This window comes from Rousettus aegyptiacus, unplaced genomic scaffold (assembly GCF_014176215.1).
Source record: "Rousettus aegyptiacus isolate mRouAeg1 unplaced genomic scaffold, mRouAeg1.p scaffold_m13_p_13, whole genome shotgun sequence".
Classification (NCBI taxonomy): Eukaryota; Metazoa; Chordata; class Mammalia; order Chiroptera; family Pteropodidae; genus Rousettus; species Rousettus aegyptiacus.
This window is the reverse complement of record NW_023416288.1, coordinates 60,262,685-60,839,400: the sequence shown is the minus strand read 5'-3', so window position 1 is coordinate 60,839,400 and position 576,716 is coordinate 60,262,685. Positions and strand designations below refer to the sequence as shown.

The 576,716-nt window shown below is 49.8% G+C and overlaps 2 protein-coding genes, 2 long non-coding RNA genes and 1 pseudogene across 7 annotated transcripts; 3 read left to right on the top strand and 2 right to left on the bottom strand.

The window, feature by feature from the left end:
* Positions 1-126,180: 126,180 nt before the first annotated feature.
* LOC118610776 lies at positions 126,181-127,508 on the top strand. Its single transcript, XR_004954055.1, has 2 exons — positions 126,181-126,272; positions 126,648-127,508. It is a non-coding gene; the product is annotated as an uncharacterized LOC118610776 (long non-coding RNA).
* A 21,401-nt stretch (positions 127,509-148,909) lies between these two features.
* PLXNA4 (plexin A4) lies at positions 148,910-573,777 on the bottom strand. Of its 3 annotated transcripts, none has more exons than XM_016148741.2 (32): positions 573,672-573,777; positions 494,178-495,442; positions 476,151-476,333; positions 294,930-295,061; positions 248,121-248,221; positions 236,570-236,693; positions 235,685-235,838; positions 234,359-234,458; positions 231,893-232,007; positions 221,840-222,040; positions 215,949-216,045; positions 215,429-215,619; positions 212,396-212,547; positions 208,851-208,968; positions 203,482-203,618; positions 202,185-202,349; positions 199,016-199,109; positions 198,266-198,505; positions 197,479-197,625; positions 196,580-196,814; positions 193,292-193,434; positions 187,069-187,337; positions 184,650-184,716; positions 183,739-183,885; positions 179,303-179,462; positions 167,596-167,699; positions 166,889-166,988; positions 165,557-165,747; positions 164,473-164,642; positions 160,490-160,702; positions 153,480-153,630; positions 148,910-151,582 (listed from the first exon to the last, which is right to left on the bottom strand). In XM_016148741.2, exons 2-32 carry the CDS (start codon positions 495,360-495,362, stop codon positions 151,487-151,489), a joined length of 5,682 nt encoding a protein of 1,893 aa, XP_016004227.2. In that variant the 5' UTR covers positions 495,363-495,442; positions 573,672-573,777; the 3' UTR covers positions 148,910-151,486. The 3 variants fall into 3 exon arrangements, with proteins under 3 accessions (XP_016004227.2, XP_016004225.2, XP_016004226.2); XM_016148739.2 differs by lacking the exon at positions 573,672-573,777 and adding an exon at positions 559,564-559,983; XM_016148740.2 differs by lacking the exon at positions 573,672-573,777 and adding an exon at positions 545,674-547,543.
* On the top strand, positions 169,883-172,440 carry LOC118610775. 2 transcript variants are annotated; one of them, XR_004954053.1, is made up of 2 exons: positions 169,883-170,030; positions 170,177-172,440. It is a non-coding gene; the product is annotated as an uncharacterized LOC118610775 (long non-coding RNA). The 2 variants fall into 2 exon arrangements; XR_004954054.1 differs by having other exon boundaries at positions 170,131-172,440.
* Positions 296,272-296,390, bottom strand: LOC118610922 (annotated as a pseudogene).
* LOC107512829 lies at positions 386,149-403,175 on the top strand. The gene is given in 4 exon segments (XM_016148744.2): positions 386,149-388,749; positions 388,752-389,332; positions 400,371-400,505; positions 401,943-403,175. Coding segments are annotated over 3 exon segments (729 nt in total). The 5' UTR covers positions 386,149-388,700; the 3' UTR covers positions 400,470-400,505; positions 401,943-403,175.
* Positions 573,778-576,716: the final 2,939 nt, after the last annotated feature.

The following is a 576,716-nucleotide window of genomic DNA, read 5'->3' as shown; positions in this document are numbered from 1 at the left end:
CTTTTCTTCAGCATAAAATAGAGTATATAGAAAACGGGGCAGAGAACAATTACCTGGGACGAACTTGTCATGAAAAAGTTGAACAGGTATATACAGAAGAATCTTGGTGTACCATAGATAAATTTCTCTTCTGTCCCAGTTTTATTTGGGACCAGTTCCAAATAGGCAATCTTGATTAGGTTTCTTTAGTTTGTGATGCAAACAAGGTCAAGGCTTTTCTCCTTAGTGCTTTAGTTTTTTGTATTCCATCCTGTCAAAGTCATAGTCAGGGACAAAATGCAAACTGGACCTTAGAAACATCAAGGTGCCAATATTCGTCTGTCAGGCCGCTCACATTTCTTACAAGGCATCCAGTAAACTCACTTCTAAGGGTGTCTGCCTGCTTGTCTGCCCTATGCCCAGCATTTAGTCAGAGAAAACCCGTAAGGCCTACTAGCTGTTGTAGGCAAAACCCTGTTCGTCATTTAGGATGTGTTCAGCTACAAAAATATCTGTGTGTGTGTGTGTGTTAAAGAAAACATTTTAAGGCACATATTTAAGTCACATAGAAAGAATCCTATAAGTAGATAGGGTGGTTCCAGGTTGGTTAGTATCTGCTCAGCCATGTAATCAAGGATTCAGTTTTTCTCCATCATGGTTTGCTGTCATCCTCAATGTGTTGGTCTTGTCCCCCATGGTCACAAGATAGCTGCCATAGTTTTAGGAATCCCATGGAGAAGCGACGTGATCCAACTGAAGAAAAGGGATCATTTACTCCTAGGCGCCTCTCTTTATCAATTGAACATCTGTTTTTTAGAGGCCACCCCATCATTCCTCTCCTATCTCATTGGACAAGATTAGGTCACATGACTCTTCTTAACCCAATGATGGAAGAAGAACGGGATCATCATAGACCGACCAAGATGTATGCCTCACCTTCCTGGAGCAGAAGGAAGGAAGATAGAGATAAGGTCACCTTTCCCAAGAAAGTAGCCCCAGGTAAATAGTAACTGTGGAAACAAAATTGGGATCCACTGGCCATGAAGAAGAGGGCAGCAAACAGTACCTGCTACAACAGGGGAACACGGACTCTAGGTTTTTGTTTGAATTTCTTATCAATAGCTTGTTATGGGCTGGCAGAGAGAGGACCAGGCATTCCAGGTGGACTAACAACAGGCTCTAAGGCAGGAGTGTGTGAATTAGTCCTTTCTCCATGAGTGTGCATGGGATGTGTGTGGCATTTGGTTCTCATTTGTGATGAGACCATAAGATCCATGAAGGGATAGATGGATTCTCTGTTTACGCTGGGATCCCCAGTGCCTCGGACGGCCTGGGCTGGTCTAGTCATGCTTTGTTGTAGAAATAGTCTAACAGCATTTATCTGGAGCGGTGGAGCAGGCGGGAGAGAGCAGCAGAGGTAGGGCAGTCCCAAGCTTCTTTAATGAGACCAGTAGAGACCCCAGGACCAAGGAAATCACTCTCAACTCACTCAGGGCTTCTGCAATAATGGGAGTGGCCTCAACTATTAAGAGCCCTATCTAAACAAAAATCTTCACTTCGTTGTGTCTTTTTATGAATGAGCCACACTAGGTTTTAGCTGAGCTCAGGAAGTTCGGCATCAGATTGTGTCCTGGCTAATAGAATTTGTCTCCTATTCGATGAGTCATGGCTATTGAGGGTGCTGGGGGGAGCTATGTGAACACGGGAGGAGGAGGAGGCAGAGATGGTGCGATAGGTTGGCTCTTGGGGGGCTTTGTCACGTGATATCCACTTTGCCATTAAAGTCAGGACACATCCTGGCCAAGCCTGACTCAGAGAGCGAAGCATACCTAATTTGCAAGGCCATGTACTAAACGAAGAATGTGGCTCTCCTTTATCAAAAATTACTGAGAAATCCTAGACAATGACCACAAAGTGGTAAAGCAGGCATAGGGCTTTTCTGACCACGGGGCCCTTTCTAAGCATGGGCACCTGCAGAGGTGCCATGCCTGGGAAGCCAGATCTGGAGAAAAGCCCCCACAAGCCACTTCCTAAAGGGGCAGGCGAGGCTCCTGGTGCTGCCTCGATCAAGAGTTTCGTCTCCTTTTAAATTCTCCAATTTATAAATATACGACAGCATTGTGCTGGCGAAAGTTACCATGTTACAGATCACCGGAGCTGGTTCTTCTCAGAAGGGAGAAGAAATAACAGGGTGCTTAAACACAATTAGTCAGAGAAACAAAAGCCAAAGGAAAACAAGAATGCTGTTATGCGCATGCGTGGCTCATTCACGGCAGTTCTGCCTCCGGGAGCCTTGCGGTCGATTCAGAAGTTTCTGCCTGTCTAAATTGTTAGTCCCCCTTATACTTAATATCAAGCCTCAGTACAATTATTTTATTTAATTAATTTTTTTATTCTCAGCGTGTTAGTAATTAGCCTCTCCCTTCTCCTGGTCTCATGTGGGGCTTAACAGCTAAGCTACCTTGACTAAAACAAGCAAAGAAAGGCAAAGATAGCTTGGATCCAGCAGGAGGATCCAGCAGGAGGCTCAGCCAGACAAAAACATCCAAGACGTAAGCCAGTTCTGCTCTGTAAGGACCTTGGGAAAGAAGAAGCTGAGAAGTGCTTTCTAGAGGCTCCTGGGCAGCAGGATTCAGGGTGTATGTAGCAGGTGGAGACGGCCCCCAAGTAGCTGTCCTTGGTCCTGAACCATGATGTTTGCTAGCTTCTTTCAGTTATGACCTAGCCAGACGTTGTGGAACTCGGTGTCACAAACAACCAAACTGCCACACACTCAACAAACACATCTGAGATAATGTTAGTGCCTACATCAAAAACAATGAGTTGCATTTAAAATACATCTTCCCGCTTTTTTATGTAAGGGATGCAGGTTTCAATTAAAGGATCAAAGGGGACAAGTTTTGTTTCTGGCCTCTTCTTGGGGAGCTCAAGCCACAAAATGTGTGGCTCTGGGGGCCTGACCAACCATACATCACTTCAGCAGCTCCATGGTCATGGCTCTCCATGGCCCGACTTAAACTAGGGCTCAGCTGGTGAGCCGTTCCACCACTGGGCGAGCCCTGTCAGCAAGGGTGTGGCATGTAAATGTCAAGATCGTAGAGTTAATTTCTTATCAACTTTGAAATATTTTCTGAATTAGTGAATGAATGAGTGAAGCGTTTAAAGTTATAAGGAGGGGGACTGGATTATGAAGATACGGATGACTTGGCTGTTTCTTAGAGGATACGAACAGGTCTCATGTATTAAAGTACTGGGATTTCTGCTGAAAATAGGGCTCGGTTTGGTCAGGATTCTGCTCCTTACTAGCTGAGTGACCATAGCATGACACTCAGCATCTCTGAACCTGTCTTCTGGTGGGAAGATGGAGGTAAACGTTGCTACCAGCCCCTCGAGGAGGAAGCTGGCCGTGGATGGCACAGGACCCTGCTGCAGTTCAGAAATCATTGTTCTGAGCTCTTCTGCACACCTGGACCGCGGATGCTGTGCGGTCCGTCTCCACTGCCCTAGAGGGAGGGGCTGCCAGGGCAGGACAACTAGCCTGTTGTTGGGGGTTCTGAGGGCTTCCGGTGATGGATGCTGATTGACGATTGGGAGACCCCCTCTTCAGTTACGACCTTGTACACAGAGGCTGTGAGCGGGGACGTGTGGCCACAGGTCCTCTCCGGGACTGGCCGAATATCCCGGGCTGACTAACTGCTCCTGTTCTTTCTCCAGCCGAGTCAGTCTTGGCTTCAGGAGATAGGGGGACATGGACCATGATTCCCCTCCAGGGGGCGTTTCTCACATTTTACCCCTTTGTCTGTGCTTCACACGTCACCAGCTGCCATTGCCCATCCCCCCTCCCTCTATTTTTTTCTGATCTGATCCAAGTAGAAAAAGAAATCCAAGTCTGGCTTTGAGCTTTCCTGTTCTCTCAGGGAGGCAGCCAGTCTGACAAATTAATCAGGAAGAAGGTGCTTGACGAGACTGCTGTGAGGTTAATTTGTAACCCTCTCCTGAGAAGCACATTGCCTTCTGGCAGGGCCTTCTGGGGACAGTGCCACGAGAGCTACTCAGGCACCGAGGGCGCCACCTTCTCTGCTGTTGCAAAGCCTGGCCCTGGTTGGGCCACGTGAGGAAGCTGCCCAAAGCAGCCTTGGTTGCAAAGTTTGGGTTCATAAGCTGAGGCCTTGGCTCAGGGACAAGCCCCTTCTTGAGATCCTGTTGGGGGTCCTGTTTCCCCTTCTCTGCTCCCTGCCTCCTCTGCTGGAATGTGGCCTGTGGTCCCTTTACTCAAATCCCAGCCTCTCTGTCCTCGAGATGTTCATTTTTCCCACCACTGCCTTAGCCTCCCCTGGAGCTCATGAGTGGGAGGCAGGGAGAGCAAGTTAGGAAGCAGACTCAGCGTGGCTGATGGCCCCATTTAGATAGAAAGGGCTGGGGAATGAACGATCCCCCCTGCAGCCCAGCCTCATCTCCTTAATGGATCCTAATTACCCCTGTCCTGCTTGTGGTATCTCTCTAGGGCCCACCTGTCCAGATGATGGATGAGATGAATGAGAGATGTGGCCAGCTGAGGCTGGAGGAATCCTCACCTTCGCTAGTAGGAGTGAGGTGTGTGTGTGAGGGGGTGGGCAGGATTTTAAATCAGGCCCAGGGATTCTAAGGAAGGGAAGGCCCCATCACAGGATGAGCTCTTATCTCCTGAAGTCTGGGCCAGGTGAGTTTTAGCTTGGTTTTAGGTGATAGGGAATGGGATGGGGGAAGATCGGCTCTTTTGGTGCGAAGCCCTGGGAATGCACAGTGAGGGAGGAGAGGAAGGCTGGCAGCCCTGCGGAGGACTGACTCCAGGGAAGGCTTGAGGACTGTGTTTTATGACCCCAGAATGAGGTCAGCAATAAGCCCGCGTCCACTTCGAGAAGGCCGGCAGTCATCTGAGCTGAGCAGCCCCTTCTAAGTCACAGTTGTGCTGGGACTCAGTCTCAAGCAGATTGCATATCTTCATGGACACACACCCAGTGAGGTAAATGAACTTCCAATCATCCAGGGTTCCAGACACAGATCTTAAGTGCTCAACAGTAGCAGATGTTAGGTGGCAGGGATTCTGGTTGTCTGCAGAATAACTGGATAAGAGAGAAGGAATAACTCCCAATTCTGCTTTTAGCTTGTCTTTTTACATCTTTAAGTCACACCTACTCAGGACAAAGGAGTGGCACCTCCCCTCTTGGCCACGAGGTAGTTCAGTGTGCTCCGGGAATGAACAACCGTGGTCACACTTGTGAGTTTTTATTTTGTCCAGATGATGCTGCCCAAAACAAAGCAGAAGGGACAAACCAGGGACCAGAGTTGAACCTCTCTTGACAACTGGGATGTTAACTCTAGGTTTCTATGGAGAGAATGAAACTTTTAGTCCTCAAGTGGTAATAGTCTGAGAGGAACGCTTCTAGTCCCTTCTCTGTGCTCCTCCTCTTGACCCACCCTCCTGACCGTTGAGAATGAGGAGCCTTTGGACAGAGTGACTTGTCCCTTCCGTGTGCGCCATCAGGGGAGTTCTCATGCATGGCTTCTCTTCTGCCGTGTGCTTCACCTGGGACCAAGCCTTTACTCGCACGGCTGTGGTGGCTACGCTCCAAGCTGGCCCCACAGGTCCTGGCCTCCTGGAAGTCATGCTTTTAAGCAGCATCCTCCCGCACTGATCCGTGCGACCTATAGGAGAGTACAGGTGATGTCGTGTGTCTCCTGAGACGAGGTCATAGGAGACATTGCAGCTTTCGGCCTGGTCTCTGGGACCGCTCATTCTGCTAGAAGCCAGCTGCCGTCTTACAAGGATACTTATTATGGGCTCAGTTGTGTCCTCTCCCTCCAATTCATATGTTGACGTCCTAACTGCCAGGGCCTCAAAATGTGACTCTATTTGGAGAGAGAGTCTTAAAAAAGGGAGTTGAGACGATTTGTTATGCAGCATTATGTCAGTAATGCACCAGGTCTGCTGTGACTGAGACGTTTGATTTGGGTGGGGTGCGGGGTGCCGTTTTGAGGAGATCTAAGCTGTGCAGCAGCAGAGCGGTGCGTCCCAGGTGATGTGACCAAGCCTTCCTTGAGAAGGACACAGGCTAAGGACAGTGGCCTCAGAAGTCTACACAGGCAGGTGTGCGTTGTGGCAAGGAGGTTGGCAGGGTAGCAGGGGCCAGCAGGGCCAGAGGAGGGCAGTGGCTAAAGCCCCACTCTCGAAGAGGGCTGGGGAGGATCAGGAAGAACCTGGAAACAATGAGCGGAGATGGAGAGGCTGTGATACCAAGCCAGGGAGGTGACACCAGGACCTCAAACGCGGCTGGGGCTTTGGTGTCCCAGATCGGAAGGGTTAAGGGACTCCAGCCCCTCGATCAGGAAAATTCGACCTGCTGAACACTTCTCTGTGCTTCATTTCGTTTTCATTTTTACAACAGCCCTTCGAGATAAAAATTACCTCTATTTTTCCACGTAAGGAAGGGGAGACTCAGAGAAATGAGGAGACTGAGAATGTGCCCATCACATTCATTCATAAGTAGCTGCTGGGTTCGGGCACGAACACCTCACCTGGCTGCCTCCAGAACCTCCGTTCCTGCCCAGGGGGCGGAGTGTCGGGGAAGACGGTTTGGTATAGTGGTCCAGACGCACTCTGGGACTAGACCGCCCGTGTTCGGTCTCCGGCTCCACTGCCTGCTGCCTCGTGACCCCCGGCAAGTCGCTCAACCTCTCTGTGCTTCAGTTTCCCCATCTCTGGAGGACACACCTCGCGGGGGATATGAGGGCTCAGTTATAAGCCAAGGGCTTTGTTGGGCGTTGGCTGTTGTGGTTCCTTCGACTCCGGAACATGACCTCTTAAGGACAAAAGGGTGTGATTCTCAGAGCTAGCTGGACCTGAGTGCCCAGACTAGACACAGTGCACAACCAAGTTGGTTGAACTGACCGCCAGCGTGCAAAGGCTTCCTCTTCCCTCTTCCACCCTAATCTCAAACACAGCAGCTCAAAGTTAAGAGGCAGCTGATGGCTCCCAACACATTCAGAACACTCTTCCCTCTTAGCTGCTAGAGCTGCTCAAGCCAGAGCTCCCAGGACAAGAGTCTTTTCCTGGAGATGGAGCCGAACAGTCCCATTGTAATGGGACTTGGGCTGAGGATGGAGTGCTCATCAGACGTTTGAGGACACAGTGCTTTCACTCTGCGCCCACACCCTGTGGAGGGGTTGGGGATCAGCGCGCGCCTGTGAGGGTATGCTTGGGGCCATCAGAGCAGCGTCTCCCTGAGGGAAAGGCCCAGGCTGAGTTTCCTGCTGCCTGCCTTCCACACTGAAAGGGAGCAGCTAAGTGTTATTGATCCAAGCTCCAGGGGGAAGATTATCTAGGAGTTCGCTGGCACCAGCCCATCACTTAGCTGGTATTCATTATTCAGTGATGGGGATGGAGAGCAGAGGAGGGCTGGCATTTTGCCACCAAGCTTGGCCTCCCAGGAGAGGAGGTGATGGGGGAACCGGAGAGGCAGTCGGCAGGAAAGGATCAAGGGCAGCTTACTCTCGTCCTGGGAGAAGAGGTGCCCGAGGAGTGGAGAAATCTAACTTCTGGGCCACCCAGGGCCTCCCACAGGGCCTGGAGCCTGTAGCCGTTGGCCGGAGAAGGGGAGAAGAAACTTTGGGAAGGTACCAGGCCTGGCTGCTCTCCGATACCCTCTATTTATGCCTCAGTGTCCTCAGATGCCCACTGACATAAAATGTCCCACCCATTTTTAACGGTGTATTGCAATGAAACTAGTCCTTACAATGACAGAAATGATAATTAAGTCCTGAGACCCTAACATGGATCAGAACAAGATCCAGAGGCCACGGAGTTGGCCACTTCCCAACCCTGTGATGGGCCGGCCTGTGCCTAGAGTTGTCAAATTAGATCATGTTAATAAAAGTGCTTTGTTAACAGGTAACACATCAGACAAATGTCAGCTGTCACTATCACATTGTCATTAGTATCACCTTTTACAGAAATGCATGTCCGGAGATGTAACTTAGTCTTAACAATAGCTGTGCGAAACGATGGGTATTAGGACATGAATGAAAGTGTTCGTAGCAGCACTGTTTTGAAACAACTCAAAACCCCACAGAATGAAGAAAGGATAAAGAAACTGTGATATCTTTACAAAATGCAGCATTTTACAGCAGTGAAAATGAATGAACTGCACGTGACAACATGGGTGAGTCTTAGTACCATATAATGAGTAGAAAAAAGCAAGTCCTCGAAGGCTCCGTACGGTACAGTACCTGTTATCTGAGCTTCAACAAAAAAGTGAGAAACTATATAAGGCATAAAAATATAGGCAATAAAACTGGAAAATAAAGCAAAGGAATGATAAGCTCATGCGTTAGTTAGTATCATGGTTGCCCCTGGCAGAGGCAGGGAGCTGTGAGCGAGGGAGCCAGGCTGCGTGAGGGACACACAGATATATTATTTATATTATTCTAGATTTGGAGTTGAATGGTGAACAAAAACGAATGAATGCACGCATAATGAATGAATGGCTGAACAGGCGGGCACGCCTGGAACAATGTTGGCGTGGGGTCATCGGCATAGATTGTGACTAGTTTGAGTTGAGTACCTAGAATCCAGAAAACGAATTAAAAAAAAAATTAAAGAAAAGACTGATGTTGAATGAAGAGACCCACACCGATATTCTTAAAAAGGCTTTTTTCATAAGGGGGTGGGGGATTCTTCTCTGCAGCCCACTGTGCTCAGAAATACCCTGGTCACACACCTGTTTGGGGAGAGGCGTGTTCCAGTCTCTGTTACATATTGTTGTAAGAGTGCTGAAGGATGTGTAAAGTACAGATGCCATTGAGGTGGAGTTTACATCTGTAACTGGCACTGGACTATGATGGATTGTGTTTCGGTAAACATCCTGGTACCCGTCTTTCGGTGTACGTGCGCATAGACTCCCTTTGGCTCTCTATCTCACAGTGACAGTGCTGAGTCATGGAGTATCTCTGTGCCCCACTTTGGTAGATGATGCCAGTGTCCTGAAGCAGTTGTACCGATCTGTGCTCGCACCGGCAGGTTGGAGAGCTCCAGCTTCTCTACGCGCTCACCAACACTTAGTGTCGTCGGTCATTCAAATTTTCATCCTTGTGTTGGGCGTGAGGTTGTATCTCGATATGGTTTCAGTTTGCATTTCTGTGACGATTAATGAGGTTGATCATCTCTTCATGTATTTTTGGTCACTTGGATTTTTTCCCCCCATGAATTTCTTGAGTCTTTTGCCCATTTTTACTGGTTGATTTGTCATGTTCTTGTTGAATTTTTATATTCTTTATATATTCTGTATATGAGCCCTTTTGGAGAAAAAAAAAATATGCGTTCGTATATGTTCAAGACTGTCTTGCCTATTCTTGGATATTTGCATTTCCACTTAGATTTTAAAATAAATTTTAACTTTATCTAGCAGTTGAAAACAACACAAATGCCCATGAACAGGAGAGTGGATGAATAAACCATGGTCTAGCTACACAAAGGAATATTATGCAGCAGTCAAAATGAATGAACCTGTGTCACATGAAACAATATGGATGAATCTTAGCTAGGTAATATTAAATGGGGGAATGAAAGGTTCAGAAGGTTACATATAGCACAATCCCCCCCCCCTTTTTTTAAAAAAAAAATAATGGTAAAAGCAACTAAAAAACTTTCCTTTTAAGGAATGCATATGGTCGAGTTACTACTATATTAAAATGAAGGAAGGAACAATGGACCTGTGCTTCAGGGCGGTGGCTGTCTTTGTGGGGACGGCAGGGGGTGGGATGGGGAGTGACTGCATAGCGAGGTGGAACTCATTGCCAAGGTCTTAGCTCTCCTGCCAGGCGGTGGATTTATGGGTGCTTATCGCGTTGTTAAAAAATATAAACGCATGAACGAGTGTCTGACTAATGGTGACACATTATATGAGTCAAGGATTATGATTGATCTAGTTTAGTGCAGCTTAAATGGATTATACAGTAAAAAAAAAAAAAGATGAAAATGAAGGCCATCGTCAACTCTTTGGTCGTGGGGGCCTCCTTTTCCCTTGCTTGCTTTACCCCTGGACTCAGCAGGGCTGCCAGTATCAGGATGCATATTCTATATGAGTAAAGCTGAATTTATTTTAATTTGTTTTTTAGAAGAATAAATACAAATAGAAGCTTAATGTTCCTTCTGGCTGTACCCCAGAGTGTCTTGCGTATTCCCCAGTGTGTCCATGCCTCCGCCCTAGGCAAATGGAGTTTTAAACCCACTTTCGTTTCAGATGGCTCACCTGGCTGGCACGTGGAAGTCAGGTAGTCTCTAGAGTATTTAGGAGGCTGTCGATGAACCCCCAGTCAGAGAGAGCCAGAGCCTTGGGAGAAGGAAGGAAGCAAAGGACTTGAAAAGAGGCAAGGTGTTTAAAAGAAGGAGTTTATAGTAGGACTTAGTTTCCTTAATAACAATATCCAGGGGATAAAGAACCATGTTTTCTCTGTTAGCAGCTGCCATGTCTCTTAGAGCAAAAACCTCTATTTGTTCCAAATTCTTGGGGCTGTCGCCCTCCCATAGAACGTTTATGTTTTTTTTTTTTTTATGGGTCCCAGGGCATTTACAGCCATATATCTGATTCTCACTCACTGATGGACTAATGGGTGGCACCCTGCCTGCCGACAGCCTTCAGACGTTAGAGGGAAACCAAGCAGCCCTTGATGGGCACTGATGCTACCAAATCCTGGAGGCCGGTGTGCCTTGGGGGTGGGGTTTGCATTTCAGGGAAGCATGATACAGCTGCTTTTGAGAGCCCTGAGCTTGGTCTGTTCTGCTTCCTCTGATTGATGCAGTCCATTATTCAATTGCCTTGAATGCTTCTCCAGGCTGACTTTTAATCGAGAGCTTTGGTTGGATTATGGAGTGGGCTTAGAGGAACCATGGTCCCGGAGGGTAATTTGGCAAGGGACAGGTTCTCGAGCCTTAGAATTTTGGGGAAGAAGACCACATGTGAGGCCGCAGAGGCTTAACGTGTTTTGGGCTACAAGGTCACATGCTCCCTCAGGGAAAACAAAGGCTTGCCTCGTTGGGACACCACGTCAACGACTCGCTCCTCCTTCCTGAGCCTTCTTTCCCTAAATTGTTTTAAACTAAGTGAGTCTTAAAGCATGGGCGAAAATGCTACTGGGAAAAAAGCATGTGACATTACAGCCGGGCACCCCGTCACCAGCACTGGGGAGCTGTGTGACCCCGCGTGAGTTATGAGCTGCCAGGAGCAGCAGCGTCCTGATCTCTAATGGTCCTGAGAGCCTGCAGTTCTGATGTGCACCCCGTGTGCCGTGCACCCCGCGTGGCCGTGCACCCTGCTGGGGTTGCTCGTCTGCAGCTTTTCCTTGGCGTTGGCCCGAGCTGGGGAAGACGCGCACTAACAAGGAGGTCGCATGGCGTCAAGGAACGGACCTGGGCTCCAGGGTCAGACACCGAGGATGAATTTCCCTACACATAAAACTGAGGATTCCCAGCTGTGCACTCGTGAACGGTGACCTGAGATAGTGTACGTAAGGCTCCCAGTACACAGTAGATGATCTCTGGATGTGAGATGACTTCCTATCCACCTCATCAGCCTTCCCGTTAGAATAGACTCTTGGGACGCCCTGAATTTTTTTTTTTTTCTTTTTGGTGGTGGGGAAGAGCAATGATTCTCTGGGTGTGCTTCTGGGCACAAGTGCCCCGAGAGAATTCATCAAAAATCAATTCACAAAAAGTCAGTTCATCACTTTCATTTTGCCAAATGGTGATTTGGCTTCCCATCCATTGAGTATTGGGAAAATTACTTTTGGCAAGTGAGCCTGCCTCCCAGGGGAACGCTCGAGGTGAACTGGGCTGATCCGAATGCAAGTTCAGTGAATCCTCAGCTCAGAAGCAGGAAGCAATTTGCTGTCAGCATTAGATGTTGGGAGCCGAGCCTTGCAGTTTGTGGCTGATGTCAGAGCTGTCCTCTTTTGCTTCTGCCTCAGCCTTGAATACTGTGGTCGCCATGAGGAGGTTCTTGATTGGGTGGGGGAGGGGAGGGGAATCTGCTGACTGGGAGACCAAGCTGGGTGGGGTTGGCCCACAAGCCCCCCTAGAAAGAAAGACTGTTTGACATTTCCGGTGTTTCTCCCCAGACCCCTTGGGGACTCTCTTCTCTAACTTCTCTTGGCTGAAGAACAAAAGAGAAGGGGTCGGGTGGCAGATGGAGTCAGACGGGGAAGATAATGGCTGTGGGGGGTGGTGGGATAGACGCCCTTTGGTGAAGAGGCTTCTGAACCCCGAATTCCTCTTGTTTGAGTCAGGATTCCTGGACTGCAAGCCAAAGAAGCATAAACTAGGTAATTCACCTCATGGGCGCACCCAGGCTGGAGGCGGCCAGAGAGCTGGGCTTGGAGATAGGCAAGAATCGAGACAGCGCCCGGGGGCCCGGAAGCAGTACCCCAAGGTCAGGATGCAACTGCAGCCAAGTGTTTTCAGTCTCTTTGTCTGATACTCAAGATCCAAATTCCAGAGAGGGACTCCTGTGGGCAAAGTTTGCTTCCTTGCCCTTTCAACGATCTGGAAGGGTGGAGTTTCTAACTACCTAGCCCCCAGGCTGTACCTAATGCCGGAGAGGTAATTCTAATTCAGGAACTGAGCTGAACAGAAAGTAGACAGTAGGAAGCTAGAAAATACAGATCATGGCAAACAGAGAGCGCCTGCTAGCCACTAACTCCTTTAGTTCTCCTACGTAGGCCGTGAAGACATCGTTATCATGCTGTTGGACCGATAAGGAACCTGAGACCCAGAGAAGTTATGGCATACAGCTAGTTCGTGGTGGAGCTGGGATTTGAATCAGAATCTGATTCTTAATGCCTGTGGAACACTCTTTACTTCCCTACTGCTCACCTGAAAACCAAATTTGGAAAAATGAAGGAACTTAGTGATACAAAAGAAGGCTAGTTTGCTTGGGGTTCCCAAGAGTAGAAGGAAAACTGGAGATGTCTGGTGGCCCCACCATCCTGGTCTCCTAATCCCCAAGGGCCTGACTGTCAACCTCCACTTGAGCATCTCTGCCTTTGCTCAGGGAAGGTGGCCCTGTGAGAAGGTGGGGAAACAGAGGGGGGAGGTAAACGTGAGCTTTAACAAACCAAGGAATGGAGAGGTACTACGCAGGTTTAAGATTTAACAAAAGGAGGAGTAAATTGACATTTTATTGACTTGCAATGGAGTTGTTAAAGACAGATTACTGCACCAAGGGTAGAGTTTGAATGAGAGGCTGGGGAGATCTTGGCCATCAAAGACATCACACCTGAAGGCCAGTGATACCCCGAGGGGAAAGGCGAGTACATAAATTCGAGCTCGCACATGGATACTTGCCAACACACATGTGCGCAGGGACACACACCACCGCCAGCAGCGCCACCAAAATAAAACCTGAGCTTCTTCCTTATCTCCCAGGGGCACTACTAGGTGAACGCAGTAAACGGAAACCCAGTATACTAGGCTGGACTCTGGCCCACCGCAACCTGGTCAATCCCCAGGTCCACTGATAGCTTCAAAGACAGAATTCCTCACACTTTAAGGTAGAAATAGGTTCACGAGAAATACCCATTGCTTTCAGTGAGAAAATGATCCTATTTCGAAGTTGTCTGCTCAGGGAATCGTCCCATGCTGGAAGGCTCTGTGCGGAGAGAGACACAGCTCGCTAGGGGAGCATGTGGGTGGTCCACAAAGGCTTGCGTGGGAGAGCATGGTGCTCTGTGACTTGCATCCGCAGAGGGATGAGTGGGGGTCACCCAGGGAACATTGAGAGGGCAGAATGGAGAGACGTGTGGCGAGGGTAAGAATGACAGGAACAGCCCGGAGAGCAAAGAGCAGCCTGGCTTAGCTTGTGCATCAGGGATGACGCCCCCCTGGTCCTGCCCTTGGCAAAAGCGGTGGCATGTGGGTCTGGATTCTAGCGTGGGCGATGATGACTCTCGTCCCGGGAAGCCTTTTCTCTGGGGTCCCGTCATTCCTTCAAGGGTCGCGTCCACCCCTCTTCCTTCCAAAAGGATGGGGACCGAGTCAGTGTTTGAACTGCCTCTGTTGCTGCAATATCACGTCTCTGAGAATTCTTCTGGTGGTTCTCTTCCTTTCCTGAGCCCCTGCCTCTGGGGCAGCGACTGTGTCCAGTGGAAGATCTGTGACTCATCTGTAACCCTTCCTTCCCGTGAGCCCATGGTTCCCCTGGGGACAGCCAGTGCACCTAAGGGAATTATTATTAAAAACGACTTCTCAGTCTGATTCCTCCCAGACGTGTATAATATCAAAATGCTTCTCCTCCTAGTTCCTTCTCCTCCTCCCTCTCTCCCCCACTGAGGACTGGGTTCTTCTCGTAGCTCTTAGGGTGTCTCTTGCACAGCACCTCCCCACCCCCACCCCATCCCCTCTTAATCCCTCACTGGTCATGGGCCCAGGTTATACCCGGACTGAACACTAGGGGGAAAGGAGCATCTGGTTTAGCAAAACAATTCGAAGGTGACCTTCATTGAGCCCTAAGAGAGATAACAATCTCTGCAATCAACAAGCCTGGCTCCTCCAGGTTTTAAAATAGCAACTGTGGAATAAATCGGCCCCATCTCTCATCTCCTTCCCCTCTCTTTTTCTTCAGGACAATGCAGAGAAACTCTAGGGGCGAGCTAGGAAATCACAGCGTCTTCTAACGGCCTGGGAGCCTGAAAAGAGTGTCCCCCGGCTCGTCAGGACAGAAAAGCTCACTGTTTCCCCTCCTCCCCTTGCCTCTACCTGCGTCCAGCAAACTCTGTTCTTTCAATTCTGATCTTGCTCATTCTACCCATAACCCTGAGTTCATGGCAAGTCCAGAAATGGTGCACCCCAGTTTAGATAGGAGGGAACCAGGTTCCAGAGAAGGAAGGTGCCTGCCCGGGGTCCTCCAGAGATGGAGTTGCCAGAGCCAGAAGACAGCTATGTGCTTCCTGAGGCTTCCTGCACGAGCTTTCCATCCAGAATGGAATGTGTCCTCAGGGCTTGACTGCAGGATATTGGGATGGTTATTTTATAGCAATCTTAGCAAACCCTTGAGGGCACCCATCCCTTTCCCCTACTCCCTGCCTTGGGCCCTGAGCTACTGGGGAGTGACTGTTGGAGACCATGTGACTCTGGGGAGGGGAGTGAAGACCAGATTTGTCAGGATTGGGGTCAGCAGGGATGTGGGTGTGTTTATAGATGGCGGTCAATTGGTGATGGGAAACAAGAAAGTGGCAAATGGAAGGAGACATCTAGAGACAGAAAACACAATATCCGAAATGAAATATATCCTGGATGGAATTACAGCGAGTAAGATGCTACAGAGGTGTAAACAAGTACACTGGAAGAATAAACGTGACCCACAATTACTTAATGAAACTCGAAGAGCAATTCATCAAGAAGACATAAAAATCCTCAACGCGCACGCGCCAAAAAATACAGCTTCGAAATATGTTAAGCGAAAGGGATAGAACTGAAAGGAGAAATAGGAAACTCCACAATTACAGCTGGAGACGTCAATGGTCCTTTCTCAAGAATTTAAAAAACAGTTGGATGACAAGTCTGTAAGGATCCGGAAGTCCCGGCTCACATCTGGGATGCCTGAGTTAACTCTGCCAGCTGCATGTGAGCCCTGGGAGTGCCAATCACGGCGTCTTCGCCAGGGCAGGAGGCCTCTACTATAGCCTGTTGTTATCGTTTCTAGATGTCTGGGAAACTAGTGGCAGAGGGCTTTTAAAAGCCAAGTTTCAAATGCAAAGGGCCATAGCTAGAGCTTGCAGTCCTGTGACAGTCTCTTGTAAAGTCTACACACCTTAGCTTGTGTGACGTGTTGAATTGTGTGCTCCCAAATCTCACGTGTTGCAGTCCTAACCCCCAGTACTGCAGAATGTGGCTTATTTGGAAATAGGGTCATTGAAGATGTGATTAGTTGAGATGAGGTCCTCCTGGAGTAGAGTGAGCCCCTAGTCCAGTACGACTGATGTCCTTATGGAAAGGTGACATTTGGACACAGATATGCACTCCGGGAGAATGCTACACAGTGACTGGAGTCACACTGCCACAAAGCAAGGAGCTACTAGAAGTCGGAGAGGCCTGGAAATGACCCCTCCCTAGTGCTTTCAGAGGGAGCACGGTCCTGCCAACGACACCTTTATTTCAGAGTTCCCGCCTCCGGAACCGCGAGACGATGCGTTTTGCAGTTCTAAGCCACCCAGGTTGTTTCGGCCGCCCTCACAGACCAGTACGACTCGGCTCGGGCCCCGATCTCCCTTTCCAGTGTTATCACCCACCCCTCCCCTGCAGGAACTCTTTGCCCCCAAAACATTGGTGCCCAAGAAGTTATTTGTGGACTAACGTTTTGCATGGTTGATACTGGTCAGACTTTTCAGATTGCAAGTTGGAGACACACCAGAAATCACAAGGCTATCCGGGAATGTGGGGAGGCCAAGAAAGTCACCCGTTCAGCAGCCCAGCGACCTGGATCCTAGTCTGTCCCACAGCAGGATGTACAGAGGCTCTGCAGGGGGCCTGGAGTGTGGCCACCTTAGGGAATACCCTGAGCTTAAGTGATCTTTCGCCATGAGAGCTTCCAGAAGGAGAGTGTGATGTGTCAGTGGCTTTCAGTGGCACTCGGGGTGATGATCATCTCCTGGGCTCGTTGAGTGAATTAATATTCATGAGGCCCTCAGGACCGGGCTCGCACGTCGGTAGTGCAGTGTGTCACCCCCGACCCACCTGAGGGATGGCTCTTCCCTTGAATTCCAGCTCTTAGGTGATTGAGTTCTGTTCACACACTGAACCCTGGTCCAGTCCTCAAGTTCGGTGTCTCCTCTTTAGCAAGCACCTTCTACAAATGCCAGCAGAAGAAAAGGTGGGAAAGCCACTTGGATCGCTTTCCTAATCAGAAACTATGTATGTGGCTGGCAGTTCAGGCTGATGGATTCCTCAGGACACCGACCAAAAATGAGTAAATAAATGAAGGAAACTGGAAGGATAGATGGATGGACGGACGAATAGACCGATGGATGGATGTGAGAGTTTGCCTTAACTCAGGTAAGAAGGTAAAGAAAAGGGTATGCTGCATGGAGGGTGTGTGTATGTCTGGAGAGAGGAAATTCTGGAGCATGTAAGTTTATGCTTGTGTGTCCTTTGGCCCTTCTCAAAGAAGAACAGCATGATAAATTGACGTTTTATAGGTTTAATATTCCCTCCCAAGACTGTGTGCTTTACATCTGGATAAAAGGAGCTATAAATCTCTCCAGGCAGAACGTGGCTGGGCGCTGCCTTTCTACCCTTCTCACGGAGATCTTACGTGGAAATAGAGCTGAATACTCGATGATGAATCATAGGATCTGTGGGGCAGCCCAGATAAGGACCAATTTGCATTTTCATGTGATAATTCGCCACTCTTGTCGCTTTCAAATTACCTTCAGAGCCGCATTAATCCTGTTGCCGTAAACTACCACTCTGTGCCCAAGTCATTGGGAGATGGGGACCCCAGGGACAGGTTTGTTTGGCTTTACAGGTGGGAAGCACTCCCTTTCTGTAACACGCAGCGCATGAAACTGAGCTGGCCTGTGCAGAGCGCTTCTTGCTTCTGTGGGCAAGACCACAGCTCCAAACCTATCTCATTCTTGTCTGCTTAAAAATAAATTAAACAGAAGTCACCGCCCCGCACACACACCCTGTCTCACAGTGCAGAGGAGATGCCCCTCGGGTGGCTCTTTCTCCCTCTCTGTTTCGGGAAGTACAGAGTCGAGGCGCTTGTGGTGGCAGACACACATGGCTGCTGCAAACAGGGTCTTCTTGGGGAAGCGTGGTTTGGGGGAGCTCTCTGGAGGGCTGGAAATGCTCCGCAACTCTGCAGACTTAGCCACAGTCTGATGCTTGTCTGCCTGCCTCCCGATGGCCACGGCTACTTTAACAGGTGCTCCGTGGCAAAGGGGACCAGTCTGTCTGTCATCCAGCCACCCCAGGGACTCCAGCAGAAGGGCAGAGTCAACCCCGGGGTGTCTGCAGTAACTCCTCCAGACAGAGACATTCCACACGCCGATGCCGCCTCCACTCCCCAGTTCCCTTGGACCTTCGCAGTCCAGGAAGTTCTTCGTACTCCTCAGAAACCCCTCTTGTGACAGCACAAATCCATTTCCTCGCCCGGAAGCGGAGAAGAGTCATTCTCACACTCTCGAGTCTACACTTCTCTGCGTTGCGTAAAGTCTCAGAGTGCTATCGAACGAGTTAATGAGGAGCCTTGTAAAAACGAGAATGATTTCTGTTTCTCGGTCCTAATTTACGTTTGTCCATTTCCTGAGATTCCATTCTATTAAACTTTAATTTGCTCCTCTCTCATCCCAGGCCTTTGAGAAGCCTTATGTTGGAGTCTTTCTTTACACAGTTGGAGTTCTCTTGGGCTCTGATGGATCCCACTCATGGGCAGGAGGAATATGTTTTGCCCCTGGAGTGATTTTGAGATTGCCCAACAACCCGCTCGGGGCAAATTGCTCTAAAGGTGAAGGCATGAGTTTGCATGACGGGAAAGTGGCAGAGATAGTTTTTTTTAAAGTTCTGTTTATTTTTGCTTCAGTACGCCTTCCATCCCAGTTTGCGGCAGTTGCGTTTTGAATGACTTTCTCATGTTAAATTTCCTAGTTTCTGTACTTTTGTGGACTGAGGGACTGGGACGTTCAGTCTCTCTCGCACTTGTGTCTTTAAAATGTGTGAAGAAAGCATGGGAATGTGGACTGCTTTTGGTTCCTTGGAAAAGAGTACCAGAAAAGAACGGAACCACATAAAATGGCCATTTTTAAAGGCAAAAAAAAAAAAAAAAAAAAAATGGTCGGATATCATTGATTTCACACGGTTCAATCTAGTGCAATCAAACCTCAATAATTCAGACTAACTTGGGGAAGCTTGGTCTGAATTTGCTGGAGTGTGGCAAAAAACAACAAACAAAAAACAAAAAACAACAAAAAAACCCAACCACCTGAGTTATGAGATCATTTTAAAGAGACGCAACTTCAATACACTTGAGCGTCACCAGTCACAGGAGCTAGGTCGACAAAGTTGGCCCTCCTGCAAGTCTGTAGAGTGGTGTCTTGGGTTAATAAAGACAATTTATAATGAACTTACAAAATATGTTGCATAAAGGGTGCTTTAAAGTGTGTTTGCGAGTGCTTGAGAAGTTTGTCCTTTTAAGTAGCTTTAAATAGTTTCCTTCTGATTGACACATATGATCGATTTGCTTAACAGAGAACAATTGTACGGCCGAAGTTTACTTAGGTCTGAGTTATTTCTTATCCCCATACACTGGATTCCAAATTAATAATGCTTGGTTGCTCTATTCCTGACCTTGAGGTTGGACATGAGGTTAATGAAAATCAAGGGAGACCAGCCCTCAAGTACTAGGGAGTGAAAAACCTGCTTGACAAAAACATATGTAACTTGAAGAATGAGGCTCGTTTTTGTGTGTGGCTCATATACTGAATCCAGAAGTGGCGTTCCGGCAGCGCTCAGGGCGATGACAGGTAACTTAGAAGGGGTCAGCGCCCCCCACGAAACTTCTTCAAAGAGTGACGTAATGTGAACGTACAGACTCCAACCTTTTATGGTTTTAAAAAGCGCTCTCACATTTGCGTATTCTCCTAGGAAGATCTTTATCCCTCTAAAAATATTTAAAAAGCTTCCTTCTAAATAATAGCAATTTCTCTATTATATTTAAGTTTATTTGCAAGTGATTTTATCAATTTTCTCCTCACTCAAAACCCCATAGGAGGGACACGGGGCCGAGGGTCTGGTGACCGGCAAAAGCAGAGATGGACAGATTGCCTGATAAAATTGGGATTGGGTGTAACTTTTCAGGAGCGCACCTGGGCTGTATGGCCAAGTCTGTCCTCATAGGTTCCTTCTCTGGCCTGTGAATCCTGATTAAAGGGAGAATTTAAGAGAAAAATACCTTTTCTTTCTTGGGGTGAGTTGGTGAAAATCCCACCGTATTTCCTCTTTCCTGTGTTATCTTCTCTTGCTTTGAAATGTCAAATAGGACTCAAAGGAGGGACGAGTCTGATTCAGCTACTGGAAGGAACGGACTGAGTTTTCAGTTACACATCGCCAAAGTGGATGTGAAATAAAAATGGGCCAGATAACATATGGACAGTTACTTAACAAAACGAAACAACAAAACAATTCTGTGTCTTTTATCATAGTGACACAATTCAGTACATTTGTCAAAAAGAGAAATCCGCACACCAAAAAGGGTGGCTGAACTCTAAGCAAATGGCAAAGAACTAAATCAATGTTTAGTAATAAGATGGTCCTTTCCTCGATCGCCTGCCAGGCGGGCGGGCTGGTGGAGAGGTCTTCTGACTGCGCATATCAAACCCGTCTCTGCTGCTGTGTGCCTGTCACCGGGGAGGGAGGGCCGCTGTCTGCTTGTCCCCTTCAGCGGGTGTGAGCGTCACGGTGCCGAGGCTGCATTAAGGTGCTGAGCCCCAGAGTAGCGAGAGCACCGTGGCTGCGGCTTGAATTGAGCCTCAATCTTGTAGGCGGCTATTTTAAGTCCGAACCCCCAGTCTTGTCCTCGGCTGAAATTCACTGAGTCAGGAGATACTTCCCGGGCACCTGCTATGTGCCCGGGATGGTGCCGGGAATCGGGGCCATAAAAACGTGATGTGGTCCCTGGGCTTGAGCCGCTCTCCTGGGGGAGCCGGACGCAGAATCAGATGATCCGTGCTCATAGAGGCGCCTGCAAAGTGCCGCATCCAGGGAGGAGAGGGACGAGCTCGGCCCCAAGTCGTCACCTTCCAGCTGCTCTGAGAGCTAATGTCGCTGTTTTGCCTAAAAGGAAGGAGGCCTGAGGGGACGTGTCAGTTCAGCATGGCATGACACACATAAACCCACACAAACGCCCAGCACACATCAGACACAGATACACACACCACACATCGCATGTAGACACACATTAAACACAGATATACACATCATATACTTACACACACATCGTACATGTATCGCATATCAGACATAGATACAGCACACATATCACACACAGACACACACATGCACATTATACACATACAACACACATCACACGCATGTGCACACATGCGCACACACCTCTCTGCCCCCGAAGGCCTCATGTGGTCCCTACTTCCTCCTGGACCACATGGAAACAGCTCAGGTGCCGCTCGGCTTGGTGGGTTGGGTGGTGTCATGGGCGACTTCCTGTGTCTCGCTGTGAGCCTTCCCTGTGCCTTTTCCTCAGTCTGCAGGCAGCCTAGGCTGCCCGACAGTCACCATGGCAACAGGTCTCTCTTTCCATCTTGTATCTACAAGTGCTTCCTTGCCAGTGTCAGCCCTGACCAGCACCCAGCCAGGCCTCAGGCTCTGCGTCCGCCTCTCTGGGTGGTTTCAAGGCCTTAATTTTTTTCTGCCGAGTATCGACAGTGGGCTGGGAGCACGTGGACTTCTATGTGTCCAGGCCTCACCCCTGGCTTACTGCTGAATTGAAAAAGCTGCTGACAGTAGCTGTTGAGAATAAAAGTGACTGACTGAAAAGGCCTGAATATCTGGAATGTCAGCTGCCAAGGACAAGATGACCACGCCGGAGAGAGAAGCTGGGAGCTAGTTCTGGACGGATCAGAGCATGTCGATTGCAGGGTGACCAGGATGGCAAAGGGACCCATGTGAGGGGTGAACAAATAAGCCAGAGAAGCATAGAGCAGGGAGAGAAGTAGACAATGGCCGAAAATTGTGCAGAAAAGGCAACGAGTACGTCTATGGGGTATTTTCGGTACCACTTGGACCACAGAAACGTCTTCCCTTTCCTCATGCTTCTGAGATGTCTTCTAAGACTTTCAAAGGCGGAATGCGCTGTCTTTGAGGAAGTAAGCTCCCCATCAACGCAGATAATCAAATAGAGGCTAGATGGCCATTCAAATATGGAATGGGTCTGTATCGTCTTATCCTGGCTCTGCCACTCTCCTCTGAGTAGACATAACCCCCCTCTCGGTGCCCACTTTCTTTCCTATAAAATGAAGGCTTCTTTGTAACTCTGTGTTGAAGACGCCATTTTCTGAACCTGACACTTGCTTTCTAGATTTAAGGACTTCCTATTTTTCTGAGCACTTTCGTATCCGTGATCTCATTAGCTGTTCTTCATTACTCTGTGAGTTAAATAGAACGGGTATGATCACAGAGGCAAGGAAGGTCAAGGGGATTTTCCAGAGGCTACCAGTAACTTAGCAGCAGAGCCAATATGGAGGTCAGGTCTTGGGTCCACCGCTCCAGGCCACCGTCCTCTCTTGCCCATGTACAGTCACTGGCATTTCCACCTTGGGCAAAAGGAACCACGGAGAGGGCTTGCGAGTGAGCAGTACCATTGCAACACATTATGTGGCAGACAGAGTACGTAAGAAAATTAATATTAATTTCCAGAAATAAGAAAATGGCTGGCTGTCAGTCGTTCTCAACTTTGGGCTTTGCAGCTAGACAAACTCCAAACGCAAAGTTGCTAACTATGAATGACGCGAATACGTGGGTTCCGTGAAAGTGATTTGTGCCAGTGGATCTGGGTGGGGCGTAAATCGAGTCATATAAATGGACTGGTCTTCCTTAAAACCTGCAGTGGGGTTGTCGAGAAGGGAAGGACTGGCCACTGGGTCAGCCTGAGATTGCATCCAAGCTGAGAATCTAACGGGCGTAATGTCGCTTGGGAAATTGAAACGTCAAACGTCAAATAAGATCTCGCTGCTCTAATTCTTTCTTCAAGCCCCTGAGGAGTAATGTATGCAATGTGACAACCCAATAAGCTCTAACATTGTCATCATGGGCTATCGAAAGTCCCTGTCCTTTGCCTTCTTAAAGTCATTGTGGCTCCTTTGAATCAATTCCACTGAAGCAATGAATGCACATTGGAAGCCGTGTCGTATCTATGTGTATGCTGGACCATGGCTGACAATTTTTCACATGGAAAACTTTTCTTGCTGGCCTCACCTTTGTCTCCAAGTGATCTGTGGTGATGATGAGACTCATAGCACCCCACTGTTTTTCCCAGGGGCTCAGATGTCCTCTCGTTACGGCGAGGTGGGAGGAAGAGGACAGCTCTCTTGTTCTACTCGGGAGTTGCAACCTGAAGCCTGGGTCTTGTTCGCCTGTGTGATGCCAAAGGGGCAGTGGGTCAAGGGTCAAGGGTCAAAGACAAGTTGATGATGAAAGGATGAGGCCATCAGGCAGGGGACCCGTCTTGCCTTTTGGAGAGGCCAGATGCCTTTGGGAACAAGTGGGCCTGTGGTTCAAGCTGGACTTTTTAGAGAGCAACCTTAGAGTGCCGGTGAGGAAGCCACACATCTGGGAGGCCACAGAGTCCCAGCTGTAATGCACTAGAAGGTGCCATGAATTCCAGAAAAGCTAGGTGGCAGAGGGTGTGCTGCTGGTGAGAGAGAGGTCCTGGCTTGGTGAGACTTAAGCAAAGCCCGGGAATGGCCATCTGCAGTCTGCTTGCTGAAACTTGGGGTCTTTTTCTGCTCTGAGCCATGTCCAGATAATCTGGTCTTCCCTGGAATCATAACATTGCTACAGCTTCCCAAAGATGGTGTTGCAATGTCCGCTTGATACTCCCAGGGTTTCAGACTGTAGAGCAGACCTGGCCGTGTTGGGTAGATCCACTACTAGAATGTTCCTTCCTCATGTGGAGCTGAACCCCACCTTCTTTCATCTTCTACCCCTGATTCTAGTTTCCAGTCTGGAGCTGTACAGGGTTAGTTCGATCCATCCCCTGGGCCACTTCCTCAACTATTTAAAGGCAGATGCCCATTCTCTGCTGAGTCTTCTCATGCTTGACAGTTTCAGACCTCTTGCTAGCTGCTCACCTCGTCCAGGTGTGAATCAGGTCATTAGTCTTTGCTGTGTTCATCCCGGGTGCACAGGTGAGAACTCAAGTCTGCCCTGTAAGAGGCTTCTTGACCTTGTCATGCATAAAGCCAGAGCCCTGAGAGGGACATGTCAGCTTTCCAGTATATGCCTCGGCATATATATTCCTGCCCTGCCAGCCTTCCATGAGGAGGAGGCAGAGCCTCTCAGGGTAGACCCCCAGAAAGTAGCACGTGAGGACCAGACAGGGGACTGGAAGCCAGGACACAGCTCTCCTGCCCAAAGACCCTGTGCTCATGGTCCGACATCAGTGCAGGGGTCCGGGAGGACATAGAACCCACCCATCTCCCCCCAACCCACTCTTCCACTCAGGATATTTAGAATGGTGGGCACGACTCTGATGATCTCACCGCCGTGGTGTGAGGCTGACTCACTCACGGTCCCCAGGCAGACTGAGCTCATCGGGAGCGTGAGCAGACAATGTTGGCTGAAGGACACAAGTTTTTTGCTGTCGTCGTTGCTATAGCTTCTTGAATGGTTTATCGGAAACAGTCTCTCTCATAGAAAGGCTGCAGGTACAGTACAAACACTTTTTTCTTGAACTGTTACCGAGTATGTTGCTGACCTGATGCCTGTCACCTATGAATACTTTTGTTTATATGTCCTGCAAACAAGACCGTGCTCCTTCGTGACCATCAACAATCATCGAAGGCAGGAGGTGAGCTGACTCAGCACTAACACTTCATCCTCAGGCTTCAGTTGGGTTCCGCCAGCCGTGCCAGTCATGGTCCTTGTGGCTAAAGGACCCAGCCTGGGATCACACCCTGCATTCTGTCGCTGTGTCTCCACAGGGCCCAGTCTGGGACAGATCGTCACTCCTCGCTAAACTGTCGAGAAATGGCACTTCCGAAGATGCCAGGATGACTGCTTTGATCAGTGTCCTCACGCGGGGTTTATCTGCTGTTTCCTCGTGATTCGGTGCAGCCTGTGCAGGTTCAGCAGGAGTTTCACCGAAGCGATGCTATGTTCTCATTGCATCTTATCAGGCAGCACCTGATTCTGATCCGATCCAGCCCTATTGATAGTAGCCTTCATCACTTGCATGAGGCGGGCCTGCCAGCCTTCTTTACCACAAAATGCTCCTCCTCCTCTTTGTGAACAGCTGTGTGTGGCGATACTTCGAGATTAGGCCAATATCCCATTCTTGATTAAACTTCAATTCGTTCCTTTACTTACAACAGTATGAACTTGCGGCTTCATGTTTTAGTCAATGGAGTGTAACTTGTTATTATGATTTATTTTGATGCTCAGATTATCTCAGAGTTGCCCAGCAGTCCTTTCGAGCTGGTTTCTGTGTCCTGTTCACATGTGCCCACCGTTCTTTGAAGACTCCCCTACTGTGGTACGATTTTCCCTGCCCCCCATCCCCCAATCTGGAATCGGCGCATTTTCCCAAAGAGCCTGGTTCCTATCGGTGCAGAGTGATGTTTAGAAACCACAACCCGGAGGCCTGATGTGCTCACTGATATTGGGGCGGCTCCCAGGCCTTCTTGGAGGGCAGAGTAGAGAAGTACCTACATGCATACTTACATATAGGTGTGTGTGCACATACAGTTGCTTCTGTATTTATATACTTGTCTATATATTAAAAACCCTGAGTTCACATAGATACTATAAATTACAAACCAACACCTTAGGATTCACTTCAGTTTCCTTCCTTTTTATATTTGTAGCTTCCTTCTGTAACACTGGGAAATCTGGGTCCGGCTATCTTTAATGTATTTTTTTATTTGATCAGTTCCGCGGTACGTAATCAAGCTTCCATTGCTACCGGCACGAATGCCCTCCCCATCCAACTTGACCTTTTAGCCTGTGCCAAGCTGTCCCCCCAATCTGGTACAGAAGCCCCTCGCAATCCTCTCAGGGCTGTCCCCTGCAGAGACCCCCTCCATACCTCGATGGAGCTCCAACAGGCCATGGCACAAACCCCCTGTGGCACCCCTCTTCTACAGAAACCTCCCATGGTGCTTAGGCTCCAGACCCCACGCTGAGCTGCCCCTTGGCGGGGGCCCCTCCCTCCCCACGGGGGCTCCAGCGCTCCATCCTGGGCTGCTGCCATCTCCTCCGCCCTGGCACAGGTGCCTGATTTTCTCTCCCGCCCCACGATGGTTTGTGGACCAAAAAGTCCAGGAAGAGAAGGGATAGGAAGGAGCAAGAAGAGAGGGTGCGTCTTGGGTTCTTAACTGCTGTCGCGAAAACGTCCTTCCTGCTCTGTCCAAACGGAGGGGCGGGGACCGTGGCCTGGAAAACGCTGGGATTTGCAAAGACCCGCCAGCAGGGCAATCTGTAGGTTGGCACACGAAGGCAAAGTGCAGTGGGCACTGAGGCTGCCTTTGGGTAATATGTAGATTATTCCATTCGGAGGCACATTAACGAAGTGCTAATTGTGCTTTCTGAATGCAATTTGGTGCCAGTTGCAGGAATAACTCTGGCACCTGCTTGGACTTTAGACTTGCAGATTAACTCAAATGGAAAGAGTAGCAAAACAGGGAATAATTTGTTCTCTAATAAGCCACTTGGAAGCCAACTCGTTCCTACAGTTGGTGTCAGGAAAGTGCAGCTCAGTGATGGGAACAGGAAGCCGGGCATCCGGTACACGGGGTTCTGTGCCGTCGCTGCCAGAACTTGCTGAACGGCTCACCTCGCTTTGCATCCCGTTGGCCTCGATTTACCTTCCCATCGTTAGGGATGAGAATCCTTTCATTCTCGTTGGGCCACGTGGATCCGAAGAGCCCAGTTACCTTCTTGTGTCACTCGTGCTCCTGTGGTAAAGCTCTGATAAATCTGACCGGAAGGCGGAAAAGCAGGAAACGGGTGTCTGCACTTCTCGTGGGACTCCAAGTGGGGTCCCTGGCCTCGCGGCATGGCCATCACCCGAGAGCTTGTCGTAAGTGCCAGTCCACAGCCCCCTCTCCCAACCGACTGAATCTGAAACGGGGTGGGGCCCAGTACCTATGGGTTCGCAGACCTTCTCGGTGATTCTCACGCACCGTAAAGTTGGAGACATGCTGACTGCTCCAGGAGACGCGGCTCAGTTCGGCCGAGCGGGGTTCGCTGAGCGTTTACTACTAAGGTGCTGGGCAGGTGTCCCTGAGGTCTCGCTGTGTGCCAGGCAATGTGCTAGGTAGGCCCTGCGGGTTGGTTGACGGCCATGGTTCCTACCCTAGCAGAGCACCTTGTGTCATGAGTGATACACTGAACGCACAAACAGGTAGAATGCTGAGAGTGGCGATGAGCAGACCGTGGAGGGTACTCGGGTTGGACAGGGACATCAGGGAAGGCTACTTTGAGTGACAGATGCTCATGCAGCAGCCATGCTCTCAAGGAAGCCACGGGAAGTTGGCCGCTGGGTACGAGGTCGGCAAGCTTGAGAACCCTTCCCCGCAGTTATCTGCAGAGGCAGCTGGAAGGGTGCAGGCATTCAGCCCGAGACCAGGAAGGCACAGTGAGTTGGGTCTCCCCTTTTTCTTTTCCTCGCCTTTGCTCGGAGATGGCTCTGGAGAAGGGCCTTTGCCTCCTTGGCATGGGAGAGAGTGTTGTTTGCCATCAGCCAGAGAGAGATAGCATCATTATTTTCCAGGGGCCAGATAAGTGCAATATTAAAAACGAAGTCACGTGATTTGCTGACAGCACTTAAGGGGTAGTTCAAGAGGCCTTATTATGCCCATACATCATGTCTGGCTTGTGACAGGCACTGGGATTTCTGGCACAGAGGGGACACTCACATGCCTTCGGTTTGATTTTTTTCCTTCCTTCCCGAGGTGACAACTTGCAGCCAAGGCCCTGCTTGCATGGCTGGTCCCCGAGGCTTCATCAGGGGCCACTAGGTGCTGAGGTGGGTATTAAGGATAGAGTGGAGGGGCTTTCTGAAGGTAGGTGCTGGCCCACTGCTCTGTTGCTGGTCAAATAATGTTGATTAACCCCAAGCGTCTGACAGATGCACTCCCAAACCTCCGACTGCTGACCCACTGTGAGCAGAGGATGATGCGCGGGCATCCTCCTACTGGACGTGGGTCAGAGGCTCTGTGTTTGTTTTGAGATGAGGGCATGTCTTCATCACTGAGCAATATTTCTCATGATGTTTACAAGGGGTTGCTCTTCCCCACTGGGCCATGCAGCCTTCACCTGAGCTTCCCCGGCACAGAACTTGGCAATGGAAAGACGGCTGTGGACTCACTGGATGGGCAAATGCATGGGCCAGAGGAACTGGGAACATAACTGGTCTTTAGGGCAGGGACAGAATCTACCTCCCAGAGAGGACGGGATACTGGGGCACTTTCCGGCACGTGGCTGGATTATTCTGCCCCCGTTATATTAGGAGACCCGTTAGATCTTGGAAGGGTGGTCTCAATGGTGCAGCGGCCTAGCACTGTGCCTGGTACACATGGGGCATTCAAACAATCGTTGTTGAAGTAATGCGTTCGATCATTTTTTCTTAAGGTCAGGGGTTATTATTTTTAATATCAGTTTTCCTGGGGCTCTCCCTGGATGTGTAGGTCGGGGGCGCTGGTCTAGGCAAACTGCAGAGCGGAGAACCCCTTGTTTACCTCTCGTATGATTCCACTCATATGAGGTCCCTAGAGTGGTCAGACTCATGGAGACGCAAAGTGGAATGATGGTTCCTGGGGGAGCAGGAAACGGGGAGTTAGTGTGTAATGGGGACAGAGTTCCAGTTGGGGAAGATGAAAAAGTTTCAAAGATGACAGTGGTAATGGCTGCACAACGGAATACTTAATGTCACTGAACTGCATGCTTAAAAGTGGTCAAAATGGCAGCTTATCTGTTACGTGTGTTTTACCACAAACGTCTGCAGAGGAGCGAGTTGGTGAGGCAGATGCTGGGGTGGAGGTTGGGCTGCGAGGTGAATTTTAGCGATTGACACCTCTGAAGGCAGAGGAAGAAGCAGGACTGGGTGGAGGATGACGTTGAACCGAATCTGTGATAGGGGCCCCCAGAGCCTTGGGGTTCTGGAGTGAGAATCGCTCATCAGGACCAGATGCCTCAGGCTTTGGTCCCATGCCTTGCTCAGCCCCAGTGACGTGGCCTTAGTCCCTTCAGCAGAAACAGACCCCGAAGGAGCTGTCAGCGGGAGACAAGGGGTGGGGGGAATGAGATTCTCTGCTCACCTCACCACCTGGGCGACACTTGTTTTTGGTCTGCCACAGTTGGGAATTGGAGATCAAAGAGTCATCTGTGGAATGTTCAAGGAGTAAATGCCTTCATTGAACGGGCTGGCGACCCTGGCAGTCGGGGATGGTGAAGCCATAGTGCTCTGTCAGCGAGCAGGTCTCGGACCTCCTTCTCCCCCCTGGCGACTCCCCTTCCAGCTTTCTCACTGTCCAGTGCTCAGATCCCACAGCTGTCTGGTCTCTGACCTGAGGGTTGGTCACTCCCACTAGTCCAACCTGGTGAAGTGTTCAGGAAAATAAAGTCAGGTACATGATGTGAACATCCCCTGAGTTAGTTCAAAGGAAAAACTACGTTTATTCCCCACATTGAATGGGGTGCTGATAATACAGCAGTCGTAACAATTCAGAAACAAATGGGTCTGAGAGCTAATTCCGCTGGAGACTGGTTAGGAGTTTTTGTATAAATCATGATTTTTATATTTTTATGCCTCCCCTGTTGATTCGCCACATACTTACTGAGCACCCGTTAAGTGCACGGTGCTCTGTGGGATCCAGTGAAGGACGTGGAATGCAGACCCTGGATGATGATCTCTCCCCTGGGGCAAGGGCAGGACAAGATACGTAAGGGCGCCAGGTAGCATCCGAGAAGTGCCCGGTGAGTGGGACAGACAGGTCTGAGGACGGCGAGGGCAAGGACCTGAAAAGCACAGCTCCCCCACAGGACACTCGAGGGCCCCGGATCATCTACTGACCAAACTTTTAATGAAAAATAATAATTTAGCCCAGAAGTCAAGGTCCGTGTCTCTGCCCCAGGTCGCAAAGGTTTTCAAAGCCTTGACCTCCACGCCAGCATCTGCGTCCAGGAGGCTCAAGCTTTGCCCCGTGCAGACTCGTTTCTGCGCCGCACTGGGCTGTCGCTCTCGGCCAATGGAACCGTCCCCTTCAGCAGAACAACACAAAGCAAACTGTATTACTTCCTAGGGCTGCAAACTGGGCGGCTCCGAACAACAGTTCTGGAGACTTAAAGTCCAAAATCAAGGATTAAGCAGGGCGGCGCTCTCTGGGACACCTGCTGGGGACAGTCCGTTCTAGCCTTTTCTGGTTTCTGGTGGTGCGTCAGCTGACCCTGCCTCCGTCTTCCTGCGGCCATCCCATCTTCTTAAAGGGGCATTAGTCGTACTGGACCCTGTATTTCAGTGCGACCTCATCTCAACTAATGACATCTGCCATGTGACCCTGTTTACAAGTAAGGTCACATGCTGAGGTGCTGGCGGCTGGGACTTCAACACATCTTGCTTTTGGAGTGGGGGGGGGGCATGATTCAACCTGTAACAGGAACCCAGAAAATACATTAGCTGAGTGTTTTCACAGAGGCACAGGGGAGAGGTGGGTGTGTCTGATGGAGGAGGATCTGTCCGTGAGGGTATGTCATGCCGGTCTGTGCGGACTTAGCCAAACAGACACATGTGGCTACTATTTACTTTTTTTTTTATTTATTCTCAAGGCCAATGACTGAAGTAAAAGCGTATACCTTGATTATTTGGGGGGTTCTTTCCGTTCAGACTAGGATGCTGAGCATAGCAAAGGCTTTGTTGAGGCACCACCAACCCCGACCGAGGTAGAAGGCCGTAGTCACACACGTTCTATCCCGGAGAACTGGGGTCTCAGTGGGGGCGCGTGGGATGGGTTTGCTCTCCTTGTGGCCCGCTGTGGGTACTTGCAGGTGGTTTGTTTTGAACCGCATGAGCACGTGCCCGTTTACGCGTGTGATTGCGTGTGCGCGATGTGTGTGTGAGTGTGCGGCATCGTTCATTCCCGTCTCCACCCACCCACCGTTTTCGTATGTGAGGTGTGCGGGACACACGGCATAGTCTGAGAACAATCTCTAAACCAGTGGGACGTTAAAAGTCCCGCGGGAATTCTGCATGTCAGAAGACGCACTAATGACAGTGGTCCGTGCCGTACTCCCCGACCCCGCCGTGACCTGAGCAGGGCTCGTCCCTGGGTCCCTGGCCGTCTCCTCTCTCTGAGCTGCTTCCTCTCTTTCCCCGTGAGATGCCCCGGGTCAAGGACACTCCGCGGAGTGGAACTTTCGGCAGCTTCATGAAGTCCTCACGGGCGGCCGAGTTGCTAGGCGATGGCCGTGTGCGCTAGGGGGGGCCGGCTCCCCACCCCATCTGCAATTTAAATCCCTGACAGGCAGAAGCAGCCAAGCTGTTCACTTGAGATTGCAAAAAAAAAGTTAGATTGAAATACAAGGAATATTCAATGCCTCGAGCCCTTCGTAAATTTTGCTCTGATAGTCACCGGGAGGGAGCGGGGGAGACGGGGAGCGGTGGATGGAATGGGGAGAGTGTTGCGGTGTAGACCTAGGCGGTCGCTCTACCTTCGGCCATGCGATCCGTGCTTTCCCGTGCCCCGTGAGGTGTGCGCCTCTCTCTTGGTCCTCCGGCTCTTTCCACACACGACCCTTGTCACCCGCTTTGGGTGAGCGAGCTTCCGAGTGCCTCTTCCGTCTTTCCCATGGCCGTCTGGACGAGGAGAAGCAGGGATGTAGCCGCTGACTAGTGAAGTGGGCCACTCAGGTCCCGCTGTGGCCCCCGACTCCACGCCCTTCCTCCAAGGGCCTGCAGTGGCACTGCTTGGCAGTGCCCAGAGCCACAGCTGTATTGAAAAAACCTGTACTCTCCAGTTTGCCAAGGTTCAGACTGGTGTTCCTGGGGCCACTTGAGGCCACCTCCGGCTTCGGCGCAAGCCTCAGGAAGAGCTGCACCCCCTCAGCTTACTGAAGGTGATGTGGGGCTAAGGTGGCAGGGAGTTTGGCAGCAAAATCTGTAATTTTCCAGCTCAGATCCGTGAGGCGTAGGAATCAGGTGCTGAGGAGGTGCGTGAGTAGAATCTGCCTCCGGAGGTCGAATGCGGGATCGGCTCCCTCCTCCAAGCTCGCTTCTTCTCTCCCCGTTCTCACTCCCGGGTCCTGCCCTGGTAGTCTCAGAGGAGCCCAGCTTTCTTCACGTTTAATCCTGTTTTATTCCCTTTTCATCAAGACCTCTCCTCGAGCATTCTGGCATTCCAGGTTCTCTCAATGGGAAGGGCTGGTACTGTCGGACTCTGGGACTTCGCAGTCCAAGGCAGACAGCTGTGACCAAAACGGTCATCCCACCGCAAGCCACTCTTGCTCACCACCCAGTGGTCTGCGGACATAAAAAAAAAAAAAAAAAAAATGGCCCTCGAGAGAGAGCCATATGTACTTACTGCGTCCCGTCTCAGACTGCGTTAGTTACACCTAATGTGCTATAAGATTAAGACCCTTATCAGACGAAAGCGCAAGTACTGAAGGGCATTCAGAGCAAAATGAGACCGTTTACCATCGACTAGAACAGCTGTAATCAAAAAAGAAAGCAGAAAGCAACACGGCGTCGGTGAGGACTCAGAGAAGTCGGAGCCCTCGAGCATCGCCGGTGGGAGTGAGGAATGGTTCCGCCACCGGGGCGAACGGGTGTGGCGGCTGCTCAGGAAGTTGAGGAGAGAATTGCCACGTGGCCCAGCAGCTCCACTCTGAGGTACGCGTGCACTCACGAGGGCTGAAATCAGGCGTCGTGCGCCCACGTGGCTAGCGGCGGCCCTCACCGTAGCCGGCAGGTGGGGACAAGCCAGCGGTGTCCATGGACGGATGCGCGGATACAGGAAAGGCGCTGTGTCCGTCTAATGCAACGTCGTTCAGCTGTAGAAGGAAGGAAACTCTGACACCCGTTGCAACGTGGACGGTCCCCCGAAGTCGTGCGCTGAGTGAAACAAGCCCGACACACGAGGGCAAATACTACACGATCCCACCTGTGCGATGGACCTAAAACAGACGAATTCGTAGAGCTAGAAAGCAGAATAGCGGTTACTGGGCAGAGGGAGGAGGCTTTGCTGTTTAATGGGGGTAGAGTTTATCTTGGGGATGACGACTAGCTTCTGGATACGGCTAGTGATGATCGAAAACACTGGGAATGTGCTTAACGCCACTGAATTGTACACATACCAGCGGCTGAAATGATAAACATCGTGTGTATTTTGCCACGATAAAAGAGTAACCATAAGCGGTACCTGTGGCGAGGATGGGTCGGGAGGAAGCTCCTAGCGTTGGGGGGGGGGGCGGGGGGGGAGGGGAGTCGGGTGAGGGAAGAAGGAGGCAACCATCGGAATCTTAGCCTGAAAGACACAGGCCTTGCTCGCCGGGAGGGCGATGGGAGATGAAGCTTAGAGCGTGTGTGTAGCTACGTGCGCCGTGCGGTGTTGAGATGGGCAGCATCGTCGAGGACATTAGGATGGAGCATGAATCGCCAACAGCTCCTGCTCTGCAGATGACCAGACCAAGGCCCAGAGAGTCTCTCAGGGTCTGGAAGGAAAGAGGAAAGGGGCGTGAATGTTTGCTCATGCCGTGCGGAGTTAGATTTAGGCCGGATGATGTTCTTCTCAGCCCCTCTGCCAAGGGAAAGCTGATCGGGAAAGCTGGGAGGACCCCCCGGACCACGTATGAAGGGACCATTGGGCGGGAGAGTGCTCGACTCAGCTAAAAGGCAGCCCTGGCCTCGAGGGGACATCACAAGGGTCTCGACATGTATCTGCCCTGCCTGCCTTGTTTCTGCGTCCTGCCATCTCGCAAGCCCAGTCGAGAACATCACGCCACCCCAAGCTGGACCTTGGAGACCTGCTGCCTCGGGGTCCTGTGTCTCTGTGGATGAGAGAGCAGGGAGAGCCGTGGCTGGGAGCTGCTCCTAGGAACAGCATGAAACCAAGCCCGAGGACCTCAGCCCAGATCTGAGGATGTCTGGAAAGCTTCGCGGAGGGCGGATGGTGTTCCCGGAGCAACAGGTGGAAGACAAGCCTTCCGGCGCCCACAGTGGCACTGCACTGGGAATGACAGCCGGGTCCCTTCTCCCTCCTGGAGTCCCATCGAGGCGCGCGCTCTGCTCGCCTCGGTCTCTCTCCCCGCCCCCGCCCTCCGCCCCCCATGCCCCACCCCCGCCCCACGCCCTGGGTGGGCCGCGGTGTCTGAGGCAGGTGGCTGCGGATCGATTCCAGTCGTGTTCAAAGCAAATAGCCCTGTTCTCCCAGGTAAGCCAGACGCGCTTCCCTCCTCTGTTTGATCTTTATGCTGCTCATGCGTCTCGCGGTTACAAATAGCTCAACCTTCCCAGTGCTGACTGCAGTGCTGGGACATTACGGTAATGTGCCCACTCGCGTCAAGTGGATGCAAAGATTGCTACAGCAGCTTTTTGCCACGGAACATTTAGTCTTCAATAATAGCACTTCGGGTCCCTCTGGAACCTTCCTCCGCAGATCCACCTGGGGTACTGATCTCCCTCTCCCCCACTGCAACCCTGCAGCTGAGGAGGGACAAAGAGCCTTCCTGCTTTTTTGTTGATGAGGGAACTGAAATTCAAATAAGGGGACGTCATGCAAAAAATAGAGGGGCTAGGACTAGACACGAGGATGACCACGACGATCATAATAGCACCATAGGTTTTGTGCACTTACTGGCTGCCGCTTACTGGGGAAGCAGTTACCTGCATCGGGGTAATGTAATATGGCTCCAACAGAAGGTTGAGGTTGGTGAGGTTCAGTAGATGCCCCAGGCACAAAGGACAGAGGGAACACGACCTTAGACTTTTCGCCAAAGCTCATGCTCTCGACCTCTCTGCTAGGTCGTCACCTCGGGGCTGGCCCCAGAAACCTCTGAGCTCAGAGGAAGCTGTCCTTTCCCTCCCTCCCTCCCCGCCCCTGTCACAAGGCTCTCCTGTCGTCCCTCGGACCTTGACCCGGCTCCCTGCCGCCTTCCTGGAGCAGCGTTTCCCTGCCCTAGTCCTTCTGGGTCCTCTGGAGCGAGCTCCGGGCAGGGTCCCTGCCTCACAGGCCCGCTTGCTGGAAGGCTGTTGGCTGAGGCACTCTCCTGGTTTTTATGGACTGAGTTTTTGCTTGTATAACCTTAAGACTGTCTTGCCTTAAGGTGGTCATCCACTGACATTGTCAGGAGCTAAGGTGGACTCATCCAGCGACCTCTCAAAGTTAGAGTCCAGGCAGGAAAGAGGAGTAGGGGAGTTGGCCTTGGCTCTGTCCACTCCTGCCCGCCACGACTGCCCATTTCCTGCGACAGAAAGGTAAGCAGGATAACAGTGCCCGTGGTCGCTAATGCTGCAGTGCGTCTGTGACCTAAGTGAATTTTCCAGGACGTATCTCTAAGTCGGAAGACAGAGCGTCAAGAGACCCAGACTGAGGCACAGAGACGTAGTAGCTTCGTCCAAGATAAACAATAAGTGGTCGAAATAGACCCGAGTCCCATGTTTCCCACTCCTGTGCTCTTCCTGCTGCGGCTCTATGCTTTGACACAAGCTCAACTTTGCCCAAGTGAACATTTTTTAATATTTAGGCTGGAGGGGTGACCAAGTAAAATCTTCACAGATGCTGTGGCTCCCCGAGATCCTTTCGGGACCATTCACTCCATCAGCACAGTTTGGTCTTTAAGGTGAGAGGAGCTTCTGGAAATACATAGAGAAGACAAAGAGGACTTGACCTTGGTCCTAAACCCAAAAGGAGAGGATTCCTCCTCAAGAATTAAGTCAGCCCTTCTTCTTTCTCCTCCTAGATTCCCACACCCTCCCCGTCTGAGTCTGCAGGGGTTTGACACAGGTCTGACCCCTGGGAACAGGATGGGCTTCTGGCTTTTGGCCCCTTTCTGTAAGTCCTTCCTCTCCGGTGGACTCAGGCAAGCTCCTGATGGATTCAAAGCACAAGCTCTAACTTGGGCTGGGGCTCTGCAATTCACCATGTGAACAGCAGAGGGCACTCCTGACTTTGGAGAAAGAATCATCTGCTGCAGCCCCTTCGTCAGTCATCAGTCTGGCTTGCTGGGTGCCCGCGGGTTAGGGAGGCAGGAAAGGGCAGCGCTTGGTGTGGGGGTGGGGGTGGGGTGCGAGGAGCCCCAGGCAAACTGGAGAGCCTGGGCACACCTGTGTGTCCCCAACCCCTACTTCCTTCCTCTGTCCTTCCGTGAGACGCAGTCATCTGCTCTGTCTCTAGTTTGGCAGAGGAATGACGGGTGTGGCAGTAAGGGGAGAGGCAGCTGAGCTGGGCTTGTGGGGTCGCCGCTGGCCACATGCGTGAGTCATCTAGAATGAGTGTCCTCCTCGGAGGGCAGGTCAAACCTATGGCCTTGCCCAGCGCTGTTCTCAGTGAAGTGTCATAGGGCCGACTCCCGGTGGGAAAATGGATGGAAAGGTTTGTAAACACGGGGCGCTCTAGGAATGCAAAGCTTGGGACCTACCTGCGTGACCTTGGGCGGGTCACCGAGCCTCTGTGTGCAGAGTTCCTGCGAAATTAGAGGACCCTCTCTTCAACGCCACCCTGGGCTCAAAGCTGGGGTTCCCTGCCGGCATCCTTCCGTCATTTCTTCCCTTGGGTTATGCTGGTTGGCACCAGCACTCCGGTGGCCGGACCTGGGGCTGTGTGGGGACCCTGAGTCTCGGCTCCCCTTCTTTCCTTCCTTTGGAGAAAGAATCCTTGCCAAGTCTTCACATCCTAGAGAGCAGTTGATTGACTGTTAGCCAAGGTAGGGTGTTAGACGCATTTCACTCACTAGTGATTTTCACAGCTGCGCTCATGTTAGCCTGATGCTCTGATGTGGGTGGGGCTTGAGGCGGGGGTCGGGGGGGCGGGGGAAGGGAGGGAGCCTGCAAAATGGTTTTCCTCCACCAAGGGCACGGTTGCGGAAAGGGCCAGGAAAATCCGGGGTCTGGGTCTGGCTCTCCCGTGACCTCCTTGGGCGTGTGGGGGAACTCTCGCAGTGTCTCGGAGCCTCAGTTTGCTCATCCGTGAAATGAGTCTGTGGGCGATTCCCACGGGCCCCTCCCACTCCGATGACTGTGCTCCGTGGGTCCCTGTCAAGCACGTCTAACGTAACACCTGGCCCTTTGGAGAACAGAAAATGAAGGAGGAGAGAGACAGAGTTTAGGAGGAGGGCAGGAGAGGAAGGTAGGAAGGAAGGTAGGACGGAAGGAAGGAAGGAAGGGAGGGAGGGAGTGAGGGAGGGAGGGAGGAAGGAAGGAGGGAAGGAAAGAAGGAAGGGAGGGAGGGAGGGAGAGAGAAAGGAAGGAAGGGAGGAAGGAAGGAAGGAAGGAAGGGTGGGTGCACCGGATTCGTCTGCGCCTGCTCAGGAAGTGGGGTGGCTGGCCCTGGAAGACCTGACCTCCTGGCTGCAAGGCCTGAGGTGTGTGGGTGGGACATCTGGTCGATTAGAACAGTACGTCTTGGTAGCCACCTGAGTGTCCTCTTTGACTGCGCACGCACCCAGACAGAACGTAGCCTCTCAGGACATCCGGAAGCTGAAAATAGAGTCATGAAGCTCTCGAGGCTGGGTGTGCGTGTGCGTGCGTGTGTGCGTGTGATGTATGAAGACACATGCACCAAAAATGCTATGTAGTGACACTACCCGTATGGGTAGGCATCACCAATAAATGCACATTTAGCACTTACATACACAGGGATGCGCTCGGAAACTCAGCCACATGGACAGGTCAACACACTCTGCCGTACGAAAAGATCACATTGACCCCTAAGGCAAAGAACCATTTACTTGAAGAAGCGTCTCTTGCACCATCTTAATAAAATACTTAGGCAGATTTTAACTTTAAAAATTCTGGAGAAGGAGAGACGGAGGGTGGAGAGTAGGGGCCGGGGAGGGGAGAGTGTAAAGGCAGGCCCGATCACAGAGCACTTAGCCCACACGTCTGGGCTTCAGCGTAAGCACATATTTCATGATACATTCAACCTGATTTTCCAACTCATTGAAAACATTCACCAGCTGCTGCCAAGTGACTCCATTTATTGTGTACGTGAGCTTGCTCTAACAGGGCCCGCTGGAAGCAGTCCCCAAGGAAAGCTCCAGATGAAAGCCGAGCCCGGGAACTTCGAGCTGGACGATATCGGCACTTTGTTGGGAAGTGGGGAGAACTCAGAGCTGGGGCCGACCTGGGAGTGTGGGAGCAGGCCAGGAGGGAAGGTGGAGGGTTCGGGAAACTTCCATGGACAGACACATCCTGGATACGACTTCTGTAGCGGGCAGTGCGAACTCTCTTCCCCTTGCGTCACCCCACATGCGGGCCTGTATGTACAGTCGTGTGAAATGACACACTTGATCTATGGCATCTCTCAGGTGGCTCCCAGGAGCAGGGTCCTCTTGCAGATCCCAGAACTGTTTGACTTTCTGCATCTGAGGAGTACAGGTACCACTCCCCAAATCCCCATCTGTCCCAAGCGCCACCTCCTCTGGTTGGCCACGAATCCCTCTCCTCTCGTCTCCCAACTAGCTCAACGCTGGCTCCCTAGTGGTACAAGCTCCCTCTCCTGTCCTCTGACAGAAGCTTCTGGAAGGAAGGGGAGGCTTTCCTGTTGGCACATCCATGTGGTCTTGAGGACTGCTGGCATGTTGGGAACTGAGACTCTGAGCAGCGAAGCTATTATCAGAAAGTGGGGAAGAATTCGCCAGAAGGTGGAGGCAGTTCTGGTTGAGGCCATAGGGGGACCTGGTCATCCATACTGACATACCTGGTCATAGATTGACCTTCTCGATAGGTCAGTTTGGCCATTTACATTTTAGCCCACAATCATCCCAGTGCCTGGGATGAAAATCTAGCAGGTTCTCCAAAACTTTCCTAGAGACAAAGGGGACCAGAGAGACCCCACCCCACTATCGGAGACCCCTTGACCTTTGCTTTTAAGTTCAAAGCCAGGCCTGGCTCTGTGGAGGCCGACGGCAAAGCCTTAGCCATGGTGATGGTCTCGTCCAAGTCTGGACAGGAGATTGGGTCCTTGCACAACTCCGTGGGGATCTGAGCATCGGATTCATCAGTATTAAGCAGATTAGGGGGCTGCAGATCGGGCAGATGGCGTGGAGGAGGCCTGGCCCCCCCGCGGGGCAGCTGCTGTGCCGAGGTTAGCTCTGCTGCGAGCATCTCCTCACTTCCAGTCACTCGAAGCTCGCCTTATCCGCCTGTCTCTGGCATGTCTCCATCAGATGGGAGGCGAGGATGATGGATTCCACTCACGGCGTGTGCTGGGGAAAGGACTTGGCCCACAGCCCCACGGCGAATCAGCTTGGACCTCTGTGTCTCCTCTCCCGGGACCCTTGGGTGACCTCCCAGGACACTCAATTCTGGTGACTGCTGTGAGAGAATTATTACTATTAGTGTTTACGTAGTGCCTGCACATTCAGTTGAAATGTTTTGAAATATTTTAATCCACAACCGTGGAGGACGACGTCTGTAAAACTGTGTAGTTTTGATTCTCCAGACTACACAGAGTGGCTAACAGACGGGCCGGCGAGATCTCAACGTAGAGGCCACGGTCCAGAGAGGGACCGGAGCTTGGTCATCCTCGCACTAAGTGGCTGCATTGTTTCCCATCACAAATTCCTTCTAGAAAGTCCCCAACCTCTGAGTTTTGGAATTTCCCTGGTTCTCATTTCTATCTCGCTAGATAACCTTGATATCAACTTCTTTGGGGGAAAAAAGTCAAATGTCCTCATAGTGTTGTGCCTGTCTTTGAAGGGCAATTCGAGCCCTTCCCAGGTGGGTGGTTGTCTGGACTCTTGGCTGCGGAGAAAGCCCGCTGGGCTTAGCAAGACCCTTAAGGCACCTGGACCATCTGACCCTAAAGAGCCAGACCGAAGGAAATGGAGAGATTTTTCCTGCCTCCTCAGGGGACAGTCTTCTAGGACAATGACCCACCACCTGGAACTTACTGTGCTCATGACGCTGGGCATTAGTTGCAGGATTTTTAAAGCAGTAAGGCTTTAAGTTAGATCTAAGGAAGGACTTTCAGCTCTTGGTGCTGATAGAATAAGAACTGAGCTTTCTTCTCATAATCTTTACTTATGTTTTCTTCTTTCTTTTTTTTTTTTTTTTTTACTTTTTTACTTCTTTTGAGAGCGTGTAGCATGGAGGAAGGATGAGATCATTTTGGTGTACATTTTAAGTAAAGGCTTAGAGGTACTGAATGTTTTAACATCCTGGTAACATTTTTTTACCAGCTCTTCTGCTTTCCAGGATTGTACTGATGTATGATTTTTATGTAAAGGTTCCCCGTACCCCCAAAACACACCTGGAGCCTGGCGGGCCGGGGCGTCAGTGCTGGGAGAATCTGGGTGACTTGTGTTGGGGTTCTGTGGTCTGTGAGTCTGCACTAAGCCTCCTGTCCCGGGCAGGACCCCTTTGCTGCCGCTGGAGTCAGGTTTCCCAGCACAAGTAAATTCTGGAGGGGATCGATCTAATTTCCAGCATCTAAAGGACAACAAAGGCCCCCGTCAGAACTCCTGTAAGTGGGTGATAAACAGCGTCTGTTAGAAAAAATAAATAACGTCTGCAAAGCAGAGCAAGCTTCCTGCATCCTTCCCGCCTCTCGAGGAGACGGCTCTGTCCTGGGAGGGGCTCCATGAGCTTTAGCTTCGCTCTTCCTGCCCTTTGCTTGCAGCGCTGACCAGACGCTCTGCTGGACCATCCCGCTCACTAGGTCCTCCTGGACCCCAGGGAAGCGGGAGACTTCAGGAGGGGCCTCAGCCAAACCTGGGGTGGGGGCTGGGCGATCACGGCTGTTCAGAGTCGAACTTTATTGGCTGAGAGCCCTGACACACACACACCTGAGGTAGCTTCGATCCCTAATTTACAGATCAGGGAAACTGAAGCTCAGAGCGGTTAAATAACTTGCCTGTGTTTGCCCAGCTAGTAAATAAATGGATAGAACTGAAACCCAGTTGCCTGGATTTCTCAAATCAAGTTCTCTTTCCCCTTCTCTGGGGCTTTTCCGACTGGAATCACTTAGGGATCCTGTTCCAATGCAGGTTCTGATTCCGTAGGTCTGGGGTGAGGCCAGAGAACCTGTATTTCTGATAAGTTCCCGGGTAATGTCATTGCTGCCCTTTAAGTAGACATACTACGGACACCTCAAAAGGGACAGCCCTGCGGGCACTGCCCAGAGAATGAGGCGTGCATCATTCTGGAAAAGGGGGAGGTGTAAACACCAAGATTAGCTTAGGCCTCAGGGGGGCAGAGAGGTCACGGTGGGAGGAAGGGGCAGCTGTACGACCTGCCTCTCCTTGCGCCCAGAAGACGCTTGGTTAGGACTTTGCCACAGACCAGGTTTCCTAATATGGGTGCAGTTCGTACTGGCCTCGGTGGACACCTGGAGCCAGGAATGCCCAGGAATAGAGGCGTACGACATCTGCCAAGTCCCACCCCTGGTTCGGAATTTTGACTTGCCAGCTCGTTCACTCATCCAGCCACTCAGACCCTCTGGCGGTTGGACTTTTCCAAAAACGGCTGCGATAGTGTCTTCCATCCCACGACACCGTTCTCACACTGGGGCTTCCCACCTGGAGGTGGTGACCTGCATTCCTTCCCCAGGAATCCGAGTGGAGGTGTGATTGCAGCGGAAGTGATGCTATGTGTCTCCCAGGGCGAGGTCATAGAAGGCAACACATCTTCCGCCTGGTTCCCTCGAGAGGCTTGCTGGTAGAACCCAGCCGCCATGCTGCGAGGAAGCCCAAGCAGCCCCCTAGAGAGGCCACGTGGAGGTGTTTTGGCCACTCGGCCGGGTGAACCCAGCCAATAGCTGAATGTGTGAGGGAACAGGTCCTCAGACGATTCTAGTGCCCAGTCGTTGAGTCACTCCAGCCGAGGCCTCGGACAGCATGGGACAGAGGAAGCCATTCTGAATTACCAGCAGGATCCTCGAGCATAATAAAATTTCTTTCTTGCTTTAGGGAGGGCGGAGGGAGGGAGGGGAGGAGGGAGGGGAGGACGGAGGGGAAGGAAGGAAGGAGGAGGAAGAAGGGAAGGGAAGGAAGGAGAAAGGACGGAAGGAAGGAAGGAGGAGGGAGGAGGAGGGAGGGAGTGAGGTAGGGAGGAGGGAGGGGGGATTTTGTACAGTGTTATTACGGGCATGTCAGGACATGACCTCCATTACTTCCTTCTCTTCCTTCCTTCCTTCCTTCCTTCCTTCCTTCCTTCCTTCCTTCCTTCCTTCCTTTCTTTCAATGGCAGTGCCTTCATGGTAGGATGCACATAGCAATACTATCCAGAACAGACCCCAAAGCAGGGGCTGCCTGAGGCAGTGTGGGTGACAAGGCTCAGAAGGGATTTGGGACAGTCGGGGTGCAAAGTGGCTCAGCTGGGTTCATGGAGCACTTTGTACTTTAAGGTGCTTTTCCCTACTGTCGCCCTCTCGACAATTCTCATTTTGTAGGTGGGGAGACCCTCTTTTCAGGCGATCTTCATGCTGAGGCCCCTGGGAGTGCCATAGCTGCTCGAGGCCACGCAGAGGCCGAGGCCGTGCCAGGGCGTCCCCAGGTGTGACTCCAGACCTCTTGCCGTTACAGCTGTGCCGCCTCGCTCGGCCCGTGACAAATAAGATGTCACTGCCTGGTGCGCAGCCACGGATGGCTGGAGACCTCCTCCCGGCGTGATTAGTTTGAATTTTGTGCCTTTAGTACCTACCGATCACGGGAGAAGAAAAATCTCGAACGTTGTTAATAAACAGTGAGAGGAAAGCGCTAGAACAGGGCATGTGTTATTTATCAAATGCGGGAAAGTTAATCAAGAAAATCAATCCTGGGTGGCTGTGGTGAGGGAGGGAGAGAGTGAGTATGGGGACTTTGCTCGCTGGTGCTCCAGGATTTGAAGGTGACTAGACGGTGAGCATATTAGGATGTCTGAGCCTGGTCGGGGGCAGATTTCCTCCCATTGTCTCTGTATCTGCCTTGAGGGTGGCCACGGGAGGGTGCAGGGGCCGTTTTTATCCAGACTGATAAGGGGAGTTATAGCGAGGGGAGTTTTATGCAGACCGCCCTTCCCGGTAGGAACCCATTTGTCAGATTCTTGGCACGATGGGGCAGAAGTAGTCACTGTCCCTTGAGTCACAGAAAGGGGATCTTCTCTCTTTGTATTCCATCTCTGGGTTTCTGGTGAGAAGAGGCACTTTTCTCCCCAAAGCCTGTCTATCTCACACCTTCTAGGTGGTAGAGATAGCATTTTAGACAATGTGATAGTCTCTGCCTTGTCTTGACCAGGCTCTTGTGCCCAGTCATTTGGTGAAACACTAGCCAGGGTGTTGCTGTGAAGGTATTTTGTAAATATGGTTAATACCTACAATCCTTTGACTTTACACGAAAGAGATTACCCTAGATAATGTGGGTGGGCCTCGTCTAATCAGTTGAAGACCCAATGAGTCTTCAGGGGAGTAGAAATTCTGCTTCAAGACTACAGCATCAAATCCTGCCTGAATTTCCAGGCTATTTAACAGATTTTTATATTTACTGGCCTTACGATTCCATTAGCCAATTCCTTAACACACACACACACACACACACACGCACGCACGCACACACACTTCCTATTGGTTCTTTTTCTCTGCAGAACAACTCTTTGATCCAGGGGCTCACACTGGTGTGGTGACGGTGGTGGTGGGAATGGGTGCAAAGTGAGGCCGACGCGTACGCACGCATTTTCCGAGCTCACTATCCGTTGCAGGGAGTGAGGCGGGTACGACGTGATCGGAAGACCACGGGGTCGAGAGCGCAGGCCTCGGTCGCGTGACTGCTGTCCCGTAGCGTGGGGAGAGCTGCAAGAATGAGGAGAGGGATCAAACAGGGTCGTGGAGAGACAGGCAAATCCCGTACGGTATCACTCATCTGTGGAATCTAAAAGACATAGAGTCGGTGCCACAGAAACAGAGAGCGGAATGGTGGTTGCCAGGGTCGGGGGGAGGGAGAAGTGGGGTGAGGCAGGTCAAAAGCCATCGGCTTCCAGTTCTAAGAAGAGCGGGTTCTGAGGATCCGGTTCAGAGCATGGCGACTAAAGCTAATAACACAGAATTGTGTACTTGGCCGTGGCTGAGAGTAGACCCTGGCCATTTTCACCATGCACGCGAAATGGTTATCCACGCGAGGTGATGGATGTTTAAATTACTTGTTCTTGGTAATCCTTCCATAATGCATATACTTATCAGATCATCATGTTGTACACAATTATATTCATCAGTGATTCCCCAATAAAGTTAAAAATTAAAAGTAATTTAAAACAATAAAAAAGGTAATGGAATTTAAAGCATTTTGTGAAGCAATATATACACGTGTAATTTGGTACCTCTTAATTTTTAAAACCCGGATTCGGTCCACAAATTATCTGAGATAATTACATTTTTTTTTTTGCAGAGAGTATGACCAATGGGCGGAAGTGAGCTCGGTTCTCCTTCCTCTGAATGATAGCTCAGCACCATTCGAACAGGAAGAGAAAAAATTAGGCACCTTTTGTCAAAACCAATTAAGTATTTTAAGCGAGGTCAATTGGGGATGCGAAGGTGAGGCCACCAAACCCTCAGCGTTGAGAAGTAATTGAGAAGTAAAGGCCTCGCGGGAAAGGGGTCCGGTCAACGCCGTGGCAGGGGCGGTGAAGGGCAGAGGGGCAGAGCCGACGCCGAGGCGGAGGCGCCTCGCCATCTCCGGCTGCTTCGTTTGCTCTGCTCGCCTCGACTTTTCAGAGTCAACGATCCCGAGGCTCCGAAGTCAGACAGGGCTCAGGAGAATGACCTTGAAGAGTGACCCGTTTGTGTCCTGAGCAGGGAGCGGAAGCCGTGGGCAGACGGCAGGGCTAAGGTCTGTACTGAGAAGGGAGAAGGGTCCACGTTGTAAGTTGGGGCGCGTGTAGTACTTCTCAGCTGGCAGACCCTGGTCTGCAGAGTGCCCTCTGCCTCACCACCCTGCATACCAGCCGTTAGGACCATAGGGCACAGCTTCTTGTTTTTCTGTTTTGCTTTGTTTTTGACTTCTTGCTTTCCTCTCTCTTAGACTAGGCTGTGAGTTTTATGTGGTCAGAGGCCATCGTGACCTCTATCCTGGCAATACCATTTAATGAACAAATAAATGAAGTCCCAAGGATGCTCACTCCACTGGTTACCGTTTATCACGGTCATTCTCCTGTGCGCACCATATCAGGGGCTCCCTGGGAAAGTAGTAGAGGAAGAGTGGGAAGGGGGCGGGGGGAAAGGGGCAGATGGAAAGGACGGGGAGATGAGTAACTAAAGAAATAGGGAAAATAAAATTCCTCCTCTTCAGGGATTCACAGCTTCCAGTGAGGAGGTCAGATTATGACTCAGAACGCGAACGGTTTCCTCCTCTAAAATCTGAGCTTTGTCCATCCTGCAGTATCTCGTTGCTGGGGAGTCAGCGGCCTGTGCACAAGCCCAAGGCGGTCTCCTGAGGAGCAAATCTGGATGTGCAAGGGCATTGGGAGACCAAGTCCATTCTGGATGGGGTTGAGTTGGGTTAATCAGAGCTAAATCTGGAGGGAGTGACATTGGAGAGGGCCTCTGAGTGGGACGCTGGCCATTTTCTGAACTCAGAGTATCCCGGCACACTGGGAAGAAGTCCTGTCTGCATCTAGCTGAGATCGATGTCTCAGATCCTGCCCATCTCGAGCTGTCAGGGACCCTCTTCCTTAGAGCACGTTCGGGCAGCATAGTCTTGCATTAATTTAGAGCTAATTGTCAGGTAATGAATTCGATTTGGCTCACCATATTGAAATCCCTTCTGCTCCCAGCTGAACACCAGTAAATCATTTGCATCACAAATCTCTTCGCTGGATGCTCAGCTTGCCCAAGCTGTTCAGACCCTCTCCTGCCTCCCCACGCTCCCTGGTCTTTGAAAGTAGCTGAAATCATCACATCTTAAGTTAGAGATGCAAAGCTGAGACCCACCTAAGAAAACTGAATTGGGTAAGTACCTAGAACAATGATTCCCAATATGTGGTCCCCTGAACCAGCAACATCAGTATCCTAGTAACTCGTTAGACAAGCAGATTTTTAGGCCCCAACTTCCAAATCAACTGAATCAGAAGCTCTGGAGGTGGGCCCACCGATGTGTTTTAAGAAGCTCTCCAGGCGATTCTGATACAGTCAAGTTTGAGGCCACTGGTCTCTCTAGAACATCCACTGGGTCCACCAGAATGCCAGTGACAGAATTCGTCTCAATTCACTTTAACTCTCTGCAAGGCGAACTCTCTGTTTAAGTCTCTAGATTTTATTAGGGGCTTCTGAATTTATTTGTCTCCTATTTCTGTATTAGCTAGAATTAGATTCAGTAGGGTGTGTGTGTGGAGCGGGGGAGGACAAATATAAGTTGCCTTAAATAAGATAGAAGTCCTAATATAAAAAGTTGGGGGTAGATAGCCCCAGACTAGCTCTCTGCTATCAATTCGCTTGCACCTCATGGTCCAGGATGTCTGCTCAGGATCTAACCATCATATCTGCACCAGAGTTGGCAGAAAGAGGATGGAAGAGAGAAGGGCATGGTCATTCCTTGACAGGTGCTTTCACGAAGTTGTATACAATTCTGTCTCATATCTCATTGGTCAAAGCTTAGTCACTCGGCCATACCTGTCTGCACAGGGGGCTGGGAAATGTAGTTTTTATTGTGGGTGTTTATGTGCCTGGCGGAAAATCAGGAGATCTATTTCTAAGTAAGAAGAGGAGCTTAGGTATTGGCAGAGACACCGGGCCACAAACAGTGGTCTGTGCCACAGCCTCTGGGATGTATTTCTGCTTCAGTCTTCGAGCGAGTTCTTCTTCATGTTCCTCACACACTTGAATGCCTGTTTCACAACACGTTTATTTCATGAAGCATTCTTCAGTCACTCTGAGCATTTCTTTTCCTGACAGCCCCCATGCCTGTGGCCCACTGCATTCGATTCCTGCTGCCTGTCGATCCCTCTAATTTCCGTGAAATCATGATCCACGGTTAGTCTGTAAATGCCTATGAGCAAGGATTAGGGTGGCGTCTTTGCTGGTGGAGCCGCGGCGAGTCTAGCTCCTCCGGTAAAATGACTCCCCACCTGTAAAATGAGAGGATTGAAGATGGTCCCTGAGGTGCCTCCCAACTCGAACGTGCCCCGGTGCTCTCTTTTTCGATTCCTTTCCTGATGATGTTCATGACTGTCCTCAGGGTGGGAAAGCAGTGAGCCCTGACCAGCTAACTACTAGACGAACTTGGGCAGCATTGGTTATAAATGAAGGCAAGGGCTGAAAAGCCAGGAAACACAGCTCAGGGCTTGATTTGGATGATAGCTCTCGAGAAACTGGTTCTAGAGATGAGAAATGTGATTGGTATAAAAATTAGAGGAACTCTTATAGAGAATCCTGTGTGGTTGGTGTTGATAGGGAGACCGTTTATCTGGTCTTACCCCTTCTTGCCCCAAGTTTCACTCCATGTATCTCTACCATTTTATGGATTTAAAAAACACACAAACAAATACGCAACAACAAGAAACAACACCGAGGCCCACAGAGAGGGGAGAGAATTTGTCTAAAGTCTTACAAGGAACCAGCGAAATGACGGGATTGAAGATGAGTTCCGGTGTGTAACCTATAGGTAAAAGGACACTTATTACAGACATACACGTGTGTGCGCTCTCTCTCTCTCTCTCTCTCTCTCTCTATCTTTCTCTCTTCTCCTCTCCCCCAACTGAGCCTGGCTGGAAGTGATGACTTATATGAGACACGCTTGATCACTATAAACCTCGTTTCCTCATCCGTTAAATGGGGGTAATAACCATTTCCACAATTCTTAGGAAGATTAAACAAAATATTTACATAAAGTTCTTAATACTTTTGCAGGTCGGCCGTAACTTTTCTCTCCTTTCTGGAGATATGTTTTTAAGTGGAGTGTTTGTTAGGCATTACAGTCCATGAGCGGACCTACCTCAGTTTACTTGAACAAGTGCTGAGCTGGGAGATTGCTCTTAGGACATCCTGTTCACAAAAACTGAGCGCAGATCCAAGGTAAACAAGCCCGGCCCCCTGAACCTCACATCTGTGACGTGAGCAGGGAAGGGTAAAGGAACCAATAATGAATGACACTTCTTATGTCTCGAGTGTGGCATATACTTACAATGGCTCGATCATCACAGAATTCCGATAATTTCATCACCTTGCCCAGAGCAAAGTCAGGGCCAAGGCTAGGGACGCACTTTAGGTTAGGGTTAGGTGTGTTATAATCATTTCATAAATGACACCATGAGGCCCAGAGACATGAGCGGCTTGCCCGAACCCAGCAGGCCACACTAGGGCACGACCCTGTGGGGTGGGCAATGATGGGTTTTGACCTGGGCGAAGGAGGGAGGGAGAGATGAGGATCTGAGCCGGAGGCGAGTGGTGTGAGGGCATCCAGAGGTCTTGTAAGAGCTGCTGGCCGCTTCCCACTTCCGGTCGGGCCAATCTCGGTATAAAAAAAAACACCGCCTTTCATAAAGCTTGTTCTTTGAAATTAAAAGTTAATCTCGGGTATTGAGGGGAAAATCCTTTCCTTGAGCGCAGAATGCTCGGAGACAGTTTTCTGGATTTCCTTTGACAGACCTGTGACTTATCCTGCTGACCCGAAGGAGGTGTGTTTCTTTCGAGGTTGTAGGTAAATCAAGTGTCCGCCAATGAGTTCATTTCTCTCATTAATATCCCGTAAGCTTCAAGATAAAGCTCAAAGTCCGAGGCAGGACGCGTGAGGGTTCCGACAGCTGCATCAGCTGGCCGCACACCTCGTTTGCGGCCTCCGACCCCATCGCCGTCCTCCGTAAAAGCGGTGGCCTTCCCTGTAGACAGCATACCGTGCTAACTCCAGCTTAGTCCCCTTAGCTGTCACCTCCTGTGGGAGACTGGGCTCTTCAGCCTCTGCATGGTGATCTGGGTGGCTCTTCTAGGTCCCCACCCCACCTGAGCTTTGACTCCTCTGCATTGGAATTGGCCCTTGGTGTCTGCTCTCTCTCCCAAGGGAGCCTGTGTCTTCCACACCTGCACATCCGTGTCCCGGAGCCTACGGGGGCTTGTTAAACTGAATGTAATTATCTTACAAACTCAAACATGATTTTTCAGTTCATTTCAAACTAAGTATGAGAGCAGGGACGTAGAAGAGGTGTGACATATTTCCCTCTCCTGGGAATCTAGTCTCCGTGATGAAGTAGGATGAACCCAGAGAGTAAGGACAGACAATCAGCCAGTGGTAGACCATACCGCCCAGGCCGCCGATGCCTGGAGGTTTCAGAGCTGAGGCCTGCCTGCTCCTGGCAGCTGGAGCCATTAGGCAGGTAGAGTCTTGGGGAACGTTTGGGTCGGGTTGGCAAGCCAGGAAGGAGGTGCAGGGGTGACGGCGGTGAGTGGGAGGGGCTGGCTGCAATGAGTGACCCGGGGCACAGCAAAGAGGGGCGCGGAGGATGCAAAGGCTTAAACACCAGTGAAGGATTCTAGTGCCGTGAGGAATAGGGAGCCGCGGGCGGTTCTCAGAAGGGAGACAGAGGTCGGAGTCATGTCGTAGGCACATGAGAGCTGAGAATGGTGAGCAGAAAAAATTGAGGCCCGGGAGGAGGGAAAGCGAGGCTGGAGGCAGAGAGGGAGGCTGGGGGGGCCAGTGGGCGGCCTTTCGTTTGCCCTTCCTCCACATTCGCTCCGCCCCGAACCCCTCCCAAGCCGTTAGTGGCTCGGACCTGTAAATGGAGTATCGGAGCTCCTTCCATTCATTCACTCGTTCTTCCAGGAATTGTTCTATCGATGCCTGCTGTGTTCCAGCCGCTGGGGCGGGCGCTGGGGCTGCGGAGAGGAGTAAGGCAAGAGTCTCGCCCCCCAAAGACGCCTGCGAATGAGGACAGACGCTGCCTGAACGCCCCCACGCCGTTGCCCCGTCATTTACAGAAATGATTTTGTCGTGTGCATAGGCTCTAGTCAGTCCTTTGCCCCCGCCTTCCCCCTCTCGCCTCCCCACGCCTGTTGATTTGCACATTTTCTCAAAGGGGCAACTTTACAAACGTTATGCGTTGTGCCACGGGAGGTGAAGGTACTGTGAGACGCGGAGGGTGGGGTCCCCGAGACGCTGGCACGGATTCCTCCCCTCGATGTCTCTGCCCTGGCCTTTCTGTGCTTGCCCAAGGATTCCCCTCCACCGTCCCCAGCTGGGGCTGTCTGCACGTGGCACAGTTAGGGCAGAGACTCTGCCTCGTCCCCTGCTGAGCCCCTTGAGATCCCAAACTCTAGATGCTTGACGCCAGTCTCCGGTGGGCCCCAGAGCCCACCCTGCCCTCCTGGTCCTTCTCCATCTCCCCTTCAGGCCTCATTTCCTGAGACTAAGGAAAGGTCCAAAGCATAGGGAAGGATGCTCAGGGCTTCATGGACCGTGTCCTTCGCATGCCTGCCTCTTGGCAGCGCTCCCGTGGGGCTGAGGTTCTCCAGAGGGGCCCTCACTGGCACACGCCCCTCCCGCTCTGCAGTGTTTCTCCTTCCCTGAAGTCGGACCATTGGTTATTGGTCAGAATCATCTGTGATAGAACTTGGCGGCGTGGGCAGGGACGGGCTCAGGAACCAGGAACGACTGAACACACCCTAGGTGCTAGGCTGCAGCGCACACGTTATATGCTCGGTCATCTCGTAACCCGTCATGCAGTCCCGAGGGAAGTCGGAATCTGGTGGGGCACTGGGACACTCTCTTTTCTGTACATAGCGTCAAAAAATATTGCAGAGCAAAGACGGACCTCTGCAGAGCCGCAGAGGAGGTTCGGTACAGTTGGCGTCAATTTTCTAACCTCCCGCTGAGACAGGTGCCAGTCTGGGCCAGTCTGGGCCCAGGATCTCCTCGTCAATGTAACACTGTCCTTGAATGAGACAGAACTGCTGGAGGTTGCAGAGGCTCCATTAAGTGGCTTTGAACTCAAGGATCCAAGAAAGGTGGTCTTCCACGCGGCCCATGCCTCGCTTATGGGGTTGCTCCCCTGTTCTGTCTTGGAAGCTTAAGCCTTGCTTGCTAAGCCGTGGTCTGGCGGGCAGAAATGCTGTGCCTCAGGGTCCAGGCACCGGGGACCTGGCCTGCCTCTTGGTCAGCGTCTCCCCTGGGCTCCCGGATGCTGTTTACAAAGTTTGCGTCTCAGTTGTTGCTTGCGGCTCCTGTGTGCCAGGCCGGGAATTATAATGTTTAGTTTGTGGGACAGGAGCTCTGTCCTCGGTGCTTCCCGCAGAGTGGCCCAAGCCCCACGACTCAGCCTCCGCGCTTTCTGCCAGCTCTTGTCATGAGGCGTGGAGATGGTGTTTCTAAGATCGGAGGGAGACAGGACCCAAACGGTGACACAGGCTGCCTCCATCCTCCTCCTCTTCACCGACACCCCTTGCGTTTCACACAGGACTTCTCCAGACCACAGAGCTGCCCACCGACGGGCATACTGGGGACCCCTGCCTGGGCTACTGCGTGTCCACGCCTTCGGTCAGACCTTCCCCTCATGAAATCTGGCCAACCCTATCTCTCTATCCTCTCAGATTCTGCTGGTGACTGGATAAACAAATGTAGGAATCAGAGGTCAATTATCCTGAATGATTGACTCTCTTGAGGGGGACAGTGGATTGGGGGGCAGTGGGCTCCTGTATTCGCCAGCCTCACTCCTCAATGACTTATCCACACACCTTCCCCCACCCTCTTTCTCCATCTCGGTTACTTCCGGTTAAAACTGGCCGTTTTCGTAACCGCTTAAGAACATCCTTGCGGTGCCCTAAAGAGATGCCTGGCCCAGTGGTTGAAAAGCAGAGGGCCAGAGAGTTGAGCCGACTGTTCAGGCCCATGGGCCAGTTGTCACCTCCAGCTTCAGGGATGAGGTGGTGTGCAGCAGGCTGAGCGTGGACCCTAGATCCAGGACATCTGGATTTAAACTCGGGCTCTGCCGCTCCCTGGTTCTGTGATCTTGGCCAAGATACTCCTCCTCCTTGTAGCTGCTGGACAAAATAGGGACAGGCGAGCACCTACTTCAAAGGGATGCTGTGGGGGTTGGATGAGTTAATGCATACGAAACACTTCGACCAGTGCCCGTCACATGATACATCCTCAAAACCTCCTGGAAAATGCGAATTATTGTTATAATTCTTATTCTGCAGCTATCTGGCTGTTCATTCTTGGCCATTTTAATAATCATAATACATAAGTATGCACAGTGCTTTTTGGTTTAAAAGGTCTCAATTACACTGTCTCAATTACTCCTTCACCGTGGGCGGAGGTCACAGGCTATGCTCAAGGTCACAAGGTCATGGAGGAGGCAACGCCTGGTATTGAACTTAGTTCCGAGTTCTCCTTCTCCTTCTCCTCCTCATTCTTCTTCTTTTTAAATATCTTGATACTACTGAATGCCACCTCCTGTAGAATGGGGGGAAAAGCTGTGGGTGACTCAGTAAAACCACTCCTAATTACTGAGAGAAGAAAAACACCTCTGAAGATATCTCATTTTGAGGATAGTACATTTGAAAAAAAAAAAAGAATAATAATTACAAATGAAATCTGCAGCCCATCCCAGAGCCAGCTGCAATTCTTTGCCAGACACTGGAGTTCAAAGAGGGAGACTTAAGGGAAGGTCTTGAGGAGAATTACTTAATTTAGAGCATTGGAAACCCAACAATTATTTGCTTAAAAATAGAATTTGCTGAAACAACTTCAGGCTTCTTATTCTTCTCACTGCATAATAAAGTAATTAGTAATTTGTGTCACTCGGTAATTTTTCTCCTCGTAATCACCAACAGTGACACCGTTGTCATGCTGGGGTTCCAATGCACACGCTCACACACAGACACACTCACTTACTCACTCACTCACTCATACCTGATCCCTTTGAGAAGGTGAATGTGATAGTTTCTGTTGTTTTGTTGTGGCTGCAAGGATGAAAATTTCGTGGCCCCTATAATTTTTCCATTATTGTATATATAAGACATTCTGGGTGTGGTTGTCATGAGAAGTAGAAAAAAGGGCAGAGAACTGTCAAAATAATCCCAAATATCATACAGAAGCTATTATGAGCATGGAGAATACTATATATGCGCAACTAAAAAATTAGGAGCTTTATCTGATGAAAAGATTTGTTCTGAAGTATGGGGTTGTATTGTTACTTAATATTATGGATCTCACGAAGGTACAAAAAGCCGGTCACATTTATTCTTACATTTGTTAGGTTGAAAAGAATGAAACTATATAAAAATGCGGCCAGTCCGAGAAAATCCAGAGTGTAATTATAAGGGAAACGTACATATGTTTTAATAACTACTAAGAGCTAGATGTATAATCAGCTGTTATAAATAAAGCAAATACTATTTAAAATAAAGCAACAAGAGTCAAAGTTTTATCCCTAAGTTTATCTGACTGAATTTATAAGAGGCTTCAGGTGACCATGGGAAACTAGAGAAAGGAAGGTCAAAGTATTGCTCCCTTTTCCCGTTTATCACATAATAATCTATTACACTCAAATTGTTATATTATAATAAATAATAGTATTGTTAACATTTCTTCAATGTTCACTGCATACCAGACACTATGTTAAGAGGTTTACCTCCATTTTATCTTTTAATCTTCATATCAATTTTATAAGTTAAGTATCAATTATTGTTTCCACCTTATAGATGAGGACTGTGGCAGATACTTTGTTGCTTACTCAATATCCAGTCTTCTTTTTTCGTAGTAATAAAACCCAAATTTTATTTAGGATGGTAATATGTCATACTGATGGCTTACATTTTCCACCCTTCCTTTAAATCAGGTGTGGCCATGTGACTAACTTCTGGCCAATGAGACAGAAACAGCTATTGTATGGACCGTCCAGGCAGATTCACTAAAAGTAGCTGACTCAGCTGGGAGATGGTCTCCTTCTTGTTATCTTTCTCGCTTTATGCATCCTTCAGATATGATAGCTGACATGGTGCTGTTTCAAGTTGTAGCCTAATTGAAAGGTCAGACCCAGGGGTGGGAGGCTCTGATAAAACCCCATGATTTGACCACATCATAGGAATAAGATGAACCCGAAATAGTCTGTCCCTGGAAGGGACTGAAGCCAGCTTCAAATCACCTCAATCCATGATCTGGGGCTGATGGCGTCCATGCCTCCTGCCAGAAGCAAATGGAAATTCTCTCTGGAGAAGATACATTATCAGGAGCCTCAGTTTATCTCAATTAAACAAAGAAGGGGGAAATATGGATGAAAACTTGACTTCCAAAATGCAGAGTAAGACCTTTAAAAATCTGATCCTCCATGAAAGTGATTGGAATACTGACAAAACTGTCTTATAGTTTACCAATTGAGGGCCATAGCCCTCAATCAGTTGTCTTGATTGGACCATTAAATCAATGAGGGCCTTAAGTCAATGATCAATAGATGGTCTGTTGAGGGCCATATCCTAAAGGAAGGCACTTCATCCTTGCGGGGTGATGTCTCCTAGCTGGGCCTCACATCATTTAAAGCTGAACTTTAAACAGGCTGCCTTTCTCTCAGGCCTTGCAACTTGTGTGAGATACAGTTTCTTCCCTTAGTGCAACCAACACTTTACGGGCTGGGTTATGTTGTGGCTTGTCCCTAGCTATTGGTCTTGTGCCAGAAGGAATACTGTGTGCAGATCCTGAAGGGAGCCTGTGCTATATTCCAAGAAAGAAATCTGCACACCATCTTCAAACTATACTGTGTAGATCCATGCAAGATTGCCCTGGCCTTTAAGAAATGAATTACGATGAGAAAATACATGGGTAAATGAATTAAGCACTAAGTAAGAGTGAGTTGGAAGCACTCTGTTTAGCTCCATCTTGGAGAATGGTCTAGTGAAGACTCTGTGTGAGACAACAGCAAGAATAAAAATAAGAACAACAAAATGTCATGAAGAGGAAAAATACAGCTAGGTATAAAAATGTCATGTAGGATCCATATAGTCCAGGCAGTGTTTTGAGGAGTGCTAATCTGTTTCTTGAGGTTCGGTAGATGTTATTGTTCTTAACATATATAAAGGCTCTGTGTGTGTGTGTGTGTGTGTGTGTGTGTGTGTGTGTGTTCCCATTGTATTTCCGCGTATTGCTGCTTGTAAGGAAGCCCCAGGTACTTAGGAACTCAGGATGAGGGAAAGCCATGTGCTCGCTACTCTGGTGCTCTGTTCATGGGTTCGTGTTGACCCGCCGCTCTCTCTAGCCTTATTATTTCCTCAGAGTGTTGAGGCCATCCGGAAGTGTGGAGTAGAACAGGGACACAATGGTATAAGGCATTTTTTCATAAAAATGATGTGAGTCTGCCTTAATGGCTTAACCCTGGATATTTGAGATGCTTGCTCATTCACATTTATTCCTGTACTTCTGCTTTCCTTTCTAAGATAGGCGCTAAAGAGAGAGAGTGTCGAAGGGATGGGAACTTAAATGACCCCGTACTCTGCTGGAAGAGAGCCTTCCCAGCCTTATTCTGATCTCTGGGAGCGTGCTGGAAATGTTTAAAAATATATAGTGTTGGAGCGTAAATAAAAATCAATAGATCGATAAAAGCAGACATTGTTAGGCCATATTCCCTTACCTTAATGAAATAACCTTAGAGATCACGCAAACCCTTTAAGCGCTTGGACATTAGAAATAAAAATAAGTAAAAGAGGACATGTTAAGTATTCAAAAGTGCAAAAATAAAAACACCATCTCAATTTTTGGAATATAGCCAAAGCTGTTAATTGAAGGCAAATGAAAAGCTTTAAAATGCTTTTTAAAAATTAAACAAGAAAAAATAAAATAAGTAATAATCTCAAGAAGCTAAAAAAATAACAGTGAATCAAACATAAGGAAATGAGTACGTAGGAAATTATTTTTTAAATTAATTTATTTTTTTAAACAAAGGTAGTATAGACAAATCTAAGAATTAATTTTTATAAATAAATTATAAAATAAACAACTTATGGCTAGTATTATTATGGCAAGAGACAATGCAGATATAAAAATACACGAGAAAGGAAATGTGTTAGTAGATTCAATAATTTCAAATGATAATTAAACAAAAAAAACTTTATGCTAATTTGTTTAAAAATCTACCTGAAACTAATAAGACTGATTCAAGAAAATTTAGATAATCTGATTAGATTCACGATTAAGAAGAAAAGGATTGACATCTAAGCATGCTCCATTTTCAGATAATTAAGCTTTTAATTTTTAAGGAGCAAATAATTCCTCTGCCATTTAAACTGTTCTAGGGTAAAGAAAAATATAAAACCTTAATAACTTATCCAAAAACAAGTTTAATTTACAAATTAAATATAATCTTCTAACAGACTTTGAGAAAGATTACATAAAATAGAAAAATACCAACCATTCTCTCCACACACACATACACACACGCACACACACAGAATTTCTAAATGAAGTGCTGACAAACCAGTTCAATAGTAAAGAAGAACAATTCGTGATTATTTTACTGGGTTATTCTGGGGATATAAGTATCAATTAATATTATGAAATATAATATACCAGTAAGTCTAAAGAGAAAATCCTCATGTTCTCAATAAGAGACATTTCAGAAACAACTTTACCATTCTGAATAAATACAATTTAATAAACTAGAAATATGATTTTTAAAATGATAAATGATATTATGTTAAACAATAGCATATATAATATTTAAAGGGAAGATACCAGATATATTCTCGTTAAAATCAGGAATAAGATAAAAATTTCTGGTTTTACTATATTAATTTTACTATCCTGGATATCCTAGCCAACAGAAAAAGATAGGAAACAGAAATAAAATGGACTACTGGAAAGCAAATCAAAAGTACCACCACTTGTGGCTATATGATTGGCTACCCAGAAAACCTAAGAGAATCCACTGACAAACTATTAGAACTAATAAAAAATTAGAAAGATGGCTGAATATGAATGAATATACAAATAATATATGTAAAGCCTATTGAATATCAAGAATCAGTTAAAATATTTAATAGGGAAAGTGATCCTAGTTAAAACAATTACAAAAGTGTAATGTGCTAGGAATAACTCGATAATGAATGTTATAAGTTTCTCCTGATCCATATAAAGGAAGATGAGAGTAAAAGACTTCTAGATCAGAAGAGTCAATATTGAAGAGCGAGACCAGTTTATCCCAGGTTCATTTATAGGTTTAATGAAACTCCAATAAAAGTTACAGTGGGAATTACTTTTGCATCTGGAAAATATCTGGGAAAAAATAGACGAAAATAGTCAACTGTATTTTTAAAGAAGATTACTGATGGGACTTTTTTTTTTAGAGAGTAAAATATTTTTCAGTGACATCTATCTAAATGAAAATTTTTCTGGAAATTAATTTAGCTGTCTATGTCAAGTCCACCTTTAAATATTTTATCCTAATGAAAATTTTCAGAGGTACAGATAAAGTTTAATGTACAGGAATTTCATCATGGAGGTGTTTATGATAGTGTTTCTAAAATTCACAAAACTCGAAATTCATTAAATCAGTGATGATGTGTTTAAAAATAAATCCTGTTCAGCCATTATGGTAATGAAGAAAAATCTTTAATACCATCTGTAGCACCTCGTATTTACCAAAGATGGCTATAAAAATATCTTCCATTCTACATATTCTTTTGCAGTGTGACCTTGCAGCTTTCTTTCAAGGGGTAGAGACCGTTTCTCCATGTCCTGGAACGTGATCGGGCCCTGATCCACAAAATCATGAGTGAAATAAAATTATTGTTTTAAACCATTAAGTTTTGATGTAGTTTGTTACGCAGCAACAGACAAGTGGAAAAATATGTAAAGGTGTCTTGGATACATTAAATGCAAAACATGTTACAAAACAGTATGTACTGCGTAATTCAGTTAGAAAATGTATACGTATGCACGGAAAAAAGATTAGAAGGATTTATGACACAACGTGGTTATTTTGAATGGCGGAGTTACTGTGCTTCTCATTTTCTCCTTGTAGCTTGTCTGATTTCTCAGATTTCTACAGTGACTACGTATTGTTTTATAATAAGAAAAAGAAGTGTAAAATATTTTCGAAGATATTTTGATGACAGATAGATGCTCACAAATCCACATTTCCTGGAAAGAATGGGATATAAACAGTGTCTATGAAGGTTTTACTATTCCTTGGACCTCGTTTTTCCAAGGGGGAACTTTGGCAAGAAAACACATTCGGCTTTTCTTTACATTTTCTTCTCACTCCCTCCTCTGCAAATGAGAAGAATGACTTTCTTAGCTGGTGAGATAATGGGCTTGAATTCCCACAGCTCTTCATCCCTCCTTTGGGGGAGAGAAGTGTAGTGGCTGCTCCCCAGTGGACAGACCTGGATGCTGGGGAGAGGTCTGCCTCCCTCCCCGCGCCCCCCTCCCCACACATGCAGGGATGTGCTCTGCTCCTGCCTGCAGGTGTGGGTGCAGCAGGTAGGGCCAGGCTTACCTTCTGAGGTCTGCTGTGCCTCTGCTCTGAGGATCCAGCGTATAAAGTAGCACATCACCCCGCTCACAGCTGATGGGTGAAGGTGACTGCCTTGAGAATCCCATTCCGAAGATCAGGGCGGGAATGAGATGAGAACTAGAAAGTCTATTTGGCCACAAGCCCCAGCCATGTTCTCTGAGCTTCTTCTGCCAGAATTCTTTATCGAAAGCCTATGTTTATTCATCAAAGGGAAGAAGAGTGATTGATAATTATCTTAAAAAATGTAGTAGCATCTATAAATGAACCCAGTTTCACTTTACATATTTAAGAGCACAGATATATAGACAGATACGAATTGTTTATGGTATGCATAATTTCTTCCACAGAATTATGGGAGAAAATACATCAAAATATTAATAATGATATCGTCTCTCTGGTTATCTCTCTCTGGGATTAAGTGTCTATTAACATCTTTGTAATGTATTAGCCAAGCATAGATTACCTTTATAATAAGAAAGGAAATTATTATTAATATTTTAGAACGACTGTTGTCTGAGATTGCTCCAGCTGTTGGCCTGTGCTACCTTCCAGGCCGATGCAAACTCTGTTTCCCAGCATCCTTTGGGATCCAGTTTTCCAGAATAAAGTCCTACTGTGATAATCAGAAGAAGGATATAGGTCTGGGCCTTTTGTAGTTTTGGGGGTTGAAGACGCTTTCTCTTCTCTCGTCATGTGAACCATTTGCATCTTTTGGAGAGCGTTTGTGTTGACTGGTTCTATCCGTCGGGAGAACAGAAGCCTAATTGAACAGAGAGGATTTAATATCAGGATTTACTCCGGTAGGTGTTAGAGAACTGAGAAGCAGAGAGGGAACGTGGCGGTAGCACAGAGATGGTAACTGTGGGACACAGCGGCCGTCCCTGGGGCCGGAAGACCAAGGGGAGAAGCCGGGACCTCGGGAGCAGAGATGATAGTGAAAGGCAGGTGACGAGTTTGGGATGCTAATTACCTTTGTTGCTCTGTGTTTTTGTAACTTTATTTATTTATTTTTTAAATAATTATAGACTTAGAAGGTACTGTTTTTGCAAGTACCCATCACCAGCTTCCTCTCACAGTGACATCTGTTCATCGTCAAAACAGGAAGTGGAATGGTATAGTACAATTAATTTGATTGCAGACCTGGATCTTACTGGTTTTGGCATTTACCCAATTTTTTTAAATGTTTTTGTGTATAATTCTATGACATTTTATCGCATAGACAGATTTGTGTAGCCACCAGCATCGCGATCTAGATACGATACTCTCCCGTCACCACAGAGGAGCGCCCTCCTGTTGCCCCTTTATAGTGTTTATAATCGCATCTTCCTCCTCTTCCCTAATCCCTGGTAATCATCGCTTGGTCTCCCTCTCGATTATTTTTAAATTATTTTATTTAATTTTAAGCATTATGGATTAGATTGTGTCCCCCAAAAAGGTTCGTTGGGAGTCCTCATCTCCAGGACCTCAGAATGTGACCTTACTTGGAGATAGGGTCATTATAGAGATAATCGAGTTAAAATGCGGTCTTAGTGTGAGCCCTAATCCAATATGACTGGTGTCCTTATAAAAAGGGAGATTCAGGGACAGACTTGACCACACAGAGAATGGCATGTGAACCTGAAGACAGAGATCTGAGTGGTTCTTCCGCAAGCCAGAGAATGCCAGGATCATCAGCAAACCATCAGAGACCAGGATTGAGGCATGAACAGAGTCACCCTCACAGCCTTTAAAAGGCACCAACCCTGCAGACACCTTGATCTTAGACTTCTGGCCTGTAGAACTATGAGACAATACATTTCTGCTATTTAAGCTGCCCAGTTTGGGGTGCTTTGTTACTGCAGCCCTAACAAACAAACATAGTGAGCTTATATAATTTCATTTACAATTGTAACTGTGATTAAAATGAGCTCGCAAAATTCCCGAAATTCTCTTGCTCCAGTCACAGTAAGGAGGCACAATGACGCTAATTCCAGGAGGGGGCGGAAAACTGGAAATTGGAACCAGCTGCCATTTCCAGAGTGGAGAAGCGTTGCTGGGGTGACACTGTGAGGGACAGGAAACAAATATGTGGGATCCAGTCCCTACCTGCTCCTTTGGCCACCGAGGCTTCCTCTGGTGGCCCCTACCATCTGGCATAATGGAGATCTAGCTGGCAAAGCAGAAAGGTATCTTCAAAGCCCCAGTTCTCCTATCATAAAGCACGGACTAGAAGGGTTCATTTGGAGCTGAGAGACAATAGCTTGATATTCGAACACACTGGATATTTTAGAAGACTATTCTAGAGATCTTTCGGTTTCTTTCACTCAGCTCGGCTACCATTCCAAGATTTCCTCGGGACCATGAAGCTGCTAGCCAAGGAGACAGATATTTCTGTCTACTTATATTCATATTTTATAACTTATTTCAGAAACTTATCGCTAGTGCCTTATTTCGAGAGTCTCATCATTGAAAAAAAAAATGCATGTCAAAAAAAAAAAAAAAAAGTGTGCCGCCTCTTGCTCACGTCATGTCCCCAAGAATGGATTGATTGATTGTATTCTCTCGGGAAGGGTCCTCAATTTGAAATAAATAAGTATGGCAAAGTAGGGTTTAGTATCTGAAAATTTAATTTATAAAAAACACCTTTTCGGGAATATAGAGATCTATAAAATAAAGCAAGACTCCCCCACGATGCCTGGAAACCCACCACTCCCTTCGAAAAGAAAAGCAGCTTCTTGAAGAAGCTTTGAGAGCCAGGAAAGAACTAATTCACACCTTCCCAGGCTGCCTCACTGAGTGGGTAAATTCTCTCCCTGCTAAGTGTTCTGAGATGAATGGAATTGCTCTTCCCAGCTCACAGGACCAGCCCAATATATTTCCTGCAAGCTCTGAGCAAAGCGTGGTCCACCCCCGCCCCTCCGCCCCCCCCCCCCCCACACACACACATTCCCACTAATGATCCCACTGCCAACCCCGGCATCTGCTCTTATGACCTTCAGACTCACAGGCCAGAGGGATTCCAGCCTGGGAGAACCATCTCCGCCAGAGGCAACGTCTTTCTTACAACCATTTTATTATCTTCTCAATCATCTTATTTTCAGCTTGTCTCTGAGAAACAAATAAAAGTTCACCTCCCCCCCCCCATTATAAACGTAATATATGCTCTTGCAAAAATTTTTCAGAAATATGGAAAATGGTGGGAAGTAAAATATAATTCGAGATCGTGTGGCTCAAGTTTAATAGGAAAAGGAATGAAGTGTATATGTTTATTTAAAAGATGATGTGATTCCCTGCCCCCATGGAAATGTATATTGGGAGGAAGTAAGCAAAATTTGATTTTAGTAGCCCCTTTCCTCTCTGCCACGGTCCCTGGGGGAGCCAGGACCTGCCTTCACGGCGCCCCACTGGGGCCCACCACAGTCCTGCCACTGAGGCTTACCTCCCCTTCGTCCTTTTTGCCACTGTCCTTTGACAGGTCACTCTTGAATAGTAGCCCATTCTGAGAAGAATGATCTGGGCGGCTATCATGCCATGATAATACCAGTCAGAGGAATGGTCATGACCAAGAAGAACCCAGCTGGAATTGCAAACAGTAAATAAATTACTACGGCGGGTAGCAAATACTAGACGTTTGGGGAAATACAGTGATGGGGAGCTCACTGGAGAAAGAGACTTCGAGGGCATCCTTTCCCTCTCAGAGATTCTAGTTCCCGTTTTCCACTTACTTCACTTTGGTCCCGGTCCTGGACCACGATGGTGGTACCTAACTTCCCTCTTCCCTCCTCTCTCTTCCACTTCTTCCTAAGTGGCAGGAATTAGCATTTCAGTACATTATCTCCCGCTGGAACCTGCCATTCACAAGCAGCTCTTTTCTCCTGTCAAGCCTGGATTGAGATGTCACCTGAGAGAAAACTGGCTCTGTGGTAATTTCCGTGAGGGGAGGAGATGATAATTAATGTGAGTTTTTAAACTGAAGTCTTCCTGTTCTGCTCTTCATAGCAATTGAAGCAAGGACTTTGGATCCAGGCTTGGGTTCCCGTCTCAGGCCTGCTGGTTATTTGCCGTGTGACCCTGACAAGTTATAACTTCCCCATGCTTCAGTTTCTTCATGTGTAAAAATGGCACGAGAATTCTCTGTTTTTACTGTAAAAGTTGTAATACGTGTGGTACCTAATACAGTGCCCCCCGCCCCCGACACACACACACGATAACCACACAGTAAAGAGGAAGAAGTATCTAGACTGTGATTCCAGGAAAACAATGGATGTCATTAGCCATCCACAGCCTGGGATGGGGAGGTGGGGAGTTAGAGCAAGGTGAGCCAGGCTGCAGGACATCCAGTCTCGTGTTACCTGAGAGTGCCTCAGTTTCCAAATTATCCCTCCCACATCTCCATCCTACTCCATGGGAAAATTCACATTGATCAGGGACAGTCCATCTTAGCTGGTGGTTAAAAGAAAAGTATCCAAGGAAACTAATTATACTTTGAAGGTGTTAGATGTCATAAGGATGTTTTGCTTTTGGAAAGTGTAGCTTAGTAACTCACGGGGGTGGATATCATAAAGGAATTTTAAAAGAGGATTTTCCCCGCTTCTCTCAGGTTTTATGTACTCCCTCAGCCAACATTTTTAAAGTTCCTTCTCTATGTCAGAGCCGCATTAGGTGTTCGCGTTATAAATATTATCCCTTTACAGAAAACCTCTGTCAGGGTAGGGGATAGATAAATAGACCATGATGATTCATTTTGATCAAGGCTGTAATAATGGCATGACTGATGATTAAGGCTGTAATAATGGCAACTGTGAACATTTATCTAGACTTTCATTACAGGAGCTAGTACATGTCCTTGTCTTTTGAGTCGGTTGAACCTAGGATTCTCAGTTACCCCCACAAGCGCACCCCAGGAGCATGCCACCTGCAAGAGAGCAGAGAGCATTGGACTTGTTCGTGCTGGGTAACCCCAGCGCTTGGAACCAAACCAGGCGAAAATGCACTGAATAAAGGAATGAATGAATGAATGAATAAGTTTGAGCAGAGTACAGCGTCCCTAGCATAGTGAGTACGGAGGGGTGCTAGAGTCCAGGGGTGCGGGGTGAGGACGTTCCGCGGCCCATCCACGCGGGCACCAGTTCCGTCCCATCTCCTCTGCTCTATCAAAAATGTCCCCCTCTGTCGCGGCATCAGAATTTCGGTCTCCATTAACCATTAGCCCATTCTCATCCACACGCCCTCATTTCCGGCGGATGTCCCATATCTTTGCCCCGCTTTGCAGCGAGCCTTCTCGGAAGTGTTGCCTGTACCCACTGTCTCCGATTTCCCTTACTCTCTCAAATTCACGTCAGTCAGCTCTCGCCCCAGGCCCTCCACCAGGCCTGTTCTCGTAAAGCCACCTTCATCCTGCTACGTTAGACGGGGGGGGGGGGGGGTGGGGGGGGGAATCTCTCTCCTTCCTCCTTGACACGGCCTCTGCAGCTGGCTCCCACGCTGGCCTCGTGCCTACCTGCTGTTTTCTTCCTGTCTCCTCTGAGTTCTGAAAGCTCACCTGGCCAAGGCTCAATCCTGAGTCCTTCTCTCTCTTTTTCTATGTACTTCCTCGGAGATCGCATTTACTCCCAAGATCACTTTGTATGCTTACGATTTCCAAATTTCTCTCTCCTTCCAGACTCATATCCAGCCGACACCGAGCATAGCCAGGGGGCTTGTCTAGTAGATGCTTCAAACCCAACCTGGCTACAGTGGACCCGTGAGGCTCCCCCACGGACCCGCCCACCTTCCCGTTACTCGCACCAGAAATTTCGAGTCCGCCTTCATCTCTCTTTTTCTCACATCCCACTTACGACCCATCGGGAAATCCTGTTGACTTGAGGTCCAGAACATATGCACGATTGGACCACGTCTCATCACCTCCATGCAGTGTGCACGCCCCGGTCTGGGCCAGTACCCTTCCTCACCTGAAGAAATGCAGTATCCCACTAAGATAATGGTCTATTTTCAATAGAGCCGCCAAAGCCATCCTCTTGAAACATAAACCAGACTCTGTGGCTCTTCTAATCAGAATCCTTCAGTGGCTCCCCATTGCCCAAGTCAAAACCAAATGGCCTAACAGCTTGCGAGATGCGTGGTCCTTCCCCCGCCTGTCCCCCTGTGCATCGCTCCCCACCCCCCCACTCCAGCCACGCCCGCCGCCTTTCCATTCCTGCTCCTGCCCCAGGGCCTTGGCCTTAACTCAGGGGTCGGTATGCTTTTCCTGCAAAGGGTGAGATAGTAAATATTTTAGGCTTTGAGGGTCTCTGTCAAGCTGCTAATGACTCTGCCACCGCAGCATAAAAGCAGCCGCAGACAGTTCATAAACGAACGAGGGTTTCCGTGTTCCACTACCGCTTTATTTATGAACACTGAAGTCTGCATTTCATCTAGTTTTCACGTGTTGTGACCTTTTACTCTTCTTTTAACTTTTTCCACCCATTTAGAAATGCTGGAAACGTCCTTAGCTGGTGGGCCATCTGAAAGCAGGTAGCAGGTTCGATCGGCCATCGAGTCCAGTTGGCCGGGAACATTCTTCCTACGGAAACCTGCTTGGTCACCCCTTTCTCTCGTTCGGTCTCTGGTCGCTGAGTGTGACCAGAAGGACGAGGCCTCTTCAGTGCGACTCCCTCACTAAACCCCACCCCGCCCTCTCTCTGGTCACCTTCAGCATTCTCTCTTTTCTTCACCCTTCTTTACTTTTTCTTTTATGCACATGCTCGTCAGCCTCTCACATGCTACATCATTTACTTATTATTGTGTTGTGTATTGATGTTCTGCCCCACCCCCACCCTTGCTAGAAGGGTGGACATAGTCACCTGTCTTATTTATCACTTTATCCAAGTGCAGAGATTAGGGCCTAGCCCAAGACGGGCATGCAACACATAGTTGTTATTTACCGGGAGTGGCTGTTTATTAGTGAGTGTTTTCAGATATGGTGATTTTTGCCTTTCTATATATCAGATAATGAATACTGGGAAAACAAGGAAGCCCTGAATCTACTAGAGGCATCAGGGAGGGCTTCACAGAGGAGGTGACACCTGAGCTGAGTCCAAAAGCATGGAGGAGGAAATCACAGGGTGGAGAAAGGCCAAGAGGAAGGTCGTCCAGGAAGAAGAAACTGTGTTGGATGCAGGGGGTAGTATGAGGCATGAGGGCTTGTGTTAGTTCAGTGCAGATCTGAGGACAGTGATGGGCAGAGGCTGGAAGAGTCGTTAGCCATGGAGGATGGCAATGCCATGAACGAATATAGGCTCTGTTCACAGATTTTTGGGGATTTGAGACACAGGCTTTCTTTAACACTGAGGAAAGCCAGACTTGCATCTGCTGTATCATGCCCAATGGCTTTTCAGGAAAGTAATCTAGGATCTTTCTTGAATACTCCTTTCAAAACTCCTCTACTGTAAAATTAAGTGAGCAGAGGGAGTCTTGGGTGTTTGACCAAGATGTTCTGGGCAGCGGTGACTTACAGGCCCCGCAGGACGGCACATCACACCAAAGCCGCAAAGCCCCAAAGCCCCCTGCGTGGAGAACAACATGGCGTGATTCAGACTGGCAGAACCCCACCCCAAGCAACACCAGTGTCCTGCTGACCCCTGCAGGCCTCTGAGACCCTCCTTCCCCTTGCTGCCGGAGGGGACAGCTGAGACCAGAGCACACACAGGCTTTCACATTTCGTAGGGACCATGCGTAGTTTTGTGGGGCTTGAGTAACAGTGTGTATAAGGTGCTTCAAGTCCAGGGAGGGAAGGCACAGGCTGGTAGAACTGCACCAAGCAGCTTGTGGCAAGACCTTAGAACAGGGAAAGGAGTCTGGAGGCAAGAGTGATCACATCGCTCTTGGCGGAGAGAAATCAGGGACTACTTCATGGAGGCAGTGGCATTTCGCATCGCTCTTAGTCAAAAATCAGGGGGGAGATGGGGAAGGAAACCACAATGGGGGTGTGTGGACATGAGTGTGCAGACAGCCTCTTGATGAGCACCAATGCAAGCAATCTACTAATTACGTAAATAATGATTATTTCCCAGGCTGCCAAAACACCCAACCCTAGCAGATGTTGTCAAATGTATCTATTTTGTTCTATAATCTTTAATCTTTTCATAAAGTACCATCTGAAGTAAAGACCTAATCCATCCTCCCCGGTAGGAGGGGAATTATCTTTCTGATGGTATAAAATAATCCTTTTAGATGACATGGAACCAACTCGCAGCCTAAATCCCTTCCTCTTCCTCCCCCACAGGTGTCATCATTACTGTTAAGAACTGCATTTAAGAAATAAGCGGGAAGACTGGAGGGGTTATTTTGAGCCTCAAATAGTATTAAGTTGGAACCCGAATCTCCTAAAATGACAGCGATGATGACTTCTGAGTGGCTGTGCCGAGGGTCTTGCTGCTCCCTGCTGGAAGCAAGCCTCCAACTCCCGGGCGAGGAGCTGGGGGTCCTAGCCTGCTCCCTGGAGGCTTGGCCCTGGTGTGGGCTCCAGACTGTGAGGGTTTAGGTGAGAAAAGTAATTCAAGACAGCCTCGGGGGAAGGAAGTCCTGGAATGAAAGTGTTTTAGAGGTGATGGCAAGGAGAGGTAATCTACTGTACGAATTCTCTCCCTGGAGTGGAGGACAGCCCAGCCAGGTGGATGGGGCGGACATGGAGTTTAGAAGCAAAGACCCTGAGTTCAAGTTCCAACGTTGCTGCTTACGCTTCGCGTGGTTTGGGGACGTCCCTCGATTTCTCTTTCGGAGTCTGTAACATGGGAGGAGCCGATGTTAGTAAAGCTTTCTGTCGTAGTATACACGTGGGAGAAAGCTCTGGAGGTGATAAATGAGAACCCCTGGGACCGAGGGTTTACGTGTCATGCCTGAGGTGAATGCGCTGGTGAGGTCTGGAGCTAAAATGAGTACACACGGCGCCTTAGCTCCCGTGAGCATCTTCCTGTGATGCTGGGTGAGTCTCCATGTTGTAGGGTAGCTTTATTAGGGCAGAGTTGAAACCAAGAGTTGACCTCGCTGTCAGCTGCCTTCTTTCTCCTTTCTCCAGGTCATATTGTGCAGATAAGTGCTCTAGCATGTAACGGAATGAGTCCATTATTCTCTCTCTTCATACTTAACATCACCTCTTTTTTTTTTCATCTATTTACCGGAACAAGATTTCTTGAGGACATGCTCTGTGTCGGTTGGGCGCTGTGTGAATTACTGGGGGCCCAAACAAGAAAGGTCACGTGTCGGGCCTTGAAGGAACACACAGACAGACCTGTACCCCAAAAGCATAGGATGCCGTGTGATGTCTTGTAATAGAGATTTGCATAAAGTGTTAAAGGAGGGAAAAGGATAGAGCTCATAATTAGAGCTATTTTTGCTGATGGCAGTGTGTGTGTGTGTGTGTGTGCGCGCGCGTGTATGTGTGTGCGCGTGTGCGCGCACGTGCGCGTTTTGGGGGGCAAAGGGTGGATGGGGGAAGAGCATTCCAGGGAAAGGGAGCGGTGAGGGCACAGGCTGGATGGGGTCGGGGTCTGGCGGTGAGTGGAAGTTGAGGCACCGGGCACTCGCCTGGATCCGGAATGCAAAGCTATCTCATAGTCTCTAAGGAGTTAAGATTTATCCTATAGCTCCTTCGAAATCCTTCTAAACAGGGGAGCGACATTATCAGATGTTAGAAAGATAATTCTGGTGGCGATGTGCAGCACAGATGGGAGGGGAGAAAATTGGAAACAGGGAACCCTGTTCCGCGAAGATTGTGATAATCCAGGCAACGGATGATGAGGGCCCAGCGAGGGCGGGAGGGTGGGAATGAAGATGAAGTGGATTAGAGAGATTTAAAGAAGAGAATCAGCCCCGTTACTGATTGGGAATGGGGGAGGGGTGAGAGGGAGCGGTGGAAAACGACCCTGAGGTGTTCGGTATGGGTGACAGAGTGAAGATGGGGTCATTAACAGGACGAGGAGGGGATCGGGGTCAGGGAAATAGAGGACGGAAGTATGAATTCTTTCTTGGGTCTATTGAGTTTGAAGGTTAGGAAGAAGAGGCATCTAGTTGGCAATTGAAAATGGGTTTAAAGTTTAGGAGATATATTCATTTATTCATGACACAAGTACTGAGTTTCTACTCTGCGTCAGATGACCTCGTGACTCTGATGGACACAGTCTCTACCTTCATGGAGCATTCAGTCCAAGATGGGAAAACAAGTGACAAGCTAATGAACAGAGGCAAAATAAGGCAGGACAATGTGGTAGAGAGTAGCTGAGGGTTTGCATTAGGTATGGGATTTCAAAAAAGCATTTCTTAAGAAGGTAGCATTTGAACCAAGATCTAAATAATGGAGAAGAGCCATGCATGTGAAAACCTCAGGAAAGAACAATCCTGGCAGAGGGAGCAGCGTATACAAAGGCTCTGAGTTGAGAACGAGCTTGGCATGTTCGAGAAAGAGAAAGAAGTCCAGGTGTTTGGAGTACAGTGGGCGAGGGGGTGGGAGGGAGGACATAAGGCTGGAGAAGTGGTCAGGGGTCAGATCGCATTGCAGACTGTATCGGTCAGATTAGGCCAAAGGGCATGGTAACAAATGGCCCTCAAATCTCAAGGACATGCAATAAAGAAGGATATTGCTCACTCATCCTGCATGTCCACTGTGGATTGGCAGCACATCTTCTCCATTCCAGGGCCCAGGTCGATGGGGCAACTCTTATCTGGAACATTTCTGGCCTCCTGGCAGAGAGAAAAGCGAAGGTAGAGAGCCACGGGATGGCCTTAAGGCTGCCGTGTGAGAGCGGATGTGCCACTTCATTGGCCAGAACAAACTGCAGGGCCAAATGCGATGTCATTGCGGGTGGGGATGTACAATTCTCCAACAGGAAGAGCAAGAGATGTTGAGGTCAACAGTCCAACCTACCACATAGGCTGTGGTCAAGAGACTGGATTTTATTCTAAGCAATGTAGGAAGCCATCAAGACATATTTTCAAATAGAGGGATATTAATGTTGGTTGCCAAGATAGGTTAAAAAATAGATCAGAATGACAATAGAAGTTACAAGAAGTAGAGAAATCTAGAAAAGCATGTCTCAGACACTGAGCACAAGGTAAGGGAGCACCTTTAGGGTCGATCTCTGAAAATACTGTCAGGACAGCGCCCTCTGCAGGAGGAGCACTGGGAGACCATTTAGCTTAGCCTGGTTTCTATTCGTAGAGCTGTCAGTACTTGGATGGTTTTTTGGACAGGGGACCCAGGAATAACAAGATCCTGCCCAAGATCACAGCATTCTCTCCATGAGTCTCCGAGAGAAAGATGTATATGATGAAAATTACAGACGGACGCTAAAACAGCTCCTCATGGCTCGTGAGGGTGGACCTGAAACCCCAGTCCAGAAGGTTTTTGTGAGTTAGATTGGAGGAACCAGGAACACCAACTATCGTTAGAGAGGAATAAATTAATCCTTGGTCATGAATTGCTTTTCTTTTGTACATGGGAGAGAGAGAGGAAGAGAAAGAGAAGACGAGAGGAGAGGAGAGGAAAGAGATGGGAGAGAGAGAGAGAGAGAGAGAGAGAGAGAGAGAGGAAAAGAAGCAGAAGAAGAAGAGGAAGAGGAAGAAGGAGAAGGAGGAGGAGGAGAAGAAGAGGAGGAGGAGGAGGGAAGGAGGGAGGGAAGGAAGGGGACAGTCTTCCTCCTCCATGCGATGGGGGGAGGAAGGCGTGGAATGAAAGCTTATTTTTCCTTATACGCCTTGTTCAGCCACCTCATCCCTCATTCTAGGAGACAGAATGGAGAAAGCCAGACAAGAGAAAAGAACTATGAGTTTTTTACTTTTCCCACCAAAGCTCTACCCAGTGGTGGCTCTATTATGATTTCTCACTATATGTTTGAAATTTTCCCGAGGGTGCCAGAAGTGGGGAGTGGACACATGGCCAAAATATCCAGGACAATTGACTTTACCTACCTGGAGATTTCCTTTGAACACCAAATCTTGGCTTCTGTTTTTATAAGAGAACATCACATCTCTTCAACTTAAAATTATACACATCTTTGCACCTGGGGCACGTAGGCCAATCAAAAACAAGTAAAATACCTCTATGAATGAAGGAGTGAGTGAGCAAAAGATTTTCCAGGAGGCGTATCCAGAAACATCACTTGAGATCCACCTCTCCCCTGGCTGGCGTCTGTGATGGACTTTAGACAGCCACAAGAACGCAGAGATGAGGAAAAGATGCCGTAAGATAGGAGAGCAACACTCAAGGCCTCTGCTGCTCTTCCTGTTGGCTGGGCCCCGTAGCCAGTGGTCAGAGAATGACAGTGTGTCTCTGTCTCCTCACGGGACCAGATGGGCTCAGGCCAGTGCCCAGGGAACTGGCCAGGGAGAGCCTACCTGTCAAACTGACTGGACCGTAGAGAGATAAACTCCTGGTGAGTCTTTCTGTGGTTCCCTGGGGCTTTGGTGACAGAGTTAATTAATCAAGACACTAGCGTCAAAATTAAAGTGAGGGGAAAAAAGTCAATTAGTGATTGAATAGCTATGAGGAGACATATTTTAATGAGGTTCTCCCTAGTTCGAGCTGTTCGTTGACCCTCCTTATAGGGCGTGGCTGCCCTTTTTCTAAGAAGGGTAGGGGTCAGCAGGCAGGAGGGACAAGGAGGTCACATCTCTAATTTATATTCAGGGGTGGATGAGGAAGAGAGGATCTTCTGCTGTCTGCAGTACGTCAGGGCCCCATAAAGCTATTTAGCACCACTCAGAATTCTTTTCAGCAGGATGCTCATTTCAATTTGCAGCCACTTCTCTGCCTCCCTTCATCAGGCTTGGCCAGGCTCCTGAGAGGAGCTCTGAGCTGAGAGAGGAAGTCACGCAGAGGCCAGGAAGGCTGGTGCTGGGCTCCCCTGGGATGCATCTGCCACCATTTTACCCTCCACAGCCTTCTTCAACTCTATTTGCTTCTCCAGGGACACAGGAGATTATTATGATGTTTTGCGGGTGTTCCAAACCCTTGTCATGGTTAATAAAGGTCTGGCAGGGACGAGAGCTAGGGTGGCTCAGCGGGCGCTGGGGCTGGGAATTTGGGGAGCGAAGACAAGTGTAGTCATTGCTCCAGCCGCCTGTGTGACACCAAGGAGCCTGGGGACCTGGAGGAACTGAGGACCCCTGTTTCCTGCACTTAACTCAACAGGTTCACTGATCCCATGGTGTGTGTGTGTGTGTGTGTGTGTGTGTGGGGACATGGGACTGGTAGGAGCAAGGCTGAAGGCCAGAAAAGGAAGCTCCAGAGCATCAGATTATCAAGGTCAATAGAGAAACGCAGGAAGAGGAAGTTCAAGGTCAAGTGAAGCATTAACAAGCATTAACAAGATGAAATGCACGAAGGGGAAATTTCTAGCCTGGGGAGCTCTGCATTTCCCTGACCCTGACTTGAATTGGGATTGCCAAGGCTTTAAGGGGAGGGTTTGAGCCTGAAATTGGGATTTAAGTTTTACTTTTTTTTTTTTTTTTATCACAAAATTGACTATAGGAAAAGGAGACAAGGAAAAAGGAGTTTAACCTTATTCACTACTCAGAGACTGAACATTTTCAGATGCTTTCAAAGTAAACGTATTTAATGTTTTACGTTAATAACAATATTTAGCTGTATATCATGATTCCGTCTGCTGGGCATGAGTATTTTGGGTCATTGAAAAGGCTTATCTCATTTGTTATATTCACCAATTAAATTCCAATTAAAAAACTTATCCTCTTTAAATAAAAAGCTATTGGAGATATGAAAAACAATAAAAAATAACCATGGATTTCTTCTGCAGTAAAAAAGAATTTAAATAAAGAATTTAAATAAAGAAAAAGACAGAAAATGATATAAGGATAGCACAAAATGATATAAGAATAACTAGAGAAAAAGGCCTTGTTCTTGAATGCAAAAATACAATATTGCAAAAATATCAAGAAGAAAAGTTTTTTTTTTAAAGAAAGAAAAAATATAGAAATTCAGATAATTAAGATAAAAAGAAAAAAGTGCTCCCACAAGTTCAACACTAGAACAATTTATCCTTCTGGTTTATCTCCTTCTAGTGCTTTTTCACATGTATATTTTTACAGAAACGTAAAGCTTTTTGTCCTGTTCCCAGTCTCCAGCATGTCTTGCGCTTGGGGAAGATTCTGCATACCTCAAAGGGATGCTCTCAGCCCTCCCCGGTCTTGCCCTTAGCCTTCGGCTTATCACTCCTTTGTACTTGATGAAGACCTATACGAAAGTGTTGGCATAGGGGCGGGTGTAGACTCACTCTGTGGCTGGGCTTTTTGGGATTCTAACCTGTTACATGAAGTCACACACACCAGTAAGTGTTGTTACAAGTCTGGCAGGTCTCTCTTTACCTGAGTTTACAGCAGATCCCTCCCCTTCCTGCCACCTTTTCGTGGATGGAAGCAGCCATGGATCCCTTTTGTCTTAAGAAGCACTTGTCACTTCAGGAATTTAGTTTATTCTGGTTTCTTAGCATCATCTTGAGCACTCTGATGGATTTAAAAACTGTGATACAAAATCATGGTTTACTCAGCTAGTTCTCGTTGCTAGGGCAGGTTCAACAGTCACTCGTGGCTTTCTACATCCTAACCAGGAACAGAAACCCAAGAGGTATGATTTTAAAATTTATGCTAATTTAACAGAGGAAAATGGGTACTTGGTGTTTTAATTTACATTTTTTATTCTCTGGGAACTGAGCATCTCAGATCTTTGTTTGCTAGTTATATCCCTTCTTTTGCGAATATCTTTTTCCCATCTATCTACTAGAGCCTTAAGTTCTTTTCTGACCAATATATATGAGGTGTTAAATACAAAATATAGCACATCTTTGTTACATTTGCTGCAAGATTCAGAGGTTGCCATTTGCTTTTATGCTTTACATTTTTCCGAATCACTTATAGCTCTTACTCTTTTTCAAAATGCTTATATTGTTTCTAAGTCGATCAAGTTATCTTTATTCCAGAGGTTTGGAAAATATTCACTTCTATTTGCTGGAGATTTTGATGTTTTTTAAAAAAGTTTAACTCTTCCACTCAATCTGAATTCATTTTAGTACATAGCATAAAGTGAGATTCCAAAATTACTGTTTCTCCAAATTGCTAGTTAATTATCCCAACACCATTTATCGAGTAATCCTTTCTTTCCCTCATTGAGCTATAATGAATCTTACATCTTTGTGCATAATTGGGTCCGTTTCAGTGCCATCTGTTCTGTTACAATGATCTCTCAGTCTGGTCCTGGGCAGATCCAGATGAATTTTTGAAACTGCAAAGCTCAGGAGGTAACTGCGGACTTGCCGTGGCCTCCACGGAGACCAGAAATCACCCGACAGCATTTATACAACTTTCATTTATTTACTTGATTGTTTAATTTTTAAATCCCCAAGAATGGACTGTGGTCGTCCCGACCATGTTAAAATTTACCAGAGTCCTGCTCTGCTGAAAACTAGCAGTGGTTATGAAATTCTCCGCCCTTTTGTGCTCCTGGAAATGACTGACTGCAAAGAACCACTCTACCCTATATGACTTAGGTAAGACTCAAGGGTGACCTCCTTGCTTACCTAGGTCAACGCCAGACACAGACCCTCCAAATTCCCTTTCTTTGTCTCATTAATGATTAGCTGAACTCTTTGTTTCCATTGATGTATCTGGACAAAATACCCAGCTAACTTGTCTTTGCTGAGCTTTAGTTAGGCTAGCCCTGACGCCTGAGCTTTGACCCATGTTCAGTGTGAGCCAACACTGAAATGGGAAAAGTCTCTCTTTTACAACCCCTCCTGAAAAGAGGCCGACCACAAAGAAAAAAGCCCCTAATCCACTGTCTGACTGCGCCCCCTGCTCGTTCCATCCCCCCCATACCCAGTTCTTGCTTACATCTCCCTGTGAAATCACAGCCCTTTCTGCTTGATTTATAGATGTTAAGGTTTTACATATCTTAATGTCAAAGCATTCTTCCTGTTACGACAGACGCCATTCTCTACTGTAATAGTCTCTTTTATTTCATGCTATTGTCTTCTACTTGAGAAGAGATAATCTAGTCTCTCGACTATCTCTTCACTAGAGATAACTACTCACCACTGTAGCCTCAGTGCCTGGAACGGAGCAGGTGATTGATAATGGTTCGATTAATGGTTCAATCTAGTTTTTAAAATTATTAGAGAATAATGCCTAATCATTGAAAGGAAGAAACAGTTTTGAATTAGGTGAAATAAAATATGAAATGTTCCTTTCCCTCAAGTTCTGTTCTTTAGACGTTGCCGCTATTTATATTTCTTCCATATCTTTCAAGAAATTCTCTATTCTTGTATGAGAAAATATATGTATATATCACAAATAAGATTATTTATACTTAATATTCTTCAACTTTGTGTATTTACTTATCATTCGGTATATCAGTATCTCTTGGGTGTTGTTTTCTCTATCAGTCTATATAAAATTATTTCATTTTGCCTAACAGCAGCATGGTATTTTATTATAGATGCACTATAATTTATTTTTGTTCCAAGTATTTGATATTACAAACAACACTGCTAGAAATACCCATATATATATATATATATATATATATATATATATATATATACCTGTACAAGTATATATATATATATATATATATATATATATATACCTGTACAGGTATATATACAAGGATAAATTCCTGTAGTAGAAATATTTAAGAATTTAAAATTTTGGTAGATTATCAAATTGTCCTTCGAATTTATACTTCCACCAAAACAGAATGAGAATTTTTTTTTTCTAATTCCTGGCTATTATTGGATTTTGCTTATAATATATATGAAAAATTAAATCTAGCTACTCAAAGAGTGTACATTTCTTTAATTGTGTGACATTGGACATCTTTTCATATGGTTTTTGGCCTTTTAAAAAAATTGGGTTGTTCTTTTCTAATTGATTTTAAAGAGTCTTTTTATATCGAGTAATTTAGCTTGCATGTCAAATAGGCGGCAAATAATTGACCCATTTCTCTTTTGACATTGTAAATATTATTTTTTTTGCCATAGAAAATACTCATATTTTTATATAGTCTATTTTATTCGACTTTTCTTGTATAGCTTCTACATCATCAAGTCAATGTCAAGATGTGTTATAGTTTACATAAAGCCAACATTTATGGAGATCTGAGTTTTCAAATTTTATATTATTTTAAACAATACTTGCAGATACATATTTCAACTCATTGTTGACTGTTTCTTTTGGGTAAATTTATAAAAGTGTTATTTTGGAGTCAGAAGGTGTGAACATTTTAAACATTTAGTAGATGTTAGCAAATCAAGGACGCCAATTTCTACCCCTTTTTTGGTCTGCAGATCTTAGCACGTCAGTCGAAATGCCTCTTCTCCCAGGAGAGTTAGATATTGGAAATAAACAGATGAGGATCAGGAACACAAGGGCCCAGAATAGAAGAGTGTTTTAAGAAGACATTGTAAGGAAGTACAAATTCAAGTGAGCATTTTTATCACTTAATTTTTACTCAGGCAGAGAGGTTTTTCAGAGAGGTTCTTTTGATATTCCTGAAACTTTAGGGGTGGGGTGGGCACTAATTAGGAACTTGCCATATAGCTGGATTTGTTCACAATAATGGTGACTTTTGTGTCAGCAAGCAAGGAGGGACCCTTTTCTCTCCAATATTTTGCTACATGTGAGCTCATGGTTAGTACAGTTTAAATATCTCCTCTATGCTCTCCTATAACCTTTACGACTAGATTGAAGCAAGGGTCAAATTCTATCTACTCGTGGATAATGAATTTAGAATAAATCGGATTTCTCTCTTCTAAATACAAATGAACAGAGAATTTACTAATCCTGACCATTGCTGCTGAGTTTACCAAAGGTAATTGGATGCTGCCTTGCATACTTACAGAACAGCGTGAAGCTAGAATTTCTCTCTCTGCAGGACTAGAACTGGTTTGAGTACTAGTTAAGATGACGAGGTGGCTGATTTGTCTGATAGTTTCTTTTTATGCGCTCCAAAGGACTATATAACCTTATGCTCAGAAACTTGTTTTAACTGATCAAGCTTTTACGTTGATTTCAAAGTTCACATTTCTGTTTATGCCTCTGTCATCTTCCCAACGAGTCGTGAGCTCCTTGAGAGCGGGCTTGCTGTGTGACTGGGCACAGTGCACTGCTCAGATAGGTGTGGAGGAGACCTTCGTCAAATCACCACGTGAAACCGCACATGATTTCTTCTGCAAGTGTTACAGCCGCTGGTTGCTTAAAGCAGAGAGTTCTGATCTGATCAAACATTGCAGAACCTTCTCCTTCAAAATAAGAACATTCATTTTACAGGAACTTGCTGCAGGGCGATGTAGCAGAGGCCGCGGACTTGTGTACGCAACCATTTGCTGCTGGCGGAAACCTGGAGTTGGTGCTTCCTCTGCTTAGTTCCTGTGTGTCTTTGGCGGTTTATTAACTTCCCAGTCTCACCATGCATTTTGTTCTTGGTTTCCCTAAAGTTCCTGGCAGGATCTCAGTCCCATGCGGGGACAGGAAGTGCCCCCCACCCTAACCTTCCTTTAAGTTTTTGCTGACTTTCTCAAGAGACATGCCAGTCTTGCTTTTGGAGCCTGTGTGGGTATGAATGGACCCTCGCCAAGAGAGCAGGACGGAAGGCTAATGGGAGTCTGTGGGGGGAAGGGGGCGTTAATGATGAGATAACTGGGTATAAAGGAGGTTCTCGGTCATCTGGGAAGGGGAAGCACTCAGGCATAGACCATGAGGAGACCCCGGGTAGGGGCAGACCCGAATCACGGTCTTACCTAAATCAGGGCTTGGTGAGTGCCAGGCTCTGTGTCCATGCCCACCTCCCTTACCACGTTTGGTGCCCTCACTGCTGATGAAAAGCATTTGCAGCCAAAGAGTTGGCCTTAAAAAAAATTCCTGACCTTCCTAAGCCTCGAGGCCTGGTCTGAGGCCGAGAGGGCAGCAGGCTGGGGATTTGGACCACTCACGTCTGGTTTCCGTTCTCTGAGCTGCTCCAGACTTCCCCAGTGGTGGGGCAGAGTCCTGTGGCCTCAGTGTCCCTGAGATGAGCAGATGAGAGCATAAAGATCTCAGGTGAGTTGATACCTGTGCCAGGTCAGCGATGGCAGATTAAAAATGGGCACTGGGGGGGGGGGGGAGGAAGCCAGAAAGCACAAAATTAGAGTTGGCGCATGAGAGAAAGAGATTAAAGAGAAAAAGAAAAATCTCCAGCAGCTTTGGATTTACCCAGCCGGAGTTTCTCCGCTGGGCAAGGAAAGCTTAAGTAATCCAAATTAATTTCCAGTTAAAAGCAGAGCTCAGAGAGCAATCAAACAGGTGACCACAGCTGGCACGAAACTTCACTGGGAGATAAACTACTAATGCTAAAAATAAGCCCTGTGCCCTGAGACAGGGTGGTTTGGAGTGAGCCAGCCCCAGGCACAAGGCGGAAGTTACAATGTTTCAATCATTCATTCAGCACATCGGCAGCAAGCGCCTACTCTGTGCCAGGCACTGGGCTTCCAGGGTCGGTCCCTGCCTTAGAGTCGCTTGCAGTTGTACAAGGAGAGCGTTGCTAGGTCACAGGATAAGTCACTTGATGACAGTATTCAATGTCATCCTGGAAGGAAGGAAGCGGGGGAAGGTGGATGGGGGTCAGGAGTTAGGAAAGACCTGCTGCGGAATTAGACACCTTCCCTGAGTCTGGAAAGGCAAATAGGCACTATTGTACTGACTAAGAGGGAAGCAAGGGGCTTTGGAGGCGATTTGAATAGCAGGTGGGATGGCCCGGAGGAGAGAGGGCGCTCGGGCTTGCTCTGGGGAGATGGCAGCGGTCCAGCAAGGCTGCTGCGCACAGTGCGCCTGGGGACCGGCTGGGGCTGAGACCTCCCGGGGCAGCATGGGGCTGGGCCGTGCTGAGGAGTTTGGATTATATTTGAGAGATGATGGAGAGTCCTTGGAAGGTTTTAAGCCGGAGATTGACATGATCAGATTCATGTTTTTGGAAGATCGCTCGGACGGCATCACGGGGGATGAATCGTGGGTACGACTGGAGAAAGTGAGGTCATCGGCGAGATGACGGCGGTCATCCGGGTAAAGGGGCTGTGGTCTGCACTGTGGCTCTGGACATGAGGATGGAGGAAAAGGAGATGGATTTGGAAGATATCAAAGGATGGAATCCGTAGATTCGGTGATCGGGCGGCTGTTTCAATGCAGCATGTCAAAAGAGTCAGACTTGGTGCCGTGCTCGTTGATGGGGAGGAGAGGAGGAGGACAGGGGAGGGGTCAGGATGCACAGAGGGACAGACTGAGACCTGCGGGGCTTGAGGTGCCTGTAAGCCATCCAGTTCTCAGGCGTTCGGAGCCTCACCCCTCTCCCTTTTGCTGGTAATGCCCCATCCTGGAGTGGGCACCATCTGGGTCTTGCCCAAGACTCCCCTCTGGACTTCTGCTCAGCCCTCTTCCAAGCAGTGGTACCCTACCAGGGGGTTAGAGGATACCCGGATGTTGGCATTTGAGGACATCCAGGTTCACAGTGTCCGGGGTCTCGTTTCTCCTGAAGTGGTCTTTGAGAGCTATTTCCGAGAGAGATTCCTTGGGGGATGAACGAACCAGCAGTTTTCAGACCGTGTTCCTTCGAGTCCCAGGTTTGCGGCTTGCAGGGACTGTCGGTGGGGGAACGGGGAGTGGAACAGAGAGGGCGAGGCCAAGCGGAGAGCCACGGTGGGCCTCCGTCCCCTCAGAGCACCCCTCCCTTATGCAGTCTCCTATAAAACAGTCGTTTTGAGGAAAAACGTGTTTGTGGATAAATAGATGGCGTGGATCCAAGAGACCGTTATGTCATGGTAAGGAGGCTAGCGTGAAATTTGTCCGAGTGTGGGGGGAGGTGGGGGGAACCAGGGAGGGATAATCTGCCGAGGACTGAGTTAGAGAGCTGCCGGCAGTCCGACCAGCAGCCAGAGCAGGTCTGGTTTATGTGACCTCTGTGCAGCAGTGGGAGAGGAATTCACATGAGGCCGTGAGGGGCCGGGCAGGGACAACAGAGAGACCCTCCTGCAGAGCTGACACCCTCGTCTGCCTGCATAAACCAGAACATGGATACATTGTGTTTGCCTCGCTCCTTGATTTTACAGTTTCTGAATTAGTTGCCAGCATTTAAAAATCAAGCGAGTTTGGACTTCTCTTGAAAAATAAGGCAAGACCCGACCCAGGGGCCGGAGCTGCCTGCCCCTCAGGCAGGAATGTGCTTTTCAGTTTGCACCAGCCCCACCCCGCTCTGGTCCTGCGGCCTGCTTTGCTCACTGAGGGGACTGACACTCTGAGCACTTAAACTCACGACTTCTGAGTCCCTTAAGGTCCCTCCCAGAAGCAGGCCAGGGCTCATTTCTTTCAGTCCCGGGGCTCCTTTCTTTCTTAACGCCAAAGACTTTCGCAGCACAGAATGACTGTTTTCTCTCTCCTTCTCTTTGCAAAAGACTTGCTTAAACCAAGTTTCTACAATGGAAACTGCCTCCCTTCTGCCATTCTGCTTGTTACCAGACACATGAATCCAGTTACAGTTGGCCACTCTGGGTTAGGAAGACACAAACTGGCCTCTCGACAGTGGACTGTAGAATTGCAACTGCGGCAAGCGTCGGGAGAGAGAAGTCTGTTAGAGCTCACAGCAGAGGCATTGCTCTAGCCCAAAAGGTGCCTTCGAGGTCAGATGGACCAGAAGGAAGTGACCATGTGGAGACAGGAAGAAAAGGTGTTGCAGGTAGAGGAAAGAAAGTGGAGAGATGCCAGGGAGGGACAACATGGATGGATGAGGAAGGAGACAAGAGTGCTAGCCTGGGAGAAGGATGCTAGCTTGGCGCAGAGTGATAGCAGGGGATGAATTTGTGGGGATTTTAGGAAGTAAATAGCACCGAAGGATGGATTGATTGGTGATGAGCGAGGAGAACACTGTGAGATGATGCATCCTTAGTTTCCGGGTTAGGTAACTCGGCAGAAAGTGGTGGCATTCACTGAGATGTAGAGCCCTAAGAAAGCAAATGCAAAGAAAGATCACCGATTCCCTCCTTCTGAGTTGGAGGGGACTTTGAGACACCTCCAAGGAGGTGACAGACAGTTGGGTACACAGGTCCAGACCTCAGAGAAGTTTGGACTCTCTTAAAAGATCTGCCTGCTGCCAATCCACTGTTCCAATGGTTAGCTGCACACTGGGCACTTTGCATTTTTGTATCTGGACAATTGCAATGTTCATTCATTCATTCATTCATTCATTCGACAAATGTTTATTAGAGACCAGTGACTGTGGAGGCAGTCTGCTAGATGCTGTCTACATAGTGATAAACAGACAGATGCCATCTCTTCCCCCAAGGAACCAAGTCGTGAGTTTTGTAGAATGTGTGGACGTGATTATTGGGATTTCCTCATCTCCTCACATTATTGGGGTTATTAAAGGTGGGTTTGGGGTTCTCTTCACAGCTACCTTTAGTCAAGAGTTTTAATGCTGCCTGCCATTTCCACTTTGATAGTGGTCTGCTCAATGTATTTGTCTCGAGACTTAAGGTCTGAATGCTCTGAGCTAGGACACCAGACCTCGAATACCTTCCTGCTTCAAGTAGTAGAGCCGATCTCCTTGGCCCTGAATGACGTACTTCAAATACTGTGAAACTTAGCCTTTTCCAAGACTCATAGCCAGAAGAAAGTGAATTAATCATGAACATTGACATGCTCATCTGTCCTCCCCTAGGCTTTAAATATCTTGAGGGAGGGACTATATTATTTAACCTCATATCTTTTGTTTCTAGCACAGTTCACGGCACACCACGGGCAATTATGTGTGCCGAATGAATGTATACTGAATGAATAAATGAACATGGAGCATCTTTTGACGATTGTCTTATTTTAGTTAATTATGTCACTTGTATGTTTTTGCCTCATCTCCTCCACTAAAATTTGAGTTGCTATAAGTAAGAACCTCAGTTGCTTAGTGATGCTGGACTCATGTCACAGCAGAAGCTTACTCCATATTTGTTGATTGATGGCTTAGAACTAGGAAGAGTTTGGCCCTCTAACCACTATCCTTCACCTGTAATGATCTCATCAGTGAGTTTTTTTCATTTTTCATGGTTTGCAAGAGCAAATCCAAGTCATTTCTTGAAAAGTTACCATGTCTAGGCACTCTATTCAAATTTTGGGTGGAAGGACTTCGAGGCAAGTAAACTTAGAAGAGTTTTTTAGCTGTCACAGACTTAGCACTTTCTCTCTGTCTCGTCCTCATTTCTTAGGAGGCAGGTACTGTTGCTATTCTTATCTTATAATAGAAGAGAATTAAAGCTCAAGGTTAGGCAACTGGCCCAGAGTTAGGATTTGAATCTACTTGGTTCTGATTCCAGGACAATTTCCCAGACTGACCGGGGAACCTGGGAATATTCCTGGCCTCCACTGCAGAGTGTGTCGTGATACGGAGGGTGGGCTGGGCCCCCGGATCTCCGTTTTAACAAGTCGGCACCCAGTGGGATTCTGACTCAGGTGCCTCTATGGTCCCTGTACCATCATTGACACAGGACATAGTCACACAGAGGCTTAGAATGACCGTGTCTCATGGCCACATACCTGTTACTATCCCCGGGGAACAAGTGATATGACATAGTCCTGCCTATCAGCCTGGAACGAAGACCTGCTGAAGGTTCTTCCAGCAGGGGCTTTGACACGAGTCCCTCCTATATGTTAGGGAGCAGTTCCACTCCTGGTAATCAAGAGCTCCAATCACCCCACATCAGCCCAGTCAATGAGATTACCTTTTCTTGCCCATATCACCCGGCCGTATCACCACCTCGGAAATAAAATCAACGAGACCCAACGAGGGACAGGTGTGGAGGCTAGAATCCACGAGGGACCATTCGGGAGGAGAGTGAAGCCCTTCCTGGAGCTCAGGGAGGAGAGGCAAGGTCCAGGGTCTCCTGGGCGGAAGAGCTCGGGCACCGATGCTCGACAGAGCTGGGTCGAATCCTGGCTCCTCCGCTTGCTGCCTCTGTCCCCTCAAGCCAGCTACTGCCCTTCCTTAGCCTCAGTTTCCTTATCTGTAAAATGAGAGAACTAACACCTACCTGCAGTGTGCTGTACAAAGACACCTCCTCCACAGAAGGTTCCCATTAGTCCGGGTCTGAGGTTGGCACGAGCATGGCTGGGAAGTTGGCATTCAGCATTGCCCTCAACCTGCACTAAAAATTCTCCATGGGAAGCCCCGGGGACAGCCCTGGCTCCAGCCCTGACTCATCAAGTGGGTATAAATATTTATCGAGAGTCAGGCAACCTCACCGAATGTCTCCCCTACCCTTTGGCCCTGCTTCCTTCTTTTAATAGCGGATACCTACAGTATTCTGCAGAGAGGGCTCGGCGTTTAAAAAAGATGAGATGGAGGAGTCCGGGAGCCTGGAACTTGGAAGAACATTTTAGCTGATGTGAAAGGTGCAAGACTGAAAACGCTTTAGAGCCTGAAATTGAGTAACTATTGAGATTTGCTTCAGAGCTTTTGATTTGCTGTTGGCATATTTATAGGAGACCCTGGACTATTAAAGGATGTGCAGGCTGGGCCGCCGGCCAAGGAAACCCTGGCTTGGTTCCTTCTGGAGCTTGCCAAAATTTTGTTGCCCTAGGTTATATAGCCTTGAAGCCAGGGGACATTCAGAGGCCCCAAGATAGCCCTAGGAAAATAATGGCAAAAGCAATAGCGACTGATATTTAGAAAGGCACTGTGATGAGTGAATTATTTTATCTTCATAGCAATCCTGTGAATTAGATAGTGATGCTAGGGTAGTGTCCTATAATGATGAAACGGAATAACTCTGGGAAGCGACGTGCAGAAGATTGAGTACTGACTTTTACTCACTGTGTGAACTTGGCACGTTCTCAGCTTCCTTACCTGAAAATGGGGGAATAAATGTGTCTATCCCGTAGGGTTATTTCTTTGAGCTCTTTCCAGACAAAGCAAATAGCCAATATCTAACATATAATGTAACGTTTAGTAACTATTAGGTATTGTTACATTCAGTCTGTAGAGGCAGACACTGAGGCCTCCATAGAGTAAGTGATGTGGCCAAAGTCACATGGGTAGGGAATGGAGGAGCCAGAACTCAAGTTCAAGTATGTCTGACTACAATGTCTTTGTTGTTAATCACTGAGTATCCTGCCTGAGCTGAAAAATTTCCTCAGGAAGCCTTGCTCACTTTGAATGGTAGAAAGGGGCTTAGGTTCTGGTCTCCCCATATTCTTTAAGAGGCGAGGACCTCCTGTCTAGAAGGGTAGGGTTGACAAGGTGCCGGGGAAGCCAGGCCACGTAGGGAGGGAGAGAGCGTGGCTGCTGCAGAGGATGTGCGTTTTCAGACAGTGCTGGTGCATCGCCTTGCTTTGGGCTTTCTGGGTAAGCCACCCAGAGAAGCCACACCTACAGCACATGGCCTTCGTTTTGACTTGCTCCATAGCTGTCATCTCAGGAAAGTGTGCCAGAAAGGACTGGGTTTATCGTGTCACTTTATCGGACCACTGGCGGTCCAGTTTCAGGTGGGGCAGGCTACATTGGAAGGAGGCGTGTTCTTTTTGTCTGCTAGTTTAGCTCTCTCTTTCCTCTCTTTTTCTTTCTTGGGTTCTCACTCTTGCTCTTTCTCAGAATTCCTATGAAAAGAACAGTTCGCAGCCTGGAGGCTTCAATGCCATATTCTTGGAGCAGGAGACTGTGACTAGATCTGTATTTCTCAAGCTATCTGGGATGAAGGTTTCTGGAGGACAATTTCTTGCAGAATGATATTTTTATTATATCTATATATATACATTTAGAAATCTATTCTTCAGAATAGGTTTCTGGGAAAATGAAATAAAATTATAGAAAAATACAAGTCCCTTTTTAATTATTAAAATAAATACATTAAATTACCCTGCCAGATTGCTGTAAAAGTTTCATAATGCTTACTCTCAACTTCTTTCCTTACCTCACTATAGACCAGTAACAAACAATTTGCGACCCATCCCCGAATACACACTTTGAGAAGCCCTAGTTTAGATGACCCGGGGCGGGAGTGTAGACCCTTTAGTTTGAAGGGCCTAAGGGTTCCCCATTCACAGACGGCAGGTCTGTCTCACATGGCCCATTCAGTGGCTGCCATTGTCAAGTGATGGTCACCAGCATGATGCAAGGGGTGTGCGTAAGAGCCGCCTCTGCCCCTGCAGGGTGCTGTCCACGCTGCGGTGGCAGCTTCCACATGCTTCTGCGGCAGGCAGCACCGCCTGGAAAGGAGGCCCCAGACTTGGGGTTGATAGACGCTGCAGGGCTCCCGTAAATAATTGCCTTGAGGTTTCGGCTCTGGGAAGAGGACTCAGAGTCAGCTTCTTATCTTCGTCTCTGATTGGCAGGTCGGTGGGTTCTTTGGGGAGGGGAGCAAAGGCAAGCCATGGGCCCACTCCACACAAGCCTGCCTGTCATGGACCCGAGAAGCATGATAGCATATCAGATCTTCTCTCCCCTTAACCTTGTCAGCCTGCCTTGCAGCTCAGACAGTGCCAGCAGTTGACAAAAGAAAGGGAGGATGATGGGAAATTCCTCTCCTCGCAACGGGGAATCTGTTAGGGGTCCCTGAAGGAGGAGAGCTTGCTCTAGAGTTCTATCTGCCAGCACCTTGAATCAAACACCCCCCACCCCCAAGAACAGGTCCCCACCCATCTGCCCATCCGGCACCCACCCCTAACTATATCCGCTCTTGCATACTCTGTCGCCTTATCCTAGTGTTTAAAGTAGCTGCAGCCTGATTTCTGAAAAATTTGGTTCCAAGACAGGAGAGGAGACGGGAGGAGAAAGGAAAGGAGGAGAGAGGGGAGGAGAGAGGGCAGGAGAGAGAGGAGAGAGACCCCAGTGTCATGGGTGGGTGTGTCTGCCTGTCTAGAGGTCCCTGGGCACCTGCTGCTCTAACCTATAGCCTCTCTTTTCCTCTTCTGTCTCGAAACCCCAGATGCACTTTTGCACAGCCTTTTTTTTTTTTTTTTCCTCCTCTATCAGCAAAGTTTCTTCTAGCTTTCAGAGTATTTATAGCATAACTGGTGACTGACAGGTCCTAACTCAATTAGTCAAACAGCAGCTTATGACTCACTCCTGAGGGGCCCCAGGTAGGGCCATTCGGAGCCCTGTCATTATCATTCGGCATTCCAAAATGCCTTAAGCTCTCAGGAACAAAAGACACAGCTCCCACCCAGTGGAGGGAGTCTTTTATAAGCCAAAGGTGGAATGTGATAATCAGTGTCTGCTTTGTGTTCCGGCTAATGCTAGAAGGCAAGCAGGGCCCGACACCAGAGAACGGCTGTCACCAGCTCCCCTGTAGCCCTGCTCCCAACGTCCCCCCTCTCTTCCACCTTTATCCCCAAGCAGCATCCCTTGCCACTCTCTCCCTGAAATCAACTGACAAGGATCAGCAAGTAAGGGTTAAAGGTCTTGAGTGGGGATGGCACAGAAAGGGACACTTTGGCCTTGCAAGGTATTTAAAGCGGAGAAAGTCAAGGCTTCAGCTATAATGCAGTCATTCCAATTGGAGTCCCCAGGGATGGGTCAGCCTTCTCAGGCTGCAAGCCACATTTATTTCCGAAATGGTAAAATGCAGTAGTTAATAGCCAGGCTTTGCAGGCAGTCAGAATTGAGCCTCAAACCTCTCTCTGTGTAGGGGGCGGGGGCGTTAAGTCTCTGGGTCCATTCCACTCACCCATCACCAATAGTCCTGTGGTGTTTGCAAGTCAGCAAATATCACTATCATTTTTGTTTGGTAGACAGGGGAGAAAAACTTTCTCTTATCTCCTATTTAGCATCACCCCAAATTACAGTTGCTTAAGTATAGCCAATCGAGGGTTAACCTTTCTAGAAAAACCTCCTCTGACAACCACCCCAAGTGTGCAAACACCCAAGAGAGAGCTGGAGAGTAATGGCAGGTGGCTGGGAAGCCACTGAAGGTCCACAAATACCTTTCAAAGGTGATTGGAGGGCGCTCTGTGGGTGTAGCTGCAATATAAATGCTAAGTAATGACAGGCAGAGCCTGTGGAAATGAGTGGGACTCTCTGCCCACACCATGGCTTCCAGTCTTAAAAAACAACCCACCCCCCAATTTACTTCTGTGTGCATTCCATATCTATGTGGTCCTCACCTCTGTGTGCTCTTGGAAAACCTTTGTTTACTGGGGGGTGGGAGGTGGGTGCAGGGAGAGGAGCGGAGGCCAATCGCCTTCATTTCAGAAGGTCCCCAAACCCACCTTCTCTTTCCTTTGCCCAGTGCCAAAGCTGTGCCCACCATCTTCTTGCCCCTTTTTCTTTCCTTCTGTCTGGCTCTGCCCTGGCCTGACCTGGAAGGGGCATGGCCAGAAAATGGTCATTCCTGCCCCAGAACTGTATACTAGGGCCAATTTGGCTTTGGGCAAATTCTGGGGTCTTTGCACTCCCCTGGAAAAATCCAATGGTCAAGAAAAATACATGAAAACTTTACACGGTAGGGAAAAGGTGGATGCTGGGCAAGTTGGATAAATAACGGCAGCAGTCGGAGAGGATGGCAAGGCCCTGGGAAGGGCGCGTGGAAAACTCCTCCACGCCACCCAGAGGTTTGTGGGAAATTCCGCCCCCCCATCCATCCCTTCCCCTCCACCTGTTTTCTCAGCCCCTTTACTCCCTTTCCTTTGTCTGCATTTGTGCTGTTAGTGGGTTGGTGCCGGGGTAGTCAGTGGCACCCACAGACCCAGGTGAGTCCCCTCAGGATGGGTTCACAGCCTGGGGAAACTGCCACACTCTGTGTTAGGAGCTTTCCCTAGCTCTTTCCCTGAAGGACATGGAGCAGCGACACTTGGCTGGGAATTTCGTAAGACACCGTTCTCTACCCCCATCTTCTACAGTGTCTTTCTAGATAAAAGGAGTTATTGTTCCATCTGTATCATAAAAAAGTGAATAGCAAGCAAGGTCACATTACCGATGACACTCTCTTTTTACCTCCCATTTGAGAAAAAGTTGGCAAATATAGAAAAGCCCAAATAAGAGAACAAAAACCTTTTATCATCGCATCACTCATAACTACGGTCGGCTGTGAATTACCTCACTCTTTTTTCCCTCTGAAAAATATTTTTAACAAAAATAGATATCGTGCAATAATATAACCTGCTTCTCGCACTTAACAATATCCATAAACATTTCCCAGCATCATTAGATAGTTTTCTACAGCATCTTGTTTTATGTTTGCAATGAATTTCGTCATATGGTTATAGCATAATTTATTTAATAATAGCAAATATTTATAAAATGCTTCCTATGGGCTATGCTTTCCGCGTTTCATCTAATTTATTCCTCACCACAGCTCTGTGAGCTAAATACTATCCCTGTTCACCTTTAATGCATAAGGAAACAGGTTTAGAGGCAGTATTTTGCCTGAGGTTGCACAAGGAGTGAAGGGGAGAGCTGGAGTTTCAATCCCGCTCGACTTTCTGGATCCCACGCCCACGGGCTGCCATGCCGAGCTGTCCCCACAGCCAAGCACCCATGGCTGGCATTTAGATGATTTCCAGCTTTTAAATATTACTAACGGAGCTGTGAAAAATGTCTTTATAGCTATATGTTTTGCACATGACATCGTTATTTTCAAGGATAAATTTCTAGGAATGAAGCAGCTAGGTTAAAGTGAGCACACAGTTTCATAGATTTGGAAGATTCGTTTGGGGGCTGGAGCTGGCGGCACCCAGGCGGCGCTGAGCCAGAAGCTTGTGGGCGAGGACACCTGCTCCACTCCACCCGACGGCTCCTTGTACCTTCTCTTCCTGCTCACTGGGAAGATGACATCAAACTGGATTCCTAGCCCCAACCTTGAGAGTGACCATTTTCTAGCACTCCTAAATCGCTGGGTTGAAAAATGGTATTATTTTTATTTACCAATGTTCAATTGCCAATGAGGCTTAATTAATTTTAAATTTGTTCATAGGCCATCTGTTTTTCTTCTTTGTCGACTTTCCTGTCCATGTCCTTTGAGATGGTTTTAACATCCAGGAACTCCCGGCGTTGGTGTGGTCTTGTTCCCATTCCATTCCTGGAATGAGTGAATGAATGCATGGATGAGTGAATGGTGGATGGATGGATGGGTGGGTGGATGGATGGATGGATGGATGGATGGACGAATGAATGAATGAATGGGCTGATGGATGGGCAGCATGTCCTGGAGTTGCCACCAGGGGATGTTTCACAAGGAAACTGATGGTAGCTTTTCTCTCAGCCTTACTGGCCTGGCAAGACCTCCATTATCCGAAGCCTCATTTTTATGTACTCTGGAATGTAATCTTCTCTAGGGTTCGTCTGTACTACAGTTCTGGCTTAGAAATTATACTCCGAAATGGTAGAAGCAGGAGCTCTCTTCATGCCCCTGAGTTCTCAGGAATACTAATACTGACTGTCATTTATCAAGCACCTCCTGAATTCAGATCATTTCTCTTACGCATGGCTACCGGGAGGCTCAAGTGGCAAAGGGCAATGGAGTTGAAGGGCCATTCTTGTTTTCTTTGAGGAAATGACATCTCTGAGAGGAATGGATGGATGGATGGATGGATGGGTGGAGGGTTGGATGGAATGTAGCCTGTTTGGCGCCTTTAGGGTTTTGAAGCTGCAGCACTGTGGGGAAATGACCCCCGGCCAGGACAGCAAGTCTTCTAGGATAGACCATAAGCTGTGACAGGGGACCACTTCCATGTTTTTTAGGGTACAGGGAAGAAGAACATCCACAAGAAGAAAACCTTTTAGCTTGAGACCCATGTATAGACCTGTGAAGAATCCCCCAAATATCCGGGCCATAATTTTTAGACTGGGAGCTGTGGTATGGCAAATTTGGTTATCGGTGTTAATGGTACCCTAGCAGAATCCATAGGTTGGCAGAGCCTGGAGACAAGGTTTACATCCCAACTGCTAGTCAGACAAGAGCATGAATCGTCTTTACAGCTGTATTTTAGCACTGAGAAACCATTTCTCATTTAGATATAGTCAAAATATCTCAGATTCATGTTCTACTATGAGCTTTTAAATACATTAACTTAGGGGTTTTTAAAGTGTGATCCTGGGACCAGCAGCACCAGCATGCCCTGGGAAGGTGATAGAAACAAAGTTTTGTCCTCTACTCCAGGCCTGATTAGTAAAAAATACTCAGAGTAGGGCTCTGTAACCTGTGTTTCAATAAGCAACTCCATGTGATTTTGTAAGCAAGGTCGATTTTGAAAAACACTCATTAGTCTACTTATCTTAGTAACAATCCTTTAGGGCAGGAGTCCCCAAACCCAGGCCACAGGCTGGTACCAGTTCATGGCCTGTTAGGGACCGGGCCACACAGCAGAAGCTGAGCAGTGAGTGAGCAAGCAAAGCTTCTTCTGTATTTGCAGCTGCTCCCTAGCGCTAGCATCACCGCCTCGGGTCCACCTCAGATAATCGGGCATTAGCTTCTCATAGGAGCACCGGTCCCCGGTGCCAAAAAGGTTGGGGACCGCTGCTCTAAGGGTATCTTCTTCCTGTATTAGAGAAAAGGAAACTGAGGATCAAAGATATGACAAAGTATCCCATTTTCAGTCAAGACTTCACCTCAGGTTTCCTGTTTCTAAGTCCCGTGCTCAAATCAGGGCTTAGAATCCTTTCGCACACCGAGATTTGAACGCCGGTATTTTAGGTCACAAGTCTGGCATGAAAAGGATGAATAGAAAAATCTTTCAAATTTCTCACTTTACAGATGAAGAAAGCAAGGCCCAGAGAGGTTAGAACAGATACTTAATGGCAGAGCCAATAACTGGAACAGTTTCCTGAAGCCTGGAGCATTGAACTTTCCACAAGGGCATGAAGAAACCATAATTTAATTTGGTCTGAGGCCATGTTTCTGCTTAACTGATCTGATTAAGGGAACAGGGACAGGCCACCTGCGTTTTCTGCATTTCCTCCCCCACTTGCCTTCCCTTGCTCTGGCCTTGGGAGGAGTCTGAAACATGATGACTCAGCTGTGGTTCCAGCTGGAGGGATCCCTGTGGTCTGAGGACAGAAGACCCCCAAAATGCATTTCCAGTGTTCCACAAGGGGTCGGTCCCTGATAACTCAGGACCTTCCAGGCCCTGGGAGCACCTGGGCTCTGTTCTGATGGCCAAGGTCTCTGTGGGGTCATGGACTCCAGGTTTTTAGCCTGGAGAAGGTCTAAATTCAGCTCTTCTCCTTTCTTGGGTTTTGGGGGTATATCTTTGTTCTCTATATTGTAAATATTTAGTGAAAACTTGAGTCTAGAATTCGAGTCTGGGAGACCCAAATTGGATCAGACTCACAAGCCATGTCATACCACATAATTTCTCAGTGCTTCTTCTTCTTTCACTGAAAATATGGAAAATACACCACATACTACACATGGTTGTGAGGAGAATTAAATGGCAGAAACCTGCGGCAGCCCTGGGAGCAGGAGTAAGAAGTGCCTAGTTACTACCTTCCTCTTATTCTCAAATTTTTATTGAAGTATGACGTATACAAGACAGTGCACAAATCATAAATGTACAACTCAATGCATCCTCACAAATTGAGTACGCCCAAGGAACCAGCACTTAGATTAAGAAACAGAACATCATCGGCATCCCAGAAGCCCCATGTGTCACCCATCCCAAAGGACAACCGTTATCCTGGCTTTTTTTAACACCATGAATGAGTTTGTTTTAAAATGTTATAAAAATCGATTAATGCGAAAATTCTTCTGTGTCTGGGTTTTTCACTCAACGTTATGTTTCTAAGGTCCATATTCTTTGCTCTTTGCATTTTAGTGCTCAATTATAGCCATCTGAATAGTTCGTAGCGTCTCGTACGGCTCACTTTCTGCCTCGTGTCTTGTGCCCACAAAGGATTTATCTTTACCTTAGAAGGCTAGATGGATGACAGACTGAGTTACTGGGGTGCACGAGGATCCCGTCCCCTCTACCTCTGCCTTTAATGAAGTCACAGCTGTGGCTCTTCAGAAGACAACGGCCACTGTGCTTGGGCGACTGGACACCTGCTGAACTGATGTCCTCCGTTGTGAGATAGACCTCCCGTGCAGGTATCAGGGGAGCCAGCTCGGCGCTCCCGTTCTGGCCGACTGCTTCCTCTCAAAGTGAACCAGCCCAAAGAGGCCTGCTTCCGTCTCTGCCTCTTAGCATGAGCGAGATACTGCCTCCCTCAGAGTCACAGGATAAATAATGACTAGATCGCGGCATTTGAATAAAACAGCTCCGGGGACCTCAGAACGTTTTACCGAGGTGTTAAAGGAAACTTCTCTTCTCCACAGCCCACGGAGGCGAAGAGGGGACAGGACATCCCTGTGCTCAGTGCTTTGGTGTCTGCAGAAGCAGGATGAAAATGAGACCCTGGGGTTCTGGGGCCACTTTTTGCCCTTGTTGTTTGAGGAAATACCCCTGTGTACCCCAGGGTACCTCGAGCCTGCCTAAAATTTTAAACAAAAAATACGACTCTGTGGGGATCTATTAAATTTCTCTTTGCTCTACATCTTGCAGCCCAGCCCTAGCCCTGTACCCACCACCTCACAGATAAAGAAAAAGTGAATCACAGCTTCTAAGTTTTCAAAAGCCAGTGGCGTAGGTGTATGGCTTTAGGGATCACTCAGTGCTAGACCTTAGTGGTTGAGGCTTGACGTCGGTAGAATTATGCCATTTTCTTTTAGGGTAATAAGATTGTAGATGCCAGAATTTTAGGGATCGGATGTCCTTCCCATAGCTCAGCCTTTATTTGTTGTAGATGTCCCTTTCACTGCATTGTTCACAAATTAGTTACCTACTTCTTTATTTTTCAGTGAAGAGTAGCCAACTCCTCTGACCCACACTCCTCTGAGGCAGCCTGTTCGCCTGCTGAACACCTGTGGTTGTTAGGGAAAGTCCCTTGCTGAGCCAAAAGTTTTCTTTAGTAATTTCCACCTCTTAGTCCTAGTTCTTTCCTCTAGAGTCACCTGGATCTATTCCAATCCATATAACGGATCCTTAACTTTTTAAAACATAACTGTGATATAATCCCCTTAGGTTATTTATTGAATTTTTACTTTGGTAGGAATTGAATTCTTTCTTCTCAAAGTTAAACATTCTTAGTTTTTAAAATATTTATTGTATGAAGTGGTTTTCTAACTCCACTTTTAAGTGCTTTCTGGTTTGTCAGTGTTTTCAAAATGTAATGCTCCATGTAAAAATGTATTATTCATCTATAAAAAGTAGAGAATTGTAATTCTGACGTAATAAACAGATCGATGGATTTCAATGACAACCCAGAAACAGTCCCAAATATATGAATATGACTTTAGTGTAAGATAAGATTTCTATCATATATAATTTATCATAATACATTTCAGAGGGATTAAAGATTTTAATGTAAAGTAAATGCTCTAAGAGGGAACAGTGGTATGATTAAATAATCTTAAGGTGTGGAATGACTTTCTAAGTATAATTCTAAAGGCAGAAACCTAATAGATTTGATGACATAAATGTATTGTGTATGTGAAAATATCAAATGGTAAACGAAGGATATCAAACAAAGAATGACTATGCTTACTATAAGAAGATCTCTTAAAATTAATTTTTAAATAAAAGATGAATCATCTTAATAGAAAAAGGAAAAGAAATAAATAGGGAATTTCAAGAGATTCAATATAGTAAATTTATGAAAAATGTTCAGTTCTATGAGTAAAGGAAGATATTCTCATTAAACCAATTTATTGTTATTTATCAATAAAACTTCTTTAAAGACAGGGGAAAAAAACAACTCCAACTATAGTGAGTGTTAGTAGGATGTGGGGAAAAGTACTATATTCTAATATTCTGATGCTTTGAGAGTGAATTAGTACAGTCTTTCTGGAGGACTTTTTTACGGTATTGACAGAATGAGTCAAAAAACCTAAATATGTGCATACCATTTAATTCAGCAATTCTACTCTCAGGTAATCATCTTATGTAAATAATCAGTATTATGCCTACATATTTTATATAAAATATTTATATTTATATATGTATTTATGTACATGAACATGTTATATATATATATATATACACACACACATTCTTTAAAGCATTATTTGTAACTTTACCTTCTAAACTTTTAAAATCTTATACTTCATCTGTAAAAAGAATTAAGTAAAATCGAACACAACCCCCAATATATCTATACATGTTTTATAAATTATGTACTTTTAGTATCATAATAATATATCACATAGATTATGAAACATGTAAAATCGATGTATTAAAGGATCGGTTAAATTGAAACAAAAAGAAGTACCAACAGACATCTCTTCCTGCTAACGAAATGAATTATCCTGTGCAACTTGGGTGGTGGGAACTCGTGACTATAGAGAACGCAACTTTCATTATATCAGAAGGTGGAAACATCATAAATGTCTACGGATAGCTAAGTGTTATGTAAGTTTTGTTTACTAGGATGGTCAATATGATGGAGCGGCGTATAGCATTTAAAAAGTGTAGCATGAGCAGGTTATAAAACAGTTGCGTAGTGGTTCCACTTCCCTGTAATGGGAAAGTAGCTTGTAGTAGACTAACCTCCCCGCAGATTATTATTATAAAGTCTGTACAAAGCATTAATGACAGCAGTCGGACGGTACTGGAGCGTGACCAAAGGAGGGCATGCCTAGATGGGGGTCAATCCTTGACAGCAGGGACCTGCACTTGGGTGAGATTCACATTCATATGTTTTTGCCCTGGAGGCACTTCCAAGCTTTCCACCTGGGAGAGCTGGAATTTTAGCAGAAAACTGCTAGCTGGAAGCCAGGGCAACTAGAAAGTGAGGGTGGAAATCTCAGAACGGAGGGCGCCAGAGAGGAAGGAGCCCCAAATCTGTATATAAACTTTAACCGAATCCTCAGATGACCCCTGAATTGGGCATGTGCAGGGAGACTCAAAGGAGCCCAATAAAAAGCAAAGTTGGGAGGTTAAAGAACTGAGCAAGGACTTCAGGTGCTGGCCGTCCCAGGAGAGACAGAATTCAGAGTTTGAATCCAGTCAAATTAACTGCCTGCTAGAAAGAGAATCAATACTCCTCTGAGGAAGAGAGATGAATCCAGAGTCTGGACAGCACATCGTTCACAATGCCCAGCATAGAATAAAAAACAGTCAGACATGGAAGAAACGGTCAAGAGAAAAAGCAGTCCCTAGAAAAATAACCCAAGATGACCTAGGTGTTGGAATTAGCCACAAAGTTTTAACAAAATTATGTGTAATGCCTTGAAGTAAAATATGACTAAAATGAACTTGTGGGGGATCTCAGAAGAGAAGTGAAAGAGGAAGGAAGAAAAAGAACCAAATGAAAACAATTAAAAAGTATACCATCTGATTTAGAAAAATCACTGGATGGGCTTAACGGTAGATTGGAGTCGAGAAGAAAGGACAATTGAACTTGAAGATAGATCAACAGAAATCATTTAATCTGAAGAATAGAGAGGGTAAAAAATGAACAGAGCCTCAGGGATCTGTGGGACCATATAGAGTGATCTAGTACATATGCCCCATGATCAAATGTAACCCTTGAAAGGTTTATCTGACCTTTCCTTACTGATGTTTCCTGGTTATTGACACAAATGGTAAACACTTCACCTGTCGGTCAATGTTTGGCTTTATATTTGCATATCCAGATTCTGCATCTGCTCAGACTGTCAGTTTCCCAATAGTATGTATTGGTTTCACTGCTATTGATTTTCCCTGAAATCAAGCACCATGTAACGTGAGAGACAGTTCTCACGGTTCCCTTGTGTTTCTGTACATCTTGTGAGCAGAAGCACCAATTGCTTTCGTTCTGGGCTCTTTTTAATGATCTTTGTATAGCAAACCTCTTTGGAAGATAGAGATAGATTTTTCCTTCTACAACAGAAGGCAGGTTTATTTACGGTCCAGTATAAATAAAGACTGTGTTCACTCCAGGACAAAGCACTGCAGGCTTCCCACCCATTATTATAGATTCGAGTTCCCTAAGCTTCCGGGCTCTTCTGTAACTCAGCCCTCGGAGTGTGCAGGTAGCACATACCTGTCCCGCCCTGCAGGCATCTGTCTCCTCCCGTTCCTTATTCTATAACTATGCTCCTCACACAGCAGCTGGGGGTTCGATTTCTGGGCGCGACTCTGTGAAGTCAATGAGGAGAGATGAGTGGGTTAGGTTCAGGGCCCCCGTGGGTGGGGCTGATGAGCTGGGCAGCACAGCTAGTGGGACTTCCCCAGGGTTACTGCATATGGCTTTTCATTTCCATGATTATTATTCTAGGCTCTGTGCCTGGGAAAGGAAGAAGGCAGAAACAGAGAAGACACTGGCTATTTATTGTATAGAAGAGAGGAAGGAGGGATACTGTTTCCGAGATTCGAATCCTTCTCCCTCCACAAACGGAGACGTGAACCTAATCATAGATAAAGTGAAACTTCCTGACAGTAGGAAATTAAGATCCAGTAAAGAGCAGAATGGCAACTGATCGATTTCTGGATGGCTGGAGGGAGATCTCGGACAGCCTGGCTGGGGCTGGGTGCGGGGCGCCCCAGGGAAGGAGGAGAGGCAAGAGGCTATGTTATCTCCCAGCTGAAAAATTTAGTCCCAGCATTCATAGAAGCTTTTCTGTGATACTTAGGAAATAACTGTGTGCTACAAAAGGAAACACAGAGACAAGATTTTCTAGAGACCAGGTGGTAAGAAGTAGAAAAAGATTTTTTTTTTTTTCGGGGGTGGGATAGTGGGGGAGAGATTCAGCCAAACTAGATACTGAATCTTTTACATCCATCCAGGCATGTTTTCATCCTTCTTGGAATTTCAAGGAAATGAATGGAGGCAGGTATTTTCTCCCTGCCCATTCTCATCCTTCATTAGGCCCAAACTGCCTGCAAGGTAGGGGACTTTCTTCCGCCCCTTGCCAACGGCCCTGCTAGCAAGTGATGTCAAGTGACAACAGCATGGAGATCAGGAGGTGCTTTTCCCGTTGACTTGATTCTGTCTCCGACTACCTGGATCTCATTGATAATCCGGGTCTCAGTCGAAGTTTCCTCTTACAGGATGTTCACCATTATCTCTGCCCAGCCGGAGTCCCTGCCAAGGTCAAGGCAGGTGCTCCACTCTGACCCCCTGGCTGAGGGCGTAAGGACCTCACTTAATAAAGCTTGTCCAGGCTGGGCTCAGACAACTAGGCTCCCTCTCTTGGGAGCCTAGTAAACTAAGGGATGCAGAAGAACTTTCTAGTTGGTGGGCATTTGGGTCAAAATGTCATGAAAATTGAAGGGTTAGGTAACCTTACTTATTTGGGAATATCAGCAGGAACATAAATTATGTTTTTTTTTTCTAAAACTCTTCCGAGGCCCATAGAACTCTGCAAGATCCAGCCCACTGCCTCTGGATTCCCCTCCCACCGCTCACCCCTGCTCCCTCTGTCAAGCTGCCCTGGTCTCCTGGCTCTTCCTCAACCACGCCAGGCACAGTCCCCCTCAGGCCCTCAGCGCCTCGATTCTTCACCCCAGCCCTTTTAACGTGAAGTTAGCTGTATGGGAAGAACCTCCCAGCAGGAAGACTGACGTGGACACTCTGCCGCTCCCTCACACAGGCCGATGACAGACGGGCCTGGGCTGAAATCTAGCTTTGCCGGTTTCCTTTTGTGTCACTTTGGACAAACTAATTAGCTTCCTGAGCCTCGGTTTCTTCATCTGGACAAAGAGTACAATCAACGTCACGGGACGCTTGTGACGGTCAAATCAAATAACAGACCAAGGTGGACCCTAGATTCTGCCACATGGTAGGTTCTGGAAACACCAGTCCACGGGCGTTCCCCTTTTATGAATCAATGTCACCTTCGCCTGTGCTTCTAAGTAGCTTTTTAAAGTTGTAAAACAGCACATGCACATCATTAAAACATGAAAAATACCAAAAGAATATAAAGAAAGAGGAAAAACAGTCACCTACAGCCCCATCACCCAGGGGCACCGCCGTGAACCCTGGATACTTCTTTCTGTGCTGTTTTTAAGACTCCGAAACCGCTCTCATTCCCTGCATGTTGATCCATGTTTAAGTTCAGCCATTGTGCTTCCTGCAGCTCGAATCATTTAAATGTGAGTGTGAGGGTCTTTGCGAGCATCTTCTAGAGAGGGCGAAAATGTGTGTTGGTGGTTTTCTCTTGTTTTCAGCTCTGCAAGTTGGGAAAAGCAAAAGCTCCCTACTGAGAATCGCGTTTTACTTTTAAAAGAAATAAAAGAGAGATCACTGTGCAGACGCGGGCAACCCAGTCCCCGAGCCTCCCTTCCCATGCTCCCCCACTGGCAGCTTTCCCTTATTTCTTATCGCTGGAAAGTTCCCTGGCTGAAATTACCAACCCTGTTGCTTAGCAGTTCATCTGCTCCTGCCTGTTCCCCTCATGTCCCCAGGAACTCGGGGCCATGTGTTCCCTTGGCCCATATGGTGACAAGCATCTTCCTGCCCAACCTGCCACCAGCCCAGGCACCAGCCAGGGCCACCTGCTCAGTGTCTCCCTGACTTCCAGAGGCAAGAGTTAAGAGTGGGAAGAGAATGGAGAGAGGTAAGGAAAAATGATTCCTCAGACAAGGGACTCCAGGGCCTTTCATCCACCTCTGTCCCCGGTCGTTCCTGTGTTCTTTCTCCTACTTTTAATTGATCTCTGCTTGGAGGATGCTTCAGGGTGCAGAACAACCAAAAGTGGAGCTTGGAATAAAAAAAAAGGATGTTGCCACAGGGAGAATCTAAACTAGCGATTTTCACATAGCTCATTAGCCTCCACTGAGTAAGTGGGTGATGCAGAAGGTGTGGTGGGGGTGATCCTAGGGCAGAACCCCACCTCTGCTGTACAAATCCTTATGCTGGTTAGCCGATTTACAGTAGCACGTGGCTAGATGAGTTACTGTCTGATGGGCAATTGCATGGATAATAGGAGGCCATCTTTCTGTAGTCGGGGTAGGAAAACACCTCATTTGACCCAAGCAAAGATGCCTCTACTGGGATTGGAAAAGCTGGTCACTGGAGGAGTTGACTTAGTTTCCCAAAGGAGCACAGAGGGCCTTCTGGGAAGGATGATAGACACTCCTGTCCCGGCTCCCTGAAATTCAAAGCCAGGGACACCTGTTAAAGATCAAGTAGAGAGCTTCCCATCAAGGGCTGGTGGAAGGGAAGAGCGATGAAGATCCAGAAAAGAACTTGAAGGAAGAAAAGACACAGGCTAATGAGAGCCCGGGGTGGCAGAGGAGTGCGGGTTTGTATACAACAGATAACTGCTGTCCGAAGCACTCCAGACCCGGAGCTTGGCACGGCACGTGTGTGCCCGGGGAGCATGTGGGAATGCAATATAAGTAGGGTGGGAGAAGACACAGAGAAGGGACTCTGGGCATGGGGTGCCCTTGGGTCATGCCCTTGGAGGGCTGCCATGGGAACGTGGGCCAAGGAGGCAGCATGATGAGGGACCGCCGGGCAGCTGCTAGCGTTGGGAGGCCCAGTGCTTGAGCGCGCCCTCCAGGGGCAGGGAGGAGTGGGGCCACCGCGAACTGCTCAGAAGGCAGCAGCCTCCCCAGCTGCGTATGGCTGTCAAATGGACACTCCTTTGAGACAGTGTAAGCTGGCAAAGGTTCTGGGGAGGGAGGAGCTCAAGGAGAACATCTCAGATTTTCTACTTATTTGGCTTTTGGCGTGTTACCAGATTTTAACTTAAATTCATACTTGTCACACTTATTGTAAGAGAAATAAATGTTAGCTATGGGAAAAACACATCAAAAGAAGAAAACAGAAGTGGCCCATGCTCTCATTGTCCAGGGACTGAATGGTGTTAATGTTTTGGTATATTTTCTTTCAGTCTGTTTTCTATACGATGGGACTGTGTATAATATTTTCTAACCTGTCTTTTGCACTTAATAATGATGTCAACATCACCTCTCTATATCATTTAACATTTTCCATATCTTTTAAAGTGGCTGCACCACACTCCACTGCATCGCATTGTTACGCATGGTCCAATTAGCAAAGCACCTATTGTTAGACCCTGAGATTGTTACAAACCCCTTTAGAGCTTTAACTTTGTGTATGATTCTGGGGCAGGCTCTGCAGTAGAGGCCTGTACTCATACAGAAGGATGAGACATGGCTCCTGCTCTCAGTTACAATTTAACCAAGGGTTTACAGTCGATAAGTCAGACAGTGGCTATGGAAATGTGTATCTTCCATTCACACATACATAAGTCTACATACAATCCAACAAAAGTAAATTCGAATATACACAAAGCTCCAAAGGAAGAGAACTTCCCGTTGTCAGTGACGATACAAAAACAGATTTGAAAAGCAGACAAATATTGCTTCTAGAAATAAAAACTATCGTTACAATAAAAAATAACTAGCTATGTAAAGTAGTACATTAGACATAACTGAAGAAAAAACTTACTGACCTGGATGATGCTGTGAGACTATCATCCAGAATTTTAAATGGGAAATATAAAAGAGAGTTAACAGACACGTAATCAAAATACAGCTCATCGAACACCAGAAAGCGAGAACAGAATATGTGAGAGAGGCACTATTTGGAAAGACATTGGCTGAGAATTTTCCAGAATTCAAGAAACATTTAAGTGTTTACATTGAAGAATTTCAGGTTCCATGAATAATAAATAAAAATGAATGTGTATCTAGATACTTTGTAGATACAGTATAGAAAATAAAAAAAAAAATAAAGAGACAATCTTAAAAGCTTCCATGAATAAAAGTCAAATTACACGAAGGACTGACAATTCGACCAAAAGCAGACTTATCGCCGGCAAAAATAATGATAGGAAATGTCTTAAAATTACTGTAAGACCGTAACTTGTACCTGAAAAATCAAATCCTAGGTAAATCATCATTAAAAAATGAGGGGGAAATGCGTTTTTAATGTAAACGAAGCCTCACAGAATTTATTACTCACAGATCCTCCTTGAAAAAACAACTAAAGGATGTAACTCAGGGAGATGACAACTGAACCAGACGAAAGGGGTAGAAAGCTAGAAGCAACGGTGAGAAAAATAACAACAATGAAAGGATAAACCTTTCGGCAAATCTCAATAAGTGGTGACTGTAATGACAAAAAAAAAAAAAGTAGATTTGAAACAAGGTGAAATAAAGTGTCGGATAGCAATAAGTCGAATGGAAGATGGGAGTCGGCGTGGGGTGGAGATGCAACTTATTGTCCTGGGGGGGACGGAGATATTAGTTGGCTATAAACATTGTTAAACTTAAGATTTTAAAAAAGTAGTTATTTAGGGAAAATCATTCAAAGAAGAGAAATACAATGCATAACTTTTAAAAGCGGTAGAGGCTGAAAAGGAAATAAAGCAGAATCAGTCCAATAGGAAGCATGATACGAGGAAATATGGAAAAAGTAACCATGGTGATTATCATCAGGTAATTACTATTATTTGATTTATCTACTTACAAGCCAGTAAGTTAACCTGTCACCGTTTCATGGATGCTGTCAGAAGACACGAGGCCCCCAGGGCAGAGACGAGGGACTTTAATACTCATGCACAGCAACCGCCGTGAGCATCATGTGCGCACCGGTTCCTCTCTGCCCCTCAGTCCCGCGGAGGGTGACACAGAGGGTCCCCGATGGGTGTCGCACATGCGGAGAGTTCGTGTTGCAGCTGAGGAACGCTGCGCTTGGGGAAATCCCCCTCTCGGCAGGCGGTGCACCTGCCTGTTCTACGTCCCTGTCGTTTACGCGTAAAAACAACTTCAGCAAGGGAGACATGACCTTATTCGGCAAGATTTCCTGATGCAAACGCAGCCCTGAGGAAGGACCCGGATAACGAGCAGTCAGAACCTCACGTTCGTAGCCTGCCCAGAAGGACGTGGAGAAACGTGAGCAATCCGTCGAGGAGTTCCTCTCCAAACAATCATCCAACACGACACAAGACGATGGAAATGAATTCAAACGCATCGACAATCGCAATAAAGGGAAGTCGATGAAACGCGCCTTTTTCAGAGACAGAATTGCTAAGCTTGGGTCTAGATAATATATAATTGATAAGAATCACCCAAAACATAGCTCGCTCTTTCTGGCTTAGTGTTTGGCCATATTCTATTTCGGCAGATGCCTGGCCGCCTTCATAATGAGTGTGTGTGTGTGCATGTGTGTGTGTGTGTGTGTGTGTGTGTGTGTGTGTTGGCGGTGGTGATGGTGATATGTTAGTGGGAGGGGCAGTTAATCTCTCTCCCTTTTTCCTCCTTCCCTATCTTTTGTCAAATCCATTTGCACCTCTACAAGACAGAGACAAGTTCGAAAGTAGTGGGAATGAAGGCAGGCATACTGTGAAAACACTAACCAAAACGAAACTGGTACTTTCAAATAAATAGCAGATAATATGTATTTAAGGTAAAAAACAAAAACAAAAACAAAAACCCACTCCTCATGAATTCAGAAGGAAATACTTCATTACTTTGTGACGAACAGAACAATCTAGCTGAGAGGAAACATAAAAAGCCAAATATCCGTCTCGGGGAGCTTAAGGTGGATGCTAAGTCAGACACTCAAATGGCAAATGCTGTAAATCCAGAGGAGGGAGCGATGGATATGGTGGGAAGTGATCCGGAAACGGGTTCTAGTGTTGGATAGATGCCACAGGAGGGTGGCCCACGAAGTATGTAATCAATAACCCGCTGCTTGTACGCGACATCGATATATGTATCTTGGAACTTCATGAACAAAGGGAGGAGATAAATGTAGCACGGCCCCCAGGGACCGGGCACCACGTTCTTGGTCTTGGGTGGCCAAGGTCAGAAATCTCGTCCTTTCCTCTGCTCCCCAAGTCGGTAGCACGTCCCAACTCTATCCTGCCTCCTGTGACGAGATGGTCTTGGCGTGGGCCTGGGTGATAAGTTATAGGTGGTCTGGAACAATCATAGTGCTCCTCCAGAAAAGCACGGGCCACTAACAGAGGGGCAGAAGGACACAAGTCCGGAGAAGTGAAGTGTCTCCCCTAAGGTCACGAGCATGTGACAAATCCCAGTCTCCTCGCTCTTTACAGATATATGGCCTGCCCTTTCGGTCTCAGTGCATTGGCCGTGGTCTGCGTTGGCAGATGTCTGGCTGCGTGTGTTTGAGTGAGCGAGTATGAATGAGTGTGTGTGTGTGTGTGTGGGGGGGGTGATGTGGCAGTAAGAGGGTGCAGTTATTTTTTTTCTCTCTTTCCCTCCCTCCTCATCCTTTGTCAAATCCATTCACACCTTTGCAAGACAGATGGGAAAAGAAACTTAGGGTGTGTGCGAAGGGGCGGGCTTTAAAACCTGGTTCCTTGGACAGGGACCAGGGGTTACTGGGGCCCATGTGACAGTGACTGACGGGGAGGCTCTAGAGCATCTGTCTGGGGACATTGTGGACAGGTGTCCTGAGAATACACCCCCGAGGGACTGAGGCAGGGCTTCATACCATCTTGTGAGCCTAAACCCTTCTCACTCACCAAAGCCGTGTGCTAACAAGCTGTGGGCAGAGCACTAGAGAAAGACACGTTCAAAACAACAGCAACGGAAAATGGCAAGCCACTCCATGGGGGCTGCAGACCCCCCCCCCTGCATCTCATTAGCACCTGGGAGAGGAGAGGGGCTGGCAGGCACTGCCGCCACCTACGCGATCTGGAAGCCAGTGCCGGCCCCGCAGAGGCGGGCGGGATGGGCAGTGCCCAGCTCGCAGCTTATGTAAGGCCTCTCAGATGCCACGCTCCTTTAATTGTTCCCTCGTGTGCGAATTTTCATTAAAAGTCTCAGATTCCTAAACTTTTTCACGCAGGGCACAGATTTCAGTCCTGTCTTTCCCAAACCAGCCAGTGCTCAAAAGATCTCTTCGAACCTCGGGTTTTTAATATGATTGCCATGAAGAAAGGTGCGTCTCCACGGTCTCGTCTGCAGCTGACCCTACAGCTTGGACTTTCATCACTGGCCACTGCTAACTGGAAGTCAGGGTGCTCTTCATAAACGCCCCTTTTCACCACACGGTTAGGACCCCACTCACCTTTAGAGGACAAGCTACATTGTCCATGTTGGAAATTAGACAAAAAAAAAAAAAATCCTCATTAGTTTTCCCATTTTTCCCCCTGTTTTCTCTTCCCTTCGTGCATGTTTTCCCAAGTTCCCAGGCTTCTGAGAAAGCTTATCTTGGCCTGGAAGTTGGGGGCGAGTTGTGCCGAAGCTGTGGTCTCCGCTGTCCTCTCAGCCGCTTTTGGTGACGGCGGTAGCCCCACCCGGCCCCCAGTGTCGGGGGCACGGTGCCCTCTCACGGTCTCTCAGGTGTCCCCTTTCAGTCAGCTTGATGTCAGCAGGAACGAATGCACGTGGTCATACTGCATTTGAGTCAAATGACTTCCCATATGTTTCTCTCTTCATTAAATCGGGATGGGGTGATGGAGGGACTTTCACAGACAGGGATTGCAACCGCGCAGGGAAGATCTAGAAATGACTTCTCCTGGTGACTCTTTCTTTCCCCCCCAGCAAAACCAAGTGGCATTGCCAGCATGTATGGCTGTATTCCGAGGCCCTGCCCATCTGGGATGCAGGCTGAGCTGGGGGCCAGCCCTCTTGGTGTGGCAAATAGTTCAGTTTCATAGTGATGTTTTTAGACTTAGGTTCCCTGGAATGGCGATGAACTCACATGCAATTGTTGTCAAACCAAAAAGTGCTTTGTTACCTTTGTTTACTCGGGGTAACAAATTAACAAGTTAATTGAGCTGGGAGTGGTGAACAGGCCATGGAGAGGTTGCAGCTCCTGGGGTTCAAGACCCTCTCCAGGCCGCTGGCTGCAGAGAGTCATTCTGAACACCCACTGTCTGCTCAACACATAGGAAGGCATTCAGGTGGTTGGGCTTCCAGAACAAGAATCCACAGGACATCTTCCCCACACCAGGGCCATAGGGCTCCACCTGCCGGGATCCGGGGTGGGGGGGAGGAGGGGAGACAAAAAGCTGACTGCCCCCTGAACCATAGCGAGGTGATTGTTGTGCCCGCTCCCGGCCCATTGTGACATGATGCAAACCATCTCCCATAAGATGCTAAGGCAAATCTGAGAAAACCAAACAGAAATTGCTTCCCCATCGGTCTCTTGAGTAAGCTAACATGCTCAGGAGTACGGGGCCAGGTTGCCTTTGGGTGGGTCTCCAGAAAGCTCAGTTTGGATTGGGGGGGCAGGCGTGGAAAAAATCACCAAGTTTTAGTGTTTCTCGTGAGCATCCGAGACAGAAGGGACTGTACCACCACATCCTCCCCTCTCCTGGTGCTTTACCTTCTCATTTCCGATCTCCCATACAGGACTGGGGGATGGAGGAGTGAGAAAAGGCTCTGTTACGCGGATGCCCAGGACTCATCAGTCAGGACGGCCTCCTTGAAGACGCCTCTCCTGCTGGCTGAGCTTTCTGTCTCCCTCTCTCATTTCACCCTAGACTTCCCTTCTCCCCTTTCTGGTCCTTTGCATCAGAACGAAGTAATATAAGGCCAATTCGGATAGATTGCGCCCTTGTTTCTATTAGGGGATCAGATCCATAATGTCAGGGTGAGAATTCGCGCTCTGGAGTCTGAAGACAAAGGATTCGAATCATGGTTCTGGGACCCACTAGGTGTGGCTTTGGGAGGGCACTTCACTTCTCCGAGTCCCGATTTCCTTGGTCGTAAAATGGGGAAATAGTAGAACCTGCCTCTCAGGGTTTCTGTGAGATAAACGGAAATAATGTGAGTTGTCATTGTCTGCCACATGTGGCACATGCCACGAGCCAGGCGCGATGCTGCTCAGACTTGAATTTGCTCCAGTGTGGCACGGGCAGGCCCGGTGACAAATGGAGAGAAGAGGAATAAGCCAGCCTTGTGTGCCATCGAAGGAACACCCAGCTCCTCTGTCCCTTTCCTCTGCCTCCTGCCAAGCAAATGGTTAATACCATTTGCATCAGCCAGGGGACAGATGTCTTCCTACGGAAAAGCCAGATCTCCCGGTAGCCAGGGACCAGGCCACGCTGGGAGGCACAATTGAATTTTTCCTTTCCATCTGACAGTTCAGGACTGGATGTTACTTTCCAAATGAAAGCAGTTCTGGAAGGTCGTTGGGAACAGTGAATTGTGATTATGCTGGCTCATTTTTAATTCTGTCTCATTACAGCTGCTGTTAAGGCTGCATTATAATAATTGCTTTAGTTCTGCTTTGGTATTTTTGGGCTCCTTTAATGTAGCTGTAATCTATGTGTATATTAAAGGAAGCGGAGCCAAAGAACAGGGGCAGCGCTCTGAGCCCAGCAGAACAAACGTCGGTGCAGGGCGAGAAGCAGACAGGCAGGCCGAGAGGGGCCGTGGCTGCGAACCTGGCCGGGCGCCGCGGGTTCTGGCCCCAGGCCCGACGCAGACTCATGCTGCCTCTGAGCAGGTCGAAGCTGCCTGTTTCCGCTCCCTCACCCGTTGTGTGAGCTGCAAAGTCTATCTTGTTGGTGCTTCAAAGTTCTCGATCGCTGGTGAGGAGCCCCAGGGGATGACCACTTGGGGCTGAGGGGGAGCCTGGCTGCAGGAGGCCCCCTGGCAGTCCCCAGCGGCAGGCCCGTGTGACCTCCGGGGCATGGACAGCGGTGGAAGAAACTGTCTGTGGATAAATCTCCCCGTCCCCAGGGCACATTTTGCTCTGGTCTTCTGATCTGTTTGGTTTAGTCCTTCTCCTTCGAAGTGTGGTCTGTCGGAATCCCTTTATACACCACGTCTTAGCCAATTGATGGAAGCCGTTCCGGAATTCAAGACTGTAACTGCAGGACCCGCTAAACACGGTTCGATTCTGTTTGACGAGATACGGAGGTGCTTTTCAGAGACAACGGCCGGACCATGCCCAGAGGAGGGGACTTTGGCCTCTAGTAGTTGCACCCAGAACCAAAGTCTCACCTTCTCCCCCGCCCCGAACCAAGGATCGTGACAGGACCAGAACCTTGAACACCAGAACCCTTTCTGAAGCCAAGGATCTGCTGTCCAGGCAGATTCGGCGTTGATGCCCCATTATCAGAAGTGGCCAAGTTTTAAAACTTGCCCGCCAGCACTTCCGCGCCCCTGTTTCCCCCATTCCCTGAACACCCTCGGCCTTGCCCATCGAGAAGGGTAGATTTGAGGGACCACCAGGCCTCCCGTCTTCTCAGCTGGTGACGTCTCAAGTCTCTCCTTACTCCAAACCCCGATGCCCCGAATTTTGGCCTAGTGGGATACAAGGACTCGGTTTGGTGACGGGACCTCCGGTAGCTGCGGCCTCTCTGTTTTATCCCCTCGAAGGGCAGTGGCGTCCGTCTGGAGGACATGCCATCCCAGACCGGGCCACTCACATAGCGCTTACGGTGCGCCTTGTCCTCTTAGGGTTTACCCGCCATACGACCGAGTTCCTGTCACGCCTCCCCTTTTATAGAGCGAGGGCCAGAAAGGCCGGCGATTCGCCCACATATCCAGGGAGTGGCAGAGCCGGAGTTCAGATCCGTCTTGGGTGGGGTCCGCCCCTGAGCCCTGCGTCTGGCTGCCGTCCCCCACCTCGTCCCAGCTCCCCCTCCGCAAGCAGCAGCGTCAGTCCTATACACCGCTCAGCGGAAGAATGGTCGGAAGTGGTTTTGACGGCAGAGACCACAGGCCGCAGCTGCTGGGTGGGCGTGACCGTGACCTTTCAGAGGTCGGGTCAGGACGGCTGACTGATAGAGCGATCGGGGGTCTGAACGCCAGCGGAATAAATGTGTCTCTCAGTTCCTCAGTTCTCCCCCAGGTGTGCCTTCCCTGGTGCTGTGGGTGCTGCAGAGGATGTGGGAACATGAACCCCTGCAGTCATGTCGCTGCACACCTGTACCCTCACCTTGTGCCTGGGCCACGCGGCACCCAGATAGTCGCAGAAGGATTCCTGTTTATCCTCCCCATTTTTAAAGTCTTCCCCATGAATAGGGTTTCAAGGCCTCTGTTCAGAGACTCGCCCTCTCACGTCCTCAGGGAAAGGAGTCTTCATGGTGCACACGTGGAGCACAGCCCGCCTCAGGGCAGATCCACAGGGCCCCGGAATCTCTAAGTCAGTGCCCCCCTGCGGGAGTCCCTTTCACAAGTCTCTGACCGATGTCCCCCGGCCTTGGCTCAGACACACAGGAACGTGGGTGCCGCGGCTGTCACCGGGCAGCCGGTTTCATTTTTTGAATAGTTTAACGAGTTCTAATCATTAAACAGTTCTTCCTTATTTTGGATTAAAGTCCCCGTCCTGTTAACTTCTACCAATTCGTCCTAGTTTGACCTCCTGGAATTAACGAATTCCCTTTTTCGCATGACGGTATTTTGAATTTAGGAAAGCAGCGAAAAGCTCCCGCTGAATCTTTTCGTCTTCAAATTCAGCATCCTCGGGGGTCTGATTCCGCTGCTTCTAGTCAGATATTCCTCGATGAGAAAAAAAATACCAAAAAGATCTCAGATTGTCTTCAGCACACAACAGGCTTCCATAAACGTTTCCTCCTTTCTTCCACCGCATTCCAGCCAAAATTTTGGGGGTAACTACCGAACCACATATTGTTCTGAGAGGTGGGAGAATATAAAGAAACTGAGACGCGTTCTCTGCTCTGGGCCGTGTTAACAGTAGCATTAACAACTGCTAAGTACCAACTTTGGACGAACTGCCTCCTCCTTCCTGTGGTAACCACTATTATAATTTTTTTGATGCGGTTAGAGCATTTTTTGCTTGTGTGCAAACAGTGTCCTATTTTGACTGTAAGAAGAGCTTTGGAACCGGCTGCCCCCCCTCTCCCGCCCCAGGTCAACTCAGTCCCATTCCTCCCTCTCTCCCACATCACCTTCTGGGTCTCCCTGCTGTCACCGTGCCTTTCATCTCTATTCTTAGTTTTCCATAATCAGCCCATCCAGGAAGCCTCTTCATTCCTCCCAATGCGCTTTCCCACAGGAACATGACACTCTCCCCTGAAAACTGTCCTTAATTAGTTAACAAAATTTCCCTCCACGACACAGGCTGCTCTCCCCCAGAAAAACCAGTGACAGAAACGAACACCATTTGGTCTAATTAGTTCTGATATTTCACACAACATATTTGTGAGGTTTTTTGGAGGGAGGGGAGGAAGGCCGGGAAAAAGCTTCTATTAAAAGAACAGCAGGGAGGCCTCGGCGATGGGAGGAGCAGAGTTTGGTTCTTCTCGCTGCAAATGGAGCCTTTGTTACCTCAGTGCCACCTGGCCCGGGGATACTTCCTGGCCATCTATTCTCCTCGCTCCTCTATCTGCCTGTATGAAACGTCCCAGGAGATGAGACACATGCGTTTCCCTTATTCCAGTGACTTATGAGGTTCCTGATTGAGTGACCTTTTCTCCTCTGATGAAAAATCTATGCGGGGTGAGGTAACGTGAGAGGGGCTTCAGCACTGGAGACCTGGGAAATTGGGACCTGGTGTTCTCTATCCATCCTGCCCTTGGCTTACTCTGTGACCTTGGAAAGACGGTGGAACTCTCCAAGGCCCCTTCGCAGGTCTAAGAGCTGTGTATTAGGATAGAGGAGGGAGAAGGGAGGGAAAATCATGCCTCGAGCTGTTAGAATAGATACCTCTCGAGATAGAGACTATTGGCAATTACAGAGTGTATAAATTAGGAGCAGCTCTTGACATAGAAAATCGATCCTATATTTCTCTGTTACATTTGCTGTCATCTGTTTTCATCCTGTGAGGTTTAAGAGGTCTGTTTACCAGGCTAAAGAGCCGAGGGTGCACTTGGGGCACCCCACAACACGGCGGCAATCTCATGAAGCACACTAGGAGTCTGTTGCTGGGACTGGACCTCAACGCTGGGTTTCTCGCACCTTCAGGCCGATCGCTGTGACCGACCCGAAGTGGATGTTTCAGAAATGAGCCTAGGAGCAGAAACGAGCAGAACCCCGAGCTGCATGATGTCATGTTATTAAAATACCCTGTTCCTTACCCTGTGTCATGGAAAGAACACAGGGTAAGGAACAGGGTATTTTAATAACCCGGTTGGCATAGGGACCGGGCACAGCCAGTAGGCTGAACCTAAGCTTCGAGCTTGTGGGATGCTGAGCGATTCCTGCAAACTCCTTGCAAGGGGCTGCCCCGTGCCCTCCTCTTGGTACCGTGTCTCAGACCTGCTCTGCTCACAGACCACGCTGAACTTGGCCCCAGGTTATTTGGCTAGTGGGACACATGTCCTGGTCCTTATTTATCCTGCTCCTGCCCCGTTGCACCTTCTGCCTCTGGTCTGGCATCGCTCCCTCGTGATCTCCACCTGTACCGCTGTCTCTCCCGGCCACTCCCGGGAGGCGGACTGACGGCCCCCTCACGAGGCAGGAGGACAAGGGTGAAGTCACCTGGTGCTTAAGAGTGTGGCCTGTGAAGTCAGCCCAGGTGTGAATCCGGCTCCGCCGTCAGCCACCCTCATTCTGGCATCTTTATCTCAGGTCTCACCTGGAAAGTTGCGGTGAGAATCAGATGAGAAAACCAATAAACAAACACAACCCCTGTATAAAGTACTTAGCACAGTGCCCGGCCTCTTGCAAACGCTCAATAATAAACGTTGGCTGCCATTGTGTTGAAGTTATTTGTGATAAGTCTTTATAAGCATTTTCTTCCACTCAGAAGCTTTCTTGTTAACCTACTTGAATGGTATTGTTTTTTGTTTTCGTTTTCGTTTTTTTCCTTTTGAGGGACTAGAAATATGGCATTTAATCACATCCCTCCTTCCCTCTCTCGGTGAGTTCTGAATCCTTTCTTTCAGAAATAGACTGGAAGTCAAACAAATATTTAAATAAAAATCAGTTTCGTCATTGGTAAACCTGGGTTTGGGAAAAAAAAAAAAAACTGGGCCCAAAGATCTCGCTTCCAAGTACTTCCCCCGGCTCTAGACCATGAGCGTCTCTGGGGGAGAGTTAGGTGGGCGAGGGCAAAGGTACTGCGGGCAGAGAGGCCCAGGTGTGCGGCAGCTTTTACACACACGCTCTGCTGGCTGGGAAGAAGTAGCTCCTGGAGATTCGAAGCCGCCAGTCCAGTCATCAATCAGTCTTCCTTCAGGGTACGAGGGTCCCGTTCAAGGGCAGAATAGAACAGGGCCGGAGGTATCTTCCCCACAGCTCAGCAAGGGTGTGAATGCCTAATTCCTGGGGTGAGGCGGAGAGACGGGCAGCGGGCAAGGGGGGGAGGTTCCCACATTTCCAAGACACACCGATTACACCAACTGTGCCAAGTCACCAGAAACTCTTGTAAACTGACCCTGACAGAACCGTTCCAGAAAGTTATTTCAAAAAGCCCTATCTGTCTTCCCATAACGCGATCTACTTTAATATATCTTTTTATTATAAAGATGATTATTTTATTATATATTTTATTTTACCGACTATATGCTATATGTTATATATCATATAATAAATAATATACATTATTATATTGCCCTATTGTGGCCTACCCCCATACTGGCTGTCTCTCTCTGCAACTCCCGGGAGGTAGAATCGACGTTAAATAATATATATTATATTTTATTATAAATGTGACGATTGTTGTGAAAAATTAAAACCTGAAAGAAATATGTACTATCCCAGGGGAAAGTCCCCTGTACTCTGTAATAAATGTCTGTCACCTCACCCTCAACCAGAAGTCCGGTGACAGTTTTACTTTTACAGAACATTTCAAAACAATTTATATCAGCGGGGTCTGGGGGTCCGGGGGTAAGCTGATGAGTCACGCTCTCTCGCTAAGTCGTTGTGGTACAGACGAGCCCCTCTCCAGGTCATAGCTTGTGGCTCGGACAGGTCCCCTGCCTGTATTCCTCTGCCTGCTTCCTCCTGTGACATCAGGAAGGTTTGGCTTGAGCTGGACTTCTGCACCTCCGGGGCGACCTACTCGTTTCTAAAACACTCGTTTCTAAGGCCTGTGTCCCCGGAGACAGGCCTTAAGCTATGACGATGGCTCCATAGCATGCCTCTGCGAACGTTGGGTGGAAGCTCCAAGGATCAAGGTTCCATCACTGCATCTGACAGGCTCTCTCTGTCCCCATCTGTCCCCAGCTACCCCAGCCCTGTTCATTCCGCCCTTCCCCCACTGCCTGGGGGTCTGGAATCATTCTCCCGCCCCTCCCCTAGTGTCCCTTGGGCTGGATGCAGTCCCCCTGAGAATGGCGGCCCCTTACTAAGGCCTCCTGTTTGTTCTTCTATTTGGGTCCCTTGTGCCCAGACTCTATCCTTTCTCCCAATGAGGGGGGGGGGTGGGTTGGGCTCTACCCCTCGAACCCTAGCGCCTGAGCCTTAGGCTGATTCCTTTGCCAGGGCTAACTGGTTTCTGGGATTCCTTCCCATCAGCCCCACTAAGCGGCCTGAATGTCAACCAGATACGAACACCGTCAATCCCCAGGATTCTTATGGAAGTGTTGTGCCTCCTCACACAAGTCAACTTCTGGCTCAGCTACACCAGGCTGGAGAGACTTAGGATCTGTCTCCAAGACCCCCAGGCCTGGGCCTTCCCCTGCGTCCCCACCTGGACCCAGAGATTCAGGCTGCCCTCACGGTGAACAGTCCAGTTTTACTGCCTGGATCTCTACCACCCTAATTGTCATCAGATCCAGCTTGGGAACCTTCCCGCCTCCCCGCAGGGCCCCTCCTCCCTTATGCAATTGAGGCCATGTCATCGGTGACATATTCAACTGTCACTGCTATTTCCCATGAGACATTAACTGTCACTCAAATATTGAGCAGGGCCGCTAGTTTGCAGCCCTATTTGGCAATTTATTTATTGTTACTAATACTCTGTCAGAAAAATATTGGTGTGCCTTTAAATATGTGATTCACACAGGCGTTCTCTAGGTAGCTTCTTGTATTTGGGGGCACATTTTCTCCCGAAGGGACACAACCCTAATTTTATCTTGAAATTGAATAAGAAGATAAGATGCATATCATAGGACCTGGTTCCACAGACAGCAGCCTAAGGTCGCAGAGGACAGCTGTGCACACATTATAGGAATCGAGGGACATGAGGACGTAATGTCAGTCACCGCGTGGCTGCAATGTGCCCGCCCCTCACTCCCAGTTTTACCTACAGAGAAATTCCTGATTGTGAAACATTTCTGCCTATCGTTTCGGGGCTTAGTTTTCTTGGTTCACCTGAGATGAATTTATTTCATTTAACATTCCTGTAGCTCTTACCATTGCCAGATTCTGTTCCACGCGCTGGCAAGTAATAATAATCTATGAAATCCTTACATAGCCTTACAAGGTGAGTGCAGTTATTCTCCCCATGTTACAGATGGGAACACCGAGGCAGAGAGAGGTTAATGACATTGATCGAGGTGACGCATGCAGCCAGCAGCAGGGCAGGGATTAAAACTCAGGCCGCCTGGTGCCGGGGTTGGCGTGTCTGGTCGCTACGCCACGCTGCCTCCCAGACCTGGGGACCCTGCTCCTCTGCCGTGGGCCACCTGCCCTGGGACTTAGGCCCTTGGGCGATTCTTGCCTGCCTCTCATGCCACAGGAAGTTGCATGTGTCAGGCTACGCACAAGCCTCTTTGCTGCTGGACGTGTGGGACTTTTTCCTTCTGGCATCGTTTTCTTCACCTGGAGGATGAGTTGAACCCCTGAGTCGATGCTGTGTAAATGCGGCGACCGATTTATCCTCGCGTGAACTCGCGACGAAAATCAGCCCCGTGCCAGGCCGCTTGGCTGCCGCACATTGTTTCCAGTTGCGGTCAAGGACTTCCCCCGATCGTTCTATTCATCTTGTCCTCGGTCCACCTCGTCGCTATTTTGTGGTTCTGGGCATTCAGGCAGGGACCTCGTCAGCCCGTTTACTGCCTTGGCATCCAGCGACGTTGCTGCCGCCCTCCTTCGGGCACTGGGAACTGCTCGTCCAGTCCCCACAGTGTGTGTCCTTGTTTCTCAGTTCGGTGGTACCGGGGGTCCGTGTGACATGAAAAGCGAGATGTGGAGCAGGAGGCCGAGGGGAGAGCGCTCTGCGTCCTCGCCAACGCTGCGGTCGCCCGTGACCGAGATGCGGAGGGTTACACCTTGGTCGTCAGTGACGATGGCCGTTAGTGACTCGGGCTCCCTTGCACTTGCCAGACTTGACCCTGGAGGGGCAGCAGGGCGTGGAGGGCCGGGAACAAGAACAGGGTTCTAGTCTGACTCAGGTGGTACCTGAAGGGCTCAGGTCAGGCATTCTCTGGCCCTTCTGGCTCCGGGGCCTGAGGGTCGTACGTGGCAGGGGTCGGCGGTGTGATAGGGAGGCCAGAAAGGCACCGCATTCCTAGAATCACACTGCATCGGGCTGATCGGTTTGCTAAGCCAGACACTGCGCCCAGAGGCAAGGGGAGGATGCGGGAGAAAGAAGCGGCATTTCAGGTGGCCGGCTCCGGCGTCCGTTAACGGGGCTCCTGGTGAGGAACACCACTCGAATGGCATTCCCGTACTTCTGCTCGTGTGTCCCATTCCCGCCAATCCCTGGATCCCCGCTCCTCAGCTTCAAGGTGCTTCTGAGACACTTCGTCAACCACAAGTGTGGCTCGAAAGATGGAGGGGAAAGTCCTGACGGGTGACGGGGACAACAGGACTATTCTCGCCATCGCCTCGGGGCCTCCAGCCTAGTGGCCAACGCACAGGCATGCAATTAAAAGTCCCTCGCTGGATCAGGAGTGGTGGATTAGCGTGTCTTCAGAAGGACACAGGTAGAGGGAACCTCTGAGCTTTTAATTTAGGAGTCTGAGTAACCGCAGAGCTGATGGGGGATTCGCCAGGCCCTTCTGAATAATCTGGGGACATGTCTTGGACACGGGCACCCCACAACACCAACGGGTCCCTTCCCATTCTTCCTCTCCTGCCCAGCCACGCCAGCCCCTACTTCCTTCCCCTGACCAGGTCCCTGGCGGGCTCCTTGCCCATGATGGATTTTTCAGGTTTCATGTAGTGATATAATGGTCCCAATAAAATACACAAATGGCCCCACCATGGATCCTAATGTGCAGTAAGCGATTCTTCACCTCATACCATATTTTTATGGGGAGAAATTGGCCGTGTGCTTCTCCTGCAGCTCCCAACCCCCGCCTGCAGGTGGACCGTGCTGAGGGTGCAGGGGGCACAGTCTCCACTCCTTCATCTGTGGGGCTGTCAGCTCTGCTCCGAGCACTGCTCACTCACGGGGGTAGGGCGACAGTTCGGCTTTGATGAACTGTCCCGTGCAATATTAATTTCCGACCGGAGGCTCGCTCTGTTGCTTCTGCAGGAGGTGGCGGGGGGGGGGGGGGCGGGGTGGAGGCAGAGTGCCTGGCTCCTGATTGGATTAAGTTGTTAACGTATTTCTTCTGTTCATTTTCGGAAGGCACCGCCTTCTGCAGTGCGCCTTGCATCCTTGTCTCTGGCTTGGTGTCCTCTGCCCTTTACTCGGTCTCTCCTGTGTTTTCTCATCCAAGAAATGGAAGCCTCAATGCTTGTCTCTCTCCGCCACGTGGCACGACTGGAGGAGATCTCAGAGCTTTCCAGTTAAGGAGATAAAATAACCTCCGTATGGATTAGGAGACTCTCCGAACTCTAAGAGAGAGGGCTCAGTGATGCTAAAGTCAATTACTTCCAACCCAAGCTCAATCCCTGGATCCCGGCAAGGTCTGTTAACCCACGTCTCTGGGCTGGCTATTCCTCAGGATTGCCCCTTGGCCCAGTCCTTCCAATGGCTTAATTAACTCTGTGCATTTCTGACCTGGGGACCATCTCCTATGACCCCAGCCTGGGCCATCTGCTCTTTCCTATGCGCATTTGCAGTGGACGCTTCTAGAAGCACGTCCAAGGTGCTAGTGATTTGGGAGAGGGCAGGCTGTTTGCTGAAAAGGAGTAGTCCCTTCCACAGTGAGGAATCGCCCTGTTCTTTTAGGCAGCAAGTTCCTGACTTCCCCGCCTCTCCTCCCGCCTGCCTTCCTGCCCGCCGCCTCCCGCGCGCCCAGGAAGTCATGGGACACAGTGGGCCTGGGATGCTGCTGCAGCTTGCTTCCTCTTCTTGCTGTTGCTGCCGGTTCTGCCTCCACGGCCAAAGAGGCAGCTGGTCCTCGATGAAGCGCCGCAGGCAGGCAGAGCTGGGAGAATGTGTCTCTGCCTGTGCCTCTTCCAGTCTGTGGACAGAGCCACCTCTGCTGTGCTCTGGATTGTCGCGTGCCCCTTTGGTGGGGCTGGATGCCACCTCGCCACCTGGCTAGCACTGGGGTGAGGATCGTTGCACGCCCCGCCCAGAAGAAGGCATGCGTGTTTGCGTGCCCGAGCATGAATCCATGCATGCGCTCGTCTTGGACCCGTATCTGCACGTTTGGCTCAAAGGCACGGAATAACTTTACCTAGCACGTAAGGGGTACTCTGATATCGTGATGCTGTTTTGGGAGGATATTTTGTGCCCGAACAAAGAGAAAGTCCTTTGAAATGTTAAGAAGTTCTGCAGAAATGTCAGAGTTGATGATGATGATGACGACGATGATGATCACTCCTTTGAGACTCTGTTCCTGACGGTATCATCAGACCGCACCTCCACGGGGAGCCTTGAAACGCAGGAAAAGAAGCTCAGTTGCTGTTTCCAGCCAGCTCAGACATGGAGATGGCTCCATTTCCAGATGAATGCAGACAAGCCGGCAAGTACTCGGGGACAGTGGCCAGGGCGGAGGGGGCCAGGTGCAACAAGGACTGCTCTGACGTGGTGAGGTTTGGCCTGCAGATGGGATGGATCCTGTTGAACAGGATCTAAAGGATTTTCACGTGGCAAAGTGATCAGTCAGCTCCAAGCTGCTCCAGAGGTCAAAAGTAGGATGAATGAAGTGCAGGATCAGAAGGCAGATTCCCTCCCAGCGTTTGATTCTCCCCACAGTCATACAGGGTGCTTTGCTCCTCCTGCCGTCAGTGATATTGGAGGATTCTTGCACTGGGAAGAAAGCATAATGAAATGACTCATTTCCTGTTTTCAGGAGCCTTGGGTTCTAACCAATTATCCTCCAAAGAGAAAAGTTGAACCACAGACCGCAGGAGGCGTTTGGGTAACTTCTAGAAGTCGAGACCCTCCCCCCAAATCTTTACTGCCTCAAGGCCTCATGACCTCTTGGACCCTGGAAAACCAAAGCTAAAAACATTGTATGTGGCCCAGAGTCTCCATCACCTACTCACAGCTCTTGAGGATGACGATCCAATTGGAGATTTGGGTTCCAGACACAGAAATACAGGAATGAAGACAGTGGCTCTTTGAGGGGCTCTCTGGGGGTTAGAAGAGTTAAGGTGGCTTCCTCCTGTCACCTAGCCCCATCCAATATCCCGAAATGTCTTGCCTCTGCAACTGTAGCTCTTAGTGCCTTGGCCTCACTCTCTACCTACCTCACAGGGGACAGGACCAAGAAGTGGGCGAAGCTGAAAGGGGTGGGGGCGCGACTAAGCCCCTCATTTGGGAGACAAAAAGCACGGCAGTGAAAACAAATCTATTTAGAAGCCTCCAGCAGATTTTAGACACCTTGATTAATCATAACTTGCTACACATTATTTCCCTATAAACAAACTACAATGTTACTCATATAAACAGCTTTATCTTGACAGCTGCAAAATGTCAGGATTTAATGTAGAATGAGCAGAGATACACCATATGTTACCACTCCAGGCCTGGAACACACTAATTCACAGCATATTGCCTCATACCGAAGAGGTGATTACAAAGGAGGGCTAGGTTTTTTGCCTTGCCACGACCGTGCACGCTGTCTCCAAGTTCCCAGCCCCTCTCCTTGGCAGAGCTGTAATGACTGAAATGCTACAGAGAGGAAGGCTCTGAGGGTTGCCAGCTGTGAGCAAGATGGCAGCCCATAAAGCATGGAGGTGGTTGTGTGGTGGTGTATTTTTAAAACCTGACTCAAATAAGTACAGGTGTACCACACTGGGAAACCCGTGGTTCCAGGACAATAATAAGGGGGAAAAGTCAGTACATTGTCGATATCCCGCTGAGGAGAATTGCTGCTACTTTTTGCCAGAATGAAAAGCCTATGAAAGATACCAAACAAATCAAACCCCCTATGGGAACAAACAACTAAGAAACAAGTTAAATGCAAGAGGAAACAGAACTTAATGGTCATAAAAATAAAGTTTGTAAAAGGACTCTTTGCCTCCGGGTAGTTTTATCCGGGAAAGTAGGGGGAAAAAAAAGCCCAACGAGCTATGTTTAGCTAGAAAACCCATAGGACTGTTTATTATTTGTTCTCTTTGCGTTCTTTCTTTCCTTCTCTTCTACCCTAACATGGCTGTACACCAGGGGTCAGGGCAATCAAGAGCGCCAACCTGGCCCACGGCTTCCTTCTGTAAATACCGTCCTGTTGGAGCGCGGCCACGCCCCTTCCTGTCCGCATTGTTCGCTTGCTCTTGTGCTCAGCAGCAGAGCTGAGTGGATGCCCCAGACACCACGTGGCCCACGAGGCTGAATATATTTACTATCTGGCCCACTGCAGAAAAAGTTTGCTGACCCGTGCTCTGAACTATAGATGTGTTTATGTCGCTCTCCAACCTAAACACTCGAGGCATGTTATCAATTAATTTTTGACCACCCCGGAGTCAGTCTTTTTGGCTCTAGAACCCTGATTTCCTTTGGGGGAAGTACCACCCGCACTGCCTGGCCTTGTGGGGCTGCCAACCAAGGGGCAGGCCTGTGGTCCCAACCTGGTGTCAGACTCCCTCCATGGACGGTGACTGGCCTGTGGAGTGGGGTGCCGTTGATTTGTCCTGTTGGGAGGCAGCTCCCTAAATAAAGCTCTGGGTCTCAGTCTCTTCCCTAGACTCCTGGTTGTACTTCAGATGAGCAAGCCACCTTCATCCTTCCATTACATAGGTTTTGTTGCTTAAGTGAGAGCTGGTTCTGCTGCCTACGACCAAAGAACCTGAACTGATGTCAAGAGCCTCTCAGTGGCCCCCACCATCTGCGAGTCAGCTTCAGAGTGAGACCTGCTATACGGATACACCTTTCTCTCCTAAGTGCCGATGCTCTGGGGATGTTTCACATGCCAGCTACTCTGTCGAAATGCTTGGTTCACAGCAAGCATTTCCCCACCTTGTTATGAGCTCCTTGGGGAGCAGGGAATGGTCTTATTTAATTGCGTCTCCAAAGCATAGCAAGGATGTCGCGTGGTAGGAGAATGAACCCTGTTCTCACTACTGGCTCTGTATTCAGCTAAGTTGTAATCTTGCCTTTATACCAGTAGTTCCCCAGCCCAACTCGGCATCAAGTCACCCTTTCTGTTCTCACTCTGACTTTATTCCCTGGCCCCAGTTACTGGCCCCTAGTCATGATGCATTCAAACCCTGACTTTGTGCCCTGCTCCTGGGCTGGGCTTCCAGCCTTCTTTCCCTAGGACTGTTCTTCTGTCTGCAGTCACTAACCTCCTGTCTTGCTCTTCTCAATGCTGCTGTGGCTGACAGTTCTGCACCAGGTCCTTGTAACTTATGGCTGGAGCACTTCTCCTGGGCAACCAGACAGGAGAACCTCATCCTTGAAGCCCTGGAGGGAGGCATGAACCTTCCAGATGCTTCTCATTCTCCTGGATTGCCTCTCTTGGCCTTCTTGGGTCTACACCTTAAACTTGATCCCAGTAATCGTGATCGGGTTCATCTGTTGCTGGCAGGAGGGTGGGTTTGCCTCAGTGGCACAAGCGGCCAGGGCAGAGAGTGTGTGAAGGGCCTCTGTGATCCTTTTTGCTGGAAGAAGGGTCTTTAATTCTTTCCCTTTGCAGAGAGGAAATCAATCCTCTGGGCAGCACACAGCTGACAGGTTTAGCAGGCCAATTAAAGCTAAAAACCCCAGTGCTCCTGGAGCGGCTCCTCTGGGCCAGATGCTAGGGGCCACCTTGGAATCCGGAACTTTAGTGCCCAGGTCCCCCCAGAGGGGATGAGCCCTGTGAGGCTTTGCTGGGTCCTGGCAGGGAGAGAAATCACTCTCTCTGATCCACTTCCCCCTTGCCAATATGCTTTCATGGGAGGCCAGAGCTTTCTGAGTGCAAGATCCTGTCTGGATATCAGAGTCTTAAACATTAATACGAATAATTCTCTTTTTCTAATGTTCTTGTGCCAGAAGGACTTCTAAGATGTGCAAAACAGCCCACTTCCCAGCCCTGCTGCCTGGGGTCAGGAAAGGCACTTGGTTCCCCTCCAGTTGGTAAAGTCATCAAAAGAAGCAGATTGTCCCGTATCCAGCTCTGCAAGTCCAAATCTAGTGTACTAATTATGCCCAAAGAAGGCATAATCATCAAGAGGAAGGCTCCTTCTTGGCTTCTGAGCTCACTTCTGAAGGTAATTGGCAGACACTGGTCCCTACTGCCAGGAACTCCTCCAAACACTGTGAGGTCAAATAAGACTCTGGTGAGTGAGAAGCGAATTCAGTGTAGAGAATGAACAAACATCCAGAAGCATCCGGGACAGGCCGGCACTGTCAAACAGGCTGTGCGTCCGTTTCCGCAAACCTTTCGAGTGTCCTGCTAGTTCTGAAGTTTCTGGTCCACATTTTATATCTCCAAGACTGCCTTCGACTCTCAGAAGGCAGAAAATCTTGCCTGACCGCAAGCCGTGTACTTCACTTGGAGTCTGGTTCTGGTGCCCTTGAAAGACAGCAAAGGGCAGCTGCCCTCTCCTTTCCTCTGCCCCGGGCTGCCAAGGCCTGGGGCCAGCTCGCTCGCCTTGCCTTGTGAGGCTGCCATGATGAGATTAGAAAATATGGCCAGTGAGTTAGACGCTGTCCCCAGTCCAGCTGCTGGTTCCCAGCTCTGAGCTCCTGGCAGAAACGGATGCGTTGGTTATCTTTTCTGTCACTGGCATTTTTCTCCTGTTTTAAGGACTTGACTCTGGAGCTCAAAAGACTCCAGAGACCTAAAACAGAAGTGTCTAAAGGAGCAAAGAGCAGCATGTAATCATTACCAAGCACACTGGCTTGCCCTTTTTGTGGGTCCAAGGCCCAGAGATGCTGTAACACATAGTCTTAGATTTCAAGAGAGTAATTCCATCATTAACATCAGTACTCAGCAATGATGTTAACCTGGGTTTCTCTACAGTTGCTGTGTGTGTGTGTGTGTGTGTGTGTGTGTGTGAGTGAGAGAGAGAGAGAGAGAGAGAGAGAGAGAGAGAGAGAGAGAGAGAGAGAGAGAGAGTTTCAGAGCAAAATATCCCCAGATTCTGATTCCCTGTTGGCAAATGCTAACTCTGACATTCTTCTCCTCTGAGTACAGACACGTAATCTCAGCCTAAATTCAGTCCCATGGGGGATGCGGGGGGCTAGACTTTGGGTGATCTCTGGGAGTTCTGCATGTGCTTTAAAGGATTTTATGGATTCCACAGTCACCCTGTGGTTAGAGCAGTGCTGATGGAGGTGAGCAATAAACGGGCAGTCCAAAACCAATGGACAACCCCCAAATCATTACCATCTGTTTTCGAAATGTACCATTGGATCGTGCTGTAGAGCCAATTTGCCTTCCTAATCATGCTCTGCTTCGACTAATGTTAAAACTAACATTTCTGTCCAAAGAAAAATAGAAAAGCAACTCTCGATACATTGCATGTGATGCAAAGGACCTAAAATAAAACAGGAAGGGGAAAAAAACCTTAAAGACAAAGGAGAAGTTGAAGGAGGAGCCTTATCTTTGCCTCAGACTGATTTTTCTTACCACAACTAGATAAGAAATAAAAAGTACAGTTAGTGCTCAGGACCTAAGCTGACTGTACATTTTCTGCTCAGAGGAAAAAACCCTTTTCCATATATAGTTTTACAGCTCCTGATTCCAGCTCGATGCAGCTTCGTGCAGAGGCTGATGGTGATGTTGATGGCTCCCACCTGTTCTTTCTGGAGCTCACTGACTCTTTTCAGCCCCCGTTCTTGGTCCTAATCAGTGTTTCTTACCATTTTTTTATTATTTTTAATGCTTAATTTGTTCGAATGGGTAATAACTGTACACAGCATGAAATTCAAGACACACAACACAGTGGCAATTCAGTGCCCCTCGCTCCTCGTTTTCCTACCCCTTTCTCTTCCGGGGTAGCCACTGTCACCATGGAAGTGCTTCCGGGATGAGAGCTGGGAGACGGTCTCTTCTTGCTGCTCCTTGAGCCACCTGCTCGGTTCGTTTGTAGTCGCCCTGCTCACACTCACTCAAGCTCTGATGTTGTCGCTCGTTCTCTTGGCATCTGAACAACGGCTTTTAACAAACCTGTCCTCCTGAGCCTTCAGTGCCTGAGAAAAGTCATGCTCTTCCTGTGCTGCGGGCCCTCCACCCCAGACACTGCTCCCCACTCCCAAGCCAGCTGCCTCTCCATTCTTTCTCCCTTCCACGGTTCCCATTTCATGTTAAAGGACTCCGAAGGCCCTTTCTGCATTTTCGTCGCGGCTGGTCTCACGGCAATGTGGCATCTGACAGTTTGGTCTCACTCTTCCTCCTGCAGCTCTGCGAATCCTGGACTCTGACCCCTCTGCCCTAGTGATTCTTCTGCCCCCTCCCCGAGTGTCCCTCTGATGTCTCTGCGGAGATGCCCTCCTTCCTCCATGCATGGCCCAGTCATTTCTCCTTCCTTCTCTCTCTCCATCCTTCACGCTCATCGCTAGTGTGCAATCAACTCTCAAATCCGTAACTCTAGCCCCAACCCCTTCACTGAACTTCAGGCTTTATTTCCAACTCTCTGCCAGACAGACGATGCCATCTGATCAGCTGGAATCTGCGCTTGTGTCTTCCGCCGACACTGCCCTCTCCTCTAAGCTTAGTCTTTCTCAACATAGTTCCATCGTTGTTCTCAACGCCTCCAAACATCTTCATCCCCAAGACTGGGCAATTCTCCTTTCACATTTTCTGCCGTAACCATCCTTCTATTTCAATTCGTAGAGCTGCCATTTCACGTCCAAACCTTTCTGGCCCAGCACCTAAGTGAGGTCAGTAAACTTCTAACTGGTTCTCTTTCAGCTCTCTGTCTTTCTCTCCAATCTACTTGATGTATCATTTTTAGGATATCTCAAATAGTCCTCAATTTACCTTTTCCAATTTATCTGCTATCTTCTTTTGGTTTTATTTTGGAAGAGTTATACTGTAGTCCCTGAGTCAAAAGGTTCTGGACTCACTCTGCCCAAGTTTGTATCTCAGACCCTCGAAATAGCAATTGTGTTGCTTTGGAGTTTTTAAAAAACCTTCCAAGCTTTAATTTGCATGCCTTTCATTACAAATGGTAATAATGCACCTCTGTTACAGATCGTTTAGTGCATTGAATGACATAACCTATGTAAAATATTTAGCAATTGCCTGGTGCATAATAGAGCCAAATAAATATTCATTTTTGTTGTTGTTTTCTTTCCAAATATGAGCCCTCTGCTTACGACAGGCTGACCTACCCACTATGTCTTGAGTAATGCCTTGTGCATTCCTTCCTCTGAATTTGTTCATGGTTCTTGGTCCATCTGAAAATCTTATCCACTTTGAAAGTTCCATCCATTCCGCTCCTTCCATGAAACTTTTCCCTGATTCTCACTCCAGTAAAATTATTTTGTACCATACTGTCATGACAGGTACATATATATGTCATTACACATTTGTTAAAACCCATAGGACTACATAACACAAAGAATGAACCCTGATGTAAACTATGGACTTTAGTTAATAATAATATATCAATATTTGGCTTATCACATGTAACAAATGTACCGTACCAATATAAGTTGTTAATAATAAGGTGGGCAAGAGGAAGTACTCCCTGTACTTTCAGTAACTTTTCCTGTAAACTTGGAAATGCTCTAAAAAATAAATTCTATTAATTAAAAAAAAAAATCCTATCTATCTACACATGCATGAGCTCCTGCAAGGTTCGTTTTGTTATCTTTAGCCAAAGATTTGTCTGGCTTGAAGATACACAAAGGAGACCCTCCCTTACATTATGTTGTTAATTCTTCTACTTTATGTTAATGATAAAATCAAGAAACAATATAGCTATGAAAAAAAGAGCATGAATTAGAAAGGTCTGGGTTTACATCCTGGCTCCTCTTTCAACCCAATTGTTATTTACCTTCTTTGGATCTCCATATCCTCATCTGTAAAATGGGGATAATAATATCAATCTGGTAGGTTATTGGGAAGATTAGAGTAAGAGATGATGTGCTAAACCAGCAGTTGCCATCTCATTATTATATGAGGTTAAAACTTATTTCTTTATTGCCAAGTGATCTGTCAGAGGCATAAGCTCTTGGTGAGGTTTTATAAAAAAAAAAAAAAAAAAAAAACAAAGAAAAGGTGATCACTTTCTTGACTGGAAAGTGTGATCAGAGTTGGAAAGATCACATTATTTAGTGGTGAGAAAAGGCACAAAGAGCATTTTACCCTCAGATATTATCTACACCAGGGAAGAAGCTCTGTAAATGTTAAGTTAGTCTGAAATACCGTAGTGTGATTGTTAATTAGTGTTTGACCCAACAAAGAGTCTCACTTAGGCCTTCATCTTGCAGATACAACCCCTGGAAGACATGACCTCTGAGGTCGGTGTGGCAGAGGGTCAGGCCTAGAAGTGGCTTACATCACATCTGTTCACATCCCGTGGGCCAGACCTCAGTCACATAGCCCCTGCCTGACCGCAAGGGAGCCTGGGAGATGGAGCCATCCTGGCGTTTAGACACAGGAAACAGTGATGAGCACAGAGTATGGTTTGCAGAGTCATCGTAATAGAAGTTTGTGGGTTCAGAAATAATTCTTTCAATGCCATCCAATTCTGTGCAGTAAAAATGAAACTGAGTGCTTCTGTTTGGAAAGAAAATACTGATTATTTCGAGTAGTGATTGAATTGAAAGTAAGGAGAGAGAGGATGATCTCCCAATAATTGAGAGAGAGAAGACTGGGTTCTTCTGTAATAAATTATGTGAAGTAGGGCTCCAACATTTTAATGATGGTGAAAGAAAGCCATCTTGTTCACTCCAGCCAATCCCAACAGAAAATGTTCTCTCAAACTATGGGTAAAAACGTCAAAAATGAAATTCATCTCTGTCCACAAGTTGCAAGTAGAGAATGGCATAATTTTGCCAAAGAACCTAGGCCTGACATCTCTGAAATGTGGAACTGCAGAGTGACTTCTTTCGTTTACCTGCCTGCACCCCACATTAGATATGTAGATTCATCTCATTCCTAGGGAGAATTTCATTAAAACAACAGGATTGACAGATGACCAGATCAATTTTCATCTCCAACCCACATGGTCCAAAGCAAATACATAAATCAACAAGAACATCTTGAGGAACCAAGTGGGCTGGAAGCCTTTGGTCTATTATCATCTCAATTACTCTTATTATTTGTTTGATTTAGCCAAGGTGGCCTAATTTAATTTGTAGTAGTTACGATAATAGTCTTTTGGTGCTAGACAACAATCTTGTAGCTCATTAGGTAATTCCCATAACAAATATCCATTCTCAAACATGCGTAATCACAGCCCTGCTCTGGAGCGAGCCTCGCTGTCCCCATCCTCTGCTCACACAGGGCCCAGGGACATGGCGGGTGCTGAGCAGCCCTTCCTCTCCCCTTGCGCACCTCCCTTTTCTTCCTCATGGTGGAAAGCAGGGCATTAGCTCCCCTGCTTCCTATAAACCTTTGAGCGTGCTGCCTGGGCATGTTGTAAATGTTACTTGCCCCTCGCTCCTTCCTCATTATGTCTTAGCTTGGGACAGGGACTCCCAAGAGCAAATGCCAAGTCTTCTGTGGGTCATCGAAAGAAGACAAAAGGAAAGGGAGCCCTCACTGAGCCCCTTTCCTGGGCCAAGGCTCACTTGTACATCTGTTTCACTGTTTCCTTTTATCCTCACAAGGAGCCTGAGAGAGGAGGTGTTATTTCCCTCGTACAGATGAAAATACTGAGGCTTAAGGAGCTCGGGTTCCCTGTTTACGGCCTCACAGCCGGTAGGCATAAAGCTGGGGCTAGAGCTCATGTCCACAGAATTTCAAGTCCAGTGCTCCTTCTGCTACACCTTGCTGTGTCCGCTGAGAGTGGAAGGGGAAATGGGTGGAAGCATGAAAAGACAGACGCCACACCTATCCCTGTAGATCAGGATCACAGAGGAGAGAGACATACCCTGACGACCAGCCTGCAGGAGTCCGCTCACCTTGTGCACACCTCATGGGCCCTTCGGGAGCCTCTGCCCCGCCACCGGAGTCCTGTCTGCTCCCCTACTGAGTGTAGCTGGTCATGCTCGAGGGCTCTAAGGTGGGGTTTTTATTGTCTGCTGTGATCCCGGAATCTGGCAAGGTGTGGATGGAGCCGTGCCAACAAGGCTGGAGGTCAGTAGCTGCGTCTTCCCCCTGGCCACATGTCCGCCGACTCGCCACCCAGCCCTTGCGGGCTGTACCCCGAGGAAGAGCGAGGGGCGGGGCTTCTGTCCTGCGGCCAGGCAGGAGGAGGCAGTGACGGGCTCTGAAGGTGAAGGTTCCAGCTCAAGGACCCCTTCTTGTTCTGTTTTACCCCAGCGCTTGCTGGTGACACAGCTTTCCGAGGGACCTCTCACGTGGGCCACTTCCTTCTCGCGTAGTCTGTCCCTGAGCCCAGTGTGTTTTCCTCTCGGTTCTTTGTTTGCGTAGAGGAGTGGAGAGTGTGGCAGCGAGCTAGAGGAATCAGGAGGAGGTGTCGGGGGCGAAAAAAAGGAGAGCGCTGGGCTGTTGCAGTTCTCGTGCTCTCCTTTCGAAGTGTGGCTCGAGTTCTGTGGTTTACCGTCTCAAGCTCTGGGGGCAAACCTCCGCAGACTTCATCCCCGAGCCCTGTGATCGCAAGAGCTCGGTCGCTGCGCCTCGTCCCGGGAGCCTTTCCTTACACGGCAGCCCGGGGCTAGCTGCTGCGGGAGGGGCAGAGTGCCACGCCGCAGCCCCTGCACATACTTGATGCAGGCCTCACGAGCCTCCACGTTCTGGTAATGCATCTCGCAGCACACGGGCCAGTGGGTAACCGGTGAGTTCCTGTGGACATTTTAATTTGCGTTTCCTTTGAATGGACATTGTTCCTCAAGTGAGGCCCCCGCCCCCCGCTATTGCTTCAGCCCTCTAAGGTCTTCTGCATCCCTGTAGCTTGGCTGTCCATCCACTTCTGCTGCCGCCAACGATGCTTCCAGGTTACCGCACAGCCAGCTGCTGTTCACCTGCTAATCCAGTCCAGCTCGATTTAATCTGGATCGAGCACCTGCATGCGGAACTCTCTGGATTGGTCCCCGGAGTTATCACAGAGCGGACCGTCATCCTCGACTTGAGCTGCTCACAGGCTGGTGGGGGGCGGGCGGTGGCAGTGGTGAGAGGTGGTTGGGGACTCGCTTTTCCACCATTTCTATAGGTCACGGTCCTACTGGCCAGGCCGGCTGTGGAGATGGATCTTCCGGAGACAGAGAAGATGTGCAGATTGTGACCACCAAGACCCTCCGTCCAGAGGAGGATGGAGCAGCCTATGCGTTGTCCCGGGGTTGAAGTCATGAGTCGTCTCCCTTTTCCACGCACCACGTTGAGGGAGGCTTCGGCCAAACGTATTTTGCGGGGGCAGAGCCGTGCACTGTGGCATGTCTGTGTGCCCTGGGGGGAGTCCAGAGGCCAGTCCCAGCCCCTCGTCACCTTCGTCCAGTCCTAACCTCTTGGGCTCGGAGTCCTCCTCTGCGTGCAGAGTGATCAGAAAAGCTCGTTTCTGAGGTCTCCTTTGGATCAGCTGCTTTGCTTCCCTAAACTTCACCCTTGGGCGCTCCCGTCCTCACACGCCAGGGGAGAGCCCTCCCGACCTCCTGGGAGACCGTTCACCTGGGTGTCCTCCTGCCCCCAGGCTGGCCTTGTTCCCTCCTCCTGGCCGGCCGTGGACTTGCCCACTTTCCCATGCACCGCGTCCCACGGGCTGCTGGGTACTCAGGGGAGTGAAGCCCATTTTTGTAAGGAGCAAAGCATCTGCCACAAAATCCCATCACACCTTTACAATCCAATTAGCGTGATTTGGAGATGTTCTTTTCAGGGCCAGATCCCCGTTCGTTTCATTAGGGAAACAGCCTTGGTTTGCACAGACACCAAGCTCCCCAATGTGAAGCACTGCTCGGCCCTTTAGAAACATCCCTCATGAGACAGATGACATTGACTCGCACGGGCAAACAGACACGTTCATTGTAACCCAGACATGGTCGCCCCCTGAGAAATTATAATAAGTTACTTTGTAGCTTTTTATTGGGCAGTTGTCTTGTTATGAATTGCCTCGGTTAGGGAAGCATGATGGGCTAATAGTACCCAGTACCTAATAGGACAGTGGAGAATGGTGTGTGTGTGTGTGTGCATGTGTGTGTGTGAATGCATATGTGTACATGTGCATGTATGTGTATGTGCATGTGGGGGTTAGAAAGGAATGGTTGGTTAGGGGTTCAAATGCCTGGAGGAAGGGGGGCACTACATTATCCCATGTTTCTAGAAAGGCTCAAGAGAAAACATCAGCTTCCCTAGCACCCCTTCTTTAGAGCTAGGCCCTCAGCATGCTCACATGGTGGGGAGGGCTTGTTTTCAGCCCCAGAGACTGAGCGCCCCTGTGAGGGGCTCTCAGAAGATGCGCTCTCCCTGGAGACTTAATTGGCAATGTGTCACTGAGCACAGAAACTTGGGATAGGACAGTTCTTGCTCTTTAATTTGGCGGGGAAGACCAGGTGCTTTGAACGGCAGCTGCTGGGAGGGCAGGTGGACCCCACTTAGAGTCACCTCTCCCTCTGTGAATGTTCGGGGGCCACAGAATAGTGACAGAGATGGGGCGGGGAGACTAGCGTGGGTTCGACAGGCCGTTTCGCGGTCAGGCCACGAGGCTCCCGGGAAGGCAAGCCTGGCTGTGTCGGCCCGGGCTGAGCGGATGCGGCAGACGCCCTGCGGGCACAGCAGAGCCCGAGCCCTGCTTAGGTCATTTCTCCAGGACTCTGCCGCTTGGGGCATGTGGCTGTGCCACCTGGTGAGCCAAGCATCGATCATTCTGGGCTCTCGCTGGGGCGGGACTACACCTGGACAGCTACCCAGCTGGCCCAAGGCTGGACTTTCAGAAAGCTAGGAGGTGCCCCCTATAAAACGACTGACCGGGGGCACAACTGTGGGGACCTCTGTAGGCTCTCCCTGGGCTTGGTGAAGAGGTGGCCTGGGAGGAAGGAGAGTCCTGGACAAGCTTGGGGAGGGGAAGGAGTGTGATGGGGGCAGACGAGGTAGTAGAGGCAGCACGAGACGGGGACTTAGGTGAAGAAATGTGGGAACAGGTGGAGGTAATGGAGGGTCAGTCTTCGAGAACGTTTCTCCTGGAGGTTTCTTCACTTCGATGTACACCATGGAGCTCTGGGACCAGTTCTTGACTTCGGCCTTTGCAGTTGGTCCCTCCATCCCCAACTAAGATGCCCCATCTGAAACTTTTGAGTTGTATACTTTGTTTCTTAGCCTGATCTGATAGTAAGTTCCTTGAGGAACTGTAGCCATGTGTGCTTCGTTATCCAGCCAGGGTGTGGAGGCAGGTGATGCTCATTCTGCTCTCCCCTCCCGTTGCCTTTGTTTTTAAATGTTCAGGCCTCTTTTCTTGTGCTAACAGGGGAGGAGGGGAAAAAAGCCAGTGGGGAAGTAGAAAGAGAGTAAATTGCTGTCCCTGAGTTAGATTGTGAGCTTCAGGGACCAAGTCCTTTCTGCGACAGAGTTCAGGGTCATTGTATATTTTTTGAATGAAGCCTCCAAGGTGACCCAGGGCCTAAATTGGGAATTTAGAATGGAGAACCTAGAAAAAAGATTTTTTGTGTTTTCCCACTGGCTTGCCCTTAGCCTCCTGATAAAGTCGCTGGTGCTTCCTCAACTGTCGCCTGCTGTGGATTTGCTTCCCTCGCTGGCTGGGCGTGCAAGACTCGGAGCCTCATGACCCTATCTTGAGAAGCTGCGATGTCACGGTCTGGCTCGTGCTTCTAGGACACGCGGTGCACGAGATTTAATGCACGCTGACCCATGACACTCCTCAATTCGTCCCTGATAATCAATTGGTCTCTAATGACCTCCATTAACATCCTCATTAGGTCCAAACCAGAAAATCTGATCCCGGTGACTTCCCTTTAGCAATCTCTGGACTTTTGCCCTTAATGAGGCAGGATCTGGGTCTTAATATTTATGAATATTAGGCTAATTTTATTAGCCGTGCAAGGGACAGGAGATCCATTTATCTGTCTGTCCATCCATCCCCCCATCCATCCCTCCCTCCCTCCCTTCTCCTCCTCCCTTTGATTGACTATGTGGATTAGCATTTACCCTCCTCTAGGATAGCTCTGCAGAATTCTGCTGTTGGTACCCAGCCTCGTCAACCTCCGAGATACAAGCAAGAATCCTCACTTTAAATCATCATCATCATTGCCACCACCACCACCACCACCACCACCACCACCACCACCACCACCACCATCATCCTGTTTCCCATTTGTTCAGCACCAGGCACGCGGCAGCACCCTGCCGGCCCTCAACACAGTAATGACTGGTGGAGGAGACCTCCCCGTGCGGGGAAGCCATGTGACTCTCCAAAGCCGACAGCCCTCTGCCTCCACGGCAGAGAGCGCCCTGCCCTGACACTGCCGTCTGGATGGCTCTTCTCCCTCTCTAATGCTGTCATCGAGGCTAGCTGATTAGTTCCTTCCGCTTGGCTGCACCCTGACTATCTCTCTCCGCAAACGCATTCAGAGGACAGATTGCACTGATGAGCGCGTTTCAGACTTTGGTCTGTTTACTTCCCTCCGCTTCCTATTTTGTGCTGGCGGGTGGTCTTGCACCACAGGCAGTGCAGACGGCTCCTTCCTTTGGCTGCTCCCTCCCATAGAGAGCACGGGGGAAACAAGACATTTCTCCCTCGTCACGGATTCTGCAGAGTCCTCCCAGTCTGGCTCAGATTTTACTACCGAGAATCCGAGATAGGATGCCTGAAATCCTCCGTGTCAGAGATGAAGCGAGTGGGGGGACCCAGGCCTGGATTATGTGAGGCCAGGTGTTTTATACCCAGTTCTCAACCCTGAGCACAACTGCTACCCAGCAAGTCCCCTGAAGCTCTGGAAGATCCAGATGCTAATGAAGCCTCATGAAACATTTAAACATTTCCTACAAATCAGTGAAGGGTGGCAGGAACTCACCACCAGGCTCATTCGACCCAGAGATCGCCTGCGTTCACTGGCTTCTCCCGTTCCGAGCGGTTCACTAAACCACGTCAGCCCACCCGCAGCGTCCAGGCAGCATGTGGACTGATGATGAGCCACAGAACCCTGCTCTTCATGGGGCGCGAGCTAACTCCCCGTTTTCTAGATCCATGCAAAGAAAAATGCCCAAGTAGTCCTTACACTGAAGGGGGCAAGGAGTTAGTTTATCTTGCGACTAAAATAGAATGGAGAATATTGTCTGGTTCTATTTACAAGAAGTTCTAAAACAGACTCAGCTAACCTGTGGCAGAAAAAATCAGTATGGTTGTTGCCTTGAGAGTGGGAATAATAGAATTGATGAGGAATGAGGCATTAGAAAATTTCCTATCATGAAGGCAAAATTCTGTAGACATTGATATGAATTTGAGTTGCAACAGGTATCTGCATTTGTCAAAACTTAGCGAATGTACACTTAAGATTTGCGCATTTTATTGTATGTAAATTTGACCTCCAAATAAATCTGTAGCAAATCTCGAAATCTAGTTAATGACATCCAGGCTGAAGTATTTAGAGAGAATTGTACTAAGTCTGCGATGTATCAAAAATAAGGTGAATTAGAGAAGTTATTTTACGTTTCCACATGCGAAATAAGATTTATAGCATCAGGTCTTAGGTGTAAGTCTAGTCCATTTCAAGCTAAGTTTTTGCGAGTGGCGTAAAATAGGGGTCCGATTTCATTTTCCTGCACGTGGTTATCCAGTTTTCCCAGCACCGTTCGTTGAAGAGACTATCCCTTCTCCACTGAGGGTTCTTGCTTTTCTCGTGCACTGTTGGTGGGAATGTAAATTGGTGCGGCCGCTATGGAAAACAGTATGGAGTTTCCTCAGTTAAAAATAGAAGTACCATATGACTCGGAAATTCCACATCTGGGTATGTATCTAAAGGAAATTGAAACAGGATATTGAAGAGATATCTGTGCTCCCGTGTTCATTGGAGCCTTATTCACAATAGCCAAGATATGAGAACAACCTAAGTGTCCATCAACAGATGAATGGGTAAGGAAAATGTGTTATATGTATATACCCGCACAATGAAATATTATTTGGCCATCAGAAAGGAGGAAATCCTGTCATTTGTGACAACGTGGATAGACATTGAGGACATTATGCTAAGTGAGATAAGTCAGACAGAGAAAGACAAATACAGTATGATAGCACTTATATGTGGAGTCCAAAAAAGTTGAACTCATAAAAGTAGAGTAGAATAGTGGTTACCAGGGGCTGGGGGGTGGGAGGTTGAGGCTATCTTATTTAAGGGTACAAACTTGGAACTAGTAGATCAATAAGTCCTGGAGATCTAATGCATAGCATAATGATCATAGTCAACGATGCTATGTTGTGAACTTCAAAGCTGCCAAGAGGCTAGATCTTAATTGTCCCACCATAGAAAAGAAAAGATGGTCACGTGATGTGACAAGAGGTGCCAGCCGATGTCACGGTGGCAACCGTACTGCAATATCTAAATGTGTTAAATCAACACATTGTTTATCTTAAACTTACACCATGTTATATGTCAATTATAGCTCAATAAAAAGATAAATGGTAAATTAAAAAAAAGGACGAGTTGATGGATGGTTAGAGGAATGACTGGATGGACAGAAACACGACAATGCAAGTATGGCAAAATACCAATGGAAAAATTTAGCCAGTATGTGTATGTTCACTCTAAAAATCTGCCTCCTTTGCATTATGTGTGATCTTTTTTCATAAAAAATGTTTTTTTTTTTTTAAAAAATTTTGTATATCACAGCTAGAACTGTTTTTTAATTCATAATCATCCTAGCTTCACTGGATCGAAAAGGGTCGGAGGTCACAATTTGCTCTTAAAGCATCAAGTACCATTAATAGATTCTGAAGACAAAACTGCTTCTTCATCTCACTGAAAGAGAAATGTATCCGTAACCAAAATAAACCCCAAGGCCCCATGTGTCTCATTTGTTGCAACCTCAAAGTCAGAGAAATCAGAGAAATGATGATGAAGCCACCATTACAATTTGCAGGAAATGGAGGGTTTGGAACAGGATGTTCCAGGTGGCATTAAGTGAGATTGCTGAGTCAAGATACAGAAAGAAAGAGAGACAGAGAGGAAGGGAGAAAGGGGGGAAGGGAGGGAGGAAGGAAGGAAGGAAGCCGATGAATTCGCTTTTATCTCTACCTCCATAAATTGGCTTTCCTAAGAAACTGGAATCCTTGAGAGGCAGTGAGAGAATGTCCATACCTGACCAATTCAGATTCATTCAAGGCCACTACCCTGCCCCTCTGGCTAACACCTGACCTACCTACCACTCTTTTCAGGGTGACTCCGGTAGCTGAGTAGCTGGGAAAAGGGCTCTTTGTTCTTATTTTGAGGCTAGGATAAAGTTTGTAATTTGAGGCGCAGTTGAATTTTGTACCTTAGGTTCAAAATGAACTTGGATATGTAAGCTGAATAAATCTTGTGTCCCCTCGGAGCTCAGTCTTTGTATAGAGTTGCATATAAAGATGTTTGGGCAGGAATTGGCCAAATAGCCATTGAAAAAAGGGATTGCAAACTTAAAGAACATTAAAGAGAATACAGAAAAATGCAAATTAAAAGCACAATGAGATGGTACCTGACACCTGTCAGAATGGCTGTCACCAATAAATCAGAGAACAAGAAGTGTTGGTGAGGATGAGGAGGAAAGGGAACCCTCATGCATTGTTGGTTGGGATCGCAAATTGGTATAGTTGCTATGGAAAACAGTCCGGAGGTTTCTCAAAAAATTAAAAATGAATAGAACTTTCGACCCAGCAATTGCACTTCTGGCTCTTTATCCAAAGAAAACCAAAGCAATAATTCGTAAAGATCTATACAATATTCATGGCAGCACAATTTACAATAAATAGCCAAGATATGGAAGCAACCTAAATGCCCATCAACAGACGATTGGATAAAGAAGTTATGGTTCATATATACAATGGAATATTACTCAGCCATTAAAAAAATGAAATCCTATCATTTGCAATGACATGGATGGACCCAGAGGTTATTATGCTGAGTGAAATAAGTCAGAGAAAGATAAATACCATGTGATTTCACTTATACGCGGAATCTAAGGAACAAAAAGAACGAACTAATCAAAAACAGACTCGCAAATATAGAGGACAATCTGGTGACGGACAGAGAGGAGGGGTGTTGGGAGGCTGGGAAAATGGGGTGGAGGGTTAAAGAAGTACAAATTAGTAGCTGATAGAGGGTCAGGGGGATGGGGAGCACGGCACAGGGAATGCAGTCAGCATTAATACGTTGGCTAGGTGGAGGGCCAGAGGAGAGAAAGAGCAATTAGGGGGATCATTTTATAAACTATATAAATGTCTAACCAATGTACCGTATACTTGAAACTGATAAAATAAAATTTAAAAAAAGAGAGAATACAATCCCAAACCCACAGTCACTCTCGAGAGATCTTCCGGGGCCCCATTCTCCTCTACCTCATACCTCTCCAGAATCTCATCTCCCAGACTCTTTAAGACTATACTCCTTTTGGCTTTTATCACACTCTCTGGCTTTCTCTCCTCTTTTTTTAGTTGTATTATTATTAGTAGTAGTAGTATTAGTGTTATTAGTATTGTGCACAGTATCTTAGCCTTTCTGGTTAAGCCCTACTTCTTTCCTCCCGCCTCTAGCCTCTTTGATTCTGCCCATCCATCCTCTCAATTACATCAAAAGACCTGAGAATCTGGCTGGGAACTTCTCCTTCAGAGTTTATGTGTGTGCATGGGGCGGGGGTGTGGGGATGGGGGGAATAAACAGGTAGGTCTGGATGACCAGAAGGGTCAGGGGCAAGACAGCACTGGTAAATCGAAATGTTAATACATTTTCTATTATATGCATAATTGCCTTTTCTGGTACTTCACACAATGCGAAGCACTCAGTTACTTACCTTCTCCCAGCATCTTTCTTCGCCTGCACTTGTTTTCTGGCGATTGTCCTGGCGTGTTTTAACTTCTGCTTCCAGAAATCTTTTTGTTCGGTGGCTTCCCCAGGACTGTACCGTTAGAACTCCAGAAGCCAAGACAGAATGACCACACGCCGTTGGGGTCTTGCCTCCTTTTTCTCAGAAACCCAAATCAAGAGCACAGAAGTGGCCTTAGGAGAAAGGCATCTTTCTCCGCCAGCTGTGAGTGGATCAGAGTGAGCGTAAATTTGTTACAGAAAAGGCAGAATTGATTCGGCTGTCAAAGAGTGAGCAAGATAAAAAGCCACTGATTTGAGAGCCTGATGTTCTTTTGATCAGGGCTGAAATTTCCTCCATGGACACCAGCTCCCAGACTCAGCATTCAGCATCTTACGGGTGATGAATGGGGAAGGGGTAGGTGGTGGCGATGGGCAAGGCCTCTCCTTGTTTGTTGCGTGAGTCAAGCCGTGAGTCTGAGTGACAGTTTTCAATCTTTTAGTGAGGAAAACAAAAGCCCCCGGCAGCCTGGAGAAGACCAGGCATTGAATAGGAATCGTGGGAGCTCTGTGTTCATTGTACCGTGTGCCTTGCTCGCTTTCCTCTTGATGTCTGCCTGCAGTCCACCCCCTTGCAACTCGGAGCCATTTCTCTTTTCTTACAGCAGAAGCGACTCATGGCTTGCCACTGCAATCAGGTAGTTTGGTGCCAGAGAGGCCAAGGTGGTAGGGGCGGCAAAAAATTGTTCTGCCTGCCGAGCATCTTTAAATTGAGGCAGCCTGAGTGTGTACAGGGAAAAGCGCCCAGACCGCTATAGGTTATGTCACGAAGACCATGGAAGCTGGAAGACAGACACTGGCAGGTTGGCAACGCCCAAAATGAGACTGCAGATACTTCAGAAAATACCAAGGCGAAGGGAAAGACAGATCGCGCTAACTGGGATCCAGTCTGTTGGCACTGTCCAGAGGGGGTCACCAGTTTGGATCAGAAGGGTGAGGGTAAAAAAACAAAACAAAACAAAACAAAACAAAACGGGCTGGAGGGGGCAGACCTGGAATCCAGACAGAAAGGATCTGTCTTCCTCCAGAAATAGAAGAATTTTGAGAGAGAGAGAGAGAGAGAGAGAGAGAGCTTCGCTGGGGCAGAAGGAAGTAGAAAAGGTAAATTAGGAAGAGGAAACTGGAAATGGCAGTAAAATCCAATTTATATGGTAATCTACGCACCGCTAATGTGGGCTCAAGATTGGGCTGGGCCCGCTGATTTATTGGCGGATAGTGCATGTCCTGACAGCTCCACACCTGCCCTCAAAGGATGGACTGCCACCTACCACAGCTAGGCTTGGGAGCACCTCGGCGGAGGGCCTGGGGAGGGCTTTGAGTTTTTGGAGCAGAAAATCCAGCTGCATGAATGGTAGGACTGTAAAGTTGTGTCACTCTGTTGGGAGGCTCGTGGGGGCACAGCGTCCTGGTTCCGTTAGTCTGCCTGTTCCCATCTCATCTTTACATACGGGGCGAGCGTAGCCACTAACGGCCCCCTCCTGCTTTGGACTGACTCTCTGGGTCTGTAAGTTAAGGAGGCTCGAGGGGCAAGCGAGTTGGCACCCCGATTCTCCAGGTCTCGGGGTGTCCTCTCTTAGGGATTTAGAACAGCAGAGTTCATCAGCACCTCCCAAGTCCTTCCGCTTTATCTCGGAATCTCATGGGTAAATCTGTGAGAGGGGCGGAGGGTGTGAGCAAGTTTTTTTTTTTTTCCCCTCTATATTACGGCCTTTTGATTTTAGTAACTTCTTTCCCAAAATGTCCTCCAGGAAACTTCAGTTCCCTTTCAAGGCCCTTGACCCCTGTCCTCTACCTCCCTGAGGTCAGGCTCAGGGCCATAGCCTCTTCTGACCACCTGCCTCTGGGCCCCCAGCTACTGCTACCCCAACGGGACGAGGCTGTCCTGCCCCATCTGCGTCCAGCTCTCAGGCAGAGTCCTTCCCTGCCCCTCCAGGGAGGGGTTGCCTTGGGAGAGGGAGGAGGGGCGTGGACAGCCACCAGACAATGGTGCTCACAGCTTGGCGGAGCTTGGTCCTTCAATATTTATGAGCGCCAGCTCTAACGGAGGGAGGGGGGGAATATTAGTGGCAATTTTCTTCTGTGTCTTTTATTTTTTCCTGGAAGCAATAGGGCACAAGAAGAAAAAAAAGAGCAGCAAAAACAGTTTATGCCACTTAACTGGGAGTGAGGGACATGAGGGGGTGGGCTCAGGTGCCATGCAACTGCAAAGAGGAACTCAGGGAGGTCCTCGGACGCTCGCAGAGGGCTGCTGACGCCCCCTTCTGCTGCCGCTGCCTACAGGAAGGCGGCCTGCCTGCCGCTGCCATTCAGGCTCCCGTGGGGGGTAGGTGACGGCATCGTGGGAAAAGGGGAGAGAGAAAGGCTCCAGGGGACATAATCAGGGCCAACACAGGAAATTGGAAGTTCTACCAGCTGACCTGTCCCAACTGCTGACCTTGGGCAAGGTCTCGACTTCACTCGGATGTCAAGAGGACGTGGGTGGGCTGCGGATGCGTACTCTGAGCTCTGGGGTGACTGCCGGTTTTCTGTGATGTGGCTTAATCACCTTCCTTTCTTCTGTTTACAACTTAGGCACCCTCCAAGGTACATCTCACATCTCAGGTTCCCTGAAAAACCTTTGCTATCTGCTCCATCCATGAGCTTCCTACGGCAATTACACTTTGACTGCTCATTTAGCGATTAATTATAGACTGCCTTGTAGCATTTCTTTCTGTCATCATCAAAGCATGGTTAAGTCATCTGTTTAACCCTCACCCTGTTTATGGCCTATTTAGTTATTCTGTGAGCTCCGAAGGGCAAGGACCAGGCCTCCTATGGTCTAGAATTCCACTCTACGCCCCAGATGGTAAAGACGTTACATTTGGTGTGAAGGTACAGCAAACGCTGACTCTATCTGTGACACAGCCTTCTCATAAAAGTCTTGTTCCAGGCAGGGGAGTGCAGGTGCACAGGCAAACTTCCTCCACACTGGGTTGACCACCGGAAGTTAGCGTTGGGAGCAAGATTGCCTTTTGTGGTTGTCTCTAAGGCGTAGCCTTTGTTAGGAGAGTGCTTGGGGCTGGCAGCTGGGGCAGGACTGGCCTGAAGGAACCTATGCACTACGTGTACCTCTTATACCCTGTCCTGCATTCCCACGTCCCAGCGAGAAGGGCCAGGTTGGTTGCCTCTCCCAGCAGCCTTGCTCACAAATGTCTCTTTGTTTCCACATATCCATGATTGGTAAGTTGGCTTTATTTTGTACTTCCTTCCATCCTCCACTGCTTGCGTAGGCTGTTATCTTGGTCCCAGAAGGCAGAGTTAGCTTCTCGATGAATTTGTGTGGGAAGAAATTCCAGGTATACAAAATTATATTTAAAAATGGAGACGAAGAAACGATCAGACAAATCCAAGATTTCACAGGGTGCACTAGTAAGCTCCCCACACAGCAGCGGGAGAGCCACTGATGCAGTAGAGGAGGCCCGGGCCTGAGCCCATGGAAGGATGGCTTCCACGCACGACGGCTCACGTCCTCTTGATCCCTGAGAACCAGCCGAGTGTTCACAATTTGGAACCTGGCTTTGGGAGGGAGCTGGGAGGATGGATATCGCTTTAATTCAGAAAAGTCTCTCTCCTCCTTTCATTCCCACTCTCTTGTCTTATTGATCTCTTTTCCCATGGCACTATCATTCTTTCTTTTGAGAAAATACCCCCAAGAAACTGCACAAAAATCTCTGCTTCTGGAGCTTTGACATGTAGCTAGATAGGCTTTGGATACTCACGCCATTGCTTCCTGAGGTCAAGCCTGTGTTCCCTGCAAACTTCGAGCTGCATAACTGCAGCGCAGAGTATGCAGGGGCTGCCTCTGCGAAAGGGGAGATGGACAGAGGCAGTGGCTGCTCCTGGGGAACCTCTGTTCTATTAGAAGACATGGAGAAAGGGGCGGGGTTACTTACTGAATCATGGGCCAGCGCAAGCTCTGTCGGATGCCTTCCTAGTCACCCCTGTTTATGCCATCAGATCCCACCCCAGGGTGCCCAGTGTAGGCGGAAAACTTCTCATGGTTGGATGACCAGGTCCCAGATTCCTGGCTTGTGGGGAGCCCTTCTGAGCGTGGCAAGGACTCTGCAGCTGCCTCTCTCACACACATTTGCTCAAGTTCATGGGCAGACATTTCCATGGGTTGTCGGTGTCCCCCAGCGAAGCCCCTACTTCGATCCTGAGGCAAGCTGAACTGGGTCAGCAGACTTGGGCACATCTAGACTGGCGCCAGCCCTTGGGTGGCATCCCAGGTCATCTTCCTGGGGTTCCTGGGCAGAGCTACCCAAAGTGTGGTCCAGGACTGAGCCTGTCCTCAAACTGATATGGACCCGCGAAGACATAGTATGGAAATAGAGAGTAAACGTTGAGGAACTTTTATACTATTATACTTTTGAATTTATCATTATAAAATTGGGATTTGTATGTTGTATATCTTTTTTTTCTTTTCATTTTTCTAATTTACTTTTATTATAGTTTATGAAAACATGGGAACTGTGATGGATGGGGATGTTTACAATGAGAAACCGATCTTTCATCACAGGTAGCTTGAGGAGCATTTTCTTAAATGTCCTAGAAAAACATATGGAAGAGCTCGGGTTGGCTATCCAATAAGTCAGGGGCGGCTGCTGCCTGCACTTGGCAATTTTTCGAGACATTGAGCAAAACAGCCTAATTGTAGTTTCCATAGTTACCAGCCACCACTGAGGAGAACATGAGCAGATCTTAAAGGGAAAAGCCAGGCGCAGGCAGAAGTCAGGTAGGGAGGTTGCTGGGTCCCAGGGGAGTCTGAGCCACAGAGGGTGGCCACTGCTACATAGCTGGAGACATTAGTTGTTGTCTCAAACCCAGGGGCGGAGGCCCTGAGGACCCAGTAATGGCACATCGTCATAGTGGCTTCCTAAGAAGGACACCGAGATGGGCCGAAAATAGGCCTCCGACACAGCAGGCAGGATGAATTACCCTTCAAGGGGTGCCACTCTCTGGCCCTGCCCCAGCACCAGCCCCAGGGGAGTCATCCTTTTTCTCCACCATGCCACCCACTATCTATGGGCCTCCACCCAAAGCAAAGTTGGTAATAAGGGAAGGGTGACAGGCAGGTACCTGTACCAGCCCCACCGTCCTGCTCAAGCTTAAGGCTCGGGCTTGAGGCAAGCCTCTCTCCCATCGCCATGGATCGGGGTCAGTGCTGTAGATCACCCAGCCACCTCACATGTTCAACCCTGTGCTCATTCCTTCGTGCATTCTTCACTCGACAAACATTCCCAGAGCTTTGCTTGGGACCAGACGCTGCTCCGGATGCTGAAGATACAGCAGAGCCCAACGCGAGAAAGTCCCTGCCTTCACAAAGTGTACATTCTAACGGGAGAGACAGATAATAAAAGCGGAAACGTAAACCATCATGTCAGGTGATGGGACTTTCCCTTGGCCTCAGGGCGGTGTGTTGGGCGGGGAGGAACTGTGGCGAGGGCAGCGACATTTACACATCGCCTTTAGTATTTGAAGGGGTGCGAAGGGCAAAAACATGGCCACGGGAAGAAGACCCGGCTAGGCAATGAGACTCACAGAATCTGAAGCGAGCGCCACACCAGCCGGGGCTCAATGAATGCGTGTCCGCTGACTCTGTGGAGCCCTGGAAATCATCGCTTCGCAAGGCCTTCCCGGCCCACATCTGCATATTTCTGGACCTCCAGAGCGGCCTTTCTTACTCACTTGGTTTCAGGCATGACTTGGGTTTCCACACGCCAGCTCAGGGCAGATGTCACCCTCCTTTTACAAAGAGGCTGGAGGGGTACAGTCTGTAATTCCACCCAGCAGCCCTCCTGGGCCTCCAGCCACTAGAGGGCGCTGCTGCAGCTCCTTAGCTCTGAGCGGGGCCTCTGGAAGCCAAGAGAAGGACCCGTGTTGCTTTAGGAAAATATTTGGATTATGTGAAATAAGAAGCAGTCCCACTTCAGAATTATAGGCTCATAAATCACTCTGGGGGGGGAAAAAAAGGGCCAGGGGAACGGGGAGACTTGGGGCATGAGTTTATGATCTCTCCAGAAGCCCTTGATGGAATTACAGCCTCGTAAGTCACCGGGGCCTGCTCTTTCCTCCAGCTCTGAGTCAGCCCCCAACTTCCCCACCCCCCATCTCCACCACCACCACGGACGGCCAGTGGGGTGCCAGCGGTGAGACACGCGCTGGGCACAGGCCTTGAGTAGGCCCTTTTAGGCCGTCAGGGGGACAGAAAGGAGGCCGCAGTCACGATTGTTTATGTGTTGGGTGCTGGCAGCTGGGCCTCAGTTTTAGAGATTCTGTGAGGCTCTGTCAAAGGAGTTCCAAGGGACCGAAAGTTAAGAGGCCAGCTGAGCTATGGGAAGACCCATCCCGATGGAAGGGGTTCTGTGTGGTTCCCTGTGGTGGGGGGCGGGGCAGTCACATTCTGCAAGGTGCTATGAAACCACACGGCAAGCACACCGAAGGAATCTTTCTGGATAAGATGGTGTGGCACGAGGGTGCCCTGCTGTTCCCTCGTCTGGGCCATGTCTACAGCGGGCCCTTTTACAAAATGGTGACTGACCATCAGCTTCTCATTAGGGAACAAATACACAGCAGGGCCGCAGAAGGGCTCACAGACTGAGAGCAGACCATTTGCCGGGGGAGCTGGCGCCGTCCTTCCTCCCGCTGGGAAGATGCGCCTGTGGGAGAAGGGCGGGGGGCGGGGCGGGGGGAGCTGTCAACATGCCTACCCTGCCCCTCACTCTAGCTGTGGCCTCTGTCACATCCAGCGCTTTAAAAAGGGGCCACAGGAAGCATGCTTCCAATGGCAAGTCTGAGGTGCTGTCAGAAATAGCTACCTTTCTTGAGGTAGCTATGCTCAGACCTTGTGCACATAATCACGCTTCGTTGTCACACTTTCTCACAAATTATTTCCATTCCACAGATGAGGGGGTGAGGAATAGACATGTAAATGAGCTTGTCTGAGGTCTTGCAAACAGCCAAGATCTGAACCCTCTTCCTCTGTAACCCTTCACATGCCACCAGGAAGCCTGCCGGTGTCTCACCCCTATGAATGGCAGTCCCTAAATTTTCCTAATAAATTCCTAATTCTATGTTTTTCTCTCTGCTTTAATTCACAACGGCAACCCAATGCCTTCCTTTGCTCAGTTTCTCTGCAATGTCCTTTGCATTTCCAGTGCTGTGGTGACAATCAATCACCCATCAATGAGAAAGAGAGACAGTGTGAGAGAGAGAACTTGTTTAGTGTGTGTTGTAATAGAGCGCATTCAAAAGCATAAATTTCGGAGTCAGAGAAACCGAGGCTTACATCCCAGCTCTGTCACCTCTATCATTCACCATTTGTGGGACTAAAGTCATTATTGCTTTGAGCTTCAATGTCCTCGTTCATAAGATGGTTATAGTAAGGACGATTACTGAATATGGCTGCTAGATCTTGAAAATTGGATGAGCAAATGGATATGAGATTTTATATATATATATATATAAAGCCATATCTCTCTATATATCTATATCTATATCATCTATCTATATCTATATATATCTATATATATATATATCTTTATGAATCTCTGAGGAAATCCTGTGGCCTGGGAGGTGATGACCTTCTGTCACAGGGCATTGAATCGGGGTCACAGTCCTGCCCGACACTTGTGTTCTCTTTTTTATTTCCTTCAAGTATCTTATCAATACTGCATTTTCTGAAGGGAACTAATAATTTTAATCGATAGGATACAGACAGCTAACATCACTTAGAAAACCTCATCTTCAGGATTAGTTGGGTTTTATTGCACAATCTTCTTCGGGTACACAATCTTATATCACAGTGCTTTAGAGAGAACAATGGATGTTTGTCTTGTATCCAGCATTGAGCTCAGAATAAAAGAAAAGTAAGACCTGGTCTAATACTGAGTTGAGAAGACAGGACATTAAAAAAAGCTGAAATTATTAGGGAATAAAATTATCACATACATATCAGCATTGATTCCATCGAGATAAAGTGCTGAGTGGTGTGTTACAGGCAATTAGAGGCTACAGGCCCCCAGGAGGAGGTGCTGATTGTGTGGCACAGAGGAGAGAGGCAGAAGGGGACGAGGACGGCTCCACAGCAACAAGTCCCTGTGAGATGTCATCTGGGAATCTGATGAGTCGCAGAGCCGGCGGGCGAATCCAACCTCTCCAACATCCGAGTCTAGGTGTTGCTCTGATGTTCTTTCCTTATCTCGTGTATGTCACAACTTTCGAGTTGGCATAAAAACTTCATTTCCTTATGAGTAACGAAAAGTAGGAGAAAAGGCCATGACCGCAGCCGGGGATGGACGGAATGGAAAAGCGAAGAGGTGGAAGGAAATCGAGGGCTCTTAGCAAGAAAACACTTCTTGAAACGTCTCTAATCTTGCCATCACGGAATGACTAAGGTTTTAAAGGAGTCCATATTGTGCTGTAGATTTCCCCGGTGTCCTACCTCAGACTCTCTTGACCCGCCTTCCATCCCCGGCTGTTGCCATAGCAACCAAGTGGCACGCAGTGTAGCCCGACAGCATTTGCTTTAGGGACAGATGCTGCACCCCTTGCCTTCTGCCCCAGGAGCCCTCTGCTTCTACTACTAGAGTCACTGTGAGGAACAACTTCGTCACTCCTGAGGGAACGAATGGCCCCTGGCAACTTTGAGCAGCGGGTAATAGGAGCCGGGGGACACATTCTGAGGTGCGTTCCAATGTTCCTAGAGGCCAAGGGGGACCGAATCTGCTGCTCACGGTGGGGACCAGCTTGATGGTCCACCCTTGAATTGGCTCGTCCTCATACCCCTACTCCACTCCTGTTTCTCAGGACCGTGTCCCAGAACAAACCGGCGGCTCCCAAGCCCTTGTCTCAGGCACTCCCCATTTTTTGTTGCCCATTTTGTTATCCATTTCTGTATTTTGTTCGGAAGCTAAATGCTATACTTGCCTTTCAGGATTTGGACTGTTGAGAGATTCCCGCAGCAACTACTTCATTCATTTATGGGACATTTTTAGAGAAACTTCTGTGTGCTTGGTGCCATCCTCCAAGGAGGCTGTCGTGTGCTGCTAGGAGCCACCTACCGTCCATTAAAAACTTACAAGACGTCAGGACCTGCTCTCGGTGCTTTACAATCCGTATCTCACTCGATCCTCTCAGTAACTGTGAGAAAGTCGTTATATTCTCATCCTCACAGAGGGGGAAACCAGATTTGGAGACGGTGAGGAACTTGCCCCAGGTAACAGGGCAGGACCGTGACGGGCGGGGTCCTCGCCATTACTCTGTGTAGAGAACATATTCAGGCACAAAACAGGGGGAGGTGGGGAGTGGGAAACTGGATTTGGGGATCGAAGCCGTTGCAGTCTGGACAGTGAGGGGCTCCCCCAGTTCGGAGTCCATGGCGTATCCAGCCTGTGCCGCCCATGGGAATTACAAAGTAGAGGCAACTTACAGTGGAGGAGGAGCGAGAGGGGTTCTGTGGAGTTGGGGGCGGTGCTTACTGAAGGGAGACGTCATGATGTGGTCCTCGTGGTTGAGGACACAGGATGTGCCCCTAGAGAATGGGGCCGAGAGCACATCCCCAGTGACCTGCCAGTCTCCCCTCCCGGTCCCCTCTGCTCCCTGGTGGCACGTTTGCTGCCGCCATCTCGAAGCGTTATCGCTTCCAGAGACATCTGCTTTGTGACTCAGGGCAGAGCCTTAAGTAAAAGAAGGCGTCTCTGATATCACGCAGCCGGAGCGAGCAGGTACCACCGCTCACTTAGGGTCAAGCTTCTCGCCCGCCCCCCTCCATCCGGTCACACCAAGACCCAAAACCACATTTTTATTATTTTTTAATAAACTTTATTCTATATTACAAATAGGTTTTTTTTTTTTTGTTCTGAACTGCAAAATAGGAATGCCTTATATTTACATACACAGGTATACAATTAATTATAACAAAGGTACAGAAGCTTGCCTTTACCAAGTTACAACTGGTCTCCAATTTAAATAGCATAGGTTTCCTTTTTAAAAACTTATTAAAATCTTTTTTTTTTAAATCTTACTAGGATACTCTTCTTTAAAAATCAAAACCAGAAGACCCTCTTCCTCTAATAGATTTTTTCCCACCTATCTCTGAGGCTCATCATAACACTGTTGTCTAAAGATATGTTTTGCTTGGTTTTAACAAAGGGTCAGGGTTCAAGGTGAGGGCTTTATGGAAACAGAAGTGGGGTGGGGCTGGAGGGGGTGACGAGAGCAGGGGTGACCTGCCCTCTCTCCTTCAGTGGCCTCTCTCTGAGACTCAAGGGCCCCTGTTCCTTAAACTACCCATTATTCTCTCTTGTTCCTCCTCTTCCCGCTAGTGCTGGAGACTTAGCCCTGGGTCATCTGACCAGGCCGGACTCCTCTCCCCCAGCCGACTCCTCCTCTCCTCCTTGGCTCACTGAGCCATTGTCTGTCGTGGTACCCTGGAGTTGCTGGTTGCTATGGTAACTTGGCAGGACCCTGCTGGAAGAGATAGGCTGGTCCCTACAAGCTAAAGTGGGGAAGGGGGCGGCTGCATCCGATCCTTCCTTCCCATCTCAGGGCCTGGCTTCTTGTCCTTGGTTGGCACAGCCAACGCAGGGCCAAGCCAGGGCCTCAGTCCTCAAGGCCGCCAGGCCCACTCCGAAACACAAAGTCATTGGTTTCCAAATGGAAACAAGATTCTTTGAGGTAAACTAGCTTTTCTTTTTAAAGAACAGAAGGTTTGACGAGCCAACAAGCTGACAGGAACATTAGGGAAGGGACGGGGGAAACACACGAGGGCATGCACCCCGCCTCGGCCACGGGCCGGAACTGCGCGCGCCAGTCCCGCTGGGTAAAGCGGCCTCAGTGTCTCGGTGTCCTCTGCATCGTTCTTGAACTGAATCTTCTGTTCTGGATTCTACCCTTGTAAGGAAGCCCCTCCCACATGTGCTTGAGTTGTAAGATCGAAGAGACTACAAGAAGTTCCAACTCCGCATAGAGAAACCCGCGGAAGATGAGCTGCACAGACCTACTTGCCAAGAGCATTCGCATTCTCTCAGTGGGCGCGGGGAGGAGGGGGCAGGCGTCTCCATGGCCGATCCCTAATGGGGTCTCCCTGCAGTTTGGGGGACGCTGACAAGAACCGGGTGGGGTTCAGCAACATCAGGGGCGGTCTGGAGCCGAGGCTGGTCAGAGTGAGGGGGGGTGTTGGACTGACTGATGCGGGACCCCCACCCACCCCCCGGCCCACCTCACTGTCTCTGCTGATGCAAAAGAAAGCTCTTTTTATTCGTTAGGGCTTTTGTTTTGTTTTGTTTAGATTCGCTTTGGGGTAGTCACGGGTCTACGCGAGGAATTTAACTGGGACTCTAAGAAGTATGTATTACTTTTACAACCAAAGAGATTCTATATAGTTTATAAAGCTGGATACTCCCCCTAATAAAAAATAATTTTATTGGGGAGCAAAAATTTCTAATAAAAAAAAAGAAAAACCACCAAAAAAAAAAAAAAAAAAAAAAAAGAAAAGGTCTCTCGAATGTCTGAAACTTTTCCTGCAGAGATTCTTTTCCGCTTAGCTTTCCGGTCAGGGTCTCGCCAGCCTCCAAGCGCCATGGGCCGGAGGGGCCGGCGGTGGGCTACGGGCGGGCCTCTCTCGGGAGCCGCCTGGGCAGTGTCCCCTGTGGCTGGACCGCAGCTTCCCATCCATGCATAAAGTCAGGCCCTCGTTTGCTACACCCGGGGGGTGGGGCAGGGGCGAGGTGCAGCGCGCGGGAGGACAAGGGGTGGCACCGTGGGCTCCAGCCATCCGCGTGGCAGGCGAAGCGCCAAGCGCGCGTGCGCAGCCGCGGATGACGCCTGCCCTGGCGTCTCCACACTCGGGGGCGGGGGGTGTCCTGGCCTATGTCTGTGACCACAGGGCGGAGGCTGCCCCCCTCCCCCGCCTCCCCGCCGAAGCTCTCCTCATCCCCTCGGAAGTCACAGGTAAACAGTTCCTATTCTCCTTCCTAGCGATTTAGACTTAGCTCCACACCTGGTCTCCCTCCTTAATCTCGAACTCTTAAAATACATAAATAAAAAATAAACAGCTACAAATCCCCAAAGAAACAGCCCACATACAGTGTAAAGGAAAAGGGAAGGACTGAGGGGTCAGGGGCCCTCGGTCGCTGTCCTGAGACAGGGTCCTTGACACGAACTAGGAGCAAGGAAAAGGCCAGGAAGGAGCCAGGGTCCATGCGTGCGTGTGCGTGTGTGTCTGTGTGTTTGTGTGTGTGTGTGTGTGTGTGTGGTGGGGGAGGGTGTCCCTCCTGGGGGCATGTGGGGCTTCAGTACCTGGAGGTCACTCATTCACAGAAATGCCTCTCAGAGACTGGAGCTCAGCCTGCTCCTGACCGGGAGCATTCCGGGAAAGGCTGAGAAAGGGGTGTCCAAGGCCTTCTGCCTGCAGGGTGCCTCCCTCTCTCCCTCTCTCCTTGGCTCTCTGAGACTGGGACATTTGCTCTTGATTAATAAGTATTGGGCTTTGCCTCCTGTGAAGCCACTGGAAGTGCCCCCCTCAGTCCTGAGAAAGGAGACAGATGGGTAACGGGGCTTTCCCTTTAGGTCAGAGCGAGTGGTTCTTTAGGGTTCCAGAAACATCAGCAGGACTTGCCTCTGACCTAGGGTGGAGGCCGTTCAGGGAGTCGTTGATGTGGTTCCTCCGACGGGTCCCACCGGGCCCCGGCTGGGTGACGGAGCCCAACTCTGCAGGGAGGCAGCCTGGGGAGGGCCGGACGGGCCAAGCGGTCCCAGAGGCTGGGCGGTGAGGGCGGAGCTGCCCGCAGAGGGGCTCGGCGACTCCAGTGCTGGAGGGGACATGTGGCATTGGGGAGAGGCTGCACGTGCAGGAGGCAGGCAGGAGAGACAAGGGGCAGCACACTTAGAAGCCAGACATGCGAGGGGGGCGTGAGCACGCGGACCTGGGTACGGGAAAGGGGTGGGGTTCCGGGGTAGGACACGGACATTAACCCCGGGCTGGGCGGCCAGAGCTGGGGCACGAGGTTGGAGACCTCGCCTGCCGACAACTCCCGCGCCGGCCCGGGCACGGTCCTGGACAGTCTGCCTCAAACTTTAGGGTTTATTTGAAATGACCTCTCTCTCTCTCAGGCATCTCGGGCCTCGCTCACTGGCCCGCAGGGTCACAAGAGGGAGACTCTGAGGGTTGCCTATGGGTGTGCATGTCATTCTGGGGGTGTGAACGTACCTTGGCCTGTGGGGACACTCAGCTGGTCCTCAAACTTAAAACCACATTGAAAGAAGAAGGCAAGAAAAAGGATTTTCCTGAGGAAGTTACTGACACAATAGCCAACTTCACTTAATGGCACTATTTGTCGTTACCAACAAAGGTCAGGGTCTCTCCATTCGAGGAAGAACAAAGAGGGGCCGAGCCCACACCTGGGGACACTTGTGACTCCCGGGAGAAGAGGCCAGCCTGCGGCTGTCTTTCTCAGCTTCTATTTACCCATTCTTTCATGTTCAGGACCCCACGAATCTCCCTCCACACCCCGCCCCTCCCAGCTTTCAGCCCGTCTCCTTCCCATTTGAACCCCCTGCCTAACCTAGGCTGGTTATTTTGACAACGTCTCCTTCTGGTACCATTCTGATCTTGGTGGTCTCCTGGGGAGGAGGGTGTGGGCGGAGGCGAGGGGAGGGTGGCCTTTTCTTCCCTGCTCTCTGCCCAAGACTCAAGGAGTCAGATAACGTTTCTGCCTTAAACAGAACTGCGACCCTGCCGATGGACGGGACAGAGAGGAGAAAGGCTTGAGGAGACCCCGTTCCGCTGGCCCGAGTGTGCCCCACTCCTGGCACTTGCCGGCCCCCATGCCGCCGGACAGCTCTCTGGCCTGCCGAGGGGACATGGGGGATTCCACGGGGGAGTTTTGGAAGGAAGACTCGGGGAAAAGGACAGCTCTTGAGAATGCTGCCCTGTCTTTACTTTGAAACCTATCACACGTGCATCAAGAATCCAAATGAAAGGAATGGAAAATAAACAAACAGCAAAGGGAAAGAATTTTTACGGGCAAGACGGGTTGTTGGCTCTGCGTGACCGTCTTATTTCTCCGTCCCCAAGTAGGCCACAGAGACGTCAAGCAAACAAAGCACCAGCGACAACCCACCCCACCAATTAAAGTAAAATCTGCCCAAACTCCTCCCTCAGGAGAAACGAGGAGAGCAAGGAAACTTGTCCGTCCTTCTCTCCTCTTTCTTCCTGACATTTATGTTTCTCTGAGGTGTTCGAAGTTTCTCTCATAACAAAAACATGGAAGAAAAAGTCCTGTACCGGCAAAGGAACAATAACAATAATAATAATCCAGTAAAAAATAAAAGCTTCAGCAGAACCGTGAGTCTTTCTTTTCTGCTTGTTCATTTTTTTTTTTCTCTATCTGTGCAAAACTTAAAAAATAAATCAAAACACACTCAGTCATGGACACGCTCACACACACACACACACACACACACAGCTTTCATTCAGTAAATCTGTGTTAAATATGTTTGTGTCTCTCTCCTCCCCAACCTTTCACATGTGCAAAAATATTTGTGTCTGAACTGCCTCCTTAGCCCATTTCCCACATGCTTCCTTCCTGGCCTGCCAGGGCCCCTGGATTTTGGGGAGGAAATCAAGCGATCGGGGGTAGAAATTCCATGCTTCTTCACCTGGCACTTCGTTTGCCCAAACTTTGGTTATTTTCCCCCCCTCCACATGCATTTTCTCCCATCGATTAAGGAGAAACCTCTCTCTGTTGGTTAAGTTGCTTGCATTTTGTCCGCCGTGTGTCCTCCTTGATGCGACGTGATGCCCTGCTCTGGGCCACCACTGCCCGGCCTCTAGTCAAGTCCAGCGACTTGGCCAGTGACCACCCTGATTTCCTACAGACAGGTGAGCTCTCCTTCCACCCGCCGGCACTCAGTGTAGAAAGCAGGTGTTGAAATGTCCCAGAGCTGCGGAATGAACTGATGAGCAGAGAAGGGAAACACTTCAGAACCCCCCTACATAGGAAAAGAAATCTTTCTAAGCTCTCCGCCTACTCCTGGGGCAAACACACACACACACACACACACACACACACACACACACACACACACACAGTCATAGCCAACGGGGCAAGCGTTCCCGAAAGCACAGGATGCTCCACAGACTCTGCTGGAAATGGTGTGGTCCCGTCCCCTCTCCAAGTGGGGCTCCTCTGAGTGGCTGCCGGAAATGATGTCTGGTGCTGGGGGTGTGAAGGCAAAACTCATCCCAATCCCACTTTAAAGGATGCTTCTCGTCTCCCGGAGCCGTGCAGAACTTGACCCCAGGGCTGCCAGGAGATATTTTTGCTTACGGTGGGAGACTGGACCAGATGGCATCTAAGGCCCCTTCAGGATTCCAGGTCTCCATGACCCTCATTAGACCATCTCTCACTACAGCCCCCGCTCACCTAGGACCCATGTCTGCACACACCTCTACCTGGATGGCTAGAATGTGTCCGTAGATGGAAGGACAGATGGAGAGACATATGCCAGGGGAGATCAGTTGTTTGTCTCGCTTCCCATCTCTGGCCATGTCCTTCGGCTTGACTCCTCGGCCCTCCCGGACATGACAAGCTGAGGGCTGAGTTTGGCTGGCATTTTGCTTCGTCTCTGTGGGGCTGTACTTGAGTGCATTTCTTTCGATGATGACTGCTGAAGAGATGAGGGAGGCGAATGACAAAACAAGATAGCTGAGATGTTGATGAAATGACTCCCTAGGAAGTCTGGACAGTTCAGCAACAAAGTCATCTGCATAGCAATGGCACGAGATTCTGCGAGGGGAGGAGAGGCCAGGCTGTGTGCCCCAGCCTTGCACAGAATTCTCGGGAAGGACGGTGGGGAGGGAGCCATGGAGACGGCTGGAGGTAGAATCCCCTGGATGCCTGGATGCACTCCACATTCGATGCTGAGGCTTGACGCGAGATGACCAAGGAGGGTGGCGGTGTTTTCTCTAGACAGCACGCGGGGGTCTGGCAGCGGGTTACACCTCTGACTGTGGTCGCGACTCATGTGCACTTGGGGGCGAACGGAAAACAACACACTCTACTTTCAGGATGGACGAACGCTCCTGTTCTCTCTCTCTCCATTTTATATCTTCGCCAACAAGAGCCAGATGAGAAGGTGAAGACTGTCCCCATGGTGTAACTGCTATTCTTTCTCCTGTTTGGCTTTCTGCAGGCGGGGCACGAGACTGGGCAGGCGTGTCCCTGTGGGCACTTAAAAGAGCTCCAAGAAGATTGGAAGGGGACAAGGAGGCCTCAGGACGCCAACCCGGCAAGCGAGAGGCAGCTCGCGGAGCACCGCCTGACTCCTCACCCCTGCCCCCCCAAGTCCAGCCGTACGCAGGAGGTGTGGCCTTTCTTCTCATAGCTGCAAAGGGACCGTACCACCCACCGACCTTTCAGAGATGGAAATGTGGGAAGGGAGAGCCAGGCGATGTCTTCCCAGCAAAGATAACACTGAGCTCATTGCCTGTTCTCCAGGCCAAGGTTTGGACCAATGTGGGGGCTCTCAAGAAGTGGGAGGTGAAGTAGCAGCATAGAAACGAACGTCCTCTGTCCATGGCTCCTCATCCGTATTTGTCCTGTTGCTGAGAGGTGGGGTCAGCTTGGGAAGAGAGGCCCCCTCTGGAACCTTCTGGTCAGGTCCCTTGCTGTGGGGCCATCCTAGACTAGCTGAGGGTTGGTGGCTTGGTTCAATGGTGTTGACAGAGCAACTGAAAGAGAAGGGGTCCAGGAAGGAAGGAGAGACAGAAAGAGGGGGTGCAGAGAGAGAGAGACAGAGAGAGAGAGAGAGAGAGAGAGAGAGAGGGTGGCGGGCAGCGCTGCTCGGGGATGCTGCTTACACCAGTCGGAACTTGCACTTGGTAAAGATGATGATCTAGACTGAGGCACGGCTTGGTGTGTCCCTCCCTCCGGGGGGGGGGCTGGAAGGATGGTTCTCAGCTGTCTAAGCTCATGAGGGTTATGACTTGTTCTAGTTTGTAGGCCAATTTCTGCTTCCCACACTGGTCGTCGTGGTCCAGAGGTCCGAGAATCTGTTGGAGGGCCAAGAACGGGGAGGTTACTAGTTTGTACGTGCACGTCTGTGTTCTCAGGGTGCACGCGGGCAGGAGGAAGACGTGTGCACGTGAAGATGCACACGCGAAGCTGCTGGGTGAGCAGGCCGCCCGGGCAACCAGGATGGGGAGGCGTGCAGGGCGCTCGGCCTGAGGCACAATGCCTGGGCACCCGTGTGTCCACGAGCACGGGATGTCGGCACGCACATCGGCCTGTCCGGATAAACGTGTGGCTGCCCACGAAAAACAGCCGGCAGCGGGCGGAGGACACCTGTCCACAGGTGTCACAGCGCAGACGGTTCTAGTTCCAGCGTCAAGTGGGGGGCTGCATCTCGGGGGAATGCGATTTCACAAATGTTAAGAAATGCCACCCCGTCTTCCAAAAAGGATAACCTTCCCCATCAGGCCCCGAGGCCCAAGAGGCCATGTTTACAAACTCATTTGGCTTCGCTTTGTCTGTTTGGAAACAAACACCTCCGGAATCTTCATACAGCTTGAGTTTTCCTGGTCATTAACACCTACGTCTGCCAAAGCCTTTTCTGGGGTCACAATGTGCTGGAATCCGACTCGGACTCAGGAGCCATGGGACTGAGTAAGGGGCCCGCCTATTTTTTCCTGGGCAACGTGGGGGTAAAATGTGTGGCCTCTCTGCACCCTCATTTCCTCATCTGTGAAATGTGGGAATGACTAACCCCCCCACCCCCGGCTGCTCCCGGGGAGAGGGCAAAGGCAGATAACGCACATGAGCTGAGCGCCCGCCACACTGCTCCATGAAGGCAGGCAGCAAACGGGGCGGACTCCGCTCGGGCCGGGGTCCGAGGGGGCAGAGCGCAGCCTGGGCAGTGGGAGGAGGGAAAGAACAGGCCGAGGGCTCCTGGAGCCTTGGGCTTCCTGGCCCGGTTAGTGTATCTTTAATCGGGGAGACCACGATGGAGTCACCAACCTCTTAGCTGGCCAAGGGCCACCAGTTCCTGGCGCCGATGTTTCAAAAAGATGGGACATTTTTAACAGCAAGAGTAGATGAGTGTACTTGTACCCTAGGGACTGTCCTTTCCAAGATGAGACAGTCGGACTCGAAAACGAGCACACTCTCCGTCATCCATGCTTCTCTCATGTGGCCGCGAACAGGTGGAAACTTTGCCCAGGGCCAGCACTGGCCCGAGGGCTGGCATCGGTGACCCTCCCCAAGGGGCCCACCTCTGGCTTCCCCTTTACGTGAGGGTCACAGCATTACGTGGGACGCCAGGCCCTGGCCCCTGCTGGGGCTCCTTCCTTCACCTGGACTTCCTAGACCTGTCTCGGGGATGACGCCAAGAAGGATGGCAAAGCCAGGGCACAGAGGGGGTGGTTACCCCGCTGCTCAGACGCAGGGAGCCTGGCTCGGAACCCGCTTGGTCTAAGCCTGTGAGGAAAACTCCCACAAGCTCCTTCGTACTGGCCAGAAAGAGGCCAGTCCGCAGCGGCGGGGACCCCAGGGGAGGTTTTCCGCCGAGGGGGACGCGGCAAGTAAAAACAGATGCCGTTCTACTCTGTTCGGTGTCTACTCCGTACCGTACCACGTGGCCTGCGCACGGACGTGGGGAATTGTTTGTTTAAAGAAGGTTAGATCAGAGACAAAAATGGAAAAAAAAAACATAAAAGAGAGGGAATAGCGGGAGAAGGAAAGGAATAAAAAGAGAAAAAAATAAAGACAGACACTTGATCTCTACGTCTGAGAAGACCAGGATTGATGCCGAATGTATAGGGTGGACGTTTCCAGTGTCCCTGTGTTCGGGGCACAGCCCCACGTCCTGGGCGGCAGTCCCCCAGCGGAGGGAGGGGCGGCGGGGGTGGCTGCGGGCGGGGATCTCGCAGCCTTGCATAGGGCGGGCCTCACCTCCTCGCTGTACTTGCCCACGTAGGAGAAGGTCTCCGAGAGTGCGCTCATGGTGTTGAACTCGTTCATGTGCATCCGGGACTGCTCGGCCAGGTATGCGTTCATGTCCTGGTCGCTGATGGCCGGCATCTTCCCAATGTCTGAGTAGTACCTGCCGAGGGACGGGGGTGGGGAGGCAAGGGGTTGGGGCCACACGCACGGAGGAGAGAGAGACCCTGCCGGCCCTGTGTCTGCGGCCAGCGGGTGCCTGTGTGTGGCCCCTTGGGGACCGTGATGGGCGCCCTCCCATCTGGGCTTCTGGGTCTGGCCCGGGAAGAGCCTTTTGCAGCACACAGGAAGGGGATGTGGGGAGCGGCCCAGACACTGTCAGAGGGCGGACGCGGTGGACCAGGAGTGAGGAGGGGTCGTCTCTTGCAAGAGTGGGCCAGTCATTCCCTCGTGTCCCTCTGACACCCCCGCCCATGGGCGTAAGAGGTCCCCTCCGCAGGCCCCAAAGCCTCTCCCGAGCCGTTTCCCTGCCTCGATGTCCTGCCCTCTCGGGGGCTCACTGGGAGGAGCCGGGGCTGCCTGGGGAGAGAGGCTGGCAGAAGGCAATCAGTCACTGTCGCTTGCAGCTGTGCACTGCTGTCAACTGGTTAATTAGATGCCAGCATTTACATTTTTAATTTCTGCGACTTGACATTTTATGCAGCGAACCCCAGTCCCTCCACCAGAGAGGAGCTGTGCAGTTTCTCATGAGGAACTGAAGGTCCCCAGCGCCCCAAAGACAGCCACTACCCACCCTCTCCCAGACACTTTCGGGGTGTGGGCTACATAAAAGGGACCGGGTGCCCGCCAAGGCGGGGAGGCGTCGGGGCACTGGGAAAGCACACCCAGCAGTCCTTGCAAGACCCCGGCTCAGCCTGCGCTGAATGTCTGCAGCTTCAGTGCCGGAGAAAGCAAACCTGAGAACCTAGAACGGAGGAGAGAGTGGGGACGGTCGCCAGGCCAGGGACTGGGGTGAGGCCAGGGAAGCATCCGGGGCAGGAAGCTTCAGGAGAGGCACTCGCTCTCACCTGTGTAAGTGCGGGCGACAGTGACGGGCCCTTGGGAGTTCCCACAACTCCGGGCTTGAGCAGGTGAGTGCAGGGGGCGTTCTCAGAGGCTCCAATCCAGCCTCGCCCTGGCCCCTGCCCCTGTGTCCCTCCCAGACCACATCCCTCACTGCACAGACCAGGACCCCATCTGTGCTGTGCCCGGTCCCCCACCTCCACCTCTTCCCACTGCTGAGCAGGAGCTGGGTGACAGGCGGGCAGAGGTGGCACTCCTGTGTTACTCCAGCCGTCACACTCGGGAGCCTGCACTGAGATGACAGTTCCATTTGCCGGCAGAGCGTTCCCGGGATGGCCGGCTCAGAGCCTCAGCCTCACTGTGATTGGGGACCTAGTTCTATCTGGAAAACGAGGCAGGGGAAGATGACGTCTGTGCCCTCCGGCAGGGGGAGGGCTCCGCCTGTCGGGAACCTGTCACACAGACCCACTGACTGCATTTTGGCGGGAGGTCTCTCTGCCTGTGACATGCTATCAAGATAGGCACAAAGGCAAGGGCCCAATGAAACGGCCTTTCTCAGAGGCGCCCAGGGGCTACGGTGAGGCCGCCCTGCCTTCTCGTCTGGACTTCCGCCCCTCTCTAAGGTGAGCTTGTCTGCTCCCGGCCCGTCCGCTCAGGCCTCCGTTCCTGTCTTGTTGCATTTTGGTTCATTTGCTCCATCCAGGAAGAGCCCGCCCTTCCGGGCCTGCAGCCCGCCCAGAGACATCTCAAGTTCCTCGGGGTTCTGAGTCATTTAATGAGATTCCAGGTATAAACGTTGCAGCCAGAGACTCGCTTCACTGCCACTATTTCCAGGACACAATAAATGCCAATGTTCCATTTTATAGCAGAGACTCAGGGGCTTCAGCGGTGGCTCCCATCCTGGCCACTCCCAAGGGATCTGTGTCATCGTCACCTCGTGGATTCCATGCCTACCAGGCGAAATGTGTTTGCCAGGTGAAGGAGTATGTTCTTAAGTCGGATGGGTGAAAATCACAAACGAAGGCTATCTGTCACTCCTATTCCATGGCCAGCAGCCAGACGCGCCTCTGCTGACACAGCTGGGTCCACACCTCCCTCTGGGCAGTTCTACTCTGTCACCCATGGACAGTCACAGCGACTGACCAGGACGAAAAACCAGGCCCCCCTGATAGGACATGACTGCCACCAGAAGCAAAGATTCCTGCTGCTTCCGTTATCTGCCTGTGAACCTTTCATAGGTGGATGGATGGTTCTATCAGGCTTTCTGCAGACAGCGCCAGAGCCCCTGCTGCTGCCTTTCTGGTCCCCGAGGTGCATGAGAGCCCGGCTTAGGGACCGCTGTCTCCACCGGAAATAGCAGATGCCTACTCTGTCCCTTTGCAACGGCTTGCCTTGTAGTGCACTAAAAGGCCAGTCCGTTTCTCCCAAGAGAATATTCAGAAAGTGTGTTTGTGTGTGAGGAAGACAGAGGTGGGGTGGGGCGGGGTTGAGATGGAGTGGGGAGAGGGCGGGGGCCCTATCTTCTCATCCGAAGTAAGGGGCGGTGGCCCGGCCATGCTTTGCGTAGTCTCTCCAACAGTGAGGTCAGGTTCCCGCTGCCCGGCCACCATCTCTCATCTGTGCAGACGCTGCTGGTCAGACCAGCGAGTGTCTCTGGCCACTTAGTAGCCCACAAGTGGCTCGACCACATCTTCGTCTCCAGCAAGCTGTAACTCACTGAGCTGGGTGGCCATGGACAGCACGGTGCCCTGGATGAGTGTGGGGCTTCGGCATTGGCTGACATTCTGTCCTATTCTTGTCCTGGCCTCGCCGGGTGCTAAGGGGGTCCGTCCACCTTGTAGGGCTTTGTTGACCCTACCTCGACCTCTCTCCGCTCCCCTCCAGGGCTCTGCCCAACCCCACCACCTTGCCAGCACGCCTTGAACCTGATATCGACCCCGCCTTGGCGCCTCTCTGCTGTGTGCACAATTGCTTTCTTCTCAGCTCCTGCCTAGCTGGCCTGTGTGTTGGGCCCTGCCACTGCAAAGCCTTATTGATTGCGAAGAATGCAATTAATAAACTTCAGACAAGTGTTATTAGCTGGCTGTATAGTGAGGGAGGGAAAGGTCAGCCTGGGCCCCTGTCCTTGAAATTGCTGCTATGGGGTCTCTGCCTACAGGTGAGTCCTTCTTCAGAAGAGTCCCCAGAGCACCCCTCAAGCTGGCCGAGGCCTGCCAGGGTGGCAGGATGGCCAAGGCCCAGCCTACTGAGGTCTGGGCCTCACCTCTGGACCTTGTCCAGCTTTCTTTGCTGCATTTTCTCATACCAGGTGGATGTCTGTACCCTTGTGGTCCCAACACGAGGCCTCGGGGAGCTGCTAGAAAGGGAGGGGCCCCCAGAGAGCTGGTTCTCCACTTTTGACCAGTCTGCAAGTCTTATATTTGTGGGCTTTTATGGGGCAGGCCCCGTGTTTGAGGGTGGGTATGTCATCTCTGCCTTTAGGATGGCTCTAGTGGTTGAGAAGAAGGTGGCCTTCAATATCCTGAGCTCTTAGAGAAGAACAAAGCGATGCCATCCTTCGAATGTTTCAAGGACGAAGATCAGACATGAAAGACATTTGGAGCCTGATGCTCTGATGTCCCAAGATACTTGCTGCTCAAGGCTCTCCACTAATGTCCCTTCCTCTGTGAATTATTCACTGACCTCACCCCGAGCGCCTCGCTGTTCTGGCTCATGGGGCTTGCTGAGTGCCTGTCTGTATGGCCTCCTTCCTCATGAGAGCCACAGGGAAAGGTCAAGTCTAAGTGATCAGGTCTATCCCGAGTGCCCAGAGCACCCATGATGAATACCATGAATGCTCGACCCAGGATTTAATGAACGAGTTAATGAAATCTCTATACATCACCTCCAGTATTGCTCCCGGGGTGAACTGTCGCAGCTTTATATTTTGAATAGATGGTTTCCTTAGGGAGCATATTTAAATATTGAACATTCTTGACCTTTCTCATGCGGTGATGCCCATGGCCGATGGCATTCACGTGTGTGGCGTGCTCCTCGGCCAGTCTCCAGTGGGCCACCTGCGACGCCACTGAACTCAGTCCTGTGTGAAGAGCCTGTGATTGTAGCGAGCGAGGCTACTACTGTCACAGGGACATCACCCACGCTCTTCCGATTTAAAATGAGAGGAAACCATCACCCAACGCGAAAATCTCACTGCCACTGGTAATGGACTAGAATTTACAACTTGATCACAGCACGCCGGTTCGTGGTGACCGCACTGCTGCTGAGTTCTGCTCTGTAAGGTGAGTGTAGCAGGTGGTTCCTCCTGGGAAACCAAGAGGCTCTTCTCCCCTGCTCTAGATGTGGCCATGAGGAAAAGCCCTAACACTTAAGTGGGGGAGGCGAAGACGGGGAGTCTGCGGTGGGTCCACCAACCACCAGCGCTGCAAGGAATTTGGAGGCAGGAATGAGACAGGAGGATGGGCAGGGGGGCAGGTGAAAGGATGAGTAGGGGAAGGGGAGACGAAGAACTTCTAGAAGATGCAAACCATCATAGGTTTGTACAGAACCATGTAGGCTGTTCGAGCAACAGAGTTAAGAGGCCCCCTGAATCCATATGCTTCCTACCCGCTTTATAGAGAGGACCAGCCAGGGTAAACCCCGTTTCTCAGCCGTGATGGGACAGAAGGCCTCCCTGAAGGTGTGTGGGGTGCACTCTACCACAAGGAGTCGCTAAGCCTGAGTCCTGTGCAAGCAAATTCCGAGGTGGGCAAGCCCTGGGCACAAGAGTAGTATGTTCTGCCATCATTTTTCTGAACTCGAGGCTGCCAGGGCCCTGAGGTGGAAGACCAGACTTGTATGGATCCTGAGTTCATGCTGCATTTCTGGACTCACTTTCCCATTCAGGGATCCAGACAAGCTCAGAGGCCAGTCTCCTGGGGAGTGAGAGTGGAATCGATACATTTATCACCAAGGAAGAAGCTTATCCACATGGTTTCCCCATCTCTCTGTCTTTGTACCCTCATCCCAGAATGAGAGAAGAAGGGATCTGGGACCTCAAGCAAGAGAAAGATGACTTTCCTAAGAGCGCCATTGGTTGCTAAGAAACGGGTGGGATAAGAAATGGAAGCCATCAAACCACTCCTAAAAATAGCCTAAGGGACCGGGGTTACCCGTGACCCGTAGCAGCTGCATGGCACGAATCTCATTTAGCACCAAGTCAAAGGGAGCCCATTAGCCGGGTGCATGCACTATTCCGATCTCCGACTAACTGGTCGTGTTCCGGGGAGTGTCCTCTATGCAGATGTTTCATAAATGCTCCAGCCTTTCACATCCCTGCTCCCTTCCTCCCCGCCTGAAGTCCTATCGCAGGGACCTTGCGTCAGTGCGGGGATAACCAAGAGCCCAGTTTCTGCCTCCTTCTCTCTCGTTCTTTGTCACAGAGCCGGCCGACCCCATGGGTGGGCCTGCTCCTGGCAGCTCTCCTGTCAGAAGAATGAGCCACTGTCCACGCAGAAGGAGGTGAGAGCTTCTTTTGGTGGCTCAGACACAATCAGGTACAAGAACAAAAGAGCAAGCTCTCTCTGACGGCCAAGGCTGCATGCCCACCACATGCATTAGCAAGAGGGGGCGAGGTGACTATCTAAGAACAGACGGGAGAAGGAAAAGAAAACTCAGCCCTTTTAGGAGAACCAGTGGCCAAGGCCTCACCCCCTCTCAGTTATTTCCTCTACACAAGAGAAGGCGATTTTTAGGAATAAAGATGGAGACGCTGCCACGGGTGAGACAACACTGTTCTTTTTGTCTCTGGTCGCCAAGTCAAGAGCAATTTCCGGTCTCTTTTACTCTTTAAAAAGTCACCAACTGAGCTTCCAGCTGGGTTTCCCATCATTAAGTTACTTGGAAAAAACGGGGAGGGACTCTGAACTCAGGACTGCCACGCAGGGTTATGCCGCTAGGGCGTGCTGGGGCCAACGACCGGCCTGTCTCTCAGAACGCCACGCACCCCGGGGTGGGGCCATCTCCCCTCACAGGAAGGTGGACTTCCCTTAATCCACACAGAGACAACGTGCGGGTTGGCAGAGGTCCTAAAAGTATCGTAAATAGTAGAAAAGAGCTTTGGGAGTCAGCCGAGTTTGGGGATCTACCTTTCATCTTGGCCACTTGAGTCATCTTGGGCTCATTACTTAGCCATTGTGCATGTGTATTTCCTCACCGTCACGGGCACGGTAATAAATTCTATCCTCTTCTATTCCGGGGCTAGTGTCACGAATGAATAAATACAGCGTCACCTGCCTGCTTAGCTCAGGTGCTTGGCCTATGGAACCGCTGTGGCCCAGACAAGCCATAAATGTTCTTTGCCAAGAGTTAGCTTTGCACCAAGACAACCCAGCCCAACCCTACAGCAGACAGGTGGCCCCCCAGGCACAGGTGCGCTGCATGACGCTGTGATTAGATCAGGGCCGCGGGGGCTGAGAACGCACTGCACGGCCCAGGGCATCAAGGGCTCCCCGCGTGAGAGTCAAGGGACTGGGGGAGTGAGAAGCTGCTCAGGGTGACGATGACATCCCCACAGGAGGCAGCGGGGAGAACCGCCGGGTGGACAGGCAGACGGGAAAAGGCCTCCAGCCTCCAGCGCTAGAGCTGCCGTCCCTCGACGTCTTTTCTCCTCTTCTTCTTGTCGGTGGGGATTAGAGCAGGGCCCTGACACTGTATTTCCTTCCTGGGCCCAGAGAGAATTTCAGCCACCAAGATCTGAGCCTCCCACGTGGGGAAGCAAAGCGCAGTGGCAACGTCTAGCCAAGTTTCCCAGTTCGAGGGGCTGTGGGAGTTGTGACTGCAGGATCGGGCATTGTGAATGACCCGGATGTAAGTCCCAGCCAATTCTGGAGGCGGGAGCGGGGGTGGGGGGACCCTTAGTCAGGGGGAGCTGCAGGCTGCAGCGTGAGGGGCCTGCCTTGGCACCTCGGCCCGGCACTCACCTCTCCACCCAGTTCTTGTAGCTGGGAATGTCCTTGGCGTAGAGCAGCTTGTTGGAGGGGGAGTCTTTGCCCAGCCGGTGCTCCGACGTGGAGCAGGAGTCCATGAAGGTCTGGGCCACCACGGAGAGGCAGGCGTCCGTGATGCTGCTTTTGTGGATGTCGAACACGAACTGCGGGTTCTTGATCATGTTGACCCAAAACCGCAGCGGCAGGCTGTGGGGAGGGAAGAGGCAGAGGGTCAGGGATGGTGGGGCCCAGGGGTGGGGCCGTAGCTTGGCTTGGAGAATTCTCTAGAGGAAGAGAAAAGGTTGGGGACCAACAGTTCTCAGGGGCCTCCTCTGCATCACCAGTTTGCCTTCCGGGGAACTGAGGACCAGCAGGGCCGAATGACCCGTCCAGACACCCAATGCGGGTGGGCTCTGGGGAGGGCGGCCCGCAGGCTTCCCTCACACACAGGCTTTGGGGTCAGGGGCAGCCATGATGGGGCCCATCGAGTGGGACTCCCCACTCTCTATTCCGCCGTCTGCCCCCTGTGCCCGATGCAAGTCATATCCAGTTGGCGGACCTTAGAGAATAGCCTGGAATCTAGGTTTTGATTCTTACTCTCTGCCACTCGCTGTACGACGTGAAAGAAGTCACACGCCTTCCCCCTGCCTGGTGACATCAGCTCAGCCTTATCTGGGAAAGCACAGAGCTTAGAAAACCCGCCTTCCCGTCTCCTCATCTGCCCCACGGCGCCCCCTCCCGCCCCACCCTTTCTTCCAGCTGGGGACGGCGCCGGTGATGGCGATACAGTGTGACCTCCGCCCTCGGGAAGCCTGCATTCTGGCGGGTTCGTGGGGAAGTCAGATACACAATCATGTATGCGCTCTGAGAACAATCAGGGCTAGAACCGAAGGATGTGCAGGGTTCCGTGCGGGACACGGGGCGGCGGCATCCGGTCTGCCCAGAGGGAAGTGTCTGGAAAGTCTTCACAGACGGGGCAGCATTCGATGGCCTGAGTTTTAAAGAGGCGTAGGTAGGGGCTCCTCAGCTGGAGGATGTGGGGAGGAAGGTGCTTCCGGCTGGGGACTAGCTAAGCCAAGATAAAGAGGAGAGAAACCATGCGATGCGGTCCGGAAACCGCAGGTCGCTCTCTCGGTTGCTAGACAGGAAGGATGCTGCCCGGCTTGGCTGTCCTCCACTGGCTCTCCGGTTCTGCGGCTTCCACTCGGCCACCGGGATGCAGGGGAGGAAGCGTGGCACCGAGCAAAGAATCAGGGTTTCCCTCCTCACCAACCTCTCCTGTCTCCTGCCACGTCCCCTGACGTTTTATTGTCACGGTGGTTGCCGCTCTCACTGTCGGTAATAGTTATAATGTTTCTATGTGTTTGGCTTGCCTCTGAGAACTCAAACTCTTTGAATTACATTATTTCAATATAGCAAGTACAATATTTCTGTAAGTGTTATATCTCCCAGCAGTTCTGTCCCCGTACGTACAACAGATGCTATAAATACAGTCAGACCTCATATTCGAGGCTGCCAATCAATCAACAAGTATTTATTAAGTTCCTACGAACTGTGCGGTGCAGGTTGCGGCAGGCGGCATTGAGTTCTGACAATGTTAAGTGGCACTCGTAGCCTCCTGGGAAATCCAGATAGGAAATAAAGGGACAACACAGACAGTCATGATACAGGGACGAAAGTCAGGGTCATGGCAGCTGCCCTGGGGAGGCCCTGACAGCTGGGCTCAGAGCTCTGGACGAAGGACTCCCGGCTGCCCAGCGAACAGCCTCCTGTCCACATCTTCCTGTTTCCGGAAGTCCTACCCGGAGGAGAAACTCTGGGAGTCCATATTTGCTGCATGGTTCTTTCTCCCCAACACTCCCTCTCCTTAAGCCGGGTGTGCAAATCAAACAGGGAAGCCAGGGCACCTCACCGAGTCTCCCGCCTAATGAAATATTAGCATATTATTAACATTAGTGGTGGCACTAATCTCTGGTTGATTGCAGCCACTCAGGCTAAATGAGCAGGAGGTTCATTTAAAAGAGAGAAGGTAGGGAAGTGTGGAGGAAGTCGGCGGGGAGGGGGTGAGTTACAACTCTGGCCTGGGAATAAAGGAACAATCTCTTTTCAATCAGGGACAATTAACTCTAAGTCAGTATGCAAATCTCATAATTCCCAGACTAACTGCTTCTTGCCCACATGGCAATGGTGACTGTCAGGAGCGCGCCCTTCGGTGAAAGACCCTGGGTTGGTAACGCTGTCTACTGACCAGCTTCCCTGAATAGAGACCAGACTTTGTGAACTGAGTATCTGAGCGCTTGGAAGATCTGGCCCAAAGGGAGGTTCTGCCCCCCCACCCCACCCCGAGGACATTATGGCATCTTTGAAGGTGGCCTTAACACCGTAGGAAGTACAGGCTGAATACACGTGTTTCGGATGCTATTTCAGGTGATCTACCTGGAATGCACTACAAGGGAACGTAGGGATATTTTGGAAATACCAGCTCTCCCCAGCAAGGACCAAGAGATGTTCTGGACCGGGCATCTGTAGTGTTCTGAAGACGGCTGACATTCAGATGGGGCGGTGAGGAGGAAGGCTCGCTGGCAGAGAGAAGCAAACGCAGTCTGCCTAAGACTGCTCAACAGCCTTGCCTGGAGGCAGGCCCTGGGCGACCGCACACCTGGCAGGCCTTTCAGAGAGAGGAGGGAGCGGCCTTCGCCCAGGAAGAATCCAGGTTCTAAGTGTCTCGTTTCAGAAAGGATGGAACCCCTGTGTGATGGAAGCTCTTCTCTCACCAAGGATCAGTGCGGGAGCACAGCCCCTCTCTCCAGGTCTGTGGTCCGCACCTCTGTTCCTGCCTGAGTTTTCCATGTCAGTAGAGACGACACTGTTTTTCAGGTAAAGGAGATGAGAAGGCAGAGCATGCTACACTGACCGCGCTACAGACCGACTTCCGCTGTCGTCTGAGCTGTGGTCCGGGGCTCCAGGCCGGTGGTCGGGGTGCCTGGCTGTGCCTTCGCGCCCTGCCAGGCCTAGCAGTTGGCGGGCGCTGGGCAGCAGGCTCGTGCTGCCTTGGAAGACTGTTCTGGGGAAGAACCGCCTGGGACAGGAACCACGTAAAAGCAACAGGGAGGCAGTTCTGGAACTGACGAGACGAAAGGTTAGCCAGCTTGGCCCCAGGTAGAACTCACAGGTAGAGAGCATCTTGGCCCTGCGCCCTCATTGATATGTATCGAGTCCTGGCTTCGTGCAAGGTTTTATACCAGGCGCTGAATACTGATGCCTGACCTTGCCCTCTCAACCTGAAACATGAATTACTCGCAAACCCGAGGAAGGGATGATACGTGTTAGAGGCGAGAGGGACCATAATGGAGACACCTAGAGTGTCGATCAGGACTTAGAGAATCCTGCCGTCTCAAAGACAGACGAAGTAGTTATGGGAAGGCCTTTTCCCCCAGAGGAGCTGGCAGAGGAGTTTGTGGGAAGGAAAGACCGTCGTTTCTTGACTAGGACAGAAATACCCCCTGCTCACCTGGATGTCACCAGGATGTGCTGAAGATTTACTGTCACGGCCGCCCCAGCTGCCTTCCCGTCCCTTACCTGCATCTGTCAGCCCACTGAGGGCAGGGGCCGCGCCTGGTGGTCTCTGTACACTCAGCATTTAGCATCGAGTCAGGCGCCCAGGAGGTGCCTAGCTGTGACAGTGGCCTACCCGCGACACTTCGCAGGCTATTTTTTGCTCATTACTTGGTTAAATGAATGTGTGTTAACTAATCGATTGACTGCTAGAAAGGAAGTATGATTTGACTAGTCGGAAGTGAGAGAGGAAATGAGCAGAAACATAGGGGCAGAGGGTGGGGAGGCCCAGAGAGAGAGCCCGCACTGAGTCCCTGTCGACGGAGGACCCGTGACCCGGCCTTGCGCTCACGATGGCCTGAGGCACCACCGTGGATGGGCCCGGACTCCCCCGACGCGCCCTCCACTCTCCCGGTACTCACCAGTTGCTCTTCCAGGTGTGGCGGACGTGCGGGTCGTGAATGCCGTGCTTATCAGCCTGCTCATCCAGGAAGTCAAACATGTACTTGATGGCCAGGGGCAGGGCAGAGCCGCGGTGTGCCGTGCTGAAGATGGTCTCGAAGAGGTCGTCCACGAACTTCTGCAGCGTGCCCTGGGGCAGGAGGCAGCACAGGTTCACACACAGCTCTGCCCGGGGAGCTCCGAGGTTGGGTTATCAAAACCTGCCTCTCGGATCGGGGAAGGGAGGATGGCGCGTGTACAGCCGGGCCGGCCCGGGCAAAATCGGGTAAGTGCATGTGTTAGCTCTCCCGCACCCCTTCATCTGTCTCTAACAGCTTTAAATTTCCTCTGCACGTGGGAAATAGATATACCACGGCCGACTGGACCTAAGTGAGCTTTCCTCTGCCAACAACATGGTTCGGTTTCACACCCTTTGGCGGTGTTATTTTAGCACTTTTCACAAATGCTAATGAACAACTCACTCGGTCAGAGCAGACAAACACAATCTGCTGGTTTTGTTACGGCATTATTCACTCTGGCTAATGAACAGTTACCCATTTGGCTCTGCAGCGAGCGGGCCGAGGCCAGCCTCAGGAGTGAAAAACTAACTGTAGGCACAGAAGGGCCCAAGGACCAGGATTAGGGATGGTGCCCGGAAAGTCGCTGATGGAGCCCCCAGTTTCCATCACTGGAGATTGTATATGAACTGCCGCCCCCCGCCCCCCGCCCCAACCCCGGCCCAGGGGAGGCATGCTTTCACAAGGATGGTAGAAGAACATGAATCGATGTGGCCAATGTCTCTGCATTTGAGAAAGGGCACAGGGAAGGACGGGGTGGAAACCAAACTTCAGGCTGCATGCCCTCGCTGGTGTGTGTGGGTCGTTGGCCCGGAGCACTGGGTCGAGAAGGAGTCTGAGGTTCTGTGCTGAGAAAGAGTCCCGGGCTGCTGAGCAGTGCCTGCCGCGTGGGGCTAAGAGCGTGCACGAGGTCTTTGCCAGCTCGGGCACCTCCGCGGGGCGGTGGAGTCCCCTCCCCCGTCCCCAGCCCTGTCCGAAGTCCTGATACCTTAGTGGCCAGCAGGCGTGTCAGGTAGATTTCAGACACCATCTTGCTCCCCCGGTCACCCTCCTTCTGGTCTCCATGCTCGTGGTTCTTCACCAGATGCCACAACTTGACTCCACTCTCCAGGTCGGGGGTGATCATGGGCGTGCGTGAGCGGAGGCTGTCGGGACTGCCCGTGTATCTGATCATGTTCTCTGCCAACGCAACGGGCCCAGCGGCGTGAGGCCGCTCAGCCTTCCGGCTGCGTGCCCACGCCACGCCCCCACCCCAGCCGTGGCCAGCGTCTGCCTGACCCTTCCTGCCGTTTCCTGCCGCTGCCGCCTTGCCTCGATTTAGCCCATTCCCTGAGCCCGGAGTGCCTTTCCCGCCCGCTCCGGGACGCTCTGTTGCGTCTTCCCCCTACCCAGTTCCCTTCCCTCCTGGACTTGCATCTCGCCAGCCCTTAACTATTCAATTTGTAAAAACATAAGCGTGTCCTTTTTTACGCTTTTCCTCGTGAGAGTTCTCATGTCTCAGGATGTGTTGCGTAGCCAATTAGGTACAGACGTTAAGAGCAGGTAGCCTGTCTCCCTTAATGACTCTGAGTAATCGCCTTGGCACCTGCTCCCCTCTGCCCTCCCCTCTGGTCTGGGCCAGTTCTTCCCCACTATTTGCTGAAACGTGAGGTCTGGTGAGATGAGTGTTGAGCAGAAAAGAAGAGGAAGGTCCTACTAGCTGCAGGTACTGTTCTCTGTTTTCTTCTATTTATTTCCCAAAATGATCCCATGACATCGGTAATATTTTCAATCCCTGTTTTGCTGGTAAGAAAGCCAGGTCTCATAGTGGTCAGGCAGCTGGCCCCCCTGGTCCCCAGAGGGTGGGAGGCCAGGGCAGCACCCTGGCTCCCAGCCCACACCCAGCGCCCTGCCCCTGCCCCCTCCCTCCAATGCTCCATCGGCGTGACCTTTACGCGTTGCACGGCCTCTGCGCCTCTGAGTTATAATTTGCTAATCTGCATAATAGGAAGTAATAATTATTTCATTCACTGGATTGTTATGAACATGATGCACGTTAATGAATATCACAAAGCGAAAGCATCTTCTATCCTGTAAGATGCTCACGAAGGTTAGATTTTTCTTCCTGTCCTTGGGGGATGAAGATTCTGCTCCTGCATCAGAGTTTCCCTCTGGGAGCCAGGAGCCTCCTCCCCAGCCCTGCTCTCTGCTCTGATGGGCAGCCTGCCCGACTGCCCCCCACTCCCCGCCCCAGGGGTCCAGGGCCTTCCAGTGGTGCTGCTGTCCTGACGACAGCTGCTCAGGACACCCTCTCCTCCCCGGGACGATTCGATGAACTCACCATATTTACTTGCCGAGGTCCTCGAGACTGTGGAGTTGTTCACTGCATTATAGGCTGTCACCTGCTTAGACACTAGAGCCACCACAGAACCATCTGGCACCTATAGGAAAAAGGCTCATACAGGTCTGGGTACAGAAACTCTGCCACCCCGGGAGATAAGGACAAACCAAGATTAACCTGGTCCTCAGTGGCCATCAATGTCTTGGCAGAGAGCTCGGGGCCTTGGGAGGCTGTTGGCTTTTCTTTGAATGAAATGAGACAGATTCGACACTGAACAGTAAGTATTCTGTGTCGTGGCTCGCTTTCGGAGAGACTCTGGCTGGGGCTCCTCACTAGCACCCTCTCTCCCGATGCTTCCCCAGGGAACACTCAACCTTCAATTTCATGGTCTCCCAAGAAATAGCCTTCCAAGAAAGGGCCTGGACACCTACAACACACGGGTTTGCTAGTGGATCCCACATGGGGAAATAGGAGACTGTTTCTCTCGGAGGCTCTGTCCGCATTCTGCAGGAAGTGTGCCTGTCCGCATCTTATCTGCAAGGAGGCGAAGGTTTCCTGGCTAAGGACATCCTGAAGAAGTGGAGTTAGGGCTTGGTGTCTAGCCTCATGGGGCGGGGGAGGGGGCTGTTATTCAAGGACTGAGACTTGCGGGGAAGGAACTGGCTGCTCAGTGAGCTAGCCCCGCCTCCCGTCCCCGGTCACCTCACCTGGTAATGGGCCAGGGTGTTCAGCCTCTTCCAGTCATTCTCAATCTTGGTGGTGATGTCTTCGTCCTGCAGGATCATCCTGGCCCCGCTGCCTTGTCGCCACTCTGTGGGAAGAGCAGTGGCAGCTCAGAGAGGCCCTCGGGCCCCTTCTGTGGGGACCTTCAGAACCCCTGTGTGGGCACCTACACAGCGCCACCTCAAGGGATATCCGTGGACAGACAGGTGCTTGCAGACACTCCCTGAGGAGGGAGTGCAGAAGTCTTTAGTGCAAAGGGGCCCTGAGTTCTAGTTCAGGTTCTCGTCGCAACAAACCATGTTACAGAAATGGGGATAACGTCACCTGTCCCTCTCTGCCCACCTGTCTCGGTGAGTGGCCACGTCTGCAAGAAGTAGATGCTTAGTAAACGTCGGCTGAAGGCACAAGGCAGGCGGAAGCACGTAAGAAAGCTAAGTAGATGCGAAGCGGCACCGTAACGTCACGCCCTCGTTTACTCGACGGTCAGGCCTTGGAGCTGATGGGACCAGAGCTGCAGGTACGGCCGCTGCGCACCCTGTGCCTGTTCCAGGGGTGTGTCCTGCACCCGAACGCCAGCAGGTGGGTCGCCCTTGGCAGGGAGACTGGGCGAAAGGGTGTGGAGCGATCAGCAAGACCTGTGCCCGTGCCAGGAACAGCCCCGTCCCACACAGCTGATGCGGATAATGGCACCTTGGGGATCTATCCAGCACCTAATTAGTTGACGCCACAGGTATACGCTTACATCCCCACATTCTCCTCGTGGGCCCAGACACTTGCAACGCGCGGCTCGCCGATGGATCCCGCATGGGCAAATCGAAGGCTATTTCTCATCAACCGAATCCCCGGCAGCGTGCAGACGCAGAGTGCACATTCCAGTCTTGAAAAGTGCGCGCACGGGGACCCAGGTGCATGCCAGATACACACCAGCTCTCGCACATGTGCACGCACCCGCACACGCACACGCGCACACCGGAGGGGAAAACAGGCTTTCGCATTCCAATGCCGCATCGTTCCAGCCAGGACGCGAGGCATCTGGTTTTCAGGCAGAGCCGCGACTGCCCCTCCACACCTCACGGGTGCCGGTGCTCGCGAGCCGTGCAGAGCGCCAGGGCTTGCGGAGTGCGGTTAGGAGCTGGAAGGAGTCACCCGCCGTCCTCGCCTGACCCCGCCGCGGATTTTCCTACGGCCCACAGAGACGCGTTTCAGATCCCCTCCCTCCGTGTCCCTCCGGCCAAGGCTGAGCTGCGGCTCCACCACCGGCCACACTCGTGGCACGGAGAGAGCACCGACCGACGCCTTCCTGACATGTGCACTTGGCATGGCCAGTGCTGAGGAGGAAGAGGCCCAGACAGGGGGCCGCCTGCCCTCAGAAGGAGAAGACGTGCTCCTAGCATCCGAGCCCCAGGCTCGCCTGCTGCCTGGTTTAGAGCTTCCTGTAGCATCTGGCCATCCCCGGAATGAAAACGTATGGACGTCACGCGTGGTCACTGGAGCACAGGAGCCTCAGGAGGCCTCCGGGGACCACCCATCACTTAGTGCTATTGACGACAGGGCTGGGACCGGTCGTGGAGATTAGGGCCTCGGGGCAGGTGGGGTGGTGAGCCACAAGGGAAATGCCCCAAGAGGCACCTGGTCCCTAGTGTTTAGTTTGTTGTTGTTGTGATCTGTTCTCTGTTATGGGCTTTAAAATTCTCTGTAGATATGTATGGATGTATCATGCACGTATTTTTGATACTTTGTCCCAGTCATAAGACGGAGCCTCTTGGGTCTCCCTTTCTTGCCTAGTGAATGGAGCCAGGGCCATTAAGTCAGAGGCTGCGTGGGGGTCAGGGGGTAGCAGAGAGGAAGCTTTGGGGCACAGAAGGCAGTCGGCATTCTGCATTCCCCACACGGGGGCTGGAGGAGAGGCAGGGGATACGCTCTGGATGCTGAGTCCAAGGGAGGAGGGGGTCTCCTTCACGAAAGCGGCCGTGGGCTTGCCAGCAGCGCTAGACAGAGAAGGAACCAGCGAAGGACCGGCTTTCCGGTTTAGCAGCCGCGCTGGCACCACTTGCCCACGGCGTCGTGACACCTCCCAGTGGGGTCCGCGCAAGCCGCCCGGCCCGATGGCTTAAGCAAATGGCAGCTGGTGACTTTTTCTGGAGCCCGATGCAGGACTTCCCTGAGTCGTGCAGTGTGCAGCCTGTGCGGCTGTACCCAGCAGCCCTGGCTCTGATCGCGTCCAGGGATTATGTGAGCAAATGAAAGTCAATCTGCCTCTGTGCCCCCAGCTGCAAAATCTAGGGCCGAGTATGGCCATGCCTGCCCCGCCTCCCCAACCCCGGCCCTCGGCAGCCAAGGAATGATGGCTCGTTCTTGGAATACAAAAATGATACTACTAGATGCCTACCAGCAGGGCTAGTCCAGCGCCTAGAACATGGTAGGTACCAGATGAGTATTTATTAAAGGAATAATGAATAAACGGAGGAATGAATGAAGGGGAAGAGTGAGCGAGTGTGTGACGGTGGCCTGTTTTCTAGGCGGTAAAGGAGGACGTTTGACCCGTGTGTCCATGTCCCACGGCAGGCAGACGGTGAGCAACCTGGCACAAAGGGCTTCTCGGAAACACAATCGGGGGTGTCCATCGCCAGAAACGGAAGCTCTCTTATTGTCCCTCATCCTTCTAACTTTACAACCGGAAAATTAAAGAAACGGGTTGGGACGACAGACCTCGAGGTCATCGTCGCCAGCCACTGCGCATTCCACTGACCGGCCGAGTTCTCTTCCTCCAGCGCCGACTGGGCGCCCCCTCTGGGTGGGGCACTGGACCAGGCCATCCAGATACGAAGACAGGTAACCCGGGCAACCACACTCCGGGCGTTCCCGGCAGGGCAGGCGGATACGGACAGTGCTCAGGGCAGTGCGGCGCGGGGCCCGTCACGGCTGCGAGTCAGCCGGGCGTCGGGGTGGGAGGGAGAAGGACGGCGGCACCGGAGCCCAGAGCCGCGGCTGCACCGTGATGCTGGCAGGAAGTTGCCCCCACTCAGCTCCATCCTCGAAGCTCCAGGGGTCCAAGTGTGCCCCTGGCAGTTCTGCGGGGCCACAGCCCTTTCTTGTCCGCTAAATGAGTTGTACCAATGGGCTGGTACAGGCGTTTTCCTCGCCGGCTAAAGTGCTCGGGCAGCGATGATGTCCAGTGGGCGGAAGGATGGCCTGGGGCGGGCAGGAGGCATGCGCTTCCCTGATGCCAATACTTTCTCACGGGTTCACGGACGACGGCAGAGGCATCCTGGTGTCCGGTCCTGCAGTCCCTCCAGCCCGGCCCCGCCTCTGATGGGGCACCAGCGGGCAGCAGGGAGGCAGCAACTGTTGTCTTTGGGGCAAGTGTCTCAAAAGTTATGAATGTCCCCCCCCCCCCCCAAACTAACATGGGGACAGAGAGCTGGAATCGAGAACGAGAATACATAGCTCGCTTTTCACTCACTCGAGCCTGCTATTTTTGTTACCTTTTATACAGACACATTGCTGTGTTTTTGCTGAAACATCAGAAATGTCAAAAAGTAAAATTCTCTGTCCCATCTGCACACCGGTCCTGACGGATGAACCCAGAAGGGTGGGAGCCTGGGGTTGGCAGCTCCATCCCGGGGAGCCCGTGGGAAAGAAGCGAGGCCCGGGGTGGCCCAGCCAGCTGACCCGGGATGGAGGCCAGAGTGTGGAGTGCAGCAAGAGGGCAGGCAGTTCCCTGGCACCGGATCAGGTCAGTGGACTAACGTGGAACTCCGTGCCTAAGACTCACGCTTCTCTGCCCGGGTCCTGAGCTTTACGTGTGGGCCAGAACACATTTCACGGCCACGTTCTCCCCACTCTCCTTTCCTTCCTGGCTAGCCACGCCTTCTATTTCCCCAGACTCAACAGGCCATGCCTCAGGAGAATCCGAGTGGCGGATGGACTCGGCTTGCTGGAGTTCTCCGCACCGCTTCCTGGCCTCCTCGGGACAGAGGTGTGAGTCATGGAGTCCTGCAAGCCGAGCCGGGACCAGGAAAGGCCAAGGTCAAAGGCCGAAGCAGCTGGCTTCTCCCTGCCCCTGGAGCAGTCCCTCCCCCAAACCGCCTGGCCACGCTCATGGGATCCCATCCCTGCCGAGGACCCTGAGTACGGGTCCACCTTCGGATCAAGGACGGCAGCCTGGTGCCCTTAGCGGTGCGAGCGGCTGTCTAGGTCGGCCTTGTGAGGCTCCAAGCGAGGCCGTATCTAATTCTGTGCTTTGTGTATTGTTGCATATTCACATATGCTTAGTTTTCACAACAGCAATGAGAAATCAGTAGCGCCCAGCTCTCCTAATCCTAAGTTTGCCTCCCAAGCATGCTGTTCGCCAGATAGGCTCCTTCAGTCTCGCCGACAAAAACAGCACTAAAAATATCTCTCTATTGTGTCCACACCTTGCTATGGACGAGGTGACCCCATTAGAGCAGCTTAGGGGAAACATGACAGCTCGGTCAATGGCCCGTGTCCTCCAGGTGACAGCCTTGCCTGCCTTGGGCACCGTGAGGGCCTGGAAAATACCTCAAGGCACCGAATGATCTGAGGCCCCAAACCTGGTGACAGTCCCCAAGGAATCCTGAGACGGAGTGACTCCTGCTCTGGAGCGGGGCCTCTGCCGTCCCGTCTGGGAAGAGGCAGCTCCTGCAGCTTCCATACTGAACATCTAAACTCAGAGCCTCACGCTCATTCGCTCGTTCGAACACCACCACTTCCTGAGTGCCCATGGTGTGCCGGGCTCTGTGCCAGTGGGACACTGTACAGGGTTGACCAAAGAAACGACAAAATAAAAGCCACGGCCTGTGAAGGGCTGCCTGTGTGGAGCTGTGCAGGACCACAAAGGATCCCCGGCCAGGGTGATGGGAGGTAGAGGGAGGTGGGCTGGCCAGGAGGGCGTGGGGCAGGTGGGGGCTGCCTGAGCTGAATGCCGAAGGACAACTCGGCATAGGCGTCTGTCTTACTGCCAGGGAGATGGACACTCAGGTCCAAAGGCACCATTTATGTGACATGTCGGGGACCCACGGGTGTGCGTCCTCGTGGGAGACAGTGGAGAGGCACATGAAGTTAGGAGAGTGAGTTAAGACCGCTCTGGCTTGCCGTGCTAGGGCATCTGGGGTTGAGCCTAGGGCTACGGCGACAGGGAGAATGAGAAGGGGTGGGAGAGCCCCACCGAAGACAGCGGCCCCTCGGGCCTGGGCTCAGGCGGTGGGGGCAGCATGCGGGTGTAAGTGATGTCTGGGGGACAGACCAGAGGGTGCTTAGAGACTCGACACAGGGAAAGAGGCGGGAGCACCATGGTTTGCCCCAGGGTTTGTGAGCAGCGTCTGGGGAAAGAGGGCGGTTCATCTGCAGGCTGAGCCCGGACAGAGACACAGACACCAGGCAGATCGCCGGCCTGGCTCCTGGAGGGTCCCCGACCCACAGCAGGTGCCATCCAAGAGGCAAATCCTCCCTGGGGTGCATAGCCCCCCGTGGGCTCTGATCCTTGTGGCGTGTGCGTGCAGGCGAGAACACAACACACACACACACGCTAGATGCAGGCACACACTCATGCATACTCACACACACACACTCATGCACACACACCTCGTTTTACCCAGGCCGGGGACCTTAAAGCTTTACTACAACCCTCCCTGCACTCCAGCCTTGGTCTAGTCTTGCTACCAACATTTCTCAGACCCATCACAGGAAGTTCTAGGCGGAGCAGACTTCGAAGGCCAAGGGAGAAAGGAGAAGCCCACCGGGCTGGTTAGAACCAGCTGAATCAGCCTTCATGATCCACGAGGAACGGACTTCACAGCTAGATGCCTGCGCTCCATCCCAGGCCACCTCTCCTCACCTCAATGGCGCAAAGGCACTGAGAACGTGTTCTCACGGGGAGTGCACGCCCGCCCTGCACAGGGCCCCTCCACCTCCAAAAGCAGGGCCCCGAGCAGAAGGCCGGAGGAGACATGACCCTACTGCTGCACACCTGTCAGCAGGTGAGCCCAAAGGGACACCTGGTCCACTGCAAAGTGGGGGAGCATGCGTCCATCACAGAGCAGCTGGGAGGTGCTGTGAAAGGGTCAGTGTCCCTGCAAACGAGGTCAGAACATTGAGCTGGGAGCAGGAGAAGAGACCAACCAACTATGTTTTATGGGGGAGGGGGAAAGAATAATTTTATTACGAGAGCCAGTTCAAAACCACAAAACGATCGAACTACGAGATGTTCTTAAATAGAACTGTGAGTCCACATTCCAGGCTCTAGGTCTTTGCAAACGGTAAAGTGCCTGCGCTGGCTATTTGGGGAAGTCCGGGAGCCAAAAGGAAAAATGGGCTGTGCTCCGCCACTCGATTCAAGAGCGACGAGCTAGAACTTAAAGAGATCTCCTCGAATGCGGAGTCCAGAGGCTCTGGCGCCACTTCGCAGTGTACCGGCTCAAAGAAGAGTGAGAAGGGCAGGTAGCGAGTGGCGGGAGGAGAAAGGTGACCCTGGCATTCGCGTCCCTGGCACCGAGAGAAAATCGCTGGCCCTGACCTCCAGAAGCTCCTGCCCGCGGCCCTGTGCCCTGCCCCAGCCCCCGAGCACAAAGGACAGACACACTCACAAACCAATTTGTCGCACTTCCACCTTCCAGGGAGAGAGGGAGGTGAAAGAAAAAAAAAAAAAATCCCATTATCTTTATCTGTCCTCCCCATCAGGTGCCGCAGAAAATGCAAACCGGGGAGACAGCTGCTGTGAACTCTTTATATTTCACTCAGAAGATAGTGTATCTTTTTACTGCATACAGGAATTACTTATTTGAAAAAATATATCCTTTCAGCAGGACTTGAATGGCAGGACAGAGGGGATGGTGGAGTTCCAGGGGCTATTGATAGAGCATTTGCATTAAACCAGAGGAATCTCTGGAGGTCAAGGTCTGCTGAAGGGGCCGCACGGGGGGAAAACGGTGTTCTCTCTACCTCCCTGCTGTGTGGCCAGGGCCCAGGCACCGTGCTTCTCTGAGCTACGGATTCTCCTCTGTGCGGTGCACCAGAATGGCACCTATGATTTCCTCCGGGGAGTTTAGGGAGGAGACCAAGATCCCCAAGGCTCAGAAAGAGGGGTGTCCTGCCTCCTGCTGCTGTGTGAGAACGAGGGACTCCTCCTCATCACCTCCACACCCCCATGCCTGCTGATGAGTTTAGTGGTGCCGGGGGGTACCTAGAACTAACACCTGTGGGTGGAAAGGGACCCCGTGACAACAGCCCACGCACAGCAGAGCGGGGCGCCCTTGTCGCTGTGCTTTGAGAGCCCCGAAGGCCCATGTGCCCCACCCAGTCCCCACCCCCTGCCCTGTGATCACTCTCCTTCTCTGGATTCCAACAGACTGACAAGAAGGCGGGCCCTGTGTCCTTCACCTTGGCTCCTGTGACGGTTAATCTGATGTACCAACTTGGCTGGGCCAAGGCGCCCGGATATGTGGTCAAATATTATCCTGAATGTTTCTGCGAGGGTGTATTTGGGTGAGATCAACATGTAAAGGTTGAACCTGAAATGAATTGCCCCCATCATGTGGGTGGACCTCATCCAGTTAGGTAAAGGTCTGAAGAGAACAGAAGACTAACCCCTCCAAAGCCCACCCCGCAGCAAGAGGGAATTCTGCCAGCAGACGGCCTTTGGACTTGAACTACAGCCCTGGCTCGTCCCTATGAGATGGCAGAAGTTGGGCTTGCTGGCCTCCGTGCGGTAGACTGAATGTTTGCGTCCCACCAGGATTCATACGTTGAAATCCCGACCGCCAATGTGATGGTGTTTCGCGGTGGGGCTTCTGGGAGGTGATTAGGTCATGGGGAGGGGTGGACCCCTTATGAATGTGTTCCGTGCCTTTCTAAGAGGGACTCTGGAAGACCCCTTGCCCCTTCCACCATATGAGGACACAGCGAGAAGGCACCAACTAGAAAGTGATCCCCACCAGATGTCCGATCTGCCAGCTGTAGTTTATAAGCCACCTTAGTTTGCGACATGTTATAGCAGCCGGATGGACTAAGACTCCATGATTATGTGAACCAATTTCTTAAAATCAATCCCCTGCTCCCCACCTCCCCATATATATAATATATATACATGCAGACACCACATATACTTTATCTCTACTTATCTATCGTCTGTCTATCTATCTATCTATCTATCTATCTATCTATCTATCTATCTATCTATCATCTATCCATCTACCTGTTTGTCTACACATGTGTATATACACATCCTATCTACCCACGTCTGTTTTCCCGGAGAACCCTGACTAACTCAGTTCCCCATCTTGGTCTCTTAATGCCTGAAAAAGTCTGGTGAAAGGCTGGAGGGCGGTGAGGGGTGGGAGAGCTTCAGGGTAAAGATCAGTGAACACAGTGTCGGGAACGAGGGGCTGGGCCGGGCCAGGGCCCACAGTGATGATGAAAGGCCGGGGGAGGCTGTTGGGACTGGATTGACTGGGGACAATTACAGAGGAAGCTTAGAACGTCTCTGCTTCCTTCCGAGCTGGCCTGGGACAGGTGTCCTGGCCTCGCCGGGGGCTGACGTCGGGAGGGGAAGGCAGCCTTTGCCCAACACCCTCAGCTATGGGCGGAGGAGGCCTGGGCGGGTGGGGAGGGGCGAAGGTGGGGGGGGCCGGCTGTCTTGCTTCTGTCCAGCGAGTGGCTGAGTGAGTCCCCGCCCCACCCCGTGCCTCTGTGCTCTGTGTCCCTTAGCATACATTAATTTTTGATAACAATCACACCTTACATTTGTAAATTGCTTTTAGGCTTTCAAAGCACTTTCACCTAAACTGTGGGAAAAACTCGCCCCGCCTCCCTTTCCCCTTGGGGTCTCAAGGCTGAGTCTAGTTGTGTGGAAGCAGCACTTGGGTCTCCGAGGAGGCCCTGCTTTCCCCGTTATGCGGTCTCTGGCTTTGGCAGAAAGACGGCCAGAGTGTTGCAGGAAGCTCCAAACCAGGATTTAGTAGAAAAAAAGAATATTCCTCGGAAAAGCACCCGTCACAGAAGGGTGAGGAGGTTAGCATGACACCTCTTTCCCAGGCGGATGGGGGCCTGAGGCTGGACCTGCCCGACACCCCCTCTTTGGCTTCTCCCCTTCGTCCATCCTTGCTGTGGAGGCCTTGGCCCTTGACCCTGGGTCCTCCCACGCAGCACCTGTGGCAGGGGAGGTGCCCCTTTGTTCTCTTTGTACCTGACACATGAACAGTCACGGGGAGCAGCAGTATGTCACAGGAGACCCAGCCCCGCGTAGGAAGCCGGTGGCCGCTTCCTGGCCCGAGGAGCCCCGAGCCTGGGAGAGCGCAACCCCGAGGCCCTGCTTGCTGCGCTGGACACGGTGGGCAACGGGGAGTGGCCGCGGCTGTTCGGGAGGCTGCCGCCTCCCCTCCATGGCCGACGGAGGCCTGACGCCTTTCTGTTCGTGATCTGCTTCACCGGGCTCGCACCCCAGGCCTTCTCGGGCCTTTGCTTTCTCTAAAGCTAATAACCACCCCCTACTCGTCCCAGGCTCGAGGCGTGCAGATCCCAGGTGGGGCAGCCTGGGCTCGAGCAGCATCTACCAGCGATGAAGTGGTCTCTCCAGGAAACCAAGCAGGCACTGACGGGCGGTCCCTGGACCTGCTTCCACAGGGCGTCCTCTCAGCTTGCGGACAGTGACCAGCGCTGGCTCCCGCCCTTCCTGAGGTCCATCCCTGTTTAAGCCACCGCAGGATGCCTGTGTTTTTTGCCGTCCACCTGCCCTTTTTTTGGGGAAGGAAAAGTAGGCATTGCAGTGCAAAAACTGAGTCTTGACACTTCGGGTGGAGACTGAGGTGGCTGTCCACTGCTCCCTGTCCTGGGGAGTCACCCCACTCCTAAGCACCGGAAGGGCACAATTCCATTTGCCCACCTTCCGAGCTCAGCTTCCGGCAGGCAGGCTGTTACAACGGCGCCTCCCCTCGGCCCCACTCTATCCGGTGATCCTCCCACCCATTTGTCAGGTAAAGATGGTGAGAAGCCAAGAGGGGCCCCTGCCGTGGCTCCCACAGGAAAACAAAAGGAATGGTAGGTGCTACCCAGCTACCGGAGTAGACTCAGCCCTCCCTGGGAAACCCGTTAATGAAGCAACGTCCAGCCCCGCCTTGCTTGTCTGGGGCGCGGATACAGGGCCCTCCTCCCCGGTGACCGTTTTCCCTCCCAGAGTCTGGGAGAGGTTCCTTCGCTGCGCCAGTCCGGGCCTTGCAGAGCGGGACTCTCACATGCGTGCAATCCAGATATCCAACCCGACTCTCGGGACCAGCGTCCCTGGACACACACGTGGACACACTCACCTGCAACCCACCAACACAGACGCTCACCTTCCCTCTCTCCCTCCCTCCCTCCTGAAATAACATACACAGAAACTCCGCACGTGCTCGCCCAAGCTCTCTCCCTGGGCGTCAGGGCTCTGGGCACAGGGCCGAACCCATCCCGCCAAGAGCCCGGCAAGAGGAGGCGGGGTCATAGTGAAGCAGGAAGAACTGCGGTGAGTTAGCAGAGCTTCCTGGGCCTGTGTCTTTGGGCTTCCGGGTTCGAGTGCGGTACTGCGGTGGGAGCAGACGAAAATTTGCTGTGGATTTTGGGAAACAGCGCAGATGCCCATCTGTTTTGGACGGCTCAGCTGAAGCCAGCTTAGAGGCCAGATGGATGGATTAGGGGCCCCTGGAGGTCCTCCCACCTCTCCGTGCCTCAAACCCCAGACACAAGCACACACATGCACATCGACGGCTTTCTCCCCGTGCCCGGGATCAACAAAGAGGCGCATACCGTTACCACAGCACCAGCGTCCTCATGACCAGTCACGGCAGTGACCGGCACTAACTCCTGAGCACCGTGGGCCGGGCGCCGCGCATGGGGGCTTCACTCTCACAGTGAAGCAGGCGCGATCATCTCTGTTTTACAGGCAATGAAACTAAGTTCCGGGAAGGATAAGTAACTCGACCAAGGTCACACAACTGGGACTTGGCAGCTCCAGCTCCAGGACTCAGACCTGGGGGTGTTTGACGTTGACCCATGATGCCAAACTGCCTCTCTTCAACCCTGGCCTTTTCAGAATCTGGGGCTCCCTGCTAGGATTTCTCCAGGAAGATACCTTTTTAAACACACTCAGGCAAACTGTAACTGGGTCTAAGATGCAGCTGGCCCTAAGAGCCATGCCCTTGTTTATATAGGCTATGCGATCTATTCATGGAACATTCAGATGAAATGTCACCCTGCTCCCCAGTAGGCTGTCAGAGCTCATTTTTCTCTATTCTTCCTCCATCCTCCACCACTGACCCAGATCCCTCATGCCTTAGGTAGTCAGCAAAAATTAGAGGCGTGGAACAGAGGGGAAGGGCAGAGCCTGGGGGCAGAGTGAAGGCAGTGTGGAGACCTCGGGCCACACGGACTCAGGCGAAATCCGCCCCCCCCCCCCCCCCCCGCTGCAGATAGGACGCTTCCACGCCCACCCCTCAGCTGCGCTACAGACCCCAGAGGTGGTCAGTGGGCCGGCAGACTGTAGCCCTCTGTCTGCTTATTGCTTACTAAGTGGCATGAAGGCACACCCTCTGGGCTCCTGGTGGCTGTGCACGCCTGTCCTCTGCACCCCAGCTCCCCTGGTGGGTAAGAAGATCTTCCAAACAGTCTCAGGACAGACGGCCCCTGGGCGGGCAGCCCACTCACCCAGGTCCATGTCTGCAGCTTTGGGCCGGTGGGAGCAGGGCACGTTCTTGAAAATGGCGTCCAGAATCTTCTCCTTGACCTGAGTAATGGTGTCACAGTTAAGGATCTTCACGGGCACCTCAGGGCTGTTGGCATTGTCTGGGTTGACACAGCTCAGGACCTGGGGGACGGGAAGAGGAGGTGCGTGGGGGAGGGCAGCGGCAGGAGCTTGGAGATGCCCGGCAGCGTGCTGGGCTCCTGTCCTGGCCAGCCCCGCCTCCACAGGTTGGACCAGAGAGGGCTGGGGAGAGCCCAGCCCAACCCCACCATGCCCTCTGCCCTTCCCATCCTACAAGCAGCAGGAAGGTGCCGTAGGCGTCATCACAGGATCAGGAGCTGCACAATGAACAAACCTTACGGAAAAATCCTGATTTTTTTTTTTTTTTCAAAGAGAACAATGTCCAAGTCGGAGGAGGCAGAGAGGGGAAACCTGCATGAGAACGGACACTAATGCACGCACACACTCTCTCACACACGCACACTTTCTCTCTTACGCGCACATGTGCACGCGGTACCTTCTCAGCACACCCAGACCCACGCCCACCTCCGAAACCTCCTGCTCCCATCCGTGTGCGTCAGTCTGTCTGTCTTGTCCCTCCCTCTCAGACACACACTCACACTAATAGGAATCTGGCTCCTTTCTCAAAAGATTCCATAAACTTTGATTTTTTTTTTTTTTTTTTGGAGGGTTTCGGGCTGATAGGAGCTTGGAGAGGCTCTAAGAAGCACAAAATGTTCTTTAAAAATAAAAAAGGCGCCCTTTAAAAATTGCGGGTCTGGGCCACCTGAGATCCCTTCCTGGCTCTGAACCTGAAACCTTGTGCTGGGGGAAGAGGCCACCCTGGCTCAGGGCCTCAATTTCTCTTTTTGGAACTAGTCGGAAAAGTTAAGACTCCACTTAAAGCACCAAACTATATTTTTTTCTCTTTAACGAGCTCTGGGCTGTTTCCAGAGGCTTTCTTTCTCTCGCTGTTCTCAGAGCGGGCTCTGCCTACGTGGGTGAGGCCGTGTGGGATCCTGGGTGAACCGCAGGGGAAACGGGTGGGTGCTGTGGGGCACAGGTGCTGCCCAGCGGCCGGGCCATTCTGGGCTCCTGCGCCTCCCTCCGACCCTGCTGCCCGGGCCCTCTGTGCGCCCCCTTCTCCGCCCTCCCACTGCTCCTCCCTCCCAACCATCTCCCAACTGCATGTCTGGTTTGCAGACTCAGACAACAGCCTCCCTCCTACGGCTCCCCCTCCCCCCCACACCGCTCCATGTGGCGGCAATCAGAACCTTGGCCCCTGGACGCCTGCCTTTCATTAGCAACCAGACTGCTATGAGCTCAGATGGGAACATGCTTCTTCCATTAAGAAGAAGAAGAAAAAAAACCTCCCAAATCTATAAACCCAAACGCTCATTCTCAGAATGGCCTAATCTGAGAACAATGATGGAAGGAACTCAGGACCGTGTGACCCTCCGAGTGGCCTTTCTCGGCCACCCCTTGCTGTAAAAGCCTCCTGGGCCCTCCCCGCCTTCTCAGCGGCCAGGCACAGCCTGCTGCTTGGTGCTGCCCCGGCCTCCCCTGCTGTCCTGTGCTCTGGGCCAGCGGTGGGTGGCTCAGCCTCCCCCAGGTGGCGATGCCGCTCGCTCTGGGCTTCCTCCCCACAAGGGACCAAGAGACACAGGCTGCCACCTGACACGCTCTCTGACATTTCTGCTCGCCACGTGGGTTCCTGGCGGCCCTGTGAGAACTCCATGGGATGCTCGGGGCATCCAGAGAAGCAGCAGTGGCCCCACCGAGGGACAGGGTTCCCTGGCCACGGGCCAAGCCCTAGCTCCAGCCAGAAGTTCCCTTCCCACCCCCTAGTCCCATGCCCCTTGGTGAGTTTCTGAGTGAACTTCTTGGTGTGTTTTCTGCTGGGTTGGTGTTGCTCAAACTTTAAGATGTGTAGAATGACTGAGTGGTTTTGTTAAGATTCTGACAGGAGGTCTAAGATGGGGTTTGACCTTCTGCATTGTAGCAGGCTCCCAGGTGGGCATCTAGCATTGAGCAGGCTCCCAGGTGGGCATCTGGTACCAGTTCGTGGCCTGTTAGGAAACAGGCCGAACAGCAGGAGGTGAGTGGCGGGCCAGCGAGCAAAGCTTCATCTGGGTTCGCAGCCGCTCCCCAGCGCTGGCATCGCCGCCTCAGCTCCGCCTCAGATCATCAGGCATAGATTCTCACAGGAGCACGAGTCCCTAGCGCCAAAAAGGTTGGGGACCATGCTCTAGCAGGCCCCCAAGTGACGCTGACAGGCACTCCCAGCAGCAGGGCCCTAGTCCAAGTTCCAGTATCGATCTGTTAATCACTCAGTCCTTAAGAGGGGGCACCTGCTAAGGAGCGATGCGTCCCTGAGCCTCTCGGCACCTGTCTCGGTCTTCGTGGTCCCTCCTGCCAAGGACGAGGTTACCATCAGTCGGCCCGAAGCGCCCTGGGTTCCTCCAGCCGCTGCCGAATTCCACGACTTCCTGTCTTTCTCTTTGACCCCTTCTCCTGGAGCCCGGGTCAGCCCCGCCTGCTGCTGCCTAAGACTCTTTCTCTCTTTTGCCTTGTCGGCAGCATTGGGGCTCCTCCCGCTTCCGCGTGTGGGAGCTTCCCTTCACAGGCCCTTAGGTGGCTGTCCAATCTCCCTGTCGCCTTTTCTTCTCGGGGGGAAACAACTGCAATCTCCGTGCCCCGTCCTCGCGATGCCTCTCTCCCGACTGCTTCCGCCTGATGGACGTGCCTCCCAGACTTCCTCCGATGCCCTCACGTGCTAAGTTGAGCTCCTCGCGCTACCTATAGCCTGGTCTCTGGGATGAAGGATCTTGCAGTTTGGGGACAGAGCACTGTTACAACTCATTGTGTTGGAAGCAATATCGGGGGGCCACTGACAAGATGGGAAAGAGAGGAAAGGAAGGGGGGAGATCGGGCAGGGGACGCGTCAACAGGAGTTCTCGCTCATTAAGATGTCTACTCCGGCCTCTATGTTAGGAAGGAATTTTTTTTCCCTTTCCCGTTTTAATCGGAGCCTCTAATTCTCTCCTGGGGGGCAGACCATGCCTGCCAGGAAAGAGGGGCCCTGGTCTCAGATTACTCCTTCGAAGCCTCATCAACTGAACAAATTTCGGCAACTCTGCTAAGATGACTGTTGGGCCTCTGACGATGGAGTGGCTGGGTGCCTCACGGTCACCTTCCCAGAGAGAAGGGACGACTTTGTTTCAGAGCGGCAGAAATGGTCTCCGCAGCAGGCCTCGGGGTCTGGGCTTCACGCTGGCTCACTGCCCCGGCCTGGCCCTGCGTGCCCCGGCCTGGCCACCCGTGTGCCCCGTCTTCCCACAGTGCATTTTAAATCTCATCTATTCTCTGTCCTCCCTTCCCGGGTGCCGTTCAAGCACCCCTCCAGCACCCATCTTTTATTTTCTCACCCCGTCCTTCCACTTCCTCGCCCTGTTCCTAGAGAAGGCCTGGTGGGAGATCACGACTCTCCCCAAAACGCCTGAGAGTGAGCTCCGTGGCCTGGAGAGACAGCGCACAGGCACGTCGGGACAAAGCGGCAGAGCCCCTGGGGGCCGGCAGCAGCGCGCGCTCACACTGGACTCAGTGCCTCGCACGCCTATCCAAGTCCATCCCCTGCACAGCTCTGGGAGCTACGTACTATTGTCATCTCTGTTTTAGTAGGTCATCTTATCTCCCTCTCCCCCCCCCCTCTTTTTTTTCAGACAAAGAAACCCAAACTCGGGGAAATGAAGATTAAGATTAGGCCAAACCACCCAGCCGGTCAGACGCAGAGGGTCAGGGCTGCGGTCCAGGTCTGCCTGCTTCCAAGCTCCTCGTTCCTACATGCTGAGCTTTGCTGCCTCCTCGGGTGACAGTTTCTAACAGGAGAGGGGGTCTAACCTTGACTGAGGGGATCCCCACGTTCCCTGGACAAACACCTTCACCAGCAGGCCCTCCTGGCCTCATGTCGTGAGCATATCTGCACTAAGACCAGTGGGCAGAGGTGGGCTCCAGAATCATGAGGAACTCTTTCTGGTTCCCTCCGCTTTGTGCCCGCCAGTTGCTATCTGCATGAAACTGTTTGCTCCCCACCCGGGGAGAACTGATGAGAAGGCGTCCGTCCATTCAGTCGCTGGTAAGGCCTAAGAATCCTAAGAACCCCACAGTTCGGTCCGCTCAGACACGTCTGAGCTACTACTGGTCCCCAAGTCCAGATGCCCTGGTCCGGTGGTAGAGAGGAAGTCTGGGGTGACAGGCACAGGTAGACGGACCCTCGCAGAGGGCAGACCCGCAGAGGTGGCTTTTCAGCATTTTCACCGTCCCCTCTGCTGGTCAGGGGCCGCGTGGGACCGAAGCCCACCGCCCAGGGCCACAGGGAAGAGCTGTGAGGCTGGCTTACCAGGGTTTTGTAGTCGATCTGCTGGCGGATGAGCTTGTCCTCACTCAGGGAGTAGCGGGCCTCGCCCGTGATGGCGTCGATGGGCCCCTTCTCCATCTGCTGCTTGATGGCGCAGAAGAGCGAGAACAGGGGCTCCCCGGCGCACTCCTGGGTGGGGACGGGAGAGAGCTGGGCGGGGCTGCAGGCGAGCAGAGCCCCGCCTCCCGGACGCTCCGTGGCCCCGCAGGGCTGCTGTCCACTCCTCTGTCTCGAGTCCCTCTTCCTGCCGCCACCTGCTTACTCTTGGGTGTACGACTCCCTCCTTCGGGGGTGCGTCTTTCCCGGCTCTTTTGGCCACAGCGCCCTCTCCCATCTGCCCCGTTCCGCCACCGGCCCCCAGCTCTCTTCTCTTCGTTGCCTCTCGCCCCCTCTCTGCTTCTGCTCCCTGCCTCGTTCCACCTTGCTGACCCCCGAGGTGTGAATTCTTTAGCGAACAAGTTACGAATTGGACTTTGGGCAGCCCTTCTGCCTTCCGGGCACATTGTCAGCTTCTGTGCCAACACAGGCAGCTTCTGTACCTGCCTGGGACCTTCGTCGGCCTCAGTAAGCCTGGGGCTGGGAGAGGCAGAAGGAAAGCGGGGTGATAAGGGGTGAACTGTTTTCAGCCAGAGGGCTCGCTCAGGAGCCTGTGTCTCAGCCCGGGACTTACTGTGAGGCTCCGTCTCCTGAGATGGTCAGGAGCCCGTTCCCTCAGTGACCAAGGGGAGCTGCGTTTCTTGGTAGGGTTCTAAGAGCCTGGCCCTGGGGAGTGTGGACTTGGGGGCCATGGAGGGAAATGCGACAAGCTGGGGGGAGGGGAGGGATGCAGGCTGGCGCCCAGGCTGGCGGAGAAACTGAGGCAAGGCCAGAGATACCCCCACAGCCAACCGTACCTTGAGGAACTTGTAGAGCAGGAAAGTAAACCAATTGGTCAACATCTTCTCGGCCACCGACTCGGTTCTGTCACCGGTCACCGGGGGCACCAGCAGAGGAAGACAAAGACAGAAGCAGCTGGTCAGACGCAAGGACTGGGAAAGCAGGGGCAGAAGTCGGCGTGGGCCTTGCTGCGTCTGTCTCGCAGGCCAGATCTCGAGATCCCACAGAGTATCTGAGTCCTCGGGTGCCTAGGCGCCCCACAGTGAGAAGACGAGCTTTGCCTACAGAGCTGAGAGACGACGTTCTGGGTGTCGGGCTCCCAGGGGTTTCGGCGGGAAGGGGTGGGAGCAGTGCCACCCAACACCCATCGCCGTCTCTGCGATGACGCAGAGGCTCCCTGTGCGTGCCGTCCAGCATGGCAGCCACCAGCCACGTGCGCCTGTGTGTCTGAGGAGCTGAATTTCTGATTTCCTTTACTTTAAACACAATTTAGATTTAGAAGGGGACATGTGGCTTGTAGCTATCACACGGAGCAGTACGGCATTAAAGAAACTTCTAGTTCCTTTGGGCGAGAAAGGAAAAACGAAAAACCTGGGGAGATACTAATTTGGCAGGGGACGTGGGTCACGGTAAAATGGCCAGAGAGATTCGACCGACACCATCACCGAAGCTGAAGACTCCCCCGCTGACAGCGGCGTGGAGCTCTATACCTAGCTCATGTCAACAAAGGCCAAAATCGTCTTATTTCAAAGCCTTCCACGTACTTTGGAGCTTCCCCTGGGAACCCTTCCGGTTTTTTTATCTGCAGTGACAGGACATGTTTTTCTTGAGTCTAACTTGCATCTTTCATGCTGCCGCCGAAGTTTGTTTATTCTTTTACTTTGGAAGCGAAGACACCGCGGCAGTGTTTCCTGCCAAAGATCACTTCTGCTGGCATCCATTTAGAGGAAACAAACTATTTCAAACTCCCGCTTGAGCATGTGGCCAGCTCCGGAGAGAAACCAGCCCATCCGGGCATGTTGAGGTAGCGTTGAACGTTGCAGCTGCCCGAAGATACGAATAACTAAAATCGCAGCTCCCAGCACAAAACGAAGCTGGGAGGAGAAGAAGAGGAGGACTATGGAAAGAAGCAGGTCAGCCGGGGGCAAGAAGAAGAGACGATAGAGGAGGGGAGAAGGGAGAGAGGGCAGCTGAGAGAAGGAGAACGGAAAACGAGAGGAGGAGACACACAGATGCGGAGTGAGACCACGCCGGGAACCTGCCCGCGGGCGCTCTGGCAGGCGGTGGCGAGCCCGGAACCACGCCGGTGGGGGCCTGCGTGGCGGAAGGAAAACAAAAGTCGAAATGGTCCATCTTGCTGCTCCCGAAGCCGTGGGGCTGCTCCGACGTGCAGCCACGTTTTGCGGGTGTGCGGGCGGATGCCCACTGCACCAGGGGAAAGCCTGGAGTCAACACTCTGAAAGTCCCATCTGTGCGCTGGCCCAGGCGGGAGACCCAGAGACCAAGGACGGGAGGCAGACGGTCCACGGCGGGCCAGGCCCGGCGCCTGGCCTGGGAGTTTGCCGCCTTCATCTACGGGAAGGCTGAAGACATCGCAATAACATCTTAGAGAAGCAATGAATGGCCTTCCAGGAGGTGGAACGTGCCAAGGGAAGTGTGAGTAGAGTCAGAGAGTCTTTATTTCCTATAGGGCTGAAGCCACGGGATCTGGTTACGTCTTCATGTGACCACTCAGGTGTCTGCAGTGTTGAGGACGAGACATCCAGCCGTGCCGAGTGGTGGACCCCGGACCGTGCAGAGCCGGCAGGTGCCGGGAAGTTCTTGCTCTGGTGCATCAGGCTAGTTGCTGCTAAATTAGGGTTTTAAATCAAACACAGGCCGGACCAGTGCTTCTCAAACTTGGATACGCATGTGGATAACCTACATGTCTCACTCGGGTGCAGATTCTGCCCCAGGAGATGTGGGAAAGGACCTGAGATGCTGCATTTCCAACAAGCTCCCGGGCGATGCTTCTCCCGCTGGTCCCGGACAGCACCGAAAGTCGCAAGGGGCTAACACTCCCGATCTTGAGATGGCGGCGTGGGATCCTAGAGGGGCCCCGGGCATCTCTCCTAATTCAAGTTCTGACTTGGATAGAGCCAGGGAATAGAAAAACGATCTGAAGATGCCACAAGGGAAGAATTCCAGCAACAAGGGTCAAACTCAGGGGAGTATAAAGGCAGAGAGAGGACGGAGAGCGGATAGAGGGGCCGGAGAAAAACGGGTGAGCAGATGCGCCGCAGCCAGTTACAGGCACCGACGGGATGGGCGAGGTCTTCCAACAACGCGCGGGGAGCCCCCAGCCTCCGGGCGGGTCGGGGTCCAAGCTCGGGGAGCTCAGCGGACCCGTGCCGCGCCCCCCCCCCGCCCCCCGCCACCCCGCGGCCCGCCTCGCACCTCCTGAGCAGCAGCTTCGGGTGGTTCTTGCTCTCCAGGTTCTTGTCGATGAGGTCGGCCAGCAGCTGCTTCAGCACGTCGGTGGCGTACTCCAGCTTGCTCTGCAGCACCGTCATGATGAGCGAGGCCACGTTGCCGCGGTCACGCATGGAGAAGCTGCGCTGGGACTCGAGCGTGCGGATGAAGGACAGCAGGAACACCTTGTTGTTGATGAGCTGGGCGAAGAGCTTCAGGCCTTTCTCCACGCGCTCCTGTCGGTAGCCTGGAACCTGCAGGGGAGACCCAGGGGGGGTCCTGACTGTCCTCTGTGGGGACGAGGCTGGCCGGGCCCAGGGACGCCCCTACGGGGTGGGCTGTGAGCACTGCTGACCATCCCGCCCCACCACTCGCCTATTAGCCAGAGCCCACCTGGCTAAGGCCATCAAGTCCTGATCTCGTGCCAGGTATCTACTCAGTCTCGGTCACAGCCCGCGAGTGGGTCGCTGTCTCTAGTCCAGAGATGAGTCCAGGGAGGCACAGAGTGGACATGGACACCACTGTGAGTAACGGCGACTCTGGGATCTGAAGCCACTTCCGCCAGCTCCATGGCCTAAGCTCTTTCCTGAGGGGGACGCAGAGTGGATGAGGGGCCCCCACGCCACGGCTGAGCACCCCGTGGGAACTCCAGGCCCCTGTGGGAACTCCGGGAGGCCGGGCTGCTATGGGTTACACCCTGGCTGAGGGATCAGCAGGTCTGAGCCATCTCTGGCCCTGTGGATCCTGTTGACAGATCAGTGGCCTCGGAGCCTGGAAAAGTCCCCTCACAGCCCTGGGGGCCCAAGTTCACCCACCTAAATAAATGGGAAGATTAAGCCTCACTGTCTCGCAGATGCTCCCTAACTCCACCACCTGGTGTTTTCTTAGAGACTCCTGAGACCCAGCTCCATTGTGGAGAAGGGGAAGAAGAAGGTTTATCCTCCTGCCTGGATCCTCTGCTCATTTTGAGACCCGTGCGGGGGTGCAAGGTGCACCGCCCACTCAGCAACCATGAGCCGGCGACGGAGCCAGGCAGGGAGGGTGCATCTCCGGGCTGCATGCAGACGGCCTGGCGGTGCTGCGCCGAGTGGCCCGGCCTGGAAACAGCCAGGCGTCCGGCAACAGCGGCACGGCACGGGGACGTGCGGGACGTGCACCCAATGGCACTCCACACGGCGACGGGAGCGGAGGACCCACTGCCGCTCACAGCAGCGGGGTGGACCTTGCAGGCATCGAAGAGTCACTTGGAAGAGGGCCCACTGTATAATGCCGTTAAAATAAAGATTAAAAAATACGAAATGAATCCATGGTGGCAGAAAAATGTTTTTTTTTTTCTGGGGGGCGGTTGAGAGGGGAGAGGAAGGGGCTCATGGGGGCTTCTGGAGGGCTGCAGACGTTGCTTCTGGGTCTGGTACTGGCCGGATGGCCGTGTCCACTCAGGGAACAGGCCCTGAGTTGTGTCTGACAATGTGCGTGCTGCTCTGTATGTAAACGTCCACGAAAACGAGTTTACTTACACAGAGCACAGCCTCTGCCCGAGAACACGACACAGGGGTGGGGTGGGGTGCCGGGGGAGCAGGGGCATCCAAAGGAGGTGCCATCACGGCTGCATCTTGAGGGCTGTGTCTCCCCCGTGGGCTGGACATGTCAGGTCTCCGGGAAGAAGTGTCACGTAGGTAGCAGTAAAGAACACAGTCGCAGAGTCCGTGACGCTTGGGTTAACTCTGTCACAGTCATTTCCTAGCTGCAAGACCCTGAATACACTCGGTTTCTTCACCCACAAAGTGAAGGGACTGCAGCTAACCTGTATGCAGGCCTCGCTCTGTGCCGAGCGCGGTTCTCCGAGCTTTAGAAATACTGACCCATTTACTGCATGTGGCGCCCTGTGAGGTGAGGACCATTATTGCTCAGGGCCCTACGAGGATTAGGAGCTTCCCCGAGACCCTGAGACGGAGACGTGTCGGAGCCAGGCTGTGAGTCCAGGCCGTTGGACCCTGTCCTGCCGTCCCCTGGGGCTCCTGGGAGCGGTAACGGCCGACGTGTGAAAAGCCCGCACAGCGCAGCCTGACACACAGTCAAGTGGCTGAACAGCAGCAATTTTACCCCGCGTTACTCTAGAGGTTTTGAGCTGGGGAAGACAGTGACAGACAGAGAAATCCGTGTTGGCCCAAGGTCCAAAAAGCTGACAGATGCGGAACCGAACGCTTCTGCCACTCGTTTAGCGAGCCCCCTGGGTTGCAGGCTCAGGGCGAGGTGCTGGCTGGAGGCAGGGAGCCGTCAGACCCGGGCCCTGCCCCTGGACGGCAGCCAGCTGGCCCTTTCGGTGGCGGGAGCCCCGTGGGTCCACCCCTGAACTCCGTGAGAAGCGCTCGCATTGGACCCTCGCTGCCTGGTCCCTGCAGCTCCCACAGGTCAGGGAGCTGGGAGGAAACACGGGTGGGTCCAGGTCAAGTCCATTTCCGTTTCCCGCCCTGGGGCGCTGGTACTGGGAAGGCAATGTCGACATGCAGGTCTCAGGAGAGACGAGAACTTGGCCGAGCCAGGGCCCCCTGAAGCTCATCCTGGGGAACCCTTCGTTCCCCTGGGTGGGGGCAGCCTCGGCGTGCCTCCTGCCTGCCCCCACGCCATGCCCCAAGCCCCGGGGGCTGACGAGGGCAGCCTCACCTCGCCATCGGCCCGGCCTCCATCTGCCCAACTGTCCGTCTCCCACTGATCTCCCTCCACCTGTGACCACCCGTCACACACGTGCACACATTGTACTTCCTCTGTCCTTCGAACCCCTCAGAACGGCACCTCCACAACTCGTCACTAATGCCATTTCTTGGGCACTCGCCATGGGCAATGAGCGGTGTTGGCACATTGCATACATTGTTCCGACTAAGTCTTCTAATGACTTCGCAAGGGATAGTGTACTGTCTTAAGGGTCACACTAACTCTTGCAGGGTCATTAGAAGCTATTGCAGTGGTCCCAAGGCCAGCCGGCTGGTGCTGGATTTCTAAACCTGCACTTGTTTGGCTCCTGATTCCCCTTCCATCCTCCAGATCCTTGGCCATGTCCAGTCCTACCCTGGGCCTTGGGGGTGACTGGAAGCCAGCTCTGAGGCCTCCCTGCAGCCTCCTGTGCAGAGCCTACCCACAGCTCAGGATGGCCATTGAGGGCATGAGCCGGTTTGGCACTGAGGCCACATGGAGACAAGGAAGAGGATACAGGGCCAGCCAGATGGCACGCCTGGCGTGAGGATGTGCTCCTGACTTCCTTCTGGGAAGCAAGGCCCAGGGCCCTGGGAAGGAAGGGTTAGCAAAGCCACCTGTGGAGAAAGAGCATCTCGGGCAGTAGCCTGGGATTTGGACTCAGAGAGACGAACTGGCTCGTTCCTGGAGGAAAGCTTGTCACCTCTGGGCTCCATTCCCTCATCTATAAAATGAGAATACGAGTGCCTGTGTCATAACGTTTTATGGACGTTCAATAAGATAATGTATGTAAAGTGCTTGGCACATGCGGCGAGCACTTAAACAGCAGTTTTATTACCTGCCTCTCCCATTTCACTGGCTGCTTTTCACGGGGGCCTTTTGCCCAAGGGTTTCCCAGATAACTAACGCACGGGCGCAGCATCGTGGGTGCAGAAGGGAGGGATCTCTCGCTATTTGATGAAGGGGGAGACGGAAGTGAGGTACTTTGGTAAAGAGTATCCAGAACAATCCCCCTTTGTAACTTGCCACCCTGCCTCCTACGCAGATGCCACTGTGAAACAGGACTTTCTTTATTCACCAGATGGTTCGATAATTTAGTTGAAGTCTGTGAGTATAAAACTGGATAGTAAATTTTAATTGTAACCCAATAAGGTAGAGTTTAGAAGGCAACGATAGGTTGAAAATGGGGTGTGCGGTTACTGTTTGCTTTCTGTTTTTAAAGATCAGTGTGTGACCAATGCCTGGGCAGCCCCTTCTTCAAATGACCCGACTTCACCCGGATGATCCCAAAGGGCCTGGTGGCCTACTTTCCAGGATACCCTGAAGCCAAAGGACACTCCCTTCTTCCTACACGTCCACCACTCTTGTCCAACCGGTGGGCAGGTATCCCAGCGGCTGACGAGGTGGGGGAACACTGCGTTGGATTAGTCGGTGGCTTCCCTCACAAAACCAACAGGGAGAAGCAAAGAGGGGTCAGAAAAAAATGAGGCCATGATGATCCACACAAGAGCCCTGGATCTCACCCAGAAAGCTGCACCTCACATACCCCAGGCTAATGTGGGAGAGTAAAAGCTGATTTCCATCTGCAAGCAATTAATTAGTGAGTTTAATGGAAATGAAAAAGTTGTATGTTCTGGGTATATACCCAAAGATGATTGAAAGCAGGGTCTTCAGGAGATATCTGTGCACCCGTGTTCACGGCAGCGTAGTTCACAGCAGCCCAGAGGTGGAAGGAACCCAAGTGCCCATTGAGAGATGAATGGATAAACAAAACGAGGTACATACACACAATGGACTATCATCCAGCCTTAAAAAGGAAAGAAATTCTGTCGCATGCTACGAGATGGGTGAACTCTGAAGACATTTTGCTGAGTGGAATAAGCCAGTCACAAAAGGATAAATACTGTACGATTCCACTCATATGAGGTGCCCAGAGTAGTCACATTCACGGAGACAGAAGGAGGATGGCGGGCGCCAGGCGCTGGGGGAGGGGAAGTGGGGAGTGATCCCTTAACGGGGACAGTTTCAGCTGGAGAAGATGCAAAAGTTCCGGAGATGGACGGTGGTGATGGCTGCACAGTAATGTAAATATACTTCATGCCACTGAGCTGCATGACTTAGAAACGGTTGAGAGTTTACGTTACGTATTTTTTACCACAATTAAAAACCAGAGCTGTATGACCTGCTTGATTCAAAGCCCATGCCTGACAACTTGCCATCTCGTGGGCTCCAACTCAGGGAAAATGGTCAAGCTGGCTGTTAACTCCTTCGTGGGCAGAGGCTTGGATCAGAAAGTCTCTCCTTGTGATTAAAGGCAAGGAAAAGAGAGAGTACTCGAACGTAAGTGGAAATTTTAAGGTGCCAGGTGAGAAATAAGGCCCTGGTAGGACATGATGCGATTTATAACGGGGGCCAGAAGGACATAAGTTCCCACACAGGTACGCAGCCTGTACACCCCTTTGCAGGACCCATGTAGCCATCCCGCAAAACTGCGCGACCCCTTAGCGATGGGTCCCAATGCAAGTCTTAGAACTGGTCTTATTTTCTGTTGCCGCTTTGGCCACGATCCTCCATCCACCTTAATAAGTATACAGAGCCATAAGGCATGACGCTCACATAGCACCTCACACGTCAAATGCACAGGCTTGTGTTGGGAGGGTGGGCAATGAAGTCTAACCGCCCGGACCCCAATGCTGGCCTGCTCCCTCACAGCTGTGTGGCCCCAGCATTCTCTGTGCCCTTAGTTCTGTGGCCTGTAAAAGGAGTGTACCTACTTCAGAGGGCTCTTGGGAGGCTCAATGAGTGTACGCATGTAAATTACTCAAGACCGGACTGCGACATTAGTCAGCGGTCACCTAGTAGCGACTGTGCCTCATGATTATGATTCTGGCCTGGTTTCCTCTTTTATATTTTTCGCTTTCCTCTGGCATTTATCTTTATAAGCCATCTTAAATCCCTTTCGGAATGAAGCATAATATGAATATATGCACAAGCCAGGTCCTATGCTAGACAGTAAAAGGGATAAAATGATCAAAAGATGAGGTCGCTGTCGGTACGCGGTTACGAAAGACAGTTAAGCTCTTGTCAGTCACGTTGCCACTTCCCTTCCCAGGGCATCGCCGGTCTTTTCCACGTGGATTTATTGAGCACCAACTAAGTGGTGAAATCCTTACGCTGTGGTTTCTTAAACATGGGTCCACGAGCTCCCAACATTTGTCTGTCAGATTTCTTAGTTCTGCGTATGAGCACAGTTTTTCTGGGGAGAGGGTCTTCAACTTGCATTCAGTTCTCAAGGGATCCATGACCCCCCTCAGTCCCAAAGCCCTATTCTTATCTCTGCTCTGAGATCCCCGGGCTTGGCCCTACCTCCTACCCCCTCCAGAGGGACTGGCTGACAGTGACAACTGGGGGGACCTTGGGCACGCACATCCCCTCCTGTGACATAAAGGGCACCAACGTCTTTCTCTGTGCTAGCACCGTGATGAGGAAGGGTTTGGCCATGGGTACGGCTTCTCACCTCGAGGTCCCGGAGGACAGGATGGTCTTCAATTCCCGGGAACAGCACCCGCATGGTGTAGGTTCTATAGTCCAGAAAGGGAATCCCGGCTCCATCCAGGTCGCTGGTCAACTCGTGGATGTCCGTCTGCAGCTCGGCAAAGGCTGGCACAAAGAGAAGCCCATGAGACTGCTGGCTGGGGCAGGCCCAGAGCTACCCTGACTCGGAAGGCTCAAAACCCTCACCCAGGCCCCTAGCGGACATGAGCAATGGACTGCGGATGTGCAAGTAGCTGGGGTGAACGACAGAGGCGTGGAAGAAAGATGCAGCACAAGGAAGCTGGTTTGGGCCAAATTCCTTCCAAAGCATGGAGGGCGGAGCCGTCCACAGGTCTGTGCAACTGCTGGGGCCGGGAGCACCTCCCCATCTGAAAATGAAGGGCTTCGGTTTGCAAAGTGTGTGCGGGGGCTGGGGGTTGTAGAGGAAGAGGGGAAGGGAAAGGAGAGATTTGGGTGGTGAAGGGTCCACTTCCGATCCTGTGTTTTATGATGGGTTCTCTTATAAGAGTTAAGAACGACTTCTTCTGAAGTCCCAGTTCTGGGCCATGCAGCTCACCAGAGCCATCAAACGATCAAATGGGGCCAGATGGAGGCTCTGCCACACTCCTATATTAGTGTGTATAAACACACACACAGGGTACATCTTTGTCCTTCCCTCTGCAAGGTGATGCTACTCAGTGGTGAATTACGAGCTGTGCGTGGGCACCACTCTCTGTGGGGGCAGCTCTGACTTCCATGTGGTCACTGAGCTGCGAGATCCCCCAGCCCAGGGAAAGTCCGGCACACGAGCTGAGGTTGTTACACAGCCCCAAATCTGCGATCGCACCTTGCCATAGGCATGGCACTTCTCCCGGCCGCGCTCTGCCGTGGAAGGTGGTCAGAGGCGATGCACCCAGCCCTTCCCTGCTCTGCCTTCCTCCTTGGTACATGGACACGCATGCAGGCACCAACGTGTGCACACACGAACACATGCACGTATGTATCACGCATACACGCACGCACACACACACACGAGAATAAATTAACACATGTTGGCCCAGAAGAACAGCCAGTGGACGTTAACTGAACAATACTTCTTTCTATTTATGTAAACACAAGAATAGGGGAAGAATACTTTATAAGCTCTGAAGAGATTCGCGAGCCCTGTACGGCTCTAGAAAAGCCCTCGAAAAGCAAGCCCTTTGTCCAGTGGGCTCTGGTGATCCCAGGAACACAACGCGGACCCACAAGCCCTGTGCGCAGGGCCCAACTGCACCGCGCAGTGCTAACTTCGGGGCTGGTGTCTTAGGTTTCTGGGTGTGGGGTTACCAATACTTCTTGTTTGACAGAACGAGGATGCCACCTGGACCGCAGAGAGGCTACTGTGGCCTCTCTTGTTGCTCTCTTCCTGTACCCCAAAACTCCACTCTGGTCACACTGACACTGGGGGTCCCTGTCAAGGGAAGCGACTCTGTAGGCAGAGCAACCCCTTAGCATCCAAGCAGAACTCACATCGATGCGTGCACATGCGTGCGTGAAAACAGGGTCGGAAAGCCTTTCCGGCAAGCACTGTTCCCAAAAGCCCTCACGAACACTCGTGACTGACCTGAGCGAGGAACATACACGTGCGTTTGTGGGAGTGCATGGGAATGTGTGTGCGAGCATGAGTGTGAGTGTGTATGCAAGAGTGTACGCACGTGAGTACGCGAGGGATCGTCTGAGTGAGTGCGTGTCAGTGTTTGTGAGTGTGTGCGCACACACGTGACGTACAGGTGTATGTTTATCTATTGGGAGGTCAGGCTGGGTCTCTGCTGAGTTTGTGTGTGGGCGATGTCTTTGCTCACTGCCAAGTCTTCAGGATGTCACCTTCCCTGGACCCAAGCTGCCCGGCAGAGGTTCAAGAGCTCGCCTTGCACACCCCTGGGAAATACTTTTGGGGCGAATCCTGCGTGCATGTTGCTCTACGTGCCGCTCTCCCCGCCCGTGTGGGATGGCTCTGCGCAGGAAGCCATGGCCGTCCCCTTCGCCTGGCGCCTGTGCTGACACCCGGCTGGCCTCCCTGTCTGACTGCTAATTCCTCCCCCCTCTGGAACCTCAGAGAGGAACCCGACTTCACGGTCCCCCTCGCTGCCGCTCCTAGTTGGGGTGTTCAGCTGGTGGGAAGAGAGGGAGGGAGCTGGCTTTTTATCAGTCTGCAGCTTTCCTTCAAGTCACCAAGCGCCTCTAACACTCAAAGCCCCGTGCCTGCCGCACATAAAAGAGATTCTAATCACTACACCTAATTAGAGGAAAGAGTACATTGTGGAGGGAAAAAAAACTAAGCAGCGTAAATATAATAAAAGGTGGTAATTAACAGTCCCACAAGGTGGATGCTGCGTTGACAGCTACAGGATGTAGAGAGGGGCTGGAATGAACCCACCTCCCCATCAGAGAGAGCTGGGGCATCCCTGGTGGGGACGCGAGAGCCCCAGGTACAGGCCGGATTTACTCCAGGTATAAATCTACCGCAAAGAACCAGCTCGGCCCTCCCGGGTGACTCATGAAATGATATCCTGAGGGTGACAAGAGTCTGACTCCTTAATTTCCTTCTTGGATTTTGGCGCAGCTGATTTTGCTTCATGGTGGGGTTGGTAACGTTTTTAAAAATACAAGCTGTGAAACAACTTTCCCTTCCAAATCTCAGATCAGCCCTACAGCCTTATCTTCCTCCTAAAGGACGAGAGCTGAACATGGCTTGAATGTGTCATGTCAAGACACCCCAAGGTCTCCCTGAGAGTGCAGCATAACACCTACTCGGCCAAGATTTGGGGCTGAAAACTGGCTTAGGGGGATTTGAAATGAGCCCGGTCTGACTTGGGGAAAGAAGGCAGGGGGCATCTGAGGGGGAGGAACAAGAGGCCTTAGCCTTACTGAGCCTCTGCCCACTGGGGCCCACAAGGATGTAGGTTTGGTCTGGGCACAGGCTCATCGACCAGAGTTAGAGGTTCTGCAGGTGGACACCCAGCCCCCAGCACCACTCACTGCTGCCCAGAGCAGTGAGACACACGTGCACATGCACACGCACACAATGCAAGCAACATGCATGCACATATGTGTGCGCACATGCATGCACATGCACACACACAAACACACATGTACAATGCACATGCAAACACATATGCACACAATGTGCGCACACACACACGGATGCACACGCATACATGCATGTACATGCACGCACACGCGCACCCAGCTTCCGGCATGGGGCTGTGGCCGTCCGGCCACTCAGTACCTTCCTTGCACTCCAGGGCCACGCGGGACTCCAGGTTGTCCATTTGCATCTGCAGCCGCTTCAGGGTGAGGTCGCTTTCGCGGGACTTGCGTTTGTAGGCGATGAGCACGGCCACGATGAAGATGAGGAGGAGGCCGCCTGCCACGGCGATGCTGACGATGGCGGGCAGGCTGAGTGGGCTGTCCGGGGCGATGTACACCATCCCCGGCGAGTACTCCATGCCACCGACACGGGCCTGGGGACACAGCAGGCGAGAGGGAGCTGGGCGTGGGGGGGACAGAGCATCCCAGCCCCACGTGGCCCACGAGCTGGTGACCAGGGTCAGAGGAGGACAATGGCTCCAGGGAGCAGGACCATCCTTGGTTGGAAAAGCAAATGAGAAGGGGTCTGGACAGCTCAGCGCGGGCCGCCCCACGGTGGAAAAGCCACACGTTCTCTCAGTCAGGAGCTAACGTGGTCATCTTCGTGACGACACCACTACGACCGAGATCTGAAAAGCCTGACATGACATCAGTGAGCAGCTCTCCGAAGAGCCATCCCACTTTAAGGGTGCATGACGGAGGCACGTGACATCACGGACCGCCCCAGGTCAACGGAGGCCTTTCCCGGGAGGTCCTCTTGCCTACGACAGGTGATTTGGCAGATCACTGAATTTTCGCATTGCCCTCATTGTGGCACCGGCCAGCGTGGAAGGAATAACGGTGCCGAAAACAGACGCTGGAAGTAAGACAGGGAGACGGAGCTAGGGATGGCGAGTGGCGAGGAGGAAATTCGGAAGCAGGGCAGGATACCCCGCCGCCCGCCCCCAGGAAGCCCCCGTGGCTCAGGATGGAGCTGGACGGCTCACGCCCAGCAGCCCTCTGCTCGCTCCGTCCAGGATGGGGTCCCGCCAGCCTCACCATCACTTTGTGCCTCCCGATGAGGTTGGGGGACTCGCAGAGCAGCTGCACGTCCGACACCGTCACGGTGCACGGCTTCTCCCCGACCAGCACCGTGTAGTTCAGCTTCACATTGCCCCCAGCCACGGGCGGGATCAGGTTCTTGCCCTGGGCGGACAGGAAAACCTCAGCTGCCACCCCAGAGTCAGGGCCACGGCCACAGGTTGGGGGCTACGTCCCCCCACCCAGAGGCCCCATCCTGCTGGTGAGCTGGTGGAGAAACCACCTTTTGTAATAAGTCCAAAAAATTCATAGCACACACGGTATCATTCCCTTTTCCTCAGTGGAAAATTAATAACTAAGGCACTGTTTGGAGCTTATCCCAAATGCAGCCTCGAAATCCTTCTCAACACAGAACCATAGTCAGTCATTATCGGCTAATTCGAATTGTCATAGCAGTTAAAATTAAAATTTGCTATCTATGCGCCAAAGGAACCCTATACGGTGGTTTGCAAAGGGCTGCATCAGAGGAAGCAGTATGAGCCTTTGATCTGCCAGGTCCCGGACTCAGGGGACAAACCAAGCTTGGGAGTCAGGTGGCCAGGGCGGGTCAGACTTCCGTGGCCTGTGAAGAGAGTGTGCCTGTCGCTACAAACTCAGAGAGACTCTGGGCTATAACGCAACCTCTGCTAGGGACTCCAGCCACGATATGTAGCAGGAGCCCATGGCTCGTGGCCTCTTTCCGTGCCTTGAACAGACAGACCCCCTGCCACGCAGTGGCCTCCCTTTGTTCTGCCAGCCTGTCTACCTTCAGGATGATGGGTGTGCCGGGCTTGAGCTCCAGGATTCCTGAGGGGCCAAAGGCCTCAAACACAGGGTTGGGATAGTAGGTGAAGTTGGTCTTGTTGAGGATGAGCAGCGACTGGACATTGTCTAGGATGAAGCCGAACTCCTCGGGCCTCTCTGTCAGGTCAGACTGGTGGTCGGGCCCCAGAGCGAGGGCCGGAGCCTGGCAGGTCATCTCGGTGGCATTCAGAACCTCGCAGAGCTGTGGGGGAGCAGACAGGGAGGACCATGCTGCGTATCTCTGCACACACAGGGCCCCCCACTGTACCCACTGGGTCACCCGCGGTACTGCCATACAGCGTGGTGTTGATGTGGGACATTTATGCACAGGTCGTGGGTCCTTTGCAGCCAGGGCAATAAGAAATAAGCTGGGCAACAAGAAACAAGCTCTGCAGCTGGCACCAAGCTCCGCTTTGCCCGCGGTGGGTGCGGCAGCGACGCGGAGCAGGGCCGGGGGTTGGAAGGACGGAGGAATAAGGGTGTAAAACCCCCAGACACCCCAGAAGTGATTGCCCCTCCATGACTGTACCTCAGGGTGCGACTACGCCCTCACATCTCCTCCTTATCCCGCCATCCCAGTGATCAGGGTGCCACACGAGATGGGCCATCGTTGTTTGGGGAGGGCCTTCCTGAGCACTTGGGGGCCCCACACCCTTCGAGGAAGCAACATGCTGAGTGGGCAGGCCCCGTGACCCCGAAAATCGAGACTCACATTGATGTGCTCCTTCCCCCCGTGCTTGGCACGGATCTGGGGGTTCTGTATGAGGTCCAGGTGAGTCCCCCACACGGCGATGGGTGTGTTCCCACTGACCGGGAAGAAAGAAGGAGGCGTGTAAGCATGAGGACAGGAATGGCGATGGCGCTCGGCGAGGACGATGATGATAATCAATCAGGCTGAGCTTGACGTTAAAGACAACGGTAACCGGGAGGCATGACCGTGTTCATGGGGACAATGATGACAAGCTGACTGACTAATAATAAGGATGGGCTCTCAGCAGTCAAGGCGAAGACAGTGATGACCAGATGTCCCCGGCCATCCTGTGCAGAGCTATTTCAGAGCAGGGACACCCCGTGGAGGCCGGATCTGCAGCACAGCCTTCTTGGCGCCCCGAGGCCTCCTGACCCCAGCCAGCTGCCTCTGCGTGGCCCCCTGGTGTGTCTTCCTCCAGCCCTCACCAGTCTCAGGAAATTCGTCACACTGGCCTTGGTCTAATGGACCAGACCTCTGCCTACAAGACCCTTCAGGGTCTGAGCATGGCCTCCTTGCTCCAGGTCAACTCTACCATAAATTTCCACCTTACGGACTTCAGTCCCCTGAGACCGAGCAAGGCAGGGGCCCAGATGCTCAGGCACCTCCTCTTAGGATGCAAATGCGAAATGCTCCTGGACCCAGGTCTCCGGTACCCTGGGGTGTCAGCCAGAGGCTGCTGACAGGAACAGATCAGGAGATCCACCTTTGTGTCCCACTTCAAAGGAAACTTGAATGTCATTGTCCTACTGCAGGGCAGCCGAAAAGTAGGCAGGGCCTGAGAGCTACCACCCTAGGGACTCAAAGTAAGGAAGCACCTTATCCACAGCCAAGGAAGCATCTTCGAGGAGAATCCTGCTCTCTGTAACAGTTCGGTAGCTACAAGCTTGGTGGGTACTGAATCCTGGACACCCACATTTATCTAGACCCCTTTGCAGTCACCCATCTTCACACTCAGTTACTTTCCTCCCTTCCTCTCGCCTCCACCTGCCCCCTCAAGGACACACACACACACACATTCACGTGTACATGCGCATACGCACGTGCACATACGCACCTACACACTCGTGTACATGCATGCAGGAAGACGCCTGTGAAACTACTAGGCTCTTCGGCCCAGGAATGAGCTTCTGATGGCCAGCTGTCCCCGGATCTCAATCATCGATTCGACATACACGTATCAAATGCCTCCCCACCGCTGTTCCTTAGTAGCCCCGGCTGCTGTAAGCAACACAGAGGCAAGCATCGTGCAGAATCCCACCCCGTCGTGGGCTTTGCTAACTGCGCTGAGATGCTAGAGTCGCTGGCAGACCCAGAATGGGCCTCCGGTTCCCTCTTGATGTGTGCACGACTCGGGGTCATCTGCTGAGCGCCAGGAGAGATGGCACCTCTATTTCCGTGACGGTGACGTGAGGAAGACTGGAATTAAACCAGGCTGCGAATTTCTCAGAGAGTTGCCAACTTCCCGGACTCCCCAGCTCGGGGGGCAGCGGTTTCACGGGCTATTCCCCTCTCCATGCCTTATATTCTTCATCTGCTTTAGGATTATGGTTAAAGCTTATAAGGTTTGGGCCTTAGAGAGTAACTAAGGACAACCAAATCTCATCCCAGGAGAGGCTGCCTTTCCTTGGGTATAAGGCCAGGGCCAGCAAACTCTGTAAAGGGCCAGAGGATAAATATTTCAAGCTTCCTAGGCCATGTGATCTGCCATAATCACTCAGCTCTGCTGATGTGGTGAGAAAGCAGCTGTAGATAAAACATATACGAATGAGCGCGGCTGTGTTCCCATAAAATGTTATCTACAAAGGCAGGCCGACAGCCAGGTTTGGGCCCCAGGCTGGAGTTTGCTGACTCTTGGTTTAAAAGGTTGTTCCCTGGATTGAACTCATCCCTGAGCCCCTGCCTTGGCTGGTGGAAACCGTATTTTCATGCTCTCCCCTCCCCCTTGACACCAGACCCAAGCTGAAGCAGACAGTGGGAAGGCTGAGGATCGAGGGGCTGGCAGGAGGAGGGAGTTGACCCAGCATTCCACTGTGCATGGGCACCTCCCTTAATTCTCTCGAGCGCCCTGAGAGGGAGTTAATGATGGGAAACCCTGGACCCGGGGAAGTTAAGTAACCTTTAAGGTCACGTGGCTGGTAAGCGGTGGAGCTGGGCTGAGCCCACTCCTTCTGAGTCCACCCCCTCGTTCCATGCCCCATTCGGCCTGCGATGCAGCAGTTTTTCCCATTATCGCCAGGGGCCTTGCTGCCAGGATGCCTTCCGCAGGGCCTTCTCATCCCCACATGTTCGCCAGGGCCTGGAAAAGCAGACTCGTGCTGCCTGCCTGCAGCTCCTTCCCCGAGGCGAGGCCCTGCGACTTCAGGCCCTACCAAGCCAGTGCCCAGGGGGTCCCTAGGGATCCGGAGTTTCCAAAGCCCCAGGTGAATCACTCCAGAGGTGGAGACCCTGGAAGATTATGCAAACGACCCAAGACAGCTTAGCAGAGCCTGGCAGGGTCTTTCTGCATCAGCGAGCTGGCTCCCTCCAAATAGGAAACGTGTTCTGTACACTTGTGTCCGGCACTGGGGAAAGAGCAGGGAGCAAGACCCAGTCCCTGCCCGTGAGGAGTCTGCAGAACGACTAAGCGGCCATGGCAACTAGCGGTCATGGGCGCTAAGACAAAGGACAGCAGGAGGCTACAGCAGCACAGAGGATATATCCGAACTGGACCCCGGGGGTCAGGACATGCTTTCTTCCCAGAGCGGGCCAAGGAGTTGGATCTGATCTGACTCTTTCTCCTACGCTCCTCAGCAGGACTTGAGCTACTGCCCATATCTGTGAGGTTTAGGGGAGTGGGACTGACACCCGCCCAGGACAGTCACTGTGAGATGGGAACGTAGCCCGCAAGTACAGGACTAAGCCTCACATGAGAGGCTGTGGGCTCTGACGGGTCAGAGCTTGGCCTCCAGGGCCGGGTCCTGCTCAGAGGAGCTCTCAGTGGAAGGAGGCAGCCAGGGCGGGAAGGTCTTCTGATGTAGGGGTTGCTTTCGGCCCACCCCAGTCCATCAGTCCCCACAGCAGGACTGGGCCCCCAGAACTCTCCTTGGCTTTTGAGAGCTGAGGAAGGAAGGGGAGGTCGGGCAGCTCCTACCTGACGATGCTCCACTCTGGCTCGATCCGCACGATGGTGGGGTCCTCCACGTACTGGAAGAACAGGTCCTGGTGGATCTTGGCCCTGTCCACCTGTACCGTCACCTTCATCTCCAGCACCTCATCCGAGGATGTGGTGTTGCAGACGATGTAGGAGGGAGAGCGCCTGCAGGGAGGGAAGGCATGGCGCTGGGCTCCTGGGGCTGGAGGAGGGACGGTGGTCCTGCCGCAGGGCCCTCCCACCCCATCCCTGCCCGTCAGGCACCTCACAGGCAGGGGTGGCACTGCTTCGGGTACAATGACAGGCTCCTCTGAGCCTTCTCTGAGACTAGGCCTCTCTTTGGGTCCTGCCTAGCCCCATTCTTAGCAATAATCCTGTTAAATCAGTTTAGCAAGACTGTCCCCACCCATGATAATGTCCCCACCATGGCCGGTCTTCAGCTAGAATCCCGTTAAGTTGGTTTAGTAAGGATCGCCCTACCCTTAGCATTTCCTCTCAGTAATTTTCTACCCGGTGACCCCGCTGTTTGCTGAGTGTAAATCCCCAGCCGTCTGCCATGTTTGGAGTTGAGTCCTAGCTCTCTCCTCTATTGTGACACCTACTATAACGGTCCTGAACATATTCTTTTCTCCCATGTTCGCGAGTGTCACAATAAGTTTTTCTTTAACATTACTAATGCAAGGCCTGGCCTGGTCTGACTTCAGATCTGTCACAGCACTCAGCATGGCTTCCCCCTGGGAAAACGTCCTTCCACAGAACCTCACATCTCCTGCCACATCTCCTAGAGTCCTTCACTAGACGCAACTCCCAGCTTCTTCCTGTCCCCCAGGCTCCCGGCTCATGGAAGGCAGGCCCTTCTGGAGTTGGATAGTGGAACCAGGGGAGAGAAAGTTCAGCTGCCTTTGGAGAGTCAGTCTTAGCTAGCTGGGGCTGCTGTCCCCACCAGCTCCGGGCAGTCCCAGCTGACTGTGGCAGCCCGGGAAGAGGCTCTAGATGGACAACTACGTCCTGTGGAACCCGGGGCTCTGCACAGAGGGCGGTACAGGGCACCAAGGCGAAATGGTAGGCAGCAGTGCAAGGGCCCCGTTGGGGAAGGGGTGCCTGGAGGGTCTCCCCAGACTGAGCCAAACCTCCGTAGCCAGGCGTGCCCAGAGGCCCTCTCCCAAAGAGAACAGCCACTTTCCAGGGAGGAGGAAGCACTTCCAGAGGTGAGGAGGGCTGGGGGCGGTGGGGGAGGGCCTGCCGCCTACCTGCCCCTCCCCCGCCCCAGGCTGCGGCCTGCCCCGCGGGGAGTTACCTGTGGAACAGGCAGGGCTGCTTCCCGAACATCACCACCACATTGCTGCCCGCATTCAGGTTGGTGCCCGTGATGGTCACCTGGGTGCCTCCGGACATGGGTCCCCGGCTGGGCTTCAGGTCCGAGAGAGTCAGCGTCTGTGCAGGAAAGGATCTGGCCTGACACAACCCGGACAGGCTGAGGGGGCTTCTGGGCAGGCCTGAGGCGGCACCGCCCGCACGCCCAGGTGCCAACTTCTGGAATCCTTATTAATGGTGGCCTCCCAGAGAGCCAGCCCGTTTCCTTACGCTTCCGTGGATTGGCACCATTCTCCCCCTGGGAGTTTGCATGATGATGATGATGATGATGATGATGATGATGATAATGTACTGCTATGTACTGACTTTTTAAGTGGCAGGGTATATAATTTCATATATGTAAGTAATTTTATATATAATAAATGTATATAAGTAATTTAACTGCCCTATCAATTCTACAAGGCAGGTATTATCTTACTGACGAGGCTCAGAGACCTTGAGTAAGGGTTCCAAGGTCACACAGCGGAAGAGTGGCACCCGACTGAGATCTGACTCTCGGCCTCTGGCTGTTCGTCCCCTCTCCAGTTTCCAGTGTCATTTGATTTTGGAAGGCGATCTGCTCCTTCCACTGGCCTCTCAGAGAGGGGCCCAAAGCCCCTGGGGGCCAGAGCGGTGGGACGCGAGTGCCCCCCAGAGAAATCCAGGGGGAGAAGCAAAGAAGGGTCAGTGGATTGAGTGAGGAGGAGTCACTGGGGGAAGCGAGGGGTGGGGGTGGGGCGCGAGGATTTGGAGTTGCAGGGCGTTCTTTCATTAGCATTTTAATGGAAAAAACTTTCTGCAGTCCCAGGTGAGAAGTCTGTATCTGCATTTAAATGAAGATTTCTCCCTCTCCCATCCCCACTCTCTACCCCCCTCAAAGAATTCTGCGCCGAAAGTTGAATCCACTCGGCTCCTCGGAGCCAGCAGGCAGCATCCCCACTGAGAGGCCTGATCGATGACACCCGAGAAGAGAAGCCCGCAGCCTGCGGCCGGGCATGCGCGCGCCCCGTTCCGCGCGCAGGGCACATGCGCAGGGATTCGCGCCGACTGCCGCGCCCGCCCGCGTGCGCCGCGCACGGGTCCCCGCGGGTCCTGGGCCTGGCAGCCCAGACTCCCAGCCTTCTTCTGGCTGTGCGACTGGCTCAGCCCGAGACCCAGACCGTATGAGGTGAGGTGCGGAAGGAGCCTTTCTTTCTCAGCTCCGCCTGGGTCACGCTGTGTGCCTCGGGACAAGTCACTTAACGTCTCTGATCACAAAATCAGGGAGCTGGGTCAGAAAGTGGGTCTCTCAAAGCCCCCTAACGGTTTTTTGGTTCTGTAAGTGGTGTCTCCGCCCACAAGTGGTGTCTTTGTCCCCACCGTCTGTAAAGCGAGTGCTTTCAGATGAGTCCTACTGACCTCCCCAGAGAGAAAAGGGAAAGGGGTGTGTGGGGGGGGGGGAGGGGGGCATCGTTCTGGGGTCGGAGAGAAATTGATGTGGAGACGTGTTTTAAAGTTGTGCAAAAGTATTAATTATTCAAGACATGCTTCATAAATATTTCACGGTGGGTTTGCACGGGAAATCAAATCCTACCTTATTTGCTACCTCTTCACGTGGCTCCATGGATGGAGGTAGAGGGAGGGGAAAAGTACTGCCTCCGGGGAGATTTCTAGGGACAGGACTGGTGACAAGGCCAGGACGCATCACAGAGTCTGGCCTGATTTGTGGAAAGAAACTGAGGGACACCTGAACCTTGCCCCCAACCTTGGTCCCGCGAAAGAGCTTTCCAGCGTGCCCCAGGTCCTAAGAGGCGCCCTCAAATATGGGCTCCCCAGCTGCATCTGGACTCCGGAGGAACTGTGGGCTTCTGGGTGGGGCCCAGACTGTCCTACCTGCAGCTGCCTAGGACAGCGGAAAGGCAATGAGGGCCCTGAGGGGCCGGCATGCGTAAGAGGGTCATTACGTCCCTTCACGACTCCCTGGTGAGACTCATGAGGACCTCTGCCCATCATTCCCACTCGGAACCCCTAGGAGCTCTGTGGGGAGAGCCTCAGAGACTGAGCCCTTAAATGCAGTTTGGGGTCTGGAAGGTGACTGAGGTCCCTCCTACCATTCATTCTCCCTCAAATTCTTCCTGAGTGGACATGTAGCAAGCACCAGGACACTTCCTCAGAGATGCCCCTCGCTAGAAAAGCAACACAAATCTGAGTCACAGGGACTCACTGAACCACTGCATTTTTGCCCTGTGGGAACAACCCTCCTGACCTGCCTTGCGGCTCCCCACTCCCACCCCCACCCCCGTCAGCCTCCTCCTCTTCCTCCCTTCTGCTCCCATCTTTAGGTGCACGTCCATGCCACCGCATCCCAGGAACAGCCTCCCACTCCTCAAGATCGACGTAGAAAACTGTATTCTGCCTTTTCGCTGGCTCCTTCCAGGAAGCCTCGCTTAATACCCTACATTCAGCCACACCCTGCAGCCCTGGGCAGAAACAATCCTGCAGGCAAGACCGGCCTTCTCAGAGAGCAGAAGGGGCTCTGAACATCTACCATACAGAAGGTGTATGAGTTAAGCCCGAGAGCTGATATCAGCAGGCACATGGTAGCTACTCAATAAACGTCGTTACTTCTAGGCCAGTGGACCTCAGCCCAGGCCGCAGATAGAATCTCCTGGGGGAGCTTTGCGCCCCACCTGTTGGGTGTGATTTGGCTCAGGGGGGCTCCAGAGCATTTTGCTTAAAGGCGCTCAAGATATTCCAGCAGGCAGGCAGGCTCGGAACTGCCTCAGCACCATGGGGGCTAGCAAAGGAGGCAATAAACGGAGCTTCGTCTCCCGAGACCAACTGGTCTGACAGGAGCAGGGCCACCGGGAGGCGACGCCCAGTGCCAATGCAGGCAGATGCCACAGATCTCACATAAGTGGGAGCAGGGCCACCCCGGGGAGAAGGCTGACAAGAGGGTCGTCAGCAGGGCTTGGAAGAATGGGAGGACATGGCTTATGGCAACGCGGGGAGGAGGCGGAGAAGGAAAGGGGCCCACGCAAAGCTGGGACAGTAGAATTGGATGGACAGCGCAGGCCACGCCAAGGAACGGGGACCAGAGCTAGAGGCAGTGGGCCCGCTGGGCTCTTCTGGAGGTGGAGGCCGACATGATGAAGATGATATCTCGCAGTTGGTGGATGGATTGGAACGGGTTCCGGCCTAAGGCAGGCATCAAAGGAGGCCATTACGGCGGTCCGCACAATGGGAAAAGCAAATCTCCAGGACGAGGTAACGGGGGAGAATTAGGGCTGGCAGCCTGGGTGGGTCACGTGGAGGTGACGGCGGGACATCCGGGGGGGCGTCGCCCTGTGAGCTGATCACAGAGGTGGGAGAGACAGCTAAGGCCCTAAGGAAACATCTGCTCAGTGAGGTGGTGGCTGCTCCTGGTACTGTCCACTCTGTCACTGCCGCGGGACCACAGGATAAATTCTCTTCCTGGCAGTTGACTTGCTGGGGCCACGCAGTGTGGTCTGCCTTTTGCCACAGCTGCCAGGCAATTTCGGAGCCAAATTTCATGCTCAATTGTAGCGTGTCGGACCACACGACTCATGTACCTGGTGAGCGTGGTTGCTGTCTCCCTATCTCAATCTCTCTTTCTCTCTCCCTCTTATTCTCTCAGCTCTCTGGAATAACAATTTATGTGTATATAAATATATATGTAATGCACAATATATGTGCATACTCTGTAAATATGTGTGCATTTATCACTAATTGTCCCAAGGTATATTGAGTTTCACGTAAAAATTCCCTCAAACCTTTCCAGAAGAAGGTAGGGGTACAGATTCTAAAATATTGGTAAAACTACATATCCATTCGATCCATTACATACGTGTTTTCTTTTGTCTGAGTTCCCGTGTGTGTTTGGTGACAGCCAACTGTGCTTATAAGGTCAGGTGGTTTTCAAAGAGTAGACTTAGGGGAGCACAGAGGAAAGGGCCCAGGCAGGAAGACGCATCTGAAGCACAGTCCTCCGAGGTCGGTCCCACCACCATTCATGTCTGCATGCAAGTCCTCCATCTTATCTCTCCTTCTAGACTGTGGGCCTCCTGAGGGCGGGGCCGTCTGGGGTCCGATCCATCATCGAGACACCGACAGGCCAGGGCCATCCAATTATACTCTAAAATGCAGCCAATTAAGCAAGTATTTATCAAATAATCTGGTGGGAGGTATTGTGCAAGGTGATAAATGGTTGTCAGTTGAACAGAGAAAGGAGGAAGGCAGAAGAAAAGGAATGAATGAATGCAGGGAGAAGGGGAAGGAGGGAGGAAGGAGGTGAGGAAGGAAAGAAAGAAGGAAGGGGGAAGGAAAGGAGGAAGAGAGAGAGATGACAACTGAGCTCCCCATGACACATTTCAGGGCATCTGACGCTCAGGTGTAAAATCCATTACTCGGGTTTCCTGCCTGCTTCCCAGAGCATCGTGAGGAAATTACGCCATCACAGCTCTCGCTAACCTGAGAAGTTAACCGGATGGTAAAACAGTTTGGAAAAGATGCAGCGCGCATGGCAGGGGATGCGCTTGTGTCTCCAGCACCCCCGTCCTCGCCCAGCTGAGGGGTTCCGAGAGCTGCTGCCCCGCAGAACCTTCCACCCAGGACGGCCAGGAGCTGGCCAGGCGGCCTTTGCAGGGCCAGGGAGGGTCCGAGCTGGAGGGAATGGAGTGCTGAGTGAGATCTGCAGAGAGGCTTGGGACGGAGAGGGAGATGCAGGGAGCAGGGTAATGCCGTGGGCAGAGGAATGCGGAGCAGGGTGCCGAGGAGATGTGGCGGTGGTGAGGAGGAAGGTGGGATGAGTGGGGGTGGCGGGATGGAAACTCTGGGGAGCAGCGAGTGTACAGCGGGAAGGGCGGGGCACGGCTCAGTCGCCGTGGTGACAATCATAGAAATCACACGGGCAATTACATGAGAAGCGATAAACCTAGTTTACGTCATTCTCACAATACCATGGGGAGGTGCTATTGTGATCATCCCTGTTTTAGAAACAGACACTGAGGCACAGAAAGGTTAAGCAACTTGCTGGGTTCAGTCCAGGCCTCAAAGCCCAGGTGTCCTGATGCGCAGCCCACCACTCAGACAGAAGGGGTGCCGGGGCCTGGAGCCCGAGCGGCTGCCCGGAGCCGCAGCCCAGGCACAGCGCCGTTCGGACTTGAAAGCAGGCGTTCCAGGCTTCCCAGGCCGTGCGGTCACGAGCTGTAGGACAGCACTCCCATCACCGCGCTCTGGGTTTGCCCACAGAGCTCTAGAGGAGCCAGCAGTCACAGTAAGGAGGTCAGTGGCCTGCGCGTGGCCAGGACTCACCATGAAGTAATAGAGCTGCGAGGACCGGGCCATGAACTCAGGCCGACACACGGCCACGCAGATTTCCACGAAGCCGGCGTGCTGGCTGGGCTTGGCTTCCCCCATCTCACACACGATCCTGCAGCGAGGAGAGGACAGACCCCATGGGTCACAGGAGGGTCACGGGACTCCCAGCTGCTCCCCTGGGCCCCATACCTACACAAGCCCCTTCCTTGCAGTAGTGTATATATCCTCACAGACCTTTTTCTAGACCCATGCAAATATATAACATATACAAAAATATAACATAAATATAGGCAACTTGCCCAAATATATATATATTTATATTTGCACACACATACACACGTGTGTATATATCTGTGTTTGCTGTTACACACACACATAAGTATAAATACCACATATATACACACAATATACATACAATAAAAATAAAAGTAACGCATAACTACCCACGGTTCCGAACCCCTCTTTTTTCACTCAGCGGCACAGCGCGGACTTTCCCTCGTGCCCCTCTACACACGACTCCGCTTTATTCTTTTTCACAGCTTCCTAGTAGTTCACACTGACTGCACCAATATTTATTCAACCCCCCTTCTATCGATGCACATTTAACTTACCCCAAGTTTTCTCCTACTCCAAATAATCCTGCAAAACGAACGAACTTATCCATTAAGCATCACGTGTTTCTTAGAACAGATTTCTGAGGCGGGAACTTGCTGGGCCACTATTTGTGCATTTAATGTTTGATAGGTAGAACCAAATAATGGCCCAGAAGGGCTTTGCCAGTTTTCACCTCCGTCAGAGGCGATCGAATGGGATCACTTCAGATTTTTGCCACACTAGGTAGGTTATTCTCAGTTCTTTGAAAGGTTTTCCAATAGGAAAAAAAGATCTTGATTTCCCTGATTACTTGGGAGGGTGCACATATTTTCATGTGTGTGTGTGTGTTTTAAAAAAATTTTTATATAGCCTTTCCTTTGACTTATCCGAAGCCCTCTGTTTTGCTAATGGATTGTCTTTTCGTAGGAGCTGCTAAATTAGGAATATTAACTTTGGTCTGAAATAAATATTGCATTGGTTTCTCCCAGTCGCTCGCTTGTGTTTTGACCTTGTTTTAGTGCCTTTGGCCATCGTTTTGCCAATCAATGTGGGTCAGTTGCTCATTCCTTTACTTCCTGGCTTCTGGGTTCTTTCTCTTAGAAAGAACTTCTGGGTGAGAATCCAACAAGAATATATGCCTTTCTGTCCAGATGACATCATTAATACATGTTCAGTGGGGTAAAAAAGAAAGAAAGAACTTAACACCTGCCATGCATACATCCATCCCATAAATGCATCACCCAGAAATATCCATTGTCAACATTTTTGTGTACATGTTTCCATCTGGCTTTTCTCTATATAAATTAATTAGAAATTTTGTATTCTGCGTGGGAGCCTGTGTTCTCATTTAATATACCTTGAGTATATTCCTGCTCATGATCCATCTATAATATCAGATTCAATGTCTGTGTGGTTTACTGTCTTGTGCAGAAAAAAATAATTTATTGAATTGATTACTTCTCTATTTTCAAACATACAAGTTACCTCTAAATTTTTACTATCATAAATAAGGCCGAAATGAGCATTCTTGCATATATATATATATATATATATATATATATATATATATATATATTGCATTCTGGTTACTTAGGGGAAGTTTTAGAGTGTTATGGCTAGGCTGAACACTTTTGACCCACATTTCCAAACTGCCTTCCAGAAAGTTCATCCCAGTTTGAATGTATGAATGTGCTATTTCTCCTGCTCATCTGCACTGAGCATTGACTTTTAAAAATTGTTTTACTTTACCTTTCATTGATTATTATTGATGGTGAACATTTTTATATGACCTTTGGTTCTTTGCATATCTTATGAATTATACATTCATCCTCTTTGCTCATTTTGTGATACTTGTCTTTTATTTATAAAGCCTCTTTATATGTTAAAAAATGTATCTCTTAACTGTAATAGGGTATAACCATATACCCAGCTTATCTTTCATAATTTTATTCCACTTACAATTATTTTTGATGCACAAGTTTTAAGTCTTATTGTCCAAATCTTCTCATCTTTTCCTTTATAATTTTTTCATTTGCAGTTATACTTAGAACACCTTCCTTTTCTTGAAATCAGGTAAGTCCTCACCTGCATTTTCTTCTAATCCTTTCACAGTTTCATTTTTACACCTAACTTTTTAATCTGTCTGGAATTTATTTTGGTTTATAATGTGAAATAAGGACCAGATATTGTATTTTTTTACAAGGAGGTAATCAGTACCAGTTACTGAATGATTTTTCCTTGTTGATTTGAAATGTTACTTTTATTACATACTAAATAGTTATATATTAGGATTCTTTTTTTGATATATAAATATCAGAATAAAAATTCTTTTCCACCGACCACAATAGGATCACAATATTTCAATCACATGGCTTCATAATAATATATATATTGTTTATATCTGACTATTCGAGTCTTGAATAAGGCATTGCAAAGTTCCCCGATTTCCAGTGTAACTGTAGCAGCCTGCTTTGTTTTGTTCTAAGAAGGACTCAGAAAGTTGAAGGAGACACAGAAAGATCTTTGGGTAAATAAGTGATGATGGACCAGGTTCACGAGTCCTCCCAAGACTGGAACCTTTAAACACCTGATCTACCTTGAGCATCTCAGGAAGCCCGAATGGAAACCAGGAGCGAGTGAAGATACCAGTGCTTATGGTTCCAGAATCATTAAATCCGGGCAGAACGCAGCAAGCAGAAATGTAAACCACCCTGACCTACCTAAAGGTGACCTTTCCAAGAGTCGCTAACTTATGAGCACAGGACAAGTGGCAAGGTTTCACGCCAGGAGGGACAGACGGCAAAGATGGTATAGAATATAGATTCTATCGTGCCGGGAAACATTTCATGGTCGTGTTTGCTGGGCTGGAAAATTGTGTTAACTTATTTACAAGGCAATACATGACTCACAGACCTCCTCCGCCAGGTAGGTTAGAGGTCAAGGTCACTCGTCGAATGACCCTCTCAGTGGACCAGCAGATTTCACCGAGAAAAACAATCTGAGTGAGTGTAGAGTTTCGTTTTCAGCGTCCATAGCTCAGGGTCAGCTTCTTTCACGATTGGGGGAGGACACGTGTGGGGAGTTAGGGACAGCAGAGGGAGTTGGGGTAAAGAGCTGAACTCGTACTTCTCTTACAGATTTTAATTTTGGTTTGTCTCACTCCTACTCACCCCCACAGCGCGAGGAGGTAACAGTCACTTTCCTCTCCTCTCCTAGCCTTTTCCCCTTCTGATGCTTGCCGGAATATGGCAGCTGGCTAGTTCAGGCACTGGGGAGTTATGGGTGTCCCCCCAATGCCCTAGAATATTAGCAGCATTCTCCTCACCCCCCCCCCCCCCACCAAGAGTTTTCAGATCATCTGTTGTTGGCCAGGGATGACAAGTCAACGACTTGTTGTTGGCTGTTATGGTCCCTCCCCTCTCTCTGTCTAGGGCGCTGCCACTTACTGTTCGGCAGGGATGTAGCCGTCCACCAGAGGGCTGCACTCCACGCCGGCCACCTTGACATGGGAGGCGATATCCCGGAACTCCAGGCCAAGGTTCTCTCCTCGGATGGTGACCTTGGTGCCCCCTTCCCGGGGGCCCGTCACTGGGATTATCTGGAGGGAGGAAGCATGGTAATTTGGCAGGCACCGAGAGAGAGCCGTCACCCACTTGCCGATGAGGCAAGGAAAAGCTGGAGGCTCGTCCTATCTGCACCCGATTCCATGAGTTGGGTCCAAGCCCACCCGGACACCCAGGTCCGAGACTGTCAACGGACAGGAGCTTCTGGTAGAACAGTCAGGTTTGTGTGTGGTTGTAGGAGCAGCGTTGAAAGACCCTCGTTCATCTTCCCATTTCATAGAAGAGAGAATGGAACATGATTCACAACGTTGCTAGGTAATTCATAGAAAATTGGGATTGAAGCCTTCTGCTGTTTGCTTGTGTTGGCTCCACTCTCAGAAAAATGAATAAGCTCCCTATGAACCCATGGCACTTCATACTATGGGAATCGACCCATCTTTTAAGGTCCTCAAATGTCACTTCCTATAACCAGATATTAATGCATTCATATCCGCCCCCCCCCTTCCTGCTCCCTCACTCTCTTTTGCCCCCTCCCCTGCCAGGCACCTGCTTTGAGCTCCTTCCATGGTGACATTTGTGTGCGATTCCATCCTCCCATCCCCCACCCACGTCCTCGTCAGATCTAGGGTCTCTGAGAGCAGCGACAATGTCTCCCTTTTCCTTGCAGACTTTTCAGTGACAGAGCCATATTTGTTTCTTGAATCGTGGTTGTACTGCACACCCCAATTATCCAAGCATCTTCCCGGCGTGAGCAGAGCCTTTGTCACAACCCCTGCACCTTCATTGTTTAGCTTGGTTTCTAAGGAAGATGCGTTTAACTTAGACTTTACGCTCATGCACTGGCCAAAATGGCTGGCTTTCATTCCAAAGATGTTGCCGTTGGTGTTAAAACCCACGACTAGAATGCTGAGATCCAACTACCAAAGGGCCTGCTTTGGAGGGGGCTCCGTCCAGGCCACATGATCTAATTGTGACAACCCACAGTAGTGACCTCAGTGGCAGAAAAAAATTCTGCCAGCCTCTCCTGGCATCTGATAGATTTCCCATTCCCGGGAGCTCTGAACACCAGTACTTAGATCTTGGCCAATGTCACTGAGATCACAATTGAAGAAGCCCAGATAGGCCACCTCTTAAGTTCCCTACTCTCTCTACCCCTCAAAGGTCACAACTTGGGGTTCCATCCTGGGTTGACAGTGAAAAATGAGGGAAGGCAATGAAACTAGGCTGGGGTGCCCTCCACCCCCAAGTGGCAGCTTTGCCAGGGGGAGGCTATTCACCTACAAAAGTCAAGATACTTCCTGCTTACGCATACAGGTGTGCACGTTTGTGAGTAAGCATGCACATGAGTGTAAGAGTTTGCATGAGCATGTTTCCATTACACTGGAAACCCAGGTTCTTCGGAGACACAGACTCATTACTGTGTGTGCGTGTGTGTGTGTGTGGGGGGGAGGTGGGCATATAAAGGAAGGGCAGGAACGGGGAGGCCATGTTCTCCCCAAATGCCTGCCCAGCCAGTCCCCAGAATGCCGCTGGCCTCTGGCAGCAGCAGCTGCGTGATATTCCAGCCCTGGCTTGTCCTGAGAAGGGAGCTTTATCTCCAGCCCAGTCCTTGGTTCTCCGCATTCCCCAGAGGGCCACTGAGGGGGCCAGTGAGCAGCCTCTGTTATGGGAGGTGTGTTTAATTCGCCATCTCCTCCCTGTGACTTTCCTGGTCTCGGGCCAAGAAGTAAGCGAGTCCCACCGTTTTCGCCAGACACACGGGTAGCAGTCTTGCGTGACAGTGTGGTCGCTGGGTCAGAAAAGTCAGCCTCCTTCTGCTTTTACGTATCCCTGGAGTGTGTACACGAAGGGGAGACACCCATGTGTACTCCCGCGCACCCCTGGGGCGAGGGAATGAATGCCTATGGGTGTCTTGCCTTTGCAGTGAGGAGAACGCTAACCTAGGATTCGAGAGACCTGGGATTCGGAACTCCTTGGATTTACACTCGCTTAGAGGAGACAGGCCTCTCTGAGCATTGATCTATCTATCTGGGAAAGGGTGCTGATAGCCCTGGCTTTGGCAGGCATGACGGGTTGCATTGTGTCTCCTCCAAATCTGTAGGTCAAAGTCCTAACCCCCAGTGCCTCAGAATATGACCTTATGTGGAGAAAGGGTCTTTACAGAAGTCATCAATTTAAAACGAGTTCATAAGGGCGGGTTGCAACCCAGTACAACTGGTGTCCTCATGAAAAGGGTAAGTTTAGAGAGAGGCGCACATAGAAGGAAGCCGGTGTGGAGACACAGGGAGAAGGAAGCCACCCCCACGCCAAGGAGAACGGCCTAAGACATGTCCTTCCCGCGCAGCCCTCAGAAGAACCAACGCCGTCGGCATCTCGATCTCTACTGCACAGCGTCCGAAACGGAGGGACCATACATTTCCGTTGTGTAAGCCGCCCAGTCTGTGCTCCCTTGTGGTGACGGCCCTCGGGAGCGATGGGGACGTCGTGAGGACTGGTGGAGTGAGGGGTGTGGGATACTTTGCAAGCTGGGATGCGCCACACGAGTATTCGGCCTATCACTGTGACTGCCACTGTTCACAGATCAGATAACGTGCGTTTGTGCAACTTCGCACAGAGCCAGACGCCCAGCCCATGCTCGGCGTGCACGAGGCGGACGCTGAGCTCCCTTCTCCCTCTTCTTCCCTCCAACGTCTTCTGCTCTGTGGTTGTAATCAGCTTCCGCCACGGCCGAGAGGCATCGAGCACCCACTGCGTGCTCAGCCCTGTGCTAGAGGTGTAGATGTGAGGCAGGCACTGTCCCTTTGTTGAGACACGGGTACCTCTTTCTTATTTTACCAGGGGCACGTGCGCCACGGCCAGGCACTGCGAGCCCTCACGGCCCCGGCCCCGAGCACGGCCCACGGGACCGCGGCTTACCTCCGTGATGCGGGGGTTCGTGCACTTGCTGTTTGCGCCCGCCAGCTCCAGCCACTGGCTCTCGTGCACGGGGCAGTGCTGCCGCAGTGTGCACTGGCCTTGGCCCTGGCACCACCCGCACTCGAAGTCTGGGTCCGCCTTGAGGCACAGGCCGCAGCTCTCACGCATGGCTCCGCACTTGTAGAGATGAACTGCGGGCGAAGGGCAGAGGCACTTTGGGGTGGGGTCGGGGGCTGGGAGGGGCCGAGGAGTGTGGACAAGGAGCGCGGTCCCAGCCTCTGGGATGGGACAGGACGGGGCAGCGCATCTGGAATCCACAGTCCTCCCCGTCGGCTCACTCTGCTCCACTCCCCGAGGCCCCCTGCCTAGCTGAGTCCACGGTCAAGTTGCAGAGCAGTGGGGATGGCAGACGGCTGGCTTGGGGCCAGAGGGAGAGGGACGCCCACAGTGACACCTGCCCGGGAGCGTAGGGCCGCCCCTCCCTCTGCCCGGACCAGCCCACCACGGCCGCCTTCCACACCTTTATTCTGAGCCGGGTTGTCGATGCTGAAGTGCCCGTTCCACACGACTGTCAGCTCCACGGGCAGGTTGTTGATCTCCATGCCCTCGTAGGAATACTGCGGCCAGGCCGGGGAGGAGAGGAGGAAGAAAGCGGGGTCACCGAGATTCCCAGGGAGGCTGGGCGCTCCTCCCGGGGCCCTCACGAGCACACGGGGCTAACGACTGACCGTGACTGTGCATGCATGGGGGGTGGGTGCACACCTGTGGGTGGGCTGGGGTCAGGGAGGGCCAGGCCTGCTGGGCGGGACACCCACTTGGAATGCAGGTCCACGGAGGAGCATTGAGCAAGCTACTCGCCCACCTACTGCAGACGCCCCCATCAGCTGGGCTTTCCCCAGGAAGTGTCGCTGGGTCCCAGCCTTGGGTCTGTGGTGCTAAGAGGCAGGGAGCTGGTGCAGGGTGAGGTGCTGCTGGGGGTGCGGGGCGGAGGGGCGGCCCTCGGGCACGCCAGTCGCCATCTGTCTCCTGACGGCAGACGCTTCTCAACCCCCAGCGGAGGCTGGGCGGGGGAGCTCCAGCCTGCCCTGGGCAGCATTTCCAGTCCCTACCTGGTGATTTTCTCATTATTCCACCAGACTCTGCCACCATAGGGGGTGGATGGAGGAACAGAACTGAGACCGGTTTTCTGCGGAGGAGGGGATGAGGGCTGGCGATTTGCTGGAAGCATCTAGTGCAGGGGACTTGGTTTAAAGTGGTATTTGCAGAGCCAACGGGCTCTTTTAACTCAGCGTTGAGGTGGGGAGGGGCCTGGACGTGGGGGTGTCGGTGGTGATTAGGGCAGGCAGCTGGCACTCCCTCCTCTCCCCACCCCTCCTCAGCTGGCTGTGGCACCCTTCACTGAGGGGACGGAGCCCCAGAAGCTCGGGAATGCTGCGCTGGGGGCAGGTGTCAGGGCTGTCGCCGGTGCCTCTGCCTCTGTGGCCCATTCTTAGAGGCTTCTCAAGGAGCAGTTATAACCCTCACCTGAGAAATCGCCCCAAGTTCCCAGGTTCCGGAATGTGCACTAACGTGAATGTATATTGTGATGTTCTGATACAGCAACATAAGCAGGATTGGGTGTAGCTTTCCTCAGGCCCGACCCGAGGGCTCTGAGGTTTTTCACGAACTCCCCGGGGAGCGCACCCAGGCCAGGGAGCCACGTTCGCTGGTTTTGCCACAATGGTGGTGGTTTTGCCACTCTCTCGTGGCATCACCCTGTGACTATGACACCTGGGCTGGAACCAGGGTCAGAGCATAAGCCACAGGACACAGCAAAGCTCCCTAGCCCTGCAACAGTGCATAACTCAGCTGGTGATCCATAAGCTGTTTGCCTTACAGCTCAGTCATCAAACCCCCAAAGATTAAGTGTTCATCTGGGTCAGGCTGCGTCCTTCTAAGTTATGTTGAGTTTTCTCACGAAACCTCTTCTGCTCTATACTGGTGGTTCTCGTGGACCACCTTCATCAGCATCATCTAGAGGGACTGATAAATGTGGATTCCAGGGCCCCACCCACCCCAGACCTGCTGACTTGGGGTCTTAGGAAATGGGGGACATTTTGAACAAGTAACTCTCGTGTTTCTGGTGTTGGCCAAAGTCATGAATCGCTGCTCCTTCCGGGCTGCTAGAAGCAGGGACATATTGGACTGCCCAGTGGGGAGACAGACAGACAGACAGAGAGGCAGAGAAAGAGAGAGGGAAAGAGGACACTTTTGCAAACTTCCCCTCCCATTTCTTCTAGCCAAGCTCCATTTCCCATCCTTGCCACCTTCCTCCGTGGCTGCGGTTGAGGGGAAGTGGGGTGAGGGCGGCCCCCAGGTGACCAGCTAGAGAGCTCTGGGCAGAGCTGGCTGCTCCAGCTCCAGCGAGGCAGTGCTGGGCTCCTGCCCCTCAGACCTGGGTCTGGCCAGGACCCAGAGAGGAAGTAGCAGGCGATGACCAGGCGCTTGCTGACCAAAGATTAATAGCAACTTCAGGCCCCTCTCAAGAAGGACCTGAAACCCCCCAGAGAGGAAGGCATTCTGTGTGGCATGCATGTGCCTGTGTGCACAAGTGTGTTCGCACACGTGTGTACGCACCCACACGGACTGTCACGAAGTGGTTCTGCGGTGGCCAGCTGTGTGAATGTGGGCAAATGATCTAAGTCCCCATCTGCACCGTGGAAATTATAAACAGCGCATGCCTCATGGCATTGTGAGGGTTTGGGACAACCATCCAATGCTCTGAGCAGAGTGCCGGTCATGTAGAATGAATGAGCTCCCAGATATTACGGTGTATTTTAATCTCTGTGTATACACTTAGGGATGCTGCACAAAGTATATTTGTGTTCCCTGTGTTTATGTTTATGTGGAATAATAATAGCAGCCATTTATTGAGCGTTTATGTGCCAGACATTGGAAGCATATGCATATGAGAACGCTTGTGCGTTCAGGTGTGCGTGTGCGTGTGTGCGCACATTTTCCTTAAGAAGAAAACTGAAAATAAAAGACCTTAAGGATCGAATGTTCCGGGTGTTGTTTTCTCTTTCTCTCTCCCATTCCTGGTATCTTGATTCTGAAATACGGAAATCATACCCAGCTGCTCTGCTCCACCCCCTCGATGTCTAAGGAAGTTACTCTCCTTCCTGGATACCTTCTCGTATCCCAAAGGGAAAGGGGGCGGCCAGACAGCCGGGGAGCTGGGACCACTGGCTCCCATCCCCCAGGACTCCCCACCTCCATGACACTTAGCATTTACAGAGCTCTCTGTAATCAGCTAGCAGTTAATCTGCACAAAGCCCAGAGCTGAAGGAAGAGTGCTTCTGGCTCCCAGGCACCAGGAGGTTAAGTGTCTCAGTCAAGTCTGGTACCCCATGGTCCAGCTAGTGGATGACATGGATCATGACCTTGGGAAGGTGTGAACCTCAGTTTCTCTACCTTCTGAAGCAAAAAGACCTCTATAATTTGGACATTCTTTCCAACCATTCTCTTGTCCCGAGCTCTGAGATATTTTGCTTGAAAATTCTACCTTTCGGGCGAACAAACCTGAACAACATGAGAAGCCTATGTGTCCATTTCCAGGACCCCAGAGGGCGCAGCAGACTCACTCCCAGCTGCCTTCCAGGAGAGCAGGAAGAGGGACGAGGTACCTCACCATCGGCCGCCCCACCCCTGTTTTGCATGTGGTAAACTGGGTCACCAAGAGAAAATGTGAGGCCACCGTGGGTCAGTGGAAGCTGGGCCGGAGCCCGGGGCCTCGGCCAGCACTGCGGCCAGTCAGCTGCCCACTGTGGCCCACTTACTCGGGTGATTGCTGGTGACCAAGGGGTGGATACTACGCACTATTATTAACAGCACTTGACATTTTTTTCCTTAGAACTTTGGTTTAAAGGAGGCCAGGAATTCCTACAATTGTTCCCTCTCCAACTGCTGCCTGTGAGCTGTCCTGTCCTCCTCCCACAGGCCCCATGACAGCTGCAGTGATTGGCCCATGGCCTGCCCCCAAAGAGTGCACTGGAAGTGACTTGCCTGTCACCTCGCCCCCACCCCAGCCAGCATCACACCCGTGGTGACTTTTCCTGCATCTCTTTTCCCTCTGTGCTCTCCTCTGAGACCTCTTTGTCACCCACCCCCCTCTGCCATCGCAAACCCAGGGGACTTCTCTGTTGGAGCCTTCTCCCTTCCTGCGCCCATTCCAGAGAGCTCGCGGAGGCAACGAAACAACAGTAAGTCTTCTTCCGCAATCCTCGCGGAGGTAGATCAGACTCCGCTCCCACAGGTAACACCGAGGCTGGGGTATAAAGTGCCCAGCTGCTAATTTCCTCTCCATCTTTGAGGAGGGGGTGTGTTATGAGCCCAGCACTACCTTGTCCCACGGGTAATGACTGGAGCCAGCACCAGGGACCCTGTGGAGGCATCAGGGAGGAGACTGTCCCTCACCTGCCTGGCCCTCACCTGTCAGGGCTGCTGAGCTGCCATCTGTGTCCAAAAGGTTCTGATTTTGCGCATACATTTGAGGAGTTCCCTGTGACCCGTAAAAGGCTCATTGTTTGGGTCAGGTCTCAGCTCAGGGAATGCCAAGGACATCTGAACACAACTGACTTCCAATTCTGGAAGGACACAGGAGGGCGGCGGGTCTCAATGAGCCCCTCAGACGGACGTTCGCGGCCAGTCCCCCAAGAACAATCCAGGGTTCGTGGGACAAGCTCAGGCTGTCCTCCGGGGTGCCCTTGCCTATTTAACTGAGTCAGCGGAAGTACGGGGCCAAGGCTGTGGCCTCTGCGGAGCTGAGGACTCATTGTCAGGGGCCGCGGGCTCTGTCCTCCCTCCTGACACATGTGGGGCCCAGACGCCTGGAGCGGCCTCTCTGAGGACACGAGGCTGTTTTCTCCATGGTCTGAAATCCCCAGCCGCTTTCTGCTGAATCAAATGTGCGACTCGGATGCCTTTTTCCCACAGGGATTTGCTTATTCGGGGGAGAACCACTTGACCCAAACCCTTGGGGCCGGCCCCACTTAGCCTCAGGACTGAGAAAAAAAAACAGGAGGTATTTAATCTCCCTTTTGCTTGCACATTTAATCTGGAAAGCTGCAGAGACCTGCAAAACAGCCTGGCTGCCAGGGGAGCTGCGGGGACACATCCGGGTTACAGAGGTTGGGAGATCAGTTGTTATAGTTCAGTCCCTATGATGCGAGGCAGCCTTGGGCAAACACGTGGGCCTCTCTGAGCTCCGCTGACCCCTGCACTGCTTCCTACAGGAGGGGAGACGCGCTCCCACGGCACGCTTTGTCCAGGACTCTCCTGGTCCCACACCACATCCCTAAAACCGGTCACTGCTTGTACGCACCCAGAGGCAATGAGGAGGATGGACGGGAGGCGGAATGATACAGGAGATGCCTCGGACCCAGGCCTGGCCTTGCCACTCGCTCGCCGTGTGCCCTAGTGCCCGTCATTTACCCTCTGGGCAGGGCAGGCACCCTGAGGTGCATGGAGCTACATGTCTATTCTTGTATTTATTATAGTTAATTCTTAAAGAGGGGTCCCCAAATTATATACCTCTTAGCCCTACCAGCCTAGATGTACCTTGTTGCTCAGCCTCTAGTTTCTCTTTTGCACCGTGGGGAAGAGCGTGAAGGTTTCTCACAGCTTGACAACATTACAGGTCTCTAAGTAAGATGTGTGTCCGCGAGCATCGGGGTGCATAGACTTAGCCCAGGAAGAGAGTGAGAGCGAGCAGAAGAGTGACCGGGAAGGGTGCTGGCAGGCAGGAGGTGGTACACCGTGAGGGTTCACTGCGGTACCCAGGAACCAGGTGGCAGCCCGAACATGGACCTAATGTGAATTTTCTAAAGAGCGGGCAGGGTTTGTGCTGATGCGAGCAGTACATGCGGGCCGCCAGCCCCTCCGCAGGAGCACGGTCTGTCGCAGAGGCCTCTCGTGCTGGGACATGGCCTCCCCGTAGGTGTGAAGGCGGCGTGGGCCTTCGTGGGCTCACACAAGGAAGAAAGGAAGGGCCCAGACCTCTTAGGAAGGAGGATGGACAAACCTGGTAAATAGTGCTCAGCAGCCCCATGCCTGGTCCCAAAGCCCCTCTGCCCACAGTCCCTCATCTGGGGCAAAGGACCCTCCTGGCCACAACAGGGCCCCACCTCTGGGCAGACACTCGGCGACCTCGGAGCCCAGCCTTCTGCTGGGTCGGGCATAAGGGGCTGGGCTGGGGGAGCGGGGCGGGGGAAAGCTGAGCAGTTTTGTGGGTGTCGGGGAACATCCTGTGGAGCTGAGCTGGTCAGGCTCTGGAAGAGAACAACGGAGGGGTGGGGGCGGGGCCCGGTGGGCGGGGCCGGGCGGAGGGTGGGGGCGGGGCCCGCCGGCCTGGGCCGCGGGCCGGGCACTCACAGAGGTGTTCTGGCATTGCACGCTGGAGCTGTTGAAGCGCAGGGCCGGCACCCTCTGCTCGCTGCCCTGGATGCTGAGAACACACTCGTACCCGCGCTGCCCCGACTGCGGCTGCGGCAGGTTCTTGGCCTTCAGAGTGATGGGCTTGATCACCTCCACCGGCACCAGGATCTTGTCCGCTCGCAGCAGCTGGGGGCAGTCCTGGGGACAGAGAGCACGGCTCAGGCTGGGAGCGGGAAGCCAAAGGTGGAGGAGCCTTCGCAGACTTAACACAGGTGTTGGCTCTGCCCTCCCTCCCAGGGACACAGGCAAGGGTGGCCCTGGGCACTGGTGCCCACCCCAGCCGCCGTGCGGGAGGAAACGGGACTGAGAAATCCTGGGTCCCAGAGTCTCCGTTTCGAGGCCACTTCTCGCTGCAATAGTCCCTTGCCCTCTTCGGTTTCCATTTTAATGCACTCTTGACTCTGACACTCGTGGTGGCTTCCTCCTGGCACTCCTGGTACCCTAGCAGAGAAGGACGCTGCCGGCGGGGTGTCCCACCTCTCGCTGGGCTTCCGACCCCTTTGCCTAAGTTCCTGGCTGCCGAGACTGGGGGCAGCGCGACCCACGTGAGCAGCATGGCAGTCAGGCAAAACCCTGGGCCGAGGTTCTGGAGTGTGAGTCCGGACCACCGCAGGCGGTCCGGCAGGGCTGTCCAGACACAGGATGATTCTGGCATTCGGGAATGTTCTGGAACGAGCCCAGAGGCCTTTTAAATCCAGAAGCTTCCGACTGAACTCTGGGGATGGCCTGATCCCGAGGAAATGCCCCTCGGAGTGGACAGACCCTGACTGCCTCTCAGATGCTGGCAGTGGGTGTGGTTATCCCTGGTGCTGTGTGGGGCCCAGCTCTGGAGGACACAGGTCTCTGGGCCCCTTTTCCCTGGGGCAGTCAGCTCTTCCTGGGGAGGGCTCAGGGAGGATGGGGTCAAACAGGAGTGTGGGTGCTCTGCCCAGCCGAGAGATAGACGCTGGGTGCTCAGGAGCTGGGTAGAAGAGAGTCAGCATCCCAGCAAGCAGAGTCTGGGCACCCCACATCTGACAGGTCCACGGTCCCCCAGATTCCTCCTGCTATGGCACTGTTGGGGGGGGCATGCTGAGACAGATGGATTCTGGGTAGGCTGGATGTCAAAAGCACAGCACACACATTCTTCCTGAGGACGCTGCCTCATGGGTTTACTGTTGACTCTCTGCAGAGGCCGCTGACCCCCAACCCCAGAATTCTCCCCCAGCCGAGTAAGGTAGAGCAGAGGCTGTGGGGGGAATGGCAGATGGGAAGGGGCCCAGGCAATCAGGCAAGGGGCAGCTATCCCTACTGGGTCTGAGAGCAAACATGAGCCCCCCATCTCTGAACGCTGGGAAAGACTTGAGCCCTGGTGCCCGCTGAGCTTCTGATGAGCCATGCATGGCACCCTGAGTACACTGCATCCCCACTGTGAGACTCGACTCCCTTAACCGTCAATTGGATGGGACCTGAGGACCCATTCAGCTCCAGCCAGGCCTGATTCCATGATTTGAGGGTGGCCTCATATTTGTCCTTCTTGAGTACCCAGAGCATTGCATTAGGGAAGAAAGCGCCCCAGCACTGTTAAATGAATCCCTCCTCCCCTGCCCCAGGCCACCGGCACCTTTATCCTGAAGGAGATAATGAATGGCAGACCCAGCAATGCCTCTTCCAGGGGGGTACCCGAAAGGACTGATAAAAGGGACTTGAAATCGTATACCATGTTCATAGCAACATTATTCACAAGAGCCCAGAGATGGAAGCGACCCGAGTTTCCATCAACGGTTGAATGGATAAACAAACTGTGATATGCACAGACAATGGAATATGGTTCCACCTTAAAAAGGAAGGAGATTTTAATATAGGCTATGACATGGATGAATCTTGAAATCATTAGGCTAAGTGAAATAAGCCAGTCACAACAGGACAAATAGTACACAATTCCGCTCCTATGAGGTACCTAGAACAGCCAAATTTACAGAGACAGAAAGTAGAATGGTGGTATCTAGGGGAGAGGGAGATGGAGAGTTAGGTTTTAGTGGGGACAGTGGTTAGGTCTGGGAACATGAGAAAATTCTGGAGATGGATGGTGGAGATGGTTGCACGACAATGTGAATGTACTTGACGGCACCCTGACCTGCACGCTTAACGATGGCTAAGATGGTCAGCTTTACGGTCTGTGTATTTTACCACAATTAAAGAGGAGCAGCAGGGAGGCAGGCAGTAGGCGGGAGAAGGGGTGAGGATGGGGCCCGAACCCAGCATGTGGCCCCGGGGTTCGTGAGTGAGCGGGTCCCTGGAGACTTTGAGGCCCCCTTGGGAGAAGAGTCTTAGTAGTTCCATCCTGTGCCCCTGTCTCAGCCGATAGCCACCCCCCACTCCAACCACCTGCTCCCGCGAGATGAGAATGCAGGACACATGGGAAACAAAGGAAGATGCTCAGGACTGAAGCGTGGGGGGTGTGATGTTGGAGAATAAAGAGAGAGGATCTATGAACAGTGGGAAGCTGTCAGCTGAGGGTTCGGGCCAGTTCTGCCTCTGCGCCTCGCTCTTCCCGTGGCCTTGGGGAGCCCTTCTTCCCCCCGAGCATGCACAAGCCAGACCTTCCTCCTGCTACATCCACCTTTGGATGCAGAAGCTGGGTCTATGGTTGTGTTTGGAGCAACAGCGGAAGTGCTGGGACCTCTCACCTCCACTTCCTACAGCAAAATGTTGCTGCTCATGAATGGTGTGCGGAGGGTGTCTGCAATCTGACCGTCCTCTGAACCAACCTAATGGATCCTTTCTACTTTGCAAAGGAGAAACTGGGGCAGGGAGGGGACAAATAATGGCTCAGTGTCAGCAGATGTGTTGGCGGCTGACTAACGCAGTCGCGACCCATTATCTTTCCTCCCCATAATGAAACAGGCCAGCTCCTATCGGCATGGGGGACCACCTCAGAATGGGGTGGTAGGTCAGCAAGGATCTCCCTGAGACCAGCAGGACTAGGGAGCTGGGAAACCCTCTCGGAAACCCTCTCGAGGTATGCTGGAACCTCGCCTGGGGGCTGGACTGATTCTGGTCCAGGATATGGACTAAAGCATAAGCCTCTCTCTCTTCCCCTGTAAGATTCTCACCGAGGCTTGTTATGAGTTTTTTAATGAGTCCTGATTGCCAGTGGCCTCATAAAGGCTTAGTTTGCATATAAAAAGGTTGGCAGCTCTTAGAGTAAGTTCATTAATTATAATTGGAGAGGCCCAGGGCTGGGCTGGGCCCATTTTCCTCTGGTGGCACTGCTGATTGACCTCAGTAACCCTCCTAATTGAAATGTAAAATGGCAATTTTTTTTCTTAGGCAACAAGGCATGAAGGGACCATTGCCACCATGCTGCCCGTTCCTCCCACTCCAGCTCCCCAGATCCTGACCTGCCTCATGCTGAGGTCCCAGGTACAAAGCCACCTCCAAGTCTGATAATGCTCACGGGAAATTTCAGGGAAACCTTCACGTTTTCCACAGCCCTGTTTTGAGCACTTCCGCCATGGTCCAGGAGCTCAGGTCACGTGGACCTTGTCCTCACCTTTGAGCTTCCTTAACTGGAGAACCTAGCTGGGAATCACGTAATTTCGAGTGCAAGTCTATGTTCCTCCTATTAATTTTGGAGTCTGAGAGGGCTCTGATCATTGCTTGGTTTAACTATAAGTGGGGATTAACAACCTCTCCACCACGGGGCACTGGGGGCTTTCCATGAACTACCACGGCGCAGAGTGAGCAAGTTGTCGACAAATGCTTGTTTCTGCTTCATCTTCCCCCTCAGCTCAGGCTGCCCTTGGTTCCTCATCGACTCTCTTTCTACCTCATTTTTGAGCGAAGCATCCACCTCCCCTGCCCCTGCCTCCGTGTGCTTTTCCCCTGTCCCTCACTGTTCAGCTCATTCCACCGTTCTTGGCTTCAGGTCTTATGCGGAGCCTGATGATTTCAACAGCTCCAAGTGCCCCCGACACAAGGGGGACAGATAGGAAGGTCCTGGTTCTGTCCGCTGCTCCCCTAACAGCAGTCTCATCTTCTGGGAGGTGACGTCATGAAGCTACATGTTTCACAGGCTCTACCAGCCAACCACGGAGCCTTGGGCGAGTCTCTCAAACCCTCTGGGTCTCCTTGCCCATAAAATAAAGAGGCTGGTTTGGATTAAATGATTTTTACGATCTCAGTTCTATTTTAACTCAGTGGATGTTCTGGGACAATCATTATACAATCTTCCTGAAGCTCAGTTTTCCCATCTCTAAAATGGGGGTCATAACGCCAGCTCCACTAACTCCAAGCGTAGTATTTAAAATACTGACCTATCGAATGCGTGCTAGACGGGCTTGGGGACTTCTGGGGGAGACGGGCCTCCTGGAAGTGGCTATTTATCTACGAGGAGGAAAATATTTTAATCTTACAATAACTGGTACACCAGTACCACCAAACCGGCGGGCACGATCTGGTAGGCAGCGTGGGATACTGTCATAATTCTAGGGAACCTGGCGGACACAGCAAAAGGCACACGCGAATTCGATCCAGAGCATGGTCCCCCACCTCCGTCCCCGCACACATATTTTTCCATTTGTTCTCTCGTGTCACAGCGCAACACATACGTATGGTCCCCCCATGTTCACGGTAACAAAACTTAGGACATCAGTTACCTCCCTCTGTTCCCGCAAGGACAACGAACAAAATATTTTCACCTCGATCATCTAACTGACTTTTGTCCCCAGATGACGATCAAGTCCCCATACAGGATTCCTCAAAAACATCCTGCCCTTCTCTTTTCAAGGAAGGTATTTCTCTGAACTCCCATTGGAAAGGGCCAGCTCTCGGAGGGTGGAAGATACCTGCATTTAGCAAGATCATTTGGAGACAACTGCAGTAAGGATGAGAGTCCCTTGAAGGCTGTTTCGCCTGTGGCTACATTCTGCAGTTGGAAGAAGGGACTGGAAGGCAGGGAGTGGCAGTGGCTTGAGGCACAAGAAAAAATCTTTAATGTGTTGGCTTCAGGAGGTCGCTCCAGTGGGCTCCAGGTCAAGTGGCCAGCCCTGTGAATATTCTGCTCTCCACTTAAATGCTCACGGAAGTAAGACAGCACTGTTAATTGCAGAGAGATGGACACCGGGCCGAAGCATGAAAGGAAAAAGGGTGCCTTTCCGTCTCCCATGTCCAGTACATCAGTGGCTGCCTTATGCTGAGGTTTCATTGCATATTTAAATAATTGAACAAGGACATAAAGACTGCCGCTGGGCTAGGGGAGGAGAGGCTGCCTTCGGGGCCGGTGCTCCCGAGGGGAGTGGGGCTGGCAGGCCTGTGGATTTACAGCCCCCAGCGTGGTCACGGGGTGACGGCTCTAATTCTCCGCGTGGTTGTTACGGGGACTGTGGAGCTCTGGGGGGTGGGGAGAGCTGGGCTGGGGCAGCATCTAGGGGCAGCTAAGAAATAAGGGATTTGCAGGTCACCCCTTCCCTTTCACATCACCTCGGCCCCCATCAATTCCAAAGAGGAGCCAGCTCTAGCCCCAACCGATCCCCCAAATTTACACTCCCCTCCTCAGTCCCGTGGTGCCCAATACAGAAATGCAACGCACCATATATTTTCTTGCTGTCCCCCAAGTTTATAATGCCATTAGCGTGATCTACGATGGGCTGGCTTATGGAGAGAGCGAAGTAATAATACAGAGAGGAAATACCCATAACCTTGCGGGGGGGGGAGGGGCACGTGAGATTGATGGGAAGTGCGATTGTCTGGAGAGATGGCAGCTCGGCGATGGGAAACCTGGAGCAGGGGCGGCGTGTGCATGGAAAGCAGGTCCTTTAGCCAGGTTTGGCTTTGTTTGTCTCAAAAGAGGGCGAAGGGCATGGCAAGGGCGGTTTCGTTGCTTTGGGTTGGGTCCCGGCGATGGCCCTTCGGCGACAAGGGGAACAGAATCATTGACAACATGGGCTGGCTGATTTCTCCCGAGTCCAGTTGCTGGGGTAAGTGCCCTTGGCCTGGGGCTTGTTTCGGCACCAGGGGCCACGCAGCGGCCCTGGGCTTAGCACCTTCCTCGCCTCGCCAGCTCTTCGGTCCTGGATAGTTCTGACCCTTGGGATCGGCGGGCGTCGTGATATCCGTCCCGGTTACGGACGGCATCTCGGGAATGGCGGGATGGTAGGGGAGGCTGGGAGAACATTTCAAGCACAGCTTTGGAAATCAAATAGAATTAATTTTGCCTCTTCTGATCTTACAACTGTTCTCTGGAGTAAGCTCTGCTTGAACTTCAAGAAGAGACGGGCTGCGGGAGCCCCCTTTCCGCGCCTGTGCCCCGTGGGCCAGATGTGCTTCGCCTTCCTAGCAAAGCCCTTCCAGTCTGGCGCCCGCCTAGCAGAACTCCGGATGCGGTTCACTTTGCTTTCCAGTTTCGATGAGGGAAAAAACAGTACGCGATAATCGATTGAGGACACATTTTTGTCAATCGTAGTGCTTTTCCGTGGAGGTTCGCCTCCGTTCCCTAAAGATCTCCATTATTAAGTATGTGGGCATGGTGAGGTGTTCAGGTCAGCAGGCAGATGAGCCTGGGGATTCCAGAGCCACTTGGGGACCAGTGGCTCCTCCGGCTTGGCAGAGGTGAGGGCGTGGCTCTGTTAATGGCTGCCCCAGTGACAAGCCATTCCATCGGGAAGCAAGGCGTTTCCGCAGATGCTGGGCGAACAGGACCGAGAGCGGAAGACCCTCTCATCCCACTCCAGTTTTCCCTCGCCTTCCTCTCCCTCCTCCCTTTGGTACCCAGGATCTGGCAGCTGCCCTAAAGACCCGGGGTTGTTCACACAATGCCATCGGGAGCTGAAACAAAATCTTTCCTTGTAACTGGAGTATAGTTACTGTAAACAACATATGTTACTGGGCAGTCTACTTCTAATAATTGTAATTATGCTAGAATACTTGCCATTAATATCATAACAACAATGATTGACCAGACCTCTGTTCCGGACCAATAACTTCACCTGAATACACTGTTTGTTCGGGGGGATAAAAAGGTAATTCGACATCCCTGGTGATAGTCAATGACTCCAGTGTTGAAACTGGAAGACACACAGATGAAAGCCTTCCTGGGGTACAGCAGGGTGCAGGGCAGATGAAAAGCCACCTGGCAGCATCCCTCCTGGCTAACAAAAGGACCTTGTCTGCACCCTACACTCAAAGGTGAAAGGGAAATGAAAACCTGGGGACTTTCAGAAGAATCAGTAGGGTGGGGTCTCACCTTCATTCCAAGAGGGTAGGTCTGCCCCTGGGCATCCAGGGTTGGTGCAGGCCTGAGGCCAAGTAAGTCACCTCACTGGGTAAAACTGGGAGACCTAAGCCTCAGCTGGAACACTCGCCCTGTAAGACCGCTCTGCGCGCATGGACTTCCCTTAGATGCTGTCCGGCTTACTTCCACTTGCAACCACAGAACTTTAGTGATCATGTAGACCGGGGCCCATGTCACACATTTCTGCAGATCTCTTATACACCTTTAGGTCTCTCACGCTGCCTTGCATATGGGGAATGCTCAGGAACTGGGTAATGAAGGACTCACGGTGACATGTAGCAAAGGTTTAGCTGGTGCAGAGAGGGAATGTGTGCGTTGGGAATTTCTACAAAATCACCTTCAAATGTGTGATTTTCTTTGTTACCCCTTGCTACTATCTCTTCCTAGGAACAAAAATATAAAATAAAATTTAAAAAAAAACAAATTTAAAAAATAAATTACTATATTTCCCTTAGTAGCCAGGGGCTTTCTTTTAAGCTCTGAAGACAATGACGTCCTTCTACTGACTCAAAATGGTTGAATCAGTCAATAGCTCACAAATATTTATTTGCTTCTTTTCCCTTTGGAGCATTCTCCAGAACGATGCTGCTATGACTGACCATCACGAGGTGGTCAACGCTGGCTTCTCCTCCGTGTTGTATTCAAAATGGTCCTAGTATTGAGCTGGGTGGTAGGCAGCCCCCGAGCTTTGTCAGAAGCACAGACTTCAAGCTTCCTTCTCTTAGAATAAGTATGCGCACAAGAAAATTAGGAACCGAAGTTAATTCCATTCAATTGTGTGATAAGGGAGGCGCGGTGATCCCATGTCACGCCGAAGCCTCTCACTGCAACAGCCTTGCAGGCTCACCAGATCAGCTCACGTGAATTGGGAAGAATCGAAAGTTAGTCCATCTTCATGTCTCTCCATAGGCCATATTCCTCCGGGCCTCTCTCTTTCTTGTGAGTCCCAAGCACCAAATCCTGGGAGGTGCTGTGACTCCCCAGCAGACTTTGCCAGTGCTCAGTATAGATGGGGCCTCGTGCTTAGCTTGCAGTCTGGGTCCTTAAAGGCATCATTCTTCTATAGGGATCCCTGAATTGCTCCGGGAAACGTGGTGGGCTCTTATTTTATTTTCTTCTAGTTCTTTTTCTCCCTCTTTCTGAGCAGCAGATATAAGCTCCTTTTATACATTTAAAAGAAAGAAACTTGGGGAAAGGGCTAGCAAATAGGAAAGAGAAAGCATAGATGTGAAAACCTTCTTCAGGGTAATTAAATGATTAGGGGCCTTCGAAATCCACCAGACGGCTCAGTTGTTTCTGCTTTCATTTCGTTCTTAGGCCTCTCCACATTTGAAACCTCTGCCAGGTATACCAGTCTGGAAAGAGAGGCTGGAAACCTCTTTGCCTCACTCCCATCAAGTAACTTGCAGGTTTCTGAACAAAATAAAAGGAGGTTGCTTCCTGGGTCCTCAGCCCCTGGTCTTGGTGTATCAACCAGCCCTTCTGCTCCCGAGTTCATGCCCCAAGCTCAAGGCCAAAGATCAAGGAGACCGTCCAGCCTTTTATCAGGATCTTTGTGCCGAGGGTATGCTCCTTTTCTGTCAGACCCAGGTCTGTCCTATTAGCTTTAGATCCATTTTGTTTTAGTTGAAGAAGAGCAGGCAACGGACACATACACATTAGGTTCACAGTTTGACTTAAAGCCAAGATGTAACCTCTTCTCTCCTTTTCCCTATACAGGGACAATCTAGGTCTGGGTCTTGTCTGGCCATTTCCAGTCATAGGCAGACACCATTGTACAGGGAGAGGGCCTTCTGTCTGGGGACTTCCAAAACCTCTTCGCGTATGTGTGTATTTGTGCATGTTCTAAATAACAGCACTCTAAAGCAACCACTGTTCAGAACTACTGAACAGTTGGAATCACACAAGCATCATAATGTTTGAACGACAGAGGACTTTTCCAAAGTCTTTTTATATTCGTTTATCTTTGGAGTCTTTGCCCACAGACTTCCATTCTAAGAATGGTAACAACATAGTAGAGTATTTCTATTATGCCGATGAATAGTTTACAAGGATAAGAATACAGATTAGGAGGAATTAGGAACCCAGCGTCTTAGCCATGGAGCCCACCTCCACCTAGGTGGTCCCCACGTTGGACTGTGCAGCAGAACCGGAGTACTGTGCTCCAACCCGGAGGGTCTCATCCAGCTGGAGTGGAGCTGGAGACTGTGTTTCTAACAAGTTCACAGGTGCTGCCGATGCTGCTGGCCTGGGAGCCGAACGTCGAGAACACTGCTCTGGCTGCTAAGTTGACCATTCTTTCAATTTTCTTCCTTTTATTTAATTTGATCCTTTGACCTCAGTTCTGCGCTGTGAACAGTGCTCTGAGGGACAGCTAAAGTCTGTATGTAGCCCTGCTGTGTATTTAGAATTATTTCTAGGACACACACACACACACATCATCTCTCTGGAATTGTTCTAGAACTCACCTGGCTGGAGTGACCTGGAATACACCCTCTGTCTGGGACTGAACCTCCAGGACTGACCCAGAGCCCACCAGCCCCAGTGTAGAGCTTTGCTTGTTTACCATTTTCACCAAGTGGCCCCTTGAGTCTCGGGGTTGGGGAGAAAGCAGGTGATCCTGCAGGATTTGCCTCTGTTTCTCTTCAGGGAAGGCCTGCCTGTATGTCCCATGCTCACTGCGAGTGACGCTCACCACTCTGGCTGCTGGGACCTACCTCAGGCAGCTTCACTCGGCCTTCCTGGAAGGAGCAAGTCTTGGGGTCATGGGTGCAGACGTGCCGGTATTTACACCAGTGGCAGCGGAAGGGGCTCTCCACGCAGGACAGGCACCTGGGCGAGAGGAGGAAGAGGCACAAATCAGAGAACCTGGGGGAACCCATAACAGAGGGCTTAAGACTCTTGGGTCTAGCAAAACATTTTTTAGTAGTAAGAAAAACCACCCTCAAACACTCAGGAAGAGCAAATCTTATCGAAATCCATTCTCTGTCTTTCCAAGTCCTCAGCAAGCCAAGACTCTCTGGCCTCCTCCCCTTCACCCAGGTAGGTGACAACCCTGGTTGCCAAGGGCCTCATCGACCACCTTCCATCTCCACAGGATGCTGCTCTTCTTTGCGGAACCGGGAAACAACGAGGTCTGGAGTAGAGGGGCTGGTCTAGAGAACCCATGAGAGTTAGGACAAACAAAGAAATTGAGTTTTAACTTAAACCGACTCCAGGGTCTTGGCTGACAAGGACCCACATGAACCCACCCTGGCAAAGGCAGGTCCCGAGGCTGCTCTCTCAGTGGGTGGGGCTCCTCCTGTACAGTTGGCAACCCCACCTCTACACTTCGCCCTCAGGAAACAAAGGCAGCTTTATAAGAGTTCCTTCCTGCTTAAAAACGCAACACGGTTCCCCCTTCCAAAGGGTAAACCCCAAAGGCCTTGCCATGCAGGCTAAGCTCTTCCTGGTGCTCAGATCCATGTCCCCACATGTGTGTGGTGCTTCAGCCACGAGCAGGCCGTGCTCTCCTCATGCCGTCCTACCTGGAGTACCACTTCCCCTTCCCCCACTTGGCCGTCTCCTCTTCCTTCTTTGACCAGTGGAGAGTTGGTCGCGCCAGGCCCTTATTCTATGAATCCCTTTGTTTTATGTCTCTGGGGCAGTACTGGCTTCGTTGTACTATATTTCACTTATTCACTGTCTACTTCATCCCCTAGACCACTAGGCTATGACTCCTGGAGGGCAGGAGTGAATCTCTGCATCTCACTGATTTTTGATAACCTGTCTAATGAGTCATACATTGCCTTGTCCACAGTAGAGACTCACGATCTTTTTGTGGACAGAATGGAAACTTCACACACGATTTCATCCATTACTCTCCTTTGCCATAGGGGCAAAGGGGGAGTGAGGGATTAGGCCACCAAGTGGTAAAGCCATGGGAAGTTCAGTGGCAAGAAGCAGAAGGAGAACTCCAGTGTCGAAGCACTTGATGTTGGCCGGGAGGTCTGGCTGCCTCATACTTGGGACCCCAAAGAGAGCCAACTGCTGCCATAACCAGAGAGCTAAACCCCCAAATTCCACCAGGCTAGAATCCAAAAATGTCTTTGGTTATGTTAATTAGCTTGACCTGTCTGGAGAGGGAAATAGAGCAGCATCTGAAAGCAGGTAAGGCTTTTTGAGATGAGGTCCTACAGTTTTCACACTGTGCTCTCTGGAACGCTGTGGCGTCCCATGAAGCTTCTTTGGAGACTGTGTGAGGGGGTAGACGTGTGGGGTTCCTAGGCAGAAGGGTCCCAGACCCCCTCAACCCTTTACTCGAGGAGCTTCTAATCCCATCTACCTTGGATATTGTGCTTCCACACCTATTTTTGTTTGGAGAAAGGTTTCTACGGTGAAAAAAAAAATGGCTTATGCCTTCTCGACCTAGTCCAATCCCATCATTTGAGAGAGGAAGTCATCATGTAATAAAACGTGAGCAGCGCCCACACGGTTGGCCAGACACCTCTAACCGCTTTCCTGGCCATAGCTCTTCTGGCCCTCGCAGCAGTCCTGCGAGCCAGGAAGGGTCGACGGGCAGGGGCAGCCGCCAGCAGCGTCCCGGCCAACAGCTGCTCTCCTGGGACAGTGCCCTTGCCATGTCAGCTGTTAAATATCCATATGCCATCCCCGGAAGAAGGACGTCTCTGTCCCCATTTAGAGAGGACTCTGGGGCGCAGGATGGCTTCAGCCTCTGCCCTCCGTGGCCTCCCTTGGGAAGTGGAGGCTTCAGTCAAACAGGGCCAGAGTTGGAGCTGGAGCCGGATCTGGGGCCACCAGGAGGAGCCCACCTGCCGGTACCTTTCTGCCTGCTCTGACCCCCTCCAGCCTGAGTCCTGACCCAGCCTGTGGGGCACTGTGCAGAGCTGGGCATTCAGGGACGTGCTGGGCCACATGCCCTTACCTGGATGCACCTGGGGGCTTCTTTCCCTCCTCAGACCCCTCCCCTCACCCAGGGTGCTGGCTGCACCCCCTTCCTCAACAGATGGTAGGAAGTGAGTCAGGTTAGACACTAGAGGAGGGGCCTGTCTGCTTCAGGGGTGAAGGAGGCCTCCCTGCGGGGCCTCTCGGTGTTAACTCCTTGCGAACAGTGCTGGGGTCTTCGATCTCTTGATGAACCTGACTGTGGGAACAGGGAGCTGAGTGGGGCTGGGGGCACTTACGAATTATGAACGCTGCAGTTGTAGAAGACAAAGCTGGTGCTGGCAAAGGTCATGCCCGTTTCCTTCGACTTGAGCTGCAGCTGGACGACATGGTGGTCCCCTGCAGAGAGGGGTGCCGGCCAGGAGGTCAGGGGTAAGGCCAAGGCCCTGTGGCGGGTTCCCACTGAGAGTCAGGTACCCTGGAAAGGGGAGCCTGCTGTACCCTGAGAAGGGGTGCTCTCAGCTCTAATAATTCTCTGATTCAGCGGGCCCAGACTCGGGACAACCCCGAGAGTGGCTGCAGAAGGCAGTTCTGGTCTGTTCCTCTTTGCACATTCTACCCCTGGCACCAACCCCTCATTCGCTCACTGGCTCCTCGTGCACATACACAGACGCTGACAGAGATTCAAATGTACGTTCACACACACGCATGATCTCCGTGCCAGACTCGCAGAAGTATAAACACATACATTGATTAGCTACCAGGAGAAATGTGATGATGCTCAGTAATGCTGCCACAGACTACGCAAGAGGTTTGTGCGTGCGTGCACACATGCTTACTCCGCATCTCTGGAAAGAGAGACCCTGTTCCGACGCCCCTCCTCTGGTGGGCTCGGGGCTCCACTCGAATGGGAACCCCTGGAATCCTCAGCTGGTGCCCAGAGGAGCTGGAGCCCATGTTTAATTCACAGACCTGACCCCAGGCCCCACTTGCAGCCTTGTCCTGTGCCTTCCCCCAAAGCCTCATTAATCAATCTGCCTGGAACGACTGTGGCAAGCCCAAATGCGGGGCCAACATGGAATCGATCTGCCCAGGCTGCGTCTGTCCCTCGACAGCGTTGGGCTTCTGTCCACCCCGTCCCTACCAGTATAGCTGGCCACAAACAGGCATCTCTGGGAAGGCTGGGCGGGGTGGGGCGGGCAGTGGTCCAAGGTCAGGGTGGGGCTGAGGTAAGGAGACAAACGACCCCCAGCACCCCACCCCTGCTCCTGACCAGCTTCTCCTCCTCTGCTGCCCCTCCATGCCAACCCTCTCAGGCTCCAGTACAATCCATGAACCTTGCTGGCGCACTCCGACGCTATCCTGGCCTTGCCTCTATCCACCTGCTCTGCAGCTGCTTCTCACCTGGGATGAGGTTGACTCTCAGATGCTCAACTGGTTTCAACAGCCAATTCCAAGGGAAGCAAAGGGACATACTTCTTCCCCACCTTCCTGTAACATACCCACCTACCTACACCCCTTCCTCCAACCCATAGGCTCCCTCAATCCCCCCACGTCTGTCCGGAGTGCTCGTCCAGGTGGGAGGAAAGCCGTGCCACCCAGCTTTGTCTTCGGGGACTGCTCACCATTCTCTGTGATTATCCGGGGCACCTCCTTGGCCGCTGGGGAGTAGCACTGGATCTGATTGCCCACCACCAGCCCATCCATCTCTGACAGGTCCTCAAAGGTGCAGTTGACGCCAGCTGACAGCTCTGGGACATTGTATGTCTCCAGGACCAGCTGTGAACAGCCCGGCAGAGGGAGAGAGAGGAGAATGAAAAGGGGGAAAGAAGGGTACGGAATAAAGGAAGAAAGAGGGAGAGCAAGAGAGACCAGATAGAAAGAAAAGAGAAAGCAAAACGTGAGGCAATATTGATACAGAGAAGGAGAGACCCAGTTTATTACGAGAGCAGGTAGAGAAGGTGGTGAGATGTAAAGAGACAGAGAGGAAAAGAAGTTTATGAAGCATGAATGGAGCCGGCCCCGGGAAGCAGACTGTCTAGGGGATTTGTATGTGGAAAGAAAGGCGAGCAGGGTGGGGGCACTGCTCATCGGGGTCCTCTTCCACTGTCCCCAGTTTTAGAAAAATGTCAACACCAGCCACCAAGTGTCCAGTGCAAGAATGTGGGAGCCATCGTACCCCTGTCTCTCTCTGCACACACATCTTTCCCATCTTATAGACAAAGATATTGTTCCCAACACCCTCCCTCTCTTGGTCATCCTCTGGATCATTTCGGTATCAGTTTTCCTTGTTTTCCTACCCATGATGCATCAGGCCCCTTCTCAAATATTCCTGTACATGCCCACCTCTTCCCTCCCCAGGGGCAGAGTCTTCAACACCTGGTCCTGCTCTTGAGCAGCTTGGCTGGCCAGGCTGGGACCCACCCTCCCGAGGGCGCTGGGTCATGGCCCTCTTTGGCGGGGGGGGAGGGCTCTTCCCACATCCCTGGCCCTGGCCACACTGCCCTTACCAGGACGTTGTACTGAGAAACGGAGATGTTGCTGGGATGGACGGTCAGCCGGACACACTGCTTCATCTCGGAGGCAAACCTGCGGGGCTCTCTCGACCGCTCACACCTCTCCTTCCGGGTGCACCTGGTTGGGAGAGATGATGAGGGACTCAGGAGAAGGTGTCTGGTCCAGCAAGGTCCGACGCAGAGGTGGAGCATTGCCAGTGGCTGCCAAGCCAAGTCCAAACTCAGCCTTCCCTGACTGACCTTTTTGCTTCCTTCCCCCAGCCTGGTCCTCCCCCATCACGCATGCGTTTGAAAAAGGAAGTAATCCCAATTCCTGGTTGCCAAATGCAGAAAGTTGAGAGTCACCCTAAGTCATCCCCTCACCTCCTCCTCATCCACAGAGTCCCAAAGTCCTCTCTATTCCCCCTCCCCACTCAGCCTCGGCCCTTGTCACTCTCCCCCACTCCTCGGGCACACTGAGACTTGTTCTTTGCACGCGCGTGTTACGCTCTTTCAGACTTCTGGGTCGTTGTGCTTGCCAGTTCTGCCTGCGCCGCTCTCTCCCACCTTTCCCCGTCTAACATCCACCTCGCCTTCCAGACGTGGCTCAGCTATCACGCACCTGCACTCCCTTGCCCCTCCGCACTGACCCACCCCCACCTCAGGCCAAGTTAAGAGCACCGTGGAGTTTCCTGCGGCCTAGAACTTCTTAGATGATATGGCAATTATTGGGCTGAGCGCAGCCCTCACCTGCCAAGTGTGAGCTGCTCAAAAGAAGAAGCCACCCCTGACTTAGTTGGGTGTCCCCTGTAATCCTCACGCCCGGCAGATAGAAGATAAACACAGGCGGGCGGAAGGAGAGAAGGAAGGATCAGAGGAGCGGAGAGTACTAGTTCAAAGCGGCTCCGGAGCCCGACGGCTTCGGGTCAGAATGTCAGCGCGGGGTGACTGCCACAGAAGGCGTCTGTGAGCGCTCAGAGTCTGGCGCCGTTCAAAGCGGACTGTGTCACAGGCGGACCGCATCCACGGTGACCTGGGATCTCGCAGTCGTACTAACGGATGGAGCCTCGTGAAAAGTGCACATAAACGTCGTGGCCCACACCCCAATTCACGTGTCACACGTGGGGGAAGGTGCTTAAGCCGTCTGCCGGGGCCAGGGCCATCGCCGCCTTGCAGTGGGGGTTCACTGTAGGAGGGTGTCTGAGCTGCAAGGAACAGCGTTTAGTCCAAGTCAAACAAGCCTGGTGAACACGGAGCCGCGCTGAATGGTGAGGACTTGAGATCTCTGGACCACTGATTCTACTGTGGCGTGAGGGAACGTGGGGGTCCTCAGACGGGTAAGTCGAGATAAGATGGAACCGGGGGGGTCATCGCTCCTGAGTGGCTGAGCTCCTTAAGTGAAAGAGAATAGACTGCAGAGGAAGGAGGACATCGGGGGCTGTTGTAGGGCAGAAGGGAGCACTGGGCAGGGAGTTTAGTGGGCAAGGGACAGCCAGGGACATGAAACCCGCGTGGGGAGAGGGGTGCGGGGGAGAGGACCTCTACCTCAGAGACAACACAGGCGAGAGTGGGGTAGGACGTGAGGGAAGAGAGGCACCTGGACGCCTGAGCTTTTTCTTGGGGTGACCCTCAGGCACAGAGGAGAGCTGCGGGGGCCTCTCCTCCCAGCCGTGGGGAAGGAAGATGCCTTGGCCTCAGTGGGAGGGACGGCCTAACAGTGGAAAATCTGAGAAGCGAATTTAACAAACGAAGGCGTCATCATCGAAGGGATGGACTGAAGAAAGGACGGGGAGATAAGGGACAAAAGGGGTGGCCTTAGACTAGGTTGGATGTGTAACGCGAAAGTGAAAAGCTGAATTCTGAATAATGCCGTCACGGCTACTAGTCCCCGGGGGCATGTCAGGCACCGTGATGCGGGGCTTGCAGTCTATGTCACTTAAACCTCTCGACAATGCCCTGAGGTAGGTACCATTTTAAACCCCACTTTACAGATCAGGAAACTGCAGAGAGGGTGGTAAGTCACTGCCCAAGGTCACCGGCGAACCAGAGAGAACCAGTATTGGACACAGATGGACTCTGGAGCCTGCACTCAAGTCCCGAGCTTGACCTCTCTGAAGCTGCTAGGTGACATGTGAAGGACAGAGCCTCTCTCCGCAGACAAAACCCACTTCCCCTGCTGTCATGAAGCTGCCTTCATGCGCTTGGAGCAATAAAAAAACTTTCCCCTCGATCCTCTTCCCTAGGCTAATGGCTCTTTGGGGCTGCCCCTAAGAAGCAGCGACCTGTGGCCTGTGCGTTCTCCAGGACCCTTCTAGGACCCCCATCCCAAGAGTGAAAGGTCGGACACGAGTGTGGTCGTCTCCACGGCACTCCCAGGCTGCCCTAGCAGACCCGTGGCAACAAGGGCGTCTGCCTTAAAGTCTGGGAAGTTAATTTACCGGGCTAGCTGCTCTGGAAGGACTTCATTACCTCCAGCCATTAAGCTAATGTTATGGACTTTTCCAGGGTCTACGCCGACATCGCTATTAATAGCCTTTTAACTCCCGTGAACAGCAGACCCAGAGAGCTGGGACAGGCTTAAATTATTCACTCTCTCCCCAACTTTGATGTTCCTATTTCTAAGAGCAATCAGTTAAGTCAGAGAAATGTCTTTGATTAAATTATGAAGAGAGGGAAAAATGAAGCCGCTTTCAGGCCAAACAACACCTGGAGTTACCAAATAGAGATCCAGATAGAAAAGAGAGGCCTCCGTCCCTCTTCCGGGGGGCACGAAGGAACCTCGCTGGGGGATCTCAAGAGAAGTCCTACCTGCATGGTTGGCTGCTCCCCAAGTTCATGTGGCTAAATCCTGCCATGTTCCCGAGAGCCCCAAACTAAAGTCTCACTAGGTCTCACTAGGGAAGCCACCGACAGCTTCCAATTTTCAATATCCCATCTAGCTATGCAATATTGGCCAAATTAACTTCTTTGCGCCTCAGTTTTCTCTATAAAATGGGGACAAAATCGTATCTACCCAATAGGGTTATTATGATGATTGAAAGATTATGCAAGTGAAGTATTCAGAACAGGGCATGGCTCGGACATAAGCCCCCAATCGATGTTAGTATTATTCCAACCCTTCTCATCCTCCCTCTTCCAACCCCTCCAAAGTACGGCTGACGCAAAAGCACCAATCCTCTCCCAGACTGGCCCCTGGGGCAAATCAAAGACACGGAGACAGGGATGGGTACATCAGTTTCCTTCTAAATAACGGAGGAGGAGCCTCAGAGGTCAGGAGGAAGGAAAAGGGAGAATGAGTGGTCTGGGCTGTAGCTCTGTCTTTTTACTACTAGCCATCACAGGGTATCGAGCTCTTAGTGGAAAGTCAAGTTTAAGGTCAGTGTCAGGGATGTTCCGACATTTCTACTATCCCTCAGTGCCCACGAGGGTGGAGGCTGCAAATGTTCAAGAGCACAGACAATTGACCTTAGATGTGATAGGATAATGGAGGGGGGAGAATGAATCCCTTTTGGGTTCTTACGGGGTCTGTCAGGGCAAAGGCCTCCTGCTCTTCTAAGACTGTGATTTCTCATTAGCCCAGGCAAAAGCTAGGAAATGTGCAGAGGGTTAATTCAAGACTCTTGGCGGGGCCAACTTAGATGTTTCCTTCACAGGGCTCCAGATGCTGCCTAAAGCATTCCCTGCAGTTCTGTCGTGGGAGCACCCCGGAGCTAAAGGAAGATCTTGCTTCACCTATTTTCCAGGCAGGACTCAAAAGATGCCATAAAGACGCAAACAGCGCATGCTATGTGACTTTGCATTTTCGGACATTTTCACCACTGTCGCCCACCCCAAACGCAGACCTGCAGATGGCCAGCAGGATGCAGGCCCCAAGAAGCCACCTCGGGCCCCTATAATTGGAGTCTTGCCCTGCTCACCTTCATCTTACCTCCCTTTCTCATTCTACTTCCTCTGCAGTTTGTCTCTCCAGCCCCAGCTCAGAGATGCTACAAGCCCTTGGGGACAATGGCCTTGGCCCTTTGGAGGGGTTATTATTCAAGTCAGTGGTTCCAATGAGATTATCCTCTCTAATGAAGCAGCCTACCTCTGCCCTCCCCTAAGCCCGAACTTCCTTCCACTGCTGGAGAATTCCCAGCCAAGTGGAAAATTAGAAGGGAGAGGAGTGGAGAGAGGAAGGGGGTGAGAGAGAGCGGAAGGGGTGATGATTAACTTCCCCCCAAATTAATTTCTAAAATACAATGATAGAAATATTAACTTCCAGTGCTGCCTGCCAGCAGGGCCAGCAAATTTCAATTTGGGAATGGGACTATCTGTGAGTCCGGCCTGGGCCAGCGTCCAAGCTGGGGGGTTGTTGCTGGTCTGTCCCCTGAAGCCTACCAGCATGGGTCACCAGCCTTGGTTATTGGACACTGCTCCTTGCTTCTCCCTACAGGTGACCCCTAAACCTTAACATTTCACATTGGTTATAGCCTGTGCGTAAGTGAACCATTGGGGAATCTGTGTTTAAAACGTGAGGAGATTGAAAAAAAAAAAAAATGGGGTGGAAGTGGGAATTCCCAAACGAGCTCTGTGGGAAAGTTAAGAGACTCAGAACGGTTACCCCAGTAGGAGATCATGGGGGCGCTACGGTCATTGTCTCCACATCTGGGGAGCCTGGCCAGGGAAGACACCTGGCTTCCGAATGCCATTACCCCTCTCTTCAGGAACCCCCACGGAAACGGACAGGTGCATCCGTGGCTCGGAGGAAGAGCTATTTAGTAAAGCCACAGTGCCCAACCTTTTTGGCACCACGGACCGGTGCTCCTATGAGAATTGAACGCCTGATGATCTGAGATGGAGCTGAGGCGGTGACCCCGGTGCTGGGGAGCGGCTGCAGACACAGATGAAGCTTCGCTCGCTCACCTGCCACTCACCTCCTGCTGTGCGGCCTGGTTCCTAACAGGCTACAGACGGTACTGGTCTATTTATTTCTACTGAGGTTGAGGGGAGGTTAGGAATGGAGGGAGAGAGAGGGACAGAGGACGAGGGGAGGAGGAGACAGCGAAGCCGCATCACAGCAACAGACCCATTTTCTCCATAATCCAGTCAGCAGCAAAGGGGATGCTGTCTCTTCCTTGAGATTGAGCCAACGATTTCTCTGCTTGATTCTGATCAACTTTCGCACTATGCTCTATCCAGCCTGGAGCTTTCACGTCCCTTAACGTCACCAGGCCCGTAGGCTTGGCGCACAAAGCACTCTGTTTCGTGCATGCTGGGCTGCTCCACCCTACGTGGCCCGGGGTGGCCCGACTGCGCAGAGTGTGCGGACGCGGGTAAGAGGGTGTGCGTGTCTGGACTTCGAGCCTCGGAGGCAGCCCAGCTCCTCAGGCTGTGCCCAGAGAGCCAAGTCGTTAGACTTGGAAGGACGTTCGGGATGGATGACAGGACTTTCCTAATTCCTACGAGAAGATTTAGCCTCTTCTGCTGATTTAGCATCCTTTGGTCATGAAAGCAAGCGTTCCATGTATGTGGGGAGGAGGGGGGAAGGCAGTGGTTAAGAGAGGGAAAGCAAGTTTCCTTAATTCATACTGTGTATCTGCTGAGCCACAGAAAGAAGAATTTGAATATACTAGTATCTAGTCTGGGACTCTCCTCTGGAATGGAAGCTGACAATTTTTTGCAAACAGTCAGGGAAGACCACTGCACAGATTGCAAAGAGTTTGCCGGGCGGAGTGCTCCCGACACCCCCTCGTGTTTGTGTGGACATTCTGCAAACAGCCCTGGGAGAGATCACTGACTTAGCAGGTCAGCGACGAGAAGCCCTTGGATACCAGGCTCTGGGAGATGCTTAGAAGCGGCAAGGAAGGACTTGGACTTTAGAATCAGTTTGTACTTCATTAAGGGGACACTCGGCCGTGACTGTGGGACGAATTGTTCTCTGTACTTTCTCAGGTGGCTGGTGGGAAGCCACACGCAAGGCCACTGAAGACAGCCTCCATGGCATGGCTGGTTGGAGTTGCCCGAGGTGGGAAGACTTTCTAGTGGTGGGCTTGTCCCAGCCGCCCGGCCATAGCCTTCTGGTCTTGGGGAGGACAGGAAAGGGAGAGGGACCGTGGACGAGGCCTCTGCTTACACAGTCGTTGAAATCGGGGCTACTTCCTGGCACAGGGAGGGGCCTTCATGCACATTCTCTCCCTTAATTTTTTTAATGTTGTTTTCATTGCCATTTTAGAGCTGAGGAAACGGAACACAAACTGAGTCTGTCCACGGACAGGTTCTTAGTTTTAACTCATCCTTCTGCTCTGAATAGCAGAACTTTCCCTTCCCTTCCCTCCCCTCCCCTTCCCTCCCCTCCCCTCCCCTCCCCTCCCCTCCCCTCCCCTTCCCTTCCCTTCTCTCTCTCCATCTTGGCAGAAATTGTATAAAGAAGAAACCGAATGAATCCTGAACAGTAGTAACCTGTGCCAACCCACCCAGGGGAGGACAGAAAAAAAATCTGCAAAGAGGAGGGTTCACCAGAGGGCACGGGGGAGACTTTCTAAAAGCTGATCTTATCTTTCCCCTGTTGATGTCTTGGGTTACACGAGACTCCCAGGAGTGACTCTGAAGACCCTTCTTCACAAAGGTAACGTCTGGGCCAATCGATGCGGCTGTGTCTGCTACCGGGTCCTGTTACCTACTGAGACTGAGATAGGCTTCTTGGCCTGGGATGCAAGATGGAGAGGGGCCTGGGGGCCCTGCCAAGCCTGGTGATTGGAGGGAAGGTTCCAGGCCCAGGACAGGTGAAGGCAGGCTGGGCTATAGGCTTCCCTTTACCTTCGCCCAAGTCAGAACAGGTAGGCTCAGGCACAAAGTGAATGCCATGGGAATAAAGGCTCAAGAGTTATAGACAAACGAACACCCAGCTTTTTGAAGCTATTGTTGCCATTAGAAGCTAGTGAGTCTGTGGGCTGGGGTGGGGGACTGTGAGACAGGCCTCAGGATGACCCTCTGCGCTACTGGGGCTGGCAGGTCAGGCTTCACGGCAATTGAGACTGAGAAACGCGGGAGGGTTTCAATTACATGAGCATTTCTGAAGCCTGTTCCGACTGTGACCCACCTGTGCCCTTGCTCGTACAAATGGCCCTTTCAGCCACCTGAGCCACCTGTTAGCAGGGGCCCCGCCCTTGAACTATGCACATTCTCACCCTCTCTCCTCCTGTTCCTCTCCCTCTCTCTCTCTCTCTTTCTCTCTCTCCTGTACACACACCTTCTTCTGCCTTCCCTTCCCACAAAGTTCCCACCCTCATACTCTCTACAACCATGGGAAAAGCTGGCTAAAGTGACAGATAAGACAGACATATCTTGACACTCGAAGGAACCCTCTTCCTGCTGCCCTTTGCCCTGGTTTTCCTGGAGGACATGCTCCCTGGGCCCTGCAGCGCTCAGCACAGGGTCTCGCCCGTGACGTAGGCCTATTGGGTGTGCTCATTCTAGCAGAGACGGCACCCCCTTCCCCATCCCTGGACCAGAAGCCTAGTTCCCAAGAAGCTTCAGGGCATAGACAGTCTAACATAGTCCCCTCATGTCCCCCAAGCCCAGCACTATGCCTGACACAGAGGGGCAGGGCCCACATAAGTCCCATGGACAAGTCTGTGCAAATGGGCACAGCCGCCCCATGCCGTGCTGAAACCCCCGCACTGTTCAGCATGCTTTCTTCCTGGCAAGCTGAGGCACCAGAGCAAGCGTCTGCAGGCTCTCTCTGGTCCTCCCTGACCTTCTGACCCTACTCCGCCTGCCTCAGACTGCTCCCTTCCCTCCTGCTCGGCCCATGGCCTCGTGTATCTCTCCCAGCCATGAATGTCCAGTTGGCAACTATTTAAAATAAAAGGGAGGGTATAGCAGGAAAGGCAATGTCTGGCTTTGACCTGAACTTGAGCAACTAGGGAAGCAAGGCCTACTGGGAAGAATAGGGAGGAGCATGAGAGAACGTTGTAGGAGAGGGAAATGATCATATCTTGATTGGGGTGTGGATTATCTGGCTGTTGGCATCTGTCTAAACTTTTCACACTGTGCACTTAGGATCTGTGCATCTCACTCTGCGTAAATTTAAACATTATATCCTGATTACAAGCATCTTAGAAGTTCCGGAGATCTACTTCTTCTTCACCTGGCCATGAAGGTCAGGGGCTTCCTTGGCCATTAACTCTGGGAGGGCGGGAGGGAGGGGGGATTTGCTGAGTGTCACGGTGGGTGGGCAGCCTTGGCCCAGGGGTGCTGATGAGCTGAATCTTCCCAGAGGACTTGGGCTTTACAAGCTAGAGCAGCATAGCCCCTAGCACGAAGGTCATCACGCAACCAGGAGGCTTAAGGCTACAGAGAACAACACCTTGACCTTGGACTTTTATGACATCATTTATCACCCAATTTTACCCTCACACCACCTCCATGAGAGGGGATCGGGCTGCTGCTTCTTCGTAAACTAGGACGCCAACTTTCTGATGCACAGAGTTACAGTTGATCGTAATTATCTATGGATTCTGTATTTGTAAATTTGCCTACTTGCTAAAGTTTATTTATAAACATGTTCCCAGCAGAGGTCCAACGAGGCAACATCACTCTGCCTTGTTGTTTCAGCCATCGACAGGTGACCTTTTCGTGGTCTATTTAGTGTCAAGCTTTTCACAATTTTGTGCTTTTTTCACGAGGATTTCACTGTTTAAAATGGCCCCCGCGTCTCGTGCTGAAGTGCTGTCCAGTGCTCCCATGTGCAAGAAGGCCGTGATGTGTCTTGCGGAGAAAATACATGTGTCAGATACGCTTCCTTGAGGCACAAATTACAGTGTTGTTGGCTGTGAATTCAATGTTAACGAAAAAGTATATATTAAATAAGGTATCTCCAAACAGACACACACATAAAACATGGTTATGGGTTGGTTGGTTGACAACGATGTTGTGACCAGAGAGGCTCATAGGAACCTAGCTCTGTATTTTTCCTAGGAGCAGTGGTTCCGTATTCACTAATTTGGTGTTTGCAGTGAGTTTATAGAACAGAACTGCCATGCATAATGAGAATCGACTCTTCTTGTCCAAAGGCCCATAGCATGTTTGCAAAAAATGAGGACTGCGTTCCATTGATTCCTGTTCCGGTTGTCCTTCCAAAGTCCCTCGTGGCTGTCACTGTGGCATGTTGGGCAAGGCCGGGGAGGGGCTACGAGCAGCAGCAGGAGCTCCGTGCTGAGTAACAGGCACAGAGACAGCACTTGCTCAGTCCCGCTGCTTTCTGAGAGCCTGTGCTTAGTAAGGGCTGTGCCAACATGACGCACAGGGATGAGCTTTACCAGCTTCAGAAAGAGACATGATGCCGTGTTAACAGAGGTGAGGGAGATTGCAGCGGGAGCATCCACTGCTCAGAGGAAGGCACTGAGGCTGGGATACCTCTGGGAGGGGGAAAATGCAATTAACGGAGAGCCATCTGGACAGTCAGTGGGGGTCAACCAAAGTCAGAAGAGGCAGGGCCCCTGTGAGCGCTCAGTCCTCCCCCAACCGTGTCCCCCACTTTGCATTTCACACACCCCGCAGTTCCCAGCGCCCTCTCGCCCGCATAATCGCATTTGATTCTCCAAACACTCAGCGAGGGTGGGGGCAGGTCGGGCATTGCCGTCTCCGATTCCCAGATGAGGAGCTGGGTTGTTATCCCAGTTGCTGCACGGCTGGGGCGGGGGGTGCGGTGTGGACTCTGGACTTGGTGGCAGGTGCCTCAAGTTCGTGCCAGTGGCTGTTTTCTCAAGGCCACACTGAGGATAGAGATGCTGGCCAGTGGCCTCCTTCGTGAACTGTCCGGACTTCACCTTGGCTGCAGTCCGCCTCTGTTTTCTGTCCCTTGACAGGAGGCAGGTATTATGTTACTAAAGGGGAAACTGAGGTCATGCAGGAAGTAGTGCCTGGCGCCTCCTCCTCTCATTCCTGGGAGGAGGGGAGGACGGGAGGTGGGCAGCGCCTCTGCGGCCTTCTCGCAGGGGTTCGGCTCTATGTGGGGCTGGCCAGCGCCCCCAGTGGATCAGCACAGGATCAGAGCTGACGCGGAGACCTGCTTTTGGGTCTCCCAGGCATAGAGCATCAGAGAAGGGTCAGCTTTTCTAACTGCCCCTGAATGATGCCAGGTGTAAGAGCCCACGCCAGGAGCAGCGGAGCCATCCTCAGCCAAACACAAAGTCAGCTGGCCTAAGACCCCCAAGGAAGCCATGTGACACAGCACAGTCCCTTTCGGAGAGGCCTCACTGTGGGGGACAAAGAAAGCAACTTCCATTCTGCCTTGAGAGGTACCGTCCAGGCGGCTCTCCTGGATGGACCAGAGCCGATCTGAGTGCAGCCTCTTCCATCCCGTTATGCTGGCCTCACTTAGGCTTCACCATACATGGCATTGTGTGCACGCCTGCACCCCGTCTCCGGTCATCTCTGAGCTACGCGCATTTCAGAGCACATCAGTCGGTCTCGTCCGGTTTCCACCGTAGCAAACCTGAGGGATTTCAGACTTTCCCTCAAAGAACTCAAGGACTCATTATGCCTAAGATTGTCACCCAGGAGTGGGAGGGTGCGTGTGCCCTTGGAGAGAACGTGTGAGAATCTGAAAGGGTGTTTCTAACTTTCGGAGGCCATCCTGGGTGGGGGGTGGGGCAAGCTCCTGGCCCTCCCTTCCTACAGTTGAAAATGACTGCTCAGTGCCATTGGTCACATTCAGTTCAGCCTCTTAGTAGGAAGTCCGTCTCCTTAATTTATAACGCTCGTGTCGGACACACGGGGTGTCGAGTTTCAAGTGCGGACTTGCGGGCTGGGGTTCCGGCAGCCGTGGCTTGACTGGGACCAGATTTCATCAGAGTGTCCCAGCGGTCGTGGGCATCTCCAGGCAGCGATGCCAAGGTCTTTAGATCCCGTAAAGGAGGCCTTCAGCTCTCCGCACATGTTTGGCCTGGCTGTCTGTACCCTACATCCTCATTCAGTTCACTTACCGGGCTACTGTTTGTCCCCACTGTAGACCACTGCGGTCTTGCCACTTTTAGAGAACAGCCAGAGGAGTGTCATGACAGCAGAGGGAGGGTTCTCAGGTGCTGCACGCTTGAAGTGTGCACCCCGAGAACCGGAGGATTCTGGGGGGCATCGAGGAGTCTGTTAAATGGGCGTCGAATCACTACCCAGACAGTACGTATCTCGCACGCGACTGAGTGGCCCGTGAGCCCTGGGAAAAAGTCCAGTACCTTTTTTCCTTCTGTTCTTTCCTGGCATCAGTCTCTGGTCAAGTCACAGCCATAAATGTCCAGAACCCCCTCGAGCCCCCCGGCGTGTAACCACGCAGCACGATTCTACATCCTGGCCCTTCATCGTTCCCGTGCTGCCATTCCCATAGTTTTTAACGAAATTGGGCGATTTAAGGGGATATCAGAACAAAAGAAGGGAGATAAAATGCGGAAATAATACAAGAAAGGAAGAGTAAGAAAAGATGGGTGGAGAAGAGAGAGCGAAGGTGGCAGAGAGGATGCGGGGGGCGGGGGGGGGGGGAGAAAGCCCCGGGGGCAAGCGGGAGGCAGGCGGAGCGGCCGGCGGTACTCACGCGTTGTGGAGGACGCACCAGCCGCAGTGGGGGTCGCCCGAGCCCAGGCACTCGCCGCAGCTCCGGTACTGACCGCACGACTCCACGGGGACTCTGGTGAGCTGGGAGCCGACAACAAGGGAGAGAGCGGTCAGCATTTTGCAGAACACACAGTAATTCACCAGAAAGAGATGCTATGCTATCGGGCGTATCACCTAAAACAGTGTAGGAACACGAAGGGGCCTGGTTAGAGCGTCAGAACCGAAAGGGACCTCGGTGACCATATTTGAGCAGGTGGCCACTTAAGCACTCAGGGGAGACAACACCTGTTATTTTCTTGGAAACAACGGGGAATAGATTTCATAGACTTTGCACTAAATTGTTATAAAAGATACTTATGTAGTCTACATTTGAATTTTCTCACCACCGAAACCCCAAAATATCTCCACATTCATCACGTGTTTGTTTCTTGACCATGTTATGAACTCGAAAGTTTATTCTTTGCCCATGCTTGCTTCTCTTTTGCCGTAAAGCACTCTGCTGTCTTCCCAGTCTCCCTTCAGAACGTCTGCGGTTCCAGAAGGCGTTTAACTCAAGGCCAAGACCTTTACTCTCTCTTTCTCTGTGCCTTTTAACGAGGTGCAGTAAACTCGCTTTGTAGCTGTCACCTGCCCCCTCTCTGTTTCTCATCCCGCTGGCCAACTGGCTCTGAAAGTTTTTCACTGTGGGGCTTTCAAAGAGCAGCTGTTGCTACTTCTCCTTCTACCCACACCCTTCTCATGATTAGAGGTTCTCTCTGCAACCCCAAAACTCTGTATTCGCCAGCCTCTTGTTAATGCAAAATGTTCTGCCTGGCCCAAATGCTTCCATCTCTCGAATGTTCCTAAGCTCTTTTCCAGTTCCTTGTTCTCCAATGTCCCTTGGCCCTATGTCTTTTTGCGTGACTTCTCAGGGCCCCGACACATAGGAAGTTTTTTAATAACAATGCACAGGATCAAGTGGAATTTTAGTTTTCTTTCCACAGCCTTGGTCTTTAGTCTTCATTTTGCCAGTTTCTTCTTTACGAAAAAAAAAAGATTCCATTTGGGATACTTTTTTATATCTCAGTGGAGGATTTCTTACCTAATCTTTTAGCTCGAGCTCAGAGAGTTTCACGTGGTCATCTTTTTAAATTTCTCGCCGTCAGACAGCAGGCACTGAGAAGTATAAACCATGCTGACCTGATTGAGCCTCTGAGCTTCATGAGCAAATGCAGAAGCTATAATTTCCCCGCTGCCTCACAAGGGCATCTGCCTCTGCAAAATTATGCACCATTTGGCAGGGGCTACCTGTAACTCATGCACAGGTGAACGGGCCCAGCGCCTGCTCAATTTGTCTCGAAACTCCCTTTCGGAATTACTTAATAATTAATTTCAACCCCCACACGATCTCTTTTTCCTTTCTACCTTCATTTTTTTATTCCCTTTACGTACCCCTTTTTGTTTTCTTAAGTACAGATTCTGCATTCTTGATGACCACACTGCACGTTTGTTTCTTCCAATTTACCTTTCAGCTTCCTGTTCTCATTCTTATAGCTTTGCTCTTGGCCTTGGGGGCCCTTTCTCTACGTTCTCAGATGTCTTTCTTGGACATTTGGAATTTTATCTTTCTTTTCATTCCCGCTCATGTAATCAGCATGAGTCATGCCTCGGCTCTGCCTGTATACAACTTTCCCATTTTCGTAATTAATCCTGACAATCGGTTTCTCACAAATTACCCTGCTGGCTCTACACGCAGCTGGGAACTTACCCTCTTCCTGTTGCCCCCTTAAATTTTTTCCCCCACCCCTTAAATGGGCATAGACATGCTGGTCATGTAAGCATATAAATAATGTTTCCCAGCTCAAAGTACCTGGACTCTTAGGAATTCATGAGTGGTAATGAGGTCCACAAGCTATTTTCAATATTTCCAAAAGCCGGATGGAAATTGAATTGTTGTTCTTTTCTGTTCATATTCATACCCAATGATGTATGTCCCATATTAAGAATAGGAAATATATTATTACTTAATAAATGCAGTTTGTTTTGTAGGCAAAACTCTTTCAAAACATGATGCCTAGAGGGAGAAAATAAGTAATAAAAGGGGCCAGAGCTGGCGAAGGTTGGTAACATAAGTACATAATAATGTTTCCATATGTTCCAGCTGCTCGTCTAGCACTCCATATTTTGCATGGTCTTAAAGAGAAAGTCATGGCTTGTTCAATCAAAAGCATTTTCTCGGTCTGAACTTAATTAATATCCTCCCCAGCCTCTCCCCCTGACATGTTCTATGATCTGTCTTGGATAGACGTGCCATGGGGTTTCGGGGTGTGGAACGTGAAGAGCCAGCTGCGCGGCCTATCTGACATCCTCAAAAGCCTTCGCATTCAGGTTTCTGCGACTATCTTGCAACTGGTGTTTAATACTGTCGATATACCCGAAATCGTTCGCTCCTTCCTGTCTCCGTTTTAAACAAGCGTCATTTCTGCTTGGTTGGAAAGGGTACAGGAGCTCACAGAGCTGGGTTCGAATTCTGGCTTCACCACTTAACTGGCAACGAGATCCTATCGTTTCTGAGTCTTGTTTTTTTTTTTTTTTCTCATCTTTAAACGCAGAGATAAAATTCTCCTCTACTTCACAGAATTTCCCAAAGCGCGGATGATCCCAAAGGTGCGAAACTGCTTTGTAAATGATCGCGCGTGCCCCAAGTGATTATTCTTGTTTATTGTCACTCATGTCCCTTTCTCTCTCCCCCACACCACAGCAAACTGCTCTGACAGCCTCCCTGGGCCTCCTGCACTTGGTCGGGACCCTAACAGGCCGGGAAGAGCTTTACTCGTTTTGTACCTTGATTGCGTCATTTCCTCCTCGGACTACGATATCTACCCCTGAACTGTCCATTGCTCTGTCTTTGGGATGCAACCCCGCCATTATCCCAGCTTCCTGGACTTTTTCCAGCTATTGTAACAGTTACGTTTTTTTCTTTGCTTCCGGTTTGGGTGAATTCCTGTGGGACAGGGACATGAGTCCTGGGTAGTTATCACGAGACCCAGCTTCCTTTAACTTTTCCTTCTAGGATCTTTCTATCTATGTATTCGGTCATTTTTTTTTTCCTTTGATTACTCTTCTGAACTTTATCTAGAGGTTCTCTATTCTTTTTAGAACATGGGTGCTAAAACTGGGGGTAGGGAGGCAACAGCATTCTGACAGGCCAGGTGGAAAGGTTACCATCAAATGAGAGCTAGGTGTCCCCTCCCTCCCCCTCCCCCTGACACACACACCTTTCCAGGACTTTCCTGAAAAAGGCCAGGCCCAGGGGAAGCTGCCAAGTCATGCCATCAGGCAATATTCTCCAGCATGGGCGAGCTCTCCCAGACTGATCCCAATCTATAGCATTGTATTATTTCACTCCTCACCCCATAGGTAATTCTGGAAAGCATCAGAAATACTCCCAACACTTTACATCACTTTTGAGAACCAGATTTAGTTCACCATTTCTCTTGGTGCCATTCCATACCCTCATGGCTGTGGTTGCTTTCCACACATCGCTGGTGAGCTGCACAGGTGGCCGGTGGTTTCGGAGCCACTTTGACATGATGCTTCTCTCCCCTCCCCAGATATCTAGATTCTCCACCCACACTGTATACCAGACAAAGCCGCCTCTCTCATCCCCCATCTCTGGTTCCTCTCCTGACCCTGGAACACTAACCACTCCAGATGCAGAGACACACGATTAATTAAAACCACCCCACGCTGATTAAAGTCTTAAGCTACAGTGCCAGGCATGCTAATTAACTGAGTGAGGGAATTCAGACCACAGGAAGAGGCGAAAAAAGAGTCACGGTGCTTCTGCTCGGGGACAAATCACATGGCCATGTGACCTGAGCTATCTCAGTGATGGATGGTCCCAGAGACGACACAAGATTGAGGTCTGTCCCCTGGCCACTGGACCCCAGGAGAGGAGTTGATTGATGTGGCTGCAATAGCTTCCTCGCTGTGTCTAAGGCAGGAGCCTCGCCACCTCTCAGAACGTCCGTGTGTGCTTACCGTGGGCCGGGGGTGGGGGGTGGGGTGGGGAAGGGCTCCTTGTGGGGAGGGATTAGGATGGGGTCTGCACGTGGATTTCTTGGTAGGTTCTAGTGGCTTTGTGAAAAAAAATATTGAGCAGTATGGCAGTTCCCCCAAAAGTTAAAAACATAGAAATTACCATACGATCTAGTAACACCACTTCTGGGTACATACCCTAAAGAATCAGAAGCAGGAACTCGAAGAACAAATACTTAAACACCCATGTTCACAGCAGCGTTATTCACAATAGCCGAAAGGTGGAAGCAACCCAAATGTCCACCGACGGATGAATAGATAAACAAAGCGTGGCCTATCCGTACCATGGCATCTTATTCATCCTTAAAAGGGAAGGACATTCTGACACATGCTACAACATGGGTGAACCTCGAGGACAATATGCTAAGAGAAATAAGCCAGTCACAAAAATATAAATATTGTATGATTCCACTTACATGAGGCAGTCAGATTCATAAAGACAGAAAGTAGAATGGTGCTTGCCAGGGACTGGGGGAAGGAGAAACGGGGAGTCAGTACTTAATGGGCACAGAGTTTCAGTTGGGGAAGATGGAAAGGTTTTGAGATGGACGGTGGTGACGGCTGCGGCACAATGCGAATGTCCTTAATGCCACCGAACACTTAAAAATGGACAAGATGATAAACTTGGTGTTATGTATATTTCACTACAATAAAACTTAAAAAAAAAATTTCTATTGGGTTGATGAGAGAAGGCCCATTCCCTGCTCAGCTCCCCACATCAAGGGGGAGAAGCTTTTTGTTGGTAGACTAATAAATTCATGTTTATGAAATATCCTGAGATTCTTGAGTGAAAAGATAGGCATCGCTACTCTTTTTTAATTTAATCTCAAATGGACAAAAGGGTTTTGGATGAATGTCTCTTATCGTGTATTGTTATATAACTGGATCTGTCATTCTCAAGCTCTGAACCTCCGCGTCCTGATTGGGAGAAATAATGCCACAGCCTCGCTCTACCCGGAACAGCTACTCACCTCCCACCCGCTCGAGGAGGCGCAGGGAAGGGGCTTAGAATTCAAACGGTTCCAGGGAGGTCAGACAGCGCCCGATGTTAGTTCTCCTGTTACTGCTCAGCCTCTGCTTTGTCATTTCTCACTCCCAGGTGTGACCAGAACGCACCTTCTTTCCCCCTCCATTACCTTTCTGGGATTCGCACTGGTTTGCTTTATCCTCTTGCCACTAAGGTAAATAAACTTCCCTCAATAATATAGTGTCGTTTTGTCTGGTTTCGGACTGTTGTAGGTATAATCCTCATCTCTCCTCCCTCACTTGTCTGGCGCCATGACCAAGGCCATGAATTTACAAAACCACGGCCTGGGACAGGAAGACGAAAAGCGGCTGAGAACAGAGCAATGGGGTCCACGTAGGATTTCAACCCAAGGTCCTGGCCCTTATGAGCTTTGCATGGTGATCGATGGAGCCTTTGCCTGGAGAGCGTGGGGCCTGGATGTGCTCAGGGCAGCTGGAGAAATGTTCCTAGTTCCCTCGAGTCCTGGACCCCACTCTCTAGCCCCTGCCTGGTTTCCCTGACATTGTGAGAGATGCTTTCCTCTGGCAGGAGGGTCCCACCCTGCCTGGAGCCGTTAGCATTCCAAAGGGAGCCTGCTGCTCTGCTGATTACATTCAGAAACGTTCCATAGACAGAATGTACAGTTTCTGTGTGTGTCTCTAATTTGTTTAAGCATTTGACATTCTGGTCAAAATGTGAGTTATTACTCCATCTTTCCTCTTATAATTGGATGCTAATGCTACAGTGGCTACACCGAGCCTGATGGTGGGAGTTAATTTAAATGTCCAAAAGGCTTCTTAAGTACCCAATTTCCTTCAAAATTGTCAAAGAAGAAACAAAAAGAGGCAAGACTATGCATTAAGAAACTCCGAGAAACTGCTGGGGAGCTGTCAAGCTGTGTGGATGCTGCGCCTGGTGCGTGCCTGGTGCTCACGGTCCCTCCATGCTGTCCTACCCAGCTCCCCAAGCACAGGTCGCAGCGTTGGGCAAAGTCAGTCCTTTCATAGAAAATGAACTCGGCAATGCACATGCATCTCAGAGTCAGGGACTTGGGGAGCCCTTCAAGGCCTCTCCAGGGACCTTTCCTTTGGTAGCCTCTGGTCACCTCTTGGGTCCTGTTTTGCTTACCCTGGGGGCACACAGGGTTTTGCAGAGCCTCCTTGTCTCCCCATGATAGCCTCAAAGCCCCTCACTGCCCGGACTTGAACTTGTGGTAGGTGAGCTGTGGCTCAGAAATCTGGCTTTACGTCAAGTCGCTCCAGGTGCCTGAAACTGAGTCATGCACCTCCTCTTTGCTTAGAGGTGGCAGGTAATTTCGAATGTGGCAAACTGGCAAGAGAGGCAGAGGCCGGGAGGCTGGTCACAGGCTACGGCAGATTACGTCATGAGTCCCAACACTTCTCAACTCCTCTAAAGCAGCCTCCTGATGCCCACCCACCACCCCCGCCTGGCTTTATGGTGAACGGAGAGGTGATATCTACTTCCCTCGGGCTTAGTCTCAGGACTCGATTTGGTCAATGGGATGGCAGCAAGTATAAGGCCAAGGCTTGAGATGTATTTATGGGGTTGGCTTTGCCCTCTCCTGCTTCTGTCATTGTCATGAAAAGAACTCCCTCATGCAGCTGCTTCCTCTTCAGCCTGGGCTCCAAAAGAACCCATATAGGGAAGACCTGAGCCCAGCACATAGAGAGGAGATAAACCCAGCTGATGCGGTCAGTAGCTTGAAGCAGGACTGCCCAGCTGAGCGTAGCCTAGATCACCCGATACGCAATGGCTCTCAGGTCCATAAGTATGAGCATTAATGCTTACTGAGTTTGGGGTGGTTTGTTACACAGCTTTATTGTAGTAATAGCTAACTGATACACAGGTGCTGGGCAGAAAGTCACACCGGGGTGCAGCCTCATGAAAGGTAGAGGGAAAAGGCTAAATGGACGAGGGGTAAGGTTGCAGTGTGGTCATTTCTAACTGAGTATCACATAGGTCTAGATAAACGTGAGATTATAAGCACCTGGTTGCCTGGTGGGCAGATTATTAAAAACTGGATCTAACATGACAGATGACTTTTCCCAATATCTCCCATGCTGACCAAGCTCTCTTGATTCTATGATAATACATCTGCAGATCTCAGGCAGGCCTAGCTCCGAGTAAAGCACCGGAAAAGATTCTGGAAAGAGAATACAGCTCTCCAGATGTGGATAGCTGAGTGGAAGAACAGATGTTCGTAGGACCCTCTCTACCGACGTTCTGGCTGCCCCAGTGCTGGGAGATAATTTTATCTACTTGGCAGCAATAAAAGGTCCTCCAGAATGTTTGCCTTGAACTTTGTAATTCCTCCTGCTTGTTCTCTGGCCATGCGGGCTGATCCAGCAGGGGCCTCACTCGAGAGCAGACCGATGGCAGCAGCGCTGGCCGTCACCATTGTCCCCACCTGCCTTTAGGCGGGAGTTCTGAGGTCAAGGTCATCGATGCTCAGAACAGCAAGGACAGTGGCCCCAGAGCACGAGGCTTGGGGAGGTGAGGTGCCGAGCTCTAAACCATTCAGGGTGTCCGAGTGACCTTGAACGAATCCCTTCCCCTCATTATGTCTCCACCGACTCATTTTTAAATAAGGGGGACCCTACTCTGCCTCAGAGAATCAGTCGCAAAATACTCCTAATACAAATGGCCCGGGAAGCTCTTTGCGAATGAAAAGCAGCAGATGTTGTGGAGGGTTGCAATTTGCTGCTATTAATAAGTGTAAACGCCTAATAGGAAGCCAGTTTGCTCTGGAAGCTCGGACAGCCAAGGAGTGAGCGTCGATGCCGGAATCATCAACATATGCTGCTCCTCATTAGCAAATGGCAGTCGCTGGGAGAAGAGCTCTCAGCACGCTCTCCGCAGAGCCCGGAGAAAGCACCGCATCCTCCTCGCTCCTCCCAGGTGGGATGGTGCCACCGAGGCACACGTTCGCCATTAGCCAAGACCCTCGCCAAGCAGGAGAGTAAACCCCCTTCTCTGCTGCACAGATGGAAAAGCCACAGCTTAGAAAGGCTGCAGCTTGCCCAAGGTCACACGGCAGGGGGGCGGCAAAGGTGGAAACGCGAATGAAGCCTGGGCTGCAGTCCGGTGGCCCCTGCACGCGCTGACTGGCCCCATACGACCCGGGGAACTGAGAAAACACTGGTCCCTCCGCTGAACCCAGGTTCTCGGGCTGGAAATTTCACAGTATTGCAGACTGTTTACTGCAAACCAAGGAGGTTTGGCTGAGTTCAGGGGCCGAGGGGCCCCTCCAGTGGGCAAAGAGGCCCATTCCTGTGTAGGAGCCCTAAAGAGAGACTGACAGCAGACCTCATGCAGCCCTCCTCCTCCAGGGAGACTTCCTGGCTCCCTCCAATGTGGCTGGGGAGAAAAACAGTTTGGAATAGCTTTATATCTCAGTGCCAAGTGAGAAGCTGAGATTTGGGGGGAAGACAGACCTGGGTATGAATCCCAGGGTCTGCCACTTCCTGTGTGCCTGGGACAACTTATTTAATCTCTCTGAACGCTCTTTTCCTCATCTGAGAATAATAGCAAGCACCCTGAGGATTAATTACGATGAAACATATGTTAATGCAAAGCCAATAGCAGCGCTATATCTGTCGTTTTGGTCTCTTTCTCAGATAAAATACTCCCAAGGGGGGTGGTGTGAAGTCATCTCTCTTTATCCCACCACACCTAGTACTCAGCTCAGGCACAGTGAATGAGAATTAACGAGCAAAAGAGCGATTGCTTGCATGGAGGAATGAATGAATGAATGAATGAATGACGAATTTGGTTCTGTCAATCTCCAATATAATCCAAGGACCCCATGGAGATAATTGATAAATGTTGGCTCCACTTTAAAACCTATAATTCCCATGTTTTTGCCACAAGTTCATTTTTTAGGTCAAACTCTCTCCCCTCTCTGGACCATCATGCTCACATTCACACTATGGGCTCAGAGGCCTGCCCAGAGGGGCTGTGGTATTGCAAGGTGAGTTTTCCTAGGCAGGCTAATCCAGGGCATTTCAGGAGATTGACAGCCACACCCACATGCTACCCAGAGAACCCATACCACCAACATACAGGCTAAGTTACCCAGGATGGAGAGAGGAGTAATCTGGCATTCACGGAGTTAACGAGTAGAAAGAGACATGGATACAATCTAGCTGCCAGTCTATCATGTTTCAAGTGAACCTCAGTGGTGCAGGGGTTTGTCCAAAGCCACATGGCCACCAACTCTATTTCTTTATACCCAATCTCTAGATACAGACACCTGCCCCTACTAAACCTAGCCCTAGGGTCAGGGCTGGAGGAAGAGGCGGAGCCTCCAGGACACACACACATTGGAGGATGCGAGCCTTTCTCCCCATCCCCAGGCTAGCAGGTGGGAAGGTGCCTTTGTCCTGGGGATTAAAGGGCTGCCGCTCTGGTCCAGCCACCTTTCACCTAGTGATGCGATGCGGACAGAGGCGTGGCCCCATCGGAGCTGGGACTAGGGACCTGCTGGTGAGTGTCCCAAGCTCAGTCTGCTCAATGGTGGGGGGGGGAAGGGGGCTTTGTTCCAGCAGCTCAGGAGAAGGGGGAGGGGGCGGGGATGGCACAGTGGCACCTCCACCCAAGCCCACACGGAGCCAAGCCAGTTCCGAGACACATGCGAAAGCCCTCTGGTTCCCTGGCATGACTCTGCGGGGGGTGGCAGGGCAGGCTGGGCGGGCGCTCTCTCCTCTCCCAGAGCCCAACTTCCTTCCTCCGACTTCCTTCTGTCAAGGGCGCTGCTGGCCAGAGTCCCCAGCAAGGATCTGACTGTGCAAAGCAGAGCGGTTGTGTGTAAACAGCACACCGATGCGGATGAGCACGCAGTGGCCCGAGCGTGCGTGTCTGGTAATAGAAGTGCTGTTTGCACACACCTGTGGGCAGAGAGTGTTCCTGGCCATGGGAGCACGTTTGCAGATAAACACGCTTTCCCTGCAGACATCCCTGTCTGGGTTGCAGACAAATATCTTCCTTCAAAGAGGAATCTGACCCTGGGAAAAATTGTGCTGCTCAAATGAATGGAGACTGAGATCAGCGTGGAGCCTCTTAGGTCCCATCAGTATAGGGTTCCTTCTCAGGAAGCCAGTGCTGCTGGCTGAGGAAGCTGAGGAAGGAGGCGGCACACACACCACAGACACCCCAAAGGAGCCTGAACCCTCTTCCTCTTCCTCTGCCCTCACCCTCTGCCTCAGCGGAGCCACCTGACGTTCCCAAACCTATATGAGCTCCCCTTGCGGGCTTAGGACCCAGCCTGCTGCCGGGGAAGAGGAAGAGGCTCCTCTGATGTCTAAGTAGCCTTGGACATGGGTCATCTTTGCACACATGGACAATTTTGTCTTCCCCATTTGGAGATGCTGCCCTAAGGGCATTTGCCAGTAACTCTTCCAATGTAAATAAAAGGACAACAGTTAAAATAATAGCATTCTAAAAAGGTTTCTATGCTTTGGACACTGTCGGTGGGGGCTGAGATGGGTACCACCTTTTTGAGGAGTGATTTGGTAGTTATTAATAAAACCTAAAATTATCCAGCACATCTTCTTTTGGAATCTTTGTTGCAGAAATGCCAGCACCTGGGTACAGGTGCATGCTGGGATCATCACTGTGGTTTTGTATGTGATGCTGACTACTTGGAAATAATCTAAATGTCTAACCATATAGGACAAGTTAAATAAATGTGCTATATCCATATTCTGATATAATGTGCATCTTCACCACAGACGTGGAAAGATAGCCATGAACCATCTTTGAGTTAAAAAAAAAAATAAAAAGCAATTTTCAGAAAAAGTATATTGACTCGATTTCTATTTTAAAAAGACAACTCTGTAGCTATGTATTCATATACACACAGACATATTTTTTTTACATGAAGAGTAACTTCTGGAGAGATAGTAAAACTGCTAAAAGTGGTCAGCCCTGGAGAGTTTGAATTCTTCACAGACAGGATATAATTAAACATTTTTTCTTGACTCGAGAATTCAAATAATTTTCAAAAGATGCATTAACCTTTAGTCTTTTAAACCAAATTAACTAGTCAGCCCCAAATTTATTCTAGGGTCAAAGTTTTGATTTTTCATTATTAGCACATGATTTCTAATACTTGGGAACTATGAAAAACTTCCATGGCTGATCAGTCTGTCTCTCTCAGTATGCCTTAGGGTGACCAGCACCCAGCAAGTGTACCCAGGGCTGTAGAAGGGGTTTCTCCTTGCAAAATTAACCCATATTGGGGACCGGGGCAGGGCTGTTGAGTGGTGGTCATTTTTTGAGAAGGTAACTGATGGTTGAGGGGGCCCACCTGCCCAACCGAAGCCCCCCACAGGAAAACCACGTCATCCCCCACCTTCCCCTGCCCCACCCCAACACGGAGAGGACTACATTTCTCCACGAGTGAACCAAGAAAGGACCAGGGACACCTGTGCCATGGCCACCAGGGTTCAGACTCCATCATGCAGCTATGTGTGGGTCAGCTCAGCTTCCACGAAGAGGGGTCCTGGTGTGCTGGAGCATCATGGGGCTGGGGGGGTGGCGGGTTCCCCAGACCTTAAGTTGCCGTAAGTGTCCTCCAAACATAATTGATCTCTATTGCCCTTTCTACCTGGAAGATTCCATCATAATTAATTATCTTAAGTCTAGAAAAGCCTCCAGGAATTTCTCCCCGAGATCTTTCCCCATTTTATTCCTATCTTGGTTACTTAATCTGTCTGAGTAATGGGCGAGCTCGGCGCTGTCCCCTGCCTCATTTTCTGTGATCTTGAAAAATGTTAGATGTTATCAATCTGAAATCTACGTCGTATTCTAAGAAAGAAAATCACCACAAGTTGCGATCCGTGTTTTTACGACCATTTCCATCTATCGTTAATACAAACGATTTGCGGGCTCAGGGGGGTCACCGTGCAGCAGAGCAGTGGCTGCACTGAGGCCGGCCTGAGGTTCAAATCCTGGCGCAGCTGCTTGACAAATGTGTGACTTTGGGCCAGTTTCTCATGATTCTGAGCCTCGGTTTCCTTCTGTGCCTATGGGAATAATAAAAGCACTCCGCCGTTAGGTGACAGTTAGATCCTGGCACGTACTCAGTGTTTGCCAGCGGTGGTCCCTGCTTTTCTCTCGGTGGGACGACAGTGTGGTCAGGCTGTGCCACCCAAGCCTTCATGTTTACCAGGTGGCAGAGCCAAGAAGGTATGAGGCAGAGTCTCCCAATTCCACTGCCAGGAGCCGACCCCCCCCCGAACTGTAGCCCTGGGTCAGCTGGCTTCCATTAGAAAGTTCATCGTCAAGGGGAGAGGCGGGGTGGCGGTGGTGGTACATCCGTTTCACGTTGCGTGCAGCTGGGACATCTGAGCTACAGCACACTGAGGATGGGAATAGATTTCCCCTTCTGAAATGAGAAGCGGCTGGTCAGGGCTATATTTAGATGGGGACTCGGGGAGGTCAGAAATAATTCCTTGCCTGGGGTGGGGGTGGGGTGGGAGGAGGTGTCCGTTCCTGGCTAATGGGTGCCCATTCTCAGTATGTGTATGGTATGGCATGGAGGAAGGCCAAGAACCTCAGCCCCCCTCTCTCTCTGCTACAGCCACGCACAGCCCCCAATACCGAACGTCATTGCCCATGTCAGACAAGCACGTAGCCGGAGAGCCCGGGAGAGAGATCTCGGTGCTCAGAGCCCATGAAGGTGGGGGGGGGGGGTCAGTGACGAGCACGCAGCGCAGCTGTTAGGATCTGGGCGTCACGATCCGAGGGGCTGCTGCCATTCAGAGTCCAGCCCCGCCACTTAATAGCTTGGTCAGGCACTTAACATTTTCAAGCCTCCAAAAGGTTATGTGGCAGATTAAATAACATAATACTTGTAAAACACTCAGCGCAGATCCTGGAGCATCTGCGCCGAGTACGTGGCAGCCATCCTGACAGCGATGACAGCCGCGGCCCACTCGCCCTTTGGGTCGGCTTCTTCTGGAACAGATAACGTTCCCCGAAATAAAAAGTTCAGCTTTACAGTTCAACTTTAAAGGTTTCCAGATGTGTCCCTGTGAGAGCTGAATACTTCTGCCGCTGGTTACTTTATAAGCAGTGCTGAGAAAGGAGTTAGAACTTGCGAGAACTTTCAGGAGGACCTCATGATCTTATTCCTGACCCACCGTCTCCATGACCGACCCCTGTAGCCCCCCAAGCCTGCAGCTGGCTCTCTTTCTATAGGACTTGGGTTTTCTAGCCAGCCTGGAACTTTCCGACGAGCTCCCCATGCCCCGTCCCCTCTCCGGATTTTCGGACAGCCTTTTCCCTGCTTTTGAATAGCAGGGAGCAGGAAGAGGAGGGAAAACCCCAGTGAATTAATTTCATTGCTCGCAGCAGCAGAGAAAGTTAGATGAGGCTAGGGAGCCATCCTAACCATTAGATAAAATGAGATCGAGGTTATCTGCGGCCTTAATTTATTCAGCTTCTCCCCCGTCCGCTGTGAACAGGCGTGATCCAAAGTTGGCTGTGGGGCTGAGAGAGGAAGTTATGCTGGCTCCTGGCCAAGCACCAGAGGCCGTGCTGTGTGCCGGCATGTGGGTCCAGCGCTTGGCAAGGCGCTTCTGCCAGGCCAGGAGGGTCAGGCGGCGAGGCCCAGCATGGCGGTATTGGCACAGAGTCCAGCAGACCCTGCTGTGACAGGGACATGAGGATGCAGCCTCTGGACGTGATCAAACGCGGGACGTTTGCTGAGTTTGCAAACAAACCTGCGCGACGTGGGGCTGATGCAGTAGCGAGGAGGCGAAATGCGACACTTTGGGGCAGGTCGCACGCCGCCGTGAGTGAAATTCGTTTACAAACGCTCTTCTCCTCCTGCTGTGAAGGTGGCCTGACCCGGACGGTCTGGCCATGCTGGGGGCTGGTTCCGGACGGTGGACCCCCCTCGCGAGCTTCCACGCCACCACTTGCTGAGGGTCGGCCACCTCAGGGAACCTTACAACCCCAGGAGAGAATCAGGGTACCCCGGAAGTGCCAGAGAGGAGGGACGGGCAAGAAAGTGGGGTCTCGGTGAGAGCTCCAAACCTAGCTGAGCGTGGGACTCTAGTGTGGAGCTTTCAGAAAATGCCGATGGCCAGGCCAAGTTCAGGCCAGCAAGGCCAGAAGTTTCAGGAGCTGGGTATCTATATTTTCTTGAAGCACTGTATTCCTCTCTTCAGCTCCCACTAAAGATGACACCGATAATGGGCTGGGGTTGGGACAACTGTCCCTGGCCGTAGGGGGCTGAGGTGTTGGGTTCTGAGGATGATGTGTTTTCGCTCTGGAGTCTGAGAAATGCAGAAGGCTAGAGGCTCCTGAGCGTGGACGGGTGGAGTGGGCGTAGCACAATTCCAGACTGCCCGCCCACAGGCATGAAGCATGTCCCCTCCACCACAACTGGTGAGGTGGCCAGGTGGGAGATGACAGCCTCCATTTTACAGACGAGGACACAGGTCGGAAGAGGTTAAGCGACTTGCTCTAGGTCACACAGCCAGTGAGCGGCAGAGCCGGGACTCTGACACAGGGCTTGTGAGTCTCTGCCCTCCACCTGCTCCACAGCCAGCCGAGCCTCCCTCTCCCCTGGAACCCCATCTCTTGCAGGGGCCAAGTGGCCATAACTCCCCCGCGGAGAGCAGCAGCTGCCTGAACTGGCTCCAAACATCACAGAAATTGACGAAGGAAGAATTGGGTTGGAGAAGTCCCATTCTAAATACCTCTATGAATTGCTTTCTGGCCAGTCTGTTTCCATGGAAAGTTCTATCCAATATGCACAACTCACATCTCCAAATAAGGCTTCTATCCTCTGGGCCCTGGCCCGATTAGAGACCATGGCTCGGCATGGTACGATGTCCCCCTGGCAGGAGCAGGGAGGGGATGGTGTGCATGGCTTCATGAAATTTTACCAATTATGGAATTGTTTCACTGGCTCTGGGGGCTGTAGACTTCGGAGCTGGCCTACGTCCTGGGGCAGCTGCACCTCGGAGCTTGGCCGTGAATCCATGGCTTGTCTTGGGGCTTAGGGGACATGGAGCAGCCTGAGCCCACAGGGTAGCCACACATTAGGATAATGTGACCTTCACACTGCTCGCAGCAGGTCAGAACTGGCGGGGGGCTTGCTCTGAGCCCTAGTCACTCTCAGTCACTTGGCTGTGGTCCTAGAGGTCCGAGGGAACACTGAGGACCGGCTTTCCCAGGCCGCGTCCTGAGCGTCGTCCCAGCTGTGCTGAGGAACGGCACTCATGCCCCAGACCGGGGAGATGGGGAGGTCTGGGGAGCCTCATCCTGGCCTTCTGCGCTGTTCCGCTGATCCCGCCCACTCAGCTTTCTAGACACGGGGCGGACCCTGCAAAACCACAGACACCCAAAGCCATCGTTGGCCAGCAAGTCCTGTATCACCCCCCTCTTTAGGGTGGCAGGAGCAGTTGGGGAAGAGGGCGTTTAAGGCAGAAGTGTCAATGAGAAGCTCCCACGGAGTCTCTCCACGAGCCCTGGCCCGCAGGCCCTGCTCACTTAGAACCGGCAAGACCTGGAGAGGGCCCCCCACCCCCGGTGCCTCTCTCTCTACGGCTCCCTCCAGGAGTGAAGAAAACAGCACAGACCAAAGAGCACTATGTCCCTCCGAGGAGGGCTGGAGGCTGAGGAAAGGGCGGCACGGGGAACACAGGGCGGGTGGTCGCGAGGCGGGAGGGGCGTCTGCTTCTCCCCTGTCAGCTCCTCAGCAGCCCCCGCCTGGATCCTCCCTCTCTGCCCTTTTCTTCCTTAACAGAAATTGCCTGGCAGGACCCTGCACACGTACGTCAGCCTGAACGAGCTGTTGTGGTGGTAGCTGCTGAAGGCTTTTTCCTGGGAGCAGAATGGGGGGGCAGGAGTGAGAGCTCTGGGTTCCCAATGACGCCAGGAGCAGGAACCCCACCCGACCACAGCCTCCACCTTTGAAACTGGCTTTTTCCCTCATCTCCTCCTCCCTGTCCCCTGTGACCACACTCCCGGTGATCCTCGTGTGCAAGGCTGTAGGAGCCGAAGCTCAGACTTTTCGTGATGCTTGGAAAAGGTACCCACACCCGTGCAGACCACAGCTCCAAGAAAACACGGGGAGAGGAGAAAAATAATGATTAAAGCATGTTCTGGCCACTCAAACCAAATATGACGAGCAAGAATCCAAAGAATCCCAGCGTTGGATGAGAACTTCGGGCCACTTAATCCAGGCTTTTGCTGGATATAAGCACTCATGTCAGCCGTTTATGCAATGTGTTTGCCAGTTACACCCAACTCCAAGGGAAAACGTTTAGAATTGTGCATATCATTAAATGTAATTAGATGTGACTTATGAAAGGGTTTGACGCAGCATTAAACTGCGCTTATCTGTTCTGGTGATCTAATTTGTTGCTCGTGTACCATGGTAATCTACTCGTAATTACAAAAACAAAGGACTGGGAGCATTCTTCACATCTCTCGGTAACTTAGCCTGTAAAGAGGCCCTTCCTCCATCAGCAGCAGACAGAAACTGAGGCCTTTCTGAGTGCAGGGCGTGGGCGGAGTACCTGTGGGACGAGGGGTGCCCTCCTGAGTTCTTTCTGCCAGTCTGGACTGACCGAAGTCCCTGTGCGTCCGGGTGTCGGGTTTTCCCCCTGCAGTGGGCAGTAGTCCAGCTGCGCAGATGAAAACAAACTAGGCCTGTACATGGATATGTTTCTAGCAGCCTTATTCATAATTATCAACGCTTGGAAGCAACCAAGATGTCCTTTAGTAGGTCAGTGGATAAACTATGGCACATCTGTGACAATGGAATGTTTTTTAGCAGTAAAAAGAAATGAGCTATCGAGACTTGAAAAGACATGGAGGAAGCTTAAATGCGTTTTACTAAGTGAAAGAAGCCAATGTGAAAAGCCTGCATGCTGTATGATTCCAACCACATGACATTCTGGAAAAGGGAGAAGATCAGCGGCTGCCTGGAGGTAAAAGATTAGTGGGTGGTGGGCTGGGGGAGAGGACGAATAGGCAGGGAACGGGATTGTTAGGGCAGTGAAAATATTCTGTCACACCATTGTGGTGGTTACGTGTCATTATACATTTGTCCAAACTCGTAGAATATACAAGAGTTAACGCTAATGTAAACTGTGGACTTCGGGTGGTGGTGATATGTCGGTGCAGGCTCATCGACTACAACAAATGGATCACTCTGGTGGGAGTGGGTGAGGTTTGTTGGGGGAGGGGAGAGCAGGGGGATCTGCGGGAATTCTCTGCACTTTCTGCTTGATTTTGCTGTGAGCTTAAAATTGCTCTAAAAAATAAAGTCTATTTAAAAAAAAAAACCACTAAGCTAAAAGAAGAGGCAATATACCACTCTTCTATCATTAAAAAATAAATATGCCCATATTCATGTCTTCTTCCCTGTTTTCCTACACAGCCGGATGTGACACTCCCAAGGGGATGTATTTGGCCCCCCGAATGACTGGGAAGCTGCACCAGCTGAGGCACCGGGTGCCGGGAGCCCAGGATGGGGAAGGACTCGGAGCCCTGTGGCGGATGCCCCGTGGGGAGCCGGAACAGAGGAGGCTGCTACGTGGACTTTGACCACGGACGTGAGACTCGCCTTTTGTCTCTCAGCTGGGCCCGCCCTGGAGAGAGTGATCAGGAGCAGAGCATGTCTGTGCACCTGCCGGCGGTACCGGCAAGTTCTCTAGATCGAGGCCCCTAACTATGCAGACACACTTGCATCATTTACAAATGTGCTTCTGCCACTCCCAGTGTCACGAATTCCTCGCCTGATCAATTACACGGTGGGGCCGGACACAGGGCGGCCCAGTGTGTCTCCACCGTATATAGCACGGCCCCTCAGGCCTTTCAATAAACAGCCTCCAGGTACTGGACCGTGAAGTAAGGGTCCAATGGGCACCGCCCCGAAGGACCCAGGCAGCTGCTGCCTGGCCAAGAGCTGACCCCTAAAGGAAATGGTCCCAGATGGTGCCTCCGAACCCGTCGTCTGGGTAGCGGCAGCCCGGCCCTGACATCCAGGATGATGCTGGGTTCCAGCCCCGACACACGCCCTGGGGTAGATGGCCTCGGGCAGTGAGCAGCCTGCACTGTAGCCCGCCACGCCTCTTGTGAGCAAATGCACACACAGTCCCAGGGAGATGAGTGCTTCTCGGGGGTCCAGGAGACCCAGGTGAGATCCCAGCACTGCCTTACCCCACCATCTGAAGCCGGCCAAATAGGTCGACCTCCCAGGACTGCCGTTCCCTCACCTGTAAAATGAGAGGCTCCTTCCTGCTCTAATGATCTCAGACACATGGGAAATTGAGAGCACATTTCCCTTCCTTTCCCTAGATTGCCCCCCTTTCCTCTTGAACTTGACCCAGTCCTTCCAGACCAGGCTAAAATTGAAAATCAATTTTAATTATAAAAATCCGTTTACTGAACCAATAAATCATCCTGGCCCCCGGCTTGGTTGGGGGAGGTTACACCTGGAGCGGGGCTAATAAGTCACTCTCTGCCTCTGCCTCACTGCACGGGGCTGCCTCCTTCCTCCAGCTCCTGTATTCATCTCCGTCCTTAGGCCATGGACTATGAATAACGCTCCAGGCTGATGGACGGGGAGCCGAGATGCTCTGATACACACCGTGCTGGTTGTAACTTGATTTCCAGCCGACCCCTCATGAGCGTCCCGCCCCCTTCCCAGTGGTGGGGGATGATTCGTAACGGGGGAATGGGACTGTCCTTTGAGGTAGCCCCATGTCTGGGGGTCTGAGAGAGCCAGTGGCACAAATGGGAGAGAGAACACAACGTTACCTATATACCAGCGTCCCAGGGCTAAGAGTCTTTTCAATTAACTGTTCAATTACTATTGTTGTCAGGATTATGCCTTCTGAGCTCTAAGGAAAGGGGCCTCAGATGGCCATTTGGGGACAGGGGAGAGACCCCATCCTGGCATGAACTTAATGACACACCTAGAGAGAAAGGGAAAGGTACCGGGTATAAGGAGTTCAAAGCATCAGGGGGGCTGCTGGGCCCTAGAGGACACTTGCTATCTGTGACCCCCTGGCTAAGGTCAAGGTTTTGAGTTCACACACCTACACCTACCTGTGACACTGTACCCAGAGGCCTGGACGGAGATGGGGGTGGGTGGGGCGGCAGTTAACAAACAGGGTTGGCTCTTGGAAGCAACTCCTTCCAGCAGGTGAGATCAGCATCACCTCCTTCACGAGAGCAGCAGCAACTCACCAGCCCCCGAGCGCTTCCTGTCAAGCCCAGGCCCTGAGACTTCCATGCCCACAGCCTGCACGAGAGTGCTGATGGACTTCTCCCCCTGGGTTTCGGGGTTTTCCTGTCCTCCCCTCCCGTAAATCTATCAGCAAAGATTAGAAACACGAAGCCTGCCTGGCAGGGAAGGTGGTGTGGCTGGCCCTACACCAGTAGGGTAGGCGCCATGAGTGGCTTTTGTAACGGGACTGCAGGACTGAAGAAGCCAACTGTGTTCTGGTCACCTCAATCCACTGCCATCCTGGCACGGGGTGACCTGGGAGTCTGCATCTATCGCATTTTCAGCCGACTGGCCGGCAGCCAGACAGCGCGTCATCTATGAACAGGCTGAGGCAGCTCCCCCTACTACTTATGAGATACGTGCCTTTGGGCCAGTTACTTAGTATGGCTGAGCCTCGGTGTTTCACAGTAAAATGGGGATACAAATCAATCCGTGCCTTGGTTGCCAGGAGAGCATTTCATTAGGAAAAGTTCAGTTTGGACTATTGTACTATTCACCAGCATCTCTCCCTGAAAACGAAGAGGAGACGACACTCAGGACCGACCCAAGCGGCCATCTGCTCGCATCGATTTCGTGGGAGGGAAAATTAAAAGTGACACCTTAAATGGGAATTTAGGATTGTTTATGGAGTCATCGCAGAGGCGTCCGCTTTAAGATTTAAGATCGGAATTAAGACTCATTGCACCACGTTTCAGCTGTGTGACTTTTGAGACGTCGTTTAACCTCTTTCACCATTATGTAAAATAATGACGGCACCTTGAAAGAGTTACTGGGCAGGTGCAATGAGATGCTATGTGCGAAGGAGCTTGGGAGATGGCAAGTATTAAACAGACCCGTGGTATCACTTCATTTGCTACCACGGTCCCATTAGCAAGGATAATTTAAGAGTTTGCCCGTACCAAGCTTTCTAGGGAGCATCAGTGATGATAGTAACTATTAACGTCTTGATTCAGTTCTCTCACTTCCTTCCATGAAGGCACCAGAAGAGACATCATTTTTCTTTTTTCATTCACTCACCATCATTTTAGATATCTCGCTACACTGAGATACAAGACCGAGCAGGCGAGAACATTATAGATATGTAAAAGGAAGGACAGAAACAAACGAAGCAAACGGAACTAAGCCCAGACTTAGTTCCCAAGCTGAAGAACGGGTTTAATCAAATTGAAAGCTCGAGTGCTTCCGGTAATTGTTACGGAGGAATCTATGTCGCATCAGAACCCTCTCCCCAGGAATTTGTTCTCTTTACTTTTTCTGCGGCAGGTGGGTAGTAAAATCGCTCCTCTCTTTGGGCAGGTGCAGTCACAGAACCCAGAGATTATTGTGGGGTGACTTACCACTACGGGGCTTGGATAGTAGCAGAGAACAATTTGGTCCAAACCTGACCTCATCCTTGAACTTCCCTGACTCCGACCTCATTCATTTCTCGCGCACAAGGGCAACATACATATGCCCTCTCTTGGGTCTGGTTGTCAGGGGAACGTAAAGTAGGTGATGCCTTTGGAGGCATTTTTCTGCTTCTGCTGTACACAGGGGGGTTGAGTCTCTACCACCACCCAAACTATTGGCTCTATTGAGATTCCGATGCTTCTGAGCCACGGTCACCTGCTCTTTGGGCACCTGTTGGCCTCAGGAAATACCTGGCCTGTTCCTTTTTGATGCCACTACAGCAATTAGATCCCAGAGGTAAATAAAACAGCAAGCTTTTAATCATACTTAAAAGAACAAATACAACAAGCAATGAGTAGGGGCAGCAGGAGGCAATTTGGTACAGTGAAAAGAGCCTGGAGTGAGAGACTTGGGTTTAGGTCCTGACCACACCATTTACTAGGTTCATAACTGGGAAACTCTTGGTGTTGATTCCAAATCGTGTTTTAGGTCAACTGAGGCCTGCCCGATTCAGCCTAGGTTCAAATCCATTCTAAAGTGTCTGGATCATAATAGATGGGTTGAATCCTTACTTCTTAAAATAATATTTTGCTTGTCAATTATTAAGCATTGGTTGGGTCTCTATCTGAGGCCAAGGACGGTGCTATATTGGTTAGGTCAAGCAAGAAGGCATCTTAAACATCAAAGCCTTCGAAACCATTGTTTGTTCTTGGATTGTCAACTGGCATCATGAATTGAATAGTTAAGAGTCGGGTAGCTATATTCAGGGTGCTATGTAGGAAGGACTGGAGGGCAGGGAAAGAGCAGCAATAAGCCAGAATTGGGGCCATTTTCAGTTTTGTGCAGGAATAGGGCAGGTAAAGACAGAGGGGTCTTTCCTAGGCATCTGTAAATCTCTGACCCCCGACCTAAACATCCTGTGTCACTGAGGCAAATGTACATAGGCCTTGGCAGACAGAAATCTGAGCCGGACGGGTTTTGAAGAATAGGACAGGACATGGCTCCCAGTGCTGTGCATCGTGCCCCCTGCTGGGCCACTTACACAGGCACGAATATCCTGGGAAATCGTCAAAAAGGAGGCAGCCGGGGCAGAATGAGAGGCACAAAGGGACTGAGAAATTCACAGACCATATGCTCACACCCTTGATAGTGAAGAGGAGGGTACACAGAGAGGCACAGAAGCTTTAATGATACCATGGGAATGAAGGAAGCGATGATCAGGAAAAAGTTCATTAGCCAATGAATGCTCTTCAAATGGTTCAAAGTCAAGAACCACTTGACTCAATATCAATGTGGGGCTCAACGGGCCTCAGATTCCATAATAAAGCCTTGCTCCCTGATGTTCACTAGGCTGGAACCCACAATGAATCCAGCTCGAGGGAAAGAGAGAAGGTTTGCAGTGAGGATGTGTGTGTCTGCATATGTGTAGGGGTGAATTTTTCAATTTCATCAGAGCCTATTATCACAACTATGTCCATTCTTCCAGCCTGCCAGCCAGAGTGAGAGACTGTGTGCATTTGAAATCGCCAACCTTTGAAACATTACCATGAAGTTGAAAGTTCCTGGTGTCTTTTGATTAAACATTGTGCTAGGTAATGACTTTTACTTCTTCTTCTTCTTCTTTTTTTTTTTTTTTTTTTTTGCCTCTTTCAAATTACTGATTGTTGTCTGACATTAGGGTCCTATTTGCTCTTATTAAATTAACAAGCTTACAAAACTCTTAATAAATTGACCTCATCAAATGTTTGGAAGCAAAAGGCAGTCTTAAGATTCTTTCCCTTTTAAAGTATCTCTGTGTGAAACGTCTCACTTTCCCATAACTCACTCAAGTTTAGACAGCCTCATACCGGGAATCAGGTTTTGATTCTTAGCTCCCCTGAAGCATTAGGGCCCACAGAGGTGCAAGGACTTGATTGCTTGGCTGGTTCCTCCAGCAAGCAATGTGCTGTCTCCTCTGCATAAGCACAAAGTGATTCCTATCTTCCTTCGGAGATGTCTTGGGAACTTTGATGCAATTGAAAAGACATTACGGGTATGTTCTGTGGTTATCAAACAGAATTACTTCCCTTTTTAGGATAAACTGACTGGTCTACAAAGAGATCAAACTTGTGTATGGGACATGTTGCCTTTAGGCAGTTGTGAGCTGATAGGATGAGTATCCTAGAGCCCACTGTCCCATTTTCTCTGGACTTTTCCAATGCCATTCTCATCTAGGAGCAGAATACAGAGGTTCCTATTGAGATCCTCAGCTTTTCAAAGAGTAAGAATTCCTAAAACCATCACAGGGGTTGGGATCCAGTGAATAGCATAACAACCCAACTGGGAAGCATCCAGGTGCAGGCAATGATGACTCTTGTCGTACAAGTCAGAAAAAATAATCAGATACCTAGGCAATGCTGCTCAAATTTCAGTCATTGGTTTACCTTGGAAAACGGGGTTGCTATATGAGTTTAGGTCTTTGGGAGGAGCCTGACGAAGGTGAAGGGATAATGAACATAGCTCAAGGGAAACACTTTCCTCTCTGGCCATCAACTGCTCCCTAGCCTTGGACAACCACATAGTCTCAAAGACAGGTGTCCTTGGACACATGTAAATGGGGCCAAGGGTGTGCCTGGCTCACTGAGCCTTCGCCCTTGAAGCAGCTCTGCTCCTAACTCACTGTGTCTTCCAGCCATGAGTCTAGACACACACACCCAAAATGTTCCTCGTGGAGGCTTCACAGATTGGACCACCTGTTGTTAGGACTACTTAGTGTAGTTAGGAACCACATGGCAGTTCTTGAGAACGCGGCAAGATAATTCATGCTGTCGCCCCACGATTAGATCTGCTTAATACTTAGAGCTCTGCCATTGCCTTATTATAGAATATAGGGGTCTTAGATCTCTATTCCACAGGTTAGAAATAATGGCTCTTTACATGTACTTGAAAAACAAATATATATTGTAGAACAAATAACATCTAACAGGAAGGTGCTGCAAACCTTCACCATAATCAGGCAAGGAAACGAGCCTGTGGGGTTTCTGGCCGTGTCTGAAATCTGAATCCTGACTTCCTTGCTCCTGTCTATACGTCTCAGCAACATGACCCTCGCTCTCGAGAGTTAACTCCAGCTGACTCTAAAGCATAGACTACCGCCCAGAACAAGGAGCTGGGCAATGGAGAATCCTGCTAGGACCAGTATTGATTGGCTTGCTTGATTAGTTGTTTAATTGAATATCACTACTTTCTAATATAATTAAAACAAGATAAATACTGGGGCTTTGTCCTATAGCAAGTGCCATTAGCGATCATGGTGCACACCTTGATTAAAAATGCCATCGACTGGGAGAATAATTTATGAACTTGCCAGCCTCTAGTGCCACACCATGGTTTATGGGGGCCTTGAGATGCGAAGTGACTGGCATGGAACTCCCTAACCTGTTGTGATGGCCCTGGTCTCCTGAAAAAGAAACTTATTACACAGGGAAATACAGAAGATGGTCTCTCCTTGCGAGTAGAGCTACTCTGTGCTTGCCACAGCTCCTTTGTATAATATTGGAGAGGGATACCTACGGCTCCATGGGACCATCACGACCATTCTCCCCTTTGCCTCACACCTGTCAGTCCTAAACACAGTACTGGCTCCCAGCCCATTCTCTGAGACCCTTTGTTTTATCCTCATCAATTTCATCATGAGTTTGAAACTATATTGGGATCACTGATCTGGTCATGAAATACTTAGGAAAAATACCTGAAGCCAAGAAAGCATGGCTAGTGGGAGGAGAGCCGGACTTATTTACTAGGGGGCTAAGGAGACTGCTCCATGAGCTGCTACGGGAAGTAGCAAAATGCCTCATGCTTTTGCCTCATACGCACATGCAGGTGGAGTCATCCACTCCCATTGCACGACTCAGACAGCAGGCACCTCCTGGAGGAGGTGGGCTGCCGGACTGGCTGGAACACAGGTCCTAGCCCTCTTCTCTTGAGTGTCATCTGTTGCTTCCTCGGCCAACTGAGGCATGTTTTTGTGTGTGTGTTTGTTTTTGTTTTGGCATATCAACCGCTGGCCTGGCTAGTAGATGTGTTGTTGTGGGGTAGAGGAAGGTCGCGTGCCTTTCCCAAGTCACTCCTATTGATGTCTTCGTGTGCCTACTTACAGTAAAGGGAGTCAGGCGTCATTGAGAGCCGAGCAGGGGTCTTGGTGAGATACAGCTGGTAAAGCACTTGTGGAGTAACTCCAAGGAAGGTGCTATATAAACACAAGGTGTTATTCTTCTATTAGCTTATGTTACGTTTCCGAATGTGTCCGGGTGTGCTGGCTGCTGAGCGAACATGAAAATTCAGAGAGCGCTGAAGGATTCCGCTGTCGATGGCGAGAGCAGAACTGGAGACCACATCAGCTCTGCCTCAGAACTGGGTAGTGCTCTGGTGACAGGTTAGGTGTGTCAGAAAAGCCAGTTAGACCCGAAGGTGCAGATGCAGACCTACTATAGAAATAACAAAAAGCTGATGTGGCTCTGACATGTTTTTCCTGCAAAAAAAATAAGGGGGAGGGGAGCAGTTTTCTACCAAGGGTTGTCCTTCCAAAAACATGTCCTTTTAGTGGTTTTATTTTTTTTCTGAGAGAGCGGCTTCATCCTGTTGTTCTTTTCCCTGAGATGCTGCCAGGTTTGGATAAACAGGGACGCACTGCTGGGACATTTGATATTTCTATCACTAGAGAAAAGAAAAAGGAACGAGGCAAATTGAGAGGCCTGCAGAGGGTAGCCAGAGCTGCCCTTAGCACATTGTGGGAAGTCAGGGCTGAGGACCCCACCTTTAATGGGAATCATAAAGAAACGTGCTTGAGGGGTTGACAGTCATAATTGAGCAAACCAGCATGATCAGAAATCCATTGTGTTCACCCTCAGGTTTTTCTAAGAGCTGAACTCATCTTCTTAAATGCTGATTTGGAGAGAAAATGCTATGCGTAAAGAGCTATGTATATACAGATAAATAAAGGCATAGCTCTACCTACAGTTTTGTTATTACCTTGCTATAAAATAAATGCTTATTAATTTCTATACCACATACGGAGGGAGCTGCCACATGTGAATTTCTTTCATCAGTAATTGCAGTGCCTTGTGACTCCTTAAGTCATAGTTATCATGGGGATGGTGGCCAAATAAGAACCTGGAGAGAGGGACAGATTCCCAGATGCTAGTTAAAAACATCCAGAAATTATAGACCAATTGAAGTCAGCAAGAAACAAGTTGCTCAATATATCCCCTACGGGCTAGACTCAGACTTTCCCCCATGGTTCCAAAATTACTTGGTAGTTTCTTTAGGGTGAAAGACAGTGAAGTCTCATAAGTGCAGCGAGTAAAGGCCGTCACTTAAAATTTAGATGGACTTGTCAACCAAACACTTAGAGAGGATGGCATTTTGACGGTCTATTCCTGCTCATTAAAGAAGTTGCTCAAATTTGTGGGATTGAGGAATGAAAGAAAGGAGGGTTTTAATTATAATGTTTGACTGTGTGTATATGGCTATGTCTGTATGAAATTACTGTTAAGAAATCTGGCATCCAGGCAGAATCACTTACAATAAAGGGGAACTGTCCTCCAGTTCTGGTGCTGAAATATAGCTCCTCAGAATTTTATCATTTGCAGTGCCCCCGTCAGAAAAACTAACGCTTTTTCCTGGCCCTGAAGTAGAGTTACTGCTCAACCATTTAGGACAAATGTAAAGCTCAAAGAGTACTTGTCTCATCACTAGAGGAGAGGATTTTCTTGGACATCATGGAAAAATATTCTTTGACCCTTTACATTGTGGTAGAAATGAGTAGAGCGCACTCATGTCTGGTTCTTCTTTCCTTCCTAGGCTTCTAGGAACTAAGCTTCCCAGGTCTCTTCCAGTTATGTGGGGCCATGTGACTACTTCTGGTCAGTGGAATGTGAGTAGAAGTGAGATATGTATAACTGCTGTGCAACAATAATACAGACCATGTTTAAGTTCAGAGAAAAGATGGAATTGGCCTCTACTCCCAAGTTCCCTCTATTCCCCAAATCCCAAAGATCTTCCCTGGAGAGCCGCTGGACACAGAGTAAACTCTGAATGAGCAAGAAATGAAGTGTTATGTTTCAGGACCTTGAAAATTTGAAGCTTATTTATCCTATACTATCGCATCTTAATTGATACAGCTGGTTTCTTATTGTTAGTGTCTCAAAACAAAACCATCACAATACAACCTTATGCTGCTACCAAAGACAACAAATAAATATATAGGGAAGAAAGGAACTTTTCTCCCTTGGGGAGGGAGGGGGAGGAAGAAACATACCTGACAGCGGCCTTGTATGTTGACTTGTGAGTTGGTTTATTTGAGAAAGCTACGAAAGTAATATTTCCAGAGGCTGAAGTTTTTATTTGGCATAGAAATATATTTCTGAACTTCCTTTTTAAAATGGTGAAAGAATCTTTGTTGGATTTTTGATATCAGAGTTCTATGGTGCATGAAGAAGCCAAGGTCAACATCACTGCCATGAAATGATGGACGTAACCATCAAGCAGAGGTCACAGAGAACTGAAAAGAGAACCATGGGATTTGGTCAAAAGGAAGTCATGGGCTCCCTTTCTAAAGAGAGGAGTTTCATTGGAAAAATCCAGATTGCAGAGGGTTGAAGAAAGAGAGGGGAAGAAATAAAAGTAGACCGTCTAAGCCAAAAACTCAAAGTATTTGGTGGTAAAGGAGGGAAACCGGACTGTAGCTGACAAGAGAAAAGTGGAATGAGTTTGAATGAGGATGGAAGAACAAGAACCAGATTACAGGAAGGAATAGAGGATAAAGATGAAGACAGAAGTCCCTTATATGTTCGAAGAACGTAGGATGCAGAGCGTTAGCAGCATACACTTGTTATGAAGAGAGGGGACATATGAGGATTAGGAAAGGCTTTCCCCTTATAGTATTTCTTATCTCAGTCCATGGCATCATACGACTAATTTCTATTGGCTGAGAACCCCAGGAATCTTGAACTTCTTTATCTCTTTCAGTTCCCCCCACAACGTGCTGTTATAAACGAAGCCATTTAACCTCCTAAGGATCCCTTAAACCTATACTTTTCCATAGCCTTAGATCAGACCCTTAATTCTGACAAAACTATTATAATCACAGCTTTACCCCTTATTAGCTGGGTGATCTAAGGCACATTATGAATCTTTCAATTTCTCATCTGTGAAATGAACATAAAAGTAAATACTTTGTAGCACTGCTATGAAGATTAAATTAAATAAATAGCTGGCATAGTGACAGAAAAAATGTATTCCTTGGTACCCTTAGCTCTAGATTGCTCATTTAAAAAATTTTTTTCACTACATTGCTACCAGAATGATCTGCTTGACATTAAAGTCTGTCACCGTCTCACCCCTGCTTAAATCACATCGATGAATCTCTATTGTTTATAAAGTAAAATCCAAGTTTTCTTTAGTATGGCACTTAGGAAGCAGGTCTCATTCCTGCCCAAATCTTCAGCTTTCACCAATATTTCACCTTATTTCATGTTCCAACAACATTAAACTCCTTAGAGCTTCCCTTAGGATTTCCTAATGTTTCAAAGTCTTCCTTGACTTTGCAATGCTGTTTCTTTTCTCTCTGGTTCCCTCAGCAAATTTGTACTCGTCCTTCAAATCCATGTTCATATGTAGCCTCCTCGAGGTCCCTTTTCATCACCCACTTCTCTGTGCTACTTCTGTACAATGCAGTCACTTCTGTGGTCACGTCCAACTCATATTGTTACTTAAGTGTTTATATTCTGGCTTTCAATACATCACAAACTCCTTGAAGAAGAGCTCTGTTTTATTTAACTCCATAACTCCCTGGTCTACAACAGTTTCTGGTCTTGAGTATGAGCTCATCAAACGTCAGATGAACAGATGACTGAATAAATGCATTTGCCTGTGTGGAACGACGACAAAGTAATCAAGTCGTATAAAGGGTAGAAGGGGGTAAGATCATCCCTGCATAGTTTATCTCTACGTGAAACAGACATCACCTATTCTAAGTGATATCTGCGTTTCTGGAATTGTTGTAAGGAGAGGCATTGAAATCTAAAATTACGGGTAAACTCAATACACTAAACTTACACCTGATGTTCTTTAATTCATGCCTTCAAAATTGCCTCCAGCTTTGCTGACTTAACTCAAATATGTAATTCTCATTTTATTTTCTTACCTGAGAACTGGGCTCTGGGTTACATAGAAAGTAATACTGATAAGTAATAGAATCTACACTTAGATTCTATTGGGGTATTATCATGCTGCACAGTAATCCAGGTTTAGAGGCAAAAAGGAGAGGGAAGGTAGCTGACTACTTAGTATTGGGGAGGTGACTGTGGCTCTGAAAAGAACCTAGGACCCCTGGATGTGTTTCCTCTCCAGAGCCATGACTTGCTATGTGACTCTGGCTTTCTTTTCCCGACATACAAAATGGAGAGGATTCTGTAACTCTAGATTGCACCTAACTATAAAGATCCAAAGTGAGGAGAGACAGGTTCTAGACCTTAGGCCAGGGAAGTGACTTTAGGCAGGGACATGATTCCAAGTGTCCTACCTATGGAACATCAAGTTGCAAGAGTCCTTCATCTTCTGCACCCCCACAGAAGTATATGAAAGGCTCTGACCTCCTGAACACTTGAAGAAATATCTAATCAGGCTTGCCAAGCCAGGCTCTATAAAAATTAAGTAGTGGAGACTAAAATAAATTCAGAAAATGCCTATCATTTGTAAGCAGTTTCCCTTTTATTTTCTGAAGAAGGGGTTGTTACATGTGGTTAAGATATTTTAATTAATGAGTGATCAGCTTTATGTAATCTAGAAGGCTGCCAAGGCTTGCCCTCCATTTATAGATAAATGTTCTGCAGTGAAGTTCTCCGTGTCAAGACAGCAGGACCTCTGGCTGATGCCACTGATAAGATTCCCAGTGGCTATTCCAGGGTCACTTTGAAGCTTCCTCAGCTGGAAGAGGAGTAGTATTACTCTGAGACCTGGTCATCTGATTATCCAGCTTTGTTTCCACCTGGCCCAGTGAGTGTCTACACAGGAAGTACAGGAGAGTGGCAAAAAGCACACTCTTGAGGTTAAATCCTATCTTTATTCTCCATATACCATGTAATCTTGGGGAGTTGTTCAACCTCTCTGTGCCTCAGCTAGCTACTCGGTAAGATAGGCCCCAAATTTGCCACAGACTGGGAGAAAGTGATCGCAAACCACATAGCTGACAAAGGTTTGTTTTTAGAATATGTAAGTAACTCTCAAAACCCAACACTAATGAAACAAACAATCTGATGTTTCTTGAAAGGGCAAAGGATTTTAACAGATACTTCACCCAAGAAAAAAAATATATATCGCAAATAAGCAAATAAAAAGACATTTAACACCATGAGTCATTAGGAAAATGAAAATTAGAGCCACAACGAGATATCACTACACATCTATGTGGATGGCTAAATAACAAACAAACAAAACAACAACAATGAAATCACCAAGCGTTAGTAAAGATGCAGGGAAAGAAACTGAAACATCTTACATTGCTGGTTAAAATGCTAAGTGCAGCCATCCTGGAAAAGAGTTAAGTAGTTTCTTATAATATGACCTAGAAATCCACTCTTAGGTATACAATAGAAATGAAAACTTGTGCTCCTATAAAACCTTGGATGTAAGTGTTTATAGGAGCTTTCTCTACAACCACCCAACATTGGAAACAACCCAAATATCACTCGATTGCTGAATGGGTATCACCGAATACTATTCAGCAATGCAAGGGAGCAACGATGTTGGCGGATCTTAAAAAGCACTGTGTTGAGTGAAAGAAACCAGCTATGAAAGGCTACATACTGTAGGATTCCATTTATGTGAAATTCTGGAAAATGCAGAACTATAGCGACAGAACAAAGGTCAGTGCTATCCAGGGGCTGGGGATGGAGGAGGAGATCAACTGCCGAGGAGCTGAAAGACCTTTTCGGGGTGACGAAAATGTCTATATCAGAACCGTAGTGGCGATTGCATTATTGCATATATTGGTTTTTTTCAATTTTAAGAACCATTATTTATTTTAAACTAATTTTGGACTTATAGAAAAGTTGAGCAAATAGTACAGAGTTCTCATATCCACTTAACTCAGATTTTTCTAATGTTAACAGCACACATCACATAATCATGTTGCAATTATGAAAACCGGGAAGCTAATATAATAAAATTAACTAAACTCTAAGCCTTATTTTGATTTCACCAGTTCTTCTACTTGATTTTCTATTCTGTTCCAGGTTCCCACATTCCATTTAGTTATTATATCACCTCAGTCATCTCTCATTTGTAAAAATCTTTTCTTATCTTCATGACCTTGACACTTCAAGAATACTGGGTCAGTTATTTTGTAGAATATCTTTCATTTTGGATTTGTCCGAGGCTCTCAGATAATTAGACTGAGTTTATGCATTTATTTTTTGGCAAATATATCACAGGAGTGATGTTGTATGCTCAGTGAATCTTATCAAGGGGTTCGTGATATTGATATTTCTTGTTCCTAACAACATTGTACGTGGTTTCTCAACTGTAAAGTTACCATTTTTCCCTCTGTAGCTAATAAGTATTCTGGAGGAAATATTTGGAAACTATGCAAATATCCTGTTTCTCCTCCAACTTTTGCTCACTAATTTTGTATCCAATAGTGGATCTTCTCTGCAATGATTATTATTGTAATACAATTAAATTTTTTTCTTTTTCCTTCTACATTTTAATTTTTTAATTTTGTTTTTTAATTTTTAAAACACATTTTATTTTGACATAATTATAGATTCACAGGAAGTTGTAAAGACAGTACAGGGAGGTCCCATGTACTTTTACCCAGTTTCCCCCAATGGTTACATCTTACAAAACTGTGATATCAAAACCAAGATATTGGCATTAGTGTAAAGGGTGTATATCAGTCTGCATCGCCTCATTGAACATATAGATTTATGTAACCACCACCACAATCAGGATACAGAACTATTTGATCACCACCATATAATTCTACACTTAAAATTGGTGACCACATGCTAATTATACTTCAATAAAGCTGGCAAAATACAAAACACAACCCCGCAAACTCTGCCAGGATTACTTTAACAGTAAGTGACTATTAGCTCTCATTATTGCTGTTTTCTCATGGAGCATCTCTCTCCTGGACTAGGGGTGCTAGTGGACTAAGATGCTCAAGCAAAGGCCAGTCCAAGCAATAAACAAAGGGTGAAAGGAGCCTATTCTGGTTTTGCATGACTGCCTGACTGTTCCTATATTGGATGGATTAGATAGAAAATTGGTCACCAACATCTGGGGCTAGCACCGCCCAAGCACGTTGGAGAGTCCCGAAGTCGTCTACTGCACACCCATGTGGGCTCTCCGTCTCCTGTCTTTATGGAGACTCCTTTCTGTTCCTTGCACACACCAACTGCGTCCTGCTTCAAGGGTCTTTGCACTTGCTGTTCCCTCCACCTAGAATGTTCTCCTCATAGATATCCAGTGGTCAGCTTGCCTGTCGTCTGTTCAGAAATTGCTCCCTGGGCCACCTAGTCTAAATCCTCAACTGCTGGTTTCAGATTCTCTCTATCACGTGATTCCGTTGCATTTCCATCACAGCACTTATCACTAGAAGGAAATATATTGGTTATTTATATGCTGACTTGTTTATTGTTCATCCCCTTGGAATGTAAGCTACAGAAATGCATGCATGGGCATTGTCTGCTTTGTATACTGCTGTAGCTTGCCTATTTGTCAAATGAGCATGGCCACACCCCTCCTGAAGAGATTTCCTACAGCCTTCCTTCTCATTCTTCCTCCGCCTTTCTTCCCTTTCCTTTAATTTTCCTTATATCCCCTTCCCATTTCAACACACATCCTTTGAGATAAAAATGAAGTATACGGTCACACTGGAGGAATTACAAACAGATCCAGTGACTTCCTCTACTTCCTCCAGTCTTTTCTGCAATGAATCCCTCCTTCCCAGCCCTTTCCCTTGCTTCGCCACCTGTCCTTGATGGCCGCTTGCAGAAGAAGTGCCCACCAGAAAGAAAGACTTGCACTAAATTGTTTCTAAGTTGTTTATTCATGAACTGCATTTAAGCTAACAGAAAAGGTTTCTCAGGAAAATCTGCAGGCTTCTCACCATGCTCACTCTTGCCCTTTGCCCCATTTCAATCTAGTTAGCCCTGTTATTATTATTTCTGTGGAATGGCATATATCTGTGCCATTAATTCTATATATTTCTAGGGGAAAGGAATTGAGAGGAAGGTAAGACTGATTATTTATCAAATAAAAGACATTTCTCTTCCCTCTGGACAGCCAGGTGTATTTTCTGAACTCATTTCTGCCCTGAAATGGGGCAGCCACTTCTGAAATGAGAGCTCTGTGTTGGGGCGGGCTCTGTTTTTATGGCCAGTGGGTAATAATATTTCCTGATTTATGAATTGGCATCTGGAGATGGTGCTGAGCTCGTGGATGGATTTATCATGGGGTGAACGGCCATATAAATAATCCTGTCACATAAAATTATTGTTCTCATTTTGATTTTTAAAAAATTTCCTTTGTGTGTTGGTGGGATTTAGTAGATTTTAGAGGGAAAGCAGGAGAAGAATAAGTTACTTGGCCCTTTTTCTCCCATATGACCAACGTATACAGATATTCTCCAGAAACAGTGACTTGCATAGAAGTCAATTACCAAAATGGTTTAATTATTTGGGAGACCCTGGGAACTTGGCTTAAAGTCAAAGCCAAGGTCCTGGCCTAAAGTGAGACGTAGATGCTTTGACCTCATGAGTTTGGTCCAAACTCCATTTGGGACATATATAAATTTTAATTGGTACAGAGAAGGCCATTTCATGTAGGTTCCTACCATCTTTCCAAAATCAGTGTGAGGATTCATTTAAGTGCACCAAATGCTTATTGAGCATCTGTATGTTACAAATTGCCACGCCAGGATCCTGAGACTGCAAAGACAAACAGGTAGGAGCATGCAATCTGGAGAGTTTGGGTGAGAATGATTCAAAGTGCAATGTAGGCTTTGAAGCAAGCTCACAATTTCCCAGTGAGATGAGTCGTAGGGCTTCCTGGACAGGATGGGAGCAGAGACCCACGGCTGAGGACACACACTGTGTGCCTGAGCCCCAAATTGGAAACCGGGGTCAGTTTATGCTTTGTGTGTTTAAGATCCTCTCACCGGTGAACTTGTAACCTCCCTGAGGGCAAGGACCCTGCCAGACATTTTTTGTACTTTCCTCTCTGTTCCCTGACCTTGAGGTTTACCACATAGCAGGTCAGGAGAAGGACACTTTTGTCTATAAATGGCCAGAGGGTTTATATGTTAGAGTTGGCAGAGGCAACATAGCCTATCTCAACGACTCAACTCTGCCGTCATGGCAAAAGCAGCCATAGAGGATATGCAAGTGAATAGGCATAACCAGGTTCCAGTAAAATTTTATTTACAAAAACAGGTGGTCCATCAGATCTGGACTATAGTTTGGCAGCCCCTCAAGTATGCCAACAATATGTGCTTGTTAAATTAAGTTGAAAGGATATCATTTGATAACAAGGGCATCTTGCTTAAAAAAAAAAAAAAAAACAAATATGACCTGACAATGTAAATGACTGCCAAACATGTTAAAAGAGTTATTTCCTATGTAGAAAGATCCCCGTGGTACTCGTAACATACAATCTATCATATGAGCATATTTGATAGAATGGGTCCCTTACATAAGGGATTTCTGAATCTTCTCCAGTATACAGGACGTGGCACAGACAACATCTCTTTCTATGACACCAGGCTCCAGAGGGGTACAAAGAGGGATGGGGACAGGAATCTCTTTCCTCATTGGCTGGTCTGGAGCAGAGCAGTGCCAGGAACCCGGAAATGTATTGAGCAAGGCAGGCTCCTTCTGGTGGGTGTGGCCTTGGGGAGTGGGCCAGCAGAGGCTGCTGAGCTGTCTGTCTAACGAATGTGTCTAACCATGGGAGCTTCTGCTCATTCCTCTAATTTATTTCTTTGTTTTCATGGCAGAATAAATTCCAAATTTGAGGGGTCAGCTAAGCACCTGCCACTAGACCATGCGTGGCCAAAAAAAGGCTTGGTGTCATTAGTCAACGCCAACTAGTTAATAACAACTGGTCTCTTCACTAATGGCCCGAGGCAGGGGCCCTCGGGCGGCAGAGGGACTGGTTTGCAAGAAGTGTTTCTGCTGGCCACTTTCAAGGGTGTATCCATCCATGCTCAGCTCTTTAAGAAGGTAGTAATTAGTTTTATTAGCTTCGGTGCACACGGCAAATGCAGCAGGAGCTGGCATTTAGAGAGCCATTGGAGTTTGTCCCTCTCAACTTGATTTGTCTGAGGTTTGTGTCTCTAACTAAGAAATATCAAGATTGCAAGGCAGTTCAGGGGTCGTGTTCAGTTCCCATGTGGAGGAAAGAAACTTTCAAGTGTCAGGGCTCCAGGCACGGAGAGGCCGCTAAAAGGCAAGCTAATCGTGGCTCATCCGGTCCTGCATCACACAGTGTCTCTTGCAATACGCGGGTGGTGGGAAAACCGCTAACTAGTAAGCTCCTAGAAGGCATCTTTGGATATGTGCCTGTTAAAGGCGTCTTTGCATTTCTTGCACATCTTGTGCATCTTTGTGTATTCCCATCATGGGGGCCTACATAGCAAGTTGCAAGGACAAAGATTTCTAGGCCTATTTGTATATCGTGGTTATTTGGACGGTGCTTCCCACCGGTGAGGAGTGACATGCTCTGTGATGCTGTGGTGGGCCATAGGTGTGCTAGCATTTTGATCCTTTAGCCCTTGGGGCAGCTGGGAAATGTCTGGAGAGGACAGTGCTCCAAGAACCTAGTCCTCTCTAGTCTTGAGGGGACCTCCATCATCCCAGTAATCTGTATAAATACATTTACTTTCTATGCGTGGCTTAACAAAATAACAGGTTGGAAAGCATTGATAAAGTCCAAAAATGAGAAAACCGAGACTCAGAAGTCAAGATCTCACAAGTCAAGGACTTGATTCCAGTGAGCCTTACTCTGTGTCCAACGCCTGTCCACTACCCTCACAGCCGTTACACTAAACTGTCAACCAGTAACTGTCGAAGCCAAATTATTGAAATCTAGAAATCACTTAATAAGAACTAGTTCAGATGATGTCATTAGAGATGCTTTGAATATGAGTTGGATGCCCAAAGCTGAAGTCAACTTACTGCCACGGTATACAAGACATTACCCCTGAGACCAGTGGATTACATTTGGACCGTGACTCACGGCACGAGATGTGTTTTACAGTGCGAGGGCACACACGGACATGCACAACTATAGTTTCACCAATGGCACTTATCTTTACTCTGCTTGATGGACACTGTTCTATTCCATTTTATTCTATTCCATTAAAAAAAAAAAATCTGGCCATGACCCTTTAAATTGATTTAGTGACCCACTAAATTGATTTCTCGACCCACTAATGTGTCATGACCGACAGTTTGGAAAACACTGGCCTGACCCCCTCCAACACCCCCTTCCTCCTCAGGGACTAGGAAAACGGGAGGCGAATGTGGAGAAGAGTGAGACAAGAGACTGGGATGAACGTAAGGAGGAAGGTGGGAGAGATGCCAGAAAGAGGTTAAAGGAAAGATGGGAATGGCAGGAGACAAAGGAGCAAGGAATGAGAAATGGCAGACAGCGTGAGAAAAGGCCGACTCTTGACCGACAGGTTTACGTCATTCTGGCCATATTTTTACAAGAATCTTCCTTGCCACCTGTAATGGCCAGAGCCATCATAATGCTGTCTGCTTGCCTGAAGATTTTCTTATCTGTCGGCACCATCTCAAATTACTACGGTGGCTCTCAGAGAGAATTTTCTGTCTGCTGTCCAGGGATCTGGGCCCCAGAAAGATCCTAGAAGACATTGGGTAAATTACTCAGAAATAAAGAAATTGGCCACTCTGGTTCCTTCCACATCGGTGCACTTGCACATAGTGGGCTCTGTGGACTGCTAAGCTGGGTCTAAACAACAGACTCTGGGGTACGAAGGAGATAGTTTTAGGAGGTAACAGGAAAGTGAAAATCAAAGATTGAGATGAGATTAATATATGAAGCAGCTGCAAATTTACATACTCCAATGATCTCTAAAGAGTTTCGATTACACGCCCTGTAGTAAAAATCTTTTTGATCATGCACCTACAAAGCACATATATGTGTTTATACAGAATATGCATGTGCTACTTATTAACATCATTGCATTGCCGAATGTACACAAAATTAGGAATAAAGTGTGATAAACATAAAAATAGCCTACAGCCATGCCACCCTGAACATGCCTGATCTCATCTGATATCAGAAGCTAGGATGGGTCAGGCCTGGTTAGTACTTGGATGAGAGACCACCTAAGAATACAAGGTGTTGCAGGCGCGAAAAATAAATAAATAAAAATAAATAAAATTTAAAAATAGCATCAGCTTATTTTGTTTTATTGATAAACAATATAAAACATTTTACTATCACCACAAAGAGTATTATTAATAATGGTGAGACTAATGTGTTAGGACTGGCTTCATTATTTTTGAAAATCTTCGTTTAGCACTTAGTGACATGGGGTTCTCAAATGGAAGGACCCATTTATTTCGATACTTTGTTTTAATGGCTGTCATAATGGAAAAAGACACCTCATGTAGACACTGAGGTGCAAAAAGCACGTTGTTGGTCATGCTGATTAAATCACGATACTTTTTTTTTTCGGTTTCATGCACCAATTATGGGAAGATTGTTGTTGAAATTCAGCTAGTAGATTTCCATCTTCTCTGATGTCAATCAGCTGTTCTTTGAACTAATTGGAAGGAGCTGCATTTTTTGTATTTTTAAACAAATAGGTCAAAACCCTTTAAAACTCTTTCGTTGGAAGAATTTTAGGCAGATTCTGTTTCCAAATTTTTTAAGTTTTTGTATATGTCATTAAAGTGTCACACTCACATCAACAATAAAACCACGTCTAGATAAACCATTGTAAAACCACATCTAGATAAACTAGTTCTAAATATCTGTTTTTCTCCATCCAAAATAGTCCCTCCATGCCATAAACTCTAAAGGTAGTTACTTTCTAATTCATTGTTAACACATTGACTTTATACTGAGAGGACAGCTGAAATGTGTAATTTTTCAAAGTTATCAGTTAAGTGGCGTTGCTCTGACAGCTGCTTCTGACAGCTGCTTGTCAGAACAGAAAAGGTCAGCAAATGTGAAACATTTGGGTTCTTTTGAAAGAAAAACATTTATTTCTGTTACTATGACCAGCAAATGTCTGCCTGTGCTGCACAAAACATTTTCATGGTCACTCGCATCTCATTGCAAACTATCAGCGAAGATTCTGTTTAAAGAATCGTTTTCATAATATCGATAATATTTGTGAGACATAAATTGCAAATTTGTTGTCATATGATGAAACTGACTTGGCCGGTAAGAATGCCACCGCCGAACACCGGCGACGTGGCACTCCACAGCACCTCCATGCCTCCTGACACGTGAATGGCTCATGTGTAGACCGAGGCAGGGAAATAGTACCCAGGATCAGTTGTACCTTAAAGATGAGTGAAGCCTAATTTCTTGTTTTAAATAGAAAAAAAAAAAAAGACATTCTAATAGTTTATTCCCTTGTCCCATCCGATTATTCTTAGCAACATTTAGCATCCTGATCTAACTGAGGCTTAAAGCGTTTTCAAGGTGAGGGGCAGGTGAGGGACCTCATTTAAATGTCATATGTCATGTGTGTATTGCTTGTGTCCTGAGACGCCCTCACCTTTGTAAGAATGAGCATTTATCACCAACTCTTGTGGATTAAAGGTGGCTTCAGAGGAGCAGGGGCCTATTATCTTACCCTGAAAGCAATGTCAGATGTCAGTGGTGACCTCTGCTAAAGGCGGTGACTTGAGGAAGCAAGTTGGACATAAACAGTTTACTAAAATAGCCGAGGGGCCCTCGACACCCCCAGCCTCAGGCTATGTGGCCATGGCTGACTGGGAAGTGTGGCTGATGAAGGCCACCTGGTCTGCTCTCTGCCACTCTAGGTACCAAAAAACTGGGGGTCCAATATGCCCTGGAGGAGATAAGGACATGTTTATGAATGATAGAAATAAAAATATTATAGGTGAATTTTTTTCAGTAAAATATAGATAATCTACTAGACCAGCATACTGAAAATAATAAAGATGAAAGCTAAGATTTATTGAGCCCTCATTATGCGTCAGGCCCTGCATTGAGAATTTTATATATGTTTTCTGATTTACTCATTGTAAACACCCAGGAAATGGCACTAGCATATCCTGTGTTACTGTTGAGAAAATTGAAGTACCCAGAGGCTAAATAACTTGCCCAAGGTCATGGCGATAGAAAGTGTCAAAGCCAGGACTGGAAACCAGTTCTGGTGGTTCCGGCTCAGGCTCTGAGCCACCTTCGGGTCCCGCAGCAGGTGACTGACTGGACAGCCTTCAGCACCAGACCTCCATCTTTTTTGAGAAGGATACACCTCTTTCCGAACCCATTTCTCCACTCCTTCCTTGGTTTGCGCAACTTTCTTTTAAAAACATCCAATCTCCTCCTCAGCCATTACGCATTCCTTCGAACTTATTGCATTGTCTTTGAGCCTGTTTCAAATGCATGTCTCCATTGTCTACGCATAATATTTGAGATGCACTTAAGAGACTCAGTTCAGATACAATTCTGCTGTTTGTAATTTCTCCTTTCATTCCTATACTGCGTTTGGTAAAGTCATGTGACATCGCTAATACCAACCAGTCATCTTGAACAATGGTACAAATGAACACGCATCTGTTTACTTTTTAAAAACGTCTTATCAATATTCAAACTGAGAACATGACGACTCCAGTACCCGATATTCCCAGCCTCTCTTTCTGCAGAACTCAAGCACGAGTCAGTCAGGCCTCAGGAACTTAAACACTTCTGTTCGGACATCGTCCCAGCCCCTAGAGGTCAGGGGTTGTGTAGACCAGCATCCGTCCACACCCACCTGCGTAAGAGGAGGTGGGCGGTGGTGGGGGGGGGGGAGGGAAGGCAAGCCCGCAGAATTGAGGGTGTTGCCTTAGGAAACACACCAAGAGTGATGACCTTTCAAGCTGACACTCTTTTCCTCCCTGGGCTCTAACTTCATGAGGAAGTTGGGCTCCAATAGGGGTCGCTTTCTTTGCAGTGCCCCGAAAGCTGGAGTGTGTCCCCCCTCGCCCCAGAGAGCTCCCGCAACAGGCCTCCCTTCCTCTCTTTTCCACGCTGCGCGGTGCTCAGCCCTGCACTGGGCACACCATAAGCACACGTGGCCGGGGTGGAGACACAGCCCACGCGGTAGCGTCTTCCCACACGCCGCGAAGCGGAACACTGTAGGTGGTTGCCTTAAAAACGGCACTGCGAGTGCCCTGGAAGTGTGGAGTCACGGGCACCGAGTGGAGAGATCTGACTGTCAGGGCGATTGCTGGAGACAGATGCTTAATGGCGTTCAGGGCGAGAGAGCTGCCACGGCTTTTCCATCATCGCTTGCCCCTTAGATGTCTTGTCTTCCCCCCTCGTCCACCCCACCTTTACACACTTGCTCTTCTTCTCTCGTTCGGGGCAGAGAAGGGGAACAAGCCTTGTCCCCTTCTGCCCTGGAAATCCTGACACATGACGAGCCAGCAGCGATGTCAGCTGCCCAGTCTGTGACACCCTCAAGTCCAGTGCGGCTGGATGCAGACGGACTAAAATTCCTTCCCCAGAGCAGAGGTGGAGTTTACAAAGAAAAACCTGCCGAGCCCTGCGGAAGCCACAGGACTCCGACTGGGGAAGGAGACCTCAGGCTCCAGGTCCTTCTGTCTCCTCAAGGGCAGGGCTAACAGGAAGAAAGGGACGCGCAGCCTTATTAATTGTCTGAGGGGCTTCAAAACGGATGGGGGTGCTGGGGCATCTGGGGGAGCTGGTGCCCGGAGCTGAAATGACCTTCAGCCACCAAGCAGTAGTTTGTCCAAGCCTCTCCCTACCCCTGGTGACAATGCTTTTCCTAAAAGTATTAGTAATAATATGATGATGATGATAACCTTGAACTTGCTGAGAGTCTACTACATGCTGGGCACTTTACATATGTTAACTTTAATCCTAAAAGTCCCAAAAGGTTGACATGACCATTTGCATTTTATGCATGAAGAAACAGAAGCACAAACTGCTTGAATGACTTGCTCTGGGAGGCAGCGCTGGGGAGCACGGAGGGCCAGGATGAAAACCCAAGCTCACAGCATGTTCATGACCAGCTGTGGCTTCTGTCCTGCACACATTGCTGATTCCAGTCACCCCCATGACTTTCTGAGAAATGTCAAGTCACTTTCGTCTTTTCCTCTCAGGCAGGGCGGCTAAGCCCGATCGTACTCAGATGTTAGAGACTTTTATGCCTGTACGAGTGATCACCAGAAGCAAAGATGGTGGCGGTGGTGGGCTGCTTCTCTGCCAACTCCCTCTGTGGAGTGGACTGGCTATGTTTGGGGCCCTGTGTACCTCAAGATGCTCTAGAGTGGATGCTGTACAGGAGCCCTTGTCCCAACTTGCATCAGGAGAGAACTAAGAAAGAATAAGCCTCGGGGCCTCCTTCACAGATCGGTGAGGTCGGTTCTGAGTTCTCGCTCTCACTTCTCATGACCCATTCATCCCTCCCTGCCTGTGGCAAGTCCTTTTGGTATCTAAGCTCATTCTGGTGGCTGAGGAACTGGGCACATGACTCTCCTGCTGGGAAGACGAAGGGATGAGGACAGTCTCTCGCCCCCACAGTGGGAGAGGGGATGGAGAAGACATGGCAGTGGGACCTGAGCCGCGTTCTCACTCGGCTCCTCTTCCAACCACCTGTGTGGCTCTGGACAAGCTATTTACTCCCCTGGGCTTCAGTCGGCTCATCAGTCACAGCGGGGGAAAGGCAGCGGGAGAGAGCTGAACCCGATAAGGCTCGAGAGCTTTCCCAGTTCTGAGGTTTTGTGGTACAGTGGAGAATCCAGGCTACCAGCCCCCAGTGGCCATAGGAAACTGGAGCAGGAAGTCGTTTCCCCTGCCTCGTTCCTTCCCCTCCGGGTCTGCGATGGTGGGATGGAGATGCTCCGCCTTCACCGAGAAGGAAGTGGGAAGTGGGGACATCTCGGTCACGACGCGCTGGAAGCGGCGGATCCAGCTCCAAGACAAACGGCAAGGCTTTTGCCGGAGTGAAACTGGGTGAAACACTGCGACAGCGTTTCTCTTTTCGCGAGCGCCCCCGGTGGCTCCGATTCCTGTCATTCACTCTCGGGCCTGTTCTTCAAGCTCCCTCTCCCAGGAGCTGTCGGGAACGGCCCGGTCTGGGTGCCAGGAGCGAATGTCCAGATGGGCTTGTCACAGCGTCAGCCATCCAAACGCAAACCGGAATGTACAGCTCGGTCCCCTGCAGGGGCCGGCAGAGTGATGGAAAGACGGCCGTGTCACCACAAACGCACCTCGCTCGAGAGGGACGTGCCCAGGGACCCGGCGCCGGCCAGCATGAGCATCGTCCTTACCGCGGCCCATCACCTCCGGCTGCAGAAACAGGTGCACCGTATGAGGGCGATGTCAGCGGACCTCCAAGATCGTCAGACATCACGCCAGGACCTCAGAAGCCTCAGAACACCCCCGAGAGGCAGGCTGGGGACGGGAGGGACCCTGGGGCACACGGAGGCAAGGACGCCCCCTTCGTCACACAGGGGACACCGCAGAGGCACCATCCAGTGAGGACTCCGGGCCCCCAGTGGCACGAGCCTGTCTGGGACCACGGCATCACTTTCCCCGTGAACTGAGAGCTTCCCTCCGAAACGCTCAACAGCGTCACGATCACATCGGCACCTGCGCACAATTCCCTCTCACGGCGCGGGCTCGCCCGTCGCTCAGTTTCACAATCCCAAGCAAAGAGCCTGAAAAGAAACACGAAGAACAGGAAAGGGGCAGGTGCCCTTGACAGGCCTCCGCTTAGCGTCCCTGGGGAGCCTTCTGTGACTGTCCCATTTAAAACGGCTCCGTTTCCTCATTCCATAGTACTTATTGCTTGCTCACCAACTGCATGATTTACCCAGTACGTCGACGGCTTCTTCGCTGCTTCCTCTTGCTAAGACTTCGAGCTCCTAAAGTCAGAGATATTTATCTGTTTCTTCACTGTTGTTTCCCCAGTACCTAGGCTAGTGCTCCGCACATAGTAGGTGCTTAGTGAGTTATCTGTTGCGCGAACGAAGGAGTCAGGCCTGCGTAATGTGTCATAAAGCGAGATGGCCCTCCCTCCTTCGCTACTGGACTTTGCTGGAAGGAGGCAAGCAGAGCTGCCCCGGCTGGCCCTGCTTTCTGACCAGCAGGTAGACACACCTCCAGACCCACCTCCTCAGCCCCTGAAGGCATCCGTGTCCTGAATCACAGCAGGATTTGAATGCCAGGGGGACAGGCTGTGAGTGCCCCCAGGCACCTGGAAGCGGACCCACCGTCAACAGGAATCAGTAAAACGAAGAAAGCCTTGACAGAGGCGTTGGCCCGGACACAGCCGAAACCACATCTCAAAAGCAGAAACACGCGTTCGAGGCCTCCGGCTCGCAGGCCGGGGAAAACTGGTGTGTGGGATGGCGGAGAGGCTGAAATTCACCGGGAAATCTGTCACTTGCTCTTGGGCCTATCAAAGAGGACAGCTGTGTCGTGGGTGGGGGCGGCTGCTTCTCCCCCGGAGGCAGGTCATTCCAGGGCACTTGGGGACAACTCCGGCTCTGCCACCTCGGCTTCTCACCTACCTGCCTCACCGACATTCCCCGCGCTTCCCTCCCATCGGTTTGCTAGGTTTTTATTACAGCGGCTTCGGGGCATGTAGACGTCCCCTTGGGAGCACTGGAGTGATAGTAAATACACACCACATACACAAACGCGGACGGGGACAAAGCAAGGAGGAGGCTGACGGAGACGCACAGACAGGGACGGGCGGGGGACGGTGCGCACGCGTGTGCACGCACGCACACGCACCTGCGCCGCACTCCATTCTCTACCTCAGCTTGTCATACGATCCTTACCTCTTCCAACCCTCTGACCACATGACCATCTCTCCTGGCAGCCAGACCCGCCCTCTCCCGTCTTTAGGGGTTCTCCCAAAGTCGCCTCATTTACATAAACTCAGTCGTGGTTAAAAGGGGCTCGTCAGGAATAAATAACAACAACCCCATTTCACCTTTATGGCTCTGAAGGGATTTTTTTGAAGTGAAGACGAGAGACCAAATATTATAACACGAAACGTTCCCATTGCTCTCGTCACTCAGGAAATTCCAAGGCTTTTGGAAGCTCTGTGCCAGAAACGGGGGTGAGGATCAAACATATATGTCTTATTATAAATCACAATGTCACAATTAGGTATTTTATATATGACTAGCACATCTGTCTAGAAGATTACTATTAAAGAGATGGTTAAAGTAGGCTATTTACGCTTAAACAGTAATTTTTTTTTTTTTTAAATAAAAACACAAAGTATAGTTCAGGACAGGGCAAAAATCATGGCAGTGGTAAACAGACGACTGAAGTTTGCTTTCTTTATCCAAAGTGTAGTTTTAAAACCTTATATGTCTGAACTTGGGAATTAAGATGAGCAATAAATAATTTCGGTACCTTTTTGAATTATGGTTCGGTGAAGACACTGGGGATTCATTCATTCATTCATTCAATGAATCATTCAATCATCAAATATTTATCGAGGGGCCATTAGGTGATGTGTAGGCAGACGAAGAAGGTACAGGACTGCCCTCGAGCTGCTGAGGGTCTGGTAGGACAGAAAGACAAAGAAGTCCTCGGCACAGCCCAGTCTGAGGAGAGCCACAATAGAAGTGTCTACCCACAGGCCCTGATTGGAATATAACAGCAGAGCTGCGTTTTGAAGGACAGGAAAAATTAGCCAGATGAGAAAGGGAAGCGCCTTCGAGGCAGAGCAGACCCTATGGCTGAGCATGTACCCTTCGCCCGCAGACTCAGTCCTGCAAAGTGTCCTACTCATTGTGACTTGACACCGATCCACCAGCGACAGAGGCTGGAAATAGTCCTGACCTCCTGGGCTGGTATATCCTCAGTATATTGACCGAGATGCTCTTGCCTGGAGATCTACTTGCTGTGCTTGGTCAGTAAAGCAAGCCCTGGGTTCTTGATTTGTTCTCCCTGAGACCATACCTCTGCTCCCCGCCTGCTTTGGCCTGGACTTGGATTCCTGAGCTTCATACCTGATAGATCTCCCAGATTCTTGATGCCACCGCCTGCCTGACTCCAAACACGGCCAGTGTCTGGACACTCCTGTTGCAATGTCATGAGAAGGTGCCTCCACTGACCAAGGCCTTACTCTTTGCCAGGCTTGGTTCATGCTTATTACATGTGTTATGTCATTTGGTCCGTGGAACAACGCTCTTGCATGTCGTTATTACTTCTATGTGACAGTTAAGAACTCTGAGTCTTAAATTGGTTAAGAAACTTATCTGAGAGCTGCTCAGTAAATGGTAGCACCACGATGCAGGCTGAGATATTCTGACACCCAGACCTGTGTGCTTAACCACGTCCAAGACCTGAGACCTGCCTAAGGTAGTTTATGTGCACAGGGAGGTCTCAGGTCTTCTCCAAAGGTCTCATACCACCAAGGAAAGCTACTTCCTCTCAATGTCTAGGGCCTTGGAGGCAGGGAGCGGGGAGCATGGGCCCCATTGAAAGAGCCAGGAATGAAAGCAAAGGAGCAGCCTCAGACCCGCTCCAGACTCCTGGGGTAATCTGCTTCCCTCTTGGCCCCACATCAGGCCTTTCCCAAGGCACAGCAGTCTCCAGCCGGGTACCACAATGGGTCCTAGTGTGAACGTGGAGTCCCACATCAAGAGAAGATGTCATCGAGCTCTTGGGGAGGGTGGAGCTGCTGGGGGCTGCTGAAGCATAATGCGCAAGCCCGTGGGTGGCATAATGTGGTGTTTATCTCCCTCGCCATGCAGAGAGGGGACAGGAGGAACAATCCAGACTCTGTCGGCAAGGTCTTCTGGGGGAGTTCAGGCCTCACTAATGAAGATGAATAAGAGGGGGGATCTGGCCTTCATGGCTGCTGCCTTTGCCACATACATATTCATGGGCTGGGGGGACAGCTCCTAGGAATGACCCATCCTACATACAGATGACAGGGGCAGAGGTACGACAGTGCTAATGCGTGCTTGGGGGCGGGGTACGTCTTGTGGGGTGGAACACGATGGGCGGTGAGTTAGGGCACTCCAGGAAATACCCTTAAATCATGGACTTTCCAAGGTGAAATTGATTCCTTCGCCTGCTGCAGACCTAGAGTCCTGGCATGAGCTCGGAAACCCCTAAAGAACTTACTTAGTTCTCAGCCGAGTCCCAGAAGCAAGCCCAATTTTGCACCTTCTAACTCGGTACCAGCTAATAGTAATCACTGCACCATATCTATTCTGCTTAGTTTGGCCTTATGACATTTTATGGAGGTTTCATGTGAGAGTTACGGTTACACCCAAAGGCTCAGGACACATTATGTCATTTCGCCCCTCATACGCAGACCCTATTTTCTGAATCTCCCTCCGTCTAACTCTTCCATGACGTTCCCTCACTTGGGATTTTTAGACAACAAATCCTTACCCACCACAGGCCTCCAGGGGGTAGGAAGAGCACCTTGGTAGGAGATGACCCTTTGTGTAGGGAAGTCTAGGCAAAAACCTTGAGCATTTGTACAATGTGTCTTCAGAAGAGACTAAATGTTGGCACAGAACATATACACACCAGCATTTTGAAGTTAGTGGATTCATTCGAGACTCGCAGATATTTTGTTACTTAAAAGGTTTCGTTCCCTGTCTCAGCACGCTCAGCCTCAGTCTGTAAGCAGCATAACCAACAGGATGCATGCTGAGCCATGAGTCAAGCCCCAATCTGCAGCTGGCCTCCTGCAGGTTTCTGCTGAGCCACAGGCTGGCACTCGGCCGCAAGACCAATGTCTAACAGAGCCCGGAGAGCCTTACCTGCCTTTCTGACATGATGTAGAGCTGCTCGTGGTCCTTGGAGAAGGCCATGTCCCGGAGGACAGGGCCGGGGTCCACCACCTGCACCGTCTCATACTGGAGAGCATTGTCCTTGGGCCCGTCCACCCGGATCTGCGGAGAAGAGGGAGAGGAGAACCGAGGTGAGATTCGATCCTGAAGGCCCACAGTCGAGCTTCAGTCGAGGGAGCCTCCCAACAGCCAGGGCAGAGGCCGTGAGCTCTGTGGCCACAGTGCCCAGAGGCGAGGCCCAAAGGAACAGGAATGACACAGCCCATCATGGGCCTCACGTGGGGAATGACAAAGAGAAGGGAAGAGGAGCCCAAGTGGGACTTCTCTCTGGTTCCCTGTGCCTCAGGCTTAAGTGTTTGTGGCCTTGTTTGCTGTGTCCATAGAAAAGAGGATGAGGCTGGTATTGGGGAGTGGGGTGTAGGGATTGGGGAACAGTAGATAATTGAAGCTGCCTCAGATCTGAGGGCCATCCTATGACAGACAGGCAGTAGTATTTGCCACGTTTGTCAGAAGAAAACATGGGGGCATAAGGACGTGGGCTGGTACCTTGAAACTGGTACCCGACGATCCCTGACAAACCTTCGGTCCAGGGGAACCAGGCACGGGGCCAACCCCAGAAGTTTCACACCAAGCGGGCTCGTTCTGGCCATTAATGGCTCACGTCTCAAATTTAGGAGTAGATATAGGGTCCCCAAACCTCCTAGAGGTTCTATTCGTGTCCCCAGGGAAGGGGATGTGGGTGTTCCAGGAAAATGTGCTTTGGGCATGAGTCATCCTCAGTCTTCCGAGAACGCTCGGCAGAGTAACTCGTCCCTGGGCCGTCCAAAGGTCTTTCCTAGAACTCCTCGGACAACGCAGAGACAACGGGAAAAATACTTTGCCTCCCTCCGCGCCCTGCAGCCCCCGCCATGACGGAGGACAAATCTAGAAAAGCCGGCCTCCACTCTAGAATCAGAACCATCACTAGTCTGAGCTGACGAATTCGACACGATCGCTACCCGGTGCTAACAACGCCCCGCGCGCTAAAGTCGGAACCGAACGTTCCGGACGGCGTGGGGAGGAGGAAGGGAACGTGGCGGGAGGCAGGCAGAGGTGACAGCTGGGGCATCACGCCACTCGATCAGACGCCATTTGTGTAAAAGCCTGTAAGATACCCACAGTGTAATTTTACAGATTTTAATAATAAAACTAAAAAAAAAAATTATAATCTAAACAGTCCCGTTATATACTCTTATTTTTAATTAATTTATTATTTTAGGTGAGGCAACCCTCAGTTGACCTCACAGATTGCAAGGACCTCCCTTATTTTTTAAGCTGACAGCACCTGGTCTTCCTAGGTGGTCTCCCATCCAAGTCCTAACCAGGCCCGACCCTGCTTAGCTTCCGAGATCAGACGGGGTCGGGCTTATCCAGGGTAGCATGGCCATAGGCAACTTCTGCTACTTCATTTTTAACCTCTCACGAGATCAAGGGGACTGGAAGAGTTATTCAGAGGAACTGAACGAGAGCAGGGACCCCACGTTAGTGACAACCGAGGACATCGCTTCGTCTGGGCGCCTGCTGCCTCTTGTTTCTGTTGAAGTCACTGAACTCTGACACCAGGGTATTTCGTTGATCTGAGGTTGATCCCAGGCTCGGTTCGTTCGTTTTCCTTGAAAGCATTATTTTTAAGCCCTTCCTAGACATCAGGCACTGGGAGATGCTTTAGCACATCATTCCTTATTGACTTAATCCTCTCGATCCTCTGAGATTCATGATTTGCATGACCCCTCCAGGATCATTCCGCCTTCTCTCATGTTTGGTGTGAGATTGGCCCCGACCCCTGCTTGCTGGGGTGGACTTTGACGGACATGAGCAAATCAGTCTAATCTCACTCTCTGACCACAGAGAAAGCAGGCCCGAGCCAATCAACACCTGCAATCAGAGCAAAGCAGAGACCGCGTTTCATGACGGGGGAGAAAACTCTCTCCTCACCCTCTATGGGTCAGAGAGACAGGGAGCTCAAAGAACTGCCAGCAGCCCTGTCATGCTTCAGAGGGGGAGCTGGGACCAGGGAGGGTCAGGAGCAGAGATGGAAAATGAATTGTTTTTTTGGGTGATGTCCTCGAGCCACTGAATTCCCAAAGCCTGCCCTACATTAGGAGTTTGTAGTTACTCAAGATACGTCCTTAGTGTTAAAGGAATAAAAAGGCTTTTTGCAACATCAAAAGCCCTAACTGATACACTGATAATAGATGAGAAAAATGAGACCCAGGCACATTAAACAACTGGCCTGAGCTATAAAACCTGGGGATGGGACTCTGAAGTCCATGCTTTTTTCCTCCTACCCGTTACGTGAGAGACAGGTCCCTCGATGGGATTCACCGTTACTTCCTGGAGGGGGAGGGGCCCTAGGGCAGGGGACTGAGGATAGTGCCTGTCTCTGGTCTATACAATTCCTGTGGCTTTTGTCAGTCATTCCTGATGTCGACGTTCAAACACTTGAGCTTGACAAATGTTTATTTTAAAAGTGAAGACGTAAATTGATAAAGTTAAAACTCCTCTGCTCATTTCCCATTAAACTCATGAAAAAAACAACAACAACTGGTAAAAGCATTAAAGAGAAATATGTTTAGCTTTGAAAATCAAAATGACTCAAATTCCAATACCCCTCCTGCTTTTGTGCCCACCTGCAAGCCAGCAGACAGCCACCTGGACAGACCCTGCCTTAATCTGAATGAAATGAGAGTTTATGTAAAATCAATTGGGATTATCACCCGAGTCTGACTGCACGGTGATGGCTTTGGCCCCTGGCCCAGCCAGGCTTCATCTCCAGCTGTGAGTTACCTCTGGAGCAGCATCATCAGAGTGACAAGAGTGATACAGAGCGACCTCGCTTGTCCCCAGCACCCTCGGGCCTCGGGCGGGAGACGGCTTGTTGAGGGAATGCCGGTGCCCGTGTGGTCTGATCTCTAAGGGAAATTGAGTTCAGTGCCTGAGCGATCTTCTTTCTCATTAGGCTCTCACTGCCCTGCTCTTTAGGATGAGGTGACGTGCTGGGTGTAGGTGGACATAGGAGGAAAGCAGGGATGGAGGGAGGGACCAGGAGCACCAATACGGCCAGTTCTCACAGCCTGGCCTTCCCCAGGGAGGAGGGATGAGGTTATGGGGAGGAAGTCAGTAATTGGAAAGACAGGCCTCCTTCTCCCCCCACTCAAGCCACTACATGTTTTGGAAAATAGAAAGGTAAGCATTCATTCACCCATCTGCTGAAAGACTCTCATACAAGACACGGAAAAAAGGAATTTGTGGTGGGATTTGTTGAATGATGAACAATCATGAAATGTAGGTAAAATGGACCAGCTGCCAGCTCTTGGGCCCTTATCTAAATAATAGCAATGATGGTTGTTGATGACTCAGTGGTGCTATGTGTCAGGTACGGTCCTAGGCATTCTACATGTATTTACCTCTCATTTTAAATCTCATAATAATTATAATAGTGTGATAACTTTGCATGCTGACAGATGGTTCAAGACTTGGTGTGGTGAACGCATAGTAAGGTATGTACATGTCCAATCACTATGTTGTACACCTGAAGCTAATACAATACTGCACACCAATTATACTTTAATAAAATTTAAACAACAAATCTCGTAACTCCATGAGGTAAGCATTAATGTTATCCCACTTACAGGAGAGACACAGAGAAGGTTAATAACCTGTCCGGGGTCACGCATCTAGTGCACGGCATGGCCTCGATGTGTACCAAGGTCCGACTGATTCCAGCCCCCGAGCCTCTGTGCGTTTACATACTACACTATTGGTTAGATAAACCTGAATCCTTTCAAGGACCGACAGTAGCTGATGTTAAACAAACATCACTCTGGGAAGGCTGGAGGAGCTCGGTCTACTGCTGCACATAGCTATTACAGTTCTTTTGGGAGAAAATTATGCATGTGAATGAAAAAGAGGCTGTTGTACATTTTCAAAAATTATAATCTTGTCTATTTTTGTTTTATGCATTTCAAGTATTTTAAAATATTTTTAAATAACATCGTCTCTGACGGTTGTAAAATTTTTACGATATTGACTGCCAGCAGCCATTCTCGTTTTACCCATGAAGAAACAGATTGGGACTGGTCTACGCCTCGCCCAATGACATCGAGGACAAAAACCCAGGTTTCCTGATTCCTAGCTCAGCACTTGCCTCTTAGCTATTTAGATTTTCCAAAAGCCTTTGACAAGGTTCTACATGAAAAAGGGATTTTACAATAATGAGTCTCCGTGGGACTTAGGGCAGTTTGGCCATGGAGAGAGAACTGAGTTAGAGATAGAAAAAGACACGTTTCTGTGTGTGGAGAAGTGGGAACTGGGCGACTCCCCAAGCACTACTGTTATGACTAGTCTTATTTAATATTTTTGTAAGTGGTCTGGAGGAGGAAACAAGAAAATGTGCAGAATATTCTAAGCTCTTTGGGATGGCAAGAAGGCCAGCAATGGAGATGAACTGCGGAAAGATGGTACACCCTCTGTAGGGCCTGGGGGGATGGGGAGGGGTGCTCATGGGCTAACAGACCTGGGACTGAGAGTTCCCTGGGGACAGAGATCATGCCTGCAGCATTCGGCCTGCCCCACTGCTGAGCACAGCACCCAAGACATGTTGGTCCTCAGTAAGCAGTTATTGACAAGCCTTGGTGAGCATGCAGGGAAAAGGGAACCCTCACACGCTGTTGGAGGGAATGTAATATGGTGCCTCCGCTATGAAAAACAGTATGAAGAGTCCTCCAAAAATTAAAAATAGAACTGCCATATGATCCAGCAATCCCACTTCTGCATATATATCCAAAGAAAATGAAATCGGTATCTCAAAGCGCTATCTGCACTCGTGTGTTCATTGAGGCACCATTCACAATAGCCGAGATTTGGAAACAACCGAAGCATCTGTCAATGAATGAATGAATGAATGGATAAAGAACATCAAGATAGAAGAAAGTCCTGCCATTTGCAACAACAGGGATGACCCTGGAGAACACCGTGCTGAGTGAAATGAGCCAAACACTGAAAGACAAATAATGCATGAGCTCACTTATATGTGGCATCTAAAATAGTCCGACTCATAGACGCAGAGAGTAGAATGGTTGTTGCCAGGGGCTGGGGTGTGGGAGAAATAGGGAGATGTTGGTCAAAGGGTACAAAGTTTCAGTTATAAGATGAAAAAGTTCTGGGGATCTAATGTACAGCATGGTGACCGTAGTTAATAATACTGAATTGTATATTTGAAATCTGCTAAGAGAGTACTGTGGATGCAGGGGTTCCACTGAAAGTCACCTCACAGGGGGATCTGATCATAAATTCCTAACTGGGCAGGCCGCGGTGGGGAGTCATAACCCAGGCATGTAACTTCTTTAGCAAAAGCTTTATCTTTGCCTTAAGCAAGCCCCGTCCATTGTTCCTGTGCATCTAGGTTAACACGCCTTTGGAATAAGCGTGACCACCCTCAGGAGGGCACGTGATCGCAACTGTCCTGCAGCCGATCCCCGCCTTGCCTTCTCCCTCCTCCACGTAACCTTCCTTGTGGTCCCCCCTCGATTTCAGATGCATGAAGGAAACCGCACAACTGTCACTTCCCACAGCATCTGAGAGCTTGCTTCCCCGGAAACTGTCATCGGTTGTGGCTCGAATAAACTCCCATAAAAATTCTTTACAAGTTTGGACATGATTTTTTACAGATTCAGATGTTCTTTATGTTGCCAGCAGAACTGAAGGGTCCTCATCACACGTACAAAAATATAGAAATATGTGAAGTGATCGGTATGTTAATTACCTCGATCGCGGTGATTGTTTTTTATAATAATATATACGCATATCGGAACATCGAGTTGTATACCTTAACTATATACAACTTTTACTTGTCAATTATACCTCAACAAAGATGGGGAGAAAAATCTTAGTGAACCTAAATGACGAGCAGCTCCCTCTGGAAAAAGAACCCGAATTTTATCAATCAGATGACGAACTCTGATGATCGAGGCATGATCAAGGTAAGAGGCAGGATCCAAAAAGGAGAACTCAGTGTTGCCGTTTACCACTCTCAATATTCCATGACGGCCTAAGAGGCCAGCAGTGGAGACATGGTGCCCAGTGGCTGTGGGTCAGCCACCCGGGAGGGGCCACCCTGAAGCTTGGGACGTGACAGCTTAAAACAGACAAGGTGTATTATCACACGATAGGACAAACCAAATTTATTATTTATGCAGTGTAGATATTATTTGTGGATCACCTAAGCAGTGCGAAAGAATGAAAACTCATGCATTTTTTTTTATACAGGTAGAAAATATAAAAAAAAGCTGCTAATATAAATTTGGGTGTTTAGATGTTATTCTCTGAGGCTGAAACCAAGGAGAGACTGCGTCCTAACCCCGTGGGCCCCTTGACAGGGTGGCCCCGCACACTCCTTCATCATTCACATCTGTTTATGGGATGCCCACGGTGTTCTCAGACAGCTTCTGGAGAAGCAAGGTGAGTCTCGGCTCTGTCTTCCAAGAGGCCTGAGTCCTGAAGGGCTCAGATTTCACGCAAAGAAGGTCATGCGACAAATGCTGCAATGGGGGTGTTCATAAGCCTCCGTGCCTTCTTCCCAGGGGATCAGGCTGATGGAAGGGTAACTGGGAATTACCAGGCCAGCCCCAAGCGAGGCTCAAGGGAGCATGTGTCTGCCACAGGACAAAAGCGTCGCCAACACGGCACCACCAACTGAGAGCTTGGCGGATAAAACGACTGGTGGGTCACATCGGATCTATTCAAGAGCCACCTTGGGGGCCAAACATCTCTGAAGTCACTAGAGAGCATAGATCTGAAGCAGCAAAATTAGTGGCGCGAGCAGATTTTTATGAAGACATACCATACTGGCAGAGGGAGTTAAGAGTAAAAATATACTGGGGGGAATGGGGCCGCCCTCCTGCAGCACCGCCCTGCAGGGGATGAGTGTGGTGTGGGGTGTTCCCTGTGGAGCGCGGGGTACTCCTTCGGGCTTCGTCTCGAGAAACTTCTTCTAGGCCAGCGCTGGACAACAAGAATATAACACCGGCCACGGACGTGGGGCACACGCGCAATATTAAATTCACTAGTAGCGGTCACGTTTTGAAAAAGAAGTGAGCAAAATTACTCGTCATAATCGATTTTCCCTAATCCACTGTGGCCCACATGTTCGCACTTTAATGTGGATACAGCATATGAAAAAGAAAAAAAAAGTTAGTGCGATATTTTACACTCGTTTTCTCATATGAAATCTTGGAAACCTGACGTATGTGTATTTCACACGTATGGCAAATCGCCATGTGAACCAGCCACGCGTTTCAGGGGCTGGCGGCCATGGCCGGCCAGTGGCCACCATATGGGATTGCGCAATTCTAGGTTGCTGTCATTGCTGACCAAGTGACCTTGCTCATAATCTGGCTTGGTGACCGTCCTCCTGCGGACGCTCTCAGCTGAGATCTCTCCCACTCGGCTCGCCTGCCGCAATGCCCTGTGTCTCCCAGGACCCTTGGTTTCTAGCGCAACGTGCGCGCTCCGTGTCTTCACTCTTCTGGAGCTGAGGGGCTGTAAGCTCCAACCAAGTTGTATGGTCCCCATCAGCCCCAGCAAGTTATAATGCACAGCTGCGTGGCTCCGATTCTGATCTAGGCTAGCACTCAGCAGGAACCCCCCTTACCCTGTGTGATAGTCAAAAACATTTAACAAGTGCTCATGGGGGAGGACCAGCCAATCCAAAGAGTTGCTGGGGGTGGGGGCAGGGGGGTTTCAGAGGCTTCCAGCTGCACCAGGTAATACTGCCAGGGGTAAAGGGGGGTACTAGGAGGTGTGGGTACTTGGGGCCTGGGGGCACAGCTAACTAACAATCAGAGAGAAGTGTTTCAATATTCAATAACTGGTGCGTAATTCACAATAGTCAAGACATGGAGACAACCTAAATGTCTGTTGATGGATGAACGGTTCCAGCTACAGCTGAATGAGTTCCGGAGACCGAGATGCGGCAATGTGGCCGTAGCTAACAAACGCTGCACCATCCACGTGAAATCCGCTAGGGAGGAGATGTATCTTACGTGTTCTCACACACACACACACACACACACACACACACACACGAGAGAGAGAGAGAGAGAGAAAGCGGCAACTGTGTGAGGTGATACGTTAATTAGCTTGATTGTGGGGATTATTTCACAACATACGTGCATCTCAAAACATGAGGTCATACGCCTTAAACATACACAACTCCAATTCGTTAATTACACCTCGGTAAAGATGAGAAAGACGACGCCTGGTGGGGTCACATCAGGACATGATGACGGAGCATCGGTCCTGCCTGGATCAGGCAGAAACCTCCATCGGAGCCTGTGGCGGGCTCCGCACCTCCCCCTTCACGTGGCTTGCCAGGGACGGGCAGGCGTGCCCAGGGCACACACGGGCATCCCCGCCCCGCCTCCCCAGCCATTTGGTCTCCAGCCTGGGCTCTTCCCGGGAAGCACAGCCCCCTCCTCCCCGGCCCATCCGCCAGGCAGCACGGCCACCTCTCTCCATCCCTGGCACGGTGAGTGCCTGTGCTGCCAGGCGGACTGCTATTAAAACATCAGCGGGGTGGCCTCCACCAAGGTCAGCCATCCAGGGAGCTCCTCGCAGCTGCTTGTTTGTTTATTGGAACATTATCTGGGCTGGGCTGTTTATTTACATCCATTGACGGATTGAACAATAAATATCGTCTCCCAGTAGCAGGCAGATGCTTGCAGTAGAGCACTCTGGCTGCCGTCTCGCTTGGAATAATCTCCCTAATGAGCCAACAGCACTATTCATCTTTAAAGATGCAGGCCACCCCCTGCATGCCCCCTTTCCTGTCTCCCGCCACCTCCTCCCCAAACTTCCTGGCCCAGGTCACACTGGCCAGATTTCTGGGCTGGGCCCAGGTATGGGGAGATGGGGTCCTACCTGGCAGGCTGGAGTGGGGACCTGGAGTCGAGTGTCCCAGGGCCTCTGAATTCTCCATGCAGACCCTCAAACCTCAAACCACCTTGCGGAACAGGTGGCGGGCAGTTCAGGCCTCCTTCACAGAGCGAGGGGTGGCGGGGTTTGTGAAGAGACAAGGGGTGCCGGAGCCAGAGTCAGACCTGTCCTTCCCTCAGGGGAGTCTGTGAAGTGCTCAGAATCCCGACGGGCTCCTGCACAGGTGCCTGCAAACCGGTCCGTCTGCAGCATGGGGACCGTGTAGCGGTGGGTGGGGGAGGCAGGTGAAGAGCCCAAGGAGGGAGGTGGGTCCAGGCTCCGCTGTTCCTCCCAGAGCCTTGAGCACACGGCTTCGGCACTCTTTGGTCCCCTGGCTCTCCGTTCTGGCCTCGACCTGCCTCCCACTGAGGGAGGAGAAGTGGTGAGGTCCCCTGCTGGGAAATAGGAGACTAGTGCCTGCTTCTCTGGCTTGCTACAGGCTACAGGGTCACTCGAGAGGGAACAAATAACGCCCTTTTGGATCTTTCTTGTGCAGTGTATGCAGCTGGCTCCCAAAGGTTCTAACTGCCATAACCCTAGTCACCATCACTCAATGTCTTGCCACACGGGCTGAAAATCAGGTGAAAGATGAATGAGCACACTGTAGAGTGCCGGCCCCAGGAGCACAGCAGCGGCTCCTCTGCCGAATGCATGAATACATGAATGAATGATCTGAGATGTGAACTCTGGCCCGGAGCTGCCGCCGTCGGAATGACCAGCTGCGCACACGCACAGACACAAACACGCACACGCGTGCATACACATGCCCTCTCTGTCTCGAACACGGGGACTCTAGAACTTTCTCTTTATAATTCTAAGACAACATGATGGAGGGCAGGTGATTCAGCTTATTCCGGGGTGGGGAGGAGCTGGGTGGGGTGTGGCAGGCCCCGAGGCAGACAGACACAGTGGAAGGGGTGGGCGCGTTGGCAGCTCGCTGTGGGCGAGGCACTTATATCTCTTTAGGCAAGGGGCACCTTTCACGGAAGAGACGCCAGGTTTGCAGGGCGGCAGACAGGATGACCTCTCGGTTCCCGCCAGGCTCCCAGGGGCTGCAAGTTTATCTCCTGCCCAGGGCAGCTGACTCATGCCCCAAGCACCCACTTCCTGTCAATATTCCTATAACCCCAAACCGAGGATGTCCGAGGACGACACTTCGCTTAAACGTCACTTGAATCCACCCCCAGTGCTTTCCTTTTTAAACGCGCACCCTTTCCTTTGTAACCTTCTCCCCGTCACTCCTAGTCTGCTTTCCCTGTCCTGTGACTTGTTTTCTCCCACGGCACTCCCTGCCCCATACGACAGAACCGATTCATTTATTATGGCTATGCTTTTTCTCTCTCGCTAGAAGGTGAGCTCCACAAGAGCAGAGGTCTTTACCTCTTGTGTTCGCTGACGTGTGTCAGGCCCTCGAACCGCACACATTGTATGTGCTCGATAAATATCTGTTGAATAAAGGAATGATGGCAACGCTCGAACTATACTCATCGGTCTCTTAATCCATCCTCAGGATGTGCATCTTCCTTATTTTACCGTGAAGGAACCTCACAGTTGGGGATGCCCTAACTGGAGATCCGGCAGCAGGAGAGGAGCTGGAAGTGTCCCCCCCCCACACACACACACCCCAGTGGCCTGCGGTGCCCTGTGTCACGCAGAGTAGACTCTACGACATGCCGCAGCCACGGCTCCCCGCCTTGAGTCCCAGGGCTCGGAAAACGGGCGTAGACCCTGCTTCCGCAGGCGCACTGCTTAAGCCGCCCCCGAAGAGCATAATGAGGGCACTTTGTTTTGATTTCTTGAGTCCAGCCAGGAGAAAAAGGATGTGAAGAGGACCGCACGAGTGTAAACAGCAATTAATTAGACAGGCCCTGTGTGTGCACAAATCCTGCGCCGTGTTACCAAACGCTGTAGGGACGATGGGTCCCTTCGGGTCTCTTGTTAGACATTCGTAAAGCCACATGGTGATTTCTAGGTTGCCACCAGGACTTCTCGCCCCGCACTGAACAATTCAGAGAGATCAGGGACAATGGCCTCCATCCCTTCCCTGTCTGCTTGGGTGGTGGTGACACAGGGAACACACTATAACTTCAGGAGGAAAAGATGCTGAAGAAGTATAAAGGAAAGTCAATATGGTTGGTAGGAAGGGAGGGCCGGGAACGGGTTCGAGCCAGCCTATTTTAAATGCAAAATATTTAAAAATCTGCCTCTCTTGCTGCACCCTTCCAAAGAGACTCGTTAGCGAGAACGGCGAGGTGCAGGTTTGAAACCTTGGCGGGTCGGCCTGATTGTGACCCTAGAGTCGCCACTGATGTGAGTGGCCTGCGCCCCAAGCCTCGATTGGCCATTTTCCATGTTTATCTGGCCACAGAGGAGCCTGGCAGGCTGCTCCCAGTCCTGGAAAAACAAGTGCAGATGAACAGATAGTTGATCTGCCACCTGCCACAGGCTTTGCCGAGCGCTCTGCACACATCAGCTCATTCCGGTGTTTGGCAAACGAGCCGCACTCGCTCGTGTTGCCCAAGGCCAGAACCCTCTGGCTCCTGGGGGGCGGGGGGCGGCAGGCAGAAGGGCGAGGGGTTACGCAGATGGTGTGGATCCCACTTGAAAACTCGGCGGCCTCGGACAACCTCCCGAACTTTCCAGAGCTTCACTTTTCTCAGATGAGAAACAAAAAAGAAATAGCAAGAATGATGCTCCGTCGATAATGCTGTTCTGGAGCATGGCGATCGCGCACGCGCGAACCGCCCTCGGCAGAGCGAGGGGCTAACAGCTCCGTTGGCACCAATGTTCTCGGCGGTCACCACGGAGGCAACTCAGATGAGGCAACCCCCACGATGCCCGCGCAGCCCCAGTGGAAGCAGCACCCCTGCGTGCTATGGAAAGAGAGATGAACGTGGCCCCCAGACTGGGCTCCCACCAATGTGACACTGTGACCAGGTGACAAGGCCACCTGCGGGCCAGAAAGAGAGAAGTACCGCACGGTTCAGCTCCGGGCTTTCTGAAACAGCGGAAAAGGGCCACACAGGACAGAGGGCGCGGATGGCAGTATCTGATGGGTTCGCCACCGACGGGGACCCAGAGACCTTCACGCGGGCGGCTGCCTCAGAACTGGAGGACTCGTCTGGGAAACCCCCAGTCCGGGCGAACTCGGCTATAACTCAGAGAGCCAGAACTTCATGGAGAAGTCGGGGAGCAGCTCAATGCCTGTGGTTTGGGCGGGCCGCAGGAGGGGACATGGAGTCCCACAGCCTGGCCTCAGGGAACCGCGAGGACCCTCGAAGGGGAGAAAGCTGGCAGGACGCTGAGCGGAGCGGGGCTGGGTTCCCGAAGACGCGGCTGTGGCCCTATGCGGTATGGGCGGCAGTTTCAGACCAGGAGTCAAGACCTGCGATTCCTGCTCCACGCTGCCCACCAGCCCTGGGCCGGTCGCTCTTCTTCCTGCCCTCCCGCGTACTCTCTGGGCTCGGGGTGCTTTCCCGTGAAGTGAAGGGCGGGGGGCGCCGGCTCCTCTCTTCCGTGGCCCCCACAACTGCGGCGGCCACGAATGGGTTAATGGACAGAGGCACAGCACGCGCCCCCGTTTCTCTCCTGCTGGAAATGCAGCCTCCTCTGGAGCGGGATCCAGAAGCCGCTGAGTGCGGCTGGACCTGCCGAGGGGAAAGCCCCCTCCCAGCAGGCGACCCCAGAGAAACCAGAGAAATCCCGAGTCCTAACTCAGAGGATGGAAGCTTCCGGCACGGAGCTTGGCACGGAGCAGAGAGTCAATACTTAAGTGTGAACTGAAGGAGGAAGGTGGGCCCTTGCTTAGGTTTGTCCGGGTTCTGTGCCAGGCTCAGAAGGGGCTGCGCCTCCCCAACCCCTTCACCTCCCAGCTCGTACCAGTCACCACAGGCTCCCGTCCCTCCCGCGCCTCGGTCCAAGCCCTCCCGCCGCCTGCGGATCAGGACTGCGGCTCTGACCCCTTTCTCATCTTCGGCCCGACCGTTTCCATCTTCAGAGGGTCTATTACATGTCGTCGTTGTGCCCCTAGAGCAGAGCCAAACTCTCCGCCCCCCAGGCCTCCTCACCGGCCCTCCCCCACTACAGGACACCTCCTCATCACCCCAACGATCGCCGGACCCAGACCACCCAAAGCGGCTGGAGGCGCACCCCAGTCTTTCCTCCGCGTGGCCTTGCCTTTCTCCCCAGGCTTTTCTGTTCCCTTGAGAACGAGTCCTCTCTGTTTTCTGTCAACGACCCCACGGCCATCCGTCCTTCTGAGTCGGGTCCAGTCCTCCGAAGGCGCTCCCCAGAACACCTGCCTCACTCCGACCGCCTCCTCACGCCACGTCGCCTGCGGCTACACGTGTGGCCACTTAAGGCTGTCGCGTGCTTCGGCTCGTGCCGAAGTCTGTCCTCTGCGTCCGTGGGTCGAGGGAGCCCCTTTCAACCTGAGATGCCAGGGCCTTCAGGGCAGGGCCGCGGCATAGCGCACGGGGCTGTGTACCCGCCAAGCTGGCGCCCCGATTCTGTGGTTAACGTCGGCCACCTCAGAAAGAACTTTTAGGACTTAGTAATACCCTCGGCCGAAAGACGGGGCTCCGAATTCCATGTTCAAGGGTGCTGCCCGGGTTCCAGCGGGTGGGTTACGAGACCCTCTTATGAAAAAGCGCCTGGGATGTCGAAAGGAATCAGGGCACGCGACGGTCGTGGCGAGTCAGCGAGCAGTCGTGCTCAGGGAGCGGGTGTGAAGACGACGAGGAGACATCACATGGATGGTCAGAATGCAGCAGAGCACGGTCCCTAGAGCCAGGTCCCCGACCGACAGCTTTGCGAATCCAGAGTTGCTTAATAGGCGTTTAGTAAATTAACAGGGGAACGAACGCATGAGTTCCGTCGACAACGAAAAAAATCAAAAGGGTCCCAGCATCCTCAGAGACTCTCCCAGGCCTGCATCCCACATACATCCTGCCCGTAAAGGCCCATCGGCCCTCTCGCTGACACCAAGGGCAGCAGCGGCCGCGGCCGGCTCTGCAGGTTCCCCCTCATCGGACACTGTTCGTTGCTGTCTGCGGGAAGCCCCACGGGACTGCCGCTCAGCCCCTGGGCACCGCTTGGCAATTTCCTTGACAAATAAATAACCCAGGGAGCGTCAGACGAGTATGTTTCACCTTAACATCTGCTCTCTCTGATGAGCTCTGGGTCCTTCCCCTGAAGCCTCACCAAGCGGCCGGGGTCCCAGCATTTTCGTGGGCACCATCCAAGGACAGTTGTGTGTGTCTGTGATGTTAAAAACAGCCTATGTTTACTTAATGCAGAAAAACGAAGGCACCGGCTTCCAAGAAGGTGGAGGACACAATTCCTCGCACAGGATGGGGAGTCCCCACCAGCCGCTCACAGTGCGGACCGCGTGGTACATCCTTGGGGAAGCAGCTCGGTTAGGGTGACGTGCCCCTGGCTCCTGGTGGAATGGTGGAGGGTCAGGGCCATGCCACTAGATTCGCAAAGTCCTGAAACGGGCAGAGATTCAAGTTTCGTTCACCTGGGATGTATACCAGGATTTTAAAGTTAGTCCTGGCTCCTCCTGGGCCATCCAGGATTTTTTCGTGTTGGTCAAATACGAGTCAGAAGTACGTGTGGGGCTTACGCAAGACTCAGTTCAGCGTCACCGTCCCCAAGAATCCTCCCCCACCATCTCCGGGGAGAGGGTCGAGGCCTCCCCCTTGGGCTCCAAAGGCACTTCCCGTGTGCCGTGACGACGGCACCGTTGGCACTTCACAAGACAGGTCGTTACGTGTGCCTGTGGGCTTCTGGGGTGCAGGGCCCTATCGCATTCCTCTCAGCCAGGGACTGGAGCCCCAGACTGGAGTTGCCTGGCTTCGAACCTGTCCTCAGTAATGTTGTGCCATGGCGACGATGTTCATGATCATCTGCTAACAAAAATTACTGGGGCTCCTTTGAAGTGTGCGCCTCACTCCGCGCCAGGTGTTCCTTAATTCTTCCTCTCTCCCCACACACCTCCCCCGGCGGCCACTGCCCACATTTGGCTGCCTTTTTTTTTTTTTTTTTTTTTTTAACAGCAGCTACTCTGAGAAAGAAACACTTGGAACGATTTCAAATGAGAACCCAGGAATTTATGAGGCCCGGGGTGAGGCATGTGAATGCTCTGTAGTCAGAAAGTCCTCTCCCAGAGACACAGCGAGGAACGACTTCCCCGGGCTGAGCATTCTGGAGTGGAGAAGGGGGTCCCTGTCTGCGGATGACATCACCAGACAGAGCTGGAATGCACAGATGCAGAAAGCTGAGGGGCCCCGGGGACAGGAGGGAGTTTGGCCGTGATATCACAAAGGGTCTTTTGAGCATTCTTCATCCCAAGGAAACCACAGAGACCCGCCCCCACCCTCAGCTGAGGGGCCTAAAGACACTCCTCAAATCAGCCGGGTGACCTTTGATCCCGGCGAGGGGAGTCTGGAAAAAAAGCGGGAAGGAAGGGGGCTGAAGTGCCTTGAAGACAAAAAAAAAAAAAATCAGTGCCCGTATGGGCCACGCTTTCTGCCAGACGCATGTGGAGTTAATTGTAGAGAAATGCATTTTAAAATAAGATATTGGAAAACCATCCTCTCCGTCACCAGCCACAGTTATTACAATTATTTATACGGCATCGCCAAGGCCCATGTGTTTCACAGCAATTAAGCTATTGATCTAGCAGCTCTGAGGCACTGAGCAGAGGAACCCACAGCAGCCACTCTTGGTCCTGCGGGAGTCGTCCACCCCGCCCCCTCTCCCTCCCCACCCCCCAACACACACACTCAGATGTGGAAACCGAGACCCAGGCAGAAGTGAACAAGAGCACGAGAGTCTCCGGTTCGAATGTTAACATTAAGAATCGATATGTTGACATAGTATATTAATGACATATTAACACAGTAATAACATGTTCATTCCTGCATCTGGGCAGCACTTGCTCTGCCACGGTGTTGTTTTCTGGGCTTGCCCAGGAAATTGTAAGTGTAGCGATTAAGCACATGGGTTTCAGAGGCCATTGACATGGGCTCCAAACCCAGTTCTGCCCTGAACCACCTATGTGACCTTGTGAAATGAGTCCACTTCTCCGACCCCTTGCGTCCTCATTCATCAAATGTAAAGAGTGACAGGACCTGCTACGTTTGGCCAATGAAAAGAGTTTTAGCACACCACCTGGCACATAATCAGGGCTAAAGGAAAGCTTTCAGCTATCATCACGAGAAGTTCACAAGATGCTTACTCGCCCAGGACACATCTACCTTAACTCATGTTTCTTGGTTAGTTACGTCATTGCTAAGAAAGAGAGGATGACCTTGGTCTCCTGTGAGCCTCGACACTGACATGTCTGGTAGGGTGAGTGGCATTCTTCCTTGGTGGTCCTGCCACCTGGACGTCCCTCTGCAGCAGGCCTCCTGCATGTAGGTGAGGACGGTTCTTGTACTCCCACATCCTGACTAGCACACTCCACCCCAGAAACAGACTCTCTGTCTACATTATTTTTGTTCAAGCCCGGAGCCAATATTAAGCTAACAATGGCAACACAAAGTTTCATTTCTAAAATGCATTTGAAGTATTCTTTAATGTATTTTTTAAGGATACGCTAAGGGATAAAATGTATTGGGTGATGGGAGTCTGGACTGCATGAAAAGAATTTCCCTTTATAAACTTTTTTGCTGTAGGAGGTTGCATGTTCCCAGGACACAGTTCCTTACATTGGATGGTGTAGACAGGGAGAGAGACTAGAAACAAAGTGTCAGTAACAGACTGTGACATTCATTTTGGTCTAGCCTCCAGGCAGTGGGAACTGAGAGAAAAATAGAGGTAGAAGGTGAAGGAGCTTGAAGAATCAGTAACAAATCTGGATTGTCACAGCCGAATGACCAAGAGAATGGCAGGACCAAGGGGCAGGTGGGCTGGGAAAACAAAGAGTGAGTCTGGGAATGAGAAACGATGTGGCGAGTCTAACTGCGTCCCGCGCCTTTGGAAGTTCAGGTTCGGGACTGTCGCTTGGGCAGAAAGTTCATTGCTAATGACTTGTCTTTTGTCACCGCCATTCTAGATGTGGACTATGAAATCATGACACGAAAGCACTCCCTATAGCCAGAATTTAGACCACTGCGCCAGGCTGACACTCTCATCCTCTTTCTGAGGGTCAAATCTGGCACATGTCGTAGATTCCAGAACGTAGATCAGTGGCGAACGGGAGGAACACCAAGTCGCTGTCTCCTGCTTCCCTTCGTGTGGCACCCAAACGAACAGCCACAGAGGGCTCACTCGGTTGAGACATGAGGACTTTCTCCTCTCTCCTGCCCAGCTGCTTAAACGGGCTCCATGCCTTGACCTGCACGAACTCACGAATAAAGGGACAGTCACGTTGGTTGAGGAACACACAAAAGCAATGCCTACCCAGGTATCTTCTCCACATCCTCACCGCCAGCCTTGAATTCCAGTACTTGAGGGGCTTTGCTTTGCCTTAAGCATCTTTTAAGTTATAAATATTCTGACGAGAAATGGGCGTGGTGAAGTGAAAACTCCGGCCCAGAAGTGGTTCAGGAGATGAGACAGGCCCCATGGGCCAAGTCTCCCCAACTCTCGGGGACCATCGACAAAGTGATGAGTTTAGAGGCACTCCCTCTAAGGTCCAGATTATACAATTAATTATACAACACACACACACACACACACACACACACACACACACACACACACACACTTATTGTTAGCTCTGATTCTCCCATGACGGGAGAGAACAGGAGTGCCCTGTGGAAAGTTAAAGGAGGGAAGAACACAGACTAGGATGGTTCAGGAGGGAGGAGGTGGCGGCATTTTTGAGAAAGCAGAGAGACATCTCATTTTGTGCCACAGTTTTGGTCATGGCCGGTTCAGGAATTTCTCTTCAAAGTCAATGTCATTTTTGACATCTGAATTTATCTGTCACTATAAAAAAAAAATTCCAGGGTTTACTTTCCACACTGACTGAAGACTGAAAACCGAGTGAAGGACAGACAGACACCCTGGGGGTTGAGCGTGTGCTTTGGCCCGTCCTCCTTACCAGACTTTTTCCTTTTGGTCACCTGTGGTCGGCCGCATGCAAATGGCCACCACCAGGGGTCGCTGGTCCCCTTCTGCTTCTTGGGGCCTTCCAAAGTTTGTCCCAATAGCCTGAAGGGGAAAGGAAGGCGATGGTGGAGGGGAGGAAAAAGCTGGGGGAGCTGAGGGCTGGGAAATCTCAGGAAAGAAGGAGACTGAACAAGTCTTGACTCCCCAGGCTCCTAGAGAGGCCCCACTGACGCCCCACAGCACAAGGCCCCGGGCCTGGATCAGGATGCTCCTACGTCCCGGCCTGCAGACTGGCGCCCAACGACTGGGCTTTATGTCCTGCCCCTCAACGTAGGGATGCCTGCAGAAGGTGGGGATGGAAACCCCTCTTCGTTCCTTTTCAGCCCTGTTGGGCTCTGAGCATGGCAGCCTGCTGTGTCGCCAAGTGAGGGAGACAAAAGCAGCCCGGGACAAAATCGTCTCGCGTCACTTAATTTCCTCCTGGATTTCTTAGCAGGTAATTGTTTCCTCAGCCTCCAATGGATGGATGGCAAGCACTTTGGAGATGATGGTGATGATGATGATGATGATGATGATTGATGGACACTACATAAATAAAGGTGTCGGATAACTGAGAGTAATCTTATCTCCCATTCTCCCAAGCATATTGTTTATCCAATAGAAAGCCATGATCTTCATCCATAGCTACCCCTCCTTGGCTTTTTAATTCGGTACCTGAGATGAGCAGGTCAGAGCATCTGGGAGCAGGGGAGAGATTTCTGTGACCGAGGCCTGGGAGACAGAGGACCAGAGGGTCTCTCACACTGGCCTTCTGTGTGCGACCTCTGAGAGATTCATTTTCTCTGGTTCACATCATTGCTGAACATTAATTGAGCACCTATTGTGTAAAATCCCGCTACAGAGGACTCAAAGGGAGTATTACAAAGGATTCAAAGGTAATTCGGCTTACGGGTTTCTTGCCTAAAACAACTAAGATACAAAACACAATTTAGAAGGCAGTTTTGCATTTATTTTCTAATTTAATTCACACCGCACATAGTAGGTGCACAATAAACACTTGCGGATTTAATATGTGACCTACAATTCTGGTGAGAGTAAGAGGATGAATGAAGCACATGGGAATACCAAGCTGCGTGTGTCCATGAAAAGGAAAGAATGGCTAATGCTGAGGAGGGCCCTTTAAGAAATGACAATACGAGCTGACTTTCAGAAAGAAGGAGCTGTGAGGAAGAATGTGTCCTCACACCGGCTGGCATAAGAAAAGGCAGGGACGGAGGAGAGTGTCACTGTGTGCAAGGGGGAGCTATGGCCAGGGCATGCGACTTTAAAAGGGCACGGCGGGAGGGAGGCCTGGGATGGCAGGTCGGGTGCAGCTGTAAGAGACCCCGGAATACTCTTTAAAGCGCCAGGCTCTAATCTGCACGCAAAGCGGAAGCGTAATCTTCTGATATAATCTGATTTTTGCAAAATGGAGACGATAATCTTCACCCTATTTTTTCAACTTGGAGAATCCGCTATAAGACCTTGAAGATGAGCATTTTCATCCCTTTCACAAGGGTGAGAAGCTACTTATTGTCTCAAACAAAATGCTACTCCACCACCACGAGGCTGCCGACTTTGTGCCGGTAGGTGGACCATATTAAATAATCTACTTTGTCCCAATTCTCTTATAGACGATGCCTTGTTAGGGTTAAGGGAACAACACATTTCTTCACAACAAACTCTCTAACTGGAGTTTTGGAAAACTTTGACATTCTTAATATAAAAGGAATCAACCAACTTAGAATCGTGGAAAATAGTGGACTCAGTAACAGCATTTTATTTTAGCAGTTCTTCTGCTGAGATCCTAAACTTTCATCAGCCTCCAGGCTCAGAAATTAAAACACAAATTTAACTCTTGCCTACAAAGCAGTTACTCAACTAATAATAGCTTAGCATTTCTAACTTTGAAAAAGGTTTCATGTCCATTATTGTAGTGCATCCTCATGTTGGTGTGATGAGCTAATTCAGTAGTGTCTTTAGACCCCAGCCCTCAGACAGATGAAGAGCGAAAATCCAGATCTTAAATGACTGCTCATGTTCATGCCACCATTGGAGTTCCATAAAGTCTTTTTACTCCTGAGCCTATTGCCCTCACCATGCTGCCTTGGCGTTCACTTCCTGCCAACGATCCTGTAAGTAAGGGATGAAGGCGTGGCCAGGAAAATCCGGTGCTTGATCACACATTTCCCCAGTTCCATCAGTTCAGAGGGAGATGAGTAAAGAGAGTGTTATTAAACTTCCTGTTGCTTGGGCTTAGTTCTTCTATTTTGTATTAGGTTGGGTTGAGTTGTTATGTATTGTGTTGTGTTGTGCTGTATCGGGTTGGGTTGGATTGAATTGGATTAGATTGGGTTGGGTTGGATTGGGTTGGATTGAGTTGAGTTGGGTTGGATTGAGTTGGGTTGGGTTGGATTGGGTTGGATTGAGTTATGTTGGATTAGGTTGGGTTGGATTGGGTTGGGTTGGGTTGGGCTGGGCTGGATTGGATGGGGTTGGATTGGGTTATGTTGGATTAGGTTGGGTTGGATTGGGTTGGGTTGGGTTGGGTTGGGTTGGATTGGATTGAGTTGGACCACACCTACTGGTCCACAATTCAGAAGAGCTGGATCCCAAGTTTGCACTGATTGCATTGTTCTGTAGCACTCGGTGTTTATTTGCTTGTTCTTGCCAACCCACAGTAATATCACACTGACCACGTTGTGTGCGGCAAGAGCAAAGTGCGGCACCACGAGCAGAACACTCACTGCCTGGGAACCAGCCCCAGGGACCCGCTCAGTCTGTTCCCTCCCTCAGCTGGCTCAGATTACAGGCAGCTTCAGAAAGGGGCAGGGAAGAAAGCCAGGAGCAGGGGGTGGAGAAAAGGAAGCTCCTGGCAGCGAGAAGGGGGCGGGGCAGGCAGGTGGGCAGAGTTTGCAGATGGAGAGCATCCTCGGAGTGCCAGAACCTGTAACTCCTGGAAATGGCTATGATCTGCGTTTGCCCTGAAGACCTGAGGCAACCCAGTCAATAACACTCAAAACTGGGTGGTTTTAGCATAAGGTCATGGCCCGAGATGAGGCACGGTCAGAAGTTCATCATGCACACAAGTGGGACTGCAGGCGGACACACAGGAGGGTGGACGGCCAGGGGACAACACTCTTCTGAGCAGCTGCAGGGGTCTGGAGCCCTCCCTAGCCAGCGAGGTGACTCCCGTACACATCTCTGCCCTTCTGGGCGCCGGGGAAGATCAGCCTTGGCCCTAACGCCCGGGCAGGGTTCCGAAGGCAGTGGCATCATTTATTCATGCCACAGCCCTGTCTGCTCACTAAAGGGGGAACTGAGGTCGAAAAGACTGAAATACCGGTCAGCGGCCAGGGCCTCGAGGGAAGGGCGTGAGAGCAGTGGTGGCTCGCTTGCTCTGGAAGCCAGGGGGGCCAAGCTCAGGGTGGGTCGGTTGCTCACGGCCTCTCTGCTCACACCCTCCTTCCTCACCCCCGTCCCCTGGGCCAGAGCCAGGAAGGCCTCGGCTGCTCGCCTTTCCCTCCCCCACCCCTGCCGAGCGACTGTTTCCATGACTCTCACTCACTCTTTACCTCCTGTGTTCTTTACTGGAAAACAGGAAGGAAGGAAGGAAGGAAGGAAGGAAGGAAGGAAGGAAGGAAGGAAGGAAGGAAGGAAGGAAGGAAGGAAGGAAGGAGAGGAAGTCTTTTCAGAGCCTCTGGTTATCACCAGGCGCTTTGCTTTCCTTTTTCCTTCTTATCCCTCCATTCCCCCCAATCTCACCCATCCCTGAACGGAGAAATCTAATGCATCTGTATCCGTGACAACAGGTGAACCAACAGCCATTGCTGTGCTCTACCCAGGCCGGGGGGCCCTGGTGTGTGGGGTGAGAGTGTGTGTGTGTGTGTGTGTGTGTGTGTGTGTGTGTGTGTATCATTCTCAAGCTCTTCCTTATCCAGCGTGAACTCTGCATTGAATTCTGCACCTCCTCTGAGAGCCAGTAGGTGGCAGAGCTGTGACAGGCCAGGGATTCCAGTTCTGTGGTGCTTGGCCCTGCAACACTGGTCAGCACTGGTCCAACTACTGGAGGGATGGTGTGTCCACAGGCACCCCGGGGTGGCCCACATAGGGGTCCTGGGCAAGATAATGTGGCAGCGAGCTAAACAAAAACGCTTCTGAAACTCCATCTCCCTCTCTCTTCCATTTCTGTTTCCCCTAGTTTTATCTAGGAAGACGAAAGCCCAGTAACATTCATGACGCATCTGCAGACACCGTTTCAGACCTTGTGGGTGTGAAATCTACCTGTGGAGTTGGGGACGATGCAGATTCTCGGGCCCCGTCCACCTGAATTCTCACTCAGCATGGCCGCGGCGGGGCCCAGGAAGCTGCATTTTAAATAAAGCGCCAAGGCGATGCCCATGCGGTGGCCATGGAACCCCCGACTGAGAAACAGGAAACTGCGCCATCCCAGGCACTGAGACGAGGACTTCTCCACGCTAACGTCTGTTCTCAGGCCTCGCATAATTACTTGTTCTCTCTACCTGTTTCCCGCTCTTCGAACACATCGCCACTGCATTCCTCCGCCATGAAGATGAAGCTCTGCATTCGCCAAAGACCCTTTTTTTCTTTCTTCCTTATGCTAATTTCCTGGTGTTCTAAGATCACTGGGCTCTTTGCTCTTTAAGTAGGTTTTCTCAGCCTGCCCAGCTGTCATCCTAACCTTCCTTCCATCCTGTCAAAACTCCCGAAGAGCACGGCACCTGTCCCTGACGCTGGTCATCTGGCCAGGGCTCGGCTAGAATGGTGCAGGTGGCAGCCACGCTCCATCCCTTCCCCTCCCGCGTTCTCCATCCCCTGCCTTCCCCGCAGCCCGGTTTGACAAACTTTCCACTCCTCTGGTGTCCTCTGAGCAAATCCGCCATCGCAAATTACTACAGACTGAGGAGCTTAGAACAACAAATTCATTCCCTCACGGGTCTGGAGCTTAGAAGACTGAGATTAAAGTGTTGCTGGGGCCCTGTTCTCGCTGAAGGTTCTAGGGAAGGGCCCTTCCTTGCTTGGTCCTAGCGTGTGTGGCTGCTGGCCATCCTTGGCGTTCCTTGATGGTGGCAGCATAAGTTCAATCTCTGGCTCCATCGTCACGTGGCATTTTTCACTGTGTCTCTCTTTGTCCCTGTGTCCAAATTTCCCACTCTCGTTTCTTATAAAACACACCAGTCACTGAATTTAGACCCCAGTCTAACTCTCCATGACTTCGATTATATCTAAACAACCTGATTACATCCTGCAGACTTTGTTTCCAAAGTAGGTCACGTTCGGGTACTGAAAGTTAGGATTTCCGCCTTTCTTTTAGGGGCATACAGTTCAACCCACCACGCCCCAACTGAAAGCACTCTTTTCCCGTCTTTCCTTCTGAGTGAAAGAGGAGAGAGGGCCTAGAGGCTTCGTGCTTTCCCAAGCATTTCACGTGGATAAAGGTATTTCTTCCGGTGGACGCAGTGTGAATGCACGTTAACACACGGCCCTCTGTGACTTCCCGGATTAGAAGAGTTTAAGGCACGTCAGCTTCCTGGCTTGCCTGTCGCAGTGGTTCTCAGTGTGGGCCCTGACCAGGAGCATCTGGGAACTGGCTAGACATGCAGGTTTTTAGCCTTGCAGCTGACCTACAGATTCAAAAACTTTGGGGGCGAGGCCAGCAATGGGTATATGACAAATCCTCTAGGCGATCTCTATGCTCACTGAAGATGAGAATGACTGCTCCAGTAGGAAGGGACGCAAGGGGGTCCCCAGGGAGAGCCAGCGGCTGGCTCTGTGGCTCGTTGCCCCAAATCTCCTTATTCCTGGCAGTGCCCTCCCAGCCCCTCTCCTCATCTCCGTCCTTGAGAGGCTGTAGGACGCCAGCACATCACTCACTCCACGCCCAGTGACCAGCGTTTCTCTGTGCTTCCCTCCTCCCATCTCCCCTCACCTGGATCTCCCGCTGCACCCCCCGCCCCCCGCACACACACACCTTATGATGCCCTCACTTCCCTCCAGCTCTTCTGACAAAGAGAAGAGCTTGGCAGGGGTTGGTTAAGTTAGCTCTGATCACACACAAAACAAACTGCTATTTTCTATCTGCCAAGCCGCTGAAGGCAAGGACGTCAAACCCAGGAACTACAGGAACGTAAGATCTACAGCTACCCTAGCATGTCTGTGTTCTAGGCAAGCTTTTTTATTTTTTTTTCAAAAAATCATGGTCCAATTCCCGGAGAGACACCGGTGTCGACCTCTGGGATGCTCACTGCACTGGCTGCGGTAGGCTCCGTACACATGAGCACATTCCCCAACCCGGGGAATGAGCGGCTCCCATAAACAGCAGATGGTGGGTCACCTCTGACATCTGCTCTCCGCATTTCTGACCGCCCGGCGGGGCTCGCCGAAAGCAGCGCTGAGCCGAAGTGTTGGTGCACCACGTGTGTTTGCTACCTCGGCGTGCACCGGCACACGGACCTGCAGGAAGGCAGGCCGACAGGCAGGAGGAAGCCCTGGGGACATGTGTCGGAGTCTGGTGAACGTTCAAGACTAGATTTTAAAGATATTTCTATGGGTTGGGGGTGGCGAACTGCAGAAAGCACTCTGGAGAGATCCAAGGTACAAGTACTGGGGAGACCTATGTGCAGGTCACCAGCCTCCCACACAGGTCCAAGTTCCTGGAGAGGTTGCCCAGCTGAGCATGGGGGAGCCATGTGGGGAGGAGTCACAGGAGGAAGCCCTAGAGCTCCACCCCCAGAAGGACAAGCAGAGCCTGGCCAATTTGTCTATCTATCCAACTGTGTTGATATCTGAGCAAACTACCATTCAGTTTCCAGCCCCCTTTTCTACCAATCACCAAATTAGGCACAATAATAGTGGAATGAATCATAGTGAGGAAAAGAAAAAACAAAAACAACATGCAATCAAAATGAACACGGTAAGGAAAAGGGTCTGTAAAAGGAACATGCCAGAGAAATCTGAAAATCTTTGCAGGTAGGCACTCTGGTCTGAGTCTCAACTTGCATTTAGTCTGGAAGCCAGATAGACAGAGCTCGAGTTCGTATTTCCTGGGAAGGCTACCTTATTCATCTCCATTATCTTAGACGGAGCACCAGGACGCACGAGGCCCCACTTCTATCACAGGACAAGAAGCACTGCTGGCCGAGTGTCCTGAGCCACAACTCCCTCCCCAGCAAGTGAGTCTGGTTTGATTCCAGCCTCCCAGAGCCTCTCTCCCAAGCTCAACCCGCAAACGGTGTCTGGCCATTTAGGAGCTGAGTCACTCTGTCATCACTGCTCACTTAGTTTAAGACACTTGTCCCTTCCTCTTAAGAACATGAGATGCTACATGCATTTTTAAACTATTGTGGCTTATTTTGCTTTGGGGGTAGAGGCGATCATTGAGTTACTTTTCAAATCAACCAGAGACATTCAGGAGGAAAGGGCCGTCACAAAAGCAGGTTTGGAGATCACCGTTCTGGGGTTCGACTTCCCGTGACTTACAGATCTACTCAGACTTTAAACAGGACAGTTAATCCATCATCTCTTGGAGGTCCCCTCTAGACGATGTAAGGCAGAGGGGCCTTGCGATCAGAAACAGGAGGGTTGGGGGGGCACCACTTATACTGGCGAATTCTCCTCTGGCACTGATGAAGTACACCGGGTGACATAATGGAAATTCATGGAGGGAAGAGATCTATGGAAAGAGAGCCTCATAACTCAGCTGACCACTGAGCTGTGATCCTGCGAGTTCACCTTGTCCAGCCCGTCTTCCCTCCCACACCTCCAACCTGGCCGTAAATCACCTGTATGTGTACACTGCTGAGAGCCAGGGGATGATTCATGAAACCCAACACACAGAGGCCGTGTTGGGAACAGGAACCTGACAGGTCGAGGGGTGTAAGCAGGAGACCTAAAGCTTCTAGCACTGCGGATTGCACGACACCTCTCTGTGTGCCTCTGCGGCCCTGGCCGGAGAGCCCGAGGCTCCATCTTGCCTGACTGCTGGCTTCTCGGGCTCCTGCCATTGTGGTCCGGTTGGCCCATCACAGAGGCTCAGACTCTCGCTCCAGCAGAAGACAACCCAAAACGTCCCCCGCTCGCAGTTGCTTTATTTCCCTCTCATCTCTTCTCCTTTCTACTGTCCTAACATTTCCCTCTCTCTCCTCACCCTGCCCCTACGTTGGGGAACTGCCTTAGTCTACCTACGATGGAAAGGAAGAGATGGGAATGATGGTGGAAACAATTAATTTTCACTTAGTTCTTCTTCAGACAGTGTAGTGATGGGGTGTGTTGACGTGCCAGTAAGAACCGCCCTGAGACCACATGGCCCATTTAGGTTTTAGTTTTACAAAGCGGATGGCACTTGTATCATCTCATCCGACCCTCACAATGCTGAAGAGTTAGGCATTGGTATCCCCAAAGTCTTCGACACCCAACCGCCAATCCAGAGACCTGAGCTGGGTCCACCTGAAATCTCTCATGACAGTTCTACGCAGGCCCTCCCTCCAACGCAGGGCTTCCTTTCTAGACAGGGCTTGTGCACTGCACCAGGGACTGGCCACTATAGCATGGGCTATCTTCAGACTGTGACCACTCAGTCCGCCAGGTTCTGAAAAAAAAATTCTCTGAATCCAAGATTGAGACATTTGGGATCTCATGTGTAGTAGATATGCCATATTAGGAAGACTGGCAAGTTATTTATTTATTTTTGCCACTTCGGTATCTGGGTGGCTATGGGGAAGATATGTCACCCTCTGTGCCTCAGCTCCCTCATCTGGAAGCGAGGACCTCAGATCTCTGTGGTTCCTCCAGGCATAAAGTCCTGCGATGCTACAAGAGTCCAAACTAATTCAGCTGCAAATAATCACAACATATGCCTGAGGATTGAGAAGGAGCCTGGCTGGGCTGAGCCATGCGGGGACCATCAGAGACAGGAAAAGAATGGGCAACCTGGGCCCCAGAGATTTACACTGTGCACAAAACCCAGGCTCCCTCTACAAAGTTAAGGGAGAACTGAGGGCTAGGATGCTGAACTGTAACCCCAAACTGGGACTCTAAGATCCTCCCAAGAGCAGAGAAAAGGAATGGATGGATGGGAAGAAGAGGAGAAAGCAGAAAGGAGAGGAGGGAAAATGGGAGAGGAAAAGAGAAAAAATTATAAGATCTGCCAGGTTTGACCTTTCCATGAAAATGTCCTAGCAGATTTGCATTTCCTGTTAACAATCATTTCTATTTTTATTTATTCTAGCATGGTTTGCTTGTCATGTAATCACTGTTTTAGTTCATTTCCCTTCAATGATAGATTGTGATAAGTCAAGTTGGTTGTTAATAATGCTACAATTTACCTAACAAATTTTGAGCTTGTAGTACAGCTTCATTAATATGTTTAATTTATCGTTACAATTCCTTCAGGTTAATGGTTTGAGCGTATGCTGGAGTTTAATCTGAGCAGTTATTATAAAGTGCTTGTTTCTTGTTAAAATGTAAAACTGAGATATCCAAGATTTACTTGGGATAAACTGGCCAGAATATATCTCTCTTCTTTGCACTGGGAAAGGAATGAGTGTTAGCTATTAAAAACATTCAGAATTCGAGAGCCTCTCCTGATAATTTTAAAGTAATTTTGCAGATTAAACAGCCTTTCTCCAGGGCTAACGAAAGAGATGCCTGCACCCAGAATGTATTCTGGGAGGATTCTCTCTGAAGCCCGCAGGATGGCAGAGGCACCAGGAAATGAGTGAGAACTGAATTTTGCCCAAACATAGCATCGCAGACTCCTGAAAGGTGTCTGAGTGTTGGGTGATGGGTGACAGGAAACACACTCCAACTGGGAAGCCTTTCTCATGCCCTCAGGAAAAAGATTAAGATCAAGAACACAAGCCCTCCGTAGAGAACATAAAAGGATAGCAGCCTTCTCTTCTCCAGCTGGAATTTTGGTGGGGTTCTCCCACAGGCCAATTGCCCCCAAACACTCTTCTGGAAGCTTAGACATCTGTCCCCACTAACTGTCCCCTCCAGGGCTCCTCCAAATTGCCCATTCTTCTGGGTAACTTTTAGCTGGCCCAGGAGAAGACAGAAACCCTCATTGTATGGCTCCAATTTCACCCTTCAACTTCTCAGAATAGTACTTCTAGGGTGCCAACAATTTCCCTTGGATTTGGGGTATGGACAAGGAGGATACCTGGGGTATCTGACCCTCTATGGTTAGTAGGTTTGTTGGTAATAACTGAAAGACGGAAGTAGAATTCTTGTAATTTTAATAATGGACATGTCTCTGACTTCTATAGGGAGCTCAGAAAGACACGTGTTATGGGTTGAATTGTGTTCCCTCGAAAAATATGTTGAAGTCCTTACCCCCAGTACCTGTGACTGTGACTTTATATGGAAATCGGGCCTGGGAAGATGGAATCAGGACAAGATGAGGTTATTAATCCTGGGTCTTAATCCGAAATTACTGGTGTCGTTACAGAAAGAGGAAGATGCCATGTGAAGATGGAGGCAGAGGTTGGAGTGATGCGGCTGCAAGCCAACGGATGTCAAGGAGGGAAGGCCATTATCAGAAGCCGGAAAGGCAAGGAAGGACCCTCTCCTAGAGTCTCGGAGGTATCAGGACCTGCTGACACCGCGATTTTAGACTGCTAGCCTCCTGAACTGTGAGGCAATCAATCTTTGTTCTTTCAAGCCACGCAGTTTGTGGTACTTTGTTACAGCAGCCCGAGGAAGCCCAGCAGGTCATTCCCTGATGTTACCGCTGGCCCCGTGCAAGGAGAGGGGATGGACGTGGTGTGCAGAGCCCCCAGGGAGGCAGCGGATGCCACCGAAGCTGACGTCTCAGACGAGGCAGCCCTTCCCATCACCCTGACCTGGTCTCTCTGCCCTTCCACACGCCTTGGATGGAGTCACCTTGTGTGTTAGTTAATTTTATGAGTTAACTTGACTGGGCCACAGGATGCTCAGATATTTGGCTAAACATCATTTCTGGGTGTGTCTGTGAGGTTGCTTCTGGGGGAGATTAACATCGAAACTCTTAAAAGCAGATGGCCCTCTCCAACGTGAGTGGGCCTCATCCAATATTGTTGAAGGCCTGAAAAGAACAAAAAGGCGGAGTAAGAGAGAATCTGTCTGTCTGTCTGTCTCTGAGCTGGGTCATCAGTCTTCTTCTGCTTTTGGACTCAGACTTGGAATCAAACTTACACTGTTGGCTCTCTGGGTCTCAGGCCTTTGGACTTGGACTGGAACTAATTATTGGCTCTCCTGGGTTTCCAGGTTGCTCAGTGCAGACCTTGGACTTCTCAGCCTCCATAATTTTGTGAGGCTGACCCTTATAGTGTGTGTGTGTGTGTGTGTGTGTGTGTGTGTGTGTGTGTGTGTGTGTATCCATCCATCCATCCGTCCGTCCGTCCATCCATCCATCCATCCATCCATCCATCCATCCATCTATCCATCCATCCATCTACCCATCCATCTCTATCTATCTATTATCTATCATCTATCGTCTATCCATCTATCATCTATCATCTGCTTCTCTGACCAGAAGAACTAATATACCTCTGAACCCACACTAAAGAAAGCCCTTGAATAATGGGTTCCAGGCATTTCCACGACCTGCATGATCCGGCCTCCTCTCTACACTCATCCACCACCACTCTTCTCTTCGCTCACTTCACTCTTGTCTTTCTGGCCTTCCCTCTATGCCTCCAACCTCTGGCTCTGCCTCAGGACTCCTCTGTCCGCTTAGGATGCTTCCCCAGAGAACCTCTCATGGCTGCGCCCTCACTTCTTGCAGGCCTCGTACTCAAGTGGCACCTCTCCTTAGAGAGGCCTTCCCTGATCTTCCCAATTCTAGTGGCTCCCAGCCCTAGTCTGTCTCCATCCCTTGCCCAGTTTTATTTTTCTTTCTAACACAACTTGAAATTACAGCTGATTACTTATTGTCTGTTTCTCCTACTAGAAGGTAAACTTCTTGTAGAGAGGAGCCATGTCTGTCTTATTCCACAGCGTTCCTCCAGGGTCTATGCCTAGAGCTCATCCCAGAGCGGGAACTCAATAAGTTTCATGGCAGGAAGAGAGTGAAGAAGGAATGGCAGGAGGAAGGAGAGAGAAAGGAGAGCAGCCGTGCAAGCCCAGGCCCTCAGCCCACCATCTACCAGCTAAGGATGGCCCCCGAGGTCTGCTCACTGAGTACCCCATAGTTTGATATTCCCCAGAGGAGGGTGGAATCTAGGGGTGAGACATGCCAAGAGCTAGGTCAGTTGTGTAAATCAAAATTATACATATATAGATTTATATATATATAATTATATATTTATACATATATATATGTATATAATATATATCTATCTCTCATTTCCATCCCTACCCTCAAACCTTCTGAAGCAGTAAATTCTTCTTCCAGAACAAGATCAACATACGTCCCACTTGCCTGGAAAGTAAGGGCCTCTCTGAACACATTTCATGGGTCAACCTCATAGCACCAGAGTCAGCCACATTTGTAAACAGGCATTGAGGGCTCGCTATGCTCTATCTAGGTCCTTGGGATGCAGCGGTGAGCGCTCTGTGTGAGGAAATACCATCTTAAGTCTGTATGATTCTATTGTCAAATTACAGTAAATTTAAATCTTTATCATTTTTGTGTATAAGTTAACAAATCTTTCAAAAAAATTTATCAGACCACATGGTCTGTTTCGGCCTGGATATGCAAAAGGGAGATGAAGTTAGTCCCTGATGGCAAAGAAAGTTCTAGCGAGTTCTCCCTTCCATCTAACTGTTGGATGAAGAGGAGTTCCCTGCTCTTTCTACTGGGCTTCAAGAACAGGGAGATGGGCCCCTGCTTGGGGACACAGGTGAGTTCTCTTGCCCATCTGAAGGGAACAAGAGGCCAGGCAAAGAGAACTTCCGGTCCCCTTGGAAGGCATGGGGGGTGGGCAGATGTCTTCTCAATGAGGCTCTGGCCCTGTTGATGGGGGTCGAGCTTTCCTTTCCCATCTGCACATAAAGTGAAGGGTCACTGGGGTCGAGCAGGCACCGGCGTCTCTTCCTCTTGACAGATCCATAATTAGAAGGAGACAGAGCTTTCAAAGAGGAGTGTTTGGCTCCAGGCACATCCTTGTCAGCCTGTCAAGCAGAAGCCTGTTCTCCATGAGCTATTTTGAGCCACCTTCTCAGCTGCATTCCTGATCCTCTTGGCCCATGTAACTCCCCTCCCCACCAAGTCTCTCCATCATGACATCACTGGGGCTCATAGGTTTGGGGGAGGGCTGGACAAAAGGAGCATTTTGCGCAAGATGCTCGAGGGCAGCCGCATGGGGGGTGCCACCTAACCCTGCTCCCCGTCTCCTACCTCTCGTCCAGAGGCTGTGGGCAAAGGCCAGGGGGTATGGGGTCTCAACTCTGGGAGAGGTTAGTACCAGAAACCAAAACGTTCAAGAGAGTCCTTGCCTCGGAAAAAGTAAAGCATCAAAAAGTGTGTGGAGAGGATATCATGGTCACCCAACTGAGATAAGGAACAAGAGAGGGTGTGTTCCCTGCCCAGCTCTGCCCCACAGAATTCCTGGGGATTGGAGAAAGCCGGGCAGCGTCCCTGAAGGCTACGAACTATCCAGAAGTGCCCAGCGCCATGCCAGCTGGAAAAACACCGCAGAAAAGAACGGTTCTCTTCCTCAGCCCTGAGGGGGACCCTGAGGAGTCAGCTTGTAGGAGATGGCCATTATGTTCCCAGGTATCTGTCATGCACATATCTCACAAGCACTGGTTCCCGCTGTCCTGCCCACGCCACACTGACCAACCGGAGCCTCCACAGCTCACTCAAGACCGAGGCCCATACGGAGTCCCTCTGCAAGCTGGGGGCATGAGAGGGGGCCCTGAGGTGCACCGGGTGGGGGTGGACTGGGGGGCAAGGAAGCAGCTCACAGGGGTGCGGCGGCCAGACCAGAGAGGGCAGGCGTCCAGAAGGGGAGGTGGGTGTGTCTTGGGCACCAGCCTGGAGTCCGCCGGGTTGAATAACCGACGTGTGTGGGTAAATAGAGCGGTTCGTCCTCCAGCTGTGCTGGCAGCACCTAGTTTGGGAGAGGGACAGCCATGCTCCTGCTATCAGGATAGCAAAGCCTTCCGTCTCTGCATCCACCTGAGAGGGAGGACTCCTGATGACTGCGGAGGAGGACACAGCCCTCAGAAGGGAAGGACGCCCTTCCTCTGGGTTTAGCTACCCCCTGGGGACAGCATCCATAGGGACACTCATAATCTTTCCTGGGCCACCAACTGCCCATGCTGACTCAGTGAGGGGGGTCAGCATGGCTCAGAACCGGGGGTCCCTGTGAACACCTAACCGACTGTCCGGAACCAGCTGTGCGAGCTGCCGCAGGTCATAGTGACGAGAATTCCTACTGCCGTGTTTCAGGTCACGTTCACGGCACCTCCAGGAGGCAGAGGAGATATCTGCAGGTACGGAGAGGTTGTCTTTACCCAAGACCCAACCGTGAACGATGCCACGCCTGGCCAGAGAGATTGCAGGGTCAGGTGTCCAGGGTAAGCTCGTTTTGATTTCCCCAAGGCTTTGATTCTCAAATTGGTTCCTGAGCCCGCGGCATCAACATCACTTGGATTGTTCACAATGCGAGTTCTCAGAACCCGCTCCAGACCAGAATCAGAAGCTCTGCAGCTGGCACAGGCAGTGTGTGTTGCGACAAGCCCTCCGGGTGATTTGGATGCACACTCGAGTTGGGGAACTTTTACTCACAGGACACCTTATCGCCAGCCCACACTGAACGCCTGTAGGCGGGGTCTAAACCCCCACCCACGCTTTGCTGCAGGTGGGGGTCTGTCCAGTTCCAACCTCACCCTTCTCATATTCACCCCAAACCCTTGGAGTCGCTCTGATCTTTGGGAAACTCACCGTAATCATTCCCCCACCCAGGTCCGACTCTGACCCCTGGTGCATTTTTATGTCTTGTATGTGTGTTACCCTCCTTCACAAGAAGATGGTTGTGCCCCCACAGGACCCTCCCTACCCAAGGGCACCCGGCCTCGTGCCTGCCTGTCTCCACTGTTGGCCCCGTGCCCCAGGGATCCAGTGACTGTCACGCACTGTCTTGACAGAAACCAGAGAGAATCGATTAAGCACAAGCCTTCGGTGCGGCGGCGTTGCCCGAGAGCCCGGAGCCAATTCCAGCTGCTTCTCCGTGTTTGCATCACGGGCTTCCAGCTCCATCGGTTGTTTTTAATTACCGAAATAATAACAGTTCAAAGCACCAGCCGTTCTCAAGGGACCATGGGACATGGAAGTACAGATGGGTTGGCTCCCGGCCTCTGGGTGCACTCTGGAAATTTGGCAATGCAGACGGAGGAGTGGGACCCTACCCGGGAACTAGGGTTCCCAAGTTCTAGTCCTGCTGCCCCCGAATCTTTATTCAGTGACCTTGACCCAGGTGCTCTGAGCCTGCGATGAAGATTTTCTGTTTACAAAATAGGGCGGATTCCATCATTCGTTCAACAGATCTTTTTTGAGCTTACAGGAAGCCAGGTGCTGTGCTAGGCAGGCATGGGGTAAAAATAATATGTATGAAACATAACGCTTTTGAGGGGCGCTTTGCATTGGGAGTTGAGGGCTATGGCTAAAATCTAGAAAGTACTATGTGTGCTTGGGGAGGTGAGGGGAGGAGTCACGGAGCAGATTTCCCTGAGCCGATTCCTAAGTAATGAGTGGGCATTCTGCAGACAGAAAAGAGCCTAGTTTAAAAAATAGCACGTGTCAAAACTAGAGGTGGCAAGGACCTGCTGCGTTTGGGTGATGGCGAGGTTGGCCACCTCCATCAGGGGGCCTCGGGGACATAGGTAGGGGTTTAACTGATTGTCTCACAGTGGCAAGAGTAACCACCAGAATGATGCTTTCACTCTTTCCCAGTACTCAGCACCCAGAGTGAAATATAACCTTCTTACCAATGAATGATTCAAAGGGGACAGGAACAGAGAAAAGGTGAGAAGGATCCTCAGTCCTTAAAAATAAAATGTGCCTTCTGCCCTGTAGCAGTCCTGAGTACTTCTTTACAGCACACTTTAAAAAGACATTGGTAAGCCAGGGTCCCACCGAGGACCCCTTCCAATTCCACATGGTGCCCACCCATGTTTGGCTGGGAGGAGGTGAGGGGCTCCAATTGAAATCCTTAGGTGAATGACACGGGGGTCTGGGGGCCAAGGGCCTGAGGTGAGCTGTGGATTTGATCTGGGTCATAAGTCGATTGAGCTCACAAGGATAGACATGTCCACGGTCACACTCCAAGAGCACGCAGTAGCACCAACCCCAGCAGTCATCCTGCAAGAGTGACCTGGTCCACCAGGCTTCCCAACTCATCACAAACACAGCTTAAGATGCCTGTCATATGGGGGTTGCAGGTAGTGCTTAAGAGCACAGTAAAACATTTTTAAATAAAGGGGAAGGGCAACCAAGGACAGCGACAGACAGGGCAAGCCGCTCCTTTCACTGCGACCCCCAAGTCACCTTTGACTTCCAAATTGCTGCCTGGGGCTCAGGATCTGTCAGTCATTTCCCAAGGTTCCAGACTCCACTCACATCAAAACAGAACAGAGGTTAGGGTGGGGCCAGATTGGGGTGGAGACCAACCATGCCAATGAGAAGCTTTGTTCTGCATCATCACCTCGCTGTATAATAACAGCAGGAATTAATACAACCACAAATGAACAGCACAGAAGAGCAATCAAGAAGCAGAGATGCATCTTTAATGGCCCGAGCTGAGAGAGGAAAGAGGATGGATGTGGGAGCCTCTCCTGGCCCCAGTCCCTGAACCTGCCGACCGGGGCTAGGGGAAGAGCCACCCTCCCCCAGCCCCCTCCACACACATGCATGCCTCGCCTCTGCCAACGACAGAGTGCTCACCTCTGCCAAGGGTCATCGAGGCCTGTAGCCTCCCTCGCTGCTCCCTGCCTTCACCCGCCCTGCTCAGAGTCATATCCCTGGATGTCACAAGATGCACTGATCTGCTGTTCAGGGACCCGGGCCGTCCATGTCTGAGCCTTGAGCCTTGCACACCACACTCCCCAGCAAAGGTGAGAGCATTTCTCACAATCGCCTTTCCCAGATCCTGTGGTTATGGAGAGTTGTCAGGAGCAATTTTCTATTAGAGCCGAGTGAATTGCTCACTCAGCCATTAAATCTAATAATAACAATGATAGAAGTAATAACCTCAAGTTTACAGTATCTCTCTCGTCATGATAATGCCTGGCCACTGCTCTCAGGCTTCCCGTCCATGCCTCCCCCTCGGGGGTCTGAAAGCACCAGCTCGCCATCCCACCTGCCCAAGCACCAATGTTGGAAGAGATGTGGCAGAGCTAGGAGTTGGCTCGCTTGCCTCAAGCCTTGGGTGTGCTGCCTGAATGGCAGCGAGGGTCCTAGGGGGTCAGGGCTGTTGATCCTGGTCTCTCCTTTCTCCAGAAGGAGCAGTGTCCCAGAAACCAGCAGTGACAGTTGAGGATCTGGGGGAGAGTGGAAGGAATACTTGGGTGTCAAGAACTGGGTTCTAGACCCCCGCTCAGCCACCGAATTCTGAGACCTCCGCCGAGGCAATGAACTTCAACGGGCAATGTGTGTAGCTTCTCTGTAAATATACATAAATGGTTTCAAATTCCCTTTAAGCACCCACATCTTATTAACAATGAGTTAACGGTTAATTAAGTGGACATTCCAAAAGCCTCTGGGATGCTGACTCTCCTTCCGCCTTCGTGCTCCTGTGAAAGGAGTAGAAGTAAACCACGTGTCCACCTTGGGTGTGGAAAAGATGTCACAGTGTCTTGCACATAACACCTGTGACCTTCAGTCCAGGGAATGGATGACCTTTTTGCTTAGCTGAAACTTGGGCCGATGCCGTGCGTGGGACCTAGCCTTTTCCTGTCTGTTCCTGGGAGCGTAGTCTGCTTTGAAATCCTGTGGCTTTTCTTCCCGGCCCCCCAGCCCCTGTCCTCTGTGACCCCTGGCCTTTGCAGCTGTGTTTGGAAGCAAGAGCATCTCCATCCCAAACTTGGTTAACCTGTGCAGGGGCCTCATCCAAAGGCGGTTGTGATGATGTCCGGAAGGGAAGTCATCCATGGTGGAAAAGGCGACTGGTTCTTATCTGAGGAGCTGGGATTTCGAATCCCTCAGTGAAATAACTTAATCAAGGATTATTACATGATGGGGGGTCAAATTTCTGTAACCAAGTATGAGAAATGGCGCCAATGGGTGTTCAGATCTGGAGAGGAAAGAGGGCAGTACCGGCAGGAAGTGAGGGGCGTTCACGGAACCAGGACAAGCTGAACAGCAAAGGCAGGGCATCTCCTCTAGCGGGAACCTTTGCATACAGAGAGGTTCTCATGGGCCCAGGGAGCTTGCGGGGGACAGCGCTGGGCTAGCACAGCCTTTCTCTAGTTTTTTCTTTGAGATTTACAGTCAGGAACATGTTGCCGTCCAGGACACATGTGCTCACAGACAACTGAAGGAAACGTTCCATTTATATGTGACATGCATTCTGATCCTTTCCCATTTAAAAAAATAAAAACACTGGTTATGACCCACTAAATTATTTCCAGGACACATTCAAGTGTCTCACGCCACAATTTAAAAGTCATTGGATTCGATGATCGCAGAAGGACATTACCGGTTTCCAATTTTGTGGTTTAAAATCAGGCGGGACAGATGCTCTGCTCAGATACTTGTTCCCACATGACAGCCATCCCGGGGCCTGGCTGGCCAGGAGGCTGTGGGGAGGCGTCTCCACCACCAGCTCGTTACCGGGACTCCAGGCCTGATGCTAACTAGACGACGTGTGCGCAGAGCGATGATGGGCTCCCCCAGATCCTCCCTGTCCTGCACCTGCTCCCAGCCCAGGGCTGGTGCTCTCCTGGATCCTCAGCACTGAGGAAAAGGAGGGAAGCTGGCAGGTGGGAAGCTAGCAACAAGCACCAGGCAACTACGGGGTAACCGAGCAAAGGCGAGTGTCAGGGGAGGCTGCATGAGGAGAGGCGTCGGGGTCCCCCTCCCCAATTCCTCCATGGCTCCTCCTGCTAACAGCCCCATTGGGACGGCAGGTGTGGCTGGAGCAGCATGGGCTGTCTGATTGTGCCTGGGACTCAGCTGCCGGAGGGCCATGGCCACTGTGGGGCCTTCAAGGAGGCCTGGAGGGCAGAAATGCTGAGGTGAGAGTCAGGCTTGGGGGGCTTGACTGTCCGGGAGAGATCTGGTAGGAGAAAGCACCTCTCCATTTCGGTGAGAGCAATCAGCACAGCGACCCACTTCCCTGGGACCCTGTGGGGACATGCTAGTGAGACACAATCCCGAACTTTGCCACTGTCTGTACCTTGTCTTGTAAGTGCTGACAGCGGCATTTTTCAGGAGGACCAGTTGCTGGCACGGCACAGGACTCATTCTGCTGTCGGCCCCCCTGACCTTCCCCTTCTGCACTGAGAGAACTTCACTCCCTCTCCAGGGTCCTGTAAGACCTAATTCTTCCCTGTTTATAAGGTGCTTTGGGCATAGCAGTCTTTTGTACATATATTTAGCCACCGTTGTTCCACTAATGAAATGCATTCAAATATTGTGATAATTTTATAACATCTGTAAATATTTTACGCTAGGTAACATCTCTTTAATGGAATTCTGAGGCTCGGTGGAAAATATTTACATGGCAGAGAATGGAAAGCAGTCTTTTTATTTCTTTTTAAAGCCCAGAGAACGGTCTCAGTGATTATATGCAAAAACAGGTAGCTCTTTTGCTATGAGTTACTCGCTGGTGTTTTATGAGATTTGTGCTTACTTTAGAAAGTGATACCTTGGATTCTGTGGCCTGACTGTGAACAATGAGAAAATCAGGATTTAGGGACCACTCATTACATTAGGGCCAGAATGGGGTTTGGACTTTGTTAACCATGATGAGTGGCGTTGGTTGAGAGGGGGGGAGGCTGAAGCCCTTCTCCATCCATGTAGAGATGTTGGACTAGAGGAGAAATAATCTTCTTGATATTCTTCAAACCCACCCTTTCAGACCCACTGTGCATGGGGATATGATGGGCGGCTCTTATTAGAGCCTAATTTTCCAAGTGTAAGATAAAACAGATTACGAAACGCTGTAATAAAAAAATGCAGTACCGTCCATCCTTTTTGTTGTTCTATTTACCCAGTTTTTCTACTAACCAGAATGCTCGCACACTTACATTGACAGGTCAATGTTTGGGGAGATTATTCCAAGTACTGTAAAAGTCTTGGCTGCTTCCAAATAATTGTAAAAAATACATTATATTCAGCGTAATTTTATTGCGAAGGCAAACAGGTTGCTTTTTAAGCTTCTGAAAATTTATCACCCCTTGCCCCAGATATGTGGTTGAGTGGCTCACAATACTTATTCCCTAAGCCTGGTCCCCATAAACGAGCAGTTCTCTCCAGCATCCTTCGCAGCGACCATGAGCTTTATCAGAAGTGAGGACTGGAAATGATAAACAATGAGAATATTTTGAGTCTGAAGGGAGAACACTAAATAACTAGCGTTCCCATTTCCTATAATCAGGGGGTTGGTTTAGTGACTGTTGCTATCGTCCAAATCTAATTATTCTGTGATGCTGTGACTCACTCAGGAGCCTCCTCCAGCGGACATACATTCCCAAGTCCCACCCTCCTCTCCTCACTGCCCCAAAGCATTTAATTCTTCTTAAATGAGTCAGCCTTGTTGGGTGGTTTACAAACGCTTTCATTCTGGGGCTTCCTGAGCCAAAATAGAAAGTTTTTTTTTTTTCTTTTCTTTTTTTTTTCTTAAGCGTTAAAGCGTATATTAAATTGATGAGTTCTGACATTATCCCTGAAATGATGAGTTTCGACTCAGGAAAACAAAGATATCATTGTTTGTCCTCTCACCCAAACCATCAGAGAACATGAACTTATGGCATCTCAGTGCTCTCAGAGCTCTTATAAGGCAGACCAGGGCAAAGAAGCTGCCAGAAAACAAGCTCCCAACGATGAGATACTAATTAACGGAGGAATAAAAGCTGGCCCAAGCATCTGAATTTGTAAGTCTTTGCTCTATCTATTTAGTCACCTTCCCTCAGGACTTCTCTTTCGCATGCCAGGAGGGGAGCAGGGGCCTCCTGGTGGCACGTGCCACCCCGCACATGCCGCTTGGCAAGACCAGTGGGAGTTGCTGGGCTCCTGTCTGCTGAGAATGAAGGAGCCACCACTAGAGAGATAACAGCCTCCCAGCCTGGGGAACAAGATGCCAGGCCTTGGAGGAACGATAGCAGGACTGACATATTCTTTGTCATCTGCTTGCCCTACCATTGGTGGCAGGATCCAAGGACCCAGCTGAGAAGAATAACAAGGAAAGCCATGTTCTTATGGAAATAGCTTCTGTTCTCCAAGTATTCTAGTCCACCAACTCTGTTTCAGATTTAAGATTTAATTAGCTTCATTAGTAGCATAAATAAGAATGCTAATAGCCTTGCCTCACTCAGAGTGACTGGTGGCACACCTCCCAATGAGCTCACGGGTTGCAGTCACGCTCGGGCTCAAGCTATGCAACATGGAATCGATCCAGACAACATCAGTTTTTGTCGTGGATTTTCCAGAATAGTCCTTTCAAAGTTCTCAGATTGTATACCCTGATCTGGGGCTTCAAAAATCACGGGCGCTCTTACTTGTGTATTCTTAATCCCTTCCCATTGGGTACTCAGTATGATCTAAACACCCCAGCTGCTCTGACTTCCTCTCACCTCCAGAGATATTTTGGAACAGGCGAAAAAGCGAGAAGAGCAAGGAACACTCTCTGAGCGCCTACTACATTCCAGGTGCTCACCCCCCAGGGACCTCAGAGGGTGGACATTACCATCCCCCGCTTTAGAGATGAAGACATGGAGATCGGAGGCGAAGGAGCTGCTGACCAAGCCGGGAACCGAGCATAGAACGTTCGGACCGCACAGCTCTCTTCACCAAAACACGTTGCTTTTCAGCAAAACAGTCGAGCACCTGGATGTTTTCTTGTTGTTCTGCAATGTTCCTCTCGGATTCTCTGACCAAAATATAGACTCGGCGAGGGCAGCGGCCAAGCCTCTGCTGGCTAATTAAGTAATCCTTGTAGTTACAAAAGTTAAGAGTCAATTAGAGCAGCCACTCTGCTCCTGCGTGCGCCATTTCTGATCGCTGCTAGCTTCCCGCTCTGACTCGTTCCCATCACACCCAGGAAATTTGGGACACGGAGCCAACAAAAGCTGCCTCTCTCAATCCACTCTGCTGTTGTAATAACAAACCATAAAATTAACTAAATTTCACCACAGTGTAATGTGCAGCATAAAAGCAGTGGCAATGTGTCTGTGGGGCGAGGGAACATTCATCGAAATCGGTTGCTCTTTACTGCACTGCCAGCATTCAACAGTTCCTCTCCCATAAAGGCAGGGAGAATGGCATGAGCGAAAATAGAATGGTCACTTGCAAATGCGCTGCAGATATCTGTCCAGACAGGCAGGCATGGGTGACGCGGAAATAAAGACTGATGCGGGCCATGTGTGCCTGGTCACGCACACACACACACAGACACCTCCCACGTCTACACACGTCCCCTGGCTGTGGGAGCACACACCATTGTGCACATGAATACCCAAATGCACACGCAGAACTACACAGCTGGAACAGGGCGCATGTACCCGCGACGTATGCACTCAAACTCTCTCGACGCGTGTGCAAATGGACAGTCATATGGAGAGGGATGTGTTTCATGCTCTTTTCACATAAATGTCACCACTAACCACCTGGCGGAATTCAGCAATCGATCGCACCCCAGTAGTAGCAAGTTCAGCCCATTTCCAAATAACAAGGTTTAAAAGCTGGAACACTCTTTTCCTGACCTATTGCTAAGAACAGACAGCCAGGGTAGATAGCTTCAGTGATTTCCACAGGCTTGGCTTGATTCAAAATGACACAACCAGCGGGATCTGAGGCTCTGCTTAACACATATTTCCAGGCTGGGTAAACGTGCCCTGCTCACTAACAGGGCTTCTCTTGCACTTTGGAAAAAAATAGGCGTGTGAGGACAGAAAGCCACTCACAGCAGTTGAGTGAGTCTGCGGCTGAATGACTCTGCCTTTGCAAAGTCCACAGAGCCAGGAAGTCCTCCCGACTGTCTGCCCTAAGCCCTTTCTCAAGCAGTTAAGTCCATTTCCTCTCCTAGTGAGAGAAAACAGCTACTCATAACACTCTTTATGTATATGCTGTACGAACCTATTAATTCACCTCTCAAGTGGCAAGGTCCTCCCTGAAATGCACTGACATGTTCATCCTCTACCTGTCTCAGAGCCCCTGCTGCACACTGTGGTGAGGGGAAGTTCTGAAGACTTCCAATTTCTGCAAGGACTGCTGGACCCAAGGCTACTGTGTGCCTCGCTAAGAGCGCTGGACTAGGAGTCAGGAGAGCTGGGTCCTTGCCAGTTATGCCACCGACACAGAAACTTTGATTCAAATTTCTCTTGGCCTCTAAATGAGGCAGCGACACTTCGGTAGGCCAGTGAGGCCCCCACACTCTATGACCCCAAGTTGTTTTGAAATCCACTGACAAAAGGCAAGTGCCAATCTTGTTTTTATGGAAAACAGCATAAAAAAAGAAAAGGAATACCTCTGATGTTGTCGAAGATAGCCGGCTATTATGTCTGATGAAATGTAATTGGTAAGAAGGTATTCTCCACTCTTTAAGGACAAATTGTCTTAGAAATGCTGCTGGTGCAGTAATTACTCAGATATTTACATAGTGATTACGGTCCTCTTCCTCCTTTGCATAACATGAGGATCTCCTATAGACAGCCAGATAGCCTTCTAGTCTAGCCGCAGAATGTCAAATGATGCTCAGAATTCAACAAATAATGACTTAGTGACCACGCTGTAAATACTGAAGTACGGGGTGTGGTCTGGCTTTGGGAGCACAACACTGAACAAGGCACAGACCTGACCTCAGATAATAACTGTGGGATCTGATGACCCCAACTGTCCACTTCCTTCATCTGGCACTTAGATCTCATTCTCTGGACAAGAAAATGGTCCTTTTCTTCCCCCAGGAAGACAAATGTCTGGGCCCCAACAGCATCCTGTAGATGTTAGGCTATCCACATGGCAAATGAGGGAAGAAGGATGGCTCGCATCTCTGCTGGCAAGAAGGCGTGGACCACCCATCACTGTCCTCCAGGCTGAGCCCTTTCAGAGGATGCAATGGCTGAAGAGGAAGAATGGGAGCCTACAGATCCTTCTGTGGTGAGATGTAGCTTATTCCGGAACGCTGAGAAGCCCAGGAAAGAGAAGGACCCCACATGGACTCTGTTCTGGTTCAGGTGACTGATTATTCCATGATTGATTACCCTGTATTAGGTAAATACAGGGTAAGTGGCATCTTTATCACATTCAGACCAGACAAACTGAGACCCAGTGAAATAAAATGATTAACACCTAGAATTACAGGATGTTAGAGCTGGACCAGATGTCAGACTTCTCCTGTCTGTCAACCCCTATCCCATATTTTGTAAGTGAAAATTCTGAGGCCAAGTACGTGATGAGTTCTCTATTGTTCTATCTCCAAAATGACATGTACTACCATACCACGCCAGTGAAAAACATACAAAATTTATCTCATGGAATGATATCTCAACCTAATCCTAAATTTAATATCAATTCTCAGTTGTATACTCCATAGATCAATTTTCCGTGTTTTATCCCATGAAAAGATTTGTTTAAATAAAACCATTTGGATGTGGTTCCATGGTGTAGCAGTTAGCACATCTGCTTTACACACAGCATGTCCTGGGTTCACACCCCAGTGGAGCCACAGTCCATGGTCTATGGCCATGCCACCCTGAATAAGCCTGATGTCTGATCTTGGAAGCTGAGCGGGGTCAGGCCTGGTTAGTACTTGGATGGGAGACCACCTAGGAAGACCAGGCATAAATAATAATAAATAATAAAATAAAACCACTGAACTAGAGATTCTTTTCATTCTTTCTTTCTCAAATATAGTGTATATATCACATGCAAGGCATTGGTAAAAAAAGGAAAAAGTGTTCCATTTTTTTGAAAAGTAGAGGTTATGAATATATTTGCTTACATATAAATAAATAAACCTTAATGACATAATTTTTCTCTCCTTTTCTCCCTCCCTCCCCCCCACCTGGGATACAATAATTAGAATGGATTAGACCTGAGTTTTTCATCTTTTCAGGTTGGGGCAGAATACTCAACGGCCCTCACACTTGGTTTAGATGCTGAATTATGTACAGTGCTGACATTCAAGGCTTATTGCGACAAGACTATAGAAGACCGGATTTTCACTGGAAGCTTCTTTGAAAACAATGACAAGTTCCTCTAAAGGATTCTTAACTGAAAGCGCCTAGCATAGAAGTTGAAGCTAACACTGAAGATTTTTTCCCCACCAAAGACGCTGTAACATACATACACATCATATATGATAAATGATACAGACTTGGACTAGAAATACTCGGCTTTCCTGCCTGGCTTTAGCAGGGAAATGATGATAAAGTGGAATTCTGAATGTTGCAGATCCCAAGTGGATTTCTTCACTCTCTAGGTCTTGTCTACTTTTACTTTTGACCACACAGTGAGTCTGTGGTAAAGCTAAGTTTGAGAATTCGAAGGCATCCGCTCAGAGTCCTTAGTGGCCTGGTTGAACTTAAAGGGTTGAGTGTTCAAGAAAAATCACACCACACACTTCTCTCACCCCTCTTCACTTAAGTTAAAATTGAATGAAAATGAACTTCATGGACTTGGCTGAAGGGAAGTAAGGGGAAGGAGAAGCTAAGATGAGGAACATGCATGAAAAGAGTAGAGGGCACTGTTGCTAGGCAACCAGCCCCAGTCCACCAGAGAGGGACCACATGTAAATGAGCCTCAGATAGTTCTGAGCATCAGCTGGTGGGTTCTCCAGGCTCTTCTTCGCCCTCTGCCTCCCCACTGCTGTCCCCACCACAGGTGCGCTATAGATTTACTGTGCCCCAAGACAGTTCTGCTCTGTGGAGAGAAGCAGGAAAGAGAGGCACAAAGAAGAACAGGAGGAATCACAGGAGATGGAAAAACACACAAAAGAATCAAGAAATTGAACACTAAAGATCTCTTCCATAGCATCGTTCCTTAATTAGGTCCAGCTTTCTGCCTAGGTTCTTAACTCAATTCTGTGGAACTCACAGCAGTTACACCCAGACAGCGGCATCCAGTGTTGGAGAAAGTTGTACAACATTTTAAGAAGCGTGGGGATGAGTCCGTGCGAAGGACAAGGAAGCAGGTTTCTGAGTGTCGTGCGTAAGTGTTTTTGGAACATGCTGCTCATTTTCTCAGCAGTTCTGCCTCTTTACCTTCACTTCTTATTTCCCCGCATGTGGCTCTTTGAAGAAAGAGAGTTCATATCGGGTGGGGACTGAACCCCAGCCGAGACCCCTCCACTGAGATAAGGACTGTTAAGAGCTGGGGGGACTCATGTCCTTCAGCAGCACTTATATCTGAGCACAATTGGGCCTTTATTAACCAGCACTGAACAAGTTACTAAGACGAAAAGGCGACGATAGCAACGCGATTCTTTCTCCAACTGGGCCTTGGGTCATCCAGCCTTTAACGGACCACGTCTCATCTAATCTGAGGCACCAGCTGAACGGTACGCTGTAATTTTGTGTACTACTATGGAAGGAAAAAATCCCGGCAATTAATTAAGACAACACATTGTTGATAGAAGCATTCAGTTTAGAGACGTTAAAATGGGAGGGGAAATGTGTGTCTTGGGATTGTTAAATTACGGAAAAATCTGAATCCCTTAAGATGGCATTCAAGCCCTTCCCAGAATGGCCCCCATCAACTTTTCCAGCTCCACGCCTTGACCATCCTCCATGGACCAGAGTTTCAGGGAGACCTGGTTCTCCTTTGTTGGCCTGCTCGCCCTTTCTTGGTTCTGGGCCTGGGCCGATGCTGCTCCTTTCTCCTGGAAGACAGCCCCTGGCCCCAGCCTCCCCCCGTGCCTGTGCCGGGCCCCACGCTTTGATTCGTCCTCACTTCGGCCCTTACTCTGTCCCTTCGGAGCACAGTTCTGGGTATTTCAGGGGTTGGTTCTCTTTCTAGGTTATGAGCTCCTTGAGGGAGATAAACCAACCAATAGTTCACATTTATTGAGTTTTCACTCTGTGCCAGATAATATAAGCGTATGCTGCATACATTTCATATGCAAGTGGGTACTAATGTTGTCTAATGAGGGAAATAAGACATAGAAAGTAACGTTGCCAAAGTCACACAGGCTATTGACTAAGTACATAACTGAGTCAAAATGGAATTCACACCCAGGTCTGGGTGACACCACTCTCCCATTTTCAATCATTCTGGATCTCAGTGGCCTAAGCACTAGCATTACGGGGGGCATGAAAGGAACTCAGTAAATGCATGTAACATGAATTGATCCATCTGGATTTTCCCTTTGGTATCAATGTGGCCTTGTGGAGACCATCGAGTCTTGCTCTGTTTCTTACTATTCCTCTTCCCTATAGCATCAGAAAAATCATTCCCGTTGTTAGAGAATTTACGATTACGAATAACACAAAGCCTTTACGACATTACTGAAAACTAAAGAAAAAGGCAACTTGATAAGAATAATAACATTGACTAAATGTATGAATAACAATGTCAATAATAAGAATAGAACTCACGAGCCATAGTAATATAATCAGGCAAATAAAGGTTCTGTGAATATAATGAGTTACAAACAGATTCATCTCCGCTATAAAATGAGAAGCTTCTGTGATTGGTGTTATTGTTATAAATTAAGCTGGGCTTTAAAATATCAAACTACAGACAATGGTGAGTTCTAATAAATTCGAAAGCTCAACCCGAAGCCAGAGTCCTGTTTCTCTGGCTCGGGGATGTTTGTGGATATAGATGTGAGGCCAGCATTCCTGTTGGTCACCTCACAGGCCAGCATGTAGGTGACCCCTGACTTATGCAAGCTGGCCTCAGGAGAAGGGAGCCTGGCTGAGCCGTGTTTTCCCTCGGAAAGTGTTTATGAGATGACTGAGGGACACTAACTAGTATCTGGCAGAAGTGTAAGTGACACTATTATCTGGGAAAAGGTAAAGAGGACAGTATTCATTTCTAGGGCTGAAGGCCCATTGAGAAGAGTACGATTATCTTTAGGTTTAGAGAAACGTACTACAAAAAGTAGAAAGCAAGCTACTTTGATATGATGAAGAGTAGACAGAGAAGTCCTTTGTTTAACAAATTTAATTATAGTAAAATCCACATATAAAATTGTATTACCTAACTACTTTTAAGTATACAGTTCAGTAGTACCACGAACATTCATATTATTGTGTAACCTTTGGCACTATCCGTCTCCAGAACTCTGCTTCTTGCAAAACTGAAACTGTATCCATTAAACAATAATTCTCTGTTCCTCCCTCCTCCTAGACCCTGGCAGCTACCCTTCTACTGTCTGTCTGGAAAGTCCTTTTTAAATGAGCCATTTTATAAGCGTTATTGCATTGCTCTTTTAGGGAGCTTAAAGTCCTTTGACAAGGGAAGGGTCATCCTTCCAGAGTCTTCTGGCTTTAGCGGGAGTCGCTGGTATGAGAACAAGTGGGAAACTGAGGCTTCCCTTAGAACACACGACAGACAGGCGGAGCGCACGAGCAGGCACACCTCTGTGATAACGCCGGGTTTAGGTACACAGGTGTCGCCCTACTTCCCTCCCACTCAGAAGCCCCATAACACCCCCTGCCAATGTGACTACAGTACCTTGTCAGGACGACACAAGTGCAGTTGTCGCCTGGAGGCAGAAGAACAAATTACAGGCCTTCTTCGAAGTACCCGTCCTTCCACCGGAAGTGAGTGCATCCCAACAGCATCCAGAGCACGGAAGGCGTGCCATCAACGGGCTCCAGGTATGTCAAGGTGCAGGTACTTCCCCTCGGCTGGTGGGGGGGGGGGCGGTTGTCTGCCCCTTCGGTGTGCCCCATACAAACGGTCACTTCCCACGAGCGCCACGATGGGATCAAGGGCTGCTGAAGTATAGATCCTCCCGTTTCACAAGACATAAAGTTCGCAAGAACGCTGAGCTCTCTGGGGGGACGGGGAGACCAGTGCAATAAGGGACTACCTGAGAGCGACGGCTCCTGAAGGGCAAAGACTGTGTGCTCTGCCTACTGTCTGCACTCAGCAACGGTCAGCGCGAGCCCCCGCGCGGCCTGGCCAGGGTCCACACAGGCTGCCCTTTTGCTCAGCATTCGTCTTTGGCTTTCTCCTTCCTCTTCCCTCCTTTATATTATTCCATTATCTACCCAGTTGGTTGGATACAGACTCCCAGCAGCTGCTCATCAAAGCCTCTCTTGTATGTCTATCTCTGTTCTCAGAGGGTTGTCATGTCACTTTCTGTATCACGATTTAATTACGTGTTAAGGAAGGGATGAGTTGGAAAGAACTTACTTTTCAATGGAACTAGGGGACAATAATATCTCCAAGGCATGCAGGCACCCTATGTCTAAAGCCACAGCAATACCCACAACAGTAGGGAGACCCTCTTTCTAATGAGAGAGAGCAGGAGCACTGTGGGCTTGATGTGCTCTCTGGAGCATCTCACTTCAGCGTTCCCATTGGAAATTTGTACGTAATAAATATTTCCCCCACCAGAATAGGTACCAGAAATTCTTAAATACTGATGAAATGAACAACTGAATAAATGCATACATATATTTGGCTAGATCTTAGATCTTTAGAGTAACCCCTTTTGGGGATAGGTGTAGATGTGAAAGCAGGAAATCCCACCGACGAGCAGAGTGTTTAAACTAATAATTAAGAAAACACAGGCATTAAAGTTTAGACTCTTTAACACATTAAGACCTGTTACTTTGACTGACTAATGATTAGAGTTCTCAGAACACAGGCAATTATATGGCACTGGTTAACTAACTTCTCTGCTAAATCCAAATAAATCAACAACTCCGAAAAGCTTAACCTCGGTAAATTAACAACTCCAAAATGTTTTTTGGATAATGGTGAACTATAATAATTTTTACATCCATAGCTGCTTGTTAAACATGCGTTAAACATTAACACTTTGTTCTACCCAGTACATTGAGCTCTCTTGTAAAAAGACATGTTACGTCTCATCTATGATTATAACAACTACTAGTTTGCTATGAATCTCTGTCGACTAAATGAATGACTCTGTCGAGAAGAGCATCTGTCAAACTCTTGGGGAAGGAAATGACGTAATCCACGCTTCCTAGGCACATGAGTTCAGGTCAGTCTGCTACTCTGGGAACTCCACGGAGTTGTGCCTTCTAAGTCTTCTGCTCTCAGCCAGCCAACCCCGTTTGGAAACTTCCTTCCAATAACCATGACTACATTATGCCCTGGCAGGGTCTCACGGCCTCCAGTGTCTCACCCCAAGAGTAACTCCTCTGGCAGTGCCAGGACAGGCCCGGCCTCGCGAAAGAGCCCAGCTGGACCATAAATTGTACAGACAAAGATAAAGACACGCATTTTCTCCTGGCTCAAAAGCCTTCGGCGTGGCACATTACCCTCCCCTCTTCCAGGCCGGCGGGTGTTCACATGGCTTCCCCTTCCCTCTGCGATTTCTCCTCTCCCACCCTGTCCCTTTCTCCTCTTTCCCCATCTGCTGCACGAGCCAAAATGTTCCTATAATTCCTGGTCGGTGGAGCTGCATATCATTTCAGAGCTGGTACAGCAGGCTATTTGTTGGGATGACCTTGAAATGACCCTCTCTCTGGGTCTGAGTCTCGGTGCTGGTTTAACCTTATTCCCACAGACAGCTGTGGGCCGATGAAAAGCACTCAAGTTGAAGTCGGCAGTCCAGACACACTGCTGCTTGCTACCTGGGTGACTTTGGGCACGTTATTTGATCTCTCTGAACCTTAGAAACTAATGCTAACCTCACAGGATGGTTGCGAGCACCAAATGAGATAACTCGGAGCTTTAATTACACTTAATACTTCCAGCATGCCTTGAAGGTTACAAAGTATCCTTACATCTTTGGATCACCTAGAGAGGAGGCAGGTAGGCATTTTAACTCAGTATTTTTAGGAAAAAAAAATTAAAAACCAAAGTTCAAAAATATTTTGTGAGTTAGTCAAGTCGGTAATAGAAGAGGCAAGATGAAAACCCCGGTTGTCAGGTTTCCCAGACAATGCGAAGTCCACCCCCATCTCTGTACAGCAAGTCCCCTGACTAGAAATTTCGAGGTAGGCCTGTTGTCTACACATGCCAGAAAGTCCGCATTGAAATCAAGAAACCTAGATTGTTTTCCACGTTTGGTCACTAGATTTCAACCTGATTAATTTCTTGAACTCTCTGAGAAGACATGGCATCCTTCGTTTACACTTTGTGCCTCAGTTTCCCTCCTCTGTCCACTGCAGCAAAAGTAGGTGACTATTCCCTATTGAAAGTGGTTAGGAGAATGTAAGGCATTGGCTAAAGTCCTTTGAGATGCTTAGAGATCAGTTCTGGATAAATTTCACACACACACACACACACACACACTCACACACGCACACACATAAACAGACTTTTCTAGAAATTCGAACCAGTCTAAGCTCCTGGAAGAAGTGCCCTTGCAGAGGTTCAGGAGATATTATTGATGATGAGCTGTCCATTTGGGGCCTTGAATAAAAAAGGTGAGGAATTTCTGATGGCGATATCAATAGGTGGTGAGATTCGCTCAGCGGTAGGAAGATGACATTAAATGAAGAGTCAGAGGAAGAAATAAAGTCGCATCCCTCTGTGACCTTGGAGAATATGATAAAATATAAATAACATGGACCTGATTCTATATATTTTTTTTTTCTGATTGTCACTTGGGATAATTAACTAACACAACGAAGCAAATAGAAAACCTCGTGGGTTCTTTGACAGCCTGTTGCCCCCACCCTGGTGAAATGATGCGGGTTAGGTGGCATCAAAACAGTCAAAGAAGGGGAAAGAGAGGGCAAAGCTAGATCTTTCTTTTCTAGCCCGGAAAGGTTGCTGGGAAGAGCTCAAGGGCCGATGCGGGGAAGGAAGCTGGGATGCGTCTCCATGACAACCACCCAGGCCCAAGGCCAGTTTCATCACCTGGAAACTAAGCAAGATGTGAACAGGGTATCTGTCGGGAAGTTCAGATTCTCCCAAGTGTGAGCCCGTTTGCATGTGTGCATGTGTTTGTGGGTGAGTGTTTGTGGTGGTTTGGGTGGGGGGGGGAGAGTGAGGGGAACATAAAAATCAAGAAAGGGACTAGGAAACGGACAAAATCAGTGCTAGCTCAGTGAACAGGTACTTCTGGAAAGGAGTTGTTGCTGCCCCTGAAAGAGCCATCCAAGATGTCCAGGCAGGAAATGCAGGGTTGATCAAAGAAATCGAGGTAGTCTTAAGGTGTCCTGTTGAACCGGCCACCCAGGGGGATGGACGGCCTGTGTTTGTAGAAGAGTCTGCACGCCACGTCTGAGGTCTGGGAGGGAAGGCAGTTGTCAAGATCACAGCGAGCAGCACAGCCTGGACCGTATCCCAAACCCTAACTCTTGAGCAAGCACTATCCTTGTCCCTGAGACTGGTTTTGCTTTATCCTTCTCCCTTTTCCCAGTCTTTCCAGATGGGATTTGACCCCCTGAGGTGCTTTGATGCTATCAGATTTCCCCTGCAAAGAAGCACGGGCATAAGATAGCCAGACACTATGATTTAAGTGTCTTCGGAGGCATGGCTCTTCTGGGACAGATGTGGGAGAAAGAATGAAAGGGAAGGAGGTGGGAGTCTCACTTGCCTTGCAGTTTTTCCTTTGGTTGATGCTGGAGAAGTAATTCATGGGGCAGGAGGTATCGGATACAAACTGGCCCTCCTCTCCCACCTGCACATACATATCTCAGCTGGAGAGATGAGGGCGGATGAGCCACACGGCCTGGGTTCAAACCCTGGCACTGCCACTTACTGTTTAACCTTAGCCAGAGAACCTCTTTGCCACAGTTTCCAAATCTTTACAAACAATAACAATACCCACATTGGCCTCAGATGTTGCTAGCGGCCCCCCTGTAGCCCCACCCTGTCTGAGGACATGGCTGACAAATTCATGCGTACGAGAATGAGTGGTAAAGGAATGCCTGCCTGTCTTCTCATTCCAAACCTTCCAGCTCGGTTTTCCAACCTTTTTCACAACATGATACATGCAGAAAAGTCATATTTGTAGTATATGCTGAGGTAAGCTGGGAGCCACAGAGGCAAGTAGAGGGCCCCCCGGGACTCTGGCTGTCCCAGGCCCCTGCTGATGGCTCTCAGAGCTGTGGGATTAGTATCTGGGTGCCCTACAACTAAGAGAGAGAAAAGCAAGCCCAGGCCCAAAATATAGGCGTGTGGCATCGGGGCAGTTTGGGAGAGGTCCTGACCCCTGGGGCCAGGAAAATTCTGGGCACTTCCTGGTTTAAGATTATCTGAACCAAACCGTGTCAGATAAAGCAGGTAGGATCACCCTGATGAGCTCAGGATACTGGGGGCCATATGTGGCCTTGAGGGGCGGAAGCAACCTTCCTTACATTTTCCGGCCAGTGTACTATGGGAAGAAATTGGAATGACTATGTGGAAGGTCCCACTGGGCCTACCACAGACAGACACGAACAGGATGCCTAATGGGAGCAGCACCCCAAGTCGGGGACAGTCCTCTGTGACCCTAATGACATGCTGTCCAATACACACTTGGGTTTGCACATTGGTAATGCAGGAGTAGCTAGGCAAGTTCTCAAGCCTGAAAGATCAGCCAAGGACAGTAACAGCCACCTCAAGACATCTATTAAAAGAGCAAACATTTGAGCTTTACTTGTAAGATTTTTTTTTCTTCTTCTTTAAAAAATAAGAGGGTTATTTAGCTCTCTCCTCTCCCTCTCTCTTAACAGCACCTTTCAACCCAGGAGCTGCCAAAGAAGTTATAAACCGGGGCTATGTATAGAAACCACGTCGCTCACTACTGAAACAGAGAGCAGCGACTCCCCCACACCATCCAGGGTGAGAAGGGAGCAACTGAATCCCGCCGAAGACGACCCACCGGGGCGGGTGTGTGCGGCGGGCGGGCACGGGCGGGAGTGCGAGGTGGGGTGGAGAGGTCACCGCAGCACCACTCGGGCGCCAGGGCCACCCAGGGTGGGCACTGCCGGGAACTGCAATGCTTTCCTGATGGAACGGCCTCGGGGCGTCTCTTTCACACTCCCGGGGTGCAGTTTATCATATTCGGAAGGGCCTTCGGGGACAGGAAATTTGATAATTTCCCATTCCAAGGTTTCAGGACCCTGTCAGCGAAGGAGCCCTAAGCCACAGGCGGCTTCCCATGGTGTGATCGCATTTTCCTTTGGGTGGCCTGAGTGGCGCTGGGCAACAGCTGGTCACCATCCTGCACGCAATAACCCTCCTTATGTCGGAGATGGTTATTACGTCACTCTTCGCTTTGCTCCTCCTTGTTAAAGAAACTCCAATTTCTTTTTCTTGGTATCAAACGCTCTTCTTCTTTGTCCCAACTCAAAGCATCATCACCTTCTTTTCCTTTTAAACCTATATTCTTTCATCTGACTTTGTTGTAAAATTGGTGGAGTATGTATAACAATTTATTCCCATAAAAATGGAGGTACAAGTATCAGGATTGGGGGAAGGAAAAGACACATATTGTGTGCCTACCTTTGTAAGCTGCCGACTTCCCCTACATTCTGCCAATCTTTATAACTCCTGGAAGTATCTCAACCTCAAACTCATGCATTTGGGAACTGAGATTCAGAGGGATAAGTTACCTGTTCAACATTATCTGCTTAATAATCACTGTAGCTGAGGTTTGAATTCATCACTCACTATTTATTAACTCGCAGACCAGTTTAGTCCAAGAGTATTTTCAATCTATTTAGGGAAATGTGACTCAAAATCACAATGAGATCCCACTTCACACCCACTGAGATGGCTGTAATGAAAGACAGCCAATAACAAGTATTGATGAGGATGTGGAGAAATTGAAACCTTCACACATTGCTGGTGGGAATTTAAATAATCCAGACACTTTGGAAAACAATCTGACAGTTCCTCAAATGGTTTAGCATAGATTTACTATATTATACTAAAATTCCACCCCTAGGTATATGGCCAAGAGAAGTGAAAACATATGTCCATGCAAAAACGTATGTTCATACTAGTATCACTCATAATACCCAAAAAGTGGAAACAAATAGTCATCAAATGAGGAATGGACAAGTAAAATGTGCTACAGTCATATAAGGGAATATTACTCAGCAATAAAAATGGATGAAGTACCGACACATGTCACGACATGGATGAACCTTGAAAACACTATGCCGAAAGGAAGAAGCCAGTCACGAAGGACCACATATTGTATGATCGCATTTATATGAAGTGTCTGTAATAGGCAAATGCATGGAGATTGAAAGTCTAGTGGCTTCCTACATCCGGGAGGCATGGGCTTTGGGGAGGGTGATGGCTAAGGGTTGTGGGGTTTCCTTTCAGAGTAATGAAAATGTTCCAAAATTGATTGTGGTAATAGTTGCGCAACTGTGTAATTATATTAAATGACGTTGAATTGTCCACTTTAAATGGGTAATTATATCTCATTAAAGCCGTTAAAAAAAAAGAAAAAGAAAAAGAGTATACTTAATCCCAAAGTCTGTTCTTTAAATGTTTGGGAATTCTTTGCTCTCCCAAGAACTGGACCAGAGTTCCATAAAACAGGTCCTTGGATCAATTTCAGGACTGGATTCATGAAACTTACCCATTGTTACCCATCTCAGCGCCTCCAGTGGTGGGCGTGTGAGAATGGCCATTGGCTCCACTACCCTGGTAGGGAGATGCCAGGCCCGGAAAGAAGGAAGTGATGAGGCCGTTCTCACCCAAAGGCGTATATCCAAGGCGTGTGCCTCGAGCAATCCCACACCTGCCTTCCCACAGCCCATTGAAGGCAGCAAAGCCAAATGCAGATACCTATCCAGGCAAAGGACCCTGGACCTGGAGTCCTGGCCACTTGCTCACACCAGGTCCCTCGGGTATCAGCAGCCAGGAGCCTTTTGGCCAGAAGCTCTGAGGGCAAAGAGGTCCCCACCTGCCCCTCACTTCTGCCCTGCTCTGTCACTGGACAGAGTGCCGGAGAAAGAGAAAGAGGAGGCAAAGAAAGAAGAGAAGAAAAGAGCATGCAGAGACCAGTTGGAAAATAAAAGGGGGCCAATTCCCTCTTATTAAGCCTGTTATTAGGCTGTGAATCAAATTAAACCACAGGGCTTTCCACTTACAGCGTGCTATTTTAAGGCTTATTAGACTATATTAGGATTGGCATACATTTCCACTGACATAATATTGGCCTTTAATTGGATTTAAGGGCGAGGAGGCTGCTTTCAGCTGGAATAGGCCCCTGCAAGGAGAAACTTGGTATTCTCCTCACAGCTTTCTCACTTCCCCTGCTGGCGGCCATCCGAGGGCCCTGAGCCGGGCTGTAACCCGTTCGGATCCCAAACACAGCTGTTTCCCTCCTCTTCTTCCTCCTCCCTTTCCTCCTCTTTTGATAAGCTTCCCAGAGGCGTAGCAGGTCCCTCTGGCACATACGTGTTGGGCTTTTGATTCTCAGAGCTCTGGGAACCTCCAAAGCTCAGCAGCAGACTTCAGATGCTGCGAGTAGAGCACCAGGGACAGAGATGGCCTCGCCTTCCTGATTCCAGGCAGCTGTGGACGTGAGGCTGGCCGACAGTGGCAGGTGTTGGGGTTTCTCATGAGGTGCTGCTGAAGACTGAGATTCGGTGCTGGAAGCAGTGTTGGCTTGGGCCTTTGAATCTCCTCCCATCCCTTCCTCCAACTACAACTGCTATACCCTGGGAAATAAGTCCCCCTGGCCGATGCTCGACCACCACTCAGGGGCTGGTGGTGGAGCCCGATTAGGGAAGAAACGTGGAAAGAGGTCCACACGCAGGGCGGGGAGACGGACATTCACTGAGCAGGTCCCGGACACTCAGAACGCATGGAGCTCTAGGGGACCCACTTCACTGCTTTCCCCTGCCGTGTCTGCTGAAAAGTAGGACTATGACCCGGCAAGTGTCCATGGTCAAGGCCATGGCTTTCGCAGTCAGACAGACCCATCTCCGCCATCTGGCTGTGTGATCGACCTCCTTTGTAAAACGAGGACGCCCTTCCCTTCCACTCAGGATTGCTTTGAGAATTAATGGAGGTAATGCAAGCAAGTGGTGAGTATAAGGCTGAATGACACTAGCGGCTCCTCCCCTTTCCTTCGCTTAGAGATTTCAAACATGTCTACTAAAAGGCATCGTAACAGTAACAGACCTCACCAGACAAGTACGTTACAAAATATAACGTTGGGAAGAGAGAGATCTTGGTACTGAGACAAGTATCTATGAAATACCACTTCCCAAAATATTGCTCAAACATGGAAAAAAAAATCCCAAATTCCTTAGGATTTTCCACTAATATATGTGAACATCGCCTGCTTCCACTGCCAACATGCTCTTGGCTCAGCTTTGCTGTCTTCAATTTCCACACTTGTTTTGAGCTCTTCTGCCAGAGCCATGTGCTTGTTTATTTTTACTACATTTTTATGACGTTTCTCTGCTATAGCAATAAGTTTTGCATTATTAGTTTTATCAAATAACAGAATGTCTGGTTGGCTGGCAGAAATTTATTGGCCTGGTTTTTATGGCTCCATCCCAGAATTCTTTTGTGATTACTTTCTAAGTTGTTCTTAGATCCATTCTTAAATATGTGTTTATGCCCTTATTAACTCACATTTGACGGCTAATTGTTATGGTATAAACTTAGCATTAGAATGATGCCAATTGCTATAATCTTATTGTTATTACCTAATTACAGGTTTGTGTACTTAATTCTATGCAACAGAGGCATGTTGGAAAAGTTGCTTGTAAATCTAATATTTACAAACTGAATCTCATTTATATTCATTAGGAAGACACCCCCCGCTCCACCCCCCCCCCCCACACACACACACTAATACATATTAACACACCTTAAAATGTCTATTTGGCAAGTTCAGTGTAGCTGGGATATTGAATTTCCTGAAACTGGTGGGAAGCCATATTATAAAACAAAGAGAAACAGACAAACATGATGTTATCTCTGCAATTCGTAGCTTCCTCTACTGTTCCTAGTTGACTAAGTCTGTGAATGACTTGGCTCTATCTTTGAGAGGCAGAGAAAGCATGTACTCCTCCCCTTTGATCAAAGGGGGAAACTGAGGGAAGACAGGAAGTGTCTTGCTGTCCTGCTGTTCAGGGAAGGCCCCCTCAGTCTGCATGAACCAAGTCTGTTGTGCTTCTCGAGGGCTTTGCATGTCCTGCAAGTCTGTGCTCTTTCCATGTCTGTTTCCCTCATGGAGGCTGAGCCCAGGGTTTTTTTCTCTCTTTCCTGCCCAACACATGTCCTCGTTGCTCACTGACCCCCAGAGAGTTCCACATCAGTAAGAGTGGGGACCTCCTGGAATGTTCCCCAAGGGAACATCAAAGGAGCAGCTGTCCTGGTGGGATTGGATTAATGGCATCTGAATCATTACAGCCAGAATTGTGCATGCCTGTGAGCTGGGGGCACTGGCAGGGTGTGTGTGTGTGTGTGTGCGCGCGCGCGTGTGTGCACATGCGTGTACGTGTGTGCATGCGTGCACTCGCCGCTGAGCACGTTCATAGCAAAGGGTTTAAATCAGGAATGAGCTCAAATCCACAAATGTGCATTGTATCATTGTGAACTCATGGTCCTCACAATTAAGGCAGGAAGAGTTTCAATTTGAAACCCACTGGGGGTCTCACATCTTTTCAGGACTTGGTTATTTGGAGTAGAAGTGCTTTAAATTCACATCACTGTAGCTCTTCTTTTCCCATCAGGGAATAGAATATTCAGATGGCGGAGGACGGTAGGCTAGAGTCTTCAATAAAAATACCTTTGTATCAGAATGCATTGTCATTATCGTCGGCGCCGTTCAGCGCTAACACGTGCAGGTTTCTGCCGTGGGGGGTAGGCTGCTTAGCTCCTGGCTCCGTGGGTGTGTTTGTTTGTACACATACATGTGTGTCCCTAATGCACCCCTGCTCTGCAGATGGTTCTAATTAATCTGGGCAAGTGAAGCTCTTGGAGAGAGATTCTTTTCCTTCAGAAAAGAAGATATTCTAGCTCCTCCCTCTGCTTAGCAACCAGCACATCAAATGCCGCAAAGGCATAGAATTGGAGAAGTGGCCCGAAGTTCCACAAAGGCCTCCTGGGAGGCCACTTGCTGACAGCCCCAGGGAAGCAGGGAGAAGGTGTCTGAGTTTCTTCTCAGCAATGATATGAGACTTTGAGTGGCTTCGAAACAATGGTAAAAGATCAGGCAAGGGCATGCTTTCCTCTACTGGACTTATTTTGGGAGGAGTCCAGTATCCAAGCACCCCCTCCTGTGGATAAATTCCTCATTAAGGGGTGTCTTGGTGGCAGGAAGGACTCGGTGGCCGCACTTTGGAGGCAGAAAGAACCAGATACTTCCTTTTCCTGCCTCTGGCAGTTAGGACCCTGGGCTGGTCAGTGGAGTCTTGCTCCCAAGACTGAGTCTCCACAGGTGAATACGCATGGAAGGATGGTTCGAAATTGTTCAGGATGGCAGTGGTAAGTCACAGCAAGGACAGCACATCCTGCAGACTGTTCTTGCTAAAAGATGGCCGTCACACTTCCGGCTGTCACACTTCCAGCTGTCAGAGCGCCCCACTTCCTGTACTTCATCCAAGCCTGCTCCTCCAGCTACCCATCCATCTGGGAGGCCCTGATAGCCTTCCCCATAAATTCTCTTTTTGATTAAGATAACCCAAGTCAGTCTCTGTTAGTTGCAACCGAAACATCCTAACTGATAAATCCCCTAGACAACTGACGTCAGATTTCATTAGCTGAAAGGGAGAGTCCCACAGGCTATGAGCAAGAAATGCACCCAACAGCAATCTCCATTTCCATATAATATCCAGACAAATGAAACCGTTGAGTGCTAGGCAGACTCTTTCATTCATTCAATTAACATTTATTCAACACTAACCATGTGCCTGGCTGGCACTGTTCTAGGAACAAGGGATAGAGCAACGAATAAGGGAAAATCTATGTTCTCTCATGGTTTATATCCTGGTGGTGGAGGAGAGAAGCAATCATAAATAGGCATATAAATACTTCCTGTGTCAGGTGTTTGTAAGTGCCGCGAAGAAGAATAAATCCGGGAAAGGAGGATAGAGAGTGTGGAGATGGGGATGGGGTTGCTTTATACAGCGAGGTTAAAGAAGACTTCTCTGATAAAGCGACATTGGGGCTTGAAGGAAGGAAGGGAGCCAGTTACATGGACATGTTCGGGAAGAGAATTGCAGGGAGAAGGAACCGAGGATGCAGACTTGCTGGTGGGAGTCTGTGACTTGTTGAAGAAATAGCAAGGCGGCCAAATGCGGCTGGAGACGACCGGGCAAGGGGGAGAACGGTGGGAGGTGAGTTTGGAGAGAGAGCAGGAAACTTGCGAGAAGGACCTTGAGAGCCGCTCCAGGAACCTGGATTTTGCACTGAGTAAGATGGGAAGACGCTGGAAGATTTTGAGCACAGGAGTGACATGAGTCCACTGATGTTTTAAAAGCTCTCCTCTGGCTGCTGTATTGAGAACAGATATTAGGGTGGGGGAGATAAGAAGCTAGGAGACCGTTGAGGAGGCTGTTGCAACAGTCCAGGTAAGAGGCTACTGTGGCTCGGGTTGAAGTGACAGCATAGAGAAGGTGAGAAGGGGTCAGAGCCTGCACGCATTTCAAAGACGGACCTAGCAGCCTTTTGTAACACACTGAATGTGGAGTGTGAGAGAAAAAGGGGAGCCAAGGGTATCTCCAAGGTTTGGCCTAAGCGGCAAGAATGAAATTGCCATTGATTTACTGGAGAAGACTGGAAGTGGGCAGGATTTTACAGAGAAATCGAGGGTTTAATGTTGGGCATACTAAGTCTGAAATCTTTATTAGACTTTCAAGTAGAGATGTTGAGCAGGCACGCGGGAAGATGAGTGTGAAACTCAAGGACAAGATGTGAGGCTGGAAGAATCACCGATGTCTAGATGATGTTTGAAGACAAGGACATAAATTAGAGCCCCTGGGTAGTGAGTTAGAGGAAAATGGGGCTGAGAAGAAGCAGTGAGGTAGGAGAGAGAGGGGTGGGGAGAGGGAGAGGGAGAAAGGGGAAAGGAGAGAGAGACAAGAGCAACGGGGAAGGGGAGCGAGGAGAGAAAGACACAGAGAGAGAGAGAGAGAGAGAGAAATTCTCCGAGGCCGAGAGACAAAAATGTTTGCAGAAGAAGAGGGTAAGATCTCAGAAGAACAACTAACTATATCTCGAGGAACTAGAAGAAAACAAACGAAGCCCAAAGTTGTCAGAGGGAAGGAAAAAAAATAAAGGTCAGAACAGAAATAAACAAAATTGAGACAATAAAAAACAACAGAAAAATAAATAAAACTAAATATTGTTTTTAAAATATATCAACGAAACTGATAAACCCTAAGCTAGACTAAGAAAAAAAAAAAAGCTTAAATAAAATAAAAATCAGAAAGAGGAAATATTACAACTGATTCTACATAAATAAAAAGGATCATAAGACTACTATGAATAATTATATGCTAACAAATTGGATAACCTAGAGGAAATGAATAAATTCCTAGAAATATAAAACCTACCATGATTAAATCATGAAGAAATCTGAACAAATCTATAACTAGTGAGAAGATTGAATCAATAATCAAAAACCTCCCAGCAAAGAAAAGCCATAGCAGATGGCTTCACTGGAGAATTCTACCAAACATTTAAAGAAGAAATAATGCCAATCCTCTCAAAATCTTCCAAAAACTGAAGAGGAGGAAACACTTCCAAACTCATATTATGAGGCCAGTATTACTCTGAAACCAAAGCCAGACAAAGACATTACAAGAAAACTAGACTAACAGACCTGGATGAATATAGATGTAAAAATCATCAACAAAATACTAGCGAACTGATTTGAACAGCGCAGTAAAAAGATTACATACCACGACCAAGTGGGATTTAATCCCTGAGATGCACGGATGGTTTAGCATACAAAATTCAATCAATGTGATAACACAGTAAGAAACAAAGAATAAAAATCTCATGATCACCTTAATAGATGCAGAAAAGGTATCTGAAAAAAAATTCAACACCCTAACATGATAAAAGCACTCAATAAACTAGGAATAGAAGGAAATCCCCTGAACATAATAAAGGCCAACATATGACAAGCCTATAGTTGACATCATACTCAACAGTGAAAATCTGAAAGGTTTTCTGCTAAGAAAAGACAAGACAAGGATGCCTACTCTTGCAACTTCCACTCAATGTAGTATTAGAAGTTTTAGCTAGAGAAATTAGGTGAGAGAAATAAATAAAAGGCATGCAAATTAGAAAGGAAGAAGTAAAACTATGTGTGTAGATACATGACCTTATGTGTAGAAAACCTTGAAGATTCCACACACACACACACAAAAGATTAGAACTAATAAGTGAATTCAGCAAAGTTGCAAGCTACAAATCGATATACAAAAACCATTTGTTTCTGTACAATAACAATGACCTATGTGAAAAGGAAACAATCCCTTTTATAATAGCATTGAAAAGAATAAAATACTTCAGAATAAACTTAACCAAGGAGGTGAAAGACTTATACACTGGAAACTACAAAACAATGTTGAAGAAATTAAAGAATATACAAATTGATAGGAAAGCATTTGTCCTCATGGATTAGAAGATTTAATATTGTTAAAATGTCTATATTACCCAAAGTGATCTACAGATTCAATGCGATCCCTATCAAAATCCAAATGACATTTTTTTGCAGAAATAGAAAAAAACAATCCTAAAATTCATTTGCAAACACATAAGACCTTTAATAGCTAAAACAATCTTGAGGGGAAAAAAAAAGAACAAATCTGGGGATATCACGCTTCCTGATTATTTTTTTCTTATATAAAACAAATCTACAGTAATCAAAACAAGATGATCCTGGCATAAAAACATACAAACCAGAATAGAGAGTCTAGAAATAGAACAGAATAGAGAGTCTAGAAGTAATCCTTGCATGTATATATAGGGTCAAATAATTTTCAACAAGGATGCCATGACAATTCAACGGGAAAAGGATAGTCTCTTCAACAAATGGTGTTAGGAACACTGGATATTCACACAGAAAAGAATGAAATTGGACCCTTACCTTAAACCATACATAAAAATCAACTAAAAATGAACTAAAGACCAAAATGTCTTTAAAACTCATAGAAGAAAATATAAGGGGGAAATCCTCATAACATTATCTTGGCAATGATTTTCTACGTATGACACTAAAGCACAGGAAACAAAAGCAAAAATAGACAAGTAAGACTACATCAAACTAAAAGCTTCAGTGTAGCAAAGGAAACGAAAAACAGAGTGAAAAGGCAATCCAAGGTATGGTAAAAAATATTTGCAGACCATGAATCTGATAAGGGGTTAATGCAATCCAAAATATGTAAGAAACTCCTACAACTCAATAACAACAACAACAACAACCCTAAATAATCCAATTAAAAAATGGGCAAAGGACTTGAACAGACAGACATGCTCTAGAAAAGACATACGAATGGCCAATATGAAAGGATGCTCAACATCATCAGAGAAATGCAAATCCATATCACAATGAGAAAATCCCCCCATACTTGTTAGGATGACCATTATAAAACAAACAAACAAGCCCAGAAAATTACAAGTGTTGGTGAGAACGTGGAGAAATTGGAACTCCTGTGCACTAGTTGTTGGGAATATAAAATGGTGTAGCCATTATGGAAAACAGTGTGGAGGTCATAAATGAAAAATAGTTACCGTATGATCCTGTGAGCCCCCTTTCAGGTGTTAATTCAAGAATTAAGAACAATATCTTGAAGAGGTATTTGCATTCTTATGGTCATTCATAATTTAGGTAGAAACAAACTAAAAGTACATCCATGGATAGATGGATAAGGAACATGTAGTATATACACACAACGGAAAACTATTCAGCTTTTACACAGAAGGAAATTCTGTCACATGTTGCAACATGAGTCGACCTTGAGCACATGATACTAAGTGAAATAAACCAGTCACAGGATGGACAACGCATGATTCTACTTATACAAGGTATCTAAAGCAGTCAAACTCATAGAAGCAGAAAGTAGAATGGCGTTTGCCAGGGGCTGGAGGAGGACAGGGTGGGAAAATGGCGAGATGCGGTTCCACGGGCGTGGACATTTCAGTCCCGCAAGATGGAAACGTCTGGGAGATCTGCTGTACAACACTGTGCATTTCGTCAACAATACTGTGCTGTACACTGAAACATCGGTTAATGGGGCAGATATCATACTGTGTGTTTCTTACTACGATAATTTTTTTCGAAGGAGGGGGTAGTCATTTTAAGTGACCGAGTGGTAGAGAGCAGCAGACAGGTAAACGAGAGTGAGGACTGAGAACTGAGCACTACGCAGCAGCAGACGACCGATGCAGGGTTTGCAGAGAGGAAGAAGTGGGGGTTCGGGCACGGGAGAGCAAGAAGGGAGATGTCTGGCATCCTTTTTCAAAGGGCACTAACGAAATAGGTAATGTCCAGTTCTTGAAGGAACCGCTTTCGAAAGGGAAAATACTTTGCATGTTAATGGCGGGTGACGATATTTTAAGCCGGATCGTCTTAAAAGCTTGACCTGACAGATAGGTGAGAAACCAGGGCCCCACATTTTCCATTCCCCCTGGACCTGTTATCCCACCCTGGCGCTCAGGGGTGAATGTGGGAAGCTCAGATGCGGCTGTTTGTGTAAAGGGTGAAGTTGGGTTTATAGCGATTTAATCAGCAGCATTAATAATGTCACCTAAGCTTAATGATACCAATTAGAACCGCGGTAAACATCGCCGAACAGCTTATAAACAGTGATATTAAAGATGAACTTCCTGCGTTGGGTCAACGCTGTTTTTAAAAAACGAGAGTAGAAGAGTCCGTGTTTTAAATAGTCCCATATTCCCACTGCTCCCTGGAACCAAGAGCACCGCGTCAGGGAAAACCCTGACCGGGGGTCAGCCCCATTCTCGGTCACTCACAGCTGTGTTGGTCATTTCGCAAGGATGCATTTCAGTCCACTGCTGTTGGCCGCCATAATGGAAGCGAGATCCGGGCAGGGGTATCATAGAAGTCATCACCCAGGAACAAGGACACACAGCGGGATAATTATTCCGGCCCAGGGAATATTAGTTCCATATCCTCACCAAGTCTTGAGAAGCCCAGAGGCAAGCAAAGGTCGTTTTTAAAGGTCAAGTGGAGGACCTATCAGAGCTCTAACCCAAACAAAAAATCGAAGGCACACTGATTTAGAACTGTTTCTCTCCATGTGGGCCTCTCGTAGAAGTGATGGTAACCAACCCCTGTCTTCTTTCTAATCCATGTGAGGGAGTCCAAAACGCTCCACAAGGACTCACGGGGAATGCAGGCATGCAGGGAAGAGTTCTCAAGGAGAAAGAGGCTGTGAATCCACCCGTTTCCAAGGGCTTTAACATTATAGGCACCAACCCTGCTTACGAAAGGTGCAGGGGCCAAATGGAGAGACTGATCGTGGGGATGGGATGTTTGTCAGCTAGAAGTCTCTGCCAGACATCAGAGCCTTGAAATTTCACTTGTGTCCAGAGACACCTCCATCTAAAAACAGCAGAACGCCCCAACTGTTTTCAATGCCGCCATAGGAAATGATGCTCTTTACGGGGCACACGGGGGGGAAAGAGAGGAGGCTGCTGGGGGGCTGGAGCTGCTCCGCGGAGAGCTCTGTGAGCGTGGCTGTGCCCTACCTTGGTGCAGCGAGCCTCGCATGTCCCCGTCCCCCCTTTCCTTCACGTCCTCTCACCGCTGGAATCCCCCTCAGCAAAGGGTCGCTCTCACCGTCTTCTGGTGCCCAAGGGTGTGTGACTCAAGGAAAGCTGCTCTGATCCAGAATCCAGCCAAATGGGAGGAACCCCGAGGCCGCCACGTCACATAGTTCTTGGGGACACGATTCATACGTTCCTTGCAAATGATCCTCCCTGGAGTCGTGCAATCGGTTGACCCTGAGTCCACGCACAGTTCGGAAGCTTAAGATATCAAGACACCAAAACACTTGCCCTTCAGCATGGTGTCACTCCACCGAGGTTGCCACGAAGAGGGGACTGACTGGCCAAGCCATGACCTTTCACCTCAGGCACATGGGGGAAGCAGGAGTTTACCCAGAGAGAATGAAGGGCTTCGCCTCCCCCTCTTCATTCAGTTCATAGAAAGCCAGCCTCCAACATAAACCTACTTTTCAGTCTAAGATCCCCGATGACAGCAGACTCTTCAGGGGGAGTTTACTGCAGTGTTTGGAAAATTGCTTTTGTGTTTTTATAGATCTGTGCATAGGCCCGGTGGTCTTAGAACTCTGTAGGCAACGCTAATAAATAAATAACACTGCTGGGTTGAGCCTGAGTTAAAGGAAAGGATTTTGTTAGGCCAAAGACGGAGAAAGAATTTACAGAGAAAGCCACACCAGAAAGCAGGAGTGTGCTGGACACACGGCACTCCATTCAGAGGAAGGTACAGCAACAACAATATATATATTACACAGTCGGCCTGCCTCGACGGAGATGAAGATTTGTGAAAAAGATTCAAAATCACACTGCTAACACTAACTTGTTTTTATTAGACCCTAAAACAAATTTTTCTCTGGCTGCATCTTTGTGGCATTGACCATCTGGAAGGAAACTGAGAAGTTTATTTAATTATCCAGATATTTTGAAATATAGGAATCCTTTTTTTTTTTTTTTTCCCGCTTCTAATTTAACCCAGATGCTTGTCATCTGTAGAGGGTATCTGTAACTCAGGTTTCTCGTCTGAAAAGCAGGGGGCATTCAAGCTCAGTTTTCTAAAGGGATGCTCCCTATATTAACACGTGACCCTGAAGCAACACACCCGTACACTGCGGGAAGAAACCTTTAAGAATACGTGTTGGCGATATAACTAGATAGCGGTGGGATCTCTAGGGGTAGTAGCGACTGGCCAAGTAATTTGGAGAAGAGAAAATTGAAAGAGGTGACTATGCTTTATTAAATTCTCTGGAAGTTAAGTATAGGATCTTGGGGTACGGCAATTTTAGAGGTTTCAGGCTATTATTTATTCACAGTTAATTCTTTAACACGTGTTCATCCAACAAATATTAATTTGATACCTACTATAGGACAGGAGCTCTGGTAAGCACTAGAGATAAAGGGGTGAGAACTTTTTTTTTTTTTTCCACTTTTACGGTTAGTAATTACGACTGTGGCAAGTGTCGTGAAGAAAAGGTGAAAGCAGCTACGACAACGAGTATCAGTGGGCATGCTCTCATCACCACGGAGAGGGTGGGGTTCCTCCAGGACAGGGCAGGTAAGCGAACACTGGAAGGATGAAGAGGAGGAGGCCCCAACAAGCTGCTCTGGGAGGCAGGCGGGGCCCCAGGCAGGGCCTGGAGCAGCCAGGATCTTGTAAACTGCATAAGTGCCATTCGGGTTTGTCATAAATGTAAGAAGCATACACTGAAGGGTTTAGAATCACAAGGAGAAAACAATGGCAGAATCAGAAGACTTAGGCTCTAGGCTCGGCCCAATGTCTTAACTAGCCAGATGGCCTTGAGAAGGCCATGCGACCTTCCCAGACTCAGCCTTCCTGTAATACAAGTAGATTCAAACTTAGAGCTGGGAGGCACTGGAGAGAGATGTTCGTTTGTTCTTTTTTCTTTTCTTTTCTTTTCTTTTCTTTTCTTTTCTTTTCTTTTCTTTTCTTTTTAATAATCTAGCTCCTTCCTCTTTCAGAAGAAAAAAAATCAAAGCTTCTGATACTGTTTTGTCTGCTTTGTTTGATTGAAACAGTGATCAAAAGAAATAGTACATGCAAACACATTTTGTAAAATAAAGAACGAAATGTATTTAAAGTATTATTATTGTTATTTCTGATCTCTTCCACCCTGGCCACAGGCTCACACATATTTTAGTGTTTCTAAGTGTTAAGACAAGAGAAAGAAAAATGAAGCTATGCCTGTGTGTGTGTGTGCGCGCACGTGCATGCGTGTGTACGTGTGTGTGCGTGTGTGTGCGTGTGCACGCGCATTTGTGTGTGTGTGTGTGTGTGTCGGTGTCTGTGTACCCATATCTTTATCTCATTACCTAGATCTAGAGAGAAAGGAGGAAAGAGACTTGAGAAACTGGCTGCAGTTCTATAGCATTATTTACAGCAAGGGGGGCAATCCCGAAATACTATTGTTTCCTCTTGGGAGCAGTGACCTAATCAAGATGTATAATTATCTGCCTTATCTAAATGAAAGCATCATTTGAGAAATAGTAATGGGCCTCGGTGTGGCTTCAATTGCTATACAGTTCTCAATTGCTATTGAGTTCTCATTTGCCATGGAGTTCAGCGGCTGAAGGATAATTATAATGTTTAACAAATATATTCCCTTCAGGGACCTGATGTTAAAGACACAACATCCCTTTTCTCATCCGACCAAATTACCCAGCCGTTACATACCCCAGAATCATGGATGCCTTCTCCTCCTTAGCTCACCTTTCTGCCAGGTCAGCGATTCACAGTCTCAGAGGGCAGGAGAGAAATCAGGGTCAGAACCTCTGGGGGGCGGGGTCTGTCCCTTATCTATAAATAGAAGTGAGAGCTCCCGCTGTCCCTCAGGCCTTCCTAATGAACTCCAAGGAAGCTTGGGAGAATATGCTCTGTCAATTATTTACCCCCGACCCAGGTCCCAGCCATCATCCCCTCTCCACAATACCATAAGTAAGACTTTCAAAATCAGTGTGAGGCTCACCCTAGAAATACTGATCAAAGATACTCAGTTATTCCCTAGGACTATACTATAGGGATAAAAAAATAATAAAGGTACAGATTTTTATTTTCTTTACCAGGTGTACTGGATACTCTTATAGGCTTAGCAATAGCCTTCAGAACTAAATGATGCATCTCTCAACCAAATACACACACATATTATATCCATGTGTATATATAGATATACACACATATTATATATATATGTGTGTATATATATAGATATATAGATACACACGCACACACACACACACACACACACACAAATGGGCCAATTTAGCAGAGGAAGCCCAAACCCACTATAGAATTGTTGACGGTGGCTAGTATCTTTGTTCACACTGGAGCTTAGAATACAGCGCAGAAGTCTTCTTGGAGAGGAAGATAGTGTTTGGCTGGTTTTAGCACTCACCATCCTGGACAGCCACCCTTGTCTAGCCCCTGGCCCTCTAAGTCAGTCTACTGAACGAATACAGCTTGAGAAAAGGGGCCACACCTACCATATTCACCTTTTATCCCTGATAGCTGTCCCTGTTCATAACCCTACATAGGTACTCATTAAATGTTTGCAGAATGGATGCTAAAAGGAGCAAAGAGTTGAGTAAAATCTATTGTATTACTTCAGGTTGCATGACAGCCTGTTCCAAGAACTGGCCTTAACACAGATGGTCCACAGTGCCAACCCCTTTTCCCTAGGTGCCAGCCATAATGAGCCCCAAGGGCAGGGCTGATGCTGCATTTGAGATGTGAACTCACAGGGTACCTTCCAGGGAAAACTGGGAGGAGCTGGGAGAGAAAGTGTCTTACATAGGCATAAGGCAGGGTTGACAACCATGGGGGCTGTTCACTGTGTCATCCAGTGACAGAAGCCAGCATCTCCAAAGGCCCCCTCAGGCCAAACAGGCCTGGCGTGAGCTCTCACTGCTGTGAGAACAGAAACCCACTTGTGTGGCCACTGTAGGTGCCTCGTGAGCTCATAGCAAGTGATGGATTGATTGATTTGTTTATTGGGCCTTTTATTTATTTTGCCCAGAATGATGGATGAATTTAGTAAAGGAGAAAGGGAGAGAAAGGACAATTGGGTTTGGAGAACGGTCTGTCAGCTGCAGAGTGGCTGAGGCAGCACCCAGTTCTTAGCTCAGGAAATAAAAATTCTCTCCAGTCCTCACCTAGTCCTTTGTTGGGAGAAAATTTTTTTTCTAGCCCACGTTAATAAAAAACAATAACAAAAAATGTGAAGATCAGGGTGGAAGGAGAAAGGGTTTGAGTAGAAAGAGTGAGTGAGGCAAGGAATTCGTTTAACGGCATCATTTCTGCGCCCCTTTGAATACTTTGATTAAAGCCACGGGACCTAAGTCAAAGCCGCTGAAAGCAAAAAGAAAAAGATGTCTGAGAATAATTTTGTTTGCTGGAATTTTCCTCCCTGTGTTCTATTATGATGGGGGAGGTAAGGGGGGAGGGATAAAAAAAGAGTTCTCTTTGGCCCTTTTTTTGATCTTTCAAAGTAAAGAAAAACATTAGAAAAAGAAAAAGAGAAATTGACACCAATCTTGTTTCCTTTTTCCTTTACTCGCGTTGATAACTCAGCCAGATCTGAAGGGAGGGCTGAGCAACTGCTGAGCCCAGGCTGCTCACAAATATATAAACCAGGAGCATGGAACAAGAGGGAGGTCGAAAGGCCACTAGGTCACCAAGGATCCTCTCTCAATCCCAGGCCCTCTCCCCTCCCCTGTCCCCATACACAGCATGAGACAATTTAGCAGTCTTGGTAGCATGGTCAAGTCAGACCAAGGTGGGACGGGCAAGAGATTAAGAAGCTTTCAATTCATATTTCTATCTTTAATGGATTTTCTGGACAGCCTTCTGCTGGAATGGGTACCCTCTACATGATAGAGCTGCTATGACAATCTTGAAGAGGTGGCCAAAGGCAGCAAAATTCAAGTAAGACAAGGCTGCAAGCGCTTGACTCTTTCTGAGTTGAGATCTTGAGCAACCAGCCCCATTGCTCTCCAAAAAGAGCCGTTGGCCTCTCTTACATCCATCTCACGCATCTTCAAAACTTCCTGAAGACGTGTGATAAATCGTGGGCACAGAGATGGGAGGTCAGCGGCAACTTGCACGCCGACTCTGACTGACCGATACTGACGGCCCGGGGGGGCTCCATTAAGAATGATCCTGAGGTCAAGTCTGAAGTTGGTCAAAAACAAGTAGAGTGGTCAAGTAGCTGATATCTGCCACAGGGGCAGAAGAAAGCACTGGTACCACATGCCATGCACATGCCACGCCCGGTCCACTGAATAGAGCACTAGATGTGGAGTCAAAAACCATGACCCATGACCTTCTGAGCCATAACTGCCCTATCATGAGAAATTATACTAATGACAGGAAAATTGATATTTGTGTGTGGACTTCGCAATTTGTGAAATGTGTTCACATACGTCATTTTTATTCTGGTAAATTTATAAAACACAACATTTATCATTTTACCAAATGTTTAAGTGTACGGTTCAGTAGTGTTAAGTACATTCACATCATTGCGCGACTGTCACCATTACCCGGCTCCAGACCTTCATCTTCCCACACTTAGTCTGCCTGCTAAATAATAACTCTCCGTCTTCCCCTCCCCCCAGACCTGGCCACCATGCTACTTTCTATCTCTGTGAACCTGACTATTCTAGGTACCTTCGGAAAGTGGCATCATACAACATTTGTCCTCTTACGTCTGGCTTACTTCACGTAGCATAATATGCTCAGGACTCATCCATGTGGTAGCATGTATCAGAATTTTCTCCATTTTTTAGGACTGAATAATATTCCATTGTCTTTATGTGTTATGTTTATCCATTCATCTGCTGGTGGACATTCGGATTGTTTCCGCCTTTTAGCTATGGTGAATAATGTTGCTATGAACATAAGTGTGCAAATATCTGAGTTCCTGCTTTCAATTCTTTTGGCTGTATACCCAGAAGTGAAGTTGCTGGATCATATGGTAATTCTATATTTATTTTTTTGAAGAACTACCATGCCGTCACTATCTCTTTTTACATTTTAGTTAGTAATGCCAGTTAGGAAGCTTTCATGGAAAAGTTGAAGATCACACACACATAAAGGTTGATCAAACTCCAGTTGAAGTCAGCCAGGTACGTATGACCTGGGCCTGGCCGAGAGCATGTGACAAATTCTCCTCCCTTGCTGCTGCTGCCAGGCTGCAATTGATAGAACATCTCGCTCCAGCAGAGGACCAGAATAGAGAAGCAACATTTTGAGCCCATCTGCTCTGCCGCCCACCTGGTGTGCAGAGAGCATGCGGTCTCTGGGCCAAGATCAATGATCTAGTGAAAAAGAACATTCCACTAGTTGGCAATACTGTTTCCCTTGGCAGTGGGGTGGCTCAGATGCCTTCTGGAATGCAGACCGAACCACGGGAAGGGATGCGGGGAAGGGAGAATGGGGAAGGATGGGCAGCCATGGTGGGAGGAAGCCATTAGCATTTCGATTGTGACGTGTTTATGCTCAGAGCTTGTCATATGGAGCAAATACCAGGATATTCTGATAGACGTGCAGCTTTCGAATGACGAGCTAAAAAATGCACTGCTTTTCTGTGTTCCACAAAGGCCTGGCAGCTGGCACGATCGAGCTAGCCTGCCAGAGTACAAAGCTTTAGCGTTCTTGTCCTCCCTGTCACCGGGCAGTGGTTTAATTCGAGTTTACAGCCAATAAGAGGCTGAGCTGCTTGAGCACTTCCTATCCTAGGACGCCATTGGCAACTAACTTGGTGGCCTCTTTCCATCTCCGTAAAGTTGTTTAGAAGGCACTGGACTTAACAAGGCTCACTGAGGGTCATTTAGCTTAGAGCAGACACTAGCAAAACCATCCCGAGCCAGCACGAATTTTTCTTACTATCAAAAATCCCCATTCTGTGGCCTGGCTTTGGGGATGTGGAGAAGGGTGGCTTCTCTTCTGCACCATCGTCATGGTTTAATGTTCTGGTTAAGCAGGGAGGCTCTGGGATCTGACGAACTCAGGTTGACTCCCAGGGCTGACATTTACTAGTTTGTGAATCTAGGGAAATTACTATAATTACTACATCGCTTAATCCTCACATTCTTCACCTGTAAACTGAAGATAAACAAGGATGCCTGCCTCATCTCATTCAGTGATATGAGGTGCCTGAGATACAAGAGTACAGTGGAAGCTTTGAGGGTTACATCTCTCCTTGTAGGGGTGTCCACATTGGGGAAGATGGCAGCCGGGGCCACTTTGACAACTGTCCACCTCGGTGGACGCTCTTCCTAACACTGCTTCCAAGAGCTGGATTTGGGAATTTGCAGGAGGGCACTGGCTCCCTGAAAAACTCGAAGGTCTAGGAATCAAACCTGAAGCTTCATCTCATCAAAGTCTGTATCTTGCTCATTTAATTGCTCCGTCAATAAGCTGAGAAAGGTCAGTAGTGAGGTAATTTTAAAAAATCCTAGTTAATAATGGGCCTTTTGGGTGCACGGGGAAAGGTCTCCTTTTGAGTGTTTCCATGCCCTGCCCCCTTATCTTTGCTGTGGCCCTTAGGGGGCTGATGGTGAGTGCTGGATCCTAGACACACCTCTGTCTTGAGGAAGCCACACCCTCTTGGCAGGCTCAGTGTCTTGGCCTCTTAGATAAAAGGCAGCACAGATTCGATTCACTTCGAGAATGCTTTGTAGTTGAATGCATCCATAATTCTGGAGCTGTGGCTGAAAGGTAGGAATGCCAGGGAAGGAAAGAGGGTCTATCTACAGGAGGCAGAGGGTGAAGGCGGAGCCAAAGCCAGGATTCCTGACTCCTAGCGGAGATTCAGAGGGAGAGGACAGGTATCAGCAAGAAAACGTTCCCTCTGCCAGGCCCTCTTAGCTAGAAACCTGTATCCCTGAGGAAATTACTGAAACTCAATTCCTTCGAGAACGTAAAGAAAAAAAAAAAACGCGTTTGCAGTGCATATGGCAAGGAGGAAAGCTGGTGGCCCTGGAGCCGCTCTTCATATCACTCGGTCCCCTGGGTGCCTCGCCATCTCTCAGGGAGCTTGGTGACTCCCGAAGAGAAACAGTGAGATGAGGTAGACGCTGCGAGCCAGTCTCAGACGTGACGGGGGGCTTCACGCGGAGAGACGCGGGAGGAAGTCTGTACCCCAGGAAGAAACATGGAGGGAGCGGCCAGCGTGACCCCTGAAACACTCTCATTGTGCTCACAGCCCTACCAGACTTGTTCTGTACCTGGAGAAGGAATCCGTGGGTCTTTTCCCACTTCCAGGGCCAAGAGGGGCTGTCTTTCGGGATAAGAAAACTTGTGCCCTCTAGGTCCTAGTTTTCCTCTCTTAAAGTGGGGGTGGGGAGGGAGAGAGGGTGGGGGTGGGGGAGGGAGAGGGTGAGAGCGAGAGCAGGAGAGAGAATTAGACAAGAAGTATCTCTTTCTCCAGCGAACTTCAAAGGTAGAGGCTTTCAAGAGTCAGCATCTGGGAAGAAGATGAATAGCTGCTGGTATTCCAAAAGAGAGAGTCCAGCAAAGGGCCCCTTATAACTGGAAAAATTAGTTGGCAAAATAATTGAGACACATTGACAAGATATGGTGGTGAGAGCTTTAAATAAGCCAAGAAAAAGACATCTAAAGTCACCCAGACGTGAAACCCCTGCTAATTATGGCACTCTACATGTGGACATAGAGCAAGTGGGTTGGTGGTACAAAGCAATAACTCAGTTGGCTGTGTTTGGGGGATGGAAATGTATGGGGGAGAGAAGTGAGTGGCAGCGGGCTGGGCTCTGGGACCACACAATCCCCTGCCTGGATCAGGAGCCTGCTAAGGAGGGTGGGCTGGTGGCTCTGCCACAGGCAGTGATCAAAGAGGCATTTCCTTTCTGTCTGGGTCAAGTGTGACCCCTACACCCTCGAGAAGGTACATGCCCATGTGGGCGGGTGACAAGGAGGCAGAGATGGGAGGAGACGCAGAGGGAAGAGGAAAAAGGGGCGGGTGTCTCGGGAAGAAAGGATGGAGGATAGATTGGCCAGGAGTGGGGCCTACAGGGGGAGGTGGGAAAGGATGAAAGAAACTAAAGGGGAAGATAGAGAAATAGGGAAGGATAATGAGTAGCAGGAGGCGGGGGCCAATAATGAGGCCCCATCTGCAGGGAACAGCCCAGATGACTCGGTCCAGATATAGGACCCATCTGGTTGGGACAGATGACCACAAATGGAAGCAGCATGTCTGCGGAGAGCAAATGTCCACGGGAACCTAGAGAGAGAGGAAGGAAGGAACGAGTAAAGGGCATTCGCGGAAGCTGAAAGGCCACGAGAAGCCAGGCCCTTTCAGGGAACGGACTCCAGTGGAGTCTTCGCAACACATCTACAGTGCAGGTGTGGATTAGGTAAGAAAGCCGAGGACCAGAGATGAAAGAGCGGGCCCGTAGCGCCACCCCCCGGCGGTGGGCGGTGGCATGGCCGTTCCTTCCCTGGTCTGCTGGCCAAAGCCCCCTCTCCTTCCGGGGCGACACTTTCCTCTTGATGCTCCAGGCCCAACAGAAGACAGAGATCGTGAAAGGGGTTGCAGCAGGGAGCGTTCTGTGATAACGGAGGAAACACACACGTGCAGTGAGCACTATGGGCAAGGGGGGAGGAAGTCTGGGAAATGGGACGTAGAGCAGGGTAGCGTGGTCAGAGGAGCGGGCAGGGCCGCCTCGGTGGGAAGAGAGAGCCAAGGAGACAAGGGAGGGAGCAGAGCGGGGCATTTTTGATTGTTCTATGCCAGTTTTTTTTTTTTTTTTTTTTTTAAGTCAACATGCAAAACCTGATCAATTATTAAGGTCTGGGGAAAAAAAGAAAAGCAGCGAGGAGCAAAACAATGTCGGGAGGCGAGAGGGGAGGGGAAGAGGGCGGGAAGGGCTGTAGCCACACAGACCTCGCTTCCCTGCCACTCTCCTTCCTGCCAGCCGCTCAGTGGGCCTGTCAGGTGTCCAGAGAAGCAGCTGTGTGAGCACACGTCCAGAGCCACCCCACTGACCCGGGGACTGGAGGAGGAGCCAGGGCCTTGCTCTCGCCTATCACCCCTGCCCCTGCTCCGGCTGGCACGCGGAGGGGTCCCGGGGTGGATGCTCAGCAGCCCCTGCCCTGCCGCACGGGCTCAGAGCACCTGTGCATGGGTGTGGCTTGTCCTGACTCACCGAGGACACCTCGCCCGGCTCGGGGCACCATGCCCCTCTCAGCCGACAGCTGCAGACAAGGCCCGGGCCCAGGAGAACCGACATGCGTGCATCCGACGCGCCAGACACAGCCCCGGAGGAGCACGGCCTGGGCCCTCAAAAGCTCGGTTCCCACAGCGAAATCTGCAGTCGCCGGCCTCCGGCCACGTGGTGACCCTGGAGTTCCAGCACTGACTTTGGGACCTACGTCGTCTGTAGCAGCCCTCTGCACGCACCTCACTTTCCGTTCTGACTCTTTGCAGCTCTCAGCCCCATCCGAGGGGCCTTGCCCGGCCGGCCTCCTTTCCACGCCCCCTGCCCTCATCCAAATCCGTCTGTCATCTACCCCCCGCGTGTCCCACTCCTCACTGGGGGTACCTGCTTGATGAGCCTGGCTGTTCCGAGGGGTCCGGGGCCTCTCCAGGCCCTTTAACACGAGATGAGAGGATCCCCCTCTGCCATTGGCCAAGACAGCTTCTTTCAACCGCCGTCTTCCCCTCAGGCAAAATCAGCAGCAAAGACAGCACTAAGCCCGGTAGCCTAAGCCTCTCCTTTGATTCTCAGACCCCAGAGCCACCCGGGCACCAGCAACCTGCTAAGACGCCGCGCCAGACCCCTCCTGATATCATAAGCATTTTTTCCCCATCTCAGCAAAGCTGACGGGATGGGCTTCCTGAAGTGAAGGAAGCGAGCAGAGAACTCCTCGGGCCTGGGGAGAACAGAGGCGTGCCGGTCGATGGCTCCAGTTTCTCAGCCGCCATCCTGAGGAGACTCCCAACGGGACAGGCTAGCGATCCCACTGGCTCCACTAATGGGGGGAGCCGCTGGCGGGTGCAACTTTCACCAAAAGACAGAGAGCATTGGTGTCCACAGAGGAAAACATAGGCTCAGCCAAGAAGGAGGCTCTTGATGCCGACCCCGAAACCAGTTCTTTGAACAATGGGCCCATCGGAGACAAGGAATTTTTATAGACTCTGCGGGGGGAATGACTTTGATACCTACTCTGTCCATGACGGGCCCCCGGGAAGGAGGTACAAAAAGGTGAACGCGGCCCAGACGGAACTGCGCATCTGAGGCGTGGCTCTCCCGCAGGAAAACCCAACCGTTCGAGGCCAAAGTGACGAGGGTCAACGTCGGTGTCCTCTCCCGGTCCTAACCCTGTTTGGGAACGAGAGTGTCGACAATCCAGACGCAGTCTGCCCCGAGTGCCCTTTTGGTGAGTGGATTCTGAGCGATGGCACATTGCTCTGCCGTCTCAGACCCTGCCCCGGCCCGAGACGCCAGGGGAGTCCAGGCAGCCGCGGGGAGCGACATTACCAGAGAACCCACAGGCCTCCACTCTGGTGTCACTGTGCCCTTTTAGCTGGGGTGTGGCCTCTCAACTGCTGGAAGACACCCAGCCCAAGGCCTTCAGCGATGGCCCTGCCTCGTTCAGAATTCTTAACCCTTGCAGACGGCTTTTATGAAAACATCCATTTATTAAAAATACATATATAAATGTTTATTTATTTACCTAATAAAACTTGCCTTGCTTTGCCATATTTATCAGTGCCAAGTCTCCTGGGTTCTGTATGCGTGTGTGTGTGTGTGTGTGTGCGTGTGCGTGTGCGTGTGTGTGTCCCTATTTCCATCTCTCTCATATCACTAATATAATGGAGCATAAATAAATGCCTGCGGGTAGCAAATTCACTCAATGGCTGTGAGCAGATCCTTCACTTGGATTCTGTTGACTCCTTCTTAGAGCCTTTGCTCCCTACCCTGCTCCAGCCCCTGGGTGCTATGACTGAGTCAGACCATGCATGACCCTCCTTTAAAAGCACAACAATATTCTCAAAGGGCATCGTGTATCCCAGGAGCTGAGGCCCATTTTTGCCCAGAGGGTCCCCAGTGAAGATGCATTACTACCCCAGGCAGACGTGAGAGCTGGTGACTAGTTTGTTGGAGCACTGGAATGACTGGCTACATGGGAATTGCCTCCTTGGTGGAAAGGAAGTCCCGGAGGAGAAGAGTGGGGTAGGGGACGTCCCTTGCGGTTAGGATTGGGCTGCAACTCAATGTGCCACTGGAGTCGGGGGTGGGAGGCGGGGTAGGAGAAAGAGAGAAATGATCAACCGGGTTACATTCCTTGGTTCTGTGTTATGCATACAGGTAGGCACAAAGATGAAGGAAGAAAAGGATATAGGAAGTTAAGACAAGGGCCATTGGGTGGATGAGAACATAGTTCACCAAAACTGCCCCATGAGCCCATGACTCTCAACTTCATCTGCCTGCTCTCTAATCGTTAGGGCCTTGAATCACTTCTGGTGAAAATTTCTCTCCAAAGTCCTCATATTTCTGGGCATAGCTCCGTGAAGGAAGCCCTCCTCGAAGACACTAAGAGGCCTGGTGGTGAACGCCCAAGCGGCAGTAAGCCTGGAAGGGAGCGGACTCCTCAGGAGGGAGCCTCAGACTGGGGTGGAGGTGAGGGATTGTCATAGTAGTCCTCGGAGTGAAAGAACCAACCAGGGACTGCGATACTCTTATCACACCATGCCTGGGGCCTCCTTGATCTGTCCAGCCAGCTCTCCCCTCCCACCTCACACGAAGTCTGGGGCCCACCCAGCCACTGAAGAGCGCTTCAGTCCACGCAAATGAGCTGAGAAATAACCCTGGGGGAACTTGGAAAGGTGAGAAGTTTACATGCCAGAGCCAAAAAGACATGATCTTTTGATTATCTTTGTCACCAGTGCGTTTAAACAGTTCTCGTTGATCACTGCCTCTAGTGAGCATGGGTTTTGCCTCAGCGTGGCTCTTCACGCGCATAAATCAACCCACCCATGGTGATGCAGTGGGACCGGGCTCACTCGAATGCCTGGGGAAATCTGACGTCCATGTGGCGCCACGTTAGTGGCTGCGGGGCCAGATCCTGAGCTCAGGTGTATCTCCCGCCAGCAGGGAGCTTAAGTTCCCACTCCGAAAGAAGCAGAAAGGAACGACGAAGCTAGGTCAGAGATGATAAACTTGAGTGGTTCTGCGGTTTTAATTGTTAAATTTCCCCAGAACAAACTGCAGGGCATTCAGAGTCACCACAAGTCTGTTCCGGCTTCCTCAAGGTGTTTCTTACTCAGGAAGGCGTCTTTGACACCTGCATGGATTTTTCCAGTGGGACTTATGGCTGCTGGTCTTTTAAAAGAGATGAGACAGGCCCACGGCAGATCCTCCCTCTTAATGACTTCAGCTCAGCTACTGCACCCCCACCTTCAAGGGCCAGCCCTGGTGTGACCTCGCACATCTCACGGACTGGAAACCAGCATGATGCATAGAAAAGACAAAGACTTTTCGAATTAAATCACAAAGGTTCAAATGCCCAGAGCCTAGGGGTGCCTGACACAAGGCAGCAGTCGATAAATACTTGATGAACTAAATTCTGGCTCTGCCACGCACGACAGTATGATTTTGTGTAAGTTCTTGAAGCCTCAACTTTCTCACCTACAAGCAGGGCAGGCTGGAAGGCTTCAAGGAGATAATGTGTCCACGGGCTCACTAGAGGACTTGGCATGCAGAGCAGGAAAGCACCACCGAAACCGGCGTTCCTTAAGCGTCTACCGGCAAGCTCCTAAAATACTTTAATACAATGCCATTATAACATACTACACGTACGTACCATAGCCAGGTACTTTCCTAAGGGCTTAGCATCCATTATCCCTTTACGTCTTTAAAATATGATGTGGTTGGTAAATATCAACCTCATCTCACACGGGCAGTGGCTCAAAGTTTTGAAAATGGCCGGGGTGCAACACGACCAGATAGAGTAAGTCATGAGAAGGTCTGTCGGGTGGGTGAACTAACCCTGGCCGCCCTTGGGTCTTAGATGGACTCGCCTCTGTTAATCCCCTGCCCCAGCAAACAGTGACCTAGGCATTGGCCAAGCTCTGTCTTATGATGTCCAGGGGATGCAGGAGAAGTTGAGAGGAAGGGAAAGAAGGGGTCTTCCTTTCTCACATGCTGGGACGCTACGACTAGGGGACAGGCTGCTGAGCTCTAGATGCACTTAGAGCGTGTCGCTGAGGCCGCGGTGGCTGCTTCGGAGTGTCTGGGTCACAGGAGACACAGATGTGCACACACCTTTCTGGCTTGTCTTATTTCCCCCCAGAAACGCAGAACACATTATTGCTGTGAAACTCAGGAGCCCTTTGAAGTCATTGTGTTCAGACTATAAAACACGTACGCACAGAACCGCTGGCCTTCATTAGAGGGAGAAAGAGCTGTTGGATGATTTGGCTACTAACAGCTTTTTGGCGTTTTAGCAGTGGCTTTAAATAATGAGGCACCCATGGTAATGAGGGCGTAAAGGAGGGGCAATACATCGGCAACAAAAGAGAGGAATCTGGAAAAACAAGAAACTTTCATATGAGATAAGAAACCCTTATGGCTGTTATTAGGCTTTCTACTCCATCAGGGAGGTCTCCTGGCTTTAATAAAATCTCATTTTCCCCTTAAACTCTTCCATGTGGTAGAGGCCCAGAGTTTAATGGGGATATAAGAGATGATTCCAACCTGAGGCTCAGGTGGCTGGGGCCCCCCACCTTCCAGCCCAGCAGCTGGAATTGATTGTAGAGCTGCTTGCTGGTCCACCAACACACAGCTCACTGCACATCAGAGAGCAATCAGGAGCCATTTGATGCTGACCCGGGCCAGACAAAGATGGCAGCCTGGCTCGCGTGCATTCCCGCTTCGAGGAAGAAAAAGTTCATCCTGGTTTTCATTAAGAGTGGGTCCAAGGAGTAAGTCGACCAGTTCCAACGTGTGATTTATTAGCGGGCATCTGCATTTGAAAGGCCCTGTGGCTTTAATGTAGGCCTGATCCCTTAAGGTGCCCTCGGCACTGGGTGATTGTCTAGGAGGACGCATGGACTGTTATGAATTCATCTCTCCTTCACACACACTTCAATCTGGGGGGCTGAACTGAGGGGCTGACCCGTGGCGCCTAATACCCCACGACAGACTCCCTCACAGACACACAGGATGTCGAAGGCAAAGCTGTTGGGAGATGCCAGGCCCGCGCCAGCGGAGGCTGGAGGGAAGACAAAGGTGGACAGCTCGTGTAGAAGTCACGGTGGGTACCAGAATGCATCTGTCAGAAATCTACAGGGACGAACATGCCCAGAGGATTTGTGGGCGATGGGGCTGGGGTGGCTGCTGTGCTTTCTTCTACTTTTGCAAAAGGAGTACCACCTGTTGAGCTCCTGAACCCTAACACCAAGACAAACAGAAACTGCGTGACTAGCAGCACGGTTTTCACTCCTAAACAAATCTATGTGAGGCGCTTGCACCAAAAAGAGCAATCATTTTCATCCAGCAATTTTATTATCAATTCGAGCAGGCATGCTCACTTTTAAACCCACAAAAATCTTCTAGCTTTCTCCAGGGGAAACAAAACAAAACAAAACACATGAGCAGGTAAGACACTAGGCGTCAATTACAGGCATCATTAACTGACTGGTTCATTTTTGCCCTGGGATGAGCTTCCTGTCATTTGTGAGGTGTCGGGGAGCTACTGTGATGAACGACACGCTGAACTGAGCTAGGGAGAAGACCAGCAGAGGCGGGCTGCCTCCCCGCCCACCCATGACTGTCCTGGATGTCCCCAGCTCACTTAGTACGGTCTCGAATGTGGATGTCCCTGCCCTGTCTGTATTCTTCATTTCAAGACAGAGAATCTAGCTGGGATTTTGAGTCCCAGTGGAGGCCTGGGCAGGCCTGGGGTCGGAAAGGCGCTGGCCAGTTTGTCCAGCTAAGCTTCTCCAGCCACACGTTGACTACTGCTGCTCACCCGCCATGCCTTCTTCTTGGTCCTTACCTTTGAGCATCCTCCAGAGATTCGAACCACTCCCCAGCACCATCCTCACTCAGCCCTCAGAAGGGTTTAAGACATGTCATTAAACTCACAGAGACATCCTCCTGAGGCTCCAGAAATCTGGTCATCCCTAGAAGTGGAAAAGTCTCTAGAAGCTCAAAGAAAATGCCAGGTGGACAGGGGAGCCCAGCTCCTAACTCCATTCATCAAAAACAAATGTTTCGTGCACTTTCTGTGTGTGTCCCTGGGACCCTAAAGACCTGTCAACGCCCTGCCCCAGAGGGGCTCACATGAGGCCGAGGCCGGGTAAGAAAGACAGACAGCTGGTCAAATAACTACAATAACGGTGTGATTTATGCAAAAATGGAAATGCGAGGGGCCTAGCAGTGGGCCCAGGAAGTGGAGTAGTGACTTGTTCTGCGTGGAGGCAAGGAGGAAGGGAGGGACAGATCAGAGAAGGCTTGCGAGAAGAGGCGACGTCTGAGCTGATCTGAGCTGATCTGAGCTGCAAGAATAGTCAACAGGGTGGAAAACACGCTGAAAACAGAGAAAAAAAAGAAGTGTTCAGTGAGGGAGGTGGAAAACAGCATGGCGTGTCGAGGGGACGAAACACGACTTAGAATTGCCGGAGTTTAAGTATGCAACGTGGGGACCGTGCATAGAGCTTAGAGAGGAGAAAGGTGAGCAGGAACCGAGGGTGGGGTCAAGGGGCAACATTTCCTTCCCGTTCACGTGACAGAAAAGGGTGGGTGGCCAGTAGGGTTTGAGCTCCGGTTCCACGGATGTGAACTTACAGAGCCTCAGTTTCTTCATCTGTTATGTGGGAATGGACACCCGCTGTGTCTGCCTCAGTGTCTCTGTGGGAACCAAATTTAGGTAGGGAGCTAAGGAAACCCAAAGAGGCATCATCACTCATCTCCGGGCGTGCCGGCAGGGGGCCAGGGACTGTTCGAAGTTTGCTGGAAAGTCCTTGCTTGGCGTTTTCACACCAAGGAGAAAACTCTTCATTGCTGCGTGGGGCAGGGCACAACCAACCACGGATACAGGGGAAGGAAGACGGTGTTCCAGTCCCTGTGGCTTTGTGCGACTGAGGACGGAGTCCCCACGCCCACCGCATCCCGGCGAGGTGCTCTTTCTCCTCATTTATACTCGACTCAGCTCTCCTCAAATATCTTCCTTTAAAGATTTTTTTTAAGGCCCTTCAAACTCCCTGACTATAAACAATGGTGTTAGGCAAGGTGCTTTCAGCAAGAAGCAACCATAAGGAAACAAAATTGCTGCTGTTAAATCTCCACTCACAGAAAGCGATTTGCTCGGTGATAACCATTTCTCAGGAGCCCCGATCAATCACTGCTCCGGCAGGAGAGGCCTCCCAGCCTCCTAATGTCTCCTTCGCCTCTAATTTCATCCAGCAGGGCCCACCCGTGACTTCGGTCTGGTGTGGCATCAGAAGGAATTGTCCCTGTGGCTGCTCTAGAAAGAACACGGGCTGACCATCACTCTGACTGAGTCCCACCTGCACCCTGGCTCCCCTGAGCCGCTGTTCTTCCAAGTCGACCTTTACTTAGGGGACAAAATAGGGTTAATCTCCTCCCTGCTTCCAATGGGAAGTGCTGAATCCTGCCTTGGGCAATGTTTGCTTACAGAGAAACTTATTTTGCAGGCATTGCTCTCTCTTCATCAAACATAAATGCCAGCGAAAACTCCTCTCCCAGCCTCATGAATTTTGTAAAAAACAAAACACAGCAAAAAATAATTCTACATGGTATTCCCCAGATATTCTCTATGAGACAACTGGAGATCTCTCCCTCTCTCGCGCGCGCTCTCTCTCTCTCTCTCTGCACCCCCCTCTGCACCCTCTGCTGTGAAAGGCTATTTAAGAAAAGCTGGAGAATATGAGATGCGTATGTTATAAAACTGCAGCCCAGTATCTATGTTTACTGGGACCCAGTTGGAAAAGAGCCAGGTCCAAAAATGACCAAGTTCTCTCATCTTCCCACTAAAAGCGTTTCAAATGATTTCAATCCTAAAGATCACTTTTCCAAACCCCGAACACCCTCAGACTCTCCTAGGATGGCACAGACAGAATGTGCTTCTCTGATAAGCGCAGAGATTTCCAGGACACAGGTTCTTCAAGTTCAAAATTAAAAAAGGAAAGGAGAGAGAAAGGGAAGGGAGACCGCTTCTGCGAAGGGAGGAAAATCGAGCTGCAAGAAGCGGCGTCCTCCCCCCCTGTGGTACCCACACTTCTGATCGGGCAGCACACAGGACAGGGGTTCCGGGGCATCCCCCTGGGGCCCAGCACTCCATCCTCAAGGCATCTGCACAACCAGCCTCTTCCCACCGCCTTGGCTACCCCCTCCCCGCCTCAGCGCTTCGCCACTCGGAGTGACCCCTTGATGTCCTCGCCCCCACAGTGACCACCAGCTCAGAACCAGCAGAGCAGGTCCCGCCTTCCATTCGAAAATCGCTTGGCTTTCCCGGGGACCTCTGCGAGCAGGGAGATGCGGCTGGCGGTAATGATCAGAACGCGAGACACGCGGGGAAAGAGCCGAAGTAGCTGTAGCTGGTGTGACAGAAGCTCTGTTCCTCACAACGCTGTCTTGGAGGATAGAAAAGAGAAACGCACTCGGGCTTCAGGACTGGTGCTGAGACGGGGGAGCCAGACCGGGAGAGGGGCTGCCGGGGCCTTGGGAGCGATCCGCCTGCTTCTGCCGACACAGCCCTGCTCCCCTGAAGATCAGAGAGAAGTGGAAACGACGCCCATCTCTGACCCCACCATCACGTGCTCCTGGGCAGGCCATCCACGCTGTCACCGAAGGGCTCCAGTTATCTCGTTTCTGTCGGAAGCCCCCAGTTATCTTCAAGAGTCACCACGCGACCTGCCCAGGGGCACTGATCATCCCAGCTCAGCATCCTACACAGCGGAAGCGATTCTCCTCTCACGTGCCAGAGGTCTAGTGAGCTCAAGCCACGAAAACAGTTATTCTCCCCATTGAGAAGTGGAGATGCAAAGAGGGGAAAGTGTTAGTTCGCGGTTCCAGCTTCGCACCACCTCTGGCACACGGTATGTTCTGGGGGTTAATGTCTCAAGTTTTTGCCGAAGGCCAAAAGGCCAAACTTCTCTGGCATGGAGAGACTGCTGGTGAGCAGAGTGGTTCGAGGAGGAGACATGATGCATGCCGCTCCGTGGGCTGTCCCGGCTGCCCCACAGTGGACTGTCCCGGCTGCCCCACAGTGGACTGTCCCGGCTGCCCCACAGTGGGCTGTCCCGGCTGCCCCACAGTGGGCTGTCCCGGCTGCCCCACAGTGGGCTGTCCCGGCTGCCCCACAGTGGGCTGTCCCGGCTGCCCCACAGTGGGCTGTCCCGGCTGCCCCACAGTGGGCTGTCCCGGCTGCCCCACAGTGGGCTGTCCCGGCTGCCCCACAGTGGACTGTCCCGGCTGCCCTGCAGTGGGCTGTCCCGGCTGCCCCACAGTGGACTGTCTCTGTAGACAGCCCATCCTTGATTGCCAGAGGCCAGAGCAATACCCTCCCAAGCTTCCCAGTCCCTGAAAAACTAACATTCCAGGAAGTTTCATAGCTAGTAGCCAAGGCAAAGGACTAACTTGGGTGAATCATTTCATTTCTCTGGGTCTCAGATCTCTCATTGGTAAAATGGGGTTTAAGGATGGAATGAGAACGATGTAGACTATTGAAAAGTCTCTCCCGCCCCTAATTTTCTTTGAGCCACTGAAATTTAGAATTCTACTTCGGCGTATCAGGATACACCTCTAGCTGAGATGTAGTCTACTTTAAACCCAAATGGCAGCCGATACAATTCTGAAATGGCTATCTGTCCTCCTGTTTAAAAGTCAAATGGCCATTAGTTCGCTTGTTCATAATAGACGTTCATAAAATTTGGTGCAAAAGTTCCCCGTGGCTGGAGATGTTCACGATAGGCTGGATGGAAATTTGGCTGGGTTGTCGTGTGCGGGCGAGGGTGGTGTGTTTTGCAGGTGGGCGTATGCGAGCATCCCACAAGTGGTTGAACCAGGCATCTCTGCATCTCCTTCTCACTCTGGGAGCCTACGGTGCAGAAGAGTGAGCTAGCACCGTGCTGATGAGACCCGGCTTTTACAGAGTCCCTGGGGGGAAGGAGGAAATGGAGGCAGCATCTCGAGCTCTCTGGTGCATCCTTGGCTCTGTCTCCCAGATCGCCACCGGACTTTGCCAGCGCCTCCACAGACGCCCGAGCTCTCTGACTCGTGATCCGTTTACAGACCCCTTTTCCTTAGACTGTGGGCAACTTGAGAACAGAGGTTGTGTTTCACTCTTTGATGTAGCCCCACACGGCCAGCATACTGCCAAGGGCATAATCAGCATAAACCCCATGTTAAAGGAAAGAACAAATGAATGAATGAAGGAGCAACCTTGCCTAAGGTCACGAACCATCAGTGACAAGGCTGATAGAAGAGCCCAGGCTGCCTGAAACCCGGGGTCTATCCCTTCGTATTAAGTGTAAATTTCACAGGCATTGAAAGATACCACTCAATAGATTACCCTCAGTCTATCTGCTCTCTATAGATTTCAAGGCCTTTGGGGTAGGAGCCAGTTATGTAATTCTTGCCTGAACTTTATCACTTGCACACATGATCTTGGAGCCAGCCACCACCATCTACCCTACACACACACACACACACACACACACACACACACACACACACACACTAAGATAGGGCTCACCACATAATATAAAGGTGTTTACTTACTAATGGCTTGAAAGTTGGCTACGAGTTGCTGAAACTGGCCCCATATGGGATTCCAAGAGTAGAAGCAGCCCCACCCTTTGGGGCTGCTGGGAACCACAGACAACTTTTTTAATGAACTAAAATACCAAAGAAATGACCCTCTGGACGGTTGTTATCTATTGCTCAACTCCCCGCAGACAGAAGCCTGTGGAATTTGCAGTGCCAGGCCCCGTGGTAACAACCAGGAGGCATATTTATCCAGTGCCTCTCCCCCGAGAGCTCATTGCCCTCCACTGCAACACTGCAGCCCTCTTGGCTCAAACCGCCTGGGCCCTGGCAGGACCGCAGCCCTGGAAGCAGGTGGGTGGATCCAAGAACCTGCCCAGAGATGTGGGGTGAGGCGCGGAGGGAGCGGATGAGGTGGCGTGGCCCTGTACCCCATCGTCTATGCCTAAGCACGAAGAGTTGACAGCCTGGAAGAGTTTCACGTCCCTGACTTTGAGAAACCTGCCAATAGTCTAAGAACTGAGGAAATAAGACAGCAATCTTCTGTGGCGAGGCTGCAAAGGAGACAGACGGATGCAGGTTTCAGGGGAAGGGCCATGTGGGAGTGAGCGCCGAGGGCTCTTAGCAAAGTCAAGAGAGACAATGCTTTAGGGCGGCAGTTTTCAAGCCTAAGGGAGCATCACTATCACCTGGACAACTTGCTAAAATCCCGATGCCTGGTCTCTGACTCCAGAGAACCCGACTCTGTAATCTGGGTCCAGGATGTGTGTGTCTAACATGTGCCCAGGTGATGCTAACGCTGCTGGTCCACAGGCACTGCCTGAGGGGGAAATGTTGTGAATTCCAAACACAGTGAATTTGGCAAGATACCACGAAGAACTTCCTATGGCCAAGGCTGGGAACAAGGCAGGAGATCAGGTTACCCAGGACAGTGCGGAAGTCTCTTGAGCTGGACACTCATGTTTCCACAGTAGATATGACTCAGTTCTGCTTAGCTTCAAGGTAATTTTATCTACCATGGGTTGTGTTTATATTTAGTTTCAATATGAGATTAGAGAGAGGCTCCTCCTACATTCCAAACACTGTGATAGGCACCATTACATGCAGTAGCACATGCAATTGGGGGATGGTTGGTTAATTTTAATCTCTGTTAGAGATGAGGAAACAGGCTCAGCGACCCCTGCAAAGTCTCTCAGCTGGTATGACACAGAAACAGGGTTCAAACTCATCTCTCTAGTCTCACTGTATCTTCTTTTACGTTATGAGGTGGAGGGCGGAGTTGCAGATACCATCCCCCCGCCCCCAAACTGTATACTGTGGGACAGTGTCCTACAATAGGGTAAAAAAAAAAGGGGGGGGATCCATGGCCAAATAAGTCTGGAGAAAACAATTGGAAAAATGCAAACAAAGAATTGACTGCTAGACTTCTCAGGTGTTTTGAAATGCTTACGTGCACAGTGAATCTCGAAGAGGAGGCTAGATAGCATTTCCCAATTTGACCAGAGAATCTTTTATTCAAAAGCAACTATTTAAATTTCAAGCGACAGTACAGTTGTGTTGAACACAGTCTGGCATCATCTGGCATCAATATTAATAAGGCAAAGGATTTATGCCGCTTGCCTGTGTTCTTCTCTATGCACACTCACACGTTTGGGGTGAACGTGGGGGCCACATCTGGTGTGAACCAAATCAGATTAGAACAGAGGAGAACTTTCCAGGACCCTGCTCCATCCTCCCAGGGCACTGGCCTGTAGTGGAGGGCGCCCACATGGCAAGGCAGTCACACCGCTGGCTCTGTGGGTCCGCCTGCAGCCCGCAGCCCCTGCAGGGCTGGAGCCAGAAGGGTCTGGGTGTCATTCGGATCACCTCCCCTTTGAGCCTCCCAGGCTTTCTGAACAAGAGAGATTCCAACCAGAACTGTTATTCATTGCAGCTTCTCTCAATCAATTATTCACACTTCTGTTTGCTTGCTTTATGGGAGAAAAAAGGAAAAAAAAATCATAGGATGAGAAAATACGAGGGAAAAGGGGAAAAAGGAAGCCAGGGGTTTCTTTCTGTGCAGGGTGTAAAAGCAGACCCTTAGGTGTGCTTTCTAAGGAGTTCCCTGCATTTGCCCTCTTGAATTAAGCAAACAGGTTGAAGGTCCCTTTGTTCCCTGAAGTCCCAAAAAGTCCAAGAAGAGGAAGCAGGAAGAGAGTTAAGATCGCAGCTGATCCCAGGGGACAGAACCATGCCATCCCAAGCTCTTACTACGGTTGTTTGCCTCGTCAGCCTGGGTCATGTTTGACCAGCGGAGGAGTGCAGCATTAAAGTAGGGGCATGCGCTGCTGGCTCCCATCCGTCCCGCAGGCGGCTCTGTGCTCCGTGTCTTCCTTGGGAAAACGAGGAGGGCTGTTCAAACTCACCTGGAAAGACCCGGGTGATAACTAAACATGAGATCCCTGTGGCAGGGTCTCCCAAGCCTCCACGATCCTTTCACCCTACTCAATTTTGGCAAAACGATCAAGATTTTTAAAATTGCTATGTGTGGCGTTTTGCAAATGGAGATTGTCACTGCGTCAGCTCATTAATAACAGGGAGTGTACCGGCCTGGTCTGCAATCATTGTTATTGCTATCGAAATTATCTCGATGACATGCTGTCCTCTGTATTCAAAGACAATGCTACTAACACAGTACAATAAGTGCTTATTTTCCATTGCCCAATCATCATATATTGTCAGAGCTATCAATATATTTGAGAGAATGTTTGCTATATGTGCGTGTGTGTGAATTTATATACAGATAGATAGATAGATAGATAGATAGTGTATATTGATATATACATATATATAGACACACAGAGATATATACCTGAACGAATGTAGTTATATGTAGCATATGTATATAAATATAGTTATGTTCATGAACTATTTTATGTGTATGTGCGTTTTGTCCCTAGATAAGAATGCGAGTTCTTTTGGGCAACAGTTTTCCTTTGCCCTTCTGTATCATCCTTAATTCAAAACAGGCTGCATTCTTTGTAGGAAGCCCTTAATTCTAGTTGGCTGTTGGATTTATCTCAGCAGTGGGGGAAGGCTCATGCTGATCCCTCCACCCACACGCCATCTCTCTGAGGCCCATTTAAGGCACGTGTCAGGAGATGGCCCAAACACCAAGCAAACCACTGACCCACTCAGAAAAACACCCCCACCCCACTGAGTTAATTGGTTGGCTGGCCACAGGCCTTCGGGTTGAGTTGATATTTCCAAATCTCTCTGTTCTCAGACCTAGGTACTATCTAAAAAATTCTTGGGATTCTTTCTATTTTTAAAATTTTATTTTTTCCATTAACAAAGCAATGAATGCTCATTATAGAAAATTTAGAAAAATGTAGACAAATAGAAAAAAAATAAGTATATCACATTTAGTCCCATTTTTAAGCATAGCTATTGTTAGCATTTTGGTGAATTTCTTGCCAGTTTTTATTATATGCATTGTAAAAAGTTTCAACTGTATCATTCTTTTTCACTTAATGTTATCACACAGAAATTTGTTACAATACTGGCTTTTACAAACCAAATTTTAAATGGTTGCAGAATATGCCAAATTTACATAACCATTCCCCTATAAATGGATATTTACATCAATTCCAATTTAGTTAAACAATGCTGAAATGTGTATCTTTGTGATTAGCAGCATTTTTACAATTTAGAATTGTTTCTTATAAAAAAAAATTATCTCTAGTTCAAAGACCTGAATCTTTTTAAGGTTCTTGCTAAATATTTACAAATTGTTTTCCAACAGTGTTGTACTAGTTAGAATTCCCAGCAGCCACGCTTCAAATGCAAACAGAGCCCGTTTCACATCACACTCCTGGGACTCATTTCTGAAGAACTGTTTATAATGCCTTTCGACTCCAAAGTTCCTGTTTACCCATCCCCGTGCAGGCTCAGAGGCTGTTATGAACCTCTACCCACTCCCCCCCCCCCAGATATGGACAGTCTGGCACAGTGGGGAGGACCCCCTTTCATGAGGTCTCCAGTTTTGGAATACATTCCCCTCATTTCTACCCCCAACTCTGGATAAACTACCCAGACCAGTGTTTTCAAGAATGCTCCTGACTCACCAGCCCCGCCACGGGCCGGGGACCCCTGGACCACCACAGCAAGAACTACACTATAGCACTGTGCACCCCACAGAAATCATCTGAGGTATATGTAGTATGGTGGTTCTTAAAAAGAGAACGAATCTGCAGAGGTACCACTTGTATTCGAGTCATCAGGTTACTACATCAGTCTCTAGCTTTATGTTTCGCCTTCGAGCATCGTACCACATTTTATTTCCTGATGAACTAGTAGAAAGCATGGGAGCGCAGGACACCAGGTGTTCTGCCCTCCTTCCCCACGTCCCTCCTCCTCCCTGGCTCTCCCGATTGAGAATGACAGGATTGTGCCGGGTGCTGTAGGAGAGGCAGTATCGTGTAGGAGACGCAGCCACATCCAGTTGCAGCCCATAGGGTTAAGGAAAGGAGACTACAGGACACAGACTAGCTCCTCTCCAGATGCCAGGAGCGCTTCAGCACGTATGATCAGCCTCGGCGTGCACTTTCTTACTCACTGCAGAGGCTGCTATAGTTCTGAGCACTGAGTTCATTACTTAATGCTACAATAGGTGAGTTCCATCTTCTCTGTCTTGCACGTGTGCATGTGCACACACATACACACACACACAGAGTGTTCAGGTGACTTTGGTTGCAGAAGTGGAGAAATGAGCATGAATTTATCCTCTTGTATCAGAAAAGATATGAACCAGGTCTAAGAGACACCTGTATTCCAATGGGGGAATCAGTTTTGCCGAAGTTCATGAGCGATACACAACAGGAGTTAACCATCCCTGAACTCCGGTGTCCAGGAGTGCCCACAGGGTGCCTGATGCAGGGAAGAGAGACCCACTGCCTATCCAAGCTAAGCGGGAGATGTTCTTGAAAGTTTTTTTTTTTCCCTAGGGACTTGGGATAGCAGGAGATGAACTAAGATGTCTGGCGAGGGTCCCACTGAGTAGATGCTGGCTCCTCCCTCTCCATTTCCCAACCCCCAATGCAGACGAAATGCTAAACAAGTCCACGCTGCTCTCAGGTTTGGAGAGTAGGACTTCTGGAGTAATTATTGCTCTGGGGAATTACTTTGAGGAATCTGGGGATCCATCTGTAGCTGGGGGATAAGGAAGAGGCTAGTAGCAGGCATCTAAACTAGGTGGATTCTTTTAGTGTCTTAACGAACTTGGACTATGGTACATGAGATCTGGCCACAGAGGCCCTTCCTCCTCCTGCCCTTCCTGTAACATGTGCACTACAGTTCAGTTTCAAAAAAAGTGTTAAGAGGCTCAACAGTAGTGAGACGGGGCTAATGAGGCCACAGTCATGTGTCCAAAGCTTGGATCAACCAAACAGCTCAGTGTGGTTCTCTGGCCATGGACACCAGCGCCGGTCCCAGGCACCTGTCTCTGGAAGGTGCGCAGTGGCATCTGTCTTAGACAGCAAGGGGAGGTGACCAGAGGAGGTCAGCTCACCTCCATCCCTGGACGAGCAACTCAAAAATCCCACCTCATCAAGTCTCCACTTTTATACAAAGGTGAGCATGTGCGCACGTGCGCGTACACTCTCTCTCTCTCTCTCTCTCTCTCTCTCTCTCTCTCTCTCTCTCTCTCTCTCTCTCTCTCTCTCTCTCTCTCAATGACAAGTCCTCCTGTGGCCAACCCAGAACCTCATTAACCAATTACAGATATTGATAGGTAAAGCAGCTTCAGGTCATCCAATAAGTCACAAGCACATATCAAAATCTACCCAATTAAATCCGGCTTAGCTGAAATCATATCCATTTGAACACTGGAGTGGCTGATTTCCAAAGAATGAAAGCTCATTCAACACATGGTCATTCAATACCAACCCCTTTTCTCTATGACTTTCAAACCTAATTAACATTTAGTAAAGATAGCAAGGTGTTCCGAAGTTGAGGGATTACCGCCGGCTCAGAATAGGGGGTCGTATAAAATCAATCCATGAAAATGCTTTGATGGAGGGGGACCCCACAAGTCTCCCAACACTGGGCCACGCACCAAGGGTGGGGGTGGGGTAGAAGAAAACCAAGTGAGATACGAAATGAGTCCTGCCCTCTCTGCCTCCCCAGGGTCATCCCCACCAGCCTTGTCCGGCACGTGTGACAGCCCGCGGTGGGCCAAAAACAACAGAGACTGCCTCTGCAGGGAGAAAACCAGACAGTGTTTTCGTCTCTGACCACTCCCCCAGCAGTCTGGGTCCTGGCCAAATGACCACAGGTCCAACATGGGCGGGCTCCAGCTGGCCCCGTTCCTGTTGTGACTGCACTTGGGTTCATTAATAGCCAGTCCTCCCTCATGGACACAAGGCAGGAAGCCTTCTCCCTGGCCTGTTTTGCAGTTTGGCTTTTTCCTTCTCAGAAATGGGGCAGGTGGTTGCCCCAGGAGAATCTAATCCTGCTTAGAGACGAAGAGAGTGGGCTGCTCAGACCTGGCGTGGATGCCAAGTTCTCTTGTCAGTTGGCATTTCCTGGCATCATTGGAGGTTGACTCCCTGACACTTTAAACCTTTGTCTGAAATACCCAGAAATCTGCCTGGGAAAGAGAACACTGTGCTAAACTTGGAAAACAGGCAAGGTGAGGAAATGCCAAGAACCTGGGCTCCCAGCTGGGGCTCCTCCGCTGGGATCGTGAGCCACATGGGCCAGCCCCCCACAGACGGGACACCTCTGGACCTGAGCCGCAACATGTCGCAAGTCCTCGAGTCCATTGCTTCTTACGCTACCCGCGCTGAGGAGATATTCCGTAAAATTTCCAATCCATGGTCATTGGATACTTTTGTCCAATCTCATAAAAACAAATTACTAGAAAAACAAAATGTAATAATGCAAAATGTCAATCCACTGACCACGCTCTGGATGTTACAGCAATATCGGATGGCGATACGAATTCCTAAATGCTCGTTCTCAGTCTCTGTACCTGTCTCATCGCAGCTCACTAGCAAACAGTTCACAGGCCACGTTTTGAATGGCACTGGCCTAGACCTTGGATACTCAGAGTGTGGTTCAAGGACCCAGGGGATCAGCACCACCCAGGAGCTTCTGAAAATGCAGGGTCCCAGGCCCCACTCCAGATCTACTGAATCAGAATCTGCATTCGCATAAAATCCTCAGGTGATTTAAGTGCACGCCAAAGTGTGAGAAGCATCAGGATGGACCAGGCTCATGTGTTAATGGATTACAAAAGTTTTCTCCACATCCAACCCTTACAGCGTCTGTAAGTAAAGGTGATACTCATTGTGGAAGCGTCGAAACTAGGCTGGAGAGTGGAAGGTGGGTGCAATGCTCAGCGGAGTCTTCAGGCTGAACTAGTTCATGGGAGTTGGGTAGCTGGGCACGAGCAGAGAAGAAAGGCTGAGAGGCCGGGATTGCCAGCTGTGGCTGGATTACTCTCTGGCCACAGGAGAGTGACCGCACATGTGAGCCAGATCTAGAATGGGCCAGGAGAGTGAGCGCAAAGGGTGGGAGATGTTTGTGAATGTGATATTGGGGAATCTGGCACTTCGCCAGGGTCAGGTGGAGAGCCCAAGGTCAGGGTGCTGGAGGAGGCAACCTGATTCCTAATGGAGAGAGGGGCCGAGCCGCCTGGAGGCAGAGGCATGTGTATTCAGATCTTGTCTGTTGGCTGCTTGACTGGCTGCAAGGAGTTTGCTTCTCATTCTCAGGGGCTCTGAGCTCTGGCCAGAGCAAAGTTCCTAATCTGCTTGGCTGTTAAGGACTCTGCATCCTGCTCTATCTCCAGCAGGTGCCAGAGAGGCTGGCAGCCCCCAGGGGGCTATTTTCTGCAACCCCCCCGCCCCCCATGTCTATGCCTCTGTCCCGGGCTGCAGACCCACTTCAGCCCCGGTCCTTAATGAACACGTGGAACCTACACATGAGGGAGGAGAAAAGTCAGAGCCCACCAGTCCGGCCCGAGGAAATCACGAGGGATTTGCAATGACAAAAAAAAAAAAAAAAAAAAAACCGACCTCATTCTCTGGTGCGGACTGGGTGCAGCCATTCCTGGGCTCCCTTTCCCAGGTGCCACCCCATCCCTTCGTGTCCCCCCTGCACTGTTACTGTAACTTTGGTCTGACCCTAAAAGGCGTCTTCTCCTCTCCCACCAAAGTCCTCGATGCATAGAGCTGGGGAGACTCTCCAAAGTTCTTGCCCAAAGTTCTCCGCTGGTTTGTGTTGCTACTGAAGATAATGCAAGAAAATCAGTGATTTGTGAGCCAAGCACTCATATGAATCCCAGTCCTCGGCTATTTCACCAGTGACTTTTTTTTTTTTACTTGATATTAAGTTATAACAGTCTACTCGATCTCTTGATTTTTTCGGTTCAAAAAAAAAGGTCTCCTTATGTACATGTTTCCTCTGGTCCTGAACATGTATTCTCACCTACCCGACTAAAGGGTCCAGGCATCCAACTCTTCGGAGAGTAAGTCATGAGGAGCTTTGCCCAGTTACTTCTCTAAAAGGTTCCCCGAGTCCTCAGAGCCCCAGCTGGCTTTGGGGTGGCCAAGGCAGGAAGCGCGTTGACCTCTGGGTTGTGGAATTCAGGACCTGCTCTAGCCTGGGACTCCTCAGATCGACCCCCTTCTCTCTCCCTGTCCAGTTCTGGTTGATTCCAGAGAGCATCAGCCTTTATTATTCCGAGCTTCCCAGCGGGGCTTCTTCCTGTCAAGTCCGATAGCATATGAGAGAAACCTGGATCATCACACACGCAGTGACATGCAGCTCAGAGCAGAGGTGACGGCCTTCTTAGAGCTCTGGCTGGAAGTGACGGTGTCCTCCAAAGGAAACCCAGCTGCAAACACAGACACCGCTAACTTCTCCTTTTGACAGAGTGAGCCCCGGGACGTGCCATGCCACTACCCCAACTTCTCTGCCCCGTGCGTTCTCACCAGCAGCACCCACCGTCAGGGGCTCCTGGGAAATACCCGTCCACACCCGGCACTTCGGCACATTCTTGGGGCAACTTGAACGTTGGTTAGCTTTTACTGACGCACGTGTTTTAATCTCAGGGAACAATGCCTATAACAAGGGGAACTCCTTTCTGGCAACTCTAAAGCCAGTGAAAGGAGGAGACCACGGCGTGGGAGGCAACCTGGAGAGGGAGCTCGATCCCCTTCTCCCGAGAACCACCAGTCTGAGGACGTCCCCCTTTTTGCTCTCGCCCTCTCCATCTGAGCGGACCAAAGGGGCGACAGACCCCGGTCCTGCTCCCCTCCGAAGCACAGCTGGCACCATGGAGAGGCGACTACGTCCCCAGCCGGGAGGACGGAAGAGCACCGGACGCTGGTGGGAGACGTGTGGCATCTGCGTGCGTGTGGTCAGGGCCCAGCGTGGTGTCCGCCGGACGGATGCCACGCAGGAAATGCACGGAGGAACGAACGTCCAGCCTCGGGGCCAAGACAGAGGAAGGAGGCGCTGCGAGAATGCGCTTTGCTTCCCTTACAAGTGTCCCCTCCCCGTCCCCTCATCGGGACAAACGCGGGTAAAGTGCTAGACGAGCAAAGGGTGTGGAAGAGGACGGGGAAACCTCCGCGAGGTCCGTCTGTCCTTCTTCTAGCTGGGATGAGCCGCGCGCATACACGCTGATTATTTTTGCTGGCTCCCCTAAGTGGGCTAAAGGGATAGAGCCGTATCCCAGGGCTGATAAAAGGGAGGGACCTGCCACCCTGTGACCTAAAAAGAGAGGTGGGTGGAAATGGTAATGGGAAGTCAAAAGGAGAGAGTCCTGTCCATGGCTGGAGAGACGCGACCTCAGGTAAAGGACGCAGCTAGCCCGAGGCGACGGAGCAGAGAATGGGAGGGGAAGGGGTGAGGGTGAGGATCTGAGGAGCGAATCCGCCAACCCCTCTCTTTCCCCGCCCAGCCTCCTGCCAACGCTCCTCACTGCCCAACCCCACCAGCAGTAGGCAAGGGAGCCCACTGCGAGGCGGCGGGGGGTGGGGGGGGTTCGTAAGAGTCCGTAGAGGATGCAGAGGGTCTGGAGCACAAACAGAAGACAGGGCGCAGGCACACATCAGCACACATGGGAGGTGCTCATTCACACTTCCATCCGCCTTCTAGACCATAAGTCCTCGAGGGCAGGGTCCCTGCGCCCAGCGGATGATGGACACTCAATAAATATTTACTACATTAACAAGTGAATGCATATGAAGGGATGAGTAGATGAAGGAAGGAATGTCGCCGAGGGCAGGAACGAAGCTAATTAGCCCACATATATAGTGTCTCCATATGAACCTGGTTATTATTCGGCTGTACCTTGCCTCTCTGGTTTGCTCTCCTGCATGTGGACTAAGGTGTTTCTCCCAGCCTGTCCTCCGACTCCTTCCCTGGAAATCACCCCCTGAGGTCCCCAGGTCTGCTGCACAGCACTCAAGCTGGTAAGAGCCTCTCCTGGGGAGCCCAGGCGATGCTCCCGGCCAGCGCCAGGTGCGCCAGAGGCCCCGGCAGTCACCGTCTGGCCTCAGTGCCTGCCTGCAGTGAGGCGGGGAGCCGGGCATCGCATGTCACCTTGTTCTCTGCTCAGCAGCTACTGTGGCGACAGCCAGCACTCAGCTCACTCTAGACTGTCACACAGAGCCCTGCGGTTGGAGGCCGCGGTGGCCCTGTAAACCCGGTATGCTGACGCTCTTCATCTGTTGGAGCACCCATGCCCGGAGGTCAGGTCCAAGCAAGGGGCTCTTCTTGGGCTGGCAGGGAGGCACTTCACAAGCCCCTCTCCAGCCACGCCCTGACCCGCGCCTCCTGACCCCACACTCCAGCCAAGGAAATCTACGGCAGTTCCCCATTCGGGCTGCCGATTTACTCCTCTGACTTGGCCCGCGCTGTTCCCTACCCACCACCCACGTTTTGTTTGGAAAGTTTCACTTACCCTCTAGGTCTATCTAGCTCAGGGCTCCCTTTCTGTATCAGGACCACTTTTTACCGCCGCTGACCCCAAAGCCTAACCCAGCTCCAGCCTCCCAAGAAGAATCTTTGTTCCCTGTCCCAGGTGGCGAATCTGTGTTGGACTCTCCCACCAGACTGGGATCCCCTCAAGGTCAAGGGAACCATCTCTTCTCTCTTATTAGCACCCCAGCACCTAAGACAGTGCCTGACATTTAGTAGTCTGTCGAATTGGTTTTAGCCTCGAGGGCCCACAAAGCAGAGGTGGTGTGTTTGGCTCTGACCTGGATGTTAGAGCAAGATGTGGAGAACAAACAGTACCACATACCAGCTTTGGACAAGGCTGGTTATTGCTGGGAGCCCCAACCAGCTAAACATTCATTCACTCATTCATTCATTCATTCATCTAAGAAATATTTATTGAGAACCTGTTATATGCCTTTGTGCTCAGCACTGGGAATTCAGAGGAGAACAGCCCTGGCCCTCTCCAAACTCTTGCACTAGGAGGAGAGACAGGAAAGTAAACAGACATGGCAGGGGAAGGGGAGGGGGCTGTCGCATCCCCTGAGGAGGCGCCGACTGCACATGGGAGCAGAGAGAACCTGGAGCGATGAGACGCTTACAACACGTTCAGGATGGATGAAGCTGGGAGGGCGCGTGGTACCAGGACGCTGACTCGTGCCATCTTCAGCGCACGGCAGCAAAGCCAGGGCTGGACTCAGAAGGAGGGTTGCATTATCATCTAGAATCCCCAGCCAACTTGTGGTGAGGCCCATTGCAGATTCTAGGCACAGAGCTGTTGAGACACAGGCCACTAATTTACACCCCCTTCCTCCTCTTTTTTGTTTTTTCTTCACGCTAACTGGCATCCCTGTCTGACCTTCCCCAATCCCCTGACAACCTGGGTGTCTGCCTGGCTAGCAGCCATCCAGAATGGATTTATTTCCAAGCCCAAACACATGGGAGGGAGAGAGAGCAGTTTGTGCCTGTGCGAAGCCTGCTCTTCCATTCAGCCCATGTGCCGGGATGGGGCCGGCTTCCTTCTGAAGTGATGCCCAGCCAGTAGGGCTGCCTCTGTCCTACCCCCTTGAGATACCCAGGCTGATTTCAGTGCAGATGGCACTGGCAGATGCCAGTCCCTAGGAGGACCCTCCTCCCTGGCTAATGAGGGGAGCAGGTGAAAAGACCAACGAAAGTGATCGGAGGTGGGAAATGACACAAACACTAGATTCGGAGTTGGGAAACCTGGGTTCTAGTCCCAACTCGGCCACGCACAAGTTGTGTGACATCGGGCAAGTGGCTTCACCTTTCTGAGCCTGGGTGCTCCTGTTGTCCGAGTCTGAGAGTCTGGCTGTCAGGATGGCACAGAGTGCTTTGCAGTGCTTTGAAAGAAAAGAAAAGCGGGTCCTCACATCTATTCTACCATTAATCTACTGTGTGACACGGGGTGAATTCCCTCACCTCTCTGTGCTAAAGTTAGCCATTATTTACAAGGCACTTTGCATACACCATGGGATTAAGACTGAGCTGGAGTAAAGCAAGGGTCATACAGAACCAAGGAAGAAATCACGAGCATCCAAGAAGTGCTTTTCTCCACTTTCTCCCACTCACCCTGCCCTGGGATGCCAGTCACGAGGAAGCAGCTGGTCTACCCACTGCCTTCTCAGTCCTCTGAACTTCCGCCCTTCCTCTGCACCTTCAATCTCCTTCTGCTTAGCCAGAGTCCTCTGTGGCTACCTGTGGCTCAGATCTACCAGCCCAATGGGTTCCAGGAACATCTCTGGGAATTCTTAGCCTTAGAGACCCTGGTCCACATCCCATGCAAACGTGGCCCTGCCTTTTAGGGGTGGCTGGGGGTGGCTGCAAACTCAACAGAGGTGAAGCTGTGCCTATCTGCAGCCCCACAGCTAACGTGTAACAACCACAGCCACAGATAAGCAGCCACAAGGGCTATTGATTAGATAACCCCATTTTTCACTCCTGGATATAGTGAAGGAAACAAACACCCAATTAGGCATTCAGGTCTGGGCTTGAGTGCAGGCTGGCCACAGCAGCCCTTCCAGCCGCTTAGAAAATGCACGAGAGTGTCTGCTGCAAGATGACGGAGCAAGGGGGTTTATGCAGGCTAGGCGGCGCGGCTGAGGACAAGGGGCTGGTTGGTGGCCGTCCGGGCCAAGAGGAGGAAATAAATAAAAACCTTGGGAGAGAAGACCCCAGAGAGAGTCTTGCTAAGGAAGAGTGCCAACTGAGATGAATTTGAGGAACACATCAGTGGGCCGAGGGCATGATGTTGTTTTCAAAGTATTGCAGGCCGCCAAGCATTCCCGATCTATGTAGTTCATCTCTGGTCATGTACAGTGGGCCACCGGGGCAGAAGCAGAGTGCTTTGAAATTTGGAGCTCCCATAAAAGGAATGGGGAAACCCAGACGTTTTTTAGATGTCCATGGACGTTTCTAGAATAATAATAATGGCCAACTTTTATGAAGCACTCATACGCAATAACTCTAGTTTTCGCAACAGTACTGTAAGACAGGCACTATTATTTCCCACACGTGACAGAGGAAGGCACAGAGAGGCTGAGTAACATGCCCAAGGTCTAACGGCTGATTAGTGCCAGAGTCAGACTTTGAATGCTTGGGAGTCTCCTTCCAAAGCCTGTGTGCTTACCCAGTATGCAGCACGGCCTCTCCACAGTGAGTCAGCACGTGGCCTTCTTCAGGGCAAGGCCCTGCTTCTGTTGGGGTGAACCTGCTATAGGGACTGGAGACCCCAGGTCTAGCCCTCGCCCATACCCGCCTGGGACCTGGGGGGCTCCAGCTCCGAGACCCAGCCCCGGGCACCTGCCATTGACAGCTGGTTCAGGACTGGGGCCTGGGGGCCTCACACCACCCACGTTCTCCGGGGGGATGCCCGGCTATCAGTTTTAAGTGAAAACTCCTTTCCATAACCCAGCCTTCCTGAAAATTTTACAAATTCTGCAAGATAAAAGCGCAGAGACCGTCATGAATGGAGTGGGTTTTTTAAGAGACGGTGTTTAACATCAAAATCCTTCTGATGTGAGTAATTTGGATTCTGATGCATCCCTGGATTGTTTGTTGAATTATGCATCAGCAGCTTCTGGTGCTGGAGAAAAGCGCCACCGTCACGCGGCCGCTCTGAAACCTTCAGCAATGGAGACAGTTGGGTTCACAGTTTGGATACCGAGATACGTCCCTGACGAGAGGGAACCAGCAGAAAGAGAGAGGCAAGGAGACATGGAAAGGAGCAGGAAGAACTGGGGGGATGAGCTGCTTCCTTTTGCACATGCTGGCGAAAGCCCATTCCGGGAGGAAGGAGAACCCAGGGAGGAGGCAGGCGGGAGCTTCCTGGAAGTCCAGCCCCGTCCACAGCGCGCAGCAAGAGAAGCGCCTCAGAGAGCCGGAAACTGACCCTGGCGAAGGGCGGACCAGCACCCAGCTGGCAGATGCCCGTGTTCTCTGCCGCCCACGATGTGGTGCGGTCCTCCAGGTGGGTGCTCCCCGTGGCAGGGACTTCCTGCTGGGCCGAGGGCAGTTACTGCTGCCATTACTGTTTTTTCTTCTGTTTTCACATTTATTGTAGGCTGGTATTCTTATTTAAAATCAACTAATGACAGCGTGCCCATCTGGCTGAGGGCACAGAGCAGGGAGGTTATATACTAACATCGGATGGCTGCTTAGTGGCCGGGACGAAATCGGAATCCCAGCTTCTCCACACCCAGCCACCTTCTCCTCCATCAGTCCAGATTCCCCGTCTCACTGTGGAGGCTTCTAGCACCTCTGACGCCCATCAGATGTCCTTCTCAGGCTGGTCATGCCAAGTGCAAAAGCTAAGGCTGGAGCGGTAGAGAGCAAAAGCGCCGAAACCCGGAGCCAGGCCGCCTGGTCCAGAGCTGAGTCCTGCCTCTTCTGAGGTATGTCGTTGCATATTTATTTAACCTTCTGTGCCTCAGTTGCCCCACCTGCAAAATGGGCCTGATAACGGTCCTTACACCTGATTGAATGAGATAATACACCTGAAGCCTTTAGCTCAGTGCCAACGAGACAGTAAGCAGTCAGTCATGTTATTTGCTGCTTTTGCTTTCATTTTTGCTATTCTCTTGCAAAACTGTTGTTGAGTTCAGAAGGCCGATCCCAGCCTAATGTTGGCCAGAGAAGACCCGGGTAAGTGTTCTGTCCTCCCGAGGGGACTGTGTCCTCACCATGGTAGGTTCTACTGAGTCTCCCAAACAAGGGATGACATGCCCCTGGGGTGGGGGACAAGCCAGGAGGCCCCCAGGGTGTGTTCGAATCAGCTCTGTGGAGCTGCCACTATGCTGGTCTGGCAGGAACCTCATCTGTGCACTGGTCCTTTTCATGAAGCCAGAGAGCCAAAACCACCCTCCTGGACTGGCCTAGTTCTGAGCCTGGCCCCAGGGACGCAGGGGCACCCCTCAGCCCAATTATAAATCAATCTAGCAGCTCTTGCCAAGCCCATTGCCATAAATGGCTCTAAAAGCCTAGCCTCTTTCAGCCCACCAGGCTCTGGGCTCCAGGATTAATGAGCATCAGCTGCAGGCAGGCTGGTGGGGGCAGATGCAAACCTAATGAGCAGGGTGGCCCAGCCCTCACAGACTCGAGGTGGGGCGGGGCTGATGAGCAGGTGTCATTGTCATGCTGCCCCTTTGCTGAGTGTCACTTTGAAAGGCAGGGCTGTTGTCATCGAGTGGCATCTCGTTACCACACCCTGGGGTGCCACAGGAGACTCAAAGACCATGTCAGGAACAGGTACTCTGGGGCCACACCCCCCACTCTGCGGGCTTGGTGGGTCAGGCTTTTCTCCAGGTCTCACAAGTGTGGAGCTGGAGAGTTTTTAGAGTCCTGGTATTCCTTCCCTCCCCACGGCACCTGGTTGGTACTGTATCTAAGTGCAAAAGTTTCTGTTAGAAGGTTCCTCAGTCACATCTTTGGCATAGTCAGAGTCTCCAAATCCATAGGCTTAGAGTTTGCCTGCAGTTTACACATGTCTGTGTAGATTTTAATGAGAATAAGTGCCCAGCACCAAAGGGACACAGTCCAGCCCCTGTCAGACTTGTGTGTCAATCGAGGACACAGATTCTAGGGAGACTAATCAGAAGCACAAAATATAACAAAAATAACAATGACCATTTATCGAGCACTTAACTTGGTACCCTGCATTGTTCTATGCTTGTTAAATGTACTAACTTACTTAGTAAATAAAAATGAAAGATACTGAGTAATAGAGGGTGAAATTATATCAAGACAGTCAATGAAGTGAAGCAGAAAAAGAAAAGGTCACTTAGGCGGACTGGAAAGATCCAGGAAGGCTTCATGGAGGAGGCAGGACCACCCTGGCCCCACTGGAGCATGGGAGAACTGTTCCAGGGGCAGGAGCAGACACACTCAGGCCAAGGGTGGAGCAAGTCCCCTGAAGGGCACGTGCCCATGCTGAGAGGGCAGAGGCCTGGGGCCATGATTTGCAGCGGGCACTAGCCTCTGAGAATGTGATTAGGGTAAAATTTCAAAATTAGGGGTTTTATTCCTGATTCAAGTTGCCTTCTCTTAACTATGGCTTCCCTGCTTCTTTTCCATTTCTGTCTGAAATGTGATTTTTTTTTTTTAAGGTAAAATTTACACAGTGAAATGTACAGATCTTCAGTGTACTTTAATAAGCTTTTAACAAATGTACCTGCCCATGTAACTAACAAACACCTCAGTCAAGATCTAGAACACTTCCAGAGGGCATGAAGAGTAGGAAAGGTGACTTCCGGTTGTTCTGTACCGACGTATTCTGGGCATTTGTGAATTGGAATAAATCAATACGATCAACCTCCTCTTTTGCCTTCCATCCCAGGAGGGAAAAAAAAATCAAATAAAATTAAGCCGCATCCAGAGAGACAAGTGCCTAGCGAGCATTCGTCTTACTCATCTTTGTATCCCCAGAACCAAGCTCAATATGTGGCCCAGACAAGATGATCCAAATGTGTTTCTGAAATAAGGGAAAGAATGAATATCCTGCGTAAATTTCCCAGGAGCTAATGGACTCTACCTTCTCTAAGCTCTGATATGACACCGGCAGTCATGAAATCTTCCTGTCTACTCCCTTGAGATGGGACAGGAGACCCTGGAAGAATGAAAAAGAGTAATTTCCTGTTACACACCTCCCACCCCTTACCCCCAAACCAGCCTGCATTAGACCTCGAATTTCAGGGTCTTGAGAAAAGTGAACTTGGGGAGTGAGGGATGCCTATCTTCTTCCTAAGCTATTTAATAGACAACGTCTGAGACAAAATGTTCCCCACTCTTCCTTCCCAGCCTCTTCCCAGGGTCCATGGATCAGAACACTCCTTGATAGCTTTCGGGCAAAAAGCATTACAAAACTTTCGGGGAAAAGAGAAGCTTTAAGAAGGACCATCCATATGCATGTGGCCCATTTCCTTCCTAGAGTAATTAGCACCTGGATGTGGCCATAGCTAACTACTTGCCAATACTTTTACCCTCCAAGTCCCTGGGAAAGCTCCCTTTGCACAGCTTGCTGGAGACTGCAGGCTTATAAACAGCATAAGCCAGCATTCCAATCAGAGCACTTCTCACTTGCAGTATTGCACAAAGAGAGAGAGAGAGAGAGAGAAAAATAATGCTGAACATTCTGTTCATGGAAGAAAAAATAGCAGCAGAAAACTGTCACATTGTTTGGTCTATTTTCAATTTAATTCCTGAGCTCTGGAAATAGCTATCTGTGCAAGCAGGCCAGAGGAGGAGGACTCCGGCGACCTGACACGCCATCGCCACTTGGGGTCTTAGGCTGAGGAAACGGGAGGGAACTAGAGTCCGGTCGGTGAGCACAGCCTGGTGGCTCACAGTGGGTCAGGAGGGATTCCGAATCTGGAGGAGAAACTCTGACTCTGAAAGGATATCGGGAGTATCGGTTGCAGGGCACGTCAAATGCAAATGGGATGTTGTCACCTGCAGAGCATGGTTCTCAGCCTTGGTCACACACTGAGATCACCTAGGAGCTCTGAAAAGCAGTGCTATCAGAAGGTAGTTACGCGAACCTGTGTGTGAGACAAATCTGCGTAGAACTAACTATACGCGCGCACGCGAACACACGCCGCGGCACACATCGGGCTGCTGAAATCTGAGTGGAGAACTCGGTGGATTGCACCAGTGTCAATTTTCTGCTTGCGATATTGTACGATGGTTATGTCAAAACGTCACCACGGGGAGACACTGAGTGGAGGGTACGAGGGACCGCTCTGTGTAATTTCTTGCAATGTCATGCAAATCCGCAATTATTTCGAAACAGGAAAAATCCTTAAGGAGCACTGCTGGGGGTCTGATTTTCTGGGTCGAGGGTGCAGGCTCATTCTCGGAGCTCCAAAATCTCTCCAGGTGTTTTTACGTGCAGCCAGGGCCGAGAACTGCTATTCGGAAGTGGAGATGCTGGCTGAGAAAGTGAGACAAAGGATGGGAAACAATCTGCATCTGCTCTGTACCAAAGGCTTAATTAATACCTGTTGAATAAATAAACTAACTGCGGTTCAGCTACCGAACGTGTTACAGGCATTCAACGAAATGGCAAGATATAGCATGAAGGAAGGATTCCCGGCAGAAGGGGTTAAGCCAGGGCTTGATAGAATTCAGACAGAGGAGTCGGGAAGGAGCATTCTAAGCCAGCAAAGAAGGGCTTAGAGACTTCGTGGCCATCCTGAGGAGGAGGAGGAGAGGGATTGAATTTGGGCACAGCCAAGGAGTAAGGGTGGATGAAACCTTTAATAATTACCTGGCCCTGCCCCTTCTGTTGGGCAGGTCTCTCGACAGCCTGAACCAGCATTAAGTCCTTGCAAATTGCCGAGAGCAAATGTCAGCAAAAAGACCATTCTCCAAAGGACACTTGGCATGTCTCAGGTAACCACAATGTAGAGTACTTGGAGAGGCTTAGCACTATAGTTTGGATGGGTATAAAAGAGAGCAGTTTTTCTCATGGCTCATCATCCCTTGCCTGTCCGCACTTCAGCTGGTTTTAGATATCCCCAACCCAGAACCCAGCCAAGCATCAGAAAATGTCAGAAATGACCTGGGAAGCGCTAAAATAGAAATCTCAGTGTCTACACACCAAAGCTAATGCACTTGTCTTGGCAGGTCCCTGGAGAACTCGCTTAATGCCTCTTTATTCTCATCTTACAAACAAGTCTAATAAGCTTGATTATCTGCTTCCAAGCTCACAGAAAAGTAACAGGAAAAACACTGAACAGGTGAGGCATCAGACAGCGTCACTGGCAACAGTGCAAAGTGCTAGGTGACAGATACCCCAACGGCAGGCGGGGGGACAGAAATCTATAAAAGTAACCCGGGACACTCATCTGACAGAAGGCCACCTCAGCGAGGCTGAGGGGCTTTGTTGTAAAGGCGGAGAAAGGGCTTTGAGATGCTCCAGCCCTCGTTCTGAGGGCCCTGTAGAGCCTCCCCTTGCTTTGTCTTGTGCCTGTTATTAATTTGTCCAATGGACGTACACAGTGGTAAGTGGCTGTGCCCTGGTGCAGGTTGCCACAAGGAGAGGGACAGCTGGCTAGCCTTTCTGATTTCAGGGACTGCCCTCTGCCAAAAACACCAGTGTCCCTCTGGAAGTTCGCTTTCTCCCCGTGTGGCACCCACCACTGCCCTCCCAGGGCATGCAGGGCACGGGGCAGGCTGCTCTCAAACTGCTCAGTCTCTTGGGTCGAGTGGACCGAGGAGGAAGGCCCAGAGAAGCCCCTCCCACGTTGTGACTGCAGCGCCAGGGGGCCACGTGCAACGTGTCTGGCGTGAACGCCAACCCCACCCCGCCAGAAGCACCGTGTGTCCTTGATCCGGCTTGTTGGCTTCTTGTGCTGACCACTCACTCGTGCCACGGACCCACCCTCCAGGTAGCTGGCTTCGAAGAGCTCCTCACCGAAACACAAGCCACTCAGCTGGCTCACGCCGCCACGCCAACGTGCCATGACCAGAAGGCTCCTCGTCTTGGAGCTGACCCTGAGCGTCACCTCCATCTGTGGCACCCTTGCTCTCTGTGGTTAAAAACCGGAAGGCGTGGGTCTGCCTGCGATGGCACCAGGCAAGCTGGGTGGCCCCCCGTCCACGCCCACGTTGCAGGAAGCAGCGCTCAGAGCAGCCAGGAGACTGGTCTCTCCTGCTAAGCAGCCCCCGGGTCCCTGCCCCAGACTCAGAGGCCTGGATGAGTGCTCATGGTCCCAAGGACAGCAGGGAAGGGAGACAGAGGCTCCAGACCCAGGCCTCCTGATGTGCGGCCATGCCCTGTCCTCCTCCGCAAGCGCACCACCTGACTGTGTTCTCTCTCAGGGGTGCCGTGTCCTGTTTTCATCCAAAGGCAAAAGCTGAGAAAGAGAATTCAGGCAGGGGAGAGAGGCTCCTAGATGCCCCTATGCCCTCGGGAATAGACGCACGCATTAGCCTAAGGTCAGGCATGGGGAGGGGCCTCGGGACAGTCTCTGGCTCTAATTGCTGCTAAAGATCGCTGGGCAGCCCAGGTGACACCTGGCGGTCTTCTGTGGGTCCTCAGGTGTAAAACATAAATCATCCCCCTCTCACTTGTTACTAATCCTGCTTCCTTGCTGTGTCAGCTGGATTCCTGCACCAGCCAGGGCTTGAACGGGGACTTCTGCTCCCTCCTGCGTTCTTCTCTTCCTCCTCTCCACAACCTCGTCCCCCACCCCCTCTGAAAGTGATGACTCCTAGAGGAATGCAGACTCCAAAAGGTAGGCTTGCGGCTTCACTCTGGGGAAGGGGCCAGAGAGAGAGAAGGAAGAGGGTGTTTGGGCATCGGTGTGGGGTGGGGCAGAACCTGAGTGGCCATTTGGACCCGCAGACTTTCTGTGTCCAGCGTCCCTTCCAGGCAAAGCCCCTCTCTGCTCCCAGGGTAGCGGGTGAGTGTGCAGCAAATAAGCTTGTTTATCTGCAAGACTCGTGGAGCGTGCTGAGGGAGGTCAGAGCACCCAGCTAAGCCGGGTGAGGACTCTGTAGCTGCCTCTGTCATTTCTCAGAGGTAAGGACGGCCCGGGCTCTGTGGGTGCCTGGGGGAGAAAGGCTTCTTTAATTTCTTTGGTTTCCTAGGGTCCCCAGGCACCCCTGTGATGCCACAGGGGTCAGATCCTCTTGAGGAATTCACCTGGAGGCCTGACCCTAACTAGCTCCATGAGCAGCCTGCACCTTTCCTAAGCCTCTAGCAATCCAGCAGGCCGACTTGAGGCTGCATGTGATGCCCCATCTCTGCAGGGTGCCGACCCGCAAAACTCCAGGAAACACCCCACGAAATCTTTTGGAAGATTCCCCCTCCTTCGAACTATGGGAGACACCCAGTGATTTCACTGCCAAACCCCATGGGGGACGAGGTGCCTGCCCCCTTGGCCCTCAGGGGGCAGAGGAAGAGGCCGGATGGAGAGCAGTGGGACCTGCATCTGTCCGCCGTTGCTTGTGTACCGGCTCCTACGGACCCCGAGCCAGGAAGGCACTGGCAGGTGTCACTGGCCCGGTGGGTGACAGATCTAGGACGGTAGCTCGGCCAGTGTGGCTCGTGCTGCAGCTCCGGCTGAGGCTGCTCAGGCCCTGTTTTTCCGTGCCCAGGCAGGAACCGGCTGCAGGGGGCCATGGACCAGGGCGGCGGTTAAGAATGGGGCTGCCGGGCCAGACTGCATGGTGGAGACCCCGAGGAGCTGTGGGACAATGAATTATTTAGCCTTCCCGTGCCTCATTTTGTCTACTGATTAAGAGAAAATTCATGTTAAGTGCTTGGGTGGGTGCCGGGTGTAGGTTATGATTACTATTCTGATTTCCATGACTGTTATTGTTGTCGTTATTATTAATTATTATTATTATTCTCTCTCGGCTGAGACCAGAGACATGGAGGGGTGGGACAGTATGACTACTGGGTCTGCGTAAGGGAACAATGCAGAGAGAGGGATGCTAGTGGCCATCTGTCACCCCGACATCCCCTCCCGGCTCCCCCAGGGCGGGTCCTGCTTGTTGGGACACAACCTGATTCTGCCATTTTGCTCCGAGAGAACATCAGGCTATTGGTCATTCCTGGAGAAGATGAGAGGGGGCAGCTGGAGGTGCATGTACATAGGGGTGGGGTGGGGATGGGGGGCAGGGTGTTACGCACGTTCCCCTCTCAGAGATGGATTCTCTCACCCCAGAGCTCCCAGGAGCCGTTTGCTAACACGTAGAGCTTCCAGCGAGGACGAGGGCAGCCCCTGGCAGGATGAAGCATGAGCTTTGCTGATTGGAAACCTGGGTTTCAAACTGACTACTGCACATCGTTTGCCCATAACTTCGCCGACGATCATGTTCCTTGCAAAATGATGGGGCAGGACGAGGCTGCTTCTACAGCTCCCTCTAGTTATTAAATTCTAGGAACACGGACTCCATCCCCGCCACACCTGACTCGCCATGACAAGCTAATCGATCACTCTTTTTTCTCTCCGAGTCTACTCCTCCTCGCCTCAACTTTCTTAGTTTTGAAAACGGCCAGAGGAGTAGGGACCAGGGGAAATGGAGAGTTAGTTACCTGCTAGGCAACAGGTATTTGTCCTCCCATGGGAGGAGGCAACGGTGTGGCAGGTCTCTGGGGCCCGGGGACCCGTGGGCTGAGTGGATGCACCCCAGGCCCCGCAGCCCGTCGCGTGCACGGTGGCACTTCCTGTTGTCACCACACATGCACGTGAAGCATGAAAGACAGTGTTAGGATGTATGGAAAGGCCTCGGAGACTTCTCCCTCAGATTCTCCATCTTACAGGCAGTTTTAACTGTTTTGATTGAGACCTTACTCGCATTGCAACCCAGGATAAAATAAAGCTTTTCAGAAAAACAAGCCTTTCCCTTGCTACCTGCAATGTGCTCTGATGTTTTCTTATTCTACTTAATTGTTTTTTTCAACGTTGGTCACAGTCCGCTAAACTGACTTAATGGCATGCTAAGAGGTGGTGACGCCGGGTTTGGAGAGGCAGGGAAGTGACAGTGATTCAATGTGCACAAAGCAGGCGAAGACCGCAGTCTGCAGGTGGACAGACTGTCTGACAAATGCAGAGACTAGATATACCCAGGGCGAAACTGCAGCGGGAATGGAACTTTCCAAATGCCTGGGTCACTTCCGAGAACGACTTTCGTGTTATTCCAATGACTAACTCATAGACCTAAGTCGATTTACCTGAAAGAGATGGCAAGTTCCTGCTGCCACACACTGTTTCAAGGAGTTTCTCTGTGGAACGTGAATGAAGCTGCGTTAGGTAAGTCACACTCTCCAGGAACTTCTTAAAAATTGCAGTCAGAAAGATGCCAGCTATTAGGGAAATGCTAATCAAAACCACAGTATACCATCTCACACCTGTTAGAGTAGCTATAGTCAACAGGACAAGTAATAACATGTTGAAGAAGATACAGAGAAAAAGGAACCCTCATACACTGCTGGTGGGACTCTAAATCGGTACAGCCGCTATGGAAAACAGTATGGAGGGTCCTCAAAAAACTAAGAATTGATCTACCCTATGATCCAGCAATCTCTCTACTGGGTATTTACCCCAAAGGCTTGAAAATCCATATCCAAAAAGGTATTTGCACACTGATATTCATAGCAGCATTATTCACAGTGGCCAGGACATGGAAGCGACCGAAGTGTCCTAGGATGATTGGGTAAAGAAGCTGTGGTACATATATACAATGGAATATTACTCAGCCATAAGAAGAGATGAAATACTGCCATTGGTGACAACGTGGATCGACATGGAGATAATCATGCTAAGCGAAGTAAGCCAGACTGAAAAGTTGAAAATCACATGATATCCCTTATATGTGGGATATAAACCTAAAAGCAACAAATGAACAGGAGAAACAGAGACTCATGGACGTGGACAATGGACTAGTGGTTACCAGAGAGTAAGGGGTCGGGGAGGAGGGGGGTGGTAAATGGGGTAAAGGGAGTCAAACATAGTGGGGCAGGGGTAGGGCGAAGTGGGTAAAGGGGATCAAATATATGGTAGCTGAAGGAAACTGGACTCTGGGTGGTAAACACACAATAGAATATACAGATGTCAAATGATAATGCACACCTGAAAATTCCATGATCATATTAACCAATGTTACCCTGGTAAACTTAATTAACAAAAAATAAAAGAAAAGAAAAGAAAGAAAAAAGTTGCAGTCGGTCACTAAACAATTTCGATTACGGTTTTTGCCTCTCTTCTAAGATTTTTCGGAACGCAGTGATCCAGGCCCTTTCGAATTCACCCCTTAGTCACCTTCAACTCTTCTGTCTGCCCTTTGATGCTCGTGGACACCCAGGTGCCTTCTGAGCACAAGAGTTAGAGGGAGGACGGCTCCTCTGGCCTCTTGGATTCAGAGTATCTCCTTCCTTCTCGCCCAAATCTCGCTTTTTTAGGCATTTTTGATTTTTATTATAATATCGCAAATTTATAAGACTTAAAAGAAAAACCCAGCCTTCTCCTACTACAGACTCCTGTTTCATGGGTGAGAAGAACATGACCTGGGGAAACTGGTGACTTGCCTGGGGTCGTGCAAATTACTGACGTTAGGGCTGGAATTCAGGTGGTCTGTATCCCAGGCCACGTCTCCAATACGCTTGGGTTCACCCATCTATGCATTAGCAGAGAAGACCGAGCGTGTTCCAAGAGAAATGCAATGGAGAGGGTGATGATTTTGAGGAGAAAACCCAACCTTCTAGGCCTCATTTCCCTCTTTGCTAAAGACAAGAAAAATAAGCCCAAATGAGATATCCACTTCCACGAGGTTCAGTCATTCCAGCATCTTGTTCCTTACGGAAAGGTGGGGGAGGGAGGGAGAGAAGGGCTCCGGAAACACTAGGCTTACGGTTCTGGATTGGCGGGTCTGGAGACACAGCTATTGACACTCTCGTTTGTTCTGCATGCCCCCTGCTTGATAGACCTCCCTGCGATACGCAGGAGCTCATTATCTCAGCTGGCCTTCTCCCTAAGTCTAGCTGACATGGCCTGACCCGGGCCTGGGAGGGCCTTTGAACAGCAGGGCTGACATGGACTGACATGGACCATCAGAGAAGCCAAATGATCCACAGGATAGTGCCCCAGCCCCATTTCCTGTGTGAGACATGTGTTTATGAGTCCATAGATCCAGCTCTGTGGATGGAGATGCATCACAGACATACACACACAGGTGCACGTACACAAGCACATGGATACCCCCTGGGTACTGTTCTGCTTTGTCTTCTTTTTATTCCTGGGGCCATGTCCATCTCTCTCTCCTGGTCCAGGGTACAAGCATTGCTTTAAAGGGCTGGTCCTAGCCAGTGGGACTAAATGGGGCTAATTCTTTGCTTTCTAGGGTAGATCCAAAGCTTTGGTGAATGTTCAAAAATGGTCACTAAAACTGTGTATTCATATCACAATTTCTACTGCTTCATAGCCGCACTTGAACTTGGAACGCTGAGATTTTTCAGATCGGAAATGAGGACCATCTACCACATTAACAAAGGTTTAATAAAATTTCATAGCTTTCTAGTGGAGACATAAATTGGAACAATACTTTTGGAAAACAATTGAGTAATAGATAGCCAATCTTTAACATGTTTATACCCTCTAACCTAGAAACACCACTTCTGGGACTCTAGCCAAAGGAAATAGTCTGAAATACAGGGATTTTTAAAAAAGAAAAGCAAAACCATTATGCACATTTTTATGTTAGCATTATTCAAAATTTGAAAATATGAGAAGTAACTTAAATATAAAACAGTACGACAGTGGGTAAGTAAATTATGAAACGTTCATGCGATAGAATAGTTAAGCACATGTTTAAAATTATGTTTATGAAGAGTTTACAGCAAGTGGGGAAATTACTTGCATTACAAAGTTTTACTGAACAGGCCGGAAAGAAAATTATATATATATATACACTTATATCCATATAAAATATATACATGTCACATATGAAAATACATATGTGATAAAATCATATATATGATCATATGCATATACATATATAATCATATGTATGTGACTTTATTTCCAGCCTATTCAGTGAATATGCATACATCGTATAATCTTAACTAGGAAAACTAATCACCATAAAAACTTGAAAGGAAATTTGAACAATGATTGTAGGGTAGCACTCAAGGTATGTATTTTCTTTTCTCTTTTTTATACACTTCTGTATTTTCCAAATAAAACGAGTACTTTTAATTTCTTTTATCTTTGACCAAAAGAGTTCATGATAGAGATGAGAGTCCAGTCACACCTCCGCCATCACCTCTGAAGGTGACCTCGGGGAAGTACGTGACCTTTCTACTTGCCTCCCTCCCACCCGCCCCAGCCAGCACCCCTCTCCACTCCTCTGCCCTCATCTCGATGACGAGGGTGCAGCACCACGCGATCTCTGAAACCCATTCTGTTCTAACATTCTGCGTCTCAAAATATCATCTCCCTGTGAGAATGAGATCTCCAAAAGGGGCCCAAGAGGCGTAACCATCTCACGAGCGAAACACTATAATCATCCTAACAAGTGATGGACTTGGAAGGGTCTTCTGGAAGATGCAGCTGTTCTTTTACAGTCAGCAGAGGGACATGCTGACACGATGTCCTCAGATTTGGACATCTGGAGCCAAACATCTAAATGAAGCTGGTTGTTGGCAGCTGCATTGTGAAGCCAGGAACTGAGGTTGGGGGAGGTGGGTCCGGAGCACTGAGTCTCCACCCAGGAACCCGGCTGTAGCTGGTCTCCTGGGGCCAGGCCAGATGGTGCGATGACCCCCACTGGGACAGCAGGACAAATTTCACACCCTACAACCTCTTTGGGCAGCTCCATCCTCCAGATATCACCCCTTGACCAAACTCCACAAATGTTTTTTTTGTTTGTTTTAAGCACGGGGGCACTTCCTCACACACCGTGTGATTGTCTCATGTTTCTGAGTCCCATTTCCTCGGTGGCTTCTGTCACCCTTGAAGTTCTGTCCCTCTCTGTGGAAAAATCGACAGCACCTGGATGGTTCACAGGGGAAGGGGAATGAGGAGATCCACACACTGAACTAGCTTACCAACCTGGATGAGAGGTGAATAGATCTCCCCGGTCTCTTCCGAGGTGGAATCCTATGATTGGGTAATTATATATGATTGTGTCTTTCCCTGTGACCTTGGCCATCTTTCCCACAATCTGGAGAAAACATGACTTGCTCCTAGACATGATATTTAGCCAGTATGCGCCAGGAAGGATGAAGGTTAAAACAGTGAAATATTTCCACACTGGCTAGTAAGTAGCCACTGCCTTCCAACGCCTCCTCCACTGCCCTGGCAATACAGGTTCTTCCCCTAGGACATCCTGCGAGGACATCCCTAAGATCTGTCCCTGAGAGGGTTAATGCCTGGCCCCATAGGGGGTCTGCAGGATCCTGACCCAGCATTAGGCTTTATGCCCTTAGTGGTAAAAAGTTTTGAATGTCACCTCTCCTAAATGAAGCCCATTGGCTTGAGAGAAGCTAAGATTATAAATCCTTTTTGGAGAGTTGTATGAGATCGCCAGGGTGGTTTGAAAGTACTAAGGACAAGTTTTGGTTTGGATCACCAACCTGTTCCTACTGCCTGGGGAAGGGCAGGGGTGAGGTAATGCAGTAATGGGCGAGCAGGTGGGGAAAGGTGAAATATGTCCATCCGCCTCGCCCCCGCTGTGTTTGGAGGGCTCACAGTTTCTCCTTACAGACCGAGCCGCGGGTCCTTCTGAGGGAGCCAACACCTTGGTGTCACGTAAGCTTCACAGTTCCATCCTTCTGAGCAACGCAAGCCACTACCGACCTACTGAACATTTCCCACGTGGCATCTTCAGAAGGCAGAAGGAAGCCGGGATGCTTGCCCTGGCTCTGTCGAAGGCCGGAGGAAGAACAGAGCTGCGAGCAGGCGGTCCCAGGTCACCCCACCTGGCGCATGCGCGGCTGGGGACAGACCCGCCCCCTGGCCCAGCCATTTCCCCTCCGCAGGAGAATCATAGGGTTGCCCCCGCCGTTCCGATCTGTGCAGAAATGCTCTGGCATGATGGCATTTTATTCTCTGCGAGCGGGAGACAAGTTTATGAGATGGAGACCAGAGAGACAGGTTTCACGGGGGAGGAGGGAGGGGTCGAAGTGCTGCCTTTCGATAATAAAGCCTCTGTCTTTCCGGGCTGCCTTCCCCCAAGAACGCACCTCCCCCTCCACCAGCACTAGGTCCTGGCAGGAAAGGACACTATCATCATCATCATCATCAGAGATATAGATTCCATCAGAGACCTTCCTGAACTCTGGGTCTTTCCCTTTTTGAATGTCCATCTGTCGTCTGTCCATCTCCTCACTGCGAGTTAGCATCCCTGCCACACAGGGACCCCACCGAGAGCCAAAACCTCAGACGTGAGCCCCAGGAGATAAGAGCCCAGGAGGCAAACCCCAGGCCTCCGCAGCACCGCGCAGAAAAAGTCTGGTGCCTTGGCCGTCATCCCAATCGTGTTTGCCCATGATATGATCTGGCTGTCATGGATTAAAGGAACACAGGGGCTTTTAATGCAAGGAAATGTTTAGAAACAGAGTGAATGAACGAAGCAGGCTTGTGCTCATGTTTTCCCTTGAAGGTACTCCGATCTGGCAGAGAAAGGGGATATTTAACTTCCAATTAAGAAGTTGCTCTGCGTGTCCAAACAGCTCTCCCGTCTCTTCCCTCGCTGCAGATGAAGGCCCGGTTCTCCCGAGCCCACTGGTTCTCTGCACGGGTTACACTTTCCGGGGCGCTTTGACGTGACTCCCACCTGTCGGAGTGTGTGGCTGGTGCTTCTTGGGCCTCAGCCTCGAAGTCCCTCGTCAGCGACTATTCTGATGCTTAATTGACAGGGCCATAACCGATTAAGGACATTTTATGGGCTTGGCTCCCACCACCAAATCTATCTCACATCGAAACTGCTTTCAATTGACTGACACCAAAGGGCCCCGAAGGTAAAAGGGCCCTGTTATTGTCACTGTTAAGATTGTGATTACGATTGAAATCTGGGTCTTGTCAATTCATCCTAAGTCTTAGCTCGGACCGATTTCAGGTTCTGTGGCAATCCAAGCAAGAGCCACATGAATCCAGATGCCCTGTTTATAGCTATAGCATCGTTATCAACATAGAGTAACAGAAGACAAGCAGATGTGTCAATCAAAGCGTGAGCGGAAGAGGAGACCCAGAAATTGCAGCATCCGCCTCACTGACCAGTATCCCAATATGTTCAAATTATACTCCTCACCACTTTTGCTTCTTGTTTCCTCACCACAGACTTTCCAGCAGCTTCTATTTTGAATCACATTGATCTTTATGCTTGGAGAATGAAGGACCCCAACTTCTCACTGAGCATACCCCTGAGCGCCTTGGCCACCCCTCCCTACCTCTCTGTGCCCAATAAATGCCCCCTTTCTTGAAGGTCTGTCCACAGGGAACCTTTCCTGGGCACTCAAGCCTTTCTCCACCTCACACTCCCCGGAAGAGCGGCTCCCTCTGCTCGGAAAGCTCTTCCCTCCACCTGTGCTCATAGCGGGCACCTTGTCATCCTTTAGGTCTCAGCGAGGGCATCACTGCCTTCCAGTAGAAGTACACCTCCCCTTCCCACCTGATTGTCCTCTATTTTGACAGCCTATTTGTTTCTTTCAAAGCCCTTATAACCACTTGCCATTATTTTATTATTGTTTGTTTTTTGTTGTCTCCCCATCTAGACCTTGGCTCCATTTGTTGAAAGAAAGAAAAAAAGAAAGAATTAATTGATGGGATGGATAGGTGAAATTATATGTCTACTGCGCACCAGACACTCTTCCTGTACTGGAGATATGACCAACAAGACAGATACCCTCATGGAGCTTATCATCTTGCAGACAGAGGCCCTGCAAGGAAACCGAAATTGTAGGAGGCTTGTGCAGAGACGAATGGGCTTAGGCAGAGGCTGAAGGAAAGGAATGGCATCTCGTGTGCTGAAAGCTATATCCGGTATAAATATCACACAGAATCTATTAGTGTTACCAGCATAGAGGGCAATCGCTTTTTTAATATAATAAGAGCTTCCTTGGAGGCGATTATGAGGCACTGATAAGGATCAGGTGACATGTTGAGGCTTTGCAGATGGATTAATTTCTGTTTACATCGCGTTGCTTGCAGCATAGGGAGTTCTTGGCTTTCAGAGAGAAGGTGGGAGAGGCGGTCCGGTGGAGAAAGCAGCCCAGACAGAATTCTTTTGGGTGTTCTCCTCGGAGGGTACTGCCTGCTGCTGATTTCAGGAGCGATGCAAAGCAAACCGGGGCACTGGGGAGGGCCCTCCATGTGGGGGAGACACCTGCCGAGATTTCGGTAGGGCTCCCCTTTCCTACCCTCTAGACGTCAGGGTTTCCAGCAGGGCGGCAAACTATCACCGATATGGAGGAACCAGTGACTCCGGGGAACAAAGGTCTGGGATCTTTAGAGGCAAAGTCATGTGATAAAGAAAAGAATCGTGAGGCTGAGGGGTAGGGAGAGAAGGAGGAAGGAAAACAGAAAAAGAAGGTATGTTTCTCTTACGCCAAATGCCATCTCAAACATACTCTTGCTAGTAGATGTTGTTCTTCCCTGACTTTCATGTGGAGGTAACCTGAGGCCGGAGCCAAATCAAGAACAGACTCAACCACCACAGAACAGAGTCTGGCTCCTGGCTCACTGTGCTGTGACCGCAGGGCCACACGCAGCAAAGCCTCAGACCTCGACCCTGAAGATTCCTTGGAGAGGGGCCATCCCAGGAAGGCTGGCGCCCACAGGCTCCCAGGCCCCACTTCTCATGCCATGTGGCTCAGGGCTCATGGCATGGATGCCAAAGTTCCCCAGGCATCGAGACCTGGGCACAGAACCGGGACACCTGTGGCACTGGCATTGCAACCCTGGGGAGGGGTCCCGCTGTCAGGCCGCCACGGCACAGAGGCCACTGATCATTGTGCCACCAAAGGGGCAGCCGTCCGCCCTCCCTCAAGTTCTAACTCTGACAGACTCGCCTTCAACAGACGCTCAACCAGAGGGCAGACACAGTGGAAAACACAGCTAAGCGAGCCGACGGTGCCTTGTACGTGCAGTTACCGCACGTCCTTGGTTGCCTGGAATAGTCCTCGTTCATGTGAGTGGTCCAGGCAACACATTAATAATGTTCCCGTTCACTTTCAAAACTCTTCTAGTTTGGACAACAAATCCTAGAGTCTTCCTACTTATAATGCACCTGGAAACCCAAATGTTTTGGAATCCCCAGAGATGATGCTGTCCTAAAGTATATATTTTTAAATAGATACTCACTACCATTAACGTAGTTTACTCCCCACATTGACCACCCACAAACAAAACTCTCACTACCGATGCACAGCGTACAGCCATTAATCACGCACGCACAGCAGCGTGCACCTGGCCACCAGTCACGCTCTCAGAATTTCTCAATCACAGTCGAGGCAGCTTTCTCCCTTCCGCTGTTCAGGCCTACACACAACTACGCACATCTCATAATTTGGGGGAGCACTGAGACAAATGCACCCACTTAGACATCCATCCTAGTCGACTAAGCCTTCGGGGATTTGAAGCTGAAAGGCCCTGGTCGCTATAATGGCTACGACCTTGTAAGGACACGGGTCCAAGTTCATTAAGAAGCTCCATGCGGATGAACCCTGTTGCCGTCGTGATTAATAATCATAATAGACAGGCAGCTGGAGGGCTTCCCAGCTGCGCCTCCCAGGCCCGGTTCTGGGAGCCCCTCTCTATCCACTGGTGAGTAATGGTTTGGTTTATTGGAAGCTCTCTTTTCATTTTTTATGGCTTCAATTAAGTGATGGGGAGAATCCATCATGTAACCTTTCTGCTGCACAGCTAAAGACTTCCGGAGGGGAAAATGTTTATCAAACCCCAAACCGTCAGAGGGGAGGCTGCGGTAAACCTAACAGGAGGCTGGGGTAGCAGAGACATGACCCAGGTGGTGGGGAGCGGAGAAGAACATACCCACAGAGGTTTCCTGCCTGGACAAGGACCACACTGTCTATAAAATATCTGCTCAAGTCACAAACATCAGGCTGGTTTCCCTCCCGAGTTCAGGAGACATGCCACCGGAACTCCCAGTCACACGGAGTCTGGTAGCCCAGCAGATTCAAGGTGGCCACGGGAACAGAGATGCTGGTGAGAGGGGTCTACGTCATGAGGGTGGCAGGAAGCTCATCCAGTCGGGGGTCCCTGGAAACATGGTGCCCCCTTGGAAAACTGCAGACACTCCTCAGGAAACCCTCCCAATCCCTTGTATTGATAAGAATAACAAAGGACTCTATTTCTGGTTGTGACTACAAAGTCTTCCCAAGGCAATGACAACAAACCCCCTCCTGGATCAATTCATTAAATTCTACAACCTCCCATCCTTGGGCTGGAGTTGGCCCTTAGCCTCTCCCTGACCTTTGCCCACGCAGTCCTGTTGGAAAGCGGAGCTGGCTCTTATTCATCCCTTTAAATTATTCACACCCCAATCTTGGCCACTGGCATTAATCTTTCATTTGCTATTTAGACATCTGATTCCTGGGGCAGCATTGGGAGATGTCACTTGGGAGATCGAGTTGGCCAGAGGGGAGGTCCAAAGAGAGTCGGAGACCTGAAGAGCAACAGGGCCTGCCTGCAATTAATGGGGTCGTCACCCTGCTCCCCATCACCCAGAGGAGGAGGAGCCAGAGACAGGAGACACATATGTGTCTGACAGAATGAAATACCAGGTCCATCTGCTTTGTAAGAAGTGTATGTGTGTGTTGGTGTGTGTGCTCACATACGTGCGCGCACATGTATACATGTATGAGTGGGGTGACACTCAGCTCACTCAGCTTGTGTCTGACCTGATGTAGAGCACAGAGCTGGTAGCAAGGCAAAGAGAAAATAATAATAATAATAATAATAATAATAATAATAATAATAAAAAAAAAAACAAAAAAACAGAGAGAGCCCAGAGAGATGGTGTTGTTTCCATACACTAAATAATAATAAGTAAAGGTGAGCTGGCCTTAGTCCTCAAGACTTCACTGTAATAGAAGGGGACAGAGGGCAGTATAGCCCGTCTCCTTCTCCTCCTCCCCCTCTGCATTGTCAGCTAACATTTGCAAAGTGCCAGGCACTGTGCTAAAGGCTCTACGTCCACCGTCTCAGTTAATACCCACAATAATCCTAGCAGGTAGGACTATTACTACCCTCATCTCTCAGGCGACGAAACTGAAGCTGGGAAAGGAAAAGTAAATTGCCTGAGGCCCCACAGCTCCTGAGTGGTCATGGAGAATTCCAGCTAAGAAAGTTTGACCGCAGGTGCCAAGCTCTTAACCAATGACTTAAGAAGAAAAAAACACAATAATGACCAAAAGTCTTGGGAGAAGAAGAGGTTAGAGCTGTGTTGTCCACGAAGGTCATGATCAGACACATGTGTTAGGTTAAAATGAAAAACGATTTAAGATCCAGTGCCTCAGTCACATTGGCCATATTTCAAGCGTGCCATAGTACATGCAGCTCTAGTGGCTGCCTTAATTCCCAGTGCAGATATGAATATTGCCATCATCACTGAAAGTTCTATTGGACAGCTCTGGGTTAGAGGGTAATGTGAGATCTTGACAAAATGGAATGCCCTGCAGGAAAAACAGCTGGAGGAAGGACTGCCTTGACTTATGAGCTGGTCAGATCTAAAAAGGAAAAAAAAAAAAAGGGCAGCAAGGAAAGAAGAGAGCAGAGGGCAGCAAAACACAGATCAATAGGTTGGTGTCATTAACAAGTGAGACTTCACTCAATGCCACAGAAGGATTCTAATGTCCAACCCTTTCCTCCTAGAAATGATGCCGATAACCACCAGGGAAGTCGCTTGTCCTGGATCACACAGTCGGTTATATAAGTCCAGGCCTCTTCCTATCCCATGCAGCCTGTCACCCTGGGTCCTTCTCATTGTCCACGTTCTTGATCTCTCTTGCGACATATATACAGAGGCAATTATCGTTGTGACCTCGCCCTATTCTGATTCCTAACAGGTAAGTTTTGCTTGGGAGCAACAGTTCTCATTACCCTTATTGGTGCATCTTCTCTTTCTGTGATGGCACGAGGCTGTCCAAGGATGAGAACTTGAGCTTTTGTAAAAGAGTAGCCATTGAAAAGACCTGAAGCAAACCCTGTCCCTAGGGTATGGATTAGGCCACACTGTGGGCAGTCAGTAAATACTTCTCAAGTAAATCAATGGATGGATGAGTGGATAGTTGGTTGCTTAGATGGCTGGCTGGCTGGTCGGTTGGTTGGTTGGATGGATGGACAGAGGACATCTGTCTAAAAGTCCTTTAACCACTTTATGATCTGGTGCTACATTCCCACAATGCTATTCACACATACACAGATATTTCTCCACGGACCACTAAGAAAGATAAATATCTCGGGATGTAAAACAAATTCAACTGCAATTCAGAGCCCAATGTTAAAGAGTGGGTATAGACTACTAACTTTCCAGGGCAAATATGAGTTTTAATCTCTGCAAAGGAATGCTGCCAGATGACACTCTGCATGCAGACTAGAAATCTGCAGACTCTCCCTTAGGCTAAGTTTGTGACCACCCTTCGGGAATCTCTGCTTCCCTTCTGGTCTCAAAGATCATTACCTGTCTCATTGTGCGAGGTCAATCTATCCTCCTGACGTCTCACTTACCGACCAGGGCTGTGGGAGAGCCTCTGACAGCCAGAGATGAAACAGCAAAAGGTGCTCCTCGTCAAATATGTGGTGACAGAAAGAACTCTAACTATGGGAGGTGAACACACGGTGTAAATATCTATATGCCTTACTGTTAAAGAGTATCGCTAAAACTTACTGGATTACATTAACCAATGTCATCAGAAAAATAAATAAATGAATAGATAGATAGATAGATAGATAGACAGATAAATAAATAAATAAATGCCTTGTGCGGTGTTTCCTCTACTACCTAAAGAACCAGGTTCGCTCCCCTCCTAAGAAGGCCTGAGCCCAGGACTCCTGGACTTCTTTCTAGACACTTGTTCCATGACATATAAATGTTGAGATCATTTTTGAGACAAAATGAGAGATCTCAGGATACAGACTTTGTCTGGTAGATAAGGAATGAGGTAATGCTCTAGCTCACAAGTTCCTTGAGGGCAGAGATTTTATTTCTGATCTTTTAAATCTGACTTCGGAATGTACAGAAAAATGCCTGGCAGTAATAAAGAACCAGTACAATGGTTGAATGAATAAATGAGACAGGGAGAGAGAAGGGGAGAGAGAGAGAGAGAGAGAGAGAGAGAGAGAGAGAGAGAGAGAGAGAGAGAGAGAGAGAGAGAGATATGAATGAATTAATGACTCGATGACTCAATGAATGAATCAGCGCTAAACCCATTACTCCGGCTCACACCCAGTCTGCTGTTGTTTCAGCCCCGGAGAGGCTGGCTGCTCCTTGGTCTTTGGGTTCCTGTTCTCTTCCTTGCCGGGTCTCCTACCTAACTTCTTCAGCTTTATGGTGACACTGCATCCTCAGTTACTGCCTGGTCCTCACACTTCCAAGTCTTTCTTCGTTGATCGTTTGGTTTATTTAAATAAAATTCCTTTAACCCATTGTTCCTCATGTGTAAGATTTTTCAAGATGATTTAGAATGAGAGACTGGGCACAGAAAGAATCTTAGTGATCATCCACAGCCAAATACCCAGACAATTCTGTCCTCCTGGACTTTTCTGAAGCCCTGTAACCAGCACCGAGCCATCCCACTGCTACCGTTGGTTTATTTTATTTTATTTATTTTTTATTTTATTTTATTTTATTTTATTTATCTTATCTTATCTTATCTTATCTTATCTTATCTTTCCCTATTTAAGAAAGATTACGCCTTTTCTCCTAAAATGACATGACCCTAAGAAAGGTTCTTCTCACTGCCCATTAAGGCTCATTCATCCCACCCCTAAGTTTCTCCATCCAAGATGTCTCCACAGGTCTCTTGACTACTTTGGCATATTCACCTCAAATTCTTAGACTCCCTACCTATCCATTGCTCCTAATTTATAGGATAGTGCAATCTGTTTTTCACTACAATGTGAAAGTCAAAAGCCACTGGCTGAATATGCCTCCTTGGCCTTCCAAAAGTTTTGAAACCAAGAGGGGACCCAATTCAGCTTAGCTTTTAAGGCCTGGAATAGTCTGCTTCAGACAAAGCATATCATATCATAATGACCTTTGTTATCTGGTTGCTTAAGGACTTTATGGAGGATACATATGATTAATGGCTTTGAGAATATGAAGCTTGGCTAAGCACTCGTTCACAGACTCGCTGTTTGAAATCCAACAGACACAATGGCCACAGCTGGGGAAAGGAAGTGGGAAGCAGGTAGTCCTGTCCTCATTCTGCCTCTGAGACCAACGTAAATGCTCCTGTACAAATCAATAGTTTTCCTTCTATTGCGTAAAGAGGAATTGGCAGCAATGAGCAAGCAGAGATGCAGAGGGAAAAGAAAAAGGACGAAGAGTGAGAAAGGGCAGGAGGAGGGGAGGAAGTGAGGGAGAGAGCTGTAACAGTGTTTCCATCCTCTGTAGATTCTTCCCCTTCACTTCCTGTCCTTTTTTAATGGCTGGGACCAGTGATTTGTCCCCATTGATTGCTATTGATGTTTTTCAATTATATCCGTGACACTTTTGGTAATACGTTTGTAAACACAAAGCCTTCTCGGATCTTGCCTCTTGTCACCTTGCACGAGAGCCGTCCTTCGTCACTTCTTATCAGCTGTCGATCGAAGGGGTCAGGAAGGGAGCTCTGTGTCCTTGGTCTTGGGCCTTACTTGTTTTTCTCTTTCTGCCCAAGAGTAAACATTCCTCATTCATTGCCCTCTGGAGAAATGGAAACCTCCCTCTTCAACTGGGAGAACATTAGGCAGAACAAGGGAACGGCCCTACCTGGGGTCAGGCATCAGACATTGTTGGCAACAAGGGAAAGAAAGGTAACAGAGAATCCTGCACCCACCAGCTTAGTTTGAGCCTGGGCTGCAGAAACAGGTAGCAGAGAGGTAGGTAGGCATCCAAATTTTATCCCAGATATCTGGTGAACAACAGTAAATTTCCTGGGTTCACCAAGACCAGTAGCTTTCCAACATTTTTAACCAAGACCTATAGTAAGAAAAATAGTTCACAGTGTGATTGAGTATACACATGTATATTTCACTGAAACAAAGCTTAAGGAAAGAGAAAAATCCTTAAGGAAGAAAATCACTTCACAATAAGTGATGTATCTGGATATTTTCTTTGCATTCTTCTATTTTTTTTTTTTTTATTTTTAATGCTGATCATGTTCCACTAAGTTGATTCATGACTGACTTAGGGGTTTGTGACCTGCAGTTTGAAAAAATAGTGGACTAGACTGGGGTCAGCAAACTTTTCTGTAAAGGCCAGGTAAGAAATATTTCCAGCTTTGCAGACCATATTATCTTTGTCACAACTACTCAGCTTTGCTGTTGCAGCATGAAAACTGTCATGGGCAATACATAAACAAACAAGTGTGGCTGTGTTACAATAAAACTTTACTTATGTGCACTAAAGTTCAGATTTCATATAATTGTCATGTGTCATAAAATATTGTCTTTTGATTTTTTTGAACCATTAAATAATGTTAAAACCATTCTTAGCTCATGGGCTGTACAAAATCAGGTGTGGTTTCAGATTTGGCCTATGGTCTGTAGTCTGTCCACACCATGTCAACAGATGCTTGTGGCATGCTAACAATCTTTCTCCCAGGGGTTTGGAATCTACGATGGGCTGGGGTGTAGGGAGCCCTAGCAACCCCTATCACAGCCATCCGTAAGTCAAGGTCAAGCTCATGTCAATTTGTGCCTCTGTTAGAGTCTGAGTTCTAACATATTTTATTAACAGTCTCTATACCCCCGCCCCCTCCCCCAAGTGGGTTTTTCAAAGAGAATGTGTTTTCTGGGTGATGGGTTTTCTCATGCTGCCTTGAAATGTCTCTTTGGTTGCGCATCTTCTCCATGAGGCTATGAGCTAGTAAATTCCAGAAGCTGCCGGTCCAGTGGAGAACAAGAGAGCCTCTGCTCTTCCCGAGCCTTCCCATGGCTCGAGTGCACACCTACTCCCAGGCTCTCCCCTGGGTGCCCCTCAGTACCGGCTCGCAGGCGCCGGCCATCCACAGCCCCATCCATTAGCTCACGTAAAACCACTCCAGGTGCCCCAGCTCAACAAAAGGCTCTTCCCTTCCAAGTGCCTGAATAGGAATGAGAACACTTACTTCATTAAAACTGTGGTAAGATACACATAACATAAGACGTATCATCTTCACCATTTCTAAGTCCATAGTTTAGTCATGGTAAGCACATCCACACTTGTGCAACCAGTCTCCAGAGCTGTTCTGCCTTGTGGAACCGAAACTCCATACCCACGAGACAAGTCCCCTCCTCAGGCTCTGGCAACTGCCATTCTGCTCTGTCTCTGTGAATTCACTACTCTGGGCATCATGTAAATGGAACCATACAGTATTTGCCCTTTTGTGACGGGCTTATTTGACTTAGCACGATGTCCTCAAGGTTCATCCATGTCATGGCATGTGTCAGCATTTCCTTCCTTCTTAAAGTTAAATAAGAGAACACTAACTTTTAAAAGGCGGGTCCTAAATTTTTCTAGGCAGTCGGTGCACAAATGAGCCTTTCCCAGTTTTAACGTGGGACAAAACTCAAACAAGCAGTTCAGAATTCCCTCTAGCAATGCTGCAGCTGGATTTCACTCCATCTCCTCATCATTACTCTGTCCTGAGAACATTCCCCAGTCTTGTTTGCCTTCTCCCGCTTGCTTAGCATGGTGTCAGGAAGAGGAAGCAGGCTTTATTTAGGGCTGACATCCCTGAAATGAAATCTTCATTGCTTCTTTACTTTATTAGCCAAGGTTTTGACCAGAGCTTCATCTATAAAATGAAAACATCTACCTTACATATAACGACTATTGTAATTTAAAGCGAGATGAAAGATGAAAAATATCTAACACAAAGCTTAGAACTTAGTGCTCAAAATGATAATAATAATAATTATTAGCCCAATTAATGATTTGCAGGGTCATGGTCTAGTTCTCAGTATCTCAAACGAACCCTGGAGATCCCCAAGTAGAATCCCAGAGCCTTTTTTCTGAGACATCAATTGAGTAACTGCAAAAACTTTCACGGCCAGAGCCTGGGACTCAGATGTCAAATACACTGCTGATTTCATGTGACCTGGACAAGCCATTGTCTTTTTCTGTCCCTCAGCCTCCTCCTTTGTGAAGTAGAACAAATAGTGCCTCTAAAATCTTCCCCACAATGAGGCAAAGTCTTCAAAGGGCTCTGAGCCTTCATGAGGAAGTCATTGTCGAATATATACCTGCGGTTACAGACAAATGCTAATACTTTGGGAACTAGTGCACTCAGCTGGTCACTGAATGCTCTATGAGTCCTCGCCATATGCCAAGCCCCATCGAAGAACTGGGAAACAAGGATGAACTAGTGACCCCAGGACCCACGGCCATACACAGAAGTGTACATGTGTGATTCAAAGGCTTTTACTTCCTGTAGAACAATGGGTGCCTTATCCGGGCCAAACCGATCACCTGCCTCAGAGAGGAGGACGTGGAGAAAATGAACATCTATTGGGAGTGGATCTACCAGGTGCTACCGGATATTCTATACCCACGATGACATTTAACCCTTCCTGTGTATGGGCACGTAAAAAAGCACAGAGGGGTCATGTGATTTGCCCAAAGTCAGATAGCTGGCATATCATAAAGCAGAGATCAAAATTAGGTTTGTCTGCCTCCAAAATCTGAGTTTCCGCTCTCCCCAGCAGCCATTCTAATAATGACCCATCCTATTTGTCCATCAAAAACCCATTTGGAGGGGGATTTACACGGGTCCAATATAATGACCTGGCTCTTGTTCCCTTTCTGTCTCCTTTATGGATCAAGCCAATTAGTGACGTGCTTAGTTCAGTGTTCAGAGGCCAATTTATTGGCTATTGGGCTCGCGAAGGGAAGCGGAGTTGCATTCACTGAACGCCTTCCAAGATCCTAGGCCGATTCCAGGAGCTCCTGGCCACACGTCAGCTCTCCGAATCCTCATTACAGCACGATAAAATGGGTATTTTTACCCCATTTGACAGAGGATCGAAAAGGTTAGGTTACTCCGGACACCCCCGAAGATGGATGAATGCGGGGGTGGAGGGGGGGAGCCAGCACCTGGGGACATCTGTGAAGGTGAGAGTCTCAATACAACCCCCCCCCCCTTAGCCGGGCCTCTCCAAGAAGTGGGGAGAATAAAATGGATCAGGTGGTGGGTTCAAATTAAGCACATTTATCATCCCTGCCCCTCCGGCTCCTTGCGGTGGCTCAGAATTCATTCCGTGAGTCCTGAGCTGCGCTCACCCTCTCTAGTCTCCTCCCACGCGAACGCCATGGAATTATCCAAGAAGGGTCAGTAATAAGATAAAAGCCGCCCCACAGAGAGCTTCACAGTCCCCGCCGAGCCAGACGCTCTGCACCGATCATCTCCTTGCAGTTTTACAAGAATTATATCGAGTCTATATTTCCATTTTGCATAATTTGTGCATTATTCCATTTTTCCCAACAGCCCCAAGCTTATGAGGTGAAGGGATCCTTCCCAAGCTCACCCAGCTGGGAAGCGTGAAGCCAGGATTCCGGTCCTGTTCCACCCACCCTCACGCTGCTGCAGACACAGTGAGGGGCTTCCCCGTCCCGTTTTACGGACGGGTAAACTGGGTCCCCTGCACAGAGCGGGGAAGTGGTCGCAGAGATGCGGGGCTAGAATCCCAGGCGGGCTTCTGTCTGACTTTCCTAGAGACGAGGGTGGAGCCAGAGGGAGAGGAGGCAAGCTGTGAGAAAGCCATGATAAAAGCTAATGCTGAAAAAACAAAACTACGTCATTTGTTCAGTCGTTCATCAGTCCTTCTGCATTAGCACAAGGCTGTAAAGAATTCTACTCCTCCCTGAGGAGCAGAATATCTGATTGTGATGGGTCTTCCCTCCCGCTCTCCCTGCTGCAGAAAGGATTCTGTTGGTCCCTGTCCTGCATCTTCATAATCGTGTTATTCGCATAGCAACACACCGGGAATGGCAGGACGAGAGCCACCGGCATCTGGGCCAAGGGGAAAACACGGTGGCGGCTCTCCAGGAGGAGGCACCGCTCATCCCAGGCACCCTGATGCTGGGTGGGGCAATGCCCCCCAGGGCCGTGATGCCCCGGACCATCTCCCGATCATGCTCTCTACTTCTAGCTGGGAGCCGAGGGTCTGTCTGGGCACCTGCTGCTCCCTCCACTTCGGCTGTCCCAGGGAGAACAGCCAGGAAACCGAAGGGAAGCTCCCCAAGCCTCCTCCTCTTCAGCAGTGACCTTCCCAGTCAAGGAAGAAGCCTGACTCTCATTTCCAGCCTTGCCAGCCCCACGCTTTGGAAACGCAAGGTTGCGGATTCACACGCAACTTCTGCCGGGCTGCCCCATCTCTGAGCTTCTTTTGAAAAAAGGCAGATCCAAGAAACCCACTGCCAACTCCCAGGTCCCAAGACAGACTGTGGTTGAAGGAGCAGAAGAGGGAGCTCAGCTGGGGAGCTGTGCACGGCCCAGAGAGGAGGGGGCTAGTGGGGTGCCACCTCCAGAGGAACCCCAGTCAAACTGATGTCTTTTTCCATCCCTCCATGGGGACCCGGATCCTGTGTAACCCCGCCCTGCCCCGCAAGCCAAGAGGTCAGCGGCACCTCTACGCCAGAGCATCTTTGTGTGCAGAGTTCCTACCCCAGCGTTCCTTGTGCCCTGCCCCTGCTCCAACGCGAGGACACTCTACACTGGGCACTCCGCCCCTTTAGGTTCCACATGGGATTGTCCGTGGAATAAACAGCCTCCCCCAAATAGCGTACTCTGCCAGTGTGGGGTCTGGCTGCTGTCGAGTTCGGTGCTAGGGCAGCATCCTAGCTGGGGTGAGCCCTCCAGGTACCCTCCCCCACCCACCCATCCTCCTCGGAAACCACGGTGAAGGCTTCTCTCAGCCCCACCCCACCCCAGGGCTGGGTGTCTGGGCACCCCTGCACCCCAGCCCCACCCTGCAGACTTCCTGAGCCACATCCCCTTCCCAGGAAACTGTCTGGAGCACAGAAAACCGTTCTCCCGGGCCCCCTCCTCGCTGCTAAGTCCATAAAAGGGCCGGCTCCTGGCCCCTGTCCTTGGAGGCTGAACCGAAGGCTCGGGCTTGTCCGTCTCTTCTACGTCTCCCTAGAGCCAAGATAATAAAGGGGGAAAGTTTTTTCTCCTCCTTCCAGAGTGCAGACCAATTAGCATTTTCAGAATTACCAGTGGAGAAATACACCTAATTAGCCACTTTAAAGGAAAGCTCTTTTAAAAAAAAAAAGTCATAAATTTCTAACTGGCCACAGCTTGGAGACACTTTTAAAGCTAATTGTGTGTTTCTGGTACTAACAGGGGAATTGGTAAAAGTTAGAAATGGATTTTATGACCTTGGTGGGGAGGGAAATGGCTGGCTGACCTCCTTGGGCCAGGGAAGGGTTAATTTCTATTTACTGGAATTAAGGGGTCTCTCTGCCCTCCTCCTCCTCTTCCCCGCCCTCCCCACCTCCAGTGCTGCCTGGATCAGGGGTACCTGCCTTTAAGGTGAATGACAGTCAGGTCTGCAGCTAGATACCCGACCAGGCGGTACTGCAAAGAGAGAAAGGAAAGAGGACAAAGAGATGGAAGAGAAACTAGAGGAGAAAGAAACGCTGGAGGAACTGGAGACAGAAGCCACAGCCAGACTCCAGAAGCCTGTTTCTCATTTGAGCTTCCCTTGAAACTCTGCCTTGGTGTGACTGGGGTGGGACCCTGGGCTGCCGTGAACGTGTGACTCCCTCAGCCTGTTCCAGCTGGAGGCAAGCAGTGGCTTCTCGGCCCTTCAGCCTCCCGCCGGGGCTCACCCTCCTCGGCGACCCCCAACTCCCTGGTCCTGAAACCGAGGGAACACTTCACAAAGTGCAGGCCGGGGGCTCTGAGGAGCCTCGTTTAGGAGGAGGGCAGCACGGTGGGGTTTTTAGTCCCTTCTGCCCCCCACTCTCCCACACACACACACTAGAGGGAAGGCGTATACAAATGGGGGTGCATAAAGAAGGGAGGCCAAGCGGGAGATGTGCGGGGTGCCCGCACATGTTCCCCAGGCCCCCTGAAGACTCCACCCACCGGCAGGTCACCGGCCCTTCGGTGCCCTACAGTGACACACCGGGAGAGAGAGCTACCGAAGCAGTGAGGAGGGGACCCCATCTGTCAGGAGCCCCTCTCCCCTGGCTGGACCGCGGGGCAGGAGCTACGGGAAGAACGGAGGTATTGCTGTCTTGCCTGGCCCCTGGCCCCGTGTGAGGTGCACACCTGTGGCCAGGGTCATGCTTGCTTGACCCCAGATGCGGCCTCCCAAGCTGGCTGAGGGGGCAGAGCAGGGGTTTGAGATTTGTAAACAGAAAACGTGAGACCCAGAAATCGGAAGCCGTTCACTCCGGCGGCAGATTCAGTACTACATTCGTATGGCTGACTCAGTCCTTGAAACCACGTTTTGCATTCATTAAGACCACGGTTTCTACGTATTGAAGGACACTGCAGAGAAACAACACACAGTTGGGAAACGTGGTCTGCAAAGCCCGCGGCATGGCTTCTCAGTGCAGGCACCAGCGCCCCCCAAAGGACGAGAATTGGAGGGCAAAAAGTATCTCAGATTTTACAATGGTTTGTAACATCTAATAACACCCAAAGCTCAGCTCTACCTGACAAGTGTTCGTATCTGGGCATAACTTCTCATTCAAAAGAATTTAAATTTAGCTTTTCTCCTAGAGGGAGTGAGTGATAGTGGAAAAAAAAAAAAAAAAAGGTCAGGAAATGCCGGCTCACACAGGCCAAGGCCGGGTCCCCTCATGCCCCCCCCCTTGGGATCGACTCCAGCTGGTCGAACAAGAATGGGACACAGGAGCGGGCTCCGCCCCCACACCGGTCCGTGAGCGCTAGGTGGCCCGCTGAGGGCCATCACAAGCTCTCACAGCGGTAGAAGATTCCAGCAACCCAGGAGAAGGGAGCAGCAGCAGAGCAGGGCTACCGTGGGCGACGTGGCAACGCCGTATGTCCGGCCGGGTCGGAGGAGGGAGCTTCTGGAACACAGAACACCTCTGGGGCCTCTTCCCACCCCTCACTCCAGATCTTAAGCCCTAAGGGAGATGGGGTACGGATGGACATGTCCTAGACGCCCGCAGGAATGGAGTGTGGGGCTGAAAGGCTTCAGGGCCTTAAAAACGGCCAGTGAGCTTGGGTGCTCTGGGTGGAGGACGGAGGGGAAGCGAGGGACCTTGGGGTCCCCAGCACTCCACAGGCATCTTTTACGCATTCCTTTTCTTCTCTCTCTGGCTCCAGAGGCTGAGAAAGAAGGAGACAGAGATACCCAGCTGAACGGACAGCCTGGGCCCCCCCTCCACACTCAGACCCCTGCCCCTCACCCCGTCCCCACCAGAAGTGACCCTGGGCTGAATCCTCCAAGCAAACGGTGTGGCTTCCGGCCTGACCAGCCTCGGTCAGGCAGCTCTGGGTCTAGTGGAAAGAGCATGGGGTCAGACATATGTGGCTTCTAGCACGGTGTGAACAGCCGTGTGGCCTTGGAAAGTCGAGTCCTTGGGGAAGGACTCCGACTCCACTTTCTGTACCCCACGCCTTCTCTAGTACCTGTCACACACTATGTGCTCCATACACGTTTGTGTAATCGAATGTCATCCTTCTCCCTCAAATGTTTTAATCTCGTCAAGCAACTAGCAAGACGGGCCTCCCGCCGACCCCCTCACTGCCCCGCCCGCCCCCGGTCCCATCTCATCTTCCTTCCTGAGGAACTCAGCGCTTCTGGTAGAAGCCGTCTCCCATGGTTTCTGCAGAGTAGGTGAAAAGAGGAATGGGGGAGAAGAGGACATCCTCGTCACAGACGGAGATGTACCTTAAGGAAGACCCGAGGTGACCGAGATGGCTCCAAGTGCCTCCCTCATGCCCTGATGTGCTGTCCCCCGCCCTGTCCCACGGGGGACAAAGAACTGTTCAGCTAGGGGACACATTCTAAAAGCAGCGATGTGCCAAGGAACGTTCATTTGGGTCCCTTTCCTGGGGTTCTGACCCAGGGAAGGTTGCGCCTTTACTCCTCTCGCAGGGACATACTACAAGGAGCCCGTTTCACCTGCTCGGGCCCGAATCAGCAGGAAGCCCCTTAGCCTCCCTCCACCGGCCTTCCCTGGCTTTCTGGGGGTGAGGGATGGCTTGAGAGTTACAATTTTTTTTTTCCTGTCAAGAAAGCGCAAACAATTCGATGCCAGGAGGGAAGACTCTTGCTCCCTGTTGGCCGCTAGCAGAGTCCCCAGGGAGCCCTACCAACGTCATGGAGACTTCAGAGAAAGAAAAAACAGCCAGGCCTGTGGGGACTGGGAGCAGGAGGGAGATTTATCTGTGAATGATTAAACCAGAGCTCCCGGTACCTCGGTGAGTGCTTCTTCTGGCCCCGCCCCCACTGCCCGGACACGAGGACTGTGAGTAGTGGCCCTGTCCAACCCTGCCCTGCGCCCACCGGGCTCAGACAAGGCCTCCAGCAGACAGCCTGGCTCTGGCCAGCTGCCAGGCCCTCGCCTACCTCCCACTCCACTCCTTGTCTGTGATTGTTTCCAATCAGTGTAGGAAACAGCTCCTAGAACAATTAGAAAACATAACAAGGAAGAATTACATAATTACAGTCCGCCTAGATCTCAGGCGCTCAAAAAAAAAAAAAAAAAAAAAGGCTGAATTGAGTCCAAACAGGGATTAATGCGAGGAAAAAGATGGCATTCCTGGTGAGCATGAGAGTATGAGGGTGCAAGGGCTGGAACCTTGGGGAGCAGGATCAAAGGTGCTTCTGTGTCTACCAGCTGGTCGGGCTTGGGCCCTCACTGCTCCCCAGGCCAAAGTCTCATAGGAAGAGTTTGGGAGGCCCAGAGCCATCCTCATGCAATACAAACCATTCTGAAGAACAGGTAGACCAGAGAGCTATGCCCATCTGGGAGGAAGACAGAACCTTAGAGACCATGCGGCTTACATTTATGAGGAACAAAGACCCAGAAAGGAAAAGGCTCTTCCCCACACCACATAGAACTCGAGATTTCAAACCCCCAGCTGATGCTTTGCCCCTTTGCAGGCCCCTTGACACTGGCCTTTGATCTCTGGGCCAGCTGCTGACTGGCCCTATGCGCTGGGAGAGCTGGCAAGTCCTTTATTTTTGACCGAAAGGATGGGTATAGGAAGAACTTTGTCTTCTCACACAAGCCTCCCAATACTACCCTGTAAATATTTGGGCTCTGGGAGCTATGAGATTTCTGTAGTAACTGCTCAATGCTGCTGTCGTAGCAAAAGAGCATGGCTGAGATCCAGCAAAACGTCATTTGAGGACAATGAAAATCTGAATTTCGTATCATTTTTAGGTGCCACAAACTATTATTCGTCTTTTGATAATTTTTTTAAACCATTAAAAAACATAAGCACCATTCTTTGCTGAGGGGCTGTACCAAGCCAGGTAGCTGGCCAGACGTGACCCGTGGATTGGCGTCGCGGACCCTGCACGTCGTAGAAGACTCTGCATCTCTCTGATCATTCTGCAGCCAGAGCTTACACAGGACTGCATGGACTCAGCACGGCTGGTCTTTGCTGGGTCACACTGGCTGCTACGCCAGACTACCACCAGCAATGGGGAGCCCTCAGGAAATCACCCTACAAAGCTCAAGACATCCCTGCCATCTGTGAGCACCTGGCCCCAAGAACACGCTGGGCAAGCAGAGGGCTTGTTTCCCCTGCCAGGCAAGCTATTCCTCCCCCCAAAGAGAACAGAACAGAGGCTGTCCTCATGTGCCCCTTTAGATAAGACAGAGGGTCTTCCGGCACAGAAGGTAATGATGGTCTAACCTGGCCGAATGTCAGGACAACCCAACTTCCCACCGTGTCTTCCTACTGCCTCTCCTTTTAGTATCGGGACATAAGAGCATCTTTATGCATTCAAAACAAATGTACTGCATTGAATACTGATGCTGGCACTATGCCGGATGACAATCAGACACAGGATATCAGACACATAGTGACATCCAGTCTCCATGCAGTTAGTACCCTGAGGGCTGGGACCTATTCCTCTTTTATCGCCTGCACCCAGGTGGGGTAAATGAATGAGTAAATAAATGTTATGTGCAAGATGAAAATGGTTAGAAAGATAGAATCCTATGCAAGTTAAGAGGAGGGGGAGTTTGTGCCTGGCTAAGGAAATAAACAAAGGCCCAAATGATAGTGGAGGTGGTTGAACTAAGTCTGACAAGATGGGTGAGATTTGGGCATGTACAGTTGGGACAGAGAGAGAGAGAGAGAGGAGAGAAGACATTCCAGCCAGAAGGAATAACCAGCAAGGGCCTCAGGCATGGTGGCATCCGTAAGAACGCTGATAGTTTAGCTGGCTGATTCATATATACGACTAGAGGAATAACGAGCGCTACGAGCTCACAATTAGGCTTTATCTGGATCATGAGGACCCAGAATGTCAGGCAAAGGAGGTGAAACTTGTGCAGGTGTAGAGACTTCTGAACAGAGGTGATTTGGTGGCCACGAGATCAGGAAAATCAACATGTCATCAGAGTACCTAAGGACTGGAGACAGCAAGGAGTCCAAAGCCTAAAGTAAGACAGAAGCAGACAGGTTGGGCCACCCTACCAGGAGAAGCAGAGGATGATGTGGGACTTGAAAAGTGATCAGTGGTTATGAGTGACGACCCTGGAATCAGATAAGCAGGGTTCACATCCGGCTCCAGCACTTGATCACTGTAAATGGTCGGTCCTCTCTGGGACTCAGTTTCTTCATCTGTTAAGTAAAATCATAATCTCAGAGGGTGATTGTGAAGTTTAGATGAGGTTATACATAAGATATGCTTATGATGCTCAATAAACATTGGCTATTACTGTTACTTTTATACCAGAATAACTTTACCATGCTAGGTAAATTCATAAGTAGTGAAAACGCTCTTTGCATGTTTTTGTAACTACTGCATATTTCTATATGACCAGCAGGATAACTGTGTTCATTGCTCAGGAGTCACATTTGGGCCAGAGGTGCTTAGCCAACAGCATTCTACAGTCCCCACCAATCCCTGACAGTGGGTCCCTCACCCCATTCTCAGGAAGCTTCCCTACATCCTCTCAGCCACTCCAGAGTCAGCTAGTGACAGCTAGCATCCAGAAATGTAGAGCCCTGCAAGGGACCTTTGTCCAGAAAGTCAACGTGCTCTACAGAAAACTCGCAGCCCCAGCACTGTGGGAAGGAGGGAGGCAGGGAGGAAGTCCTGACCGAGAGGCACACAGGGGTGTCACAGGGGATTCCAGCTAAGGCCTCTGACCAGCAGACAAGCCCGGGGGTTCCCTAGTCTCAAAGGCCCTCTTTAAGAATCCCTCATGCTCAACACCGACGAGCAGCTGTTCGTTAGGCCTCTGAGCTGCCAGGAAAATGACCGGCATCATGACAGAAAGACCATGAGCTTTGGGTTCAGGCAGCCGTGAGCTCTGAGTTCCGATCTGGCTGTCGCTCCTCCCTGGCCACGTGACTCTGTACACAAGGACAGCAATTAAATCAGGGTCCATGAGTTCGTGTGTGTTCAGCACAGAGTGGAGCCCAGCTCCTGGGACCTCTGGCACAAAAGCAGACTTTGGTGACGTGGCCCAGGTTTTGTTTACCAGCTGAGATGAGGGTGGGGCCTCTCCTCACTTATTCAATTCCTGTCTCAGATCTAGAAGGAGGAAGTGGGTTTAACCAAGCCCCACACCCTCTCTACACTCCCCCTGGGGTCTCTATGATGACTCGGTCCAACCTACTCTCAGATGGCCCCTGATTCTCCTTCGTGGGTTCTGTGTTTATCCACGTAGTCCAGCCTCTTCTCTTCCCTGTTCCGGTTTCTGTCCGCCCCCTCCGCCTGCCAATCATCTGGATTTCCCATCTCTGCCTCTGAAGTGGGGGGGGGGGGAACATGGCTCAAGTGAGACTTGCCAGATACTCACGGCATTCCCAAAGAAGCCCTTAGCCAGTTCTCTTTGTAACTCCCTTCAAATCCCATCTCACAACTGACCATGTCTCCCAAGAGCAGGAATGCCAGACCAAGGGAGTAGAAATAGGGCTTTAAAAATAAAAGGAGAAAAGAAACGTGCTTGGTTCCCAGAGAAGCTCTCCACGCTCCTGCATTTCTATCTGGTTGCTACTGGCAACCAGGCAATCATATTTTTCCAGTCCCAGATATAATCATCATAATCAATATAGGATATTTATCCCATTCCTTGGTTTTAAGGAACTCACAGCTTTTCACAGCCATCATTCTTTCTTCACTAACATAGAAGAGATCTGGGGAGGGAGTGTGTCTGCTGTGGGGTGGGACGTGGCAGTACCGAAGAGCTGCTTCCCTTTGACAGACGGAGAAACCGAGGGAGGGGTAGGCTAGGGAGGCTGTGAAGGACTGGGCGTGAGGAGAGAGTATTGTTAACCGTAATTAGCATGGAGGGTACTTTCTACCTATACTCTCTCCATCGATTCTCGCAACATCCCCGGAAAGTAGTCTCATTTCACTCTTCTTCCAGGTGAAGCCCAAAAGATTCAGAGACTTGCCCAAAGTCACTTGGCTAGAAATGTCATTGCTGAAACTCAAATCAGGCCTTCTGAGTCCCTTTCAATGTTTTTTTTTCCCCCCCATAGAACCCCTGCAAAGAATTATGATACATTCTTAGAAGGGTCACGTCTCTGCTACATGTTGCCATCCCAGCTCTGTAAATGCTGATCATTCTATTGCTCTTGCCTGTGTAATTTTGTTCCCGAGTTCTGTCTGACACCGGTACCAAACAGGCAAGAGGAACTACAAGGACAAGGTTGAAGCATCTGGCCAGGTTGGCAAACTTAGGAGCTAATATTTAATTCCCAGACTATTATGGACATTCCCCTCACATTCTGAAGAAGAAGAAGAAAAAAAAAATCAGTCTTTTCGACGGTGAAAATCATCCATCACTTCTGACAACTCTGTGATGTTCGCGGTGTGACTACGGCGACTGGTTCGATGTCGCCCTTTTATCATGGCGACCGACGTGATGCTAGACACATGCCTTTGGGGTTCCGGAAGCGGACGAGGAACATCCTGAACGCCTTCTACCCTAAACCCCGAGGAAGGCTTTCACGCCTGCCTCCCAGTGAGTGCCGAACAGGTGGCTGGCGGGAAAGGACAACAAGCAAAATACACCTGGAAGAGGAAGCATGTGACCACGGGCAGAACCGGCCCAACTAGGAGGTTTTTCTGAGTTTCATGCGGAGCGTTCAGAGACAGCACAGATACCACTCAAAGAGGAGGTGGCCGGCTCGCCTTGGAAGCCTCCCTTCTGTTCTTGGAACAGAGCATCAGCTGGACATCGCGTTATCCTTTACCATTTTCCTAACTTAGAGTGAGGCTCATTCGTCACTTGGAAGGTGAGGCCCCTAGGCCTGTGTACCCTCCTGGGATCCTCTGGACCTTCTGAGACACGAGGCCAGAAGGACTTGGGCCGTCCTCGCCTTTCTCACATCTCATCTAGCATCATCTCCCCTGAATGCCAGAAAGAACTACCGTGCTGCGAAGTTCCCTCCACACCCTCATTATACTCAGCTTAGCAGGCAGAGGAGGAAAATTAGAAACGAACGCCCAGCATGCCAGAGCCCAGGCTAAGGGTATGCAGAAGACACCGATGAGGACTCAGGTCCCTAGGGATTCGTGACCAGTGCCAATCAACCCAAAGAGGCTTGTTCAGCACCTTCTAACGCAATTACTGTGTAACTGCCCAACCTGGGCCGATAGCCCAGGCTGGCCCCCCACCACCACGCAGCCTCACCTGACTCCAGGGACGCCGGCCACCTTTGGTCACCCCTCCTGCTCTGTTCCTACATCTCCTCGGCTCCTGACATTTTGCTCTCATTTGCCACCCCCAGGCCCTTCTCAGCATCTTTGTTGGCGTCATATTTGGTACTCTCGGCACTGAATTTCAATACTCCCTTTTGGCCACGATTTGCACTCAACCCTCAGTTCCATGGTCCTCTGGCCGCCTTGGGCATCCACACCGCCTGTCCCTGGGGCCCAGCCCACATTACCCAGCTGGTTGCCATCTCTGCCACACCTGTGCCAGCCGCCCATGCTCGGGGGCAAGGAGGGAGGAGACGGGAGCGAACAGGCTCTGGGCACTGTGCAGTGTTTAGCAAGTTTGAGTTTAGAAGTTAGAGGTTCTCCAGGACACACGTGGTTGGGCTCTTAAGTCCTATCGCTCCGACTCCGTCTCTCAGTAGATTCCCAAACGTGATGGTTTCTCTTATGTAAGCCTTGCTCCTCTCCAGAGAGCTTGCCATCTGTTGTCTCTTTGTAGGCTGATAATGTTCTTGGGATGGATGCCGTCAGATCAAGGGACGTGATTCCCATTTTGCTGCGTTTGGCGACACCCTGACTAATGCAGGTGTGGGGGGAGCTAGAGGATGAGTCTCTCGTGCAGCTGAAACACATGAGTGCACCTGCATTTCTGGCCCTGCAGGTGGTGAAAACCAAAGTCCCTACTCTGCTTCTCACCTGGGATGAAGAGCCCAAATCTACCTCCTCTTCTCAGCTGCTTTGCTCTGGGGCCTCTACTGGGGAGCAGGCGGAGCTGAGCCCCAGCTTCCCGGCCTGCAGATCTCTCCCCAGCCCTTTCCACGCATAAAGGGTGCTTCCCAGGGCCTCAGACTGTGTTTCTGGCATCCAGATACGCCAGCCTGCATCTTTGAGATTCACGCAGGAAGTGTGTCTGTCTTGCCTCAAGCTTCCTGGCCACACAGGGCAATGTCCTCACTTAGAAAGTCAGCCACATGGTGGAGACTGGCTGAGATCCGCAGTCTTCACTCAGTTGTGGGCCCACGTACTCCTGCCAAACGAGTAGCAATAGCCTCAGGGGAAAGACAAGGAAGGAAGGAAAATAACCAAGGTGGGGAGAGGGGAGACATTCTGAAATCTGGACAACATCAAGAGCCGGTTTCCATGACAACTGCTTCTTGTTACAGTTGCTCAAACTGCAGGCTATTCTAATCGGCGCTGTGGATGGAGCCTTCAGCCCTACTCCATGATGGCCGCCACTGGGGCCTGGCTCCTCCCCGAGCACAAGGACCACTAACCCTCCGATTACCCCACTTGCCTGCAAAGGGAAGAGAGGCCAGAGCTTACAGGGTGAGGTATGTCGGAGAAGGGAAGGAGGATGAGAGATGTCGAAGAGAGCGGAAAGTGGGAGGGAGAGACCCGGCGTCTGGGCACAGCCCGACAGAAGTGCAGGCAGGAGTTGTCTGTGTGCGTGTGTGTCAGGAGATGCTTATCGCTGTGCTGGGTCCCCGTGTGACAAGTGGCATCTGCTCGCCAGCATGCCAGGGCGGCTACCTGCGGACACACTGCCTGAGCCTGTCCACATCTCCCTCCCTCCACCTTTTCTGACACCTTGGAGTGCTCTTTCCGCTCTTGCCTCTTGCAGAGCTCTCAGCTGAAGTCCCAGGATAACCCCTAGGGGCCAAGGCCAAGGTCAGTGCCCAGCGGGAAATAGGCGCCAGCGGCTTCCAACCATTGCTCGGGGAGTTGGAGGTGGAGAGAGCGATTGCACTGTGGTCCTCCAGAGTTACCCCGCAGTGAAGGGTTTACGGCCTGGGGACTTCCTGCACAGACTCCAGACTCCCCACGTCCCCAGAAAATGATTGGTGACTTACAGGTTTCCCTCTGGCCCACAGATGGAGCCTTAGAGGCAAACAACTTGTCAAAGTCACCCGCTGGGTCTGGTGTCAGCCTGGAGACTGTCCCCAGAAAGCTGAACTCCCTCCCCTCTGCACGCTCAGAGTCACCCCTCCCTCCTCCCATGCCCATTTGGCAATCACCCAAACACACTGCAAATAAGATGACATATGACACGACACACTCCGTCCTGCTCTGAAGGGAGCCCGTCCAGAGGGACGAGGGGTCTGGTTTATATTTTAGGCAGCTAGAGAGAAAAATGGGGGGCCGATGAGGTAAGGTGGTGGCAATGAACGCGACACAGCTGTCCGGGATAATTACTTCGCCTCGCTATCCCGGAGCCAGGGAAGTGGGACACAGGGGAAGGTTTGCCCCGTGGATTATGAGCGATGGGGGCAGAGCCAGTCGGCTTCAGGAATTCCAGCTCTCCACCTGCACCCGAACTGCAAGTATTGCTGTCACTGCTGGAAATTCAGCAGGAGGAGCCAGGGAGGGTGGGGGGTGGGGGAAACCCCAGTCGAAGCGAGGCTATCTTTCCCCCAGTTTCCAACCCTTGGAGAGAGACTGAGAGAAAAATTCCCACTCAAACGTCCCCCATCTAAGTGGCTGGAGAACTGGGCCCCTGCACATTTCAGCTGCAGGTTGATGACTCGAGAGGCATCAGGAAACCCAAAATCAGCCTAGGACAGAAATTAGTGAAAAGGTCATTGGACGGGAGCTGGGGAAGGGAGAGGCTCAAGGCCATCTGCCACAAGCCAGCAGTGACCTATGCGAATCCGCAACCCCTCCCTTGAGCTGAAATGTGGTCCTGTGCACTGACTTCACAGCCGCCACACCCCACACACGGGAACAGGCATTTCAGGACCGAGGACACGTGGATTGTTGGCCACTCAGATGCCACTAGCGCAGGAGCTGTGCGGAATCATCTGCCTTGGCTTTTCTCAGACTTCCTGGCTGCTGTGCCCCCGATGCTCTATTCTACACAAGTGTGACCCGTCCAGGAATAACACACCCCTCTTGACTTTGAAGTCAACATCATGGACACGTAAGAACGTGCCAGGAAGTTTCCTACCAGGTCCCCCCTTCCTTGGTTCCAAGTTTTCAGATGAAAAAGGCTACTACTAGCTGACGCCGTGGAGGTGAGAATCCCGTACGGGTGACCCACCAACGAGTACTGGGTGTCCGTCTTGCACTTATAAGAGACTCTCCAGAAGCACGATGGTCAGGACACAGAGCATAAGAAGTCAAATCCCGAAAAGTCCAGATCTTTGCCACCATCCGGTAGGCAGCTCAATGCCTCTCCCCTCATGGTCCTGGGCTCACGTCATTCAAGGGCCAGATGAAGTTGACCCCCAAGGGGCAGAAATCTAGCAGGAAGGGCTGTGACTACAGTGTGTGTGTGTGTGTGTTTCTCTGTGTGTGTGCATGCATGTAGATGCACACGTTCCACAAATGAAACCATAGTAATTGGTGGTGTGCGGGTGTACATGCAAGAGGTGGGGTGGGGGGTGTCCATGTGACTGAGCGCAGCTCAGGATCACGAATGGAAGAAGAGCTGCATCTAAGGCCAAAAGAGCTCCCAGATCTGCACCTTCCCACCAAACGGCCACTGTCCCTAATTGATTCTCCAAGGTCTCATTCTCACCTTACCCCTACAAAAGAAAAAGAGACCCACGCCACTAACTGCACACAGCCTGAAGACACAGAAACGCCCAGAGGTGGTGACTGTGATGACGTGGGCGCGCACACTAACAGAGCCACTACTGTCACCCCGTACAGTGTCAGCAGGTGGGGGGGCCTGTGTGATTACAGAGGGCAGCCTGACAAGGTCGCTCAGATGGAAACCACTGTCCCGCTGAGAAAGGGAGCTGAAGAGGAGGGGAAGGAAGGCAAGGTGGAGTTAGGTAAAGCCAAGGGTTTGGTGGAGAGAGGTCTTTGGAGGCAAATCAAAGGTCGGTGGCTGGAGTCACATTCACGGTGTGCCTGCGGTTGTGGGAGAATGACACTTGTCTCCTGGGAAGGAGCGGGTTGTGACCTGAAAGGGCACTGGTCCATGGCCTGAGGACAAGGGACCCCTGATCTAAGGTCTAAAATGACATGGCAAAAATAGGGTGTGTTGGGTACATAATGTTATTACTTACAACACAGCTCATGTTCACGTTACCCAGATAAATGTGGAACTTCTCAGCCACACAATGATTGTTAGTGTCGGATGATATTTCTAGCCAGCTAATTTCGACATCAGTCCAAAGATACTTTAAAATGTTATATAGTATAATGGTAAAGCAAGGACTCTGGTATCAGACTGTGGCAGTAGTTCATAGTTGCCATTTGCCAGCGACTGTCCTGGAGTAACCCAATGCTCAGCACCAATGAACATCTCAATAGATTTTTTTACAAAACTACAATTCTGTATCATCTTAGAGGTGCTTAACATCGACCATTCCACTTTTGGTCTAATGTTTTTCTTTTCAATCTTCCTTGTGACTGACTGTCAGCGCATCAAAACAAAAAGCTTTGTTCCAAGTCAGCTGGCCACTGCTGGGTAGGAAGTCGAAAAACTTCTGCAAGATGGTGTCAAAGGTTTAATGTGCCATGACTCTATGAAACCTGTGGACATAATTCCCCCACGAGCACTGAGATGAACTGGCATGTCCATTTTACACCCTTCATCCCAGGCGGCAAGCATTAACCTTCATTATTACCATGCATAACACACTTTCCTATCGGCAAGAACGTTATCCACCCCTGGTTCCTTCAGCGGCCCTGGTATTATTCACGAACTGTAGTTCTCCTTTTATCTCTGGCCTGGAGGGAAGCAAGAAGCAGAAAATAGTCTCTGCCAGATCCAGCTTCCCTAACACTTGAAGCTCAGCTGGCAGGTGCCACAACCTCAGACACATGGCCCACAGATGTAGCAGGCCCACCTAGCTTGGGCTCGGCAATCACAGAGTCCAGTCCTCGAGAAAGAGTTCATCTCTGGCAATCTCTGAAGATGCCCCAGGCTGTCTGCAGACAGGTCTCTCAAAATGTGTGACCACTGTACTTTAGAACACACGAAGAAGTGATGCATTAGGTTATCTATACAACACACACACATACATATCCACACATATACACATATGCATGCATAGATACATATGCATAAACCTATGCATATGGATATATCAATGCATGACTACACTTCCTGTTCACCTCAGGTGACACATTTGGTAGGGATGTTTATGAAAGGAGGAGGGGCATTTCTGCTTCTCAAACAGCTTCTGGAATCAAACCATTTGCAAACCACTGGTCAAAGGGACAAGCCCTAAACTCAGATGTGTGTGCAATAAATGATCAACCTAAGTTTGTGGCCATAATTTTTTCTGTTCTCTCCTCCCTATCCCCAAAGCCACTAGTAAATGTTTTTATACAGTTTCCATTTACCTGTGGTCCCCCAGGCTCTTCTGACTGGGAGATTACCCAGGTAATCTGGTTCCCAACTCTAGAAAATGTCCCAATGCTGCAAATGAGCAGTGTGGTGCTTTCTGAAGTTTGATGGGGTTAGAATAATACACTTCTGGTGAGCTACTGGAAAACACTGTGTGTGTGTGTGTGTGTGTGTGTGTGTGTGTACATGTGCATGAGTCTGTGTGGGGTTTGTGCATTACTGCCACAGAACGCACTTTTATCTTTATAAGGATCAGTGATAACCCATTTCCTCACGATGAGACGACCGTGAAAGTTTTGAGCTTCGACGTGCAGGGAAATGCCAGGATCCCTGTGTTTGAAAGGAAGGCTTACTTTCCCTTCCCCACCGCCTTACGCAGACACATGTTGCACAGACAAACACCTGGAAGGCAGTTTGCAATTCTTTGAGGTTGCTGCCTTTCCCATGCAGCTGTCAAATAGCACCAGATCAACATGACACAGCAAATAACACTATGACACGCAACGAGCAACTTTTGAAAATACACTCTCCTTACCCCAAAACCCTGCCTGCCTTCCCCATCTTGTGCTGCTGTCTTCAAACTAACCATCCTGAAACTGCTTAAGAGAGCCTGACAGGTAATTTATTCTATGGCAGAGGATAGCAATTTCACTGTCCAGAGGCAAGATACCCAGCTGCATCAAAAAATCTGTCCACTCATGGAACACAGCTTTAATATGATAACAGTTCCAAGGGTGTGTGGTCGTAATTCTTTCTGCTCCTTCCTCCCTTTTCCCAAAGCTGCTAGCAAAATGTTTTTACACAGTTTCCTTTTTCGAAAGGCCCCTCCACTGAACCTCTTAGAATAAATCAAATATTTCACCATGACGGGTGATTATCAGGTACTTGTTTGTGGAAAGAGCCAACTATACAGGGGTCAGGGCCTGGCTGCTGCTGTGGGATTTTTGCCCGTAAGTAGAATGTTTTAAAAAATTGTATCTGACTCTCTCTGCAGCAACCCTGCTGGGCTGCACCGGGCTTCACTTGTGCACCTGGTTTAGAATGGAATGAGAGCAAGGAAGGTTGATGAGCAGATGACACTTGCTTCCAGACGAAGACAGCTATATACTTATTATTTTTCTAAAACATTCTGACAGCTGTTCTCACATTTTCTTCCCTAAAAGCCACATAAGGTAAGGAAAGGAAGAATCCCATCTTTATTTCTATTTTATACATGGGAAAAATCTAAGACAGTATTGAAGACCCAGCTTCCTCATAGGAAAAGGGGGCCCTGGGTTCCTTCCAGGTTAGTTCACAAGGTGCATTCCCATCGGGAATAGGGACGGAACCCACTTCTCCTGACTCAGTCCCAGACAATCGCCCACCCGCCCACAACTATCTCTGCCCCATCTCACCTGTACTGCAATGAAATGCAAATTCTGATAGTGATTTCTAAACTTGGCTTTGTCACTGAACTTGCTATGAAATCTTGACCAAGATGCTTCCTTTTATAGTATTTTGGAAGACTGGGCTGTACGGGGGGCTTGGAGCAACTCAGGCCACGGTGAATGCTTTCTGGGTTCACGCTACCCAGCCTGGACTAGAGCGTGCCCTCCATAACTGCTCATCAAATCGAATCAGTCAGAACAACAGAATGCTCCTACCTCCCACGGACATCCCCGAGTTAGGAACACTTGCTCGGAAGCACAGAACACGGCCTGCAGATCCAAGGATGGGGAATGGTGGCATGTCTGTGTGTCCATTCCATTAATGATGCTTTTGGAGTTTATTTCATGCCTTTTTGCATTTTATATTTTATATAGAGAGACACATATACATGTATACTTCACATGTATAATATGAAATGTAAAAATGACATTATATATATATATATATATATATATATAATGTCATTTTATATAAATCTTCCAACTCTACCACACTTAAAATACCTCTTCTGTCAAATAATAATCCTACTGCCTGGCTGCCAGTCAGGGAAAAAAAGGCCTCACAAAGAATGGTGGGCCACAGTCAGCTAAAGCTGAGTATCAGAGCAGGGTGACCCCAAGGGTAGACCCAGCTTAGCGAGGCCAGAGGCTTCACCAGACCAGGTTAAGCTTTCAGGAGGTCCGTCAGGGCAAGGAGGCTCAACTGCTTCACAAAGCGGCATGTCACCAACGTGTTCTGGGTGGGAATTACGTGCAAGAGTGACATGCCTGGCCTCGAGTCACCACTCTGTCAGAGTCGGAGGTGAAAGGAGGCCCCCGATCTCCCAAGGCCAGGGGACTATCTGCTCGGCCCATCTGAGGAGGAGCCCCAGGTTCTAAATGGTCATACTTGGCCTTTGAGCCCGGCCTCGGAGATCCAAGGGCCAAAGAGGGGACAGACCCAGGTCTGAAGGGGTAGAGAAAATACTATCGGTCAGGAGCAAAGAGCAGGAGATGAAAGAATCATGTTTAGTAACCAGACTTGATTTCAGGGCCCAGGACCACAGAAGCCCCAGAGGACGGTAGCTGGGGTGAGCCTGCAGCTAGTGTGTGAGATCGAATGCAAGTAAACAGAGAAACAAAGGGGGGAGGAAAAACCTAGAAAGATAAAAACGAAGCTCCCTGCAGCACCCACCCCATTTTCAGAAGTGTGAACAGATGTCCTTCTACCCTGCCTTCCTGGGAATGCCTCAAGAATTCTGCTTTTCTCCAGCGGGCAGCTTGCCCCACCACCTACATTTTCCTTCTGAATTCCAATCTGCTGCTTCCCCACGGGCGTCTTCTGGTTCCTTCTCTTTTTCTTCTAGCTGCTGCTGACCTTCATCCTCCCAAATGGAGTCACTCAAGACATCCCCTCTGCAAACTCATTTCATGCATTTGGCAAGTACTTACTAAGCGCTGTGCCCAGGCCCCGGGCTCAGTGCCAGGCGCACATGGGACAGAGACTAAGACAGAGACAGTCCCAGGCCCTCCAGAGCTTACAATTCAGTATGAAAGACAGGTAGGTGGTCCACAAGAAACCAGGTTCCCCCCCGGAAGCCCTGCCTCTGCCTCCTCATCTCCGGTGTGGCTTCCTTTTGGAGACCCTCTCAGTCTTCACCTTGGCCAGATCCAACAGACTTAAGGTGGTAGGTTGTTGGGATTGGCACAGCCCTGAGAGGTCAGACCCCTACACTGTGCCCAAGGCTGGAACATGTAGCCGCGTGACACAGTCGTTGCTTACAAACAGTGTCGGTTCTGACTGGCTGGGCCTCTGACCACCACACCAGGCTTTATCACCAACAGACTGACCCACCGAGGCCCGTCTTGGGGGCAGCAGGCCTCTCTACCACCTTTCTCACCTCTGGAGTCTTCCAGAACCCAGCACCCTCGAATTATGTGGAAGAGCAGGAGGCTTTGTCCAATGGGAAGATACTCCTTTGCCAGTGCTCAGAGCCTCACTTTTCTTTGTGGCCATTTTCCTACAGCACAGCAAATCCAATCAGTGGCAGCACAGGTTTTACACCATGTTCTCTTCGGCGGCAATTTCCTGTCACCTGGGCTGCCTTCGGAAAGAGGAGTCATGCTCGAAGTCACGGTCAACTGGGCATTTTTCTTCCCAGAACCCAATTCAGCTGATACTCTGTGTATTATTTCTTCCCTCTGAATGCTAAGAGAAATTGACACTTTAAAGGACCGTGACATCTCTGCTCTCTCGGCCTGGATGTTTCTAGAGTTGCGTTTCGGCTGCCGGGGGGCTGTGGCCTGTTTTCCTGCATGTGCTCTGTCGATGAGAAAAAGGCTGGTGGCGATGGTACTGCTGGTGGTCACGGCCGTGCTCCCCCGGGTTGTCCCGCACACAGCCTTCCCTTAGAGACACCCCTCTTAACGAACCCCGCGTCTGTAACCTTTCTTTATTGGATGGAAGGGAAAATACTGTTATTGAAGGATGCAGCAGAGAAAATTCCCGAAGACCGACAGACATGTCGCATCTCCAGGGTTCCCCTTTCGTTTTCTAAATTGTCACTTCTCTCAAATTAAAATGTCTCAGGCATAGCTTCTTAAAAAAAAAAAAAAAGAAAAAGAAAGAAAGAAAGAAATGCGTGCTTCCATTCCAGGAAACACAACAATGGACCGATCGTACCCGCGAGCGGGGCGGACCGCGTGCTCCCTCGGCATCGCTCTGCGTACTGAGACGGGCGTCCGCTGGGCCCCACGCCACCCCGACGGACGCCGGGAGTCCCTTTCTCCCCACATGCCCTGCTCACAAACTGAGCCAGATCGAAAACATTTAAATGAACTTAAGAGCATTATCAGCCCTCATTAATACTCTTTTCCAGAATCTGAAAGTTTTGTTTTGAAATTTCCTCCCACACATACTTCTCTCCTTGAAATTTGGAAATCAAACACTTGCCTTGCCTTTTTTTTTTTTTTTTACCCTCTTAGCAATGTTCTTTTTTTTCCCTCAGGTGTTATCAGGAATTAACTCCCTCCTTGACAAAGAGGGCCATTTGTTGTATTTTGAGCATCCCGAGCGACAGGCAGCGTCTGGGAGGGGGAAGTACGTTCCGGGACCCCCAGGCGACTGGGAGCCCCTCGTGCTGAGGCTTGTGTCGGTGTGCAGTGAGGGGGTGGGGGGCGTCACCCACACGTGCTCTCTGCCTTCCCCCATCGAGGGCCTTGCTGTCCATCACCTTCCGAGCATCCATGCTAACTCCTTTTTCTAGAAGTATAGAACGATCCGACAGTTGCCATTCCCACTCACGCACCGCGAAAACCGGCACCGTTGGGCCCCTTAAGAGGCATCTCCGGAAGCTCGGTTCTCGATAACTTTCTGATCCAGCCAAGCAAACTGCCTCGCCACAGCCACACTTACACTCGTAGCTAATATCCCAAACTTGCCACCTGCTTCTTCTTCTGCGCTATTTCTGAAGCAGAAGAGTTTTGTCTAGAGTAACTCACATCCCATACCATCTTGATTTCCTCTTTCCAGTCTTTGGAACCCTCGCTGAAGGGGTGAGCTTGCCTTGGTATCCAGCCCTTGTCAGTACCTCTACGGGCCACGTCCACAGAATGCACCTCACAGACGCACAGATGCATCTAGTTGCCTAGTACCACAAGAGATAGTAGCTAAGTAACATAGCTCCATGGTGTGAATCAGCAATTATTGTCTTATCTTGGTCCATTTGGGCTGCAATAGCAGAATATCATAGACTGAGGGGCTTATCAACAACAGACATTTATTTCTCACAGTTCTGGAGGTTGGGAAGTCCAAGGTCAAGGTTGACAGATTCTCTGTCTGGTGGGAGCCCGTCTACTGTTTCAGAGATGGCCTTCCTCTGGCCGCGTCCTCTGGCAAGAGGGGTGAGAGGGCTCTCTGAAGCCTTTCTAATAAGGGTACTAATCCTGTTCATGGGGGCTCCATGACCCAACTACCTCCTCCCCGCCGCCCCCCGCAAAGGCCCCACGTCCTCACACCATCATATCAGGAATTAAACTTTCAACTTGAAAATTTGGGCAGGACACCAACATTCAGTCTATAGCACACGTTCACCCCTACATAACTGTGGCACACTTCTGGATAGACGGTGGCATCTTTTTATACCTGAAATGCTTTGAAAATTTGTCCAGTTGTTAAAAAGAGGGTAAGCTGATCATTTGATAAATCTTGCCTGAATCCATGGCCAGACCCATTTGAGTACCTCACTTTCTTGTCCAAAAGGAAAAATGAAAAGGAGCTCTGGGATCTCCTGGGAGAGTCTGCTGACCCCTTCCCGCGGCATGGGGTGCTCCAAGCCGTGCTCCGAGCCGTGGGTGTCAGGAAGTTCCCCTCACAGGCACGTCTGCTGGGCTCTCCCTGTGCCCTCCCTCAGAGGTTCTGCCTCCTGATGCGGCCGACACAGCCTCTCAGGCTCACATAACAACGTAAAATCAAGGCCACGGTTAAAGGGCAGAAACTCACAAGTTCTTCCTGATGAAGGGGATCGTTTGCCCAGCTCTGAAAGCTGAACTGACGTCTCCCTCGATAGGGGCAGCCCAGCTCTGCACCACGTGATCAAGATCACACCGGCTCAGATGGAGGAAGAGAAGGCCAGAGGCAAGGTACCTGGGGGGCCCGGGCTGAGATGCACAGGTATGTATGGCCTTGGGCACAACAGGTAAGACGGACGCCGAGCCACAAATGAACAGCGGTTCTAACTCCTTACAGTTGCTTCTAGTTAAATGAGACACCACACATAGCATGCTCAGACCCGAGACTGCACTGCTCACATGTCAGTAAGAGTGAGGGAAGAGCAACACACATTCCCACGATACCTCTCCTTTCACCCCACGGCAGTCCAGTAGGCTAAGCATCGTTACCATCGCTCTACACATGAGGAAATCCAGACCCAGCGACATTAAATATCTGCCCCACGTCGCACAGCTAGAAGATCTGAAAGCAGAAGTGGAGAAAAGTGGGATTTGTTGATTTCATCCCCAGGGCCTCAGAGAGGAAACGCCACGAAGGCATTAACATGGCCTGGATGGTGACATCTGAGCTCCGACCTCTCCTCCCTTAGCCTTTAACGTCCCCCAAGGGGAAAAGTAAATTAACTGTATGCACAAGGCACTACGATGAGTGTCTTACACAAGAACATAAAGTAATAGCTGCTTCCATAGAAAACAAGCATCAACCATCTCGGTTACGTCATTTTAACCTCACAAATAACCCTACCTGGTCGGTATCGCTAATGGCTCCATTGGAAGAAAAAGAAGAAGGAAAAGAAGGAAAAAGGAACTGGCCCAAGGCCGCGTGATGAGTTAGTAGCAGATTACAGATTCCAGCTCCAGGCTAGCAGGTCTGGGGGCCCTTGCCCCGGGCAGCAGGACTGCAGTGGACACAGATATCTTTGAATTCCTCTGCAGGCCCCGTGCCTGGACTTTCCATCCCTCCCTTCCTCTCCCCGCCCGCTCACATCCATCATGCACATTTTCATTAGGCATCTTTGCCCAGTGATCTGTTGATATGTTATATTAGAATTGCAAACAAATGCTCTCATTTCGTCCTTCCACCTCCCCTCTCTCCGGCTCTCCTGGCGTCTGGACGTCAGCATTGATTTTTCTGGCCCCGCTCCGCTGCCTGACTGACACGTCTGGCTGATTCCCCTTGGAGAGCGTCAGGTGGGTCAGCAGCCTCCCCCTGGAGCACGGGAGGGAATAGTGCAGCATCTGGAGAAGCCGAATTGGACCTCCTCTCCTCCTTCCTGCTCGCAGGTACCAAGACTCACTGTCCGCTGGACTCTCCCCATTATCTAGTTGGTGGGTGCACACTCCTCAATCCACCGACGTGGTGGGGAGCCAGGGGAAACTGTAGGGATGGGTTTCCCTGTGAGGTGGAACCAAGTAAGTGTAGGCCCCCCAGGTACTGATGTTTTCAACTGGACCTGGGGTCGTTTGACTTCTTGTGGATGAGGAAGGGGATTACCCTGGAACAAAATAGATTGGGGGAAGTGAGGAAGAAGGGCTCAGTGCAAGGGGTGGAAAGTTGACCGGGATACCATCTTGTAAACAGGGCCCTAAATCCCTGAACCCATCATATAGTTGTAAGCTTTCTAAAAACAGATTTAATAATCCTCAGAGGTCATCTGAGCCAGTCTGCTGTCCGGGCTACACAGCAAATCTCAAAAAGACGGGCTTCTCTCCAAAATTTAAGAACCCAAACAAATACACAGACCTCTCTCAGCGTTCAGTTTCTAGCTCTGAAAATTATGTTGGATCATCAAGTACCAAACAGAGCTACATTTTCTTCCTCGAACTTACCATTCCCAATGGTTGTGGTCAGTGGGTGGAGTCACCACTCCGCCAATCAGATCTGTGAAGTGGTCAGTGATGGCCAGCTCAAAAAAGAGGGGACTCCCAGTGTTATGCAGGAGCCAGCTCTTTCCAGCTCAGAATAGCTGGTTGGTAAATTTTTAGGAATTTTGTAATCTGGTGAAACCAGCTTGAGTTCACCATGGTGGTAATATTGATACCACAGAAACTGACATATGCTATCAATCGGAGCTTTTTATTCCCCTGGAGAACTAGGGGTTTATTAAAGAGGGTGCCCAGTCATGTGGTCAGCTTAGGTGCAGGCAGAGGCAAAGACAGGGTGGAGCAAAGCGGAAGAGATAAAGGCAAGTCAGGAGATCTACAGCCTTTAATCTCTGGGAAGGAGCAGCCACCTAAGCTAATAATCACTTCCTTTTCCTAACCACATACGACCTCGCTCCCTCTGCATCTTCTCTGAGGAAAACAGCTACCATTTTCAGACCTGTAACGGGGAGAGTTGAGGGGACACATGAGATTCGGGGTTCTATCATTTCTCAGAAGCAATGAGTTGGAGATCTAAAACCCAGCAAAGAGCTCTGGACCAGAGATTGAATTCTAGATACATATTTACATATAGCCCAGCCGTGGGTCTCTCCAGCTACTCCTTGTATAAATGTTTACTCTCCCTAATTAACTGACGAGATCATCAAAAGCAGAAACCATGCTTTGACGGTGCCTAGTAAGACACTGAAGATACAACAAGCGATTCACAAATATTTGGTTAACTCATGGAAATGCTTTAAATTGAATTGAATTGGTGGTGAACCACTGGCTTGTTTTCAGAGGTCAAGTCTTTTCAGATCCTTTTTTTTTTTTTTTTTTTTTTAATTAACAAGGTGAAAATTAGCCACCGGCTAGACAGACACTGGTTAGGCATAAGTTTGACCTTGGAACTTCACATGAGCTCATCATGACTACGGTTCTAGCTCATCCCATTTTCCCAGTTAACCGTCTCCTTTCTCCGCAGTTTTCCAGGCTCCTGGCCTCTTACTCAGAGCCATGTGTTTTGAGACTGGGGTTCTTAGAAAGCTAGCCACTTGGTCCCCAACAATGTTCAATGTTTGGGCTCCCCCAAATAAGGGCCACCCAGAGTCCAGTCATGCTAAGACAACAAAGTGGGGACTTCTTGGTCCACAGAAGCTAGGTGAAACCGTCTCCCCCAAACCACAGCTGATGCTCAGCAGGGAAACCAGCAGCCAGGGAGGTGAAAGGGCACATCTGCTCTCTTAGCCCCGGCTCTGCTCTCACAAAGGGGCAAGGAGGCAGATGTCCCTCGCTGGGAAATCTGTCCCTCTCTGACTCCTGTCACACATGGCCACCTCCCTCCATGTCTGTCCGGCTCTCCTGACAACTTTGCCCAGGATGCGAAGCAAGGCTGCCTCGGTCCCCTGGATGAGATGCCAAGACTGCTGACCTGTCGTCCTCTAAAGAGAGACCCGTCCTCTCCAAGCTAGTGACTGAAGTCCAGGCTGTTCTCACCCAACACTGCCAGTGGGCGTTCACCTTGCAGGGGCCAAGACCTATCTGAGATTCTTCTCAAAGACTCTGGAAAAGGCTCACTCACCTATTATTTTTATAGAAGACTTCACAGAGTTCAAAGCCTCCTAAAAAGCCCAGCTGGATGCCTAAGGCCAAGGACTCCAGATTAAGGATGCTGGATAAAATGCCTCTCAGCCACATTGCCCATTTCCTTCCTGGATACCAGCTCCTGTTCTCTCAAAACCCTTCCTTCCTCCGGGAAGGAAGAAGACTGTTCCCTGGGAACCCTCCAGGTCACAGATAAACAGATTGGCCTCCACAGAGGCTGTGTAAGAGGCTCAGGCTTCTGCCGCGAGTTACTGAGAGAGATGAGATTGGGAGTTCCGGGAGGCTGTGGCTCCCTCTGCTACTCAAAGTGGCTACATGACACTACACCATAACACATCTTTCGTAGGATCAGAACTAGGCATTTGAAAAACCCCGGCTTTCTACTTCTCCTCAGTTATGAGTTCACACCAGAACGTTTCAGAAGAGAAAGGAATGCTCCTCTGGGGAGCAGGCAGGTCTTCCCGCAGCCAGAGGTAAGACAGGCGAGCTGCTCTGTGTCTTCTCCGGGCTGACATCTGAAGGACTGACATCGTAAGTGGCTCTGGCACACAGACTCTGCTGCTAATGGGGGAGCTCTAAGGGCCCGTTAATTCCATCGCTGTTCTATGAGCAGCGAGTGAGCATGTTCGCTTCACTCCCCACCCCTGGCTCCTCAGATCCCTTGGCTGCTGAGGAGACTTGCTGCCCCACAGAACGGCTGCAGGGAGAGAGTTGACTGGGGGAGACCGGAAAGGCAAGGACCCCACCCTCCCTCAGTGCCGTACCTGTGGAGCTTGGAGAACCTGCTCGACCTGCAGGGGAGCTGATGGCTGTGGGGGCAGCCATGGCATCCCCACGAACTTGACTCGAACTTGACTCGTAACCCCTGTGGCTGATCTGTCAGCCCTCTCCCTAAAACTCCAGAAGAATCTCTGTACGTCTATGAGTACAGACTCTGTTCTACAGTGGCCTAGAGCAGCTCCTGGCAAGTCGGAGGCTCAGGTGAGTAAGTCCATTCCTAGGCTTCTTACTTCATGGTTCAGGACCCCAAGTGGGGGTCAAGTCTTTCAAGGCTCAAGCACCCAAGGCTTAGAGGCCTCAGAAAGATGATTCGCACCTGAGGGACCTTCCCAGGTTATACTCAAGGTACAGGGTGTACAAACTCAAAGATCCTAGTTGCTAATTTAGGGTAGGCCTCGACTTGCCGACACCCACCCCCTGTTTTTATAAATGCCGATTGGCTCCTGTTCCTCTAGGAGACCAGGTGGGATAAGCTCTGACAGTCCGGAGTCAGGTCTCCCCCTCCACAGCTGAGGCCTCCCCCACGCTGGTCCAACATGCTCAGCTGGTGAGCATCGAGGGCGCAGCCAGAGTCTACCTCCGAGTCCTTCTGGCTGAGGTCTTGCTTGGGGCTCTGTTATCACTGTACCCCTACCCTGAGGCTTCTGGGGGTTACCACGGGAAGGGAGTGGGAGGCAGTGGCAACTGCCTGTCTGGTCAGCATCACCTCCACCAACAAGAACATGTGCTGAGCAGCTCAGGAGGTATTTGGGGAGGAGAGCCTAAAAGGGCACACATTTCTGGTCCTCAGGCAGCTGGAGAAGTTTGCCAACACACAGGAATAGACATAAAAACAGATATTGAGCAGCGCAGAGACCTGTTTCCAGATCGAAATTTGAAAGAGGGCTCCCTCACACTGATTTCCAGTAAGAAAATGACTTTTTCTTGTTTTTTTCTTTTTTTTCTTTTTTTTTTTTTTTGGTGGGGCCCCTCGTATTTTGTTCCTAGCCGTGTCTGACGCACCCAGTAGGGAAAAGGCAGTGGGACAAGCGGTCAAGGACACATTCCTGTCTGTGGAGAGTTTTCTAGGAGAAGAAGGAGGCGAGATTTGGACACAGTGGGACTCTGGAAGGGGAGGCCATGCCCGGCTCTCTGAGAGAGCACAAGCGCGTCTCCTCAGCTGCCTGATCGGCCAGGCTGGGGCAGCCCCAGCACACAGGTGGGATGGGGAGCCGTGCAAGTTTATTGTAGCAATGACTTTCTTAGCGATGCGAGCCGAGGGGCCTCCGCTTCTTAACTTCTCCTCCCCGCAGGCTTAGTCTGGTCATTCTTGCGAAATGAGGCCGAAAGCGTCACATACCAAATATTACATCACACTCACTGCCTCTTCTTTCCCCAACAGTCCCCTCCTCATTCCAGAGAGGCATGCTGGAAGTGCACACAGAAGATTCCTGGCCTTTTCTCCTGGAGTAGTCACAGGTTTATTTTTGTCTTGCGTCTGGCTTAGCTTTGGGAGTGAGAGTAAAGTCGAGATGTTTTCCTCCCCACTTTGACCCGGGGGAACATTGCTAAAAGAACTCAAAAGCAGTTATCTGTCATCGTCTCGCCCAGCAAGCCATCCTGGCACCATGCATTTGAGAGAAGAGAACATCGGTCCAGCATCAAGAGATGAAAGGGGCAGGAATAAAAGACAAGGCTTTGCCTCCCACGGTAGCATCCCACCCTCCATGACACATTCTAGATCACTCAGGCCTTCTCGACCCAGGGAGCTTGCATCATGCCTGTCTCTAGCAAGTACAAATTAGCAGAGCTCCAAGGGCAAGGAGAAGAGGAAATGAGGTGGCCTAATGATGGAAAAGCAATGGTGACCATGTGGTGTAGGGAACTCTAAAAAGACATGACGTAGAGCAAGCTTTGAGTCTCAAATCTCTTCCGGAAATAGTCTTGAGAGACACTCACATCCTCTGAAGTTTGGTGTGAGGGGTGTGAAGACCACACTCTCAGCTCCCTGGAAGAGGATCTTCTGCCCTCTCACTTCTGTGGGGTAAGACTCAAAGAAATGCAGTATTAGCATCTGCTCACAAGCAACCGTCCTATTCCGACCCAAGCGCTCCAGTCTCAGAAGGGGAAGGTGGGGGAGGATGTGAGCATCGGCACAAGGGATCAGGCACTAGTACCAGCTGGAAGCCAGCTCCCACGATGGTGGGAAATGAAGGCCCTAATTGCATTCCTCCATTGGTTAAGACCTTGGGTCAGCACACAGCAGCAATTATTTACTCTGGCAAAGTGATCAGGGAATTGGGGCCAGGGAATTGATGTATTGGGGTAGAGGTGCATGGGGGTATAGAAGATGAAGATGGCAATGGGAAGGAAGCTCCTTTTGCATCTGCCTCCTCCTAATCAGCTAAGGCTTCGGTGTGGGAGCTGCACACCATGGTCTGCTCCTCCGACATGGTGAAATGCCTGGAAGCCTACGTGTGAAAACCCGGGGGAAAGAGAAGAGCAGAGAGGGATAAGGGCTAAACAAACAGTTGCTCATTAACAGGTGAAAATCCCATGTAAATCAGGGAAAGGATGGAGAAGTTTCAACATACCTGCCCTTCGCCCAGAGGCGAGAGCAGAGAAATTGGATCAGGCAGACAAGACCGCGGCAAAGACAGGACAGACTGGAGGACAAAGCGTCTACAGATCCTAAACAGGAACTAATACTGCGTGGCAATGCTTCTCCAAGCGGGGCCCCTGGACCAGAGGCATCAGCATCACCTGGGAACGTACTAGAAATGCAACCTCTCGGGTCCTACCCTGGGTCTATTGAATCAGAAATTCTGAGGTGGGGGGCGGGGGGGGGGGACCCAGCACTGTTTTGACAAGCCACCCATGTGATTCTGATTCACATCCAAGTCTGAGAACCACCCTGTAGGGAAAAGAGAGTCCAGGTTTTGGCTCCATCCTTTGCCCACAATAAGTTGTTTCAAATTTCGTATTCAAAGTTCTACTGGAAACTATGCATTGTTGTCAATGAATATACAACCACTTGTATCCAGAGATTTTTGCCTTTGACCCACCATCAGCAGAGATGACATTTGAGTGTGGTTCATTCCGAAACAGAAGAATTAGGTTTGCACTGAGCTCTCAGCAAGGTTCCAGCTTGTCCCAGCTCCCCTGGGTGAACGGCAGCTGTTTTCCAAATAGCCCATTGGGTCCAGAGTGTCTGGCATCACCATGATTTACTGTCCACAGAAATGGAAGCAGCATGAACATCAAACGGAAGTAAAGGAAGTAAGTAGCTTCGAGCATCTACTCTGTACCAGGCACAGCCCTAGGCATTTCGTACACATCTCAACTCGTCCGCGCCACAGCCCCATGGTGGAGATCAGAAAACATGATCAGAGAGGTGAAGTAATTTGGTCAAGGCCACGCTACTGTAAGTCCCATCCCGAAGTTCACATTATGCTAGTACATGGGCATTGCCTTCTCCTTATGCTATAAATAGTAAAAGAAGAGCCAGAAAAATAAAATGATCCTCTGTCTTCTTAGCAGTTAGTTTGCAAGCAACAAAAGCATAAGCTGCCTCATCGCCCACGCGGGAGGAGGAGTTAGGGTTCTGGGAGGCTCTAAGCAGAAGTTAGCTGGGAAATGGCCCTATAGAGAGGAGGTGGAGTGGACCTTGTTATGGGGTGAACTGTGTCCTTCTAAAATTTACATAATGAAGTACTCACCTCACCCCAGCACCTTGAAATGTGACCGAATTTGGAGACAGGGTCTGTAAAGAGGTGATTAAGTTAAAATGAGGTCATTAGGGTAGACCCCGATTCCAATGTGACTGGCGTCCTTACAAGACGAGGACATTTAGACGCAGACTGGTGCAGAGGAAAGGCCCTTGTGACAACACAGGGAGAAGACGGACATCGATAGGCGGAGGAGAGAGGCCGCAGAAGGAATCGACTCGGCTGACACCTTGATCCTGAACTTCCAGTCTGCAGAACTGCGAGGCAATAAACTTCTCATTTAAGTCACCCAGTCTACAGTACTTTGTTATGGCAGCCCTCTTCCTGTCCCCACTGGGAGCTGTCCACCTTCCCGCGGCTCCTGCAGTGTGCCCTTGCTGAGGCTGCTTCTGGCCGTCAGGGCGGGCTTCGTGCATCTTTGCTCTAAGCTGGGACTGGAGGCTGCAGAGGGGCCAACTCCTGACCTCAGAGGCAACAGGACCTCAGGGAGACAGGCAGCTCTGAGAAGCGGCACTTATTGTCTGCCTGCAAGCTGTCCGCCTGCCTCCGGCCTCAGCCGGGCTGTCTGCACCTGCACGGCAGGTACCTGAAGCGGCAGGTCTGGCCGTTCCGGTGTTTGCCTCCTTCCTGGCAGGTGCCTGAAGAGAGAGCATGAAGCCCTGATGGCTGAGGAAGGAGAACTATAGAGCTGAAACAACACAGGAGAGGATTTACAGAAAACAGGTTTACCTTCGGGGATGGGGAGGGTCATCTGGCTCAGGGCGGCGTAGCGGGAATGAGAAGGAGGCAGGTAGCAGCTGTGTGGCAAAGTGGAAGAGAAAGGAGGAAGGGCGAGCTCATAGGATAGTGTGCCCGCGTATCTACCACACACACACACACACACACACACACACACACACACACCGTAGCGTGACACACCAGACACAGTCCATATGTCTTTGAGGGTATCCAGAGTATATCTGCTGAATGAAAGTGCTCCTTAGAGAATTTCCCTTTGCATTTTCTATATAGACTTCCTTTCTGGGCTTCAAAACCGCATCTATCATACAGCTGGGAAAAGAATTCAACAATCACGGACGCCTGCCAGGACAGTCCATGGGACCCAGAGCATCTCAGGAGGCTGAGGAGGAATGGAGGGGGTGCGCGGAGTCCTCGGGAGAACAGACAGAAGCCAGCCTCAGCAGCTCGCAGCACGGACCAGAGAAGGCGGCCCCCTCTCCTTCTTGTCCCTGATGGGCCCCAGAGGCAGGAGGGAGACTAAAGCCATTTGTCCCTAATTATTATAGAAGTATTTGGTGGCCCTGGTTGGCTTCTCCTCTGTTTGTAGGGCCCAGAGCTCTCTTCGAACACCTATCTCCACCAATTTCCTCGGAAGAGGCTGGAGGTGCGAGCAAAGCCTACACAACCAGAAGGGCTAATCAAGCGGGTCTGGACAGTGATGGGATTAAAGTCAGTGACAAATTTTATTAGGGAGCGCTAACCGTGCCCAGATAAGTGTGTGACGGGAAGATAACAACTCAGCTGTGAGCTGCCTGGGCCGCTGGGGAGCCCTAAACAGACTGAGCCCTGTAATGGGGCCAGGAAGAGAGGAGAGGAGGGGAGGGCCGGGGAGGAGTTGATGAATCAATCAGAGGGGCTGAGGGCAGGACTCCCTCTCCGTTCGCACCCAAGGACCACCCTCAGCTCCAGCTCCGGCTCCCCCTGGGAGGTCCTGGGTGGAACTGGAGATGACCCACATGTTCCCACCCAGAGAACAAACGCCATCTTTGCCTCATGACTTCCCAATCTCCATTTAGATTTCAATGGTTATATATTTTTAAATCTCATCATTACCTTTTAGACCTTCTAAATTAATTCTACCAATTAGTGGACCCTGTCTCCCATGTCATATAAACAAATGGAATTTGGAGCTTTTCCACTGTGGGATTTGAGTGAGTGCCTTGCATTTTTTTTTTTTTTTTAGCCTTAAATTTTTTTTAATGGCTTTTGAAAAATTCTCTTGCCTTGATTCGATAATATTAATATGCTTTAAATCCATGAACATAAAACAGCTTTTTGCAGGACAAAGATAGTATGAAAGCATTATAAAAGCTTAAATAGTCATGTGCAACAACCATAGCTTAAAGTTATTTGACATCTTTGAAACCACGGTTACTAATGGAATGAAATCTTTTTAAAAAAAAATTGTAAATGCACTTTTTTGTATATGAAAAAGGTATTCAGCTATCAACTCGGTATTTTGTTAACTTTCTTTTTTGAAGTAATTTTAGATTTACAGAAGAGTTAAAAAGATAATATAGAGAGCTCCTGTATATCATTCACCTAGCTTCCCGTAATGTTAGTATCTTGCACAATGATGACACAATTCCTAAAACAAAATTAACTACACTCTAGGCTTATATTTAGATTTCACCAGTTTATCCACTAATGTCTCTTTTCTGTTCCAGGATCCAAACCGAGATCCCACATTGCATTTATACTGTTTTTGTACTGTGATATTTTTCTTCCTATCTATTCAAGAGTCTTTATCACCAGCGAAAGTACGTTACAATTTGATGAAACAAATCTTGGCGTCTTTTAAATACACTTCTCTGGTCTCAGCCACTGACCTTTCCCACGGTGCAACGAGAATCATAGGGAATAGCAGAAAGAGTGAGCAACTTTGTGGAGTAGGATGATGATGCTTCGTGAAGGCGGGATCTGTGGATAATATAGTGAAGATCAAGAGATGATGGAATCTCCCTGTGTGGTACACTAACTAACGCTTCCCAAAGACAACCGGGTCCTAATCCCTGGAGCCTGTGAATGCTACCTTATATAGCAGAGGAGACTTTGTGGATGTGATTAAGTTAAGGATCCTGAGATGAGGGAGATAGTCCTGAATTATCTGGGTGGGTACTAAATGGAATCACAAGTCTCCTTATCAGAGAATAGTAGAGGGTGATTGTACTTCACACAGGAGAAGGCCATGTGAAGACAGACCAGAGAGAGATTCGAAGATACTACACTGCTGGCCTCGAAGATGGAGGAAAGAGCCATGAGCTAAAAAAAAAAAAAAAAAGAAAAAGATAAAAAGAAAAAGATGCAGCTCTAGAAGCTAGAAAAGGAAGGAAATGAATTCTTCTCTAGAGCTGCTGGAGGGATTATGGTTTTGCTGATTCTGTGATTTCAACCCTATTTTGGACTCCTGACCTCCGGAACTCTAAGAGAAAATGTATATGTTGTTTTAAGCCACCAACATGGTGGGAACTTGTTACAGCAGCCATAGGAAACTAATATGCCTTGTCACTTAGAAGAACAGGCACTTGATAAACTCTTGTCGAACTAATATTCTCAGGTACCTCACTCCAAAATTCACTACGTTGTGCTGTCTTAAAAGAAAAGATATTCCCTTTCTGCTATTTTCTGGAGAGGATGTTAACCAGCCTCCCACAACTAAAGAGCCCTTTTTTAAAAAAAATCTAGTCTATATTTAGCGATTTCTACTAAAGCCGAATATATGCAATGGATGACCTAGCAATTTCACTCCTAGGTGTCTGTGCCATAGGAATGTGAAAACATGGCCTCCAGAAATACACGCACAGGTGTTCAGAGCAGCACTGTTGATACAACCCCCAAACTGGCAACCATTCAAATGCTCACCAACAATAAAACAGAAAACTAAATTTTAGTCTAGCCGCGCAACGGGGTGCTATGTATACAACCACAAGAACCAACAAACGACAGCTATGCGGTGATACGGACCAATCTCACAGACACTGAAGAGAGCAACATGAACGAGGCAGGAGGCTACATGCTGCGGGATTCCATTCCCGTGAAGTACGAGACTGGAGAACCTCATCTAAGCTGTGACGAGTCAGGGGGGCGGCTGTCCTCGGGAGGGTGAGGATAGGGACTCGAAGGGGCCTGAGGGGGCTTCTGGGGCACGCGGGATGCTCTATGCCTTGATTTGTGTACAGGTCACATGGAAGAGCTCAGCACGTGAACACTTACCGAGGGACAAACGCGGCAAACAAGGCCCGCCGATTACCGTAATTATATCCCAGGGATGTGCAAAGCCCTCATTTTCCTTTCACGTCGGTGACGTTGTGGGGACACGGGCTGCAATTACAGCCCTGACATATGCAGCTTGGTAAGCGTAAACATGTACATCTGCACGGGCCCAGGTGAGGCCCGTCCATTTCCACGGAAAGGCCAAACCAGAGAGCACAGCTTGGCCGCCACCTGCCTCCTGCCACCCAGCCGCGAAGCTTTCTGACCCTTTGTGCTGCCTGTCTGAACAAAGAAAGAAACTCTGGGGACAACGCCCCTGAGCACGGTTTTCTTCGACAGAGCCCCTAATTTAAAAATTGAGCAAAAAAGCACAGGGCGAGAACTTTAAGAAGTTGTTTTGAACACCAATAAGATTTCTTTGTTTGGGAAAGGAGTCTTAATTTTCTTATTTGAAATTCAACCTCCTTGGTTACAATCCATCATTCAAGAGAAGCCGGGAGCAAACTGAATGGCCACAAATGGGAAATGGAACGATCACATTTCCTTGGCAGTACAGAGAGAAATGCCAGGGACAGGCCGAAGGGCAGTGACGGGCTGGAGTACGTTCGATTGTGTAAGGTTCTCTCGGGTGACACATAAGGGGGAAAGAAGATGACTGGGGGTCTGGTCCTGCATTTTTGTGTGGAGATTACTCTTCTCAAGCATTTTCAAGTCACAGTCCTGCTTCTCAAGACCTTCAGGCCAAAGGTCGGCGTGTCAGAGAATCTGGGCTGGTTTTAACACCAGTCCAGGTAAGCACAGGCCACAAGGTAAATGGAGCAGGTAGGGGCTTGGAGGGTGGTCGGGACTGAGGTGAATTGGGAGGCTCCCCTGCCCTTCATATAACGTATCCCAAAACGAAATGGAAATCATTTCACAATTGTCTGTTTGTTTTGATGATCTGCATCAAATCTCCTTTCCAGAAGTGTGGATAATTAGAGTCGACTAAATTGCAAAAATGCCTGATTTTCGAATTCACATTTGTACAAAGAGCGCACCCACACTTTGCTCCTTCTCTCTCCCTATCCCTCCTCAACAACCACACTCACACACGCATGCGGCACGGTCACCCTGCTGGCCTGTGGGAACACACGCAGTGAAGGGGTGCTGTAGTCACACGGTATTTAGAGTCAGCGAGGAGTGCCGCTTTGGGCAGGTAGACACTCTCACTGTCTGCTTCTGGAAGTCCAGGTGAGATTACAAGATGGCAGTCGATGGCAAGAACTCTGGAGGCCACGTACTATTCAGGTGCAACATAAAAAAAATTCAAATCATAACTTCTCCACATACTTTCAAAAATAGCTACCTAGCAAAAAAAAAAAATAGCTACACTGTCACCCCTCTCTCCTGGGGCTCTTTCGAGTTCACCCCTCCAATGGCAGAGCTGCAGCCTTCCCAGAGCTTCAGGTGCCAAAGAACCGTGGGTGAGGTTTTACCAAGGAAGGAACCAAATCAGGTCGGGACAACTGAAGGTGGGCTGCTGGCTGAGAAGTGCGACTGGGGGCTTCAAAGCAAGAAGGCAGTGTGCAAGCTTAAAATGCACAGCCTCTCTGTGCATGTTTCTCTTTCCTTTACTGCACAGAGTGGAATTCTATCCTCTGCTAATCTCACAGATCATTCACTATGAGGGTAAATTTTGTTTTTCAATGAAACACAAAGAGAGAGAGAGAGAGAGAGAGAGAGAGAGAGAGAGAGAGGTATTGGAAATCTATAAACATTTCAGAGAAGAGCCCACCCTATTTTCTCAGAAAACCACCATACCTCCCCATGTAACCTCTCTGTGTAAGGCTGAACAAACAGAAAAAATGAGCAGAAAGGTTATTAGAGGACCAAAACATAAATATAAAAAAGACAGGGGCTCACACACACAAAAAATATCTTTCTATGAGATAGATCTATTATAAGGAAAAAAGAGAAAGGGAATGTTTGGGAAATTTTCTTATTTGTTTTTCAGTAAGATTCAAGAGGACTTTTGTTTGAAAAATCAAACTAAATAGTATCTAGAACAAGGGTCAGCAAACTTTTCCTTTAAAACACCAGACAGTGAATATTAGTGGCCTTGAGGGCCATAGGGTCTCTTTGACACCTACTCAACTGAGCTCACAAAAGCAGCTGACAATATGTTAAGGATGGGTGGGACCACATCCAGACCTCAGCTGTAGTTTGTCCTCCACATGGGACCGAGAAGGAAGGATCTGGAATCAGGCGAGTTTACATAACAGCTGAAGAAAACCTCACCGAAAGCACTCGGCTACAGAAACCACACTGCAAAAAATAAAGAAGTAAAGATACACTTGAAAAGTTCTCCCAGAATCTGGATGATAGTGAGAAAAAACACAAGACCTGGACACCCAAACCAGAGAACCCAATATGTGCCTATAAGGAACCCTCCAAGAGAAAACAGCACGAAGCAGAAAATAATGATAATTTAATAATAATTAATAATGAACCTTTTCTGAGTTGAAAACTTGAGCCTGCAGACTAAAAAAGCATATTTAAATGTAATGCAGAAGAAATTAAATCAACATGTACATCCTGGTAAACTTTTTTGATATCTGGAGAAAATTCTACAAACCCTGGGACAGGTGTAAGGAAAAGGCAAGCTACAAAGGAATCAGAATCTGACTGGCCTTGGGCCTCTCTATACTCACCTCCCAGAGACAATGAAGTAATTTCAATAACTTGGAGGGAAGAAAAATATTCCCTAAGTTGTCATTGATATTTACATGTGAGGTCAACAGAATGACACTCTCAAACATTCCAGGGCTTAAAATTACATTACCAGTATTCCCCTCGTGAAACAAAAAACCAAACAAAGAATGTCTCAAAGATGACTGCTAGTCGACCAAGAGACAAATCAAAATTAAGAACCCACAGGTGAGAAATTTGCAATGTAACAGATCTATGAGTAATGATAAGCTGTTAGAGTTATCTAAATACTGAGCATAATTTCAATTACCAAAAAATATAGGTCATGTCAAAAAGAATGTTTGAAAGGAATGAATATTGAAATTATCATAATGCAAAAATATTAACATCTTAACTCCTAAGTCATATTAACAAATATTGAAAAATTGGCCAATGGAAGGACATAAAATCATACTGTTTAATTCTTAACTTTGATGCTTACAGATTTTAATACACTTTCAAAAACTTAAGGATAACCACTATGAAGTTAAAATAGGTTGAATACTTTCCAAATCACCAGGAGGAGATAAAAAAGAGAAAATCCAATTCATGGAGCGAAAATTAACAGTAGATAAAAATGGAAACAGAAAATAAATGAGTTAAAAAGAAAATCAGAAAGCTTAAAGATAAAGAGCCAAAGGGCAAAGGCTATGTTATGAAACACTAGGCTGTCATTAAAAATCACATATTTGAAGGACATTTCATCACATGAAGAAATGTACAGAATAAAAAGTGGAGAAAAGGCACAATATAAGATATAAATATAACATATGTTATGTTATTATCTTGACTGTGTATATATTTAAAGGACATGTTTATTTAAAAGAAAAAAAAAGACACACAGGAATACACTCACATGCCATTAATAATTTTCTGAAAGCGGTACGATTTCAGGTGATTTTTAGTTTCTTCTTTCTTCTTTTTCTATATTTTTCTACAAACTATTATACATACATAGTCATAACCATTTTTATAAAACAATAAGCATGATTAAAAAAATGAAAGTTTTAGGGTGCCATGAAATCGAACTGATTATCCTTCCCACGGTAGAGAAGGGGGATCAAAAAGATCTGGAAGGTATTATCTGCCACGGGTTGGGTTCGAGAAGTCACTACCAGGCTGGAAACTGCATCTTCCATCTCCTGCTACTGCCTGCATGGGGTTCTCGGGACGCTTGAGAAAAAGTCCACTGTAACAGCTTTAATTTTCATTGCATTTACTCGCTGCTTTGTGCTTTAATGTGCTTTAATCTTTCTAACAGCTCAGGGAGACACATAAATTTACTCACCCCGTTTTATTGATGAGGCAACTGAGGCCAGAGAGGCTTGCTTCAGGTCGCACAGCCGGGAAAGAAGGCTGCCAGGATGTGGACCCAGGTAGGCCAGTGGACAGCTGGCTTGTTGGATCCCCTTTCTTTTCTTCCTTTCTGGAAGTTTGGCAAAATTTGTCTGACTTCATGGCTATTATTTTCTAATCTGTTCATTCTTTGCTCTGGCTTAGGGGAACACAACTGTGATGGCTGCTATCTCTTACTTTCAGCTGGACCTTGAATACAAATGCCCCAGATTCTTTCACAAAGACTCTGCAAGCCGCACCCCATGAGAGCTTCCTGAGCAGACATACTATCCCTCCAATCTAGTTTCAGTGGATAAAACAGAACCAACTTCATCGTGACTCCACCCGCCCCCACATCCTTCCCTCATAAACTAACCACGGAGTGGAGGCCAAGCTGGCCTGTCCAGGGTCTGTCAGAGTCCTGAACACTTCCTCCCCCTCAGGCCCAGCAGCAGCCATAGAAACCTGTGCTGGCTGTCAGCCAAATGAATAAAATCCCTACCTTCACTTAAAAGGCAGGGGAGGAGAGTGGAGAGCTTACCTCTGAATTGCGATGTTACTAGGACACAGTTTGCTGTAATAATACCAATTAACATTTCTCCCTCACTTAATAGTTTCTAGTACAGGGTAAAAATAGCAATGCACGTGGTGCTGAGATGCGAAAAAATAACAATGGGAGTACGCAGTGGAAGAGCCTGGCTCGAGCTCACCTCGGAAGGAGGGTGAGATGCGCGAGAAGATGATGGGAGGTTGAGCAGGGCGTGGCAGAGGACCCGCTAGAATTCAGGGCCTTTCCTCATCATAATGGTGAAGCTTCCCACCTGAGCTGCCGGACGTGCCAGTCGAAGGCACCTGCGGAATAGTGAAAATGGGACCAGCCTCTGAATCGGAGCTCCCGCCGCTAACTAGTGTTGTGACCTCGCTGTAGTCAGGCGGCCTCTCTAAGCTGATTTCCTTATCTGCACGAGGAGAATCGAGATTCTCAGCACCCACTTCTCAGGTAGGTGCGCCTTTCGAGTGCAGTAACACAGGAAAGGGCTTTGCCAATTATACTGTGCGATTCTAATGTTAGAGGAGGTCCCTATGTGTCTGGTGGCAGTAGTGACGTCGATTACCAAAATGAGAGCTGGCCATCACTCAGGGCCTGACGCAGTCCTGGGGAGCCCAGGTGACAGCTACTGTGAGGCTGTAATGGTGAAGCATTGAAAGGTCCCATGCTTTTCATTCTCTTCTACAGATACCTCTCCAGTTTTCCCAGGCCTCACCCCCAAGAACACAGGACACACAGCCCACATTTCATGGTTCACTTATGTGGTGGGGGGGCTTCCAGCTCAGCTCAGCAGGGCTCCTTGAGCTCTGTGGGTGTCTCGGAGCCTTGCGGGAAGTGGGGGACACTGGGAAGACAGAGGGGGAAGCTCTGAAACCACTTCCCCCTTCCCCTCACCGACCCTATCCATCAACTTCAGCCTCACTTGATTTTTTTTATCAGTTTTATGTTTGATTTCCACAGAAGATATTATTCGAGGAAAAAGTTCTGTATCTAAAGGCTTCAAAGCTCTGTTTAGAGGCTTGTAAGAATCATGACTGAAGTTCAGGGAAAGAGGATTTGGTCCTTCGAATGCTGTAAAGTTACCTAAGGGCCTCTTCCCCCACACGACTAATGACCATGTTTTCTTATCAGGAGAACGTAGTCCAGCAGTAATGCCCTATGGAGTTTCCCCAGGCACGTGGCACTGGACCCGTGGACAAGGAATTGTCCTGCTCACAGAAAAAGCCCTTATTCTGTTCTCATGTCCTGGGGTTCCAGGGCCATGGGGCTAGGAGTGTCACCTCAGGCTGGATGAGCCCAAAAGAGCCAGGAGCGATCACAGACTTGGAAGGGACCTGGGCAGAAGCGTGGGGGAAGGAAAGGTAGCAGAAAAACCAAGAGGAAAAAGCCTCCTCCTGCGGAGCTGGAGGACAGAGGGACTGGAAGGACACCGATTGGCCCATCTGCTTCCTTTAAAATGTACAGTTTTGGGAAAAGTGGAGGTTCGGTAAGCAGAGATGCCAGCTTAGAGCTTCGGAGCATCCTCTTCAAAGGGTACAGAAAGAACATGGGCAAAAACAGGCCACTGTTCCAGGTGCCCACATGGGCCGGGGGGCCTGACCTCAGCCTGGGATACCTCAGAGGTCAGAGAGCAGAAACTGCCTGGCCCAGCTTCTCCCCCAGGACATGGAAAAGCTTGAAGCCATTACCCAGATAGGTAGGAGCAGTCATCCATCATTGATAGCTTGGTTACCCAAGATCTCAGGACACAGAAAATGCATTAGAGGGGGCTAGCTTCATTTAGCACCCCAAAAGCAAACTTTTCCAGACGTAACCCCCTCCCTTGGGGCCATTCGCCCCATTCCATATCTTCCATCTTTTCTTTCCCTGAAGGCTCCATTTTCCTCCGTTAAATTTGGTGGACATTTTCTAGGCTCCCCCTCTGTGCTCTTTGAGTAGATGAAAGGGAAGTTGCCGGTAACAAGAAGCCTAAAGAAATTTGTCCATAGAGGCCGTTGCCTGTCCACAGACTCCTGGCTTTCTGAGCAATCAGCAGGAGACTCCTGCTGGGGGCAGGTCACCTGTCTGGAATGTGTTTTAGCCTCTTAGAGAGACGTGAACTGTCACCACCTCTTAGCTCGTCATCATTATCATCATCAGCACGTCCCTAAAGAGCCTTGCCAGGTAAAAGTCCCACTACTTGTTTCACACACGGGAAAGCTGTAAGACAGCCTGAGACGTTCCTGGTGGGGAAGGGGATGGAAATCCCACAGGCCCTCATCTGCCTGCCTGCTCGCCGGTCTCCTGATTCATCAAGTAAATAAACAAGGGAAGGAGCTCCGGCCCCCATCCCTGGAGTCATCCCCACAGCTTTGCAGAGTGGCTGGTCTTGGGGCCAAAAGAGGTGTGAGGTTCACTGACCTACCATGGGAGGGCACAGGCTTGCATTATTTTTCCAGAGCTGAGTCAGTCACATACCCTCGTAGCCAATGTGACCCATTAGGCAAGAGCTCAAGGTTCTACTTGAGGCCACCGGCCACCGTCATTGTTTGCTGTCCCACTGCAGGGGGCATGGGAAGGGCCTTGTCCTTGTCCCTACCCTGCTTCAGCCAACTCAGCCCACTGCTCTGAAAACTGGCTCACTTATAGGCTGCGCTCCCCCAAAACAGGTTTGCTGCATAGGCACGTTTTCTGGGAAATTAGCACACAGGGAGGCCAACGTAACTGATCACGAAATGTACGAGCGAGCAGTGAACCAGGGACTCTGACTCTCAGCCTCTTCGCACGACGTGGTGGCCCCAGGAAGCCCTCTAGCAGGGGGCGTGGGAGGCCACTGCTTCCGAGACTTCCCAATACTTTCGATAATCTCGTCATTCGGGGTAGCCGTGTCCAAGTGGTGAACGGTGCCACCCCTGGACCTCTGGGCAGCGGGACCACGGCTGGCTCACTTCAGCGTGCCAACATCCACCACGCGCGGGTAAAATGTTCCACACCTATCAAACCTCGTGAAACACCTGTGTCCTCTAACGCCATCGGAGGTGATTACACGTGGCCCTCACACTCTCATACTCACATTTACACATCCAGACTCCAGCTGGCTCATCGGCTGGTTCCCGGGTATACCTGGGTGTGCTCCCCGATCAATTCTGGTGTGACCGAGCTGGTGGAGCCCCTCCTAGTTCTCAACCCTCTGGAAAAAGTGGCGGAAAACTCTAGTTTGGTACCAACTGGGCCTAAGATAAAAGTCTGAAGTAATTAAAACGGAGATAGGAAAATCTTTATACTCAACCTATAACGCTTTAAATGACTGATACATGCACTTATGGTATTGTTGAAAACTTATAATTCACATTTAGGAGACTAGGAATTGTCCCCGTTTGTCATTTTGTAAACTGATGTTTAATACTAAAAACACATCATACACATTCCACACAAATAATTTTTCCTGATAGTGTTATTAGTTTGCACACTCCCAGTGAACTCTGAAGGAAAAAAATAAAAATTTCATCTCAACAATCCAGAGAGCTGAGGTCAGACGGGGAAGTCCTGGCCTTATGGTGAAAAAAAAAAAAAAATAGAACAGGCCAGACAGTGCACCTAGTGCCCCTCTCCAGGCCTGCTGCCCTGTGACTTCTCTCCCTCTTCCTGCAGGAGAGGGAGCACGAGATGAGAAGCAAGGCAGAGGAGTGTTTTAGAATAAGTCCTCGAAAATGGCAAACAGGTCCTCCTCGGCTTTTCCAGGAATGATCCCCGCCACCGCCCCCTAAACACGCGCGCGCACGCACACACACACACACGCACACACACACACACACACAAACACTATATTTAGGCGCATACTGTTACACACACATTTGAAGAAAAAAAGGAATTATATAACACATCAGCTGTTCTTTTTCACAAGCCCAGTGGAGATCAATCCTGTAAGTATAGACGCCTGTGGGAGAGTCCAGGGATTCTGCAGGCAGTGAGAGGAAAGGCCCACTCTCTCTGAGGCTCGGGACACAGGCCCTGGGATGCTCGGAAGCTTCCAGCATGGAGGGCTACCCGCGATGTTAGCTTCAAGTGTTTCCTCTCTGGAACCTCGGACTCCCTGTGTGCCCAAACCTCTCCCCTGTGCCAAGCTGAGTATTTGGTGGGGAAGCCAAAATGAGCTCTAAAATGCACACACGAGGGAAAAGAAAGTCTTTTACGGTAACGAAGGGCCCAGCACATAGTAGCTGCTCACTTTTTCTCATCTTCCATCCTTTACTTTCCCTCCTGAGGAGGCCCTGACTGAGCAGTGATTTCGACCTTTGTGGAGGAGTCAGCTTTCGCTGATGGTCATGCAAGTGGGGCCAATCTAATCACATGGGCCTTTAAAAGTGGAAACCCTCTCCTAGCTGTGGTTAGTAGGTGACGAGGCTACAAGGTGGCTGGCTTTGAAAGTGGAGAAAGGGCCCGCGAACCAGGGAATGCGGGCAGCCTCTGAGAAGTGGAAAAGGCACAGAAACAGATTCTCCCCTAGAACCTCCAGAAAAGAATGACGCCCTGCTGGCTTCTTGATTTTAGCCCACTGAGACCCGTGCCAGACTTCTGACCTACACAACTATCGGACAGTCAATCTCTGTTCTTTGTAAGTAAGTTTGCGGTAATCTGCGACAGCAGCAACGGGAAACTAATACACAGCTAGACCCTGGCGAGATGTCTTTCACTCCCTCCCTTTATCCTTCCAGGGCCAACGTCTCTGAAGGTGCTCCTGGCTGAGTCCTCCCAGCAGGAAAGCTCTTCACTTCCCTTGCTACTTCTGTGGAACACCTTGGCCCAGCCTCCTTGATGGGAGGGCAGCAGCCCCGTCCCGTCCTCCACTTTCCGTGGGCCCTGGTTCCTTAATGGGACCTCCAAGTAGCTCGTTTCTAGTTCCTGGGACCCTTCGAGTTCCAAGCGCATTTGTCCGAACGATAGGCCACAGCCCGGTGGGGGAGGGGCTCCTTCAGGCTGTGGTACCCGACTTTTCTCACATCCCTAGAGGTGGGCTTGCAAAAGACCAACCGTCAGCGCTTGTGATGCAAGACACACAAGAGCAGACGAAGACGTGGCAAGCCACTTCTCAGCTGGTCTGGGCGCGCTCTCCACGCTGGTTTTTATGTTGGTCTTTTAAGCCACCAAGACCAACGTGGGGTTTTGGTGATGAAAGCAAATCTTTAGAATAGGGGACCTGGGAAGCTGAAAGGGGAGAGGTATAAGCTGTCAGAGAAGAAAGCCCCTCTCCGTGGATAGCCGCGGTGGCGGGAACTGGGGCACACTGTTGACTCTCCCCCAGCCGACCAGCTCCCAAGCCTGCCAGGGGCCCTGGAACCCAGTTCTGGGCTGTCAGCAAAGGCAAATTTAGCAACAATGATCTCATCTTGCAGAACAGCCCCAGGGCCTCAGAGCGCTCTGGGCAACATCACTTTGACAAGTTGGAAAACGGACGTCACCATTGGTCCCATAATGTAGGTGGAGGCACAGAAAGCCTCAGCTCTCCAATGGGGAGCAGGTGCGGGTGATGGCCAGGATGAGGCAGCGGGCAGCAGGCTGGGGGAGGCCTGGGGCCTGCCACCCTACTCTCCCCTGGGCCCTACAGCCCCCGGGTTTGGTGAGCTAGTGTTTTAAGGCAAGTCTACAGATACCGACATGCTTGGTTTGAAAGGAGGGGCCGGCGGGTACAAACATCCTGATTGGGAGGTGAGGCCTACATCCCTGCGAACCTTCCCTTGTGCTTACGCCAGGACGTTACATGACAGTATTTATAAATGTAGCAGCAGGCAGAGTGGGGAGGGCTGGGCTCATTCCCTCTGTCGTTCACTGCGAATAATACCAACGCCCTGCAGAAAGGGCGGGGGTGGGGGGGTGAGGTGGGGGTGACTGTCACTGGTTCCTCAAAGTGAGTCAGTGGCAGAGAAGAATGAGAATTAGTCACCAAGTGCAAGCCCAAATTCCTGCTCCTGAGTCAAGCCACCTCTCTATGGCCCTGCAGTTGGTCTTCTGGCTTATCTTAGCGGGAGACTTTTGCCGGTCAGTTCCCCTGAGGCTTTTTCAGTGGGTTTCATGGCCATATTCTCCTCTGTGCTTTGGAGCAGAGGTCACAGTGGCTCCTCCAATGCTGCCCAAAAGTCACAGAAGGGCAGCGGTGGGCGTGTCTTTGGCTGGGATGAGGACCCCTGGCTCCTGCTCTGCAGCCAGTGGACAGGGCCCCACGAACCTTCCTGATGGAGGGAACTATGGAAATACTAAAAAGAATGGTCTCGGTACCTCTTAAATAGAAGAAAATACATTTTTAAGTATGAAATGAACATGGATAATGGATACTTCTAGCAGGTTGGACTCACAGAAAAGAGGTTCATATCACACTGCTAAAGATGACGGTGAATAAATGGAGTCTCATAAGAAAAGCCAGGTTTACATCCAAGCATACGGGTGGAGCTGTAGTTCCGTGTCAGATTCAATCATGTTAGAGATGATCAACTCCCGGAGAACAAGGGCTGAGAGACTGGGAAATTCCAAGCTGGGGAGAGCCGACGGGACATAATGAGGAACTCTCAGGGAAGTAAATCGACGCGTATAGAGAATTTTGGGTGGCCACCAAAATAAAACATCCTCTGCCAAACTCCGCAAAGCATCATTGTGGTCGAACAAAGCCAAGTTCTGTAAGCAACTTAGAACAGAACTGGTAGCATCTCTTTTAAGACGTTAGAAAAAGCTGCAAAGAGAAACTGTAATACAAGACAAGAAGCAGGTTGGAGGGCTCCATGGCAGGAGGATGGAGCCAAGGGAGCAGACGATCCCCAGCGGGGTCCGACCCAGAGCCCTGGGCCGCATCCCATGCACACACACGTGCTCACACTCCTGCAGCACGGGGGTTATTGGAGAAGCAACAAAATGAGTTCAGAGAGTGAACCATTTATCCTGGAGAGGCAAAATGAGTTTTTTTTTTTTTTCCTGCTGTCCTTTTAATTAGAAGTTAGCTCATAAATCATAGACCTTGTTTCTAGGCTGCAGGAGGTGGTAGGAGCTTTTCAGAGCTGAATGCGCCCCGTGTGTGCCCCCTTCTCTCACCCAGGTTATTCACCCCAGTTCCGGCACCTCACATGTCAGGGGAGTTTAGTGAGTAGCCAGGGCTGGCCCAGCTGACTTACATCTCTCATCTCTCTTATTGGGCTTCCCGAAGTTCTTCCAGAGGGATCTTGAGTGTATATGCACACGCACACACAGAGTTAAATCCCACGAGGGCTGGTTACTGCACCTTTTTAGAGCATCTGAGGTTTCCCCTGGAGACCCTCACCTCTGGAGACCTTCCACACTCACTGCCTGGGTTCACGTGGGTGTTTACATCCACGGGGTTCGAAGACTCTTCTTAGAAGCTTACTAAGCACAGAAAGTCACGTGACCCTCACCATCTCCTTAATTTTCATTAGTTTTTTTTCCTCCTACCGAATCAAGGAATGCCCTGCAGATATGAAGGGCTCACTCGTAAGAGAGATGGAGTGTGCATACATTAATATGCTTGTTGCTCAAAAGGTGAAATAACGTGTGGATAAACAATTTGTCCAAAATCAGAAGTGCAGCCAGCAACAAAGCTGAGATTTCCCGGCTGTCAGTTCCAACTCTTCATGGAACGGGCAGGTCTGGTTCTTAACAGCTTGGCGTCTGGGCAACCCCAGACACAGACCTGGGCAGACACTTGGTTGTGAAGGTGGCAGAGATGCCTAGACCCAGAGGGGAGAAGCAGCGGCGTAGCCCTGAATGGCTCCCCTTGCTCCTTCTCGCCTTCCAAGGGCTTATGAGAATGGTTGCCATGACCACTGAGGAAGGATGTTGTTTCCCCATTTTCAAGCTGCTCATTACCTAAGCATCTTAAAGTACCTTGTGTACCCACAACTCACATGCCTTTCTACTTTGGGGGAGAAAAGGGGACAAAGACAGGGAATCCCCTTTAAGAAAGGGAATAAAGAGAGAGTTTTATTTTAGCTTCCTGTAGGATCTACCCATGATGCCATGGGCCTCTCCTTCCCTGTGTCCCCACCCCCACCCCCACCTCACTCCAACCTAGCTACTCCCCTCTGCTCCTGCCCCGAACAGAGAAAGAGTCCAGACAAAAACAAAGGTCAAGGAAGGTGCAAAGGTCCCCTTTCCCCTGTCCCCAGACCCAAGTCCCTCAAAAACAAATTTAAAGCAGAGAGATTAAATTATCACTAAGCTAATTATGGGAATCACACTTAGACCGGCTGCCGGGAAGCGAGGTCAGCAGGCAAGAGGCATTAAAATTGCAGGCAGATGCAAGAAGCACTTAAAAAAGCAACTGGGAGACTCATTATTCCCCACCCCACACACTCACGCACACACATACACTCACACATGGAGGAGAAAGAAACCATTCTGACGTTTGAGGCGCCGTCCATCTAGGCAATAGTCAGAGCATTTGACAGCTAAATAGCTTCGCTCTGTCATCATCCCGAAGTCATGTCGGGCGAATCGGAGGTAAACTGATTAGAAGGTGTGCTGCTAATTTCCCAGAGAGAACTCAAGGGAGGTGGGGCTCAGTCCAAGGGGGCAGAGCACAGAGGGCGCCAGCCCCAGGCTTGAGTGCAAAGGGCCTGGCTCCTAAGCGTGCATGTGTGAGTGTGCACCGCTATGCATGGAGATGAGGCGCACCTGCGCATTGAAGATGTGAGTGCGTGCGTATGTGTGGGAGGGGCACATAGTCACGCTTGTGTGCGTATACATCTTATCTACCTGAAAACAGAAGGTGAAGAGTTTGGAAAGGATAAGGAGACCCCTCCAGGCACATTTGCAGTAGTTCAACTCCTTATGAGCTTTCTGTGGCTGCCAAGGCCCTCGCGATTGCTGCCACCAGCTCAGCCATGAACATTCATAGCACTTTGCATAATTAGAGATGCTCAATGATTCCTTTTGCATCACTGATATGATGCGAGTTTAAGACAGGGGGACCCCAAACTGGCAGTCTGCAAGGGGAGTTTGAGAGCTAAAAATCAATGATTCTCAAGCTGATCTGCAGGATCACACTGTCCCTTAAGTCACCAAATCTATAAAGAAATCATGGAGCCAGAGCTGCCTTGGGACTTACTGCCGAAGAGTTATCCTTGGCAGACTGGTCAAGATAACACGTGTGAGTGGATTATCACAAAGTAAAAATCCAATGCTGCGTAACGGTGGGAAGAAGAGGCCAAGAGCCGAGAGGGTAAACGCGGGGAAAGTAGGTACAGGACTGAGAGAGCAGCCCAAGAGCTCAGGGTAAGGGGAGAAGTACTGGGAAAGAGGAGGAGGGTTGGGCGGACTGGCGGGGATAGATAGGTGCTAAAAAGGACAAGGGTCGTGAGGAGATGTGATACTCAGATCCTCGGCGCCAGAGGGCTTGCACCGCACTTAGGGGATATGACTAAGCAGAAGCAGCCGATCTCCAAATGAGTAACGACAGGGACTCTGGTTGACCTGCAACTGGAAAAATAATCAAGAACCACTAGACACAGTTCCACGGGCTGTTGGGAGAGAGAACCCTAGTGAGAACCCCAAAGACAGAAATGGCTGAATGTGTCCCAGGAGGCGGGTCCGTGGTAAGTGGAAAAGCACAGCTCGTCTGTTCCTCGGGACACCTCCTGCCCTGCCCCGCACCCCTCCAAGACCCACCACCCACTCTGCGGGGGGATCTGGGCTCCAGCACAACCGCTCGTCAGGAGGGAAACGGCCGGGAAAGTCTCTGGTGCAGGGAGGTTGCTGATGTGAGAACTGCCGTGTGCAGGTGGAAATCCCACTGTCTCTCAGGTGGGAACCTCGTCCTTGGTATGTAAATTTAGCCAGGGCCCTTGAAGACTCAAAACGTGCAGGGCCTTGGCTGAAGGCTGAGCTGGAGGGCCTGCGTCCTCAGTGTGGCTTGGCTGGTCACACGCACAGCCACAGGTGGGGGCTGTAGAAGGCTTGATGAGGGGAGCTACAAGAGTTGAGAGGATTAGAGCTGTTTCAGGAAGAAAAACCTGGTGCAATTTATTGAACCATTAAAGAGGGGGACACCTAGAGACCGGGAAACCAGTTACAACCTTCCAAGCTCTGGGGCCCTGAGCCAGAGCAGGGGCAGAGGACGTGAAAGGAGGGTCCTGGCCGACAGGTATGCTGGCCGGGTATGGCATCCTCTCGTGATGTGGAGGCAAGATTTACCCATAACTCAAGAGCAAAGCCTCAGGTGGGGTCCATGATACTTCCCATCTTCTCTTTCGGATCTCTAGGAAAACGACCCCCCCCCCCCCCAGGGAGCGAGGCGAGTCCCAGAGGAGGCCAGCGTCAGAAGGCGTGGGTTCTCCATGGCCATGCAGAGCTCTCATCAGTCATCAGTTCAAAATCTAAATCTCCCTCATCCAGCATCATAACTACCATCTCCCTAAGATTAAAAGAGCACCTGGGCCCGCCCACTCCATGCTCCCAGGCCTCCTGCTGGGGACAGCTCCCCACCCAGTGGCCCTGTGGGTGTGGCCGGCCACTTTACCCTTCCTGTTCATCCTCTGGATTCTCTAACATGTCTGCACAATCAAAACCTCAAGGAGCCATAAGACAGCACTCAATGAGTGGGTCGCTTTCATCCTCTGGCAGGGCTGTGCCCCTTGCCACAGCACTAAAAGTTAGCTTGAAGTTTAAGAATATTTGGTCGAGTGGCCCTTGATGGCAAAAAAAGAAAGCCCTAGTGTGGCAGGCGGCCTCCTGATATTTAAGCCCTCGCAGAAGCTCCTCTCCCCAGATGTGGGCTGGACCATGGGACCGATTTCTAATGAACAGAATACAGCAGGAGTGACGAGATGTCACTTCTGAACTTAAATTTCAAAAAGGCTGTGGATTTCATCTTGCACGCCCTTTCTTATCCTGTCTATCTGTCTGTCTTTCCCTCCTGCCATGTTCTGTGAGTAGCTGTAATGGAGAGGCCCACTTGGCAAGAGACCTACGTCTCCAGTAAGGACCTGCGGCTTGCCTCTAGCCGCGTGGGTGATACTGGAAGTGGATCCTCCCCTACTGAAGCCTTGAGCCCAGAGGTGACCGCAGCCCCGGCTGACACCTCGACTACAGTCCATGAGCAGCCCTGAGCCAGGGCACCCAGCTAAGCCACACCCGGCTTCCCGACTCACGGAGACTGCACGACAACAAACGTTGTCTTAAGCCTCTGTGTTTTGGGGTAATTTGTTACACGGCAATCCATAACTAATATACCTGTGTCCCCTGGGGTCAGGTAGAAGGTATGGAGTGAACGTGGGAGACTTGAGAGAGCTGTGTTAGAGGAGAAAAAACACCATGGCACCACCACGAAGCAAGCCGGTGGCCACGTTCACAGGAAGTCACTTGAGTACAATTAGGGACTGTGAGCAGGCTCCCAACCAGAGCTTCAACTGGTCCAGCGGCCACAACCTTCCTCATCATAATGGCCAAGGACGCGGCAGTGATTTCAGGTAATGGAGACCTCCCTGGTCCTGCCTCACTTGAGAGCCTCCACTGGTGTGGACGGCGACTCTATTCTCCTCCGCTCAGATACCAGCCCCGCTGTCAGGGGGCCGTTCGCCGCCGGGGGCCGCCGCCCCTTCCTGCCTCTGCCTCCTCCCTCTTCCTCTGATGCGTCATTCCTTTCATCCCTTCCCATCTTTGTCGTCTTGGTTACATGGCCAGGCTCCTGATATGCTGCTAGTTTTCATTTTAATGATATGTTCTTGTAAAGTACAATATTTTACTTCAATTGCATGTGTCACTGGATAAATTCCTCCAGCGTGTCTGGCATCTGAGCATCAGCTGACTGAGTGCGTTCTATGATTTGGGGGGGGGGGGTGTTTCTGCAGTACTTTCTTCAATTTTAATGTCTCTGCATTTTAATTTATGACCAGGATCATTCTATTCTATATATACATATATATATATACACACACACACACACATACAATTCAAAAAAAGTGGCGCACATGTATCAGTAAATCTTGACTTGGCAAAGCTCATTTAAAACCATCTCCTTAAATCACGTGCACTCTCAATGATCATTTCGAGGGTTCGACGACAAGTATTCCAGAGGTAGCGTTTCCGGGGGGTCTCGAAGTGTGTTTTCGAGAGGCCGCCGGGAGGAGAGGGAGTCTATGCCCCAGAGACGGGCATCGCGCTGCTCTGAGCGTGGCTATGGCAGAAGCCGCCTCATGAGGACACCGCCCCATGCCTGCTCAGGATAGCTCTGAGTGGCCACTTGAGATCCCTCCAGGGACATGCAGGGACAGCGGGTGGGCCCAAGGACAGTGTAGTGAGAAGTAGGAAAGGGTGAAAAAATAGTGCCATTCTTTTTACAGATGTAAAAAGAATGTAAAACCAACAGTCGAGCGAGGGCTTAGTATTGTCTGAGGATGTAAGATACGCCCAAGAGGACACTGACCAGCTTAGCTGCTCTGCACGTCTACCTACCAGGTAAATATCACCGAAAAGGTTTAACATCCAGCAGAAGAGGCTGAAAAGAGGTGAGAGGAGGACCAGGAGGAGTGGATAGGTTGACATGAGGCAAAGTTGCTCTGATGGGCGGTCTTCGGGTTCCCAGGTTTGAAGGACTAATGACAGAGAAGCCGTCTCTTGGCCCCACGTAGACTTAGATGTGAGATCCGAGGAAGGAGGGTGGCACCTCTGGAATATCCGTGGCGCCTCCTGTACGCAGCCCCTCGGCCTCAGCCCCCCCCCCTCATTTAACCCACAAGTTAAGATCGAAATGGGCTTTATCCTTGCGAGACTGGGAGTGGAGAAAACAACGTGACAAAAATAACCAAACGAAAATGCTTCGATGGTCGTTGCCCCTCATGGAAATTGCCCAGTATCATTTCTTCCATATTTCTTTTCTGTTCTGCTTTGGGGTCTCACTACATGCAAACCGGTGCAGGAACTCATAACACAACGGACCAAGCGCTGCAGCAAACATCCTCAGCCTCTGCTCTAATCCAAGGGCTCCTGGGCAAGCTGGGGTCCAATGTGGTATCGCCTCCAGCCATCTGGAGCCGCTGCCACGGCGTGAACTTCTCTTTAATTAAGTTGATTCAAATAAGTTGATTCAAATTTCCAGGTAAATATTCAGAAGAAGTCTCAGATACCTTAAGGAAGTTGCAAAGCAGGGGCTGCCCATCTCTGATCTGACATTGTTCTGTGACTCAAGCGTTGCAGACACACACACACACACACACACACACACACACACACACCCATTCCTGAGAACTTATGATCTGAATGACACGGCCCCACCCCACTCTGGCTGGCTTCCCTTCTGGACCTGTGCTCAGGGCCTGTGGAACACAAGCAAATCGATTCCAAAACAGGCTCAAGAAAAAATAAATTAGGGAGATTAAACTGCATGACGTCTCCCGATGAAAATGATTTTTGTGTTACCCACTCCCATGAATTCTCCATGCTGACACACACCCAATTTCCATCAAGAGAGGAGGGTATGCTGTCATTTGTATACACACACACACACACATACACATACACACACACACACAATGAATATTCTACTAGAAGCCAATATCAGGGTCAGCCAGACTTCTGGTTACCCAACATCCACAAAGTGCTCAATCCCTTAGGTGTGAACAATTTACCTTGCAAAACGCCCAGGAAAGACACAATCGCAGAATGAAAGGAGCATTCACACCTCAAGGGGAAGTTTATGATGTTTTGGTTCACGATGAACATCAGTCTCACCCACTAATGTCAGGCAATAATTCACTGCTGAACAGCAGCCGTAAAATACGATCACTAGCAGTAGGAATGCAAGAGGCAGAGAAAGAGGGAGGGGCATGTTCTGGCCAAAATAGCTAAGCGAAGAGGTCTTCTCCCTCTGGGGGCGACACTGACCTCATTACCTCAACTTGGGTCAGAGGTTTTCAGATTTTACAAACACCTTCGAGTAAATCAGGGTGGTGTTTGCTTTTAGATTTTTATCTGTCGTTGAAATGTTAACAGTCTGTGGGTTATTGTGACGTTCCTAGGCACCTCTGGATGACTGTAGCATTTCTTTGCTGTATTCCTTACCAGCACATGCCTGTAACGCGTGCCATGGGAAAGGCTGCTGATGCCGGCGGTGACACGTGCGCGCACACACACACACGCACGCACACACGCACACACCAGAAACATAAAAGACACCCAAATTGGCACTCTCCTCACCTCCTTTTCCCCTGCCTCATGTGATGTGTATACTAAAGGAGTGAAATTATGGTCATTAGAGGCAAGGTTGCAAATGATGGGGACCCATGCCTTTCAAACAAAACAAAAAATCAGTAATTTTGAGGGCAGCCCATGGATAGCTGCAGTCTAGCTCCTGGACCCCTGAAACCCACGGCAAACTTCCTTTACTCTCAGCGAACCCCCAAGTCCCCTTCTGCCCACCCTCCTCAAGTCGCTTGCCATATTGCAAAGAACTCTGCAAGGCCCTTGAAACTCATAGGAGATTATTACAGGGCTCGGAGAAGCCAACTCTGTAATTACTTATAGCAACAGTATGATGTCCATTATTCTAACCCCTGCTTTCGGTAGCTCACAAAACTTCCTGCAAAATCCTCCTGCAGCCCCAGAGCTTTTCATGGCTGGGCCTCTGCCCAAGAGGTGGATGTGGTCCTGATAACCTCTAGGAAAAGCAAGACAGGGTGATTAGAAGGAAAGGGGAGTGGTGCTTTGCGAGCGAGGGTGGTGGGAAATTCTATTGTTTAGAAAAATAAATAAACCGGCCAGTTTTGCTTTTTATTATTTCAAACAACAGACTCGGCGGGCCAGCCTTCCCTTCCCAACTCAGACTGCTCCCCTGGGCAGGCTCTGCTGAGTTTGCAGGAGCAGGAGCCGAGCTCCGGCAAAACCATTAAAAAGGCTGCCACTCGGAGCTCGTAGAGCAGAAAGTTCGGTTGTCCCCATGGCTGGGCTTCCCCCAGGAGAGTCTCTGGCTCGACCCACGTGACCCTCTGCTCTTACCTCTCAAATGTTCACGCTTCACCAGTCCCACCACTGCTCTGGAAATTAAATGCAATGCCCCGGGTGGCTGAAACAGAACTGTTCTTATAGAAACCCCCCCAAAATAAAAGCTGAGAAATGCCAGCCCGTGGTTGGTAAGTTTCCTGGCCGGGTGTTATCTGTCATTGCTGGCCTAGCTGACCTCTGTCTGGGGACACTTCAAGGACAAGCTCTGCCCACAGCCTGCCCCGTGAGGGTTGTCTCTGTGCACTTTGTTTGCCCAGGCTCCTGGGAGAGTCCTCAGCCCACTGTGCTGCACTCTGACCTCCCCGTCAGGGAACAGACACCCCACACCCCCGCCAGGTGAGAGGGAACTAGCCCCCATCAGCCTCGGTCCGCCCTCTGATCCACGACACTCTTTGCAAGCCGACTGTGTTGGGTTTACATTGCAGCCACAGCCAGGAAACACGTCTTTTTTTCTTCCCCCCAAGAGAAAATAACCGTCTGTTCTGTTATGCACTGAACTCTCAATGTTTATTTCACTGACACTACATTCCAAGCAGCTCAGACAATAGCAAAAAAAGAAAGAAAAAAAAATCCTTCTACAGGGTCTCCTCAGTCTTGCCAGCAAGTAAAGGACGCTCTGGCACCTGGTAGGAAACTTGATGCGTGTGTGGGAACCTCTGGGCCCATGGGAGCAAGTTACCTCTCTCTTACATTGGCATCGGGCTTGCTAGAGAAAAGACCTAGAGCTCCCCAAACTGCCTGGTCTACTCATCTGCTCCCAGTGGTGCTTGTCCACCCATCGGACCAGGCCGAGCAGGTCAGCAGACATTTCGTTGTATGAATGCATTATATGAATTGTATACGGAAAAGCCTTCGGTGTTCAGAACTCACTCTTCCAGCCTACCAAACGCATCGAATCCTGGCGAAGAATCAAGTCGTCTGCATGACCTACAGAAGCGTCCTCAAGGCCCTGCTCTAAAGCGCGTGCATGACCCTCCTCGGTTCATACGGAGACTTATTAGACACAATTTCAGCAAGTTTGGGCGTCTGCCTTCCTGGCTCACTGAAAGTTGGAGCTGGCACACGGAGAGAGGAGGAAAGGCGCTGAAGTCGACCTGGGTTCCTAACACGACGTGGAGATGATGAGCAACAGACAGTGAGCATTTGGGGGGAAAAACCCAGAGGCTGCACAGACACAGAGGTCGTGTGGGCGCGAGAGACCTGCACCCTTGTGGCCTCCTCTCTGGGCGTCCATGAAATTCAGTTCAGTACAGGAGTAATAAACAACAAATGGGCCAAGACAGCAAGAAAACCGTCCACGGCGTTTAGTACGTTCTTTGCAGAAAGGCGGGAAACTACGAAATATAATTCTTGAAGCTGTATAGATGATAAGTTATTTGGTAATCGGGCACTTATTATTTGGCTGCTCTTCAGAGGCAGTACTAGATGGGGGGTGCTTTGCCGCACGTCTCATAGGCATGTTTTCTCTTCCAGAGGTGATCCGGATAACTACTCCACACACATTCCCTCAGCTCACGCACACTCGGCCCCCTGGCTCTCAGCCTCTGCACTCTTTCTACGCCAGACCCACCGAGATGCACAATTTAAAGAAAGGATTGCTGAAACGTGCCGTTACGTGGTAGGAAGGTAGAGTAGACTCGGTCTTCTAGTTTGCAGAGAGCGTTTATTTCCCCTTGACTATCTCGAGCTAATGTGCAGAAATACAGCAATGAATAAGTCGGGAGCAAGGCTATCTCAGATCGCACGGCGCTGCTTTATCAGTCCGAATCACACAATATCCTGTGACTTCCAAGGGAAGCCTAAATAAGACGAGAAGGAGCGTCCCATGGAGTCACCAATATCCCTCTGGGACAAGACTGAAGTATGATTATCAGCTAAACAAAACAGGACCTACTGCCTACGGTCTTAGAAAGGCTTTTCATCCAAGCAAGAAAAGCACCTGCAACTCATTGTGATCAGAAGCCTGCACAGAGCTGGATGGACAGGTGCCCCCAATGCCGCTGATGGACCAAGGTCACTCAATGGCCCCAATGTCAGCAAGCTTCTGTAGAAAGAGGAGGAAAGCTCATGTCCCCAGATCACACCATCCTACTCCGCCTCAAGCGATTTCTATGTGCCTACTACATCAGCGTTTTCCTCGTGCCATGATGTGGCCCCATTGGCAACTTCAACAGCACCTCTACTTTACTCCATCGGTTTCCTGAGGGAATTCCAGGTGGACGCATCAGCCAGAAGGGCCGAAGCAAGAGGAGCAGGCATGTCCCTTGCCCCAATGCACTTTCCTCAGCCGCCCAGACCTAACAGGGCTCTTGCCTTAGGCACAAGCCCAAGGTGGACAGAGTACATCATTCAGGATTGCATAGCAAAGCTGGGGTAACACCCCCACATGCACGCCAGCCCTAGGGAAGAGGTGAATCCACACTCTCCCATGTGATTCCCACGACAACCCTCACATGTCCCTCTCTAAGGGGGGAGGTTTTCACTCATGACCTTGACAGTAAGTAACGTGTCTCCTTAGCTCCGACCCGTATCGCTCACCCGCCAGGCGCGAGGTGGTAAAATAGCATGAGAAAGCATCCATCCCCGTGGGGACGGACCGTCTTTGCGACGACCAGAATGACGGCGCCTCGTTCCTACCTTCTTCAGCTTGCCGCTTTTGGTGCCCACGAAGGCCAGGGAGTGATTCTTGTAGACATACGCGATGACGGAAGTCATGCGGTCCCTGTCCTCCGTGAAGACGGGGATGCCACGCACCATCTCAGACACACCCAAGGGCGCGTTCATATCCAGGCCACAGAAGTTATCATCGATGGTTAGGAGCTGGAAATAAAAAAGGAGAAAAATGAGGGGCGAGAATTAAGGCAATTGACAGAGGTATTGGGTCAGGGAACTAGAGAGCTAGAAGAATCTTTAGACACAAATCGTCTGGCATAAATCCTTCCTTTTTTATGTGAAAAACTCGGCCCCAGAGAAACTAAGTGACCTGTCAACAGTCATCTAAGTAGCCTGCAGGACCATGGAAAAAAACCCCACAGATTTCTAGAGTCTCTTTTCACTAGACTCCCATGGTCTCTCTGTCCCTCCTACAACCCCTCCAGGCACCATCTCGGTAGCATAGACTGTCCATCACCAGCATCGCCCCAGAAAGCACTGGGCCAGCACCCATGAGCATGGGCTCCAGGTGGCTCTGCTCAGATGGACAAGGGGTTGCGGCCTACACATCGACACACTGACTGTTGAGCAGACACACAGAGGAGAACTCAAAAGTACAGAATAGAGAACCAGAAGCATTAACACGTGAATGACAATACCATGACAGAGATGTATACGAACAATCGGTTGGGGGAAAGAAAAGCAGAAGGTTTGTGAATGAATTCAACAAGCCACATTGGTGCCTCACTCTGCCCGGGATCAGGCTCCCTATTTATTTTAAAGCATTGTCATACCTACACCAGCGTTTCCAAAAGTATCTTCCACGGAAGCCAAGACCCCTGAGACATTCTACTATTAAAGTGTTTCTTGGGCAAATAATTTTGGGAAACAGTACATTCCAAAATCAAGTAAGAGATCTATAATGTAAAACAGGAAAGGTCTGCAAAGTCTTTTTCCCAAACATTTCATTCCCTAAACCGTTTTTGACCAGAACGCCTATTAACATTTCTTAAAGAGAATATTCCCTGGATGTTTTCCCCACAGTGCTTCAGCTGACTTTCTCCCTGTTTTACTCCAGGCCTCCAGATGCCCACATAAGCAGAGGGTCACAGCTGGGTTCTGACCTACCTACTGGAGAGCGGCAATGACCTTGACAATGGCTGGTGAAGAGCCCTCAGTTCTCCCCTCTGAGCAGTTTCTCCCGGGTTCTAGATGCCTACTCTGGACTTTCCCCTCTTTCTCGGAAGAACTGTGTGGCCTTCACAGAGTTATTTTGCCTTCCATGCTTTTATTTTCCACTCTGTAAAGAAAACCAGCTCCGCTGTTTGATGGTCTTCCATAAAACCCGTAGAGCTCATGCCTGTAAATGTCTTTGGACTTTTCAGAGAAAGAAATGAAATAAAATACAAGGTGTCACTTTCTAAGGGCTTCCATCCAGCCAAAGGAAAAGGCATCTGGAGAACCAGCAGGCAGGCTCTTGCAGGGGAGCTGTGTGACAGTGGCTAACTCTGAGTTTTCCAGGGCTGCAGGGTGGCAGGGGGCTCAGCTTCCTCCCAGAAGTAGGGGAGAGACAGGCATTGTTCATCTCAGGGGAGACAATGTGTTGAGCATTTCAAACTCCTCTCTGACCTCTCCCCTACTTATTATGCGGTCAGGGGCAGTCAGGATGGGGAAGGGGTGAGCCTGGGCAGACCATATACAGAGAAGACATCTGCTCCATGCCTCTGATCACCTCTGGCCTCTCTGACATTGTATGGCCCAACAACCCCAGCTCAAATACAGCTTCCACCCCTTCCCCTCTTCCCTCCTAAAAAATAAACTATAGGCATCAACATTAAGAGGAAGCTTTCGAAGTCTAGTTTGATCTTTATGGTTCTTTCCTAAAATGAGGAAACAAGAGAGGAGGCAGGTGGTAGAAGAGTGAATGGGGTGGACAAAAAAGAGGAAAGGAAATCCAGACAGAGGGAAAGACAATGGCTTCTCCCTGCTGACGTAACCACAGCAACCTGCCAGGCAATTCCAGGGTAGCCCAGAGCATGCTGGGAACCCTCATGGCCTTGCACATTCCTGCGTCTGGTTCATAAGGAAGACTTGTCCCTGACTCTCCTAGCCCTAAGCTGTGCTGCAGAGACCTCTGCCAACAACAAACAGGCTTTACCCATTATGGACCATTTTCTGAGTAGATGAGGCTGAATGTCCACTCTGCACAGGGTGAAACTGAGGCAGAGAGCAAGGCAGTCCATGTTTCACAGTCTCCCACCACCCCTGGCACAGACATGCACTTCATCGGCCTGGGGATGCTCAGGCCGCTGGGCCCACAGAGATGCATTTCTAAGCGGCCAATTACTGAAAACCATTCTTCCCCTTGGCTGGGTGGAACACAAGTAAATAAACAGCCGCTTACAAAAAGACAGTGCGCATTTGACCAACTGTACCATTGAATCATTGCTTGCTCAGAGGCAGAAAGTCAGGGACCTGTGAGTTCCTGCGAGTTCCTGCGGCTGCAGCACCGTGCATGGCAAAGGGGCCCGGTGAGATGTGTTTTTATCAAAAGGAAGTGAGGACAGCTCAGCCTGGTGGCCTGACGGCTGGGACTCTGCTGTCCTCAGCTCATGACAGCTCCCTGCTAGGCCCCGTTGTTGAAGTAGACAGATAGACAGATATGAGCAGCCAGATGAGAAAGCCACTGGTACCCGGGCGTGATCACCATGAGCCCCAACAGGCTCTTAGAGGAGCTCGAAGCCCGCAACAGCCTGACCCAGAGATACAGGGCGTCTTTCCACAGAGACGCATGCTGCAGATCAGGCCCTGTTCACCTCTGGCCTGATCCCTTCCTCATTATACAGCTCTAATAATAAATTAGCATTGCTGTGAAGGCTGGACCTATCATGAATCTGATGCCATGACGATTCTGAAAAACCCAAACATGGCAAGAAAAGGGGGTCTGATTCCAAAAAAAGCTACCTCCTTTCTACAGAGAGTCTACTCACGATGGTGAACATTCCACCCCTTTGTTAGATAAATAGATAAAACCCCCAAACCCACAACAAGGCGGGGCAGCTCCTGCTGAGCTTGCCCGCTCTCCAGTCTGGGAGCATACTTTCGCTTTTAAGAGCATAGACGTGGCTTCCAATAAACTTGAGCTGCTGCTTCACGCCTTCGCTGTCTGCCCATGGATTCTTTCTCGTGACGTTGACAAGAACCTAATCACTTGCCTGGTCTCAGTCTCCTCATCTGTACCTGACAGTCACCCCCATCGTTGCCTACCTCCTCGCGTTGGCATCAGATTCCAATGTGTGGTGCCTGATGTGGTATTTGAATTCCAGGGACAATGGTGACTTTCTCCCCAGATTTTTCTGGCTCGGTTCCTCCCTCTGAATGGGACCCCAGGTGATGAAGGGGTGCTCGAGGCCTTTGACTAGGCGCAGCCCAGGTCTACTTGGATGCTGAGGTCCCTCACCTGTGGCATGAGGTGGCCTTACTCTTTGCTTCCTCAGAGCTGGGGCAGTGGAGGAGATTTTTGACACTGGAGTAGTGGAAAAAACACAGGACTCGGGTTTACGTAGCAGCTCAGCTGCTTCCCGACTATGCAACTCAGTACAGGCTCCTCCTGTTCTCTGAGCCTCATTTTCCTTGACAGGACCATTGTGAGGACTGGGTGAGGTAACAGGTGTGAAGTCACCTGATAAACAGGAAACCACTTGCTCAGTGTAAGGTGATATTTGACACTAAGTCTTTCCGTGGAATTCTCGTCCAGAATGGGGGTAGGATGGCTGCTGGGAGCAACCGTAGCATGCCTCCTGACCAGAGCATGGCTCTTCAAGGTCACAAGCCACCAAGGTCATGAGCTGAAGCCACAGGATAATTATAGCACTGCGAAGAGCAGGCAGAGGATCCCATAGGGCCCACAGACCCGAGAAGACCGAGATGTAGGGAGCAGATGCAGGGCCATGTGGGCCCTGGAAGGGAAGACTAATTGGCGAAAGCCTTCAACAGGTGAGAGCTGGCATGGATTCCTGAGCACCCTAGGCAATGGGGGAGGACGATGTCTGCTCTTGTCCTGGCTGAAGCCTCCCCTGAGCCCCATTAACAGCAAGATTAGAGCGGCAGCCAGAGGAACCGGGAAGGAACTCAGCCCTGCTATAATCAGGAGCCCACCCTCACCTGCAGGCTCAGGTCACACCTCTCCCTCCGCCACTCCACAAACACCCGCGGACGCTCGCTTATTAGAGAGCAAGTTCATCCTTATGAGGGAAAGAAGTAAGGTCTGTTGCGTGGGAATATATGTGTCATGTCTTCTTGGGCAATTCTGTAAGCAGATACTGAAGCCTTAGACAGGGCTGCACCCTTCAGAGTCCCCTCTGCTCCCATCATGAGGATACCAACTCCGCTTTCTGCAGATGTCTTCACGGGAAGCATGGGTTATAACTGAAGGTTAGTGATCCACTGGATTCTAGCGACATGAGCTCAAAGATGGGACCATGTTGTATGCATCTCTGTACCTTTAGCTGAGTTCCTGGTTCACAGTAGGTGAAGAAATATGTGTTAAATAGATGGACGAATGGATGCATGGATGGAGGAGTACATGGATAGATGGATGCATGGATGCCTCGGTTTGAATCCCAGCTCCACCACTTAATGCTGTGTGACCTTGGGCAAGTTATTCAAGCTCTCTGTGCCTCAGTTTATTACGGGTAGAATGAGGATAGTAATAACAGTAGATACTTCCTAGTGCTGTGGGGAAGATTAAAAGATTTAGCACATGCAGAAGAATGTCTGGCTGTGTGTCATGGAGTGTCACAGCACTCTGTAAGTGCTATAGAAGTGCTCTTATTATTATTGTTTGTCGTCTTAGACAATTCGGACAACCTCGGTGTCTCTGGGGAAATTCACAGCAAGTACCTCAGAGAGATGTTATCAAGACTAAAGGGGTTAATATGATCAAGACGAAACAGTAAATGTGGTATTTCCTAAAGATCTATCAGACCAACAAGGGTGAAGGATGGAACAGAAGAATGGTTGGAGATTTAGAAGATTTAGCGCTGTTCATCAGAAATGCATATTCTCGGGCCTCGCTTAGACCTACTGGATGGGGCTCAGGGATCTGCACCTTAACACCTTCCCAGGTGATTAGGCTGCATGCTAAGGTTTGAGAAGCGGTGCCATGGGTCACCGTGGAGGTCCCGTCCTAGCCGAGGGTGCATAGACCCTGCCAAGGAGAGAATGGCATGCGACAAGCATTCTCACTCTGGAGCAAGACCCACTGGACCAGCGTGCAGTGGGGCTTGTTGAGCCTCCCCAAAGGCCTCCCTGAGAGGTGTTGGCGGATGTGGAGTGGGGAGCCGGAGCTGACACTCCGAATTACAGTCTAATCGCTAACCACGCTTCCCTTGTGCACAGCGGCAAAGGTTACCGTGCAATTACGTGTCGCTACATACAAATGACAGAGCAGTTACGGTTACTTTACCAATTACAGGGAAATTACTCCCACTCTGCAGAGAGACTGGCACTCTGAAAAGCTCCATCATCTCCACGGAGAGGGGGTTTTAAACGCTGCCAGCATCCTTCCTCGGACAGGGTCCCCAGGCTCCGGGGCAGAGCTGCAGAGCGGCCACCTAAGAACCCCGGAAGTGCCTGGCGGTCTCTGTGGAAACTCTTGGGGGAAGGGCTGAAGAAGAGGGCGTACCCGAGGGACCACGGGGACATCTGTGCATCATCTCCCAACTCCATGCCCCTGTGACACGTGAGGAACCAGCTTCACCCCGACGCCGTGCCAATCCATCTTGAAGGCCAAGGCTGATGAGGCAGGGTGGGGACAGATCCTGAAATCACTCCTCACCCCAGGTAGCACGGCCCCTGGGCTGGTTCCTGATGGCACCCCCACTGGTGCCCCACCTTTGCAGAAACCCATACTGAGTCCTTATTATAGAAAGGTTAGAAGTGGGCCAGAGCTCAGTGGTCCAAAAGCAGTGCTAATGAGTTAAGGGTCAACAGGTCCATCCCCCTGTGGGCTAATTAGCTCAATTCTTGGACACAACCTCTTCTACAGCCACAGGCTGGCCCTCTTACCCCAGGCATCACTGTTTACAAATATCCCAAACTAATCCACAAGAGGCCAACCAGGTAAGCGAACAGGTGTAGACGACTCCTCCAGTCCAGACGCTGCTCTCAACTGCTCCGGCCTGACAGCAGCAGTCTCCGAGCCCAGGACAGCAGGTTCAAAGTCGGACCCGCCCCTCGTGGGCAGTTCCTGGTCCCACAGAAAGAGGAGTCCTTGCATCTGGGAGCAAGCCAGCCCCCTCTGCCCTCCCTGAATGCAAAGGCAGCATCTGGCCCCATGTAGAGGAGTCCTGAGCATCCCTGTGCCTGTCCCCAAGGCCGGGACACCAGACAATTAGACAGAGGAAGAAGGCATCAGAGACTGGCCCAAGCTCATCCAAGTGGGACCTTCAGCTGGGCCTTTTACCAAGAAACTTTTGGTCTCTTAGGCCATTGGAACTCCTGTTTCTGTTAGGGGAAACCGAGGCACTAAATGAAGATAGCACTATCTACCGTCCCTCACTCATCAATTTGCTTAAGAACACTTAGGAAGGACCTACTAAGCACCAAGCACTAGATGAGGACCCAATGATATAGAGAGGAAGCGTCTGTTTCTCCCCACTTTTCTGGTCAGGGACACGGACCTGGGCCATGACTGGACAAGACCACTCGAGCCCTGCTTCGATTGCGTGCCCAGTGCTGGGGTTGCAGAGGGCACGGCACCCGCTGTCTGGGGAAGAAGCAGGGCCTGGTGGCAGTGGCCTGAGCTCACTTCTGAGTTCTCCTTCTGGCACTCTTTCATACGTCATGTGATTTCAGAGGAGGAGAACGACTCGGGATCTTAGAATCCAACTGCCCATTCTAGAGAAAGAGAGTAAAATGACTCCCCCACCACTATGACTTATCAAGTTATGAGAAAATAGGTACCGGAACCCCAAATTCCCAGTTCTGAGGAAAAAAATTGATCTTACATAGGGGATTCCTCCAGGGTCGCAAGTGGGTGGCCCCAGAGAAACCTATTCCAACATCAGAGGGACCTATCTGCAGGATCAGAGATGGCTCGGGGAAGAGCCCTTCTGCCTTCCTGCCTTTCAGAATGGGTGCTCTGCCCTCCTGGGACCTTGGGAAGGAAATAACTCTCTGACCCAAGGATGCCTGTGGCCGATCATCAGAGCTGGCTTCCCCCTTTCCTAGGCCCATCTGTCCCCAAAGAAAGTGAGAGCTGAAGCTTTGAAAAGAAATAGAAGCTAAAAGTGAAAGAGGCAGGAAGTCCAACAGGTGCCTGCTGATGTGGACAAGAGAAGGTCTTTAGACTCTTCGTGCTCAGCAGCCCTCAATATCTTTCCATTAATTAACTGAGCATGTACACACACTCGTCCACACAAGTGTACATGAGTGCACGCGCACACACACACACACTGACCGTAGCAGACCTCTGCGGGGAATGGGAAAACAGTGGGTAATACATGTGGGATTTCTCTCTAAAGGGAGATACTGACCAGATCAGCTGTAGTAGCTCACGTGTATTCAGAGACTCCAGCTGCAAAGCTCTGCAGTACAGGAAGATAATGACCACCCACTTACTGGGCCATATTTCAAATATGACTGCTGACCCTTGGGTGTTCATAAATGTACCAGAGTCTGATGCCGACGGGGTTTCCACCCCTGGAGATGACTCTTCGCCCTCCAAAGACAGCAGTTGGAAAAGGTCAGCAGAGAGTCCTCAGCAGGGCAGAAACATCTTAGCGAGGCTCCAGTAGGCTAGGTTTACCCTCATCAGAAGGCCTCTTACTCCATATAATAGTCCCATATGCTTGCGTGCTAGTTTCTGTGACAAAGAAAACCAGACCACACAGCGCCCTGATGGCTACACTGCTCCGCAGAAACTTGCCTTTCCTGTTTGTGCATTCCAGCCTTTCCCCGGAGGTCTGCTGGTGGCCCACGCTGAGAGACAGATGTCCTCCAACGGGTAGAGTTGGTTCCTCACCCAGCGGTGAGCACAGTCAGCGGAAATGAAACACGGGAAGGAGGCCTCATCCACTTCGTTACTAACACATGACCTCGGGATTCTTTGTTGTGTCTTTGTCAATGAGATTGTAAGAAAAGAAATGTGTACAGAGAAAGAGAGGGGAAGCCAGAAAACCACAATTAAAATAACCCAGTTAGACAGACATTATTAGAGGAGCTTCATTAAAAGGGTCTCATGTTGGAAAAACAACCCAACAAATGACACCAGTGCTTTCAAGAGACAAGTGCCACATTTCTAAGCATCTCACACAGGGCTGGTACCTATGTACAGGATAGTCATGGTGTTTTAGGTGTGTCGTGTGTGTGTGTGTGTGTGTGTGTGTGTGGTTTCTGAGGCAACCATCGAATTAATGCACTTAACTACCTATTGAACAATGAAAGCGATTTGCTAAAAGCAACACTTATTTCTATACTCATTTTGGTGTTTCTATGTGTTGGTGGCCCAATCCCACCAGATATCTAAGTGATCTTTCACTTACCATGATAACAAGCTAACCTTCTAATAGGAAACTAATGCCACTAATGTGAGCTGTTTCCCAGGAGAGGGGCACTAGCCAAGCACACTCTCGGCAGGCCTGGCTGTAACCAACGGCGAGCTGTGGGGATGCGCCCCTCCTGGGAGCTGCTGGGAACAGTGGTCAGAAAGCAGCTCCAACTCAGCGTTCTGGGGTTGAACCCATGAGCTTCTTTCTGCTCATAAGCCCAGCTGCTGGGGGCCCCAGATCTCCCCTCTGAAAAACAGAGAGGACCATGACATTATGACCAGAGCTATGGGCCAGCCAAGCAAGGGAATCAGGACTCAAACTCCACTAGACTAGCCCAGTTCTGCAGATGGCCACCACACTGGGGCTAGTCCAGCAGCCAAAACTGGACCCATGGGAAATACCAGGGAAGGCTTCTCAGCGTTGGGAATAGGACCGAGTAAGACCCACTTGGGTGCCGCCTTTTTCCTTTTGTGGCTTAGCTTCAGAGGTCCCCCGTGGCTACCTGTCCAGGGCAAGAAATCCCCCAACGCCCATCAATTCCCACTCCCCTCGCAATCTACTGCAGACATCCTCAGCTGCCCCTGGAAATTGCAATTGGAGGGGGGCATGCCAGAGCAATTAAGGTTGTGTGTTTTCTGGCGAGGGCTGGGCAGCAGCGGCCCGGCTCGCCAGGCTGAATCACGGGGTAGCTCATTCCCTTGTTAGTGGGGATAAATTTTATTAGTCCCGCTCTTGTTGCCGTGCGTCTTCCCCTCTCGCTCCTCGGGCCCGTGTGTGAGTCTGGACGATGCTGCCTGCACGCAGGATAAATCAGCCAAACAAATCCCATTATAGTTTGGAACACTGACAGAGACGCAGTAACGACATGGAGACCAGAGGAAAATGCGGGCTTCCTTTGCTGCCGCTGCCCCGTTTCCTGGACATGGACGGCACGCGGGGCCCATCTACTAGGGGACAAAATGTGAACTGGGAGTCGGGATGGAGAACTCCTTGCATTGCCTCCCCCCCCCCCAACTAATTTAATGAAAAGAAGTAAGTGTCACATGCTCAGTGTAGTCGTTTATCTCTGCCTTGAGAAAATGAAGGGGCACCTGAAGGTAACGGCAGAAAGAGTCGGGCCAGAAACGTGTCCTCTCCTTCAAATCCCGTAGCGTAGCAATCGTCACATGTGCCGGATGGAAAAGAAGACAATCGGGCCCGTTCCGGGCCTGGGATACTGAACATAACGTCTGGGTTTGGCACAGCCCGGATCTCTCAAAATCAGATACTGGTGGAGGAAAACGGGGACGTACGAAATCACGTCAATATCAGTAAGTCCCTTTCTGTCCCGTCGTGTGATTATTATGACCAAAGGAGAATAGACTGATGGTGCTGTGTAGCTGTTTAAGTGTCCTACAAATATAGGGTGCTCTGTATCTATCATTATTTGTTAATGTCCATGCATTTCTCTTTCTTTCGGAGTCTCGGCACACTTTATTAAAGGGATATTATTTTCATCAGCTCCTTTCTGGAAGAGGAATGTATAATGCAAGGCAAAAGGGAAACTGCTCACCAGCCCAGTGTCATCTCTGAAGCTGGGACTGGCTGAGACCCAAAGGTCCAAACTCTCGGGCCAGGATCCGGGCCAAAACGCCACCCTGTGAGGATGATAGGAACTGAAGGGAAGCCCCGGACATGCAAATCCGGATTGTTAGCTTGGGATGGCCTGTGTGCCGATTGAATGAGAGGCCCGGCTGCCGATTTTGGGGGAGCTATCGCACACCGTGTGGGGTGTGTTTGCACGTGCACGTGTGCGCGTGGGAGAGAAACCCTGCCATACTCGCTGCTCCATGTCTGTGGCTGTGAGGGAGAAGACATCACAGAAAGATGAAGGCAGAGGGAGCCTAAGAGATGACGGTGCACAGAGTGTAAGTGTAAGCGAGACAGCGAGACCGCAGAGAGAGCCACAGGTAGATAGACGTGGGTGGGGAACAGGCACCACGGGAACGTGGGTCGGCCTCCGGAACGTGCGCACGTGTGAGTGTGTCTATACATGTGCACACTTCTGTGCCAGGGTTCATGCAGGGACATCTTTGCACCAGGACACAGCAGTGCATGGCCCATTTTTATCCCCACTTAGCAAACCCTATACCGAGGCCCCTTGTCAGCTGTCTGTGCCAAAATTCTGCATATATGATACAGAGGGTCCCGGCACTGTCTCTACTGATCCAATGGGCTCCAGAGTGGCATCTTAAGAGGACATGTCTAGCCTCGGAGGCCAATCTCAAGCCCCTTCCTCTTACCAGGTCCAACATACCACCAAGGGTGCAGCCACCATCCCGTACCCCTAAAGCATCCTGTGTACTGGACTCAGATTCAACTCTCACTGCAAACCCTGCTGGCCCAAAAGAGGGAAGTGGGTGGCCTCTTCACCTGCCTACCTGGGACAGAAGCCATCTCGAAGGGAGAGGGGGAGGACTTGATTCTATGAAGATTAAGGGTATGATACGGCAGCCTCCCAAATTGTCAGGGATATTTTTGATGTGTGTTCTCACTGGGATAGGGCATATGTGTTTAGTGTGCCACTGTGTGTGTGTGTGTGTGTGTGTGTGTGTGTGTGTGTGTGTGTGTGTTGGGGGTGGAGGAGGGGCAAATGTAGTAGAGATGAGAACGGAAGGCTGGGGCAGGCAATAGGGGGAGTTCCTGGTCTGAGAGAGGACTCTGGCTGAGCAGAAAGAGAAAACCTTGCTCCATGCCATAAATAACAGGATACGCCCCATCTAGTGAGAGCTGCACTTCCTGCTGACAGGGGATAGAAAACACCCAAGCAGACTGGCGGCGACCGGCACCCGGAGCCTGAGGTGACCGCCTGGCCATTCCGGATGTTCGCTCTCCTGGAGTTTCAGGATCCCAGGCGCCAGCCATCCAGTCTCGGAGGTCAGGCCAGCCTGAGTCCAGGGGAGTGACCCTGTCTCTTCCCAGGGCTGCTGTGTCTGACCTATGAATGGTGTCTTCACCACTCCTCACTGTCAGGCACAAAGCGAAGTTTGGGTTTAAAGATAAAAAGCTCAGTTCAGTCCCCACACAGGGACCAGTGGAACAGAATCGAGAGTCCAGAAGTAAATCCATATTTATATGGGCAGATAACTTTCAACAACAACAAAAAAAAAGCCAAAAACATACAGTGGAGAAAGGAAAGCCTCTTCAATAAATGGTGCTGGGAAAACTGGAAAGCCGCCTGCAAAAGAATGAAACTAGACTGTTGTCTATCACCACACACCAAAATTAATTCAAAATGGATTAAGGACCTGAATATAAGACCTGAAACAATAAAATGTATTGAAGAAAACACAGGAGCAAAACTCAACGACCTTGGACTTAAAGAGGATTTTATGAATTTGACCTCAAAGGCAAGGGAAGAAAAAGCAAAAATAAATGAATGGGACTACAGCAAACTAAAAAGCTTCTGCTCAGCAAAAAAAAAATCGTCAACAAGGTAAAGAGAGAAACATCAGAATGGGAAAATATATTTGCAAGCAATGCCTCCAATAAGTACCTAATAGCCAATATATACAAAGAACTCATATGGCTCAATAACAACAAAAAAACAAACAATCCAATCAAAAAATGGGTGAAGGACCTGAACAGATACTTCTCCCTAGAGGACACACAAATGGCCAACAAACATATGAAAAGATGCTCGACATTGCTAGCTATTAGAGAAATGAAAATCAAATGAGATACCATCTCACACCTGTTAGAATAGCTATAATCAACAGCACAAGTAATAACAAATGTTGGAGAGGATGTGAAGAAAAAGGAACCCTCATACACTGCTGGTGGGACTGCGAATTGCTACAGTCACTATGGAAAACAGTATGGAGGTTCCTCAAAAAAACTAAGAATTGATCTACTGTAAGATCCAGCAATCCCTCCACTGGGTATTTACTTCAAAGACTTGAAAACCCATATCCAAAAAGATATTTGCACACCGATGTTTATAGCGGCATTATTCACAGTGGCCAGGACATGGAAGTGACCAGTGTCCTACAATAGATGATTGGCTAGAGAAGCTGTGGTACATCTATACAATGGAATATTACTCAGCCATAAGAAGAGATTAAATACAGCCATTTGCAAGAACCTGGATGGACCACGAGATAATCATGCTAAGCAAAATAAGCCAGACAGAGAAAGTTGAAAATCACATGATGTCACTTCTATGTGGGATATAAACCTAAAAGCAACAAATGAATAGGACAAACAGAGACTCGTGGTCATGGACTATAGACTAGTGGTTACCAGGGTGAGGGAGGGGGAAGGTAGATGTGGCAAAAGGGTGTCATATATGTGGTGAAGAAAGAAATCTAACTATGGGAGGTGAACACACAGTGTAAACATATATAGGCCTTATTGTTAAAGTGCACAGCTGAAATGTATTGGATTACATTAACCAATGTCACCATCAAAGAAAAAAAAAGCTCAGTCCCTGGGCCTCCGTGAACCTTGTGGGACTGGCAGGTTGGCCGGTAAATCCCGAAGTCAGACAGACACTTGGTCTGGCGTTGGTTCTCCACCAGGTGCTTCTGGAAAACTGAGAGGCTTTTCTAGTGTTTGCAGTATTTGAGGAGTCTCATTGACACTTAGTGCTTTAGGGTCCAGGATCGTAAATGTCCTGCGAAGCCCTGACAGTGACCCGTCCCACCCAAGATGCCACCAGCACACCTCTGAGAAACCCCAGCGGGAAAAGTAGCCTGCTGAGAATGAGGATGCACAGTGGGTTCCCATCTACGAATTACATGACCTTGAGTGAAGGACTTGATCTCTCTGCTCCTCTATTTCCTGAACTGGAGAGGGTGGCTGCCTTTTCCATCAACACACAGCACTGCTGCGAGCAGAAAAGGAGGTGATGAACCTCTTCGTAGACTGTTGGGCACCAAACAGACTCCTACAATGAGGTAATCAGGCAGCTCGAGGCCACCACTCTCTGCTCTCATTACTGGGGCTTGACAGGCATGAGGTGGTGATTCCAGGTCGTAGTTTCTGCCCCCAGGACCTACATTTTCTATTGGAAGGTCGCTCTCAATTCAAGTCCTGAGGGGAAAATTAAGAAAGTGATTTTTGCCCCATCTAGCCTTATCACTGAAGCTGAAATCGCCTGACTGTTCTGTCTACTTGTCAACTGTCTCCATTTAAGTGGATTTAAGTGACAGACGCTCCTGGGACCACAGCCATTGTGCCCCCACACAGATCATAATGACCTTCTTGGGTGCGTCTCTGTCCTCGACTCTTGGGCTCCTGGAGACTGATGTCATTTTATGATTCTTGGCATCCACCAACAGTGAGTATATTGCCAAAGGCCTAATAACTGTTTTAGCCATTCCACCATTCATTAAATCATTTGGAGACAGAATGGCTAGTGTTCTGTGAGGTTACTCCAGAAGGCTGAAGAAAAATCGGGGAGGAAAAGACAGTCATGCTTGGGGAACTCTGGGATGCCAGGCCGCTTGGCCCATGTAGAAAAAGAGACTTGGCCCATAGCAGCACACTTTCAAGCCTGGCTGGCAACTCCAGGTTGGAGGTGTCAGGGCTCCTAGGAAAAGTCTGGGAGTTGTTACCTTGGCCTGCTTAGGGCCCTGGCACATGACAGAAGCCATAGGCTATAGGCTCCTCACCCCAATAGTTATGTGCCCTTCAGATAGGTTTCAGGAGCTTGTGTGGAATCCTTCAAAGGGACCAGAGGGAGAGACCATTCAGTGCCCAGCAGCAGAAACAGGGAAAGGACACCATCATTAACCCACTCAGATGCCCATCAGCAAAGGGCCTCAAGTTGGTCTTCACTTCTCTGAATCCCAAGACAAACTGGGCCCTCTGACTGACCTCTCGAGGACTGTCTTCAGCCCATGCCCCGCAGAGATCCTTAGAGCAATTTTCAGTTGCCGGCTAGCCTATTTGTTCTTGGATATCTCTTTCCATTCGGGCTGGAAAAAACCAGGACACGGGAAAGGAATGGCCCAGAGGCAAATGTGGAAGATGCCTCTACTCCTCACAAGCACCAGGAAACAGTGGGCTGCTTCTCCAGCCTCTACACCCAGCACCCACTCTGGGATTTGCATTTGCAATGGGCGTTGACATTCACAACCACAGAGTCCCATGAGGAGGCCACTCCTGGCCCCTGGCCCTTACCTCTGATGTGGGCCCAGCCAGCCTTCCCGGGCTCACCTGGAATTAGAACAGGGGGCCTGTAGACTGCAGGTCCAGCCTCACAGTCCCAGGCTTCTCCCTGACCTGGTCACCAGGCTGCGGCCCGCCACACAGCTCCACAGATGCCCCATGGCATGGCAGGCCAATAAACAGGGGCATTCTCTCCCCACTTCACCCCATCCTCAGCGAGCACAGCCAAAGGGGCAGCGGGGACCTAGTGCGAGGGTCTGGGACTACTGCTCTCAGTTCTGGAGGCATGAATTCAGGGGAAGGAATGTGGGTCCCAGGAAATGGAAGGGGCCAGCAAAGCCTGCAGGGTGCCACAGGGTGAGCTTAGGGAACAAGCTCTTTGAGCTGTGACTATGCTAAAACCCATAAGAGACCCATACACTGAAAAACACAAGTCCTATAAGTCAGTCAGTCTCCTGGGCCTTTCCCTGCCCTCCACCATTTTCCTGCAGCTGAAACACCACAGGGCAGAGGACATCTGAGGTTCAGTTCCACTTTGCAGGCCTCAGGGGAATCTTGGACATGGAGACAAAGAACACTCTGGAGGTCACCTCTGCCCCCTTGCCTCAGGGCAGGAAGGGACAAAGGAAAGGACCCCAAAAGCCACGGGAGCGGGTGGAGGAAAAGCCGGGTTCGCCAGCACTGTGCCGAGGCCAGGTCCTCAATGGGGACACTTGGGAGCCGAGCCTGGCTGATGGCACGTGGCCCATGTGTGGTCTGAGGCCAAACTAACTGCAGCCGAGGTTCTCCGGCGCAAAGTAGCTCGAGGATCGTCTGAATCAAAGGAAACCGATACCGCGCATTAAAAGCCGGCGTGGCCTTTCAGGCTGGCTGGGCAGACGGCTCCAGCCCCGCGCGCGGCTTCTGGCCTCCTCCTCTCCATGCTCTCAGCCCTGAACTTGCCTCGAACTTGAAAGGGCTAATTAAAGCCAAAAGAAAAATCAAAAGCTTGTTATCTGGCTCCATTACTCCAGTCCTGGCACTGCCCTGTCTTGCAAAGCCGTTTTCCCTCTGTTCTCCCCGAGGCCACCGTGCAGTATCGGGACCTGAAGTTCTGCAGACTTCCATGATGAACTTGGCTTTCTGTATTGTGGCGGGAGCAAGGCTGGGGCGACTCCCGCTCGTGGGCAGCCAGGCTGATCCCTGCAGCTGATTTTACTCCCCGAAGCATCACCCAAAAGGGGTTCGAGCAAGTTTTCTACAGAAAAGGGTCAACATAAAAAATTGCCAATCGCTCTGATCTCAAAAGAACTAGCAAGCACGTAGCATAAACTTACCATTTTCTTACCCAGGGCATATATGTGCATGCTCGCACATATATACTCACTGTGATGTGCACACATGCACGTGTGTGTATATGTGTGTGCATGTGTCCACATGGGCGTGTGTGAGTGTGGTAATGAGAGGCAAGGAGATTCTCCTCGAGGTTGCATCTGCCATTGACTCAGAAGATGTGTGACCTTGAATAATTCACTCACCTTGTTGGGCCTTGGAATCAAAGTTTAGACCAGAATATGTCTAAGGGCCTTCCCCATGCCAACTTTCTAATGCATCTCCGCTGGGATTATATTTGAGTGTGTAACACACAAACACACAGCACAGCATCTGGACTGTCATTTGTTGCCTTCTTTTGGGAGCAGTCATGGGCCCCTAAGTTCATAAGCCTGTTTCATAGGCTCTCCTGAGTGAATCTGCTACTGCCCCAAACTGAAGCCTCCAAAGGATATGCCACCTGCTAAGGCTCAACAGACACAGAAGAGCCCCCTTGATTCTCTGGCCCAGCAATGACTGTCAACTTGTCGTTACCTTTTTCGGCCCATAGTACCTCTCCCACTTCCTTTGGGACATTAGGGGTCTCCAGGTTTTTCAAGACTTTCGAAGAGGAATGACATCTTTTAGTTTCAGCCCAGGTACCTGGAAAACTCACCACCGGAAAGCAGCCTGAGCCTAAATGTCAGGGGACCAAAGACACACTGTGCTGAGGTCCTTCTTTCTCCTCCCTCTCCTCTACCCCCACCCCAAATCCCAGCGACCAGAATACTGGCCTCGCCACAGGCTAGGTGGGGTGGGTGCCAGTGCCCTCTGAGATCCTTGTGGCCGTATTTTTTTACAAAGAGAAAGTTGCACTTTTTAAATCAACCCACATACATTTCCTGAAATGGAACTGCACCAAAGTTTGACGACAAGTCAAGAATCACATCCGTGCAGATGCCACTTCGACCTGATGGGTGAAGTCCCCTTCCCTCTCCTACATTACGATTACGGTCTAGATTTTCTTAAATTAGTTTTATAACATTTTAATGGGACAATAAAAAAAACAAAAAAGGGAAAGGACAGTGACATAGGGCATCGAAGATGCCAAAAGCTGAACCTTCCAAGTCTCTCGAAGAATGATGGAGAGAAAGGTGGACCATTGTAAAGAAGAACAGAAGTCAAGCCACAGAAAAGCAGGTGCTTTTCCTGTTGGGTCCCAAGTGGGTTAGGTTGTGTCACCTGTTGCACCTGTAGCCACCGAGCAAGGCAGCAGCCTGAGGGACAGACTGGACCCTCAGGTGCCATGGGCTTTAGGTCGGCCTCCTAAACCAACCCTTCCTCCTCTCCTCCCTCCGGTGTCCTTTGGCACTCCTGTCCCCCTGAACTCTTTCCTGGCTGCTTACGGACTTTGTGATTGTGTGAGCTGTGCATGTAGAAGATGCTTCGTAAATACTGAACTCGCTTTTCTACGCAAGTTCTGCTTTCCCTCCTAGGTTCACTAGACCCTCACCCTACTCTGCTTTCACTGTTCCCTTTTCTAAAGACATACAAGAGGCTAAAAACATAGAATGTCTGGCTCCATTACTCCCAGCAATGGTGTGGTTCTAAGCTCCCAGGATAGTGACTCACAGGCTTAGTTGGTAAGAAGGGTGAGAACGTGCCTTGTCGGGCAGCACACTATGACTGGCCTTCCTCGGTGCCTGGTAACACCCGTGGAACACAATTCCTGCTTATTCCTAGCACCCCGTCCTATAACCAGTAAGCCAACATGGAATAGAGAGGCGTCCTGACAAGAAATCCAAGTTTCAGTTCCAGCTCTGACTCTTACGAGCTCAGTTTCATAGTCACAGCATGTTTGATCTGGTGATAATTTGGGTCCAGTAGGACTCAGGGCCAAAATATACTGGTCCCACCTGCAAAATGGAGTGTGATCACACCACTTGGAGGTCACAGGCTAGGGTCCTCCCTCCACACCTCACCGTGCCGGCTCACACGCCGCCCCCACCCGACTCACCGCACTGCTGCAGGGGATGTCCTTCACCTTGAGCCAGGCCAGGTCCAGCGTGCCCTCGCCCCGGTAGCAAGACTGCAGCCTTTCCTTAATGCGGTCGTTGATCTGCTTCAAGATGAAGATGCACAGAGCCGACTCATCCAAGGACTTCATTTTCCGCTTCTGCCCCTTGGAGAAGACAGTGAAGAGGAGGTCGTCCTCTGGGCGAACTCTGAGGGTGCGGGCGAGCACGGCCCCCGCTTTGGACAGGTATGCGGCCTGCAGCAGGCGGTACTCCACCCCACTGCGCTCACAGCCAATGGGCACCTCCACATAGGAGTTGAAGGCGGTGTCCTCCTTGCAAAGCCTCACGAGCTTAGATGTATAAACCTGCTCCTTTGTGGTGGAGCCGGGGGGAGACACCATCTCAGGCTGAAGGGTCAAAAAGTAGACGAAATTGCCACTGCTGAAGCCATAGACGTAGTAAATGTCGAAGTCGGGGATGACGGTGAAGGTATCCGAAGGGATCTTAATCATCGAGGCCACAAACTCGTCGTGGAAGACATAAGCGAACATGCCATCCGCTTCTGAGTTCTTGGTCAACTTCCTGCTGGAGATGGTGGGGAAGTACTCCGGTTTCCCATCCACCGCCGTGGCAATGAACAGCTTGTCGTCCAGGTTGCTGTAGGAGACGATCACTCCAAAGACAGAGCCGCTCTCGTTGACTCCCGACAGGTAGTGTTCCTTCTTGTGAAATGGCTCCCCCAGCTTGAAGAGGTCCTCCAGCCTCAGGAGCTTGCAGATGCCCTGATAGAGACTCCCGCACGCAATCAGCCTGTTCTCCTTGTAGTCTATCAGGAGCATCTTGTTGACATTGTTGGTGGTGGTCAGGGGCTCGTGGCACGTCTGGACGATGCGGGGTGGGTAACATTTGGGGTTGTCCTCATCCGGCCCTGTCTGGTGGGTCACCAAGACCTTCAGGTCACTGGAGAGCTTGTAGATCCGGTTGACGGCCCCCAAGTAAATGTGCCCTGTCCTCTCGTCCACCACCAGGTGGTTGAAGCCCTCAGCTGGCTCCCCTCGAAATGTGACGAAAGACCGCTTCTGGGATGGCGGCGGTGGCTGCCGGGGGAGCAGAGTGGAGGAGCCCATCCCTACCATGAGGAGATGGGACAGCAGGCAAGTCCAGTTCCAGGGCATGGCTTTCATTGCAGACACGGGTCCTCACGGCACAGCAGCACTGGCAGAGTGTCCTCCTGGGAGGGCCAGGACTCAGGGGTGGAGGCTCCCTACGGGGGAGAGGAAAGACGTGATGCTGGGTGACAATGGCAGCAGCTTAGTTTCACCCCAGAGCTTGTCTGGGGGACCCTCAGATTACTCTGCACAGACGAGACAGAGAACTCTACTGGAGGAAGCTAGAAGCCAAGGGCCGCGGCCGCCACAGGTGTGTGGGACAGCCAGAGCTGGGCGGCGGCAGCCACGAGAGGGCGCCTCAGTAATAATAAGAGTAGTAATGATTGCGATGGTAATAATTATAATAGTGGTGGTGATGATGATAAACAGCCATTGCCAGCCGAGCGCCTGACTGTGTCAGTCACTGCCCAGCACCTTCCAGACACAAACCTCAATCTTAAACTGCATCTCAACAAACCTCTTATCATTAGAGCCTTTCATCTGCCACTCCAGATCTTTGTTCGCTACCTTTCTCTGCACCTGGGAGGCTGACCTGTATGGACAGTACACCTGCAGGCTCTTGGCCCTTGAGCCTGGTGAGGTGCAGCGGGGAGGAGGGGAGAGCATCAGCAGAAGGCTGGAGGGGGCGAGGGCAGGAGGAGTGGGGGTGTGCCGCATGCACTGGCTGGGACCCTTGTCCACAGGTCCCATGCAGTGGCCTAGTCAGGCCCCTCCTCGTGGCATCTCCATATCCATCATGACCCACCTCCTGCCCACCTCCCTGTAGCCCCAGAGGAGGTAACAGGGTCTCACTGTCCCTTCCACCAAATACTTCCTGCCTCTTAAGGAGCCACACATTTGTCAAGAGCCCCTCTATCAACCTTTGTGCATGTGACTGAGTTTGCATGTGCCATTTCCTGCCGAGGCCCTGACTCCTAGACTTCTGAAGGAAATAGTATTTGTTACCCCCACTTGACAGCTTTGGGAGGTTATGTAACTTGCACGGCTAAAAGTGGAAGCGGTGGATTCAAACCTGGCTGTCCAAGTCCCCGACTGGTTCTCGTCCTAACTACTAAACCATCCCAGTTTATCCAGGCAGACGGGGATGTACACAGTTACTGTTTATACACAGCAGCACAGTTCACACCACTGCTTTTTGGGGGCCGCCCATTACCAGCTGGCCCTCTGGGTCTACTCCTGTCGCAGGTGAAGCTCTCCACACTGGCTGGATGATGCATGGGCCCAAATCAAAAACCCACATCCTTGATCCCTTCAGTGCAGCAGCAAACCAGGTCCTCCGGGTGCACTGCCCAGCTCTGAGCCCTGGTGTCATTTTAACGAGGCAGAGCTTGGCTGCCTCTCGTAGTGGGGCCTCCTCTGAGAGGTTTTCATTAAAGGGAGTGAACGAATGCTTTAAGAAGTGGTCGAGGAAATAAGTAAATAAATAAATAACTCCCTGTGGAACATAACAGCTTTCCGTCCTGCTGGTCTCATTCGTTTCTAACTGAGATGTCTTTCTGTGTCTTTCCAGAGGACGGCTTCATATTTCTTACGGTTCAGTAGAAATCAGGGCAGGAGTGGCCTATGTCTTATCTAAGGGCATCTTAGCTCCGTGGAATTTCTCTCATTTACCCGAAACACCTCAAAAACAAAGAAGAAGTAACTGCTGAGCCATAGGAAACTCTCCAGGAGGAAAACAGCATGAAGTCAGATAGAAACCAAGAGAAGAAAGAAGAAAACAAAGATTTGACATTGTCGGCCAAAATCCCAGTGAAAACACAGGTCTTCCCAGGTATCAGGGGAGGAAGTCTCCGGTAGATGAGGTACCCAACAACTGACAGGAGTCCTACGAGCTGAGGGCCTTTATTCATTCTCCCCACGTGGCAAATGTCTGCTCAGGCCACACACAGAATGTGCTGGACACTGTGGGATCCAAGGACAGCTGAGGCCGGGTCGGGCAGACGCCATAGGAACCGAAATTACTCAGACAGTGAAAAGTTATGTGACGAACCACAGAGTGCTTTGGGAGTTCCCATGAGGAAAATGGCTTCTAACTTGGGGTGCAGAAGCATGAAGAAGGCAGTGGGAGCCCTTAGGGAGGGGGTGGCGTTTGTGCTCAGCCATGAACTTGGAGAGGACACACGGAGCTGGGAGGTGTGGGCCTCCTTGGGGAGGGGTCAGCACAGCAAATTCCTGGGCATATCACAGAGGGTGTACCCCAGGAAGAGTCTGTCTGGAAATCACGGTTCGTGAGAGCCAGGTAGAAGACGGGGCTGGACGGGGAGAATCACGGGCCTTGTCAGGATGCCCCAGTGAGTCGAGACTGAAATGCACGGTATCGTGGGGAGAAACTTGAAGAGCAACGGCCCCCAGGAAGGAGACTCCACGTGTCTCTCAATTTAGTCTTTGCGCAAGGGACTGAGTTTGGAGCTGTGGGCTCCGAGAGGGCAGGGAGGGCCTGCCTCGCTCACCAGTGTGTCCGTAGCTCCCGACCAGCACCTGGCCTGCAGTGGGAGCTCAAGAACTATCTTCTGACTCGCAGAAAGAGAGGCTGGGAGCAAGGAGGGATATTAATATCTTTGGCTCACTTATGGTGCCCCGGGCCCCATGCAAATGCCTGTACAACGACTACCTTAGGTAACCATCACAACCGTTCTCTGGGAGCGGGACTGTTTTACCTGCCTCTCAGGTAAGGAAACATCAGCTCTGCAAAGGCATGTGGCTAATAAGCGGCAGAGATGAGTTAAAATCCAGGTTTGTAACATGCGAAATCTGTACTCTTTCCAGAAACGGGCAATTTCAGAGCCTTGGAAGCTCGCTCTAATTCACAGAAGTCCCCAAACACAAGGCATCACCCATCAGTACCTCCCCACCAAAGTCCCTGGGACCCACAGGGCATTACGTAGCAACACCCGTTAGGTGAGCACTGCTATTTACCTGTAAAAGCATTAATGACTAGAATGCACCTGGCACAGAGCCTCAGCCTGGCACACAGTAGTAAGTGCTTAATAAATGATAGTTGATGACAAGATCGGAATAAGATTAAAAGGATTAGAGTTGTGGTAACGTGACCGTGACGGTGTCTGATGATACCATCTCAATTAGACAGATAAAGAGCCCGGATGGTCCATCTTGAATTGCCTGTACGAATCCAAATATCAGAGAAGAATCTAGAAGTTTTTTATCTGCAAGGGCTAGTCAAGTTTAATGACCTTCAGTCCCTGATTTTAGAGACAAGGAAGCTGAGATCCAGCGACATGAACAACTTGCAGGAGGCCACGCCGTGAGTTCGAGGAGGGGATGGGCTTCAGCTCAGCGCTCCCAGCCCAGTGCTCTTTGCACCGCCCACAGCCTCTTCTGCCTTTAAGCGAACCCGCTTCCACATCTGCTCCCGGCCTCTGTCCGGAGGAGCCTGCTCTTCGGGTGCCATCTGTTCTGCCGGCTAACACAGCTTTCAGAACATTGCCGCCAACAACCGCATTGCAGCTGGGCTGGGAACCCTCATTCCAAAGGGCAGGTGCAGCTCAGGGCTCAGCCGCCAACCTGGGGGAGGCACCTTTCGGCATCCCTGTCTCGGAACCTGCCGAGCACCGGGAGACGTGACTGCCACGTGCCCTCCTTACTGTACACACTCACAGACCCACAAACCAAGCGACAGTTCTCTCGTTTGTGAGAGGCGAGACGAGGAAGCCTGTAATTATGAATTTACTGAGCACTTAGGTGCCAGGGCTCATTCCTCATCTTCTGTTAGGCAGTGAAATGAGACACAGTTATGCATCTCAAACACATATCACCCTCATTTGAGGATGCTGAAGTGACCGTGCCTGGAAGCAGCGGGGAATCCACAGAAAACAATGACATGTGATAGGAATAACCAGCTTCTCATTTTACACACCATGAAAGGGGCTGATTTGAAAACAAATAACGGAGAAATAGAAGAGAAAGGAAAATGAGCAAGGATGTGGGCTCCAGCTTGCCTCCCCGGAGACCCCCGCCAGGCACCACCAGCCTCCCGCCCTGGCTGCGGGCCCACAGGTGGGCAGAACCGCTGCTCTCCTGCCCCCTAGGCTACCTGAGGATGCTCTCTGCCAGCGAACCTGGGACTTCCAGAATGGTTTCCACGCCAGGACACTGGTCCTTGTGGGTGGGGACCCAACCTAGGAAACCCTCATTCCAGTTCTGGGTCACACCCACCACTTCTCTCTCGGGACATCGGTTAACTGGGTTGGAAGCAAAGCACTGGAGGTGGGCATTCAGCCCAATTCCGGTTCTTAAAGGCAAGTAATGTGACCACGTCATCTCCAGACCGCCCCAAAGGACTCACTGAACCTGGCAGGGTGGGGAAGTGGCAAAAAGGCAGGCGAAGCGAAAGGCTCCAAATCAAACCCAAACACGCTGCAATTTTCCCTTCTTTGAAATCAGATTTTAATTCTAAATGGTCTCAGGGGAGATGAGACTCATTTTTAGAAGAAGATCATCATTTTGATTAAAGAAATTGGGGCTGTCTTTGTTTAACGTGGCAAGTTTTGAAGAGCTCAAACTCATTTTCATGAAATGGCACCATCCTCTCAGATGCCTGAGTGGTAGAGAAGAAAAGTTATTATAGAGTAGATTAAAATAGCAATTACCTCACAAAATTACTTTGGAGTTTACAAGGTGTTTTCATATACATTACCTAGTTCTGAGGTTACCATTCCCAGCAACCCTGTTAGAAGAAGTATTCATAAGTATACTTCCATCACGGGGAAGGAAACTGAGGCATGAACAGGTACAAGTCCTGGCTGAGGCCACACACAATCACACTGAGACTCGGAAAGCTCTTCAGGGGTCCCCCTCAGTTTCCCATCATACGTCCCCGACCCTCTGGACAGAGTCCTAACCCCCAGGACCTTTGCTATGGGAATAACAGCATACTCGAAAGATGCATTCTAAGACAGTGTTTCCAAAAGCCATCTCTACAACCCATCACAAGTCCAGAAACCATCTGAGTGGGTCACCCACGTTTCAGTGAAATGAAATAGAAGATAAAAATAAGAGTATGTCACATTTAGGTAGGATAAGCACAATTTAGTGAGACTTTTGTGTCAGCTGTATAGAAGTATATACTGAGCGTGGTGTGATGTAAATGTATTTCTTACTGTTGGTCACTGTGATGGCTACTTTTATGTGTCAACTTGGCTGGGCCACATTACTCAGATATGTGGTCAGACATTATTCTGGATGTGTCTGTGAGGATGTTTTTGAAGGAGATTAACATTTAAATTGGTGGACATTGAATGAGGCAGAAGCCCCCCTATAATGTGAGTGAGTGGCCTTCCAATCAGTTGATGATTGAACAAAGGACCAACTTCTTCTGATGAAGAGGGAATTCTGCCAGCAGATGGCCTTTCAACTTGAACTGCAGCATGAGCTCTCTCTTTCGTATCTCTAGTCCACGGGCCTACCCCGCAGATTTTGGACTTGGAGGCTCCATGGTTGTGTGACCCAGTCCCTTAAAATCAATCAGTCAATCAATCAATCAATCAATCAATCAATCTCTCCTCTCTCACTCTCTCTGTCTCCCTGGTTTCTGTTTCTCTGGAGAACCCTGAACAATACAGTTATAATAAAGAATAATTTGAAAGACACCGTGAGAGATAGTGGACATCTATTGTTTTTGCTGCCATTCATTCATCCCCTAGGGATCCACCCCTTCACGTTCTCTCAGACCAAAAGCTTCTAAGGGAACTGACTCTACCCCTTACTCAAGGACGGATGCATGACCTGGGCCCATACCAATGAGCACAGAGCAGGACGGTCACGGTGACTGGTTCAGGGTCAGGTCCCTGATCAGAATCTCTATGAGGCAACTAGACTTTGAATAAGAGTGCTGAGGGGAAAGTTCTAGGTCTTCCAATGATCGTGACCTTGGAGAAGTGTGGGACGAACCGCAGACACCATCTTGTAACCACGGGGGTGGGAGGTGGGGGCCGGAGCCTGGAAAGAGGATGCCGACATTCTGAGGACGGACAGCAGAGCTGAGCCAGAGGGCGGAGGGTGCTGTGCCCCAGGTCTTGCGACGTCACGTGCACCGAAGCAAGCTCTTTGCTTATAGTTTCCAGTTACCTGAGCCAAGAAATTTCTCTACTGCATAAGCCGGTGTGGATTCAGTTTTCTGGCACTTGTTAATGAGAGACTCCTAACCCATAAAAATCTAGCCTTCTAGCCAAAAGAGTAACGTGTCTCTCACCACGCCACACCGCACCCTCTCTATTAGATCGTTCTTTCATAAGAAGCAGCAAGCACGCCAAAGAGATCTTCCTATCCCACGGCCCATGGAGATAAACTACAATTTTGCAAAGAGGGAGGCTTTATCCCAGGGGAGATTTGGGGGTCTGTGAAGGTGTGTGTGCTGACTCTCGTCGTCAAGTATAACGATCTCTTGTCTGCCCAGCATCTGTCTCGAGAGCTGTGCTGGGAGGCCTCTCGGGATGTTCTCCAGCTTTTTCATGACTCGTGGCTTCTGCACAGGTGAGTTAACGTCCAGATGCCCAACACCAAAGCCCCCTCACCTGTGGACTCATTCTTCAAATAGAGCCACCTCTGACCCTGGCTCAGGCCTAGGATGCCCCTACTGTGTATTAGTACAGGAACCAGTGCCCACCAGAGTCTCTCACATTGTACAAACTCTGCTGTATTTGCCCACTGATGCTGCCCCTCTTCTAAAAAGATGAGCTCCCGGAGGTCAGAAATTATGCACTTTTTTCGACTAGTCTCTCTGGTTCCAATGTTTGGGAACACATGAATAAATGGATGAATGGATGGATGAATGAATGAATGAACAACTATTTCACAGCAGAATATATAAGATGGCAGTTGGGATCAGCTGCAGATAAAGGACAAAGTAAATCTTGGCTTTGGGCTACCTGCCTAGTTCTAACAGGGACCAAACGCAAATGCTGGTTTGACCCTGCTCTAACGCAGGGCTTATAAGTACTTAAAATACTCAACTTTGCCCATTTGAAGCATGACTTGAAATGCATCAGAGAAACTACATCATTCATACATGATTTACAATGAGAACAGCCAGTCCGCTAGCTGGAATTTCATAACGAGCCACCTTGTGTCCACAAATTAGACTTTGAGAACCAGTGCCCAGCACAGCACAGAAAATCGGCATAGACCCTGCTGAGGAGAAGCTGGGCCTGAAAACGAAACTGCAGTGAGGAAAGCTTAGACAACGTGGAAGACGCAGTTGCTAGAAGTCAGCATGCATTCATTCATTTGGCCGATTTCTGGATACAAAGGGTACAGTATAAACACTCCAAAGCAGAAAATAGGACCCCCGCGCTCCGGTGGCTGGAGTTCTCCTAGTTGCGTCCCTTCGAGGTCATCTCCAGTCACTGACAAGCTCTGCAGAGGTTGGCACCCCCCTAACATGGAAAGAAACAGCCGGCACGCTGCCTCTCAGAGCCGGGATTCGCCCCTGGGCCTGGTCGCCCGGGGGCTCTGATCCCGTGGCATACCGGGCTGGCCCTAAGCGAAGCACTCTTCAGGCATCAGCAGTCCCTGCCCTGTCCCCAAAGCCAGACTGCACGCTTCCAGGGCCGGAGACGTGGGACACAACCACGCCAACGTCCACAGGGCAAAGGATGCTTCGTGTTCCTCAATGGCCCGTCCCAAGATTTGGGCCTCGGGAGGGGCGACCTGTGTGCATCGGGGGCAGGGAGGGGCCTGGGGACACAGCACGGGTCACTTTTCTATTTCATCTAAGAAACACTAGACATTCATCGCTCTAAATTAGCAGAAAGGACAAATGTCCTTTTTTAAGTCTTGCTCCAATTTGTAACTTATGCATTTGGAATAACAACCTCAGTGAATCAAAAGTATTTTTTCCTGTCTGCATTTCTCACTTTAAACTCTTGGTTTCTAGAGGTGGAAGCTGTGAATTGTCATTCTCTCTCTCTCTTTTTTTTTTTTGAGAATTATATTTACATGAACATCTGTGGTCCGGCCGTGCAACCGGCTGTAGTCTGAAGCCCCTGATGGGCATGGAGGAGCCCCATGTGCTTTACTTGCCACCCCTTCTTCTTGTCACCATCTCAGACATGAGTGCCATGTTCACAAAAGGGGACACACCTTAGGGTGTGGGCGTCACAGTGCAATTCGTCACTACCACTAGGGGGAAAAAAAATCAAGTCGAAGCAACTGTTCTCCCAAGAGGAGGCCACACCGCTCCCCCTGGACAGTCTCGTGTACAGGTGGGGGACTCAGAAGGGTCGGCTCGGCTGTAGCTCAGCACAAACCCAGAACGTAGCGATCGCTTGAGCAGGCCGTGGGCACAGGACTCAGCCCTCCAGGCCGCTCTCCCTCTGCTTCTGCTTCTGTTCTTTCGAGCAAGAGAAATGTGACATTGGTGCTTGGGGGAAGGGCTGGCCAGGGGCATAAAGGATGAGAAAGAGGGAGAAAGAGGAGCCAGGCTCAAAGTCCAGGCGCCTCCAGGCAACCAGCCCGGTGCCCGGGAAATTCAGCACCAAGCTCAGCTACTCTGGACTCTCTTAATCCTTACTTCCCAGTTTATTAAAAGGGGGCTGGGAAAAAAAAAAAAAAGGAAAGAAAGAAAAGAAAAGAAAAGAAAAAAAACACCATTACCATGGACAGAGCCTTTAGAACCAGCGTGGAAGAAGACTCTGCAGGAGGTGAGTCTCCAGTGGCCCCCATTCAGAGATTAGGCCCTCGCTGGACCCCCAAGGCCCCATCCATGGTTTCCCTTCCCTCAGGCACCCCTGTCCTTGGCTTTGAGGGGCCCTCTAGGGTCCAGAACCACCTTTCCTGGCCAAGTCTGCTATTCCCAGCAGAGCTGAGCAGGAGCTTCAGCGAGCCCAGGCAGCCCAAGAGGGAACTCTATTATTGCAACGCTGCAAGCCCTCTGTGTTCCGGGCACTGTGCTCCGGGTGGGGGAGTCACTAAGCAATGACTCTCTTCCCTCCAAGCCTGGCTGTGAGGCTTTAAAAACACAACACTCTCAATAGCAGCCTGAGCTGGGAGCAAGGAATCATAAACTTCATTCCAACACCTCATTTAAAGAAACAGGCCATCCAGGAGTTTGGAGTCAGATGCCCCAGCTGGTGTCAATGTAGTCACTCTCTCTCACCCCGGCCTTTGTCCCAGCCCAGGAGAACTGCCCTGTCCAGGGCGGGCTGGCTCCTAATCTTCCCATGTGGTTTCTGGATGTGCAGACATGGAAGGACAACATGCAAAGTATTCGAGACACTCCAAAGCTGAGGCAAAAGGAGCATTTGCTGTCACTTTTGCTACTCTAGGTGGACATCTGGGTCACAGAGAAGGGGCTAGGGGTCCCGCCCACACTAAGGACAGTCATTTCCTCATGCAATCTGGTCTCATGCTTGTGGCCTGGGGCAAAGTGTGTTGAAAGCTTACTTGGCTGACTGATTTTCATCTGAGAAGGAGGCTCTCTGTGGCTCTCCCAGACACACAGTCCCACGCTCCCCTTAGCTTCCCACCTCCTCTGCCTGGATTCCCAGCCTGATGCCGGTAATGGCAGCTTCATTAAGGCAGCTTCACGCACACACACAAGCTCCTCTCTCTCAAGACCCTCCTCTTCTTTAATGGGGAAGAGGCCGGGTGTTCTCAGCTCACAGCTGTTGACGTGCCAACCAAAGTCACCCATAAAAGCCTCCTCTCCCTAAATCCCTGTGGCAAGGAAGGCACGGGCATCAGCAATGGCCGTCCTAACAGCACAGTCCTGCTAAGTGGCTGCCCTTATGGCTCAATGCCTTAGTTTCCCTATCTGTAAAACTGTTACTGAAAATGAGGTGATGAGGCAGGGGCGATCACTAAGTTTCTTTTTAGGCTAAATCTAGGAGAGGTGAGAGTGTAGTGTTTTAGGGTTCATGGACACAGGCTGTCGCTGATGTTGGGAGGGTTCCACAGTGGCCTTTGTGTCAGAGCCACGTAGGGGTGAGGATTACGACCTCGCCACTGGAAAACAAAGCGTTGGTGTTGAAGCTTCCCTTGAGACTTTTCGTATGTTTGCTTAAATTGGCTTCCTAGCAGCCTAAAGCTACATTGTGGGGGCTTCGGGACAGCCCGCCCTCAGAGAACACGGGGAACTCATCTGTTAAGTGGGTCTCAGCCACATTCCTTGACCTTATTTTCTCTCTCGCAATCAGGACTACTGGCGTAGGACACACTTCATCGCTGATGTTGTTGGCCTATTTCGAAGCCATCGAGTGTGTTGGCCTGTTTCACTGAGCCAGATCCTAATAAGTTCAGGAGGGGTCTTCGCTTCTTCTGACCTCTGGGGACCATTGCATGTGACAGGTGACTGAAGAGTCAGCAGGAGGCCTCCAGGCCCTGAGGTCCCTCACCCACCCAAGGGCTTACCTCACACTTCATGATAAGGCAGTTCTACCCATTCCATTTCCTATCCTTAGCCAGAAAGGAAATGAAAAAAAAAAAAAAAGGAATAAAAATGTTCTTCCTTAGACGGGTGTGAAATATCTAACTAGACTTTTCTGACTGAAGAAGAAAAAAAAGTGAATAAGTTTGGAAATGATGCTAAATGTGGGGTGCTGGGGGTACCCACTGCTCTCAGGTCCCTGGGCCTCAGCATCTCTCCCAGTTACCACTCTGATCTTGACATGTCTCTCCGCCCCCAGTGCCTGTCACTGCCTTGCCATCAGGGCTGACCGGCTTCCCACAGCCCACAGAGCCTCCACGCAAGGAAGCCAACGACGCCGGCAAACGATGGCGCGGTGGGGAGCAGGCCTATCTGGGCCACAGTGGAGCCGAGTGGCAGCTCCCCTTCCGTTACCAAACATCAGCCCCCCACCTCCCCAGCCCTTCCTTGTCCTCTACCTCCTCCCTTGCTTTTCGATTCCAGAGGAAATCAGGAAGTGAACAGTTGTCTCCCTTGCTGGTCTATATTCATGTAATTAGTGCTATTTAATTCCACGATGAGCCAAAGCTCGTAAAATACAAGACATATTTCAGCTGCGTGCCGCAAATCTTGGCAGAAATCTCCCCTGCAGCCGGAAGCCGAACAGAGCTATATTCACTCCTTAAAAGAAAAAAATGCTCAGAATTACTGCAACGAAGTTTTGGGGCCAGGCACTACTACCTGGGAACACGCGGGAAGGCAGCATAAGAGGAGATTTTATATCTTAAAGTTTGGAAATAATCTCCATCGCCATGACAACACGGAATTTTTTCAATATTTAGGATTGATGGAGTAACACTCGTGCATTATTCCTCATAAGGAGATTGTTCTTGGCCCACCCTCTCCTTATTTCCACTCGTGCTCTCAGGGTTAGGGTCCCCAGCAGTGAGGACCAGGTCACTGAGTCATGCTGCCTCTCCCACCTGCTGGGCACATACCTATGAGTCAAATGACCAAAGAGACATGTGCGATTTCTGGCAATGATTGCAAGTTAAGCAACGAAGTCCCGTCCTCTAATCCTGTGGCCCTGCTCAGCCCGCTCTGCTGAGATCTCACCCTACTTCTGTATTTACGACAGCAGCACATGAGGCGAAGGGAAGGAAGTCTGAATCCCACCCCATAACCATCTCCCAAAGGAGGCAGAGAAGGGCGAAGACACTCAGGAGGTGCCATTCCCCAAGGTGCTCATCACCGTAAAGCAGCCACGCAGCACGGTCCTCAGCAAGTCAGCCTCGGCCCCTGGCATCAACACCCGGCCCTCGCACCAGCACTTCTGCCGGGACTGGTTCCCTCCCACGGCATCCCTACGAATTGCTCGTGCACGTCTCCTTCTCCAGGTGGCGAGAACATCACAGGGGGAGTGTGGCTGGAGGGCCCAGGGCAAGGCCGGGCAGAGGGAGGATTCGTGTTCGATGCTGCTGGCACTGTCTTTTAGGGTCTGCTCAGAAGCTGTGCCATTAGGGGTACAAGAGGCCAAGCGATGGATCCAAGGTGTGACAGAGGGTCACATCCACTGTAAAACCCAGGAAGCCCTTAAGTAGATCTAGCAGCTCTTATGGGTCTGCTCTACACATCACTCGGTGGACAGAAACACAGAGTGTTCCAGACGGATAGGAAATGATCTGCTGGCTCTAGCCACCTCCTCCTCTACATGGCCTGCGATTCCACCCCTCCCCCCTCCCCCGTGTGTGTATAATACCTTGCCTTTCACATACTCCTTCACATGCAATAAAAAGTCATGACTCCAAAAATACATATTCATCTCTATCTAACCCATAATTATTATTGTGGAGATGGGGACGCCAAGACTCCAAGAATTTCATTAACTTGCCCAAAGCCAGCTCTTCTTATGTCTACAGTCTGGGTCTTCTGATGGGTCCGGTACTTCCCTTGTAAACCAGAAAGAAACCCATCAGAGCCATCACTGAAGACCGAATAACGAAAGTGGGAGAGACAAGTCTCGAAGGTCCCATCGCTGAGCCTAGTTGTTTGGAGGAGAGGAAGGCCTTCTAGCTTAGTAGAGTATAAAAACAAAACAATTTTGGCTTGCCATCACCTTGATAGGCCTCAACCACATGCCTGTGATAGAGAAGTCCCTTTCCTTCATCCCAAGGAGGGGGGACAATTGGGCAAGTTTGGGGTGGGGGAGGAATGGTATGAAGGGCCAAGCATCAAGCAGGGAAGATGAACCAAGTCCATTGCTGCCTTGATGCAACAACACTTAATTCAGCTTCTGTTACACACCAGGAACCTACATTCGGAGGAGGCACAATGTGTAAAGCAAGAAGGTTTTTGATGTCACAGAGCTTATATCTAACAAGGAGAAGACAGACAATCAACAAGAAAAATAGTTACTTTCAGATAGTGTTAAGACCTTAAAAAATGAAAAAGAAGGCACAGTCATTTGATCCAGAGTAACTGTGGGGGGCAGGGTGTTCCCTAGCTGGAGTGACCAGTAGCGGTCTCTCCGGGGTGATGCTTCTAGGGGGAATAAATGACCAGGAGGAGCCAGCCATGCAAAGATTTGGGGAAACAGCATTCTAGGCCAAAGGAAAAGTGAGTTTGAGAACTCTGCAGAGGGGACAGACTTGGCAAGGGAGAGGTAGAAGGCTGAGGGGCTGGAAGGCATTGAGTGAGCAGGAAAGAGTGAGTAATGAGGTCAGTGAGAAAGGCAGGGGGCAGATGACAGAGGACATTTAAAACCACGGGAAGGAATTTGAATGCATTCCAAATGGCACGAGAAGCCATGAAAAGGGTTTTAAGCAAGAGAGTGACATAGTCAGTCCGGCTGCTGGACGGAGAATGGTTTGTGGGCAGAACAGGAGTTCACTGAGGGGTGATGGCGGCCTGGCTCAGATGCCAGTGGTGGACACAGAGCAGTCACTGCTCCACCAGGGCCTGCTGGTGACTATGGAAATGAGAAGGGAGGAAGGAAGGGAATTCATAATCCCGCCTTTATTTTGGCTTGGGCACCTGGGCGGGTAGTTGTGCCACTGCACTGATGTGGGGAGACTGGGGAGGAATAGAGGAGGGGAGCAAAGAAGTCAGGGGTTCTGCATAGGACATCAGGGGCAAGGCTGTCTGCAGAGCTGGCCCCACCCAGGTTGATACCAAAGGGAATCACGGAGGGAAGCAGCTGACAGAGAACCCAGCTGTGTGGTGTGCACAAGGCATCTCATTTCAATGCTCGAAAGAGGGTACCAATGGTAACCTTATTTAGTGGCTGAAAAACTAATCTTCAATAAGTTATATGAATGAGGCTAAGATCTGAACCTAAGCCTACAGAAAGTCCCGTAGGTATCACGGTCCTCTGCTTGTGAATGTTCCTTGGTAGATGGAGAGGTTGTACCAGGGAACCTTAGCTGGAAGTAGGTGATGCCAACTAAAATGTTTTAATTAGGGACCTAGCATTTTACACTTATTTTTTGTGAAAGAGGAACTAACACATCAAAAATTTGATTTTATTAAAGGGAAATTGCAAATGCTTCTGAAGAGCAGGCTACGTTGTAAATTTCATAAGTTTCCGACTAAAATTAATTAATATTAAAGGAGTGAATGTGGCAAGGGGCCATCGGCATCAGCCACACACTTCTTAGCAAGGAGCCCTCTCTTCACTCAAGTTGCAAGGAGCGCCCTGGGATCCGAGTTACGCAAACCATGAAGGTCTACAGGCTGGAGTCTGGAAGAAATTTCACTGAAACCACAAGAACTCAGACCTAAAGACAAATGCTTTTATATTAACTTTTTAAAAAGCCATGGTAAGTCTATACAAGAACTCAGACCTAAAGACAAATGCTTTTATATTAACTTTTTAAAAAGCCATGGTAAGTCTATACATAACATAATTTTTACCAGTTTAATCATTTTTAATTGTACATTTTGGTGGCATCGAGTACATTCTCACTGTTGTACAATTCCTCACCACCATCCATCTCCAGAACTTTTTCAACACCCCAAACTGAAACTCTACCTATTAAACGATAATTCCCCAAACCTCTCCCCCCGACCCAGTCCCTGGCAACTGACATTCTACTCTCTGTCTCTATGAACTTGACGATTCTAAGTACCTCATTTAAAGTGGAATCATGTAATAATTGTTTTTGTGTGTCTAGTTTATTTCACTTAGCATGTCTTCAAGGCTCAGCCACGCTGCAGCATGTAAGAAAGTTTTTAATAAAGAGAAATGGGTTAACTCTCTCCCTGCCCCCCCCCCAAAAAAAAACTTTTCTGAATTTTTAAACTGCTCAAAGCTGCCATTTCATGCACACCGGTGGGAATGGGAAGAAATGATGAAATGAGGAAATGTTGTGAACAAACGATTGCTGAAGTTGACTGAATGAAAGCATGTCCCCTTCACCCCCTGTACCCCTGGACCCACGCCATTCTAATAACAGAGCACTGAGAAAAACCTCTGCTCTAAAAGGGTCTTCGATTAAGCAGGTTTGGAAAATACCATATCATATCACCCTCTTCCAGAGCCTATTAAACGTCCTAAGAGGTTTTTGATAAAGACGCCCATTGAAGGCTTATTAACCAGGGTTTCTCAGACATGTTTGACTAAGGAACACTTTTATTGATTAATACCTATTAGCATCTCCAGGAACACTGTTCCATGGCACACACTTTGGGAAATGTTGCTATGTTGGCTTCCATTCCTCAAAAACACTTTTACATCTGTTTTTTCCCTTACTTTTTATAAAACTTCTGTCAAGTACACTGAGAAATTTAAGGTAATTTGCTTTACCTATTGGGGCGAGGACAGCTTCCAAGATTTAGGTCTGGACAGGAAATCTCTAGGTGAGGAGAAGCCCCTGGAACAAGAGGTATAGACTCCGACCTCCTCAATGTCCCCTTTCTGCTAACGGCCCACCCATGTGACACCTGGTGTCCACCACTCCACGGCCCTGTAGATACACAGCACCCGTCCTTAACCTCCTGGCAGAAGCCTGCATGCCTATCACAACCCTTCTCCTGGTTCCTGTTAGCACAGCTGAGAGAGGCCACAATTTTCTCTATGATTTTCTGAAATCTGATGGGAAAACAAGATAAACATAGAAAAAAGGAAGAAGCATAAAATAAGTCTATCTGAGCTAAGTATAGGTTTCTGTTTCATCCATTCCTAGCTCATTTCCAGGCTCGAAGGCTCTACTATTCTTGCACCCAAATGGCATTCAACTTCAAGACACCTCACCCGGACGCCTCACTTCCTCGCTGCCTGTAATGCAGGTGTTGCTGGTGCCTTTGTGGGGGCCCCTGTTTTATTCATGGAAAATGACCCTTCTACCTTGGCCTATGGGGTAAGACTGTGCTGGTGAAGGGGTGAACATTCACAGGTAGAAGAAGGGGCTCCCATCACTCTCTGGGCTTCGGTCTTTATTCCTAAACTTTAAGGGATCCTCAGGGCCCAGCCGGGGGGTCAAAAGCAGACACTGCCCCATGGCGGCGCAACAGGTATCAAGCTGGGGCTTCATAGTGATGGAGCAAAATAAACCATAACCTGGAAACCACACCGACTCGTTACTGTAACTCTCTGTGTATTTCCCTTTTACCACCCGCAGACCTCCCGCAAAGCCCTGTCCAGCCTTGTCTCAGCTGCACCGTTAGGTGTTAATGGACAGTTGTAAATCCAGACTTGGGCTGAGATTGCAAGGAAGATGTATCCCGTCCTTGAGACCAGCGCGCCCAAAGCCGCAGTTACCGGCAAGAGAAATCGGTCTCTGGGCGAGCGTTGAGGCCGTGGATGACTGAGTGTCCCTTCTCCATGGGAGGTTTCTCCTCCATTGCCAAATTGGCATGAGGCCATAATTCCTTACTGAGCAAATCTTGCCACCACCTCTCAGGAGCTACTCCCCTAGATACCAAACTGCCTCCCCGCTTCCAGACACTTTAGGCAGGAATTATGGTCTCCCTTTAGCAAATGAGGAAACTGAGACTTGGAGAGGTGAAAGGCCTTTCCCAAAGTCACAGAGATTGTCCTAGGAAAGAGGTGATCAGATCCACAGCGAATCGGGGCAATACGGCGTGGTCAAGTGTCAAACAGGCACAGAAAAATGAATTGAAAAGAAATGAAGCAATCTCTACGTGAATAGATGAACGAGATTCCGTCAGCAGTGAAAAATCAATGAGGCAAAATACTCAGCCTGTGAAGATCGATGAGGCAACCGACCAATGACCTGTATTCCCACCTGAACTGACACCCGACCACATCGCAGTCGTGTTTGCATTTGCCCAAACCAACTCCTCATCCCACCTGCAGAATGTTGCCCAGGTGACAGATTCAACCTCCACCCAGGCGCCCACCTGACCCCATCTGAACGGCATCTGCAAACGGCCCTGAGAGGTGGCTGATGGAGTCTGCACACGAAGGCTGCAGAAAGAAGCCCCTGGAACAGGGAGATAAGGTGACCTTCTGAGAGTTAATTTAGTAGCAATCAAGACATCCTCACAGAAGCATGAGATAGCTGCAGAAGCCACATTACGGGGACACGGTGTTCCCAAATCAATGCTGAAAGAGCAGGGAACCGAAGCCCACTCAGGGTGACACGGTCTCTTACTCTGGATGAGAATGTAACTCAAGAAGGCTGTAATCTAAACAGCCTGAATGAAGACAGCGTTAGTCAGCTCAGGGAGGTCGGCCTGGAGAATAGAGCAGATCAGTAAGAACTGCTGGGTCTTAATCTCATACTAACCGAGGGGTGGGGGTGGGGGGGGGTCCAGGGAAGCACGGTCTGAGGAGGGACCACAGGTGGTCATCAGGCTTCTCCATGGCATGGATGATACAGTTCTGAAAACACCAGTCTCCTGGTTCCGACTCTATGCTCCCCCATGAGGGAGGCAACCCCCCACAAAGTCTTTCTTGCTGGTATCCCCCAAATTTATTCAGGAGTTCACCCTCTATATGGGGCCCCACCTCAGCCAGTGACTTCCCAGCCCAAGTGGTTAATTGTGACTGGATTAAGCCAAATGTGGTGGCTTTCTACGCCTGCCAGTGATGAGTTTCAGAACAGCCATGAGACTCGAACCTGGCGAACTGGACCAAACGGGAGGGAGGCCTGCTGGGGACTCCAGGGGAAGCAGCACCCTCTTCCTCGCTTGTCCCCCACTCATGGTGCCCTCAACTACTGCAGACGTCTCCTGACCGTGTGGAGAGACATCACTGATATGCCTGCCTTGGCTGAGCACAGAGAAGAAACGGTGACAGAGAAAAGAAACGAGGGGGACATGGTGACGTTGTTGCATCGCTGACTGACCCGCCCCTGCAGCCACCCGGCCTGCGGTCTTCTCCTGTGATGTGATCACTCACTTGTCATTCACGCTACTATTGGGTTCTGTTAACAGCAGCTGAAAGCATCTCACTGACTCACTTCAGGTCACACGCGTCCCCAGAGACTTGGCTGCCATGAAGGCCCCTCCTAGACAGAGGGTGTCTAAGAGAATAACCTCCATTTTTTTCATTAAGTAGATAGGAACAGACTCCATCACAATAAATAAGGTAGCATTTTACCTTAAATGCCCATACCCAAGAAAATTAGAGTGCTTTAGTCTTGAGAATCTGTTCATCTCTTGGTATACTGTCTAAGTCACACATGGCTCCGTGGTAACCCCACCCTGATAGAACCTACTTGGAAGCTACTGGTATCACTTTGTTTAACAGCAATTAAAGAAAATAATGGAAAACACGTTCTACCTTCCAGCTCCTACTCTGATTTACATCAAACTCAGGCCCTTAATCCACTCTATATACTTGCGTCCTTGTCTTTAAATGAGCTGTGTCTTTCTCACCTACCTCATGGTGTTTTGAGAGAATAAACTAAAATCGATATGATGGCTACAAAGTGATAAGTAAACCATGGAATTTTAGATAACAAGGCTGTGTTAGAAATCATTTCAACTTACGGTGCATCAGAATTACTGGGGGAGCTTTTCAAAAAGCACAGATCCGAGGATCCCACCCCCAGAAATTCTCTTTCAGAGGATGTGGGATGGCTATCAGTATTCTCCAAAAAGCAATAATTATCCAAAATGAATTATAAAATAATTACTAAAGCGTTGCTTTTATAAAAAGCACTAATCACTTGCTTCCCTAGTGGTTATTCTAATATGTAGCCAAAGTGGATGGGAACCACAGATAGCTGAACACGAGCACACGCAGGTAAGCCCGCAGAAGCGAGGGGCTCTTCAAAATCAGCGCCCACTGGCAGCAGAGCCAGGGCACCCGGAGCCTCGTCTCCCGAGTCCCAGATTGGGTAACTTCCCAGAGTGCTTCAGTGTCAACTACAGGGTATCTCCCGCATCATTATTAACAGAGAGAGGAAGCGCAGGGAGGAGGAATTACAAAGGGTCATCAGAAAACTTGTTGCAAGTGATGGGTATGTTCATTCTCTTGATTGTGGTGATGGTATCGCAGGCATTTACACATGTCAAAATTCATTAAATTGTATACTTTAAATATTCAGTTTATAGTGTATTAATTATACTTCAATAAAACTGTGTTTTTAAAAACACTTTCAAAAGACGGCCCATAGAATAGGAGAAAATATTTGCAAGTCATACCTCTGATAAGGGTCTAGTACCCAGATTAGATAAAGAAGTCTTACAACTCAGCAACAAAAAGACTAACAACCCAGTTTAAAAATGGGCAAGTGACTTGACGTTTCTCCAAGACGATATAAAAACTACCAATAAGCACATGAAAAGATGTCACTAAGGAAATGCAAACCAAAACCACAGTGAGATACCACTTCACACCTACTAGGATGGCTATAAACAAACGAAACATAACAAGGGGCGTCAAGGATGTGGAGAAATTGCGACACTTGAATATTGGTGGTGAGAATGTAAAATGCAGGTGCGATGGAAGACAGTTAAGAAGTTCCTCAATAAACTGAAAATAGAATTACTCTATAATCTGACAATTGTACCACTTCTAGGTACACATATACCCAAAAGAATTAAAAAGAGAGATTCAAACAGCTAATGTTCACTTTAGCCAGTGTTCGAGAGCCCCAAATAGGAAACTATCCATTCAACAGATGAATGAATAAACAAAATGTGATATTTTCATACAGCGGAATATTATTCCATGAGAAAAAGGAATGAAGTTTTGATGCATGTTATCATATGGATGAACCTTAAAACCATGCTAAGTGTTTTATTTATAGTTCAAAGGGACAAATATTCCACTCATACGAAATGTCTAGAATAAGTAAATTCAGAGAGACAGAAAGCAGATTAGAGCTTACCAGAGGGTAGTGGGAGGGAGATTGGGGAGTTACTGCTTAATGAACAGTTTCAGTTTGAGAAGATCGCAAAGTTCTGGAGATGGATGGTGGTGATAATTGTATAACATTGTGAATATATAATTAATGACACTGCGTTGTACACTTAAAATGGCCAGCTTCATGTTTTATGTATTTTACCACAATTAAAAAAAAAATCTTTTAAAAATAGACCCACCGCTGTCTTCTGCCATCAGATTTCACAATGACCCTCTGCATTTGTAAAGCATGTTACAAATTCATTAGTAACAAGATTGTTGATTGAGGTATAATGTAGCAAGCACTCTACATAAATTACCTCATTTATTTTTCATAATAGCCTATAGGTAGATACTATTGTAATCCTTATTTTACAGATAAAGAAACCGAGTTGCAGAAAGAGCAAGAATCCTATTCAAGCTCGCAAAGCTAGTGTGTAGTAAAGCAGGGCTTCTTACCTGGGAAACTGCTATCCGTGCAAATTCCTGGGCCCCACCTGGCACTAGGGAGCCTGTGTGTAAACAGGGCCTCCAGGTGGCTGTGAAGACACTGCTGTCTGAGAGGCACTGTAATGGACCAGGAGAGAGTTCAGATAAGAGTCTGAATGCGTAAGTGCTATGGTAAGCAGCAGAGGTTCTCAAACTTAACCATGAACCACAGAATCATCTGCTGAGCTTACCCCTAAGTTTATGTCTGTGGGTCTGGGGAATGGCTCAGGAATCTGCATTTCCAACAAGTTCCCAGGTGATGCCGATGCTGCTGGCCTGGGGACCATACTTCGAGGACCAGTGAGACACAGACTCATTTTTCTTACTACCATTTCTTTTTTCTCATTGGCTTAGGTGCTATTAGCCCCATGTTGAATCAGAGATCACACAAGGAGTTCTGGACTGGACTTCGAACCCGAGCTCAGGGCTCTCCTCACTGCAGTACCTTTAGCCCAGGGATCTAGATGCTTCCATAAGCCACCTTCGCACTCAACTACCGCCTCCCTCGACATCGATAAATGTCTAAAGACATAAAAGATGTTTTATTCATTCCAATAAACCGGTGTGAGAATGATCTAAAAAATAACTGGTATTTGTGTCAAAGAAATCCAATAAGGAGACAGAAAAAGGATAGGGCAATAACTAGAGCCGCAAACGTGTGGATGACGGTGGAAGGAATTGGAACACGGGCCACTTTACCCTCATTCTTGCGAAATCAGTTCCCTCTTATCAAAACGAAAGGGCACTTTCTCTGCTACGCTGTCCAAAGGAGGGAGACTTCACACTGTCCTCTGGGCGCGCTGCATCATCTCTCATGTGTTCCGTGACAGTCACCTCTTACTGCCCCTTCCACCTCCAGATTCTCCTCCTTCCAAACCGTTTTGTCTGCTCTCATCATGACACTTTCCTACTCAAGAAGCCTCAGTGGCTCCCTATCGCCTACAGAATGAAGGACGGACTTAGCCTTATAAAGATGTCTGCCATCTGGCTTTCATCCTCCCCACTCCAGTAAAACTGCTCCCCTTTGTCCATACATGTCCTGTGCTTTCTGCTTTGACGCCTTCACCGAATTATCCCTTTTGCCTGAGGTTCCCTTCTCCTCTCTCCCCCCTCCTTCTCTAACTCTATACTTGCAAACTTGACCTTGGATAAATTATTTATTCCCTTTAGGCCTCGGTTTCCTCAGCCGTAGAATGGGATGGCATCTAGGTTGTGATGAGCAGTCAACGAGGTGGTCCGTGGAATTGATTAGCACCTCACAAACTCCTCCTCGCCTCCAAGCCAAAGGACTATCTCTCCCTCCCCGAATTTCCAAAGTGATGTGCACAAACATCAGAACTTAGCACTTTCTGCTTCGCATTCGCTGTTGTGTTTATAACTGCACCACTTGGCTGCTACATGAGCCTTACTGAGGTGAAGATATGTTTCTTATTTGTAGTTCAATGCACAGTATTCGGCGCAGGGAAAAGGCACAACAGGAATTGAAAGAACGAATGATCGGTTTCATGCAATCTTAAATGGACCCTAGGGCGTCCCTCACAGTGCTCTCAGCCCCCATCAAAGGCAGACGAATCCTTGGGCAGATCACGAATTCAGGAATTAGATGGGTGCGAGGCTTCCAACATGAAAAGATTTAACTTGTCCTGTGAACCAGCCACATAGCTTTAGAGAAGGGTCTCCAGATACCCGCCCCACACCCCATTCAAAGAGTTTCCCCAAATCCACAGAGACCTCAGCCCAGTTTTCCATCTCCGAAGCCTCTTCCAATAATTCAAAGATCCCCTTACACATCGGGAGTCCCCTGTGCATGCTTAAAACAAAAAATTTTGGCTCTACGAAAAAAAGAAAAAACTTTTTTTTCTCATCTTATGTTTCTGGGTCTGTGTTCTCCTTTTGCTCTGCTAGTCTATGAGGCGGTAGCTGTCCTGCCTGCCTCGGGAAGTTCTGACTCGGTGGAGTCCGCGGGCTTCTCCCACTGCAGGCCTGGCATGCCCTCGCCCCCTTCCCTGCCTGCCCTCAGACCTGTGCCTTTCCTCTGCTCACAGCCTGCCCCAATGCCACCGCCCCACACCAACACATCTCCTCGAACAAGGCCAAGTCATCCCTTCATCTTGAGACCCCAGAACTCTGGGTTAGTCCCACTGCCTACAGAAACAGACCCCTGTGGGGTTGTTCTAGAGGACAGATTAAGGTGGTTTTTTGTTTTGTTTTGTTTCGTTTCGTTTTTTGGCAGCTCACCAGACAACAGAAGCGATGAGACCGAGAGACGTTCCCTTGACAGGAGGAGGGGGAAGGATGAAGAAGGGGAGGCTGGGAAACAAAATAGCCACTCTGTGCTGACTCCGAGGGCTGACCCTACTTACAGGAAAAGGCCAGTAAAAAAGAAGCCACAGCTTGATGTGAATGTAGGGATAAAGAGGAGGGGGCAGTTGGAGCTCATACTGAAATGGAAAACTAGACAGCATCAGTGAAGAAAAGACACAATACTTCTCTCTCCTTGGCTGGAACAGAGATGCCCAGGGAGATCCACCAGCAAGTCTCACTCTTCCCTGACCCCGACCCAGTGCTCCCCAACTAACCTACCACACCGCCACCTGTCCTACTCACCCCTCCCAGCATTTCCAGTGAAGGAGGAGCATCTCATCCTCTAGGAGAGAGAAGCAGGGCTTGGGGCTCCTCCCATCCCAGCTCGCCTGCCTCGTGTCCACATGCTCACGCCTAGTGTAGAGGTGAGAGTTTGGGATGGGGGCATGCCCATGAAGACACACAGACGTGTGTACCCACGGATAGATACAGCAGTGTGGGGAGGGACCATGGAGAGAGTAAAGAGAGGAGGAGTGTGTCTCCAAAGAGAGAAAAGCCAAGAGTTAGAGCAAACGATGCAGGTGCTGGGTTGGCTGGCAGGGAAGGTCTCGTATTTCAGTGGTCTCCGAAATAGAGAGCTATGGGAAGACAATCTTAGAAGTTTTATTTAAATATATTTTTATCTCAAAAGAATGAAAGGCAATGGCTCTACTAATATTCTAAATACAGAACTGGCACACCTGTGAGTTAGTATGTTGACAAGCCTGTGTCCCGCAGGATACAGCAGGTGTCCTGAGGGCAGAATAGGGGTCCCATCATGCTGAGGGGCTGACGCGGTCCCCTCACACCTTAGTCTGCTATCGGTATTTGCAAGAGATTGTAGCATATCTGTGACAATCGAGGGGATTTGTGATGTATTGCATTGTTTCATTTTAACACTTCAGCATTTTGAAAAACAGGCAAGTGGTTTTAAAAGATTTCTAGAAGGAGGGTCCGGATAGAAAACAGTATAAATAAGGTGGGCACTAGTCATCGATGAAAAAAGTGAGGAGGTAATCCTTCTACTTCTAGCACGAGCGCATTATCCTCCACATTATAAGCCACAGAACCTGAAATCGTTCCCTTCTCCAAGACAAACAAACAGAAAATAGAATTATTAGGAAGAACGCTTTAATATCTGGACTGATAATCATCATCATTAATGATGAATCTCCCCACAAGTGTTGACTCGCTTTGAGATATTGCCTAATGGGGAGGCAAACGCAAGCCAAAAACGTCGCAGCCCACACACCAGTTCCCCACTTGGCTGAGGGGTGCCTTGGGCTGGCTGGGGCAGAGAAGGGGCCATAGTCTGGCTGGCGGGCTCCAGTGGGAGAACAACGAGTAGGATCCCAACTCAGGAACCTCAAGATCTAGTTCTTGGTAAGGACCGTCTCGTGGCTGAGGCCATTCGGCTGACGTATTTCTCCTCCTTCCCTCTTGTTCGCGTCAGCTGCAGATGTGGGGGCCCTGAGGAAAAGGGGTGGGCTCCTTTGTAGTCAAGCACTTCGTGCATCTCACTTCCCCATGGCAGGGTAGCGCACCCTACAGCCTGTGCCGCCCCGTCTCACCGATTCATCCAAGGAAGCCAAGAGCAAAGTGTGATGCTGAGAGCGAGAAGCCAGGTCCCTTTGCTCCCGGACTCATGCTTTATTCCTTGGCTGAGATCCCCTCTGAAGTCCCTACTGCCAGAATATTGTCGCTGCGATGACCATAAAGGCATCTTCCCTTTATAATAGAAGCTGGCTACTGAGACCTTGCTACGTACCGGCTCTGGGCCCTCACTTGCCCCCACTCCCTGTCTGTCTCAGTTAATCCTCTCCACAACCCCACGAGGGTGTCTTACTAGCACCCTCTGACGGAGGAGGAATCTGGGATTCCCAGAGGGCAGGCAGTTTGCAGTGGAGCCCAGAATCAACCCGAGGCTCACAACCTCCACTCCCCACTTCTTTTCTGCTTCACAACGATTAGGAGTGCCAAACTTGGAGGAAAATGCACGCCTATCCTATGACCTTGGACAAGTCACTCTCTGAACCTCGGGCTCCCCAGGTATAAAATGGGGGTCTCACAGCACATGCTGCAGAAGGCTTTTGTGAGGATTGAGTGAGTTAATATGTGTAAATGCTTCAATCTGCGCGGGGCACAAAGCAGCCATGACATCAGTGATAGCCACTATTGTTGCTATCATTTTTGTGTTTATTGCTCCCCCCTGTAAGCTCAACACTTCCTCTTTTTGTTCCCTGTGAGAGACTAATTCTTATCATTCTATCTCAATCCTGCCTCTTGATCCAGGCCTGGAGAGAAGCTGCCGATTACAGAGGGAAAGACCAAACTGCTCTCCTGCTCCTACCTTCGACTGTGCACACGCCCCGCTGCCACGTCGGGTCTCAACGGATGGAATCAGATGTGAACCTTCAGGGTGAGGAAGACAAGAGAAAAAGTCTTCTGGGCAAGGCCCCTTGAAGGCGCCCCACCTGGCACACCCAACGCTCTTCTCCGAGTCAGCCTCCCTGATATAGGCTGCTCCACTGGGGCTCCAGACACCTGGAGACTAATTAGGCAGCCAGTCCATAGGCAAGTCAGCCCAGAGGACCGCACCAGGAGGGAACGGCAGAGAGAGGCTGGAAGGCCGTAACCCCAGAGCCAGCCCGAGGGTCTGCCTCATCCAGCAGCTACTCACAAACCACCCCCACAGGAGGAGAAGCCCTGTAGAGGTGTCTGACTTTGACTAGAGGGAGAAAGAGATACTCGCGAGAGGAATATTTCAGGGTAAAAAAAAAAACGCATATTCTTTTGAGAAGGGACTGCTGAGTTCCCACTCTGAGTCTCAGACTGTTTTTTTTGCAAGGGAGGGTTACCACGTTGACCTCACTCTCTGATTTAAAAAAAAAAAAAAAAAAAAAAAAAGGAAAAGGAAACAAACCACTAGAGAGAACCAGGAAGTCTGGAAGAGACGGGATACGTTTACACGGAACTTGGGGGCTGCCACCTGGAGGAGAAAGTAAGTTTTCTGGAATATTCTAAAGGGCAGAAACGGGGCCTGTAAGCAGAGGTCGTAAGGCAGAGATTTCGATCCTCAGCATGTGAGAGCTTTGATGGTAATTATTAATCCAATGATAAGACCGAGTGGTTCTTTTTTGGCCAAAAAAATGATAAAGCAGCCTTCTTGGAAGGGTCTTAATCCTTTAAGTCCACTCATTGTCCTGAACGAGATGATTTTCAGCACTGGAAGCACTATTTCAAAAGCCTTAAGACCCCTTTAAAGGGCTTTCGCTGGGATTCCCTGGTTTGCGGCAGGCGCGTCTTGAAACAGAACTGCAGGGTCTCCCAGGGCCGAGGGTCACGTGCCTCGGCAGAGGGCAGGGGGCCTGCACTCCGACACCGTCCACGGCTTGGACTTCGGACTTCTGCTGCACAGGACGGAGGGGGGGGGATGCCAGCAGTGGAGGCCGAAGGCGCTCTGAAAGCGAAGTGTCAAATGGACAATGACAAAAAACCTCTGGTAAGAATGAGAAGAAAAAGAAAAGTGTCTCTATCTGGATCGAGCCCTTCTTCAGGCCCGGCGCTTCTGCGGTCAATTTCATGGGGAATTGCGCGGGCAGTGGGGGCCACCACGACCCACCCAGCCCTGGACCATTTATCGAACCAGCAGAGGGGAAAATCCCCCAGCACAGAACAAGTCCTCTGTGGGATGCAGAGCATTGCTGATCCCGCCCTGACCGGGGCCCTGCTCGCATTTCAGCTCCTTCTAGAAAAGACATCATACGGCTGTCCCCTCTCACCTTCCCCTTCCCTGGCTCTCCCAGTCCAGACGCCCATGTAGAGAAAAAGGCACGTGCGTGAGGCTTGCCAACCCCAGGGACGGTGGCTGGAGCCAAGGCTTCCTGCGGCAGCCGCAGCGCAGCTATAGATGGAGGACACCACCTCCAGCCACCTTTTCTCCAGGAGCCCGGACGCGTCAGTCATCCACACTGCAGCTCCCCGAGAGAGGAGAGGGGTCCTGGTGCTCCCAAACGGGAGACACTCAGGCCCTGTGAGTTCGTATGACCAGATCAGGTTCAAGGGCAAGGTCTTGGGCAGAGGCTGGTCTGAAGCCTGTGAACACTTAGGAAGTGCCTGCTTCTGCACAAGGCGAGTGGAACTAAAGTACCCCAGCAGTGAGGGAAGGGCCTTCCCTGATTCAGACAAGGCAGGTGCCAAGGCTTTATTTGAGCCTTGGTTCAAAAAGGGTACAAGCCTGGGCTCTACCTCGTGCAGCCCTAGGCCTCCAGTCTGGCTCTGTCACTCGCTCGTTGCATGAACCTGAGCAAATTTCTAATCTCCAAATTTATCTATAAAATAAAGCGGCAGGATCCATCCCCCATGACTATTATAAAGCGCTCGGCGTTAGCCCTGGCACACAGTAAGCGATCAATAACTATGAGTGGTAGTTACCATATCATCGTTGGAAGGACCTCCGGCGGGGAGGGCAGCTGGACCAAGCAAGTCTGGACGCTGCTGGCAGCGGCCCCGCCCCACGCTCACCTCTCTGGGTTTCCCTCTCTTAGGTTCCAGCCTCCACCATCATGACCAGCCACAGAGAGGTGCTTCTCCCCTCCTGCACTGCACCCTGGACTAAGCATGGAGGAAATAAATTCCTTTCCTCGTTTCCTCCTTGCACAGGTTGACATTGTCAGAAGAGAAGAATAAAAATCTGATAGTCACAGAAAACACAAGAATAGAAATAATTACATTTCCTGAGTATAAGTGTCTGAACCTGTAATAACCCACATCTTATAGGACCTCTCCAGCTCTCGGCCCCTGCTTGTCTCCCTGTGGCTGCTGCCACCCCATCACCCACCTTGCCCTTTCCGCTCCCACTACAAGGCTCAATGACCTCATTAGTGCCGACTTATGACCTGCCTCTCCATCCCAGGCTGAGAGACTCAGGGAGCCTCAGTAGATTGACAGTGGAGATACAACCAGGTGTTACTCTGTCCTCTGCCCCTGGGCCTGCACCCTGTCCAAGGCCACAGAGAACAGACAAAATCCCTTGTGGTGTGTGCTGTGTGTGCCTTGGGGGAAGGGACGTACTCTCCACCTACTCTCTTAGAGCTGACAATACATCGCAAACACTTGGGAGTCACACTTGGGAAGACTCAAGTCAGTGCTTCCCAACATGTGGTCCCCAGAGCAGCAGCACGAGAGCTCCTGGGAACTTAGAAAAGCAAATCCTCAGGCCCATCCTACGCCTACTGAATCAGAAACTCTGGAGGTGGGTCCCAGCAATCTGTGATTTTTACAAGCCCTCCGGGGGGATGTTGAAGTCTGAGAAGCACTGACCAAAGTTATAATCCAGCTATCTGCATGATGACCTTGAGTCTTTGCATCCATAGGTGAAACTAACAACAGTTTCATCATCTGTAGAAATGGGGATAATAATGGAACATACGTCATTGAGTGGCTGATTGCAAAGACTGGGTGAGATCCTACATATGACATGCTTAGCAAATTGCCTAGCACATCATAAGCACTCATAAATATTCACTAATATTATTCTTCCTCCCAAACCTGAGATGGGTTCTACTCCTATCACTGTTCAACAGGCGAAGACCCTGAAGGTTCAGAGAGTTTCTGAAGTGGTTCGCTCAAAGTCACTCAGCTGCCAAAGATACCTAACAGCCCGTCTCCTCAGGAAAAGGCATAGGCGTCGTTATGCTTCTTCCTCTCACACTTGCGTAAGTTCTCAGCCTGGACAGTCCCCGCCCCCCTCCCTGCGCATCTAGAAATGGATAGAGGCTTTTTTGGTTGACCAAGTGCTCCTGGCTTTTAGCACTCAGGGGATCAGGGATGCTCATCCTGCACTGTGCAAGACGGTCCTGCCTAATGAAGAATTGCCCTGCTCAAAATCCCAGTGCCACTCCCATTGAAAAACACAGACCGCCCCAGAGTTCAGAACTGCGCGGAGCAGGACATCGTGTCGGAGGCTGCCTGGAAACCCCATCGATCAAGTCACAGTAATTGCAGAGAAGGGCTGGAAGTCTCACAGGAGATGTTTCCTGCCAGAGTCCCTAGAACTCCTACTTCGGGGGTAGTGAGCCAGCTTTTGTTCTAGACATGTTGTCCTCGCACCTTAACATGCAGTGCCCCAAAGCCTCTAGCTTAACCAGCCCCTAGCAAACTAGACAAGACCGCCGCCTCCAGGACCCAGGAAAACACTTTCTGGCACTGTGGTGTTGAGGATTGCCCGATATTCTCCAAAAGCTCTCGGAGGAAGCAGACGTTGGGTCCCGAGAACAGAAGGTGTGGTGTGGGCCTGTCTCTGAAACTTAGTACTGTCTGTTATTTGTAACTGAGAGAGGGCGAGGGAGGGGGCAAAGGGAACAGAATGTCAGCGTCGTTCGGCAAGTGAAAACTCCTGCTGTCCAAAATGCCAGCGGTGGATCTAATCAGTAAAATCGATAAAGATCGATTTCAAAGGATGCCCAGTGAAAAGGTGCCCGGGCAGAGGGCTGGAGGGGGGTGGAACAGAGCGGCACACAGAAGCACGCACAAACCACCGGTTTGCCCGAAGCCACGGCCGCGTGTGGCTCCAACGAAGTTGGCCGTTTCCCCTACTTAACACCGCGTTTTCCGCACACAGCCCCCTTCCCCCAGAGACTTCGCCTAGGGCTTTCACCAGTTACCCCTCCCCATAAGATGCAGCCATGGCTCTGCTAAAAGGTGCCTTCTCCCGCAAACCATTAAGCTGTCAAGCTGAGGTGGCAAACGAACCCAGAGAGAGCCCGTGCTGGCATGCTAATGGTGAACACCGCAATCATTCTCCCTGCCTGGGACAAGTCCTGCTTCGGCTTTACTGGCCCCAGGTTATAGTTTGTGATCTTTGGATGCAGATGGGAGAGACATGGCTTGATGAAGAAAATAACCAGAAAGGCGATGTCTTGATAGAGCTGGAGGGAACTAGTAGAGGAGGTTGTGTTGTGTTTTGTCTTGTTTTCCGTTGTTTTCCTTTTGACAACCACACAGGTGTCATATAATGGCTTCTGGTTTCAACCCCCGCCCCCACCCCCATCCAAAGGAAAACAACCTCTCCGTAAATACCTGGCCCACATCAGTGAAGTGGCTGTGTTACACACTTGAGTACCATTTTCGAGGACACTTTAAATAGAGCATCGGTCGCTGCTTTCAATTTAACGTGTGAACGGGAGCCGCTCAGGCAGGCAGAGATGATAAGGTGTGGGGATGGGCTCGCAGCTTCCATCGGTGCATCTGCTCAGACTTCTAACAGATCCGCAGACACTTAAGGCATCTTGGGGACAAGCCATGGCCAAGACTCACTCAACAAATGAATGGGTCTCTGCCATGCATGTGCAAAGCTAGGTGCTAGGCACAGTAAGAGACACATACAAAAAAAGGAGGTTCCTTCCCTAGGTGAGATGAGCTTTACGCACAAATGACAGTAGGAAGGTGTTATAAATAACACAAGATAGGTAAAAAGCTGTATGAGTTGAGAGGAGAGCTGGGTAGCCTCGGTTTTTTTCTTATGTAGAAACCCTTGCTGAGTTCTATGAGGATTAAATGAGATCAGGTGTGATGGGGGCCAAGGACAATGCCTGGCCCTAAGTAAGTGTCCCGTAATGGTAGCAGTAGTCAAGGAAATAATATTAATCTTATTGATGTTAAATTATTATAATTAATAATTTTTATAATAAATTATTATCATTGATCATTTTAAGTCTAGTTGGATGTAATATTATCAGATAAAGCTTGGTAGGTGACAGGTAACATTTGGACACATGAAGGAGTGGGGGATGGTATACCCAGAGATACAGATACAAGGAAATTGGGGACTTGCTTGGGAGACAAATACTACAATGTGTCCTCAATTGTCAGCATTTGTATTATGACGTGTCTGGGTGTAGTTTTGTTTTGTTTTGTTTTTATTCTGCTTGGAGTTTGTAGGCCTTCTCGAATCTGTGTATTGATATTTTCCCTCAGTTTTAGAAAATTCATAGCCATTACTTTTTCAAATAACACTTCTTTCCCCCACCCCCATTCTACCTCTCTGTAGAAATTCAATGAAATAGGTGAGACCTTCTCACTGTATCCTCTATGTCAATTAATCCCTTTTCTGTATTTTTTATCCTTAAGATTGTTTATTATACCCTATCCCACACTTCATTAATTATTACTTTAGCAGTATCTAAATTCTTTACAACCCATCCATTGAATTCTTAGCTTCAGTTGCTGTATTTTCAGTTCTAGAATTTCTTTTTGGCTCTTATTTTAAATCTACTATATCATCTTTGTAGTTTCTAGTTTGCTGCCAGGTTTTATAATTTTTGTCTTACTTCTACTTGAAAATAGCAAGCAAAATTATTTAAAGCCAGTGCCTGATCATTGCAGCATCCAGAAAACCTGCAGTCTATTGTTTCCTGCTGTTTCTTGTTCACGTTGACCTGTTTCCTTTGTGCCAACTCATCTTTGCTTGTATGCTGGACATTGTATCTGACGAGTAGGACAGTGTTATCTTCCTCCAGAGGATATTCCAATGCTTCTGTCAGATGACCTTCTCGAAGTATAGCATAACGTTAATCCCATTCCATGAGCAGAGATTTCTCTCCATTGCTCAAATAGTTCAAAGATGGACGTCAGAACTTGACGTCCAGGTTACTTATCATCTCAACCTCAAATGAGCCCACCTTGATAGGTCCTGAATTCTATCTTTTGTCCCCTAACCCATGAAACTGTGAAATCCAATACTCATACCCTCAGCTGTCTCTTTAGAAACCAGAAGAAGGCCTCGCCCCTCTGGTAACTTACTTCTATTCTCTCCCAAAATTTGACCTTGTAAATATTTGGCCTAGCTAGCTTTTATACATCTTCAGGAACACTTGTGAAAATATGGTTCTCACTTTCTGAATTTTCCTCAGTAGGTGGGTGAGTCTGAATTATCTAGTCTGCCATTACCCACAGAGAGCACAGGCATACCTCCGCAATAGTGTGGGTTCAGTTCCAGACACCATGATAAAGAGACTATTGCAATAAAGTAAGGCACACAAAATTTTGGTTTCCCAGTGTATCTAAAAAGTATGTTTACCCTGTACTGTAGCCGATTAAGTGTGCAACAGCATTATGTCTTTAAAAAATGTATATACCTTAATTAAAAATAATTTATGCTAAAAAATGTAAACCACCATCTGAGTTTTCAGTGAATTGTAATCTCTTTTGCTGGAGAAGGGCTTTGCCTTGATGTTGATGAAAATGCAGTATCTATAAAGCAATGCACAATAAAACAGGTGTGCCTATAGAAGATTTGACTAGAACACTACATTATGTTAGGGAGAAAGTGAAAGATAAAATATTGGCTGGTTCTAAAACATGGATAACCTTGATAACCTAGGCTAAGGAGGAAATATAGTCAATAATGTATGGGGAGCCAGTGAAGATTCTTGAGCAAAGGAGTGATAACCTGAGAGCAATATGTGAGGAAGACCAGACTTGAAAGGGGTGAGACCCAAACCAGAAAGGGGAGTTAACGGTCTTTATCAGACTGGCAGAGAAAACATAATGATTCTGAGTTAGGGCTGCCATGGTGACACGAGGAAGAGGCAGAGGTCACTCTTCAACCCAGGAAGTCCCCAGAGGAGAGACAATTTCACATGAGGAAAAGAACCTGCCCCTGAAATACTTTTACCCATGTTGCACACGATCAGGTAGGTGGGACCACCCTCTGAGGAGACGGAGGTCATCCCACTTTGTTTTTGTAGAGTTCAAAGTATGCAATTTTTTTTTCAATTAAAATTATTGGGGTGACATTGGTTAATAAAATTATATAGGTTCCAAGTGTCCAATTCAATAATACGTCATATGTATACTGCATTGTGTTTTTACCATCCAAATTTAAGTTTCCTTCTGCCACCAAATATTTGGCCCCCTTTACTCCTACCTACTTCTTCCCTCTACCCTCTCCCTCTGGTAACCATTAATCCATTGCCCACGTCCATGAGTCTTTGTTTGTCCTGTTCCTTTGTTACTTTTAGTTTTATATTCCACATATGAGTGAAATTATATGATTTTCAAATTCTTCTGTCTATTTCACTTAGCATAATAATCTCAAGATCCATCCATGTTGTCACAAGTGGCAGTATTTCACTTCTTCTTATGGCCGAGTGATATTCCATTGTATATATGTGCCGCATCTTCTTTATCCAATTATCTATTGATGGACATTTTTGTTGTTTCCATGTCTTGGCCACTGTGAACAATGCTGCAGTGAACATCAGGGTGCATATATCTTTGCAGATAAATGTTTTCAATTTTTCGAGTAAATGTCCAGAAGAGAGATTGTTTGGTCATACGGTAGTTCTATTCTTAGTTCTTTGAGGAGCCTCCATACTGTTTTTCATAGTGGCCGTAGGAGGTCACCCCCTTCTGTGACAGCAGAGATTCCCTAAGTGATGTAGACTAACGGCACAATTCTTGTTGGGGGCAAGGAGAAAGCCCAGGCCCCTCTGTTAACAACCAGAGATCCTGGAGCATCAGGGCACAAGCCAGGAGGTTCTACAGAAAATAAAGAGCACACAGAAGTAGACTTACATGTGCAGAGGGAGAGGGGTGTACACCCTATCACTATGTGACAGGCAAGCCTTAGGGATTCCTAGGATTGTCATTATTAGTTCCACTGAGTGACAAAAAGGGATACAGGAGGGTTAACTTCTGAGGCTTCTAGGTAGAGACTGAATCCAGTGGAAATGTAAACCTTTAAACTGTAATCACATCCTTCCTAGCCTAGATGGTTGCTACGTACTATAGACATTTTCCCCCATCCTCCCTCCCTTCCATTTATATGAATGAGTGTCAAAAGGGAGCTGCCCGTGAGGAAATAACTTCTGTTTTCACTGTGGGGATCCGGGAGATGAAATAAAATAAAAGTAAAATGTTACTTGAGGAAGGGCTATATAATTTCATAAATAAATTACTGAGCTTGGCATCGATCTGAGCTGAACTTGAGGAGAGCAGTAAGCCACACTGGGCAAAGCTCACCACACGTATATAATCTGTTCGCGCCTCCTTTTGTAATTTAATTGCCTGCACCAAATTCATATTATCTGCAAAAAGCAAATGTACTTTCCTCTTTCTGTCCTATCCCAGGACCCCTTGACTTCTTCAAACCTAGAATTCAAGAATATACCAACCCCTCTCCCAATATCTTCTGAGCTCATATTTTCTGTCTCAAAAAGTTCCTACTAATTCTCTCAAAAGGACCCCACCTCTGGCCATCACTTCTTAGGCTCCTGGGGGCAGACTAATGTAACCCAGTGAAAGTTAGAATGTAGAAGGGTTAGAACTTATTGAGGCAGAGTGAGACCTGAGCAAAAATGTTCCAGGGAGAGATCATAAGCACCTCAAAGGTAAGACTGTATTTGCTGATTTCCCACTGAACCCCAGCCCCCGACACAATACCTGACTTATAGAAGACACTCAATACATACTGTAACTATTGAATTGGTATGAGGAAAGCAAAGAAAAACAACCAAGCATCACCTTTCTTCAAATGATTCCTACACGTCTTGCCATGTGAGAGCAAGGCAATGGATTGCCCCAATGTTTCTCTAGCTTCCTCATGACACGGCTTCAGAAGAGGGTCCCCTGCGTATGTGGGTTCTGATTTTTTTCCTCCATTCTTTCCAAAAAAAAAAAAGCAAAAGAGCAGTTGACTTTCCAGACTCCTGAGAAAGGGAGGGCTATATGACTTCCCTGTATTTTTGGCAGGAGAAAAAGGAAGATGAGAATAGGAAAAGCTGGGACGAAAGTGCTGAGGAATACGGAGGACAGAGGAAGCCAAGACAGCCCGGGAGTGTGGCTGGAGCGGGGCAAGGCTTGGCTGATTGGTTCGCACCATCCACCCCACTTGGCGGGGTCCGGACCCAGCAGGAGGTGGCTGGGGAGGTTCCTACAAACTGATGGAATAACTTTGCATATTCACAGGTAAGGCTGGGGCATGGGAAAGGGCCAGCAGTAACCTACCAACCCTGGACATCTTTGATAAACCCAGTCATCAGTAGCTGGTCCAGAAAGGTGCATCCGCCTGAACCACATCTATATTCAGTTTCCCTCGGTGATGTTCTGGCCAGCACCAAAAGACCTGGGGTCCTTTCCTCTAGCTACAACTTCAGGAATAACACCTTGTCTACTCCCAAAGCTAATCTTCAGACTAAAAGACAATGGAGGCCCTGCAGAGAAAAGGTTTGAAGATGGATCTGTGGAAAAGGATGTTTCCAGGACCTCAAAAAATGTAGCAGCTATGAGGGACAATTATTAGAGATCCTCAGTGTGTGGTTTCTTCTCTTAGCTCCTCCAATCTCTGGGCCCTGAAGAAGTCTAAATTCTCTCTATTTTCACCTATCTACCCCAGATAGAGTTTAGGATGTCCTCAGGAAATCCCTGGCCAATGAAGGAAGTAGAGAATCTCTGCGTTTTGGTCAGTCCTCTGTCTCTGGCTTCTGGCCCACGCTGGGCTATACTCCTGGATTCACTGCTCTGACTCTTCGGAAGTCACTCCCTAGCTTTTCAAGCCCCTGGCCCTAGAGCTGGGCTTCCACTTTGAACAATAAGAGCAGAATGGCTGGCCATTCTGTTTCTCCTAGAAGCCTCAGAGGGGCAAGTTTTGTTCATGAAGCGCAGCCACAAAGAAGGCAGCAGCCTCAAGGCCACATCAATGGGTACAAAAGCAGAGTTCGGCTATGCGTCATATCCTCTGTCTCCACCAGGAGACTGGGGGTGCTCCAGAGAAGGAAAAGGAATGAAGTACCTGCCTCTGCTTCTCATGCTGAATTGACGGCGAGCTTTTACTCCACTCCTCAGTGGGATTTGCTTGGAATTCTTTATAGAGAGCACACACTCATACTCATTGGAAATTATACCCTGAGCTCTGGGCCAATATCTCTCAAAGTGCAGTTTCCTGCAGCAGAATCACACCCCTAGAATCAGAACCTCTGAGGATATAGGGGACCAGAAGTCTAGTACTTTAATAAACTTTTAGGTGATTCTTATGGCATTGGCAGGGTTCCCAAACTCAAGAGACAACCCCAGTCCCCAGGTAAGTAAGGCACATAGCATAAATGAATAAACAAGCTGCGGGGGGAGAGCATGCAGCTTTGCAAACTGTAGCACGTGCGTCCTCTAGAAAGCATGCTGTAGCTACCTCCGGTTGTTGCCATGTGGGAGTAGAGGCTCAGTGTTCTCAGATATGCCTATATTTCTACAGATGTGCAAAAAACACATTTTAAATGAAATCTCTTGATCTTTAAATGTTGGCCACAATAACATATTCCATGCTCCTAAATGAAACACAAATGCGATTTGACTCGTGGGTTTCCAGTTAAGTCATGTTGGAGAACCACGGGTTTAGGACCAATTTGAGAATCACTAAGCTTTAGGATGTTTCTCATCCATGCCTAGAAAGACCTTGTCCTTCTTAGCTTAGGGTAGCATCAGTCAACCTTTAGATGCCAAAGCAGCCAGTGGCCGCCTAGTCTGCTAGAGTGTGGCCCTTCGGTTCCTCCCAATGAGGAGGAGGAAGACCCTATTTTTAAGACCCTTTAAAATGGTCTGCTTTCCTATTGTCAGGCCAGGAGCAGACACCGCAGCTCCCATCACGAGAGGACACACTCTCCTGCTTCTGAGCATTGACTGCAGAGAAGAAGTAATGGAAGGTGCACCTCACTGACTGTCCAATTGCTATAATAAATTCCTTAAAGATCCTCAGAAATTCATAAGATTTGAGGCTGCGAGGTCCCTCCCTTGAGTTCTCAAGATTAGACCAAAACTAACATGATTCCAAAATATGATCACTCTCAACATCTAAAACCTGTCCTTCAGAAGCATAAGAGTAAATAGGAAAAACTAACCCTGTGTATTTATTTTCTAGAATCTGTTCTCTCTGCAGCATCTCTTACAGACATGAGCAAAACCCTCCAGAAGCTGTTTCCTGGTGGGATCAGCAGAGAGCAATTGTTCCAGCTTTAGCAGAAGCACCGTGGCCTGGGTGTCACTGTTTTCCATCCAAGCAGAAAAGTGAAGGGGAGGCAAGGAAGGGTCAGAGAGACACCCAAACACACATGATCGTGTGCTTTTCTTCCTCTTCCCCTCACACCTCCCACAGATGGGAGAGTCCTTACGAGGGAGTCTGAAGACTAGAAAGGGGGAAGAGAGAAAGGAAACTACACCAGCATGAATTTGTTGAGGTGCTCTTGACCTTTCATTCCCCTTAGCCAGCCCTAGTGGGTTCACCATGCGCCGCTCCTAGGATGTAGGACCTAAAAGAGAAAGGAATCTAACGTGTAGGTCAGATTGAAAAGGCCCGGTGAAAGCCGAATTCCAGTGGAAGCCGTTAGTAAGAATATCTCTAGACTATTGTATCATTGTGGTCAACAAGGGCCAGTGTGAATTCAGGACCAGACACTTATTTAGCTTGAAAAACAGAAGGAGGTGACCCTGGTAACCCTTTGAATGCTGAGTTACTTTGAATGATATGCAGCAGAGCGGAAGGGATTGGAGGTACCCTTAATGAGACAGAAACATTTCCCCACCAGTGCGCCGAAACTCCATTGATAGTGATCTCGCTTTGGGCTTCTTAAACTGACTAATCATCAGATCCACCTGGAAACCCTGTCCAGAAAATTCCCCATCTCTATCTCCCACTCTTGGCAATGCTGATTCAATCCTCCTGGGGTGAGACCAGGGAATATATAATTTTTCGAAAAACGCCTTAGCCAACCCTAGAATAAGCAGGGCTTGAGAACCTCTGGTTCGACCCATGAGATACACAAAATGAAAATATGCAAGTCAAGAGCCAAACTGGTCCGCATGGTTTCACTATTCAAGGAAAGAGAGCCCCAAAGTATACCAATTTGTTACAAGTGGCCTGAAAAATACATTTATTTTTCAAATACTTCTTCTGTGGAAATAGTAGACTGATTTACAGCAGGCTGGCTCCACGGCAACATGTTCCCTAATTCCAGTTCACAGAGATAATTTAAAGCTCAAATCCCTTCCAAAAGGAAGACATGCTCTGGGCTGTTTATTGCTGCTAAGCACTTTACATACTTCATCTCATTTAACCCTGCAAGGAAAATAGCACCATCTAATTTTATGGCTGAAGAAGTAGCCTCAAAGATGTTTAAGTAACCTGGCCAACCTGGGAATTGGTGAGATATGAATTGAATCTAGATCTGACCCCAGAGCCTTTTACCTTTAAGCCTACAGCATGTCGCTTCCTTAAACCTTCTCATATCTACACCTCTGCTTAAGTTTCTAGGTCTTTAAATGCCACTTAACAAATGTCCTCTCTATACCAACGTGGTTCCTTCAGTCTCTTTGCCAGGGTCCCCCTGAATGCATGCAGGTGTGCCTGACGATAAAGTGGGTGGCAGAGGTCAAGGGGAGAGGCTGGAAGCTCTGTACAGGGTCCTCCTGGGGTGAGAGGCAGAGCTGTCCCTGAGATCCTCGCTCATTTGTCCACCATGCAGAGGAATGAGAGGATAGTCATTCCAGAACAACAGAGAAAACAAGGAAGGGGTAAAAGCCAGCAGGACCTCACAAACACCCACCAGGAGAATCAAATTAGTACCAAAGGTAACAAGGGTTTGTTGGTCGCCTGGATTTCTTTTCTTTGGGCTGCTCTGTATTTCAGACATTTGTAGCAGCAGCTTGCCAATGAGCCCTGGGGAGGACAAGAAACTAGAGAGCACCTCTCTTTGTAGCCACGACTACAGATCCCAAGATCACCATGACCAAATTAGGACAGAAAGCCATCACTGACGCACACAAAGGCCCTGGGGAGTCTGAGCATGAGAACGTCTAATGCTGTTGAACAAAACGTGAAACCAAAGAAAACACCCAGCCAAACAGAGTCCTTTGAATTGGTGGCTTCGCTCCAGGGCTGTGGATGGAGAGAGAGTGAAGAGAGACAAAGCCTTGCTTTGGAAAGGCTCAAAGGGGTTTCTAGGAAAGCCACGTCCCACATTCAGTGGGGTTGTGTGGGGTTCGGACAGCCCTGGGCTTGAAGAGCCCTTAGTTGTCATAGCGGGAAGTAGAGTTTGGACTCGCCTAGCCCTTGACTTTAACCAAATTAAATCCTAATGCAAAATTAATTCTAACTTCGAGATGACCGAGGATTTTTATGATAAGCTGATGAGCCTAGGGCAATTTCGACTGCATGTGAGGTGTTCGATTGTTTGGTTTTTTTAATGTACCATCATTTAGTATATCTTTGGGGGTTGTGCTTGGCAGGGAGAGTCTAAGACAGGGGGCACAGACCTGGAAATAAACGACTGTGGGAGAACCTGCCGCTGAATGAACACCAAGCTGCCTGGGTTCTGTTCCCACCACCCGTCCACAAAACACCTGTTCTGACTCAACTTTGGGTATGTTCTCATCGAAGACCAAGAGCAAGAATTCTATTGTGCTTTCCTAGAAATGCCCAACCTGGCTTTTTCCGAAGCTAGAAATGGGGCACAGACACCAATGAGCTTTTTCCTAACTTGCATGAGTAAAATGTATCTCGACACCACTCCACCTATGAACATCAGAATCCCAGGGAACCTAATCTCCCCACTCATGAACTATCGATTCACTGCTCACTTCCTTTGAGGCGTCTCAGGCAGAGCTGACCAGCTTCGTTCAACCACTAGAAATGGCTCTGAGCTTGGCTGCACATGAGAACCACCTGAGGAACTGCAGAACTGGTGGTGCCTGGGCCCCAAGCCCAGTGACTTTGATAATTTCAGAAACCCTAAGAGTTTGGAAACCTGGAACCACAGACACTGGGAACACCTGAAAAGTGAGTGGACACTAAAATACCCCTGTGGACAGATTTTCTTGATTCTGGGAGGACCATCTGCTGGAACCACGACTCCCTTTGTTCTGAAAAATGCCGAAATATAATTGACTGCAAGGAGATGTCCTCAGTGATCATGCAAATTGTCGTTTGGGTTAAGTTACTGCTGTATCTTTAATATTCCATTTGTTTGTTTGTGTGTGTGTTGAAGGAATAGCACGGGAACTGGGAATTTTTTCCTCAAACGGTTTCTAAATGTTCTGCTCATCCATGTGGAGGGACATGTGAGTAGAGTTAGAGTATTAGGTCAAGAAGGAAGAAACGGGCAGAGACAGAACAGGTGGCTGGGTCCTCCCTGCACCAGGTGGGACAGGCTAAGACCAGGTCTGGGAGCACCGATGGGACCTGGGGAACCACATCAGTGCGGGACAACCTTGCTCTGCTCTTCTTGCCCTCTGGGTGCCTGGAGGTGATAACCTACCCCTGCACCTGAGGGGGCAGTGCCCCTGAAGGAGGGTGTATTCCCTAAGGAAGAAAATGAGGGCCGGAATGCGGGTCTTCAGTGGCAGCTCACAGCACCCCCACCTGATGGCATGAAGGGGAACCCGTCCTCTGGGACAGGATGCCCAGCAACGAGGCATCTCATAAGCAAGGGGCCCGCCCTTCCACGGGGAAGCAGTGTAAGTCACTCTCCTGCTCCCTGCATAAACCTTGTCCCATTAGGAAAGTTTTCCTCGGAGTCATGGCCCTATCTCCCTGGCTGGGAAGGATCTGGAGAAGGGCCCTTCAAGGCGTGCAGGTATGGGGAGTGCAACATCAGGCAGGCAGTCAGCATTTCTTGAGCTGCGGGAGGCAATTAGCAGACTCTTAAGGGGGATCTGAGTGCAGCTCCCTGGCTTAAAAGATCATCATAATTTGGGTTTGAGTAAAATATGAGTTTATTTTGTATTTGCAAGGCACTGTGTTCTGCTACCCACACTTAGCCCCTTCTGGCCCCTGAAGGTTCTGTGTGAGAGATTCACTGGGAGGAAGGAGCTAGCCCAGCTCCTCTGCCTGCCCATGATCCCAACATCACACCGTGGCCCAGGGCTTAAAACACACAGTCCCGTCACTGCAAGGACACATCTCTTCCTGCAGCCCCCCATCCTGTAACCAATCTGGACCTTGATCTTCCCTCTCCTGCTGACCCCCAGGCCACTCACACGCCACACCCTGCATGTCTTCATTCAATGTCCCGCAAGCACCACAAACTCAGCCCACCGAAACCCAGCCCCCTCAGTTTCTTCTACACCTGCTCCTTCTCTTGAGTTTTCTCCCTGTGTGGGAGCAGTACCACCCACAGGGTCCTCCAAGCCCTTCAGCTGCCTCATCTAATTACCATCCACCTGCTCATTAACCTCTGACCCACTTCTGGAGCCCTCCTCCCTTCCCTCCCATGGACTCCAGTGCCCTTGTCACCTCTCCCCGGGCCTGCAGTAATAGCCCCTGAATGATTCTCCAACCCCAGAGTCATCCTATTCCCCCTCCGTGCCATCCCCACACCCCCAAGACTGTGACCTTTCTAAAAGGATAAATCAAATTAGGTTCCTTCTCTGCCCAACCCCTTTCGTAGCTACCACATCCTACAGCACTAAAGGAGTCCAAAGTCCTGTTTCCTTTAGGCTTCCCTGTTCCCCTGACCGCACCTCTGCCTCCTCCCTTCTCCAAGAGCATGCCGACATCTGAGCACCCTTCCATGTGTTTTTCCGCACTCACGGAATCACACACACACAGAGTCATGTTACACACGCTTTTCTTCCTCAACAGTACCTCATGGAAGCCCTCCAAGTCACCTGGTTCAGCTGTGATTTTATTTTGGGATGCTGTATAATATTCCCTGTACTGTAATTTATTCGGCCATTTCCACGTCGATGGACATTCTCTTAATCCATCCCCCCCAAGCCCCCGCCTTTTGGCACAAAAGTCGATGCTGTCTGTACGGCCTTATACATACACTTTTACATGTTAGTATTGCTATTTCCATAAGCTAGAGTCTCAGGAGCAGAAATTGTTTATGACCTGAGAGTGAGATGAAGGATTCCAGAACTACACATAGAGCTGCAATGGGTTTGGGGAAAAAGCCGAAAGACAAGATCGTGGGAGGAAAGCAGAAGGTCGGGGGGCGGGGGGTTCCACGCGCCATAGTAATGGTGCCCTTGGTTAAGACTCACTCTTGTAACATTGGGGCCATGAAAGATGGATAATGCTGAATCTTCTCTAAGTTCCTCTCTTTCGAACCCAATCCATTCCTTAATGACATGGTCCCCAGCAGCTCCCAGCATTCCATATACAGCAGTCTGCCTTCCTCTCTGGAACACAAAGACATCACTTAGTCCTTAGCCAAGGAGTCCAAAGCCTGGCCAACCAAAGGGTAAATGTTGCCCCAGAGACTTCTGGAACATGAATCTACTCCCTTTGAGATTTTACGAACTTCTCATTTACTTGGATTTTTTTTTTTCAAGTTACAATTCCTTTTTGTTGTCCACCCAGCTTAGAAAATACCTCTTGAGAAAAGTCGGCTTTGATCTGAAGTACGTAGCCGGACCCACGCTCTCTCCTGGTCTGGCAGTGGCCTAGAGGCTCCCTCCACCCCGCATCATCCCTGGGCTGGGCCGCAGCTGCACTTGGGTCCTGGATGTGGAGAGAGGCTCTCAGCATCCGGTCCCTGTGCCGCTGGGCTTGGAGACAAGTCGGCCTGAATGCGTCCCTGTCCCCAGACCAGCTCTGTAACTTCCTTTACACATTTTTTTCCTTCCTCCTCTCCTGATCAGATGCAGAAGTCCCAGTGGGAAACTGAGAAGCCTCAGGGATGGCGGAGCCATAAGATGGAAGGAATTTGGTTCCTGAATGACTGCACAGGGCAAAAACCCCTCACGTACGAACCCACGTTAGACATCTGTGGGTGAACCCGCTGATATTTCGCGTTGTTTGGTACAGAGTTTGCATACCCTGATGAATATACCGCTTGTGAGCAACTCAGGAACAGACAGAACAAGCCCATCATAGAAAAGCAATGCTCATCCATTCGTGGACTTTTTTTTTATTAGTTTCAAGTATACGGTACACTGGTTAGATATTTCTATGGTTTATAAAACGATCCCCTAATTGCTCTTTATAGACTTTTAATCACAATCTTCCAGACGGCCCTACAGAGTAGCGTCACGTGCTTCGGCCACGCCAGCCGGCCATCCCCATCCACAAGCGCAGCTGTCCAAAAAGACTGTGTGCAGCCAGTCCTGTGCCCTCTCAGTCACCCTCTCGTCTCTCTGCCTAATATCCCTGAAGGAAAATGCAACATGATTCCAGGTGTCACCTTTCAAAGGGTGCGAGTGACTGTCAGTGAGAGCGATTTCAGCTCCGGAAGAACCCTGTGTGTCCTTTTAACATCCAAAACGAATCCTCTTCACACCAGACATCTACGTTAAACAAACAGAGATTTCCATTAACCCGCACCTCTGTACATTTATTTTTAAAAAGTGGTGTCACTCTCCTCTCAATGAACGTACTAATTAGTGTATTAATACATAGCCGAATGGAATCAATGAGACATGTAATCAAGGTCTGACCAGGGGTCGGGCCAGGTTGAAAGGGGTGAAGGGAAGGAGAGAGAGGGAAAGAATCTTGTTAGCAGGTTCGCTAAGGAGGGACATGGAAAAACATCGATGCCCCACATGCAGCTGAGATGCAGCCGGGAGTTGACAGTGTATGCAAAGCTAAGTGCTTGCTCCGCCTCCCTCCCCGTGACAGGAAGGCTCCTGGTGAGAGTGAATGTGACCAGCAGGGAGGACCTTAACTGGGGCTGGAAAAGCCATTCAGAGGTCGCATCTCCATCACAGCTGGGAAAGCTACTCAGGACCTCAGTGCTGGAGATCGGGCTCCTAGACCTTTATTTAAAATAGTGAGAAATAACAAGCTAGGCAGGTTTATTTCGTGTTCAGCAAACTGCTTGCTCTAAACAAGCAGCCACAATGGGGGTTATTTGTTTGGGGCTCTTCATTAGTCATCTTCCTCCTCTTCAGAAATCCTGGTCTATAAAGAGTAGTGAGAAGTACCTCCTGCTCCAGGAGACGGGGCGCTGGGAGGCCAAGGGCCTAGAGCTCTACACAGCCCCAGGGATGGGAATGGGCAGACCCTGTTCCTTCATCAGCCCCCAATTTCCTGTAGCACACACCTCATAGCAGGAAGGCTCTGGAAGGTGAGAAGAGGAAGTTCTTTTGCAGGTATGAGGTTTCTAGCTGAAGTGGTGATCTGATTACCTTCCTCCTGCCCCCCCCCCGCCCCCCCCCCATCCTCCATCACTGCTGGAGCTCAGGTTTGCATGGATACTCTTTTCAGTCCTATTTCCTCCATCTGGAGGCATAGCCCTTTGGGCCCCAGAAATCTGAACTAAAGAAATCTGCGTTTTCATTTCCTTGGAGTTTAATATCAAGAGTAACACCCTTCTGTACAAACTCAATTAGGTGCCTGAACCCCTTCTCCAGCGCCAGCTAAGTAATACTACTTGAAGTGGAAGTTGTGTTAAGATGAAAGAGACAAAAAAGCCTTCTTGCCTTGCCACCACAGCAAGTCCCCTTAGTGGTGGACCTGCCAGGAGTCAGGGGATTGGCTTGTTAGCCCTGGATGGAATATGTGGCCCACGGTTTCCGGGTGCTGAGGGGACCCTATGCCATGAAAACAAGGTTCTTCCTAATCCTGGTTCCTGAAGAAGCCAGTCTCTCTGGGTGTACCTCGCAGACAGAAACCCTGCTGCTCTGAATACCTATCTCTGGCACCCACATCCATACCCAGATGACCTGGATGACCTAGAAGCAGAGTCTGCATCCTGAGGGCTGTTTCTGCAGCCCCAGGTGTGGCCTGTAATCTGCTCATCATGAGGTCAGCGTTTCCAGTGAGGAGACAGATTAAAGGAAGTGTGGGGACATGGAGGGAGGCATGCTCACCGCCCTTGAGCTATTTTCCACATTACTACTAAAGGTGTTTTGCCCCAAGGGGCGCATAACACTGCTGGAAGGATCTCAGTGTTCCCCCAGACCCATGGGAAGAGCCAGAGGGTTACAGTCAACAGCTCAGGGGCACAGCTTCATGACAGAAACACAGAAATACAGAAGGAGGGGCCACAGATGAAGTGTCCCCAGACCTAACCTGAAACACAGGTAATACAGCTGGTAGTCAGGGACCTCCCTGTCTGGTTTGAGAGGTTCTAGAAAAGTCCCTCCCCGCCCCCACGCTAATCAATATCTTATTCCCTCCACCAAAATGCTACCATTGGAACTTTGTTTCTTCGGGTCAAGTATTATGCCCTCTCCTCCAACAACCCACCCCTCCATCACCTCCCTTTCCCTGTGGCCAAGAGGCCTCTGAGGACAGCACAGAGCAGAAGAGGGGGCTGGAAAAGATTCAAACAGTAGGGTCCCACTCATCTACGAGAATTAGAGAAAGGCATCCTCTCTGGTTGGCCAAAGCCATCTTGGTGGAAGAAAAGGGCAACACTTCACTCAGCAAGGAGACGTGGCGAGGCTTGGCCAATGGAAAATGGGCAGAATGTCAGCTCTCGCCCACCCCTCGGTCATGGATACACAAACTACAGTATATCTGGAGGCCCTGTCTAAAGCAAGAAAAGGAGAGGTAGAAAGGAAGCACCGTCATTCTGAATGGAGTGCTTAGGGAAAAATTCAACAACTTCCCAAATTTGTCCAAGGATACCCTTTGGAGATGAGATAGAGAGAGAGAGAGAGAGAGAGGGAGGGAGGGAGAGGGAGAGAGAAGGAAGGGAGGGAGGGAGGGAGACATATATATATATTCTAAATGTATACATACAGATATATGTGTATCTATATCTATAGCTATATAACAATTATTTTCAAACCAAAATATCAGGACACATGCTCTGATAATGGTATAAAACACCTGAAGTAAAAGCTGTTCTAGTAAATGCAGGGCCTATGGTCACTACGGATGGGCTTGAGAAAGGAGGTTGGCTGCGACTGCGGTCACAGTGCCTCCTTTCCTTCTGGGGACAAGGGAGAAGTGACAGGTCTCTCCATGGTGTTCTTGCAGGAGAAGGACTAGCTCATGCAGATCTGGCCCGAATCCTCTGTTCGCAGAGGCCCCGTCATCTTCACCACACACCAATGCACTGAAGGTTCCCAGACTCCCTAAGCGTGTGTTCCCCCCCCACACAGTGGCTAATCATATTTCTCCACAGTCAACCAGGGGTGCCTTCCTCCCTCAGCCAGAGTGTTGCTGGAAATAATGCGATGTTCCAAGCTTAAGAGTTTGTCATCACGCAGAGATTTTACTGATTTCAGAGCTGAGGTAGCTGAAGGGATTGGGCATGCTCTGACAACCAGGGTGCCTCGGAGCAAAGGATTCTGATTGGATAACTGGACATTCACAGTGAAAGCCACACAGGAAAATCCCAGAGGCCTTTTCTATCTAGTTGAAAGCTATCTTGCCAGAAAAACAGGGCCTGGAACTGAACACAGCTGAAATGGACAGTTTTCATAAATATCCCCTGTTGAATCAAGCGGCCACATCCAGGTATGCCCAATGCCATGCGCACGGGACCAACTCCCCTGATTTCTGATGGACCAAGTCAGATTTACGACTTTGTTGCAGAGAAACATTAGCAGATGCCCCATCCTGCAATGCTTGACATAATAATCAGGTAGGAGCCAGGCAATAATTACCCACTAATGGGTAGTCACTGCCTTGAGCGAAAGCCAAGTGTCTCCTACTTGCTCTCCCTTAAGGCAAATCTAGAGTCCTGGGTGGTAAACCTGGAAAAAACAGCAACCATCGCAATCGCCTAGCGAGAAAAAGACATTATCTAAAATATCACTGAAGGTCCTAAAAAATAACAACGTATTTTACATGCGTGAACTAGCAAACTGGATGGCTTAATTGAACACAGATTGGATATATATCAACATGGCTGTTAAATCTAAACTTCGGGCAAATTCTGAATCTTCCAAAAATGAAGGAATCCCTATCTACACTTTTGAATCTTTTTTTACGAGGTCTTACTTAGAGGGAGGACCAGGATTGATCCCTGGGACCAGCCAACTGCCCTATTTCTCTTTCCATTTGCTTGTAGAACCTCAAGGCAGTAGACCCACTGAAACCCTGTGTTAGAAACAGATGTGACTATAAACCAAAAAAATTGAAGTGCTTTAATCCAAAACAGAGTGTCAAGAAGCATAACTAACAAGTTTTAGGTATCCGAAGAGCAAGCAATAATTTTCAACAATATTCAGTACTTACTATGTGCCAAGTCATGTGTGTTATGTCACTTAATTGTCACAGTAGTCTTGTCATGTATTATTTTACCTTTTTAATAATAAGGAATCTGAATATCTGAGAGGATAGGTAACATGCCCAATGTCATAAAGCTAAGGAGCCAGGGATGATGTCTATAATTTACTTTAAGAGACTTTCAGCTTAAACACCATGGAATAATGTGTGTTATTTTTAATCTACACCCAAGAATGAGTCAACATCTGAAGTACTATTGTCAAAAACATATACTACAGTGTTGATGAGTTGGCTTTTGAAAGACTTGCATCAGAGTCCACCCTGAGTATTTCAACTACACTATCTCGATCAGCACTACTGGGTTTATTCAAGAGCATAAAGATGTTAGAAATAATTTTTCAATGGGAAATTAAGTGGTGTCGAAGACAGATGATTGCTTAGAAAGATTGTCCAGGCATCTCTATCATATGGACACAAGAATCCAGCAAGCCCAGATTGTTTTGTGGCTCTGTTCTTGGCCTAGGGCTCCCATAAGGTCTGTGTTTCATATTTCGAAAGATTCTGTTTTCTGATTCCACTAGCAGGTGAGCTGAAACGTGCAACCAGAATATTGTCATATCTGTCTCAAGTAAACTTTCCTTCGAACAAACTTGTCAGGGTCACTGTTGTAGACTAAATATTTGTATCCTTCCAAAATTCATATGTTGAAATCCTAACCCCCAATTTGATCATATAAGGAGTTGGGGCCTTTGGAAGGTAATTAAATCATGCCAGTGGAGCCCTCCTGAATGAGATTACTGTCCTTATAAGAGAAAGAGAAAGAGACTCGAGATCTCTCTCTCTCTCTCTTTCCACCCCCGAACCCCCCCGCCCCCGCCATGTGAAGATATAATGAGAAGATGGTAATCTGTAAACCAGGAAAAGGGTCTTCTCCAAGAACCCATCCAATCTCCAAAACTGTGAGAAATAAATATTTATTGCTTAAGCTGCCCAGCTATGGTATTCTGTCTGTTACAGCAGCCTAAACTAAGACAGTCACTAAATCAGTGCTTCCCAAACTTTTTTACTTCCCAGCACACACAGAAAATGATAATATTTGTACTATACCCTGGGGACAGAAAGAGGTGGCCTGAGGGCTCTGCCGGCCACATATCCCATATGTCCACCTGCAGGGCTGGGGGATCTGCTTTCTCAATGAATCTGTAAAACCATTCTCTGGCACACTGGTAAGGACAGAAAACAGTGTTTGTAACTGAGCTCCAAGAATAGGTTGTGTGACTGTTTTGGGGTCTACTCCCTAACAAAGATTGGCATGTGTGATACCAGTCTTTGAAACTGATTTGTTTGGAGGGTTGCAGAAGAGGAAGCCTATAGCTCTCATCTACCTGCCATCATTGGAAACTGACTCCAGATATTCTGATCATTGGGAATGGCCCCGTTGCAACGCCAGGTCTGTCTGCCTCCAAAGTTTATGCTGGGTTCGCAATGCTCCATTTCTTCTAGGACACAAAGAAGTTTAATCAATGGTTATTGGTCGAACCTACAAGGGAAGCTCTCCAGGAAATGTCATGCCAAAGGGTTTTGTCCTTCGTATTATGCAGTTTCACATTTTTTATCAATAATTTGAATGAAGACTGAGAGTTATGCTTACCAAATTTCAGATGACAAATTCTAGGACTCGTGAAGGTCAAATGAGAGATCATAAGAGAAGTCATGCAATATTACTGTAAGGCTTTCCCTATTGATGATAACAACACATAGTTCGAGACTATCTGAGCAGGCTGGAACAGGGTCCAAACGGGAACTCAAAATGAAATTTAATGTGATAAACGTCAGTTCGAATTTTAGGTTTTAAAAAATATATATTAATGGGTAAAGCACCAGATGGCAGAAGTTCATGTGAAATATACACCCGAGAATGGTGGGATGAGTTTAGAGACCGATTATGAACCAGTGGGTGGGGGCGGGGGAGCTTCCCTGAGAGCTTAAGGTCACAGCTGCCCTGTGACCAAAGACACTGACCCGAGAGGAATCCTCACACTGGGCTTTGCTACCCCCACCTCCCGGGGACTCTGACTTTCTCCACACATTAAGTCCCAAAGTCAGATGTGGAGTCGGGCCTAACGGCACATGAGCAGCAATGCGCTCTCAATCAATGTAGAAAATAATTAAAAGAGAAAGGTCTCCACCACGCACTACCAAAATTGGGCGGTTCCCATTCCCTACAAAGACACCCGACTTGCCAGCATAGCCCCGATGCGAGGCTCCGAGAAAAGAGGTGGAAGGAGAGTTGATAAAAGCCTGAAATTTTAGATTTTCTTCACAGAAGATAGAAGGATAGTGGGGGGAAGAGGACAACAAGCAGGCAACCAACTACCAAGGGTCACCCCGTTTGTGCCCCTAAATAACAACCTCTTTATGTCCTTGAATTTCACTTTGATGTTATCGTTCTTATTTTTTCACTTTTGTGAAACCTCAGAACCTTCTGGCCAAAGGCAACAGGGAGGCAGCCAAGTTTAAAGGAGTTTTTATTTTGGAAAGAAACTAACGGCAGTTCCGATGTGCCTCCCATACACCAGGGTAGGTCTGCGGTCAAGACTGAGACTCTAGTCACAATCCGTAGGTGAGCAATGATGATTAAGTAGAAGACCAAACACCAGCACTCGGCCATCGATGCGTGCAGACTTTCCGGCGAAGCTGCTTCCTACCTCCTGTGGATTTTCAGGTGTTTCAGTATGTGTGATACCCTCTACTGTCTGACCAGTCTGGTACCCCTCTTTTTAAGCTCAGAAAAACAAGTTTAAGGTGGAGAGAGAGAAAAGAAAACTAAGCCACTAAATACTGGGTCCTAAGGGAACTGCAAAGCGTATGAGACGGTAGCCTGTTTTCGAGAAGCTTGCGACTAAATGGGACTAAATGATGTACATGCTAAAAATGCCAGTCGATAAAGTGTCTGTTACAAAAAAAATCCTTGGCAGCCTGAATTTACAGAGTCTCTAAGTATACCACTATCTTGACACAAAAATATCCAGGCCTGGAAAACATCTGGAATGTGGACAAGGCTACCTGCAAAATTTGAAAGCTGGTAAAAACTTTTCCAGGCCTAAAGATTTTTAAAATTTGCGAATATAAATTTTGGAATAAAAATGCCACCCTTTCAAACAACGTCTGCTGGAGGAATATTGCTCCTTATTGGAGCTCTCTTGAACACTCCGAATGTGGACGTTATCAAATGAAAACAAGAGACCTTCTATTGCACCTCAAATCCTAGAGGCCAGGAAAATACCATTTCACTCCATAGTGACTGCCATAAATCTAAATACGGGTTTTTAAAAAATATGAAACGAGTTTATTTTTAAGTATTTGTCAAGAAGCATTGGGTCTGGAAGAAGGAATGAAGCAGAGTAAAATGGGCTGCAGCATTTTTTTCAGAAAATCAAGTGTGGGTTTAGCAAAGCTCGCCCTCTCCTCCCCATCCCCACCGCCCAGCCCTGGGGCCGACAGCCAAGATTCTCTGTGCAATCTGACACCATGCCCACAGTCAGCACCTTGAGCATCTGCACCTTTCTTGGATGTTCATCTGAACATACAGCCAGAAGCTCCTTTGAGGACATCTGATCACCTGCAGGCCATTGGGAAGCCTGTACAGTGACACATAAGAGGACAGCATAATAGAGAAGCAGAAGCAACGGGGCTTCCCTACCTTGTCCCAGACTCAGGCAGCTTTCCGGAAGTCTCCGCGCAAATCCCAGAGCTCCGCCCCCAGCGGAGGTAGTAGTGGAGTCCCAAACACCTGCCCCCGGCAGTGTGGACTATTCTATTTTAGTCCTGCCCACATTTCATTGCGGTTAGGTTACTTCCCCTCTGAGGACCCTGGGTCTGCCCTGCCCCATAATAAGGAAACAAGTTGTCACCAGATAAACTGGGGGGAAAAGTGCTGAGTTCCCTGAGGCTAAAAGTGTAGCTGTGTAAATGAATTAGGTACTGAGTGCTGTTGATAAAATGTACAAGTTCTGGGTACATAGGCGTGAGGAGGGAAGAACAGAAACTCTGTCATCTCCGTGGTGCTCTTGAAAGGTCAGAGCTCAAAAATACCTACCCTGCCCCCTTGTCCCCCTCTCCACAAGAGAGCCCGCAGTACAAGCCAATTTTATCAGCAGCTCTGAGATAGCCAGGAGCAATCCAGAGAAGAGAGAGCAGATCCATTGTTTCACTTGAAATTGCACTGCAATTTTGCAGCTAAAGACACTCTTTGGGGCTGAATTTCCAGAATCCCTGATCCTACAGACCAGTCTACACTGTGCCCAAGAGAGTCGGTCGCATCACACTATTTGAGGACCTCCGCCCCCACACCGCTTGGCGACCTTCCATTCCACAGCAGCGCAGGTGAGTAGGGGGTTGAAGGTCTGGGTAAACTTGAAGTCGCTGGGCATTTTCCTCTCCACACTCTGTTCAAGCCAAATGGCGTGTTTCCACAGTACAAACACACTAACAGAGCACAGAGCTCCTGAAAGCTTTGCCACTGGCCACATCTGCCTGTCCCGCCAGTACAGTAACAGGGGCTACTAAATTCCGAAGCTTCCCTGCAGAATGCAAAGCCCTTGACACATACGTTAACTTGTTTCCTTGTTTCCACGTGTTGAGAAGGCTGAGAAGATGATCTCAGCACCTATCTAAGCACCATTTGAGTACCTGCCAGGTGCTAGGCTGCTGGCTGGCATTTTAATTCAAATACCTTCACATTAAAGGTCAGAAGCAAAGGGATGAACAGAGAGCAGGACCTGGAGAGGGGCTGTCCCACCCAAAGGCATTCAAAAATACCAATTTTTTTTCAACGCACTTTGGACGAAGTAAAATTTACCTAGTGGTCAGATCCTACTGCAGGCCTTGATGGACAGACTGGCTCCTACCACCAGACACACAAGACATTATTTCCGAAGGGCAAGGTCGAAAATTAATCACCTCCTATTTCACCAGACCCTGCTGCTTTGAGTTTGTGCTCGGTGAAAATGGGGTGCATGCACCAAGAAACGGAACAAGCTAATGCCCACAACAAAGGCCTGCTCATTCTCCATTGCCGAATTCTAAGCCTGCCTTTATTCCAAGCCTTCTCCATAACCATCTGCCCAGGATTCAAACTGCCCACCTCCCCCCACCTCCACCCCCATTGAAAAATAGTGGACATCTCCTAAAGCGAGGTGAATGCCTGGATGTGTTCAGAACCATCTCAAGCAAAACCATATGTGTAATTCAAAACGTGAACCAATTGAAAACGTAAAAAAATCTACATGTGGGTCTTCTCGCTTCTTTACTAAGCTCCTGCCAGATCCCAGAATGAACTCCTCAATCTACAAACGGGGACAGAAGTAAATAGCCTAGTGAGCTCTGAGATGAAGCTGCCGGGAATGCAAGAGCCATATATATCTGCTGCCTCCTGGTCACCTCTAGCTGAAAATCCCATATGTACCTCAATTTGCCATGTCCAGAAATAAACACATTCCCCTCCCTCCACCGCTGCCCCTCAACCGAGTCTTGATCTAGAAATCTGTAGGTAAGTGAATAGTGTCACCTTCCACCAGTTGCCCTAGCTGGACACCTGCAAGATGCCCCCAACTCCCTTTACTCCCCACCACCATCACTGCCGTATCTACCGTCAGTCAGCTCTAACTCCGAGGTTTCTCGCAAGTCGGTCCCTTTCTCTCCTTTGCCTCTGCCTTTGGTCAGCCCTCTGCCATGCCTGCCTATGTCATCAGAATAGCTTCGCTCTGATTCTTTCTCCACGCAGCCCCCACAGGGATCTATCCACAACGTGAATCTGGTCTTGTTGATTTTCTACTCTGGAAATCCCCAAGGCCTGCCACAAAAAACTCGTAGCTGGACACTTACCCGTGGTCCTGGCCCAGCCTCTGCCTGCGTTCGCATCCAGCCTGGCCTCCCACCTCTGCCCTGAGCTACTGCAGGTCGCCAAGTGCTGTGTGTTCGCACCTCGCCATGCCTTGTCCACGCTGCTGCCTCCACCCATCACCTCTTCCTCATGAGTTCACGAGGCCGATCCCACTCCCCCGATCCCACTAGCCCTTCAGAACACCCTTTGAAGCTCAGTTTAATGTCCCCTCCTCCTTCTCCAGGAGACCCTCCTGTGTCCTGCCTTCCATATCTGGATGGGTGCCCCTTCTTATATATTTCCAGGGTGCGCTCTGCATACACAGATCTCACTTCTTACCACACTGCGTTTATATCATCTACTAAACGTGTGCTGTGGCCACACCAAGTGAGCTCCCTAAAGGCAGAAACTAGGTATTTCATCTCAGTACAACCCCTCTCTTTCATAGTATAAAGCACATAGTAGACACTCGATAAATAGTGACTAAATTGACTAGTTAATTGATCAATTGATTATCTGGTTAAAAATGTCATAACATTGCATCTACCTCTCTAAGATAGGTAAATATTCATACGAAGCAAAATGAAAAGAAAGGTATCAAAGGGAATTGATGACCCCTTTGCTTTCCCCACAGTCCCCACTTTAACCTACTACTACTGCCGGGCTCAGGACCGCCCCTCCCACGCAGGCCTCTGGCTCCTGCATGAACCGCCCTTTCCCACAGGCCCCTGCTAGCTCACACAGACTCTCCCTTCTGACCCTCCGCAAGCTGCTTTTATCACTTACAGCTCTTCACCACACCAGCAAACACACAGGAGCTGGAAGAGGTGTATAATGGTGAGAGGCCTAAGCTTAAGCTTCATTCTCTCTTTCTTGATTTTCTCTGACCTTGTGTGTAAATGGAATCTTTCTTCTGGCGCTCACCTGGCCCTTTAATATGCATGCCACATTCATCGTCACCTCCTGGGCTTCTGGTCTGGAACAGCAAGGGCTTATTGTGGCTTTAAAGAAAGAAAAATTGAGGCCTAGCCCAGAGAGGGAACTCGCTGAAAGAGATTCAGTAGACCTAAGATTAGAAGCTGGGTCTCCCTATTCCCTGGCCAGCACATAATACTTCTTCAATTGCTCTGAAAATTAAAACCTCAGGATTATTTTGCAGGGGGAAAAATAGGCCTTGAGAAGCTGTAGCCACATTTCCGACAAGCTCCATTCAGAGGGCATCGTAACTTACATAAATGATTTCTTATTACACTGCAATTGTCACTGCAACATGACAGTCTTGCAGCCTCCTTGAAGTGTTCTCTTTGTTGTCTTTCTGTACAGATCCCCCAGAAAGAAGAATCAAATATGGTCCGAGAGGGGAAAATACACTACACGACACCCGCAGACCCAAATGGCCCTTCGCATGGCTCCTCCTGAGGAGGACCAAAAAGGATGCCGTGAACGGTGCCCCCTGGGCCTGAGCCAGCTCCCACCTGCCCTGTTCCCAGAGCTCTGCCGTGCCCCTACAAATAGGATTCCTTGGGGGGCGAAAAATCCAACAGTTTATGAAGAAGAAATGAAGTGGCAATTTCCCAGCATGACTGGGAATCAACACGAGCCGGTGTCGGGGTTTTCCTTTCAAAGGGTGACTGCCACACGTCTCCAAAGTCAAGAGTGACAGAGCTCCTCCAGTGCTTGACTTACAGCTGCTTCATCATAGCAAGATATTTTTAATTTAAAATTCACTGCAGTTGGGTTCAAACTCATCTGGGACTTGATTTACTGCTAATTCATTTCTACGATTCCTATAATTCTAAACTCCGTCACCAAACAGTTTAATGCTGATGGAATCATCAGTGCAGGGCTTTACGAATGGGTGCCAGGGGAGTTTTGTTAGTAAGTGTGTGTGTGAGCAACTGTTATTCACTTTGGAAAGGAGCATGGTGCTTGGGGCAAAGCATGGCCACAGCCCTGTAATTGGACACGCGGGTTATCAGCCAAGGTCCCCAAGTGATCCAAACCCAAATACCACTGGGGTGATACCCCCCTCACCCCAAACTCTCACACACATCATTTCCCGTATAAGGTGAGACTACTGGGTGGTGAAATGCATCCCATGGGACATTTCCTAACTTTGCTCTCCAGGTCACCAAGGAGAGGTACCTTCAGCCTCTCCAGGGTAGCAAATTCTCTTTCCCAGGAGAAAATTTGTTCCAGCCATCCAAAATTTAGGGAGCTGTGTCTCAATAAGTCAACCTTCTTAGTTAATTCAGAACATTTATCTTGGCCAGCTATACTGAAGGCTCTTATTCCATAAGTGTAGCTGAAAAATATATTGAGGTGAATGTCATTACTCACATATTTTGCAAACATCCATCTTGGTCTATTATGTGCAACTGAAAAGTGCTACTTTTTGGAAACATTTCCACAAACCTGTCAAAGCTGCAATCACACTCCTTAAAATGATCCCTTTAGAAAATCTACATCTGAAGGCACTACAGTCACCAAAGTCTCACTGCAATTCGCAGCCATTTCTGAGATCCTCGAAAGCAAATGACAAGAACAAGAGAAAGTCAGCTCTTCAGGAAGCAGGACCTCTCAGGTCCCCATTTTAACCGTATAGTAGATTCATTCTGTTTTCTCTCTTCTAAAATAACTCAAATCCGAAAGCTTCCAGTTGAAGGCCAGCGTCTCCCAAAATGCTTTCTCTTGACTACTCGTTCCAGGTTTAAATACACCCACACAAAGGGATCCCAGTGCCAAATAAGCTGAAAAAGTGGTTGGCTAAGAATAAACAAACAGGTTTTTCTCTAGCAGTAATCTTAAGCCTTTCATGGGCATCTTGAGTCTCCAAGAGGACACAGCATAAGGTGCTCGTAAGGGTTACCAGCTTATGCCATGGAGAAACTAGTCTTTGGAATGCTCTGGGGAATGCGGTTTGCTTATCCACCCCTGCCCGCAATTTATTGGCACCTAAACCCACAGCGAGTTTTACTTGTATATGGAACGCAAGTTAACAATTCCAACTGCATCAGTGTGAATAGGCCACTGCACCTTACCTGTCCCCAAAGCACCATCACCCAGGACACTCTAGTGTGATCGACAGGTTCGGCCTGCTCTCAGCTTGGTTCCTCTTAATCCTCTGAAATAGCCACCTGCCCTGATGTGGTTTAAACCCTGCCAGAAAGTAGGCACCTGCCATAGCAGCTGGTTCACACTTCCCGAGTTTTGTCCTTTATAGGCCATTTGTCGTCAGCCTCTCCTGCTCCATTCGTTCATTCTATTTACTCGGCAAATATTTATTGATTGCTTCCAGTAGGATAGGCCCTAGGTTAGGCACCGAGTATATGAGAGAAGTAAGAAATGGTGCCCCTCACCTACAAACGTAAAGAAAGAAATCATTTCAATACTGTTGTTGTCATCGCTACTGCCAGCAGCAGTTTCTTTACCATTATTTAAAAGTATGAATTAAGTTCTTGATTACACAAGAGACTGCTTCAAGCAGGGGCTGGTCCTGACCCTCAGGGATCCAGAAATCTCAGACAGACATGCTAATGTAGACACATGTCCCATCAGTGAGTCGCTTGCATCAGTCAGCAGCTAAGGGCAAGTGCATGCAGGGGAAGACAGGGTCAGTATCTAATGGCAAAGAGAGTGGGGGAAAAAGGGGCATGAGCGCAGGGCAACCGTTTGTCCTTTGCCTGCCTGATCGTAGAGGGGCTTCAGAGCAGAAGAGTTGTAAAAAAAAAAAAAAAAAAAAGATGTGGCGCAGGGAGCTGGCAAGAGGTAATTACTTATGGAAAATATCTTATGCAGAAATGCCCCCTGCTGCTTTATCTTTCGATGCTTGTAATAGTTTTTAAAACAAGGAGAGAGGCAGAGGTCATTTGTGCCCGTCCCCTGAGCCATCGCAAACAGAAGCGTCTGAGATACATACCAACATGTGGAAGGCACTGCTTTGGTTGGTAAGAGCTAAAAGTTAGGAAAGTCTCTGGAAACCTGACTGCAACCCAATCTTAATGTGATTTCTATCAGGGGTCTCAACTGGGTAACCCATGGTGCGGTTGGCTACAGTGGCCATAGAGTCATGAATTTGGGGGCTGAGTGATGCTTTATGGGAGGAGCCTTCCCTGGTTCTCTATCTGACTCTGCTCTAAAGAACCATGTATGGAATCCTTATGTGGAATCCATTATCCCAGATCCCTAATTTTTTAAATCACTGACCTAGACCAACTCCTCCCTCATTTTATCAATGATAATTCTGAAACCACCCGGATCTGCCTGGCCCCATCTGACATGTCACCCCGAGCCCTGACTCTGGGCTTCAGCCACTTGCACCCTACTCCCTGTCACAGTGCTCCCAGGGACAGCTCACACTATTCCTCTGGTCCTAAAGTCCTTGAGCCTTTCTTCCTTGCAGGTGAAGAATGGACCTGGTGGCTGTAGCACTATCAGGCTCTTTGTGGGGGGAGCCGCATAAGCCCCAGCCCACGGGCCTGACCACAGAGGCTCTAGATTGACATAATGTCACAACCCCAGAGGGAGGGGGTGTCCCCACCTCGTGGGGTGGTGCCCAGGGAGCTGCAGCACACGGGGAGGACCCAGCTGACGGATGCTGGCTGTGCCTGCCCTCCAGCCTCTTCCCATAACACACCGTCAGCTGGATACAGCCTTAGCAACCAAGCCACGAGCTGCGTTTCCCTGGGAAGCCATGGCCAGCTCAGGGATATGTTCTCCATTTCTCTTCCTTCCCTACCTCTCCTCCCTTTCCCCTTCTTGTGCTGCCCTGGGATTCCACCCTTGATAAAGTGTCACCTCATCAGCTTTTGCCTCAGGCTCTGCCTTCTAGGGAACTCAGGCCAAGGTGCAAGGCTCCAGCGCACCCCCCCAAACCCCCCTGGCTTTGATGAGAATAGTCCTGTCCATTAGAGTTCCATATGAAATTTCATTGTAATAAAGAGTTCTGCCGGCATATAGATTTAAAAATTAATTTTAATCACTGACCTAGACTAACCCCCTTTATTGTATCAATGGTAATCCTGAAACATAAGCTGATTCTTCCCAAGACCCCTTAGCTGGTAACTGACAGAGCTGAGATTATCTACATCTATTTGTCTCCAACGTCTAGCTTTTCCTGTAATATTAGCGCTTTTTAACCAAGACAACATACCAGAATTGTCTAGGAACCTGAGAAAATATATACCTACCTGGACTTCATTTCTGTCTAAGAACCTCTCTGCTGCCTTGGAAGGACAAGGGGCAAATCCTGAGCCTGGAGGTGGACTATCTGCCCATCTGGCAGAATTCTGTTTGAAACCCTAGAAACTACATAATCACCAGAATCTGGTACTTTGTGTGTATAACATGAAAGTCCTACTGAATTTTTTATTGTAGGGTCTACTCCTTCATTTATTAGCCAAGAGCAGACAAATGAAAGAGCCTGTCCAATATTTCTCGAGAGATTCCCATGGCCACAACAGAGAATATCTACCTTTTGTGGTTTCACAGTCCATGTTAGTGTGTGCAAAGGCTCTGAGAAGTCCTGCAACGAGGACCCTCTTTAGCTTTGCTTTATACTTGGGATAAACTTATTTGGCCATGGAAACTTTTTGTGTGTGCAATACCTATTCACTCTCGCAGAATATACTTTGGGAAATTCTGCACTATTTTAGGTTTACCTTCAAGAAGCAGGTCTGAGATGGAGCAGGGGAAAGTGGCCTCTAACTCTGAAAGGTGAGCTGACATTCCATTCACGCTGGTCCAAATACACAACCCAATAGCTGTTGCTCTAGCATGCCCTCCTCTTACCGTCTACTCCCTCCACAAGAGGAGGAACAACTGGCCAACCCTGCTTTGCTTACTTTCCCTCCTCTTGACCTCTAGGCCCAAGCCAAGAAATGGTTTGCTCATCCTCAGGTCCTAGACTGTACGCTACCAAGAGAGGAATCCGGCTGGGCTCCTATGAGCCAAGTGCACTGAGTGTGTCAGGTGTGAAACAGATCTCGAGTGAAGACCAGGAAGGCCTTCGAGCAGCTCTGGTTTTCCTTTCCGACAGTTCCAATGACCTCTTCCTCGACTTTTTCTTCCCAATGAAAGTATTCTTGCTTGTAAGACCTTGTGGATTGATTCAGTTCATCTGCGTTCAGATCATCGACTGCAGAGACGATATCCTCTTAGCTAGTGATCTGTTTTGTGCAAGAGTGACAAAACATTCCAAAATCCAATCTGTTGTTGCAAATCCTGGTTCGTGGAGAAGGCACCATGCAGAGCAAGGGGTTCGGCCAAGCTTAGCCAGCAAAGCGAGGATGCCCAAAGGTCTCTCATGCACCTGTGGGCATCGGTCTGAGCGGGATTCCGCATCCGGCTGAGTCAGCCCCTCCTCCTGCTGCCCTCAAGGGCAGGTGATGGGATTCCAAGCGTGCCCCTTCTAGCCACCTCAAGTCTAGAAGAACCTTCACTCAATTCGGTGAAGAGGAAAAGCCAAATCAATAATGTATACGATAAAAGTTTATCTTTTGTAGAAAACAAACAAACTCTAACCACAAGAGGATCACCAGACAGACAGACTCAGACAGCTGAAATCTGGCTTTGAGATGTGGTGGCACCCAACCTGGTCCATTGTCCGCCTGGGCCTCACCGCCCACATCCCTCAGGATTCGGAATAATTCCTAACAAGTGCTACACTTATGCTAAGTGCTGCAGGATGACTTCCCCCACACACAGCCCATTCGCACCAACTTCCAAGGAACCTCCGCTCTATCACATAGACCCAGCATGGTATGACATCCACAAGCAAATATTCCTTCCCTGCCTCTGGCTTCCGAAATCGGGAACCTGAGAGCTAATGAATGAATGAATACATAACTGAGCACCTACTGTGTGCATCCTTCCCCACGAGTGGAACGACCATTCACCAGGTAGCATCCTGGAGCCTTGCTTAATTCCTACACCATAAAAATGGAATAATCCTCACGTTTCAGGGTGACTTGAAGGATTAAATGAGAGTGTCGTTTTCATAATGCCAGCAAATTCAAAAGCCGTCACTAGGAAGAACTAGATTCCTATCAGCACAAGACTCAGCCTCACAGAACAGAAAGCAGGGGTCAGGACTCACTTGCTCACTTGCTCGCTCACTCGCTTACTCACTCCTCCTTAGTTTTTCCCAGAGGGAATGGACAAAGTCATCTGCCAAATGAGGCAAGAGTCATCCTCTGAAACAGCACTCTGCTAGAATGATCTGTGCAATTTCACAACCCATCGACAGTGAGGATAAGACTCAGCCCCCTTTGATGAATGGGGAAACCGAGGCTCGAAGAATAAACAGAATCACCTGGGGTCACAGAAGTAGTCCAGGGGAGAAACCAGGTACTCTACACTTCCCAGGGCACACTCTCCCCCACACCTGCAAAGGGGGTGGCAACATACTCTGCATATTTTAAGGAAGCAAATAGCACAGTGATAAGGAGGGGGTCAGTTTATTTGTTTGGCTCCGCCACCCACCAGCTGAGAGATCTTGGACAAAGTCCCTGCCCTCCGACATCTGCTTCCCCATGGAGGAACTGGGGAGAGTAACAGTAACTGCCCCTCTAGGTTGTCATGAGGAGGAAAGGGGCCGACCCGTGCAAAGAGCTTAAAACGATGCCTCACCTGAGAGAGTGCTCCACCAATATCAGCCACCACCACCACCATCATCATCATCAATTATTATTCTTTTTCATTCTGCTGCTTTCACAAGAACAAATCTTAATGTCCATGCAGTCTCTTCCTTGGGGAGGCTGATGTCACATGATCACAAGACAGGGTCCGAGGCTCACACAGACTCACCCTGGAACTTAGGCAGCTTTTCCTCCAAAGCTACTTCAGACCAAGCAGGCCTCTGCTCTGGGAATTAGGACCCCCTGCCTGCCTTCGCTTTTAAGATCCATCTCTTACCACTTCGCAGCAGAGCCCCCTTCAGTCTCCCTGCTGACTCTGCCTTCCTGACACAGCGGAAGGGCTACAGCCTGGGCTTCGAGGAGGGGAGAAGGCGGAGTGAGTAAGCCCCCAGGATGGGAGGGGACCAGGTGGGAACTCCGGGTAGGGATCAGCAGGGCTCGCAGCTTCTAAAGAGGTGGAGTCTGCGGGGCTCTGTGTGGACCAAGCATTGCTCAACAGAGCCTATAGGGCAATTACCCTAATCATGTTCATCTCCCAAACAGCCCTGTGATTTATTAGCACGATGTCTTTTTAAAATGCCGCTCTTAAATATAAATAACACTTAATCATCCAGCTGTCGTTAAATTCATGTTATATTGATTTCTTGGACTGCCACAAATTTGAGGGCGAACGGGCTGGCGGATGTGCTCACAAAGCCGAGAGGTGGATTAGCAAGTGGTCGTGAGGAGGAAGGAAGGGGGCATGGGGAAGAGGGAAGGGGGGTGTCAAGGGAGGGACACGAGACCTGTTCAACTGCCCGAGGTCCCGAACCGGTTTCACATCGAGTAGTACCGGACACAAATACGAAAAGTAGATCCTAAAAATTAATGGCACATCTGTTGCACAGACAAATCGCAGCCTGAATCACGCAGTTTCCTGTGTGGCTGCCGCCCCACCACCGCCCACCGCCCGCCATAGAGCCACTCCTACAGGTCTCCGGGGTGGCATTATCTGTGTATCGCCGTCTCTGGGTAAGGATGGGGAGAAGTGGCTAAAACATGCCTCCTAACTGGCTAGGAGGAGAGAGATTGGCTGCAATTTCTTTGCATCAAAGCTTGCAGATAACTAGGAGCTAAGGACGGTTAATCACCCCGCCCCCTGAGCTCTCTCCCCACTTCAGAACTGCTGCCTCCCTAGAAAGCCCCCACTTAATTCCCAGCAGCCGTCATTGTGATTAAAAGGATCAGGGGGCCAAGTGTAGGCAGAATCTGCCATGCAGACTTCCCCATCTGCAGGGAGCAGCGGCAGCAGGCAGTGGAGAGGTGCAGAGAAGGAAAAAGGAAACGAGTTGGCGGCCTCGTCGGATTCCTCCGGAAATGTTTGCCGAGTGTCGGTGGGCATCCAGGATGAAGTCCTGGGAGGACAGGGGCCAGCCCGAGAGTGAGTACCGGATTGGGCGAGACAGAACAGTTCGTGGGCAACCTACGCCTCATGCTCACAGCAGAGCCGCCTAGAGCACAGCCTGGCAGCAGCAAGGGTTTGCGAAAGGAAGCATTTTTCACGGTTGGGGTTTTTCTAGTGCAACTCCTTTCCGAGTGAGAAGACCCCAGGGAACTTAAAAGGAAGACCACAGAGGAGTGGTTAGAGGGGGAGAGTGACAACGTGACATGCTCCAGGGCTGGGCTAGAGAGCCAGGAAAAAATTAGATGATGTACACCCAGCTTTGCACAGATGTTAATTAATGCCTGCTTTGTCCTAGAATCCAAACTGGTACCCAACGCTGAGTGCAGAAAGTGTGGGGAATTTTGGAACCCGCGTGTAAAAATCTTTAGCTTGTAACCAGCATAAAGACTGCTAGTTTTGCATTAAAATGACAGATCCCGAGACTGCAAATACGTGAGAAAGGAAAGAGGGTAGAGAGGGCAGCAGAGAAAGGAGCAGAGTCTCTGCAGAAGGTGCGCGGACATTTCAGGGCGCTCCCTACCGCGTCTGTTTGCCTCCCCCAGCTCCCGTGAGGGAATGTTTACCCGGGAGCCACTCACTGGTGCGTTCACTATTTCTGGTGAAAGCCATGTGCTGCTCTAGCGTACGCGGGACCTCCCTGTCCACGCTCTCAAGGGGCACGTGTGTGGAAGTGTCCCAGCTCTTCCACAGCCCGGAAGACAGAGGTGGGTCCCATTGTCACACATGGTTGGACGAGCTGACCACGTATGTCTAGCTGGGCACTTTGAGAACACATATCTCGGGGTGTGTGTGTGTGTGTGTGTACACACCCCCACCATTCTTAAAAAGATAATGATGTTCCTTCCCCCTACTGGGTTCTCCCCATTGTGACAGCTTCGCTTTCTTCCATCTACCCTTTTCAATCAATCAAAGGGCAGATCACACAGCACACAGCCAGAACACAACCTCCCTCCCGGGGCGTCTGCTCCTCTCCTCCCCAGCCTAGGTGAAGACCTTCACAGGAGCTGAAGTTTGAAAACAGCAAAGATGGGGGGTGCAGAGAGAGCCCTTAATTTCAGCACCCATCTTTAGGATTTACAGAACCAACCAAATCCTGTGACCAGCACTGAGGCCCTCTTGTTTGAAAGAATGTTGACTCCTTTCCCCTCATGCTCTGGAAGACTCCCAACATATTTTTTCCCATTGTTGGGTTTGTAGGACACTCTGAATAGATGATCTTGCATAAAGAGTACAAGCTTATTCCACTTCTTTCCAGGTTGACCGACAAGTTACCCCAGCAAGGGGCAGCTATAGAAACGTGGGATCTTGCTATATTTATATTCGACTCCAAAATAATGTTTCATTATTTGGGTCTCACATTCTTCTTCCTACAACAACTGGGCCCTGAATAAATTGTTCTTTGATCCCCAAACGGGAACTGTGGAAAAGCCCTTTTGGAGCCCCAACTACCTCCCCCCTCCTCCAGAAAAAGTTTGAAAATAAGCAGCCTGTGAAACTCCAGCCAGGGAGAAAAGGTAAGGAGGGGAAAGCTTCCAGGAAATAGAACCCTGAGCCACACACAGGCTTCTGGAGAGTGATTCTACACTGTCAGGAGCAGCCTGGCTCTGCGGATGCTGGCAGATCCAGGCATGCCTCGCCTCCTGGTAGTGTGGGCACTGCTGAGGTGGTCAGGAGAGAGGGGATACCTGTCCCTTCTCGTGGATACCCCCTTCTAGTTCTTTTTCTCAGACACATACCCTGGAAAGGCATGTGACAGGTGTTAGCGCGGGAGGCTTTCCCGGCACAGTACAGAGGGCGGATAGGCAGGTGGAAGGGAGACCCGAGACCTGTGTCCCTCAGCCCTGTCGCCTTGCTGTTGCCCAGAGACGGGCGAGGTGAGTAGGTCACACCTTTTATGGAAGACCCGACCCCCACGCCCTCCCTCGACAAGCCACACACCCACCCGCAGCGATACTTAAACCCCTTCCTGCCTGAAATCCCGGCTCGCTCGCGGGGAAGCAGTGCCACGCTTCAGAAAAGCGACTGTGCTGCCTCTTACTGGGGAAACGCAGTGTCTGTTCCCTATGCACCGCCCTACAGAACTGCAGCCCCATCCGCCGATGTGGCCTCCTCCCCGCGCGCCGGGCCACCACGCTCTCCAAATATCTGTCGGTGGGGCTGCCATTAAAATCGCGCGGTATCCAAAGGCCACGGAGCAGAGATTACACTGGGCGGGTCTCCCAAGACCTCCCATGACTTCTCCAGTTTTAAAAACCAGCTAGGGATGCAAGGGGCTGGGACCTGAAAAAAAATCACTCCCGCAGCCTCCCCGGGTGGCAGGGAGAAGCAGTCAGACACAGAAACCCCCTCCCCACCCCTGAAAGTCCCAGGTAAGAGAAGTCTGAGACCGGGAGCGTCGGGAAAGAACGCCGGAGATACCTGCCCCGGCCGCGCCGCACCTCCGCGGTGTCCAGGTGCGACGTGGGCAGGTGCCTGTGTGCGGTGTGTGCCTGTGTGTGTGCGCGCGTGTGTGTGTGCGCGCGTGTGCGTGCGTGCAGCGGGCCGGCTCCAGGGCAGCCGAGGACTCCGGGACCGAGCCGGGCATCCCCGCCCGCGCCGCCCCCGCCGCCTGCCCGGCCGGCTCCTTACCTGCAAGCGCGGCTTTCGCCTGGTTCAGCGCGAGCGCCGCATTGACGCTGCGGATGGTGCGGGTGCCGCTGCCTCTCGCCCTCCTCTGAACGTGTGCGTGTGCGCGCGTGTGGCTGCCTCCTCCAGCGCCAGCCCCAGCCCCGAACGCAGATACTCCACCGAGGCACGGGGAACCCGGGAGGGAGCGAGGAAAAACGGAGGGCGAAATCGGAGCCTGCGGGGCTTGACAGCTCCTCCTGCGGCGTCCGAGGTGGGCGGAATGTCCAACAAAAAGGTCGGAGGATGGGGATCGGTTCCAAGCGCCGCTTTCCTCCGCCCGGCCCCGGAGCCCGAGCAGCGGCGGCGGCTCTCGGGGGCTGCGGTGGCGACGCGGGCTGCCCCCCTCCGTCCCCACCCCCGCGGGCTCAGTGTCCTTGATGCCAAGCGGGCACGGCGGCGTCACTCCGCGCCGCCCATGCTCGCCCGGTCGGGCCGCTGCCCGGGCTCAGCAAGTGCGCGGGGGACTCGCGGGGGAGCGCTCCCGGCGCCTCTGCGCGCCTCCCGGGGCAGCGGCGCGGACCCCCAGCAGCCGACCGCCAGCCGCGCCGCGGCTGCCCCCGCCCCTGCCGGAGGGCTGGCCGGGCAGCGCTGAGGGGCCGAAGCCGGGGGGCCGCGGGAGCCTCCGGCTGCTCCCCGGGGAGGCGCGGGGCTGCGGCGGCGGTGGCGGCGCTGGCGGACGCTGTGGAGGCGGAGAGCGCGGCCGCGGGCCGAGCCGGGCCTCCTGGGCGCGCCCCCGGCCCCCCGGGCGGGCTACTCGCAAAGTTTGCAGGGGGCAGCGAGCGGGGCTGCCTCTGGCTCAGCCGCCGCCGGAGCTCCGGGGCTGCCTGCTGCCGCCGCGGCTCGCTGCTGCTGTGCATTGAAGCCCGGCCAAGCGCTGCAAAAACTCCAGCTGCCTGGCGCTCTCTGGGTCCTCCTCTCCTCCCTCCTGCCCTCCCTGCTTCCCTGCCTCCCTCCCTCCCTCCCTCGCCTCCTCCCCTCCCCGCCGCCCGCCGCCGCCGCTCCCTCTCTGGCTCGCTCTGGCTGGCTGGGAGCTCGCGGCTGACATCTAGACCGACCAGGAGCGGCCGGCAGAGGGGGCAGAGGGCGCCTCCCCCACACTTTGCGCCCGCCACCGCCCACCTGGCCTGCGATCCCTCGCACCGACGTTTGCGGACATCACCTTGTCCCCTCGGTCCGCACCGAGGGGCCCTGCCAGTGGCGATACAGGGCAGAGGGGGGCGCGTACATGGCGACAGGGGCGCGGGGCGCGCACTCGGAGCGAAACGTACTCAGCCTCCTCGGAAGGTGGGGACACGGGAGCTGAGGGTCGGTCGGAGGGACCCGCAGCTGTTCAAAGCTGACACAGGCACACACGCACCCATTGCTAATCAGATCCACCCCCCCCCCGGCGCCCGCCAACGCACCCCCACGGCACCCAAAGACGGAAGGCCTAGGTGAGAGAGCTTGAATGGCCAAGTGCCCTGGAGCTTGCCTGGCAATCTGATTTATATTAAGAAGCTGCCCTGGCTCCTCGCTTCTTGGAAACCCTGGATTCTACAGCACAGCAAAAACAGACAATGTGAACATCAGGGCAGTTTCTGAAGTCCAAGGAAAGAAATGCCGTGTTGCTCTAGTTGAGACAGCCGGCTGGCAGGGAGCACATGTGCCGCGATGGGAAGTGGACAGCTCCGCCTCTGAAACCTCCACCCGGATCCGTCTAGGACTATGCCCCACCCACCTAGAGAAGCCGAGGGAGTCCCACGTTTACGTACCCAACTTTACACATGTCCCTCCCCACCCCCACCCACACCCCACCACAGCGAAGTGGTTCCCCGCATGGGCGGTCAACAAAGGTGACCCACTAAAGGAGCGACAGGCTTTTGGCCTGCCTCACGTCTCTTCTTCAACTTTCCTTTTCCCCACACCCATTCCTGTCCCTCCCATCAGAACATCTCAGGATCTTCTTATTAGGTAGACCTGACTGACAACAGCATAAATTCCTACACCTTCCTGTAGGGGTTATGTTTTCATAGAAATTAGAGTTATAAACTGGGGAGACATTCAAATGAGCTGTGAGCTGACCAGCTATATATACAAGGTGTGAGGTGGGCAGCCAACATAGGTCGGTCAGGGCCCACCTAGATAGGGCCTGGCCAGAGCTGTGCTCTCAAGAGGTGGGTGCTTCAGCGAGAAGGAGATGAGCCAGGCCCCAGTGAGGAGGACAGCAGACATTCTGTTGTCTGGTTAAAGAGTTTTCCAAGAGACAGAGTGGAGCCCTTTTAGCCTCTGCTTCTCTGTTGAGAATTGCATGGCCCAGAAAGCAGCAAGGAGTTATCTTATTAGCTTGTGTTAATACATTGATCTGGCTCCTCTCAGAAACCCTGGATCCCAGACTCTAGGCAAAGCACCCAATAGCGGGTTCGTTTCGGAAGTCCAGGGGCACTCATAACAAAATAACTCAGTGCTGCTGCATCTTGGCCCTCCCTCGGAGCTGAGGGCTCGCCAGGCCAAATGTCTGTCTAGGCACACTGAGACTAGGGCGAGACAAGGGAGACCCCCAGGATGCAGCCTTTAAGGAGGTGCTCGGGCTCCTAGAATGCCGTTTGCACCCTGGTGCTGGCTCCTCTTCGAGGTATCTTCTCTAAAACTGCTGCCCAGGACCGTCATAGGCCTTTCCCAGAGGTGACAGCACGGACAGCACCGTGGAAAAGCATAATGGGTTACTTAAGGAGTATGGTTCAATAAAAGTGGGGCAGGGGCGGGGGGAATCCTTTCAAATGTCTGTCTGTCACTTGGCTTTCAGGATACACCGTAAAAATGCTGAAAGGGAGGGGGGAAGGGAGAAAACAACTTTGTTTCCGTTCTCAGCGTTCTAGCATGTATATTTTATAGGACTTGATTTTTCGCCCTTGTAGCCTGTGTGTCTACACGCGTGCATGTGTGTGTGTATGTGTGAATATAGCTGTTGGGCCCCAGGTCCATTTTCGGATGGATGGATGGATGGATGGATGGGAAGTCAAAGACCTGTATTTAGAGGTGACAAATACAATGTATTTATTATTCTTTATCTCCTGCCTAGTGTGTGGTGTGTCATTTATTTTCATTCAGAGGAATGAATGCCATGTGGGACCTGAAGAGTAATAACAGAGCCCAATGACAGGGAGGAAGGGAGGCAAAAAGCTGGCCCAACAATGGGCAGGTGAGGGACCCCAGTCGATTCTGCTGTCAATGATGGGGCCATATGGCCACCTGCCTTTCCTTTCTTCCCCTTCCTTTTAATAACATGTGCTGCAGGGACAGTTGTGATGCCATCGTAAGGAAGAATTTCGATTACAATTTTTTAAATCATAATTTAAAAAAAAAAAAAAGGTGGATGTTTCTCTCAAGGCTGGAGAGTGGGATGCGGTGGGATGAGTAGGGCCCAGATGGTAGAAGACCTTGGTTCTAGTCCTGGCTCTGGCACCCACCAGCTCTATAATTTGGGGGCCAATCACATCTTCTCAGTGACACTCAGTCTTCTCCCCAGACTCATTGACCCCTTAGAGATAGTGACAGTCAAAGGGGTCGCTATCTATTCATGCACCTCAGAACTCTAAGTGCAACACGCACAGAAGGAATTAGCGTCGCTTTTCAGAACAACACGTCTTTTTTTCTTTTCTCTTTTTTAAACGGCACGATGCAGCGAGGGCGAGAAGGTTCTCTGCTGTCTCGACTCTTCTCTACGAACAGACACACTGGGAAAGGCCACCCCTCTAATGGTGAAAGGCGGGTTTCTGCATTAGGCACAAATCCTTCCCACTCTGCCACCTCCCCCACCCCCTGCCAACTGGTGAGGGGCAAAGTGAGACGCAAGCTTTTTCCTGTTGACAGTGGGTCTGTAAGTCACCCACTGTGCCCCTAGCCCAGTGGGGAAGCCAGGTAGGTCATGGCCTGGCCCCATGGCCACAAGAGGGAGAAGCAAAATGACAGGTTTCGTGAAGCCCTGTTTCCAAAGCAGCTGTTTCTGTGGCAATTCAATTGTGGTTTATTAAGGGGTTTGAGGAGAAAAGTATTGGCTCATCTCTCACGGCTGAATAGAAGGGCCAGTTCTAACAGGGGAGCAGAGAAGAAATCCTTAAGTTTCCCTTCACTTAGCTACCACCATTTTATTAGCCCAGCAACAGAACCGCTATTTAAGTTGATAAAAGCCAGATTTGCTCGTTAAATAAATCACTAAACCTGGTGGTGCTATAGAGAATTTTTTTCCCCCAAGAGCTGGCCCCAAGGCTGGGTTTTACGCACTGCACAGTGAGTGCACTGGAAGAAAACAGACAAGCAGTCAGCCGCTTAAAAACCTAAATTGTGGCGCCACCTGCAGGAGAGTAGAAATATTACCATTCTCCCAACTCAGCGGAGACCCGGAGGGAAGGGCCCTCCGCAGGCAGAGACACTGCGTTAGATGCGAAGGTCAGGTTTGCAAAACAAAACGAAGGGCCCACCTGCCCACCGGCCCCTGCCTTCTGCTGTGTCCCCTGCACATGCCAGCAGCCTTCGATCTGCACCCAAACCGCACCAGGCTTCTCCGGCCTGTGGGCGCCACTGAAGATACGGTGATGTTAACCTCTGAATCTCAACTCCCAAGCTTCGCCTCTGTGCCCTTCCCATCTCCTCTCATTGCGTCAGAGACCCCCCCCCCCCCGGTGGTGGTACTGCCTCAGAACAGGTCCGATCATGTTATTCTCCATGGGTCTTGACGTGGAAGTCCACAGCCCACAAGCCATTCGATGGAAAGACATCTCTGCATGGCCTCCATCGGCCAGCCCTGCCGCTCTACTGTGACTTCCCAGGCCACGCCAGGAAGCTGGTGCCAAGGTAGGGGGATGCTTGATCACCCCAATTCACACAAGGCAGAGATCTTACCCTGGGGCAGCTCCCATGCTTCCCCCTGTACTCACCTTCCTCCTTTACCCAGCATCCCCTCTCCAGAATTCTCCCTTCTCTTTCAGCTAACCAACTTGTCCTTTCAAATGCAGGAAGCAGAAGTTAGAGGATGTGGTCGTAATGGGGATGAGAGGGGAGGAGATGAGACCTAACTCTAGTGGCCAGAAACAGCAGAATCCCAACTCTAGCCAGTTATATATCTGGCCATAAGAAAATGTAAACACTTCAGTGTGACCCTTCCTGGGGGTCCCATCCCAGAAGGCATGAGGTCCCACAGTATGCCTAAATACTAAGAACTATGTGCAGTTCATGGCTCTCACACGAGGCTCCATCTTGCTTCCGCCTAGTTCACTTGCCAAGTAGCTTAGGTGAGTCAGTGGACCCCTCCAACTGGGGTACAAAGAGCACAAAGTCCTCAAGCTGTTTGCCTTGCAATGAAGAAAGGTTTATGCTGATGGTTGAATACTCTTATCTGGTAACATTCCTAGGATGGTTGCCAGGTGGTCTGAGTATAATCTTCTAAGGCAGCGGTCCCCAACCTTTTTGGCACCAGAGGAGCTGATGCTCCTATGAGATTCTAAGGCCTGATGATCTGAGGTGGAGCTGAGGGGGTGATGCTGGTGATGTTAACCTCCGAATCTCAAATACACACTGGGAAAGGCCACCCCTGCGATGGTGAAAGGTGGGTTTCTGCATTGGGCACAAATCCTTCTCACTCTTTCACCTCCCCCAACCCCTGCCAACTGGTGAGGGGCAAAGTGAGACACAAGCTTTCTCCTGTTGACGGTGGGTCTGTAAGTCACCCGCAAATACAGATCCGCAAATACAGATGGACCTTCGCTCTCATGCTTGCCGCTTCATCTCTCAGATCGCTCTCTCTGGGAAAAGCAAGCTGCCATGTGGCAAGAACCCTCGAGCAGCCTGCGGAGAGGAACTGAGGCTTCCCACCAACGGCCAGCACCAACCTGCCCTCCCACAAGGACCCTTGGAAGAGGACCCTCTAGCTGCAGCCAAGTCTTCAGGTGATTCCAGCCTTTCAGCCTTCCAACTGAGGTCCCAGACTTTGCAAAGCAGAGACGAGATGCTGTTTGATACCAGCGATCTGGAGGCAATTTGTAATGCAGCAATGGATCACTTATACGTCGACTTACAGAGACAGACTCATTCCCTGATCTTGGTCTCATTAGCCTCTAACTCTTATTATTTGAGCCCACAGGGCTTTAGAATAAGAAGGACAGAGAGAGACATGCTTAATGCATGATATTGATCATAATGGACAAGACTGGGCCCAGGATGTGCCCTGCCAGGAACTCTCTTCAGGGCTCCTGGCTCAAGCCTCTTAGCATATCTTAATGTACTGAGAGAAAATAAGAAAATTTAGCCAGGGGGCTGGAAAGCCTCAGCACATAGAATGCTGGAGTTTAACATTAGCTCTAAGTTGGGGGGACTCACTTCCAGAGTGTCAGCCTCGGAGACACCCAGTAGTGAGGTGGAAAACGGTGATGGATCCTGGTCATTTAGCAAGCGGTCTGGCCCCTGCCTCTCACAGGGAGCCTCTCGGGGGTCAGATCGAGTGGACTTCAGTGAGCACCAGTCTCGGTGGTGTTAAAAATGTTCCCTATACCTGAATCTGACCTTCACTGCCCGGCAGGGCAGGAAGGAGGTCCAAGGACTCTTGTTGATAGAAGATATGGCAGAAAGGGACTGGAAGCAGAAACCGCTGGAGGCTGATAGTGCAGTCCCCTCCTCACTGTGCCCCATGGGGACTGTCTTGAATCACCTCCTCTTGGCTTTGAGGCATCCCCTCAGCGCGCTCAGCAGCTTGCAGCGGGGCCAAGGCATACACAAAGGGTGGGAAGAAGGGAGGGGGAAGGAAAGAAGCAATAAGTGAAGGAAGTGAAGAAAAAATAATAAGCGAAGATGCGCCTATGCTAAGTCGGAGTAGAAAGAAAACCACAGACTCCTCAGAGCGTTTCGGGACAGGGCAGGCGCCCGAGGCGATCTCAACACTGCCGTCCAGGACTCTGCGTCCTGGCCCCGGTCTGCCTCCTCTACTTTTAGAGGACGTCCTCCCAAAACACCCCAGCAGACTGCAGGCTTTGCAACTGCTGGGTGCCCCTGGTGGAGTCCCTTCACAGCCCCGAGGCCACAACCGGGTGTGGTAGCTTAGGGGCGAGAAGAGCCAATTGTGCACGACTCTCCCCAACTCTGCATTCGGGGGCACCACACTGAGAGCAGGAAATTAGCCACGGTGGACATATTTACCCCATGAGAATCAGCACACGCAACAAACCAGGGCTTTAATTTTTGCAGGGAGGCAGTTATTAACCATGTACCAGCATACCAGCGGCCAGGGCCAGCCGTGGGGGCCCGATCGGGCAGGTCAGCCCAGATCGGGCCCGTGTAGCTGTCCTGCTGGTTGTTCTGCTGATTGGGCGCTCGGCAAATACACTAGCAATATCACCGCAGCATAAGCGTTTCCTCTGCCCACATTTCACCTCCAGATGATAAGAAAATGTTAATATATACTCTATTAGACGTTTTCCCCAAGTCCTGCATTTAAGGGAGCCTTGACTCATATATTTTGAATAAAGAAAGTGATTTTCTTTTCTTGCTAGGCAAACTGAGGCAAGGGAGGCTGAAGTGACACATCTCAGGCTACACAGAATCTGAAATGTAAAGCTGTTAACACTTGTCGTTTACGCTCTCCACTTCAAACTTAAGATTACTACCCTGACAACGACTCTATTTTCATTCTCTGAAAGCACTGCTGTTAAAGTTATGGAACACCCAGACAGTAGAACACGGGGAAAACCTTACACAAATGAAGTAAATCTGTGTAATCTATGCTCTGGAAAAAAAAAAAAATAATAATAACAGCAACAAAGTGCATAATGGTGTACTTGTGTATGTATTTGCATATTTTTGAATATACAGAATAGTGCATGCAAATCTATATAGGCTTATATATATACATAAAACATTTTGGAAGGATACATTAAAAAAAAATAACTCTAGCAACCTCAGAGTGGGAGCAAGGATGATGCATATTTCATTGTTTTATTGTATACCCTTTGTTATTTTTGACATTTTATCACGTGCCAGTATCACATGCTCCATATTTTAAAAAGCCAGTTAAAAAGGAACAACAACAACAAAAAATGCCACTGCGAAGAGCATATTCATCGCACCACTAGAGCTCTACTCTCTCTCTCCTCGAATCCAGCCAGCCACTCCTCCACCCCATCTGTATCCTATTCAAGCTTGCCTTTGTTCTAGTTTCCAGCTATTTGCTTCATCTTCCTCCTCCTTTGGGCTGCTAGGAAGGTCACATGTGCCTCTCTGCCGGGCACGATGGGGTCAACATCCCTGAGAATGAGCCCTCATCTCTCGTTTTCTAGTTTTCTAGATCAGCCAGTGTCCTGCTTGGCCTGAGGACTTCTGTTTGTCACTAACTGATTCCAGCGAGACTCCAAGGATAATCCAGAACATCATTTCCAGGCCAAAGTAAGTCACTTTAGATCAAGTTAAAGGCAATATTCTCCTATACTGGAGTTAGCAAAGACATGGAAACTAACACCCCAGAATGGTACGGGCTAAAAATATGATGATGCCAAGAAACATTTAGATATTAATGGGTGAAAGCTCCATATTTAGTTATGAATATCATTAGAACTATGTAGTGAGAGGTGAAGAAAGACTAGAGACAGGTAAATGTCATTCCAATTTTGCAAATGGTGAAAATAATGTTAAGTTCTGAAAAATATAAGTGAGTTTGACCCAGATATTGACCCCTTGGTTCAGGAAAAGATAGACACGTGATTATTTAAAAAATGATATGGTGATCACTAGTACTAACCTGAGATCACAAAGTACAGACCCTGCTAGGCTGTCCTTGTTCCCTAACTCAACGTATTGAGGCCTTTAGATCAAGGAAATGCAAGAGAGGGTATCTGAATCACAATCAAGGCATTTGATAGACGCTTTAATAAAATCCCTGTAGAATATGGGGCAATGTGGGCTAGATGGATTAACTAACTGAATGGTGGTTAAACCCCAGAGGTGTTCATTAATGAATCAAAGACAACCTTGAGGAAGATTTTCTTGGGATATGCTCTGATCTCAAACTAATCCTGTTCAACAGATTTATTAATAACTTTGATAAAGATGGAGGAGACGTGGTCATCAAATTTATCTATGACTGCAATAAAACTATTAAATATAAGTATTTACAATCCTCCTCCTTTCCAAGGAGAAAAAATCTCTGCTTTATACTGGGCATTTTTAGTGTTAATAAGGCATTTTGGTGTTAACTTGAGGAACCATGCTGAGGGATGACAAAAAGGGAGAAGCTTAACTGATCTGCATTTGAAAACTTATGGAGCTCTCCAGAAAGAAAAAAGCTTTGGTAATGAGGAGAAGAATGGAACAGCAACCTGGGAGGGAAGCGGAGAATGAGGATGAGAGCTGCTAGGTAGGAGAAATGCTGTGAGGATGGACTCTGGAGGGATCTGGGTATCAGTCACAAAAAGGGGAGTTTTGAGGAGTCCTTCAGAGTGAATGATATAATTCCTTCTTTTAATACCGCCTCAGGAGACCGTCAGTATAAAACTTCATGATTTTTCAATGCTTCGAAGAGGTTGATTTTGCATTTCTTTTAGATATATCTTCAAGTTATGATGGATCTTAAGGCGGAATCAAGAAGATTCTATTTTATTCAGGCTACGAGTGTATGATCAAAGCTTAGAAACATAGAATATACTATCTGTATTCCAAAGTAATTTTGTGTGCTGACGTTATGGTGAAATTTTAACAAAATTAAATATAATATAGATACAACCAAGGTCCTAAAGATGGGTATAGAAAACAAATTTGCAAATACATGGCAAGGGAGATGTGACCACATTTTCTTAAGAAGTACAAGCCAAAGTCGACAGTAAGATACCCATGTGAATCAATGGCGAGATGCTGCCAATGTGAATGGAATCACAAGCTATATTAATAGAGAATGGAGTCTCCAAAAAAGGGGTGTTGTCTTCCTGCTCTGCTCTGAGACAATAAACCATACCTGGATTATTGTACACAGTTCCAAGGTCCCACACTTTAAGATAACTGTGATCACTTCAAAAGAAAGTGGCCAAATGAAAAAGGGGCTTAAACCCCTGTTATATTTGGAACAAAGGAACTGGTAATGTCCAGCTGCAAAAGAGTAAGACTCAAGGGAATGTGACAGCTTCCAGAGGAGTTATTGCATTAGCTCTACGTAACTTTAAGATATCGAAGTAGGATCAATGAATAGAATTTATCATATGTAGAGATACTTTGGGCCGATATAAAGAATGCCTACCTAATAGAGATCTCTAAAGACAGAAGAGATTTCCTTGGATGGTAGTAAGTTCTCCATCACTCGCTGTGTTCAGGCAGGGACTAGGTGATGCGTAGGTGAAGACAGGACTTTGGATGAAATAACCTGACATCTCTAAGGGTCCACAGTTTTAGTTGTTTTATGTTTATCGTTGTATCCTCCACAGCACCATGTGCTTTGCTTTGACTCAGTAAGTGTTTATTGAATTGAACTGACTGCTTTGGGGGTGGGGGGTGGGGGAGGAGGGATGATACGTAGAGAAGATTACCAGTGTCCCCCAAAACCATTGCTAAGGAGAGAACTCAAGGATGAAATTGGAAATATACTCAAGTCAAAGAGTGAGATGAAGAAAATGGATACAGAGTGACATTAAACCCTGCCTCCTCTCTGTTCGGTACTGTACACCTCATTCACCCGATCTACCATCTTTGTCCAATATGAGCCTGCGAGGTTCATTTTCCTTATCGCTCTACCCACTGGATGCTCATACAATCCAGGGCTCTGAATTTTTCCCCTTGGTTTTTAAACTTTTCCCATTTCCAGGTGCCCTAAATCTTCGGTTTTTCTTTTTCCTTTGTGCTCAAATTGCTTTTGTCTCCCTTTCTGCTAAGCAGCCTCTCCCTACTCCAGGAGGACACTTGCCATTCCTCTGTTCATACCATTTTAGCCTCAGAAGCTCTCTACTGCTGCTGCCAAGGGCCTGAAAACCAGGCCAAGGATTCTAGTGTTTGAGAGAGGTCATGGGTAATGGGCTAAATGTCAACTAGCATCATCTCATCCAATGGGCGGCAAACCTGGGAGTTAGAGAGGCTTTTGTCCTACATCTAACTACACTGTGGACATTCCCACAAACTATAAATAATGCTGCTCTTTCATCTGCTAGTTCATCTCAAATGACCTGAACAATGGCATTCTCATCTTTCCCCTGGAGAAAGTTATTCCATCATCAAAATGCACATTTCTATACAAAAAAGTACATTCGTTATATTCAGCAGGAGTTCCAAATTTTTTGTCTCAATGTCCCTTTGCCACTCCTAATTTATGCTTCCTCCCATATTACAATCAGTATTATTGACAATCTCAACATTTTCTTCTGAAAATAAATTAAAGCACCCAATCTCTTTCTCTCCAGTGATTTCATCAACACCTTTGGGCATGGTCATAATTTTCCTTCTTGATTCTTCATGCTTATTCAGACATAAAACTACAGGAAGAGAGAGTATGTCTTACGAAAGAAAGAGTGAAGTGATAATAGTAACAATGATAAAGATATATTCCAAAGACCAAAACAAGACATCACGAATTTTCATGGGACTATAAAGGTTTCTGTCTTTTGTTTTTAATTTCGTTATAATTATAGAGTGAACTATGCCAAGGGGACAGGCGGATACTTTGTGTAACTCACATCATGTTAGAATCATGCACTCAAAAGACGTTTAGGAAGTGCCAACCATATGTCATTGTGCTGTGGATCAAAGCTGTTTCAAGCATAGTCCCTACCCTTAGGGGTTTTTAGGTGAATGGGGGACAAAACAGTAAACACAGCAATATATTATCGATGCTAAGACATAAGTATTCACCAGGTAGCAGGGATTATAATGGAGAGGGTATCAATTCAGAAAGCAATTCTCCCTGATTCTGATCATGCCATACTTAAATTAAACCTATGATTTTTTTTAATAGTGTCTGCTCTTGCAATATTTTTAAAATAAGGCTCATCTCAATGAGAAATAATAACAACATTAATATATATTCTTCTAAGTTAGAATTTTAAATTATAGAAAGTTTATAATAGTACAATATTTATGCAGCACTTGCTTAGAATTGCTGATTGCTTTACCTTTTAGCATCCTCATTTCATAAATACTGAAATATTCCCCTTGGGGAAAAAACCAGGGACTTGTGTGAGCAGGTACTTCATATCCATTCATTCTTTCTTTTTTATTTTTAAAAAAGTTTTAATAATCTTATTGGCTTTATTCGGTGGTTTATGAACTGGGCAGCATCCATTCTAACAGATAAAAAAGAGCTCTCTATACATTTTTTCTTTTATTCACGTGTTACATTAATATATTTTGAGTGCCTACTATGTGATAAGTTTTAGGTGCTGGGGATAAAGTGGAACTCAAGACAGACTGCGTCCCTGCCCTTGTGTAGGGTGCATTGTAGATGGAGGCAAAAATGAACAAGTTAAATTAATGAGCAAGATAATTTCAAATAGTGGTTAGTTCTGTGAAGAATGTATTCTGTAATGGGTGCAGAGGTACACAAGTTAGGAAAGACTTCCCTGAGCTCCTAACATCTGGGCTGAGGCTTGCAGGACAAGGAGGAGACAAGCAGGGGAAGATGTGGGGAGAGGAAGCAGCCAGTACGAGGGCCCTGTGGTGAGATGTAGAGGAGGAATAATACTTGCTTCCAAAGAAGGCAGGCTTGGGGAACCACAGAAGGGCCTATGTGGGCAGAAATGTGCAAGGGAAAGAATTGAAACAAGTCATTCTAAACACACAAACACACATTGTAATACGATTGGGAGAGATAAAACTCAGAAAAGATTCAGGAAAATAATGCATAGTTCTAAAAAGCTCTTTGGGTCATGTGACTTCTTATGCCATATGGACCAAGCTTGTTTCCATAAAAGTTATGTCGACTGAGGAGCAAAAAGAAACTGACGAAATGGTGAAATGAGAATGAAAGATGCTGGTTGGAAATGTAGAAGGGGAGACTCTGTCAGTTAGGAAGGCTTTGCCTGTAAGTAACAAAACACCCACCTAGCTGCTTAAGCAGTAAAGACATTTAATATCCCACACGAGTGACCTGGAGGTAGGTGCTCACTAGTCTAGGGCAGGGACCCCGTGAGGTTAACAAAGACCCAGCCTCTCTCTGCTTTATCTGTCTCATCCTTAGCAAGTTGCCTTGTGCCCTTAGACTCACTTCCTCACGGTCAAAATCATTTCCAAGTACACCCTCAGCATAATCACACAGTAGTCTCTCCTCATCTGTTGGGGATATACGTTCATTCTAAGACCCACAGTGGATGCCTGAAATCAAAGATAGTACTAAACCCCATATAAACTATTATTTTTTTCCTACACAGTAAGTTCTCACTTAACACCATCGGTAGGTTCCTGGACACTGCAACTTTAAGCAAAACTGCGTGGAACGAAACCAATTTTACCTTGGCTAATTGACATAAGCAAGAGCTAAGCTCCTATGGCGTATTTCTGGTCACAAAAATATCACCAAACTTGTAAATAAAGGCCCAAACACTTCTAATATTGAACATTGAAATAAATGTGGTCTATACATACATTTAAGAAAGATGAATAAAAACTAGTAAGGGAATTCTTTTTCAACCTACTGATTCCAGTTCAAGGTCACAGGTTCCTCTCCCAGTGGGACCCCACCGTGGACAGGATGCCCTTCCATTGTGAGGCGCACTCACATCCACCCCAAAACTGGGACAATGTAGACACGCCAGTTCACCTCATGTGCACATCTCTGGGAGGTGGGAGGACCACGCAGTCCCGGGAGAAAACCCACACAAATGTCAGAAGAACTTGCAAAACTCCTCACCGACAGTGGCCCCAGCCAGAATCTATTTTTTTTCCTCATCATTATAGCAAAACAACGTTATTTGAGGACATACTTTACATATACGTCTGTGATAAAGTTTAACTTATAAATTAGGCACAGCAAGATGTTAATAACAACGACTAATAATAAAAATAGACCAATTACAAAATATACTGTAATAAAAGTTAGGCGAATGTGGTTTCTCTCTCAAAATATCTCGTGCCGTACTCACCTTGCCACTTAAAGGAAGTGCTTTCGGGCTTCTCTTTGTCATGGTCTAATGGCCCGCATCTCTATTCCTGAGTTTTGGGGCCATTATGTAGTAAAATAAGGGTCACTTGAACACAAGCTCTATGATACCAGTGAACCTGGTAACTGAGACGGCTACTAGGCGACTGAAGAGCGGGGACCCAAGAGCGGGGAGCAGCGGCGCGGGCAGACGCTGGTCAAAGTCACGTCCTGGGCGAAATGGCGCGAGATTTCATCACGCACCTCAGGACGGCTTACGATATAAAACTTGCAAAGTGCTTATTTCTGGATTTCTTTTTTCCATTTAATATTTTCAGACCACATTTAACCACTGATAACTGAATCCGTAAAAAAACAAAACTGAAGGCAAGGGGGACCGCTATATTTAAGACTCAAAGAAGGGAGAAGGGATGCCCCGAGGTCTTTCTGGAGGGCTGTTCCTCCCAAGGGCAAGTGAAAGCTCTCAGGATGCTCCCGGCATCGGATTGGCCAGAACTGGGTCACATGGCCCCGCTAAGCTGCAAGGGGAGGTGAGAAAATGAGTGTCCGGCAAAGGGGAATGGGATTACACACAAGGATTTGGAGTGGTCAGGGTTCAAGGAGTCAGCTCCCGCAGACTCAAACAACATGAAGAGCCTCGGAAGAGGAGGAGGGACGAGTGAGCTATAAGCCATTCATCAGAGAATTAGAGAATGTAGTATAATGGACCTGGAATCAGAAGACATGGGTTACAATTCCAGCTTTGGGAAATTACTGAAACGACCTCAACCACGGTTTGTTAATCTGTTAAATGAAAGTGACAACACCTACCTGTCAGGCAGGTAGGTCTGTGAGGAGCAGAAATTGTCAGAGTGGGTTGTGAGTACCTAACACATTCCCGAGACTCTCTGGGAATGCAGAGAGTATGCATTATAACTTTTTTTTCTGTTTATTTTTCTCACTCTTTTAAAAGTATACACAGTAGTGCATATATTACAATATACACAATAAACAATGGCAAATATCTATAACTTACACATGGATTAAATGTGCATATGTTGGGAGTGCTCCAAAAATTTACTGATAAGGGCCCAGATGTTTCTGAAACAGCAATTTGGAAACACTTTTTAAAGAGCATAATGCATATAAAGCACTTAGCACAGGATTGGGAATAGATTGCACCCTCAAAAAAGTATTGAGCTGCCTTTCGGATGTATTAGGATCGCGATTTTTAATGGCAAGGTCAGACATCTGTCACAGCCCCTCCCAAATCCACACTCAGAATACTCCGTATCATATGCTCTTCCGCCACCTCAAATCCCTCTCCCAGAAAACAGGATTACAAGCACCGTGCAACACAAGCAGCTCCCAGGAGCCGTTATCACGTAGCCTCCCCAACCCCTGGCATCTTCCCTTTCCACCAGCTGCCCATCTTTCGAATGTTTGGGGCCGGAGGTCACTTCCATGAAGGGGTGAACACGGGCGAGGGGGAGGGGCAGCAAAGCCAGGGAGGCCAGCAGCACCTGCCGCAAGAGCCCCCTGGGCGGGGAGGGTTAAATGCAAACGAGGTTTGGGGGGTTTCTGTACAATTCATTTCTCCACATGAACTCTGCCTCCCATTAGGGTGGACAAATGCGAAGTGCCCGTATTTCCTTCCCATCTGCCCTCATCTTTCTTTGCAGGCACTCAAGGCACTTTAGGAGGATCATCTTTTTCTTCCTCCCAGCATCATCTCTGCGGTTGACGAGAGATGGAAGATGGGAGTGGAGCACAGGTAAAGAAATAGAGTCACAAGGTCACGTAGTGGCTCAGCTAGAATACACCTAGGAGTACTGACACGTGATCAGAATCACTTTTCTCATTAAGAGCACAAAGATCAAGCCTCCTTTATAAATATGAGGCCTTTAAATATTATCTATTGCCATCGGTTATACTAGCTGTGAAGGCATTGTTCACTTATTTAATCTAACCTTTATTTTTCTTTCCCCTAAAAACCTTTAGGGTTTGCCTTTATAAACCCATGTTAAATGCCCACTTTTAACGATCTGACTGGCTCCCCTTTACCTCTCTTTAAACGAGCTGCTAATAAAGGAGCAAACTTGCCGAAGAAATAAAAACTACGTCTCCTGAACAGTATAGCCCTTTATGCCCTTTATGCTGTCCTGGCTGAAGCCCCTCTCACTTGAATTGAGAGATAATGCTAATGGAATTACACATGGTGACTGGATCAGGGGCTGCCACAGGAAGATAAATACCACAGCAAGGCTAAGGCATTTAATCAAAAATAAACCCCCTACATGTCTTTTTTTTTTCCTCTTTAGAAACACACACACACACACACACACACACATACACACACACACACACACCCCTAAGAACGTGGTTTGCCACATGTATCACATGCCCTGATGTTACATTCCAAATAATTTGGTTTAGGGGAGGTCCTACGTGCACACCTATGAAAGCAAATTAAATTAGTAAGAGCGACCCACCCATCGTATGCTTACTGTAACACAAATGACACCATGGCAAACGTCTCAGAAGATAAACGGTGCATAGATTAATTCAGGGAAATGATATGACGCTTATCTGTTTTGTTTAGCCTCAATTTTAACAAGATAAAATCGTTGAGCCCTGTGACCTGCCACTGGTGAAGCTGTTTACTGCACGATTGACGTGCAATGTGGGCTCTTATGGAATATAGATTAGCATGTGGCGGCTGGCTGGCAGCCTCTCCTTCCCCTGCTCACCCCCACTTCGCCCACTTTGGGTTAGTGACGCCCTCAGAACACAGGCCTAAAGTCCTAGCTCAGCCTTGGGTCCAAAAAAAAAATCCACATAATGGTAATGTGTCGTCTCTTGGGTCTCATGATGTGTCCTGATTTCTTCTAAAATTAAAATAAATGTAGTGATACCTCTCCAGATAACCAGTGACACCCTAATGTATCAGTCAGGGCTTGTTTTGATAAGTAACAGAAATGGATTCTGCCTGTCTTAAAAACGAGGCTTGCTGGAAGAACATCAGGGACTCACAAGAGTGGGAAGCTAG

Bases quoted from the DNA above. Each gene is read 5' to 3' on its own strand.
- PLXNA4 (XM_016148741.2), bottom strand. From the start codon at position 495,362: ATGAAAGCCATGCCCTGGAACTGGACTTGCCTGCTGTCCCATCTCCTC. The intron at 198,506-199,015 runs GTGAGTCTCGAT...GCTCCCCCACAG, and splicing joins GGGGGAAGGAGCACATCAAT to CTCTGCGAGGTTCTGAATGC. The intron at 165,748-166,888 runs GTGAGTTCATCG...TTGCGTTGGCAG, and splicing joins GACCTCGGCAAGTAAATATG to AGAACATGATCAGATACACG.